Source organism: Strix uralensis, chromosome 5 (genome assembly GCF_047716275.1).
Source record: "Strix uralensis isolate ZFMK-TIS-50842 chromosome 5, bStrUra1, whole genome shotgun sequence".
NCBI classification, from domain to species: domain Eukaryota; kingdom Metazoa; phylum Chordata; class Aves; order Strigiformes; family Strigidae; genus Strix; species Strix uralensis.
The window spans coordinates 76,204,594-76,655,439 of record NC_133976.1 but is presented as its reverse complement, the minus strand read 5'-3'; the positions used below and the strand labels follow the sequence as shown (position 1 = coordinate 76,655,439).

The following is a 450,846-nucleotide window of genomic DNA, read 5'->3' as shown; positions in this document are numbered from 1 at the left end:
ACTGCAGAAACATGAGGAAAGCCGTCAGGTCTGAGACAGCGTGTCTCCTCTGGTGGATTTCAGGATGTTTTTTTATTTTCACAGAGCATCTGAGCGTTCAGGATGCTGGATCCAAGGGAAGACCGACCAGGGAGAAGGGAGGTGGGGGGAGCCCTGGCAGTTGTTCTTCCCAGGTATTTGCTGGAGCGGGATTTCATCGAGTTTCCATTTTGGATGTTTAAGATGACTGGGCAAAAGCCATTGCTGAGGAGAAAAGGGGAGCTAAGTTTTGTAAGGGAGAAGTAAGAGACGCCTCTTGTTGTGTTCATGTATGCCAAATAAGACCTTCCCACATCTTGTCTTTGGAAACTGCCCCAGTTCACTGGACATCTCCACTCTCCATCTGGGAGAACTGTGTACAGATGGAAGCAAAAGGGTCAGATGCAGAGAACGGAGATCCATTTCCCATGAGCTCAAGCGTTGTATGATATAATTGTGAATCTGCAAATGGGACTCTCTCCTTTTTGATCTTTCTCTTTTTCCTGCTACTCCTCTTCCCGTTGTCTCCTTTTTCCTTCACTCTGCTCTTCCCATCATTCAGGTCACATGTCCCAGAAGAGCTAAATGAACGGTGAAGTCTGGAGAGGCAAGTGAATGCCATTAGGGGAAGCAAAGCATTTCGGCTGTGAGGGCAGTGGATCCCTGCAGGGGAACAGTGGCTGAGGGGAAGGTGGGGTAGGAGGGCCAAGCGTGTAACCAAATGGAGTCTGAAGAGGCGATGACTGAATGGCCATATGCAGGAGTGAGGGTACCACTGACAAATGTACAGGCAAAGGGAGACAGGGCAAAGAAAAAAGGCCTCCCCAAAACCAACCAACCCACCCCAACATGCTCTTAATTCAGGGATAGTACCAGCAATCCTTTCTTACAAGATAGCTGCATGCCATCAGTCCTCATTCGTCAATAAAAATCATCCTTTGCATCTATAAAAGCTCACCAGGAGAAGGAGGCAACCTGTTGAAACTGTGCCTACTGCACAGAAATGAAGGCATTAATTTCCAGGTCATGCCATTTACACAGCTGTCAAGAAACAGTATTTTGCTCAGTTAAAAAAATCCAACCACAAATAATTCTTATGCAATGCAATTGCATAGCTAGCCATTCCCCTTTCAGCCCTGCTTCCTCTCGTCGTTACACCCTGTGTGATGATGTTGCTTCATTAACAGTGCCCAAAGAAATTGAGTTTTTGGAGGGCATTTTGGAGTAGGGTAGATCTGGGTTTCTTTCATTCTTGCTCAACTACCTAGCTTTTGCTTTCTCTGGTCTACAAATTCCCCAAACATGCCAATGCCAGCTGCCAAGTCAGTGTGTTGCCACTGAAGTGCCATCCCTGGCAGCTGAAGTTTTGTCATTTCATTCTTCATTAGATCTGACTGGAGAAAGTATTTATTGATTCATGTTGAAAATGGCTTTTGAAGAAACATCCTTTTTAAGTAGATTGGTTTATTTCTTTTTTCTGGCAAGGTTTTTAAACAGAGTGGTTTTGAAAAGCTTTGAAACCATTTGACTGTGCAAGTGTCTGCTAGGTAAGGAGGCTGATGAACTACTGTTGGAGTGAAGAAGGAAATTAAAAACAGCTCTTGGAAAGCTAAATGAAAACTGAAAGCAGAAAATCAATAACTGAAAATGAAAAGAGACCTATAAAGAAATTTGTGAAATTTTTCAAAATATGAACAATTTTGAGAGAAAACAACTTCTCATTATGAGATTGATGCTTTATAAAAATGGTAATTGTTTCATTAAAGCAGCTTTGAACGCAAACTTTCTTCTTCCTCTGCAGTGCTGAGTGCAACAGGGAAGGTGTTTCATGTGAATAGAGATACCTGGAGTGACCCAGGTGAACTAAAGGGCGCAGAGGTATCTAGCTGGGGTCCAGTGTCAGGCCCTGTGGCGTGGAAGGCAGTACGACAGCTCCTGTGGTGTTGTACAGTCTTGTGTGGTCTGTGACTGGTCACAGGGTGTATTCTTTTACAGATACAGTTTTGAAAGAGGTAGAGGCAGTAAGATTTAAAGAAATGGAAATAATTTTGCTCTTTCATGGATTCTCAAAGCTTTCTTTCTGCAGCTGGCATGAAAATAGTTCTGCTTTGATGAAGTATTCTCTGACAGTGTTGGTTTACAAGCTGTATATGAGCCTGTGTGTTTGTCTGTGTGTGGTGATGGTGGCAGAGGGTTACAATTATTTTTATTTACAACAGAAAAATGTTAACCCTGGATCTTTAGGCCAGTTCTGTGATTTTCCACTCACTATAGCATAGGCTCTCTAAGACCTGTGTGGCTATGAAGCATCTTAAAAACTATGGGAGTAAGCATCTGAAGCAGCAGATGATCATATAACCTTAATCTCGAACTGGATCCCCAAAGGGAGCATTCATCCAAACACCAGTTCTCTCATCTTTGGCTCAAATAAGAGCAAAACCCCTTTGGGATACTGTGAATTTCCCTCCAAGATACCCTTGAAGGGGGCTCACAGCCCCACCACACTTTCTGTTGGCTCAGACTCATCTTTAGAGAGCGGCTGACTCAACATACATCCAAATCCAAATTTGCAATGGTTAGTGTCTCTGTCTATCCTGAGCTAAAGCACACTCCCATCTAGTCTGAGTTTCTGTGGTTTTGGGAGGCTTTGAAATATCTTTCTGAACAGAGATTCAAGCTTTTTGTCTAGTGTGTGGTTTTCTAGTTGGAGGAGTAGTTAATTATAAATCTGTTAGCTGTGATCCCAGCAGTAAGGGGCTTGACCCCATCCCTCAGCTCTGCTCTGGCGAAGCACCTAAGCATGTGCTTTACTTGGAGCATGTGACTAATCCCCTTAAATTTGGTAAACTATTCATGTGCTTGAAGTTAAGAATGTGCTTTCCTGGATGATGTTCAGTTTCCTGCAGATTCCAGCCCCTGCTCTTCTTTTCCTATCCCCTCCTTGTAGATAAAGTGACACTGTTGTCCTAGCCTGGTGTACCAGCGGGTGTTTGGTCTCCCTTTCCATGAGATGGTAACGTGGAGTCTGTAGCTGGCAGGCTTTTTCCTGCACGTGGCCTTTCACGTTGCATTGCTGTGACAACGCATCTCTTTGCTCCAGAGATCACAGAGGAACTTGACTGCAGTGAACACAGGTGTCATCAAATGCCAGTCTTAGGGACGCAGGATGAATTGGCTCAACCCACTGCAATCTGGGGGCTGAGGTTTTGTGTATAGTGACTCTCAGTTATTGTCCAGTGAAGTTGTCCTGTGATTGCAGCAAGTTTGCTACAGGGGGTTCTGATGTCCATCCCTGCCGGGGGCACTGTATATGTGAGGGGGCTACATGGCAGGAGTCCATGTGCTCTGTATCTTATGTACTGTATAGGACACCTTCTTCTTCAAGCTAAAGCTGTTTGTGTGTTAAAATTCCTGACTCGTATTGGCCACGTGTATATAGCATCTCTCCCTCTCCCTCTCTGCAAACATACAGCTGATCTTCCCTGATCTAAACAGTACAGTCCCTCCAGTTAAATTTCTAGTTGGGCTTTTTTTTTCCTTTCATTCTACCCCAGGGACAGTCACAAGTGGATCACAAACCACCAGTGACCAGAGCAATTTCTTTGAAATATTTCTTTTGAAAAATTGCCATTACTTTTTTTAATGTTATTCCAGCTGCAGTAACAAATGAAAGGAAAAAAACCCAAAACCCTCAGAGTCCTCTAAACAAAGAATCCCAGGAGAGAATTGTGAGAGTGCAGATATTCTGCTTTCCTGTAGATGCAAGTGTCATTTGGGACCACTTTTAGCTATGGCACGTTAGCTGTGCAGTTCATTGGATGGTGAATAAAATAACGGTTGGTGAGGGAGAGGATTGATATGCAGGGTGTATCTCCGATTCCCAAGCGTTCTTGGAAGACTGTGTGCCCATGGCTGTCCATTTACCCACCATGCAGCACCTCCGAATCAGGCTCATCCCTGGAGCCCCACTGATAAGCAGAGCTCAGAAGAAAATCACTGTAATCTGTCCTTAATTCTTGAGTTCCAAGCTAACTGCCAGCAGTGAAACAAAGAGGAAATAATATGTTACCAATATAGCTTAAATAAAGACATACATTATTCGGGCTCTTTCCTCTGTGTGTCTCTACATAGGCCTAGAAGGGCTAAAGGAGTGCTCAGGCACATTCACGCAAACCAATACTGCATTTCCTTGGCCCCAGGTTTTGCAGTCTTTCATGGTCCATACTGCTGTGCTCATCCAGCCAGCAAGGGAAGACTCAAGGTGAAAAACTGAGACAGCTCTGAACGATTGCCAGGCACCCCTAAGAGACAAAGGGTAAAAGAGTGTGCATGAAGCACAAACGGCACGTAAAGATTAGTGATGGATGATTTTCCAAGGTCAAGAACTGAGTTTCAAAAAAACCTAAAGTTTGATTGCAAACTCCAGGACAGATCCACAAGATCTTGAAACTGCCAGTCTAAGCTGAAAACTCATAAAAACAGGGCTTAGTGCAAATCTTATAGCCCCACTGTTTCTAGTTATAGTCAGGAATATAATGCATCTGTTCCGTAGTCTGTTGAAGTCCACAGAAAGCTTCCCCTTGGCTCCAGTGAGTTTTGAATCAGGTACCTTAGAAAATATTTTAGTGCTGTCTTGGTTAACACTGAAAATGAAATGCGTGCTTACACACTCACAATATCTAATCTTTGGCTTTAGAAAGAAACAGTCATCAGATGTTACCTTTTTTTCCCCCCCCTTAATTTAGGGTTTCCATCCTGTCTGCCCCACTAATACCCCAATCCTACAGACTTCTTCAGAGCCATAGTTAGAGATTGCAACATTTTTTTTAAAACAAATGACCTATTGCTGGTTCCAGGGGGCTCTGACAAGCACCCTGTTGACATCAGTGGGAGAACTGGAGCCTGATACAATGCTGTCAATTTAATTGCAACGTGCCTTGCACGTGTTTAGGATTTAACTTAGAGAAAGAGCCTAGACAACTGCCTCAATATAGGCCACAAGAGGGAAATGAAATGCTGGTCACCTCTACTAAAGCACTCCAGAATCACAGATCAGTTGTCCTTCCTTGCTCAGGGAAGACTTGCAATGAAAATAACGGAGGCTCAGATAGGTTATCTCCAGGGGAAGGTGAGGGAGTGGAAAAAAGGGAACCTAACAGCAGTTCCTATAGGTCAAAATTGGCAGGCATTGGTAGAATTATGTGAGGACGATCCAATGTCGCCAGCAGCAGCAGCAGGAACTGTCAGTCCCTTCTAGGACTGCATTTTTATATTTTTCCTTTGCTGATTAACACTCATGCAGAGTGGCAGAAAGCAACTTCAAAAGTTTTCTTGCTTAGGGTGTATACACACAGACACCCTCACTCCCCTTCTTCCTTAGACACACACACATGCATATCCCACACGACGTGGGTGCTGGTAACCTGTAAATATGTGTACTATAGAGAGAGAAAATACATGGCAAAATGCAGCATAATACTTTGTTTTCTATTCTTTTATACTTAACTCAGGAGTTGCAATGCAATTCGGATGCCATCTGCGTCTGTGTTAGGTTGTGCGTGCAGATCACATGGAAACTATCTGCTGAAGAGATGTGGGGAAGCACAATACAACTGGGACTAATTGGGTATTTGCCATCAAAATGTATTTGGATTTGAGAAGGAATTGCCAGTGTTGTTCTGATCCCAGAGATGCAGGGAAAGGAAGCAGCTGAGACACAAATATGTGTTTCTTTCTGCCTATTTTGCCTTTGAAGAGATACATTCAGCAGAAAGGGAGGCAGTGAACAGCTCAGGGCAGAAACATTCTGAAACACTGCAGCAAGGCTCTCCAGAGCTGACCACCAGTGCTCTTCAATACAGGGTTTCTACAAAGCTACTTCTGATCCAATCAGCCCTGAGCTAGCCATCCTACCTCCAAAAACGCAATTTTGTCCACAAGTCCTTACTACCTTCCAGCGCCACAGACCCTGCTAGTAACCACGTGTGTGCAGTACATATGGGTGTCACTTACTGTGTGCATAAGGCTAAGGGAAAAAATCTGAAGTCCCATCAGAAGGACAGCCATGGTATTCACAAGATTGGTTCTTGCAACCCGCTGTTGCAAGATGCTTCTCTGACGCAGATGGCCTCAGTCACAATTGCGCCATATCACCTCCAAATCAGAAAAGTTTATGATCCCCTAGTGTAAAAATCTCTCTGTGCTGAGAGGCAGCGCCATGGCAGGACACCACCTGCGTCTTATTTCTGACCTCTGCAGAGGGCTTGTGCGGGCTGTCGGTGGCACGCAGACCACAGTTAATGCTGCTTGGCACAGCATGGAGCTTCACTCCCCGTGGCTCTGAGCCTTACCTGTGGCAGCAGGGCACGGGAATATCTCTGTAAAGGCAATTCCTTCTAGCGGCCTTGTTATTTTGCCAGCTGGTCAGAAATACCCAAACAGTAACAGCGATTCTGCAGTGGATGAGATAAAGAGTCAAGTTTTCAAAAAGCTGCATGACCTGCGGGTTTTACCCCAGTTTCGAAGTGATCTAGATACCAAGGAGCACAAATCAGATACGGCTCAGTCTCCCGGGGCCAGCTACACAAAAGGGCCTCAGCATCCAATTCGTCCTTAGGTAGTGAATAGGAGGAAAAGACTAAATGCCTTTGGTGCCTACATATTTTTTAAAAAACCATATACGCTCCTAATTTGCTTAAGTTCTTGTGACATTTTATCTCAAGAATAGTTTCCATCTGACTGTAGAGCATAAGGCTGTATTGTTTTATGAAGGGTTATTCATTAACAACATAGATCATAAGAAAAAGGTTTGAGTAATCAGAAGAATAAAAGTGCAGCCTTAGTCTATTCAGTTAGAGTGTACTGAATTATTTATAACTCCTGGGCACCAACAATAATCACAGACATCTAATTTAAACTGTTACTATTTTTACTCAGCAATTTCCATCACTTAGAGTGTTTATATTCATGTATTTGTTGTTTGATCTTTTGCAGGACAAAATTTCCCCTGCTTACACAGAAAAAGCATATTTGGGGACTTCTGAAGATATTTTTCTGCAATAATTTTAATTATTTTAAAGCATTTTGAGGCCTAGTATGACACACGTTACAACTTTCAAGCCTGTAAACTGTACCTAAAATGGGCTTGAACTTTCAATTCTTTCTCAAGTAAAATTCCTTTTGATTACAGATCATTGAAATCAATGGGAAATTTGCTTCATTAGCAACTGTAAGACTGGGTCCTACTTACGTGTGTATGTGCTGAGGGGAATTCGATAAGGGGACTGTACCTGTATGTCAGCCCACTTAAGGATCTTTTGCATAGACACAGGAACAGTCACTGCTAAGTCACTCCAACTTTATTCCAATCTCTTTTTGTAAAAAACAACCATTATACTTGTGTGTGGCTGGAATAACACAGTGGTAAATCTAGCCCATAAACTGACACACATAGACATGTATATATGTATATATATGTATATATATTTGTAAATTTATGAAAAATGTCCATAGCTTCATGATTGCCTGAAATAACCTGAGGTTGATGTACAGAATTTCAGGCAAAGACTGTTTCTTTTTCACAATCCTCATGTATCTCAGATTTAAATCAAAACAAATTAAAAAGAACTATTTCCCAGGAAAATCCTCATTCTGCCATTGCACCAGTTGAGGAGGGGTACCACACCAAGGTCAGCGACACGCACATCCACACACGTATATCCAGTCATAGGTACTGGATCTCAAGGGCTTTTTTAAGGAAAAGAAATGGACTGAAAAAGCCATGGCAGAATTTCTGTTCCACATTATCTCTCTCAGTAGACTCATTTATCCTTTATCGAGAGGCCCTTTGTATGGACGTTGTTCTTCTACACTAGGTATGCATTTGTGAGGAACACCTTTGTGGATGAAGTCAAGCTACGCAAAGGCCTGGATGTTCTGACCTGTATTCATCCCCATTAACCTTAGGCACTTAACAGAGCTCTTTGTATTAACAGGCTCATCTCCCTTGGTTTCTTGTATAGTTAATGAACAGAGACAGTTGCTTCTAGATGGTGAGCCAGTAAAACTGGCATCTAAGTCAGCTTTTGGAGCTCCCTCTCGTTCCACAGAATGACAACTCACCTAACTTGAGTGGTGTCAAGATCTTAAAAGATCTTAAACCCCGGTGAGATGAATCAGGAACCTAGTGCAGAAGAGCATCCATATGGCCCTTTGCATCAGGTGCATGGTCTGGCTCACCGTGCAAAACACAAGTGTTAATTGTGGAAGACTGTTGGAGCAAAAGAAGATGTTCACAGCAGCCTTCCCCTCCCAAATTGCAACATGACTGCAAAGGACAGGGCTTGCCCCACCCCCTGGAAATTGTATTTGAGGTGAGTTCCTCGTGGTGGTCTCCAGGCACAGGTGGTCCCAGTGCTGGAGGTCAGAGATCTTTGGTCTGAACTCTTCACCTTTCTCTGCCAGTCCTGGGCACTGCTGAAGCAGTTCAAAGAGTGAATTTATATCCTGGAATTTGAATGGCTGAAACTGTTACTTTCTTGCTTCATCCTCAAACGGGCCTGAAAAAAGTCATCTAGCTGGTAGTGATAATCAAAAAATTGTCCTCCAAGGTTCAGTTTGGGTAGGTTTGGTTTTTTTTAATGTTAATAACTGCTTTACAAACAGCTTACATCATGGAGATTAAAGAGATTAACATCCCTTATTGTTGGGATTATAGTTGTCCTCGAAAAAACTGAATTGAGGACTCAACAAGAGAATGAACTGTGACTGTATTATTCAGAAACCTGCTCTGACAAGGCTGAACATACATCTCCATCTCATGATAAGAGTCTCTCAGAGCCAAAATTTGGAATTGCATATTGATAGCGAGTCTGTCTGGAAGGACTAGCAATTTAATCCAGTATAAGAACTTCAGAGCTCTTGTATATTCCCATATTTCACCTGAATAAAACAAACACAGTCAGAGGAGTGGGAGAATTAAACTGATTTCTGAAAACTCCAGGGCTAAGTGAACTCGGATGTTGTGCCAGCGTATGGTCACTAGTATTTATTTCTACAGCTAAATTTAAGTCAGTGACTTGACAGTCCTCACCCATCTCTCAGAACAACTTTACTTTTAAAAAGGTTGTTAAGGTTATGACAAGAGGGACTTCAGCTGGCCTGCAGGGACCTGTAAAGTACAGATTCAATACTGTGTGCCAGTAATTAGGGAAAGACTTTAGCTAGAAAGTGGAAGATAAAGCTGGGTTCCAGGGATCGAAAGTTCTTTTTCAGCATGGGGTACCTTGACCGACCTGTACTGTTTCATCCTGACATTCTTCTCCTGTTCTCCCTTTCCCTTTTTTGAGGAGTCAGATATGTATGTCTCTCTCCCTCTCTTCCTTTTCCTTCCTCTGTGTGACAATATAGAGATGCTTCCTGTAAAGACATTTTTCTCTAAATTCCATTCCATACCAACTCTTGCATATGTGACTGTTTTGTTACTTGAGATGTCTGTGAAAAAGAAATAAAGGCTTTAAGAGTGAACTCTGGAGATGAGGAGGAGCTTGAGAATAAATCAAATTTAAGGATGCAGCACCATTTTCTGCAAGACTTTTCAGAATGTTCTTAAATTCTCATCATCGCCCTCCTGCCCTCCCTCTCTGTGAGAGGGATGGGGAGGGTCCTGGGATGTGGGACTCTCAAAGGTTGCTCTTTTATCTGTCAGCTCACTGTGTGCCACAAGGGTTTTGCAGACTTTTCAGAGTTTTACTGCTGAACGAAACCTCCTTTTAAAAGGTGATAAAGACAATGTGCAACATCACATGGGAGGAGGCTCTAAAGGGTGACTCTGTCCCAGTTTATCTTCCTTTCCCATTCTTTACAACAGCCCTGCGTGTCCAGCCATGCACACTCTCCTCCCTCCTGGGTTGACTTTGCCAAGGGTGTCGCTTGCCAAGAGGGGCCTACTTGGCCCCCTCATCCCCATGCGGCACTTGGGTTATCTTCTTGGATAATTTTCCACTTTCTCTTAAAAAAACCCTGTATCACCTCCTAATGAAAGCCATAGCCACTCCTGTGACCCCGCAGCAGGGCGCACATGCATAGCCCCCCGTGGGACAGCAGAAACAATCCTAGGGGTTAGGCAGGAGGACGGGTGGAACTCACATGGCCATCTCACATCAGAGAGCTAAAGCATCACCTTGCCTTGCAAGCTCCCACCGTGCTGCTCATGAACCACTCGGCCAATTCAGAATGTGGGTCTGACTCCTCGCTGTCTCACACTTGTGCCACCACACACCCCTATGGCAAATACGTGCAGGGATGGCAAAGCACACCTGTGTGAAGGCACTAGTGTTTTGCACAAGGGTTAGTGAGAAATCAGACTCACTGGACTCTCCTCCATCTACAGTAGGTGCATCTCATGCAGGTATTTGCTCTTTAGGGGTTTCTTCTGCCACAAGTAATATTTGTCCTAGCCATGAGCTACCACACGGGCTAAAAGTTTTTGGAGGGTTTCCCTTCCTTGACTCCCTCATTGGTCCTTTTTCCTTAAGGAAAAGCATCTTTTCGCTCAGAAGCAGTGAAACAACTCCCATAACCATCCTTTGGTGATGACAAAGGTTGCCATCACCATTGTCTGTAACTGACAGTTTGGGAGGCTTAGGATAATAATTCACTTAAATGCCTGCAAATTGAAGTATGTCAGCACTTTTCTAGGACATTCCCAAGTAAATTAATATGACTCGCACAAGGCATTTGTCATGTGGATGCATCTTGGCCAAGATGTTTGTATTTCCTCTAAGTGCAGTACACACGTATCAAAGCTGGATTAGAAAAGACCTAGAATGCCACAATACTTGGGCATATTCAGAAAAATGCATTGATACGTTGCATTTATCTGGCATATTTTCTCTTCAGAAAATTTTACAAGTATGAGTCACATCAGACCTGTCTGAGACAGGTAGGTGTTACAGCCATTTCAGAGATGGGAAGCCAAAAGCCTGGGAAAAGACCTGATGTTTAGTGATTTGATGCCTCCTCGCAACTGCTCCTAGCTGCAAGGGGAGCCTCTGTTTTCAGCACTTTTGAAAATCCAGACTGTAGCTGGTTTATCCAAATCTGCAGTGGCTGTAAATGTGAAAGCCAGGATTAGGACACCCAGGGTCCTGACTTCATCAGAGCACTGCTACAGAGCTTTGATCCCACAAAGCATGTAAGCACTTGCCTAATTTCAAGCATGAATTTCCCATTAATGATGCTATTGCCATGCTTAAAGCTAGGCACATGCCTAATTGCTTTGCTAGATTGGAAAGTATATTAAAATATATTAAACATTAGCATATTTTGAAAATCTAAAAATTTGTCCATTTCTGATTATGTTTTGGGCATTGTCAAGAATATTTGAACTGTGTATGCAGCCACTCAACCAAGTGGAACACTTTTTAGCCAACCTGCTCAGAGTTCAATGAGTTTTGGGCAGTAACATCCGTTGTCAGAAGTAATCCAGGGTGGCACATCCTGCAAGGTTTGGACTGCTGTGCTTCTGCGAGAGGCAAAGTGGCTCCTGTGGCCATCGGTGCTAACAATAAATCAACAACTGACTATTGCGTTAGATCGTTCTGCTAAGATGTGAGTGTGGTGGCTAATTTCACAAGTAATGCGACATGTTATCAAGTGTATTGTATTTTTCCATTTCTTCCTGTAATCTGTTGCAGAAGAGGTGAACAGAAGTTGTTTAAACACAAAACAAACCCAAACTTCTTGTTCCATTAATCCAAGGTGCTAATCTGCAGACACATGGGTGTTTGTGTACATGCATCAGTGTTTGCAGGACCATGGCCCTGAAGAATCATTTTAGTGGCAGGGTTGAGATCAGGGAACTAACAGGGGGAATGAACAAACCCCTGTAACTTTGAAAGACAAAAGCTGCAGAAAGCATCACAGGACTTTGCCGAAAAACTGGCTACATCTTACAATTTTCCTTCTGTTTTGATTTTGTTTGGTTTTGGTTTTATCCAGATTGGCACAGAATACTGTATTTCCATTGATTAAAATCTTGTCTGGTAACTAAATAAACAACTTGTTCATGGAAAATTAAAAAATAAATAAGTAAACTGTCAGTTGTGGAATGTAAACTGATTAAACAAATAAAAAAAAATCATGTTGTGTGTTTTAAGCGGCTGTGTCTGCTTATGTCAGGAGCGGGACTGGAACAGCTCTCACCATCCCCATCCCCACCTGAAGGATGAAGGACAAAGACCAGAACTGGAAGGTGGGTGTCCTCTGAGCTATGGGGTACTGGAAATGCTCTTTTAAAACCACAGAAACACTGTACAAAACATTACAAACACAGCCAGTATCTCAACCTGACTTTTCTGCCTGTCATAGAAGGGATTGATTCCTACTGGAGCCTTGGGAACTGCACGTACTCTTAACACCATTAATCCCTTTTTGGAGCCACTTAACATGTAGAAGCTCGTGATTTGACTGCAATGGATAGAGATGTCACAGTAGTTTAGTCCCCACCTTCCCCCAGTAAATAAACAAACAAAACCAAATATGAAATACAGCCTTTCAGGTTTTCAGTGCTCAGCTGTAACGGCTTTGGGAAATGCTGCACTGATATTAGTGCTTCCTCACCACACTTGTAACCTCAGGCCAACAATAACAAATCAGACATATATTTTCTGTACAGCTTTGAGTGTAGAGTCTAGAGTCAGGCTGCAGGTGTCCCAGGTTGAACACCAAAGATCAGGGTATTCATAACAAATGTAAAGGTATAAAAACTACCCCAAATATATAAAAATAAATTAAGAGGAATGGACAAAAGTGCTTTCAACTGCCCTAGCAGAGGAAAAGCAAAAGAGTAGATCAAAGGGAAAAACACAACTTCTTAATTTTTTAATCAATGAGTTTTGAATTAATTAACCTAGAACCAAACTATCAAAAAAAATGCAGTCAAGGTATTTTTAAAACATTTGTTGGGTATAGTGTTAAATATTGAAATTGTCTGTGTTGGCTGTTTTTACCTGATTTAGCAGTTGTACCTATCAAGACCTGACAGTCAAATATAAGGAGGCATCTAAAACATCCTGCCAGGTGGCACATTTTTCTAGCTGATGGTTCTTCCCAAGCTGACTGTTTTTTAGCAACAGACTTTGGGTTGTAGCAACAACAATCTCCTGCCGTTCTCAGAATGGAGTCCTTCCTGCCCCCAAAGAGGTATTGTCTAAAATATCAGCTGCAGTAAGGAGCCACAGGAAGGGTCTGAATGGAGGAGCATAAAAGGGAATTCTCTGTCAAAAACCTCATTGGTACTAGCATAAATTCCTTGACCTCTTTCCCTGTCACTAACGGCTGAGGAAGTGAGAAATCTTGGTGATATACTAAACTCAGAACTTGGAGGATGTGCCTATTTTTGCCACACTTGGAGTGAAATCGCTTGCATCACCAATGCTTATGACCTGTCTCCTCCTGCGGACAAAGTCTGCAGGGCAAAGCAGAGAGCAGGAGGGGGAAAGAACTGGGCGGGGGGTGCAGAAGGTGGGAACCCCCGCAAGGCAAATTAAGGGAGGAAAGGCTGTACAGTGGCATGTTCAGCACCATGAGGGATTAAAACCCTTTCAATTAAAAGTCTCCTCTTCTTGCCTACTCCTGCTCGTGCCACCAGGCACAGCCACCCATCCAGCCATCTGCATCTGCTTCATGAAACCTCTCTGGTTTAGTGGGAAATGCCTGTGGTAGGGGCTGCTTGGGTCTTTGCCATCAGCAGAGGCAACGTGATTCATCGGTGCTAACAATGGAAGTCTGCAGAGCTCACTTTGTGGCAGGAGAAAAAGCAGGTGCCCTCTCTGGTGGCAGCAATGGCAGGGAAAGCCTCAGGAGCGTGGCCACTGTCGCAGAAGGCTCAGCTGCTCAGCACTTGTATGGGGAAGGGAGAAGAAGAACATGAACTGAAGGAGCCGGCTGCTTCTTGAAGGTTGAGCTAGAGACGCTGTCATGGAAGGGCCTGTCCTGCAGAAGGAGAGTGGCCCGACTTCAGGAAAGATTTGTGCGTAAAACGCCAGGTTTGCATTAGCCATGTGAAGGCTGAATTTTAATCCCCCAGTGCACTGTTGCTCCCTGCAGCGCCCAGGCCGCCCAGCCCCACTGCTGCAGACTCCATGGGGCTTTGCAGGCTGCTGTGCACTTCTCAGGGTCCGGCTGTCTGGCACAAGGGGAGACACTGGGCAGTGCCATAGCACCGTGCAGGAGTCTGCAATCCAGCTAGACAAAGCAGACAGCTAGCAAGAGCAGGGAAGACTCATTAACTGTAGTTCACCACAGAGCAAACAGTGAACAGAGGGATTTGAATAACGCAACATCACACAAGCCGCCTGTGGCAGAGCAGGGCTTGCTGTGCCCTTGTTAGGCTGTTTCAGTCGGGAAGGCAAGGGCTGCGGCTGCCTTACACAGACACTGCCTCCCTGCCGCGCCGGGCACCTGCAATCGGCAGCTCACGGTTTGGGAAGTGCAGCAGGAGTGCTCATCTCTCATGGCCTAACTCCCGCTTTGAATTAGCACCATCACCTTCAAAGATACTTCCATCTATTCAAGACTCCACCTGGTCATGAAAGGAAGTAACTACTGGCTTAGGAAGGAAAGTAGTGAATATTTTGAGAATTAGGTATAGGAGAGACAAATCTATCCATTTGCTTCCTCTGCAACACAGTGGGGCCTCAGCAGGTCGGAGGGAGAGGGTGCAACAACTCCAGTTTTTCAGAGCAGTGAAATCTCTTGCTCTGCCCCTGAGCTGCACCCCAAAGCACAGCTTTCCCTTTGCTTTGGGGTATCTGCTAATGCTTTGTGCCCACACAGGAGCAAGGGCCCTCTCACTGAAATGCAACCACTCTGTTTCAGAGGCAGGATAATCTCACAGTGACCTTTCTTGTCAAAAGCACATGATAACTGCAGCAGACTGGGGCTGCATGGGGTGAGGATGCTGGTAATGAAATGCTTTCATAGCTCGACACTCATTATTCCAATACATTATTGGGTTCTTCCCCAGGGGCCTTCTAAAGAGTCACGGCTGAGCTCTTTTCCTGCAGAGACCAAAACCAGACCACCTAACAAGCTACATTTACTAGAATTTTTGCTCCCGCCCTGCTCGGGGGGGGGGGGGGGGGGGCGGGGGGGGGGCGGGCTGGGGGGGGAGTGTGGCCTTGTTCATTTGCATCAGACAGAAGTGGAAGAACTATGCCAGCTCAGCGATGATTTTATCAGCCTGCTAACCCACGCCAAACAAAGCAGCCAGCCTATCTCCAGCCAGCAGTGGCAGAGGCTGCTGCCACCCCAGAGCTCACCACGCAGGACCTGTGCTTGCCCCAGGGTCCCCAGTGTGGCTCAGCAACTCTCTCTCTGCTACCCTGCATCTGCTGTTGATTTGCAAAGGTCAACCACTGACCACTTCTTTGTAAGAAACTGCACTTTCCCTTTGACTGCTTAATTCCCTGCGATTTCTTCCCGTCCTCAGATAAACCGTTGGTTTTCTCAGTTCTGAAATTCAAAGTGGCCATCACCAGGGGCGAGACCTCACCTGGAGCTGGCTGCTCAGAGCGAAACCTGCTTTGGCCGTGATAGCAAAGCTCTCTGACAGAGCCCAGCTCTTTACCAGGAAATGAGCTGGTGGCCTAAGGGCATGCCCAGCAGCTCAAGAGCTGTACTGCCAGCAGATACACTCGGTGAGAGGTCACAAGGTCTAAGCTTTGGGCCATCATCTCCCCCCACTCAACTCCCCTGAGACAACCTTTTCAGTCAAAGGTGGTGGTGGGTATTTCAGGAGGTATTAAACAGGAGAACTGGCGGCACTTGGGATCTTGCTTTGGCTTTTGCTAACTGTTCACAGCAATACTCAAAATGCATGCCAGGAACATAAAGGGAAAAATAAACCCTGCCATAAGGCACATGTGATTTGGAAACGCAGAGGCAGCCAAAGGGTGAGAGAAGGGAATAAAATGCACAGGCGAAATCTTCATAGCGACAGTCAGCACTTGGAGTTGGCCATATATATCTGAAACCACTATGCACAGAAAGCCACTTAGTACTTCAATGCCTTCTGATGGCTAAATAAACTTTAAGTGAGCACACATGCATGTACACATGCAGACACACACGCACCCTCAACTGGTAGGTAAAACACGAAACAAAACTGAATATCCATCTTCACAGCAAGGCAGATTTCCTCCTTTTCTGTTATGTTTTCTTACAAGCTTCCTGCAAACCTGTCAGAGAAAAGGAGGCTGAGTGAAACAAGTTGTTCTGTGCATTGAACAAAGCCTTGACTTTTCAGTTTCACATTTGGGGTGTCTCTGACAGGCTGCAGCTTCTGCTTCATTTAACCTAGCTCGTTCCTTTTGGGAATTATCTACCCACCATGTTTGTGGCAAGAAATACCATGTGCTGAGGTTTATAAGGAGCTTTCAAACAGAACGGGTGACTGCTGAGTTCTCCCTTCCTTCCCTTCTGTCAGATGGAGATTCATGCACTGCCTTGCACTTCTCGTCTCTTCCCAGCTACTGATGTTCAAAATTAGAAATCTAAAGATTTTTGAGACTTCTAATGCTCCATTGAATTTGTTTGCAAGTAGCCAGCAGATTCAAAGGTTGATGGGGACAGATGGGCAGACATGAAGTGACAGAATCTTCATTTCCTTAGGAAAGTGGTCTAAAAATATTATGTTCAGAGTTCAGGTTTTTCCATGAGGATGCACAGTTTCCCAGGAGGCCCAGCCAAGTCGGTGGACACAGGTGGCAGCAGCATCTCTGTGTCCTGGGTGACACCTTTGCCCATCACAGCTGTCATTGCCATTCCTGCCAAAGGTGTGTCACGTCGGCTCTCCCTTTCAGCGGGGAGGCTCTGCGGTTGTTGAGATCTTTGCTCTGTGTAGGAGCCCTGAAAAAGGAGCCCACCAGGGAGGATGATACGGAAACCTTCATGGTCAGAGCAGAGATCCACATTGTCTGAGACAGGATCTGAATTCTCCCAAGCTAAACCTGGCAAGTTGAAACATATCTGCAGAGACAGGAGGATGCCCTGAGGGAAGCTGTGTCTCAGGATGGGCAGTCAGCCAGCCTTTCCTCCCTCCTCTAGCTGCAACAGCACCATCCTGAGCGGCCTTGCAGGAAACCTCGCAACCCACCTGCCTGCCTTGCTTTGCCCACCAGTAAGCAGGGATGGAGGCTCATATCTGCAAGAGGTTATTGTGAAGGCTACTAAGGTAGTGCCACTACAAATGTTGCCAGGTGGCATCGTCCCAGTCTGTACAAAACAGCCCCAGAGCCGCCTTTGCGCCATTTTGCCAGTAACAACAAATTGATTTTCACCAGCCTGGTGACTTCTCTGCAGAGCTAGATCTGAGTCACACATTTATTAGTAACGTGCTCATCTATTCGCGAACACAGGGTGTGCTCTCGCAGCCCGGGGGCTCGCAGGACTCGATAACAGGGGTGCAGGAGGTCATGCATCAGGTTCACTGCCCTGCGTGTGTGGGGAGAGGGGAAGAGGCAGAGGGGAGCAGTGCTCTACCCCCAGGCGGTGCTGAGGTGGCTGCCAGCACTTGGCTTCTGGGTGGTTTTCCCAACCAGCACTGTGGATGGCTCTTGATTGTCCTGCCAGACCTTTGATGACAAGTACTTAAATTGAGTGAGTTCATCCCATAAAATTTAAGGAAGAAGTGAGAGAACAGAAGAATGAAAAGCAATGTATTTTTCTTTTAGCATCTCTCTTTTTCTTATTTTCTCCTGAAGTGTCAGCACCTTAAAAGGCCTTTTACTGCCTCCTTGCTGCCTTCATTCAGTTACAAATAGTGCACGCTGTTGCAAACAGGCCAAGGTCTCAGCTAGCCAGCTTGACCCTCAAGGGTGCCATCTCTGTGCAGAGCCCTTCATCCTCCTTCCTCTCTCATTTCTCCCTTGCTGTCACATTCACTCCTGACAGCTCAGAAAACACTTGCCTTTTGCTTGCAGAGATCAGAGGAGGTTGAGGGCAAACCCTATTCCCATGGTCTGCTGCTTAGCTTCCATCCCACAAAGAGAATGGCCTGGAGAAACCATGTTACTGATTTCCAGTCTTTCACAGTTCATTTCCAAAGTTGTGAACCACACTGAGAGCTGTTGAGGTTTCGCTCTGTCCCTGCTTCCCCCTGCAGCCCTGAGGAGGGTTGGCTAGAAAGGGATCTCCTACAAATTCTGCTTCCTGGGCAGCCCCTATTAAGCAGTGTGAGGGTGTTGGAGATCAGAAACTTCTCTCTCAGAAAAAGAAACATCATCTCCTCAGTAGCTCCAGACAGAGTAAGGGTACCCTGTCACCAGGCAGGAGGATGAAACAGGGTCCTGAGTAGGACCTGCAGCCAGGCAGAGCACTGGGCTGACAGACCATTCCTAACCATGTAGCAAATGCTAAACCAGGGGCACTCATTTGTTGTTTTTTTTCGAAGCTGATTGCATTTTTGCATCTCCAGACAGCATCGCAGCAGAACAAATGCTGGCAGCATGCAATGCAAGACATGAGTTATGGGTGAGCTGCACAGAGGAAAGCTTCAACCTCTTGTTCCTCCACATACACCGGAAGATGTGCATCACTTTTAACAGCGTAGTGGGAGCCCCTGTGGCCTAGGACACCCCTTGTTTCTCCAAAAACTGGCTGCATACATCACCTGTGATGTATTTCTCCACAGGAACATAGTCATAGGCAAGTGTAGCCCAGACAGGAGGGTCACACAACATGAATGGCAAACGGACAAGAGATTTACAGGCAGTTATACCAGCAGAGGCGGGATATTATTCACCAACTTCCCATTTTATTCTTTCTTTATGGATCCAGGAGAGTTCTGTATTTTTAAAAACCCTTATTTGTTATCCCTTTGCCCACTTTACTGAAAAATGTAGCTGGGTACCTCTATATTTCTATTATATTTGCAGTAGTAATACTGAATTATTGAGGTAAATGCAAAATTGTATATTAAAACAAAAGGGATTTCAATTATTTGGAGGAATACAAACTAGAAAGAGGCTGGGCCAGCACAAAAAGGCAATGACCAGTAACATTTCCCAAGTCCAGACTAAATCCAGGCATCTCTCTCTGCCTTGGCCCTCTCTCACACAGTAATTCGCACATACACACATGCATGTAACATACCATCCCCTCATTGATTTAATTGGCTCTACTTCACTTTCAGGGGCCGGATTTCCTTTTCAGGCATATGGCTAGGCATATCAAAGAGGTCGCAAACTCATCTGTGATACTAAGAAAAGTTTTCCAGGCCAAAATGGACATCAAGGATAAGAGTAGAGTTGATAAAAATAGTGAAGCTGGATGAGGATATTTTTGATGTGCCCAGAGGGGAAGCAGTCATAAATGTTTCCATCAGGTGTGCAATGTACCTATAAAATGTTCCAAATATATTTTCATGCATTTGAAGCTGAAAAAAAACCCCTTACATTTATCTCCAGTTATTTTACCAGTGAGACAGATGATGTTCTGTTGTTGCACTAGACAGTATGGATCAAAGCTGGGGATGGGAATTGTTTTGATACATGTTCAAGTGGCTCTATGCAGGTGTAACAGAGCTAAATATAACCTGGCATGGCTGATAGGCAACAGCAGCTTGAAAATCTAGCTGTCTGCTCTTCATGAATGCATTTCCATTTGCTTCCACGAGCTGAGAATCAGGCTCCAAATCTTTTAAATATGGATGCCTCAGAACTTCTCTGTGGTTTTGCTTTGCTTAGTGCAACATTAGGTGCTGCTATATATCAAGAAGAAAGTGATGGCTTCCTAGTCCCATGCAAGACCATCCAGTCTGTCACCTGGAAGCATCTGACATACCCAAGAGATGTTGGATCACTGTCACAGAGCTCAGCTTCACCATGTCTCCAGCAGCTCCCTGGGCTGGCCTGTGCGAAAACGTGTTTGCCATGGGAACCCAGCAATGTTGTCTCTGCTGAGAGGTCTCCCTGCTCACAAGGGGAGGGCTCCGCAACCATTTCTGGTCCTGACTGTGCCTTTTTTTTTTTGTAACTGGGTCATGTAAAATAGCCAAACTCTAGAAAAGAACTCTGTAACTGAAACAGGATTTTCTTGAGCTATTTAAACCTTTCTCAGAAAATAATAGGCAAAAATCTATGAGAACAATCTCCTCCAGAATTATCCATCACTCACTGTGAGATTCAAACTTAATTTGATTGCTATTATCACATGTACTTTTTATTGCCCTCTGTTCGCTTAATGAATGTTGCAGTTGTAGTAATAAGATTATTGGTAATATGAAAGAGATTTGCAGAATGATGAGAAGATAATTAGATGATACTTTGAGGGTGATTTCTGTTTAAGACACAGTAACTATGTAATGGAGTAAATAAACTTGGTGAGGGAAGATATCAATGGCTGTCAACCTAAGAGACAATTATTCCCAAATTACCAGGATGTACATTTCTTTACAGTGAAATACCTGGTGACTGATGCTCGGTCCAGGCTCTCCCACCCCCTTGTGAGGCTGTGGGACAAAGCCTTGGCCAGGGTGTGAGCAGGCAGCAGCGGTGGTTCCCCACAGCCTAAGGTGCAGTGGTGGAGGTGGGACTCAGCACCCACACCTGAGACAACCCAACGTATTTACAGGACTCCCACTGCCAGTTTTACTGTTGGGTTGTGAACTGTGAGGTTTGGACAAGTCCAAGTTATCAAATTGTACCTGTCTTTAAAGAGCTCTGCCTTATGTCTTGTCCAGCTCCCATTGCCTGTGTGTGACGGCAACAAAAGCCTGACAGCACAGCAGTGACAGGGATGCTTGGCTATCAAAGTTATAGTCTTAGGACCACATTTTCCTTTCTAATTGATGCTTAGCAACACTTCAGGATCAGTGCAAGGAATCTGCTGGTGCTGTATGGATCTGCCATACTGGCTTGAGACAAAGCAGTTGCATAGCCATGAACCCACAGATCCTGAGGCTGACACCTCTCCTGGATGAAACAACAAACTCACAGAACCACAGAATCATCTAGGTTGGAAAAAACCTTGAAGAAAACACTGACCTTTCTCAATAGTTGGGTGTAGTTGGGAACCGTCAGTGTTAGGTTCATGGTTGGACTAGATGATCTTCAAGGTCTTTTCCAACCTAGATGATTCTGTGAGTGTGATTCAACTGCACCATGTCCCTAAGTGCTATGTCAACCCGACTCTTAAACACCTCCAGGGATGGGGACTCCACCACCTCCCTGGGCAGCCCATTCCAACACTTAACAACCCGTTCTGTAAAGAAATACTTCCTAATATCTAGTCTAAACCTTCCCTGGTGCAACTTGAGGCCATTACCTCTTGTCCTATCACTTGTTACTTCATTAAAGAGACTCATCCCCAGCTCTCTGCAACCTCCCGTCAGGTAGCTGTAGACTCATTGCCCCTTTCTTCCCTTCCTGCTTGGATTTGGAGATGATCGCATAGCTAATTGTGTGCTGGAGGTGACAATCTCCAGTGAATACACAGCTGCTTGTGTCCCACTGTTTTAATAAAGTGATGGCAACTACTGTACACATACACAAGTAGATAGACAGCTCTGCAGCTTGTCCTCCGTCATCCAAATGAACCATCTAAATCACTTGCATTTTCAGTACAGATGGTGAGTTTTACCAACTTCCTCGGTACCTTTAATGGTCTGTGGAATAGTTTCCTGGCTCTCTGCTTAGATTTTTCAGTCCCCGAAGGACTTTCACACATCCATTTTGATCCTAACTAATGAGAATTTCTACATAATTTTTAATAGTAATTCTGCTAATAATGTTATTTATTTTCTCTACAGTCTCTCTCTCAGCTATATCTCTGACAATCATAATCTGTCATTTGTTCAATGTTGGACAAAACTTTGGTTATTTGGTTGGTTGTTTTTCTAAGTTGATCGTTGCACACAAAATCTAATTCTAAGCTGCACCTACTGCATTTGCACACAGGTAGCTGGGAGTGGGTCTGGGCCCCCAAAATGCCTGCCAGCTGTGCATTTAACTGCAAACAGTAATTCCAAGAGCAACTGGCTTGACCATCTCAGTGAGTGTGGCATGGCCAATTTCAGCAAACGCTGTTTTCTGTGAATTAAAGCCAAAATCTCTTTATTTACTAGAACACACTGATATCACATTTCATTGGCATCTGTGGCACAGAAGTCATTGTTTTGCACCATTAATAGTGTCCTTGGAGAAATAAGTGTATAACTTAACTCTTGTGCTGTGAACTACTGGAATAGAGTCCCCTAATCAACTCCTTCATTTTCTCAGACTCTGTATTAATATCAACATTGCACATCCATTAAACATCACCACGCAGCAGTGCTCCAGGTGGTTGCTGCAAGAAGCTACATTGGAGGCAAATGTCTCTATGTTACCGACCTTCCCAATGAATCTCATTTTCCTCATCTAAGGGGAGGACAGGCCCTCCTCTGCCATGTCACCATGATCTACTCATTTGACTTTTTATGTTAATGTCATTTATTCATACATTATTTACATTATCTACAATTTTCTATTCTGTTTGCTTAGCTTTGTCCTGGCAGTTCTGGCACTAGGATATACTGTGCTTTGTTCCTACAAAAAGGAATGTGACGGTACCTGTTCTAACATCCTCTGTCCAATGATCCTGCTAACATCCCCTCTTTGCCTTTGACTTAAGGGTATTTTTCCTAAAATTAGGAAGTAGTAGCATGAGGCTAAGGGAGGGAGACTCTTCCAGGTCTGCTCTGTATTCATTTGAGATCTCTCCCGAGTCACTATTACAAATTATGCTTTTTCCAATATATTTCCCATTTATTTTCCAGTTTTGTTCACATACTTCTTTGTGTTTAATAAGCTTATCACTGTACATTCTGGGTTCCATATTTACTTTTTGCTATGTGTGACTCTCCTACGAGCATCTTCTAAAAGTATTTCTGTCAACACATTTGCTTCTGTATAACAGTTAAAAAATAAATGTCCTATTTACTTCCAGTTAAACCATTTCATCTTTCGCTGTTGTGTTGTATATTTTTTGCTATAAAATTTTCATCTAAGCAAGTGGTGCTGTCCTTATTTTCTTTACCCATCCTATTTATTCCTTTTGTTGGTATTCACATGTTCTTGTAAAGTGAGGTAATCCCTAGTACTCCTTGCATCTTTCATCATATAATGGACATTATCTCAACTTATGTTACCTACTACAGTGTGCATAAATCCATAAACTGTTTTGCATGTTTGATGTCCTGAGTCTCCTCTTTTCTATGACTTGAGATTCTCCACATATCTGTAACATCAAAGCCCTGTCCATCCTCTGCAAGATACGCTCTGGACCAAGTGACTTCTGTCTCTTGGCAAAGCTTATCTTCTCTGTTAATTCTTAATTGTAAATCTCCTGTTAGAGGTTTAACTGCTTCATTCTTTCACTTACGGTATTTCCTTAATTTACTTTACTCTAGGTACCTTATGGTATTCAGTACTTAAATTACTCTTCCCATCTGTTCTCAGAAAGGGAAAGCAGGAAAACAAAGCACACAAAGATGTCATATAAGCAGAGTCAATAACTCCTGTGAATTTGGAGAGCATGGATAACAAGTAGTGGCTTGTAACTGTGGCTCAAACCACTTTCATTTAATGTAAAACACAAGGCTGTTCTAATGTAGCCTAGTTAAATCCCAGAGTTTTACACTGCCCTCAGCATCATCTTATCAGAGATCCTTAAAGCAGCTTATTAAGTGAAAAAAATGTCTGAACAGCATGAAAAGCAAAGCCAACCTTTGAACAGACACCAGATCACAATGTGATACAAATTCAGAGAAAATACACTGTATGCAGTGGAAGAAACTACATGGAATTCAAAAGCAATGTCTGTGTTATGATTACCATGTCAATTAATAACACAAGAATAACAACAACAATTTTAAAAATCATATCATTGAGTAACTTTCTGGAAGATAAATGCAATGTAAAACTGTACAAACACCAAACTAGCCACAGAGCTCATTGAAATACATTTGCTGAAAAGCTAGAGTTTATACGGAAAACATGTTTGGAAGAACTCTAATGTCTTCCAAAACCTAAGGAAGCAGTATATATCTGACAGGACCTGTAACTCCAGCAACTTTTTTCTTATGGGAAGAGTGAAAAGATTACCTTTGAAATAGTTGAAAGCTGGGAGACAATGAAAAAGCAGAATATCAGATTTTATTCTAATTTAACTAATCTAAAAGGAAAAACAAAGTACAGTTATGCATTCACCAACACCCAAAAACATGAAGACCTTTATTTCACAGACCAATGAAATGGCCAGTAACAATTTATAAGCAAAGGTCATTGTCAGTATTAGATGCGGGATATATCTTTTGGCAGGGACTCAACTAGACCAATTCATAGTAATTCAGAGGGATTGTACTCCTTCTAAGTGTCCATTTTGTGCTCCAGAATCCAAGAAAAATTAATCTTCTAGCTTCTACAGAGGCAAAGATATTTTGCTGGAGAAGAGGAAGGGGAGTGGTTCATCATTACAGTGATGGATTTTCTCAGCCCGCCTTTGCCTGTGACTGGTTCTCTTGTTCCCCCAACTCCACCTAAGGACAAGGATAAAACAGCTTGTCATCACAGAGCACTGCCATTGACTTTGGAAGAAGTGAAACTTTGCGCAAACACAGTAATGTGCTGGGTATGCCATCTAAGATGTCAGCCAGATGTGTTCAGTGGGCCATGGTGATGCACACAATTGAATCAAACCAAAATGAAAATAGAAGCATTTAATAGGAAACCAACTGGGAATCTCTCCTTCAAACTGTTGCTGTTGCTCTTTGATTACAATTGCCCAAGGCCCCACTCCATCTGGTCCATAGATTAGGATGTCACTGCCTCAGTGAAAAATGAATCATTGATACAGATGTATTAGTAGTTTTCAGGAGCTCTTCTGAATATAAAATCATTTGGCCACAGGATGTAACCAAGATGGTATATAGCAGCAGCTGGATTTTCAGGTAGGTGATATCTTAATGTAAACACAGGTAAGTAGTATGTAACATCACATTTCTGGGCACACTGAAATCAAGAAACAGTGTAAAAGCCTTAATTTCCTACCCTCTCTCTCATCCAGTTGTACAACAGGGATAAATGAAGAGAATATGGCTTTTTTTTTTTTTCTTTTTGTTAAACAATGAGCATTAGTCTCTGCCAGAAGCAAAATGACTGAGTGGAGATTCTCACAGTTTAAATCACTCAGATTCTGTCTGCAGAAGTGAAAATGCCTGCTTGCAGATGTAAACCCAGGAGATGTTAGACATTACCAGCATGCTGGATGACAGCTTACCTCCCTTCCAAATAGGTGCTGCTTAGAGAGGCATGCACATCCTGTGAGCATGCCCGCACTATGCATTTGGTCTCTCTCCTCTCTCCCTCCTTGTATCATACTATTGTCTATGTAGAGTCCCTTAATACATAGCAGGACCATAGTAACAGCATCAGCTCCGAGATGAGTGACCTTAGCCTGGGTCAGCAGGACTTTCTTAAGGGTAGGAACCTGTACCAGTAATGAAATTGATGTCCTCAGTGTAGCTCTCGCTAACACCTTCACTGAAAAGCAGAGTATAGAGTGGCTAGTGTTAGCACAGGAGCTGCTACAGATTTTTCTGTGCAGGAGTTTGTGCTTCTGGGTGAATGGATAAATCCCAGTCCCAGGGCACTGTCCTTGTTCCTTCATTTGGAGCAGACTCAAAGGAGATCTAACTGCTGCTAGAAACGATTTAATATCTCTGGCCAGCTTTGAGATGACAAGCTTAGAGAAATTTTTGTCTGTCGCCCTGCTACACCTAAAGCTTAGGGTCCAGCGCTGCTCACCCTAATGCCCCAGTGGCACCTGCATTTACTGAATCCAGATAGGTTTGGAGTGAGCGCATAGCCTTCTGAAATGTGCCTCTGCTAAAGGAACAAGTTCCTGACAAGATTGCCACAGAGCAATTTAATGGATTTCTGCTGCTGTTCAAAAGCTGTGAATATCTCTATTCATTCCATTGGAAAAAAAGGTTAATAAACTCTGAGAATCAGGGAATACTTCTGTGTAATAGTTCGGTTGTGGAAAGAGGAGGCAGGGCGTAAAGGTGGTGGGTTTTGCTGTAGAAATATGCTAGGCACACTCCTGAATTTCCTTCTAGGGAGGGTGAAGCTCACGGCGTGTTCTGCTTACAGAAGAGCCAAGGAAGAGCGTGGAGGGGAAGGAAGGGGAGAGATTATTCTCGTGTAGAGTTTCTCTGAGTTACCCAACCAAAAACCCTGCCAGTGTGATTCAGATCTTTCTCAAGCCAGTGGAGCAGGCACTGACTGCAGACATGACTACCCCGGGGACTCACACCTCCAGGCAGAGCTGGAAATGAGGGCAAGAGAATCCATCATGAACTTTCTCTGCTCTCACAGGCAGGAACTTTCTCTGATTAGCTTCAGTGGCTGCAGCACTCCCCCTCTTACACAGGACAGTGGCCAGCGGTGGCACAGAGAGGGACCTGGGGTGGAAGAACGGCTTCAGGCCCTGGACACAAAACCTTGAGAAGAAAAGCAGAGAAACACTTGGAAGCCCACCAGATATTTCAGCTAGCACAAGAACAACCCCACCACCACCACCACCCCAACAGGGAGAGAAAAAGAGTTCTTTCTTTCTGCAGCCCACCCTGTGTCCACAGCTTGTGGGGACAGAAAAGCTGGAGGTGGATGTGCCTGCAAGGCTGGAGCTCCCATCCCACGGCCTGGTCTGGAGAGACACTCAGCTGGTCCTGCTCCCATCCACCAAGGAAAAGGGCTCTTCCTCACCTTAAGTCTTGCTTGGCATTCAGGTGTTGTGGAATTAAAGCAAAGCAAATTATAATTTTTCTCACTGGGCCAGAGGCATGCAGAGATTTAGCGTCTGGGGTTTTTCTGATCAGCTGCACAAAAGCTTGAAAGTTTTGTGAAGATGCTCTCCCCTGCCACTCTGGCCACAGTGATACTAATGGTGTGTAACAAGGTGGGGCCCGGGGGAGAGGGGACAGACTACAACCAGAAACAACGCTGCCTCAGTCTGGCAGGAACACAGACTTACATTGGAGTGGCAAACACGTAGCTCCTACAGAGCAATAAATTTGGCCTCTTTGGAATACAAGTGGCTACTTGTAAGGAAGCACCTGAAGACATATGATCACCATGATGGCAGGAGATGTGGTTGACAGCACTGCTCTTTGATACTCTCAGCCCATCCTTAGCTGAGTCATGAATGCCTGAATAACCAGCAGGCAAAGGGGTCTCAATTCTCCGTTGCTGTAAGGATGACAGAATGACTACATTGGACTGGGGATGTGCCTCTCTTTTATGCACACACAGGCATATATCCCTTATGTTACCATCATTCAAAAACTCCCGTCTGCCCTTGTACAGTGCTGATACAGAATTTACTGGAGATGTAGGATGGGGTCATCCAGTTCAACCATATGAGGATTACCTATAGACCACATGGCCAGAAGTAGCTTTCAGACCATGAATTTGAAGAAAGCCCTGCTGGTACTAATTGGTGGCTGTGGACAGGACTTCTGTTCCTGATTTCAAAGGTCTCACTCAAAACTACACACCAAGTAATGAAATCAGTGACTTTAGTAAAATAATTGCGTATGTTCAATCCCATTCCCAGAGAAATGACCACAAGATAAACATGGCAACCCAGATGAGTTAGCTGAGGTGAGGACATGAGGACAGATTATGCTGGACAAGAAAAGGAGACTAAATCAGTCTCTGTCCTTGTCAATTGTAGGGTATTGCCAAGTAATAAATCTCTCTACTGTTTCACTCATATTCTCTGGCTAAGAAGAGAACTGAGATGGTTGGGCGTGTAACTTTCCTAAAGTTACGAACAAATATGTCCCTGAAGCATGGTCATGTATCTGAGGCTGCTTCTGCTAACAGGCTTGGCACTGATGGTAAAGACAGGATGATAAAAAAATTGCTCTTCAAAAATGGGTCAGACATGAGCAACCAGGATGAGGCACTCACCTGTCTTCACAAACCTGTGAGATAATTTTAGGTGACAGCATGCCCAGTCAAGTATTAGAGTTGCAGAGCAGCTTTTCGAATGACTCTTTTTTACACAAGCCATACAACAATTTTAAGAAAACAAAACACATATTCCAGCCTCCTCTAAGCAGTTTTCTGAAAAAGGTAGCAGTCATTTTACTTGGCTACAGCATATAATCTAAAGGATGTTCAAGAGCAGCACTTTATCCTCTCATTTTCCATTGCACATACTCTAATACTTACTTCTATTGATCTGATGTGCAGAAAACTAGGAGAGCTAAAAGAGAAGTACCTGGTACATGCAGCAGCATGGCAGGTGTGATCTACCTTGAGGGTGATCAGACAGCCATAGCCAAAAACTAGGACACACATGTTTACCAGGAGGGATTTCAGAATGGGCACTGCATCCTAAGTAAAGCCAATTAATGAGACAAGTGCACAATCTGTCATTGTTGTCTGCAATGTTTCTTTCTTCTAAGGGCAGCTCTCTTCGAAAAGCCCCATCTCAAAATCACCAGCCCAAATTCTCAGATAACGTCACACAATCCCAGAACAATGGAGATGGGACGGGACCTCTGGAGCCCATCCAGTCCAGCCACTCTGCTCAGAGCAAGGTCAAGTCCCTCTGCTAGGGATGCTGAAAGACAACTAGTATTTGAGCTAAAATTTCTCATTTATACTAACTCTGATGTGTTTTCATGCATATGAACTCAGGAAAATTTCCATTCAGCCATCTTAGAGATATTCAGGTCTTTCATGCATTTAAGCATTTTTCTGACTGCTCCGAACACGTATTGGCATACTAAAGAGGCTTTATTTTAAAAATTCAAGCTTGTTTTGGAAGCATTATTAATAAACACAACTGTACTCAGTAGACTTGGTTGCAAAATAGGAAGTTACAGATGCTTATAAATTATTTGTGGCACCTCATGAGAATTATGAATTTCAAAAGTATTTATCAGCACACAATCTTTTAATAAGCTAAGGAAAGCAGGGTGAGAGTACTAGTATCTGTTGCTATCGTTGCTGTTAGCAGTTGGCCACACCACCTGAACCCTCACAGAAAGTAGGACACCACCAAAAAAAAAAGCATGACATTTAATCACTCCACACCACCTGGAACATTCAGCAGCACATCAAGTGCATGTACTCAGCACACTGAGATGCACTGGACAGATGAACTTGGAATATTTAAGCGGGAAGTGATGGCTACTGGATGAGGTTGTGCCTGAAATATTCATCAGGAGCTGATAGTTTAATGTTTTTCTTAGAAAAACAAATCCCAAATCTTCTACTCTACAAAATGAAGGGAAAAGAAAACCCAAAACACAGTAGGGGAACTAATCCATAGGGTTTAATCTGCTTTCCTTATCACTAATAGCAGAGTGTCTTCTGGACCATCTTCTGCACCAACTTGATTTTTGCAGAACAGACCTTTGCATACCCAGAGTCCCAAACTTTGCCTTAAGCAGCTCCCTTATTTTGCTATGCTCATCCCATCCAGACATCATTAAGCAGAAGTATTTGGGGAAGCGTTTTACAGAAAACCCATTTTATTAACTTTGACATTTTTGTAAATGTTCAGATTTTGCTGAAAACAGCATTTTGCAACACGAAAAACATTCTGAAAAAAAATTTCTGGCCAGCTTTATGTTCATTACCCTGACCTGCTAGTCCCTGCCAGACTGCATCGTTGTTGGTGTGAGTTGTCAAGCCCAGGTCCCTGTCAAGAGGAGGGCAGTGGTCTACAAAAGCAGTGTTGCTTCCTCACACCACTTACTTGGCCAACGGTTCATTTTGAATGACCCACCATCTCTTCCTTTCTCATAGGACAGGGTGTCTCTGAATATTAGCCACACATGCCACCACTCAGCACTTTTATGAAATCTCTGAGGCCATTCACCATCTTTCAGGTGTCACGGGAAGCCATGGCTTGAGCTAATGCTAGAAGAAGCCACCACCACTAGATTGTCTCACAGCTTTTCCCACCATGAGGTCAGGTCTTGCCACTTAGTTGTGTTTCCACCTTTCCCCGGCAGGACATTTGTGGTGTTCACGGCTGCGTGGCACGCTTGCGAGGATGGTCTGTTCTCCATTTGTGGCTGGAGACATCTCGCCTGGTGTTCATGGTCACCCCCTCGGTGGGGCTTGAACAGCAAGCCCCAGGTACTTCCTAGCCAACATTTCTTTCAGATGAATCTTATGAAATATTTTCTGGGTTTTGTTTTTTTTGGGGGGGGAGGGAGGGGGAGGCACCTTGGATATTTCCATGAGTGTGAAAAAACACCTGTTCACTTTTGTCCTCTGCTGTGCAGAAAGTCTCCTGCTCCCCTGGCTCCTGGCGGTGGTCAGGCCTGTGGCTGCGGGTTGCCCCGTGGGCTGGAGGGTGACCACGCAGCGAGCCTGCGAGGGCTGGGACACAGGTGGGTGTGAAAACACTTTCCCTTGGGACTTTTTTTAAAAAAAAAAAAAAAAAAAATTTAAATTGAGGTAGGGTGCCTGGACCGCATCAGAGAGCACACAAGGCCCAAGGCAGGGGCACAGTAACATGGAGGAGGGGGTGAGATCTCAGCCCCGCTCGATGCGCGGGGGCCAGGCTGCCCAAACCCAGCACGGCGGGGGTCGGCAGAGGCCCCCACCCCCAGCCCGGGGGGCCAGCGCCCGGCGGGCACCGACCGGCCTCCCCGCAGGGCCGGGAGGGCGCCGGTGCGCGGAACGCCGGTGCCGGGGGAGCCGTTTCCAGCCGGGCCGGGCCAGCGGCGCGTCGGTTCCCGCCGGCCCATCCTGAGGGGCGGCCGGTTTGCCCCGGGCGGCCGGGGGTGGGGGCGGCATGGCCGGGGCGGTGAAAGTGCTGACCACCCTGAGGAATCACTGGAAGAAAACCACGTTCGGGGTCTGCCTGCTGAGCTGGGGCGGGAACTGGCTCTATGGGAGGCACTGGTAACTGGCGCCGGGCCGGGAGGGAGGGACGGAGGGAGGGAGGGAGAGCGGGGCCGCCGCCCCGGCCGTGTGCCCGCGGTTCTTTCACAAGCCACCGGCCCGGCGCGGTGAGGGTATCGCTGCCATGGTCGCCGCGGGTGCCCTGGCTGCTGTGGAAAGGGGGGTCTCCCCTCGGAGAGGCTCCGGCGCCTTGGGGGGATGGCTCTCCCCCCTGCTCCAGCAGCCGACAGCTTAGGAAGGCTCAGTGCCTTTTTGCGACTTCCCACCTTGGCCTTGTTATAAGTTTGGGGCTAGTTCAGGCGGTAGTTTTAAACAGAAGTGTTGTCAGGGTGACGTGAATCATTTTGGGGCCTGTAGGAGAGGAGAAAGATTTCTCCCTTCTAGCTTATAAACAATGCCCTCAGCCAAGTGCGTGTCATCGGCTTGCTTGCTTTTAACCATATCGTGAGGATAAATGAAACCAGAGGCCCTGCGCCTGCAAATGGTGCCACTGGTACCATGCTGACAGGAAGCCACCTTCATGCGCAGAGGGTGGCCATCACAGCATGGTGGCCATGTGCCCATAGGTTTTCCCACCTCCTTTTTTTCTTTTAGTGGTTGCGTACGCCTCACGAAAGATTCCAGATTTCTGTCGCACGAGCCCTTGTGCCTTTCTTGAGGCCCGGCAGCAGCCATGCACTGTACCTCCCTGTGCGCCTGCTTTGCTGTTACCACCCACCTCGCTGGAAGGAGCCGGTCAACTGCTGCAGCAGCCACGCTGCTAACATAAGTCGTACCTAGCAGGGTGTCATTTCCACTGTTTATCTGTGGAGCAAATGTTCCTTGCAGTAGGCAAAATCCTCCTTCACAGTTTTTAAATAGCTAGGCTTATATTTTAATCCCTGTCCTTTAAGATTATGGTTAATACATTTGACTAAAATGCAAGTATAGCCAAATTATTTTTAAAAATTGTTACTTTTGGTGCTGCTGTTCATTCTGTCACTGTCTTAATGTCTTTTTAATTGTTCAGTCATGATTTTAGCAGTGTTCCGCTTACATTAAAATGCTGCCAAAGCCTCAGTGGAAAACTTAGGAAAATAAATTTGTTTATGTTCTTTGTTATACTTTACTTCTTTGTTTCCTTTTGCCTAGGGACTTTCACATTAAATCAGTCTTTGTTTTGAATGGTACATCTGCTTTAGTTGCTTACTTCTTACCTGAAGCACTAAGGCTTGGTTGACTGCAGGGCAAGCAGCAAAAAAATTCTCCCACCAAACTTTTTTCTTTGTAATTGCTGATTGTACAGCAGGCTATGGTAAGATAGAGAGTAACTGTGTGAAAGTGGTGGTAACAAGGTCATGGTTTCATGTGTATGCCTACCAGACCAACAGACAGAGAAGACGTACATAGTATACTGCCATGTTGTAAGCAGAAGTATTTGTGTGCTAAACAGGTTGGGGTTTTTTTGATGCCTTTGTGTAATGTCAGTGGTTCCTTGAGCTTGCATTCCACTTTTCCCTCTGATGACTTCAACTTTGAATTCTGATAAAATAGCAAAATATAAATGAGTAATTATTTGAACTTCTAGTATTCTAGATATCTCTTAGCCAAAAGAATGAATTTAATGTACAAAATGAGGAGGATGGAATTGCTCGGTGGCATTCATACGAGGGGCTGGCTCATTGGGCAGAGCAGCCTGTGACCTTCCCAGGTACCCTGCTTACGTAAGTGGTCTCCTTACTGGTCCTCTGTTTCCACAGATACTAATGACAGCAGGGTGCACGTCAGGCCCTGGGTACTACAGACAGCTACTGAAATAAAGCATTAAGAAAAGACTGTATCTGCTCCTTGTGCATATGGAGAGTGGGCATTTGAGGAGGCCTAGAAGCAGCATCAGACACAACCAGTCTCCCCTGTATGTCTGTTGTTTCTGGGAATTCATGTACCTATGTACTGTTGGTTTCAGCTGTATTGATTTCCTGTGCAGTAACTGTGAAAACATGTTATGATCATGGAGAATGTGAAGCATACCATAGGTGATACAGTGGTGAATAAGGAGGGAAATATGAAAGGCAAACAAACAGAAAGGGAACTTTTAGTATCTAAATTTCAGTGCTTGGAGGTTATTTGCACCAAATGTAGGCATGGTGCTTTAACCCAGATGATGTAGTGGGGAAAAAAAATAATGTTTACAGATTCCATTCTTTGGTCTCCCCTTTCATCTGTAAGGGAAGATACAGCATTTCCTTACCAGGCATTGGAAATGCAAGATAGGAAACCCTGTGATGACAAACAGCTCTGTGTGACTGAAGTAGACTGGAGCACAGCTGTAAAGTACTGCTTTTAGAGATTTAAATACTGTTTGGAAGTGACAACTGTTTAGCCATTTCTTTGTGGCAGATTGTTTTAGCCAGAGAATAGAAAAACTAGGAGTGACAGAAGAACCTGATGGCAAGAGTGTGAAAATTCAGAGGTGGTCTCAGCAACCCTTTCATGGTGCTCTGTGCACAGTGAAGGCCTTACCTTGTGGCTGCTGGACAGCAAGGAATAGGCCAGGATCCCTCTCTGCAGCTTGTTTTGCCTCCAAATGTGGTAGTGGCTTTTGGTGGTGGTTTTTTTGTACATTCCCTTTTCCCAGTTTCTTTGTTTATGTACCAGTTATGCTGGGGAGCACAAGAGGTGCCCTTTGCCCCACACACAAACTGCTGCAGGCAACACTTGAAGAGGTTAATGAGGGAATTGCATATGGGCGATGTTGGCTGTGAGGCTTGCTGTTATTGACATCAGAGGCTAAATTACTATGCATGAGACATACTTGACTAGACTTATATTTGCCCTTTTACAACAGATTAAAGGTTTAGTGAAGTCTTGTGCTTCGGTTTCTGGCATCACTGGAGTTTCTGACGAAGGGGCTTGCTTTAGCACAGCATCAGTTCAGATTAGCCTCTGACTTCTTGGAATTAGCTGTCTGAGATGTTGCTCATTTATTTGCAGCTGGAGAAAATTTTTGTTTCCCACGCTGCATCCCTCTTCTTGGCTTTTCCATCCTCATGGATTTTCTAAGATTTTCTTGCAAAGAGAAGATAATTTGCTTTTTTGACTTCTCAAGTTTCATTCTTTTAGATTCAGAGGCTATGATGCCTGCATTAAGTGGAGCTATTGTAAATAACAATCTGTCTTGCAAATAAATGGCAACTCTTTTGTGGTCGTTATCTACGTGCCCATAGGGGCAGAAGAGCTCTGGAGCTCTTTAAGCTTTGGAGGATGCTACTGAACAAATATGGACAAGAGCAATGTGACCTTTTCCAGACTTGTTTCCTGTGCCTCTTCCCTGCCTGGAAATGGACCTGGGTGTCCCCCTCCTGCACCCTGCAGACTGTGCTGTGGGGGCTGATGCGGACGCCCTTGTGCTCCACAGGTTTCAGAGGAAAGAGGGGCACTGGAGTGTAACGGTTCATCGCTGAGTTAGTCTAAAGGTTGTGGATGACAGTAACTGTAAAGGTCGAGGACCTTCTTAGCCCAGTCTTGTATGATACTTTCTTCACGCAGCATTTAGTTTCTGGATCAGTGTGTTAGGCTTTCATCTTTGGAGGTGTTTGCTCAAATACTGACTGATTTAAAAGGAAGGGGTTTTTGGATGAACAGGAAGAGTAAAAAGGAAACCTTGTGCTGATTCCCCCTCCCCCATCTGTGATTCAGCTCTTCTAAGCAGGTAATATAACAGAAGGTGCCTCTTCAAAAGAGACATCGATCAGGAGGTGGCAAAGGTTTTTCATGTGTAAAATGATAGGCATTATGATTGATTGAACTACTGTTAACTAAAACCCTCTCACTATTCTTACAAAACCTTAGTGAGTCTTAAAATTCCTTTCTTTCTCATAAAAGAATGTGTTTTAAAAATCCACTGTCTTTCATTTAGGATAGCAAATACTCTTGTAGGTTTGGAGGAATAAGAAGATAACTCAGCGTTGTCGCCTGTGAGATTGCCTCCCTTTAATTTCTCTGGATTGCATGAATTTATGTATTAACACCACTTTAATCTGTCTATTTTAATCTATCATTTTAATCATACTACAGGTGCAAGGGACACCAGATTTAATGTACTAGATCAAATCTTAGAGTGTATGCAGATTGTCAGATAGACGCTCATAGACAGTAATGTACTTCTGTTTGACATACATGTGAGGTTGATTACAGATAAAGTAAAGATACCATATAATTGTTTTAAAATTTCCACCAAGTTTGGAAGCCCCTCTCACCTTTATGTCCTGGGTCACCTTTCCTGAATTGAGCTGCTGCTGTTCTTTATGTGTCCAGGTGGTGCAGTGAGTCACCAGCTATGTCAAATCAGCAGAAATCTAATCTCTGGCATGATGGACATCAGCTTAACTGGTTGTCAGGTTTGGCCAGACTGTTACAGTGGTGTCACTGGGTCATCACTTTGTCAGGATCCGGACCCTTGATATTGTACTGAGGCAGTGGACTCATCGGATGCTCAGTTTTACTCTGTATATGTTGAAGTATTGACTTTCTCCGTAGAAAATGCTGGCAAGACATCTGGGCCTTTGACTGCTTGCCAGTAATCCGAGTGTTATTGTTATCTATAATTTGAATGCTAGTCTCTGTGTGTTTGCCAACTGATAACTCACTTTGTCACCTTTCTGCATATACTTCCTGAGTGGCTGACTTTATTTCATCAAAACTTTATCAAAAAAAGGGAATATAAATTCTGAATCTGGGTAAAGCTGATGAAAACTAAGATTTGTCTTTCATGCCCTTCCAAAGCCAAGCTGGAAGTAAATGGTAATATCCAGCAAAGAGGATGCTGTGCTCTTGCTATATTGTAAGCAGCCAAAAAACTCTCTGCTAAGATAAAATCTCTTTTAGGAGTTCAGTTATAGCTCTTGAGGAGTGATCCTATATGCACAGCTTTGGTCAACTTTCTCCTTGCAGACACTGAACTGAAGAGTTTTTAGGCTGCTTCTTGCTTGAATGTACTTAATAATCTTAGATGTAATGCCCATAACCCTTTTTGAAATGGGATCTCACACCTGAGCTTTTTTTATACATTTGTAGTATGGTCACTTTTAAGGGAGTTGCTTTGGTTGACTCTAAGATGAAGGCTGTAGCCATGGGCCTCAAACAGCTTCTTTGGTTCAAGTTTGCTGTCTTCTTGTTGAGTTCATTGCTGCCCTGGCTGACCTTTCATCTTGGGAACCGTCCTTTCAGCCCTGGCTTCTGCTGGCACTGGAGCAGAGGATGCAGTCTCAGCTGGAGGAGCATACATACTAAATTGTGTGGATCTGTGTGCTTATATGTAAGAGTGTTAATTCCCTGTTCTAACTGAAAATGCATAGGACAGGAGCAGCGGCCTCCAGTCCTGTGCTGGGGATGTTACAGACAAATCAGAACAGCCCCTGTTCAAGTGGGTTGTACAGATGCTGGGCTTTCACAGCCCAGCGTGGTCTGGCAGCCTGACACGGCTGGTGTGTGGTGAACTCTAAACAGTTGCTCTTCCTTTCTTTCTGCACTGGTTCCTTGCTTTGGCGTAAGCCCACTCTGTTCTCCGAAGAGTCTGCGCTGCAGTGACTGCCAGCCTTGCAGGTTTGACTGATACCTTTGTTGAAGCAGGCAAAGGTCTGTCCATGGGTTCAGTTTTAGACATCCTCTTTCTTCCATACCCCACTGCCTCTGCTCATGCTGCTGTGTCTCCCAATTTTTTACTCCTTAAGCAAGTTGTCCCAGTTGTAAGCTGTGTGATGCTTAATTCTCACAGCAGGAAGGCAGCCCGGGGTTGGCCAGCAGATGTAATACTGCACATCTGTTTTGCTTTAAGGACAGAGTTGTGTCTGTAAGCACTTAGAGGAAACGTAAAGTAAAAATTGATTTTTAGTTTGCTGTGGATATGGTGCAAGTCAGAAGAAATCTCTGTGTATTCTTTAAGGCAGTACAGCAATTTCCCTCAGCCTCCACCTGCTCATGTTCAAGTGTTGTTGAAAAGGCTTTGTCACTACGTAATATTAGTCACTAAAGTACAAAAAGTCAACAAAATCTTATATTTATTATTAAAGTCTCTTCTTCTCTGGGAGCTGGTACACAGCCGTATTTTGATAATCTAATATGTACTGAGACAGAAGATTAGAATTTGCTTTTTTGCTATTTTTAAGATTTTTCTAGCTGTATTTATTAGTTGGTATGGCCTTCAGAGGACTTTCAAACGCAGGTGAGCCATATGAGATGAGTACAGGCAAGAGGTGTGGTACAGGAGGAGGATGCTGTTCTCCCAGATACACCCCTGTGAGTGCACTTGCGCTGTTGTTTCTTAAGTGTGAAGATAAGTGTTGACATAACCTTTTAAGGAAATAAAAATTTTCCTGTTACCTGGCATCTTTAACCCAAACTCAGATGACTTTGAAATATATGTCCTAGTTGAATCAGTGGGAATCCTATGAGTATGGCTGGGATGGCATGGGATTTTGGGTGCTGTGCTACTGGAGGGGTGAGACAAATCGCCAAATTACTGGGCAGTAAATGGTGGTTCTGGTCTCAGAACCTAAACCTTTCCTTTGACACCAATATGATATGTGTCAAGAGTAGACTTTTTGTGTTCTGTAATGCTTCAGTGCAGGAGAAAATAAACTTAAATGCTGACATCTAAAAGTGTCGAGCGTAATTTTCATGGTTAAGACTCTGTTGAGCTGAATCAAGTTTGCATCCTTGACAGGTTTTTTTGAGGGTCTTTGCAAGTTGGGACAGAGCACAGTATCTTTTGCTTGCCTTCAGAAAGTTCTGGACTCCACTTTAAAGGCAATTAACACTGCAGCATAAGGTTGCGGGCACCAGGAAAACATGCTGGCTGACGATGTGACACAGCTTGACTTCTGAACAAAATAGCATCAATGTGAGGTAAACAGATAACATGGATTTAACTAGAATTTGTTAATAAGGTTAGGACAGCAATTCTCAAATACATCAGCTGTGCAGTCATCATTTGATAGTGGAGTTTTCTTGATATCCCGTAATAATTCAGCTTTACATATTGAAATTGCAATTGCTTTGTGTTTGCTCTGGCCCCGCGTAGTCACAGAGGGAAAAGAAGTCCTTATATGAGGGCTGCCCTCAGCAGCACAGTGTGGACTTAGCCTGTCATGCTGTCTTGATTGAACTGGAATTAGTGGTGACAATGTTGTTTAGCTTGGAACACAAAATTTCTCAGAGATAGTTATTTTAACTAGTGCGCTTTCTACTGCAACCAAAACCAAGTCTGCCACTCCTTTAAGTAATATTTCAGGTGCTTAATACAAATGACTTATCGTTTGGTTTTAAGGAGCAAACATGACAGTTAAAAGCATGCCTCTAAGGAAATTTTTTTTAGACATTCCAGTTACTTGTTATCCTGGTGAGGTATTATTCACATATTTTCTTTTTCCATGCTTGAATTATTCCTTTGTCTTTTTATTATTACCAGGAATAAATTATGACTTTTTTGCTGTAGTTATTTTCTCAGAACCCAACTTTATATCTCACCTGAAGTCACCCTACTTCTCCTTCTATGGCATTGCAGCATGTTTTGGTGATGCCAGAAAGAGAAGCTTATATAGCTCCAGTGACAGATAAATACTGTAAACTTATGGAGTTGAATAGATCACACTCGTGTTTGGGTCCAGAGGTCTGACCAAGGCCTTGCCTTCTCTTCTGCCACTTCCCTCGCAGGACTTGGCCTGATGAGCCATACTTTATGGCAGGAATGTGCTGCTTTCCTAATCACTTGTTTTCCCTGGTTGGCCTTGAATCCTTTTAATTGATGTGGTGCATTCATGTTGGTATGCTGACTATAATTGCAGTTTTTTTGTACTTGATATTTTTGAGACAACAATATGCTGTCTTGCCCGGTATTGGCAAGGGCAAGCTGAAGGAGTGTTTTGGTTTTAGCAAGGAGGGGGAGTGTCTATCTAGAGGACATATGAGACTTTGGGCACTGCAGAACAGGACTCCTCCCTCTTTTGCCTGCAAGGGCCAATAGGGCATTTTTTTGTCTGAGGAAGAACGGAATGTTGTTCTTCCCTCAGTAGCTCTGTCTCCAGTCTGCTTGCCAACTGTACCCTGCTTGCCACCTTGCTAATGCTCTCTGTCACCCATGACAAGCACAAGGATTAGTCTGGATTTTATTTCTGAAATGACCATCAGTGACATATCTAATACTGATGTTTTCTTCTTTGTTTTTAAACTTCACTTAGGTGAGTTGAGTGATTTTTGCCTCTGAGTTACTGCTTTAGGCCACGCTCAGGCTTAGGTGGGTGGTAGGTGCTGCAGTAACGTGTTCAGCTTAAAAACCAGTGGAGAGGGGAGTTCACATTTACAATGCACAAAGATTTAAGTTCACAGAAGTTACACTTAAGTCTACTCTAAATCCCTTCTATACTGCCAGAATGATAAGTACCTTCAGTGTAAATAACAGGCAGCATTAACATGGAAAAACACCATGCCTTAGATCTGGAGTACAGTTATGTAGCAATTGAAAAATAAATCACAGTTATACAGTGTCTCATAGCTTATGTAATATTAGCACACTTGGCATCCTGGTCTTTGTCTTCTGCTTTTCTTTACTATAGAAAGGGTGTTTGTGTGCACATGCAGAAAAAAATTATGCATGCGTGCTTAAATGGGTGTGTTTCATCCTTAAAATGTGTTAAATAGGTCTTAAAGAACCTGTACTTTTTAATTTTAGTGCTGTCAAAGTGGGTGTAAAAATGGTATGTACCTACCTTTTAGAAATGAGCAAATTGTTTTAAACTTACACAACCTAATGTCCACTCTCTTTCTGTCTTACCTAATAGCGATAACCTGCTACGAAGAGCTGCATGCCAAGAAGCCCAGGTAATACCGTTTAAAGTGATAAAATTAGATTAAAATCTCCCTCTTATCTTGGTTGTGCAGGGCTCCAGAGATTTTCCCAGCAGGCCTTCTCTACGTGACAAGCCTTATAATGATGCATCTGTGTTCTTTTGCTAAAGTGCCAAAGGGTGGACGAGGCCTCCAGCCTGCAGCCAGGGTACTTACCTTTCATGCCCTGACTGCAGTTGCAGTGGATGGTGCAGTGGTGTCTCTGGGGTAGCTGTAGCTCCCCAGACCTCCGTTTCTGCAGGTGTAATTGCTCTGTGCCTCTGAAGTTCTAGTAGGAAGGGGATTTCTTGATAAGACAGGAAATTGAAATCTCAGATCTGCTACGATGGGTGGTCTGGGCAGAAACACTTCGTGTTAGTGCTCAGCTGGAGAGAGCTTGCCCTTGTCTACTCGATCCTGAGTGACTTTATCAAGGATACTAAGTGTGAGGCCTGACCTAGCGCTTTTGAGACCAGTGTACTGGGAACTTAATGGAGACAACCCATTTGCTGGTCACTGACAAGAAAGCTAGCGTTCAGAGAGAGAGAGAGTTATTCTGCGTATATTGACTATTGCATTTTGTACTTCGTGGCCTGCGTGGGCAACCAGCGATGAACACATTCCCATACTGTAGTGTTCCCAGAAAGAAATCTTTTCTGTAATAAGCAGTCTTTCAAAGGCGCAGGTGCTGCTGCCCATGGGTGACACCGCTGCACGGGTACTGCCTACTGGCTCTCATTACCTTGGTGATGTGCTGTAGGATTTTAAGAGTCTTTCTACCTCCCGCAAATAAAGTTTATTGTAAACCTGCTTCTCCATGCCGGATGTTAGAGATTTTGCAGGGTATAACACTGCTCCCATCATTGCTATGTACTGGGGCCTGAGAAGAATGGTGAAAATTATTTTTCTTATTAAAGAACTTTCCTTGAGATTACCCTGCTTCTGTGGTGCACCTGAATAATCCCAATTTTAGCCTTCCTGCTGTTGAGGGAAAGATATTCACAGCAACTTGATTTGGGCAATGGAACTTCATGCCAGAATGGATGTAAGGGAACTGAACTCTCATGAAAGAATAAGAAAAATCTTTCCCTGAAAATACTGCTTTCATAAATCATACTTACAGCATCGGAGTCAAATGCATTTCCAACTCATAGTATCAGTTGTTCTTGATTTTTATGTTTTCAATATTCAATTTTACTGCATAATAGCAAAATGATACAAGTTTTTTATATCACCAAAAATAGCAGTTAATTTAATACCTCGGTATTTGAAGCATGCTGACCAAATTAACATTTAAAAAAAAGGCACAGATTAAATGATATATAAGGAGAAGTTAAAAGACCTAAGTGTGTATGCTGTCAAAAAGGTGTAAGTGCTAAGGAAAGACTGGTACAAGAAGATAGTTCTGTTGTGGAAATTCTGACTTTCCTGTTTCTTAATTCCAGTCATTAAGTGATGGGATCTATTCCATTATGGCTTATTCTTATAAATGAAAGTGCAAAAACACTGTCAATAGAGCTTCCTACAATTTCAGTGGTTAAAGCCTGAGAAAATATCCTGCAGAAGACTCCTGCATTAGAAAGAATGAACCAGAAAGCCTAGTAATCAATTCTTGCTGTAATTTCCATTCTCACTGATGTGTGAGTCCCAAATACTGCTTGAAAACATGCAGCAATACAGCAGTAAGGCGATAGATGTCTGATCTGTTCTTCAAAATAACAACAATCTGTAACTGTTTGGAAAATGCTACTTGCATTTATAGTGCTGTATAAGTATTGGGAGAAAACAGAGGCAGACTCACCCAAGAAAAAGTTTAGTCTGAGTGAAGTGGTAGGTTTTTCCTATTATTTTTACATCAGATTTTTAAGTTTTTAAGCCTGTTACAGTACCAAATTGATGAGGCGCCTGCCTTCCTGCCAGAGTATCCGCTACAGCAGTACTTCATGCAAAGATTTCACCGTGCATGTCCGAATTTAAATACCAGTTTATGATGACAGCCTTGGAGTGGCAAATGATTATAGAAAGATTCTATAATAAGGAACCCATTTATCATATTTTAAACCTTTTACACCTCCTCCTCTGGAATAAGCCAGTGTCAGCTGACTGTGGGCTTCCTTTGCAGATGTGGTCTCGCTGATTGACCTTGTTACTAAACTCTCAGTGTGTGTTAAAGAGTTCCTGTTTAGCTGGCAAACAATTCAGTCTCTGTGAAGCAGGGGTAGTCGTCTCCAAAGGAATGCGGTTTCTCTGTTAGTATTCACGAAATATTATAAAGCCTTTGTCTAAAGGGTTTTGCATAGGTGCAAAGTAGCGGTTGTCGTCTTAGAATTCCAGAAATGCAATACCTGCAAGTGTGCACTTGACAAGGAAGTGGAAAAGGCATTGGCTTTCCTAAATTATACCGTCATATATATATTAATAACTATTTTTAATGTCTGACTTTAAGTTGTCTTTCCTTATGTTGTGCTGTGAAAAAATGTCTTCTAGAATGTGGCATTACTATTTTTTTTTATTTCCTGTCTTAAAAGTCAGCATTTGCTTTAGAAATGTCCCTGTATATAACATAAATATCTAGGTATATTACATAAAGAAGTGATTATGTCATCACTCATTAATTCTTTATGAGCCTTGTTAGGTTGTTTAGAGCAAGCAAATACATGCCCCTAGCAAATAATTAATTGTTTCTAACACTGTAACATGCTAGAGGTCCCCTATATTTCCCAATTCCTGCCTGGCAGTTGCAATAAAATGAGTTGGTCTGTTTTCCAGCTGACTTTTGAAAGCTTAAGAGCTATTGATTTGTTTCCTTTCATTGAAGATTCCTTTACTCTCAGTAACTTCTCTTACCTTTTTTCTTCCTTGAAGAAGAAATTTGAATGTTTTAAGCAGCATAGCCAGCTGCACACTTTTAATTGAGGTTTCCTTAGCAAAGTTGGCAATTACAAATCTAAACAGCTAACGATCACTAAATTCTACTCTGCTTTGTGTACAGTGTCCACCTTCTTCAATATAAAAATTCCTGCTAGGGGGATTAACTTTCAAGGTAAAGGGGGAAAAAAAAACAGGGACAGCTGACATTGTCTTCTGTTCAGCACAGTAGTCTTTTGTTCCTACTTTATTTCTGGGGCTTCTGGATGGTACTGCTGAATATGTTGTCATGCTAGTACTCAATGCCAGTTTGATTTGGTGTAGTGAGGATGCCTTTAGGTGACCTAAAGGAGGTTTACAGAGTGGGAAATAACATGCGTGGAAGCTTTGCCTTTTCTTGCCTCTCCTGTGCTGAAAATCTGTGGAAATAGGTACAAACAGCTAAAAGGTACAAGAGGCTGTATGGAGTAACTCCCGAAGAATTTAAAATCAAGGCACCTATTCAGAACTGGATTCAAAGTTGAAGAGGAATTAAGTGATTTTTATATGGAGACATTAGGAATTAAAAATGTCTGAGAAATAGTGAACTTGCTTATAGGTCAGGGCAGATTCTCTGATTATCTTTCATATCTTCAAAAACTTAAGCATAGGAAGTACAAAAATGAGCAGGAGAGAAGAAATTAAGTACAGAAGTGGAAAAAGGTGCAGAAAGAAGGTGACAGGCAGGTGCATGAGACTTACATAAGGAAGGAGAATCAAGTAACCTTGGAGTCAAGGATAGCTCCCTGGATCTCTGCCCATGGCAGAAAACCAGAGGTTGACAAAAGCAAAACCAAAATGGTGGTGGAATTGTAAAAATGAGCTAAAGAGTACTTGCGACAGTGGTGTGAGCTGTTGCTAAGAATGCAGGTCTTTGAATAGGAGACCTCTGCAGTGGCTGAAGGTGGACATCATTTGAATGTCATGAGACTTGAAAGCCCATTGACATTTATAGATACGCATTATTTTGAACTGTTTTACCAATGTTCTTAAAAGATAAACTGAACTCTGCTCTTTTTCTCTTAGGCTTTTGGCAACCAGCTGATCCCTTCCAGTATGCCATTGAAGAAAGCAACAGTGTTTCTCAACCCAGCAGCTTGCAAAGGGTAAAATCCCCCCTTCCCTGCACTCGTATGTGAGGCACTCTTTCTGTATTTTTTGCTCTGCCATCCACTATAAAAGCCAGCCAGATTTTTGAGCTCATTTTTGCCTCCCTCTGATGCTGAGCTGGTGCTATGTAACTATGCCAAACTTTATTTGACCAAAAATATTGGGACGAGAAATAGAACTAAATGCTTAAGTTGAAAGCATGATTTCTAAACATATGTATATTTTAAATTTTTCTTTTATCCCATGTTTTGGCCTTTGTTGTTCCTTTGTATGTGGAATTCCGTCCAAACTTTTGTATGTGATGTATCTCCGACCTCAAAAACTATAGAAATAAGAGGTTTGATTGCTTCAAGACTTGAAGTTATCTTGGATATGATGTATGTCTGTTTTTGCTGATAAGCTAAGCTTTGTATCAGTTGTATCTTGGGGAGGGGCGGGGACTTGTTAGTAACAATATGAAAGGAATAGAATAACTGACATGGAAGTGCTTGGACTTACGTGCTTTTGTTCAAAACACCCATGACTGGGAAATGCAAAGTGTTAATAAATTAAGTCTCTGACTTCTAGTCTCATGTTTCTACTTGTCGTAAGCAATTTATAGTTAATGGCGTAATTATTTTATTATGCAGTTACAGAAAATGCATCAGTCGTATAACAAAAGGTCAGATAAAATTTTGCTTCTAAACTTACTTAATAATATGTAACTAAATATTTAAAAAAAAAATGTTTCTGAAAACCTAAATGAGCCTTCTCTGTGGTCTTAAAGCCTGGTGCTCTGTAAGTCATTAATTTTCTAATAAATTTCTTTCTGGAGATCTTGTTTTGTTGGGGGTTTTGATTATTTTGGGAGAAAGCTAGATAACCTCTTCTGCAATTATTAAAACTGCAACAAAAACCTGACATGTGAGATGTGAGTCTAGAAATGTAATACATTTGAACCAAATCTCATCTTTCCTGACTGTCAGGTTGAGTGACTGATTGTGTAGATTGTATGCTCATTTTTAAGTAGATTTCTTCTTGTTATTCATTTGCTTCTTTCCTTTTAAATTTTTTTAGCCACCACACTACTGAAATTGTTTTTACTCTGTTATTTCTAGCAAAGCCAGAAACCTTTTTGAAAAGAATGCTGCTCCAATCTTGCACTTATCTGGCTTGGATGTAACTGTGGTTAAGGTAAGAACTGTTAGGTTCTGCTAATATAGTTATATTGTCTGCTCTGCTTTCTTCTCTTAAAGAATTGAAATTAAATTCTGGATGCATTTGAAATTCTCAGTTGTCCTGTAGACATCTTGTGGGAAGAAGTAAATACTGAAATATTAAGCCGGTACTTAATCTTTTTCTTTTTAGTTCTCAGTTAATTTACAAACTATGTAATGAGTTTTTAATTGCTAAAGCAGTACATGTGCTTGTCTGTCTGTCTAAAGCAGCCCTTCTATAATTCATGTTTGAGAAAAAACTCTCTAAATATTTGAGTGCTGGCTAGTGGTGCGTGCCCATCACTGTTGAAATAGTCAATTCTGCCTAAACTTGCAGAATTCAGAAGTGAGGAACTTTGATGTGCAGTGGAACTGTTCAGATTAATTAAAAATAACCTTCTATTTTTATGCTGAAAATATCTCAGTGTATCCCCAAATAATTCAATATTCCCATCGTGAAACCAGAAAACTGATCTCTAAATGATGTGAATTAGCAGAGAGGCTTTCTTTGGAAAGAGAACAAGAAGTAAACACGGAAGGATTATGATCTTTTTGCAGGTTTTTGAGGCTGTGATATGTGGATTGTTTAATAGTCACTATGTCCTAGCAGCGAAATACTCTAATATATATCTTTCTGTCTTGGAATCTTTTTCACAAGGATTAGTCTTAAAGTGCTGTTTTTATCAGTGCCTTTCTTTGGTCATTGAAAATACATAGTCCCACCCAAAGAGAAATAATTATTTTGCAAGACTTGAAACTGATGCTTTGTAGCTTCAGACCTGACCAGTTAGTAAAACAGGGCTGGGCCAGTAACTGAGGCTGAGATGTCCCTGTAAAAGACGTTCATTTTGCAGAAAATGGTTTTGATGGTTTATAAAGTCAGTGTACTCTTTACTGTTAAACCTGTTGTCAACAGCTTGTTGTCAGGCAGTAGCCTTTTAGGCAGCTGATGCTGTGTTTCAGGAGATGCACTTCAGCACTTTGTCTGCTAAAGATGTTGGGACTTTATCTGCAAGAGCATGGTTTGCTTGTGGTTTCATTTCAGTGTAAAACTGCCTGGAAATATGATTACTGCTGCGATAGTCTAGATCTCTTGAATAAGATTTACTCTGCTACCTCGTTTAGCCTGTGTCTGTGTGTGTGTTTGCACATATTGTATTAGGCAGCAGACGCGTTTTTATAAGTTGAAGACATTTCAGTGAATGTGAGTAATATACAGTACTGTGTGCCTATATGAGAATAACCATTAAGCAAATGGACAAATGTTTCTTTTTTTTCTATAGAAGAGAAATCCTAGAAATAGTCACTTGAGTTCTCATGCTTGAATTTCTGTTTCTTCAGACTGATTATGAGGGACAAGCAAAAAAGCTGCTGGAATTGATGGAAAACACAGATCTGATCATTATTGCAGGAGGAGATGGCACAGTACAAGAGGTACCGCAGGAGCTTTGTCCTTGTTTGTTGAGAATCATAGTCAGGCTGAGGCTGAGAAGATTGAGTCTGTGTAATGTAGCAACATCATAACAACCATTGCTAGAGATTTGTCCATTTTAGTATCTGTGTTTTTCGTCAATGTTATAATCTTCTGGGGACAAGAAGACTCTGCGAGTTGTTGTTAGTCTAAAAGTAATGATGGGAGTGGGAGCAGAAAGAGTATGTGACATAACTATCTTTCAGAATTTTATTCTAGAATGAGAAAATTATTTGAGGAGACATGATTCTAACTTTTTCTGTGTAATGTAGCTGTAATGGTTTAATTTTCAAAGTTCATTCTGATCTGTACTCCCCAAGAGGAATGTGTGTTTTGCTAAGTGGGAATCAAATAATTTAAAAATTAACATGCTTTGTTATCACTCCCACGTATGTATTTAATAAATGCCTATTGTCAAGATGATTAATGACAGGAGCAAACTACCAGCAGAACTGGGGGATGCTCTATTTTTCAAGGAAGGTTGTATTTTATTAAAGCATTTCCTGGAATGCTAACTACTGGCTTCATGAGGCAATGGCTAAATGAAATGCAGTGACCTTAAGAGAAAGTGGTCAGAATATATCTGCAAGTTTCTCCTGGCCTTATAATTGATTATTGTTAATTGCACACTGACCAGTGCTATTTTTGCATTATGCAGAGCATTATTCAGTGTTAAAACATTTACGCTGGCATTGGTTGTGGTGCCAGATATGCTCACGTGCACTCATAACTGCTATTTCCATCAGGTTTGCACATTGAACATGCCTCCTTTCCCATGTAAGCAACTGTAGCACCTTCCATAAAAGAGTAGCTGTTCCTTAAATCTTCTCCAAAGAATAAATGTGGGTAAGAATTTTGTAGCTTTCTACTGTAACTGAGTCTCAGAGCTGAGCATTTCCCATGTTTTTCAGGTCATAACTGGACTTCTCCGCAGAGCAGATGAGGTGAGGAAGTGTCACTTTTAAAATTTTGTTTATTTCTTGGAGGAAGTGTCTTGTGCATCACTGTGATCTCTTAGCCTCAGCTGTCTTCTATGGATATGTTGCTTACTAATCTGGAGCCAGCTAGTTGCATAGCAAGTCAGCCATGCTAGCGTCCTGCAATTCTGCCCGTTGTTCTTCATTCCTTTTCTCAGGGAGTGCAGTGGCTCCCAAGCCACAGCTTTGGGAAGTTTCCAGCGTCAGAGCAGGGATTGTGGAGAAGCCAAATGCACAACTTTCAAAGACCCATGGACCAGCTGTGTATGCTGCTTTGTTTGGCAGAAGTATCGGGCAAAAGTACATGTTTTTCTTGTATTTGTACAGGCTTGAAACCGAATTCAGTTAGGGCTGTGCTCCTATTGCTTTATGATTGCTTTGCCATTTTTTCAAGCTGTGAATATCTACCTATGCAGATGGCTGCAGAAAGCAAATTTTAACCTCTCAAGGTGGATCGCCTGAAATGGAAATGAGAGCAATTTTTCTTTTTAAAGAGGGAGGACAGTGTTATTGAAGAAAGGAGGGAATCATTGTTCCCAAAACCTTCTGGCAGAAGCTGGCAAAAACTCAATTAAATGATCCAGACAAGATTATGATGATATCCTTGGCAGCTAGAATTGCATCTGTTTAGGCAGTTGCTTTGTCTGAGTGTGACAAGAGAAACTCTGCAACCAAGTCAGTATTTTTAAAGGGGTGCTGGCTGTACCAATCCTGAGACATCAATTTTTTAAAATTTAATATTATTATAGTTGGCCCCTGAGACCTCTATAACCTAAACATACTGGAAGAAAAGTTTCAGAGGCTTTACTGGCTAGTTTTTCTTCTCTGTTTTTTGACTTACTGTCTTGATGTAGCTTGGGTTGATTTGTGGTAGAGTAGAAAATTCTGCATCCAGCACTATTTTGGGTGGAATACTGCATTGTAGTATTGCCACTGTGTCACTTTATGTCTTTGGCCAGGGAATTCTTCTTGGCCTTCATAACACTCTATCCTAGGAGTAGAGATCTACAGTTCAGCCCCCTCACTCTGTGTTCTGCTTCCTTTTTTACTTGGGTATGTCATACCACTGTTGCTTGGATAAGAAGAGCCTGTGCAGGGTATTCCAGAAACGTTGTTCCTAGCAGCCAGGGGAGCAGAGCGTGACTGCATGAGCTGCAAACAGCCTGTCGGCTGCACGCTGTAAAACAATTCTGAAGAAAATGAGAGAAAGGTATTTGAGATGTGTGAAGACTTGCAGGTGTCACAGAGATAGCAAGGGAGAAAGGGTGGGCATGAAGCGAGAGGGGTATTACTTAGTCGTTGCAGATTTGCAGTGTTGTGGTGCTGCTACCAGCAGTGCCTAGGGAGGGAGATGGTACAATGTGATATATGGTAGTTTACATTGATTTGCTGACACGCTTCAAGAAGCACAGTTTATTATGAGGTATAGTGTAATAACTTGCTCCTTCAACAAGCCCTTTTGCTGAACTGTGGTACAGAAAAATAACATGGTCAGTGACTTCCAAAAATTAGACCTTCTGCTGCTTCATGATTTGGATGCCAGAGGAATCGATTAATTTCCTTTCCTTAACTGAGAAAATCTCTTTGCCATGCAAGGTTACTCTATCAGAGGGGGATTTCTGCAATGGTAAATGAGATTCAGAGCTTGTGATGCCATCAGTATTAAGAAAGATGGCAGATTGCTGACAGAATCCATGCATTAGTTAGGACGTGGCTGCCAACCTGTGTGTAACAGTGCTCTTAATGATTACAGAGTGCTCCTTTGTACCCAGTTGGCAGTGGTGGGTTCACAGATTCGGATGCCATGTTCTGAGTCATTATGTATTACTGCCTCATTTAAGGAAGTGCCTGGCTGCTTAGTGCCAAAGGAGTGATCTCAGACACAGCTGTGATCTCCACACAGGAAGCTTCGTTCAGCTGATGCAAATGTTAATTTACTCTTCTTATGTGTCCAGGCTGCCTTCAGTAAGATTCCTATAGGATTCATACCTCTTGGAAAGACCTGCACTCTGAGCCACACGCTCTACCCTGAGAGCACGAACAAAGTCCAGTAAGTATTGCATGTTTCTGGATGGGGGCTTTTTTTGTTTGTTTTCAAGGAGCAGTGATTCTCAGTTCGCTTGATACTTTTCTTTTTCTTCTATGTTACATAGAAGTTGGCAGTCTCTGGGCAGAGCCTGATGATTCTCTGGACTTGCCTGAGTTAATGACTTCCAAAAACTGACTAAAAATTAAAAGAAGGAAATGTATGTATTATTAGAACACGAAATCATTTGCTGTGGCTAATTTCTCTGTGATCGTGTGATGCTCAGAGGTTTTCTTTAAAAAAAAGATTAAAAGGATCAAGCCTCTTAGGAATAGTCAGAAAGGATATGGCAAGGATATAGCAAGGATATGACAAAACAAAAAAAAAAAAAAAGAAGTTCTCTTTCTGTCCCTTCTCTAGTTTAAGAATTCTGGAAACCATTCTGCATATAATCTGGTTAGCACCTGCAAAGTAAAGCGTACAAGAACATCTTTATGGGAAAGACTGGATCCCATTACTGAGTTCTGCAGGGTTTCTTGCCCATCCCTGTGTTGGGACTGGTGCTGGCAACTCTCCAACAACCTGAATCTTATCTATCAGCATCCTGGATATGATCCAGTCTGACAGTATCTGTTGCCTGTATTTCAATTTGTTGTGAGATTGTTTTGTCCACTCTTAAACTAATCCTTCTTTTCCCCACACTTAATTTCTTTTTATTTTTTCCCATCTTCTCCTCCCATACTAATGAATATATTCCTCCTTGCTCCTGAAATCTGTTCACTCTGGTTCTCCCAGTAATTCATTAACATTCTTCTTTGCGGAACCCTTGCTGGTATCCATCATACATAAAACCCACGAGCCAACTGGCATAACATCCTTCATTAAAACTACCAAAGTGCTTTGAAGCTTGGCAAGATGGACAAGGCTATAATCAGCAGCTAAGATTAAAATAATAATTTATGTTTGCATTCTAAAGAAACTGTTTGAAATGAATGATCTTCTTGTCCCAAGGTAATGAACTGTGCAGGTGAGACTGCAGCATATTGGTGAATTTGAAAGGAATTTGGTCAATAGACTGCTTAACAACCCAAACCAGTAACAGAACCTGACTTAAGAAGTACAGAAGTGATATTTTAAAAAGAAATATTTGGGCTTTGGTTCCTTCAGCACCGTCTTTCCTGTGGTGTATAGGAATGGTAGAAGTCTTGCAGAAAGATAAGAATTAGGAGTAAAGGGCTGAGGGAAGAGCACCTTTATTCTCTGTCTCAGTATTCTAATCCTGATGAAGCCAAGGGCCATTTCTCCTCCTGATTCACATGAATATTGGGCTGAATCTGAAAACTGCATTTGGTTTTGGGTTTTTTTTTTCCCTATCCAGCTGAGACACTGGAAATGTGTGCAATGGGGAATTTAAATTTTACAAACTTTGAAAACAAGGAAGGGGTTTTAGTGAAATACATGCTTCAAGATCTGAACATAGACTTCTCTGTGAACTTGAACACTTTGGTTACGAAATCTTGAGTGCCATGCTTTACGACTTTAAATGAGAAAGTGCCTTAGCTATTGTCCACAACTTAATGGAGACCAAAACTACATGAGCATTGCTGATAGGTAGATTTATGTTGATTAAAAACTTCAAATTAACGTACTAAGGCAATTCAATCCCAGACACATGAATTGAGACCAGTCTCATGACTATCCCTTTCTCTCCCAGGTTGTTACACTTGCCACCAATAAAATAAAGCCATGATTTGGGTCCTTAGTGTGTTAAGTATCCAAAACAGCAAGTAACAGAGTTGGCATGCTATCTTCCAGATTAGCTGAAGAAGGAGGAATATCTGAAAAACTTAGGCTGAGAATTCCTATTGCTTTTCAGGTCTTTTGCTGTTTGTTAGGATTCAGGCTTTGTCTTGTGTTGCCATCACCCAGTTTGCTTTCTGATTTCAAGGAAGTGCAGCGCTTTGTCAGAGTTCTTTCCCTGGGGTTATTGTGTTTGCTGAAAAAAAGCCCCACCTGGACTTGTATTGGGGTTTGCTGAAAAAAAAGTGTAATTTTAAATCTTACTCTTTTCTTTCCTTCCTGTTTGTTTTCCTTTGCTTCTTTCCTGTTTGTTTTGCAGACATATTATTAATGCTACATTGGCCATTCTGAAGGGAGAGACAGTTCCGCTTGATGTCTTGCAGATCAAGGTAGAAGCATCTGCTTATTTGACACCCAACATTCCTAAAACTTCCCTATTCTCATGTTGTTCTGTTTACACAGACTGCTTTTCCTCTGTGTAATGCTGTCATGAATTTTGGTTTGTGATATCAGCAGTTCTGGTGGCAGTTGTTTCTCCACTGTATGCTATGGCATCAGGTAGTCTAAACTGGAGAAAACACTAGAATGCCTGAACAACTTTTTTTTGAGACTTGAGGAGTATTGATGAATACAAAACTTACTAACACTGGTATTTCTGTAGAAATGGTGAGAGATAACAATAGCTGTCTGAGCTGATTTAATGCATTTGAATGTATTGTGGAGTTAATAGCTTTCTTTTACAAACTGAAAAATTGAAATGGGAAGACTTTTGACTATGCCCAGTATGGTTTTTGAATATTATTTTTCTGTTGTGTTGTAGAATGGACATTTCTGCAGCGAGAACTTAGTGTCACTGTGCAAAGCTCCTTGCTTTTGGCTGACAATATCAACAAAATGAAATGGCTATTGCTGGGTGTGCAGTCAAACTCAATCAACCTCTTCAAAACTTCACCTCTCATATTCCTCTCTGGGAGCAGATGGAATGTATAATGCTTAAATTCTGTTTAGCTTTATTGCTGTTAGCTATTTATGATACCTCTTCTGTGAAATGTCACTTTTGGGATTAATCAGAAATGAGGTTTTATAAAGAAATTATATTTCTCTAGCTGCAAAAAACAAAGTTGGAAACAAGATAAGAGAAGGCAATTTTGCAATCTTTATTTTTCTTTACAGGGAGAAAAGGAACAGCCTGTGTTTGCAGTGACTGGTTTAAGATGGGGATCTTACAGAGATGCAGGAGTTAAAGTTAGCAAGTAAGAAAATACTGGTTTTTGAAACTCTACCTTTTTTAGCATCAGTTGCCTAAAACGACATACCCACCTCTTGTAAAGAAGTCTTTTTTGAGTGTAGGCATTTGACAGGCAGAGGCACCCGCTCTTGTTAGGTCTCACATAACATACATGGGAGTGTAAGACATTTCAGAATTTTTGTCATAATGTATTTCAAATGAAACATGTATTTGCTGCTGACCCGTTCTTAAGTATTTACTTTCTGCTTGCCTTCTGATGCCCACTTTTGGAACTTTATTCAGACTGTATCAGTGGGAAAAGCTCTCCCTTGAGTAAAGTCTAAGTAAAGTAATTGGCCATTGTTTTTCATCAGTTGCCAATGAAAAGACACACGCAGACTCTGTAACTCAATTCCAACAAGGGACATCAGATGCAGTAGAAATGCCCTTCAGTTCCTGCCAGAAATGGCATGGACCATGCTGTCTAATGGCTGTTCTCTGAATGCTAAACTAATAATTGTTGGGCTTTCTCCAAATGGACATTTAATATGCCACTGTCTGTGTATCAAATGACTAGCATTATCTGGTGAAGGAGCAGCAGGGCCAAAGCAGTTCACTTCTCAGACTGTTATGGAGGAATGGCAGCACATGCCTCTGCTGCACAGCTATAAGGAAATACCGTGTGTTTTGGGAATGAGCTCTTTGTCAGGAAACAAGGTAGCAGACCTCTGTAGTCTGTCTGGCAGATATTTGAGTAGGATTGAGAGATGATATGAAGTGGGGGAGATGCAGTAAATAGCCAGAGTGTTTGTCCCTGGGAAGCAAGGGACATGCTTGGTAGCTTGTGTAGGTGCTGACTTGGCTGTGCTGCAGGCTCTCCTGCTAATTGCAGCCCCAAGATTAAGGAAGTACACTTCTCTCTCTCTGTACGCTCACTAGGTTTCCTATGCATGCCCTGTTTTTTGCCTAGTGTCAGCCTTCACATCTCTTCCTCCAGCAGTTCCCTGTTGTAAGAATCTTTTGGATTCAGTGCTGGAGGCACAACAGTGCCTTTTGTATTTGCGACAGCGTGAACATTTTCAAATGTCATTCTCTTGCATGAATGTTTTTGCATGCACGGAAAATGTGCCCAGCTTGGAAAGCACTTCAGCCACAAATGAATGGGTGCTCAGAATGTGCATGGGACAAGGACCACGTGTGCTTGTCCTGTTTTTATACTTCTCCCTAAGCATCCACTTTTGGTTCCTATCAGAGATGGGTTATTGGGCTAAATGAACGTTTGGTGTATTCCAGTACAACTGATCTTATACTTAAAAGAAGGCACCTACTATGAAGGGAGTCAAGCCATAAGCCCTAGTTCCAGAAATTTGTCTGGCTATCCCTCTGCTAAGCACAGTCCTGGTGGAGACATGGTGCTGTTTTATGTTTTTGAGGTTTTATTATTTTACAGACAATTTCACGACTTAATGGGAGCGGTGTGACAGTTGCACGCCTTAGAAGCTAATGATACACTTAAATCTGCAGTACTCTTGAGCTGATGGTGTTTAATGTTCTTTGTTGACCTTCTTTGGTGGAAGACACTGATCAAAATATGTGCCAAGCCTGCCCAAATATAGTCACATCTTTAGATTCTATACAATACTTTATGGCTGGCAGGATTTTTATTTTGTGAAACATTGATTTTGATCTGGGAATCCTTTGGGGCAAATTGATGTTTGCTGGCTCTGTTCTTTTTGTCACTGAAGCTGTTAATTTTTGTTTGTTTGTTTCCTCCAACCTCATTCTTTATTGCTTATTGTGGAGTTGCATGCCACTGGCTGTTAGACCACAGACCTTTAAATCATTCCAAGTTGTGTCACATAACTAGGTAAAATTCTGCTCCTGAGATATTATACATTTTGGTGATCTGTAGCTCAGGAAAGCGATGTCACTGCTAAGGTGCTGGTGATGTGTAGAAACTATCTTGTAGTATCACTAAAGCTAAAGGTTGTAGGGGAGTACTAACTTCAGTAGCAAACAAGGCTGTGTGCTCTGACTTCATGCAAGATTTCTCCCTTTCCCAGTATCGACCCCTGGATATCTTAGAAGTTCTGTCTGTGTTCTTTTTTCAGGTACTGGTACTTTGGACCTCTGAAAACCAAAGCAGCTCACTTTTTCAGTACATTTAAGGTAATTGCAACAAAAGTGTTTTTGTAGTTGGGAAATGAAAAGTCTGACTATGCTTTGTATAATTTATCTGCAAGTTCTGGTAACAATATAAAATGTGAGTGAAAGTCGACTTGTTTAAGAAACCTGCCAATTGATAGACTTAGCTTCTGAAGAGATGAAGGGGAGGAGGAATACTTAAAAAAAATGATTCTTTACTAAGGATCTGTTGCTGCGAGATCACCAGGGGGAGCCAGTAACCACCTTTGAAACTGGAGAGCAGTAGTGGTGCTGAAGATAATCGTTAAAGTGCTCTCTCACCTTTTCTCAACAGTCTTTCTTATGATAACATTTCATTCTGATTTATTCATCTAGCAGAAGTGGCTATAATTAGCCTGCTCCTGCACGGTGATAATCAAGCTTCCATATGTAGTAAAATGAACATGAAGATTAATAGCTTATATCTCATCTTAAACTTCTCTGCTGCTTAAAATTGTCCCTGGAAAGATTAAAATTTGACCTGCATGAAAGGTGAGGCATTTTCATTCACGTGCTTTTCCTGTTCTCTGAACATACAAGAAGCCTCATGAAAGGCTGTGGAAATACCCAGGAGCTGCTACAGTAGATCAGATTCTGCAGTCCAGCCACGCTGTCTGTGATAGTGCCCGTGCTTCCTTTATAGGAAGCTCCTGTAAAGGGGAATTAAGTTGTAATGTGTCCATGAGATTTGAGATGATGATTCTGTGTGCTGGCATTCCAGGTAGAAACCTGCTTTTCACTTCTCTCCAGCCCTTTCTCATTTTGTTGAGTACTTAGCCTCAGTTAGTGGCAGTGATAGTGGATTTCACTGGTGAGCTATTCATTGTGCATTAAAAAGATCTGTTTGACCTCCTGAAGGTTAAAGAGAAGTGCCCACTTTTTCTGCTATTAAGATAAAAAAGTTTCTACCTGATCTCCCCTAATTGTGGTATTCATTGCTTTATGTGCTTCTTATGTTATCATTTTGTTAATTTCCATAAGAAATGACTCCAGCCTGTTGAGCTTAATCTCTTCCTAGCCTGTCTTTGCTGCTGTCCACTTCATCTTTTCTGGTTTTGCTGTAGCTGTCGTTTGAAACAGGATGACCTATAGCTGAAAACAGTGTAAGGGAAAAGAGCTCACCTCTGATATTGGCAGGGGCATTGTTATGAGTGTTATCACCTTTTCTAAAATATACAGGCTTAAATTATCACAGCATTGCTGCTTTTAATCATTAATGCTTATTGTTCGTGTATTGCCCTACTGATGCAATCTCTGTTTGTCCTGTGTATTATGTAAGTGTGATAGTGGAGTCTTTCCTTGCTCTCAGAAGTGTGAGGTAAATTAGCTTAACAACCTGTGCTGTATGATCCAAAACTACTTCTAAAGTTTTGTGCGTAGAAAAATAATTGTATCAAGTACGTGTGGGTCCTTGACTGGGTTGTTTTAGTATAAAAAACAAGCATATGATTCCTTCCATAAGTCCTATGTTCTGAGCACTTCAGAAATTATTTTTAAAACAAAATGAGAGAGAATAAACTTTGTCAGCATCTGGAACTATTTCAGGAGCTAAGGTTCTTCTGTAGCCCATCGGCTTCTGGCACTGGAATCTGAAATATTACCAAGAATAATGTGTTACTTCTTTTTTGGGTTTTTTTTCCCCCTCAGATGCTTTATAAAGCTCACCTGACTTACCTTAAGACCTGTTGTATTGCTGTCTATAAGCACTTGACTATAAGGTCAGATCTTGATTGTTTGAGTTGTTGAAGAACAAAGGCCAGGCAGATTTTAGTGCCCCTTGGCTGCACACAGCACTGTAGTCTTTGTCTGTTTGCACTAGACCCCGCTGCGCAGTTGCTCTTTGAGGTTGCCTTTGTACCATGCAGAAACCAATTGTGCTTTCAAACACTAATGTTGACCTTGCCAGTTTTGGTTGTTCCCTCCAGCCAGAAGCAGCCGTGTCACCCTGCCACACATCAGCAGCAAAGAAAACATCCCTTTACTCTCTGCTTATAGAGGGGAAAATACCTCACTTCTGTTTGGGGAAGGAGTAGATTAGTAGACTTGGGAACTGTGGGTTGAAAAAGATTTTTTTCAAGCTGCAAAAATGTCATGTCACATATGAATCTGGAGGCTGGAGAGCCATAAAGTAGTCTGAGGCAGTGGTGGGATCTGGGTAGCTCTGCAGGAGTACTTGGGAGCACAGAATAGGCTAAAGGACTAAACAGAATAAAGAGGTAGGTGCTAAGCAGAAGGCCCTTTATCTTCTGTCTTTCCTTTCCATATAAATCCAAGGAATGGCCTCAGAAACATCAAGCTGCTCTCATGTATCTGGGTCCAACTGAGAGACCTCCAGAAGAGCCAGAGGAGAAACCATCCAGACCTCCTTTGTATGTGAGGCTTTACAGGCGACTTTGGTTATACTGGTCATCTCGTCCAAAAGGTGAGGTGTGTGTATTTTGGCATAAACTCACAGGCAGGCTTTACTACTCTAACAGATCAGAGTTGAGGGAGTGTTTCTGCATTACTCTTCTCCTCCCTCATTTTTATATTATTCTTCTTATTGTTGTTTATTTATTATTTATTAAAACTGTGACTTTGTCAAGATAGTTATGGTGGTATCTGCCACATATGGAACAGAGTAGTCCTGCCAGTACTTGTCATCTCATAAACAAAAGTGCAAAAGTTGTAAAGAACCCAGGGCATTCGCTGGGCTCACAGTTGCTTGCCATTACTATGGAAGCCTCCATAGGGGATACTTGGCACTTACGGGCAAGCTTCTTGAAATCTTCCTCTTGTAGAATGGCTTCATAGTGAGCTGGCAAGAGAGGAGCAGCCCTTGTGTTCCAAGGTGGGGAGAGTTGCTGACACAGAGCAACAAATGTTACTTAAAATAGAACAATAAAACTTGGGCCATGCAGAAGCCTTAAGTTTCTCTTAGTACATTAAATGTCTTTCTGTACCATACATTTTCTTCTGTGTGCTCTGTGAACCTCTCCTGGGTTGGGTTGTTAGCTAAGCAGTGCATTTGGCAGACTGCAGGAGGAAGGGGAGGTGTATTTTGCACAATCTGGTGTGCTGCAAAGTCCTTCTCATTCCCTCTTGGCTAGCAGAGGTGATGTAGACAGAAGCATGAACTAAGTGACTTGTTTATGAGAACTAAACCATGAAGTTTCCTCGTGTAGAAAATGCATGTTACCACAGTATCCTGAACATTGGAGTCCTGTTTTTTTGGTAGCAGTGTTTCATGTATTTTCTAAATGCTCCTGTAATACTAGCCCAGGAGATCTGTCAATCCCTGGGCATAAGGACTGACAGGGCTGCCATGTAAAGTGCTTGATAGTCTCGCCTGCTACTCTGTGAATGCTGGTGATTATTTTTTTCTTTCCTTCAGTACTCCCAAACTCCTTTTTCCTTTTTTAAGATTTTGACTTTTGAAAGAAACAAAGCTAGTGGTCACAATAGGTTAGAGTGATTTTTGCAGCTGGTATTGGTTTTTCTTGCTTCATAGCAGTGAAATAATGATCTGTGTAATTAAATTCCACTTAATGATATCTTCTTGATTTGCAGAAATCCCCCAGGAGGTAACCCCAGAGGACTGGGAAGAACTGAAGCTATCCACCATTGAGCTTTCCATTGCAACTCGGAACAGACAGCTTGATCTGACCGTAAGACCATAGTATAACTGGATTCCAAACACTGGCTGCCCACACAGCTTTCCTTTCTTGCTGAACTCCCATTCTTGTGTCTATATAAATAAAACTCTACTACCTTATGCAAGGAGGGGCTCATGACTGAATCCCTGAATGGGAAAGTTTCAGAGCCAGTGTAAAAGCACTGGAGACCCATGTAAAACTGGGATGCAGTGGGATCAGGAAGAATTTCTACAACAACGTTTCACTAGCCAAACAGAAGCTTTAGGATTGCCCAGGAGAAAACAAAGCATCAAAATAGGCACTGCTTTCCTTCTTGACCCATGGGATTCTGTTTTGTCAACTGGTGCTGGAAGGAAGTTGAGCCTGGAATTGTGGCTTTTTCTCTCTCTTTTGGCTTGCAGAGCGAAGAGTTAAAAAGAACAGGGACTAGAGAAAGGACAGGGGCTACAGTGAATTGAAGGACAGGAGATGCAGGTGGTTGAAGGAGTAGAACCGAGGGAGCAAGGGAACTGTTCCTGTCATAACCTTCTCAGCATGCTCATGCAGCTCGTTCACTGTTTTAAAACCTGTCTTTAGCTTATGTCTGTGTTTTGGTGCATCTTTTTTACTCTGAAAGCTATTTGGATAGATGTCAGTCTTTAATTTTACTGGGAAATGCTAACAAGTGATCCCGTACTGGTGAGGTGCTCTTCATGTCTTCCTCACGGCTGCAGGAAACCATGGCCACCTACACCCAGATTAACAGGAGGTGTTGAACTTACTGCAACGTGTTTCTTCCTCAGAATTCAGGGTCTTTAAAGACCTGAAAATTTGTGTTACATCAGTATGTTATCTTTGTAGGATCAGACAAATAAACTCAAACCAGGGAAATCTTAGAATTTCCTCTTGTTTTCATCTTAGAATGTACTACATAAATTTAAGTTTCTTCATCCATGCTTATGATTTGGACCACCAGTGTCCTAGTAAAGGTAGAAGCTAGACAGACTAGTATCTGGGTATTTGGTTTTTTAGTTGTTTCTAGATGGCACTTGAACAGAACAGTTTTGGTCGCTGAACTGGATTGGAGTCAGTGATATAAAAACAGACCTGACAAGAACTGAAAAAGTATCTCATTGCTGCAGACTAGCCCTTGCATCTTTGTTGGTTTTTTTTCTTCCCTCTGTTATGCCTTCAAGATGCACTTTAATACTGGTATTGAACAAAGAAGTGATGTAGGGTGTTCAGGTCTCTTGCATAGCCTAGAGAAATGGACAAGTTCATGTTGGGGCAGTTGTACTTTTGTGTTTCTAGAGCTGGAAGTACCTTGATAGTGCATCTTTTTTTCTACGGATATGGACCCCCTTATAACTCCTTTTATCTCCCACTCTTGAAGCCATTGTCCCTGTAGCCATCAGAGCTGAACAACAGCTCTCTCAAATCGATACCAGGGTCTATCTGCTGAGTATCGTCAGCCACTCCTGTCTTCTGGCTTGCTTCAGATTCATGCCTGGGCTGCCCTGTTGAAGAGAATCTGATAAAGCCATACAGGTGCAGCTCAGTACCAAGCCTACCTCTGCACATACAGCAAAGAAATAAAACAAGTTGTATTTTTACTTCTGTCATTTTGATTGCATCCGCACTAGGACTTTTGCCAGGACAGAAATGTTAAAATAAATAAATAAAAAATGAATTGCATCTTAATCAAAGTTGCTTTCCCAGCAAAAGCTTTACTGTATACTTGGTTTAAGGGCAGGCTGTAAATAGAAAAGAAGCTAAGTATGGAGTTTAAAGGAATGATATCAAGAACACTTTGACCTCCAGTTTGTATTGTTTAAAATTCTCTTACTATAGTGTTTGGTGGCCAAATGTTGCATCACTCTACTATTGCTTAAATTCATGGAAGACCCATTGATTTGAAATCTTCATGAACAGAAGTAAACCCAAGTGATCTGCTGTCACTGTCTTTAATAAGTGTGTGAAATGTAACAAGAAGCCAAACGTGTGAATCATCATTTTGCTTCTTGCGGTATTTATTGTTGAATAGTCATTAATGAGAAATTACTATCTATAATTCATAATCCGAATCTCGAGTCGAGAGTGGAAAAAAACATGAAATTCAGAAATGCATCTTCTGCCTCCTTTTGTGGGACAAAGGACTGGGCATTTTGTGAGCATATTGCAGTATCATGGGTGTGGCATTTTGAAATGTTAACTGCTTGATTTCTGAATCTTTTTTTGCATAGCGCACTGAAGACTTCATGGATATTTGCATTGAAGCAGATACTGTCAGCAAAGGGCAGTTTGTAAACAGAGGGTGAGTATGGGAAGGCTGCAAAAAGATGACAGAATCTTTGAATCGGAACAGTAATTCTGAGAAGTGTGCTGTTTTTATCTGATCTTGTGCTGCAAAATTCAGAAGCAGAGGACTACAAAGGACACCAGTCAGTAATGCTTCATGGGGATTACTAATTTTGTTCTTTAAAATTCTTAGTAATTTTCTCTTTCTGGAAACAAAACAGAGCAATCTGCCTGAAGTTTTTCCTAGCTTCTGAGTTTGCTATACCTTTCGTCTTTTTCCCCATTGCTATTGATCGGTGCTACTTGTATAATACTGTTATAACTGAGTTTTATAGACAGCCATATAGACTTATCCCCAGAATCTTTTAGCTCTAGCTGCTGATTGAGAGATCGGTCACAGAGCTGATACATTTGTACTAGTGGTACCTGGAATTTTTGAACTTTTTGACAAGGCCCTGCTTCTAAGAGAAGAGCTCCCTTGACTCAGTAACTCTGGTGAGAAATTAGGTCTGAGCTGGAAGAAGTTTTGGAAGGTGTGAATTTAAACAGGAACTTTAAACAAATGTATTGATGCTGCTTGTACGTGGAGTAAGAAGGCTGCAGGTATGAAGAAGCAGCATGTAAAGAAAAAGTGAATGTGTATTGCTTCCTTTGTGCTTGAAATGTTGTCTTGTAGTGTGCTTGTTCCTCCTGCTCTCACCTGACACAAATCTGAGCTGTGCTTTCCAGCTCCTCCATATAGTCCCACTAGCAAATACATTGCATCTTCAGTGCAGTTTTTACCAGCAACAGATTTTCTTACTAAATCCAGGAGTGCTTTTCTGCATTACCTTATTTGCTAATACTGTTTTCTAGTCTTAGAGCTCCCTCTAGTGAAATCAGTGGAAAGATTTCAGCACAGTTTTACCTGCTTGTCATCACCCTAATAATTCCTGCATGTGTGTCTTTTTTATGATACTAATAACAGCAGCAGACCCCTTATTTGAGCATCCCACGAGCCTCAGTGGGTATAGGATCTTCTGACCTATGTGTATGTGGTAGGTCAGGTTACCACCTGCAACTGCTTTTAAATTGTATAAGCCACGTGGAGCGTAGGTTGCTTGGGACTGAAATCTTTGCTTTGAAGGCTACAGAAGGAGAGGAGGAGATTTTTCCATTAGCAGCAAGAGGAATCTGGCCTCTTAAAGGAGGGAGACAAAGGAGGTGCTATGCTGGCTTGTTGAACACTTTGCTAGCAGAAAAAATTTGGATGAATTTATGTGATTTAAGGGAGAGGTTTCGAGTGTACACCCACTGGAAAGAATGCCTCCCATGTGGACTGGACATGCTTCACACATTTTCTGACTGCAACTGCACTGTCATGCAGAAAAAGCCTCTGATGAGAGTTAATATGCCCTGCTGGCTAGAGCTAATTAGAGGCAGTACAAAAAGCTTTGAGCTGCTGTTCAAGCAAAGTTCAAAGAAACAAGCTCTTTTGATTAAATAGTGCCCAAAATTCTGTAGGTAACAAAGAAAGAGAAAGAAGGGTGTATGGGGTGGGGGAGCAGCAGGAGGGACTGGTTAGTCCTGCAGAGAGGAGTCAGAACAGAAAAAATGAGCCCTGTTTTTGCAAGGGAAAATGAGGGTCTTCAGGGAAGCTCTCCACCACACAATGCCTTGGGCAGCTAGGTTTGAACAAAGCCCTTTATTAGAGTCTCCCCATTGCCTAGTACCAACAGGGTTTGTCTTTGGAAATGTGTGGAGAAGCTCTTTCTTTTTTCCTTCATTTTTAATGCATAACTCCACCAAAATTTGGGGGGTTGAAAAGGTTTTTAGGGAAAATATCTTACCAGTGCAGATATCAAGGGGTTTTTATATTGAAGAGGGCACTGGCCTGAGCTGATCAGAACTGATGGCTCATGCAGAGGAAATCACACATCCAGTGGGAAGCTACCTTGCAGGCTCAGGCAGTGTGTGTTGGGGGAAGCCGTGCATCAGAATGCTGGAGGGCAACTGCTGTTGGAATTCAAAGGAAGGAGTAGGTCATCCCAGGTGTATAGAAGTGCCCTCCAGCTGTGGATCAAAGTTGTGTAAACTGGAGCATCTCTGAGAGGGTAGAGCTGATGTTTAAGATAAAGTGGTTACACTGTAGTGCTTATTAAGAAGTACTGGAGGGAAGGAGAATGAGGATGGAAAGTGTAGCACCAGTAATCCACATCCTGGTAGCCAGCTTAGATTCTGTATATGGAAGTATGGAGAGCTGTCACTCCAGGGCATGAATACAATTACCAGCTACAGTGCGGAAGACTGGGGTTTTTTTGTTAGAGTGTATTACTCTGAATCATTTAACATTGGTCGCTTCTGGAGATGAAAACTAGGTTGAAATTGTGTGTGTTATCTGCAGTGGGCGTTACGGTTCTCTCTCTGCCTGTATTTTTGTGATTCAGCACATGGAATGGGATAAAACCATCAATTGAAACTGTTGCTGTTAGGCTTTGGTCTTTCTCCTGTTTCACCTTGCCATATTGTCTTGAGTAAGGAGCGGAATCAAATGCAAATTATTTCTGATCCTTTATACTGGGCCACTAGAGAGGCAATCACTGCAAGTGGAGTTGTGTCTGTTTTCTTCTACCAACATTCTCCTTTGACTGATCTTTAGTTCCATGTCTTGTCTCTTTGTGCTTACCTTGACCCCATAACTGCATCTATATAGAGCCTCATTTACCTTTGTGGACCAAAAAAATCTACTTGCTCACCAGAGTGCAGTATCTAGAACCTTGTATGTTAAACTTCAAGCAGGTTAACCTTTACCCGGGGAATCTTGCTGCTTGTTTGTATAGCACCGTATAAACTTACAGTATTGCATGCCATCAATGATTTATAATTTATATTGCTGGGAGGATGTTTAGTTCCCTCACTTTCACTCATCAATCTTCTGATTAAAGCCAAACTTTCCACAGTTAATATTGCTTCTGTCCTTCCCTACCCTTTCCTTTGGCATCTTAGCTTTTCTTCCTTTGTCTTTGATTATCATCTCCTGTTTCAACCCTCTCTTCTCATGTTCTTTCTCTGTGATTTTCTGTGATTTTAAGAGGTGCTTGCATTCTTTAAGGCATATAAGACTTGGTATATAGGGAGTTTCTGACGTGGTTTTGTGACTTCTTTTCCTGGGCAATATTTAAATACACTCTTCTTTCATATCAGTCTACAGAACAGACAGAAAAATTGGAGACAGCTGGCATTGCCTGTCGGAGGAATATGTGTGGTAATTCTGCCGTGCTTGAGAGCTGTGATATATTAACACTGTAACTCTCTGCTGTCCCCTTTGCTATTTGTGTGTTGCTTTCTGTCTGTAGAGGGGCACAAACTGAGGTGTTACTGCCTGGGGCGTGGTGTACCCTTTGTCAAACGTCAGCCAAAAGGTTATGTGTGTTTTCAGTCAGGAGGCCAGAGGTAGGTCAGCGTACCCTAGAGCTTGTGCTTACTCTGCAGCAGCACACGTTGGGAAAAGGAGTCACAACGTGCTATTCTTTAACAGTCGATCCAGTGACAGGACAGCAACCTAAGTCTTGAAAAAAACCACATGGCACTTGCACCATGAGCTTTCTAAGACAGGCAGCTGCCTTCTATGTGCTCCCATTTGACATCCACAGAAGTAGGAAAGTGGCACTTCCCTGAGTACAGTACGTAAATAAGAATCTCACAGGCACTGGAAGAGAGAGAGTAACTGGCAAAAATGGATAGATTGTTTGGAATGGATACAATGATAAGGTTTCTTCACAAGAATGATATAAAAGCAGCTGGTAAGAAACATCATGCTGACTGGTGTTGATGTAAAAAGCCAGGGTGGGGTTTGTTTGGTTTTTAGATGGTGATTTAGTGGTTCAATATAACTATAATTCTATCGGGTTTTTTGGCTCAGGGTTGTTTAGGTTGCTGGTAAGTTACATGGGTGCGTGGGATATGAGGAGATGGTAGTCGTTGCAGGAATTTTACAGTTCAGCATGTGAGGAGTGCAAAACGGTGCTATATGTTCCAGTATACGAAACTGTATGTTCAAATATAGTCAGTCAGCCTCAGAACAGAAGCAGGTTGGAGGCTGTCAGTGCATACTGATACGTATTGACTGCAGCAGAAGAGGGAATGTCTGTTTTACTTTCTGACAGTTAAACCCGCAAATATTTGTATATATACATAACCTCTAAGTTTACCAAATGCATAGTGATTTACCAACCCACAATGACATGTCATCCCTAAAGATGTCTGTTTCCCAGAGAACTATGTCCTTACCTTACCTCTCTTTTGGTTTGAACAGAAGTCAAAAGATGCGTGATCCACATATGTGCCCCGAAGGCAGTCAGTGCATCCAAGCCAGCAGATGCATCTTGCAGCTTCCAGAGGTGAGAAGCTGAGGGAGCTGGAAAACTCTGTCACTTTTATTTTCTCATATCACTTGATGCTGCACATTAAGAAATCCCCACTCCAAATCTGGGAGGTTGATTACCCTGCCAGTGAGACACTCCCTCAGTGCAGCAACCAAGTCCCTGGCGAGGAAACACATACTGGTATTTCCCAAGAGGTCTGTAAACCAGAGGGGGAGCTTCATTCTGCCCATAAAGAGTGGCAGACCTTTTATGTAGACAGCAGTAGTGGTTGTAAAGGGTCTCTTACTCACATGTATTGCATATGCACACCTTCTTCTCCTTAGTATTGAAGACCTGAGTACATTTTGCCCTAGAAGGGATTGTGCTGTAGAGAAGATAAATATAGAAACTTTACTGAGACCAAGAAGGGTCAGACAAGGCAGTGGGGCTCAGATCACTATAGGGAACTGTCTCAAAACTTTGAATAGATGAGGCTGAAAAAGAAGCCAAAGCTGTGTCCACCTATGTAATTTAGGCTAGTCTTTTGTTGCCTCGTAGAATGAAGAGGCTGTTATTGCAGCGTTGGGGAGGATGGTTTCTTGTTCTTATAAGGACATGAAATCAATCTCAGATAACTTCTATCTTCAAGTGATCTACCATTTGGCAAAGTAATTCCATATTAAGGGAGACTAGAATGTGGTGAAAGGTGAAAAAATCTGTCGTTACCAAGTGAAAATCATGAATTATGATGTCATGATTAGCCAGCATCCTAACTTGCATCAAACTCATATCATGGTAATTTTGTGATTCTGAAAGAATTTTCTGGAGTGCGGAGTTAAGTGCAGCTGAGCCATAAGTAAGGGTTGTGGTATAAAATCAGGTGTTCATACTGCAGCTGCTGCTAAGATCCTCAGAGTATGTGTGCACGGCACAAAGCAGTGCTGTTCGACTCCATGACCTGTTTCTGATGAAGGATCTGGAGGTTGCTCAGATGAGTCTCACCAGCTTTGCAGAGAAGTGGGATATGTTGATCCAGGTGGACTGCTGTAGCTCTGACTTCCAGAACCTGTGTTACTTTCTCTAATCTGTGCTGTTCTGGTATGCAAGTTCACTTGGAGCTAGTTTGAGTAGCCACGTAACATAGCCCTACCTTGAGTCAAGTGCATGCAAAGCAGTCACCAAAGTTGTTTAGATAAAGTCAACCTGCCATTTTGATGAATGGTTTTAATCATTGGTGACTTTATCAGTATTAAAGAAAAACGCTTAAGAACATTCTACTACTGAGCAATTCCTGACCCATGAATTACTTTGCATCTCACGTTTCAGATCAATATAGTAAAACAATACCAAAAGGTGTTTGTAACATGGATTTAATAGGAGTTATTTAACAGGAACTGCTGCAGATTAGTTTGTGTCACCACTGGCAGACCAAGATCTAAGTGCATATAATTGTAGTTCCAATAGCAAAGAATCCTTCAGTATAAACAATGTGGGTCGTTAAAGATCCCTAGCATTTAATTATCACCAATTAGCAACTAAGTGAGGTAACATCTTATGCAACAGACTCTTAATATATTATGTGCCATGAAAGATAGCTCTCACTGTCTTGTTGAGACCAAATGGCCTGGAAGGCACAGGGGGGGGTCATCTTGGTTAAGGCTCAGCTAAGTCTTCAACTGTAGTCTGTTAGTAAAAATCAGGTATCATTATTATAGCATTGCTAAAATAATGTGTTCGATGTTTAACCCTGATCAGCACTGTTATCTGCCCACAGGGCACTGAGGGATCCTTTGGCATTGATAATGAGGAGTATGAAGCTATGCCTGTGGAGGTGAAGCTGTTACCCCGGAAACTCCGGTTCTTCTGTGATCCCAGAATGAGAGAGCAGATGCTCCATGCAGCAGTACAATGAGAATTCCTGTCAAACGGGGCCAGTGTTTACCAGTCTTATCAGGGTCTCTTGAGGCACATGAGACCTCATTAACTTGATTAACCCCACCAGACTAATAAGCCATTTGGCTATTTTTATGCACAAGGTACTTCCATTGGAAGTGGCTGATGTGGCTAGTCTCAAAGGGGTTAAAAATGTAAATGAAAGTCCTGAGAAATGCATGTTAACTTGATGGCATTTTTTTTTTTTTCCCCCCCAAAGAAGTCATCAGTGTTCCATTTACAGCACTGCAGGCTGAGTGCTGTGTACCAGATGCTTCTTGCTTTAATGCAATTGTATATTAAAGTAAAATGAAAGCACACTTGTCCTTGCGTTTTAAGAGTTTAGGTCTACTTTACCTATCTATAGATCTCACAAAACCTGGGATTTTGGTAAAAATTTATTTTTGGGAAGTAATGCTAAGGAAGTCTATGAAATGTTGGAATTGCCACATTAAAACAGGTGGTTGGTTATTTACTCTGTCACAAAATAAATTGGAGATCAGTAATACAAAGCTTGAGAGGAAGTTTAAAAATTCCCCATATCTGGATATTTATGTTCTTTTTTTCATCTTGTCAGATTCAACAGCACAGAGTTCCAGTTAATAATATAGTAGAAATGTATTCCTTTGATTGAGTTTAGGTATATTACAGAGAAGCAAATTGGAAAATGTCATCATTGACCCAAAGCTGTATGAAGTACATGTGGAAAGACTCCTTTAACAAGCCAAATGAGTCTTTTTTTGTAAGTATTCCTTTTATTCCTGTGGTAGTATAACACAAATAAGGGCATCCAAATAACTTTTATTATTCATTGTGTCTGGTTGCTCTTCTCTAATGTAAACAGTGCTCACCACTCCTTACACAACCTACATCCCCTTGAGCCTCAGTACTGTAATTAGTTTTCTTGCTTTTCTGAGCTTTTGTTTATAGCTTTGCTTTAACTGCTGAAAGGAAATACTATTGACTTAAGCAAGGTGGCTGGTTGCCCTTATTGTAACTTACAAGTTCACATGATTCTGCCTTGCTTATGGGAAGAAAAAAAAAATCCTTATTTTTCTGATGTGATTGCTGTTTGTACATAGTCCCTGTGTTACACTGTATCTAATCTAAGTTCATCTGTTGATTCTTTGCTGTAATCAGAATAAGGACATTAGTGAATTGGCTTCCAGCAGCTTTGTTGAAGACTGCATCCTGGCTGCATGCTGCTGCAACAGCATCCTCTGCTGGAGACTTGCTAAAGGAAAATGCTTTGAAAGGGGGAGTAGGGTTGGTTTTCTGCATTCTGCCAAACTGAATGCTGTCCTTCCCTTGACTATACCGTGGAGAAACGAATTACCTAAGCTATTGGGACAAGCACCCATTCTTTTCTTGACCAAGATCTAGGGGAGTAGAAGCCTGCTAGTTCTTTTTAACAGTTACGCTGGTGATAGGGCCTGTGTTGTGCTTGCTTTCTTTTGATCTGCAGCAATTAAGAGTGCCCAGTGGACCCCTGAGTCACTCTCCAAGGAACATGTTGGCTGTGCTCTGCTCTTTTTGCTTGCCACAGAGACACCTGGAACGTTGCTCTGCAGCCACTGGCTCATTCAGAGTCGGGGCAGTTCTCACCAACTGAGTTCTTCCTCAAGCTGATGCTTCTGTAATAAAATCAGCAGTGTTTTTTTTTCCTCAAGTGGCAGGAAAGACAAGGCAGCAGCAGCCATTTCAAAAAGGTAAGCTTTAATTGTATTAAAAAATACCCATGTTTTAGTAAGCAGTTTCTCTACACAGCCACAGGCTTATGGGAGCAACCACACATCTGCAAGATGCAAACAACATCAGAGCTGTTAGAACTACAACCAGCCTGCTGCAAGGGGCAAGATGATAAGAACTAGCTTATGGGTCACCTGTACCATTTTACAGGGAAAATGACTCATTCTCTGCCATAGTATCAGACACACAGCTCCCATTACAATGTGATTCCTTGCTTGAGGGTAACCAAGAGCTCCCTTCAGAATTGGTATTGTTAATGCTGTTCTGATGTTGAAGTACCAAAGATCATCTGAGACACAGACTGATATTTAAATATTCATATCAGCATAAGTTGATTAGCTTGTATAACTACCATTGAAGTCATTCTTCCCCTTCCTCTGCAGTTCAGAGGTCTTCCAGTATGGGGTGGTTCTAGACCTCTGAATTGCAACATTCAGAGGGAGGTGTGAGGAAAACATTACATAAAATAAGCAGGGGTTGAACCCACTATCTACAGTGTTGAGGAGAGGACTCAGTTCTCACGTTTCTGTCTGACAGCAAGACAAGCAATTTTCTTTGTGTGAACTCCAAGACAGGAAGCAGGAGTAGAATCCTAGGTCCCACTCATGAAAACACTTACCCTGGCTTCAACTTACAGTCCAGTCTAGAAGGGCTTAAAATACTGCAACATAAATGAGAAAGAAGGATAACAACCTAATGATGGACCAGCCCAAGGCACCTGTTTATTTTAACCATGATTAAACCTTCCCATTTGAGTTGCATGTTGCATTAACGAGGACCTAAAATCCTGGCTCACAGGCATTTAGTACCCTCTGTTGTAGACAGACATATTCTGTTAAGTCAGTACATTCCAGTCCCTCACAAAAGACATGTGTGTTGTCTTCTCTCGTCATCACTAGACCACTAGCTTTGCAGGGGGGGACAGAAACAAGACAGCAATTTAACTTAGAAGTAATAGCTATGATGAGAGAATTTGGGTTAGTATGCATGCTTTGTACCTAGTTTGCATTAGGACAGAGTGCTCTTGCCCTCCCCTTCCCAGAGCAAAGCATGCCTGTCCCTTGCATAGTCTGTCACCAAGAGGGACACTGCTACTCCTAGTTTTTTGCCCATTAACTTTGGCAGTTCTTAAAATGGAAGCAGTATCACAGTAACACTGCTTTACAGAATAAGCTGTACAGTAAGCTACTTTCTCTTGAAAAGGTGATGGAACTTTCTTCTGCCCTTAAGGATACTGGATAGGTGAGCTCATCTCCTGTGACAGCCATGACCATTGGCTCTACCATACACTGGAGTAACTACTTAATATTTTGTAGAAAAGAAGGTATTAGTATGTCTCTAAGACAAATCTGAACTCTAATTCAGTAAAATGCCTTTATCCTAGTATCTGTTTCAGTTCTTGGTTGTACTTGGCTCTGTGCAGCTTGGCCTAACCTTGCAGTGAGAAGACTTTTGCATGATTTAAGTGTCTGGCATGGTATCCCTTGTTCAGACTTAAAACCTAGCTTTTATTTCTCTTCCAAGCTTTACCTGCAATCCAGATAGTAATAATTCATTATTTGATTATACATTTTTAGTGCAACTTAAGATGCAATTATGAAGCTCTTGCTCCCCTGTTTAAACTCAAGCAAGTACCAACTGAGAACCTGCAATGGCTATACTATGACTTGGGTGTTAGAAGGAACACACATACCAGACTCTGTCTAGCAGGGCACAGGATATACATGGTTACTGTAACCACCATTCAACCTGGGCTCTGATCACAAGCGACTGACCAGAGGCATCACACCAAAGAAATTAAAGGCACCACTGTAAAGGCAAAGTACTTCAAATGGAGAAGAGGATTTTAGGGTAATCAGCAATATCCTACCTTATGCCATGCTTCCCTCCCTCTTTTAATTCAAAATACACCAAGTAACTGTCTCCCAGCTGCTAGTATTCAAAAAAGCAACTATTAAGTGTCAAAGAGGGGATTTTAAATGTCTGCACTTAACTGTTTTACCTTGAATTATGTTATCTCCTGGAAAGATACTATTCAGTTAAATTGGTTCCAAATGAAAACAGCCTGCTGAAGAAGCCTTCATGTCCCAAGCTGTAGCCATTTGTTTGTATTACATACCCATTTATCAAGGATTTTCCACATGTGACAACGATAAAAGCAATGTCTATTAGAAAAGGAGAGTGCAGGGGGGAAGTTCTTTTGCAGTGAATCAAACAAGGAAGGGTTAGGAGAGAGAGAAGTCTCTGTTCAGTTTTCTGTCTTACAACTGTCTGACTTGTAGCAGTCACTTGCCAAGGGAGGCTGCAGAGAAACAAAATTACACAGAAGAACAAAATGGGCTGTAGCCATCCAACTGGGATGCAGTGTGGATGCTACTTTTACAGTAATCTGCTTGCTTTGATGCTTCTTCATCAACCTACTGCTAGCAACTGAAGATGTAGTTTCTGGAAAGCAGAGGTTCAATAAACATCAAATAGTAATTGCGGGAGGTTCTGCTCAGTGGGCTCTATCAGTGCTGTCTGGTAGACCTCATGTGCTGACAGCTTGTGAACACAGCGCTCTAACGCAGGGTCTTCGAAAGCCTCTGACTGCAGAGGTTGTAAAATTTCAATGACAGATTAAAGGTTTGTTTCTGTTCAGTTCAGCAAAAGAACTACTGACATCAAAGAGAATAGAAAGTTATTAACAGCTGACCACAGCTAAACTGTAGCAAACCTTCAAGAAAGAGGAAGAATTGCTAGGCTAGTTTCAGTTCCTTTTTTTATATCTGAAGGAAGTCAAGTAAGTGACAGCAATACAGTGCCAGCTATACTTCCTCAGGGGTCTTCACTGCAGACAGCATGTTAAAACTAAGTGAAAGTTAGAAAAAAGCATGGAGATTGTGGGTCACTTTCATGCTAGAGGTGTCAGTTTAAAACCAAAGCCTTTTCTTAAGGAAGTGAGACTGGTCTTTCCATTAAATGATACTCAGATCTGGGTTTCTCCTCTTTCTCCATTTTTTCCCCCAACCTTCTAAGGATGATTACATTACAGTTGTGAGCAACCAGCAATACAAGCAGCAGCATGTTTTCTCCTGTACAAAAACATCCAAAGCCCTGAAAAAGCAGGCAGGGGAACAGCTGCTCAGAGACAGGCAGATCACAGGAACGTAATACGCTGAAGGTCCTACGAATGAACTGTGCAATAAGCCTTGTGAGGCCCCTGATCCCCCACCTCACTAAATCCTCTGAATCCACAGCAAGCAAAACTACCCCTTTCCTGCAGATAAGACAGCCTTCAAGGAAAAACAGGACATGCCAGCCTCCTTCCTTCCAGAGGAGACAATTCACAGAGGGTCTACTTGGAGAACATTTGCTTCACCTGTTTTAAAAAGAATTAGCAGGTGAGACTTTGGTGGTACAGGCTCTGTCTCATCCTCTAAAACGCTAGGATAAATGGATACATCAGCTACAGTTTGCATTTCTACAAACTGCAGAAAGGCTCCAAGGGTACTGAAGTCTATTACAGTAGAAGCAGCAGCTAATTAGCTATAGCCACAGTTCAGGAAGAACAGTTGGCTTAAAGCTGATGCTACTACTGGCTGAAGAATTTTGCGTGACGCAGTATATCACACCTAGAACCTACAGTACCATTCTTGGATTTCACATGGTGAAGGGATTACTCTTTACTGGGATAGCCTTCCTGGAAGTAACTACTCGTCCTTCATGAACTGAATCCTATTCTTTTCACAGCACATGAATAAGAAACTGTTCATCTGCTTCTACAGCTTCTCTGCCCAGGAGAAAAAAGGCTTGCTGGTAGACATTGCTTCTAGCAGCTGTGCCAGTTAAGAACACCAAACTCCAAGGGAACCTCTTGTGAACTGCGAAACCATTCCAGCTGAAAGGTTACATACTGCTCGCTCTCTTACACTGAAAGCCAAAGACAGCAGCAGGCAGTGCTGAAGGCTGGTCGACAAAAGGAGGATCAGCAGTGTTAAAGCAAAGGAGTGACAAGTACTATCTGCTACAAAGGAAGGGCTAGTGACGTTAGTTAAAGCATACTTAATCAACCCAGTCCAGCTCAGCACCATCTGAGCTGAGGCTGGAAAACATAGTGACTGCAAGGTGGCTCAGTGATGTTGGTCCCTGTTAAATGGGAGACCATCTTGCTGGTTTGAAGATCTTAAACCAAAACAGCAGCTGTGATGCAACTAAAAACCAGAGGAAGCGGTAGGAGGGATTAAGTAGAGATGGTGCTCTTCTCCAGCTATGAGATAGGTAGGTATAGTCTTTGCCAGTTTATACCACCTCAAATGCTGGAAGTGAAACGGTGCTGCTCTGGTAAGCAAAGTCATAAGATCCTGTAGCACCCCCTTATCCCAGACTTGCTTCTGCCATTGATGAGGAAGGGTGGCTTTATTCCAACTTAGCTCCTAAAAGTTGGTGAGGGATGTTTACAGGAGTCCTGGTTTTTTATCATTGGTTTAACTGTGCCCACCAATAAACATGGTAGGGCAGGTGTTTTATGAGACTGGGCCACTATCAGCCTGTGCTGAAGCTCTCTTCGGTCCCCAAGTGGAAAAGGGGATGATAGGAGGGTTTTCCAGTCAACTCTTGAGAGCTCAGCGACAGCATTTCACATTGGTCCCCATCAGACAAAGTGCTTTCCTGAAGTCCTCAGCCCTCAGGTATCCAGGCTAGGCCAAAGCCTAGCTATCACTGGCAACAGTGAGGATTGGTGCAAAGGTGCCACTGGTCCTATCTAAAGGAAATCAAAAAAACCACAAAAGAGAAAGGGAGACAAAACAAAACAAAGCCTGGAGCAGGTACTCTTTGGGAAGTAGAGGAGGGGGGGAAAAAAAAAAAAAAAAAAAATCACATTTTGTTTTAAAATTATAAATACTCTCCATATAAAGTTATTAAATAAAATGAGATCCGTCCAGTGGCTGTGGTGAGTTCCAGTGATCCTCCTAAGCAATGTCTGGTAGTCTTTTAAAAAGTGATCTTTGCTCCCCATCTCTCTTGCCCTTGGTTTAAGTGCAGCAGGGGTTGTCAATGACTAGCATAACATCAATGCCATACACTTCCAGCAGGTCCATAAGGAAACTTCGATCCCCTTGGGGATCCAGGCCCATGCCTCGTGCGTGGTCAGCTGTCAGCGTCTTGTCCTGGCTGGCTGACACCTCCATCAGCGTCTGAAATATGCGGTTGTTCTGCTCCATGAAAAACCTATAGGATAAAGTCAGCTAAGGTGATGGCACTGGGCCCCCAAAAAAGATAGCATATTTACCAAACAGGCAGCAGAGCCCCAGAACTGCATTTAACCCCCTTGAATCATAGATCCCACCTTCTTAGGTGATGTTGTAGTAGCTTTCCATCCACCCTATGGATGACCCAGAATAAACAGATAAAGCAGTAACTTTTAGTTTACAGCAGTGCTTCTGTCCGGCTGATTTATGGTAGGCATTGCATCCTCAGAAGCAAGCCACGTTATCAGCTAATGTGTACTTTGTGGTAACCAAGTGGGTACACCAGACCTATAGCTCCCATAATGCAAAGGAGGAAACTTGTCATCCATCTAGCAAGCCACTGGGTAAATAAATTCCCCATTGCTGGTGCAGAACACAGCAGCTGCTGTGCTACTGAGAGCTACTGCTTTACTAGTGCTTTCCTAGGAACGTGTAAGGCTGCTCATAAAGAGCTCTGACTACATCTGCGCGGCTCAGCGATCAGAGCTCTGCCCTGACAGCCCTTCACACAGTTTCACCCCATTACTTCTCACCTGCTGCAGACTGTGAACAATAGCAACAGGCAGTGAAGGTGGTGGAGGCTTTCATCTAATTCTGTACCTCAGGCACTACACCCAGTTCTGGATCCGCTGTTTGCCAGGTACAAAGCCAGCCACATCAATGGGCCAGTCCTTCACACGCAGGTCTTATCTCCGCACTGTACCTCCCCCAGCACGGTACACTGCCTGCTTCCCACAGACACTATCCTTTCCTGAGCCAAATGTTCTGGCATGAAAAGTCCTATGGTGCTTATGTTTTCAAAAATGGGAGGGGATTCTTGCATTTCTAATTGTGTTTTTAAAATTCCTTCTCCCTCCCAGCACTTAAGAGACCCCAGTGGAGACTAATATGGCTGCATTTGGCTTCTCAAATGATGATCTGAAGAGGAAGAGCCAGTTTGGTTCTTTCATCCCTAGAGGAAGACAGCTGACTATGGAATTACGTTAACCATGGTGTTTCATAATGTGCCAAACCAGTGCAACATGAAATCAGTGAAAGAGGCTCCCTAAACCTAACGGTGACCAACTAAGTATTAGAGGTAGCCACTCACAAGATGAAAAGGTCCTCTTCACAGGAGCTACAGTCCTCACCCACCTCTTGAGAATACATTAACATCTGCCTGAGAGAAGGGAGACAGATTAATTGCACATACCTACAGTGAACCTCAAAGCATTATGAGAAGACAAGGTTTACAACTAAAAACTTCACATCCATTTTTTTGGAGACCAATTAGACTTAACAATGTCACCCCAATATCTGAGGCAACAGGGTAGTCTTTATAAGGCACTGGACTAGAAAGCAGCCGGTTTTCAGTTTTGTTACTGATCAGTGGTGAACCGATGGTGAGTGACAACCTCTGCTTCTCTTCCTGCCTTCTATCTGCTCCATCAGCTCACTGGCAGAGTGACTGTATGTGTGCAGGGTGCCCAGGGGCTCTCATACCAGTCAGCTACAGTGGAACCAGCATCTCAAAGAGATGAGCTGAAGCAGTGGGAAACTTTGAAAATACTGAGACAAGAAGGAAAGCGCAAAGCAGCAGTGTACTCTTTATATCACACTGCTCTCCCCTGTCAGGACCAGGACCACCCAGATGTCTATTATTACCTCTGGTCATTGAGCCGTCGGTACTTCTCCTTGTCAGCATTGTTAATTTTCAGGAGTGGTTGCAGATGCTCATGATGCGTCTTCACATTCTGGTTGTCCACATAGACATCATAGAGATCCCGTTTCTCCTCAAAGATCTTTTCTGTTGTACCTGCCAAAATCCAAGAAGACTTTCAGAGCAGCATGTTGCTTTCCCAGCAGACCAACTGTTCTCTCCTGCTTTCATAGTTAGTCATTCCATGCACATCCTATTTCTCATCAGTTTTATTCCACAGTCTGGTGTCTCAAGACATTTTGCAGCCTGAAGTTAAAAACGTCACACCTAATCCATCATACTTACAGGCCACATATGATACTTCTGTCTCCAGCATTTCTATGTCTGCCACATTCACATAGAAGAATGGTTTGGACTCTGGGACAGTTCCTCCAAGACCAGGCAGAGAAACATTGGCAAGGCAACAGCAGCAGTACACTGCAGACAAGAGAAGTACATCCTGAGATGCTTTCAGTATTCCCTCAAGGGTGTTCTGGACCCCACTCACTCAGTTCTCTCGCACACTTCTATGAAAACAATGGTTAGAGCTTTGAAATGCTCCTGAACACCAGAACTTGTCAAGTGGGGACATCCTGTTTTGGGTAGGAAATAGTCAGTTCTCCCATAGGAATCCCAAGTTCTAGATTCCACGAATTCATTCAGCACTCTTACTGTCCTGTGCTGACAGGAACTGTGTTTGACAATGCCAGTAGGTCCTTACCTGAAAGGCCTGAAGAAAAGCATTTTGTAGGAAATAGGTAAGCGTAGGCTGAAGGGTATCTTCACAAGGAATGGTTGTGATGGTTTTTGAAGACCTGCATGACGTCTATCCCCTCAGTACCCACAGGCATTTCTGCAGTGCTTCAGCCTACTAGATCAGAGCTCTGCAGTGTCCCTGGAAACATACCTCTATAGCAGACAACTCCAACTGGGGGTGGTGAAAATATCAATATGCGCTTGCGCAGCAGGGCAAACTTCCAGAGGACAAGGATCTGCTCACCAAAGAATTTGATGAACTGAGACATGCAGCCAGCAGGGTGTGTGATCTGCAGGTGGAGGGAAAGGGAAGAAAACAGCTCAGAGGTGAAACAGGGACACATGCACAGATGCTAAGTCTAAATGTGGGAGCAAGACCAGCACACAGCAATGACAGAGAACTGCAGCTTGTAACAGTCCAAGTAACAAAATCTTATCTAAAGCAGCCTACAAAACGCTGGAGTGACTGCTTATATAAAGTATGAGACACCAGCAAGGAGCAGCAGCACATTACCCATTCCTGCAAGCCTCAGAGCACCTGCCTCACCTTCATCTCTGGGTACATGTATCTGTGGATGGATGGCAGCCAGTGAACAGGTTGCTGAGAGTTGGGGGTGCCCTTGCTATCAGGGAGAACTCCTTTCTTGTCATCATAGAATGCTTCTAGATGGGAGTAGTGCCCTGGCATCTCCAGCTGGTGTCTGGAAAAGAAAGGAAAAAAGGGGAGATCTGTATTGTCTCCAGACTCTACTGATTTAGTGCCTTGCCCCCAGCCAACATCTGCTTTCCCAGCTAGCACAGGAGCCCTAGGTGCCTCAGTGGCACAGACTTAGCCAGAAGGGCAGCCAAAGCGTCAGGAGCAACACCAGCTTTCAGAGCAGCCAGGGAACACAGGCAGGACTGAAGCAGACAGCGAGCCAATGTCTGCATAGTACTGACCCCATTTTAAGTCTGCTCAGGTAGGAACAGCTTTCCCTTCCACCATCACCATTTTCCCTGCCAGGCCCACCCAACACAGCTGAAGCACACACCTAGCCAGGATCACCACTGTAGGTTTAGAAGTCTCTTGTGAGCCCTTAGTAAAATGGTTTTCAGAAGGAGAAAAGGAGACTTGTCCTCTCAACTCTCCCCTTGACACTTACATCCACACAAAATAAGTATTTGACTAGCCTGTTGGCAATGAACAGACTGCTGTTAATCAGTTCCTTGTCTCCTTCCTGTTGTGAACCTGAAACTCTTTCTGGAGAAGTAGTCATTCAAGGAAGTCATACCTCAGCGTTGTAGCCAAATTCTCACTCACACCCAAAACCGCTCTCCATCGAGGCAACGTTACCTCTCCCAGGTGGGGAGTGGCCAGTCCCATTCCCAAGGGAACTTACCTGACCTGGTTCTCCAGGAAGTGCATGTACCTATACAGCAGGGTGTAGGAAGGAGAGAGAATTCCCACAGACTTCATGCGGGCACCACGCTCTAACTCACTCTCCACGGGCATGTTGGCAAAGCAGGCCAGGCCAAAACAGAGCCCTTTCCGGAAATAACTGGAGACAAATGTTTGACAGAAGGGTTAATGTTAAAAAGAGGGAAAAGAAATGAAGAAAGATAGGTAACTGACTGCTAAAAATACTGATTTGGGAACACAGTTCCTTCTTTAAGGAATGCTGTCAAATCCCACCCTGCTATGCAAGGGCTGAGGACAGGCCTTGGGTGTGCTAGTCTTCTCAGGAAGAAGACAGGACATTTAAGGCAAGAGTTCCCAGGAGTTCCCACTAAAGCCCCTATGAGCCACATCACAGGCTGGTAAGGAACGCCAGAAAGGAAGGAACTTGGAAGGCAGACCAACAGAGGATGCAAGACCCAGTCAATGCCGGGCCCTTCTTCCAAGGAAGAAAAAAAGCCCGCAGTGCACAAAGTTCTGAGTACAGTCCAGCTACCTTGTCGTTATTTTGGGTGCCAGAACATTGAAGCATACTCTAGTTGAGTGCAAGGGTTCATTTCACATGCCTTTGAGAAAGTAACTGTTATTCCTCACCAAAAGGAATTGTTACACTGTGATTCATTGCAAAACATTGCTGCATTGCAACACTGGGTTAATAAAAGGATGGGAATGCAGAAAATTCCTAGCTTGTCTTTCCACTGAAGGAAGCAGCTAGCAAAGAAGAAAGTGAGCAAGGACTGTTTATCACGACATTTAAAGGATCCAAGAGCACTGGCAGAATTAAGAACCTTTTCCTAAGTCCAGTTCCCTCAAAATCTTCCCATTTCAGTTCTGCCATTCTTTCCTCTTCACCCCAGGCCTCTGCTGACAGTCCCAATAGTGGCAGCGCAGTATGATTTGCCCAATCTGCTGACAGTCCCAATAGTGGCAGTGCAGTATGATTTGCCCAATATGCATTAAAATTTGCACACCACTGAGAACTGGCCTGCCCCATTCACCAGTGGCCTCCACAGCCCAAGCTGTTACAGCAGATCCCCACAGCTAGCTGGTACTTGATACGATGTTGACATGAGTATCTGAAGAGTATCTTTGTCTCAGCTAGATACAGTTTAGCAGCACATTTATGCAGGAACTTAACTTCATAAACGATACTCTTCTTGCATGTTCTGAATGAAGGGATGGTGGTGTAGATGTATGGCCAAGAGAAGAGGTAATATAGCTCAGACGTACTCACATGAAATCTGACTGGATTTTGTGGGACCCGCTTGCCATGGATTTGAATTCTACACCTTCCAAATCAATATCTTGGGGTAAACACCACTCCACCATGTTGCCTGCAGAGAAGCAAATTTATTTGGGTAAACTTGAACACAGTACTCATTTCTAAAGGACAAACACCAGCAACAGAAAGTTGTTGCTTTTACATCACTGGGATGCCAGTAACAGTGCACTAATGCAACTCCTGAAATACTAAATTGTCACAGACAGTAGCTGACATACTGTACTCCACACATCTCTTGCAAACATTACTTGTTGCAGCACAACACCCAGATATTGCAGGACTTCTGGAGTCGTTTCTGAAGCTAGTGCTATTTTGTGGATTTATCCTTTATAAGCTTAACCACAGAGCAGCTACAATTTTACCAGACAGTGGACAAGCTGTGGTATTAACCCTGTTCCACTCAGGCTGTCTACACGAGCATCCGATATAGGAAGAACCCAAAGTATAGACTGCTGCTCTTTAGGATGAGTTTCTGCAATAGCTCATACCACCATCAATATTGGCTTTTGCCTGTGCTTGGCAGGGCTGGTCAAACAGGAACCCCTAAGCCAGCATCCCAGTCATCACAACTTCCCTGGAATCTCTCATATTTTGTTTAGGGCAGGAGGAGTTAGCTGAAGCTTCATATGGAGGCTGAGGTGACCCAAGCACTGCAACATGTTTGTGCATGCTAGAATAACCAAACAAAAAAGCACATAAATTACAAGCTAGATCAAGATTAGCAAACATCTGTCACCTGCCAACCCAGCCAGAAAGCATGGAGTTGTTCAGTGGAAAAGGCCACCTGATGAGCCGATCCTGGAACAGATCTGATATCAGAGAAGTCACAAGAAGTCCCCCAATGAAATCCTGCTCTGCCACTTGCAAGTTTACCACGGACAAAAAAGGGGGACTTCTCACACTCTCCCATGCCAGCACTTCAGAGTGTAACCTGCTCATCTGGACACTCCCACTGCACCGAGATATGGTCCAGGTTTACCCACTGAGTTTCTGTTCTCTGTCAGTCTGCCCACAGCAACATCATTTGAAGTAATGTGGCTTAGTTTTAAAAACAAAGCAAACAAATGTTCTTCAGTATAATGCGATGGCAGATGCAGCACAAAGATGCTTTCTACCGGTACAGTCCTTCTGCCGCCCTTTGGGGTAAGCACCCCAGCTGTGCTTGCACAGACAGTGTATCTTTGGAAGGGCCTTACACTCAGCTGAGACTTTTAGAGATATTTAAATATGAGGCCGCACTTCTGAAGCCTGTCTTTTGTCTTATTACTCATACTGCACAAGTATATGCATGCACTCTCGCACAGGAATTGGGCTTAGCTACTGACATTTAAATAGGCTATTTTTCTTCTCACATAGATACTGTATTCAGCAGACCTCCCCCAACCTGCCTAGCAAGGACTTCAGAAAAACAGCAGCGTTAAGCGTGGCAACAGGAGAAGTTTTGCATCCAACTATCCACAAGTAGACCTCTCCCACAAAGCCGGGCTGGCTGGGGAGCAGTGGCAGCCTCGTGACCTCGAGCACAGCTCTGTGCAATCACACACGAAACCACAGAGCTCTGCTGTAAAGCATCTTCGCCTCTGAGGCGTGTGAAAGGCTGGCAGAGAAAGCCAGTGACATCATGTCAGCCTGCACGGGCCCCTGTAGGTTTTGCATATTATATATAGATGTTGGCTTTTGTTGTTTTGGGATTTTTGTGTGTGTGTTTGGCTTTCTTTTTAAAGGCACAAGACCCTTCCTTGAAAGAGTGAGGAAGTCAACTCTTGAAACTGTTGTCTCTTAACCACAAAATTATGTTTAAAGCCAGATCCGCTTTTAAGTCTTGCATTGCAGAGAATCACTTATTGGTCATTACCTATAGATTAATAGATCAATACACAAGAGCGCCATCAAGCAAAGGAAACTGTTTGACTTTGTTCAGTTTAGTCACAAACACTACTGTCAGGTATAACATCCACTACAGAGGTGTTGAAGTGGACATGGCCCAAACAATGTCTGTTCTGCAGCAGTGAGAAGGAAAAGATGCCTTGAAACAGAACCTTACCCTACACGTGACCACAAAACCAACTTGCATATCGTGCAACTATTTTTTTTTTTCTGGGATTGTGGGAAGCAACCCACACCTGTGCTCCTGGCCATTCCTCACGCCACCTTGCCTTATGAACATACAGGTGACGTGGCAGTAGGAGAACAAACACGGACGTAAAAAAAAAAATTAAGAAAGTTGGTCTGGTGAAACAGGAGAGCAAACAAAGGAGAGACTTCACCCAGACGCAATAGCGGCTGTCAGCCTGCCCGAGAAACCGGAGGAAGGAGGAGGGAGCAATATTGTAGAAAAACAGGAAGCATTGCCCTTCCCCGCGCGGAAAGCGGCTCTCGTGTGCATGGGAAACTTTCCAAGTGAGAGTCACCCAGCAGTAGAGAGCAGGCGAGTCGTTTCACTGAGAGTCAAATCTGCAGATCTGGAGATCTCTTGGGAGCTATCTCCCAGCTCCAGGCCAGGTCAGAATCAGCACTCTCAGTTTCTGCGGCGCAACATTAAGGATGTTCTTCCTCTCGTATTTTCTCTCCCCTGGGTTTTCACATCCTTACAGAAATGGCGATAGCACTAGCGTTTGGTGGGCATCATCTGGCCCTCCTCGCCATTAGATATTTCCCAGGATCTTTAGGGTCTCCAGCTGTGCAATGCTACCATGTTGTGGCAGGACACAAGAAGCATGAAGTGTGATCCAGCTGTCGCACTACTCCGTTTCTTATATGGAAGAAGTGTGGAACAGAAAACCAGAATATTTGCATGTTCACTGGTACAAAACATATTACTTCCCTCTCTTCCCTCCTCGTCTCCCTCCATTACTCACATGACCCTTTAAGCCAATAGGCTGTGTGGGACCTCCGCAAGGTTGACTATCATCATCTCCATCACAGAAAAAAAGGCTAAGAAGGTTCAGCCTCTTTTCGACTATTCTGATCTGACAGAGTTGATGTGGCCATGGACTTTGCTTCACCTTTATCTCCCTCCCAAAGCAAAATTTATTGCCCTATTTTTTTTTTTCCACTTACTTTACCCAAGACAAGTAGGAGCCTTGGAAAGCACATGTGCCAACCTCATGCCAAATAAGTCACACCTACCAGATGTATCCCCATTGCTGCCCAAGAGTGTTGGATCTTTTGTTGCCACCTGCCCAAGGAAACACCCACTCTACGAAATTCAGCAGCCTCGTTAAAGCCCCTCGTGACCGTGCTCTTTAAGGGGCAGTGTTTGCACAGACCCGGTGCACAAAGTGTCAGAGCATTCCCAACTTGTCACTCCCTGAAGGAGGGGACTTCCAAAGGGCGGGGAGCAACGAGAAGATGGCATGGTTGGCTCCCAGCCTGCCACCATTCTGCACTTAATTTACAGTTCACTTTCTGCATTAGTGCAAGACCTGTCTTTGTAACAGCAGTGAAAAGAGCTCCTTCTCACGTGCCACAAGGTTCACCATGCTGGAGGTGAGGACAGCAACACTGATTTAGAAGCTGCCTCTGGTTCTTATGTTTGGCCACTCGCACGAGCATCAGCAGAGTCCCGGGGACACCAAAACTGTAACAGTGGCCTGGCAACCCCATAACCTACTTTCATGAACTTATCACATGCAACTGATAGATACAGTGAGCTTGTCTGCTTCAAGCCAGTCTAAATTTAGGAAGAAAGCTGTCATGTTCTTTATTAGCGTAGTAACCACTTCACCCTTCTACTGTAAAACATCTCTCACCCACTTGCTTGCCTGTATCTGAGCAGGCATTACCTGCCACAACTACCCTCCCAGCCACCACCAGAGATGGTGCCTGAGCAAGCTACCAACGGGGATCTGCTGTACTTTTCCTGGGCAGGATCAAGCAGGTTTCCAGCTCAGACAACTGGATGATCTGCTTTAGGTCACACACAAGGACCAGATACCCTTATGAGTATTAGAGAAGTCCTTCATGCCATCTGATGTGGTTGACCCAGGAATTCCTATATCCCCTTTCTGAACCTAGCAAGCTCACACCACTACAGCTTCCAGATCTTTTTCCCAAGTCCACACCCTCCATAGGGCACTTTGCCCTCCCCCTGTGAAGCTGACACTTGTTGATGTCCTACATTCAGCATCCACGTTGAATACCATCAGGAGGCTGAATCTTCCTGGACTTGACAGACTACTCCAAGGCTGATGACACCCAGCATTAACTGCACATCAGATGTGAGAAGCGCTGTTTCCCAACTTTCCCTGGACTTCATTCAAAGCAACAGCTGGTTCAGACAAACTTCTGAGAAAGCTCAGCTTTCTGCCAACCAAGAAAATCTCACCATTTCATAGAAGGCATATGCTCTCAGATTGAAAGACAACCTGCTGTTGCTGCAGTCATCCGGACTCTTCCATGTTTTGGATACTTATGAGAAACACCTCCCCTTTCCATCTCCTGTTGGAAAGATGACATCTAATCTCATTTCGGATTTTGATAAGTCAAGAGCCTGACCTGTAGACTGAAGACACTTCTCTCTGGTGCAGCCTGAAATGGGTAACTTCTTGAAAGCTGTTTGGTGTTTCAGGACATAGTGGCCATGCTGTCTGGCAGTGTACATTTCTGACAGCACGTCACACCTGGGTCTCTGTTCTCTTCACTACTTCCTTGGGACTTTCAGTTCAAGATTGGGATTCAATCTTCACTATCAGGGCCCTCTTGTGAGCATGTCAGGTTACCTCCCCCTTCCACTGAAGAAGCCCACCATGCTTTATAGAGCTTTCCTGCCTCTAGTACTTCTGCTGTGGATTTGCTAAGAAAGTGTCTGTCTACAGAGGAAAGAGGTGCTCGCTCTCAGGTCTGGATGCAAAAGGGCTTCTGCATCTCCCAAGCTACCTCCTAAACTTTCTGATCATACCAAGACTTTCAGCTATGCCCCACTCTGGCCTTTGCAGCCCAGGTTGGTGCCAGGCAGTCAAAAGACCCAACGATCTGTCTGGGGACATCAGAGCCCTAAGCACAAGTACCTGTGTCGACAGATGCGAGGCAGGCGCTAACTTCCTATCTGTGTCATAACATCCTGTTTTGTGGATACTGCTACAGCAGCAAGACCAAGAAAACAATGTTAAGGTGTTTCCAGAAACGCTGATGTGCAGACTTGAAATTAATAACCTGTCAGTAAAAGAAGTGATACAACACCAAGGTCCGACAGCGCTGAGGGAGATGGATATGGCAGTGAAAGAAAATAGATTCCCTTGCCCCTCTCCTCTGCCCTCCTGGGTCACAGCACTCCACTCTAAAGCACTAAGCGTCCCAGAGGTCCCACCAGAGGCCAGCCTCTAAACACACAGGTCACCAGGAACCACAGAGCCGAGCTGCTGCCGCTGCCGGGGTCCATGCCCTGCGCGCCTGCCGGATTTACACCCGCCATAACCGCCAGCCATCGCCGCTTGCCGCCGAGAGGGGTGCTCCGGGGATGCTGCTAACAGGTTGGTGCCCCCCCAGGCAGCGCTGTGCAGAGGCTCGGCCCGAGGCCTGGGCGCTGTGCGGGGCGCAGGGGGTGCCCCAGCGCTGTCCCCACGGTCCCGGTCCCGTGTTCCCGCTGCGGAGCGGAGCTATGCCCGTCCCTGCCCGGGCACCGGCTCTCCCCGGAGCGGCGCCTTCCTCCCGCCACAAGTTCTTCTCAGCGGGACGGGGCCCAAACGCCATCCCCCTCATCCTCCGTTTCCGGCAAAGCCCCGCGGCCCCCGGTGCCCTGGCGCACCGCGGCGGGTCCGGCGGGGGCAGCCCGGCTCCCCCACGCCGCCCTCCGCCAGGGGCCGGCGACACTGCCCTCCGACGCGGCGCGGGGGGGAGCGGTCCCCGCGGGAGGAGGGATGCGGGACCCGCAGCCCGGCCCCGGCCCCGCATCCATCTTACGCCAGCGGCACCGGGAGCCCCAGGCCCACCCGCTGCAGGCCCCGGCGCAGCCCCCCACCCCCCCGGCGCCCCTCACCCGTGCGGGGGTCGAAGGTGACCACGAAGACGGCCACGATCTGGTCCTCCTCCGCCTCCGCCCGCGGCGGCCCCGCCGCCTCCGCCGGCCCCGCGCCGCCCCACGGAGCCGCGCTCCAGCCGCCGCCGAGCCGCCGCCCGCCGCCCGCCTCGGCCGCGGGCGACGGCGCCGACACGGCGGGGCCCTCGGCCCAGAAGAGCAGCGGCGCTTCGTCTGCGCGCTCCACCATGGCCGCGGCCCCCGGCCCGCACCGCGCCGAGCCCCGCCGCGCCGCGCCGCACCCCCCGCGCCGCACCGGCCGCCGGCGGGGGGCGGCTCCGGGGCGGGGACGCCGCGGGGGCGGGGACGCGGGGGGACACGCCCCCGACGCGGAGGGGCGGGGCGTGCTGTCGGGAAGGCGGGGCTTGCCGCCGGGGGGCGTGGCGGGCCGCCGGGGGCGCGTTTTTGCGGGGTGTGATGAGGCGGTGCCCGCGCCAGGCTGGGGGGCAGCAGCAAGGGCCTGGCGAGGGGTCCCGAGTGCTGTGCCCCCCAGTGCCGGCTCCTGGAGGGTCGTGGGAGGACCAGGGGCTCCCTAAGACAAGGCACCCTGCCACCCCGTGTGTCACCCCCTCCCGGAAGGCAGAGCTGGCCGCCCGCCTTCTGCCCCCCGGCCTGCCGCCTCCCTGAGAGGAGCGCTGAGGGGAGCCCTGTCGGGGCCGTCCGCCTGCGTGAGCCAAGGGAGTTGAGCAGAGCCGCCTCGGGGCCAGGAACGGGGCAGTCTCCCGCACCCCACATTGCTGCGGTGCAAGCTGCAAGCCACAAATCTGAAAGAGACAGTGATACTGGTCCGGTATATACTGGTGTGTGTATACATATACACACATATACTTACGTATGTGCTATAGGAGGATGTGAAACAGTTTTCAGAGGAACAGAATCAGCTTGAAACTGAGAGATGGAGGCACAAGCACAACCAAGGCATCCACAGGCAGCCAACTTCTGTGTAATTACCATCCTCATTACGCCACCACCAATGTCATTAAGCGTCATTAAGTTTAACTTGCTTCCCTAGGACTTTCTGATTAATTGGATTACCCAATTAAGCAGGCCACAATTAAAAGGAAGATATTGTCATAAAAGCCTTAATTGTCTAACTTTGGTCCTGTTGAGCAGCTCTGAGTGTTCAATACACCATTAAGAAACTCATCACCCAATTTCCTCAACAGTGGGTTTTGCTTTTTTTTCTCTTTTTTTGGTAACATTAACGTCCATTTGCTGTGAGCTTCATTTCAGGCAGCTCCAACACTGAGTGGGCATTTTGTTTCACAAAGCCCATGCACAAGTTTACTTTGAAGAGCTATAAACTGCTGTAGGTGGTGTTTAGCAGATGGAGTTTTTCATGGAAGGTGACTGGTAAAGAAAAAAGCAACAACCCCTGCACAATATTTTGTATAAAGAAAATCCAGATTCTGCAAATACATGGCCACATGCTTCACTTTAACCATATAGACAGTGCCACGCTTCATTTTGATGAATATTTTTTTGCGTGTTGGTGATGCTAAAGTGACATCTTGTTTCTCTCCTCTCCTTCATCCCCACAGCGGTGCTGGCACGAATGTCAGTCTGTTCCCCAGCAATCCAGGCAGGGGAAACAAATCCCAAATAAAAATTCCTTGGCGACCCACATGGGCTATTTGCGGTGCAGAGCTGTTCCTGGTCCCCTTTGCTGTGCGGTGCACCAGCATTGCCCATGCATGAGGGAGGGGACGCAGCAGGGAGAGCAGCCAGTGACAGGGAGCAGAGGCTGCCAGCGCTGGCTCTGAGATATGTGAAATGTCATCACCCTCCGGGCTCTCGGCTTTTGGTGAAAAAGCCCTCATGGGACAAGAGACCTTGTGGCACCAGAGCTATTTACACTGCTTTGGCCAGCAATCTGGGCCTGCTGAGGGCACAACATTTGTTGGATACCTGCAAAAACCAAAGGCCACATTTTCTACTTCGTTATTTCACCAAAATTGAAAAGACCTAGGCCAGGAGAGAATCTGACCCTTTTAGGAGGAAAAACTCTCCTTCAAAAGAAAATGAACACATTTTCCCTCCAACCAAGGGCTAAGGAAAGTGTCGTCAGATCTTTGAGCAGTCCTCCAGAAAAAATATGAAATGAAAACATGGTGGCTTTTAGTTAGAACATGCAAGATGAACAAGTTGGGCCTTCTTTAAACAGCAAGCCCAACTTTTCTCCTTTATGTATCACATTCCTCCTTAGAAAGACGGATACTACCTATAAACTGTGAGGAAAAAAAAAATCAAAAAATGTTTCAGATGGGCTTAAAAACTGTGGTCTGAACAAGTTGTAGCTATGGGGACTAAAAGCATTATTTCTTAAGATTTAAAATAAAATTTTCCTATCCAAGGCTCCAAGTACCAAACATCTGATTAATAGAGTCAGATCACAGCAGTACTGAAGTGGTCCTGTCATAGACTCTCAGCTGGCCAGATGCTGCAGAGACAGCTTTTCATAGCAGAAAGCAGCCAGCGCCGGCACTGCCGGGCTTTTGGAGCTCGCTCAAGGTAAGGTGCAGGGAGATGCAGCACTTGTGTTGCAGAAGGGAGCCTGCATGGCAGCAACAGGCTCTGTGCCTGAAAGAAACACCACAACCTCTGGGCCAGGTTCAGCAGTAAAACGGAGTTCCTGGCACGGCCTCCTAATACAGCTTTGGTGGCCTGTATCAAATTAATTGCTAGTCACAGTCTTAACAGAAAACTTCAGAGACTCATATGGCCCTACTTTTCATTTAAAGATCGTGTTAGCAGAGCCGAGTGACCTCAGATTGACATGTCCCTTTATTTTCTGGTGGGAATTCCCCTCGATGTGTGCACATGTTGGTTTTGACAAACCCTCATCTCCTCTGGGCTGTGGCCACTTTCAATTTCTTCATGTCTTTCCAGCAGCTCTCCTCAATGCTAAGAAAAAAAGCTACTGTAACCTTGTTCCCAGTTAGTTAAAGCTCATGCTGGTCCCTCTTTGAAACGCAGGCTCACAAAGGCACAGAAAGATCCCTGTTTTCTACAGAGAGGCGGAGCAAGAGGAGACATTGACCCGTTCCCAGTGAGCAGCAGAGTGACCTCACCTGTGGGGCTGCCTTCACCAACGCAGCCAGCTTCTCCCTCCAGCTTCTCTCCTCTCCCTTCAAACCTCAAGATGGGAACCCATACAAAGACCTGTGTATGATCCCTAACTCTCTCCCAAAGTCTAGCACATTATAAATTAGGCTACTAACCTCTCCATGCAGGCTGCAACGCCTGTCCAAGCTAACATCTAAATGCAGGAAGTGAAATTCAGACTTAAAAGAAGGAAGCGGATGGCCTCATCATGACAAGACTCATTACTTATAAAAGTAAAGCCCACAAAGACTGCATCTCTGATGGGATTAACATGGAGCAGGCTGGCTGTCAGCAAACATCACCTTCCCATAGGCCCTGGGAAGCTGGAGGAGGGAAGAGCGTGCAGAAGCAAGATGACTCAGAGGGAGCCCTGGCTTCCCACAGAGCTGGTTACAGGCACAGCAAATCCACATCCACAGCAAAATCCCTCAGCCACTAGCTTTCCTAGGCACAGGCAACTGTGCACAGGTGCTGCCGAGCTCCAGATGTTTTCCATTAGCAATGGTGCAGGTGTGTGGGGTGGTTATAAATGTGCCAGGGAAGGAGAAGGGTTGTCTGTAGGGTATCTGGTAACTGCTTGGGGCACCCTCTGCTTTTACAGCTGTATGTAGTGTGGGTTCTTTTTCTCTGGTTGAGAAATTTAAGGTAGAAAAGAATGAAGGGAGGGCTGGTCTGTGTTGTTCTTCAGTATTTAATTGCTTTCTTTCTATGTGTGATGAAAGTAGTAGATGAAGTATTAGCAGGTGGGGAAGTTGCCTTGGAGGCTTACAGGGTTACAGATACAACTTCTGAGTTCTATCTGACTTGCACCAACAAGGTGAAAAGCAGAATCTGTTGTTATTACGTGAACTGAATGGATTTGTATTTGCTAGTTCTGGGGTACTCTTCCTCAACCAATGCCATCAAATGACATCTACGAGTGATCAAGGCTTTTATGTACGTGGGATCAGGGTGGGGTAGTACATGCAGTGATTAGAACTAATGCCTTTGCTAAGGCAAGGAATGGGATGGCTAATCTGCCTGTGTAAATAATGTCATCTTCCTCTCCCTCTGCCCTTCCTCCTCTAACAAAGCAGGCCAGTATCAGCCATACCTCTCTGTTTCATATGGTGAAATGGATGACTGGGACAACAGCGATGAATTCATTCAGCGACTGGATTTTTCCAGTTGTGGTGAAGAGAGTGAAGACAGAAGTGTAAATGAGGAGGATGCCCTGAGCTCGAGCCCCCCCAGGAGCTGTGAGTTCCAGAAGTGGCAAGGGAGCAGTCCTCTGCCAGCAACCCCGCAAAGAAAACTTGGTGAGATCTTTTTGAGCAAGACAAAAGCCTGGGTGAGTCCCACCCTGCAGTCTTCCCCAGCCGTGAGTAAGAGCTGGGGTAATGCTGAGACACCACTGCACATCACCTGGAAAAAGCTGCAGCTGTGTGACACCCCGCACACTCCCAAGGTAATGGCATTTATCTCCTTTGTGTCTGAGCAGGCAAGGTCTGTGGTGTTGCTGGGGCATCACTGCATGGGTGACGAGGGGATCTGTTGCTAGCCCTGTGGAACGCATTTTTTCAATGTTACTGTTTTTAGCCTCTACTCTTCCCTTAGAAACCTGGACCATGAGCTCCTTTGCTATGGAAGGATTATTCCGTGGGTGTGAATAGAAACCTGTGTGTGGGAACAAGTGTCTTGACTCTTTTCAAGCAGTTGTTAAAACCAATTAGTTGGCATTGAGTCAGTCTGACTTAAAAAAAACCAAAAAAACAAAACAACAAAAACCCAAGCAACCATGTGCCTTGGCTGCACATGGGCCCCTCACACTCTGCTTAGGGGAGTGGACATCTGCAGCATCACTGTAGGAAGCATGCACTGGGCTCCCAGAGGGATAAATGCATCTCTCTTCAAGGAGCTTGTCATTCCAGGGGGAGCTTGGAGACAGGCAGCTGCCCTGACTGCTCTGTTCAGCACATTTTTGAATGCAAGTGAGTTTTCTCTTGAAAGAGAAAGTTAGAAATGGCATTGTGGCTGGGGTATGCTTTGTCTGGCAAGTCTGGATTGCCTCCAACCAGACTGTTGTCCAGTGATGCTGATTCTCTTTGTGTGAAACTGAGATGCTCAGTGAATTTGGGGAAAGCGGGACTTTGTTCTCAGGTTAGCAAATCAATGTGTGCTTGTGGAGGAAGATTAGCCTGTCTTCCTCTATGTCAACTGTCCTAAAATGTAACTTATCTACTGAGCTAGTTTCTTAGGAGAATGATCCCAGCTTCTATTTTCTGTGAAACTTCTTGTATAGAATATAATATAACTGCTTTTTGTCTTCTATAAGCACAAGTGGAGACTTGGTGCCAGCTTCTCTGTTCCTAGATAACTTCTGTTGTGTGTACTGGCTTCCAGCATTCAAGCCTTGCAATGAAATGTTGCTCTTTCAGTTCTCTCTCAATATTCCTGCTCTACAGATAGACTGGTTGCTCCTTTGCTTAAGTGGTACACAGAAGATCAGTCCTTTTAGTACTTCTGAGCTAGGATTTGACTTCTGTCCCACTCCAGAAGCCTGATTACGTGGAGAGAAGGATGATCCTATGGCCACATATGACCGTGGGTACTGAGGAATGGCCTGCTCCTCTCTAGGGGAAAGCAGCTCTAAATGGCATCACTTGAAGATTTTCTGGCAATGACCCTTTATAAGAAATCTCCCTGAATCTAATCTGAAAAGGGCTGAAGGGTCTAGAATCTCTTCCAGACTAGATGGGCCACTGGTACTGCAGGGTGCTTTCACTGTGTGCTCTTGTGTAGATAACATGTTGGCTGAATGCCTCAAGACATGCTGCCTGTGGCTTGTCACCTTGTAGCCCATGAGCAGCAATTGCACTAAATAATTTCTTTTCATTTGCTGTGTTTGGGGAGAAAGATCTTGGTTTCCAAGCATGCTGCAAAAGGTGGGCTCTAAAGGGCCTAAATCTGGTTATAAAGAAGGCTGGGAGCATTGATCTTGGAACATTTGAAGGTGAGAGAAAGGCCACATCTAACTGCAGACAGATGAGCACTGGAGCCCCAGCTAGGATGCACGGCAGAGGAGGCAGATGATTGTATTTTGTAGACTTACCCAATCGTGGAACAGATTGCTAGAGCTAGTTATGGTAGCTGCCGTACACTGTATGGCAGCAGCTATTCTCAGATGATGTTACAGGAGACAAGTCTGCTTGATTATGAAATAGAGCCCTAGTAGAGCAGATGGGAATTGCATGCATACAACACTAGGCTGCAGTGGTATTTTAGATCCCTTTCTTGACTTGTGGCTAGACTAGAACATAGCCACAGTTCTACAGAGCTTCTAGGCTGCTGGATAAACTGGGCTTGGACATGTACTGCTTTTAATAGATCCATATGCAGAACTTTTCCATCCAAGAGCAAGAAGATGCAGACCAGAGCTTGAGAAAATGAACAAAAAGCACCTTTCAGAATCATAGTACACTAGTAGCTGAACTTCCAAGTATGGTATAGAAATAGAGGGATATCCCAGAAGTAGCTATATCCATGAGTGCAGCATCAATTAGGTGGATGCAGGATACTGAATGCAGCTCTAGGGTTTTTTATCATCAAAAGCTTTCAGTGAGAGAAGGGAGGAACTCTAGATCTGATCCTAGAGCCACATTTCCACTCACAAGAGTGAGATCACTGTTGGATCAAAAAGATATAGAAGTATCTTGATCTTCATGACAGGGAGAGTTCTAGGTTCTTGAAGGGCTTTTAACGAGAAGAAAGAGATATGTTAAAAACTGCTTTAGACCTTACACCACTTTCTTGAAGCTGAAAAAAGTGAAAAACATATTTCAAAAAGCTAGTGGTTACTGAAGGGGTCAAATCACAGACAGTAAGTAGATTTTTCTGTCTTCAAGTTGAGACTGGGTGCTCCTCTGAAGTTATGCTTTACTCAGCCCAAGGTTTTGGACTAGCAGGTGAAACCCTGTCTTCTGTGGGAAGCTGAACGATAGAGAATCCAGAGGTTCCTCCTGAACTTAAATTTCTGAAACTCTGTTTTTTCTTCTTGAGAACTGTTTTCTGGTCACTTTACCAGTAGCCATATAAAGATGTTTCTATCAACTTCCCCTATACTAATGCTGTTTATTACTGGGGAACCAAAAGGAAATTTGGGTGACATTCTGTCTTGTCTCCTGACAAACCTGTCCTGACCAAACTGATGCAACAGTCAATGCTTCCATGTTAACAGAACATATGATGCAATTTCTGTGTCTCTGTAGGTGGGAAAGATGAGCAGCTGGCTCCTCTTGAGGACTGTGCTTGCCAAAATGGCTCTGCGGGCCTCACCAAAGTGAGCAGGGAATAGTCTGAAAGGGCTTAGTGAAGAATGTAATACTTTGTGGAAGAAGAATACTTTGTGGAGAAGAAAACTTAGGACTAAATTAGGGATGCAGGGTTTTAATGATTCAGCTATCCTGAGGAAGGGAGCTGAGTTCTCCTTGATGTTTCAGGAGAGCAGAGATTTTATTCTGACATAGAAGCAACAAAAACATTTTGCTGGCTTATCTACCACTTTTTTTTTTTTCCTCAATACAGAGCCTGTTATCAAAGACAGCTTTTCCTTCATCTGGGACAAAGGTCCCATCCAAAAGCTTCCGACATCTGAGATTTACTCCTGGTGCTGACTTGGATGACTCTACCCAAGCTTCTCTTGTCAACATTAATCCCTTTACACCAGAGTCATATCGACAAATGCTCTTTCTTCCTAATGGCAAGCGGAAGACCAGAGGAGAGCTGTAAGTGAACTACTCTTAAATAACTAGTTGGAAGGAGACTGTTTGAAGGAGATAAGGTACTAAATGTCTCCATCATTACTTATTTGCTAACAGTGAATCATTCACTTCTATAGTATTCATTGGTGCAAAGCAAACATTAGCAGATGCATGAAGGTAATAGAAATATAAATAAAATCAATCATTTCCTTTGTTCAAAAATGTAAGTGGGGGATCAACAGCTAACCTCAATGCTATGGCTGTAGGACAGAATTGTACTTCTTTCTTTTTCAACCATGGGTAGGGTGGAGCTTGATTCAGTTATGCACATACCCACAAGTCGGAAGAAATGATGTGCATGTTTGCATGTAACACAGCTTTTAAGATGGGTGCAGGCTACTGCTGACATGCAAAAGTTCTGGATCTGGTGTGGGTTAACCAAGACACAAATTTAGTCATACCTGTACACTACAAGGATGTTCAGCTTCTGTCATAGCCTCAGCTGTTGATGCTCAGGTGGGTTATCCCCCTTGAAAGCGCAGTGGGACAGTGCTCTCCTTCACTAACAGCCTGTTGTGCAAGATCGTCTCCCATGTAGCTTCACCAGCCATAAGGTGAGCAGGAGAATGATGCCCCTGAACTGTGCCACTCTGTCCTGTGGGCAGTACTGAAGTTAGTATGCGGAGGCTTTCTAGATGGAAACAAAGATGCCCTAGCCTGGGACTACAGTCTTTAAGCCCTCAACTAGAAACTCATTGTGTATCAACACTCTACAAAATAAGTCTTTAATTAAACTATGAAGCAAGGTTTGGAGATTCTTTTGAAAAATGTTTTCATTTCAAATCTCAGTTGGATTGCTGCACTGAAATGATACATCCAGACTTTCCTAAACTTCTGTTATAGGAGGGACCCTCCACCAAGAAGCCAGATAAAACAGGAGCTACCTACAAATGTAAGTGTGTATTTCCCCCTACAGAGAGGATAAGATGCTTGTAAAGATTTGGTGCCTGATGAAATTTATTCTGCTACTGGAGTATAAATCATGGCATGATGACAGAGGATGAATACCTATGACAGAATAGTTCCAAGCTGAATGTTTTATGTTAACATTTGCTTGAGACAACAAACTCATAAATGATTCCTATCTCTAAAGGAAACTTGTACTAAAGCAGATCTGAAACTTTGACAAGTAATCCTAAAACTCATTGATTTTGGTCAGGAGGTCTTTCTAGGAAATATAATTTGGGTTCCTCAGGGAGAACTGTATTACTATATTATTGAGTTAGCGTAAGTAGTGACTGTACCTTTGTGGATTGAAAAAGCAGGTGTATTCCTGTTGCTATGAATCAGTGTACTAAGCATCTTTGGGTATGAATGAAACATGGCTTCTATATTGCAAATAATATATGGACCCGTGCTGCAAAAACCCAGGCTGAGCTGAACAGCTCTGATGTGGATAAGTACCGAAGGCAGAGTTTCAGTTGCAGTAGTCACAATGGCAACCTTCTGAAGCAAGGCAGCAAATTCTGTACTCTCCTTCAGTAAGAAAATGCCCAGCTGGGGGGTGTCTGAGTGCCTTGGGGTCCACAGGAAGGCCCCACCATAGCTTACATAGCTACAGGACAGCGAACACTCTTACAGCCCAAGCCCAGCTTCTCCTGCTGTTGCCGATGTCTGTGCTCTTGCTGGCAAACCTCAGTGGGGGGGTGTGTTGGTCTGGCTGCACGGGGCAGAGTGCAAGGTCTCGTGAACCCTCAGCTGTGCTGGCAGAGGTGGGTAGCTGGTGTGGGAACCCGTGTCCCATAGCTGCTGCCTTTCTTCCCAGTTTTATCTGGGGGGAAGCTACTCATCCAGCTGCTTTCTGGAAAGTAAGCCAAGCCCAAATTAAATATCTGCCTTCGGGTGCAGTAAAAATCGCAATTTTCTTGAGCAGCCCCTTGAAGGAAGTTTCTTGTCTTGTGCAAGTAGGTAGAATTGTTCATTGTAATGGTGAAATAATTAGGCTTACTGGAAGAATAATAGTACCCTCTAGCCGAGGAGACTGGTATTGCAGAAAAACTGATTCCATGGAAAACTACAGCTGTAGAATAAATCTGCTACCAGGTAAGATCAGGGGCTACCACAGTTGTTCTTTTCCTTAGAAGAAAACCTCAAATAACTTGTGATTTAACAAAATATTATTGTGTTCGAGTGCTGATTATATTATGTAATACATATTGTGTACTAGGAGGTATCTTTTTCCTGAGCTTTTTAAGATACTGTAAAATACAGCTGCCTTATGAAATACAAACTGTTGTGAAGGGCTGCTGTTTCATATGGGCCACATCTTACTGACTGTGAGGACCAATACATTACCTCCACCCTTTAAGGTCATATACCATATACTACAGTAATTACAGCAGTGGTTTCTGTGGAAACCACTGTGCAATATGAGCCACTGTCCCTGTAAGGGATGTAGGAGGGCAAAGGAAAATCACTTAGTTCACTCTCTTGTTGTTTGCTTCATGCTCCACTGCCTCTCCCTTCTTTACTTATCTTCCCCTGCCAGTAGGAATCACTCTACAAGCAGTACCAGCAGCTCCTCTTTCCCTAGTGACTATTATTGTAGCAATAATTATATTCCAGCTGTTCTGCAGGCTTTCAGCCCTTTGTGGAAAAGTGGCTCCCAGTGAGAAATTGCTGGGAATACAAACAGATATGCTGAGACCTGCTAATCTGCCATTAGTCAACAGCTGGTGCCTCAAACCTGATGAGAGCCTGAACTGATGCAGAATGTCCTTGCTGCAGGCAACCTCTGCTGCCAGAGTAAAGCAGCTCTTACATAGCTGGGGTGACATTAAGCCAGACACCAAGCTTCTCTCCTGAGCTGAAAATAGGTAGTAGCCTTTATTTAAATACAATTTCGGTACATGAGTCTAATTCAGAGGTACTGGACTTACACCTACCAAGGCTTCTGATAGGTCTTTTTGCATCTGCAGTAGCTGGGCAAAAGACAAGCATTTTGTTGTTTTCTGCTGTTCATCCCTGACTCCATCAGCCATGGATCCAGGAACTGGGCAGGGCTGCCAAGAGAAGAGATGTGATGGTAGTAACCTAAGGAGGCTTAGGCACATACAGCCAACTAGACTACAATTCTCCTTAGTTACAATTTCTACCTCTACAGCTAACAAGTCATGATTTAAAAAAAAAAAAACAGAAACAAAAACACAACAACCAAAATAACCCCTTGGCCAAACCAGACCAAGATGGCCTTTGTTACATGGTCAGAAAAAAACACAACATGCCTAAGTGAAAAGTAGGGTTTCAGGAACTGGCACACCCCTGCGCACATGCCCAGATGAACATCCAGAATGGGAGAGGGACCAATGTGGGTGCTCTGTGAGAGCAAGTGCTACACGGCTCTAAAAACATGACAGATGTTGTTATCAGAGTCTTTCAACTCATACTTGTCTTTGCTGTTTTTGTGACCTTGTAGAGATATCCTCTGAAAGAGAGCAATATGGTTTCCCGCTACAAGAAGGAGTTCCTGGAACTAGAAAAAATTGGTGTGGGGGAATTTGGCTCTGTCTACAAGTGCATCAAACGCCTTGATGGATGTGTTTATGCCATCAAACGCTCCAAAAGGCCTCTGGCAGGATCCTCGGATGAGTGAGTGTGCTAGCTAGAAACTGCCAGTTGAAATGATGGGCATGTTCTTGAGAGGTGTGATGGGGAAGGAGGAAGTGTGGATCTAAAGGTATCTGAGGGGTGGCATGAGCAAAAACTGGCTGCTGTTGCACTCCCAAGTAACAGTTGGGAGAGCGGGGGAAGTTGCCACTTTAGGCCTATTGGGTATAAATGTCTGAGAAAGGGAAGAAGCCACATGTATTGCAAAGTGAGATGACAGTTTACCTGAACTCCTTGGGTCCATGCAGCCAGTCTCTTTAAAATAACAGCTGTCATAGTTAATCTGTGGTATGTTCCTGCCCTGCTGTATGGCCAGCACTGCTGACATCTGCATTGACCAGCTAGTGTTGTCCCACATGCTAAAGCAAAGTCTTTAAGGCTGCCTTTGCCTCTTTAACAAAAGACTTGCTCAGTGATTATTTTTTCTGACAGCTGCTCAGCACATTTGAGTAAGGGCAGCTTTTGCTTCAGCAGCTGTGAGAACCAGTCTGTCTTGCCAAAACCCAAGAGGAAGTCCTAAACACTTCTGCTTTCCCTTTCTCAAGCCAGGCTGCAAACCAGGGCTCCTCTCATGGTCCCAAGCAGGACCCTGGCACTCTGTCACCACTGCTTTTTCTGTGCGTGCTTCTCTAGGCAGCTGGCACTGCGTGAGGTTTATGCTCATGCTGTCCTTGGACATCACCCCCATGTTGTGCGCTACTACTCGGCGTGGGCAGAGGACGATCACATGATTATCCAAAATGAACACTGCAATGGTAAGAGCTGTGATGTTGTTAAAGGCTGAGATCTCAGGATGGGTGCAGTTACCTTCTTTTGTACTTAGACGTGGGATGTTCTAACAGAGTTAAATCCAGCTGGTGGCCAGTCACGAGTGGTGTCCCCCAGGGCTCGGTTTTGGGGCCACTCCTGTTTAACATCTTTATTGATGATCTAGACGAGGAGATTGAGTGCACCCTCAGTAAGTTTGCAGATGACACCAAGTTGGGTGGGAGTGTTGATCTGCTCGAGGGTAAGGAGGCTCTGCAGAGAGATCTGGACAGGCTGGAGCGATGGGCTGAGGCCAACTGTAGGAGTTTCAATAAGGCCAAATGCCGGGTGCTGCACTTGGGCCACAACAACCCCCAGCAGCGCTACAGGCTTGGGGAGGAGTGGCTGGAGAGCTGCCAGTCAGAGAGGGACCTGGGGGTGTTGATTGACAGCCGGCTGAACATGAGCCAGCAGTGTGCCCAGGTGGCCAAGAAGGCCAATGGTATCCTGGCTTGTATCAGCAATAGCGTGGCCAGCAGGGACAGGGAAGGGATCTTACCCCTGTACTCGGCCCTGGTGAGGCCGCACTTCGATTACTGTGTTCAGTTTTGGGCCCCTCACTGCAAAAAGGACACTGAATGACTCGAGCGTGTCCAGAGAAGGGCAACGAAGCTGGTGCAGGGTCTGGAGCACAGGTCGTACGAGGAGCGGCTGAGGGAACTGGGGTTGTTCAGTCTGGAGAAGAGGAGGCTGAGGGGAGACCTCATCACCCTCTACAACTACCTGAAAGGAGGTTGCAGAGAGCTGGGGATGAGCCTCTTTAGTCAAGTAATAAGTGATAGGACAAGAGGAATGGCCTCAAGTTGTGCCAGGGAAAGTTTAGACTGGATATTAGGAAGCATTTCTTTACAGAAATTTGCCTTTACAGTCAGGCATTGGAATAGACTGCCCAGGGAGATAGTGGAGTCCCCATCCCTGGAGGTGTTCAAGAGGCGGGTTGACATAGCACTTAGGGATATGGTGTAGTTGGGATCTGGCAGTGCTAGGTTAACGGTTGGACTAGATGATCTTTAAGGTCCTTTCCAACCTAGATGATTCTGTGATTCTGTGATGTTTTGTCTTACAATGGAGCAAACTGCACTGGGGCTGCAGTTCCGTGGAGAATATTAAGGGCTCATAATACTTAGACAAAGCTCTGAATGGTGCCAGTGTCTCAAGTAGTGAATATCCTCTAATTTTTGGGATTTTAAAACTGTTCCTCTATGGTGGCTGGCCTGGAAAAGTATTCCCCATGCTGATGCTTGGAGCTGCATCTGGGACTGCCCAGGTAAAACCTGATGAGTGACTTGAGAGCAGTTAAGTGCCATGTCATTCTTAATGAAGGGGAGTAATGATTTGAAGAGTGGCTACCTAGTTGAGATGAGGGCACCTTGCATCTTGGCTAGAAGAAAGGGCTCAACAGCTGCAGAGACTAAATAATGAGGTAAACTGTAAATGGGGTGCTGCAGGCAGGGTAGTACACTCTTACTTAAGTTTGCCCTTGGCCATAACACTGTTTGGGAGACATTGGAAAAGACACCTCTGGGTCCCAGAGGAGCTGAAGGTAAATATGTAGCTCTCCTCTTTCAACTGCTCCTGCAGTCTTGGGGCTCAATGATGAGTGGTGATAGCTGTTTGGGGTAATGACTTTAAATCTGGTGGAGGTAACCATGAAACATAGTGATCATTGCTGCAGCATTGATGCATTTCTTGTGTTCTAGTGGATGAACATCTGCGACTAAAGGAGAAGTAGTGAAAAGCAGGCTGATGGGGAGAGAGGCCATGGTATTTTCTAGTCCTGAAATAGCTAGAGTGCCTTAATGGGTCGACCCACAAGACTTTGTTTCTGTGTCAAATGTTACATTCTTCAATCAAAAATCTGCTAGTGGGAGCTTAATTTCCTTGTTCCACCATTCATATACCTGCTTTCTGCCTGTAAGCATGGCAAAAGTAATTAATTTTTCCACTGTTCACTTGCAGTAGCAGCAGCATCACTACCAGGTCAGCCTTTCTGGTGCTGTAGGTAGAACTACAGTTGCTTGGTCCTTGGCAAGCTGGAGGCAGAGTGCTCCAAGGCAATGGAAAGGCTGAAGCCAAATGATGATGTCCAAGTTTAATCACTAGAGCATATATAGCTGGTCCAGACAGGGTTTGTCACTAGCAAGCCTGCAAGTGATCTGGGCAATAGTTTCTATTAAGCTATTTCAAACATGCTGCTCCATAAAATTTGTCAGGTCTCAGACTGACTGTTTTCACCTAGGTGGGAGTCTCCAGGATGTGCTGCTGGAAAATGCAAAGCTTGGCCAGTATTTCCCAGAAGCAGAGCTGAAAGAAATACTGTTACAAGTCTCCATGGGGCTAAAATACATCCACAACTCTGGCCTTGTGCATCTGGATATCAAACCTAGTAAGTATAGCTCTCCCCTCCTTTGTTGGAGGATCCCCCAAGTGACCCTCCATGGGTAGGACCTGTATGTAATAGGTCCTTCTGACTGGACCTATTACAGTGCTTCAAAGGAAAGAGGATCTTGCCCTAAAAGGTGAATGTCTTCTGAGGTTTTTTTTTAATCTTGCAACTCCTGCTGCTCTAAAACCAAGCCTTCTCGGATAGCTATAAGCATTTTACTTCTGTCTCATGCTCATCATAATCCTGTCTCATGGGAATCACTTCCATACTGGTGGAACAAGTAGGGCTGCTAATGAAGACAGAGACTTCCTTATTTGTTGCTGTCTTGTTGCACAACACTTGACCTTTGTATGGGAGAGCTGGAGTGAGAAGTATTTATTGTACCTACCCTAAGGGATTAAGTTCCTGCAAAAAATAGTAACAAGCTTTCCTCTCTGCAGCTGAGGATGGGCACCCCCAGGGCTCCCCACCACAGTCACATAGTTATGCTCTTAATAGCAAAGCTCTTCTTTCCTGCTGAAATCATGCTTGTAGCTTGGGGGCAGAGGGAGGGACAGAAAAGTTGATTAAGCTGAATATTGTATGCACAAGATGCAACTGTCTTCTGTCAGCTGTATTGCTGAATATGTAAGCTGGGCAGAAAGCAGACTAACAGGTGGGAAGCATGTGCGGAATTTCTCTGACTGCAAAGCTTAGCTAGGTTGACAGGTGGGATTTCTACAAAGTTGTCAGGCTGCTGCAGTCTGGCTACCGACACCACACTATTGCTAAATCTCACTGTCTTGCAGGTAATATCTTCATCTGTCACAAGCTGGCAGTTGCAGGCCCTGCTGAGCAGGAAGAGAGTGACAGTGAAGATGAATCCTCTTCTGGTGTGGTGTATAAGATTGGTAAGTTTTAGCCCTCTTCACAACTAGTGTAACATTAGGGCTGCTCACTACTGCTTGATATTGCTCTGTCCTGCTGACTGAAAAGACTTGCATACAAAAGTGGTAGCATAGTACTGAAGTCATTCCTCTAAGATGACAAGTCCTAGAAAACTCAGGTGCTTGTCTCCAAGCCCAGATTCCTGAGTAGGAGCAAACTTGCTCTCTTACTCCGTATTTCCTGATTACTCTGTTGGTGCCTATAAAATGCAGGCTTTTATTGGTGGAGGAAATCTGTATCAGTTTGCTCCACTAGTTGCTTGTTCTTTGTCTCAGGTGACCTTGGCCATGTGACATCGATAACAAACCCCCAGGTGGAGGAAGGAGACAGGCGGTTTTTGGCCAATGAGATCTTGCAAGAGGTACAGCTGCTGGCAGGGTGGTGGGGTGAACAGGGTGGTGAGCAAGTGGGGAGAGATCAACTGTATTGACATTGTTAGTCTGGCATATTCCTTACCTTATCTCCTCTTGTGTCTGGTCCAGCTGTGAAATTAGCAAAATTAACACTTTATTAAGAATAGCGTAGGCATGGGTCTTGTCATGTAAGTATTTAACATACTTCATAAGTAACTTTATCATTAGATTATTGCAACTATTCTACCTGCAAGGGATGAATAGGACAAAACCTTTATCAGTTTAGAGACATTTCATTTACCAGCCCAGCTGAGGTTAAACTGCTGGATGTGATTACCGAGGAACATAGGCACCCAGAGAAATGCCTTGTACAACAAGCCCTGATCGGGTAGTGTGTCAAGGTGGGACACACAACACACTATTTAAGCTGACTGCAGTTTTGCCACTCTGGGCAGTGAACACAAAGGGAATCAGTATGTAACAACCAGCTTGGATGTGTTCATCAACTCGGGTATTTAAGCAACAGTGTCTTTTTGTGCTGCAAGTGCATTTAGGAACTGTTAAGTCAGTATATCACATGCAGTCTTTAGTTTGAGTTGGCCATGGCTAGTTTATTGCCTTGTGATGGAGGCTGGAGGCACATATTTGTTTGGCCATCCTCTGGATTTGCTGCAGTGATCTAATGTAGGCTGCAAGCTCCCCGTGACTCGGTGAAAGCCTATGTGCTGTTAGTTACCAATACTACCTGCTATCAATGTTTTCATCCTGAAGAGGAGAAAACAGCCAACTGGGATGGTGAAGGCAGTGTCATACATAGACTTGTTTGTTTCTTTTTGAGCTGGTATCCCAACCCACCTTTGTTAGTATAGCAAGATGTTCCCTTTCTATAACTGTTTATCTTCTCTCTGCAGCAATACTGCTATTTGCCGAAGGCAGACATCTTTGCCCTCGCACTCACAGTAGCTTTAGCGGCTGGCACAGCACCGCTGCCTCACAATGGGGCCATGTGGCACCACATCCGCAAAGGCAATATCCCACCAATCCCCCAGAAGCTTCCTCATTGCTTTCTTGAACTCCTCAAGGTGAGGAAGTAGTCTTGACAGGGTGGAGGAGGTTTTTCCAGTTGGCATGTGACACAGTGAGGGTTAAGCCCTGAACTCCTTTGACTTCTAGCTCATGATCCATCCTGACCCAGTGGAAAGACCTTCTGCCACAGCTCTTACTAAACATCCAGTCCTCTGTCCTTCACGTGGAAAAGCTGTGCAGCTTCAGAAGCAGCTAAATGTGGAGAAGTGCAAGACTGCCATGCTGGAAAGGTAGGGCTGGCTTGGGCATGAAGGGGAGAAGACATGGGTGCAACAAGTGCTGGTCACCAGGCTTGAAAGTAGGGTGGTAGTGTTGGGAGACCTAACATGCAGAAATACCCAGTCGGCTCCTGTGCCTGGAGGTGGGAGGGTGGTGGGGCTGCAGCTGTGGTTCACCTCTGGCTTTGAGGTGGCTAAATTAGAGCAGTGAACTTGCATGTTTACTATAACCACGGGTGATGGAAAATACTGATACAATATGCAGCCAGTGGGCAGATGAGGAATCGTTACTGCACTGAGATAGTGGTCTAGCACTTGAAGGAAGAGAAGTACCAGGTGGTGGCCAACATCCTCTTTCCCCTTGCCTCCCTCTCACTGCTGTGGGCAGTAACATTTTGAGGTGCTGCGATCTAGGAACTGCCCCACCACCCCTCTTAGTGCAATAGTCAACTGGGGAATAGGTTTTCCATGTAGACAGGAGAGCATATGCTCTGGGAGAGCAGCAAGCATCAAGGAAAAAAGGCAATGGAAAAGAAACATTTACCTTTGTGTGCTACATGTATGTGAGCTACGTGTGGCACTGATCTAAGGTCCACCAACACAAATATCTGAAACAATCGGGGGGAAAACTGAGCTAGGGATGCCTCATACTGGTGCCAGTCTAGGTGTTCGTTGCTGACCTGATGCACAGTTTTCTTTGGCAAACCTTCAAAGTTGATCTGTTCTGAAGTAGAAACTCTAGAGAAACCTACAGTAATCTTCATGTCACTCTCTAGGGTCAAAAGTCACCACTCGCCAGCAATGCTGGAGTACTGCAGTAACCCTCTTGTGCAAGATTGCTCATAGTTTTTCTTCTGTAGCTGATGGGGATTCATGCATGACGTGGTTTTCTTCCTCTCCTCTTCCTTCCATCTCCCCCCTGCAGGGAACTTAAAGCAGCCCGCCTTGCCCAGACCCTCATGAAGGACCAGCCCTTAGGAAGTGCCAAGTTGCAAGAGTCTGAAACCTCTTCTAAGCAGAGCAGCAAGCGCCTGGTGGGAGGGAAGAGCTGTCGCTCATTTAGCTTTACTTTGGGTTACTGAACTTCTGTGTTGTCTAAAATGCTCTGGTGGCTGAATGGCCCTGTGAAAGCAGAGGGTCTGCACAGATCAATGCCCCATATTAGCTCTCCCTGTCGTGGTTTTTGGTTCCTTCATTAGTTATGATGATATGTTGGCTGAGGGAATAATGACTAGCTTACAAGTGTGAGATGATGGGATTTAAGATTATTGTCCTCAGTCTCTTACCTGATTAATTTCTTGTGTAACTGGTCTCATTCTAGACTTGGACTAGCTTTGCCATACAAGGGAAAGGATGGCATTTCCTCTACTCACTTCCCTCTTTGGTTGGTTGGGCCCTATGACTGATGTTTTTGTGGTCTTAACGCTCTGGCCACCTGCATATCTATAGAGGAGAGATTGTGGCTGTACATGGATTCAGCACCTACAGCTGGGTCCTCCTAGAAGTGAGGAGGTAGAGATTATGGCAGACACATTTTATCTACACATCAGGAGACAGACTAGTTATGTAGTAGTCCTGGTGGACTTGGGCCGCAGTTAGAGCGGCATGTCACTGAGGGGGACAAAGAGGAAAAGGGAACACTTTGAGTAAGGGGGCCTTCCTTGTGGAAGTCAAAGGACAGCTTCCCCTCCCTTAACTTTCAGCAACTGGCACAATGTCACGTAACTGATGTGGTTAAGCTTTTGCAGACTAGTTCCTGATGCCTGACTTGTTTTATGTTGATCGGCAAGGACTCTTTGCTTGAAGTGGGGGGAAATGACTGTCGTATGCTGGTAGGTGGGTCTGTGTACCATTGCCCTGCCAGTATCTTACATGTGGTGCAACGGCCTGCCTGCAAACTGCAGCCTTTCAGCAAAGATGAGAGGAATCATACCGGGCATTTTAGGCCTTGTCAGTTTTTTGGAGTTGCCCATGTAAAGTGTTATTAAATCTCAACCCCCTGCTTACTGTAAGTTTGAGTCCTTGCTGGCTGCATGTCTAGCTGTGGTAGTTGGACATGAACGTTGACACTGTTATGGGGGAGAGTGTGCAGTTAGACTCGGTTATTTTCAGGTTTTACTGAAGTTTGTTTTCAAGTGTTGGGCAGTGCCGGCTTTTAAACTGTTAGATACTATCCTTTAAGAAGCGAAACGTGCAAATAAAGATTTTAATCCTTTTGCCTACGACGGAGTGACTTTTTCTTTTTCCCTTCGGGCCTCCCTCCCCGCCCGCCGGCAGCTCCCCATCGCCCGCGGGTGGCCGGGGCAGGCGCTGGCCGCCGCTGGCGGCGGGAGGCCGCTCCCGCCAGTCCCCACATGGCCGAGGGCCCGGGCCCGCCGGCGGTGCGCCGCCCTCTCCCGCCCCCCCGGGCCGCTCGCCGCGGCGGCTCCCGCAGAGCGGCCGGCGGGGCCGAGGGGCGCGTTTCCGCCCGGACCCGCTGTGGGCAGGACCCAGCGGTTCCCTTCCGCTTCCGGCGGGGTGCGGAGGGCGCGGACGGCCGGACGGGTGCGGAGGGCGCGGGCGGCGGGGCCGGGGCGGTGGGGCCGGGTGCTGGCGGCGGGGCCGGGGCTCCCTCCGGCGCTGCTTCAGCCCTGCTTTTCCCTCCGCAGGCGCGGCGGCGAAGGCATGTTTCGGCGACCGGCGTGGCAGGTAGGGCCGGGGGTGGGGGGGGGGCGGCGCGGCGTGGGTGAGGGTTTAAGGGCTCCATGAGGGGGCGTCGCTCGGCCGGGCCCTGCGGCTCCAGCGGGAGTTTGGCCCTGACTTTACCTCGCCGGGGTGCCCGCAGCGCGGGGGGAGTTGCTCGGGGGGCCGGGGTATTGCTAAAAGCCCGCCCGCCGCGGGGAGGGGAAGGGAGGGGGCGGCGGCGAGGAGAAGCAGCTCGTGCCCCTCCTCAGCCCGCCGCGGGGCTTGTAATAACTTTCTCATCGCGGAAGCTGTTTTTTCGCTGCCGTCCCTAGTCGCAGCGTTATAACTGCGGGGTGCGGGGGTGACCGAGGGTCGTGGAGCCGCTCGCCTCGGCGGCCGGAGCAGCGCCCGCGGGGCCTGTGCTGTGCCACCGGCGGGCGGCTCCTCCTGCACGGACGAGCTGAAGCTGCCGGTGCCTTCACCGCAGCGCCGCATCTGCCTTTAGATAAAAAGTTTGAATTCTGCCACGGGCTTGTCAGGTCGCAGGTGTTATTTCGGTCATTTCTCAAAAAATACGCGGCGTTACCCGTGAAGGAAAGAGGGAAGTTCTGTTTGTGCTTGTACTGTACAAGAATACAAGTGCTGGACCTCGGTTACTCAGGTGCTGGAAAAATGATGTATTAAAAGATCCGATTTGTGTCTGGCATGAGTCTTAGATGACTTGCATATACATCAATGAATATGACATGCTAAAGAACTTTTGTTTTACAAGTTGCATTTCCTCTGGTTTAGCTCCTCTGTTCAACACAGTCAGTCTTGCCTTCCTTTAACTTTTGCAAAGGGATGAGTTTATCTTCCAGTTCCTGCACATGGGTCTCTTGCAGGGGTGTTCCCAGGCTTTTCTTTCCTCCTTTCTTCTAGGACATGATATTTGCCAGCATCAAGTCAGTTCCTTTTCTTTTTCTCGCCTGTGTTTAGCTGCAGCACTCAGGTTTTTGTGGCCTTGATTTGCTGTTTGCTTGGGAATGAGGGATTATCGGTGCATCATACCGCTTATGGCAGCGGATAGATGTATGTCTTGGGTGCATCTTGTTAATCTCTGAAGTAGAAAGTTGATAAAACTATCAAAACTGTGTTTGTTTCCAAAAACTGAAGCCCAACCAACTAAATAATCCCTCCGCTTCAAACTTCTCTCTCTCCTATTATGTATGACAGGAGAGCAGTAGTTACTGCATGTCCCACAAATAATTGCTGGAGATGTACCTTTGGGCCATGCTTTTTCCTAAGCAGCTTTTTAACCCCAGTTTAACCAGATATTCTTCGAATAATCCTATTGGCTTCATTTAGCTGAATGGATTTCTTCCCTCTGGCCCCCCATAAGTCACCAGAAAAGAATGTACTTGCAAAACCTCTGTAAGTGTTCAGAAAACAAGGTGTAAAAGCATGTGAATACTGTTCATACTTTGTGTCTTGAAAACTAACATCTGTCTGTTCCTTCAGGTGCTTCGCCAGTTTGTAAGACATGAGTCTGATACAGTTGGCTCATTGGTACTCGAAAGATGTAAGTATCTCCTGAGATGAAACTTAGCTGTTACTCTTTGTGGTTTTTATCTCAGTTTTAGAATGGCTGAAATATGCCAGGAGAGAAACAGATAGGAATGGTAGATCCTGAACGCAGTAACTAAGAACGTGCTGTTTCAAAGAAGCAGACTCTTAAGTAGCTTCCTATCTGGTCTTTGTCAAGTCAAGCAGCCCTTAAGGGGGAAAAGAAAAAAGCCCTGACATGGAGTACAACCTGTAAAAGGCAGGTGGTCGTGCTTTATAAGTGTCAGTGAATCGAGTATGCTGTTGTTGTGTTTTCTAATACCTGCCTTTAGGTGTCTCGTGCTTGTTTCTCAGACTCCCATGTGCCTGAGTGCTGCTGCCCCGGCATGATTTGCTCCAGGTGTACACTTCAGACTGTACCATTTGGTTCATGGGCTCACTGTGCAAGAGTGATGCTTCCCTGACCTCCTCCAGTTGTCCTTGAACAAGGAGAAGGAATAAATTGTGTCCACCTAGTCCTGGTACCTCTGTAAAAAGTAGTGACCCTCTAATTCAGAGGAGAGGGTGTAACGATGCAACTTTGTTGTTTTAAAGGTACTGTTTTAAGGACAAATCAATGTAATGCTATGGTTTTATCGTAATGAAAAAAACAGAAGTCAAGGTAAGTAAATGCAAAATAGTCTCAAGTGACATTTGTATGTGTCTGTGAAAAAGATGACAAAGAAACAGAAAGAACAAAGAACGTTTAGCTTTCTAAATGAGCTTATTGAGCAGTGATAGCAATAGTACAGACACAGTCAACCATCTGCAGGGCCTGAATAAGCCAAAAGTCACAAGAGCTTGCAAAATGGTTAGGAGGTGCAGAAAGTCATTGATCTGGCCCTTGACAAAAGCTGCCAACTTACGACTTGCCGTGATTAGAAGCATCATAAATCACCTGGATATGTATTTACTCTTGCGTTTCAGCCATGAATCGTGTTCAGTTACTCGGTCGGGTTGGACAGGACCCTATCATGAGGCAGGTGGATGGAAGAAATCCCGTTACCATATTTTCCCTTGCAACTAATGAGATGTGGCGAACAGGGGAAAGTGAGACAAGCCAGGGAGGTGAGTCTGCAATGAGCAATGTGCTTCTGCCATGTCTGAGGTCACGTTTGCATATTCAGTAGCACCCTGCTTTGTCCTTGGGCTGTTGTGTAAATCTCTGGAGGTGCAGGAAAGTTCCTTTGAGGTCAGCAGAGATGCTGGTGCATTTGTGTGTCTCTTAGTGATCCTCAGCAGCACATACTGAATAGAGATCTGCATGTCGACCTTCCTCTGGAGGAAAGAGCATTGAGTCGGCAGCTTCTCACTGTTGGGGTTGCTAGAGGTGTAGCACGTTCCATGCTCTTATTTGTATTCCAAGAGGAGGGAAAAAAAAAAAAGATACACTTTTCCATTAATTCTTCCATCAGTCTGCAACTACAGATGTCTTTTTTTTTCTCTAACTTTGTTCAATGTGTAGTATGTGAGGGGAAAAAAATTCTAGTATGAGCACTGGCTTCTGGGAAAACTGATCACTTAGTTTGAACTGTGCGTCTGCACAATACCTTCACTTGGACACAGATGAGTAGAACATTGAGTTCTAGCATGGAGTGGGAGATTGATTGCTAGTATACTTCCGTTATCAGATCACTTCTCATAATTTGAGAACACCCACATGTTGAGACTAATTTCTGAGGCTCGCATCAAAAAGAGGATGTGGCATCCAACTTTGTTATTTTTATGTAACTTAGGTGATATCAGTCAGAAGACGACATGGCACAGGATCTCTGTCTTCAGACCAGGCCTCAGGGATGTTACGTATCAGTATGTGAAGAGGGGGTAAGTGAATAACAAATGTGGTTGAGGATTTAATGCTTTAATAATTGATTGATGTAATAATTACGGTGACCAGGAGCTATACTAAGGTAGAAGTGCCATAAAATAAGTTAGCAGACCTGCTACAAACAACTGATGCAAAAGCTTGTGTGTTCAGAATCAGATACAGAGGAGAAAACAGCAGTACAGTTCTCTGACTAGAACCAAATTCTTGATTTTTTTTTTTTTTTTTTTTTTCCTCAGTGCTCGACTCTATGTTGAAGGAAAGATAGACTATGGTGAATATACAGATAAAAACAACGTGAGGAGGCAGGCCACAACAATTATAGCAGGTAAGAAACAACATACCAAGGCCTACCTTGCCCTATTAAAATGGAGAGGGGGTGGAGGACCTTTGAAGTAGAGCTTGGTTTGTCTTTATCCTCAGTATCCACACTTGGGGATTTTGAGAGAGTGAGTAACTGTACCACTAGATGTCCTCTGTGTCTTCACAAGCAGTGCCAGAAAATGAAAGCACATAGTTGCAAACTGTTGCATCATTTGCTCACACAAACCAGTTGGTGCAGGAGGTAGATGCTGTGTGTTTTAAGAACACTGGTATGTAGTACTTCCAGGTCAGGCAGATGCCTTTTCTAAGCAGAGTTCATCTCGGTTTGGCAGGGAATTTTTTATTCCTGTTTAAGACCGGAGGCTTCACCAACTTGAAGGACCTCTGTTTGTGAAAGATGTTTTCTGTGGGGATAACTTGATGGAAAATTTAGGAAGACCTCAGACTGGTAGCCAGTGGTAGCAAGAAGGGCACGGAATGGATAGGGAGTAGACTTGTCACTTGGGTAGACACAATGAAGAGAACTGGGACTCAACTTTTTTCTTGAGCCTTTAAATAGCGTGAGCATCCTACATCTTTACTGTGGGTACAGCCACTATCTTGTGGCTTTTGAGGGAGGGCTAAAATAATTGGGTAGTAGAGCGAACATTTCTGTTACACAAGTATATCTAAAAAAACTGGGCCAGAGGAGAAGGAAAAAAAACCCAACCACAATTCTGGATATTTCTGCAGCCTGTTTAAAACAATACTAATCAAACTTCCAGATGAACAGTTCAGCCAGCAGTGCTGTAGGTTGCTCTTTATAAATAGCTGGAGGGGAGAAGTGAGTATCTTTTTTTTTTTTTTTAATTAGTATTTATCCTATCAGTTTCTTCTTCGTGTTCAATATCCCCAGTCTCAAGATGCTTTAGAAATTACTGAGGCTTGATGAAATACGAGCTTACTATAGTCCCATAGGCTGATGAGATGGTAGTGCATACTGAAAATGACAAAATAAAAAGGAAATAAGCTGTAACTGATAGAGATTATAGTCAAAGAATTAAACCGTTATTTTAAAATGTTTCTAGTATCTTTGACTGTTCAGCAGCTTTTCATCAGGTTTAGCACACTTGTTTCATAGTGTATACGATCACCTTCAATTGTCAACTTTCTGGGGAGACAGAGCTAGAATCCTGTATCAGACACTGTTTTATTTTATAAACTATTCTCTTTGAAATACAGGTCTTTGCAGCTTATTTTAACACAAATAAATTGTCTTTGTGGATGTGCAGGCTTGCACCAGGGCAAAACAATTTTAAAGATTAAATTTTCTTTTTCTTTTCAGATAATGTGATTTTTCTGAGTGATGGTAGTATGAAAGAAAAGGTGTGAGGTCATTAGTGCTTGGACCCAGGCCATTTCATTCCTTTTGTTTTACAGTGCTTCATAATCCTGTAATCGTGTCTATTGCTGTAGTTTCTTTAAAAAATAAATAAAATGTTTGATACCTATAGGGTATATGTGGGTGTTTTGTTTTGTTTTCCTGTGTGCTTTCTCTCTGTTCATCATCGTTTGGATTTCTTTCTTTTTTGTTCTTCCCTAAGAGAAAAGGTAATATAGCAGGCAGCTATATTAATTCTTGAGCTGATGAAAATATAAATGGAAGTCACCCTCTGCATCTTCAGCCATTTTCAAACCTTATATCCTTGGCTGCCTTAACAGTCTCTCTTCTGTTTTGTGGGGCCTGACAGCCTAGTCACCTCTCGCTGTTAACATCCCTCCTCTGTTCTGAGTGTCATTCGCCATTTTTCCTTAACTAAGTCAATCTGACAGTAAGTTTAAAGCAGAGCCATTGACTGACCTCAACTGGTGCTCAGCTTGAAGTTTCTCTGTCACAGGCCTGGAGAAAGCTGCCTGTGCATTTGCGTCTGCCCTTCACTGATCGTAGCATTTGATCAAGTCAGGTATTGTCTTTCACCAAACCCTGTGTTGGCACTTGCCGCATGATGACTGCGATGACATCAACGTTCTCATCGCAGTACCTTGTTGGGGTGCTATGCCTATCCTTTGCCATCAGGAGGAGCTGGAGGAATGACTGTCTTGGCTGTTCCTTTCGAGAGGCCTGCAATAGTGTGTGACAAACATTCCTGGTCCAGGATTCTCAGTTAATGTGGGAGTGGCGTTTATTTCGCTTTGACTTTTATTGTCAGGAGGACTGAGAATTACTGGTACTGTTAGAAAAAAATTGCACAACTAAAAGGTGTTTCATTCTATTACATGGAGAAGTGGTGAAATTCCCACTGTAACACAGCGTGATGTGAACAGGGAAAGAAAACCATTAGAGGTGACAATTTCGTGCCTTCAGAGCTGGTGGGATTTTGTATCTCCTCTCTCAGCCCAGTACACACCAGGGTTATTTATAGTTTTTGAAGCTTTACCCTCTACAGAATCATGATCTTGTTTATGTTTCTGTCTGTGAGCATTGTCAGTACTACCAAAAACTTCAATTCTTTCAGTTCAGCATTTATTTCTGGTTGGGTTAACGCTCTAACTAGTATCCTAGCCCCTGTCACTGGCATATTGATGTGTTAGATGTACTGGAAAAGAGCTACTTAAAGGGGTTGTTATCCACAGAAGATTGTGCTGTCTTTTTAAATAGGAAGTTTTGACTTTAATTCCCTTAACTACTTGTTCAGCCTGAGCTGTTGTACTGCTGGGAGAAGTTGGGATGATGCACTTATATAGTAGTGATCCAAATACAGTTTGTGTTTGGTCCACACAAATTTTTCCTGGTAGCTGAAAGCTGGGGTTTGCCTTGAGCTTTTCTTCACATCTAGGAGGTCTCGAGTGAATGTGCTAAGCCTCTGTTCCTTCAGTGGTTACCTCCTTTTTTTACACTGCTGTGGTGGTGGAGCTCAGCACAGCTTATGGCAGTGTCTGCTTTGGAGCATGGGAACTGGCCTTCTACTCTGCTCTCGGAGTAGAAGCAGCAGCAATGATTTCCTTTGCTGTGCATGGAGTGACCAGAACCATCAGAACTACTCTCAACGACTGCTGCATGGCTCATGCTAATCTCTGCCCCTGGCTCAGGATGGGGACAGAGCTGAGCTAGCATAAGGGATAGGATTAGGTGCCGAAAGAAAAACATTTGCTCAAGAACTTCAACTTTTTTTGCTTTTCCGGTTCTATTTAAAGTTGCTAGTACACTTTTAAAGATTGACTTGCTACAAAGACAACGTATACCTGCTTTGAGAAGACACTGAAAAGCGGTGAAGTATCTTGAGTGTTCATCACAATTTTGCATTGGGGTAGATTTTCACAAATCATTCTACATTAGCAATAAATACAGTCACAGCAAAAATAACCAGTGGCAAAGGTATGTTGTGTGTTTACATCTTATCTCTGCTTTGCTGCTATGTGGCAAAGTTAATCTATAACTAAGTGATTTTGGTTATGAGAAGATCAGGTGTGAAAGCACCATTCCTACAGCATCTGAGTTGGGGTTTTTATATGGCTCGGTACTTGTTTTGTGAGGAAATGTTAAAGAATGGATGTGGTATCTACTGCGTTAAATACAGTGATACCTTGTTTATAACTAGGCAATGAGTACTTTTCCACACTGTCCCTTGGTAAATGGCTTTCAGCTTTTGCTTGTCCATGTTAACCTCTTGTGTAAACTGGATTAAGCAAACCCTTACTGCTTGCATTAACTGGGACATTAGAAGTGTTTGACCTTAACAAGGAATTTATTTTATGTATTTATGGAGATAGATTAGAAGAGAAAAAATAGAGACGATTTCTTTTTAAAATGACAGAGCATTTTAACCAAGTATTTGGAGGATTTAACAGCCCTGAGACAGAGCTATTCTGATCTGCAAGGCAGCTCAATGCCACTCAGTTATTTCTGTCTGTCTGGTGTAAGGTGTAGGAAACCTTCTCCTGTGCTTGTTTCTGTGGCCGTAGTGCCCTGGTTTGAGGAGGACACCGTGGGCATTGTGTCTGTGTCACACAGCAAAGAATATTTTCAAATCTAATTGAAGTGTGTCCTGTATTGGGGAACAAAGACACAATTCCCCCAACCCCACAGAACGCAGAGAGTAACGGGAGGGCTGTTTGTGAAGTGCGACTTGATTTCTGTGGCCGAAGCATCTTCTCTTGCTTCTGTTTCATGACTCATAATTTCTGTGGACAGAGTAACAGGATGAATTAAGAATGACTGAGGGCTTGGACTGGTACAGAATTACTAGAGCGTTTTATCAGCAGGTAGGTACCTTGGGTTCTAACCTAGCCAGAAGACTTTCATCCTGGTGAGGGCACGGTGCCTGGCATGAAGGGGGTAGGTGTTTGAGCCCTGTCCCAGCTCTGCTGTGAAGACCAGCAGTGCCTCTGGGGGCCTGGTAAAAGCCCACGCAGAGAGGCCATGAACTGCAAAGGCAAGAAAGCTGGATTAGTGCTTTGGGAAGTCCCTGGGTACAAGAAGTAGGAATATTCTGGTAAAGGGGACTTGCGTTTCTGTCAGAATCTGTCAATTATGTGGGTTTAGTAGTAGGCTGTCTCCAGTACTAGTGATCCCACTTCTTTCACAAGCGTTCATGTCAGAAAAGGAAAATAATGCCAGGATTGTGGGAAGAAGACACCACTATTCTCAAGCACACCTATTTTTAACGCTGAAATTTCTGTGGTGGAAGCCTCTTTGCCAAATAGTTGAGCATGTCTGTATGTACAAACTAAGCCTTGGTGGCTGTTTTAACTTGGTGATGGTGAGCTTCTCCACACAGCAGCATGATTTAGATCTCATTTACACAAGAAACTTGCTCTGTTAGTGCGTTACCGGGTACTGGGTAGTGCAAATAATGTGTTTGCACATGACACACAAAGAAATGAGCTTCCATGGGGTTTCTAGAGAGACATTGTCTTGTGGGAAACATGTGTTAGTGTGTGTGAGATTTCTTCTACTTGTTGCTTTATGTGCCAGATAAAAAATCAGCTCTTTACCATACTTTGCCATTTCAGAACAACGTCCAGCAACTATTGTGATTAGAAATTGATCACTTGGTTATTCTTTGCATTCTTAGTCCTGCAGTTTGTGCCCTGTACTCTTTAAGAGGTGCTAAGTTTGTTGAAGAAACCTTCTTTTATGGCCATTTTCTATGCCTTTCAAGGGGTAGGATTTTTCATTTGCAGCTGGTCAAAACCCTAGCAATTGTTATCCTGTAGGCTTTGTTGCTATTTGTTTTTTTCTTGCTGGTTGACATTTCAAACTTATTTGAACAGAATGACTGTAGAAAACGGATGGTTATCTTGATCCTAGTTGTCACAAGTCAGAAAAATGTCACCTGTAAATATTTAATGAGCGTTTGTGCAACTGACCTGATCGAGAACTGAGTAATGATGCGGTCGCAGGAGTCGCAGCTTCTGTAACCCGGATCTGCAAGGAAAAGAGAGCACCTTTCCTTTGCCAGGCTTTCTGTGACTTATTAGGCTTGTATTCTTGCTAGCTTTTTTCTTTGATATTTAAAGTAAGTGATGTTTGGAGCTCTGCCTTAACAGCCTCCTCTTTCTTAACTGGTTGGCTTTTCTGTGTGGGTTTTCTGTATGTTTTTTCTGTGTGGGCTTTCTGCTCCTTGCAGAAAGGCGACAGAATGCTCAGTGAAAGAAAGCTGAGCTCTCCTCTCAGCCCTTTCTCTGCAGAGAAACCTTTTTATCTTCTTGTAGATTGTTGGTCAATTTTTGCACTGTCCCCCTGTATTGTAGAGTGAGTTCAAACCCTTTTCAGAAGTCTGTGGTGAGGAAATGGTCTTACACAAAGGGAGAAATAAAAATGCTCTCGGAATTAGATGAGTTGGAACTTAAAAATATACTAAAGCTGCTCTAAGAGGAAAGTTATGAAACAGAAAAAGAGCCTTGATTTTCAGCATGCTAGTAACTATTGAAATCTACAATTTAAAATCTCCAAGCAATATGGGATAAAGTTAGGAGGATAGTTGTGTCTGTATAATGTCCTTGCTGGTTTTGTGGCACATTCCACAGTGCCCGATTTCTGATGTAGTGTCAGTTTGTGAGCAGCAATGCATGACACATTAGACTGCTATTCCATGTGTTGTATCAGGACACTGAATAATTAATATTCTCTGGAAAGGATTATTTTTCTCCACTTTTGTCTCATCCTTCTTGGTGCCCTGTATATGCTGCCAATTTTTAGCAGAAACTTGCTAATACAGATTTCTTTTCCCAAGAAGAACTGGTGCTTCGGCACAAAAACTTCAGTGTGGTCTGTATGCTGTTAGTTGCCACCATACAGGGTGAATTAGTCATACTTCCTTACAGAGTCTCAGGGAATTGTTTTAGGAATGCTGAAGCTTTTTAGACGTAGCCTTGAACACTAATTTTAATAATATGGCAGGAGGTGGGCAGGATGCCCAGTTACCAATGTCTAGTCACCAGTTTACCTATATCATGTTTTGGTATCAGTATTAGTATACCAATATCACGTATTGGATAGTAGCCCCAGAAGTGGATAGTCTCTGTGTATCAGAATATTTCAGTAGCCAAAGAAACCTTCCAAGATACTTATGAGCACTCAGCAGTACTGTGTACGCAGCGGCAGCTGTGCCTCAGTACCAACGTTTCAAGAGAACCCTTGAGGAAGCGCAGAGGGGAGAGGGACACAATTCTACGTGATGCAGGAAGAGTGGAAACCATTGGGAAAAGCAGCGCACTGTTTACCCACAGTGCCTAATTTCCCATGAGCGCTTTACCCAAGGGGAAATTCAGAACTACGCACTGTGCAACTTGTTTCCTAAATAAGTATTTCTTCCTGAGAAACGTGTTAGGATGAGAAAGTTCAGCCTAGTACTGTTGGTCAAATACCAGTCCTTAGGAGAACCTCATCCTCAGTATGTTCAGCAAATGAAGTTGCAGTCACCCAGTCAGCACTTTCTTCTTTTAAGGTGTCTTTTATTTTGTTGGCTTACAAGGCAAACATGGCTCTCCCTTTCACATGGGCAACGCATCAATTTAGTGCCCCAGTCCAAAGAAATTTTCTAGTCACAGCAGTAATTTTAGAAGGATCTAATGTCAGCCAACAGAGTGATGGAGAGCCTTTTGTTAAATGGATTATCACAAGGCCAGAAAAGCTGTGAAAGTAAGAACACATCCAATGAAAACACGGAGGTTTCTGGGTAAGGAACTGACCTTTACAAGTTTCACAATCTGCATCTCTGGACTGGCACAATGGAATTGCTTTGACAACAGTGCCTGGCACTGCCAGGACACAAGAAGTTTGTACCTCCGGTTGGGCTTGCCAAAGTGGTAGGTAGCAATTCAGGCGCTAGTAATTTGACTTTAGATGTTTTCTGTGCTGCTGAGGGCATATACTGGACTGACGGGTTTCACAATGACTTAAAATAACTCATCTTTGCAGGAAGGTCTTTGGGCTGGTTAGGGATTTCCTCTTCATACTCTTCACCAAACAATGTAGCTTTTGTTACACTTTTTTACATTATTTTTTTTATTGGTCAAACAAAAAAAGATTAATAAATCTTAAAGGGACAACCCCAACAAAGTCCCCATTATTCTTCCTCTTTTTGTTGCTGTTGTGCCTCATGGGTGCCAGGAAGTCTTTATGACTTTGCTGTCCTCAGAGGGCTAGTCTAGGCTCTCCTTAGCGAGGACCGTATCGCTTATGATTGCACAAGTGTTTGCTCTGAGTGAATGAAGGTGCTGTGCCGCAAGAGATGAAGTCTAAGTGGAAGGTCTAGAAGAGAGAGAACGTATCAGGAAATCCAGTTATGATTCATGCACAATGCAGTGTGAAAATGCCAGTTAGCGTTGAACTGACCCACAGTGAAATGCCTTGATTGAGTTCCAGGAGCTGAAAGGAAGCGCTGAAGAATGCCCAGTTTCTTGAATCATAAAGATCTGGCATCTTTCATTTTTAAAGAACGATGAAATGTCAGTGTTGTCCCGGTTTGGCATGAAAGCGAGTCTTAAAATATCAGAATTTCCCATTGACTGGGATTATTTTTACTGCTGGTTGATTAGCACGCTGGGAATGATATCAGGCAACAGAGTACTCGATGCTGCGGATGTCATGGCTGCACAGAGTTTTAAAGTGCGGTTTGTCGTAGGACTTCTGGTTTTTTACGAGGTGCGTTCTGACATGTTTTTCTCAACAGGTGAGCTGTGCTGTCTTATCAAATCATGAGCTGATTTTCATGCCTCCTTCTTAACTAAACCAAAAGACCCAGGTGGCCGGTGACTTACAACCGCCACCCCCTTGCAGTTTATTTGAACCCGGGCTGAGGGGGTGGCGGGGGGCTGCCCCGGCCGGTGCCCCCTGCAGGCTCCCCATGTGGCTGAGCAAGGCCGGCCTCAGCCGCCTCCCACCGGCGCCTCCGCTCGTTCCCGCGGGTAGGGACCCCCTTGGTCTGTCTCAGCCCGGTGCGGCGGCCGTGGCGGGGGGGGGCGCAGCCACAACGCGGGAGAAGGCGCCGCGGACACCGGGGGGAGGCGCCGCTGAGCGCTCCGGCAGCTGCCCGGGCCGGCAGGCGCTGCTCCGAGCCCCGGCCCCGGCCCTCACAGACCCGACGCGGCGGGGGCGGGGCGGCGCACGGCGGCTGCAGTCTTGTCGCTGCCGCGTTGGCTGGCGCGCCTGTCGCTCCCGGCGCCCCCGGCGCTCCATTGGCCGCGCGGGGCGCGGGGGGTGTCTCCCCCCTCCCGCCGTGACGCGCCGAGGGGCGCCCCCGCCCACATTCCACAGCTGGAGCCGTCCGGGGACCGAGCGCCGATTGGGGCGCGGCCCGACGGCCGGCCGCGCTCCTCGCCCCCCATTGGCGGCCGCGGCGGCGGGGGCGGGGCCTGGCGGGGGCGTGGCGCGGCCGCGGGGCGGTGGGGGCGCGGCGCGCAGCTGGCGGGGGTGACCCGCCCGCCCCGGTGCCCGCTCACTCCCGGCGGCGGTGGCGGCGGGGACGCGGCCTCAGCGGGGCGGGGAGCGAGCGAGCGGCTCCGCGGCCCATGGGAGCGGGCGGCGCGGCGTGAGCTGGCAGTCGCGAGTGGGCAGGGGGAGAGCACGGAGCGGGGGGGGCGGTGGATCATCGGCCGGCGGGGGTGCCCCGTTGCTTGCGGCCGCCATGGAGGTGTGCGAGAGCGGTGGGGAGCAGCTACCGCTGCTGCACTGGGACCGCAAGCTGAGCGAGCTGTGCGAGCCCGCCGACCCCGACACCCTGCTGTGCCACACGGTGAGGAGCGGCGGGGGCGGCTCCTGGCGGCGCTGCCCGGCCGGAGCCGCCGGGAGGGCGGGGGTGGGATGGCTGAGACGCCCCCCGCGGGCGGCCGTGTTTCGGGGGGCCGTGGCAGCGGTCGTGCCGGGCGCCCTCGGTCGCCCCTTGGGATGGGCTGGGTGCCGGGCGTGTAAAGGCGCTGCGGCCGTAGCCCTTCGGCCAAGCGGGGCTCGGCCTCGGCCTCTCCGGGCCCGCTGCCGCTCCGGGCCCGGCCTCCCGGGGGGAGCGAGGTGCCCCCCCGCCAGGCGTTGGGGCCGCGGCTCGCCCCGTCTGCGCCGGGGTGTCACAACTTCCTCCCCTCTGCGGCCGGGTGCAGCCGTTGGCGGCTCCTGGGAGTCGGGGTCTCGCACCCGGCGCTCCGCCCGCAGCCCCCCGTTCCCCCCCCGCGCTGGCCGGGAGCCCGGCCCTGGCCGCGCCGCTTCCCCGCCGCGGGCAGCCCCCTCCCGCCCCGGGGTCCCTCTTTCCCGTCAGCGCTGACAGCTTCTCCCGGCCGCCCCATCAAGGGTCGCCGGCCGCGTCTCCTCCTCCAAAGCGAGACTCTCCCGGCACCGTCCCGCTCCCCGGTGCCCTCCAGCGCGGCGAGGAAGGGACAGAAGGCCCCGGTTTGTGCCGGCAGCCGGGGAGGGATGTCGTGAACCGAGGGGCTGGCGGGCCCTGCGCTCAGAGCCTGGTCGTTGGCCATCGGGCCAGTGTCGGAAAAGTTGACTGTGCTGTAGACATGCTACGAGAGGTCTTTTAAAAACGTTGATGAAATCTTTCTTGAGTTGCTTTGAGGACCAGCACGGGAAGTTTTAATGACTACTTTTTTTTTTTTTTTGACTGGACTCCCCATATTTTTACTTGTGCAGAATGAATAGTTAGGACAATCCCAAGGAAATGCATCTTGTTATCTCTCTGCTCTATTGTTTCTCTGTTAATCTGGAGGCTTTTTGCAAGCACCAAGATACAACTTTATAAAGCTGTGTAGGTGCAAATCCGAAGTGGAAGTGAGCAGGACCGCTTCAGCACAGCGTGCACGGAAGACTCCTCAAGTTCACTGTTTGTGCAGAGCACAGGGCAGGCGAGCTTGGGGCAGTTGTTGAGCACGTGCTCGAATGGAGACCCTGTGTAACACGGTGGTGGTGACTAGCGTGCGGCAGAGTGCCTGAGGAAAGGTGCTTGGCAGGTGCTGGCCCGTGTGCTGCGTTTCATTCTTGCACTTAAGAGAGTGAGGTGCAAAGACAGTCACCCCACAGAGAGGGACCAGCCTCTTCTCGTGGGAGCAGTGGTGATCCCACGGCGCGGTGTGTGGTGAGGCAGCGTGCTGGCGCTGTGTGGAGATCATGGTGTTAGCCTTGAAAGGCAAACAAGGAAAATGTTACTTCTTGTGTGTGGTACGTGGTGGCCTTGCTGATCCGGGATCGTATCCGTCACAAGCTCCAAACCTCGTTTCAGCAGGAAGCAAGCCCGCTGCACGCGTGACTGTCTTTAAACATTGTTTGGCTTCTTTGTCTTTGAAAATTCATGGGCTTTCTTGCGCAATGTGTATCTTCTGGTAGATCCGGGGAAAAGCAATCATATGTTATGGTGGGTTGGTTTTTTTAAAGAGCCAGCAGGAACACTCAACAATGTCCTTCAAACAGCTGTTTCCTTGTGTTTTTTCTTTAACGAGACACAGCCTTTTTCTTTAATAAGAGGAACGTTGTGAATGAAATGAGAGACTCTTCGGAGAGTGCTCCTGCTCAGATTTTTACAGTTGTGCTGGGATATTTCCTCCTGCTTTGTTTGGATCCTTGTGATGAGAATGGAGTTGTCACTCTTAACTTTTGTTTTCTTATTTAGTGTTCTCTTTTTTTTTTTTTTTTTAATTAGTGCCCTGAAGGAGATCCAGTGCTTGAGCTAGAACTTGTGGCTGCAGTGACATGGATATGTGTATTTTCTGTCCTATTTCAAGCAGCCTGGGACTTGGTTTTAAGTGTAGCTTGACAACCAAAACATCCTGGCTGTCTGGTGGATGGAAATGCGGTGATTTTCCCTCTGCTGTTTTCAAGTTTTATTGGCGATTTTAAGCTTCAAATGCTGTGATGATGTGTGTTTTGCAAGAGGCAGCTGCAAAAATTTGGGTTGTGACCCCCTTTATTGGGAGTAACAGTCTACCATTGAAGTCAGATAAAAAGTATGAAATCAATTCATCTTTTTGGTTGTTTTTGGAATTCTTCGGAGAGAAGCTCTCAGTAAAAAAAGATAAAAGCAATGCTGTGCATAAAGTAGGTGGAGTAAGGTATTAGGATTTTTAGAGGGGGAAAAAAATAGAGGTTTTCTGAAACTAACATTCTCTAGGGGGAAAAAAGGACATTTCTGCCTGTTGAACTTTTTCTTTTGCAAAGTGCATCCTGCTGTGTGAAGGAAGACACTGTGCTTGGTATCATGAAACACAAGTTCTCCATTTACCTCTGGCCAAAACTTCATAGAATCATTTTCAAAAACAAAACAAACAAACAGACCCTCTGAATGAAACATTTGTTCTTCTCCTGGCTTATGCTTTCCATCTGGGAGGACTGGTTTGACCCAGCTGGTTCTGCTGTGTTTGTAAACTTATTGCAGGGTGTTTCTGAAAGGATGGTGGTGATGAGGAGACCCTCCTGCGCTCTGTCCGTGTGAGTGCCCACCACTTGTGCTGTCATCCTCCCGGCTGAGGAACACATGCGCTATGGCATCTTCTGGTCTTGGCGCGCTCCAGAGGTGTCCCACAGCTGAATGTGCAAGTCTGCGTTCAAGGAAACTTCTGGATGGGCTTAGGAAAGGTGCCTGGGATAGTCACACAGCGTAGGAGCGTGAGCTTGACTGGTGAGGGGGAGGAGGGAGAAGATGACGATGACTGAGGGGAGAGCTCACAAGCAGGAAGAAGGATCAGGGTCCTTTGGCAGTCGGACCTGTGTGCACAGACAGGCAAGGGTGAGAATTCTGTGCCAGCTGCCATTTGTGTATTTTAAGTTAAAATTTAACCTTTTTATGACTACAAAGGCTGTTTGTGGGTCTGGTTGATTTGAAACTAGTAGACAAGTGTGAAAGTATGCATACACTTAAAAACTTGACCTCTATTTTAAACTGTTCCAGCCTGCCTTAATTACCAGGGCTGAAATCCAGCCTCTCCGGGGATTTGCATTTCTCTTTAACAGCTGATGATTTCACCAGCGCCTGAAGCAGCGTGAGGAACGGTTCCCTCACTCCACTGGCACTGTCAGTGATACCATCGGCTGTTCTGGGAGAAAGTGGGACCTCGAGGAGCTCAGCTCTGGTGTTGGCAGGCAGCAGTCCTTGAGGTGGCTCATTAAAGTCTTCACAGTTTATAGTAATCACCAGATAGCTTTATAGTGGTTATTTTTCCAGACTGGCTTAGTTTCTCATCTAAGAAAAGGCTGAAAGGTTTCCCAGAGGTGTGTTCATGGCATATGTGACGTGTCTGCATATATAATCTTCATGTGCCCTGTAGCTTTTTATGATTGTGTGTCAGTAATACCATACACTGGCATTGTGCAAGGTATTATTATTATTATTATATGCTTTTTCTTTTCCTGGCAGTTGAGCAGAAAGGAAGCATAAAGGCTGCCACTGCCCGAAGGCAGCAGAAGCATGGCCAGGTTGCAAACTCTTCACCTTTGTTCCACTGCTGTTCCTTCCTGTAACACGCAGGCAGGCTTGAAGTGGGAGAGCTCTGCTTGCAGTCATGGGTCTCTGTTGGAGTTGATCTGCGGATGTACGTGGCCCATCTGGGATGGCATCTTCAGTGACAAATGCCAGATCTGATGCAGATGGATAAGTCTGTTGACAAACATGCTGTGAAGTGCCAACTACCTGTCCCGTTGCTGGATGGGAGATGAAAGGCAGATGGTTCTTACTGAGCCTTTGACATTTAAAAAGTTGTCCTTATTTAATACTGAGGAGGCTGTCTTTTATCACCCGTTTTCATGGTTATTTTAACACATTAGCTGCTGGCTGCTGCTTCCAGATGGTAGCAAAATGCAGCTGAATGTAAGTATGACTGTGATCTTGGCATGGCAGATGTAGAACTGCACCTGCCCTACAGGTATGTGGAGGCAGCGGCTGGCTTAAAAGTTCAGGTTTAAATTCCCAGATGTCATGTCCTGAGTGTCTTGATGATGAGCGGTTAACTGGAAGATACTTCAGATGCTAAGTAGCCCAAATCGCTTATTCTTTAAAGAGCTTGACTATTGAACTTGAAGTTCACATAAAAAAATTGAAATGCCTCAAATACCCCATTGCTGATGCAATTGTCTGAGCAGTGTTTGAGCTCAGCAAGCCGGTTGCTGTGTCACTAGTGATGCTGTGGGAAGCTCAGCTTTGGAATATGGGTGCAGTGTAGGTTGGTATGAGTGGAGGAGGCGTCCCAGGCCTCGGCTAGCAAATTGCTATCTCTCTGCGAGAGCAAAACCGAAGCGATCCGCCCCTGAAGGTTAGTGTTGGGGTTGTGATTGTCATCTAAGATGAGCTGGGGAAACTTTGAGCCGGCCTTCTTTCCTCAGATGAAAATTGCCCATTACAAGCCTCTGAACCTCACCGGGAGCTTGCTGTGACTCATTTCCTCTGCCACAAAAATGATGGTCGCTGTTACTTCATGTTCTGATGACTTCTGCAGAAATGCTGCCTCTGAATGAGCTGCCAGGGATTGCCTCTAGTTTTTGCAGTACGGCAGCAGCAATAGTTAATTTAAATGGACGGCAGTGCTTGATTTTTGCAATCCATGTGTATTTAATTAAAAGTTGAGGTTACCACAGCACATACGGATTTGGAGCTGGCTGTACCTTATTTTGTGGTGGCTGCATGTAGCTCTCAAAAAGCTGGTGTCAATGTAGTTTGATCTAATTTTTTTTTTTTTTTTTGGTGGGGGGCAAGGTACTTCATTTATTTGAAAGTGGGGTTTGGCCTGTTGCCCATTAACAAGAAAGCTGAAATCTCTCATTCTTTCTTCTCTATACACCTGCATACAGAGGAGCAGACAGCTGACTTCAGGTGAAATATTTGTAAAGTCAGTACCTTAAAGGATTTTGCCAAAATTCTCCAGTAAAGAGGGGACGTGTGAAAGTAAGATTTTTAAATAGTTGTATACAGACTTCGCACAAAGCAGTTGTGTTAAATTTTGAGAATATTTTTTTTAATATGGAAAAATCAAAATCAGGGTCACAACTGCTGAACAGCAGAACTAGTTTTATTCAGTGCCTTGTGCTGAAAGCTATTCCCCCCCCCCCCCCCCCCCCTTGTTTTCTTCCCAAATTTAAATAAGAAAACTATTCTTGTTTGCCAGAGGACATGTCAGGTACTCATAATGGGTCTAAATGATCTACAGTTCCTCTAAAAGCTGAGATAAACAGAAGTGGGATACTTTGAAACTTTACCCTCCCATTTTCTGACAGTTAACATTAGAAAAATAAGGGTATTGAGTTGCTGGCTGGTTTCATTTGGACTGGCTGTAACTGTATAGTGAAGTGCTTGATCTGCAGTGAGGACGGGAACTGGAAAAAATATTAGTCTATCCTGGGACTGACTTTGAAGCATGGTAGATAAGAATAAGCCAGCATTTAATGTACAAAACCACTGTTTTTTTCCCTGATGGACGTGACTGATCTGCAGTGTCCTCTGCAAATGTTTTCTTACTTTGGAAAGCCAGTCATTAAGTGCGGAGCAGGTCCTGTGTGATAGCTGGGGTAAAGGAATTCCATTCATGGTGTTACCAGACAGGGTTTTCCTGTGTCTGGAGTTGTTGAACTTATCTACAGGCATGGGGGAAACCTGTGCTCTTTGCAGGTCTCTGTTTGCACTGTGAAGAGTCCCTTCTTTGGGGTCTTTCATAGCTGGAGGTTAATAAAGTTTCTGCTATCCGGGGGGCGGGGGGGGGGGGGGGGCACGATGGGGACACAACCATTTTTTTTATTAAAAGCAGTCTCACTTTTTAGGCTCATCTGTGTCTGTGGAGGAGGCTGATTGACTAGCTGCAGATCCCAGATGGGGATGTGCAATCTGATTTGATCTTTTCGTGTCCCTCTTGCTTTCTGATGCACTGACTTCAGCTGCAGCAGTCCACTTGCACCTTATTTCTCCTCCTCTGCAAGTCTGCCCTCATGCTTTTGCTTGTACACTGTAAGATCAGACCATCTTCGTGCCAGCTGTGACAAATAAAATAAAGAGGCCTTCGACCAATGTACTGCCAGCTCAGACTGTCTCACCTGTACTTCTTGCTGTGTGGCTGTCACCTATACCACCACCTGGCAAAGCCACTTTATGTCCAAGCTGTTGGACAGATGTGGGAGGGAAGTAACTGCTGCAGAAAAAAATTGCTTCGGTGCCTTAGGAGCCACTGTGTGCAGCAGTACTGTGCTGTGGTGACACAAGATGGTGCCCCTGGTCTTGGGGGGCTTGTAAGCTTCCATTAATAGGCTTTTTTGCAGAGCTAAGCTAGAGTGAATGTGCTCAGCTTTGTTATGGCAGGAGCAAGGAGCTAACACCTTGTCAGCAAGGCGGCTCCCATGGCCCTGCTTGTGCAATGTCTTGATAGCTACTAATCCTTCCGAAGAGCTGTGTGGTCTGTGTCACTGTGGGCTCGTTTTCTCCTGGTGCCTCTGAGCAACCTCTGAGATGCTTGGTTGCTGCTTTGAAAGTGAAGAGATGATCCTTGGAAAGTAGCTCTCTGTCTCTGACCAGCCAAGTTATCTTGCTGGCATTGCGCTTGCGGATGGATGCTACTTCTTTGTGCCGTATTCAAATATTGGTTATCAGGCCCTGCTGTCCTCAGTGCTGTCTGTACTCCTTCCTCCCTGCATCTCCAAAAGCTGTTTTCTGTTCACTTTGTAATACTTGATTTAAACATCCATCATCTATTTCCTCTGTCTTGGGCTGCTTCTCTCCCTTTTGGAGAAGGATCATTTTGTGGGTGAGACTTTAGCAGTTATTGATAACCAGTCAGGGTGATTAACCTATCTCAGTGGCATTTTTCACAGGCTGTATTGGCTGCTTACCTTGAGTTTATGAGGTCCTCTCTTTAACTCCTCTGATTCCCTAGAGCAGCTTTCCTTTTCCAAGGGAGATGGGTTCTGAGTGGTCCTCGAGGGGCTCTCTCACAGGAGAGCTCTGCATCTGTTTTTTCAGGGAGGACACATTTCTGTTGTTGTTCCCTGTCCATCTCTCTGAATCATGGAGATGAGAAATCGGTGCAATCTGGATGCCCTTTGGCTGTGTTTTTTTTCTGGGTGACAAGACCTGACAGTGCGGTTCTGCACCTGGATGTAACCGCAGGCTGTTGTGGCAGCTGCTTGGGAGCTCACTGAGTTGTAAAATCACTTCCTTGCAAGAAATTATCTTTCAGGGGTATCAGTTCCCTGACACAGTTTACCCTGCAGCAGCCCGGGTACTGGTGCTGACGTGAGAGGACAGATAGGAATATTTGGCTGGGAAGAGTGGTGGAACTGCATTTTGGGTTAAAGGAATGTCCAGTGGGAATAGTCTGGGTAGCTTTACCGGTTGTGCTTGGGTATAATCCTGATGTGAGCATGCATGTATTTATTTGATCCCAGTGGACTATTATTTGGCGGTCACTGGAACGAAAGGGGAGGAGGAGGCAGTTGATCAAGGATCAATAGGAAAAAGGGTTGTTTGTGAAGAGTGTGGATATGTAGCAGAGAAATGGACAGACCTGAGCTTCAAAGAAGCACTGGTGCTGGATCCAGTCAATGGTACTGCCACCCCTCCATGATGCTGAGTGTTGGTAAAAAGTGCAGGCTGTCTTGGATGCTAAATTGTTTGTCTTCTATAAAAGTGACAGAAACAGTGTGTGAAAAATAAGCTTGGCTTAGGCCACATTTTTACTGGCAAATATGTTACCCTTTCACCTCATTTAAGCGAGTAATAGGCGGTAAAGAAGACAGATCAAAAATGGTGAGGTTTAATAAGGCATAGCAGAGATGGGCATTGTGTCCGTTGTCTCCAGTCTGAGGTGCTAAGCTCTTTGTATCAAGGACTGTCATTCTCTGTCTGTGAGTTGTCAAATGTAGCTTGCGACCGCAGAAAGGAGAGTCACTGAATTGAGTTATATCAGTGGTAAATGTGTGCAGTAATGATATAAATGCCCTATCAAACAAGGAGTGCTCCCTCTCATGAAGGCGAGTTTGGAAGCAGAGAAGCCAATGTGAGAAAATAAGGAAAGGCTGGTTAAATGGGATAGACCTGAATTACTGGAGCTGTCCCCATAGCTGCTGTCCATCCAAATGTGTAGCTTAATAGTGTCAGTGACCTCTCTGTGCCTTCACTGTGTCTTGGAATCTACTCACTTTTTTTTTTTTTTTTTTTCCATCTGCTGCTAACCAGCTTTCAATCTTCTGTATGTGATCTGGCTCTGCTGTGGTGACAAGCAAAAATCTAATGGAAAAATGCGACACCCACTTCATCTCTTTCCTCTGCCAAGGAAAAACATTCCCCTGAAGCCACGCTGGGGCTGGCTGTGTCCTTTCACGCAATCTGTTAGTCATATGTGGTGAGAAATAGAGACCGGGCTCTCTCATAACCTCTTAGGGAGTTTTGGGCAGGCACCTTAGGGAGCTTCAGACCTTCTTCCTTGCAAAATCTCATGTGTCCTGAGCAGAGATGCAGGAGGGAAGTGAGTTGGTGTTGGTGGAGGCTTCTCCCCTGTAGTAGAGGGGCAAAGAGCAATATTGCTGATACACTTTAGTGGCTCACCTGGAGCTGTACATGCCAAACTTGCTCCTCTCCTGCAGCTCTGCCAGGACAAGCCCTGGCTGTTTGGTGACACCCTGGAGCACTCATCTCCCAGCTCTTGCTGGGGTTGAGGTTGCCTGCAGAGGTAAGGTGTGTGCTCCCTTGTGTGAGATGGGTTAATCTACAGTAGAGAGGTGGAAGGTCACTTGCCCTTGTTCTGCACCGAAGATGTTGAGTGCTGCCCCTGATCTTGGATGTAAGCAGAGTCTTCAGCTGTGGCAAAATGCTTTTAAGCATGTGGTGGCTTGCAAAGCAAGGAAAACATCTTTAAATTGCTGAGATTTGAAGTATCCTGTCTAATTTTCCTTCTCCAAAGTTTGGATGCCGTGATGCGAAGGTCTGTAGAAATGAGTGGAGAAAGAGCCAGGCTCTTTACATCACCGCATGACAGGAGGATGAGAGAAAATGGCCATCAATTCAAGTGAGAGAGGTTCAAACTGGTGTACTGGGTCTGGCTGAGCCACAATTGGTTTTCCCCTGTAGCAGCCCTCATGGTGCTGTGTTTTATGCTGGGATCTGGCAGGGTGTTGATAGCACACTGGTGTTGTGGCTACTGCTGAGTAGAGCTTACACAGCACCAAGGCTCTTTCCGACATTTTCCCCCCCACAGTGGGACGGGGTGGGCAAGGTCTTGGGAGGGGACACAACCAGGACAGCTGACCCGAACTGACCAAAGGGATATTCCAGACCATATGACGTCTGCTCAGTGTAAAGCTGGGAGAAAGGAGGAGGGGGGTGGGGTCACCCTTGGTCCTCCGAGGCAACCACTACACGTGTTGGAGCCCTGCTTCCTGAGAAGGCCCGACATCGCCTGTTCATGGGAAGTAGAGAATAAATCTGTTTTCTTTTTTTGCTTCCGTGCGTGGACCTTTGCTTCGCTTTGCTTATATTAAAACTGCTTTTGTTTTACCCACAAGGGTTGGTTTTTTTTTTTCCTATCTTATTTTCTTTCCCCTCTTTGCCCTGTTGAGAAAAAAAGGGGAAGGGGGGGAAGTGATAGAGCGACTTGGTGGATGCCTGGCATTTAGCCAAGGTCAAACCACCACAACTGGTAAGGAAAAACGGCTTCACTGTGAGGATAGCTGAGCATGGGAACAGGTTGCCCAGAGGGACTGCACCATCTCCTTCCTTGGAAGTTTTTAAGACTTGAGTGGTTAAAGCCCTGAGTAATTTGGTCTGAGCTTAGCACTGACCCTGCTTGGGCAGGAGTCTGGGCTAGAGACCACCTGAGCCCCCTTCCAGTTGGAGCTTTGCTCTGGTTCCTTCCACAGTAGTCCTGGACCCAAGGCACTGCCTTGCTCAGGTTTAGATATGGCATTTCTAGGCAGTAGTCTGATCCCTGAGTTTTTCATGTCCACATTAAACTGCTGAGTGATTGAGGCCACTTGATTTTGCTGATTTTTCTTAGGAAACTTGTTTCTGATGACCACAGTTTCACAGAAGCAATGCTTTTGGGTTTTTTTTTTTTTTTCAGTTCTGATTTGGATTTACGGCAACAGGGAGAAGGAAAGCTGAACTGGGTTCCATCCATCCTGAACAAATGCTTCTGTGCAGCACACATGATGTTCAGAGCGGTGTGTTGGACATGTGGTTTGTTTATGCCCCATAATTTTGTTCAGGATTTTCCTGATAAAATTCTGGGTGCCTTACCTACTTACTGTCATATGATATGACCGTGTAAGAGCCTACAGCATTTGTTTTGAGGCTGTTTGTCTTTATGCAACCTCATACCTATAAGGATTAGCTACTACCTGTGTTATTTCCTTTTTGTGGCTAACCCTGAAATGGTAGGTGTGCGAAGAGACTGCCCTGCGTAGTAGCTCATGTGACTAGCTCAGAGGAGGTTTTGTAGACCTAAAACCTGAAAAATAGCCAACAAAAAAACCCTGAGCCAAGCCCTGAATACCAAGTTGGGTGTCTGTTCTTTTACCCTTGCAGTCCTGCAGCAAATTCTGTGCACAAGGGGAAGCTTATTCCAAGGCTGCTTTTTTCCCCAGTCTCCTATAGGTTTTTCTGTCAGCTTCAGTAATCTGCTTGCAGTGTTTTCATTTTGTGTGGGTTATCTGAAAATGTGTATTCTCGTTTATGGAGCTTCTGGTACCCACAGAAGAGATTTGTGTGAGTATGTATAGAACCAAAACTTAAGAACAGTAAAGAGCTGATCTGCTCCTCCAGCTTTTCTTGCAGCAAAAGTGATGATGTGACTGTTGCCTTTGGGGAAGGCTTGTGATATTACGGACAGCATGAGATCTTCAGGAGGAACCAAGACTAAGGTCATTATTTCTTGCAGCCACATACCTGGCTTTCTTGGATCTGTCCTGTCTGGCAAAGGATGAAGAACAAGGAAAATATGACATCTAAACCGTCTGCTTTCATACCTCCTAATATGAGGCAGTGGCTGACTTTCTGTAAAACATCTGTCTTTCTCATCACGGGTGTAACTGGCCTAGTCATCAGCACTGATGGTGTGTCTTGCTCGAGCTCCTCAGTGCTGCAGCTCCCTTCCCCTCCTCCTCTCCGCTGCTCCCCCCACACAGCTGTGCGCATGATTCAGGGCTGGGACTGGTGTGGTGCTTGGGGCAGGCTGGTAAGCTGTATTTTTCAGAGAACAGGCATAGAGTTGTGGGTTTTTTTTTAAAAAGAATTAAAAACCAAAGTGACCTGCCTACATACAGCTCTGATGCCTCCCGTGCTCCCTGGTGAAATGCTGTGGGGCCTAAGGGCTCCCTGGGGATGTCCCCTTCAGCTGGCTGTGGGCCACCCGCCCTTCCTCTCATTGGAGAGTGTTTCTCCCCCTTGCCTCCCCAGACCATTGCCTGCATGTCTGCCTGCCCCCTTCCCTCCCAGCACCCCTGAAGGACCTGAGGCCGAGACTTCCTGGGAGGCTCTTGCCCACAGTTACCAAATTGATGACAACAGCTCTCCAGCGAGCTGCGGAGGGCGGGAGCTGGCAGCTGCTGGAAGGCTCCAGATGTGCGAGGGCACTGTGCCACAGCCCTGCCCTTGGGGTGCCCAGCCGGCTTGCACTGCCAGCAGCTGGAAGGCCCCGGTCAGGCATGACTCCCTGAAGAAACGGGCATGGCAGAAATGAGCTTTGGCGCTAATTTTGAGGCATGAGCTTTCTGAATGTGAAACTTGTGTCCTCCTCGTGCCTTGGTGCTTTTGCAGTTCTGTTTCTGTTCATCTTGTTTGCTTCTCCTGGCTTTCAGTGGATGCTGTCACTTACAAGAAGGACTAAAACACAAAGAAAAGTCTTGCTTTTGTACTTGTCCAGGGTGACTTGTGGCTTCTTACAGGGCTGTACTAATTCAGAGAAAAATTTCAGCTGAATTCCTATCAACTGTTATCTTTCTCTGCTGAGAGAGTGCAACAGTGAGTCTGCTCTGGGACTTGGGAATGTTTTCCTATTGCTGTTGCTTGTTTGTTGGTTTGTTAAAAATATGTTGCAAAACCACAGGGGAAAGATGGACTTAATTTATGTTACTGTTTCTTCTCAACTACAAACATGTCTGCAAGATAAAAAACAACAAAAAAGTGGCGCTGACCTTGAAAATTCTGCAGTAAATGTTTTGATTTCTTTTCTAAAAAATTAAAATTACAGGCATTTCATGCCCCAAACATCTTTTTTAGCTTTAATGAAAAAGATCTGGAAGAGAGGCATACAGACAACCCTCTCCTCAGTACCTTGCTTGGATCAGCTTTCTGGCAAGATTAGTTGAGGATGAAAGAACCTACTTGGTTTTAAGATGTAGCTTCAGTGTTTGAGGGACATTATGTGATACGGTAGCTGGGAGGGAGCTACAAGGAACGTCTGGATTCATTTGATTTTGTTTCAAATTTGCAGGTATTTGAGGGGAAAAAGGAGGTTGGAAATAGAGGCAAGAAATGAGAATCTGCAGAAACTTGCATTGCTGAAGGCCAAGGGAAGAGACCACTGAAGCAGTTACTCAGTGCAGAAAGCTGTAAAGTTCATCTATCAAGACAGCCAGGGTTATGACTGTGAATGGCTAATTAACTGTGCCACTGCCATAGCAGTGATTAAAGCATCGAGAAGTAAAATCTGGGGAGATGCATGGAAACCTGGGGCTTGTAGGCATCAGTATGCTACACTTTGGCTGTGGGCTTTTCAATTCTTGACACCTGGATATCTGAAAGAGGCTAATTTGGGAGAGTTCAAAGAACAACAGCAAAAGTAAGTGGTTGAAGTAGCTGGTTTATGAGGAAAGATTAAAAACATTAAATGAGTGTTGCTTTGACAGGTGTTTGGAAGAGGATGTGGAAGTGATATGATCAGAACACTTTGTTAAGCTCACACTAATATTATTGAAGCCTCTTTCTCTGTTTCATATGATGTATATAAAGTAATTTTCAGTATCAGTACCAGAATAGAGAGTCTATGAAAACTTTGGTTGCAGCTGTTGTTCTCAAAACACACAGATAATGAGTATCATTGTACTCACAGCAAAATCCCTTCAGAGTTTTGTGCTTGGAGTAAAATTATTGTTGTGAAGGGAAATATGAATCTTAAGCTATCATTATGCTATTCCTTTTTTAAACTAATATCCTTCTCTTTTTGCCCCAAGTAATACTTAAAGGTTAATGAAGAGTAAAAAAGAATCAGTGTGAAGTAGAGAGGAGCTGATGATCAGCTAAGAATATCCAAGGGGAAAACACCATGTTGACAAGTGTAAGGGTGGTAAGGGGACTTTTTTTAATGGTGTAGTATGAAAACTAACCATTGTCAGTAATCAGGTTACAAAACTTCTTGGAACCAACAAACCTGGATAACTGGAAATCCTGATAGGCAGAAAGGTACCAGAGGAGAAGTTTGGCTTGTTGACACTGATTTTTGTTGGGTCATGACATGAGGAAATGTCTGAAAACATTAAATCGATTAAGAAAGAGTAAAAGGGAGGAAATAAAAACTATGCACTGGGGATCCTGGCACCAAACATATTTAAAAATACAGAAGAGCTCTCGTAGGATTCCATAGTTACAGCGTGGAAGGATACAGATATGATTTAACTCTGGTAGGTAGGATTTTATGAAAAGCAGATATAGTGAGACAAACCTGATTTCATTCTTTGAGGTAGAAAAAGATTGAAAGTAAATAGAGCCATTTTGCAAGTAATTGGATATTTATTTCATTGTATTGATTAAAAAATTGTACCACAAAATGTGTGAAATTAAAGGGTTTACTCAAAGTAATTGCTAATGGACAATTGGTGTCAGAGGATAATTTTTTTTTTTCTTTGCAAAAAGGTACCAGCCAGAATGCTTCTCAAAATTTTTGTCCATGATCCAGAAGCAAGTTACGTGTCTAGGAACAAAAAATGTGTCTGTACCTATGGGACAGGTGAATGCATTTTGGAAATCAGGACTTGGAAGATGGTCTAGACAAGCAACTCCATGCACTCTGTTAGGGTGATTCCAAAGGAAAGAGATTAAAAAAAAAAAAAAAAAAAAATCGATGTTTTTCAAAATAATTTCTCTAACCTCAGTATACAGTGTTGGTGAAACCAGTGCTACTATGCAGTGTCCAATGTCCAGTTCCTGAAGTTCAGCTCTTAAAAAAGGATATGGAAGAACTGGAAAGCATAACAGGGAAAAAAAAAAAGCTAAAAATATACGGGAGTTGGGGAAAAATGCTCACGTCCCAATCTTTGCAGCACACCCATGTTCTTTCCCTTTCAAACAAAGGAGAAACTATCAGATCCTATAAAAGGCTACCTCAGGGAAACAGTGGATTGGGACATGTGGAAGGGTCAGACTAAGAAGGTTCCATAGTCCTTTCTAGCTTTAAATGATGTAAAACTTTACTGCTGGGCCTGTTGACTCTCTGGGTACTGCAAGGCAGAACCTACAGCAGCACCCTATGTGACTCCTTTAATTTGTCCAAATGCATCACAGCATTTGGTCGTTCTCCTAAACTGTGCTGGTTTCAGTGAAGTTTAAATAAATACCTTAATCTCTTCAAGCTATTTTGAACTGCTTGTGTTTATCATGACACCTCTTGGCACATATAAAAGGGGACAGTGCACAAGGCATGTGGGAAAGGGTAAGATTTCTGGTAGAAAAAGGCATTTATCCCAAAATACAAGGCCACCTTTATGTATGTTCCCTCTTGGAGTTGAATACCAAAGGTGGCCTTGTATTCTGTGTACCTCTATCTGGAACAGACTGGCTAAAACACACTTGATCAGTGCCAGTTTGTCCAGGGTCTTCAGCCCTGGCAGCTGAAAGGAAGCAGAGGAAAGGAAGAAAGCAAAGCAGTTACGATAAGGTATGAGGAAAACCCAACAGACTTCATGTGTGAGGAGGTGAGATGAATACCTAGACAAAAAAGGAAAGTTTCTAGCATTCATTTTAAAGATAGAGCTAGTAGAAGGTGGCAGCTGTTAAGGTCCCAGTTGTACCTATGGTACCAACTTTTAGCCCAGTTTTTAAAGTAGAAGATTGTTGTTTTGCCTCTTTTGCCATGATACTACAAGCCTGTGCTTTTCTACACCACCAGCTGGAAGAAACTTAAAATCCATTGCCTGTGGCAGGCCTTACTTTATTAATGTCTATCCAGAACTTTTGTAGCATTTTAACAAGCTTGGTAGTTTGAATGTGATGCAGGGTCAGTCTCCCCATAGTTTATAAGGGGACTCATGTTTAATTTTGGCACGCAGATTGAGACAGCAGGAGAGTGCCCAGGATGTTTGAGGAGGGTAATCTTTCTTCCTTGACATGCTCTGTATTTAGGTAGCTGGCAGATAGAAGATGCTGCTTTAAACGGCTTCCATGCTATGGCATAACCTTCTCTAGTGGTAGTGCTGTTTTGGTTTTTCTTTGGAATGTGCTAGCAGGAAAAATATTCAAGTATAGTGTGGACAGCAGATGTGGCTGGAAAATGTCTAAAAGCTGTTTTGGAAATGCAGTGGTCACCAGCAGAGTGCCCAGCTTCTCTAAAGCAGTGTTGCTGCTTCTGTTGCTAATAAAGCTCCCAGCACGCCCGTGACATGGTGTTGGGGGGAGCTGCTGCGCTGGTAAAGTGGCCCCTTCCTGACCTGCTGCTCAGCCTCAGGTGCCTCCTGGAGAAGCACTGACAACAGGTCTGGCTGGGAATGAAGCTCCTCAGCTTGATAATCCCGTCAGGCTGGTCAGGCTCTGCTGGGTCTAGCAGGAGAGGCTGAGGCTACGTGCGCTGCTGGGAGTCACCACTCACACCTGTCTGAGGACAGAATAGATGGGCAACCCTGGTCCTTCAGCGCTATTTAATTTGTGGAGCAGAGAAGTGCTCCCATGACTGCCTTTGCCATTCTGCTGTGGAAAGATAACCTACGGCAGCGGAGCAATAGTTCAAGACATACAACGCCTTAAACCTCTCTAGGTGCCTGGAGCCTGGATGTGTGCTTAGACCTCTCCTGTGATTGACGTACGGCAGGTTTATCTTTGCAAAGCTGCCTTATCTTATTTCTGCTTGGCATATGTAATGGAGCTGAGCTCCTCGCAACAGTAGGCACTGCAGCACACGCTTGGCAGATTAGGAGCTTGGGCCAGGTGTGCCCATACAGAAACCACGTGGAGGGGCAGTTCTGCTGTTCCAGGCTGCTGCCCTCATCCCCGAAGCAGCCTCTGGGGAGTTGGACACTTGGCTTATGGCCAAGACACAGAATAGAAAATATGGAAATAAAAGCAGAAGTGAGATGTAAAGTGTGGTGGGGGTTTTTTTGGTTGTTTTTTTTTTTTTTTTTTTTTTTAATCTTCCCCCCCTCTCCTGCTCCAAGAACAGGGAGTGATTTTTAAAAGACCCTGATTTTTTGGAGTACTGTTAGAATGCCTTGGAGGGGACTTTCTTCAATTACATGTCCTCTCTTAATTGAGCCCTTTTAAGGCACTTTCAGGCAGGTGTCCCAAAAATCATGATTCACACTTTTGTATAGATCTCCAACAAGAGGTCTGGTGTTTGAGCCAGGCAGGCTGTGCTGTGTCAGTTTAGTCTAGCAGCAGGGAAGGAATGTAAGTCAAAGGCCTGGCCAGGGAGATGATCTGAAGCAAGTGAGCAGATGCCAGAGAAAATCTGGACCAAGCAAATGGAGAAAGGCAGGCAAATGGGGCAAGGAAGTGTAATGAGTTGTGTGCAGACCAGACTGTGACTTTACTGGTCTGCAATACCTTCCAAAGAGAAATGGCTGAGCAGGACTGGTGCTGGGAAATGGCTCTTTCAAAAGCTCAGTCACTAGCAGATGCTGCAATGTCTGTGAGCTTTAAGGTAGTGCTGTGGCTATCTGAAATGTGTCCATGCAACGCTTTGCTTCAGAGCTCTTGCATTAAGCAGAGATGTTTGAAACATCTCAGACTGGAGTGGGTTTTTCCTCATGACAAGTTGTACCCATGCAGGTGCTGATCTCTTCCTTGAGACTTTAGAGGGGAGAGGGACCTGGTGTAGCAGTAGCCCTGAGGTTACATATAGCTTGATGCAGTGTCTTGTAGCAACAGGGAGGAGGTAGCCCTCATGGTTTTCTTTTTGTCTCTAAACAGATTGTCAAGGATTTCTGCAAAATGGAATGTCACAATTCGTGTAACCAGTGCTTTCAGGCTTCTAATTGCGGCTGTCAGCAGTCCCGTTTGCGATGCTCAGAGACACCTAAGCCCCAGCTGTCAGTAAACATACAGACAAAACTATATCACTTTTCCCAGAACACGCTGCAAGTTAGTTTAGCTGGGCACCCAGCAAAGACTCGATTCCTTGGGCGTATTCTGTTTCTCCCTGGCTTGGTTTGAGGGGGTGCCCCTGTTGCATCGCTCCTCTGAGCCTCTTCTTGGAAGCTCTGTGCAAACCCGCCTGTTTCCAGTTAGTGACGCAGCGCTTCAGGAGGCTGAGCCAAGCCAAACAGGGATGTTCCCCGCTTAGGGAGTGAATGGTGGGGCCTCTGTCCTAGGACCTTATGGACAGTGTACTGACAGACAGTACATTTAAATGTTCAAGATCAGTGTTAAGTTCTCAGAGTCTTTTTAGAAAATCATCTTTCCGTCCTGGTGGTGTTCATTTAAAAAACAAATAAAATGTTGGAGGGGAAGGAGGAAGGAGAGAGTTTTTCCATCCCTCTGTGACAGTGAGGGAAAACAAGGTTATTAAGTGTTATTCTTTATAATTTTATGTGAGGAACAGCTCTGTCCCATTTAGGTCCTTTCTCCACTCTTGTCTAGTGCACAGTCTCAAAGTGGTGGACAGGCTTATATGAAAGGGCACAAGTGTAACAACTCTGGGGAGTAAAAAGGGCTTCTAGTATTTTATTGGGAAAGGGTATAGCCATAGGATTTGTTGACGGAGTTCGGGGAAGGGCAGAGGGAAATAGAAGAGCAACTGAGAAATGTGTGCTGTTTCAGACAACTCCTGCCCTAGAAACCACACAGTGCAGGAGGATGCTCAAGACTGTACCGCAGAGGGGTGTCACTTCTGCACCCTACCTGGCTGGTAGACACTGGTTGTCTTGTGGAGCTTATGTTGTTAAATTTTCATGTATCTGACCCAGGCCTGCCAGCTGCTGCTGTGTAAGTTTAAATAGGAGAACCTCCCCCTTTTATGAATTAAGGTTTGGAGGGCTGTTCAGGGGCTTCAGACTGAGGGACAAGGCAAGGGCAAGGACTGGTCAACAGTTTGACTGAATTCGGGGGAAAAAAATAGCAAGGAAGACTCATAGCTTAAAACTTTATTAAACACTAGTTGGACTGACCAGCAAAAGAAGTTTAAGAAAGTAGAAGCTGGCTGTAATGTCACTTAAAACAGGAGTTACTCAGTAAGCGAGGCTGGTTTCCTCTTATACGACATTTCTAGTATGTGCATGATGAACCTGCGACTTAGTAGCAGAATCTTATCCACAAATTGTGCGTTCTTTTATCTTTGTCTGACAGACAACATGCAGTAGTGTGTATCGATGCCACTTTGGAAAGCCAGGCCTGCTGGTCAGAGGCACCTCTAGGAGATCTGTGTTGTTTGCTTTGGGCAAAGGCTGATTGATAAAGTGTAGTGCAAGCTGGCTCAGCCACGCACTTCAGTTGAGATTCCGGCTGGGTTTATAAGGGTAAGGAGGATTAAAGGAAGAAAAAAAAAAAAGATATGCCTTTACCAGAAGGTGATGCAAACCTCAGGAGATCCAAATTTGATTCCCTCTTCACCAGGGGAAGGAGTGCACTCAGCCTTGGTGAGAAACCTTGATCTGTCCACTGGTGTGTTGTTCTCAGAGGTGTGTGGTATTTTGGAGACAATTACTGTAATTTGGGGAGAGTGGGAGCGTACAGTCCAAAGCAGAATATATCAGAATGTGGCACTTGTACGTTAACAAAATGATGTTTCAATACTGTAGTTTAGATAACTTTAATAAATTTTGGAAGCTCTAAGTGGAAGGTGCGTCTTTTGCTTAGTTATGATTATGTGTAGCAATAAGGGAAGGTGAATATCTTGCTCATTAATATTGTGGGATTTTGCTAGATGGGAGCATATGTGAAGAAGAAGATATGGAAACGTGAAATATTTTGCAATCTACCTCTGTATATGCAGTGCCTAAAATGTGACTTAATAACAGTTTATTAAAATAAAATCATTCCTTCCTGTTAGGAGTTTTTGGTTGTTGCCAGCCAGCTCTGATCCTACAGTGACCCTGAACAACGGGAAGGACACTGCTCTTGAACCTAAGATGCCATCCAAGTGGTTCGTCCTATTCGTTAGGCATTGCATAGGTACTCCCTTACTCAGGAGACATAGATTTTGTGTCTTGTGGGAGGACTGGAGCACTAATGCTGCTGCAGCGGTGGCATTCCAGTTTGTCATGTTGTGTAAATAGGGAGGGAGGGATTTATAACTTCTGAGTACATCTGTGGTGTGGGTGGGTGGTTACAGACTCGGCTGGCTATGGGAGGGTAGCCGAGCAAATATTTTACTGCAGTTGTCACAACTATATATGGAAGACCAGAAAAAAACACTGCAGTGGTCAGGCTGCTTACCAAAAGAACCTCAGCTGAATTTTCTTTTTCAATTGCTTCAGCGTGTCTGTATTTCTGTAGTAAGAAGCAAGGCGGGTACTTTATGTCTGATGGATGGCAAATAGTCCAGACATGAGTAGATACTTCAGTTTGAGGCTGCCTGTGGTGATCATAAACGATCATAAAGTACTTTGCCACCTAGTGTAGTCTTTTTTGATGGCATTTAGGACCATCCTATGCCAGAAGCAGATGTTCCCTTCAGTAGGAAGGCTTGAACAGTCATATGTGTATCCCAACACACACACGTGCACACGCACTTCAGAGGGAGCAGCATTGCTAGTGCCCTCCCAGGGGTCACAGTGGCAGGCTTGTAAATACAGCCTGCAGGATTGAGTCTGCTGATTTAGGGTAGTTCTGACAGCTCCACCCATCAGGGTTTTCAGGGTTGTGGCAAGTAGCCTGCAAAATCCTAGGGCAGTTAAATTTTGTTGTTGCAACATTGTAAGAGACAGTACGTCCTGATCAGGATGCATCATAGCCTGAGATGTTTCAGGCTGATCCATGAGCTCATAAGGCTAGGGAACCACACAGTCTTCTCTACAGAAGAGCAGTTCGCCCTGGAGATGTTAGAGGTATGCAAGGCAAACTCGGATAAGATGTCCGAATCAATATGCATTTTCTCCTCCTCTGATTATAGGAAGGCAATTCAGGGAAATTGGGCTTTAAAGTGCATCTTCACACAAGGAAATTTTGTGAAGTCTTTGACAGAGCTCAAAGTGCTCATCCCGTGAATGTACGAAGAATTTATTAACTGTGGGGAACCTTTAAAGAAGTCTATCTACTCTCTATACTGGTTTTGGTTCTTCCTGGGGCTGAAGACGGAGCATCTGTGTTTCAGCCTTACACATATAGATAGGTAGATTTACATATCCCAATACAGGAATACTCAAGTTCTTGTTGCATTTCCAATACCAAATACTGCTCTAGTTTGAGGAGGTCACTTCTTGCATTGCCTTATCTGGAAAATAAATATTTACAGTGGTGTAATTACAGCAAATAGAGTTGCCTGTATTGTTGAAAAAGTTCTGCTGCAAGAATATGGGTCTTGTTTTGTATTTTCTTAAGTGCGTTTTTCACTTCAGTGAAGTTCTGTGGACCCGACCTCAGCCAGAATGGGCTAATTGTTGCAATTAAATCACAAATTATGTCATTCATAATACATGTAAAGGGAGCAGTGCTCTGTGCAAGGTAGTGCTATTAGTAGGTGACAGCGGCTACAAGGACATCTCCTGTGAAGCTCTTCCCATCCACTGTTCTGACTTTTGCTCTTGGAGGAAAACTCCTTTTGATCAAACGATACTCCTGTTAAGAGGGTCTGCTAATTGGTTTGTCTTGGTGGGGGCCAAAGCCTGAGCAGACAGAGGCAACCCTGTGTGTGGAAGCTGGTCTCTTCTGGTGGCAACACTGGTGCAGAGGCAGTGCTCATGCAGGTGTTGGTTTTGTAAACAGATGTGGCTGAGCATCTGCTTTCAAGGAGAACAAGCTATGCAAGATTTGACTAAATTTCACTCTGATGTCAGCGTTTGCACCACTTCCCATGAAGCACTACACCTTCTTTAGTGTCTTCTGGATTTGATGACTTCGTAATGAAGGATTGCTGGAGGGATCAAACTTTGGGAGAGTGCTGCAACTAAAAGGCAGACCTTGGATGCAGCACAGTCCAAGAACTCTGTGAGGCTGGCTGCTGCTGTAAGCAATGCAATTTTAAGAGGTGGGTAGAAAAAAATCCCATCTTTCCTGGGAGAGCTTGAATTTTGCAGGGCTTGATGTCTGGGCTACTGCTGAACAACCGTCACTAAGTGGTGGAGCCTAGCTGACCTCTAAATGAGGTTTGTCCTGATCAGCCAGACTGGTCAGAAATAAGGCAGGAATTGCTCTTGGGAGAGAAAGCAAGAAATTAACAAGTGACTTTGGCTCTGGTTAGGTGTGCTCTGCTGGAAATGCTAGACCCCTGGCTGGCCACTTTAGTTCCAATAGCATAACTGAACTTGGAGTAGCTCCCTTGTACTGCTTTGCCAAGGCAGTCTGTGTTAGCTTGAATAGTGGACCTCAATTCCATACTGATGGAACTGGATTGGAGCAGCAGATGTGGAGTTAAACCTCCCTTTCTGAGGGAATGGTGACCTCTGGGAAGGATAGTGACTTCAGTTGAACATGAATAACAATCCAACACAGTTTCTGGCAGAAAGGCACAAATCTCTGCATGATTTTCTTGGTGATGCTCTTCCATGTGGAGAACTGATGCTGTGGGATGCTGAAGAGAGGCTGGGACAGCTGAACCACACCTTTTGGTGAAACAGATTGGATGTAAGGTCAGCATGTAAGAGATTGCATGTTTATGAACTGCTTTTGCATTTGAAATCTGGTGGGATGGCTTCAGACTCAGTATTGCAGTTGGAATGTGCCTCTTTGTTGTGCTCAGTCTGAGTTTTAATGATAGAGCTGGCATATCTGAGTAGTTTGCATGTGACTTTGCCAGGACTTGCTCAGTTTTCAAGATGTGCTCTCATCCATTGCATATGGGCAGCATTTAGCCTCTTGAGCTGTAAAAAACAGGTTGCCAAAGTATTTCATAGCTTGATATTGTTATAACACTCCTCCCTGCATGCTGGGTTTTCAGGCACGTCGGGGTTTTCTGAAATGTGTTCCTTCAGTTTTGTTCTCACTGGTTTGTGTCGTCTGAGAGCCCTACTCTCTCCACCACTATCGACAGAGAAAACTGACTTCTGAGTTTGAAAAAACCCAACTGTTACACGAAAATGAGGGTAAGATAAGACTGTGGTCGTCCAGTCTGGAGGGTGTCCTTTCAAAACCTAAGAACAGGCAGAGGATCATGCCATTGCAGTAGCTTGCCTTATAATTGTTCCCCTTGCCCCTCCTCTCCCCCGTCCACTTAAAAGAGAACTCTGGAAAAAAAAAGACAAAAAAAGAAACCAACCCCCAAAAATACCCAGCCAAGACAGACTGAGATGGTGGAAGCAGAAGCGTGCAATTAAAAAAAGCTGCATGCGCCTGGTCCCAGACATTCCCGCAGCTGCAGGCTGCTGGCGCGGTATCCAGGCGGGCTGGACCCCCGCCAGCCCCCCGGCCCGGGCAGGGGCTCTGCCGGGGAGCCACCGGCGAGGCGGGGAGCCTGGGGTTATTGCTCTTTCTCTGCAGGCCCATGAAATAGGGTTTCCAAGGTCCTGCCTCTGCTCAGAAATGTCTCACTTTCTCTGTTTACGTGCTTCGGACAGGCTGCGCAGAAGGAAGAAAGAGCCTCAGAAATCTGTCTGAAAGGGAAACCGAGCGCAGCTCCCCTCCGGCGGGGAGCCCACCTCTGCTTTATGCCCTGTCTGCACAGTGCCCACTCTGTGCGCCTGCGGTGGAGCAATTTTACAACAAATGTCTCTGTGTTTCATTTTGGGTTGGTGGGGAAGGAGTAGGGGTCAGTGCCAACAGTCAGGCTTTTGAGACCCTGGGACCGTTGAGCCTTGCATGTGTGTGTAACTTTTAACCAAACCCCATTGAATCTGTGTGTTTTTGTTCTACCAAAGGGATGATGTAGATCCAGGGTGGGTTTAACATGTCGGTTGCCGGCAGTTAAACATAAAATGTGAGAGCAGGGCTGGGGCTTTGGTGGGATGAATTGTGGGGATGTTCTTGCCTCTTTCTGAGGACAGCAACTCTGTTTTCGGGGCTGAAGTAGCCCTGAAGCCACTCTGGGCACATACTCAGTCTTTCTTCGCTGGTTTCCAAAATGCAGGTTCTTCCAAGAGTGGTGTTGGGTATGAGAGAAACTGTATTTACTTAATTTATTAAAATAAATGGCTTAGCAGCACCGCTGTTGGAGTTGCTGTAATGGCTGAGGAAAGGTGAACAGCTGTATCATTTGGGCATTGAAAATTTCTTAATTTAAATTACATGCTTTAAAGCATGACCAGTGATGGCTGTGACAGGGGAGCTATGATACAGCATTGCTTTCCCATGCTGTTGCTTCCAGTTGTCTGTCTTCCATCTCTGCTGGATGCTGCCACAGGAAGAGGTGCCTGGGCCTTACGCACCGGTGGTTTAGCTGAGGAGGGGCAGTTGGGCACCTTGTCCCCTCCTGTGAACAGAAATGACTGGGGTGAAGGCCTGCTTCTCCCATCATGAGAGAGCAATAGTCCTGAAGGGAGTCAGAGGGCAATGTCATCTTAAACCAGGGCTGTTTTTGTGGATTTTTTCCAGAACTTGTTTGTCTGAGTTCTCGGGCAGTGACTGAAGGGTGCAGGTATCCTGGGGCTCAGTGGGTGTCTTATGCAAAAAGCACCTGGGATGTTCTAGGTAGCTCTTGGTGAAATGTCATCCCTTTTCCCAACATCCCCAGAGCTCTTCCCATCACAGGCAGCATGCTCTTATGCCACCACTGGCAGAGGCTGAATGAGGTGAATGACCGCACGACCTTTTTGCTGCTACAGGTTATCTTGCCAAGGACAAAGCTTGGGTATATCAGTGGAGGAGGCTTGCCTGTGGCTGTTCCCGCACCAGTTGCACAAGTATCCTCTTGTTTTTGGGATAAGAAAAGAGTCATTGCCATGGGAATTTATGTGTTGAAAAGCAAGATAAGGAGCCGTGTACATTCCTCTCCTGCTCCCCAGTTGTGTCTTTGTGCCTCTTTTCTGCCTGTCTCATCACTGAAGGCTTTAGCAGGTCACTGCAGTGGTTCTCCTAAGTCCTGGCAGTCCTCCTTAGCTGCTTGATTTCTTCCCTAAACAAAACACCAACTTCAGAGTGTATCAAGGAGAGCATCTGAATATGCGTGTGGCATCCCTTAGCAATGAGAGATTTCACACTGTTTGGCTGGGTCTGTAGCCAATTTGCTTATTATTGCTCTGCTTGCCCCTCTTGGAGGTTTTGGTAGTGGTGTTGTCTAATAATAGGAAGCTTTATTTACAATGATGTGGTAGGAAAAGTCCTATCAAGCTTTCATTCATTGTTACAGCTCTGTATGGCCTCTCTTCTACCAACAAAAAAGCCATGAATGCAAATTTCTACACATCAAAAAAGGCTGCTCCTCAATGTGTGTATCTATTTACTCCTTGAACTTTTAAAAATGGATTTGCATCAGGAGCAGATGAATCATCTGCTTAAATAAAATTGGCTAGAGCACTAAACCTTTAAAAGCATATCAGATTGTCCCTGCTTTTATTTAATATTTTCAGTTTAGGTGGGGAATATGTGGTTTGAATTACTATTAGCATGGGCATCTGGTCTAAATCTATTTCCATGTTCTGTCCTGACCTTTCCTGACTGGCTTAACAAATCCTGTCAAAAGGGGAATAGTTTTAAGTGCTGCTATGTGAGCCAGAGATTGGAGCAATGTAGACAGGATGGGGAGATTGATGATCTCTTCTACTCCTTCCCCCCTCTCCCACTCGCCTGGTAACTGATAAAATACCACATACGGCAGTTATACTGAAAGCTGGATGGTCCATTTAAATTTCTGTTATCTCCATCTGTTTGCAGGCTTCTCTGAGTGTGGCTGGCTGTCCGCATGAAGCTCAAACTGGAGGCTTTTGTAACTGGATCCTTTCGTGGAACAGAGCTATTAGGTCCTTCTGTAAAATGGTCTAGTAGGCTCCTTTTACAAAATGCTACCCTACTGGACCTTTTGAAGTGGTGGTGTTATATGGTTTTTATTGCAATATTGGAAAAATAAAGATGACAGCTAGTGGGGAAAAGATGGACAGCTGCTCTTTCCAAAAGAAGAGTTGTTATTTCTCCGTATTGTTGTATGTTTGAGTTCCCAATGTGTGCATGCTAGCAACTTGCTACCGTTACAGGACAGGTTCAATTCAGCTCATGGAAATCCCAGAAATGCTGAGTTCCCACTTGGCATTAGTGACAACCATGCTCATTTTGACACTTGCTGAGGACCAGATCTTCCCAAGCCATCTGGAACCACAACTTGTCGGTAGAATCAGAGCAGTGATTTTCAATCCCTTGTTGTTTTTGCACACCTAACAATTTTCTGGGGAAGTTTGTGGACTCTTCAAACTTGAGCTTACTTCATGTCCTTTAGTTTCCTTTGTTACCCTTTGCAGATCTTGCAACCAGGAAAAAAAAAAATAGAGAGGGTGTTCAGCAATTCTGAAGAATCAACGATTTTAGTCTTGGCATATCTGAGTCTTTGTATTGGTTCTGCATAAGGCAGGGTCATTGTGAGCCTTGCTTTATAATATCTTCTAGTTTGTAGAATTTTTCTGTAGTCTTTGGAGAAGAATACTGATAATATCTCCATGTGTGCATATATGTTATGAATATGAAGCCATCTTAGTAGGATGTCAGAGTGCTTTACACATGAACCATTTGTTCCTGTATGTTAATTCAATGAATAAAAACTCCCAGTGGTTTTTGAGCTTTTATTTTTTGATGATACTTAAGATACTCCATGGTAACCCACTGAATGTCAGGTATCACTTTCAGGTCACTGGGGCAAAACCAGTCCAACACTAGATCTTCTCCCATACTGGTGCATGTCCTGAGAACTTGGTGTTGTTTCTTTTAATGATGCTGCATTTCAGCGGCATGAGGTCAATACCAATGCCTGTAGCCAACTCCAACACCCACAGGAAGCAGCAGTTTCAGGATCACTTCTCCTCTTTCTTTCTTTTCTTCTTTTAGAAGAACCTTCCTGATATCACACATTTGTCAGTGTACCTTACGCAACAGTTTTCTGTGTAAAATGCGCTGCAAGTTTCAAATTCCTCAGGAGTCCCATATCATTTCACTCTCCCTCCCTCCCAGTCCAGATGGTCTGTAGCAGATGCTCATCTGAACTGTTCCGCAGCCAACGGCGCTGTATTAAAAAACTGAGCTATATTTAATACACACAGACACACAAGAGTGCACACACACACACATATATATCTCTCTGTGTATATATAGCCTTAACTGGCTCTGGAGTTAGGCATTGCTGATAAGCAGTACAAGGTTCCCCCGATTATTTTTCTGGCTATGTACCTGTGTTTCCCTAGGGCCGAACAGACTTATTTATCTCTGGGAGAGTGGTTTTCGCCCCTCAGGTGCTCTCCACCAGAGATGCACAATGCAGGGGGCTGTGCTGGCTTCGTGCTCAGCGGCCAGGGTTTCATGTGGCCACACACCACAGATGGCTTACAGGCTGCATGGAAAAAATTGCGACACCTGAAATCTGAATGCAAACTGTGCTTTCTGAGCTCTGTCTCTTTACCTCTTGGTACCTCTCAAAGCCTGAAGTGGCTGTATGAGTCCCTCCCTCCAGGCCTCTGTGCAACATCCTGCAACAAGGGGCTTCCTCTACGTCCTAGCTCTGGAATTTTTATGATCCCGATAGTCTTGGCATTGAATGTGATGCAATCTTCCACGCCATTCTCCTTGAAATCCCTCGTGATGGGAGAGTATCACTTCGTTATTGCCCTTAGGCACGTGGAATGAAGAGGCAAAGGGCGCCTTTGCACCAGGGGATGAGAGGCCCGGGCCCGCTCAGGTGGTGTGGGACAGCACACGGAGCGTCTGGCCTCTGACTGGCCCTCTAACCACAAGGCCATACTTCTTTCCTTACAGCAGTGTTGACATAGCCTGGAAAAAACGGGGTTTTTTATTTTGTTTTCCCTTCCTTTAAGATCTGGGGTAATGGTTACACAAGCAGGGGCCAGGGGGCCTCTGGAGGCTCGGGGCTCGTGCTGGTGAGGTGCTGGGACAGGTGCCCGTGATCGGCCCCGCGTCCTTCCCCACACACACCCCCAGGCTGGGCCTCTCCCTCCCTTCTCCGCCTGCTCACCGGCACCGGTCGCCTCTGAATAGCTCGAGTAGGTCTTGGCTGAGGCTCGCAGGGGTCTGAGTTAGCCTTGGCCGGGATAGTGCGAATGAGTGATTACGTGTGCCTGTGCTTATGCAATGTCTGAAACTTCCCTCCGCCTGTCTCTATCCCCGGGATGCTGGCAGGCTTTTTTGGCAGTCTCGGGGGAGTCATCTTCTGCACTGCACAGCGCACTCGCTCAATATATCCAATTAATTAAATGGCAGTGCTGCAAGTGAAAGCAGCTTTGTTTGTGCATTAGTGTTTGAGGGATGTGGACTGGGGAGATGCTGTGCAGGGGTGTGTGCGTATGCGTTGGCTGGAGGCATTGGCTAGAGTGCCCTTCTGCTTTAGTGCCAGAAACTCGCGTTGCCTGGTGGGATTAATCTTGTAATTAATCTTTAAAACAGGATGAAACTCCTCCTTTCCTTTAAATGCTCCCTCTCCTTCCTTTCTGTCAGCTGTTTGCTTTTAATGTTTTTATCAACCTAAAAAAAAATAAGGAAGCTTTTTTCTAACATAAAGTAAGAGCCCAAGTTACTGTGTTTGAATGGCGTTGCATATTACATGCTCGTGTTTGTGCTCTTTCTCAGGTTTAAAGGAAAAATAAAGCAACTTGCCTCTGATATCTCTGCTGTGGGCAGCCTTGGCATTTGAAAGGACAGTAGGCCATGGAGGAGATGCTCAGACATGTGCAGCTTTGCTAACTAGGAGATGTTGTAAAAGAAACTTGGAAATGAGCAACTGCTAAATGACTTGTCTGGAATCTGTCCCTCCATGTGGAAGCTCCCTTTTAATTCCACCATGCACCCTGCCATTCCTCTCACCTGGGCTCATGGGGAATCTCCCATCACCACTGAAATCAGCCATCTATCGGATGTGGTTTGTTTGGAAATTAAATGTGGACTCTGAAAATTATCATGACGCTGTGTGCTTGTGAGTCCTCGCAGTTTCTCACAGGTGTTTGCTTGTGCTTTGGCATGACTGCAGCTGCCCCTCTGTTCCTGAGGAACAGATTGTTATCAAAAGGATCGGGGATAGTATGCATACATGGGTGTTGCTGGGTGTTTTGTGTTTTCGGTTTCTTTGATTGAGAAATGGTGAAGTCCAATGCAAGCTTGCCAAATTTTTCCTCTGTGACCCTCTCCCAGCTCTCTACTCAGGTGCAGCTCTTGGGGTGATGGCAAGGGGTAGGGGCTTCCTCTCCCAGCTGGTGCTGGGGTGTCTGCAGCCCTCACCAGCCCAGCTCGGGTGCGGGGAGGGAAGCTGACTCACTCGTGCAGTAGGGCTCAAGAACCCAGCCTTAAAAATAAACGAAGACAAAAGGCTTTTAGTGGGCTTGTGCTGCCGGATGTGCCAGCTGCTTGAAGTTTATCGAGCGCTGTGTTTGGAGCTTGCTTGTGAGCACATGGGTTGTGTCTAACGTGAACAACCTTTGGTCTTAAACCTAGGTTCTCGAACTGTGTTCCCCAGCTGCCTTCCTGATAAGGATATTGAGTTATCTGGAATGTAGGAATGCAAAGCAGCATCAGCAGGTTTCCCAACTTTGGGTTTGTATTGGGTTCTCCAGAACATGCTGCCATGCTGGTAAATAGCCTTGTTTTGCTGCAAGAAGGCCAAAGGAAACTGTTATGATTAATTAGTTCAGCCTTATGTAAATCTGGGCTATAAAACTTCCCCAGATTGTTTCCTGTTTGAATTCCTGCATATCTTTGTAGGGAAACCTCCAGTCTTCAAGTAAGAATGGCTTGGGTCAAAGAATTCACACTGTTTCTTCATGACTGATTGTTCTCCCTTTTTTTAATATTGTGTCCCTTTATAAACACCATGAATGTATCTGGCTTCAGCTTGCAGACTTAGCTGTAAGCTGTAGAGCCATTCTCTAAGTCTTATTCCTTGTTTCAGTACTTAAAGTTCTGTACTTAAAGTTCATGTTCTGCATTCATTTCCTCTTTGACAAGCTGAAGACATTGGTTTCTTCTTTTGTTATTTGCTTCTATTTTGAGGCAGGATTTCCAGCTCCACAGTGATTCTTGTGATTCTCTGAACTTTCTCCAGTTGTTCAACATCCTTTTTTTGGAATTTGGTGGTATATGATTGGAGCCTGGCTGTGGCCGGTAGCAGCTGCATCTACCGTGAGCATGGAGAAAACAAATTCCTGCTTCATGCCCCTCTGTCTTCTGCAGTCCTACGCTGGGCTGTGCAGGAAGCACAAACTTGTGCAGAAGGTTGTGTGATTGGCATGAGGCTATAGTACAAAGCTGTATCTGGGGGCTGAGCTTTACCGGGCAACTTCTTTAAGATATGAAGCCTCATTTAAGAGACAAGTACAAACAAAAAACCCCTCCTAAATAAATAAAGGCAAAATTTCTGCGGTACCATTACCTCCCTGTTGTTCTTTGGTTGTGTGAGCCCAGCACTGGCCCCACAGCATGGGGTGGCTGTGCAGGGGTCCCCAGCACTTGGCTGCTCCTGGGACTCTGTGAGACCTCAGTGCTCTAGCCAAGGGTCTCATCCTGGGATGCAGCAAGGGGTCTCTTGTGTTGAGAGCGTGAGGACGCATCTGCAGTAATTCTTCCCCAGGCCCTGCTTTGTGTGTTCAGCACTTGCAGTACCTGTCCCACAGACGCTCCTTCAGCCACATTTTTCCCAGGGTCCCATGTCCTTTTTGAGATCTCTGCTTCTGATTGTCAGTCACCTGAGCATGACTTGGGGCCTTTTGTTTGCAGCCATAAGAGGGTTTTTAAATTATTTTTTACCTTCAGCTTTATTTAAAACATGTCACTTGTTTATGGCTGCTTCCCAAGTGCTCTGTGTTTTGGTTTTGTGACCTGATCTTTGTATTACTCACTGCTTCTGCTGATGCTGCGTTATCTGCAAACTTCAGCGGTGGTGACTTTTCCTCTCAGGTCGTTGATAAAATATTAGAGTCTGGGGCCAAGAACCGATCCCTGTGGGAACCCACTGAAAATGTGTGATGCAATCAGCTGATTTGTGTTTCGCATCTCGAGATTTCTTATATCTTTATCGCACTGAATGTGGCCTGTTGACTTTGTATTATTCTGGCTTCATTTTGCATAGCACCAAGTCAGTTGCCTTAGGAGAGACAAGGTGTATTAAGCTTGTAATATTATTACAAAAAGAGGTAAAATTTGAGAAGCTAGATTATCAGTTACTGTGGAATTATAAGCAGAAATTAGATTTCTCTCCTTTTTTTTCTTGGACTCTAACTACTCTCCTCCCTTCTCCATCTCTTCCCTTAGTCAGGAATGAACAGTAGGTAGGTTAACCTGCTGTTACTTTGGTTGCCTTGTTTACACTTAAATATTTTCATATTAATTTTTACAGTCCATCAGTATTGTCTCATACTGAAAATAGTTTCAGGAGCTCCTTAGGAGCTCTGTTTAGACTTTTCAGATGGAGGTTTTCTAGGTCTGCTAATTAAAATGGCCAGCTTTGAGTAGCTGTTGTTTTTATATTCTCTTCCGTTATTGTTGGGATGAAAATCATTTCATTACCATCCTGTGGGATGGCTGTATCATCTGTTCTTATATAAAGAGCAGTAATTCAGAACCGCCCCCTCCCAAGAATATTCAGTTAAACATTTTGATCTTCCTTCCTCCCCCTACCAGTAACTGCAACCAAGCAATGGCCTGATCTATAATTAACATTCTTCTGGGTCTGAAAAACTCAGAAGCAATCTTTTTTCACTCTGAATTGTATTTTCTGTTAACTCTTTCTTGTTTTCTAGGTTCTGATTTATGTTAATTCTCATTAATTTTTCCTTTCTTCCAGTAGCCCAAATATGTAATACTTACAAGTAATTCCATGGTAAGCAGGGTTGTTTGCCTAGTGTGGCTTTCTTTTTACCTGCCGTGGTGAGATGGCAAGGATTTTGGTTTTGGTTTTAGGCATGTGCTGAAATGTTCATAAATTATTTACAATCAGCATTGATGCTTTCTTGGTTAAAGACCTTCTCTCAGGTTCTCTTGATCCTCTGTTTTATGGGGGCAGCTTGAAGAGCTGGACCATTGCTTTAAGACTGCAGAGCACGGGCTGGAGGAAATGTTTGTTGGAGGAGAAGCGTAGGGCTGTGCTGCCCGATGGCGTGCTGGCACCGCTCCTGCAGCGGCGTGCTTCCGTCTCACTGACTCGGGGACACCGGAATCTAGTGCCAGCCTCTACTGAATCTCCTTTCCTTCTTGAGCCTGCCTTCTGTGTGTGGAAGAATAAATGAGAGTAAGTCCATAGCAGTCAAAGAATGACTACTTCAGGATGGGTAGTTTTAAATGGCAAGGCACAAAAGTCAGTGACACTTGGCAAAAATACTCAACTGGCAATGGAGGAAGTTCTTGCACAACCTTGATATGCTGCTTATCTGTTGTAGGTTTATTTTATCCTTTCCCAAGCACTGTGATTTTCTCTCCTCCTCTGTTGTTTTCCCTTTGCACCCTTGCTCTTCTGGCTTTGCTCCTCCAGGGTCTTCATGGGCAGCTTGCGGCTTTCTTCCTGATTCTGCTGATCTTCTGTCCATTCTGCAAGGTGATGAGTAGCTTAGGCCTCTCTTTCACCTGCCTGGGAGCAAAGGTCTGAAAATGGAAGGTACAGAGGGAGGTACAGATGAAGGAGGGGGGTGCTCTGAATGGGGGAGAGTGATCCTAAGAGGCTGAAATGCCTGTTCACACGCAAATGAAGGCAATGCCGGTTTGAATGTCTCCCCTGTATTATGAAGACTCCTGAGGGGAGAGAGCCAGCACATGTTACTAAGTAAGCTGTTACGCTAGTCCCTGCATCTCTGGAAAGATGCATAGAGGAGAACTAAGTGCACATCTTTGCTTTTTGTTTTCGTTTAAGAACTGGTCTTAAGATACAGATGTTTCCATCTGCTGCTATTTTGGGCCCCGAACCTTAATCCAGTACCACTCCTGTTTTTTAATTTTTTTATAAAGTTGACTGAAGTAATGTTTTCTGGCGCTGTGACAAAAGACTTGTCATAGGAAATTGGAATACCGTCACCCAAGTATGGGGTATCTTAAAATAATTTGTCTAGACGACTGCTACGCATACTTCTGAGTATATATTTATTTGATCTTGTTCACATCCTGTCTCCTTGTTTCCCTTCTCTCTGCAGCTTTCAGTAGAGCTTCAGAACAAACTGGTCTGCTTTTGACATGAGTAAAAACCAAGTGACCCCCACCACCCTTGTGGTGACATGAAATGCACCTTTCTTCAGAGGGAGGGTGACAAGGTATCAGTGCAATGGAGGTACTGGTCCATATAAAATGAGGTGCCAAAATGATTTCTGTGGGTTCCTGTGTGAATTTCTGCAGAGTTAAGGCTGTATAAGTGCAACGTAGGCGTCTTGATGTATCCATCTCGTGGTACAGAGGACCACTGGAGGCGGCGTCAAAACACAAGGCTTTTTGCTGTGGGATGGGTTTGGGCAGGGCTGGCTCATCCAAAGCGGCTCGTGTCACGGCTTCAGGTTCAAGGATGTTCTTCCCCAGTGTTGTCATCATCAAGTACCATTGCTCTGCTCTTCCTTAGCTTCCTGGGGCAGTAGCTGGTTTGACATGAAGCATGCTGCAAAGTTGCAAGCTGGAAACGTTTTGACAGTTTGGGATGGAAAGTCTTTGATTATACCTGCTGTTGGCAAAGTATCAGCTCTGTATGCATCCGCGGTGTTTGGGATTAGTACAAGTTTATGGGAAGGATGAGAGAGATGTCAGATCAAAACCCAGGATGTTTCTACTGAAAGCAAGGTATAGGACTTACTTACTGGAAAGGGGTTCTTTAATGTAGTCATTTGTTCCAGTAACTGTCAAGATCACATGCTGGAACAGGATTTGACATCAAACTGACTTTTTTAGTGCATGGTACTTAATGTGTAACGTTCAGTGACGGCAGCGCTGAACACAAAGTCCTGTCAGTGTTGTTTCTCTTTCTGCCCTGATAGTAGATATCTGTATGATAGAGGGGGCAGCAGTTTCTGCCGGTCAGGGTCTAAAACCTGTGGCAGCTAAGGTCATTGCTAGCCAAAGGCTGCTGATCCTTGAGCTGTGAATCAGGCAGGGGAGTTCATCTCACGGGTGAGGTGATATGTCCTGTGGATTTCTTCACATTTGTTTTTCAAATCCACTCTATTTTTTTTCCTCCTTCCCTTGTCAAGCACCTGTCTCTTCAGTTCAAGAAAGGGTTATATGTGTGCAGTGTGTTTTTTCTTTTTAAAACTTTGCACCCATCTGCATTTTTAACCATTATGTCTGTGAATATTAGGCATCATTTATAAAAGCTAATTCCTATTTTCCATAATCAACTCAGGGAGTCTGCATTTAGGCACTTGAAGAGATAGTCAGACTCTTAAAAAATTAAGAGTGCTTAAATAAACATTTAGGAGCTTAAGTCTGTATCCTTTCTTTTCAAGCCTCAGCTTCCATGCTTCTACTCTTAAAAAGAAACAAACAAAAAGCCAGCAGAACCCCCTCAGCACTAAAAATAAATCTGTAAAACAAAACCTACTAACTCTTTAGTGAAATAAAATGCCCAGTCTCTCCTTGAGCTGCCAATACTGATAGTAAAGCCTTGTTTATTTTATAATACCCAGACAGCTTTAATTAAAGAGCTGAATTTTGATGGGGTGGTGTGTAGGTTTGCAGCCAGTGTTAGGAAAAAGAAGGAACAATCACTCCTGCGAGCTGGAACCCTGCCATTTAAACTTTGCAGCCATTAAAGAAGTAACATTGTTGAAGAAGAAAATACTGATTTTTATTTTAAATGTCAAGTGTCCTGTCAGTCAGGAGTGGCAAGCCAGAGCATGCAGCGAGCACTGCTGACGGAGCAGAAGTTGTTGTTTCTTACCTACAGTGCTCAGACTAATTTAAGATCCTCCTTTGAAAGATACTGGTTTGGTCCTCAAGGCTGTTGCAAACACTTTAAACACAAAACAGCTGAGGGAGAGTATCTGTGTTCTGCAGGAGGCCCCCCTGCACTAATGGGAATCTAGATAAGAAATTATGACTTTGCGGGGCTCTCCTAACAGCATCTCCTGGCACAGTGTGCCCACTGGGATGGTTATGTTTCTGGGAGGTTGTGCCCGTGGGCAGAGGCTGACAGCTTCAAGTGTTGCTTAACATGTGGGAACTGTGATGAGACCTTGCAGAGTGAGCAGATGAGCGAACTGCTGCTGGCCTGCAGGGCAGGTTGCAGCATCTCTGTTTTAAGTAACTGTCTCTGAATTGTGTGGTGCTAGTGATCCTTGGGGAGGGGGTTTTGTCTCCATGTAGGCCATCTGGACAGTCCCTGTTGACTTCTCACTTCTCTCTTTTCCTCCTTCCTTTTATATCTTTAAAGTTATCTGGGAGTTTGACTTGATGATCCTTATGGGTCCCTTCCAACTTGAGATATTCTATGATCTCTAAAATGGGTGCAAGGCTAGTGGTTTCTGTTTAGAATACAGAAATCATGCTGCCTGTGCCCTTTCTGTCCCCTTCGACAAGGGATGCTGTTACATGAGAACTGAAATGAATTTTCTTTGCTTTCCATCCCTCCCATTTCCATGGTGAGGGAAGGTGATAAATGAAACCAGGTGCAATGCACCCAAATGTTGTAAAATGTTGCTATAATGTTAAGATCTATCTGCATGCATTCAGGGTGAAACTGGAGTAACTGTTTTCTTTCAAAGGTGGCCATAAGTTAAACCAGCTGTGCAACAACAAAATGTGTTACCCTTGCTGCCGAGGTCTCGGGCAGCAAACAAGACTGTAAATGCCCACTGGTGAATTGCAAAACTTTTACACAAAGGTTTCAACTTATCTGAAAGCTTTCTTTCACTGCTTATTTTTTGGCTAAACTCTGGGTAGTTACCCAGAAGACTCTGGTTAGATGTCAATCAAGCGGTAAATGCAAGTTCCTTCCAAAGAGCCTATAGGTATACCTGGGGTGTAATGCAGCAAATTAGTATTATCTCACAACAAATATTTATGACTGGCATTGCATGCCTGCAGCATAGCTGGGGCAAAAAACCCCAGACAACTGCATCTGTTCCTTTCTTCGCTAGATAGTTTTTAATAATGTAACTGGTTTCTTTAAGTATCTTGCCTGGGTGCCAAAAATCATCAGAGACACCAGTGACTAGGTTTTGGAAGCTGAGCTACCCTCTCTGTCTAGGGTGAGTCATGCTAGCGAAAGACGGTGGGGAAAGGCTTGCCCCTGCTTTTGACGGTTTGGAGGCTCGTGAAAGACAGACCTGTCAGTCAGGCTTGTCTTGCAGCCTCTACAATGACTGGTGATAAAGAATTGTGACCCTGCTGCTTACCAGGTGAAGAGAAGGGCATGGAGAGAAGTGATGGAGAGTTCAGTTTTCTGTGGTTCTGCTGCTCAAGCTGGCAGCCTGAGAGCTGATTTACAAGATAAATGAAGTGCGTATCAGTGAGCCTGGTGTAAGAGGCAAAAAAAAGAAAAAAAAAAAAGGGGGGGGGGGAAGTCACTGAGATAGTTGCTGAGATGAAAGAATGGATGCATCTGACCTGAGAGCATAATCCAGACGCTTGCTTGCAACACAGAATTAATAATGTATTTTGAGATCTCAGCCAAGGACCCAGATGGGGGGAGCCTTGTTGAAGGGCTTCCAGCTCGCTGACTCACTGCTCTGGTGCTCTGGCCCCCATGACTCATTCCTCTCTGACTTTGACTCTTCTGGGGAGAGGGTGGGAAATAGCAAAACATGCGCCCAGCCTATTGAAAAGTTAAACTAGATCCAAGAACTATGCACTGGGGGAAGGGCAGGGGAATGTGAGAAGGATTTTCCTACTTTATATGACTCCCAGGAGGCTTGGGCTAGGAATGAGCAATAGCATCCTTTCTCTGCTTGCAAACAGTGGACTTAAGAGACACTGAACTTCAGGGTTGTTTCTCACCCTTGCCTCAACTGCACAAGAACTTCTTTTTTTTTTTTTCTTTCAACCCATATTTAGTCCTAGTTATTATAGAGTTTAATTTTTTTTAAATTATCTTTTTAAATCCAAAATACTCTTTTGGGGTGGGGGGAGGGGTGTTAAGGAAAGTGAAGGAGTATTTTGGAACAAGGAAAGGCAAAGGAGTAACATGGTTCTTGAAAAATCCCTGATTAGTTAAAAATAAATACATCGCTGCTGGTTGTAGGTTGGAAATACTTGAGTATTTGCAATGAAAGTGTGTGCGTGCATGTGTGCATAATGGGGTGGATTATAAGATTTGCTCAGCATGAACTTTAGCATTTCCAACTGTGTAACCCGACCAAGTTGGGAAGATGTGCAGATTTAATTACCGTGTAAATCTATTAGCTCTGAATTTCCTGGCATTTGTTTTGCTGATGACACAACCTGAATGTTATTGACTTAGTGGATTTTTTTAATCCATCCAGTTTTATTTTTTTTATGCTTAAAATGAGTAATTGCTGGTGTGAGACTCCAAACAATCATATCTGCTATGGTGGATCTCTTTGCTGTTTTCAAATACCAATTTCATGTTACTCTTCATATCCTCCTGCAACAGGTAATTTCAGTGTTGTTAATGACTAGACAGTAAAGAATTTTACAGTAGAGTGAAATAATTGAGCAACTATTTCTCTGCATCTTGATTTTGATTTTTACACTGTAGAAGATAAACACCTAGAAATCTGAGGTTCCCTCTGTTTGCCCTTGGCAAGGACGTAGGCCAGGGTAGTGTAAATCTCTGCTGTGTTATGAGCATGTTTTAGGCGTGACTTTGGGGATTGTTTACAGTCCTCAGTCTCTCTGTTCTCTGCTATGGCTGCATCTAAGACTGTTTTCCTGCCATCAGAAAGCTCTTCCAGCTATTTTGGTCCTTCATCTGGCTGAGAGGGAGGATCTCTGTGTCCTGTTTAAGGGTAAGCAGTTAGATATGCCTGCAGTTGCATGCTGAATACTGTGGTCTGTCCAAGGGGTCTTTTTGGCAAATCAGATTTCAGCTATTTCAGGTGTGGTTGCATTATTTTTTTCAAATATTCACTGTCAAATATCATTGGTTCCCCCCCCCAAATTAATCCATACCAAAGGTAAGTGCTCTGGTATATCAAACTGTATAGGGTGCAGCTTTCTGCTCTTCTACTCTTTCTCCTTGTGGGGATGGTGGTGAATGACTCTGTGGGGTGAGTCTTGTCTCTCAGCCCACATATTTGAAATCAATCTTATGGAAAAATACTGTATTGCTGCCAGGCTGTCCTTCGTTTCTCATCCTTGTAAGAGCAACGCAGCAGGAGGTTGGATCTGTGCCTCGTAACAGTGATGTATCAACACACCCCATGCCAGTAGAGGAGCTCTTCTGTTCCCTGCAGGGCATATGTGAGTGAATTGCAAAGGTGAGGCTACAGGGACTCCATCGGTAGCTCTTCTCAAAGCTGACAAAGATAGGTACCACACGATACAAACTGTAGCTGAGTCTGGAGAGGAGGGAGTGGTGGCCAGCTTCCCTGCTGTGAACAGAAAGGATTTCTAGAAAGGGAAGAAGTTGAGAGAAATGAAGTACCTGAAAATCTGCAGAATTTGTGTTTGAATCTCTGAAAATTAACTGATGCCTGAGTGCCAGTGAGTACTGAGAACAGTTGTCATGGTTGTTGGAAGCTGGTGCACACTGACACCTCCGGTCCATCACTGATGAACTTGCAACAGGAAAGTCAACATGTCTGGGAAGAAAACACCAGCCTTGAGGAAGCATTTTAACCTGTGCCTTGGGGTTTAACCTTGGGGTTGGGCATGCAGAAAGTCACGAACTTCTCTGCTGCATTGTCATCATTGGTAGGCGTGCAGTCCTCCACGAGCAGCATCTCTAGACACAGTTCTTCATTAGCAAAAAAGGGCAGGTCTCTGCTCCAAGCCCCTGTGGGTAGATGCTGCACTTACAAACCCAGGCAGAGCTGATAGTGAGATGCGTGATGCCTTTTAGAGCTCTTGCCATGCAGTCAAGTCTAGAGCTCAACCCATGAAGTCTGACCAGCACATACGTGCCATCTTTAACAACTGGTGCCTTGCCTGGATGCCCCAGAGCTTGAATCCTTTTGTGAGCAGCTGTGACTCTTACTCGGACCTCCTCAGCTACCATATAAGCAGCTTCCAGATGTCTGTGAAATGTGTGCTTGAAGAGGAGATGGTATCTCCAATGTAACCACAGGTTTTGATCTGTTTGATGCCATTAACTAGAAGTGCAGCTATCTTTTGTGATATTTTGTGGTTTATCTCCTATGCACCTTTGTTTATGCAAACCACAAAATAGCTGCTGAAGAAATTATTCCCTTTTCTCCTTGTTATCTTAATGTGAGAGGAAATGGGGGGAGGTGGAGGGGGTGGGAGGGGGGAAGGAGGGAACAGATTCATGCCTGTGGTGCATGTTTACTTCCACACAGATGGGAGCTGGTTTGTGTTCTCCCCTTTCTCCCCTCTTTCCCCATCTTCTCCAGGAGCACTGTCTTACACATTACATGAACTCATTCCTTTGATACAGCAGTAAGGGTGCAGTCCTTGCCCCCCCACCCCCCATTATTGCTGCTCAAGCCTTACAAGAGATAAATATCAGGCATTTTTGTACCTACAGGGAGATGGTGGGCTTCATTTTTATGCCATGAGTGCCTGTGGTAGAAGGGCAGTTCCTCTTGTGGAGGGGGGATTGATCCCTCCAGGATGGGGAGACCTTAGGGCAAGCCAGGAGGGAGCCATTAACTCCCAGGAGGTGAATATCTTGAATCCATGGGTGGTTCTCACCCGGGCGTGTTGCATGTAGGCTGGCTTGCGCTGGGCTGCTTGGAGAGCAGGGCTTCTTTTGCAGTGTGCCAGGGTGCTGCTGCTGCTGCTCCCCTCTGGGGTGGCTCTGCTGGAAAGGGTGGATTGCTGCAGCTGATGTGTGGGACTTGCAGCTGACACAGTGCGTTTTCCAGGCTCAGCAAAGCCTGTCACTTGTTTAATAATTCAAATATAGTTATGAAGTGTCATTTGGGGCTCTTTCTTGACTTCATTCCTTTTTTACTGAGTTCTTAGAAAGTTTTCTGAACACGACTGTTTCTTTTTTAATCATGATAATGTGACATCTTTAGACAACTGGGGCTAGTGCAGCTCTCGTCTGGCTTCAGGTCATCTGGTGAAGAAGTCAGCACTGCCATGCACCCAGCAAAGCCTGAGTCTCTGTTTTACTTCAGAGACGTTCATTTGATCAGACAAGAAAGAAAAAAAAAAACCTCGTCCCTTAGGCAGAGCTGGAGAAAAGGGCCTTTGTCTGGCAGGAACAGGCAGATGCTGTGGAGAGCTGCAGCCTGTGGCCCAGTTGGTCTTCAGCCAAATACTACTTTCGAAGAGTTATCCAAAATCTGCCGCGCACCCAGATATAAGAGCTCTCCCCTGTTTGCTTACCGTGGGGTGATGTGTGTAGGTGTTCTGTGTTCCCCAAAAGCACCTGGGTTGTAGGCGGGAGCAAATATCCAACCAGATCGGTGGTGAGACTCCGTGGGGCTGCGGCTTACTTTCTGTAAACAGGAGCGCTGCTGTTTTGTTTATCTTTTCAAGGTTCTGGGGGAACGGGAAGCAGAAGATAAGGTTACATCTGTCCTAAATCCATGACTTTTTACAGGGGTTAAAACCCAGCTGAACACATCTCTTTGCTATGTAGAGAGAATAGTTTAATAATTCAAGCAGACTCCTTGTACCAACACATGTCTGCAGTTAGTGCTGCGGCTGCCAGTGGGGTGTGAGGATAGCAGGAAGTTGGCAATGGAGCTGTCTACAGAGGTATTAAAAGTAAAAAAAGAAAAGAAGTAAAAAGGCACATTTTCAATGCAAGTGCTCTTTTCTCTTTTTTTTTTTTTAAAGGTGAACTTTGGGTGAAAGATGCCAAGCTGAAAGCCACAGACAAAGAATGTCTTTCTTTTGCAAGCAAATATGTATACAGGTTCTAAGGGTAGATAGAATTCTGTTTCCTCCCTAAGTTGCCCTTTCCTGTTCCTGAGTGCAGGGGTGGTTGCTGCTGTATCAGAATTAAGGGTTATTCACTGGCTTTCCAGCTCTGGAAGTGACTGATGACCGACCGCTAAGGTCCATGAAGAAGCAGAGAGGGGAACATGGAGAGGAGGAGGAGGGTTGGCAGTGGGAGAACGTGCTTTGAGAAGACACAGGGAGCAGCTTAGGTGTAGGTGGAAGTTTCAAGGAGCTGGAGGCCTCACTGCTTCTGGATGGTTTCTGCTGTAGCTGCTGCTCAGATGCATTTTCTTTTTTAATTCTCTAGGCAAATGGAGCTGCTTTCAGTAAGACAATTGTTTTCTTAAGAGGAAAAAAATATCAAAGCGAGCTAGCATTAAGTGTTCACTGTAGTAGAGATGTGTATAACATATGAAAGATTCCTGTAAATCAAGTGGTGGTGGTTTTTGTAATCATTGAGTTAGGAGAAGTCCAGATCCCTAAAATTGTTTCCCGAGTTCAGTAGCTGTGTGGTCTGACCTCTGTCAGTTGTTTGTGAGGCTTCTCTATTGACCTCTCTATTGACTTATACTCTCAAAGTTATATCACAGACCATTAAAAATAAGATTAAAAATTATAACGAAACTAGAAATCATTTTAAAAACTGGTTGACCATTTGCTATCAGACAATTCTGTTGTAAATGCAAATGCTTTTCTTTCTCACAGCTTGCTGCTTTGCAGCTGCATGTGAAAAGGAGAAAGCACAAACGCTGATGAACATGTTGAAAATCTTTCCCTACCCCAAGGTCCTCTTTCTCTCTGGTTTTGGGAAGTTGAACGTTTGTTTTCTTCTTTGCTTTTCCTGAAGCGGTTTTAGGAAAATTCCCCATTCGGAAGGGGGAAAAAAAATAATCTGACATACTTTAATGAAATGGAAGAAGTAAAATAACATTTGATACTAATTTCTTCCGTATCAAAGCGGTAATAGACAGAAGGCTAATAGAAATCTTCGTGAATTTGCCAAAAATAGCCGAGTAGCCTGTGGTCATTTTATCTTTCAGTTGAGTCTGTTAAATTAGAACATCTAAATAGTGTCAGACTAAGTCAACACTTAGGTATGATATTTTCAAGGATGACATCCTCAGGTTGGATGATGCTGGTGATAAAGTAGTTGTGTGTAGAAAACAGGGTACAAATATTGTAGCAGCCCTATTTCAGCATCTGATAGTCATCAGTCAGAATAATGCATGCAAGAGTTAGAAGGAGGAAAATGTTCTCACCAGCTTTAGGAAAATATGTAAACAAGTGTAATTGACTTTTGCCGTTAGCCTGGATGAAAAGAAGTGTGTAGACTGTGGGGAAAAAATTGTCCTTAACAAAGGCACTGCTTTTTTATAGGTTCATCCTTGACTTCTGTCATGGTTGGGAAGAATTTCTGTCCCTTGTTTACACTTTAAGTCTGTCTACCCTGTTTTACTTTACTGATGCACCAGCGTGTTCACCTAGTCTTGAGCATCCTTTTTCTTTCTTCTTTGTGTAGTGAAGAATTGTAGTTTATACTTCAATCCTTGCAAATGTTGGGAGGCAACCCTGGATGTGAAGTGCTAGTGAGTTGTTTGGTATCAAAATTAAAATAAACAAGGCTTTCTAAGGGGGTCATGACCCTCTTGCTGAATCATCTGAGAGTTTGTTTAGTAGTGTTATCATTTACAGTAAGTAAATATGAGGCTACAAATCTGTTTTGCCATTTGTAAAGACTTTACTTCAGCTAGCTTTCTATTCCAGCATAGCAACTGTGGTCCTCTGTTTATTGCCTTGTGTTTAGTAAATATTTTCTTTTCCTCGGTGTCAGTCAGAATTGACTGAAGACTTATTAATTTTGAAAGAAGGCACAGTTAGCATTCATGAGCATCTTGGAAGAGGTGTTCAAACTTCCAGGGGACTCTGTGAGAGCTGGGTGTGCTCAGGGTTTTCCAGCATCAGGCTTCAAGGCTGCAGGTACTACTGGAGCTGTGAAATGTGCATGCATGGGGGTTCTCTCATGGCTTTATACAATATTGACTTGTTTAATTCTTAATTTAGCCTACAGGAAGCCAAATCTTGAATTTCAGTGTTTGTTTCTGCAGGATGAAGAGCCAAGATCAATACTGCTTGCAAAAACAGAGCAAATCAAACAGACTTAGACTTTTGTAGGATCATGCCCCAATCAACAAAGACTCCTGTATAAGATGGTAGATAATGCCTGATTGTCTAGAAAAAGCTCGTTACTATTCATCGTATATATATTCTGCTCCACACACAAAGTGTTCTGGTGATAAATCTTGCAGGATCTTTCACAGTGTCTGGGTAAAGTGTGCTTTCCTGGTTTTGGTGGCATGCTGTAGTGAGTACCTTGCTGGGGGGTGGGGGTGGGGGGGAAAGGAGGTTGCTTCAGGACATGACTACCATGCTTCTATTTTCCATTTTCATTGCAAGTTAATCACAGGCTCTTCTGTTGTAATGTATGCTTCTGAGAGGACTTTTGTTCTAGCTGTAGCTCTTCAGCTTGAAGTAGCGATTGGAGGAGGAGGTTGTTAGGCAGCGCTGGTAGATCCTGCTGCTGACTGGCACGAATGCCTGCTGCAGATACTGGAATTGTTCTGATCAATGCTCTCCTGTTGTTGGCATGACAGACAGGCAAGGAGATAAACTTTCCCCCCTCCTTTTATCTCCACAGCACTTCACAGAGTTTCTGGATGAGTTTTCACCTGATGTCCTAGGCCAGCTCTTGAATGATCCCTTCTTGTCTGAGAAGAATGAAATAATGGAGGTTGAACTGTCTCCGGCATCCCCAGCACCCCTCATCAAGGCAGAACACAGCTACTCCCTCTGTGGGGACTCTCGACCCCAGTCTCCCTTGACCCACATCTCGACCGATGACAACTTTAATGAAGGTAGTACGCACTGAGCCCTTGTTCATTTGTTGTGATGGTGCAGTATTGAAACGTTCCTGGTGGGGTGATGATGCACTAAGGCTGCATGTGAATGCTCTTTGCTAATTGATATACCTACAATGAAATCACAGAAGGGATTTGTTCGTTTTAAGTCTGCAGGTGTTGTGAATAAAGAAACTTGTCCATAGACAGGGAAATTGTGCTCAGTAGAAGTTACTGACTTTGCACCATAAACATTTTGAATTGGAAGTAAAGTGCCCATCCAAAAGAAATGGGAGAAGAGCCAGAAATACACTTGTTTCCATGTAATCTGAATCTGTGTTTGTTGAAGATAAATGGAGACTGATAAACCAGATGAGTCAAATGAGGACCACCATGAGGTCTAGTTACTGTAGAACATGACATGTAAGGAAAGTGTGAGGTGGGTTTTGTTTGGTCTTCTGGAGAAAAGGCAGAGGGGAGATCTTACTGCTGTCTGTGGCTCTCTGATGAAAGGGTGCAGAGAAGACAAAGCTGGACTCCTCTGAGATAGCACCTCCTGAGTGATAGCACAAGAAGTAATGGTTGCAAGTTGCAAGAAAGGAAATTCCAGCTGGGTGTTAGGCAAATAGTTTTCACCGTGAGAGTGGGTCAGACATTTGAACAGGTATCGGGAGAGGCTGTGAAGTCTTCATCTGTGGAGATACTCAAAGCTGAGCTAGTCAAGGCCCTGAGCAACCTGATCCAAATTGGCCATACTCTAAATGAGGAGTTTAGTAAGATGGTCTCCAGAGGTCCCTTCAAAGCTATGTAATTTCAGGTTTATTAAAAAGAAACAAACAAACATTTTAAACTACACTTATTTTTCAGTAGTGAGTATCTAGAGCTTTCTGGTATCCCAAAATGAAAATCAGATCATCTTATTTGTGTTTCTAAATACACATGTAGGAATGTAACTTCAGGTGCTGTCCCAGTCTTAAAACACATCTTGCTGAAGTCCTAGGGTTTTTTTCCTTTTTAGAAAATTTTTAAAAAAGGCAAAGAAAAAATAATGCCCAAAAAGAAATCATTGGTGATCTTGTAAAGACATAACTGCAATTTTATAGATTCTGTGGTTGTGGAAAATGACGATGCATAGAAAATGATGAAAACCAACAGCATTTTTTAGCAGTTGTCTTTAATTCAGCAGTTATAAACATCTGGATGGGAAAAAAGGGAAATGCAGGAATGGTGGCAGGAAGAGATCCAACCTGCTTGTTCTGGCATAAAGATGCTTGCTGGCAGAAAGGGGAGTTCAAGGTAAAAGCTAGTGGTTGGCGGAGGAGCAAGGCCATGAATATCTGGTAACTATTAGGAATAATCACCATGGCAGACTTTCACTCCTAATAATTGGTTTATGTCTTCAACATTAGCTTTACAGTGAAAAGCAGTAGAGTACTAAGCTGCATCACAATAAAAGGAAGAGAGATTAGTGCTTATGTCTAAGCATTAACAAGCTAAGCTGTTTATGAAGATCCACCAGGACATGAGTTTTCAAAGGCTGACAGTTTTGTTGTCCAAAGCACTCTCTTAAAACAAGATGCAGTCTGTTAGAGGTTTCACAAGAGGACAACTAATTAAACCTGTGAGAAGGCTTTTCAATGTGAGACAGGGTTTTTGGAGGCGATCTGGAAACACCATTTACATAAAGCCTTCCTATTTCATATTTCCTAGCTGTTTTATGTGAATATCTTTAAATTAATACATGCAGGAGATATTAGTTGTGGCAGGAGAAACAAGCACAAGAAACTTTGGAGACGAAGCTTCTCTGGAAGTTAGAGAAGCTTCAAACTAGGCTAAAAGTGAGGGGAGTTTCCTGTGGGGAAAAATCCTGAAGAAATTCATACTGCTGAGACCATTGGGTAATTAATAGAGCTCTAGTCAAATGATGTTTTAAAAAGCCAAGAAACATTAACAAGTGAGTTTAAAAATAGAAAATGAATGGAAAGCATTTAATCTTCTGTTCACTCTGCAGAGTGTTTCATAAGAGAGGAGGAGGAGGAGGAGGAATTGTTCTTGGTGTTTGGCATTTTATTTAACCTTAACCCTGGAATCACACTCACGACCTTTCAAGACCTTTTGACTTCAAAACAGTGAAGCTCAGAGAAATACTGGAGGAAATTGCAGAATTACAGTTACAGTCTGATAGATATTCAAAGGCATCACCCTGATGATTTTTCAGCCCTTGAGCCCATGAGAGCAGGAGAGGGGGATTTTGTGGGTGGTCATACTGCAGGGTTTGACACTGGAGTTTGAAATCATTTCCCTTGTTAGATGGTGGAGGTACACAGTGCTCCTGACAACTGTGGTGAATGCCAGCCCCCTTGGTGGAGTAAGGGGACAGATACTGGGAGCACCAGTGTCCTTTTGGGGAGCAGGAGGTACAGGGTGTGGAGTGGGAGGTCCATGTGCTCCAGCATGATCTCCTGCTGCTGGGGAACTGGGATTGGTTTTGTGGAGTGGCAGGGACTGAGAAACAATTTTGGATGAGGGACTTACATAAAGAACGTGCAAAAAAATTTACATCCTCCAAATAACCACCCCACTGGGCAGATTGCTGAGCTGTTACAGCTGTCATGTGTTCATGGTTTTTCCATGGCGAGGCTTCATGATTTTGGAGGGCTGGGAGTAGAAACAGGTTAGTGAGGAGTCTCATGTATGACACTTGCATGCGTGTGTGCATATGTACTATGGGCACATGAGCTGTGCACCTGTGTGCCTGTGGTCAGCAGCAGTGCAAGGAGGAGTAGGAGGAGGAGGATGACACAGAGCAGGTAAGCTGCGTCTGGATGCCATCTCAGAGCTTTGCCCTTAGCTCTAGAGGACCAAGGGCCTGGTGGTGTGCTCAAAGCACACGACAAACAGGCTTTGTTCTCACTTTGCAGTGAAGTCAGTAATGCAATGTTTCTTCTTTGTAACTCTCTTAGCAGTTGTCCTGGCAATGAGCGCTGGTGGGTTGTTTCCTAGGATGTGCAGAAATTCCCTCCTAGGCCAGTATATGGGCAAGCAAAGACAGGGGAAGTGCAAGGAGGGGGAAACCCCAGGATTCCCTAGGGACAGGCCCCTTAGCCCATATGGCTAGACAATGCGTACTTGGAAGTGGCGCCTGTTAGAGGCCTTACTGTTGCTGTCACACCAGCAGCTAGCGTGACCTGGAGCTGCAAACTCCTTTCAGAAAAGGCAACTTTTCAGATGCCGTGTGCTAGTTTATGTTGAGATTCAGGGTGGCTCCCTACGTCACATCTAACTTGGGTGGCTCCCTACGTCACTTCTAACTTGGTGCATGTTAATTGTGTAGCACTAATCGGCTGCTCAGCCCTCAGGTGCCCTGTCTGTGCTGGGAGCAGACGGGTGGCCGCCGAGCCCCGTGCCCGCCTGCCGGTGAGTCGTGAGCTGCCAGAGGGAGGGAGGCTGCCTGCGGCGAGCGGGGACAGGGGGTGGCTTGTACCACATGGGTCTGGTGTCCTAAAGGGAAATGTACCCGCCTGCCTTTAAAAATAGCCTTAAAAACTGAAGTTTGCTTCCATGGTGAGAGGCCTGTTGGAGAGGCAGGAGCGACGCCTGGGGGCATGTGGCCCATCCTGGGGCAGGGTCCTGATGGCCTTGTGGGCCCAGGGTGACCCCGGTCATTGGTCCCAGCCCTGCGGCGCTGGGGACGGTGTGCTGCCACCAGGCCAGCCCCACTTTGTGTTGCTCTGCTACCTGCCTTTCTGCCCTTCTCCTTCAGTCCGTGCCTGCCTGTCGGAGGAGGGAATTGAATTTTGGGAGTCATCTCCCTCTGATTCAGTGGCACCCAATGTCTGCAGTGGTTTTCATTTACGTATTCCCAAGTATGGGGTCCCAGAGCCCCAGGTGACAGGGAGGCTGAGAAAAAGGCCCATCTTGTTTGGCACATGATCTTCAAGACAGATTTAAGCCGTTCAGTGTCTATTTCCATCTTTTTTTCCCTGCCAAGTCTCTGACAACCTTAGTGAAAATGTTATTTAATGTTTCCTTTCAACCATTATGGGGGAGTAAATGATCACTCTGACTCCGTAAGCACCTTCTTACTGGCTGTTGCAGGGGAACAATTAACTTCTGCTGTGAGCCATTTTCGTTGGCCACTACGCAGCCATTACCACAATTTCTACAACAGCTAAATTGGCCTATTCATGTAATTGTAAATCTTTTATAAGGTTTTTTTTAAAAAGTTCTAGAAGTGTAAAACCTGACAAACTCATAAGCCTGGGTTAACTCTTCTGAGGAGTCCTGTTGATCTCAACGGGAGAATATGTTTAAGCATCCATAAGATCAAGGTCCCAGCACCATTCTTCCCCAGTTATTTGCTCTTCTGACTTCACTCTATTGAGGGTATTTCCCCAGCTTTGTGCAGAAGAACTTTTATGAATACTCGCAGGTTGTTGCTAGTGTGGGGTCTCTGAAGGTGTCAGTCCTTGAATCTCCAAGCCTATGAAAGCATTGGCGAGAGTAACTATTTTAAAGCAGATGTGAGCAAGATGTCTGGCATTTAGTTGTTTGTTTTCCCCCCCCCCGAGAATCTATTCTCATATTCAATTTTGCATAAACTTGTAAGACTAAAGATACTAGAGCGAGATTTATAGGCCTAACCTGTTTGCTTACAGCTAACTGATCATGTGCTTTTGTTTGCCTGAACTGGAGAATAAGGCACCTGGCCTGGGGAGGGCTCCAGGCTGTAACATGAAAAAGGAAGCTGCTTCCCAGGTATGGATGAGCGTCACCAGTTGTGCTGCCACTTCTCTCACAGCAGGTTTCCCCTTTCTAGTTGTGAGCCCTGGGTTTTTTGAGACAACTGCAGAGTAACTGTGGAGAAGCACAGTGGGTAGCTGTGAAACGGAAAATGCTTCTTGGAAGGAAATTAAGCTGGGAGGGGAGACTGAGAATAGGGCTGATGGATAAGGGAGACCTCTTGCTGTGCATCAAGGCCTTTTGGGACACAGGTTCACTTCTGACAGTTGTAAACGGTTACGGGAAAAAGCTTTATTTTCTGTTACGGTTGGTACACGTCTGTCTTCAGTTTTCCAGTCACTGCAGCCTTTTGAAAAGGAAGGGCTGTGGGTCAGACAGCCAGGAGCAAGTCAAGAACCAAGTTTCAGCAGGACTGTGGTTAGCCTCCTGTCTGACTTGAGATGTGAATGTAGGGTCCTTCCCTGCCCTCTGATGCTTCATCTTGTCAGCCGTAAGCACAAACTTTAGGACAGTGGCTGCCCCTTGTTTTGGACACGTGAGACCCATAGGCCAGAACCAAGTACAGGTGATACTGAGGGGCTGGTGTGCAGCAGGAACGTGGAAGCAAAGGCTGCAGCATCTGCATGGGGCTCTTCATCCTCTGGATTCAGCTCAAGTGATAGGGGGTGGTTTGCAGTGGGCATGTGTTTGGTTTCTGGGTGTAATTTTTTTGTTTGTGAGCCTGGCAGGGCTCAGACAGTCGAGAGCCGGCTAGTCATTTGTATGGTTTCTCTCCTGAAATTGTGGCCAGGTGGCTGGGTGCCTTCCTTTCCCCGTCCCCTGAGGGCTCTGCTTTTGAGACTAGTCTTGGTCCCCACCTGCCCCTCCTGTTCGTGCTTTCCTGCTCAGGAATGCTTTGAAGTTACTGTTGGATTTGAAGCAGCTTGTCTTGGCTAGAGGTTTGACAGACTGATTGCAGAAATGGTATGTTTCTATTTTATGCTTAGCTGTGCCAAAACTGGGGCTGGCCCCTGAATATAACCTGTATTGTTGCTGGGTTTTTTACTGCTGAGGTTGTGTTTTCCTGTATTGTGCTTTTAAACCCCAAATTTTCCTTTTAAACTTCATCTCCATCTCCCTGCATTGTTTGAAAAAGAAAGAACCAAATAAGAAATCCAAAACAAACAAACAAAATCCTGAAAATCATTGTATATGGCTTCTACTTCTCCAGGGCAAATAGCCCTTCGATGATAAATCCAGACCTCATCTCAGGCAACGCTTTGTACAGGAGAATGCTTGCTTACGGATGGAGTCCACAAGCAGTAATCAGTGTCATGGGCTGGTTCTTCGTGTAGAGGTGCTCATGGACTTGAGGCTCAGGGTGGTCTTCATATATTTTATGTGTATACATATATATACACACACATAATATATACGTGTATATATAAGTCATAATTTATTTATTATGTGTAGTAGGTTATATTATATATCCTAATTTTATTTTTTATATAGACTATATACAAAGAGAAATGCATTGTCCTGCTTCTATTTAAATACTGAATCAATGAAATGTGAACAATGAAAATGGAACCTCCTCTGCCCTGACTTTAAAGAAAAGGAGCTGGACAAAGACATTCACTTGTGTTCTGAAAAGATGCTATCAAAGCCATACTGATAATTTTTGCAAGCACATTCCACTGCGACATTTTTCCTGTGTATTTTTTTATTTTTGTGGGGAGAATGGGGAGGAAGCCATTTGGTGGTGGTAGCCTGTATTTGGGTGGGTTTTATGTGGAAGGGTAGCAGTCAGTCCTTGTCAGCAGCTGCAGTTTTAAAGGATGTGAAGACTTCTGAACTTTTATACGTCCAAGCTCCAAAATCTCAGTAGGTCACTCTGAATCAAGCCTGTAAGTTCTACCTGGGCAGCACTGTGTCTGAAAAATGTCAGTTTTGATTTAGAGGTGGGCGTTTTGGTGCTTACTTATGCTTACTGTTAATAATTGACAACTTTATTTGCAGTCAGACCTCCTTTGGCTTCCAGTTCCACATATGAGATCTCCTTATGGCCTTTGTTCCTGCTGGAGTAAAGAACCATCTGCTCTCGGAAACCTCTTTCCCCAGGTGTTTGTAGGCTGTGATTAAGTTCCCTGTTGATTTCTGCTTAGATACAGTTTAAATGAACTGCACTTCCTTGGTGTTTCCCTATAGGGAGTATCTTCTGGACACTGGGCTATTGCAGTTCCTTTCTAAACAAAGGGACATTTGCAGTTCCTTTTCAAAACTCTGTGTCAAGTGACTGCAGGAGCTGATTTCCCAGGAATAGTTTTCCTAGCATATTAGGGGAATACTCCTCTCACTTCCAGCCCTGCTGTTTCTGAAACCAGTGATCTCATTCTCTCTGTAGTGTTGCACTGGGAGTTCATGCTCACTTACTTATGTGCTGTGAGCATCAAGTCCTTCTGATGTGTGTTGAAGCCCGATTGCTGCCATAATGTGCATATGCCCTCACAAACATCCACGTGGGTTGTGGGGAGAAAAATTCAGACGGGTGAGAGAGAATGGTTTTACTTGAACACAGTACTTCTGTGGATAATTTTCACATAACTTAAAAAAAAATCATAGTCTTTTATAGGACATTTAATAGTATCAAGCTTTAAGGCTGTAAATCCAAGCTACCACCTCAGTCTGTGCTTCACTCCCATATATATAAGATAACATTTTTCTATCCCTAAGCAAAATAATTAAAAACATCAGGAACTGTATTCCAGCTGACAGCTGTACTTGTGTAAAGTCTTAGTCTGAAGAGAGGTTAAAGCAGAACCTGTAACTCTTGAGACATCTCCTGGCTGGTTTTATGTGACAAGATGAGTTTGATTGAAAACTGTCAAATTCTCCGCAGGAAACAGGGTATTGACCCTGGTTGTTTAGGTATGGGAGGAACAATGTGTCCTTGTTCCTATTTTAATAACTTTGATAATGATACAAATAATCTGTGGGGTTTAGATGGACTCCCTGCCGCTCAAAGGGGGTATGCTGGTATGACTGGTGATCCTTTGTTAGGAGAAAGGCTACTTATGCTGTGCGTTGTGATTACTGTATATCGCTGCTGCTCATCTTTGCCCATTTATTTCAATTTTCCCTTCCTGGCATGTTAAAAAGGACCCCAATGTTTGGTAGTCAAACAGTGCCTCCTTTGTTGAGGCTGTTTCGAGGGCTTTGGTTTCATTATTTGTGGTGGAAGTGTGTGTGCACGCTGGGAGGGGGAAATGCCATCTGGAAAATCTGTAAGAGAAACTGTTTGTTGATGAATGTGGGCTCTCACCTCATGGAGGAGAGGGGGGGTAGCAGCAGTGGTGTTGAAGTTCAGCATTTCAGGCATGATAAACGGGGCTTGTGTCTGCCAGGGGGTGTTACGTGAGCCCAGAGCTGGGCACTGGGGATGGTGCGAGCTCAGGGGGAAGACAAGGAAGCAGTTATTCCTCCGGAAAGGTCCAGCCTGCCTTTGGGAGGCTAGAAAGGCTCAGACTGCAGAGCTGGGGACACTGAACTTCCCTGCAAGCGGCATGTCCAGCAGCATGCCCAGAATCTGTGCATCAGCAGAGGTCCTTTCGGGTTCGTGGTGGGGTGTTTCTGCTGACAGAGAGCGAGTGTCCATTTCCCCTAAAACAAGCTGTGAGCCTCTTCCAGGAGGTGTTTTCCGCTTGCAGTTAGGCAGCTCCCAGTTTGCAGCTGTATTTCTGTGGTGTAGAGCTAGTAAGCACCCTTGGATCCTGCTGCTAGCTGTACAGGGGCAGCAATCTCAGAGGTAGGATCCAGGCAAGAACCAAACTGTTGTACAAAGTACAGCTTTGCAAACGTGGACCCTCGGTGCAAGTTTAAGCACCATCTGAGTCACAGTGTCTTATTAACATGTGATGAGCCAAGTCTGAGCCATCATACTGTTGTACATGGCACGGCTGCACAGGAGCCATGCGGGCTGTGCATCCAAGCCCCGTGGTTCATGATGGCAGTACAAGGTCGGTCATGGACCAGAAGGGATTAGTTGAAGCCCTTTTGCTCAAATCCATGACACGGCTGAAAAGGGGGATTATTTAAATACTCTTGGCTGGAGAACAGTTTGACTCATTAGAGATCTTCTTGCATTACCCTGTCCAGAGATATCTCTTCTGATACCTCTGCAAAACGCTTTGACCGTTAGTCTGTTGTGGTCTGCTTAAGTTTCCGCTTTTGTCTTTCTCTAGTTGTTTTATCAGTTGCTTGGACAGTGAACTTCAAGGAGGTGAGAGTTGCATCTTCATTCTGCTTATACAGATAAGGGTATCTCTTGATGTTTCTACAGATCTTATTTGCAGGCTTGTTACAAATGACATACAGTGCATGCATCTGTTTTCTGTGTGACTATGATCTGTCATGATGGTAATGGTGGTATGGTGTTTTTTTATCCCTTCAAGATTAGGTTCAGTGATTACACCGCTTGTGTGGGTTTGTTTACCTAGTGGTGCTGTCTTCCTTTTTACTGCAGGGAAAAAAAAAAAAGTGAAAATCATGTTATTTCTCTGAATACTTGCATTCTCCATACTTGGGAGGGGTGAGGGAGAGATACAGAGTGCATCTCTAATTTCATTTATTTAAAAATACACAGCAACTCACTGATGCACCTTGGTTTTCCATGCAAAAAGTGTCTCTGTTAAACTTTTTAATGAAGAGTGCTGAAATGAATGTGGGGAGCAAGGGAGATCTTTGTGGTAATTTCATAAGCTGTGTTTCTCTGTACATCCATCACAGAGAGTTAAATTTAGTCAATATTGAAGAAGATTTACTTTTTCCCAGGAAAGAAGGTGGCATGCTGGACAAGATTGAAGAATTAGTTGGACAGAATAATGTTGAATAGAAATAATTCAAAAAAGGAAAGCAAAACTAGCTGGGAACTCTGATATTAAAAAAAACGTACAGTTGAAGTAAGAATTTTTTACCTTATTTTCCACTTTTCCTTCCCTGCCTTCCCATAATATTATATGGAACAAGGAAAGAAGCAAAATGTTGCAGTTCTTCAGAGAACTATGAGTATCCTAGGAAGCTGCACATGCTGTTGTTAAGACACTATGTTTAATTTTTTTTACGTCTCTATATGAATACATATATATAAAAAATGTTTTTTAACAAATGCAGAAGTAGTATATATTAATTCTGTCATGTACAAACACAGCCCTTCTTGGTTGTGTGGTCTTCATGTATGCCAAAATCACACATACTGATCATTGCTATAGCTGTGATGCTTAAAAGGAGCACTGAAAGCCATTTCTGTTGAAAACTATCATCATAATGTGTGTGGTGTGCAGCATAGAGAGAAGTTGATTTGGGTGTGTTGTGCACCCAAAACCAAGCACTTCAGTCTTCATGATGGACTTTAAAGATCTTAAGCTTTCATTGTGCAAAATGTTGCATAGCCTTTTCCCTTTTGGGTGTAGTGATCTGGAGAAAGGAGAGTAAAAAAGGAAGGTCCATTTGTGGTGTGTTAGTAGATCCTACTAGCATTGCCCATCTTAACTGCAAATGATGGAACCTGGGGCAGCATTAGGGCCTCTGAAATAAAGACAGAGGACAGAAGGAGTTTGTTTGCTAGTTGGACACCTGGCTGTTGATATGCACGACGTGCAGTGCTTGCACTTACAGCACTGAGGGAATGATGTCCCATTTTGAGCTTTCTCTCTTGCATTATCACGTACATGGCATCTTACAACGCATTGCATGTCGTTATCTGGGACCAAGCTGAGCTCACGATGAGTTCAGCTGGGAATGAAGAGGACATGTTTAAAGTTTTTCCTGTCAGTGAGAACATGGCTTGGTACACTGATTGAACTTACTTTGATGCTTTGCAAGGCTCCTGCCTTTTCTTTTTTAAAAGAAAGTGGAAGATTCATGCTAAACGAGAGTCTGCAGGAAAAGTGGGACAAGCTTGATGACAGAAACAACATGCAAAGTTTTCGCAAGAAATGTAATTTTAGTCTTGGATACAGAAGATAAGATCTTAGATGCATGTGTCACAAACCCTGGGTTACTGTGATGAATGGGTTTTTTGGATGCTTGATTTGAAACTTGCAGAAGTGGTAGATGCTCAGAGCCGCACCTGAAAACTCAGTGCATACTGTATTTTTAATAAAAGTATAATAACAGTGCGAAATCATCTGAAAAATCCAATTCCAGTTGGACATTTGAAATTACTAGATACTTTTTGGCCTCAATCTCTCCATGGCTGACTTGAATTTTCAGGACCGCTGTGGAAATCTAATTCAGGTTGGTGAAGTGTTTCCCTAGGAGGGAATTAAACAGCTCTGTGGGAACAGAATTTGAATTGTATTTGGTAAAGAAGAGATGAGGCTTGTGCATGAGACAATAACAAAACATGGAATAGCTCCTCAGTTAGGGGAGCACCATGCATTCTGCCTGTTGGGTAAGGCATTCTGTAGAGAAATTGATCACATTATTAAAACATTCCTATTTTTAGGTGTATATAATGTGCAAATATACACTGAATTAAGCCTTCACAGGTTATTTTTTAATACCTGGGTGCTTTGCAACATTAATGTTCAGTTGACATAGTCTGCATGTGGACTTTAACAGTGCTAGTGCATTGCACATAGAAGAGTTAGCTGGGAGTTTGCTAAGTACTTAATGACATATTTCATGTGCCAAAATGCCTAGCATTCATGGGCTTATGAAGGCGTAGGTGAAGGGGAATGCTTCTCATCTAAACAGCACGATAGAGCTCTGAAGTTCATAGGAAATTTCAGCTGGGAAGGGGGACTGACTGCCAGTGTCACTTGTTCAACAGTGAACTTTGGAATCAATGTTTTAAAGCATGAGAAGAGATTTTTAACAGCCAAAGTGACCAACTTCAGGATGTGGAATTTCCTGGCCATTTGGATAGCTAAATCTCTTGTTTAGGCTTCCTTCTCTCTATACCTGAACTGTTTGCAATGTGTTTGTCTCACCTCAGCAATATAGTGTTGCCTTACTCATATCTGTCTAGAATACAGTCATCAAGATAATATTCTCAGCCTTTTGTTTTGGACTCTTGTCTCAACAGTTCACATGTATCTCCTGGATCATGTCAAATATAAATATAAACACTCACCTTCAATTTCTTGACACCAGTCATTGACTCTTTGAATAGCATGTGTCTTACTTGGTTTGGAGAAGACACCTCCCTTTTCCTCCAGTAGGTCCCTTGAGCCAGCCTCCATTGTCCTTTCATTTCAGTATTTCATGTGCACCTTCTTGCTTGTTCTCATTATTCCATGAAACCTCTCTCATGGTTCTCCATACCCCTCCATCAGAAATACTCTTGTCTTGGAAGGTGTGCCATTCCTCTCAGTATGACTGGTATTCTGTAGCCTGCTCAATTTTTCCCATTTGCCTAAATCTTTCTGATTGTTATGCAACATTCTCAAGGGCTTTGGGAGAAGGGCTGCCACTTTGTTCTGCTAGTACAGTTCTTGGCAGAGTAGACTAAAGTGCTAAGGGGCTATTACAAGGATAAACTAAGAATGATTTTCAGATAATGTCAACCAGCTGTGCTCAGGAAGAGGAGAAAGGAGAGTGGGAAATGTCCTTTTGCAGCTGTCTTGGAGCAGAGGAGAGGTTGTTGGTGACTTCAGAAGCCGGAATGTGTCAAAAGAAAGTAACTTGTTGCACAACACTGATCATGATACTGAATGCATAGCAGGGGCTTGGAAAAAGTGGAGAGAGGGGAGTATCAAGGTGGGATTCGATCACTGTGTTGCTTCATCTCTTCCTTTCACAGGGTTGTTCATCTGGAATGACAGCTGTCACCATGCATCATAAGAGGCAGTGTCAAAGAAGTGTTAGATGTCGTTCTTCAAAGTTATCTCGGTGTTAAATGCAGCGTGTTGCTGTCGCTGAAAACCATCTATAACCCTACAAACTGGTTAGACTGGCTTTAAAGCCTAGAATAACTCTGAGCAGTTTGTGCAGATCTAAGTGGTGATGGCAGGGATGTCAGGTTAATCAGCAAAGTCAGGTTCCAGAGGAGTAAAATGACCGGCTGAAGGCCAGCATGTCTTGCTGCCTTAGAGCAGCTGAATCCTTGTGATGAGTCTGGGGATTAGAGGTGATAAATATCACAAAGTGCAGCTTTAGAGGACATGCCCTGTTTTGCTGGGCACCTATGGCTAGATTTCTCTTCTACTTGCATGATAATACAAATCTCAGAAAGTTCAGGGCTAATTACTTGCTTCAGTGATAGCTCTCATTTATTTGTAGCCTTCCCTCCCAAAGGGAGTGTAAAGTAGATTACAGGGATAGCCCTGCCACCGTGTAGCTTGACCCAGAGGTGTGAGAGGCAGCAAGCTCTGCACAGGACACTCTGCACAACGATGTGGGGGAGGTTTTGGCAGAAGTTATCCAAACAAGCATTTGAAAGTTGCATTTGTCAAAGGATTCTGGATTTCCAGGCAAAGAGACAACTTTAAAGGTCTTATCTGAATGATCCACACACAGCAAGCTAGAGGGAGTCCACGGATCCACTGAATATTTCATTGCAGTCGGCAGGGAGGGAGCTGCACTCCTGTGTTTGTGAGTAGAGAGGCTCAGGGAGGGTTGAAAGAGAGCAGTGTCCTCTCTCCTGAGTTAATATTTAGACAATGCTACCTCTTTTTTCATAAATACTTCTATTTTTATATTTCAGCATTTCCCAGAAAGCTTTGGGAGTCAGCTCTCCAGAAACTTAAATACGGTGTTTAGCCCTTGCTGTAGTTACTTCTCTTGGCAGAGCTGGGCTCGCTGTTCTTGTGCTTCTGATTACAGGATATGTATTTTTCATTTTTAATTCCTTGGTGTGTCTTTACTCAAATTACCTCCTTCCTTGCCAGTGGTGGAGGTTAGCTCCCACCGCATAGTAATTACTAGCAATGGAGATGTACATGCTTCTCCCTTCTTCCAGTGACCCAGCTTCTGCCCAGTGCCTGTGTGCCATATGTGTGTGTGGTCTTAATAGCAAGGGCAGAGAGCAGCACGGAGGCTGTAAGCCCGCTCTTGTTTTTGTTACCTGTTTGTTGCAGCTGAACTCTGTTGACATCTCACCAACTTGATATGCTCAGATGTGTAAGGGTCTTGTGTCAGCCTTGCAGACTGCTGGTGGCACAGCCACAGCACCCTGGCTGCCTTCCACGGTGTTGATGCAGCAAACAGTTAATTCAAAGCTTTTGCTGTTTACTAGCTATACGGTGTACGTGCTTGCTCTGCTTTAATTCCATATATGCAGTAAATACTCTGTATGAAGGCAGGAGAAAGCTCTGACAGAAAGATCAACACTCTTTTCTCTTATGTATATTTGGCCTCAGATTCCAGCTGCTTGATTTAATGACGCGCTTCTCACAACTACTGACAAGTTGTGTCAGAGGACTGTGCTGTATGCTGTTGGGGTGCAGTACAGCTGGTGTAGGGTACTCTCCTGCAAGAGAAGAGAACTTACATAACTGAACTCTAGCAGTAGGGATGGGAATTTTTTTAAGGCAGAATTGCAACTGCCAAAAATGCATTTTTTTTTTAAAGTGGAGTTGTTAATAGCCTTGTGGAGTTGTTTTGAAGGTTGACTCCTTCCAGGTTCTTGATCCTCTATCATATTTTAGACCTGGGAGAATAAGTCCCTTCTCAGCAAGCCAAACAGTGGCTGCTTCATGAATGAAAATGGGGAGCTACCAACTTACCATGCCAACCTTCTTCCAGTTCTTGACAGTGCAAGGCAAACCTTTCAGCTTTGTCCAGTGAAAAGTTGCATGACTTCGTTCTGATTAGGAGCTTGCAGTAAGTGGGGCTAGAGGATGATTCTGCCAAGATGTGATGCACATTTCATTGCTGCCAGTCAAAATACTTCTGTGACTTCCAGAGGCTCTGGGGAGGAGATTAGCATGATCACCACAGCACTGGTGCTCCTGTGAAATCATCAAAGCCTTTATCCTCTTTTATACTTACTAAATGAATCCTTGGGGGAAAAATTTTGAAGTTGAGAGTGTGAAAAATCCTTTGTTCTTAAAAGTATAATATCACCACTCTGTCTATTCGATGATTGCAAATATTAGAAGGAGCAGAAGTCTGGCTAAATGCTATTTCTACAAGGGGAAATAAAACTGAGTCAGCAGGCATTAGTGTGTGTAGGACATGGCTCCCTGGCTGCCTTACCCAATGGCTTGTTTAGTCTTGTTCTGCTCCGTGTTAGCAGCTTTCGGCAATGTACAGTGATTAGTGCTCTGTGTCTTTCCTCCTTGCTCCTCTCTGTATCCTGGGGCTAGGATTAGGTTACAGCCCTGAAATGGCACGGCTGTCTGCATTGACTGAGAGCTGAATAGTAAGGACAGAGTTTTGTTGATAGACTGAAATGCCTTCTGTGTTTGTTTCCCTTCTCTGGAGGAGGGATGACATTATTTTCATTTGTAGTCTTTCTGTCTCTGACCTAAACATGTGGTGTCCAATTTCCTTCCCTGGCAGGTGACCTGAAAAATGAGGAATGGTGTCTGGGTACAGAGCTGACTCCAGCAGCAATAAAGACTGAGCCAGAGTTGTGTGAGACGTCAGGCCTTGCTCCCTCAGTCAGTCTCACCATCACAGCCACGTCGCTGAAGGAGGAACAACCTGAGCTACAGACCGATGCCCTGGTACTTGCAGACTTTCTGTTCTCCTCTCTGTGCAGTTAGCTACAGATTCTCCCAAGACTCTGCATACCAGTGTAGCCTCTACGGTGCCAAAGTCTGTCAATTCAGGGTGCACACTGCAGTCTGCTTTAATGTTTTTAGTGTTTGCTGGTGTCCCACTGCTGCTGTAAGAGCTTGTTTTTCAAAACACTTATCTCCATCTTCAGGTCTTAATGGTTGGATACACAACTTTCTCTTCTCGACTAGCCCCAAAACCTGGGGCTTATGCATTCTTAAAAGTATTCAAACAGTTCTAATGAACCAGCCCCACCTGAACTGATTAACCTATTTGCCCTATCGAGCCTGTGACAAGCTAAGTGTTTTCCATAATAACTTGCTTTAGTGCTGCTGTGCCTTCCCCTAATCAGAACAAAACTTCTTGTTTGAAATGACTGGAGAGTTTCCCTGTTTGCCTGCTAAGTCACTTTTGCCAGATCTGTGGAGCTTTCACATTTTGAGCTTCTGCTGCTTCCACACCAACCTGCCTTGTAAGGAGCGTTTGTGATGCCTTTCTGACCACAGCTGGAGCAGCCAGTGGGCATTCTCAAGAGCATAGTTTGGCTGTGGTTGAGTTAAGGAGAATGAACTGCAGCAGCTGATGTCAGAGTCCCCTATCAGTGGAGGAAGAAGCACTGACTGTTCTTAGTCCCTAGGGTGCGATGTCAGTCCAGGCCGGGTGAAGTTAGTATATGCTGAAAATAAATGTTTCCACTCGGATGTCGGTCAAAAATAAGTGCAACAGAAATTATTTTATGAGAAACTGAAAAAACTAAACACAAGTTTCCCATAATTCTCCTGTAGTCTGAATGTGCTGTCCCTGGTACGTAGTCCTGCTGTACTTTGGAATGCCGTGATTTGCAAAGAGTATATTGGGACTAGCTGGTGGCTCATTACCATTACCATTAGTTACACAGGTTATTGAGAGAGATTTTGGCTGCAATGAGCATGCTGGTGTGACAGACTGACTTCTTCAAGCCTGGGACTGTATCATTCAGGCAAACTGGGCAACAGCTTGGCAGCCTGGTGTCTCAGCCCTGTCAACGGGGCAAGCCAGATGTCTTCCAAACTTTGGTCAGCTGTGACTGTCTCTTTTTGTGCTCCTCCACACCATAAAAGGAACTTGGGTCTGATAATCAGGTCCCCAGTGGCTGGCACCTTGCTCTTGCTCCCCAATGACAGCGGTCTTGAACAGGCTCTCCCCCACTGCCAGGAGTGTTTCTGTCTCTGCTCAAACAGACTGTGCGGTCCGGCAAATCCTAGCAGCAGCTCTGTTGCTAAGAGAAGTAATTTGAGTGGGTTGCATGCTAGCTTTCAGTCTGAAATGTCATCTCTGAGGCGTAATCTTTTATTTAGCTAAATATAGTAGTAAGAAAAGCCACAGTGGGAGTAGTCAGGGCAGTGTTCTCTGTAGCCTGGTTTAGCAAACTGTGTGAAGCAGTTAAAAGCTTTGCCTGTAGCAGAGCAGGAGGAGAGGGAAACCTCTCCATTTATGGAGAAGTCATCCTTGTGTCCTTCTATTAAGATTTTTAAGATGTGTGCTTTGGGTTTTCATGCTGTTAATTTCTCTTTTCTAGATGAAACCACTGAGCCAGAAAGTGCTTCCAGAGATTAAATTGGAGCCCCATGAAGTTGATCAGTTCCTGAACCTCTCTTCTAAGGAAGGTCTGTTAATTACCAACCCAAAATGCAGGGGGAGATGACCAGAATGCACAGTGAATGTACTTTACCCTGATTAAATATTTGGCTTCCTCATTGGCCATGTTAATCTTTAGGCTGAAGCTGTTGCCTTCTAGGGATTCAATTCACACTGCTGAAGAGCCAGCCTCTCTCTGACCCATTTATGTGTTTTTTTCTTTTTTTTTTTCCCTTGCTTATCACAAAATTATCCCATTTTTGTCTGTATTGTATTAACAATTGTACAGTTGCTGGTGGGAGCTTGAAAAGCCCAGGATTATTTAGGCTAGAAGAGAAATCAATTTGAGGGGGCTTAACTAAGGCATAGAAAACATGAAGAGCAGAAGTAGAAACTTTTACCGTTTTAACCTCTGATACAAAAGCAAGGATGTGAGTTTATATGAAATTAAAAGTTAGGTGCATCTGTTTGTTGCATATTAGTTTTAGCAGAGTTTTTAAGAACCACCAGGACTCATTTGCATTAATCTATAAATGAGGAAGGAGGAACAATGATCCCTGCCGTGAAAGTTAAACATGGTTTTCTAGCACATAATCTGTCAACTCAAGGGAAGTTTGAAAGAGCCAAATATTTTGGCTGAAATTTGAGCAGATAACTGCATCTCAGTTAGGAACACTTGATACTTTGTTGGTGAATTCATTTGTGTAGGTAAGTAGAACTGCTCTAGGGAGAGAAGCAAGTGATGTAGCAGGTGGAAAAAGGGAGGCTATATCTCAATCCAGGGCATAGATTCAGTTGCTCAATTTGTGGGATTAAGGGCCTTGCTGTTTTTCAAGTGTGTATCTTCTTCTGGCAACTACTAGAGTTAAGATGCTAGACAAAAAGAGCTCATATATAACAGCTTTTTTTTGTTGCTATTTTTCTTCCTTCCTCCCCCACCACCCATTTGATCTTTTCAACTCAAATTTGCGAAGTATAACAAGTGGAAGGTGGCAAATTCAGCCCTGTACCTTCCTACTCTCAATTTTCATTGCTGTGAATTTATCTCAGGAAAAACATGATTTAGTTATGTCTGTTTTGGACATCTGCTAAATTGTCCATGTAATATGAGTAGGTGAGACATTGCCCTGTTTCTCTTGGTCCAGACCCATTTCGTCATAAGCAGCACTTTGCTTGCCAATTATAGCTCAGGTTCTTTTGGCTACAAGTGCAGTAGAAGTTAGTTTATGGCCCTGGATAGCACAGTGTGAGAGGGATTCCTGTGGTGGTTGCCTGTGCTGCTCCTGCTTCATCAGTACATTAAAACCTTTGCTGTCACTATATTGTCACTTCTTCCCGGTTGTGCCAAACCAAGTCCTTAGGAGGCAGATTATTTCTCTCCTCCCTGTTCATATAACACCTTGGATTGATACCTTCTCTTGAAAAATACTGGTGATTTGTTTAATCCACAGCAAAGTTAGGAAAGACTATTGTTTTTGGAGACAAAGCACGCTGTGGTTTTCCAGGCACAGGAGACTTGTACTGGAGGACTATACTTAAACCTCAAAGCATTTGGAGAAGAAGCTGAACTGTAGGTAGAAATGACTGGAGCATATGCACAGAGCCCTGTTTTGCCTGTTGAACCTAAAGATAGCTGCTGCGTTTCATTCCTCCTTTGGAGACCTTGCATGCTCTGAAAATCTTCCAAGTTGCCACTTTGCTTGATCCATTTTTTAGCAGAGAGTCCTAGTCTTGGAAACTAGGTGGTGATGGTGGTGGCAGCTCTAGAGGAAATTTAAATTAGCACGTCAAAACCTTATGTTATATGTCTGTCTTGCCATTTAGTAGTGGATCCCCTGCATTTGCCTCCAACCCCTCCCAGCAGCCATGGCAGTGACTCTGAAGGAGGGCAGAGCCCGGCTAGATCACTCCCTCCTTCAAGCCCAATCCAACTACAAGCCACGGCTAAAGTGACATCACGCACAGCGTCAGCGCTCTCCAATTCCCCTCTCCTGACTGCGCCACATGTAAGTTGGGCTGTCTTTTTCCAGCATCGATCTATCTGTGTCTCTCTCTTTTTTTTTTTTTTTTTTTTTAAATAATTACTGGTTTTGCCATGGATTTGCTAACTTTCTTTTGTTCTTCACATTAATCCATCTCTGGTCAAAACTGCAGATCCGGTAATTCTTGCTCACTGGTCTGTTCTGTTCCCACAGAGAACAGCATGTGCCTCTCTCTAAGTTGAGACAGGGTTCAACAGTGTTGTTATGTTTCTCCCATCATGGACTCTGTTTTGCATTAGGGCCCAGCCCTGCTGGGTTAACCTGTCCTTGGTAGATCTGCATCTGTCCTCTTGAAAGCAAGTGGTGATCTTTAGGGAGGGATTTTCAGCAGTACTTCTCATTTGTCTCTTTCCCTGTTTGAGCCAAGGGGAGTTTTACTGTTGGTCCTCAGTGTGTACAGGGCTGGGCCAAGAACAACTAGTTTGAGGGAATCCCACCCCAAAGGTTCAGTCTCTGAATGGAAGCTATCTGAAAGGTCTTCCCCTTCCATGCATTCCCAATTGCAGAAGACTGCTGTTTTAGTAGGCAGAGTCCTTTCTGAAGTGGGAGAACTGCTGCCTGTCTTCCCTGACACTCTTCTCTCTAAGGCTGCATGTGCTTACTGTTATATTATTTCATTTCTATGACACTTGCAGAAATTACAGGGGACAGGCCCACTCATCCTGACAGAGGAGGAGAAGAGAACACTGATAGCAGAGGGGTACCCAATCCCTACCAAACTGCCCCTGACAAAAGCAGAAGAGAAAGTGCTGAAGAAAATCCGCAGGAAAATAAAGAACAAGGTAAATGTTAGTTAACTTTGCTGGGTAATTCTTACTCGTCCTGCATTAAAAAAATGCTGCAACAATTCTGTAGTAATGGTCTGTGGTACTGTTGAATGCTATAAGATGTCTTTTAATAAAGTGTTTTTCTTTGTTCCTAAACACATGCATCAAATTGTGTGTCACTGTGACAGTGTGCCTCTGTCCAGCTATTTACCTGAACACATGAACAATAGAGTACTTAGCAAGCAGGGTATCAAGTTGCTGTTGCTTGGCTCCATTTTAAAAACAGTACAATCCTACCCTTATGGTAGGCAAAGACCTATATTCTTTCCATGGTGATGAAGGTGTTCTTTTCCACTGTTTCACGTTTTAAAATCTGACTGTGTATTTCAGTGCCTTAGTCTTTTGATCACTGAAGTCCATGACTTTTAAATGAATGGTTGATACCAAGGCTGTGAAATGCCCTACAAGTCTTTTCTTTCTTCCAACATGAGGAAGAACCTAGTGATAGGGAGGAAAGCTTTTTTTTTTTTTTCAGACCTGTCCAGCTCACTTGTTCTAGTGGATATTAGCACATCTTTGAAAGTTAATGCATTCTGTTATTGGTTTTGCAGATAGAGGTGTAATTTGCCCACACTGACTTGGAATTTGGTCTTGTAATATATATTTTTTTAAATTTTTGGAAGTGACCTCTTGCATTTTGCGTACCACTTTCATATAATCAGACTCATTTATACAGGAGGGATCTCTGGAGGTCCTTTGGTCCAACTCCTTGCTTTGAAAGCACAGTCAGTTTAGAGCAAATTGCTCAGGGTCTTGTCCACTTACGTTTTCCTGTCTCAAAGGGTGACGAGTCCCCAGCATCTCTGGGCAACCTGTTCCCGTATTAGGCTGCCCTTGTGGTAAAACCAAATAAATAGAATTCTTAACGTCTAGTTGGAATTTCCCTTGTTGCAACTTGTATTTGATGCCTCTTGCCATTTTGCTGTACACCTCTGAGAAGGCTCTGACATCATCTTCACAATGCAAGATAGTTGAAGACAACAATAGGATTCCTTCCTTAGACTTCTCTTCTTAAATCTGAACAAACCCAGCTTTCTCTGCCTTTCCTGATATGTCATGTGCTTCAGCATGCTTATTAGAGCAGTGGTCCTCCTCTAAGCTGGCTTCTGTACATCCAAAGTATTGATTTCAGAGCCACAAACTGTACACTGTATTCAACTGTGGTCTTGCAGGTGCTGAGTAGAGGGGAAGAACCACTTCTCTCTCAGCCTGCTGGCTACGATCTTGTTAATGCAGACCTGAATCTGGTTGGCCGCCTTTGCAACAGGGGCACATTGCTGACTTATGTTTGACTTGTTCATCAGGACCCCCAAGTCTTTTTCTACAAAGCTGCTTTCTAATGCATGCGTGGGCTTTTCCTCTCCCAGATGCAGGACATTGTCCTGGGATCATCTTTTAGTATTTGTCCTAGGATATTCTCTCCAGATGAATGTGATTTACTTTTTAAGGTTAGTTCTGTAAGAGCAGGGAATGATCTTTTTCCTACTACTGAGAGGAGCACTCATGCTTCAGGATGTGGAAACAGTCCAACTCAGTGCTTTGCTTGCCAGAAATAGAAATGAGAACAGCATGGAGGCTTGAATCTAATCACGTCAGGACTTTTTACCAGTTTATTAATTCATCTCTGATGCTTTTTTTTTTCTATGCAAATATTTTGTGTTTTTCTTCTTTATTCCTTAGATCTCTGCCCAGGAAAGTAGAAGAAAAAAGAAAGAATACATGGACAGTCTGGAAAAAAAGTAAGCCAGCCTCCTTCCTGTTGCAAGTGGGCCAATAGCACTAGTTGCTGGACTGGGAAGGGATCCAGCTGTTGATGCTGGGACTGTGTCGTGCACAGAGTGCCAGCTGCCATCTCGTGGTTATGACTGAGAAAAGCCCCTTCTTCTGGCTTCTGCTTGTACGTGTGCTGGGGTGCTGCATTCATAACTGTGTCTGCCTGCAACACGTTGCTAACATGCCAACAAAGACTTTACACCTTAAATAAGGCAAGACCCATCTGCTGTTGGCCTCCCCCTCATGCAACTCCGTTGGCCTAGTAGGTAGGCAGTGTCCAGGGAAAGGTGGGTTCAGAGTGAATATATTCTGTCTTCTAGTGTAGATGGAGACAGAAATAGGAAGCAGGTGAGTCAAGACTGCCTGGGAAAATAAGCAGGACGCAGGAAAACAGCGTGTGACCCATCGACTTCCTTTAGTGAGGAGACAAACCCCCAGTTAGTGATTTATATCCCAAGTTAATCTTTCTTCCAACAGACAAGTATTCTAGTATTTCTCTTCTGCACTTCACCAGATGGATCTTTTAAACCCCTTGTACTATCTTTGGTGATATCCTTGATGTAATTTCTTTTTTACTTCTTACCTCTTTATGGATGAGTGTTGCTTTCTCAGAGTTACTCTTGTGAAATGCCACCAAATACATACAAATATCAAAGCTATTTCCCTTTACTTTTTTCCTTGAAGCTATTTCATCTGATCATGTTTGTCTTTTTAGGAGTCCTAACCAACTTTAGGGGGTTTCCAGGGGCAGTGTGGAAATGAGCACTATCTTGGAAATGAATCCTCCTGGCTTATTAACCTCCCTAAACTTGAAATTCGAATATCTGTTTTCAGAAGTGTGGCATTCGCAAAATTGCTTGGTGCCTCATCCTAACAATGAAATGCACACGTTGAACACCTTTGCACAGAATACTTGCTAACAACATAAATATAGCATGTTCTGTGACTTTTGAAGTATCTGTCCCATGGCCTGATGCACAGAGAATGTCTGAGCAGTTGCTATATCAAGGGGCAAAAAGTAGTTACGGCCCATCCTGAGTGATCTGCACCTGCTGGGATGTAGTTGAGCAGTGTAAGAAGGTGCTGCACAGCTAGTAGTATTTTTTGCAATGTCTTTTACACCAAGAAATATGATTAAAGATTATGACTTAAGTTCATTGGTGTAACTCTGCATTAAATGTAGGCAAGATCATAGAGCTGTCTGTGAAAGCAAGTTTAATAAATAACTGATTTTTTACATTCCTCTTTCTTTGTGCTGTCTCCAGAGTTGAGACTTGTTCAAATGAAAATAGTGAGCTGCGTAAGAAGGTTGAAGTCCTGGAGAATACTAACAGGTAAGGTACAAAGGGAATAAAACAAAGCTGTAGCATGATATTACAGTGAAAAGTGAAAATTGGGAAGTTAAGAGATCAATTGAAATGTGAATTACAGCTGTATCTGAGCTGGTTAATGTCAAAGAAAGATGAGGAAGGCCAGTTATCGTGACTGCAGTGTGATGTAAAGCATAGAGGCTTTGATGTCAGATCTTAAACTGTCTCACTAGCCTGTGGTGTGCTTGAGAAACCTTTTAGCACTCTTCTTTGAGTTCTTTCACTGCCCAGGGAAACCTGATGAGTGATACATAACAAACAAAACTACAGCCCAACTCTCCAAATTGTCTGTTTAGTGGAAGACTGTTTAGACAGGAGACCTTGACCTGGAACATGACACTTCCAGAAATTACAGTGCTGAAGCTCAAGAATCACTATTAATTCCTTCTGGACTATGAGATGTCATTGCAATTATTGTGCACCCTTCTAACCATCTCACACCCCAGAATTTCCTTCATTTGGAGGGGGAAAATCAAATTCTTGTTTATTCATTTCTGAAGAAATGGGTGACTCAGTGGTGGCTTTCTCAAAGGACACATGGCATAAAATGTTGAACAGCTGAGCTTTTAATCAGATGTTAGCTGAGAGTGAGTGTCAGTCATGGCTTATGCTTGGTGTGTTCTCTAATGATGGCAAATTCCAGTGAGTAGGTACTAGATAAGCCCACTGTTAACACCGTCTAGTTAGAGGCATTTGTAGTGTTGGTTGAATATTACCACTGAACATGATGGTAGCACTGAAGTGTGGGAGGAGGCTGGGTTTTGAAGATAAGACCCACGATCATGGAAAATGGCCCTAGAGCTTGTCTGGCAGCCAGTGTATTGCTAATTGAGTGGCATGTGTTGTTTCTAATCTCCGGATCCAATCTCTAATTTCATGGAGCCAGACCCTGTAGCACTCTAATTTGCTGGAGAGTGTCTCCCACACACTGCTCATGCATAAAGACATCTGCTGCTTGTTTGAAGAGAGCCAAGCCATTTCTGTGCCTCTTGTATCTTCCTCCAGGGTTTTACATAAAAGAACCAGGAGTTGTTCTGTAGGTGTAGAGTAGTGTTTTCTCTCTCAGGATCTGTCCCAGGAGGTGCTGAAGGCCAGCTGCTCTAAGGAGGGGTGCAGCTGTGGATGAACCACTCAGAGACAACATGTTGTCAAGCCTAGAGTTGTTCTCCTTAGTTCAGCTGAATTTGGCCAGCTGTTCTCATCTGAGTTGATGTGGATGCGGTCATGAGAACAGCTTTGTTGGTATTGTCCATCCTTTTAGACAAGGCCTTTAGCATCTTCTCTATTATTTGATGTTCTTAATTCTCTCATGCTAAATTCTCTAAAAATATTCAGCTAAATGATATCTCCAAATCCTTCATACCTTAGGCATGTGGGATGACTTGCATTGTTTTCTTTCCTCTGCAGTAGCACTGATATTGATTTGTAATCTCCTGCAGAGGAGCAGATGTTCCTGACCCTCTGCACAGACATTCTTTTAATTCATGTCCATGCTGTTTTGGCTATTTAGATGCTGAGAAATTTGTAAAAGTGCCTGCTTTTATCAAGCCTGAATTATGTAACATACCACATTATGTTTTTTTGTCACCTTAACCCCAAAGAACCACTTTTCTTATTTAGTGTATAATTGTGCAACTATCTCATTCAGAGAATGGTTCCAGGCCCTTGTTTAATGTACATTATCCACTTCCTACGGTGAATTCAAAATGTCTGACTTCCTCATTGGTATTTGAACAAAGCCTTGATGTGGCATCCAGAAAATGTTCAAATGTTTCAGAACTTGTCTTCATAGCATCCTATAGCTGGTACTTCCATGTCCTATCTACAGTCAGGAATCAAAGTCCAAAGCAGTGATGGTCAAAATTATCCAGTGTCAATTTATTCTTGGATGCCCAAATTTATATAGTTAGGACTTTATTTCTTAAAGTACCTAGCACACAGCCATACATACATCTATCTTATTTAATATGCCCAAAGCAGAGCCCCAGTTGACTTCAGTTGCAGCTTTCAATGCAGTAAAAAATGAAGATGTTGTTGAAAGTATTATCTAAAAGTAGAAAAACAAACATTAGAGCTGTTCTTTTGTTGTGAAAAATTGTAAGAGTGGAAGAAAGATAGCAGGAAAGTAAGAGCTGTGATTACATGTAAAAATGTTAATGCATTCAAGTGTAGATGAAGACAAAGCTGGTTTTTTACCTTGTTGGAAAACTAGGCTATAGTTGCTTACCTAAAAGTTCATGCACATGTATGTGCTGTCAGTCGGTATCATGTTTTTATAGTCTGGCTGGAGTTGAGAGGAACTGAAGGGCAATTTCCAAAACATACAACTATTGAACAGTAGAGTTTCCTTTCAGTATGTGCAATCAGTTTTTTAGAGCATGTTATTCTATATATAGAACACATTTGCACAGATACATACCTAAGACTTAGGGAAACCCTGTTTGCATTTCAAGATCTGGCTCCAAACCATGGAAACACTAGAATTTCTTCTGGTAAAAATCTTCCTACATTATTCTCAGTAACATGAAAAAATGTAGAAGAGTCTTCCCTGAGAGCCTGCCTTAGCCTGAAATTCTGGATCTGAAAAGATGTAATGTAAAAGGTGCAAGTGTGGTCAAAAAATTTGCATACAGAAGCATCTCCCTTGACATTCATGCATCTTAAAAGGCAAGGCAGGAGGCGGGGATCAAGATGCAGGGGAGTTTTTAATTCTTAATACTCTGAGTGGGTGACTGCAGCATTTTTGGCATCTTTAGTATTAGAACGCTAGCATATGTTTCCTCTCCTAATTTATGTGACTCAGTCCCTTAAAAGAAACCCATCCAAGTTCCTTTCTAGGCAGTTTTCTCAAAACTAAGGAAGCACAATATTTCATGCATATCTGTTATGTCTTGTAGCCACAAGTGAGCCAGGCTCTCATTGGTTTGAGTAGCATCTGCACATGTGGGGCACTGCTGGCTGAGAAGGCAAAGGGTGTGAGAAGAGGCTGGCACCAAGAGTTGAACTGACTTGTCCTAGTCACTGAGAAAGCTTGATCCGCTCGTGTTTTGGCACTGGGACCAAAGGCAGAAACTGCCAGTGATCCAGGGGGTTGAATACAGTCTCTGATACCAGCATTGTCTAGCTGGGAGCCGTGGCTATTTGGGCTTATAGGCAGTATTGAAACATCTGGTACTGTGTATGACATGTGAGAAGTACTTTTGCTTTTCACTTCTGTTGAGTTGGTATTTATAAATATATCGATGATCACTTTTCCTGGAGAAATGATAGACATAAGATCCAATTAGCATATGGTTGAGAGTGTCACACACATACACTGCGTGCAGGTAGCTACTAGAGTTGCTCCCATGGAGTAATGACTAGCAAGTCGTGTAGGTTTCCACTCTGACAGGCACCTTAAAGGCAATGGCTTTCTAAATACAATTGGGATGTTCTTCCATTTCTCATGCTCCTGCTCACGCTGTTGTTACAACTCCCAGTCATCTAAAGGTCAAGTTGTGTAACAGTCTGACCCACCAAGGGTTTATCTGTACCAAAGCTGCCAGACTTCACTGATTTGCTTGGCTGTTCCTTTGTTTGAGGCTGGTAAAGTCATTTTACCAAGTAATTTTCAAGGAGTGAAGGATCTAGATTTAAGTTGCAATAAGATATCTTGCACTTCATTTCAGACCATGGTTATAATAGTTGACAAAGCGTGGCAGCCCTGGAGCGGCTCCCTGGAGCAGGACAGTGTTTTTTATGCTGGAACATCTTTGATGAAAAACTGCTGGATTTTTTCTTTGTAATTCAAATGAGGAAAAATTGTGGATTTTTTCCTGCTTTGAGATATTCTGGTCTTTCAGTGAAAACCTTACTTTGGGATTTGCTCTCTTTCCTACAAATAGGACAGGCAGCGAAGGAATCTGTGCGTAGAGTTGGAAGACAGAACAATTTTTCTCTCTCCTTATCAAAATTAGGTTTTATTCCTGACAAAGTAGATACATTTTCCGGAAAATATTGATCAAAATAAACAGTGTTTGGTGTCCCTTAGAAGCTGTCTTTTTTTCTTTGAATTGATGTTGGATTTTAAACATAAACATTGACTTGAGGAAGCCTCCCAGGTGGCTAGGTCCTGGAGTGACATATTTTCTCTCCTTAATCAAAGTGTCACTGGAGGCAGAGGGGAAGCCTTGGCTTGTTCCTTACTTTGGTGGTGAAAGGGGCTTTTCTAAAGATGAATACGTGAATGTGCACACAAAAACAAGACATCACAGGCAGTGAATTTCCTGTCACTGTGTGGAAGGGAGAGCAGGAGTCTTCAGTCACTTTACAGCTTTCCTATGAGGTGCTTCCATTGGCAGAGAAAAGCGTGAAAGCAGGTTCACACCTCCTACGGAGGTGACCCTCTAATTGAATATCACTGGGAAATGTGTCAGACACAGTGAAAATAATCCCTGTGGGTGCAAACCCCCTTATGCACGGCTGTCTTGGGATTGTATTTTCTCCTGTTAGGACTTAGCCATAGGCAGTGTGTTTCACTAAAAGCATTCATGGTCTTCCTGCTGCTATTTAGAGGGAGCATTGTAGTTTAATGGAAGTCCCTGTTCTGCAAAGCAGAGAGCTGCTCCTTTTCCCTGACTGAGTCCAGATCATACCTGCAGCTGTCCAGTAACAATGAAGACAGGTTTTGCATGGGAAAAAAGATCTTTTGACCTTGGAATCCAGTCTTCCACCATTCCAAATTCAAATAGAGAATAAAAAACACCAAGGAGTGTGCCCCATTTCGGCAGTGTCAGGGTAAACTGTTATAATCTCTGAACAAACTTGTTTCTTACTCTTGCCTGGGCTCTTGCTCTTAGTTTGAAAATGCTCCTGTAGCCTGTCAGCTCCCAACACTGAGTCCTTGTCTGTTGAGAAGATGACAGTAGTTCTGCTCAAACAGATAAATTACTTGGGGGAGAAAGACATTTTATATGAAGGTAGTTGGTAAATAAGATGGGGGATGAGTCTTCTGTGTATAGGAGACCTCAGAATACCTGCCAAATTATACTCTCCAAGAAGAGTGTTTTGGAATCAGCTGTCTGGGCCCACTCTGCCCAGAAGTTTTTTTAAATTCGACACAAAAAGGCAGAGATGAGCAAAATGAGGAGAATTGCCTCTTCTCTGTTGATTTCCTCACCAGCCATTAGCTGTTTTCTCACTGACGCCTCCACAAAAAGTGGCAAGAATGATCAGCATTTCAAGGCTGCTGCTGCTGCCAGCCCCCGAGCTGGGGAGGAGGAGAGGTCCTTCCTCCTCACTCTGCAGAGCTCCTCTATGTCGAGCCCAGTGACTCAGGCCTGAAACGGGAAAGATTTAGTCTTCTATAATAACACAGAAATTGCAGGGTTAAAAAGGCATGGCTATATAACATAGTTGGTGGCATATGGTGGGAATACTGTATGCAGCACGATCTGTGCTGGAAAATGATGTATACCATGTACACGAGTCTCTGTGAAACCTATGCCATGTAGTGGATGTGAGGAGGAACTGGGGAGAGATGCAGAAGGGAGCAGGGAATTATGATGGTCTCATTTACATGACTTTTTTGTTTTACAGTGTTTTCATCTCTTAATTTGTCTGTGGTCTCTCTAATAGTGAATAAAGGACTGAATTAGACAAATCACTGTCTTTTTTTAAATACCGAGTTGCAGAATAAACCATGCTCTCAAGAGCATGCAAGACATCCTTCCTTAATAAGTTGAGAAAGATCTGCTGGCCCAGATAAATCTGCACTGTGAGCATGCTTGTGCTCATTTCATAATGCATTCCTGAAGTCCTTGAATTCATTAGACCCTAATTAGCAATGAGCATTGATGATTAAAAAAATCTATAATAATAGGCAGACAAGTGTATATTGAGCTGTGAAGGTACCTCTGGGTCTGTCCTACAATTAGCTTTTAGCCAGTTTGATCTTAAAATAATCCGTCTATTTTCTCTGACATCCTGACCTTGCTTCTTACTTTACCGTTTGACATCACAGCTTCCAAAGCTGTTGCCTGGAGTTTTGTGGGCGTTACCCTCTGCAATAGATTGTGAGATTTACAGTAGAAGTAAAAAGTAAAATTGGAAACAAACAGCAAAGTTAAGATCTTGATGCAAAATTGTATTATATTTGTATTGTGTCGAGGACAGACATTTGGGTTACTCCTTGTCTGTTAAAAAGCTTTAATGAGAACAAAATTAAAACTGCTATGAAAACCCTGTATCAATCATTCTTTGAGATAATTTCCCATTTAAGTAACTAGTATTCTGACTGTAGTAATATATGATGACACAGCAGAATAAAAATGGCCAGAAAGACAGAAGAATATTTTCTTGATCTGGGACTGTTGACTGCAGCCAACTACAAAAGAACTGCCATTGAGGTTGGGACATCTGAAAGACACAGAATAGCTACTTCAAGCATCTGTGATTTTTGTCAGCTCCTGGAGGATTTAGCAAATAGCAATAAAGTGCTTTATTTAATAAATGGATTTGAAAAATGGAGTCTGTGACTATGTCTGGCTTTAAGACCTTCTCTTTGGAAGCGGTCCAGCATGTGGTCCAAACCACTGTAAAGCAGCTTTTCAGAAAAAGGAGGTAGCCGTATACCTCTCTCACCAATTAGAGCAGTTACAAAAACTTGCTCCTGCACCTTTTCAAATATTGGCAAAACTCCTGATGAATTCATGACATAGAACCAGGTCATATACACATGACGTCACCTGCGTATAGAGCAGTTTTAGTTGTTCATATGTTTACCAGATTCATTTCTTGTAGAAACACCGAAAACATATTTATTTATAAGACTCTTCTGAAAGTGCTGAAGAAGTAATTGTTCGGAGACATCAGTTGAGAGAAAGGCAGATCTTTTTGAAAGGTCCAGTGCTCATACAAGTAAAAATCTTGTAAAACTAAAACCATTCCTTGCTACTAACTTCAAGGGGAGGATTTTAGTGATCTGTACACCTTGTCATAAATGCTGTATTATTGCCAGGTGTGGAATTTGAAGCAAAAAGCTGTTTAACTAGCAAGTAGATCAGTGCATTTGATGCTTGTCTGTTGTCTTTGCTTTCCAGAACACTTCTGCAGCAGTTGCAGAGACTCCAGGCCATGGTTGCTGGGAAAGTGTCCCGTTCATGTAAGGCAGCTAGCACACAGACAGGGACCTGTCTTATGGTGAGTGTCCCTAAAGCTGGGAATTGTAGGGTAATGAGAATCTCTGTCCACTGCTCAAAGGCACATCCCTTGTTCTGCAAAGCCCCTCACTTGCAAATTCTCAGCTTGGGAAACTTCTCTTCATAATTTGACAATTAATTTTGAGGTAGGTGAGACTCACGGATGATGAAGATTAATGGTTGTGGGAAGGCATTAAATTCTGGACCTGTGCTTTTGATTGGGTGCTGCAGTGATGAAAGAAGGAGCACTGCTCCTCTGAGAGACCTGTTTTATTATTTCCTACAATATTGTATGTGAGAAATAGCGTCGAGGATTGTAAAATGAAAACGAGGGTGACCTTTGATGCTTGGTTCTTTTGATACCAGTAAAAATAAACTTGCCCATCCAAATAAAAATATGACTAAGGCTGTAAATCTACCTCTGTCCTATTTCAGTAATAGTAGTCAGGATAAGAAAAGGATTAGAATGGAACTTTGCCCTTTTCCCTCCTTACACTCAGCCAGCAAGTTCCCTTTATATCAGTGCTATAAATTGATGAAAATTATTTTCAAGGCCTAAGCTGTTCTCCTAGTCTGCTAGCCTCTCTGTCACTTTGAAGGAAGACTGGGGCCAGCAGCAGAAATAACCTTGGAAATTCCCGACAGTATCTGTAAAACACACATGGTGACTGTGTCTGCTTTTCAACTTTGGGAGTAAATAAGGCGACAGGCCAAAATGGTGGCAGACATTGAAAACAAACTCCAGCGTTGAAATCTGCCCTTTAAAACACTGAAATGTTATTGTATATGTGCCTTTGCTAATAGACACCGTATGTAGTGATGAAAATAGCCTCAAATGATCTGTTTTGAAAAAGTATCTGATCTACCTTGTGTTGACTCTTAGTTGTGATGGGCGCAAGTGGGTCAGGAGTTAGTGCACTTACCTCTTCTGCATCCTCCCGTTGCCAGATGGTGGTGCTGTGCTTTGCAGTAGTTTTTGGCAGCTTCTCTCAGAGCTATGGGCCGTATCCTTCTGCTACAAAGATGGTGTTGCCCAGGCAGCATTCCTCTCCAGAGTCCTACACAGACGCCATTGGTAAGTGACAGCTATCCCAGTCTTGCTCCTTGCTTTGTTGTGCTTCAGCACTTGTTTTCCACCCTCATCCCCAACCTCCTCCTCAAGCACCTCTCGGTCCTTAGCTGGCCATTCCTTGGTATACCTGTGTTTGTCAAAGGATAGTTTGGCAAGCTATGCTGATGGCAGCAGACTTCAGAAACATGGGCAAAACCTTTTCCTCACTAGCCTGCTTGGTGCTTCTGTTTATAGCAGTTTTGTTTCTGTTTATGAAACTAAAGCTAGTGGTCTGTAAGAGGTAGCAGGATTTCTACTTGGTAGCAAATGTTCATACTGTTATAATGTGCAACTGATTATCAGCTGCAGTTTCCTTTGCCAGTGTCCACAAAAAGTCCAAGGACTGAGTGGGAAACTGTTAGTATTATGTACCTGTAATGAACCAATTGCTTTCAACATATATTATCAAAGTGATTGTTTCATTTTGTTCTTGTTTTGTGAATAATTCAGAGCTTTTTGATCCCTGCCCTGGACCATCGCTGTGGTGTCTTTCATCAGCTATCAAATTTCCAGTTAATCACTAGGAAAAGAAAAGACCTTTGCAGCTTTAGTTCTGCTCTGACAGTTTCTATTTCCTGAAATGACCAGGGCTGTTCTCTGACCTGCCTGTTTCTCATCTCTTTTTGCCTTCTGTCTTTGTATACAGTGAGGTCAAGGAGTCTGCTAATTTATGAAGAGTCTCACCAGCTGGAGGAGTCATCAAGCTCGATCTCCTTTGCAGATCACAATGACAGGCAAGGAGACACTTCCAAGTACACGACACTGTCCCTGGAAGCCATGGCAGGGACACAGCAGGATGATATCATGCAGTTCACAATAGCCAACGAGACGAGGCTAGAGAAATCGGTGCTGCTGGGCCTGCAGCAGCACAGGTGAGTGCAGGGTGAGCTGCTTGTCGTGCTGGTGTTCAACATCACTGTCATTTGTGCCTGGAGACGGGCAGTAAGTCTAGGGGCTCAGCTATGCTGGGCACTGTGAAACATGAAGTATGAGTTTGGTCTCTATCTGGAGAGCTTATAAACAAAGTTATTGTTATTCTGGAGAAGTGGTTGCAACAATATTGTAGTAATACAGCTACCGAACTCAGTGCTTCTGCCAGAAACCTAACCCCTGTAAGCCTGTTAGTTGTGCCTACCCACTTCTTTAAGCACTTCTGTGTCTCCTAAAGGAATAAGCTTTTGCCAGTTGGGTGGAAGTGTGAGGCTGTGACTCACTGGGCTTTCTATGAGGTTAGGGTGTGAAGAGCTGGAGCTTCTCGCAGCAGTGATCTTACTAAAGCATTACTGTGGGAAGTTCGCAGGACTCAGTCTTAAGAGACAGGCTTGTAAAGTTATCTGAACTACTTAACACAGAGTTCCTTCATCATTTTATTTTTTATTTTTTAGCATAAAGGTAAGTTTTTGGGGCCTCTGAAAAGAGAGAGAGAGTCAGTGGTTTAAATATGTGTGTGCAGTTTTCTTTCCACTATACCTTTTCTTGTCCTGCCACTGTCCTGTTAGCCCAGGTCTTGGTCTCTGCTAACAAGCAGTAGCAAGCACACCAAACAGTGGAGAGAGGGATTTTTTTTGGAAGCATGCTATTCTGAGGGCTAGGATGAGCCATGTCACCCCAAGCATGCCTTCCGAGCACTTGTGTCAAAGTTATACCTAGAGCCAAAGAGATGACTAATTCAGTGTGTTACGTACTCCAACTGACAAGTACCTGGTAAATACTGAGTGCCTTTTTAGCATTAGCCAATTCAAGCAGGATATGTGCTTTTAAAAATGACTAATTATTAGCATTAACCTTTGTTGTTTTGGTTTCTTTGTTCCTTACAGAGTCAACTCCGAACTAGAAGGAAATGAAACACTGAAGATAATTGAAATAGATAGAAGAGTCAATGCCACCTCTTAAAAATAAAAAAAAGGCCTTTTTTCTTGACTTCCCTCTTTCCCACATATTTTCAACCAAAGCCCCCTGACTTGTCATCCTCAGTGAACCAAAGCACAAAAGAGAGGGAGTTCAACTTCTGCATTGACTGGTGAGGCTGTGACTGCAGATGGGATCTTTTGTCTTTGTAACTCCCTTCCTTACTTCACACACAGTCCCTGTCTTTGCTTTTATTCCTTTCCTGTCTAATATTGCAAGGGCAGGATTGAATTATGATGGCAGATGATGCCAGCAGTGTGCTGGTGACTGGTGGGTGTGTGCATGCACACCTCCTAATCTGAGCACAAAGACATTCTGTAGAAGAGTGAAATACCCAAAACCAATGGGAGCATGTGGGTGATAGGTTTCTTGGGAGAAGGTAGTTGAAAGAGGAGAAGCAGCATGATGCTGCTCAGAATCTAGCCACAGCTCCGTGCCTACTGGTCTACAGCACTTGAGCCTTTTGGGGGGATTGAGAAGCATGTGTGTAGCCTGCTTCTGAAGGGACAAGAAAAGGCCCTGATACTGCTGAGTTAACAGCACAGACAGGAGAGGGGTGGGCAACGTTGCTGCTGAATTGTCCTCCCCTAGCTCTTTCTCTTCTCCCCTCCAGCCTCTACCATTTAGTGGGGTAGGTTTATCTCTGGGTTGAAAGCAGTCCTGGTAGGCTTCCCTACTGCTTCCACCCTTGTGGAATTCAAGCAAAGATCAGTTCCTGTCTTGTCACACTTTGTGTGGGAGACTTACACTAGTTTAACTAAATCTGTTTAGAAAGCAGGTTTTGTTAAATTTATGCAATGTTTTGGGTGGATGTCCTTTAGTCTGCTTAAGGCAAATCTGTTTAGCTTAAATCAGTTCCTTCCCAACAAACTAAATCAATGGAAGGCTTGAACCAGAAGTGCCTCCTGAGAGGACCATATGGATTTAATTTATTGGCTTCTAGATGCATTGATGGAATTCCTTATGTAGACCTGGTCTCAGATTGTCCTGTGTTTTCTTTCCTTGCCATCTTCCTGTTACTGTTGTAAATAGTATTTATTAGCTTTGCAAAATTTTGTTCAGGCAGTCGCAATGAAGAGAACTGAGCTTCCCTAACCCTGCAGATGGTCTGGGCAAACTCCGAAATCAGACACACAAATATCTGAACACCCATTCCCTCCCCCCAAACTTGAATAGCCCTAAAATAAAGCCATGTGTCTTATCTTCCTCTTACCTCCTTTTCCAGAGATGTGGTCTTAGACCAACTGCTTAGCTGGAAAGACAGGGGTATAGGTAGCCCCAGCCTGGCACAGTTCAGGCCTGGAGGTGGTAGATACTGTGTTAATTGTATGGCAAGACAGCCTCTAACCTGAGGAGTTGAGTATGTAGGCAGGAGACAAGGCAGAAGAGGGATGAGATGGGCACATAGGGAGGTGAAGTGACTGGCCCAAGTTCAGTGGAAAAGCCAGGATCAGTATTCAGGTCTGACCCTGGTCCAGTACTCTTCTCCCTGCTTTGTTTCCTCCTTGTCCCATGTAGCTGTTGCCTTTAAGGGTTCTCCCTTTCTCAGTACCCTGGTCCTGACTTTGCCCAAGCTGTGCTTCATGCAGTTTGTCCTTGCAGTGGCACAGTCATACCTACCCCAGGATTTGAGCAGGGTTTTAACTGGTTACTGCGAAAGGGCACTCAGACTCCATTGAGGATGGATTTAATGTGAAAATCTGAATTCAGCAGGCTAGCATAGCTACTTTACAGTTTACCAGAAGAAGTCAATTTAGAAAAAGAATAAAGAATTTTGAAGCTCTTTTTTCTTTAATTTTTTTCCTAATAATAAATAAGGGAAAAATTAACCTAGCCTTACAAGTGATTTTTTTACCATGTACAGTAGGTATTTCCTGCAAGTATTCTATTTTGTAAAATATTGGATTTGTATTTTATTACAGCAGTTGCCACACCAGCTCCTTTCTTGTTCTTTATTCTCCTTAGACTTTCTTCCTTTGGTACCCTATTTGCTGCCCTCAGGCCTGACTCAAAACTCAGTGAAACGAATGGAAAGAATTCAGTGAATTACAGGGGTCTGTGGATCAGTCCCCACTGTGCTATTTTAAGAATGAGTTTCACATTAGTGACAGTGAAACATGTGCCTGACTCCATGAGATAGTAATGAGTTTTGGTGTACAGACGCGCTTTCTAGGTAATGCCCTATTCTTCTATGCAAGTGCCTTTTTATTATTTTACCTTTGGTGGCAATGAGAGGAGAAATGCTGTTGTAATCTATTTTGCAAGTGTTCCCTCCATGGCATGGGTCGGTCTCCTCCCTAAAGTCTCTTTCCTTTCACAGTGACCATGTGGGGTCCTCTGAATCATTCCAGTATCCACCAAGAACTTTTGTATGTTGTGGGTTTTTTTTTAACGATTTAAGGCTTCACATAAATAATGAACACTGGTGGGTGCCACAGGAGATGGCGGCATTGCTTAGCCACATGAGGCCAGCAAAGTGACAGCAGAAAGTTGAGACACACCCTTCCATTACCGTATGGCTGGTCAGTGTAAGTGGGCAAGGTCATAGCTTAGAAAATTCCTTAAATGGTCTTTTTTTTCAGAGCATCCATGGTTTTCCACCTCTGAGGGCAACTGAATGGTTAAGTCTTCTGCAAAAGAGGCCCCAAGCTGTGGAGCACAACACTGCTCTTATTAGTCCGCAGTTTGCACTGTGTATAGGTGGGAGGCTGCTCTGCCTGAGCTCATGCCCATTACCAGTGAAACGGGTCACCTCCCATTGCAGATACAGCTGACTTCACAGTATTAAACCCAGAATTGAATTACTTCTCAATACTTAAAGGACAGACGATTTTGCAAAACCCGAACAACCCTCCCTCTGCAGAACTTACTGCACCAGTCACCATTAAAACTTTGCCGTTTTGTTTGCTTAATTTGGACATGATGGTTCAGATCTGATTGGGAGATAGTCATGTTTTCATCTGGAGCATTTTAAACTGGCCATGGCCTGGGTCAGGCCTCAACTAATTCATCCAAGCTAGTATGGCCATACCAATTTTCTTGTAACTGTTTGATAATCTATGTCTATAATCTTGATTTGTGTAATCCTTAAAGTTGTTTTTAGGTACTCTTTTGGGGAATCTCTTGACCTAGCACACACATTGCTTGGGGATTTATTGTATTAAATATTATTTCTTTATAATAAGGAAAAACTTTGCTTTACTTTGGTATGTTTGTGATCATTTTTCTTCAGGGGCCTTAATAGAACTAAGTTTCTCTGCTAGATACTAGGGGCCAAAGAGTCTCCTGTCATCACCTACCCCCAGACTGTTTTGCAACAAGGACCTCACTGTCTCCAGCGGCAGTTTATGCCCGTGTACCGCACTAGCAGGGGTCAGAGCAGACAGCACACGTGCAATTGCACTGCCAGCCTCCGCAGTCCAGGGGTGACCCCAGTGTGAATGTTGATGCACTGCAGACCACATGGAGAAGCAGCTGTATGTGCTCTGTGTTAAGGGCATAGGGAAGGAGTAGTAAGGCGTATTCAGGGAGAGGGAGGATGCCAGTGTAAGTGCTTTTAATTAGCTCAGCTGTATTACTTGAGGTCTTAGCCTTCTGCCAGTATCCTTTTTCCAGTGATCAGTGACTTGGTGAGGTAGAATAATGTGCATGTGTGGACAGGGTAGGCAAAGGCCTTATGTGCTACTTAATTTCCATTTCCACTAAAGGACTTAAGTGATCCTTAGAGTCTTCAGCTGTAACATTATGCTGCTTGTCAGCACAATTTTATACACACTAGTAAACTTACCTTTTGGCCTATAGCTTTAAAGCATGTCTAGATCTGTCGGGTCTTTGCTTCTAGGGAGATAAGCTACGAAGGAATGTAGGGCATTATTTTTTATATATATATATTTAAAAAGTATCAAGCACAGGGCATGTGACAGTTCTAACCTTGTTACCAGTGTGTAGATAATGTTGGGGTTTTTTTTCCCCAGGCTATTTATAGTTCTTTGCTGCATTTCTCTTATTTCATCTGTACCATTCAATGTTTTTCAGCAGCACAGACTAATAATGGATTAGGCTGAGGTTCTTAGGCCAGATCCCAGCTGATACGATGCAGCATGCTTCTCACTTACCGCTTTTGGAGGCTGCAGGTCGTGATTTATACTGGCAGGGGACACTTCCACATCTCTCTGTGTAACAATGTATCTCAATGTATTCTTGATTTTTCTAATGCAGGGCTGAAAATGAATCTAAAAACTTTTCTTCTTTTGTTTTTTTCTTCCTGCTAAAGAAACCAACCCACCTCTCCACTCCCATCCTCCCAAACTATCAGTGGTGAATTCTGTCTAGACGCATTTAGAATGTAGGTCAAGTAAATGAATGATACTAATTGCTACGTTGGGAGGGATTTCCACTGAGTATTTGGGCTCTAGATTCTAGTTAATGCCAAGAGGCCATTGTACAAAACCCACGCAGCTAAGAACAGAAGTATACGGAGTATTTTTATACTCTTGGTGACTAAAATATTTCTTTTTCCAAGTCACTAATTAGAAAGGGAACATTTTGTATTCTGAAGGTGAAATGATAGGTCAGTACTTTGTAACTACAAAAGTTATACTAGCCTATATAAGTAGTGTAGTGCTATGACATGTTGCTGCTTTGCACTATAGTGTTAAGGATAAACAACTTTGGGGGTTGCAAAGGTGAATGAACTGGCTTACATGTTAAGGTTTTTACACCTAAGATGTAAGGATTCAATCAATGGACCAGGATATCATAGCTTTTTCATGGCCAATAAAATGGCAGTGGGCATCCAGGGATATGTTGAGGGTGTGATCCCTGTCAGTACTGCATTGCTTAGGTGATCAGCACCTGTTGGAGACTCCAGGATTGAGAGGGAAATTGCCATTCACTTTTGTAGTTTTCTGCTTTACCAAGGTATATATATGAATTGACTTCCTATGTAGAAAAGAGTGCATCTTGCAGGAAACTCTCATGGAGTTCAGATATTCTTTATTACCAGTAGTCTCTTCTCTTCCCTAAAGCCCATCTCCATACTCTTCCTTCAAGAGTTGGAACTGAATAGGTGAGAACAAAGCATGGGAAAGCTGGATTTGTAGACCTAGCCTACAGAAGAGATGAAAGAAGCGTCAGGTGAAGGGACTCCTGACATCACAGGGAAAACTTCTAGTTCTTGATTCCATAAATCAGCAGTGATAGTCTTTTTCATTAGTTCTGCCCTTGTTTTAGCTTTACTCTTCCCCTTGCTCTTTAATACTGTGCAGTCCTGTTTATGCATATCTGACCTTTATGGTATATGCCATTTTCTCTTCCAACAAGCAGGTAAAAATCTTTTTGAACTTTAGCAGCTCGTAATTAAGGGAGAGAGAGAGGGGGAAGCAGAGGCAAGTAATCAATTTATTTTAACAGAACTCTGCTTGTATCTGACTTTGCCATATCAGATTTTAATTCAATGGTGCTGATGTAATGGCGTCTTGCTTTCTTCATTTGTATAGTTAGCTGGAACGAGTGTGACCGTATGTGTATCTGTGCATGTGTGCATGGTGAGCAATTAAACCCAAAAATGCAGAGTTGTTTTTTTTACTGTAGTAAGCATTGCTAAGTAAAGGCATCTACCTGAACACACAGGTAACATTCCACTTGGTGCAACAGAAAGTCCAGGTGTTTCTCTCTGAAACCTGTTCACATTCCCACGTCACCGAGCACTCATAAAACTGTGGTGTGAATTGCTGTCTGCAGTCTGTCCTGTTAGCAATTTTCGACTGAAAGTTGTTGCACTGTGTTATTTTGTGTGTGTGCATAGACTGTCTGGCCTTTCTGTAGGACAGCTCTGGCTTGGTACAGAAAAATGATTACTTTAGGCTTTATTGTATCTTTGGATGTCATTTTTGTTCTGCAGAATTATGTCTTTGAATGCTTTTTTTATTTTAAATGGTGTAAGCTAGCCTTAAAAATTGGCCTTTGGGAGCTGACAGCTCAAGGAACACAAATTGTTGAGCTGATCTTCTGAGAGAGGACCTAGGGATCGCCCCCTGCCCCCGGAGCTCTGCTGCCCTAACCACCCCAGGGGTGCAGTGAAATGCCAGCGAGGGGAAGCAGTTTCCTCTCAGAGGGCTATGCTGTGATAATCAGTACATCACAGTTTCCCTGAGATTCCCTGAGCCTTCCAAGAGTGAATTACCTGGTGTTACCCTCTTGAAGAGAAATACATATCCAGGGACAAAGCCATTGCCTTGGGCCATGCAAAACAATACCTTGTGACTCTGAGTCACTCTGTGTGTGACACCCCTGAGGCATTTCAGCTGATCTTTCCCTTTCCCTCTGTTCATGTGGATACAGTATGGGTTTGCGCAAACACTTAAAACTAAGATGAAAAGGACAGTGATGCTAGTGCAAAAGCACACCCCCCTAAACTCCTTGGTAAACTGCATTGGAGCCTCTTCTGACTGCAGATATCTCTGTTCTTTTGCCATAAGTCTGTTTAACTCCATGTCTGTGTGTTCAATGGCCTCTCTATTTTTGTACAAGCGCTGTCATCTGGATACGGTCCCACTTGATTGTTCACACTGCAAACATGTCCATTGGGTGGAAAGAAATTGCTGTTTTTCCTTTTTAAAATCGTCTGCTTGATTCTACAAGAGAACAGACTACCTGCTTTTGTAGCCTAAATATGTATGTAGCTAAGTATGTTACGCTTTTCATTTCTTGCAAATAAATATTTTCTGTAGAAAAAGCAAGTACAACTTGTTTGCTTTCCTGATGGTTGGAAAAGGTCTGGTCCTTTGGCTTTCCCAAGTCCGGCACTGTGTGCAATGTGTCTGTCTTCAACATGCAGAACCCCAGTCATTTAGCACGTTGCTAGACAGAGAAGGTTAAAAGCAACAGTGGGGAGTTTTGCTGAAGCTGGCTGCCCCTTCCCTTTTTTGAGATTAGCGGAGAATTACATCTGTCAGTAACGGGTGGAAATTAGGTGAAGGCTGATGGCATTTAATAATGATAATGGCACTTGAGTGCAACTATGCAATACAGCCCCATTAATATTAAATTCTCTCTCTATAAATGCGGGATCCAGGAGGGCTGATGCTCAAGGGGGCACTACCTTCAGCCTCATGATACCAGTCTGCTAGAGCATGCTGGAGCCTCATTCCTATGGGCCACAGCCCCTCTGGAAGGTGAGGCCTTTCCCTGCACTGACTTTACACTGGGCGACTAATTGCTGAAACCAAAATGAATTCTTAAAAGAACTCTTTCTTCTTTGGCTTTTAGGGGTTGGGTCTTCTGCTGCCCCCAGCTTCTTCCCTTACCCTGACTCACCCCTGAAGAAGCTGCTGTTTGCCTGCGCAAACAGTCAACATTATGCCCCTCAGCCCAGAAGCAGCATCCAGCCAGGGGACAGAGTTGACCTTTTGCTACTTTGAGTAGACATGGAAAAGTAAATACCTCATTTCTTCCAGTTTGGGGACTTTGTTGTGTCTTTGCTGGCCATCTAGGGAACTTGGCGATGGATTGCCTACTGCAGACATGAAAATTACCCTGTGCAGAGCTGGCTTCACAAATGGTGTAGACATTTGTATTACGCCAGTTTTCTACTAGAAAAGGGACCTCGTATGTGAGTACCATGCATCCATATAATAGCAACCAAGAGCTTACCCCCCACAGGAGGTACTAGCGATGGAAGTAATAGTTCCAGCTTTACTGAACTGAAAATGGGAGCGTGACAGATGGCTTTGGTGTGCCTTCTTTTCAAGGCCTCTTAAAGAAGGCTGATTTAGAGGTTGCGGAGGGCAGTGTACCATGAAAAGCAGAACACCCTGGCCTGAACTAAATTTGTGGCTGATGCGGATTTTCAGAAATGCCTTGGGTTTGGGCTAAAGAAGTTGAAATAGCAAAAGAAATAGGCAGTGAAGGAAAAAAAAAAGCGCTCTTCGTTCCTCAGGTCTACCCAGGTGCTTTTAACCCAAGGATTGTCTTTGCTGCCCACCACCATTCACTATCACAAGAAAAGGAAATTGGAAGGAGAGGTTTATTTTTTGCCTACCCAGTCTTTTTGGTCTGTCCCATTGCACATGCAGTCTGTGTCCAGCGCTGCAACAGAACAGCTCTCCCAGGTAGAGCCCACTTTCAGCGCCAGAACATACAATCTAACCCCACCGTGGTCTCAGCGGATGACGAAGCAGCTCTTTCTCACAAAATTTGGTCTCTGTACCTGAATGAAGAAGGTCTGTGGTGCTTTTTCTTGGAAGGTGAGGGGAAAAAGGCTTTGTTTTGTCCTTGAAGTTCTGCATCCTGCTCCTTTGCACTCATTGTTTCAGAGGTACTGCAGCTGCCATCTTTCTCCTGCTACTGGGTGCCCATTGCTCTCTGAACAGGCAATTTCATTTGCCAGAACTATTGATCCAGGGGACTTGTTAGCAGCATCAGGCCATACATAACATTTTTAGAGGAAAATCATTAGTCTGTGACTGATTGGGGAAGTTACTCTTAGCTTAGTTTTAGCTGAGCTCAGTTCTTCTGAGCATACCAAACACTGACTGGTGATTAACAATTGGTTAAGAATCTCCTTGGGTCTCACTATTACCCTTAAAGCATTGTACAGCAGGCAATGCTGCAGGGAGTCTATTATTAAAAAAGAAACCCACATACAATGGAGAAATGCTGGGTGATGAGCTGTCAGCCTCACTACCTATCACCCTCCAGTACATGCTGTTCTTTGAAAAGCATGTTGCTGTTTGAATTCAAGGCTAAATTTCGATACTCATTTCTCAGGCTGATTCCCATTGCAGGGCAGGAGGAAGGGTGTCCAGATGCAGCTTGCAATGCCCCTCACAACATGGTGTGGGTAGTAAGTCTTCATCCTTTGCTGTTAGGTTTATATATATATATATATATATATATATATATATATGTTAGCTATTATCTTACAACAGCACCCCTGCAGGTATTTCATGGCAGATTCATCACTGGTACTCCCTTTCCTGGTTCGTTTGCTTTGAGTGTTTTAGAAATACGGACCTCATTAGCTTGGAGTTTAGAAGCAGTGAGCAAAAGCTTGCACCTTTGTCATAAATAAAATTATTCTGCACGAACCATGTCCTGTAGAGGAAGAGCACTGGATAAGGGCCGAGGAAGCGAGCTTCTGGGTCTAGTCCTGCTCATGGCATGCCAGTGAATTTGGCCGACCCTTCTCTGTGCTTCAGATGCCTGGACTGTGAAATGGGGCCCAGTGGTGGCTTCCTCCTCTCTGTAAAGCATGTTGAGATTAACCAAAGCAAGGTGATCCAGAGGAGGTAGTAATTAGAAACAAAAGCATGTTTCACTTCGTGTTGAATGAATAATGCTTGTGTGTCTTGTTTCACTCCAGTTTATGCTTCAAAAAGCGATTGATTTGATTTCTCATTTTCTTGGTGCTGTCTCCTGTGGGCTTCAAATGGTCCCCACAGAAGCCAGGAATGACTTGTTTAACTTTTTATAATTAAATTAATCTTAAGTTGTATTTACACAAGTTCTACACGTTGCTATAAAATTACTTTTTTGTGTATCTTGAGTAAGGAGGAAATTACAAGTTCTGGCCCTTATTTCTGCTGTGATACAGCTGAGGAAAGACAACCGCTGTAGAGTAAGTCCATGTCTGTTGGGTTGTCTCACTTCCACTGGCTAAAGAAATGCTTAGGTTCTGGTTAGCCCTGTTGGTTTGGGGTTTTTTTAAACCTGTTTGGAAAAAACCTGTGTTTGATCTGTGGCATTTGTGAAGGAGCAGCACCCAGGCACTTCCAAGCCAGGATCAGTCCCTCATTGTCACCACCACTGAACACCTTTGCAACAGGAGTTTCTAGCTACAGCAGCCTATGCGCAGAAAATGGGTGCAGTGCTGCAAAATAGCTGAAAAATGGTTAAAAAAATAGTATGTAGCAGAAAGCACTAGCTTGCCAGAGAGCTAATTGGAGCCAGCACTGGCAGAGATGCAGGGTGAAGCTGCTGTGCCCAGTGGGGTGATCTGCTGAGGTCAGGGCAGGTCATTCCATGATAAGCCTCAGCATCCCTCAGTTACCCGATGAATAAGCAGTGCTCTACTTGAACTTCAAATGCTGACCAAAAGTGAATGTTTTTACAGGCATATCTATCGGCACTGGATCTGGGAAGGGAATCTGGCTGCAGGTTCAGACATGCTTAAAAAAAATAAAATTTGGGGGATGTAAATACTTACACACACACATGCATGTGTGTATAAATATAAGTATTTTTGTTTGTTTTCCTGGAGGGTGAATGCTGAGGGTTACCCTGAGCATGAATTTGTATGACCTTAAGAAATATGGAGCATTTGAAGTAGACTGACTTCTCACTGCCTAGCCTGGCACACCAAACAAATAAGGTTGCCTCACCCCTTTTTTCCCCACTCCCCTATTTGATATATCCACCTCTTTTCCATTAGGAATAGGATTTTCAGTCCCTCCCACTCTAAATAAAACTTACCGCAGCATGCACAGCCTGTGCACACTGGAGTGTTCAGAATGGGATTTAACAGGCATGTGAGTAATGGAATAAACCTCCTTCCCTTGGCTTTACTCCAAAAGGCTGAATTCCCTCTGTTCTCCTCATTTCCTCTTTCATTCCCACCATCCACCCTGCTATTCAAGGCATGTGGTATGGCGAGAAGTTTCCACCCAGGAGAAAGAGCTCCCCACCTGCTGAAGCTTGTCAGCTCTCCCAGGTGAGCAGGGGAGTCACCGCGGAGTGATGCGAGGTGCTCCTCTTAACCCGACGACAGCCCAGTTCTTGGCGTTAAGAAATGAGATCCCAGCCGTGGGAATTCAGGCTTTTGCCAGCACAGTGATCCCAGATACTGTCAAAATCTGCTAAAAATCTATTTCTGTGCTCATCCTTTCCCTCCTGATGCAGCGGTATGTCTGCAGCCACGTCTTGGAGCAAACGGGATGCTCTGATGAAGTTTCTGCTGTTGCTGCCTTTCTCAAACCACGGCAGTTGACAGCTATGCCGCAGGTGTAATTGTGTAAGCAGGGCTTTCCTTCACGAGCCTCAGATTCTGTCATAATTGCTTATATTCAGACAAAGGCAGAGGAAGTCAATTTAGCACTTCATGTTGCAAATGAGTCATGCAAATTGCAGCAGTCAGAGGAAAAACAGGTAATCCCGGAGCACAGCGTAAATGTGGTCATGTGGGCAAAATGGTTACTGGCAAGCAGGAGCTACAATAGGGTTTATGCTGGAGGAGGAGGCCGTGGCTCAGTGGCGTGGATGTTCGCTGGAGGTGGGGGTAGGAAATTCTCATTAGTTGTTAGGCTTTGCTCCAGATGCTCTGGGGGAGGTGGATTGGTTTGCTGGGGCACAGGCCGCAGCGCTGTTCTTATGCAGACCAAAGGCTAAAAGAGTAAAGCTGTGGGATGATGCATACTGTTCTGCTCTCCAAGTGCAAAATTAATTTGCAATTAAAGTATTTTTTGCAGATGCCATTGGCATTTTCTCATAGCAACAGACCATACGGTTTTCACCAATGACAAAACTTCGAAGATACCATTGGTGAGAGAGGGGCTTATGGCACTGCTCCCCATCCTCGAAGCTGGCTGTTGGGCTAGGTCTGAACTGGTCTGTGACAGTTCCACCTCAAAAGGGCTTCGTTTCTTTCTGCAAAAAATAGTTGTTGCATGCTCTTAAATTGGACGCTTTCACTAGCAACATTGGCTGCTGATTTCCATGGAAGTTCAGCTGAAGACTTTCCAGCTGAGGTCCCAACTCTCCGTGGAAAAGGCATCAAGGGTTTCTGTAGAGCTCCATGCTGGTTTGCAGATCTCTGCATGCAGCTCAGAGCAGGATCCAGACCTTCTTTTAGCAGTTCCGCATAAGAGATTTAGTTTTGCTTCTAATAAGCCATGTATTACATTGCTTAATTGTGCTTTCTTCTATGTGCTTCATTAGTAGCTAAAGTACCCTGAGGTTTGGGGGAGAAAATTTGTATACGTTTTGGGGGAAGCATATGTGCATGTAGATAATATCTGCATTGTTGATGCATAGGGATACAATATAATTTTGAAAGTTGGTTAAACTTTTAAATGCTTCAACTGTAGTAAAAAGATCCACTTTTCATCACCCTTCTCCACTGCCAACAAGGGAGAGGGAAACATTAATTGGCTGGCTTGGAGAGCCTGTCATTCCTGAAGCCGAGGCAAAAGATGTGTACACAATATGTGCGAAGTATGGAGAAGCTGAATCTTTAAATAGGGTTGGAGAAGGAGCCAGAATCAGGTGTAAGGAACCTATTGACTGTTGTAAGTCAGACGGATGCCCAAGATTTTGCAACAGTTGCACACTGGTGTATATGGGCTGCGGGTAAATGCTGTTACCTATTGGACTTTCCATCACGCCACCGGCTGTGCTGTGGCACCAGGATCACGAAGAAGGGGCAAGGCCACTCAGGGACATCGTCCATGGAGAACAGGGGGTACTGAAATCTGTTCCTGTAGGGTTTGCCTTCTCTGTAGGGTGTCATTGTTCGTCCTTCTCTTTTTTTCTTAGATCTTTCTATTTTGGATTGCATTTCCTTGGAGAAGGTTTGGATGCAGAGAATAAAGCACTGGCTGCACATAATTCCTGCTATAATTTCTGCATAGTCCCAGACCTTGACCTTTCCTGTACTTTTTAATCTTATTGTCACTGTCGGCTGATTTGCTTAACTATCCCCACGCTGATGCCTCCCTGGAAAGTTTCTCCTCAGCCTCCCCCAGTGAACGAAAGGCAGAAGTGGGGAACAAGGCAGGAGCACAATTAATTTTCCTCGGGGGCACCGTGATGCTTGTGTCACAGATCTCCCTTTGGGGCTGGGTGCTTTGGTTCGGAGCGTACTAAATGGAGATCGCCTGGGAAAACCTTGGGAGGGGTGATTCAGGTAACCACGCACGGGCTGTGAGGTCAGGCACCGCTGGGCGCTCGGGGCACTCGAGCCGGGTTGGGATCGTGACGCCGGAGGGCGCCGGGCACGGTCGAGGCCGGGACCTGATCGGCAGCGCCGGGTGGCTGCGGGCCGGGCCGCCCCCCACCCCACCGGCCGCCTCCCCTCGGTCCCCCCCACGGCGGGGGGGGCGTGGCGCGGCAGGGCGTGGCCGCGGGGGGCGTGGTGGGGGTGCGGCGCGGCGATTGGCGGGCGGGCGGCGGGGCGTGGCGGGGGCGGCCGGGAGTTTCCCACAATGCCCCGCTGCAGTGCGGCCGCCGATGGATGCTGCGCGGCCGCGCTGCCATTTGCAGCTGCCGCGGCTCGTAGCGCGCCCTGTGGCCCCGGGAGCAGTCGCCCCCCGGCCACCGCCGCCCCCCAGCGTCTGCAGCCGCCGGCCGCCCCCCGCCTGCTCCCTCCTCCCCCTCTTCCTTCTCGGCCCCGCTGCCCCGCCGCAATGAACCCCCCCGCCGCAGCCGGCGGGGAGGAGACGGGGGCGGCGGGTGGTGGTGGCTGCCGGGGGGCCGAGGGTGGTGGGGAGGCGGCGGGTGCCGCCGGGGTCCCGGAGGAGCCGGGGCTGTCGGCGGCGGAGGAGTCGCTGGAGGAGAAGCTGCGGAGCCTCACCTTCAGGAAGCAGGTGTCCTACAGGTGGGTGCCGGGCGGGCGGGGCCGGCTGCGGGCCCCCTCCGCGCCCCTCTCGGGGGCACCTCTCGGGCACGGGGCGCCCGCGGGCGGGGAGGCGGCAGGCGGGGTCCGGCGGCGGCGCTGCCGGGCAGCGGCGTGCGGGCAGCACCCTGGAGCCCGAGGGAGCTTTTTCTTCGTCCTGAAGCCTAAAAGAGCCCCCCCCGCCCCCCCTCCCCCCGATTGGCATTCCGTTAAGCCAGCGACCTGCTCGCAGCCCCGCCGCTGCCGTCGGGTTTGCGGTGCTCCTCCGGCGCGGCAGCGCCAGGAGAGATGGGGAGGGGGACGGCGTACGTGGGTGAACTTCAGAGTTACTCGGAGAGGGAGTCGGGGATCTTGCCCGGCGGCCGGGGGAATAGGTCTGTCTTTAGACTTTGCCCTTTTCAATTAAAACACGGCCGCCCGCGTTCCCGGCGCCTCCAAACGCTCGCAAAAAGGATGGGAGAAACCTTTCTGGTGGCATCGCAGCTCCCCAGAGGGGTTTCTCTGTGTGGGAAGTCCCACGGAGTGCAGGTCTCCCCCCTCCCCCGGCCGCTCCCCACCCGTGCCGGCAGCCGTTGCGTAAGCCCTGGCGGTGCACAAGATAGGTGGGCAGCTGCGCCCAGCACCCCCACGCGTGGCCGCGGGCGGGCAGCCCCCGTGGTGCCATATCACACGCTGAAACCAACGCGGGGTGTTACTGCCATAATCAGGGGCTTGTATTTTTACGGCCGTGCATCTGTCCCGTATCTGTGAGGTCAAATAAATGGGTTTCTCCCTCCCTTCGGTAAACACACCTGTCCGAAGGGGCTGTCGGTGGGGTTTGTCTGCTTTTCTGTTACCACCTCGGATCTGTTAATGGTCAGCAGCTGCTGAAAGTGATTGCCGTCTGAAAAGCTTCATGCCAAAAAGTTCTTGAGTCTTACCTAATTCTGGCAGCTTTCTGCCTGCAAAGCCCCAGTGGAGGCAGCACACCATCAGTAACTAGTATTAGAGTGTGCTTGGGGATGAGCCCTCTTAACTGGGAGGATAGAAAACAGAGCTGCTGCTTGTTTTGTCTCTACAAGGAAAGAGTGCCTTTAGCTCTAGGTGAATTAGCTGAAGAACGTCCCCTGACATGGAGATACACTTTTTTTTTTTCATGTGCTGTCAATTTACATCTGAAGATAGCTTCGTAATGGTTTGAGTCTCTGCATGTGGTAGGGCTTAAAACTGATGTAATTAAACACTCTTCATAGCTGAAGTTTTATGTAAGACTTCATGTATGCAGAGAGATTTCCCCATAAGGACTGATGGTCTCGCTGGTGAGTGTGAAGTTCGGGATGATTCATCCTAGATTCAATAAGGTGAGCGATGTGAAAAGGAAAACTTACTGGACACCTAAAGAGCATTACATCAGTCACCTCTCAGTACTTTTGCATCTCTACCCTGACAGTTTTCCTAGCGCATGTAATTTAGGGGCAAGTTGTCTATTGCGGGTGAAGGCAGATTCTGTAGGTGGGATCTTGAAGTAGCTGCTAATGAGACAGGTTTGCTAAAGTGTCTGCTCTTGGTACAGAAGGCACAGGGTTTGCAAAATCGAAGTGCTTCTATTCAGGCTATACATTTTCATTTTTATTGCATTAGTTTTGGCATCTTCCCATTTTGGGGGCAGGTGTTAAAAGCTGTTTATAATGTCCTGTTTTCTAGATTATCCAGAAGTGGGTTAAAGACATGGGTATTCTTGAAGGTTTCTGCATGGTGGATATTTGTAAGGGTTTCATAATAAATGATTGTAGGAGGAAATGTTGCATTTTTTTCTCTTCTTCCTCCTGCCTCTCCATCTAGGCAAGTATACAAGTCCTGAACCTTCAGATATAAAAGCCTTTTCCTAAGCATCTCTTGATGCATGTTACTCATTCTACTTGACTTAAGAATGTGCAAGAAAGTACATTTTCTTTACATACTTGGATTTTCACACCTTTTCTTCTTTTGGAGCTAGTTTTCTACAAATAATGCGCACTCCCTCACTTATCTGTAACAATAACAGCTTGAGTAGGTAAGAGTAGAAAACTTTCACAAAGGACCTCCACTGAGCTCTCCACACCCTGCACCCCCCAGGTCTCTTAAATTGATACCATTTCACTCAGTAAATTAGGGTGAGGAAATACATTTGTAAATGTAAATGACCATATTATATATGGGAAAATCTATTTATGTTGGCACTTGGACACCCTTATCCACTAGTATGATGGAAGTTATTTAAGGCTTCATATGGACTTTCAAACAGCTCATTCAGAATTCTCTATGCAGGTGCATTACATTGACATACACCCATATATCTGTATTTATACACGCAGAAAAAAAAGACAGTTGGAACTTGCTTAAAATATTTTTTTTTTGCATGCGTTTTCATGAATGTTTATTCTGTTGGTGACAGTTGAAGGAATGAAATGGGTGGCTGAATGACAGGTCAAGGTATTGTCACAAGGGACAAAATGAAGAAGAAAAATACTTCCTGTACCCATTTTATATTAATCACTCTCTATTATGAAACTATGGCTTACCTGAGTCTGGCTTAAAGTATTATCTTTTTCCCCCTTTTGTTGCTAAACAGCATCTGCTTTCATTGTAATGCAGATCTATTTAGCTAATGACATAGTTGTTGCATACATATAACTTGTCAGTTTCTCTAGAATTGTACCAAAACCATGAGTAACATAGTTCAGAAAATGATATTTTGTGCTGATGTGGCCAGTGGCTTACAATGCAGAAACTGCTGTATTATATATGTAATGATTTTGTGTAGTAATACTGATATAGGCATGTCTGTCCCCCATATCAAACCACCAGGAGGAAAAATTTGCTTTAAATAACACAGGTGTGCCTCATAGGGAGCTCGAAAACTCCCTTGACCTTGCCATGTTCCCAACCATGCACATCTTGCACCTGACGTTCATGAAGCTTGTTGTCTGCGCCAAAAGCTCATCATTCCTTTAAGAGTAGGAGTTTGATGTTTTCTTTCTAGTAATATGCTGTAATTATGTATACATACACAGTGGGGATATGCCACTTACTTGTGCTTGTGTGTGAGTTAATGGGTTTAAAGTGTGTCTGTTTCTGTGTGTGTGTATGTGCTGCCAACACACATCCCTTAAGTGGATCTTAATTTGCAGACGGGATGCCTGCCCTGCCTGATGTCATAGGGGGTGCTGCCGCCAGAGCTCAGCCGGTGGGTACCACTGGTCCCACCGGTGAGGGAGGGAAGGGGAGGTATGCAAGAAGAAATGTTGACCCTTTGATAAGGGGTACCTTGCAGAGCTGGTTCCTGTACAGACTGAACCAAAGCTCAGAGCAATGGTCTCCCTTTTCAGCCTCATGCACTTAAGTGAGGCCAACTGACTTGATAGTTGGGTGCTAACATCAGAATGCCGACAGCTAAGCAGTAATTTTTAGGGCTAATTTTTTACCCTACAGATATGGAATTAAGTCCCTTAAAGATGTTTTGGCTTTCCTGCTTAGAAATATTAACTAAAATAAAAAATGTTTTTCTCAAATTGATAGAACCAAAAGTTCAATTTCCCACCCCACTGTGAAGAAATTGGCAGATGAAGAAAAAATTTTAAAAAATAACTGAATCAAATACATACCCCTGCCAGAGAGATGCTCTCTACAGATTGCCTGGTTCTTGGAGAAGTATTTACTTCCTACATTTCTAGACCAGCAGAATAGTTACAAGATATTGTGACACAAAGGTAGCAGGTACATGGTTGTTTCTTTTTAATTTTTATTATTTTGTCACTGCAGAGTTCTGTGAGGAACTTCATGGTCTCTTTTTGTTAAAGTAGAGAGTAAGTAGCTTTCCTCAAAGTAATTTCTGAAATAGAGAAATTCAGATTATACCAAAGAGATGCTCAATGAGAGTATTTCCACAATAAAAACCTATGTCTAGAGAAAACCTTGGAAATAAAGCTCCATCCTGCAGTTTTCCCACAGGTGTTTGTAGCTCTAAAAACTTCATCTGAAATGTAGTCCTGTCATTTTAATTGTTTAAGCTCAGAGAAATAGTAAAAGGTAAAGAACAAACCCACAACAAAAGAACCCTCCCAAACAAACAAAACCAAAACCCAAACCAAAAAGCCCCCCAAAACCAAAACAGCCAACAAAAGCCAAAAAGCAAACCAACCAAAACCATCAGTAATGCAAATGGGGTTTAATTTCTTCTTATTATTTAGAAATCCAGGGAATCTTGATTAGTGGCATTTTAAGTTTTAATGGTCCTCTTGTGAGAGCTCAAGTGGTGTTTGGCAAACATCTATCACTAGGGAATAGTTTATCTAGAGAAATGTAATGTCATATTGACCAAGTGGAGAAATCCTTTCCCATGCAGCGGGTGGCAGGCTTTGGGATTCTTGCTTGTACATGGCTCAGGGATTTCCAGAAGTGGGACCATGACAAATCGTTTTGAGTCCTGTAGTGCTAATAGGCAGTGGGTTGGCAGCTTCGTTATCACGATTTGTCTTTGGCTAAGGTGGGTTGCCTGAGCAGGAAAGCAAGCATTTTGCTTTTAGTAGTGTGAGTGCATGGAGGCACTGATTTTCTTAACTCACCATATTCGTTGGCCATCCAGTTCCACTCAGAAATGTTGCTGTCTAAAATAGGTGGTTTGAGTTTCCTTGGCTGATGTTTCTCTCTGACTTAAACAAATCTGTTTGCGATGTGCCTTGTGTGATTTCCCGACCCTTTCTCTGCGAGCAGAAGCCAAGAATCAAGCTGGCCTCTCCTCCCGCACCATCAGCAATAACTGATTGTTATGGCAAAAGGTAGCTGGAGTTATAATTAGAGTGGGTTTTGTTACTACGTTTGAAGGGAAAAAAGTTACGGCAGAGAAATCCTGCAAAACCCCTGATTACACAAGCCTTGTCAGTGTTGATGAGCATATGAGTACCTGGGACTAGAGATGGGGCCTTAGACCAAAATAGAAATTAAAGAATAGAAAACAGCCTCATTTTTTTGCTTCCTTTATTTACAGACATGATCATAAAATGGACAGCACTGCTCAGTAAATATTATATCGAGACAGGATGGTAGAGGTGTCTCCTATTACTAAGACTTAATTATTTTATGAAATATGACAGCATTTGCTAGTGTACTGTGGAACATTATAAATAATTAAAACTGAATGACATTTGTAAAAATGAAAACACCCAACACAAGCCTTTGATCTCTTGATTGTGTTGATTTCTTTTACTTAAGTTTCCTTGAATTTTAATACACCCTATTTCTGTAAATGAGTGAGGTTATTCTGCATGAAAATGATGGACAAATTTTTGTCTTCTACCAAATGTCAAGAAAATAAGTCTCACTCTCTGGCCTAATCTCATAAGATCTGCTTACAACTGTCTTTAAGAGTTTCGGGTATGTACTGTACAGAGTTGTTACCACCCACTCGCATAACAGTCACTCAATTTACTTTGTCACCCAAACCATTCAGCACCGTTTTATAATTTTCTCCCAAAGCATATCACTGGATGTTTTTGGTACATGAAGGGGCCTTCAGGAAGCTCTTTCATTTATAGAGCTTTGAGTTGGGAGCTCTGTGTTGGAGCAAAATGTAAAAAAAAAAAAAAAAAAAGGCTAGGGTAGTTCAGAAACAGGAATAATACCATGGGAAAATTAGGCTGACATTTCAAATTCCCTCCTGACTTTGAGATGTGGCTGCAAGTCTGGCCATCAATGCCTCTAGGTCACACAAAGTAAAAGGACTGTCTTTGAATTTAGAGCATGTCTTATGTTCTCCCTTTTGTATCTGAGGTTAGCAGTACTTTACCAAAGACATGTGAATGATAACTCTGGGTAAAGCTACATGTGAGCTGCAATGGAATTATGTGCATACTCAGGAGATAAATGCACCAGTGATTTGAAAGCAGGATCCTCTGCGAGTGCATAATAAAGCTGTTGTGTAGCACAGGCACACTCACATTGCCCTGGGACTGTCACAGGTGGAAAATTTCATCTGGTAATAAATGCTGAATCAGATGCCATGTAACTTTGATGGGGTGGAAAAGTAGTTCTGGCTAGTCCTTTAGAATAAATGAGCAGGTAGTCAACTCTTCTCACCTGGGTCCATCATGGGGCTGATGAAGTGATTTGCTTGAAGCTTCACCAGCCTTTTGACAGGTTTGGTTTTTATTTGGCAACTTGGCCAAGATCTTGGGAAGGTGATGTATATGTGCGACAATCTCCTGTGCTCTTCCTGCTTTTTTTATCGGTAAATCCAGCGCAGCCTTGGCATGAAACACTGACTGTCAGCTAAAGGATTTCCAAGGTATTAAGGAAAAGAGGGAGAGAGAAAGAAGAAAATAATCAGGCAGGGGAGGCTCACAGCTTTGTAGCAACCTCTTCTACTTACAGAACTGATGACGAGGAACTTTGCCTTGCAATAAAACGAATGTGGAAAGTTGGAGCTCCGGTTTGTGTCTCACTCTCTACAAAATTTTGTTTTTTTAAAATCTTTGTATGTGGCAGTGATGTGTTAACTCGATTTACTGTTCACCTGCATGCCCCTGGTATTTCAGCTTCTACCCTGCCCTGGGTTTTCTGAATGATTTGACCATTTGTTGCTCTTTAACAGAGAAAAGTTGTGTGGGACTGGACGTATATGAAAAAATGTTTCAGTACATTAAGAGAAGACTGTGTATGTGCATATATATGTGTACAGAGTCTATAGGAGTCTCCATGTCAGTTAGTGCTGGATATTTGATGGCTGTGTGTGGGTAGGGTGACATCATGGTGAGTAGGTTCAGCGTAAAAGGAGGTGTGTGACAGGACATGGGCATGGAGGATTCTGCTGTGTGTTTTGCAGGTTGCAGCTCTGGGAAAGCCATCTGTACTTTCTGCTGAATAACTGCTGGACCTTGTGTGGGCTGCGGAAAGTCTACCAGGGTGGGCTGTTCATTTGGGAGCCTTGGTGCATGCTCTGTATAAATGTCCAGGAATGTAAGATAAAGGGATGCCATTATGTTGATAATACCAGTGTATGGTGTGTGGGTTTTTTTCCCTTTATTTAACTGTCATTTCTTTGGAGGAAATACATATTTATGTATATAAAATATTAATGTGTTTGCTCATTGTTGAAGGCCTTAGGTCTGACCAAGTGCTGTGCCCAGAGTTGAGTTCAAGATTTGCAGGCCCATCTAATGCCACCAGATATTTCTGGTTTCACTTCTTACTTCTGTCTATAATGCACTTTTTATTTCCCTTTTCTTGCTTCTCTTGGAGTGGATGTGCTGGCCTGTGGGTATAACTGCTTCCCTGGTGCCCGTTTTGTGCCAGGCCCTGAATTCTCCCGTAACCCTGTCTCTTGGGGTGCTGAGCTGCTGGTAGGGCTGATGCACGTGCAACCCACTTTATGCTGCCAACAGGGAAGTTGATAGCATCTCAGCCAGCTCATAAAGGCTTTTTCTTTTCCTCTCTGTAAACTTGTCTTGCATTTTGCCAATATATGAATTCAAGGAGGATTTTGTTGGTGAAGATGCATGTGCCCTCACACCAGCACCACCTTGTCTAACGTGTACTGGTGGCCGTGTGCCACAGGCTGGCCGTGATCCTGCACAGCCTTCCCTGTCCAGACTGAGCCTGAATCCTTCTCTGAAGATAACACTGGACTTGAGGTGACTGCGGTTGGGAAGGAAAGTAGTTTTTTTCACCTTAAATTTCACTAGAATTGTTTCTGTTACAAAAGACCTCATCCCCTATCTTGGTCTGCAGAGGAGACCCACAAATGAAGTAGGAGACAGTGTAGCGTCAAGGAAGTAGCTGTGTGCTCTTTAACACCAAAAAAATCTGGTGTGCTGGTCAGAGCCTTGCCTCAAACAAAAAATTCTAATCCATGTCCATTATACTTTGTCTCAGCTTTTTCCACCCGTGAGGCTGTAATCTCTAAGTGATAACACCTACCCAATAAAGGCAGTATAGGACCTGATTTTTTGTAAATCCACTTTGAGAAACAGACAAAGGAAGATAAGGTGACTTATTTAAGATGGCAGATGGAGTCTGTGTGACAAGTGGGAAAAGATCCTCAACCCTAGTTCTAACAGCAAGGCCTCTCATCCAGGTTAAAAGGAGAGGGGAACAGAAGAGAGTTGAAACTGCAGCTTTCAGAGAAAACCTGAAAGTTGGGGGAGAAGCAGAGGACAGCTGTGCATGAATATTATAATTTGATCTTGTTTAGAGTACAATATACCCAAGTTTTATCTCTGAATTATTTGTGCATTGAGCAAATGGGAGGGTTAATTTTTAAAGAGCTATGGTAACCTGAGGCTACCACAGGGCACTAAGTGGTTCTTATGAATGTCTCAGCACCTCCAACTAACTTGCTGAAATGACTCAGTGTAAAAGAAGGTAGGGGGCTGGGGTGGGGAGGGAAAGATTTATTAGCTGGTTCTGAGGAGTGGTTGTTAACTACTGCACTCTTGGCAAAGTAAGATGGTAAAAGGCTGAGCCTGTCTATACTCTAGGATTGAGCCTGGTATTTCCCTGATGCTTTCTGTACTGCATTTTTGAGGAAGCTTGGCAGTTTGAAACACTTATGCTAGAAAAAAGTTTGGTTAACAAGGTCCTGAACCTTTTGGTCCTGGATTTCCCTTCAAATGCAGCTCTGAACCATACTGTCAGAATCCCCTTCCATTTAACAGCTGTTTGAAAGCTTATCTAACCTTAAAATTTACAGTTTATAATGGGAAACTGCTATTTTATCATCTGGTCCATCTACCCCTTTTTGAGGGGTTATGGCTTCAAATTCCACCTAGAAAGTTTTCCAGCTCATACTACCTAATACTAAGCCAAACTGTCATAGACTAATGGCCATGTAGTCAGAGAGAACGGAGGTGTCTAACTGTACTTAGGTTTGAGGCATACTAACTTAACACATCGCTGCTCCTGTTTGTGTACCTTTGTGGAAAAATGTGAGATAGGAGAAGATCTAGCTAGGATGCTGCTCTCAGGCTGACAATGAGGTATATGCCATCAGCAATGAATTTGCTCATTGGCAATGGGCAACAGCGCCACTGGCTCTGCTATAGCCTCAGATAGGCTATAGGTGCATTGAGGAGAGAAACAACATTGATGGCTTTGGCTGTCTGACTGTATGTAAGAGCCCTTGGTGGAGAGATGTGGGCTCTTTTTGAATGTCCAGGGACTTGCAGGAAGGTGTTTAGGGGTGAGAGATGTAGGTGTGGGTAGTGGGAATGTGGTGGGTGAATACCTTGTCTTTGTTACCCTCTTCAGATGAATACAAAATTCTCCATTTCTCCTTTGCAATTACTAAGGAGTGTGTGTTTAATATGCAGGTCTAAAGTGTGTCTTATTAGGGCTATATGATACACAAGTATTTGGGGGTATGACCTGACACTTTTTACAGGAGGAGAAAAAGAGATTTTCATATTTAATATAGACATAAGAAGCACTATGCTTATGTAGTACTCACTTCAATATTTGTAATTTCATTAACTCTAAAATATTTCAAAATTGTAAAATTTGTTTCAATATTTCTAATTTCTTTCAAATGTTTCTGGGTTTGGCTTTTCATAAACACAAAGAGCAACCCCCTAATAGCTGGATTATATGCCTTCTAAATTGTATGACTCATCAGGAAACTTGACCCACTAGGGAATGTTTTCCAAGTGGGGCAGGGATTAAGCTTCAATTGCCCAGATTCATCAAAGATGATGAGTTGAACATTTTAGAATCCCTTTGTGCTCTGAAACTGCTCCCTGATGCTGTATAATATGCAGGAGAGGGGACTGCCTGTGATGCTCTGGGAGGTGCCATGGGGTTTCTGGGCACCATAGGAGAGGATGAGGAAGCGAAATGGCTTTGAAGCCTGTTAGCATTAAAAGATGATGAGAAAATACCTTCCTGTCATCACTTTATTTCATTAGGTTGCTAATGAGTTTCCTCTAGGGATGGTAATGGGGTAGTTCTTACGCTTTTATCCAATTAGTGAATCATCCCAGGAGTATATCCTTTTGTTGTGAAAACACATCGAGTTTCATTCCAACTCAAGCAGTGCATCCTGTAGGTTCTCTGAAGGCAATGAAATGCCATGTGTAGGTGCATGCTAGGCCAGGTCCTTGGTTATTAGATCAGGCTAACATCAGCAATTATCGTTTTGAGATGATGCCCTAGAGGACAATGGACTCTCCTGTGAAAGTAAGTGAAATGCCAAAGATGTGAATAAAGTTTCATTATGAGTTTTGAGGTTAGTTGTAAGTTGAGACACTGAAAGAATTCAAGTTAAAAACCCATGTAGATAGGAAACAAAAAAGTGCCTTTGTTGCTATTGCCTTAAGGGATATCCGGTACCAGTGTCTTGCCAGCTGCTTGTGCTCATAGGATCCTTTGCTGCTGGCACTATAGTCACCTCCAGGTTTTAGCCTGATTTAAAATGACATTGAAGAAGGAATTAGCAGCAGTACTGATGCAGCTAGCATGTTTGGTTGTGGGTGGCCTTCCATTAGTGAGAAGAACTTAAGTTATTCTTTATTTTTCATTTTTGTCTCTGCAGGTAGCCAACAGTTGCAACTGTCACTTCTCTCCCAGGGCAGTATATTTGGCTTTGGAGCAGGTAGTTTCTTTCGTTTGTCCCTGGCCAGTTTTTATTGTGATAGAATTTCTGGATTTCTTTATTTTTGAGTTGCTCCCTCTCCCTTTTCATTCTGTAACTTGCCAGTGTTGCCCTACCTTCCCGTCAAGACACTGGTGCTCTGTGTGAGTTTATGTACTCGGGGCTGTGTGGTGCACAGTACAATGAATGAAGAACACACAAGTACATAAACACTGGGCTTCGCATTCTACAAGGTTAGATTTAAGTTACTGAGTAGTGGTTTTCCTGTCTCCAAGACTAGTGTGAGCTTTATAGTCCAGTGCTGCATCTCTGATTCTTTCTTTCAAGATGTTCACAATAAGCTGCTTCCTTATCCCTTTAGATCTGCAGTACTGGAGGTTTTCAAGCCTTACGGTGGTAGACTATGTTGTAGCGGCTGCAAAGTGGTTATGCACGTGTTTTAAGTGCAATTGGATATAAAGATAGAGACTGTTTTTGGACTTCTCCCTGCCAATGTAATGCAAACCTATGGCAAAAAGGGGGAGGAGGCAGCAGCAGCTGCCTTCGCCAGCTTTTCAGCTTTTTTTTCCAGCTTTTTCAGGTGTTGAAGGAGTGCTGAAAGGTGCTTGACAAGCCCTGCAGATGCATAACAAACAGTGCTGGAGTAGACTCACAGTGGCTTGTATACAGGATAGTGTTGTGATGTTTGCGTGGAGTCTCTTTTGGCCTTGCAAATCTTGATTCAGCCTGGATGGCAAACAGCAAAACAATGTTTTTCATTTCCTCGAGTCTGATGTGGGCCATAGCATCATTTGATAAATGCGCTATGATCCAGAGTGAACAGCAAAATTACTGAGTGCTGGGTTATTTGGTCTCTGTCTTGTCAGCTCTTAGTTTCTCTTCTTTCAGCAGGTAGTGGGAGGGATGACTAATGTTGGCTGTGATGTTGGGGCAGTTACGAGCTGGACTGAGAACAATATTGCAGTTAAGATGCCCCTTCACAAAGCTTATATGTGGTGTTTAGAAATTGCTAACCTGGTGGTCTTCCGACAAGTGACCTAGGAGTGACAGTTCTTTCCCAAAACGTCCCCTTACCTATCAAACCTTAATCCACTTGAGAGGGAGAAAAAACCCATAACCTTTAGCAAGGATGGCTATGGACAGTCTGGCCTGGAAGACTTTGGTGCCCTCCAAAGGGAGGGCTGGCTGAGCACAGCTTTTCTGCTTTCCAGAGAGGATACTGCATGTCTCTTCCTCTGGGAATAGCCTGGGCTCTCCCAGCCCACAGCAATCTTCTGTCCAGACCACTCTTGGGGATGTGATGGTCATCGACAACATAAGACAAGCATTATGTATGTTCATTCAAGCCTGTGGGCAGTCTCAAGCCAGAAGCACTCTGAGAAATGCTCTCCAGGGCAGGATGAACCCAGAGAGCTTGTGTGTGAGCTCTCCCCTTAATGAACATGTTTCAGAAAAACCTCATATGTGGTGATCTCTATTTTTTTTTTAATGGAGTAAGTTCTGTTCTTTTTTTTTAATGAAAGAAAAGCTAAGCTATCTCTGACAGCTATAACTTGTAACAAAGAGATCTTTGGTATGACACAAATATTTTTATTTCCTCATATGTAGTCACCTATTCAAGATCAAGTAGTGCCTTCTTCCCAATTTCCACCTCATGTCTGGTGAAGATGTGAGAGATCAGATAATAGGGAATTTAAGAAAAGCCTCCTCTAATCCCTTGGTTGCACAATATGGTCTTTTCTCCCTAATCCCTGGATTGCGCAATACACTCTTCTCTCCTTACCCTCACCTCCTTGGTGCTAAAAGCAAAGCAACCGAATGTAATTATGCCATCAGCTCTGATGGGACTGTGAAAATATCCTCAACCTGTCCATACAATAGCTGCTTACACTTCCATTTCCCTTTTTTGAAGAAAGCCTTTGAGTTTGGTGTTTATGTTAGTAACCGGTCTTGTATCAAATTCAAGTAAAACAAGTGTACAAATTGAATACAGAAGAGTAAGCCACAGCTGCTGTACCTCAGAGTGGGGGCTCCCCTCTCTTCACAGCCCCTGCTGCCTCTCTGTGGGAACAGAAGATACAATGACTAATTTTAGAAGGTAGATGGAAAGAAGAGGGGAGCTGACCTGTGGTTATGAAAGTGCTGGGTTCATTTCTCCTTGCTTCCTAATCGCTAAGGGCTGTTTGTTCAGGGAGAGTTGCAGTGCAGGCAGTGTCAGGGAAAGCTTTCATCACATGCCGATTATGCCTCTCTCCTGATCTAGCAGAAAAAGAAGGTAATCCAGTTTCTTTTCAATCTTTGGCCTTTATCCTGAGATTACTCATGTCTTTTTGCTTCCTGAAAATTGGAGATCATCTTCTTTCACGTGTGAAGTGCCAAGATACCAGGTGGCCTTGCCTTTCTGTCACCAATGACCTTATTTTACTATCCTTTGCAGCTGTGCATCTTGCTAAATGAAAGCTGCAGCTGACTGTCTCCTGGAGGACGTGGATGTGGGCCTGAAGTTGGGTCTGGCAGCTCTGGCGTGTGCCTGCTTCTCCCATCTGCTTGCCTTTGGAGCTGTAGGTCATAAAAAGAGGGTTTTGATCATTGCAGCCCCAGTCAGACTTTTTGACCCTTCAGCTGACCAAGGACCAGCATTTCCAGTGGGTCACAAGCAATTATAGGATGAGATGAGGACAGGAAGGGAGGGTGGGAAGCTGTGCTTAGGGAACACTAAGTAATGCTTTATAACGGTAATTTTTCCAAGCTTGAAAGAGTCCATTAGGGATATGAAACAGAGGAAGAAAGAAAAGGAGGAGGAAATAAGCTGGGATGGAAAAATTGTAGCCTAACTTCCCCTGATTCGATCCAAAGGCTGAAAAAGAGAAAGATGTGAATTCCCCTCCCATAGGAGAAGCAGTTTGCTGTCTCAAAAGGCAAGTCAGCTCTCCCGCCCACTCCTGGCAATGTGGGGATTGCGGCCAGAAAATGCGGGGTTCTCCTGGGTCTTGCTGCGGCTGAGCCCGCCCAGGCAGTTGCCCACACTCCCTGCATGGCAGCCCCTTCGCTGCCCCCACCTGAGCATCCAGTGGGAGCTTTTTGTTTCTGATTCATTCACTCAGCAAACGGTGTCACAATTTGTCAGGTGCCGAGAGTGATATTTGCTTGATAGAAATGTTGGCCCTATTGTGAATCAATCTGAACAGCTTTTTTGCAGCAAGGTTGTAAGACAATGAAGTGAATTTACTACACAGGCAGACAAAGCGGCTTCTATTGTGTGTGAAAACACAAATAATAGGAGGATAAATGCAAAACAGTGAGAACACGTCTTAGTGTTAGGCGGTCGCAGGCACAACAGTGCGCGTCAGCGTCTGACTCAAGTGACAGAGGTGTACACACAAGGCAGTAGTGGGAACAAGCAGGTACACCTGGAGGGCTTGTGCCTGATGAGGGTGAGCTGTGGGTGCATGTAAAAACACAAGGAAGGTTTCAAAGATGTTCTGCAAGGGGTGTGCTCAAACAGAGGAGCAATAGGAAAACACATGATTGTCCCTTAAAATAAAGTGACCTTTCACTCATTCTAAATTAAGAGGTAATACTTGTGAAGGTACTACAACCACACACATTTGCTTGTAATTCCAGTCTTCTATAGTGGAGAAGTGTGGCTGAAAAATTTCCAATAGAACATGTTTTATTTTTTATTTTGACATAATATTTTCCAACTGAAATCTTCTGGGGAAGGTGCTGATTTTGTTTTCAAAAAAAATAGATGAGCAATACATTCATATATTGATCTTAACTGAAATATAGAATAGTTGATACTATAATTCCTTGGGATTTTTTCATGTTGAGTTCTTTTTTTCACTCTGATTCAGAAGAGAAAAGTTATTTTGTTTTGATTTGACATATGAGCATTTCCCAAAGAATGGAAATGCTGAGTTCTGGCAGGCCAAAGTTGTTATTTGGTAGCATCTGTGAAACTGTCTTGGTCATGATTAATTTTCCATGATAGAAATGTGTTGTAATATCAGCCCTATGATCCTTAGCCTCTTCTGAAGGACCAAGAGGCTGAATGAACATGGAAGATGAATTGTTCTCTGACTGATAGCAGGAGCCACTTGATGTCATGATTAAAGTATATTATCAGGGTAATATTGGGTAGTGGATGACCACCCACATTTTTGTAGCTAAACAGGGAAGTAATTTTCCAGGGATGTCTGTAAGCTGAATGTACATCAGGTGTATGGTTAATGGTGGTTGGTTTTTTCCTTTCCTTCTCTTGCTGAGAATATTCTGTGCCTGGGAATCTGCCTCTGCAGCTATTAGCAGAATGTACCTGGTTAATAAAAACCCAAGTAGTCACTTATTGGACACCAATACTTGTCTTACACAGAGCATGAAAGTGATCTCTGATGTTAGGGCTGAAAAGTCTTCTGTCCACAGGAAGTGTTGACCTGCTTTTTAGCCATTTCTGCCACTCCTTTTCAACCATGGAGCTGTCAGATCAGCATTTACTGTCTCTCAGGGAGGGGTACCGAGGTGGTGGATCTTGGCTGGATGGTGGTCTCTCCCACTGTGCTCTGGTTACTGGCTTTGCACCACAGTGTGCTTGGATCAACAAGGCTAGAGTTTTGTAGAAGTCAAATTTCCATGAGATTTGGCTCTCAGGACTGAGGAACGCCCATCCAACTAGGCAGTGAAGAAAGAGGGAGCCCAGTATATTTTTAATGGCTACATGTGCAGGGTCGATGACCGTCTTCTGTTCAAGGCTGAAGGGTGTTGGTAACTACAGCCCAAAAAGGAATATAAACGATGGGCAAAATAGCGAGACAATGTTTGTTGTAATAAATTACATCTGGGCAACGGATTGCGGACTTCTCAGTCAAAGAACGGTGTTGCTTGTACTCATTTTGCTGTTCCTGACATCTTACTCCCACAGGATTTAAGAACTTTCTTGGGAAGAGACCATTTGAGTGTTCAGTTCTTGCCATTAAGACTAATGCATTTCCTTCTAATGGCTCTGCTGTGATGAATCAGTCCCTGTGTGCATGCCTTGATGGTGGGTGTCACTTCTTACTGGCTCTGGAAAATTTGTGAGTACTGATATGTGTGAAGAAGTCAATAGGAGGAGGGGAGGAATTCTTGAAGGATAATTTCGGGCTGGGGAGGCTACCTTCCCCTGATGTCCTCAATATCCTCAACAGTCATTAGCAAGTGAGAGAGTCTTCTCCAGAGGACCATTTTGCCAGCCTAATTCAGGCTCTGGCTCCACATTGTCCTCTGGAAGAACCCATCTCTATCGACTGCAGAGAGTCTGTGGAGAGCAGTCTTACAAAGCTAAAATTAGTTTTTATTTGGACCCCTCCTACAAATAGGATGAATAGATGTATGTGCTTGTTAATGCTTGACAAATGTTTCCAAATTAAAAAAACAGCAAAACACGGGAATTTTTTTGTAAAAAGCATGTTTTGTTTTGTTTTCAGGGGGCTGCTTTTTGGGACTTTTTTTTTTTTTTGGCAAGAGATAAATCTGATTTGAAGTGGAGGTGGTGACTTCTTTTAGTGGATACTGGCAAGTATGTCAATTTTAAAGTGCTGCAGTAGCTCTACAGCCAAACAGAGATGTTGCCATTTTGCCTGCTGTGAACTGCATCTCTAAAAGGAACTTCTTTGGCAGCTGGGAGGCAGTTTTGTGATTCAGTCCCAATGCGGGACATGAAAGTAAATCTCTTGCCCTCGCCATCTTTTTTTTTTTTTTTATGGAATCTGGGCACATTTGTCATGTGGGCACATTTGTCATGTTTTCCATTAACTCCAATAAATTGCCTGGAAAGTAAAATGCATGGGTTGCCCATGACTATGCTGGTAAGGATCGTTCCTTAATGGTTCAAAGCCAGACCTGGCTGGTGAAAGGAGCATGTATTAGAGGTGGGGTGGCTGGTGCCTCTGTGCAGATCCTGGTGTTATTCCATTGGCCAGCCCCCTTTTTTTGATGAGCTTTGCTTTTAGCTTAATTCTTGTGGCTACCCTAACTCATTCACCTAGCCAGAATGGCACAAACCAAACCTGCAGGGGGAGGAATGGGGACAGATCATCTTTATCTTGAATACGTGACACCTCCAGTTGTTGATGATGTGCTGAATGGTACCTGGGTGGCTGATATTGACCTCTTTCTTCTTTTCCCTTTTTTTCTTTCTTTGATATGTTGGGAGCTTGAAAAAGTAGAGATGAAATGAAAAAAGACTAGAGAAGGGTAATGTAAATCACTTCAGGCATTCAAGTGTATTTGTGATTATTCTGCAGGAAGAGAGATGATAGACTGTGGTTATTTAGTTTATGAGTAGAAGAAAATACAATTAAATAAGTGAGCTCAGGGGCTTTTCCTTTACTTGCCATACATGATTGTTTTGTGTGTATTTAATAGGGACTTCACTGCTGCAGCAAATCATTGAAGGGAAATGTTTAGTAGGATCCAGAGAAGGATTAGGTTTTTTATAGGACAATGAATCACATTCGTACCAAGTCTGACTAGTGAGTACCCACAATGTCGCCCGAGTTGCCAATGCTTTCTTTCTTCAGGGGGCAAGAGAACGACCTGCAGGGGCTGGAAAGGGATTCTTTCTGTGAAAAACAATTTCCCATCCTTCACTGGGCACACGCCACTGCTTGTGTTTCTGGTTGCCTTCCCTTAAAATACCAGGTATTGGTGGGATATTGCAAAGAGAGTTCTTGAACTCATGGGCCAGTGATTTGATCAGGCGTGACAGCCGCTAGGGACCTAAACAAATAATGAAGAAGCTAATTCTGTTCCCCTATCTAAAATTCTAATCTTGTTTGTGACATCATAATTGGTTGCCATAGGGACAATTATGGTGTCATAAAAAGAGGATTAATGATGAGTTTAAGTGAGGAATAAGCAGCTGGAACAGATGAACTTTTTAATAACTCCTGCCTTCTCTGAAAGCTACTGTTTTGTGCATAAAAATATAGCTCCAAATAAAGACTGATAGGCTAGAAGAAATCCAGTAAATATGCACTGAAGAACAGTTGTGCATCCAAAAGGATATTGCTCTAAGCTTCTGGGGTCTATCAGGATGCTGCCGTATAAAGGAAATGTCATTTATAGAGAGATTTAGAATAAGCAACAGATCTCCTGTCCCACGTGAACTTTTCCAGGTGTGAAGCCACACTTTTTCTTTCCATGAGTCTTTTTTTGTTGTGTTTTTAAGCATGGAAAACTATGTGCAAGTAGAGCTAACATTCCCCTGTAGCTGGTTTAAAAAATAAATATGGGAAATGTGATGGTAGTGATATGTGAAAGATAAATGAATTTTGGAGGAACTTAACTGATTCCTTTTGAGGGTGCTTCAAATTTTAGTAGCTTGTCTGTTTGGAATTGATTGTGTCAGGAAAATCAGGATTCCTGGAGCTAAAATATTTCAGGATAGGTCATCTTGCCCATGCTATAAGGTTTAGGAGGGCTATGTAGCAGGGAGCAAACTAAATCAGGCAAGCAGGGTTCTTGTAGCCAAGCTGATGGGATCTGAATTACTGTATTAAATGGTCAGTTCATACAATTTTTCCATGCTGTTGACTGTATGCAGTTTGTAAAGCAAAATTTTGAAAAATGCTGAATTACTTCTGCAGCGTTAATATCGGTGCTGGCTGCTTTGCCCTCTCAGGGGCTCTTGCTCCTTCAGAGATAGGCAGACTCTGCTCTGCTTGGCGGTTCTTGCTGCTGTTTACTGCTCTGACCCGAACAACTCTGGCAGTAATGTATTAACAGAAGGGCCATCGACAAGAATTACTGATATGTAACAGGGGAGGGGAAAGTAGTGTGAATAGCTGCGGGTAGGCTGGGGATGGACTCGCTGGCAAGAAACTGCCTGAGGGCTTCTGTGTGGGTGTTGGTGCTTTTTGTTTTGTCCCTTGCTCTTGTTACATTTGTTTAACTTTTTTTTTTTCCTTTTGTCTCCCTTCTCGCTCTTCTTGGTGCCTCTTTTATGAGCCAGAGGAACATGTGTTTTTGCCCACATGAGAACAGAAACACAGAGCTCCTGATGTGTTTTGGGGATCCAGCTCTCTTTCCCATTGCCGCAGCATTGGTCCTTGCTGTGACTTTCAAAGAGGAGTGAGGATAGCACTGTCTGGTTATTGCTGTTGAGCGTTCAAGCACAGCTACTCTTGCACCCGCTGTCACAGCATGTGGGAATCCTTACCAGAGTGCGCTGTACACCAGGTACCCCTGTGATGCTGTGCCGGGGTCACCCTTGGTCTGCCTTGGGGTGCTGGTGGCAGCTGAGGTTGGGTCTTTGTGACCCTGGCCCTGCTCTTGGCCCCTGTGTGCTGAGCACAGACTTCTCTCTGACACATTTTCTGGGAAGAATAACAAATTCTAGGGTCTTCTGAAGTGGTTTTCAAAAACCTGTACAGAAATACATGAATCCCTGCAGCATCGCTGGGATGACAGAGGGCAAGCTGTTCTCTTATTGCAGAAGGTGAAATTCAGAAACGAAGGCTAAACTATGACTTTTTCAAAAGTTTGCTAGAGGTGTAAATAGCCCTTTTGGTGTATGTACCTGCCTGGGGACACATGAGCTTGGGGCACCTAAGAGACTGTCTCTGATTTTTAGCCAAGATGAGGATCTTTCCACCATTATAGAGGATTTCAGTCAGTGTAGTGCAGGTAGGTTTGGATGCTCTTTCACTGACTGCTGCTTTCCTAGTACAGTACTTCAGCTGTTTCTTTTCTCCCAAAGCCCTTGACCTTCATTCCTCCTGGTTGAAGCAGCCCAATATACAGCGTTTCACCTCAATCTGCCCTTGTACCCCCAGGCAAAGGATCTGCTTGCCAAGGATCCTACCCTGCTGTTGTGCAGTGCTTTGGGAAGAGCAGCTTATAAATGCCATGAACAGTGCTCTGGCTAGTCCTACCCTCTAAGGTAGGTGTTTTACAAAGTAGGAACACTGCTGCTCTGAGCTGTGTAGGCAGGTTGGAGAGCTCTGTGCTCTCAAGTCCTGGAGCAGAAAGTGGAGGGCAGGGTGGCTTGACAACCCCAGAGCAGGGTGAATGGTTGGGGCCACCACTGATCACTACAACCTGGGCTTCAGCAGGGAGCTAAAACCCTCTGTTGCTTAGACCTGGGTGGTTCTCTTCAGAAACAGATGATCTAGTTGAGTCTCTCACCAGATCACAATAGTAGTTCCTTGGGAAACAGCCAAGAGGGCACTAACAATTTTATCAGCTCCTCCAGATTGAGGAGGTGTGCCTGCCATTGGGTATGCAACTTCAAATAATCTGAGACTGTGATGCCCAAGGAACTACTTCATTATTTTTTCCATCTATGCTTATCCAGTGGTCTGCAATCTCCTCCCTACCCATATGGAGGTGTGGGGCTGTGGCTGCCTCAGGAACACCTCAGCTCTGCCAGGCTTCCCCGAGGTTTTTGCCAGGGACCTGGTGGCACCTGTGCAGTGATGTCTGCTTGTGGGGACCTGCTGGCAGCTCAGGGGGTGCATCTGGGAGGGAGCAAGCTCTTGCCCGAGCTTCTTCTCAGATGTAGTTTTCCCCCTTAAATCCTATGTGGTTTAGAGACCTTGCCCTTGTGAAATCAGAGGGATTTTGTTTGTTTTCAACAGACTGCACCACATTCCTCCAGTTTTGGTTACAGTAAAGGCAAGGTGTGCAGCTGGAAGGAAAAGGGTCCTGGTGAGAGCAGGAGGGGATGGATGGTGTGTTGTCCTGGTGGCACAATTCAACTGGGTTTGCTCCTTTGTTGCATGGCAGATGTATTACACAGACTCCTGCTAATATTGTGGGTTAAGGAGGGTTAGTATTCCTGAGATTAAAAAAAGGGTTGACTGGTCTGATACGTATCGCTTTGTATATATTGACTGTAACTGCTCTGTGTGTAAAGCACTGGATAAGCTTATCTTGGCTGCAACTTGAAGACGTGTGCCTGTTTGTGTGACATGTGGTCAGTGAGAGGGCATGGGTATGTGCCTCTGAGCTGGGCAGGAGAACATTATTCATGAGTGATCACATGCAGCTGACAAACTCTGGAGGCACAAGATAAATTGGACCTTTGGCTACCTCATACCAGATAAAAACTGAACCTGGCTCTCCATTGAGCGCTTGCTGTGCTGCTGGGGCTGGTGATGGCGGTGCCCCTCGTGACAGGAGAGCTTACAATGTGCCTCCACTGTGGGTGAGGAACAAGATGAGGCTGTTGCTCCTTTCCAACGGGGCATGAAATACATTTGTAGGCTAGCACAACTTCTCTCAAAGTCACCTTGCCTGTGGAGAGCTCAGATACTGCAGGGACTGGCACCAACAGTGCTTTCTACCTCGAGGCACAGGTTTTTCTAGAGACCACTCCTGCCTGCTTGGCCTGAAAAAGTGTCCACTGAAAGTGCAGGTCTTTGATCTCACAAGATATTAAACACAGACTGAACTCAAAAACATGTGGGTGCAGTGGGGCTGGGTGCTAACAACTGCCAGAGCACAGAGGAAGTACATGAGGCAAGGGGAATTTTTCTGTCTGTTGATATCTGGGTAAGAATCGTGAGCAAGAATGCTTCATTATATGTGTTTATATGGGTGTCTCGAGGTCCCCGCACCCTGCTTTCCAAAACATAAGCCAAGCCTGTTTCACCTTCTGTCACTTAAAATCAATTTCCCGTTGTTATGTCAAAATCTTTCCCCTCTTCTTGCCCAGTCTTTTATCTCCTTTTCATCCTATTTAATCAGAAGATGATTAAAAAACCCCACCCAAACCTAGTAATCAACTTTTTAAATTCTAGATTGTGAATTTGTTTCACTTTATTTGGGACTGAAGACTATTGCCACTTAAAGGTTACCCAGAAGCCTGTGTGTGGGAGATCCTAGTTTGTTCCCAAGCAGGCAAAGAGACCTTGTTTTTGTTTTATTAGTGATCTCCAAAGCAAGGTGAAGGCCAGGCTCTGAGGCCAACCTGGAGATCTTTCAAAGAAAGCTAAAGGCAAGCAATCTTGCAGATTCCATTGATGTCAATAAGATCTGCTCCCCAGCTTCTTGGATTCCTCTGGTAAACTACTGCAGATGGTTTAACGGGATCCACCTCACAGGAGCCTTCCCTGTGTCTGGGTTGGGTGGCTCTAACAGGGAGGAGGACACTGCCCTTACTGTTTAAACTGGGGACTTCCCATGGGTGAAGTGGTAGCAGTTTATATCTGACCTAAATTTGGGCCTCACTTTTTAGGGCTCCCCATTTTAGATACTTTAGCAGAATTAAGTCATAAATTCCACTGCAAGTTATGTGTAAATGGGAAATTATTTCTGGATTGTTATTTCATTTCTGAAGTGGTGCTGTTCAGTTTTATCATGAGGATTTTGATGAAGCTAAATGAGAAAAAGAAACCCCTCTAGCAAAATATCTTTTGTACAGAGCCCCCTTTTCATCTGAATCTGGGAACATGAAAGTGCAAATCGGTCTCTTGCTGAAAAATTTCATTTCTGTTCTAATTTGTAATAGGTCTCTGGGTGCTGAAACAATTTTCCTTTCTCTGCAGATTTATCCTGAGCATTTCTCAATGGTCTGGAACTGAATGGATGTTTAAAGTACATTTTGCTTTCTCTTTTCTTTCCCCTTACATGTAGTACAAGGATATGGTTGTGCCAGTTGCTGACCAAAATAAGCCGTGGAGATCAAAGTGTTAAATGTGAGTCAGACTATGTTGCATTAGAGAGTGAGTCAGCTTTGGTTTTAAAAAAAGACATTTTAAAGAAGCTCTCTGGAAAAAATGCTGAATGGAAATATTTCAGAAGAGTCTCTCAGTCTCTGAGAGAAGATGGGGATTTATTTATCTCCATGCTGAAATGATAGCAAGTGTTAAAAGTAGTAGTAATGATGAGATCACTCTCAATTGAAGGTGCTTCTTTGGGAGCATTGTGCCCAGTGTCCTAGGCTGATCACTTATAGCAGAGGCAGCAGTTATTCAAGGTGAAGTTACGCAAGGCGAAGGTCAGTGATGCAAGCCCAGGTTAGTGAGTCTATTGATTTACTAGGTACAGGTGCCAGAAAAATGTGGGTGATGGGATGTCCCAGGAAGGAGAAAGACTGAACTGCTACCTGGCTGAGCTGGCTTCATGGCCTTTGGAGCTGGGCTTGAGAGTTGAGATTGTGAAGGCTTGTTATTGCCCCTTGGGTGGCGAAGCCAGGGCAAACTGCAGAAGGTGGGATGCTGTGACCGCCTCGTGGGGAGGAGACTTTGTTTTGTGTACACTGAAGCTCAGCCATTTTGGTAGGAGGTTAGCAGGTGTTAAGGGGAAGAATGGAAAGATTAAAGAGTTGGCAGACATCTATGAAAGGTTTTCCCTCTCCAGATTTGTTATACCTGCTTCCTGCATTTCACAGCATTACCTTTTTGGAAAAAGGATGATCAGCCCAAAGGGATAATTCTCCGTTGTGAAGCTGGAATAGAGCAGCAGAGAAGAGCTGATGATGTGTGACACAAAACAGCAAATGAAACAGCCAAACAGCCATCCAAATTCCCAATAGTAAGAACATATTGACAAAAAGCGGAAATGTTGCCATTAGCAGGGGATGGACTATTGCTGGGCACTGTAAATTAAGTAAACTTTTATTCCTGAATCATAGAATGGTTTGGGTTGAAAGGGACCTTAAAGACTGCCTAGTTTCAACCCTCCTGCCATGGGCAGGGACACCTTCCACTAGACCAGGTTACTCAAAGCCCCGTTCAACCTGGCCTTGGACACTTCCAGGGAGGGGGCAGCCACAACTTCTCTGGGCAACCTGTTCCAGTGTCTCACCACCCTCACAGGAAAGAATTTCTTCCTTATATCTAATCTGAATCTACCCTCTTTCAGCTTAAAACTGTTACCCCTTGTCCTATCGCTACACTCCCTGATAGTCCTTCCCCATCTTTCCTGTAGCCCCCTTTAAGTACTGGAAGGCTGCTATAAGGTCTCCCCGGAGCCTTCTCTTCTCCAGGTTGAGCAACCCCAACTCTCTCAGCCTGTTCTCATAAGGGAGGTGCTCCAACCCCCCCCTTATTGCAGATCTAGAGCCCCCAGAATCCACACTGACTTTTTGTATGGCTGTAAGCAAAGCTCCTAATGTTTCGAAGATGAATATAGTAGCTTCTTCCTTCTTGTGTAAAGAGGCACCAGCAAACTCTGGTACTGTATCGTTATTATACTGTATTACTGACTCTGTTACTTATTATGAAAGGCTACAACACTTGGAGCTTTTAGCAAAGCCACAGTGGTTGTTATCTGTTTGAGGGACAGGCAAGGGATTCTTTATTTCCTGCTCTAACTCTTCATGCTTATGGTCCCTAGATTTAAAGTAAGATTTCGGGAGCATCTGGAAATTGTATGGGTTTTGCTTGTGCTGTTTTTACTTGCTGTCCTGACGTTCAAACATTGTCAGGTCCTCCATGGAAAATATAAGGCAAGGAGGAGTGTGTGTGTTTGGTTTTTTTTTTTAAGTTTTCTTTCCTTTATTAAGTAACTATTCATGTTTAGATCTAAATATAAAAAATGGGAAGGGAAGTGAAGCCTACTGATACGACAGCTGTTCCAATGACATCTCAGGAACCACTTCTTCCCCACCCCACCTCCATCTTTTTCCCACTCAAGTACTGTGAGGCAGTCACAGGGCACTCCTCAAGCCTCCCTGGGTCTACTGCTTTCCTGCTGTTGTGCTGGGAGCTCCTGCAGCTGGCAAGAAAGACAGGCGCTGTGTGCTGGGGGCAGGAGGTGTGGCAGCCGGCAGCACTTCTCAGGGATGTGGGACCGGTGGAAAGACAAGCATCCCTGGAATACACGGAGGTTGGAAACGTTTATATACGCTTATGTGTATATATCTGTGGACCATCTACATGGTCCAAGGTGTTGTATTGTGTGTGTCAGCGTGTGTTCTGTATGTGTACAATAACAGAGTTTATGTAGTAGAGAAACAAAGATGCTGTTTAAGATAAAAGGGTTCATCCTGTTGGTTTCTGTCATGGCAGTTTGACTGAGGAGCTAAAGAGGAATTTTCTCTTTAAATGTCATCAAGGACTAAGTGGCTTTAGATATATGGTGTGGAACACTGGAAGTGCTGGGGTGTGACGGAGGCCTTTGCAGCCTCTGAATAATGTTATGCTTTTAATAACCTCTTGTGAATTTATGACTTGAAGTGCAAAAATTTTAGAGGGGTTTTGTCAAGGGTGAGAGGACCCAAATTTGACCTGCCCTGAGAATGAAATTTGCTTAATGCTTCTGATCTGTGCATTTCTCATTTCCCCCTGCAGTTAGGGTGTGATGTGAAGGTGGCAGGTGCTCTCTGCTGCCAACCTGCTGGCAGCAGGCACAGAGAGCTGGGTGACCTTCAGACTGCTGGTGCACAGAAGCAACCTTTCCTCCATGCCTGCCCCTTTGGTTACCTGAGTGGATAGATCGAGCGCTCATGTCTGATGGCTATTCTCCACTTCGTTTCCACCAGTGGGTGGAATTCTTATGGGATTCCCTAGAGGTGGATTTCCTGTTATTCTCCTTCTTTTGTTGAAATGAAGCTGGTTTTGAGAGCCCCAGAATTAGTAGTTTCAGAACACCTCAATTTTATTTGTAACTCTTCACTGTTAAGATGTTTTTCACTGTGCATTCAGACAAATTGCAGTGATTTGGAAGACAGCGTGATGAGTTTGCAACAGCCACTGCACAGAGGGTATTAAATACAGAATAATTTTGGACAAGGGAACCTCAATTATTAGTTCCTAACTTTCACTAATGAGTCATAAGATTGGGTATAGCTTTTCATAAATGTTTAGTTGATAACTTCATTGTCTTCTCTCACTTGCTCAGTTGAAAGATGCAGCTCTGCAGAAGGTTTGACACCGCTCTTCTGTTGCCTGAGGGCCCACTCACAGGCAAGCTTTGAACATCAAAATCCCCCTCTGCCCTGTTTTCTCAGCTATTAAACCCTCATGCTGTGCAGTGGTGTTTTAACCCATCAGCTCACTAGTTCCCACCACTTATTCTACTTCTTAGATTTCTTTGAACAGGCCTTTATCCAAGCCTTTTCCTGTCTGTCTCAGCAGCATCCTCCATTGAAAACAAAGATTGACTAAGTATTAAAGCCTATAGGACTAATTTATTCAGTTTTGAGCTCATATCGTGTCTCATTTAGTATCCATTAGAACAGACAGACTGACTCCCAGTGATTCTGCTCTCACTGGACTGGGCTCTACTGCCCAACTGTGCTTTTGAAGCATATTTTCTTTATTTTTGAATAGGTGTAGATGACTGAGCAGCTGAAGCTGTGGTCTCTGCACCTTACTCATTTGCCTCTTATTTTTCAAGTTTCACTGCATTTTTTCTTGGTTTTTTTGTACGTTTGTGACGAGATGGCAGCGTAGGACCTAAAGTGGTATTAAGATTTATTTTAATTTCACTGAATCTAGCATTTCTCTAAGTTAAAGCGATTTGCCTATCTAAATATATAAGCACTCAGTGTTTGTTGGGTTTTTAAATTTGGGGAAGGTCTAATACTGTCTAGCAGGAAATAAAATTTTTTTATAACAATATAATACAGCAAAAGTTCTTTTGGGTCTTTCTCATACTATTAAAAAAAAAAATCCCATTTCATGGTTATGACCTAAGAGCCATAAAATTTAGCCTTCTGATGGCATTGGCTGTGGATTTTATTTTAAAAATTTAGTAGCTAGCTAGCAGTGAAGTTTTTGTTAGATCCTTTCTGTGTATGGCTGCTTTTCCCCCCAGATGTTAATAGTGATATAATGTAAGTGCATCTAGTGTTCATATTTCTTCTTGGGGTACAAGATGAGAAAAATTTTGTTGGCTAGGTCTATATGCTTTTCTTAAGTGTGCCTGGGACAGAAAACCTGTTTTCCTTCATCACAGAAAGTATGTATATTGGGAATAATTATTTGTCCTCTTCCTGTGAGTTAAGTTATGGCAGGGCTGCCACTTGAAGTACTGGATGTTTCAGATGTGATGGGGTCCAGAGTAAGACCAGCAAGACATGTTGCTGGTTTTGTTTTCTCCTTTGGCATCTGCTCGTGCTCCCCTTGGCTCTATGAGGAGCTGCAGTAGGTGGGGACTGACGATGTGACAGAGAGCCCTAGTGTTGTGGTTTAACCCAGCCAGCAACTAAGCACCCCACAGCTGCTCGCTTACTCCTCCCCACAGTGGGATGGGATGCAAATTGGAAGGGTAATCTTGTGGGTTGAGAAGACAGTTTAATAGATAAAGGAAAAGCCGTGTGTGCGAGCAAAGCAAACCAAGGAATTCATTCACTGTTTCCATTGGCGGGCAGGTGTCCAGCCATCTCCAGGAAAGCAGAGCTCCATCCCGCATTAATGATTACTTAGGAAGACAAACACCATCACTCCAAATGTCCTCCCCTTCCTTCTACTTCCCCCAGCTTTATGTGCTGAGCATGATATCATATGGTATGGAATATCCCTGTGGTCAGTTGGGGTCAGCTGTCCTGGCTGTGTTCCCTCCCAACTCCTTGTGCACCCGCAGCCCACTCGCTGGTGGGTGGTGTGAGAGGCAGAAAAGGCCTTGACTCTGTGTAAGCACTGCTGAGCAATAACTAAAACATCTCTGGATTATCAACACTGTTTCCAGCACAAATCCAAAACATAGCCCCATACTAGCTACTATGAAAAAAATTAACTCTACCCCAGCCAAAACCAACACACCTAGAAAGTGAAAATTGAGGAGTTTGTGTTTTGGCATGGGGGAAGAGGAAAGGTGTGTTGTATGTCATGCTGTATTAATTGCTCTGGGAGGTACTGCTTGTGTTTTCTGGCTGACTGTGTCTCAGATGCTGCTCTATAGCTGAACCTGAAGACAGGACTGAGGCAAAGGAATGGATGTGTCACCTATTCTGACTTTATGATGATGATGATAGTAGCTTTCTTGGAAATAATGCAAATGGGGATGGGAAGTTGAAATGCTGCTAGAGACATCAATTAGCTGATTTTTGAAGCTGTTGTGTATTTAACCCTCCTGCCCCCAAACATGCAACTCCTCCCCCTCTCTGAATCCCAGATCTCTAGCTCTATTTCAAGACTTCATTGATCACAAACTTCCTGAAATAAGGGAGAAGGCTCAAGGAGGATGTTAAATTTGGATATTCAAAGATGTTAATTGCAATAGGACCAATTTCCTGATGAGAGCTCTTCTCCATAGAGAAGTCATCTCATCATTCTAGAAACACCACCATAATTAACAGGAGCTGAAGCACTTACTCGCAGCTCATCAGAGCAGAGGCCTAGGTTAGTATGTGTCCAGATGTTGGTATCATCTTCTCTTGCAGGAATAGAATGGTGTCCTCAGGATTAAAGATGAGGGGTCTTGGATTAGCTGCTGCCTCTCTGTTACTGCTCATGTTTTAACTGTTCTCTGAATAGTGAATGTGCAGTTCTTCTGTCCAGTTGTCAGGCTTCATAGTGATTAAGCGTCTCTTTGAGCAAAGTAATACAGCAACTTTCCAGAGTGTGAAATGTGCAACCTAATAAAGAAACCCGAAGAAGTGAAGAGGGCAACCTTTCTCCCATGTCTCTTCTCCCTAGCTCCATTTCCCTCTGGTGTTTTACATGTGAGGCTTACGCTGCACATTTGGACACCAAGAAGATAAATGCTGCGTGCCTGCGTCTGAGCGAGGAACAAAATTAATCCAGCTCCTGTTATCCAGAAAGCAGATCAGTGCAGGGCAAATCAGAAACCTCTTCAACTGGAGAAGGTGGTTGGAAAGGTTGTGATGCAGTTAATGAAGATTCTTTCACTTGAGATGGGCCACAGTTCGAATTCTCTCCTAGGTCTCCAGCAGAGTCACTCACTTATGCATATCACAAATTGGTTAGATCTGGAAGTCTTTGCTCAAGAAAGACCTTAACATTGGAGTAGAAGTGGTGCATGTCAAATACAGCTGTACAGATCAGGGAAACAGCAAAAAAACATTTGCACAGAAAGTGAAGCAGTTTGCCTCACTCCAGGTGTTTCCATCATTTTGCCAGTGGTTATGAAATGAAGACACAGAAGTATGCTTCAGAAGTGAACACTGTCTCTTAATCGGTACAAAAGTGTGACAGAAGATTTTAAGAGCGACTACATTTGGTACAAAGGATGCAGATTCCCTCTTTAAATCTGATCTGTGTACTCCTTCTGCTTCAGCCTTCTCCTCAGCCATTTTCCCTACTCCCACCTGATGCTGCCAGAATTAGAAGTCTGTCCCTGTTCTTACCTAAGCAAATCACAGCTCAACAGACCCCTTGCCTCCAGTCCCTTTCTGATCCAGGTAGAGAGCTCTCCCTACATATATCCCTGAATGTCAGGAATGTGTTCACTGTTCCCGCCCTGTCCTCCTTTTGCATGCACATCCCACTCCTCCCCACCTGTTGCTGGTTATGGAAAAGCAGGAACAAAAGCAAGCATGAGCATGTGTGCAAAGCCCTGTACATCAGCAGAGATGTTAATCTGAGCAAATCCCCAGCTTTGGCAAAAGCTCATTTTTCCTTTCAGTGCCAGTGTTTCTTTGCAGCTCACGGTCCTTAACTGCCAGCACAGGCAATGGGACCCAGGGGCTGGAAGGACTCTTGTCTTGCCTTGCCTTAGCTCCTGGTATGCCTACAGTGACCACCCAAGCACTACTGCCTACAGAGCATCCATATTCTGGTGGGAAATTAGTGTACCTGCTGGCCCTAAAACCTGATGAGATTTTGTTGCCTGAAACCTCTTAAAGCAGGGATAAATAGTGATACACAAATCCCTCTTCTTGCATGGGACAAAGCTTCACACTGCTAAGGAGCCAGTAGGTTCCAAAGCCAGTCCATAGCACACCATGAATGTGGTCTGCACACAAGCCTATGGGTCAGACCCAGACCTCCAATGTAGCACATACAGTTACCTGCAGTGCAGCATTATGGCCTCTCCCCACTGCTCTTCTGATGTGACAGGCCTCTACTTTGCTGAAAGCTGTGCTGGGGGAAGAAGAGAATTATATTCCTACCCCAGACCTGTTTGTCCTGGTGTCTACAAGCACCAGCTCAGAATAAGCTGCCCAAGACAAGCCAGGAGTGTAAGTAAAGGTTGAGCTCATTTGGGTGGGTTTTGACTGGCTCTGTCATCCCAGGATGGGGGAGTGCAAGAACTGTAGGAGGAAAGTTGGATGAGAGAGGGTGGTTGGGGGAGGATTTTACATATGTGCAGGAGTATGTGGCTTAATGCATTGAGTGTGTTGGAGGTGAGGAACTAGAAAAAGAGAAGTTATCTTAATAAGTCTGAGTCACTGAGGGAGTGGGGGTGGTGGCAGAGAAGTCTTAGCACAGCAGGGATTCATAAACTGAGGAGGACCCTGTGAAAATTTTGCACGGGCTGAGCTGTGGAGGGGAAAGCAATGAAAACTGCTGTGCCGAGCTCTCGTGAAGAAGCCCTCAAGTTCTTTGCAATGCCCACCTATTTCATTATGGTGCTTACCTCGTGAAGTTTGTGAAAATAGGCCGTGCAAACCCACTGAGTGACTGGCAGTCTAATTTCAAATAAACAGCAAATGATTATGCAAGATTTATTCAGTAAGTATTAATTTTCCCCTTGACCCCTGGTCACCTCTCTCTAGTTCAGATACAAACTCAGTTAAAACAATCAAGCTTCCTCTGAGTTTCTTTTTAAGGTTGTTCAGCTATGAATCTCTGAGCAAAACTGGAGGTGGAAGGCTCACGGGGATTGAAGCAGAAGAAATAACCCCCACAATGCTGCTGATCTGTGCACTCTCTCAGCCTGGAATATACATTGTAAAAAGGGGCTAGCAAAGCCACTTGGGATTCCTGTGTGCAACTCTTCAAAAAAAGCAGCCCTTGTGGAGAAATGGAGAAAACAAAGTAGAGGGGGAGAGGAAACTTAGGTTGAATTTTAAAAATTGCTTTCCTGAAGAACAAGGACCATGTTTATCAAGGAAAAGAGAATTCTGACAGAGGACAGATTCATTTAAAGTAGGCCTTTGCAACATCTTAATCCAGAATATGAATGAACCTTAGCTGAACTTTTAGTTAATGTTATTTTATTCACTTGTCTCTTCTATTTGTGGGCCTGAGCACACATGCTTAAATATCCCTAGAGAGGGCTGCTTGAGTGCTGTTTCCAACCCTTCTGGGAGTGAGAAGTAGCAGGAATGTCAATGGGGTCCGGATCCTAAGAGGTTATAGTCTGGCAGAGTATGGACTAGTGTGGGTAACGTTTGCATTAGTAGAGTTGGATATTTGAGTCTTCACCTGAATTATGCTTGAACTCCGAACTTAAATTTTGGGGCTGTTAATTTAAGAAGGTATATTTCTAAAAGAGTGGGGGGAAGCCTAGCTGCAGTCCTGCTAAAGAGAGATGTAAGAGCATCCATGTGTGCTGGACAAGAAGGGGACCTATGCGCAAAGCACAGTGATAGAGCAACTAATTGTAAAAGACACTGTAACAGCAGCTGCTTCTCTGGCGCTGACTTACCAGAGCTGCTGGATCTTTCAGCTAAATGCAGGTCAGCCCAAATCTCGAATTAGCTAGAAATCAGCAGTCCAGCTGCTTTCAGAGTTGTGCCCTTATCCTCTGGAGGCAGGCTGAGAGCTGCAAAGTCTTCCATGAGGACCATGATTCATATGCCAGTGAACAGATGCTGAAGATCCCTGGGTTTGCCCAAATGATCCTGAAACTGATACTTCTGCTATGGTGTGAGGTTTTTTTGTGTGGTGTGAACAAAGGATTAACTAGTTATTTCAGTTTCAGGTAAATAGGATCCTGGTTTGCCAGCCTGCTTCAGTGTTTCATGCAGCGGGAATTCAGCCTCTTGAGATCCTCTTATGCCTGTCCTTTCCCATCCTGACACGAGTAATTAATTTTCTAGGTCTTTTCTTCCATGTGAAGGAATGAGATATCATCCAAAGAGTGATTCTATTTGTTGCAATAGAAAGCGTTATGAGGGGAAGAACAGTTTCAGAATCTCTGGATTTAGCATATGTATCCGCCTGCTGAGGTGGAAAGCATGGTTAGACTATTCCACGTGCACAAAGCCAGACGGCTTTATTCCTTCACCCAGCACCCCTTGCCACTTCAGTTCTTTGTCTCTCTTTCAAGCAAATACATAGGAAAAAAAAAAAAAAGGTGTCTCTGAGTGGGAGTTATCACCTTCTAAGGATTGGCTTAAGACCAGCTGAAACAAGGTTTGCTTGCGACCTACATAATTCTGACCTAGATCTCTGGTCCATAGAAGGGAAAAAACCTGCTTCGTGTTAAAAAGCTCTAGGCCACTGCCGACACCTTGTCTTTTTGGTATTTCTTGTATGTTTAGTTTTCTTTGATTTCCATTTTCAGCTTTTAGTTCTGAAACATCTTTTCAGGGCTGTCCCCTTGCTAATGGCATTAAAATTGCACTGCTTAAGTGTAGAGAGGTAGGACAAGGCTGATGTCAGGGACTGCAGGAGGTGGGAGGTGTCATGGGAAGTGTTGGAAAGCTTTAATCTAAAATAATTGGGATTAGGTGTCTTTGTCATTGCAGTGTTTGGCTCTCAAGCTGTGTTATCCTACCTGTTGCTCTCTGTCTTGGCTGTGCTTCCTCTCCTATCTGATGAATCCAGAGAACACACAAGCCTAACGCACCCCTCTACATCATGGTGGCTGCTTCTGCCAAATTTTGGATTTTGGACTTGAAAAACCCATAGGAGCTGTGGAAAAGGGGAGAGAGGAGGAAAGGAGGCTTGTCAAAAATGAGCTTCTCTTTGATCTCTTATTTGGGGAGGGAGGTTTAAAGGGAGGAGAAGGACTGAACAGCCCATACAGAAGAATACTGATGTCAATTTATTTAACAAGCAAAACAGATAAAGATTAGGGTTCCTATGGCAACTGGCTACCAGCAGAAGCACCTCAAAGATTTGGGGAAGGGGGGTGTGTGTGTGATGAAATGGTTTAGCACAAGGCCCCAACATTTTGGATTAAAAAGACCTTTTCCCAGCTGCAGCAGCATCATCAGCTCATTTGCTGAAGAATGATATTTTTGTGCAACCAGCACCAAAGGCAGAGGGCAAATTCTCTGTGTTAGTTTAGCTAGGCCGTAAAGTCATGAGGCAAAGTATTTAACAGGTGGTCCTGAGTTGTGTTCTGTCTCTTTGTGGTTTGGAGAGGAGTGGGAGATGGCAGATGATGAGGAGGAGATGGAGGGACTGTAGAAACTGAGTGGCAAGTGCAGAAGGGGCATTAGTTAAGGCTTGTGGATATGTTGTCTAGTTGTCACCCCTACTCTGGGAGGTCCTAGGAGCCATGCTGCTTCTTCCAGATCTGAGGAAGCCTGGAGAGCAGCTTTCTTCTCTGGTCTTCAGACCATCCCATCTCAAAATCAGAGAGGGTAAGTGTATGTATAAGCTTGCTCTTTCAGCAGAAAACTTAAAATGTCAGTTTTGTTTGGTTGGGGTTTTCTTTGGCTACAGTGCTGTAGTTAGCTCCAAGAGCCTGGGTGCTTGGTGCCTGTGTTTGTTCTCTGCTCGATGCCAGCCCTCCCGCTGAGAACAATATCTCTCACCAGGTATTGTGGTTTTTCCATTTGGAGTTAAAATGCCAAAGCATATAGTCATTTGATTCTGGGAGTGAGAGGAGGCTGAAGGAGGTTAAGTATAGCTTTTGTTTAGATCAGCACAGCATGGAAAATAACCACCTTTGTACAGCCTCAAGGCTCTGTATTGGAGGCCTACTGAATGGCTCTCTGATCAATCCCAGCCCTGGGAGGTTGATTGAGCGATTTCCTTAATTGGATTTTGTTTGTTGATCTCACTTTCTTGATTTTTTTTTTTTAATAACTCACTATAATCATGCCCTGCTGTCTACTGGAAAAAAACCACACCTTATGCTGAGAAAGAATTGTATTTGTCCTTTGGCATCTGGTGGTTGGTGTAGCTTCCATCAGAGCTCAAGTTACTGTTGAGCAGTGGACACAGGGCAGCATTCCCTGCTCATCCTGGGGTATTCACATGCAGACATTCACCAGCTCATGTTGGCAAGGGTATGAGAGAATGTCTGTCAATCAATCTGCTAGTAAAATCTGAAATCGGGCTAATTTTGGTATTCATGGAGTAAATAGCAAGTTCTGAGCTTGCCCCACCAGGAAGAGCTGTTGTTTGAGTTGTGCGATATAATGTGTGCCTGGTTTCATACGTGTTGGCTATCCAAGGTTAAACTATATGGTTCATCCCAGGCTAGAAGGACATCCCATGGAGGACGAGTGACAGAAGAAGACTGCTTGTAGCAGGACTGAGGTGTGCGTGGAGCTTATAAATGTATAAATAGCACAGGGGATGCAGCGTCTTTGTTCCTGATCAGAAAAACTTATGTCCAAATTTTTGATAGGTCATAGCTGTTAATAACAGGACCTATCCTAAATAGTTAAAAGGGGAGGGTGGATAGGGAAGGAACGGGGAAGGGAAAAGGGTAGGACATGAGAAATACGTGGTAACACGATGAAGGGAGCATTTGAGCCTACAGAGGGCTGATAGAAGATCCTGAATAGAATGCAGGAAAATGAAATATAATAAGGAGGTTTGAAACTGGGGTAGGGGGAGAAAAGCATAATGCATGCTATGTGGGTAGGAATGAAATGGGGGAGTAAGAACTGAACAGGATAAAAGGGGAAGGGAGGATTGGTTAGTGGAGAAAATGAACTGGGTGAGAAAGGGAGAGATTTTGTAAGGCAATGAGAGGGAGGAGGTTTAGTGGAGAAGGTGGAAGAAGGAAGGTAGGCAAAGAAAATGTGTAATGAGAATACTGAATTAAAGAGTTGTGGGGGGAGAATACCGAAAGGAGGAGAAAATGTTCTATTGCCTAGGGAAAGCAAAGGTTTTCAGAGACACATAGCATTCATTTTAAAGGGGGGGGGGGGGGAAGGGGAGCCAAGGTTAATTGGAGAGAGCTGTGGACATCGAAAACTCCAGAAAAAAATGATAAAGCTATAAAAGAAAAAAATGTGGGAGAAGAAAGGAAAAAAAATAAAAGAAACAAGAGCCAAGGGTGACAGTGTGTTACTTTGCAGTCACTATGCCATCAGGAGCTCCTCAGATAGATATGTTCCTGTGAGCTCTCATAAGCTTATCTTTGTATTCCCCCTGAACCTGTAAAAAGCCCCATCTCCATGGAAGTAGGCAGCCAGGGCACAACTACCTTTCCCAACGGACATGAAATCTCCACAGCTACTGCGTGTGCATGTCTTGCCAAGCTAAGAAAAATGCCCTCCACGCTGCCTCTGCCTATACATTTGCTACACAAATTTAAGGTCAGGGCACACTTTTAATTCCAGTTTCTAATGCCTTCTTTCTGTTCAGAGAATACCCTTCGTGTACATAGGACTGGGTAGCATACATGTTTTTGAGTAATTTATACAAAGGCCTGACTTTAAAGACTTGATTTTGGTGGTAGGAGTTAATGCTGTCCTCAAGAAGCAGATGTGATGTGTGTATCTTAAGTGGCTGACAGACTGAACCATATAGTACGTTACCCTATAACACTCAAAATCTGTCCCGTGACCAGTGCCCAAACTATCTGGGGAGGGAGCCTGTTGTCATTCTCCTTTTGCTTGTCTTGGCTGCCCTGGGGCAGCTGTGACAAGTTGTAGCAGGCAGAGCTGTAGGGGAATGCATGTTAGCTTGAGCTGCCCAGCCAGTAATGGCAAAAACCAGCAGGGTGTATGGGATTCTCCCGCAAAGCCATAAGATTTGTTCTTGCATCAACAGTGATGTGTTAGAAATGCTACCACTTCTATGCCAGACCTCAGTGCATCTTTTGCTTTGAATGAATTCATGAGTATAGCCTGTGGCATATTATTTCTCCCTTGTTCTGGTCTGCCTGAAAACAGCGTATTAAGGAAAGCTGTGATATGTACCCTAGGCACTCACTTGTGGCTAAACTCTGTCAGAGGAGAGGGAAGTGCCATATACATGCTCTGGTTTGTAAGCACCGTGAAGGAATTCTTCTAGATGGGGTTGCAGCCATTCAACCCTTCTGCCTACCAGACTTTTTATAAATGTCCCATTTATAGCATTTCTAATCAAAGATTGAGTCAATGCAGTAAGTGGTGGATGGGGTGAGGCCTCGGGGGGTCCTCAGCCAGCCAGAGAGTCTGGCAGACTGAGCTGTTTGTGTGGAGCTTAATACTGGCATGACTAAGTTTCTAAGCAAGGGTTCCCTTTCCCAGGCTTGGTTTCAGCCTACCTGATCTCTCACCTTGCCCCTTCTGATCTCCAGTCAGAAGATCTCCTTTTGCAATTGTCACCGTCAGGAGCAGGTTTTAGTGCACTGCTCCTCTGATTTGATTCCCCTTTCATTGGGAAATTCCTTTTTCCCTTCATCTGAAAACCTTCCACTCCTGTTTCCTCTGTGTACTCTGCACTGGGATTCTGCATTAGTAGTAACTTCTGGCTGTTCAGCCCTATTTGAAGTAAAATAAGGTGTTACATTAGAGCTGTATCTGAAATGCAGAATTTCAGTGGGGGGCTGAAAGTCAAACACACCTTTGGGTAATCTACAGAAAAAACACCTTTCTGCTTGTGTGAGGTCTGCAGGCTTGTGTGCTTGTCAAAAACCCCTTTAAATTTTTGAAAAGATGGTGGGAAAAACAACAGAGACATAAAGGCTTGGATGGGACTGTGCTGGCCATTGGGTTCTGTCCCTGTGATCACAGGTAACTATGTAGCAGTTGCACAGTCTGAATTTGCAGGGAAAAAAAAAAATACCTAAATTTTCTTGTATCACAAATTGTAAGAAACTCTTCTATCCCTGTAGCAAGATTAAGCTCTTCAGCACAATGTTTGTAAAACTCTTCTGTGCCACAAGGAGCCATCAAAAGATATGTTAGACATTGCCAACCTCCTGGGTCCCTGCAGGAGCGGGAATCTGGGGGTGAAAATACTCAAATGATCTTGGGGAAATGCACAATGCCATCTGCTATAAAGAAAGGTGGGAAAATCCCAATGGCTTCTACTGGTCTGAGCTTGTGGTAAAGGTGTTCCTGATCTCAGGGTGGTGACTGCTTCAGTCATAGGTGTATGAGCAAGACACCAGTCAAGCAGCTGAGGGTTTGACAATGTGGTTAACAGCACCAGCGCTCCCCACCCAAGGCCTCAAATAGTGGATTTTCATTGTAAGGAGGACAGTCAGTATGGAAATTAAAGGAATGTAAGATGGTATTTCCAGCCTATGACATCTATTAAAGTAAGCCAAGAGTTATAAAGAAGGTTAATTTGTTCTCTTACAGAATCTTAAAATAATAGCATAATCTATTGAGACTCCTAGCACTGATCCCTGCTAAACTGCCTTCCGCTCTTTTGGTGACGTTAACCACTTTGTGCAAGGATAACAAAGATGGGGGAAGGTCAGTTGTTCTCCACCCAATCCCTGCTACTCTAAAGTGAACTTGCATCTTTTAATCTCTAAATGGGTTTTACTTGTCCCCAATTGGTATTAGTGCAGCTGCATGTAAAACCTCTGTTGTCTTAATTGTGAGTGCTGCTGGTTTGTGTTGAACCAGCAGTCTTGTTTTGGGAAATTCTCCTGTTTGTTTTGGACATTAAATATTTAAAGCTTCCATTTTGGTGTGTATTTTTTGGCTGGTGAGAGGAAAAGCTATTTGAATACTTTTCTTCTTTGTTTCCCCTGTAGTGTGCTTGCCCTCCAGCACTGGCTAGGTAAGCAATTTTATAAAAGGGAGGTTTTTTCTTTTGCTCCTGACACAGCTTTTCTTGGTAGCTTTGAGCTCTAAGTGTCTCAGGATGAAACCTCCACCTTATGCAGATCTCTGGAGCTTTTTAAAGAAGAATTTCTCCTCCTGCTCCTCAAACTTGCTCCTCAAACAGTGGCTTTGTACCACTGTTCTTGCTGTGTGCCTGCTGTCTGTCACAGAGCTGCATGGAGGCTTCTCTTAGGTTCTCTTCTTTTTTTCCCCTTCTCTGTGGTCCGAGATACTGCTCTAGTGTCATGACTGGGCACTGTCTGTGTGCGATGACGGCTCTGCCATGGTAAACTGAGAGACAAATGGTTTCTCCTACTGGAAGTGCCAGATTTTCTCCATCTCAATATTTGATTGAGAATTAGGACAAATGGTTGTTTATTTGCACATAGCTTTACACCTGCAGTCTAAAATGGCTTTCAGCCTGAGATTACCACCAAGAAAGAAAATGAGAAAGAACTGAGTTCATCAGCTCTGAAAAGGGAGGTAACTAACTGTGAGGACAAAACTGGTGCTGATACCTCAGCGTGTGTGCTAGGGCAAATACTTAGCTGCAGCTGCTTTCCTTAGGCAGGAGGAGTTTTAAACTGCTGCTTGCCTTCTTTGTACTGATGAAGCTTAGTTGGCCGTCGGTGAGTGAGACCTGGCAAATAGAAACAGCCTATGTTAGTGACTGTAGAGAGAGGGCACGAAGAACTTCTAATACTAGAGCATTTTACATTAGGAAAAAAAAAAAAATCTACATGATCTGCAGAGTGCAAACGGACACTAATGACTAAGACAAAAAGAGATAAGCAGTTGCCCCAATCCAGGAGCAAGAAACTTTGGAGCCTATACAGTGTTGGGGTAGCTTTTTGTAAAAGGAAGACAAAATGCGCTGTGAGCAGTGTCTGCTTGTGCTTGACTTCCACAGCCTGAGGTAGAAATGCTCCAGGGAACCTTTCTAACAGCACTTCTCCTCTGATCAAAGGCAGAAAATACCACCTGGCTCCTGAGAGGCAGGTTGCTCTGAAAGGCAGGTCGTTCTTTGTGTTTTCTGCAGACTGAATCGTGAGTGGAGGGGAACTGTGTGGTGGGGTGAGCCTGCAGGAGAGTCTGGGTGAACCTGGCAAAGGTAACTGCTGTTCCGCAGGACTGGAATGGGCAGTGGGCAGGGTCATCAGCAAGAAGGTGTAGGCAAAAGTCAACTGCATGGTGCAATAGCATACATTCTCCAGCCTTCTGCGTATGAGCCAAGCAAGACTAAGGATCTTCCAGCTGGAAGCCTACCTCTGGCATATCTGATGAAGGATGGGTCAGGAGGTTTCCCCAGAAGTGTCCAGAACCAACCAGTGATGAGGCTGGAGGTTTTGCTGCTGACTCGGCGCCCAAGGCGGCCTGTGCCTCCTTGCCAGCTGCGCAGAGGCAGCTGTGATTCCCCTGCACTCACCCACTGACAGCCTTCGCCCTATGAGCTCCCGAGCATGAGCACCTCTACTTTGCAGAGATACCTTGGGGTTTAGTGCAATTGTGAGTTTTGCTTTGTTCTGTCTAACTCCCACACGCTGTGCTCAGCAGAGATCTTCTCGTGACCCTTTGCAGCCCTACCGGCAAAGACCCCAGCACCAGCTAAATATTTTGAGCTTCACAGTTGCTGCTAAAAAAAAAAAAAAAAAAAGGCTTTTAAACTGTGCTTTGCAAACTATGCCGAAGGTTTTATAAAGTGGGTATTTTTAGCATGTAATAAAAATATAAAGCCCCACTCTTATTTTTATCCCTTCAATCTCTGCAAAATTAATTGAAAGCATTTTACCTTGCTCTCCTTTGCTTCCCTGACTTTCAGAAACTAGCTAACTTTAGGACCCAGGAGGGAAGGTGTCATCAGATGTTGGCAAACGCTGGCCATGTTGTGTGTCTATTTATAGTAGGTGTGTGTCTAACCACCTTGTCGTTCTTTTCTTAGCATCAGCTGGACGAGCTCAGCCTTCAATTATCCATGAAGCCAATGATAATACAAGGAAAGCTATGTAAAGCAGGTGCTCGGAGGAGAGAGAAAAAGGGGAGGTAGGTGATAGGACAGGGAGAGATGAGGTTTTAGGAACTGAAAAAGATCCTTTTGCTCAGCCTGAAAACACTTATTATCTGTAATAATTATTAATAACAGGGGTGTCTGCACAAAGTCATTGTGTCTGCTTTCAGCTGGTACGTCCCTCCCAAATGTTATTTCCCTCATTTATTTTCACTGTGTTGGCAATCAAAGGCAATGGTTTTTGGATATTTTTTTTTTCTCCCTCCTCCCTTTGCTTTTAATAGACCTTAAACTGGGTGTTCTCCCCACCCTCTCTGTCCTAAATTCTGATATTTGGATTAGTAATAGCAGGTTCTGGTTTCCCTGTGAAAAACTGAGCCTCTGTATTTCTTATGCTTGGAGATTGCTCGTCTATGTTCGTTTCTTCTTTTGTCTCCATTTGAGAGAGGATTTTGCCTGTAAGGACTCGGGGAAGAAGGGAGCAAGCGAAGGGGTGTCGTTCCATGGTTGCCGATGACAAAGCTGATTGTCAGCTATTTATCAGCCTTTTTTTTTTTTTTTAATGGCTTGTCTCTGTTGCTTTCTAAGTGAAGGGGAGCAAGACAGCATGAACTCTGCTCTTGACAGCAGCTCAGGTTCTGATACCATCTGCCACCTAATCCACTTCCAAGGAAGGGTCTGACGTCTGTGTGCATGTGTGTGCACATATAGGCTCCCCACGTAGCCATACATCATTTCAGCAGACTCATACTGACCAGCTCGCAAGCGCCAGTTCTTTTACAAGAATTAGCCTTTGATACTTCTTTTCTTCCTCCTGCTTTAGATTTCCCTGATTCAGTTTGACATACTGTGGTGGGAGACTAGGGAAGGGGCTTAGGAGTTGAAACTGGAGAAGATTTCCTCAAAAATTGAACACTTCACTGTTTTTCTACGTAGCCTGGCTCTCTGAGGTGCTGGACTTTCAGATATTTTTTTTTTTGACTTTTCCTGGAAGTTATGAGTGTGGGATGCATGGATTTCTTTTTCAAAAGCAGCAGGAAACAGAGCAGGTGTAAATTGTCCTTGTCAGGCACTTTGGATAGCTGGTAAGTGGGCTCTTGCAGGAATTGTTGAATTTTAACCTTTTCAGTGACATAATGGCCAGTCTTGTTTGCGGTCTGCAAGCACTGAATGTGCTTCAAGCTTTCTAGATCTCCTTCCTCTAATAATACATGAAGAATGACACTTATCACATGTGATGCTGCGTTGTATGTGCTGATCTTTTTAGATGCACTGTATTCAACACAGTTCACTGATTGTACTGGATCGTGTTTGCTCATGGCATTCAGTAGTGTGCACTCGCAGTGCTGTGGAAAATGGCTTGACACAAGATGGGAAGAGGGACTTTGGGAAGGATGGGAGGGATGGAACAGTATGCATTCAGAAATGCTTGTAGTCATCAGTTATGCCACTTTTTTGGGCTATGGTAATGAATGTTTGAATTAGCTTCTGGAAAACAGTAGTGCTCTTTACTGCTGGGTGGCTCTCATACCTGAGTGTTGTAATTTCTTCCTCCTGGGTGCCCATACATAACCCTTTCCTCTGCTTTGAAAGGGTCTCTGTTGGAAAATCTGGGGGTTTATCCTGGCTGAGGAGGAAGGAATAGTACTCCCTTCAAAAGTGAATGCAGTCTTTTCAAAGGCATCCCTACCTCTGCCAAACAAGGGGCCAGGAATTAAACTTGCCTGTAAAGCCGATCAGAGTTCTGCCATGTAATGCAGAGGATTTCACCCAGGGCTTCCAGATGGATCTGGAAAGACTGCCATCATCTGCAGGGGGCTTTAGATCAGGCTCAGTTAAAGCTCTCAGTGGTTCCTGTGAAGTCCTGCTTTGTTTTGTTTTTGGATTTCCCCCTCCCCTCCACCTTTGTAGACCCTCTCCCTCATTTTCCAGGCACATGCTAATGGCAGGAGGTTACTTGCCTGTGTGACCTTCACAACAATTTCTGCATGGTACCAAGCATGGACCAGAGGAATCCTGCTGTTCAGATCAATCACAATGCACTTCATCAATCACATTTAAACCAAAATGTAAAAGAAATAAAGTTTCATACTGAATAATGATCATTAATTAGGAAAACAAAGGAACTTCATGTTAATTGGAGATAAATTTCTAAACAAAAACTAATCAACAATCTTTGCTAAGTGCTTTTTATTCTTCTTGTAACAGAAAAATTATTTTTTGATTCTGAGATTACTTGTGGAGGTATTCAAAAAGAGGTTTATATTAATACCATATTGACATGTATTGATGAAACCTGAAAACTTATTTCCCTTTCCTATTGCAGAATATTGCTTTCATTTGTCACTTCTAAAGGAGGCAGGGGAATAATTCTCCGCCCTCAGGTAGCAATTTAAGATTGATCTGATTAATCGATTGTCTGAAATATTATGTCTTCAAGAACTTATCTTCCAACCCTAGTTTCAGCTCTTGTGTAGGATCACATCCTGTCCTCAACAAGATGCTTGTTATTTTTGAAAATGAGTTCTCCAGAACAAAGTAATAGTTGAACTGGCAGAACTGTGTGATGCTGTGGTTTCGTTTGGAGGATGTTGTCCTTCACATTTTTGCACTTGTCCTTTGCACATGTAGGTAAAATAGCAGTGTGCACGTAGAGGAACTGGACTTCTGAAGTAATGGCTTTTTTTTGTTTGAGCATTCAGTAATTTTTCAGAGAAATACGTATCTACAAGGCAATGGAAGAAATGGTAGTGTTATGGATGTGAGAACTGTGCTTCATTTTGAATTCATAGTATTTAGAAAGTCCTTCCTTTCCTACTAGGTTTGTTTTCCAATAGAAAGTGTCTTCTAATGACTACTAATTAATACTGATATATTGGTCATCTAAAAGAAAAACAAAACTTTCACTGCTGAAAACTCTCTCGGGAATTAGAAAGCACTCCCTTCAGTACTAGAAAGTTTAGCAATTTGTTGTTTTCCAGTTTTATCTCTCTGCTTCTGTGTGTCTACCATTCTGTCTCAGCATGGGGATTGTGTCTCGTAAGCATAGACCTTTGCCAGCCTTCCCTTGAGGTTTTGACAGACCTGCACAGGGAGGGATGAAGAATTCCCGTGCGCATAGGTATTCCCTTTGGGCCTCTAGCCAAGTAGCAAGGAGCCCAGGAGGAAAGCTGGTCCTCATGGGAGGTGCAGACTGATCTTGCAGTTGAAAGCTTGGAAAATCCTAAATAAACTCCTGGAAAAGTCTGAATGTTTGAACCAAATCTGGACATTCTGGGGTACAATTTCCAGAAGGATTTCATGCATGTAAGCAAAGCCATGTTGTCTGAATGCAGATTTTCAGAAGGCTCTTTAGTTGTCTTATTGCAGTCAAGGTTATCCAGCACTACTGATAAACTGAAATGCTAAGAAAAAACAAAAGTCCAAACAAAAGACAGAGGTGAGACTCCCTCTCCCCTTGCAACATTGGGAGAAACTGTTGGAGAAGAGGGGCAACAGGGGATACTGAACATGCTTCTGGGTCTGGCAGTTTGCAATAATTCTGGCTGTATCACCTGTTTCACAGCTAGGTGTGCTGTTCTCTGTGGAGATAAATGCTTCACTGCCACTGTTGATTTTGTTAGTGAAAATAACAATTTCTGAATGTGCGTGAAGTTGAAAATTGATTATATGGCCTTTTTTTTTTTAAAAAAAAAGCAATAATGTTGGATACCTGTGTTGAGACCAATAAGCTAATTTGCTGAGCCTGGGTATAGTCATCTTTGAAAATGGTGTCCCTTTCAAGTCTGTTTATTTGCTGAATGTTTTACTTCAAAATAACTTTGAAAATGTAAGTAATAGGAAGTGACATCTTTGTTCCCCTTGTTTTGGGGGAAATGGTGGATACACTGTATATTTGCTTGTTTTCTCATCTGTAAAATGCATATATATGTTAATTATGGTCAACATTTCATAAATTGTTTTAGGCTGAACATTTTTAACAACTTCAGTCTTCGCCGATCAAAGGTAAAAACACAGGTCAAATTATTAACTGCAACTGTACAGGCAATTGAAAGGCATTTTTTTCCACTTGGTTGGTAACTAAAAGTCTAATTTGCCATAGCTCCTTAAAGGTGACGGTAGTAATTGCCTACACTGGAAATTTGTGTCAGTTCTTGGTTGCACAAAACCTAGATTTGTGCTACTGTTGGTTTTTTTTCTGTTGGTTTTTTTTGTGGTTTTGTTTTGGTTTTTGTTTTGTTTTTTAAATGAGGGAAAGAAGTGATCTGAAATACCAGTGAGGAAACTGGAAGTCTGATGGGAATCTTTAATCTATGAGAAGTACAGCTTAATTCTATTTTCATATTTCAAAATTTTCAGGCAGAAGCAGGTGGCAGATTCAGAGTGGCAAGCTCTGATTTGTGTGTGTTTGTGGTGATCTCAAGGCAAACTTCAGTTTTCTGGTACAATTAAATTGAAAATCAAGTTGTTAACCTCATAGAAATATTTGTTGCACACAAATTTGAGATTTTTACCTCAAACCCAAAACATTACTTGATATTACTTTCTCTTAATACTCTGGGGCTTTGATCTGCATGTCCCTGGTTTATATAAAGCAACTTGAGAACCTGAGGAGTGGCAGATCACCTAGACCGGATGATGCTCATCTCAAATTACTGCAGGGAATAAAGTGTGAAATAGCAGAGGTACTGATGAGGACATGTGATATATCCTGAAAAATCAGCAGCTGTTCATGACAGCTGACAAAGCACCACTGTGAGATCTACCTCCAAACTGGAACAGCAAGGTCCCAGAAATCAGGAGATGGGCACACTGCCTTCTTGCTGCAGGGGGACTGAATGAGAATCTCGGGATAGTGCAGTGCAATGACTGGCCGGGAGTAAATCTGGTGTCAAATTGCCGTTTAATTTGAAAGGAGGAATCTTACACCTGTTAGACTTTGTAAGAATGAAGTTGCACAAATGTGGGATTACACATGAACACAGAATAGGGACTGTGTAGTGTAGGAGACTTGAGTTACTAGGTTTTTCAGAAGACTTCTTTGAGTAAGTTGTGTCAGGACTTAGAGTACACATCATGAAATGATGACAATAACAATTAGGAATTGAATATAATTTCTGCCAGCTCTCATCTCTGTCCTGCCAATGATATGCTTATTTTTAGATAGTAGGTTCTTAAATTCCTGTTTGGTTTGGTTTGAAGCAGTACATATATTTCGTATTTCACCCTGGAGGTGGATGAACACAGCTCATCAGGGTATCCTTATTCTTTGATTTCTTGGAGATCTGTGTGCAGTGGGATGCTTCATCAAATGTTCCTAACACTTGAATAGTCCCCAAAACCCCGATGCAACCAAATCCTCAGACAAGTGCAGTCGGGACACATTCTCTTAAAACTCCAGATAAGTATTTGTGCCCATGCCAAATGCTGCAGGCACACGAAAGCTTAAGTATGCAGAGTGCTGTGGCTTCGTTTAAAGGAGTCTGGGAGCATCTGTGTAGTTTGCAACTCTTGGATGCCACTGCAGCCCCCTGCTCTCAGCAGCACTGATGTTAAATGGTAATCCAACTGGCATCTGAAGAACTCCATGGACTTTAGACCCTGAGCATCCCCTTCGTTTAGGAGGGGTGATCCCTTTACATGATAATATCAACGCACTGAGATAAAGCTGAATGTAGAAATTTCCATCCATTTGCCAGCCTGTGTGTTCTTTGGAGAAGCAGAGCATTTCATAGGCCTGTCAGCAGTGAAGTTTTCATTTGCAGTAAATTCGTATTTGAAAAAAGGGAGAGGAGTAAGTATTTGGTAGAGACAAAGGATGGCAAAAATCTACAAGTAGATTTTGGTGCACGAGCAACTATGTATCATGGTGACGTTCTCTAAATGTCAAGTAATGCACGCTGGCAAAAATGGTCTAAATTCACATGTAGTGATGTGCTCTGAAGCTGTGGGGTTCTCCAAGAAGTAAGTCACTGTGGATATTTCAGTGAAGATATCTAAACAGAGTGTTACTGCAGTTGGATAAAAAAGGAAAAAAGACTGAAGACGGCATTACTGAGGAACACAGAGGAGGGAAAGTAGAAATTTCAGTGAGTATCTGGGTTCATCCATGTCTTCTGTAATTTCTCAGGGATCAGTCTCTCCTGTAATAATATTATTCTACTTTAAAATAGTCAGTGAAAGAATGTACTTTAACTGTAATTAATCAAAAGCAGCACTGAGGTAAGAAGACTTTGCCTAACTCCTACTTTTGTCTTGTCTGCACAGATCTTGAATGAAACTTGCCAGGTGTTTCCATATTGACTGAAATTCTCTTAACTCAAGGTCTTCCCTGAGCTTCAGGGTAGAAAATGTTGGTCTAATCATTCTGAATTGTGAATGAATCACTGGAGTCCTTTGGCTGGAGAGGAGCTCCTACAAGGAGCACAGTGCTCTGCTGCCAAAGATCTTTATTTGTTCTGTTGATTTAAAGCATCTGAAATGCTTTATTTTGTCACTTCTCTGCTCTCTTTTCTGGTGAATATGTATGCAATTGTGAGGAACCAAGAGAAGCTCACGTGGCCCTGTATTTGAGTGGGGAAACTGCTATTTTAATTCAGGCTTGAAAAAGATTATTTTAAAACTGAAGATTGTGCCCTTAGCAAAAGCATTGGAGGTGTGGGAACATGGAGAAAGTATAGGGATTGGTACACTTAAGCCTTTATTGAATTCTAGGTTGGGATTTATGCCCCTTCACAGGAAAGAAATAGCCAGTCATCTGGATATTTTGGAAAGACTGATACAGGGCAGGGCAGAGCATATGATGCACAACTCGGTTTCTGTCCATGAGTGTAAGGTCTGAGATTTTGCTTACAACAGGAATGTGTCTCGTGTTGCTGTATTCAGCAGGTGGTGTTAAAATGAGTGTGGCTGGTACAAAGCAGTACTAAAAGCACTCAGCAGTCCCTGATGGCAAAAATCTCTGCCCAAAGCGAAAACCACTACATAGGTGCAGTTGTCCCCCTCGCCTCCCTGGAGATGAGGCTGGGAACTAACTCCCATGGGCTGGGTGAGCAGGGTTGAGCTCAGGCAGGGAGGTGAGCACTGTGACAAGCTGTGGAAGCTCTTGTTATTCAAATAGATGGGTTTGATGTCTCACTAGCAATATTGGCAATTCACCGGTCTGTCTCAGAAAGGCTGTTGGGTCTAGGCATGTAGCTGCAGTTTCTCTTCTCTTGACAGACAAGGAGGCCATCTCAGTGCAGTGTTTATGTGCAGCCTGACAGTTCACTTTCCTATACACTGCTGTGTACGTTTCCAGGTGGATCTCTTCTGCTTCAAAGCAAAGTAGACAGATGACCTTTCTGCATGGCTGCTTTACCTCATATGGACTGTGCACTCTGTAGGATGTTTTAGTGAGAAAATTAGCATGCAAAATTGCTAGGTATTATTTAAGAGTTGGTTTTTTTTCTTTCCTTGGGTCTTCATATAAATCACCCTGTGCCAGCAGACCTTATGTTAGGATGTGACTTACATGGAAGATGTTCCTAAAAGTAGTTACAGAACAAAATTGATTCTTCAGTTCTTCACTATTTACTGCTTAGAAGCTCATTGACCTTAGGGGTCAGTTCATATTTTGATGAACTTGTAAATATGTGGTTATTTCCTGTATAGTGCAGAAAGGGTATTACCTGAACAAAGTGGGACCTTGATCAGTTTAGGATTACATTCTATGGGAAAACACAAAACTGCTGTCATTATAGAGTCAATAAACCCTTGACTTGATCTATACTGACATTTTTCTGGGTTGCATCCTCTTCTGCCATTCTGTATGTGGGATGAAAATGGCTTTCTGAGAGTATTTCTGCTGATATTAATGTCGGTGTTCCTAAACACAGAACAAATCCAAATGTTCTGGGCTTCAGTTATAGCCCAGCACTTCTTGGTCCTGGTCAGTATGAGACTCAATTCTCTTATAAATTATTTGGCATACATTTGGACCTCTTTCTCAATTTTACCTCAGCCCTGCAAAGGGATAAGGTTCAAACATAGTTAACCATGGTACTTTCTGTTCCATGAGGTGTACCCAAGTTATAGCTTTTTATTTAGCACAGTGGTCTCTTTTGTTGCAGTCATGTCCTATTTACAATTTCCAGGAAAATTTTAATGTCTGTGCTGCTTGCACTAGAAAAACTGTGCTAGCAACAATTTTTGCCTTTCATCCACAGGAGAAGGATCTTTTTCTTTGTTTTATAACTATTTTCCTTTGCTGTTTAAATATACTTCTATGGAAAACAAATTTAAATCTGTATTGTCCTTTCTATGATGAAAATCATTGATGCAGAAGAGCTGTAGTTGTACTCTTAGATCAGGGATGCTGATGCTCTGAAGGAAAGAAGGAAAGGAAGGCTTCAGAAGTGCACTTTAATTTAGAGATGTGTGTGAATTTGAATAGATCTACAATGCTTCTTGTAAAACAATGCAGAACTGAAGTCTACAGGGCTTGAAATTGGAAGAAGTCTGAGACAACAAATGGAGCTATTCGGCTGTATAGAAAATGATTGTCTGCACAGCCCAGTGAACTGAGGGGAATTGCAGGAATAAAAAAATATATTCAGCTGGGTTTCCAGACCTTTTTCTTCATTGTGAGTGCTTCTTGTGAAGCCCTACTAGTGGGCTAAAATAACTTAAGTCTCTTTGGTGAATCCTCCTTAGCAACTCAGTTTCATGCTGTTAGAGGCTGTGAGCACCTTCACTTTTTTCTCATTTGTGCAGTCATTCCTAGTTTCCTGCAGACACCTGGGACATGCTGGCCTTGCTGGTGAAGGGGTGTGGGGCAGTTAGTGTGTCAGAGTTAACTGGCAGCTGAAAGGCAGCCTGTGTCTGAACAGTCTGGCGGAAGCAGCTATTGAGGCACACTTTGCATTTAATCCAAAAACATTTAAATCTATTTAAGCTAAATATGCACAAAGAAAACTTTGACCAATGCTTGCTACCTCTGTTTTATACAGTATTTGAGTTGTATCTGTAAGAAAGGGAGATATTTATTTGCATGTAGCTAAGTCATGTCATTCCCTTGCACCTCAGCCTCCAGAAATGCTCCAGGAATTATGAAAACTACTGCCCTTTTACAGCTACTTTCTTTGAACCACCAGTAACTAACCATGAGCAAGAGCTGTGGTATGTTACAGCTTTAGGGGCGAGTGGCTAGTGCTTTATTTCCCGTACATGTGAGCTTTGAGATAACTGGGAATCCTCTAGGGATTTGGATTTACTATTGATATGCAGACAAATCCCTAAGCCTGAGTGTAAAACTGCTCAAAGCTGGAGATGGGTTGAAGTGGCAGTATTTAGTCACGCTATTTCTAGTTCTGCCAAAGATGTTTGTTTATTTTATGATCTGATTGACATAATGTATCTGCATTTTTTTTTTTCTGAACAGTATTCTTCTTAGTCTAGAAGAAACTAAATTGTACTGGCCTGTGGATGAAGGTTCTTGGTCTGATAACTGATCAAAGAATAAGACTAGAGGCAAATGATCAGGTTTTGGTCTAGAGGGATGTTACCAGGGATTCATGTGGAGCTAGAATCATTGTTGCTAAACGCAGTCTTGGAAATTATTTGGAAACAGGAATTAAACTATAGGGTGCTGAAACTTGTCTCTAGACTATTTAAAATGAGAATTAATTGTTGAGTTGCAAAAGGATTACTTGTAGTGAATGGACTATAAAATGGGGGTTAGAGCTGCTTTTCTCCATCTGTATTACTTTGCAGTTAATTCAGGCAAGGAGGGACTGTACATGAGTTATTACCCATTTGGAGAGAGATTTAGTAGTTGCTGTAGATAATTCTCTGAATATTTCTGCTTACTGCTCAGAGAAGCAAGTAGAAGTCAGAGAAGGCAAATAGAGCAATAGTAATTTGATCAGTGAAACTGAACAGTTTATGGATGAGAAAAGACTTGATAGAAAAAGTTCTACCAGCTTGGAAGGCATGAGGAGCAAACAGAAGGCAGGTAGGGAATGCTAATTTATCTTTTCCTATGACGTAAGAGCCAGAGAGCATCAAATAAACTTGTCAAACAGATTTAAAAGAATGGGAATTATTTTTGCTCATGATTCAATATTATGTGGTGGATCTCATTGCCACACAAAGTTATGAAGACAAACATACCTGTATTAAAAGACCAAATAAATAAACACTGTAAAAATCCATCAGTGAGCATGAAGTGGGAGGATTTGATGCAGTCCATCTCAAGGAGACCCAAACTTTGCTTTGCTAAAGGCAAGATGGAGATGTGGCGGGCAATATACCTTTGTGCTTGCCATGTTCTTGTGCTCTCTCTCTAAGCATCCAATACTAACTGGTTGTAGGCAAAAGCTGCTGGCTAAGGTGATCTCAGTAAGACCGTTCTTTTTGTCTTGGGGTCTGTCTACAGTAGACAGACGTGAGATTATTGTGCCCTTTGCCCTGAGCTAGTACAGACTGTGAGTTGGATCCTGCTGGCTCAGAGTGGTTCAGCATGCTGAGTGGGCTGACAACCATCCACATGAGGTGGTACAGATGTGGAGGTGGTTGCTGTTGCAGAGGCATCAAGACTGTGTGTGAATTCTGAGCTGAGATGGGGACCACCCTTGCCACACTCTCCTAGCATTTCCCTACTAGTCACCTTAGTTGATATGTTACTTGGAAGAACCTAATTCCTTTCCTCTCCATAAAATATTATGTAGGGAGCCAATATTTCTTAGTGTGGGGCCAGGTATCTAAAAATATTTATGCATCAAAACACATGAATCTGCTTCTGCCTTGAGCTTTTGTTCTGGAGCCTATTTTCCTACGGATTGTTCCTGCTGTGCTTCAGTGTTTCAATTTGTGCAGAAAGCTTGACTTTAACTGTGTGGTTTAATGCTCTAAAACCAGTTAGCAACTGCAGAGAAAGTTCACTAAGCTTGAAATAATCCATGTTACCCACATGCTTCTAGTTCTACTGTTGAAGGCATGTAGCCCATGCACAGAAAATCCCTTGAACTTCATAAAGATCAGTCTGAAAGAAGGAATTTTGCTGAGCTACCAGACAGGGAAACATTTGAATCTGTCAGATCTGTTGTGTTAGCAAAGCAAGAGAACAGGAATGGAAGCTGTTTTTCCCCCTCACTTTCCTGATGCTTCATTGCAGAGCTGTGCAGAATGATGCGGGCCACTGCACATTGATGTTACTCTGTTGTGCCATTGCAGTTTGTACCAGCTGAAAACAGGATTTGTGAGGAGTTCAGAGGTTGCTTTTTGGTCAAAGTTGTAGTGAAGGTTTTTTGCAAGGCAGTGTCATCGACTTCAGTGAGCTCAGTTCATATCCATTTGTCCTTCAGCATGTGGCACCCTAGAGATCCATGCCAAAAAGAGATTCTCTGCAGAAGCTGGCACATCGTTTCCAGGAAAACCAATGAAAAGTACTTTCCAGTTCCTCTATCTGTGTACGCAGTGCCCTCCACCAGCCCTCTGAGGTTTGGCTGTTATGTTAAGGAAGAGTAATGTGGTTTAAAGAAAGAAAACATTGGCTTGTTGTAAACCTCATCTCTTTGCTACAGTTTCCAGCTGAGAAGTGTTTTTTTGTTTTTTTCGTTCCTTTTATTTTTTTTTATTTTTTTTTCTGAGCCTCTTCTTTGACTGGTTGTAGCTGGAGTTGAAGGAGAAGTCAAGGTGGTCCCCTCAGTCCTACAACAAACTGTACACAGCTCCCAAGTTTTGAGAGGGTCGGGTGATTTTTCAGGTACCTTAATCTACCTCTGATCTCAAGGATCTCATTGTCTTGCAAACTAGAAAGAAGTAGTGTTTTGCTTTGCCTATACAAAGCGATGTGTGGGGAGAGGAAAAACCTAAACACCCCTGCCCCAACCCATCCCAAAACTAATAAAAAAAAATCCCAAACCAACAACCAAAACAAAACCAACCAACCCCCAAACCCAAAAATGTAGGGAAAACAGGTCTTAAAAGAAGAAATGTGTGCTCGAGAAGAAAACAAGATATCTGAAGAACAGAATTCACTCTTAGCTGTGTATAAAGTACCAAAACTAAGGTGCATGGGGTAAGATTATATTGTCTCTGATTCATTGCTCCTTTCAAGGAGGTTTTCTGCACCCTTGTGCTGGTATCTTGAGGGTTGTCATAGAAAACAACCTTTCCTGGCATTGGCATGTTGGGGGAAGACTGCTGCCCCCGCTCCCCGTGTAGTCCAGGGCTGGCCTTTCTAACCTGGAGCAGCTGGTTTATCACCCTCCATGCAGATCAGGATCATCGGGCTTGGAATGTCCCCCTTTAGCTTGGTGAATCCTGCTCAGTATGAGCCTTTAGAGGTGCAAGTAACGTATGGTATGGAAATAGGAGCATTGATCAGTGGAGGCTGGTGCTACCTGACCTGTCTCTGTCCGGTTCTGAGAGCAGCTGAGGAATGGCGTGGGTGGCACCCGCTTAGGGTAACAGGTCTTGACACATTTGTGGCTGCAACTACCAGCCAAAGGAGCAGCCAGTGTCCTTTGCCTGCTCTCATGTATCTTGTACATCTGTTTGGCACCTCTCAGCTCTAGTAGCGAGGGCTTGGAGAATGAGTGGCTTATTGCTTTAGCTGGCTGGAGAGATGAGATGTTTTCCTCCCAGTTACCTCAGCCTAGAAAAAGAAAAGCTGTAGGTCTTGTTAAATATCACTTTCATCTAAGATACATGAAAATAAAGTTTTAGGGGACTTTAATTCTGTTCTTCACAGTAGGGGTGCCAGTTGAGTGGGATTTGTTAGTCATTAGTGTAATACAAGTTAACAAGGATATTCTGATTTGCCTGAAATGAACAACCTGGAAAAATCACATGAAAAGATTGATTACATGGGGTTCCTTCTTTTCTGTTTAAAGTTTGTGAGTTCACACAAGGACCTGCCCTTTTGGCTGCTCATTTTCAGAACCCTTCTGAGGTATACCCAGTGCATAAAACAGCCTCCCAGCATGTTATATATCATAAGGTAATGCGTCAAACTGAGAGAAAATAGATACTTTGACAGAAAGTTCTGCACTTAAAGAAGCAACATACCTCCTTGCTTCTAATCTTTTTGGTTAGGTATTTAAAAAAATATTTCCCCACAAAGGCCATTTATTGCTAACTCTGTACCAGCAAAAGTGGGAAATGTAATAATTGTTTTGAATTTGAAAAGTCTGGGAAGGATGAAAGGTGGTACAAGTAGTATGGTTTGTTAGTGAGGGCTGCAAGTGGTAGGCGTGTGGTTTGGTAGCTATTGCCTTTTTTGGTTTATTTTTGATAAAATGCTCAGTTCCCCTTTTTCCAACACTATGCTTCAGTTTCCCGTTTCCCCCGCTTTGACTCTTGGCCTACATGATAATTAGGTAAAGAGAACAAAAGCTATGCTTACCTACTTTTCTATAAGTAACGCAGGAGAAGTAGGCCCTTAGAAGGGATTTAAAAGGGAAGAGGATAATGATTTAAATTGACACAGGAAGTAAACTAAGGGGATACAGAACCAAATATCTGTGGTGGATAACAAGGAGAGTAAAATAATGAAAATGAGGGGAACATTCAAGTCACTTGTGTTTTTGAAGGGAGCGCTGGTAAAGAGGCCTGTAAGGAAACTAAATCATGCTTTAAAGCACTTTTGACATGGAAGAACACATCACATACAAGAAAGACTCTATTGTCAATAATGCATTTAATTTCAATTTAAATCAATTTGACAGGCCAGATATTCCATATGTGTGTCTATTAAAAATGAGAAACTTTTTTTTTTGGGGAAAAGACACTTCATACCTCTTATATGATATTTGTATTTGGTACTGTGTTGTGTGTGCCTAAGTGGAAAATCAAGATTTTTCTTTTTATCCTAGGTCTCTTTAGTGAGAATATCCTCCCCCTTGACTACTGAACCTGTATGGAATTAACTTCATTTGTCTGAAACAGCCTGGGGGGACCATCTAGGACTCCAACAGACCTTACATGTCAAAGTAGCTCTTATATTTTCTCTCTCATTCACATTACCATTGCAAATCTTTGTGTTCTTTGTTCTTCTTCTTTTCTAAATGCAGTAAGAGATGATTTATATTAGGGAGTTCTTGAGGTTTTTATTTTTTTTCTGGAAGCTCCAAAGAAAACAGAAAGTAGACAAATTGTTTGGCAAAGTAAGGTCATGCTGAGAGGGGAGGTTGTAGCATTTTAACTTCTGAGATAAATTTAAACTCAGTGTTAATCTGGATGCTAATATTTCTAAGGACATTACTTTTCTTAGTGTAGTTTAGCTGCTCAGGGTGAGGTTTGAATGTCCAAAGCCAGGGCTTCACACAGGAGGTGTGTTCTCCTGTGACTTTTAGATGAATGGAGCTTTCCTGGGTGGACACGGGTGACAGCTTAAAAAAAACGAGGTCACTTAAGAGGTCTCACTTTCTTTGTTAAAACCTGTTCTCCCCATGCACTGTCTCAGCGTGGGTGAGGAGCTGGCATCTCCCTAACACACTCTGCAGTAGTTTGCGGAGGTGCTGTGGGAGCTGTTAGGAGCTGTCCTGGGTTGTCCCCAGAGCAGGATTTCTAGGATGTGGACATATAGTAGCTGTGAGGTCAGACTGCTGTCTGGTCACTGCTGGGCTCGAGCCTGTGGCATAGCCTGTCCTCCTCTCCCACCCTGTGTGTCCCTGTTGACTCCCTTTGTCTTGCCCTGTGCCCTCTTTGACTCTTGTCTCTGTCCTCAATCTGAAGGTCTAACTCTAGGCTTAACTGCCAAATAACGTTGATTGCACTAAATTCATAAGGTTATTTTTAGCTTTTTAAGTTATTAGGTATTTTTTGAAAACGGTACTGTGCATCTCTTTCAAAATAGTGCCTTTTATTTAAAAATGAACCAAATTGTTCACCAGGGCTCTACTCTAGTAGAACCACTCTTCCCTCACTGAAACCTGCTGGTAGTAGATTAAGTATCGCTGGAAAGTATTTTGTAACACTGACTGCCAGATTCGGTGGTGTATTGCATTCAACCGTTAACATGAATTGTTAGTGGTGGGCAGTGGTTGTATAAACAAATATAACTGAGGGCACTAGCCCAAAAGCAGTTAACTGCAATAGGTTGAATTAATGCAGAAGGAAAGGAAATCTCAGCAATGAGGATATACGTTGGCTAGTGGATGGAACTGGGATGGGAATTTGCTAGTTGTGCTGGGATTTTTCTACCTGTGACAGCTGTCCCAAAGAATCGGATCCAATATTGCTGCTATTTTGTGTTTCCTCTGAAGCAGTCTACATGTACCAGCAATGAAGGCACACTTCTGGAGAGACCCAGCCAAACTGGGGCATCAATTCTGACACAGCAATGTGCATTGGTAACTCCTGTGGCAAAGGAAAAGATACATTTTTAAGGTAGATAAAATTGACTTGCAGCACAGAGACACTGTTACTCTTGCTGAACATATTTTGTCATTCCTTAGTCTGCTGCTCATTGTATTTGTTGTTATACTATGTAGGGCTGATTAGCTTTGGCAACAAAGCTGCAAACTCTTAGCTTCATACTTCATACTGTATACCATGAGATATGCAAAAACTAGTTGGGAATGTTCTGAGCAAAATATGTGTAATTAAGTGATTTAGAACACACTGTGATCCATTAAAATGAAGTCTTGGGTGGGCTATTGCACATACTGCTGTATGTATGTGTTAAGGTAATAAGATGATTGTCATAAAGCATGTGTTGGAAGGAGGAAATGGATCCATGGCATACCTAAAGCCCTAGAGGTGCATCTGTTTTGGTATTCTGGTTTGACCTTCTGAATTTCACAGAGCAGCATTATGGGTGGATATAAGACAGGCTTTAAAGCATAGGAAGGAGGGAGAACAGACAGACACCCATAATATCTAGCTTCTAAAGCACATCCACCTATGAGAACATAAAGAGATTGTGCTAGCAAGACATTTTGTCGTGTGTCATTTCCCTTCCCCTCTCCCAGTACTCTTTGCTCTGCTCTGCTTTGTTCCTAGGATTGATCTTAACCCATGCTCTGTTTTGATGTGGTCCACATCTCAGTTTTCCCAAAGGAGAAATTGCGAGCTAATCCAGTTGAATTGACAAGACAGGGGTAGTTAAGTGATGTGCTGTACTCCAAGAGTTGGTTTGAGGGTGAGGTGTCATTGAGAGAGATGGGGATGAGACCTGTTACTTGAGGAAGATTGGTCAGAGAGATGAGAGGCCAGGAGTGCAAACAGAAATGCAGCTATTCCTAGGACATGCTGGTGTTCCATTTCTTGATATCTATTTTTTATTTCCCCTGCTCCTCCGCACGCATTCAGTGCACAGGCAGAGGAGATGAAAATTACAAAACTTGCTATTTAATAAAATAATTGTTCACTTGTTATTTAATAACACTTAATATCAAATGACTGGAAGAATTGTAAGCTTTTCTATAGGTAATCCAAATGTAAGATATGACCTTCCTCCTTTCTTTTTTCTGGAAATGAATGCAGTGCAGTCAGCCCCTGGAGTCCTCGAGTCACTGTGTTGGCTTTAAGCTGGAATAATTTAAACCAGAAACATGTCTCTGCAAGAGGAGGAAACAATGCATACCAACAGCCTCTGAACTGCCCATGTAGTGCTTCAAGGGGCAAAAACCAGACTTTTGGGATCCAATTATTCATTATCACATGTTTTATTGGCAGACAGGAGTTATGGGAGGAAGGTGGAGAACTTGCCTGAACTGGAGTTTGGCTTGTGACTTAGGTGACTGCTGCCAATTTAAGTACCTTAAAAGGAGACACTTGAGATTTTTCCTTTTTTCTTCCTCCACCCCCTCACTGATGCTGCAACCACCTTTTGACAGCTTGATGTTGGAACCTATTCCCTTAGCGGCTGACTTCTCTCTGGGTTCCCTTCTTCTGAGTTACCCTAAGTTGCTTGTGAGCACTAGTCTTTCTGCACTAGCTACAATCCTCTTTTAATGGCTATTTTTGCAATACCTACTCTTTGCCCTGTATTTATTACCTTTCTTGTCAATCCTTTGCTTGTACAAGTGGACCTGTTCTTACAATTCTGTTTCAGGGTATTTCTACAGAGTGAGAGTAAAGCTGGTTCAGGTTTGGGCACTCTCCCCAGTAGCAGTACCCCAGGTGACTACCATCCTTGCTGTGATCAAGTGCACTAGCTGATGGCTGCACCTGCAAGGAAGTGGTTCGGCAGGGTGCAACTGTTCGATTTGGGGAGCACAATGCTGAATTACAGCCTTGAATGTTTGTTTACATACTGGATGCACATTCATGCCCTATTGAAAAGGAGCGCTATCAGGACTGCAAAATCAAACATGCAAAAGTTAGGAAATGCCAGGACGCTAATTTTCCCACTGGCTTGCGCATATGCATTATGATTCAGTCTTTAATTACACAGTTGCACACTGTTTTTCCACAGAATTCCTGCTTCCCTCTGTGCACAGGATGTCCTCTGCTATTTGAATGAGAAACTATTCAATATTTTGTTTTCTCCTTATTGTTTCTTATGATTTTTCAGGCTTTGCAATGAGGGAGGAATTACTGATGGTCTTAATGTTTTGTTTTCTTGCTTGTCTTCACCACAGCATAAGTGGCCAGTGTTTCATAAGCACTCTTTGCAGTGGCCCTTATCTGATCCTGGATGCTGTTCTGGCCCCATTCATGAATTGGGAATACAAGAACACTGAGTGTCTTCCTCGGACAAGCAGCCTTACTGGGTGTTTCTGATTTCCTGATCTCTATTAGCTACAAACCTTATTCCCAGCATCACACTTTTAAATCCCAGTCCTACGCTTTTCCTCTTTACTTCTTGGTATGCCCAAGCTGATTCTCCCATGTGAGCTGGTATCTCATCATGTCTTTATAAAAGGTCTTTGTCTTTCATGCTGTTTGGATGTGGCTAGGGTTATCAGCAACAGAGCAGAGTCAGGCTCCTTAATTTCATTTCATCTGGACCTGGATTTAGCAGACCAAACTGGCAACTGTAGTGAAAGGCCTGTTCAACCTCAGTGCAGGTCTCTGGGCAGTTCCGCTCTTTAATTCAGAGCAAACTCTAAAAGGCATGAGACACGTATGAAATTTCAAAGACTTACCCCTTGGGCAAGTTCAAGTGGATTTTCATAAGGACAACAAAAGGTTCTTGTCTGTCACAGAGTCCTCTGTCCTCTGCCAAATTTAAGTTACTGATGCAAAAAAATAGATCAAATAAAAGGTTCCTGAATGTTTTAAACACTGAATACACAATATGGTTTCTTCTGGTTTTGTTTTTGGTTACAGCTAAAGTATTTTTGGTAAAACTGAAAAAAACCGTCATCATCCTGAGGAAGCAACCTGTCATAGGAAAATTCAGCCTGTGTGTTTAAAGGATAGTGCAGCCCATATGCAACTAAAACCAGGGCCTTAGACTGGGAAGTTTTGTCTGGCCTATGAACAGTTGAGTTTGACATAGTAAATGCTATAGTTTTTCTCTTTTCAATGGCTGATTGATGGGTCCTGATTTGATTTTATCTTTTTTACATTACAGTAGTGTCATTGAAGTTAAATATTTTGAAATTAATATTTTTCAGCCATTTTATAATGGTGGCACAGATAGCAGCAACCAGAGGAGGTCACTTTTGGGTCTGCCCAATGCTGGAGCGTCCTATTTCTGTTCCTGATTACCACCATCTCCCAGTTGATGTGCTTGAGTGAGCTTGGGCAGGAAGAGAGTTGCTTTCTGCACCCGTTTGAGAGCTGCCTTCACAGCACAGATTTGTCTCTTTGGGGAGTAGGGCAGTAAATGGAGTGCCCATTTCTGCTGGCCATGCTGAGATTGCTCAGTGAGTAGATGCAACACGGGTGGTGTGTGTATGCCACGTAGCACGGTGCGATGCAAAGACATGAGCAGCTGGTACAGGGTGCAGCACACCTGTGCTACCACAGAGCAACTCTGGGCTTCTTGGCAGGGTGGGTGATGCCAGCCAGAGCGTCATGCTAACACATCTGTATGTCCTCCAGTGCCAGAGCAAGGTCTGTCATCTCAATAGGGAACAGCATGCTGCAGTATAGACTTAAAACTGAATTCTTGAGAGGTGTTTGAGTGGCTTTCAAGACCAGTTAGCTAAACTAAGTTTGGATTCAAAGAAGAGTAACTTACTTTGAAAAATGTCTTTACTGCTTTGCTATTCGGACTCTTGCTCTTTGGGAGCTCAAATCCTGTCTTCCAAACACAATTGACAAGAATATCATTAGCAGGTTGGTCTCTTTTAGTACTCTACCCCTCAACATTCATAACTGTGCTATCTGATTACCATAATGCACCGCGTGTTTCTAATTTTTACTCCAAAGACTGTACACTATTCTAGACTAATGCTCATTTTGCTTTTACTTGTTTTTTAAAGTAAATTGATATGGTAATTTTTTTGTTTTGTTACCTATATGTGGTTTTAAAATCCTCTCTGGAGATATCCTATGCTGGAATAAAGCCCCAAGCCTCTACTAAAATTAATGCTTAGAGAACCACAGGGGAGAGGAAAAAAATAAAGAACAGGAAAGGCAAAGTTGTTTTTACACCCACTCTCCATCTCTTTTCACATTATGTTTGGTCTTGCCTGCTTCAGTGAAATTTCTCCATTTGTTCCCTTTAAGAAGTGCTTTGAGAAGATGCAAACACCAGCCATCCGCTTTCTTTAAGTTGTTAGATTAACACAGCACTCTGTTACCAATAAGCAGTAATAGATGTGGAAAAGAACATGTGGGTATTCTGGCTTCGGGCTTTGGTTTCCTTCAGTGCTCTTGAGTTTTTGTAGGGAGTTGAACAAGCCACTAATGTCATCTTGTTTCCATTTTAATTTCTAAAAGTCAGAATATTATTGTTTCTCTATCATGATGGCACTATTAGAAAAAAATCAATAAATGCCAGAGGTTGCTGAAATACTAAATGCAGCTAAAGTGAAATAAGTTGATTGTTGTTATACTCAGCTGGTTATGTTTTATTTGATTTACAGGTATATCAACTTCAAAGGCAATCCCAGTATAAAATATATTGACATGTAGCTACAGTACCATGATTCATACATTTGCTGTAATCAATATCACAGATTGTGTTTAGTGTTTACATTTCGTCTCTTCGCTGAGTTTACACAAAACATGAAGTTATTTCTAGTCCTGGTCTTTATGTAAAACTGAGTTTTGGAGTCCGAGTTGGCAAAGCACTGCTGCTTTTGATTAGTATGGTCTAAACCAAAACAAATTGACTGCTCTTTTCCTCTGCATTAAGTACTCCATTTCATCAAAGTGTCTTGAGAGTCTTATTTCAATGTCATATAGTTTACTGTCATTGTGACTAGGCTTCAAGCTGATCACTTGCATGATGGTTGATCCAGAATCGGATTGGCAGTTGGTCCTCTGTGGAGGTTGACTTGACTGTATTTCAAATAAAACAAGGGAAAACACCTCAACTGCAAAACAAGTCACCCAAACTTTACTTTTTCACTAGAACGTTTTTTTTTTTTTTTTCAGGTAGTACTGTGTACATATATAATGCATATTACTCTGAAAATTATTCTTGTTCTCTGAACTCCAGCTCTTTATACAATATGGTATAAGTATATATTCTGAAAAATGATAATTGTTTCCAGATTAATATGTAGTATCACTGAGGCATTTGGGAAGTTTTGTATGTAAGATATTTCTTTTGCATATATTTTCTGTTTCCGGTTCACAGTGAAATCAACTGAGACTCTAATGTTCAAACAAAGCTAAACACTCTTAAATGTTTGCTAGTCTTCCATTCTAATCTATGCAGAAGAATTACCTTTGGCATTCCTTCTACCCTGTGGTGCCCTGAGCACACTTTTGTACAGAATTGATAAAAAAATTCTAAGACTTCTAGACCTACTGCCCCAGACCATCAGCATTTGACTTTGTTGTGTTGTCATGGTGTGAAGGAACCCAGGCTTGTCTGCTTTCTAGACTAACTCTATTTGATGGATCTAAATTTAGGAGGAGAAAGGGAACTTTTCTTTTTTCCTTTATACAGTCTCTCTATGGCTTTGCATGCCTAGAAGAACATAATCATATACTAGGTCTGATTTTCATTTCCACAATGTGATTTCTGTTTGGCAAGCCTGCTTACAGATCCAATCTTAATTTCACTTTATTGGTATTAATTCCATGTTAAAAATGACAAAGTTCAGCAGCAGTTCCCAAGAGGTTGGTCCCAGTGACACCTCAGGAGATTCACATTCTGAGTAGCATTGAAGAGGAGGATCTGAAGTAGACATACTTATGTAGGAATAATCAGAAAATATTGGGGGTTGGTATCTCTTTTTAATGTCCTGAAAAATAGTAAATTGGCAGATACTTCCTCTGCTAAATGTATACCTCTGTGTGTGACACGTAGGTTTTATTCATTCTACATAGTGGTTTTTCTCCTCTCAGATCTCCAGACACACAGAAGGATTTCTCTGGTCGAAGTATGGCAAATTGTTTTGTTGTCACTTCAGCACCTGTGTGGTGGGTGATGTTTCTTTGCCCAGGTCCTCTCCTTTGGGTGGGCCCTGTGCAAACTGTTCTTGCATGTTCTTCATTTGAATCCTTCTAAAAGCTCTAGCTCTGCTCAGTGAAAAATTATGATATTGCAGTTAGGACAAATGGAGAGTCAGGACACATTGACACAAATGAATGAGGAAAGTGATGTGACTTAAGTCATCTGCAGTTCAGATCTGCCAGTTTGAAAGTCCTCTCAGCACTGCACAGAGGCAGTGTTATCCCGTGGCTGGGGGATGCAGTGGGGGTCCCGGGGAAACCTGGCTTCTCTTGTCTTGGCCATGGTAAAGGCTGAACCTGGACAAGTCATTTCACGCCTCTGGTTCATTTCCACTTGCTGTTAGACCAATAGTCTTAACAGCAGGGTCTTTCATTTACAGTATACTTTCCTAGCTCAGTAAAGCCTTGATTTTTGGTTTCAACTGGTGCTGTAACAGTGATAATAGCCAACACAGCAATCTAGTGATCCTTTCCAGTCCCCAGCATTTAGCCATGAGTGTCAGGGCTAGATAAAACTGAGATATAGACACATTGAGAGGGGGCTGGAGCATGGCAACACATTTATAGTGTTGCTTTTATTAAAGCTGCCCTTTCTTTCTCCTCCTCCTCCTCTTCCTCCCTCAGATGATGATGACATTGTTTTATTTGTTTTACTTCTATAGTTAGCAAACTTAGTTAGCAAGCGAGATTAAAAATAAAGCAGCAACCCTTCTCTGTTCTAACACTGAGAGCTGTTTCTGCTGAAGCTTTGCAGTTGCAAAAGCGGTATCAAGTCCTACCCCTAACTGGGGAGGTTGTGCTCCAGATTGACACACTGTTGACTAGCTGGTAATTTCTGTCCCCTCTCTCTCTTTTGTGTGACTCCAGGCACCTGATCATTAATGTCATCTTGGTTAAGGAGCGAGGTCTCCATTTCCATGGAAACATGGGGAAATGACTTTGGAATCTTAAAGATCTTTTTATTTATTGGATAGCACTTTCTCTCCTGTTTAAGCCTTTAAAACAAAGAAGCCTACAGTGCTGAAATGTTTTAAGAGATATTGTGTTAAATGAGGTGGACAGTTATAAAAATGACATTTAACTTCTCTGCTCTGTAAACCTGTAAAAATATATCAGCTGGTAGAAAAATCAGCCTAGTTACCCTGAAGCCAATGGAACTAGACCAGTTTACAACAGTCAGGAATTTGTCCCAGAGGTCTGGTAGTCTGTGGGTTAGATTCCCAAGGAAAGTGATGGGACTTTCATGACTTGAAAGCTATAGCTAGACGGGATAAATCCCTGAACAAGTATTGGAAGTATTAGTTCTACTTCAGCTGCTAGATGAACAAGGTCAACTAAAACATTTTTTCTAATTCATTATGCTCATGGATTTCCTGATGCAAGATTTATTTATGTCTAAATGACTTTTTTTTTTGCTTTGTTTAGTGTCAAAGGAAGCCGGTAACTGTGCAGACATTTTTTTTTCTGTAGATCAATATTGGTAGCCATTTAGTATGAGACACATGATATTATAAATGACTATTTTAAATAATAATTCTAATACTGTGAATGCTCGGGCTTGATATATATTTTATATTTTAAGTATTTACAGTACATTTACTGCAAAAGACTAATAAAATACATTATAACATACTTGGTGCCATGAACAGTGCATGGAAAGATGGAATGCACAAAATGCAATGTAAAGAATATGGTTAAAAAGGCTTAACTAGTGGCTCAGGAAACTACAGTTTAACACAGTTACTGAAGTTGAGGGATGAAATACTCATCCAGTCACGGTTGATGGTAATGTTCCTATTTTCTTCAGTGAAACCTGGTTCAACCAAAGATTTTTGACAATATACATCCCCTTACAAATCACCAAATTATTTCCACATCTGAGTCAAATCCCTGTTCTGATTTTAAAAAGTTCTCTCTTTCTCTCTCTGCTTGAATAGAAGCTGTTCCTGTTTATTCTGCATCTGAACTTCGTTCATTTCTGTCACAACCTTCAGAAAACTCTCCAATTGTAAATATTAAAATCTGTTTGGAATAATGAGAACTACACCTATGCAACTGTCCCTTGCCAGAGTGTCAAAGGAGCAGTGCAGGTAATTAAACCTAAAATGTGACAAGATACCTGCATGATATATCACCTACAAATAGTGAAATGAGAACACAGAGGTGCCTTTGGATTCAGCAGTGGCTTTAATTTTGTTTCCATCTGATTCCTCCTCTTATACTGCATCCTTGACAAAGTCACGTTTTGCTTCTCTGAACTTTGCTGGTGAAGGGAGGTAACATCATTTCACTTTCAACTCCCTGAATGTAGGACATCACATATGGAGCTGAACCAAAGATGGCAAGTGTATTTGCATTTACTTCAGCGTCAGGCAGCTTTTGAAAATTATGAGAAAATAGAGGTGTGTAAGTGTCTGGGGGGAAATATTCCATCTGGGGGGACTAGCACCAGACTTGCCACTTAGTCTTCAGTGCAGCGGAGGAAATTCCTGAATGTGGGGATTGCTCAGGGCACCTGCAACAGACCTCTTACTCTGGGCAACCTACTTTTTCTGCAAGTTTCTAGTTAGTCTGGTTCCTTATGTATAGACTCTGGCCTCACTTTCTTTAGAGTGCCTGTCAGATGAAAGTATGGGGAGAGATGAGATTGGTGAGCTGTACAGTTAGGGGTGATTAGCTCAATAGGAAGTCAATTTTCAGGTGACTTTTGGAAGAAGGGAATGTTAGTGAGACAGATCATGCACATCAGTGTTGAATAAAAATTTATTACCTTCTCCCCATAGATATTCCCTAGAAGTATTTATCAGAAAACAATTGTTAGTGCTTTCCCTTCTCATTTGAATTTCAAGCCAGTGAAGATGAACACACTAAAGTGAACATGATCCCAGAACAAGGTCTTGTACAGATTAGAAGGTTAAGATACTGCTCTAAATTTAGAATACAGTCATTTGGATGAGATATGATGGCAAATTCCTTTTATTTTTTTTTTAAAGAAAAAAAAATCCTAGTCCTCAACTTCTGTTGAAAAGCTGCTCTGACCAAAGCTGATTGAGATCCAGAGCTCTGAGGGAACAAATTATGGCTGAGGAAAATATCTCTTTTGGTTCATATCTACATAATGCTGGCTTACTCCCTGCTTTATAGTGCATTTTAAAATCTACAATATGAACAACTCTCTAGAAATGAAATTTCACCATTTATAGTGCTGTAAAGGTGTTTTTGTTACTGATGAGCTTAAAATGAAGTTACAAATACACTGTTACTTTGGTTAATGGTATATTTTGGCATTATAAAATAACTCATAAGGTAGAACAAATAGTTTCTCTCAAGTTTCAGTTGCTCTTTGTTTTTCTGCTGCTGCTTCTGGAAAAGCTCCTGAAACATTTTATTGATGAGGTAATGCACTCTCATCTGCATGTAGTACTTCTGTAACTCCAGCAAAGGTTTCTGGTGACATGCTAGACCATGAGAACAAAGCTCAAATTTATCGTGTTCCCCCAGATGGAATTACAGTCTTCATCAGTTAATGCAGCATTTCTCAACTTTGGAAAGCTGAATCCTGGCTTGTCAAGAAAATGAAGCTTACAGTATTACTGCTACCAGCAATGTTGTTTTAAAAGCCTACCCAAAATGAGCAGTCACTCAAATAGGCTGTGTAGGTATTCATCCTCATCTCTTGTACGCTTTGATTAGCAGTGCATTGTCAACAGTGTTGAAGTAATGTCATTGGCATTTGGATCATGACCCTTTTATAACCAAATTACTGCATCGGTTTCTCTGCAAATTCAGGCAAGCGTTGCTGCATTATGGATGGGCTGTGGTTTCAGTATTGCTCTTTGCAACCAGATGCTTTAAAAACAAAAGCAATCAGAACAACAAAATAGGTCGAGGTTCTGGAGGACCTGTGAGAATCTGAGTTAATATTCATTGCATGATGGATTGTGTGATTTTTATTATTGTACAAAATTTACTCTTACTTTTTCTTAGATCTTTACTAAGTGGGAAGTTTGTATTTGATTTACATACCAGTGTAAACTGAGTGGCTTCAGAGCACCTACAACTTCTTCTGTATGCACTCCCTTAGCATTTTTTTTTTTGGGTTACCTTAAGTCCAAGGGGTACAGATTTGACCTCAATCACAGTAAGGTGTTATTAAGAGGAAGTAATTTCCACATTCTGATTTGCACCAGTAAGACTAAAGTAGTTTAAAAATTCATTTAAGTTGAAGCAATGCAATCTTCTCAGGTAAACAAAAGGTTTGTGTTCTGTGCTTTTTTTGGTGTGGGTTAAAATGTTTTATTAGCTCCCACAGTACATAGAAGTTACCTGTTTCTGTACTTCACAACAGTAATGGGAATTGGAGAATTTTTTTTTCTTAATTTTCCCTGCTTAAATTTGTTTTTTACTCAGTCCTTGCTTGGTATTAATGTTAAATAATTGATGTAGTATGTTACTGTTAGTCAGTTAAGAACAACTCATTTGTGGATAATGCCTCAAGTGATACAAAGTGGTATTGCCTCACTGAAGTTTAGAGTTACACCCAGTTGAGGATCTGGTCTCTTGCTCCTAGCAAGGCTGCCGGTGGTTTCCATGTGTTAGGGAGGAGTGGGTATCCTGATTAATTTTAGGGAATAGAGATGGTACTGAAGATGATCTGGGGTGAAATGATGGCAAGAATATTTCACTTTATTTGTTATTTCTGTCTGTTTTGTTTTTCCACATAAGGGATTTTTTTTTTTTTCTTCTTCTGGTGCTTAGCTTTAGAGTGTTACTACCTTTTCAGAAGTTACTTGCCTGTAATTACGAGGACCCTACTGGGTAGTTGCAATTGTCTCCCTGGTGGATTTTTCTCTGTAGGAACTTTTCTTAAGCTTTTACTATCACTTCATGGCTGGAAAGCCCGAACGTGGCTGTTGGGAAGCAGCATTGCCTGCAGAGTTGTCATGACAACCTGCTGTGAAGGCAGCCCACATGGATGGGTCTTGTGGTCCTATTAACTTTGCCGATTAGGTACTTTCTGCAAAATTTGGAAGTAGTGGATTACCCCTCTCTTCCCTGTTGCTGATGTAGATGTGTTGTTATGTGAACTCCTTGCCAGCTACACGCACAGCACTGTGCTTCTGCTGGTAACGGTTCCGGTCTGCAGTTCTCCAGTCCATACTGGCACTCCAGTTCCTCTGTGGGTACCTCCCCTGTCACCAGCAGTGACTGATTATGTTCACCTTAAGGGCAGCAAAAATCAATACTAAAAATACATTTTAATCCTAGCTAGAGCAGAAATTGAGCATGCTCCCCTTAAAATTTCATAATTTATCTATCTTTTGCTATGTGGTATTTGTTCATCTCATCATCTTCACTGTGTTCGCTCTGTCCTTCTGTTCTGGTAAAGGCTGCTAGGAGAACAAAACTGGGACAGCCTGATGCAGTAGCATGCTAGGGGTGTGTGTGTATAGTCTTGTTGACATTCCGCCCCTCGGTGACTTACATGATGTGGGTCAGGTCCCCAGGCACACAGGTTGGTTTGGTCTAGCTGTGGTGTTACCTCTGCTGAGAAATATCACTAGAAGGAGGGCAATGATACTACTTCAGTAGCACCCTGTTCAAAATATTTATTCTCCCACCTCATTTCACTGTCCGTTAGTATTTTGTGAAGGCTTTATTTAATCAAAGGATGTACAGGATGGAGTTTGGGGGGAGAATTTCCTTCTCTCTTTTAAAGTAGATATAATACCAAAATCAACATAACACCTAGTGATTCAGTGCATTTTTGAGTGCTGGGAAGGTGACATAAGAAGTAACCATAAGCAACCTCATCTTCCTGCACTTGGATGTTTTTCACATACATACTGTGATCTCACTGGATCAGATGTTCTAAAGCAGTTTGGATTTCCATGCTAAGGAAAGGTCAGGTTTTATCTCTCAAGCTATACACGTGCCATGAGCTCACAGAGGGTAGCCTGGCCTGGCACCTTCTGTATCTGTCAGCAGCAAAAAGCACTCGGGATATTTTTCCTCCTGTTCCTTATAGCAATGGTCATTTTGTTGTGAAGGTGTGATTTCATCCATTAGGTGGTTACTATCTAAAGAAATGGTTTCTCTCAGTGTGTGCCTTTTTGAATAGGTGATGAAACATTAAAATGAGTGGAGATAAAAATACAGTAAGTTTCTTTCTGTACTTTATTGTGCTTCTTGGGTGGCTGATGTAATAAAACAAGTTTTCAAGAAAAGTGCTACTTAATTTTAATTCAGAAGAGCTGGATTTTTTTCTTTACATAACACTGGATCTGGAGACAGTGACAGTTCAAGGTGTGATGAGCAGTCTGCTTTCTCTCATTGGTTTTTAATCCAACAAGACTTAGTTCTAGCTGAAAACACCACGATTTAATGACTATTTAGTTGTGTGTTACTGTAAAATGAGGCAGCATTTCCACACAGGTCAAATCTTAGGGGACATATATTTTTATTGTGTTCAGGAGAAAAAAGATATGTGGCTCTCTTGTTGGAAGCTCTAAGAAAAGATGAAGTCAAAGTAGGATTGAATTTGGTGATTGACCTACTTTCTCACTGCTAGAAGTGTTACTTTTGGGCAGAGGGTGAGATGCTCCAGGGTAAAAGTGGGCAGGATGTTTGTACAGTTGATACCTTTTGCTCTGGTAATTTTGTGGTAAAGGCTTTTAATCTCACATGCTGTCAGTTATCTTCTCATCTTAATGCTCACTGATAGAAAGAAGCCTCAGAAGCTGGTCTTACTCTTTCTTAATAAAAACAGTACATAAACAGATAATATTTTCCTTCGATCCCATAGTGGTCTTGTTCAGTGACTTCATTTCAATTTAGTATTTCTCTCCAAATTACTCCAGCAAAGAAATAAACCAACACAAGAGCTAAGATCATGGCATTACAAGTCCCTTTTGTACTCTCAAAATCTCTTTTGGATTAAAATACCATCCAAGTAGTGTGACATGTCCATGTCAGTGTGACACGTTCAGATCTCTTCCAGCTCTAGGTAGGCTGAAGTGGGAAGGATGCTGTCAGGTCATGGTGTCTGAGGATTTATCTGATCCTGAAGGAGCACCAGCAACTTAACCATGTATTTTCCTGAAGCTGTATAGGCACTACAGAAGCTGCTCCCAGTATTACTGTAGCCAAAAAGAGATTAGAGAAAAAATAAATCTTCCTCCCTGCTGTTTGCTTGTTATGTGCATTTGACAGTGCTTTGTATTATGTTTTTTTTTTTAGCCTGCTTGTATACAACTGGTGAGTCAACAGAGAGGAGGAAAAACCCCATATGTATATTTTACACAATTTAGATGGAAAAGAAAAGAAACTGTTTAAAGGGCAGATCATGACAAAAATGAGCATTTTTGAAATTAGTTCCAAAAGAAAAAAAAAGACTCCAGTAACACATCTCTTTAATTAGATCCAGCAGAGCTGCTAATGAGTGCTGAAGATCTCCACTTTCTTCTCAGCCACAAAAATCACTGCTCTAGCTGATGTACTGCCTGCACTTTCCTGCCTTGGCATCCCCCTGAAAGCTTTCCTATTCCAAGACCCAGACCTAGGCGTGACCCTGTGATAGCTGTCCCCTGGGGTCGGGAGGGAGTGCAATAATCTCCATCCTGACTGTGAGTGCCTTGGACCCACCCTGCAGCATCATTTTAGTGGCTGCTGCGTGCTGAAGGCAGCAGGCCCTCAGCATGATTCCAGTGAGATTTGTAACGTTGCATGACACAAGCAGTGTTGTCGTCTTAATCTGATGTGAAAGACTCCTTCAGGCAGAAATGTTAAGGTTCAGGACAGAGACTGATTTTTTTTGAATGGTTACGCGTAACTCCGAAGTTGATTATCAAGAATAAGCTTTGAACATAAGTATTTTTGGTAGACAACTCATGTTTTATTCAGGGCTAAATGAGTATGAATTCATGTTTTATAAACACACTGGGTATTCTGAGGTTAATGCCTCTGACTCAAGCCCTGCTCTGTTCCTCCTCCAGTTCTGGAAGTTTATTTGAAGCTGTTTCTTAAGTTATCTGCTTGGTGTGCGTTGAAGGAAGGGGGAATATTGTCATGTCAGATGTACTTTTTTTCCCTGATTTTGAATTGCCAGACAGTTGTTGGTTATGGGGAGAGGGGAAGGTGGTGACTTATTATGATTTATATTTTCTACCTAGATTCCTCATTCCTTCTTTAGTTTTTTGGCTTGTGTAAAGATCTGAAAATTTATCCCTAAGCCTCCCGTCTTTGGTCCTAAAACTTGTTAAAAGTAATCAAAGCCTTTTGATTGAATTTGAGCTTTGGATGGGGTCCTGAAGGAACAGGTTGCTACACAGACTTGCTGGGGAATTGTCACTTGCTTTCTATTTTCTTCATCTGCAATACATCCTCTTGCAACCTGCAATACATTCTTTTTCTCTACCCTCTTCTCAACTCTTTCAGTTTGTTTCAAATAGGGATTGGAGATGGTGGACACGTGCTTGCTCTCTTGGGACTTAGTCTGGTACATACAAACCATGCCATAGGAAATGGAAGTCAGCCAGCAGTGGTATGGAGGGGACAAAGGTGCAGGTGGTTGGAGCATGGTAGTGCTTGTCCAGCCTAGCAGCCATCAGCCCTGTGAGGAGTTAGGGGCCTGTTGTCCCGGGTGCTCAAAACAAGATTTTCTAAGCACAGCAGTATATACCATCAAACTGTATAATCTCTGTGGTGAGGAATAAGAAGGTGACATTTCTTGAATTTTTTGTATCTGTTTTTTTTGTATCTCATACAGTCCTGGGGAGGGAAGGTGAGGGACAAAAAGCTCTGTCCTCTCAGCTGCTGGCTTCCTTAGAGAGAAAATAGAATTTATTTAGTTAGTGAATGGTAGTTTAAATTTTTATCTACCTTTCTCAAGTGTCACTCTAATGAAAAGTAAATGTAGGCTTTTTTTTTTTCAGCCCAAGAATTATGCAGGCAAAGCCTGAACTCTCTTCCCTGCTATCTAGACTCTCTTCTTTCTGTAAAAATCGTGTTTGGAATTCAAAAGTCTAACTTGCTCTTCAGAAGAGAGTGTGGTTTTGTGTCCTGTGTGCTTTTGAAATCTTTTGTTAGAAAAAAATGTTATTTTGGATTGTTTTAAAGCTTGCTTTAGTTCTGGGTTATTCCTTGAGTTCTAGGTATTTGTGCATCTGGGAGAAAAAGAATTTGATTCTTGTACCAATACTTGGTAAAAAAATTATTCTGATATCCAATATGATGTTCCTTTCTTTTCTTTAATCCACAGTAAAAAAGTTTAAGTATTTTTCACTTGACTAGTGTGTATGGATCTTTATTACCTTTTCAATTTTTGTTTGCACACTAGAAATGGAAGACTTCTATTTTTAATCCCTGTGAGACCCTTGTTTGCTAAATGGAAACTTATAATTGGGAAAAAAGTGAGAATTTATGATTTTTTCCATTTTCAAGGAAGACTACACAAACAAAGAAAAGGACACTTAATGATTCAGGGGCATGGAAATAGGTTCAGAAAAAATCCACATTTGAAACAGCTCTCTGCAAAAATTCAAGGCAGACATTTGATTTGCAGAAAATAAGAAAGTTAGAATATTTAAATTTATAGTTTGTGTGATGCCATATAGTTCTTGAGTCATAATGACATTTAAGCTTATGCCAGTGGAGGATCCTGGTCTGATAGAGAAATTACCTTAAATTAGGTTATTTTTGAAAACAACATGCTAGCATCTGAGAGGCAAGAAAACATTTCCAAGACTAATGTTAAAAAATAAAAATAACTCTTTTCTTTGCGGTTTTGAACTGCTGAGGATTTAATCCTCTATCCTTGTCTTGTCTTGTTTTGTTTTCCATTTCTTTATCTTCCAGATCAAATGAAAAATATTTGATGCCTCCAAAAAGTACCCTGAAAAAAGACCTTCATCTTTTTATTTCCCTTGGGTTGACAGAGTGATAACAGAGAATATCTGCACCCCTTTTGAAAATCAGTATATATTACTTTAGTATATCATAAAACAAAAAGCATGATCATACCATAGTCATGACCATCCAATTTGCTGTCATCATTTTTTGTCTACACTTGAACTACAGAACATGGGTTCTGCATATCCTATGATTTTGTCTGGATCAAATGTATTGTAATGAAAATATTTCCCATTCAGACTTCCTTTGGTTTCTGAAATAGTAGAAACATACCAATCTTCTGTAATGCTGATGTCCAGACTGTGATGCAGCTGGAAATTATTTATGCTCAGAGTTCCCTAGAGCATTTCTCACTCTTTACTTGGAAAGACAGTGTTTAAATTTTATCATCCCAGTTACTCGATTGATTCCATAATCTTTGAAATGTGAGTTTCTAACTCCCTATGCACATCTCTGTCCTACATAACCTCACTCAAAGGGTTTTGACCCAAGGGTTTAAAGATTTCTAGATTAAGGCTTTCAGGTGCCTTCTATTCTGTAGAAGAATCCTATAAAAATCATTGGGTTTTGGTTCAACTTTAACTCTTTGGATGAAATATCAAAATTCTAATAATAGGAATTTAAGGAAGATTGTGCAGGGAGATCCATATTGGATCGAAATTACAAAAAAGGATTTTAATCATGAGAAGAGTGGAAATCTGGCATAGCTTCTCAGTAGGAATAAGAGAAAGGCAACAGCTCAGCTATATTTGAGATGGGTCTTTAACTTTATGAATTCAAACATACAATGTTTGCCTAAAACAAAGATGACTAGATTTCATGACATAGAAGGTCTTTTCCAGACCTGGCATTCATAGCTTCTGAAGCTAAAGGCTAAAAAAAGTAAAAACCTTATCCTAGAAGAAATTGGTTTTGACTGCAGCAAAAATAAAGCAAAATAATTCAGTTCCAGAAAGCATTTGTATTTTTTCCCTGCTTTCCTAGGGTCCTTTGTTAGTCTCTTTCTTGGTGAACTACAGGGATAAAGGATACTCTTCATCTTTATTTCATCACCGACTGTATCACTTTTTTCCTTTCCTCCTCACGCAAATTAATGCTGACATTTCTGTTACTGCAAAGAGTTCTCCAAGGTCTGTCCATTTTTGTGGTAAGAGTAATTGCCACATTTGTACATATCTTTTCAGAAATAGGATATTTAAACAAAAGATTGGGAGGGACCCTGTTGGTCCTAAAATTTAATTACCTTCTACTATAAATAACCTTGATGTTTTATTCTGTTTGGAAAGAAATCTAAAGAATAAATTAAGAGTAAAAGCAAAAAACCCTTAAGTGAGCAGAAGGAAGACCAAGGTATGGATGATACCCGGTGACAGGTATAAAACTGAGCTCTGATAGGAGCTCAGAGAACTCCACTTGACTTTTGACTGATTCATTATCCAACTCTTGGATCTAAGGCATTTTCAGTTTCCACGTTGCAGCTGAGGATTGTTATGGAGTTTCCAGGGGGATTTGCTGGACCCAGGGCCTGGCCAATGAAGGCATGCAGGAACAAAGTCACACTGATTTTCATGCAATATAGACTCCAAAGTGATTTACAGATCTAGGGCAGATATTGGTCCCCTTGGTAGGAATTGACACAAGTGTATGATTTCTCTGACTTCTGAGAAGATAAAATCTTGATGTAAGGTAAGATTTAAGGGATTGAGTAATTTTGCACAGCTCTGGACCTAATTGAATCTATCATTTACTTCCTAGAAGGTGAAACCTGGTGTTTAATATATGCCTACTGGTGAAGCTAAGCAGAGAATAGAAAAATTAATATACTAGAGAGCTTTGACTGGCCTTTGGACTACTCCGACATGGGCTGTTTTTGACACTAACCCAAGCTCAAGTATAACTGCAGGACAGTGATGATTTGCATGTCTGCATTTAAGAACTGCAAACAGATATTCATAATATAACTTGTGAATGCCTCTCAAGACACAACCTGTTCAATCTGTTTTGTCCTTTTGGCATAGGAGAAGTAATCTCTCACTCTTGTACCTAGAGTTTGAGGGTCAAGAATACCAAAGGACTTCCTTTTAAAGAATTATTCCTTCATGTGCAGAACACAGAAATGGCTATGAACTGCAGCGTTGACTCAGAAAAGACAACATCATGTGGTAGAGGCTCTTCCACTGTTATTCTGACAAAACTTTCTGAAGGTCTTCTGCTCCTTTTCCTTTGCCTGTTATTTCCTTTCATAGGATTGCTGTGTATTACTTGTGTCTACTGGATTTGTTACTTTACTCAAGGAGAGGGTGACAGAGAGGTTAGGTGGATCAGTACAAGCTGAATATGGTATTTGGTGTGATAGGAGCATTTGGATCTCCCAGAACTTAGGGACTTGATGTGCTGTAGTTACCTTGCAGCTCTGGGGTTACTGTTTGAAGTGCTTGATAAGATTGTTAGTGGAAATTTGTTCCATTGTCTTCAGGTTGGTCTCTAGTGAACACCAGCTGCATATTAGGTACAAGAGGGCTGGGCTTGAGGCTGAAGGCAAAGCTGGTCAGAGCTGCGTAGAGCTGCAGCATTTCATGGAGATGTACCAGTTTCCATGCAGCTTTTATCAAATTGGTCTGTGTGGTGAGGGGTTGAAAGAGAGGGAGAAAGGATTTGTTGGGGTCTTGGAGATGTTAATGTTGGGTGGCTGGGAAGCTACCCAAATCTTTGCTTTTCCATGCCCTGGTTCCCTGGGCAGCAGGCAGTGACAGATGCTTAAGCAAGTGTTTCATGATGAGTTTTGAAAGGTCTATTTCTTTTAGTGTTAACTGAATTTCTTGCATCAGCGTTCACTGTGGAGAGTGTCTGAGAGCGTCCTGGTCTGAGCAGCTGTTTGCGTTGATGAACCTGAGGAAAATGTGAAGGTTAATCTAAGAGGCTGAAGACCACACTGACAAAAGAGCCAATAACTAATCACTAGGATTTGATTTTGCTAACCATTCTGATGGAATGAAAGTGAAAAATTACTGTGAGAAGGCTTTATAACAGCTCCCTTAAACCAGCTCCAGTCCTAAAGGAGTGGGGTGGTCACACAGGGTCTCACAGAGTGCTGATGGGGTAACCCAGCAGCAAGTTTTAATCAGAGAAACTGGTAGAGCTGCTGCTAAGATGCAGGATTAGTAAATGCACAGCTGAAAGTGATGTGCTGGAGGAGAGCTGGCACAGCTTTTCCTAAGGAAGCCAGGACTTGTGAATCTCGCAGAAATTGCTGACAGAGGCACAAGGCCCATGAACTAGGGCAGTCTGGCCGAGGGGAGTGCACACAGGCTACCAGAAAGCTTCCCAATGAGGTAGGATAAAAGCTTTTGGTACAGAAACTAGGACTAAAAGGGATGGTGTCCACATGGTTAAACAACAGTTAAAACGTAGCTAGCAATGGGGTGGTTAGCAGTTGGGGGGTGGTTTTCAGAGTTTACCTAGGAGCTTACTGATGGGGACCACTAGGGATCTGTGGTGGGAACAGTGCTGCTCACAGAGAGCAAAGTGTGAGGGGGTAGAGCTTGCTGCTGGTCTGCACAATTAGTCAGGGTGGGCATAGGCTGATTGCAGAAAATTTGCAGAAGGATCTTATTGTGCTGAATGACTCTGCAGCAAATTGCAGTTGAAATGTGAGACGGATGAAGGCAAAATAAAGCACATGGGGAAAAAAAGTTTAAAAGTTTGAACTTTATATTACCATTTAGTAGTCTGAGAAGGGATCTTAGGATAATTACAAGTACTCCTATGAAATGATTAATTCAGTGCTCTCAGTGACAAAAAGGCAAGTAAAGGGCTCAGAATGAGGGAGGGTAAAAGATGCAGAAAACAATGCAGAAAGTATGATGACATGATTGATAAAACATCTGGTGCAGCTGGATCTTGAATATTTGTTCTAGTTCTGGCAATCCTACCTCAAAAAAAAAAGATATAATTAAGCTAGAAAATATTGACAAAGATAGAACAGTTTCAGTATGAGCAAAAGCCTTAAACACTCTAGGGTGCTTCTACTTGGGGGAGTGGGAAGGGTGAATGAAGGGGTATATGAATAGATTCATAAAATCACAGAAGGTGTAGAGAGGCAAGTGATTACTCGCTGTTCCTCACAATATGATACACCAATTGAATTATCTGGCAGAATTTTTAAAACAGACAGAAGGAAGTACTTTACACGGCCCATAATTAAATTGTGGCACTCATTATATAGGCTGCTGTGGAGACCAAGAGTATAAATGGGTTCAGGGAAGGACCAACACATTCCTAGAGTAAAGAGCCATTACAGGCTATTACGCACAAAGGTCTGGAAGCAGCCTCCAGTTCAGGAAGCCCTTAAACTACTGATTACTGGAAACTGGGACTGGAGTATGTCAGGGGAAGGATCACCCAATTTGTGCCAGTGCTTCTCTAAACACTTGCTACTGGCTGTTGTCAGAAAGGGGATACTGGACCAGACAGATTATTTGATTTGACTGAAGTTGGCTCCTTTTATATTGAATGCAAAACATTTGGGAATCTTAATGTTGTGGTGAAATAGTTGGTGTCCCGTGGTCAGCTCAAAAGGAGGACATTACATGCCCGGAAGGCAAGCTGGGAACATCAGGTTGCAGGAGCACTCTGTGGTCAGCAGAGACGCGTGGGGAAAACTTAAATAATGCCAGAGTTTAGCCAGTATATTTTGTCATGACTTTCATAAGCACCAAATTGCAGGAGGGAAAACCACCTCCAAGCAAACTCGGGTGCATATAAATTGTTCAGACGGTGTGCAGGTACTGTCTGGCCTTGTACAGGGATTTTCAAGTTGTGGCTGGCAAGGCTACGCCTGCCAGCTCTCGGTGTTTATCTACAGTGAATATTCAAAGAAAAGCAGAGTTATTGTAATTTAAACATTGTTATACAAGTGCCTGTCCTTTTCTTGGTAAATAATTATGTTAACTTTAAGGAAAGACTCCTAAAAATCTCTCTTCTAGCAGATGTCCTAGCCATAGGATCTGTCGAAACCAGTCTCTGTTTTGATGATCTCTCAACCTTACAGCTGAGAGTCTACCCCAGTGGTAACTTATGCCCCTATGAAAAGGATGGTAATAACCCCAGCCTCAAAGGCAGCAATGCCAGCACCAGTGACAGCTAAAATGACACTCAAATCTGTTAGCCATGTGCAGCACTTAGTCTTTCATTTCCAAACAGATTTTTATAACACTTAAATGAGCTGCATGCTACTGACTAATTGTCTTTTGTCGTCTTTGAGGATTCAGGCATAACTATTCAGTCTAAACAACTCATTGGAGGATTTTTATATGCCTTAGGTGGAAGAAAAGGCTCAGTAAAGCCAAAGCCTGGGATATAAACTCAAATCCCCCCTAATCAAATATGTATCCTTTGATCTAATAAGTAGGTTGAGTCTCGCCTGACTTTTCAGCAAAATGAAAATGTAATGCTTTTTAAAAGAAAGCAGTTACTATACTTGAATAGCTTGAATGTCTGATTGCTTTTGGTTTCCAAGACGGTCAACTGCTCTGTTAAAAAAATTTTCTTAATGGTATCAAGTATGGAGTTAGTATCAGATAGTTTTGTTTGTTGGATATTTAATGACATACGCGTGTATATGCACCCATTCTTGTTCACAGTGGTGGTGTTAGCTGATAACATCTACTACAAATTACTGCTTACTCAATATGAAAAAGTAATTATCAAAATACAGCTCATTACTTATCATGTGACATTTCCTTGCTGTTGGTTGCTACATCAGCAAGCTGGCTGGTGTGCCTATTTTAACAAAGTTGTGGACTTCATAGTCTGAAGAATGGAATATGTAATGACAGCACAGATTCACTATTTTGTCTTTTTATCAGGGGAACAGTGATTACTTTTGCTTCTATGCGGAAGACTGTCGAACCTGTGTTTTCATTCATGCGCTCAGGACAGTGGAGATGAAATTGCTGGGAAAGATAACTAAAAGCCAGTTGTGTTACCTTGCTGCTGGAAAAGTGCCAGGTGGTGTAATCTGTTAGTTAAAGGAATATGAGATATGATCACCTGGATACTCAGTATCTGGTTATCAGATTTGTGATACCTTCCTTTTCCCCCATTTTCCCCTCCCTTGTCTGCCTTACAATTAGAAGGCCATGTGTTTGCTCTTTAGCCTGACCTTTTTTTTTTAAATGGGAAAGGCTTCTGCAGTTCATGCAGTGTGTTTTGACACTGTGTGTCTCTTTGTTCTGAGACAAAGTTCTGATAATCTGTGTAGAAGTAGGCATTTTTAGCTTGCCCCTGTGCCTAAGGGTCACTTCTGTCTGGTTCATGGAAATTTGTGATCCTGAGATCATTTTAAGGCTTTTATGTTAAAACAAAGGTGGGGGGGGGGGAAAAAAGGGCATTATTGTCATGCCTCTGTTTTGTGTGCTTCTCAGACAAAGCCATAAACCCAGCTTGGCTGCAGAGGAAGGGCAGGCTGTTGGCACAGAACTGTGCCAAGTCTCCCCCAAAAGGCTTATCAGCCTCTCCTCACTTTTAAAGGAATGTGTGCCAAGTCTTAGGTTCTGCTTCAGGGGGCTTGCACATCTCTAATTCTGACTTGAAATAGTATCCAAGGCTTGATTCTGAGATGTCTGTAGCTGTTCATTAGGCATATTTACCTTTTAAGTCTGCTGAATTTGCCTTCCAGCTGGAAGCCTTGTCCTCAGACTGGTCATATAAATTTGTTCCTAGGAATATTCATCACAGATTTTGCTTTAGTAAATTTGCTTAGTGGAAGCATGCAACTTTACAGGTTTTATTGCTTGACAGGTAATAGGCTGTAAGCAGTGTTGGCTGAAAATGTTGGCATTTTTCATCAGATAATAATTAGTTGCCAACACTTTATTATTCAGCCACCTTTGCTTAAGTACTACGATAGTGGGTGCTACCTTCTTCTGTTATGAGGACAGGACTAAGTAGGTTTGGTTATCACTGTCAGTGATGCAGGGTGGAAAATGTGATACTGCCCCATTTCCACCAAAACAAATTACCATGTTATAAACCATGAATAGACACAAGAATGTATTTGTTATTAGTACTTCCTAAACACACTAGATAGTTACCCATGATTGCATGGAAGGAGACTACCAAGTCTTGGACAGTTTTGGGGAAAAATATATTTAAAAATACTTTGTAGTTTCTTGTGATTTATTTCTTTAAGGCCTTAATCTGGTCATTAGAGACCAGAGAAGATATGTATTTTATATTGTACTGACATATATGGCATAAAGTCTTTCTTACTAAATTGTTCTCTCCTGATACATTGCCAGGTAGTGAAAGTCTTTTCCTTAGGCTCCTTCCCTCTAATAGGTTTTTGTCAAATGCAAAATATTTTGGAAAAAACCCTTAATGTCAGTGTCTTGCTCATGTTAAGTGGAAAGAGGACACTGGGTGATCAGAGGCTGATGTTAATGTTCAGAGTGGTTCATTCTACGCACAGGAAAGGGAATTTAAGAGATTCTGATTCAGCCTACTCAATTTTTCCAGATGTGCACTGTGAGCAGTGAGGCTTCCAAGCTCTTTTACTGTGGATATATATTGCGCTGTATATTTTCAGGGCCATGAAAAGATTTATTTAACATATGGCTGACCTGGATTGTCATCAGTGGCTCAACTGACCTGTATTGCCTTGGGACAGCGATAAGATTAGGAGATGCTATAAATAGCTGTTGCACTGTGGGAGTGGTATCACAGAAATGCACTTTACACAAACACTGTCATTTCACTTTGTGGGGGTTGAGTATATTCGGCTTACAAAAGGGGATCTCTCCTTGAGATGTCTTTGTCCTCTTATGAATCATTGCAGCTGAAGCTGTGAGATTGTTTTGGCCACTGCCATCACATGCTAAAACACACAATGTTATGAAGCTTTATGAAATCTACTGTCCATGTGCAGCTGAGCTTTGTATCAGCAGTGTACTGGGCTTCCACCTGACAGCTCCCTATTCGAGGCTGATCCAACAGGGCTGGGTGCCTCTAGAGAAACAGGTAGTGGATATGCCCTCAGTTCTTGTGGAGCTCCGGGAGGGTTTCTGGTCACCATCTGTGACTTCTGAAGAAGACCATACCTGTGCCTCAAGTGCTATAAGAATGATTTTGGACCAAAAAGGTAGAATTGAAATATGAGTGAAAAGAAGCTGTAATACCTCAAGGGATGCTGATATGATCAAAAATGTAGCAGTGTATGACTCCTCTTCCTGACTTAAGTGGTGTCCCCATGTCTTGTTTTATGTAGTCGGATGCTGAATGAATGACTTCCCAGCCTATAAACTAAGTAAAAGCAACAGATGTGGCGCTCTTTGTATAAACTCATATTTCATTCCTCCAATAAAGGCTGTTTGGAACTATGCATAAATTGATTCTGCAGGTTCAGCTGGTATGTAAGGAATAGGTGTAATGAACAAGGACTTCACTGAAACTGGCAAACAGAACCATATGTAGTCCACTGGACTTGGTATTTCAGCTTAGTGCCAGATGAGTAACTGATCTTTATTAAACAGTAATTTTCAGTGATCAGATTACTTGATTCTTTTCCTAAACTGCCATAGCAGGAGATGGCATTCAAGCACCATTTCACCCAAGCTGAAATTAGATGCTGTACTGCCTCTTCTGATTTCTGGGTAAGGGTGGGATGGATAATTATGTTGGGTAATTATATTGGATATACACTCCATTTATTTGTTCTTTTCTTTTCAATTTGCAGGAAAGCAATCTCCAGGTCAGGCCTCCAGCACTTGGCTCCTGTGCATTCCCTCAACATCGCAGTCTCCAATGGACCTGTGAAGGAACCAAGGGCGGCCTTAGAGTGGACTGTAGGTGTTTGGTTTTTTGGCAGTTCATTTGAGCAGTATCTCTGGCTAGTGCGCTCTCCATCCTTAAGTCAACATAAGACATTGTGTTGCTATTGGAATTAGTGCTGGTCATTAGGGACATGCTTCTATTATGAAATGAAGCACAAGGCAGAGATGTGAAAACCTGTGGAAACTTGAGCGGCACAGGACAGAGCTATTGAGATTTTTCAGCCTGGGACTGCCTGGCTACATTTGCTCACTGCCTTCTTGGCAAGGTCTGCAATCCAAAGGTGATCTGATTTTAGCCCAGCAGGGTTCTCTACCTCTGCTTGATGGGCCAAAAATTAAGGCTGAGGACACATGTCGATTTGGCTGAGTCTGTAGAGTAGGTAGTGGAAATCTTTGATCACGATACTTTGTAGATACGGCTAGATTTCTTCTGGGCCTAAGCTGGCTTTATAGACACAGAGAGCATATGCTTCCATCCCTCCCATCTTGCTTCTCTTATGTTTCTAGGCTAGTTCAGAAGGGGCCAGTTTAGGACTGTCTAGAATAGAATATTTCAGTTGGAAGGGACCTACAACAATCATCTTGTCCAACTGCCTGACCAGTTCAGGGTTGACCAAAAGTTAAAGCATGTTAAGGGCATTGTCCAAATGCCTCTTAAACACTGACAGGCAGGAGGCATCAATCACCTCTCTAGAAAACCTGTTCCAGTGTTTGACCACCCTCTCGGTAGAGAAATATTTCAATGTCAAGTCTGAACCTTCCCTGATACAGCTTTGAACCATTTCCATGCACCTTCCATGTTGTTATGCACTGGTATGTGCTAAGAAGGTGAGCCTTAGGTCAGCAGGTGTCACAAACATCCCATTTAAAGCAAAGCATACAGTAGATCTTACACTTGGCTATTGGTAAAGAACTCGGTACATGGCACCAGGCACCTGAGTGGCTTTTAGGTGAAGATAAACCATAGCCATCAAAACATGTTATGTTTATCTCTGTTCTCTATATCAAGACTGAAAGGTTTTCTAGATGGTGTGCTCTGGTTCAACCCCAGCTGTTGCACTTAAAGTTTAAGTGGATGAAATTTTACAGGCTGTGCTGCAGGAAGAGGGATTAGGTTCACTATGGTGTTCTACAGTAGCGTAACACAGAGTGTTAAAATGCATTTGAAAGCTTGCATAGAATCCTTTTGGAAGAGCTTTGGAGAATACCTTGATCTTTTGCTTCAGTAGAGTATTAAAACATGTGCCTGCTTTGAATCATCAGTGCTGTTTAGTAGAAATCTGAAGGATCAGTCACATATGTGAAGGGTTAGGCACTGGCTAAATTAAACACCTTTCAAAATTTTACTTAGGAAACAACAACAGCAACAAAGCCCTAAAACAAAAAACCTAAACCCCAAGACCAACAACCACAATTTAATTCAATAGTGAGTTGTCTGCTACTCATTTTACCAGGTGGTTCCTCATGTGATCCCCATACCTGAATACTGCAGGACTTGATATAAGTTGGTGAATATTGATTAAATATTGTGGGTTTTAATTATTAGGGGGTGTGTGTGTGCATATTTTTACACTTTACTTCCTGGCTTATGGTTTAGATTTTTGATCAGTTCAATTTCTCAGCTGTTCCAGCCTCCCAGATTGGGGTTGCTGCTTTACTTCACGCTTTGACTGCAGAAGGGAGGCAACCCCATGGCATGTAGGGAAAGGGGCAGGATTAGTGAGTGGAAGACATCTACAGCTGGGAAGAGCCTGTACTGACCAGGTGTAGTAACTGGTGAATGTGGGGAAAGAGGCATTTCTCAAATCTGAGATATGTAGAAGAGATAACAGGGAGGTGGTTTGGAGCTGTGAAGATGATGAAATGGACCAAAGTTTATAATGACTAGTGAATGTCAATAAAGAAAAAAGTTAAGTTTTAAATACTGATGTTTAAGTCCAGAGGTGTATTTGGTAGAGTGAGAAGATGTTTGGATTAAGACATGTTGGAGCCAGACAGAGGATGTCTTTGTATTTAATCACTGGAAGGCAGCAGTAATCAGTGCATATTCCATCTCCATCTATATCATCCTACTCTTCAGTATTTCTGAGGATGATTCTCCAAGGACCCATGGTGGGAGATCTTTCCAAAGTTGAAGTGACATGAACATAAGTTGTGATTTGACTTTGCAGTAGAAAACATTTTCTCCCTGTTTTCTTCACAGTAATAACTGGAAAGAATTCCCTGGCTATAGTCTCAATTTTTGGTAACTCCTTGCAGGTTATTTGCCATTATCAGATGGTCTTGTGAACAGGACACTGATTCAGAGTGGGGTTTCCATTCCCTGCTCTGCCACTTACCTCGTGAGTGAACTCAGATGAGTTGTTTTGCCTCTCAGTACATCAGCCTCTCTAGCTGTAAAATGGAGGTGATGATTCTGATGTCTCTTAAGACCTTTTACGTAAGAAACAGTATTGCTTTATTATTGTTGTTGCTACTACCTATCATCCCTGAGGTTTCTTTTCCCTAACATACTTATAAATGCCCAGTTTCATCATATTTGCTACACCTAATTCAAGTTAGCTTGTAGCTTTGATGTCTAATTTAATGCTATCTTTTCACAGCAGGGCCATACAGAATATATTCTCTGGAGTAGCTGATGTTATACCCAGAGTGGAATGTAGAATATGCCTTTCCAAAAAGGAACCACCTTAAATGCCTATCCTTGTGATATGTTTATGCATAGCCCCTTCTCCCACCCTCACCCATTTTAGGCATCACTTCCATGGGATAAATGATAAAGCAAGCAATTCTAGCCCAGATTTTTAAGTGCAGACTGTGCCTGTGTACCACTGGGGATCTAGGTCTTTGTGTATTTACATACTGCCATTTGCTCCCAAGGAAAAATAATCATAAGCTTTTGTGCAAAGTCATTCTGTAATTTCCTTTTAAGTACTGCTTTCTTGCTCTTGCTTTCTTTCGTGCCTACAAAAATCTTGACAGCCACTAAGATATTACTATGGTGAGCTTCCCACTGGCCAAAAATGTCTCATTTTGTTTGTCTGTAATGCATTTGTCTATTGATGCCTATTTCTTGCCTTCTCCTTAGCAGGCGTTTATGGCCCGTGACCACAAGACTTAGAACCCTAGTTTATGTCCCATAGGAGGCGTTTGAAGACATTCAGCTTCCATTCTTGGAGTTCAATGAAAAAACATGAGACTCATCCGTGCTTTGTGTTCTGTGAATGCACAGTTAGAGTTGTCTGGGTGCAAGTTGAATGTTTTTCAGATGAGAAATACTATAACTTTATACCATAAATTATATGTATTAAAGAAAAAAAAAGTCTTATAGATCCTAACAAGAATAGAGTGCTATGTATTTGAGTAGAAGTTGAAAACTGGCATTTGGCAATATGTGGAAGGAGAGTCAGGCTAGCCAGAAGGATTGTAGAAGGCACTAGCCAATTGCACATGAATGGGGTAAGGAAAGCCAGACCTCATCTGGAGTTGAATCTAACAGGAACATGAAGGGCAGCAAGAATAGTTTCTGTAAGCATATCAGCAGCAGTAGGAACACTAGGAAAAATGTTGGGTCATGTCTGAATGGGACAGGGGATGTGGTGACAAAGGACATGGAAAAACCAATGTGCTCAGTGCTTTTTTTACTTCTGTTTTTACTGGTAAGACCTGCCTTCAGGAATCCTAGGGCCCTGACACCAGTGGCTGAAGCAAGGAAGACTTAGCTTTGTAGAGGATGATCAGATTATGGAACGCTTAGACTGAACATACAGAAGTCCATGGGACTCAGCAAAAGTGCTGAGGGAGCTGGCTGATATCATTGCAAGAACAGTGTGTTGTTGGCTTTGAAAGGTCATGATGATCAGAGGAGGTTCCTGAGGACTGCAACAAAGCAAATGTCAGTCCTGTCTTCAAAAAGGACAAGGAGGAGCATCCAGGGAACTACAGATTGATCAGCCTCACCTTCATTCCTGGGAAGGTGATGGAGCAAATTCTTCTGGAAACCATTTCCAAAAATATTTATAAGAAAGTGATTGAGAGTAGTCAGCATGGATTTCTGGAGAGGAGATCGTGCCTGACCAACCTGACAGCATTCTATAATTAAATGACTGGCTTGATAGAGGAGGGGAGATCAATGGCTGTTATTTTGACTTCTGCAAGGCTTTTGACACTATCTCCCATAACATCCTTGTAGATAAACCGATGGAGTATAGGCTAGATAAATAGACAGTGAGGTGGCCTGTATCAGTGAGGTATTTATAATTGGTGAATGTGACTTTGCAGTGAGTCTGTTGCATTATATTCTGTGTCTTTTTGGCATTAGCCAGTACTGCTGTCCACTTACTTTCATGGGCAGTAAGTGTTTGTAAGTGCCTAGTGATATACTACACTTTAGATAATCAACAAGCATGTTAATATGTGTTCTACATATGATGAAACATTTCCCTCATTAATCTAGACAAATCTATTTATTTTCCATGTGAATGGTTTGGCTTCTGTATCATTAATTCCTAAAAGCTATACTAATTTTTACACTGAAGGATATTTCCCTTCTATTAGAGTGTCTGCAAGACTAAGTTTTGTAATTGGGAACTGAGTATTCAGTTGAAAAGAGATGTACGTTATCAGATGCTCACATGAGAAAGGAGAACCCTGGGGTATGTGTATCCAATTAGCCACAAAAAACCATGTAGAGGTGCTGGGAGCTTTAGTTCCATTTATTTAAGTAGTGATGAGTGCAAGCTCCATGCATACTTAAAAAATTGCTGAAATTTTGTGTGCAGATGACACAGAAGCAATGTGTTAGTGCAGCTTTGCTGTTTCTTTTTTCATCAGGGTTTGGGAACTAATACTCTTTCCGGAGAGATCTAAAGAAAAAAAGAATTAGGTCTTCATATTTCAAAATGGTGGTGATGTCTATTTTTTTCAGCAGTATAGAGATTGTAGTGGTATTACAGAAGGTCCCTTTCTTGAAAATAGGTAGTTTTTCCCATTGATGCCAAAAGGATTGAAGTTAAGTGGCTGTCAGCCAAAATAATGGCTCATGAGAACATAGGGAATCATCATCTCAGTATATAGCATCTGGACATTCCTCCTCCATGAAGACAAACGTTGTTATTCTGCTTCAGCATACAGCTGATGGTGACAAGAATCTCAGAAGCTCAGCAGAGAATACAGGAGTGGGCAACAGATGCAGGGATGTTGGAAAGCATGATGGGGGAAAGGAGAATGGCAGAAAAAGCTAGAGAATGTGGTGAACCTAGACCTAAAAGTTGAACACCCAAAAAAAGTTCTGAAAGTTGGAGCCTACATATCTTCAAGTTTTCTGAAGTAGTGCTGTAGTACGATATCTCTGTGACGTTTTGTTTTGGTTTATGTCCACATATTATGTTTGTAATAATTAGAGAAAAGATTACTTCTACATGAAGAATATTCCCAAATTAAAATGTGCTAAAGTGGAGTTAAAACTGAGAATATATATCAACAGAAAAACATTTGGGACATTACTATTGCTGCAACATAGCATTACAAACTCTGGAATTTCAGAGTAAGGGTAAAGCATAACCCAAACATGAGAGAAATACATTTGGGAAAAAGACATCCAAACAAACTTGTTTCTGCTCAGTAGTGACCATATAAAGAAAAGGGCTAAAGCTAGTAATTTTTGCTTACAAATATGTTTAAGTTTAGATTGAGCACTAATTTTAAATTAATCATAAGTTTGACCCAACTGTATATTTGTCAGAAGAGTCATCATCTCTAACTGGAGTATTAACAATGGGAAAAATTTCTTAATGGCTTATTTTAGAAATCTGTCTTACATAATTTTTTGCAGAACACCGGTCATGGCAGGAGTGGAGGAGAGCTCTATACCTCCCATTACAATTGGAGTCACAACTCCTTTGAATTAGAAAGTTGGGCTGACTGGTGTATTTGTTTGGCTGAATATCTATAGCTGCTTGACATGGCAAATTAAATTTCTCAGGTTTATCTGCACTGCTTTTGAAACCATGCTGACTGCAACTGAAGAACAGTGAAGTATGGAGATACTTAAGGTCTTTAGAAAAATGGTAACCCTTGCTCTGTCATTTAACCATGCTGGGGCACTTAAGAGAAGAAACCTAGTTGAATTAATGAAATGTGCACAGCAAGTTATGATCATGCACATGTAATTACCTCGTTCTCAAACTCCTAGTCCTTGAATTCCTATTTCTTTCATTTCCGGGAGGGGCTGTATGTGGTTTTTGTTTCATATGCAATGAATGTTTGCTATACTGAAATTTATTTTTGTTTGCTAGTAAGGTGGTAGCAGATCAGGAGCAATCAAATGGGAGGTCTCCATCTGGGAGAGCATATTGAGTATGTGTGTCCCCTGTGAGGCAGGTTGCATCTGCCAGGAAAGCACTGCTGCCTCCGCTTCAGTGAGCAGGGGCTCGTTCTCTTCGCAGGACACAGAGTTCACACACTTGCAAGGGCTGGGAAACCAGACAAGGAAACAAGAGTTCCCAATTCTCTTTTTAACTGCAGAATGCTAGGCTGCACTCATTGCTGTTTTATCCACGATGATGGACAGTATCCCTTTTCTACATAGCAAGCCAAAGCAAAGCATGTCAGCCTAAAAGCATGATTTGACAGATCAGCTAAGCTGCAATAACACTGAATTGGTAACAAAAGCATTAGTCCCACTGAACCCACCTTTAACCCACCACTCCTTGTGTCAGATCCAGCAGTTATGTGGTCACAGAGTGAGTCATTTTGTCTAGCTGATTTTGTAGATAAGTTATTATTTTTTTTTCCTATCAGTTGAACTGATTCATGTGTAGCTGAGAAGAAAAATGGCAAGAGCATGAGACGGTCTAAGGGGTCAGGGACAGAAAGAGGACAACTGCCTGTTTAGTAGCCATTTGCTCCTAAAGCCAACATAAAAACATCAAGTAGAAAATAAAACAAACTGTCAAATTATTTATGAAAAGGTTGCTGAACTCAAAACTCTTGTGGAAAAATATCTGTGTCAAAATATACAAGTGATGATGTAGCCTTTACTTTGTTTTAGTGTTGTGTTAAACAGGAGCTCGTACTAAAGGTGATCCCAGTGACCTCTGTGAATTTATGTGTTGGTAGATGGAGTACCCTTTTGTTCAGTACATTGTGGAATACTGCCTGTAAATTTTGCAGTAGAAAATACTGATTTGATGAAGTCAAAATTCTGCATAGAAGTATATTTATTTTTGTCAAAATTTCCTATTAGAATTGAATGAACAATTGGTCTTGGAAAAGGTCAACGCATTTTCCTTTGACTATATAATCTTGATTTTCATCAGTGGCAACATAATTTCTCATCATATAAATGACAGTGCCCTGTAAAATTTAAAACAGTGAAAATCACATAACTCCCCTGATCTTATTGAGACAATTGACAGGCAAAGCTTTTTGAGGGAGGGCATTTCATCTTGGGAATTCTCAGCTCTTTGCTCTGATTCAGGATGAAAGAAGATTTTTCAAATAGCAGTTTGCTGGAATTGAAATTCTGAGTTTTTGCACACAGTGCTGTGAAATTGGCAGTAGGTATCTGGAGGTATGCCGCTTATACCAGATCAGGTAGTCTTGTCAGAACTCTTATCATAGCATGAGCTACAAAGGTCATCCTTGTGGACTACTTACAGATCTTATTTACACTGGGAGGTAAAGTCAGACATGTGAATCTATGATATGGTCTGGAACAATGGAGAACAAACTCAGTCTAAAGTAGGTTATGGAAACAGGCCATTTTATCTTTAGAAATCCTGGATGGCAAGTTATGTGGACGTGGTCTGAACAAAGGGATGTTTAATCTAATTTTTAATGTAATTTTGATTCCTCATTAAAAATTGTGTCCCGGGAGCTGTGTGCTTTCTTACTTAGCTTTCATAGTTGATTCTTCCTAAACATCTTTTATAATTTATAAAATTTAGCTCTGGGTTATAATGTTGAGTTAGTGCTGTTTCGTCAGAAGAGAATGTGCTCATGTCAGACACTCTTGGATGAGCTCATATCCTCCTGCTTTGGTCCTCTTGTCTGGCTCCTCATAAACTATACAGGAAGTTAATATGTTGGGCAATACTGTGGGCATAGTAATTTTATTAGTATGATGTGACTAGGTTTCCATGAAGTGCTGTAAAACTGATACAGTTCTTGCCAGAGAATTGCCTTAATATAAGGATAAACTTCTGAAGGGAAAGAATTTACAATCTGAATAATTTACCATCTGAGTAAGGTTTGAAGAATTTCTTAAGCTAGTTGAAGTCCTTAAGAGCTATTTTGCATTATAAAAGTGCTGAAAAGCCTCACCTAAACTATCATGCACTGAACTGTACAGTTTAGGAAAATCTCTGTTCCAGGGAGTCTACCAGTTCAGGTGGACAGGCAGACAAAAGGATGAGAAGAAATGAAGGTATAGAACGGTGTGCCACTAGATGAAGATTGATCAGGATGCTATGGCAGTAGTCTGGAATCCAAGTCTCACTCTCATCCAGCCCCTTGTGCTGAGGGATAATATTGAGTCTGACATCAATGGGAACATTTCTGATGAAGTTAGAAGACCTGTGGACAGGTAGACCTCTCACCAGAAAAATAAAATAAGTTGTTCTCATTCTCTTGAGTTATTTGAAGTAAGCACCGTAGTTGTGGTAAGCACCACATGCAAACTTGCATAGGTCTTGGCTGTTGTGGATGCACTCGTACTCCAGAAGGCAAAGGATTTTGCCACTTCTGCTTCTCTGCATTACCGAAGAAATCCGCATGGCAAGCGAAGCTTTCTCATTTCATCACTTTGAAACTGTCAGTGGTATTTTAAATAAATTATTTTAACCAAGATGGCTATTTCAGAGCATCCTGCTGTCGGACGCCATCTGTTTGGTAAGCGTCATCATTTGTGACTTCTGCAGTGTGGGAACCAAATGTCAGAGACTGTCAAAGCGTTTTCCATCATGCTCTAATTCTGGCTGAACAGAAATCCTGTTTATTCACTTTGCTTAAGTAGTGTACAGTAGATTTCTTAGGCTTTTTAGTCAAGCCAGGATTGCAGTCAAGTAAAAACTGTGGTCTTTCTACAACCAGATTTCCTCAGAACAAGAATTTTTATAGAATTAAGGTATAGATTTGGTCAAATGAGGCTGTCAAAGAAAAATCAGATGTTAGTCTGTTAATCACTACTAATTTTCACTGTTCTAGGCAGATTTTTTTGAGAGTGTTCAGTTGAATGTATCATTCTTCTAGGTATAAAATTAAAGTCTGGTCTCTCCTGGCCACTTAATGTTTTGTTGATGTTTTCATAAACATACAGTGTTGATCCAGCCATTTTAAAGAAAGCATTTTTCCATGTCTAAAGTTTCCTGTCATTCTAAAGCTGTTGTCAGTATGTTATTTTGCACTTCTGGGCTGGGTTCTCAAATTTTGGGCTTCTCCAATTGAAAGTTCAGTAGTCATGTTTTTGTTTCATCTCTCTTGATTTTCTGTTCCTTTGAAATTCTGTGTACATCTCATGCTTATGAAATCTAGAGTCTCAGTCAAACTATGCAGCATGTGGGAAGAATATAGGCGAAGTTTCACTGAACTGTACACTAAAATACTTTGGTTCTGATTGGTGACACATCATTCATTGTATCATCAGTATCCTTTAAGCAGGGGTGGTCAGCCAGGGTAATACTGTTATGGCTTTGTGTTGTAGAAAAACAACAATGTGTGATTGTAGTTTAGTTTTTTTTCCTAAATTTGTGGTGAAAAATCAGATCTCTCTTTTTTTTTTTTTTTTTTTTTTTTCTTCCCTCTCTATACTCATGTGGCTGAATTTCACAAACCAGATTAACAATCATCTTTTCTCAGGAAAATGCTGTGAATGGTGAGCATCTGTGGCTGGAGACAAATGTTTCTGGGGACCTCTGCTACCTGGGGGAGGAAAGCTGCCAAGTCAAATTCTCAGTGAGTTATTTTCAGATTTACTTCTCTTTCTGAGGTAACAAGTCTGACTTAAGACTGATGCACTGCTCAGATGCTTGGGAGCTCGAGTTGTTTGCTGTGGTTGATGCTTGTGTTCCAGAAGGAATGCACAAGGGGCATAATGCTTCAGGTTAAAGACTTTATTGCTTGGGGGGAAAAAAGCCCCAAACAATTTTGACTGACCCAGGTTATTTACACAGTGAGAATGGATGTAATGAGTCACTGTATTAACACGGTAAGGGGATAAAAGGTTAGAATATTGAGATATTTCAGAAACGTTCAAAGAAAGCCTATTTTATTTATATACACAAATATATCTCTTGAGAAGAGGGTCTGATCAAATTTTTGTGATTTTAATCACTGCAATGATTTGAAGTGAATTTTCCAGGCTCTTGAATGCACCCACCAGCAATGAGTGCATTCATATTTGAGTGTTTGGCTTCTCTTATTTGAGAATATTCAAGGTTTGCCTTCTCCTGTTGAAGCTTTTCTGCTGTGTATGAAAAAGTTTCTTTGGATTGGTCTCTAAGCCATGTGTGTCTCTTCTTTGACTGGGGAGTCACTGTTATGGTTCCAGTCTGGTTCAGCACCTCCTTCACCTAGTATTTCAGTTCAACTTCTTCAGCGGAACAGGAGAAAAAAAAAAACCTTCTTATATTGGTATTTAGGAAACCTGAGTGGGGAGGATCCTGTGTTCAAGCTCATGCTTTGAATCAGTGCTCAAGGGAGCATCCTGGCCCTTGGACTACAAAATGTAAGGGGAGTCCCTCTTCTCAGGGGTGTTTTTTGGATACTGCCTGTAATTCTTCGATAACATCTTTTTGCTTTTATTTGAAAAAAACCCCTTCAGATTACTTGATCCAAAGCAAAGCATTTTGATTCACTAATCACCCCATTTTTGGGGGCATTTTGATCCAAAATATTAGTGCTTTCCATAGCTCCAATTTAATATCCATCCCCCATAACTTCTCAAGCAAACTATTTACTTTATGGTGTATAACGTCACGGCCAAGCCCGGGAAGTCTATGCCTGCTTACAAAGAGCACTGAAGCAAAGTCCCAACAGTAACAGGCTGCTGACTGTGGGATAATATTCAAGGAAAGTGTCATTGTGTGTTTGCCCTCCACTTGGTAAATGCTGGAGACAGGATTTGTTTGGCTGAGTGGACTTTTGGTCTTACCTGTTATGACTGTTCTTCAGTTCTTAATAGAAGTTTGCCTTTCTAAAACTGACTAAATACTTCCTCTTGAAAGTAGCATGGAAATTTAGTAAAATGTTGCATATGATTTGCAAGGCTGTGTCTTAGCTTTAGAGGTGTATGTCTAGGAGTTGGAAGGACTGTTTGCAGTAGCTGGTGAATTAGACCCACTGACTTAAACTTTTATCTGGGAATGTTGGGAGGGATCTTACATGGTGACAAGCTTTTCCAGCCAATAGGCCTGGAGATTGCAGAGTCATATTTAGGAAGCAGCAGAGTTTAAAGTTGCTCAGTTCTTAATTGCCTGGCCTTTGCTTGATGTGACTGAGATTCTTTCCACTTTTAGGTACTAGTGTATTGGTTCCCTTTGGGGAAAGCGATATCTGTTTATAACATATTACAGCATATGGGACTTTCGCTAGTTTAAGAACCTAGACATGGAAATGGAAATCCAGATAACTTTAGTTGTGGCTGGTTTAACCTGATCTGTCAAAAGGCTAATGCTTTTCCGTTTGAATCTTTTGAAGACACTGTATCTTTCTATGCCTGTCCTGGTCTTCCTTTGACTTAACTCTTTTGCATGTAGACTATTTAAGATTAAATGTTTTCAGTGATGAAGTTGTGAGAAATAATTAATCCATAGATGCTTAGACTTTGCATAAAAGCCTATACAGAACATTAATTCATGATCTCTGGAATATGGAGTTGACATTTCATGATAAATTAAACAAGTTTAGAAGTAATGGAAAAGATTGTGAGAGGCTAGTAAAAATTCAGACTATAAATGGTTGTAACTACTTGCAATACCACTAGCATTCAAAAATCATGAGAACAATTTAAAAGGCAAGATATTTAAAAAAAAAAAATATCTGCTTGTAGGGTGTTACCTTTGTTTGGTTTTTGCAGTTTTTCATCTTAGCTATCAATTCCTTTATGTTGTCTCACTCTTCTTGGTAAAAGGAGATTAAAAACATGCTTAATGTTAACAAGTCACAAAGCACATGAAAGCTTAGTCTGCTATACAATGTCATGATTCTTCAGGTGAAACATTAGAACATCACTCAACATACATGTGAACGTGTACAGTTAGTGTGTTTCTAGATAGAGACTCATAATTATATGAGACTCAGTATAATAAAAATTATTCTGTGTAAGCCAAAGCTGTGTTCCTTGTTTCTTCTTGAGTTTACAATATATTGAAAATTCTAAAGAAATAATTTATTAGAGATTTAAATAAACATGAATGAATTGAATGTAAAAATCTGAAACAAATCAATCTCAACTTACCATGTGTTTATAAATTTTCTGTCCCTTAAGCACCAGTCTGTAAGTTACAACTTCTATGAAAATTAATTCCATCTGTTTTATTAGATTGAGTATGTGCAAGAAAAAAAAAGTAAATATTCTGTTTCTCCTGGATGCATTCTCTTGCCTTTGATATGCTTTGGCCCAGGGGATTCAATTGAGTTATTTTAAAAGCTCTACTGAAATTAATAAAACTAACCAGCATAATTAGGTTGAGAATTTTCTCCCTGCTGTAACATTTCATAAGCATTTAACAACATTCTGTGAGAAGGTTATCATTCTCTGCTAAATGACCCAAGTACCCAAGTATTTTTCTGAAAGGCAATGGTCATACCTATCAAATTAAACATTATATGATAAGCATGAAATGACATACTCTTCTGAACTGGTCTGAGTTATCGGATTTGTATGTATGTTTTTTCTCCTCTTTTCACTGGCTCTGCTCATCGTCTTTGTAGGCTGCTCCCTTTTAGAGGGATGATCTGCCTTGTTAACAGCCTTATCGGCTACCTAAAGGGAGCCTTTTCCTTCTAGTTCTCAAGCTGGAGTACTGTGGCTCTGTCATTTTCACAAAGTCCCATTCTTAACTGGAAGAGCTTCAGACCTTTTTTCAATATATGGAACAGCTGACAGCACCAAGAGAAGAAAAAATATATGTTGCATAAGGAGCGAAAGATCTCCTGTTTCACAGCTGACTTTTTTTTCCTCCTGGAAATAGCACACCTCCATGCACACACGTTTCCCTTTTCCTCTTGCAGAAATCTGCTCTGCGGAGGAAGTGTGCTGCCTGCAAGATTGTGGTCCACAATGCGTGCATGGAGCAGTTAGACAAGGTAAGACATTGCCATCTTCTGGAGCCTGACGTGGAAGGCACTCGTTTAATTCTTTTACTGAGGTTTCAGTCCAGAAAACACCATATGCCAAATTCGGTTTTCACAGTTGCTTTAACAATACATTTGATTAAGAAGTTGACTAAAAATTCCATCTTATTTTAAAAAATACTTTCTTCAAACCCTGTGAGCCATTAAAAAATCCCCACCACCAACAAAAACCCATGTAACGCTTTCACATCTTTTATGTTAACCATGTAATACTTTCACATCTTTTATGTTTAAGAAATAATTTCCCTCTACTTCTAGATTGAAAGTTAAAGCTAGAAGATGCAGTATCCTATCATGTACAAAATTGGCCTTTCAAAATTCCTTTACTAAACCCAGCATAATTCATCTTTTGACAGCTATATTTATTACATGCAATGCAGCATAGATGCTACTATGAACATTTTTTTACTGTATTTACTAGACTATACTGTTTTCTCCTCAAAACTTCAGCAATTAAGCTCTTGTTTTTAAAATGGAAACCATCAAAGTTTTCCTTTATAGAACCATTATTTCTGTGATCATCTGTCCTGCTTCTCAGTTCCTTCAGGGAGCCCTCATCACCCCCAGGTGCCTATAGAATGTCAATCACTGACTTCAGTCTTCCCATCAGTGATTTGTCTTCGTTATGCCTAACTGGTAATGTGTTAAATAACTCTCCCCCAACCTTTTCGTTCTTGGTGGATATGTGTAAAGAAATATGAGTGGGAATTTTCCCTATTGATTTCATTAGAGCTTCATTTTCACTCCTATATGTTTTGCAATGTTGTTCTTCATAAATGAAGTTGATGCATAACAAATTTATAGCAGCAACCCTTTGGAAAGAGTTTTTTTCCTTTCCAAGTATTTGGACTTGTGTTGACAAATGTCACAGTGATTGCCATAATACCAAGTTGGAGAGATACCATTTCCACCCCCGATGCTTTTACCCGCAGTGAAATTAGCATTAGCACACGCTTTCAGCACAAAATGCTACCAGTGAATTTTTCATGACTTCCTTCATCATCAGTAGTGCTGACTCTCCATAGCCCAGTGAGCTGGTGGCGTTGTCAGCTGGAGAAAATGAGCACTTAGATAAAACCCATTCTGTTGAGCTTGTTTATGCCATTTTGGAGATCATGAAATTTACCTCTTGGCAGAGGGTTGTTATAAAGTCTGCATCCCTCTTAAACCCTGTGGAATTTAAAACTGGTACGTAAGTCTTCTGCTTGGACCTCTCTGCAAATGGGTAAATTGTAAGTAAAATTATATATGCTGGGGGTATTTTCAGTCTGCCATGATTCAGCAGAGAAATGACAAGTTGGAATTCCAGGTGAAAAGCAATGGAAGAAGACTAATACTGCTATGTCTTTTGTTTCTTCTTAAGTAATAAGTATTTTGTTTACTACACCCCGGCCCCCGCCCCCCCCCCCCCCCCCCCCCCCCCCGAGCTATTATTTTGAAGACTATTATTAAATGAGGGAAGACCTTATTTATATACGAAGGGGGAGGATTGTATTTAACTTTGGGGAAACTCAATCATTCTACCTTCATAACAAAAGCATAGCTGTGCAATATCCTTAAGTGTTTTATTCTTTGAAGGATAGTCAGCTTAAGCTTGAACCTATTTCATTAAGTGCATCCTTACCTCACATATCCTTTGGCCTTTTCTTATATCTCTCTATTCTTCAGTATATAATTTTTCTCTCTACATTTCCCCTGCTCTTATTTCTATTGATTTTCTTAAAATATTTTGTGTGGGTTTTTTTCTCATAGGACTCCACGGTTGTTTGTTAGATGCTTTTTTCCTTCACCTTCCTAAAAATGTTTTCTATTCATGGAAGGTCCTGTTGTCCTATTTCTTTCCTCTGCCATCTGAAGGAGGCAACAGCACTGCATGAGGCAGTACAGTGCTCCCCAAATGGTTTGTGGTTGGGGAGGTGGGTAAAAGCAGCCTGAGCTAAGCAGAAGGTAGAAATTTAGAGTAATTTGCACAGTTTGTGTGAATGAAGATTTCTCTACAGATTTTGTTTATGAAGACATAAAACTGGGATGTGCAAAAAGGTCTTACAGAGTTAGATTTCCAGTTTCTATTAACTTTTGTGACCTCATCTTAAGTCCACTTTGCTTGCAAATGGTCTTCAGAAAAAAACAGATGAAGCGATTACCTTCTAGGCATGGGGGAAACAGTTTAAATAGTTGAGCAGGCAGCAATAGCATTAGTGAAGATGAGGGCTGTGTAGTGATCTAGCAAGGAGAATTATTATGGTATATGAAGAGATCTTCTGTCATCCAGGTAAGTTACCTTGTTCAGCTAGTGAAGCTAATATTTTAATAGATAATAAGTATTTTGGAAGTCTGTCCTTGGTCAACAGATTGGAATAAATTCCCTCTCACCTCACTTTCAGCTCTAACAGCTTTATTTTAATACCAGATTAATTTTCGCTGCAAACCGACTTTCCGAGAAGGAGGCTCTAGATCTCCAAGAGAAGTAAGTAATGGACGAATGACGATTGCTTTTCATTTGATTTGTGTGCTGATCCACCTGGTGTGAAGCTGCAGCAGTGCTATTAAGTTCAGAGGAGACTTAAGAGTATTGGTTCTCAGAGGGACGTATTCTCCTCCCCAGAATAAATGTAAAATGAATTCTAGCTGAAGTACTCCATTACTTAGACTGACAGAAACCATTTCATCTTTGTTGTCTCTTTTTCTATTGATTCAGCTATTCTGTATTCTTTTCTTTTTTGGTAGCATTTTTTCTTTTCCTCCTGAGCTTTGAACTAGTATTTTTTTACTTTTTCTTTATTTCCTTCTCCTTCCAATTGCCTCTCCATTTTTTTTCTACAAGTATCTCTAGTGTCCAAAGATTTTTTGTAATAAAAAAATCACACGTTCAAAAACCTTATGATTTGCCTCGGGCTAGTGTATAAATTCAGCTTCTTTGAAGGTGCTGGGTATTTATTATTATTGATATATTAATATAGCTGTCTTACATAGAATGGTTTGTGTTGGAAGGGACCTTAAAGATCATCTCGTTCCAACCCCCCTGCCATGGGCAGGGACACCTTCCACTAGACCAGGTTGCTCAAAGCCCCGTCCAACCTGGCCTTGAACACTTCCAGGGAGGGGCCAGCCACAGCTTCTCTCGGCAACTTGTTCCAGTGTCTCACCACCCTCATGGTAAAGAATTTCTTCCTTAGATCTAATCTGAATCTACCCTCTTTCAGTTTAAAACTGTTACCCCTCCTCCTATCCCTGCACTCCCTGATAAAGAGTCCCTCCCATCTTTCCTGTAGCCCCCTTTAAGTACTGCAAGGCCACTCTAAGGTCTCCCCAGAGCCTTCTCTTCTCCAGGCTGAACAACCCCAACTCTCTCAGCCTGTTCTCATAAGGAAGGTGCTCCAGCCCCCTGGTCATCTTTGTTGGCCTTTGTTGACCTGCTTGAACAGACAGAAGCCAGTGTTTCAAAAACATCTCTTAACTTTTATAGTTGATTTGGTGACCGGCTTGCTCTTAGCAGAGGTAGCTCAATTCCCTGACATATCAGTGGCTCAATGTTCACTGGTGTAACAACATGGTGCAGGCAGACCCCTTCTAACCCTGTTGCCTGCACAGAAGCAGGGGTAGCAGTCCTGCTCACCCTCCCATCTCTTGCCCACCTCTTGCTGCCATCCAGGATGTAAGTAGTCCAAACAGGGAGAAAAGACTGCTTCAATGACTGCTTCTTCCTCCCCTCCTTCCGTTCTGCATTGACTTGTGATTTTTTTGCATTATAAGGCTGTATTTCAAAGCAGAATAGAGCAGGGCCCTACATTGTGACTGATCACAGCAATGTTTGGGCCCTTCTGTGCTCTGTATTTAGGTGATGATCATCTCTGCATCTTGTATTGAACTTCTTTTTTTTTTTTTGTAGAAGAGTACTAAGAGAGTAGTTCTGGTCGCATTTCAACATGGATAAAGAACCCTTATTCCTCCTCCAGTTTTGGTGGTGTCTGGGGTTTCCTGCAGGGACTGCTGCATTTTGCTCCAGAAATGATTGCATTGGCTGAAGGGACCTTTCTTTTGGTGTCTGTAAACCAATTTCACACAGATGGTACTGCTGAGTGCAAGCTGCCGTTACTTTCTATAACATATCTCTTTGTCCTCCTTTTGCAGAACTTTGTCCGACATCACTGGGTGCACAGGCGGAGGCAGGAGGGGAAATGTAAGCAGTGTGGAAAGGTAAGATTTCCAGTGCACCCACATGCACGACACTGGGCTCTTATGAATTCAGGGTAGCCAGGAGGTCCTTCTAGCCACTGAAATTTTCCTATTCTAAACACTTGGCCTCTCTTAAGGGCTGATGACAAGCCTGATATTTTGAGTGGTAGCAGTTCTGATATCCATGTGGGAAGAGAAAGGCAGATGCATATGCAGGAATGAGCACATCACGTGTCCTGGGACATTGTGCTGCACTGACTGCTGAAAATGAGGAGGAGGAAGGCTGTGGCTCCTTGAGCTTCTTTCTTCGTTAAGCTAAACCTGTGCCAATATGGCATTCTTCTAGTGTTGTCTTCTGTGCCAAAATTGTGATGGCCTATTTTTTCAGGCTTCTGGAAAAAGAAAGGCTGTTGCTTGCTTTCTGCCCTGGCAGACTCTAAGATTTGTGAGACTGTTTCACATTTCCACTGCTTCATAAATTGCAAAAGTTTATTTCTAAAAAGCTATAAAAACAGGTAAGAAGGACCTTTAGCTACTGAAGACCTTTCTTCTGAAATGTTACGAACCCCTGAAATCTGTTGAGAGATATTCAAAAATTAAATTAACACAGGGGTTTAATTTCCTATCTCTAGCACTATATTATACTTTTGCCTCCCTCAACATCAACTAGTAAGAAAGACTGTGCCTCGTCTCCATGGCACAGCACTTAAGTCAGAGGAAAATCAGATTTGTATCTGGATACTGATGTAGATCACCAGCTACCAGCTCAACAAGGCATGCAATAAAAATGTGATGCCCTTTTATAGCAGGTAGCACGGGAACAGTGCAGGAAGGCAGTTTGCATAGAGCATTCTTATAGTATGACTTCACAGTGATACTGCCTTCCTCCTCTACCATTTTGGCCTGGATCTCCCCTAGAGGCATTAGGAGTTTATTTTGCAATGGGAGTACTTACTGCCTATCAAACCAAAACCTGTGCTGGGTACATTCATGTCAGCAACATGACCAGTCCATCCTAAAATTCCTATCAGCCCTGACTAATACGAAGAAGTTCAGAGGAAATCAGTTTTCCGCCTAAATAAGAAATATTCAGTTAAGACTAGCATGGATGTATTGTAGTAGAGTTGTTTGCCAAGGAATGGAAAGGATTAAGGGAAAATGATAACAAGCAAAAAAAAATCCATTGTGTTTATTGGCCAAGCAGTCTCCTATTACAGCAAAATACTTGTCAGTCTCGTGCTCTGCTGTTACATGTTATATACCTCCAAGTGAGAACCATCTTTTTTCTTGCATGACCAGAGAATATAAAGGGAACCATCATTGAAATGGAATGGCAGTAAATTTAAAGCAAAAAAAAAAGTATTATTCATGGAATACGTAATGATTCTGGTAGATCTCATTGTTGTGTAATATTGATCCTATCCCATGGCTGGAACTGGATGGTTAAGTAATTTGATGATAATTGATAACAGTTTGAGTAAAGAAAATATTTAGGATATGCCCATCTCATGCTTCACATCATAAGCCAGTGGAAAGGAATCGATACTCCCAACATTCTTAGCACAGCTTTGTGGCTTTATATTTTGTGTGCCTTCTGTGCCACAACTGACACTTCCTGAGAGGTGAAGCGCAGAGGTGCCTATGTCAGTGTTCTGCTTTAGATCAGAAGTGCAGCTTGGAAGGAGTTTTCCTGATTGTCACCACTTGCCATGGTTCATGCATGAGACAGTCTTGCAGCAAATGGACTGAATTCCTTTTAGATTAAACCTAATTGAAAATTAATTCTGCAGCTACTAATGGGCATTCAGTCTGTAGGACCAGACTACAACTAGTCCAAAGTAAAATTCTCTGAAAATCCTTGTGTGTAGTGTCCTCAGTACCAACAGAGCCTGTGCTCCCACTGTTACAAGTTTCTTGCTAGCGCAGATACAGCTTATATGGTCTCATCTAGGCTTCAGTTTTCTTCCTTCCAGGGGTGATTTCACCCATGTACTGCAAAAGTAATATATGCAGAAATCGGTGCCGGGGAATGAGGCCTGGAAAGTCTTGTTCAGAATCTTACTGAGTGCAGTGGACCCAAACAATCTATTTCTGTCTATTTGCTGCCATGGTTCTCTTTTTTTTTTTTTTTTTTTTTTTTTTTTTTTGAGCTGGAGACTCTAAGAGAAGGATGGCCATATCTCTTAAGACAAAGTACCATCGAGACCAGTATTCAACAGTGACTTATTATGGAAAAGTATAAGATGGGGCAGGTGTTTAGTGATGCATCCCCAAAACAGTCTCTTGGCCTCTAAGAAGTTCTGTCTCATGAATTTCCAGGAATGGTGCCTTCATATTTAACAGCCTATGACAACTTTCTTTCCTGTGATGTTGTGTAGTTGATCCTTGAGTTCCTGTAAAGTTGTAGCATTTATAACATCCTTTAGCAAGTAATTCCCGAATTTAACTACATGCTGTGAGAACAACTACAATTTGGTTGTTTCAAACCTGTCACTAGTTTTTTTTCTAATGCTCTGTAGCTCTTGTGTTGAAAGGGATGGTAAATAAATGCTTCCAAACCACATACTCTACACCATTCATGATGTTTAAGAACTCATTTCTTTCTCTTGCAAGTGGGGAAAAAAGGTAGTTTTGTAGCAAGTGATCTGTTCTTCATATACTTCCATACCAGTGGCTTAGGGATTTTTTGAGGCTGAGAATGCATCTTGGGCCATCATGCTAAACAAACACTTTATTTCTTTTTACTTTCTGTGGTGTCCAAAGCAGTGTGTCTACTATACACACACAGTGTGCAGCTATGGTGTTTATCTCTTTCTGTTACTGGTCCCTTTAAAGGCCTGTGGATTGATGCAGAGCTGTATGTTTTCCCTGCATATAATGGTAGGACTGAAATTTCTAGTACCTGAAAGGCAGTTCTAGTTCTTTGTCATTTTAGCAGAGATCACCATCCAAATGCTTCTGTTGCTGCCTGTATTTGAGTTGTAATAATACCTGGCTTTCCTACAGTAATGTGTTGGAATATCTTTGAGAGCATTAAGGAGGGAATAAATATCGTAGGAAAATACATGCTAAAAAATTTATTAGTAGCCCTAACATTGATGTGAAAATACTCTTTAATGATAAATACATTTGAGAATATAATCAAAACATGTTAAAGCTAGTAATCCCTACATGCTCTGTTTGTGTGTGTGGGTGTCTCTATTATAATGTGGACTTTGATCCAGATTATTTAAACAGATTGTAATCACCAATACAGGCTGGGGATTCAGGTGCTCTTTACCTCCAAATATATTTCCTCTGGTATGCAAAACTGTTTATTTCTGCAGGAGCAGCTCACAATATGGGATTTCATGTGTTGTAAGGAATTGGGTGCCAGTGAATCAGGGCTGATCAGGTGCTGTTAGGCTGATATTCTCACAAAGGTCAAATTAATTTTCTATCACAAAATTTCTTAAGTTTGTGCAGAAGACCACCTTGCATGACCCAGGAACAAGATAGCTGAAACTCAATTTTCCTTCTCACTGAGAGAAGACGGAAGAGATGATTTCTGTTCGAATATGGGGGTCTCCAGTGTTTCAATCCGATAGTCCCCATCAAATCTCACTGTGACCTGCAGTGCATCACTTTATCAGTTCCTTTCTTTGTAATGTTACCTTTCAAACAATTCCTATCTTACCTCAAACATGTATCCTTAGGAGGAATTAGCTCACATTTGTAAAGCAATTTGAGGAAGAAAAGTGGTGGTTTATTGCTACTTATCATTAATATGTTTTTATTGCTGTATCATTTTCTCTAATGACTCCCTAAAAGCCAAATGGTTTACTAAATAAATGAAAAACGGTCCATCCAGAACCAGACAAGCTGCTCAGTCCATATGTTTAAAATACGCAACTGATGGGCTGTGGAATTAATGTACCGAACTTTAGGTTTTATTAGTGGAGGTTTTGGGAGAGAAGAATTTCTCCCATGATTGTTACAAAGCAGAAGAAAACAAAACATTTCATGCCCATGAGGGGCTGAAATAATTTTTTAAATACACTTTGCAACAAGAAAGAGTGAGATTTGTGAGAAATATTAAGAAGCACTACTATAAGTGAATGAGAATAGAACATTTTGTCCAGTGTCAGACCTCTGTTCCAGCACTTGTGTCATATGTACTGTCACTCTGTTCTTGTGCCCCCACTGAATGGCAGACTAGAGCTGCCCAGCAAGAAGCAGCTGGCCAGCTTGTCTTTGTGAAGCCATTGACCATGCTCTGTTACTAAACCTGAATATGCCAAATCACCATCATTATGAATAATCTACTCTGAATTTCTCTGAATGTAAACCCTGAGGTATTAGGGAAAGGATTTAAAAAAAAAAAAAAAAAATCTAGGCAGAGGTGTCACAAGCCTCTTTAGGAGTAGGCCTTAGTTGGTGGTGTAGTCCATCTGGCAAGCTGGTTTGAATACATGCTGAGGACACTGAAGAAGCAACTGCAGTGTGCACTTCTGCATGGCAGACAGACAGGTAGAGCCTTCTCCTCTTCAGGGTATCAATAGGGTTGTCCTCAACTACCAGGTATGGACAGACTATAGCTCAGTCCCTCACTTAACAAGACCATTGCATCTCTGAATGGGTTTTTGGTTGTTCATTTAATTCTCCTTCTTGGTGTGCTTGACATTGTCATTGCACTGAGCACTAATAGGCTCATCTTTCCTGTGGGTGTCCATCTTCCTGTTCCTTTCCACAGCAGCTAGGGTAAAAAGTACCTTAATTATAGAAGCAGTGAGGCAGTGTCCTGTTAGATGTTATTAAATCATATTTTAACTCTTTGCATTGGGTCTTGGGCATTGCCCAGCACGTAGGAGATGTAGGTAAAACTCAGTTTGCTGAAAATAAAGCTGGCTCACGAATTCATGACTTGATAGAGAAACTGAATTAGAAGATTCTGGGCAGTAACGGGCTACTTAATGTACTAGAGAGAGGCTTGACAGAAGCTAATGAATAAAGGATCCAGATGACTGCAAATCTGAAATCTAAGCAGTGAAGGTGACTATGACAAACTGTTCAGTGAAGTTCTGGATTTTCCATCTCTGCAGCCATCAACCCACATCAATTCTTTCTCTAGCAAAAATAAGCTTTAACTGAACACAAATTTTTAGCCTGTATAACTTACCATTTATTGCCTGTGTTATATGCAAGAAGGGTGTATATGACCTAATGGTGTTTTTCAGCCTTAGAATTCAGAGCAAAGTGATATATCTGCTGAAATTGCATTTTACAAAATTAAACTCTTCTGTGGGAGAGTAAAATCTCATATTTCCTGCTAATGGTGGGCACTTTTCTCTTTAGAACTACAAAGAAATATTTTGTTTTATCTGTTTCATCTGAATCAGACCATCTTGGTTTTTTGGAACTTACTAAAAAGATTTTGGTCTGAGTTGGCTCAATAAAACAATAAACTTAATTTCCCAATCAGAACTTTTCCACACAGACATTGTAGTTGATTCAACTATGTATTTAAAAAAGAAAAAAAAAAAAACAGCTAAAATTCGTGTTTACATTTAGAGCAAACAAGACTGCAATGAGGGAATGTTTTATTCAACAGAAAACCTGAATGTTAGATCTGTAGAAATCCATTAAAATAGGCATTTCTTCTTTATTTCTTCTTTTGTTGTTTTTAACTTCAAAATCTAAGAAAAAGCATAAAATTTTGGAGAAGTGTTTTTAGAAATGTGTGAAAATTCCCCAGTTGAAGAACCTTCTTTGTGAATCCTGTCATTGTTTTATCCTCCAAAAGTCTGTTTGGTGCTTAAGAGCTTTGAGGCTGAACTAGTGTATCTGACTTTTATGAACTGATTTAGCCTAGCACAGCCACCTGGCAAGAGTTAAAGGTGTAAATTTGCTTGTAGTCAGGAGGAATTTAATGGTTTTTTTTCCTTCTTGTTCTAGGGCTTTCAGCAAAAATTCTCCTTCCATAGTAAAGAGATTGTGGCCATCAGTTGTTCCTGGTGCAAGCTGGCGGTAAGTGAACAATACTCAGGGAGACTGGTGGCAGCTTCACTGAGTGGCCATGCTGAAAGCAATTTCATTTTTCGTGGCTCAGAGGGTTCCCTCTCTGTGAATCCCCCCCAGTTTTGCCATTTCTGTTCATTTTGCTTAAAGACACTATAACTGACTGACATGAGTCCTCTAGGAGAAGATTCTTGCTGCACAACATAGTCGCTGGCTACCTCCCATCAATGCCCTGCTGCTGCTAGCTCAGCCAAAGGACTCTTAATACACACAGCTGCATCAGACTAGGTTGTGGTCTTCAGTCTGTGATCTGTGTTTAAGTAGGAGTGATTGGGTTTTTTTTGGTTTTGGGGTGTTGTTTTGGTAAGAAGGCATGGCTAGAGAAAATGATCTTTAGTTATATGTTCCTAAAACTCCATGGTTTGAAGGACTTGAAGATGGTGGAGTTGGGAACATTGCTCCAGTTTCTGTACCATCACCCTCTTACTCCTCTCTATGCTTCCCCTTTGTCTGTCTTGATCTCCTTATCGACTCTTTTCCTCTCTTCCAGTTTCATAACAAAGTCACCTGTTTCATGCTACATCACATTGAGGAGCCATGTTCCCTGGGGGCTCACGCTGCTGTCATTGTGCCTCCCACCTGGATCATTAAGGTGAAGAAACCTCAGGTAACTGCATGCTGATGTCTGTTTCCGGAGCTGTATGGCTGCACAGGGCCAACCTGGCTTCGCCGCTCAGTACTCCTTCACTAAGGCATGCTTGTTCAACCCTGTATCTATCCCTGAAACCCAGCATACATCCATGGTGATTATGAACCTCTATCCTCCCGCACCTCCATCCAGCCCTTTAGATTTCCCTGTTTGGGATGATTAGCAACAAACATGACTTTTGTTCTGAGCAAATCCAGCTCAGATTTGTTCCTCTAATTGTGAGTTCAGCGAGCATACTGCAAGAAATCCCCTGTGTTGCAGGTAGTCAAGCATGTTTCATTAAATAGAGCTGAGCAAATACAGGGAAAAACTGTTCGCAAACATTCACTTGAACTGCAGTAAGAATTGACTGTAGTTGGACTGGCATCCCTCTGAATTTTCTGTCAATGGACATTTAAACAATCACGTCTTATTTACATCTGTGCTTGTTGAATGTCAGCAATAAGCCCACGTGCTCATTTAGTTGCAGGTAACAAGCATTAGACTTCAGAGCTTTTGTAATAGATGTGGTATGTCTTGGAGAGGATAATTCACTGGTGAACACAATAGGGAGAAAAGGTATGCAAAAGAGAGCTGGCCAAAAATTAAAAGGGGATTCACGTCAGGCAAGAAGTATTTTTTTCTTTGAAAGTCTGTTTTAACTCCAGGTTGAACTGAAAGAAACAGACAAACAAACACTGAACATATCAGGGAGTCAGGAATCCTGGTAAAAGTTTTATTTCAGAAGCACTGAAACAAGTTGGTTTGTTTTCTTCTGAAATGAATAGTCTCTGGGATATTTGAACTTCCCACTCATGTTTTCTTGTAGTTTTACTCCATTGACAGGAATGCTGGTTTTATAGAGTAGTGATGTGTCATTCTTAATGTTAGTGTGTCCATCCTTTGAATTGACCCCGGGCTTCCTGGCTCTGTCCCCTGCTTGTCAACAAGAAGCTGAGAAGTTTAGACTGTAGGCAAGGCAGCAAGACAAAATTAGTCCCATGAAACTGGAAAAAAGTCTTAAGTTGTGATGCTGTTCAGTTTTTAGTTCCAGTCTAGGGATATGATTGTCAGATTTTTGCATGAATAGCATTTCTAATAAGCTGGATATTAAAGACAAGGTGGGAAGGGGAAATACACATATAGCTTAATCAAAGTTGTCCAAAGAGACGGCTATTTCTCCTTTAGGTCCAGAGAGAGTAGGCAAGATCCCTAGCCACCTCCATTCTGGAAAAAAAAAGGTTTCTTTGGCATTTGTATCTTCTCCCCGCACTCTTCTTTCTCTGTTGGTTTCACTCCACCCTCCTCCAGAAGAATCTTTTTTCCTCTCTTTTTGAAGAATCTGAGTCCTTGACAGGTACTTAATCTCCTTGGCTAATTTTCAGCACCTGTGTCATATTTGATAGATGTATCCATGTCTGACCTTACTAAAAGCAGCCTTTCTTCAATCTTTTTAATTTTTATTTTATTCAATATTTATTAAAAAAAAAAGTAATCAACACTTGTAATTTTCTTTTGATTTGGCATTTGGCCAAAGCAGGGTACCTTCCTTATAATATTTTCAGAGAATTTTCTTTCTTGTCTGTTGTTTTTTCAGAAAAGTTCCAATAAAAAAATTAATCTGATCTAGTTAATTAGAATTCAAGGGAAAAATGCTTTTAAATAAAGATTTTAAATGTTGCTTTGTGTGCCTGAGTCATGAGTGGAGAGGAAGTACTTCAATATTCCCTCTCCATCACATCTTGAGTCCTTGAAATTCATGGTCAGTAGCATGAAAAAAAATCTATCTTGAGTAATTGAAGCATTAGCTAGATCAAAATTATATTTAGCACAGAAAATGGGCATATTTCCATGAAACTTCTTAACAGCACTCATTGCGCTATTAGTTCTGGGGAATGAATCCTTATTGCTGTAGAAAATACTAACGCATCTTTCAGATGTGTTTTCAGATTTTTGGCAGAAGGTTTTTTTATTTATTATTTTTTGGGGGGAAATATTTTCTCCTCTCCTGCTGTTTCTGGCCAGCTCTACTTCTGTGTATTATGACTCTCTTCACCCTGTATGAACATTTGGTAAACACTATGAAATATTCAGTGCATTCAATCCACAGCATACAAACACAATATTCACAAAATTTTGTAAATTCAGATAGTAAATAAATGTGTAACCAGCAATCTGTTTTTCACATATTCCACAATCGGAATAAATTTGGCTAGAAGCCTTTTTGTTATAAAATATTTCCTCAGCTCTAATTAACTACTTACATTGGTCACAGGCAACTCCTGAACTGAATTCCCTACTCATATGAAATTGATTTTAGTGGTGCCTTCATCCTGTTTGGTTGTTTCTTTTAAGCAAATAAGATGGCTTTTTGTAGCAAAATCTTGCCCTGATTTTTAATTTTAATTTTTATTGCTACAAAAATGGTTTTCCATGCTTATTTTGTACAACGTGGGTCACCACCTATCAAATATTGGGCTTGAATAAAGAGCACACTCCCCCTCTGATTAGCAATGTTGTAGTGAAGCATCATGGTGTAATTGGTTAAGGACAAATCTCTGTTGACAACCTACATTCTAAATGGGGAGCTTTTGCTTCTTGCAAGCAATTGATTGCAAGATGAGGAATATTCAGAATGGTTCAAATAGCTTTGGGATCGGTGGTAGCCCTGTATGTAATGACCCATTTACATGAATGGAAAACTCCCAATACCTATTCCATGTTATTCATAATGTGAGCCACTTCTGTAACATTTTTACTGATTTTTAGTGTTTCTGTACTGTGTTAGCAGCACTTTGATACCAGATCTGTTTTCCTGGGGTTTAAATCAATTCCATCTCCTAGTTTGTGATGAAAGTAGGTCACCCCTGTTGACTGTTGGTGTATTGTTATAGGTGAGGTTTGGTAGCCCAAGTCGTGTTAGCTCTAGAAATGGACTTGATATATGCTTATGTTGTGAGAGAAAAGTAGATAATAAGGAGGATCTGGCTGATATACTTACTGATTCAGTCTGTCTTCTGTTTGGGAAGACAAAGGCAGTAACTGTAAAATTCCAATTTTTTCTTTTCAAGGTGAGTAAACATGGTGTTTTCTTCTCCTTCTTTGAGGACCTTTTAAAAGTGCTAGTGAATATTTATATTTCTGGGTTTATTTCCTTATTTCCTCAATTGCTGAGTTCAGCTGACTTGTCTGATGGTGGTTTTTGAACAACCAGAAGATGCTCAAGATTGACCTTCCCAGAGGCTGTTCATTATTTAAATCATTTGAAGCCCAGCATGCTAAAAGCCTTTGAAAATGAAGGCTGAAATGATCTAAAGGAAAATGTTGAAAGGGTCCATTGGATTTGCTTTTGAGATAATCTGTGGCCCTCACGCCACCCAACACCATACAAGCACTCCAATTCTTCTATTCATCTAGCTAAGCTTGCTGAGAAATATACTGACCATTCAATAATATGGAAAATTTATTTTTGAAGATGGTCAAACTGACATCCACAAAAGAGAGGTTTTCTTTCTAGAGACAAGTTAGGATTTACATATGGTGCCTATTTAAAGGTATGCTTTGCTATCAGGTACTGTGCTGAATAACATTATATGTTTATAAAATACTCATCACCTTGTTAGGTGGACAAGGTAATGTACATCCATTTCTTCACTTCAGCGTACAAAGACTGATGATTACTCTTGGCTGTTATTCTTCTGCATGTTTCTACATAACCTGTATATGGTTAAGGAGTGTTTTTTGCCTTTCATCTGCTATGTACATGCAGTTGCAATCATTATAGCAAAGCTTTAGGTTGTCTTAACACTGCAGGTGAAGGCATGTTAAAAAAAAAAGGTGAAATAATGTAGTTGTGACGTAGCGCATTGTAGTGCGTTTTTTGAGTGTGGAAATTAAAATCATTATAATCATGAATAGAGGCTTAGACTAAAACAGTTTCTCTAATATAGCTCTATGCCTCTTCCACCCCACCCATAGGCAAGGAAAGAGATATGTTATAATGGGATTTAATGACAACTACATTTAAACATTCTTTAAATTATTCTTTTAAAATTAGTAAGTATTTTACTGAACTGTCTTTGCCCTTTCCAGAAGAACTTCACTGGGCTTGGGTCCACCCATTGTGGAGGTAGAATAACAAGTACAGTGGTTCTTCCAGAGGTACAGTTAAGTACTTGCCTGGTATAATACCTAACTTGAGTTACAGACTAATATTTGCCAGCTGAATTCACTGCACTTAACCAGCAGGATAAATATTTTAAATTTTACACTTGGAGAGACTGAAGCATGGGGAGAAGGCTTGATATGCCCCAGACCTTTCAGTGGACTGCTGGCAAGACTGTGGATAGACTAGATCTCCTCTCTCTGTCCTGTGTTATGCCCCACTCCAAGGAGAATCCTTCATCAAAGAATGGCTGAGGAACTAGGGGGAGTCAGCTTTGAGAGTAATGTCCTGTACCTTTCTATTGACATAAAGACTTTTGTCTACAGTCAGTCTGAATACTGAGGTAGGGCGATGAAAGACCATGCAGATGATATTGCTGATGCACTTCTGTAGTCAGTGCAGTCTTTGTGGTTTATCATGCTTTCGAGATCATTTTGTATCGGAGTAGGGAAGAGTACAAACACTTCTTTAGGTGGTTTCTCAAAGTATGGTCTAAAAGGGCAAGTGTCCTGTAATTGCTCTGCAGAGCTGTCTTGTCTTCAGTATTTTCAGTAAGCAACAAAGCATGACTATATCCTGGTCCACAAGCAATGTTGAGAGGTGACAAAAAGCTGGGAACCTTGTGCTCTGCATCAGGCTTCTCTTGGTCTGGGTGCAAAAGGATGGCCTCTTTAGGTATTTGAGCTAGATAGCTGTTATGTTTTCTTAACTTCTTAGATATGTGGAAAGATTAACTTCTGTATCTCGTGTGTTGTACTGAAGTCTTGAAATTCTGACAGTGTTGTTAGGTATTAAGCAGAATCTAGTAGCTATTTTTGTTAATGTTGGTTAGCAAGCAGGATTAAGGACAGACGTCACTGCTTATGGATTTGATGATCTCTGCTCATTGACTTTTTTCATTAGTGGTACTCTTTTGAATAAGGTCAGGGCAGAAATGAACTTTTGGATGAGCTGAGTGGATCTTGCTTCCCCTCTTGAAGCCAGAAAATAATCAATAAACTTTCTTCTAATTCCCTGTGTTACTTTATTTCCTGGAGACGGCTAAACTGGAAGACGAAATACTGAGAAAATATTTACAGTATTTCCTATAATACAAAATTTCAATCACATGGAAGGGATTAGGGTTTCCTGCAGGTTTGACTTCAGTTACTGAATTAAAATAATTTAAAAATAAAATAAAATTCCCCTTCTTGGACTGTTCTTACCACACCAGAACAACTTTTGGTTCAGTATCGCTGAGCAGGCTATTGCCAGCCTGGAGAATAGCTTTGATGCAAGTTCTATTTTAGTAAGTTCTGTAAAAATAGAAGCAGTTTTATATTTTTTTCTATGTAGTTAAATGATACTGTTATTTAAAAGCAAAGTAAACAAACCCCTCACAAACACCCCGCTCACCCAAATCCTTAAATTTTAACAGTTCAGTTTGTTCCTTAGTAGACGAATACACAAGTTTCTTGATAGGCTGGAACTGAGTCCACAGTGCCAGCATCATTCGCCATGGTGGCCTACGTTATGTCGAGTCATGATGGTTGCCAGAGCTAAAACTTGTTGTTTTCTTTCCTAAAAAAAACATGAAAAATATCTCATTTATCATGTTTTTTATTACATCTTTATGCAGGTGGTCTCCATACCAGGAGACGAGCCTGATTGGGCAGGAGACTGGAGCCCCGAAGGGGAAATGGGCGTCTCCTACCCCTATTGGGAGGGTTGGCAGGTACAACATGTGGTGTTATGTGAGTCTATGGGAGCATCTGATCTTTTTCCCCCCTCACAGCGTGGGAAAGTTTCCAGTTCCAAAGCACCAGTCTGGTCTCCGTGTGTGGCTTTCTCCATAAACGGTGGTGTGGAAGTGTAAAGCATGCAGCGCATGTAATTTAAATCTCAAGCATGTGCCAGATACTCTTATCATTCTCCAAGTGGACATGCATGGAAGAGCTTCGTAAAGGGGCTCTGTCTGGGCCTGTCTTCTAAATTTTGTTTTGCTTTTCATGTATTCTTTTTTCTTTTGATGTAGAACTCATTAAAGACTTCAACGCGGCGAAAGAAGAGAACGTCTTTTAAAAGAAAAGCCAGTAAAAGAGGCAATGAAGTAGGTATTAAAGTGCTTTGGAAATCAGTCTCCCTTTGTTTAAATGTCTAAATGCAGACTTTAAAGTTTAATTCTTTTACTACAGTGTTTAATATATTTTTTCCACTGGAAAATTCCATGCTATTGAATTTGTTGTGAGAAGAGATCAGTTTTGATAAAACTTGTATGAGAAGTTTTATTTGCTGAGTTGATTTTTTTCAAGAAACAACATACCAGACTCCAGAAGGACCAGCAGCCTAATGAAACAGCGTTCCCTTGGGATGTAAGAGACTCAGCTCAGACCCTTGGTTTCCACTAGGCAGAGCAGGGGTGTGAAACTGGGGTTGTGAAATCCATGGTGAGTGCACTGATGCAAGGGTCTGGTCCAGTTTGAGGGTGTCTCCCTCTGGAGATCTTGTATTAGAAATATTCTGTTTGTGTGAAAATTGACATTGGGCCACAAAGAGAGAGAGAAAACAGATGAATGATCTGATGGTTTGATTTACCATGCAACTTATGGAAGACATTGTTTCCAGACACTGACTAGTGGATTAGTTATACAGAGGAATAACAGCCTCATGGGAGAGGTGGAGGGAGGCTTACCTCTGCATAGCCAAGGCTCTCTGGTTAAGGTCCTCGCTTGGGTGGTAGGAGAGCTGCAGACCAGAAATTTGAATCTGTGTCTTCCACAGCCCAGGAGAGTGCCCTCACTACTGGGCTCTCTGGTGTCCTGCAGGGGTAGGGAGGCAAATATTTTTCTCATTGACATGTCATGTTTGACCTGTGACATTTGTTCAAAGGTGGGAGGGCAGCAAGGCCAAGAACTCAAGAACAGATCATCTGCAAATAAGTGCTGATACAACTTGTCTTGTAGATGGAATTAATGAAATAAGTAGCTTATGTCATTCTATTTTCTGTTGAAAAAGTGTTCATATTAAAAATAGCACTTTATCTGACACATTAGCACTGTGTGAATAATTGCTTTTTGGGGAAATAACATTGAGTAAAATTTCAAAATAGTTTTGTGTTGGCCTGAAGTGATTTTCTCCTCCCTATTATTTTCTTACTTGATTGTCTCATCTGGATAAATTAGTCCCAGGTGAGCACCACATTAACATAGCTGTACTATTTCCAGTACCTGAGGTAGTTTTGTCAGAGCTAGGTTGGGTTTCCTGCACATGTTAGGCCAGGGAAACATACATGGCTTGTACTAAAGCTGTTTCTTGTTTCTGTTTCTCAGGATAACAAAGGTCGGCCATTTGTGATAAAGCCTATCTCCTCTCCACTCATGAAGCCACTGCTGGTTTTTGTCAATCCAAAAAGTGGAGGGAATCAGGTAAGAACATCTGGATCCAGGTCACAAAGCTGTAGTTTAACAACAGTGTTTCTGCAAATGAGACTAGTTCTTGGTCAGTCAGATAGGAAGAACTCTATGCCTCACTGCAGTCCTCAGAAGAGGTCCTTGCTGTTGAATGCCCTTTCCACTTCAGTGGAATTGGATGGATGAAATGGATACTTCAGTATTTGAGTAGTTATATTCCTATCTTGAGATTCTTGAAAGGAATCTAAAATGATAGTTTGGAGGTTTTCAGAAGGCTTCGTCTTTCTGCAGAAAATTTGAATTGCCAATGAAGATTTTTTTTTTTATCCAAAAAGTGGATTAATTTTACTAGGGAAGTCTAGTAAAATTAGTGAATGTGAAATGACACATTCCTATGGCATTTTAAAAAATCATTACTGGTCTTGTACTGTACCAGAGAACTAAGTTTTGGTGACTTACATGCAGCACACTTCTTTCTTAGTGTTCTTGGAATTAAAACTTATCCAAGTGAATGTTTTCCAGATTAGTTCTGCCACTTTTTGAATATCAAATAATCTGAGTGCCTTTTGATGAACAGGGGTTTCTAGTTGAAAGGGAAAGATTGACGAAAGATACAACAGAGGCCTATAGAGCATGGAGAATAGCATAGCTGTTGCTCGCTTTCTCCTCTGTTAGATGAATTAGGGAGGATATCAAAGGAAACTGCTAAGACTGATTCAAAACAAAGAAAAAAGTTGGTCCTTCTCACAGTAAGTATGTATTTCAGCTGCAAAACTCTTTGCCATAGGATGTTATGGATGCTAAAAGTTTACATGGACTGAAGGAGAGATTTGGAAGAGAAAACCCTGAAGGTTACTGAAGTCCTGTATCCTCCTCTGGCTCAAGAGTTCTATGAATTACAAATAGCTGAGGCTGGGAGAATACCTACAGCAAACATCACATTTGTTTTCTCTGTTCTTATACATTTTCCTAGGCACTTTGACTGCTATTCTTAGTTCTCCACTTAAGGGAAGGTGTCAGACAGAAGAGTCATCCCTCAGAAGTGGGAGCTACTGAAAATTCCTGACTTGCACCTCCCAGGCCATGTCTGAAATGCATTCTTGAATTACTTTTGAATACAAGTTCATCCCATAGGGTTCTTAACCCTCTTCTGCTAGTAAGAGATCCTGCCACTTTGTCTGGGTAGAACATGAAGGAAGGAATTAAGAGTATCTAGAATATGAACCCAAGAATTTGAGAAAGCAGAAACTATATCTTCAGGTGATGGGCTGGCCACACTGTAGTGAGTGAGGGAGCATTGGGGCAGCTGTAGGCTATAGAGTCCTTGGCTCCTGCTTCATTAGATGGTAGAGGGCTACAGTTATGAGGGTTCATGGTGGTGATCATGAAGGTCAAAGCAGTGTCATTGCTTGGATGTTGGGCAGGACACTGTTCAGTATGATGGTGAGTTTGCCCATGAGGCTGTTCAACTTCTTGCTGTCATGTTTGACTGAGGGTGGTGTGGGATAACGGATGTTTCTTCTTGTTGCAGGTGGTGAGAGGCAGGAGAACAGGTTGCTGTGGGACCTGTACCTTTGATCTGACCCCAAATGTCTGTTCTTATGAACCATTAGTGATCTGTGGTGTTAAATTCAGTCTATATGTATGCCTATGCACCCTGCCCAGATTGGTGGGTTGCTATTCTATGGAGCAGTCATCTGCCCTGCCATTTTCTAGTTTGCCTTTTTCTTGGTTTGTTTACTTTCTAAAGGACAGAAGAAAGAAAAGCAGTCCAAATATAGTGAATAATGAACACTTATTTCTAATAATCATTAAACTATTCAAAATTTGCCTTCCTTTGATTTTTCTTTCTTTCCAGGGCACCAAGGTTCTCCAAATGTTTATGTGGTATCTGAATCCACGCCAGGTCTTTGATCTCTCTCAGGAAGGGCCAAGAGATGCGTAAGTGCTTGAGCCTTCAGTGCTTTGGTCCATAATTCTTTCTGATCAGGAGAGCAGACAAAGTTCTGCTTGGTGTATGAAGTTTATGTATCCAGATTTTGGTAGTGAGCGGGAGGGCTGCAGTGGTGGCTTCTGTGAGGAGAGATCAGGAGCTGCTCCCATGTCAGACAGAGCCAGTTCCAGATAGCTACAAGACAGACTCGCTGCTGATCCCAGTGCCTACCATTCCCTAATGGCTGAGCATTATGGTGGGGGGAGGCTGCCTCCAGATTTCCATACGTGACAGCAGCATGCAAATATCTCTGATTGCTGAGTAACTAGCTCAGCTTATCTGGGTAACAGCTGAAGTGTGAGCCTCTTCCAAGGGAGGGAGGACCTGTCTTTAAAGGGCTGATTCTCTCTGCTAAGGGTTAAGAGACCATCCTTCTGTGGTAGTTGAGATGGGGATACTTGCTTTACTTAACCATCTGTTCAGCACTACTTTCACAAGTTAAGCAGCACAGAAAGATAGTAATATAAAATCAAATATTTACCTGTATAAGAATGGTCCAGGTATCTGCTATTCAAGGCACCTAAGCTTTTTTTCCTAAAGAAACACCTCCACTGCTGATCCTCTCATGATGTATAGAAGCTTTAAGGTAGCCATACAGTTTTCAGATATGTGTAATGGAGTTAAAGGAGGATTAAGTCCTCTGGTCACTCAGCTCTCTCCATGTGAATGTACCCCTTTCATTACAAGATATTTCATTATGCCTCTCTCATGCAACTAAAGGAGCAGGTCTTCAATGGATACTTTTTTGGCTCTACTGTTGGTATCCTAGATCAGATATTCAGAGAAAGAACTCTATTAGATTTTTTTTACCTTCTGTGGTGTTAAAAATAGTTACCAGTTGAAGAAATTATCATGTTCTACATGCCTCAGAAATGGTGGCTCAGAAAATCCTGATGAGGAACACTAAATTTTGCTTAAACTCAATGTTTATATTTGTTTGCTTTAGGATAATGGAAAAATTAAAGATTTTGTCATCTCCAGAGGGAATGAGAGAATCTGGCCTTTCAGATTTAGCATGGGAACATGCTAAACTGATCAAATACTCCTCAGGAGGTGCTGCCTAACCATGGAGGAAGGCATCATTTCACATCCTAGTGGCTTTGCGTGTGTATGAAGATGTGAAGTGAGCCCCAGGGCTCAGGCTGAGTTGGGGCTAGTGCTGGCTGAGGCTGCCCGGGCAGATGCTTCTTCATTGCCAAGGGTTTTGGTAGCACCGAGATTACTTTTTTAATTTTTTTTTTCTCCCCGCTTCCACCCCCATCCTTAGTAATGAGTATTTGAAAATGCAGTAAGCAGTGGTTAAACTGTCACTCTGCAAAATGCATAAAAAGTGTCTGCATTATTATTCTGACTTTTTCCCCTTTTTTTCCTTTCCTTCTCCTGGCCAGGCTGGAGCTGTACAGAAAAGTGCCAAACCTGCGGATCCTGGCCTGCGGCGGGGATGGGACGGTAGGTGCCTGGCAACCCCGCAGTCATCGGCCAAGTGATTAAATTCCTTGCAGTTGTGGGTTTCCCACCTTGTGATGCTTGCAGAGATAGATAATGTACCTTACGCTTGTGAAATCTACCTTTTTAAAAATTTTTTTGATTTTCTGTGTGGCCTGGCTTGCATAGTGGTGAAGCCAGATACTTATGTCCAAGGTCCTATCTGCTTTGTGCATGTAGATTTGGTACAGCTTAAAAATAAAGACTTAACTTTGACCTCCTCTCACTATTTATATAGATCTGAGGGTCTAGCAGGTTAAGTCAGTATCTTGGAGCCATTAAATCTTCCTGTCTCTATGATGTCCGAGTACAGTCATTAACAGGGACTCCTCTGTGCCTAAAGAAAGTGAGTTTCCTCATTTTTTTTTTTTTTTACAAAGCACTGTGAGGAAGAACATTGCATTGGTCATATTAATAGCCTGGGATCTGGCAGATCCAGGTTCAGTGTCTGTCTTTGCTACTGAATTTCTGTGTGTTATTGGATAAACAAATAGGGTCAGATCTTGAAAGGATTTAGGCACCTTCAGTTGGAGACAGGCTCCAACAGGGTCCGGAAGCCATGAGTGGGTAATAGAAGTATTACAACTGTATTACTCTTTCCAGTACTTAGGAATATTGTAAATGTCAGCCTGTGCCACTGAGTGCTTAAATACAGTTGAAAAACTGACCTTTAATCTCTGTGAAACTCAGTTCCCCAAATATGCATTTGATAATAGTTGTAACAGTAGGAAGGTAGGTAATGGCAAGGTGTAATGACTGGCCAGGATAGATATATGTAGAAGTTTAGGGCACGGGGTAGTGAGCTGAACCCCTACCCTTAACCCATCTCTGCTTGAATTTCTGGGGGAACTTTCTGTTCTGCTTCTGTGGGGTCTTTTAAAACCCCAGCCATAGGGGGGTTATAAATACCAGTGCTTCTGCAAGACTACTGTCTTGCTGGTACCTGGGAAAATACGATATCACTTTTACTGTATTTTGAACTTTCTTTGAGAAATGTCCAAGGCATTGCTTTAGCAGGAGGCATAAGCTGCAAAAAAGTGTTTCTGCCTGTTTCTGAAAGTCTTTTTCTTCCATCTGAGGAAGCCAGTATTTTAATAGGGGAAAAAATATTTTATCCTGAAAATATTAAAATAGAAATGAATTGCAACTATGTTGAGTCTGACCATCCTTTGTTTTCCCTTTGAGCAGTGCAAGCGACAGGTGGCAGCACCTTCTCATTAGTATGAGCAGCACTCCACTATTACCTCTGCTGCTGCTTAGTTTGAAGCAAATTAATATCTAGTTATTCCCAAAGCCATTCCTTTTAGAAATGAAAAATCTGGCTCAAATGGACTTAGTGAATATTCAATGAGACCAGATGTTACCTTGCATTACTGAGGTGAATTAGAACTTATTGTAACTTTTCCATCATCGCTGCTTGCTGTTCCTTTCCAGGGCGTAAGTGGAAAGCTTTGTTTTCAAAGCGGTCAGGAGCTTTCTGTTTACAGGGAAATGAGTCTGTGTCATCCTTGATTGTAAAACTAATGTACAAGGTTCAGAAATGACCTCAAGTTAAATAGCAACGTTGTACATATAAATTAGTAATTTGAAGTTTCTGTTTATAAGTTAAAAGCATTTACAAAAGTGGTAGGTATTGTAATGTTACCTGTACCAGTGGGAGGCTGAGGCACAGATGTACGGATTAAATCAGTGGTAATGACAAAGGGCTAATAACGAAGGACTTTAAGAAGTCCTGGCCCCAGTGAAGTTATGGTGACTTTTTATTCTGTCTCCTGTTATCAGTACAGAAGGATAAATATTTTGAAAGGTAGAGGATTACTTACCTCTGAAAATTCCTTAAGGACTCTTAGTCTTACCATAGTGTTTATGATAGATCTAGGTACCTTTGGTGACACCCAAGTTCATGAGTTGTGATTCAGATGACTGTTGTCAGACAATGAGGTCTCATACAGGAACACATCCCAGATGAATGCTTTAATAATTGGACAATTGGCTATGATAAGTAGCTGTCTGATGAATGCTATTTATACAGAATTAAATCTATCTGTCAAGAGCCTTGGTGAAAGATGTACTGTAGAATACCAAATAGTGTGGTGGTTACTGTATTTATCAGGCCACCGCCTCTGCAGTCCTTCAAATTCCAACTGTTGTTCCCAATTCATGTTATTCAGCGCACCTTTCGTGAAGCTCCAGTGTCATCCCAGTTTGGGTTAATAATCTGTTTAAAATCATAGTAATATTAGTTGGGAGAGGAAAAATCCTGTTCAGCAGCAGTCAGGATTTCAGTTTTCTGTCTTATTTAAAAACTCCCATTTCCAGTAGAGACTGCATCTTTGAACACTGGCATTAGGAAAAAAAATAAATCACACTTTATCATTTTATGTTTATTTTTCCTTATTTCTTTATTTAAAAGTGTGGCACAGGTTCTTTCACAGATTGGAATTAATTTTTTTTTTAAAGGTGAGAAATAGTTTAAGAAATAGTCCTATTTCAGTCATAAAAAGTTTGATAACATCTTCAGCAACAATTCTTTCCCCCCTTGGAAATTACCATTTAATGAAAACAAAGTATTTTACAGTAATTTGTTCCTTCTGGCTAGATTTCTATTTCAAATTTTACATAGTCCAGAATAGGGACAGGAGAGAGAAATGACTCTCTAAAATACCTAATAGCTTGCAATACAAAAGAGCCAGATTCATCATTCCAACCCAAAGTCTTCAATACTGAGCGTTAGAGTTTCTTTTATTCTAGTCTTTTATATACATATGACTAGAATACATATATCCATATATATAAATTATGTTTTGCACTGAGTGAAATAATTCAGCACTAAGGTCTCTTGTCTGGGGAATGGGAGACCTGTGAGCAACTCCCTGCTTGACTTCATTTGGACCCTCTAACTCCAGGACATGTTCTGAGATACCCTGTTGTTTTAATGTGTCTCTTACATCTTCTTTCATAACAGCTGTCAAAGGTTTAGTTTCCTTTAGCATAACAGCAATTTAAAAAAAAAAAATTATCTTGAGTTGTCTAAATTATTCTTCACTCATTTTTACATACAGTATTTTTCAGAGCAATATCTAGGCTGCCTTATAATACCAGGTGTAATTTTATGTGTTTTCATTTCCTGCTTAAAGAATGGCAGCTTATGTGCTCGCTTTCCTCAGTATCTCTGTGTGCTGTTAAAGACAGCCAGTGTTTACATCCCATTGCTTCTGCTTGCACAGGAACTTAATGAAAACTGCTGTACCTGTTCTCCAAAAGGTGAAACCTCAGATGGGGCAGTTGTAGGGTTAAATTTCAGATATCCTCATTCTTCTCCCTTTTGTTTTACTCTGTAAAAGGCGTATGATCAAAATACATCTTTTTCCTTTTTTTCCATCCCTTTTTATCTTCCTGACTAACAGTTCTCTGCATTTCCCATTTTATAGGTGGGCTGGATCCTCTCCATCCTTGATGAGCTGCAACTCAGCCCCCCGCCTCCTGTGGCTGTCCTACCGCTTGGCACTGGGAATGACCTTGCCCGTACCCTCAACTGGGGTGGGGTAAGCACTGACTGGGGTACTCTTACATGTGGGTCTCAGCTTGCCGCTCTGATTTAGTTGTGTAGGGTGGAACCTCATTTTGGCTAAAGTAGCAGGCAGGGCTGTGTCCAAGGTCTACTTCAGTTAGGCACAATAGTTTGGTTCAATTTCCAGTCTGGGATCTTGAATTACTAATGATGTAGTAGCTGTAATAAAAGTGTACATAGATGCTTCTGCCTGGTATTTCAGGCCATGTAGTGAGGAGGATATGCAGACTTCTAATTTAAGCATAGTTTAAACTTTATTTCTCTATATTTGTCATTGACTACACCACTGGAGTTATTCCAAGCAAGGCAAATATACTTTGAGTTCCTCTCCTTATGACCTTACTTTGTCTGCCCAAGACTTGTGTACCTCAGCAATAGCTTGTTCATGTGTTTGATATATCAAAATTTAGCAATATTTTGAGGTGTTTTTAGGAACATTAGATCTGGCATTTTAGGCCTGTGTAAAAGTAGGGAGGTCTGCCAGGTAACTGGTGAGTGACTTGCTTTGCTTTCACTATCCGTGGCTGATGCTCTGGTGGCACTCTGCTGTCAGGGTTACACAGATGAACCAGTGTCCAAGATCCTGTGCCATGTAGAAGATGGGACCATTGTCCAGCTGGACCGCTGGAATCTCCAGGTTGAGCGCAACCCTGATTTGCCACAGGATGAGCTGGAGGATGGGGCACGTAAGGTTAGAGCCTTCTTTTTCCCAGAGACACTATAGGATGCTTTGGGTTATACCATAAGCTGCATGGGTGGGGAAGCTCTAAAACTTTTCAATTCTCTGTTTGCATCTGTTCCTTTTGCTCTTTTCATCTGCCAGTGCTTCCAGAGTTGTGTGAAACATAATGCATACCAGCAATTTATTTGTTGCTGGTAACTCCCAGACATTGAGCATTTATCTCAAGAACTAAATCCTGGAAAAAATCCCTGTCATTTTATCTGAAAAGTCATTGTTTTTTTTTCCTCTAGTTAACCTGGGGTGGCAGGAGAAGCAACCCTGTGACTACCATCCATTCCTAAATTAGACAAAACTAAAAACAGGATGTAGAATTTTATTCCTTAGGATTTTGCTAATGGATTCCAACTGTTTCCTACTTTACAGCAAGGTGTAGTGTATTTTTGTATTTAATTTCTTTGTGTGTGGGTCTCCATATAATCTCCATTAGGGTATCTTGATAGTTGAAGAGTGGGAAAACATTTATGTGAGGGGATCACATTTATAGTAATATGTCATTTGGACTGGAGATGTTGAAAGTGTTACAATCATTTAAAAAAATAATGATTGTGTGAAACATTTTCCTGTTCTCAGTTATAATTTCCAGCTTATCTATTGGATGCTGCTGTTCTCTCCACAACCCTGCTGGGTGTGTGTAATGATGAGGAGGCCAGATGTGTTCTTCCCTGCCTCATGCATCCTCAATAGATTTAGGGCTTCATGTCTGGGACTTGCATTGCTCCTGGTTATGTATGAAGCAGGAAGAACACAGCTTGAGTTTTGTTTGCCATGCCAGCAATTAGGAAAACCGTTGTATTGACATGTTAAGTGGAGCAGCATTATGGGAAATCTCACTGGTAGCATAAGGATCCTTTTGTGTTTACAAAGATACATATAGGATCATGGAGCGCTGTAGATGTGTTTGTGTTCCTTAGGCTTTTGTATCTGATCATATTCCACAAGCCATTACTAACCTTTAGAGCAAACTTCTGCATACATTTCCCTGATACATTCCACTTTTTTCTTCATAGGTTTTCATGAGATGCCAGGTTTAAAGTAGTTAATTCCTGGTGTGTCATGGAAAGTTTCATTTGTGTTATTTTTACATGTCTCTTTATTATCCAATTACAGCTTCCTCTCAGTGTCTTCAATAATTACTTCAGCCTTGGATTTGATGCACATGTTACACTAGAGTTCCATGAATCTAGAGGTAATAGGAACTTTTTATTTCCTTAGCCTTGGGAATGGGCAGTTATTTTATGGGTTACAAATGGAGTTGGATTTAACATCCTGTTCTTATAATTCAGAAGGAAAGCTGGAACATCAAAAACCAAGATATGTACAAGTAGGAAGGAAGTGATTGTATCATGAGTTTCCAAGGGACTTCATGATTTAAAAATGAAAAAATATAAGGAAAAATGGCTTTCACTGGAGGAAAAGGGCTAAAAGGGGAGCTTTTCCAAGATTTTAATCTTCTAAAGGAGATACCAAGTACAGATACAAAGAAGGGTTATGCTGATGCAGAAGTGTCAGAGTAAGAGCAGAAAGGAAAACAAATGTAAGTCAGGTGCAAGTGTGGAGGTGGAGGGAGGAGAAAAGCTGCAGGGCTGTGGAAGTAGCAGGAGGCTAATTGTGTTCTCAAACTGAACAGCTGTTACCTATGGATGAATATAGCATAGTATCATGGGACTTGGTACAGACCCAAAGTGTCTTTATGAAAGTGAAATGCTTTAATGTCCACAAAAGTGTCAGGAATTTGAGCTGTTGGAACATCTTGTTTGTCCCCTGCTGATGGCAGTTATACCACCCCATACAGATCCAAATGTGCCTTAACAAGTGGGCTCTGGACTGATGTGAACTACTCTATTTATATGGTTTAGACAAGTGCGCTTGTATAAACAAACCTTGTTCAATTGTCTATGTTCAGCTTTTGGTTGTTACAGCTTCATGTGCAGGTATTTTTTCCAAATCACAGCCTCCCTTATCTTCACTTTCATACTATCAGAGTGTCATTTCAAGATGAAAAGATAGCACTCTAATGCCATGCTAAATAAAGAGCAGGATACATGATGGAATGAGCTAATGCATATTTTATAATGTTTAAGACTGCTTCAAGCTTTAGGAATAATAATGAGGGGCCACAAAAGGGCACAGGAATGAAATGATGACAGCTGTATGCATTTTTTAATGAATGCATATCACCATGCATTGCTAATGTGACTGTGAATATACTGTATAGATGAAATGCATGGCTACTTTCTCACTTAATGGAGGCATTATTTAATAATGAAATTATGGAGCCCTATAAAAAATGTATGTTATTCTAGAGATGCCAGTGTTTTAAAAATTTACATGGGTGAAAAAATACTTGGCAGAGCAAGCTGTGTGTGAGTGGGTATGTGTGTCCAGGAGAGCTTTTTCGTAGCATAAGTGTCTGCTCTTACAAGCTGTTACTGCTGGTGTCTTCCTTATCTTCTCAAATGTTAAAATATACAAAGTGAGTCCTATGTAATTTAGGAGAGAAAATATTATAGCCTTGGAGGTGTTGCTGGTGTGTAGGTTTTATTGTTTTTCCTGTGGAATTGGGGTTGTTAAGCCTGGAGAAGAGAAGGCTCTGGGGAGACGTTGTTGCACTCTTTCAATCCTTAAAGTGAGCTTATAAGAAAGATGGGGACAGACTTTTTAGTAGGGTCTGTTGTGATGGGACAAGAGGTAATGGTTTTAAACTAAAAGAGGGTAGATTTAGACTAGATACAAGGAAGAAATTTTTTTATAATGAGGGTGGTAAAACACTGGAACCAGAGAGGTGGCAGATGCCCCATCCCTGGAAACATTCAAGGCCAGGGCTCTGAGCAACCTGATAGAGTTGAAGATATCCCTGCTCATTGTGGGGGGAATCGACTAGAAGACCCTTAAAGGTCCCTTCTAGCCCAAACTATTCTATGATTCTATGAATTAAGCAGAGCCAAACATATTCTGATCTCATTTACAACTGATGACAATTTAGAGAAACTCTTAGCAATACTTTTAACAAAACTTAAAGCACTTTCATGACTGTAGCGCTTGGGCCATTAAGATAAGTGGCTGTATGCAGTTGCTTATGTGGGGCTATTGTAATCACATATAGTTTTAAAACAAACACACACCATGCTCCAGCCCCCTGCCAAATCAAAATAAATTAAATTGATTTGAACTGTCAGCCTATCAGGGCACTTTATGCAATAGAGATTGATCAACTGTTACATTTAGAATAAGCAATGATTGCGATGTCTCAGAGGAACCTGTACATGAATGTGGTCTTTTCCATGGCAACATATACACTTTTCTTGTGTCTAATCAGATTGAGCCTTGAGGATTGGGTCCAAGCCTAATGTATCTAGCTCTGCTTCTTCAGGAAGTGTTCTGGGTAGTGACTCTTTCCAGTTTCCTCCCTTGTTATCTTTATGCTTTGGTGGAGCAGGGGAGAAGCAATTTTCTTCATCCCTGTTAACATGCTGTTTGATCCCTCACCTCGTTTGCAGAACACCCCCACTACCCACACACACAGTGTCTAAGACACTCCATTTCCTACTCCCTTGATGGCTTGAGGACAGTGAGGATGGAGTGAGCCTTGAATATGAAGTCAGCGATTTACTTCTATAGTCAAAGTTGCACTCTAATCAGCTTTAGGCTCTATTCCACATTGCAGAAAGAGTCCTTTCTCCCTACCCATGCTTGTCTGCTATGTCAGAAGTAGAAGCAGTTCAGTATGCTGAAGGAATGCTGAGTCCCTTACCTCAGAAAGGCTCCTTTTCTGTTCTAAACTGGGACTTTGGTTCTGGTCAGTATTTGGTGTAAGAGCTATGTAAGAGCCAGTGCTCTAGAGCTATTGGGGATAGCCACATCAGAGAATGTGCAACACAGGCACTGAGCCTTCAGGAGCCTCCCACTTCTTAGCATGGGTTTTGAGACTTGCTGTAAAGAGCTGTCAGCTCAGTAAGTGAGATGAGATTTACTTATGCAGTTAAATTAATTGTTTGAAGAAGAGGTGGCCCTGATTGCCTTCCAGGCTCACCCACGACACAGCAAATGGATGGTACAGTACCTGAGCAGTCAAACAAGAACCATGAAGTAGCTCATTCTTACAAAATGGAGCCTTGTACAGTGAGATGTAGTGACTTCAAAGAGAACTAGAAGCATTGCTTCAAGTGGTCATTTGAGAAGAAGTAATTTGGAAGGGTTCACACCAGTGTGATGCTTTAGGCAGAAGGACTATCTTGCTGGTTGGATGTTCACTAGAGAATCACTGAGCAAGGGTAGGTGGTTGGTACTACCACTGAATACAGTGTCAGAAGGGCTGCTGCAGAAATCTTGGGATGCCACAGACTAGGAAGGCAGTTCTCAAGGAGGCACAAGAATGACCTGTATTCTGGGAAACATGTCTTATACTGGGAGATTAAAGGAGCTCCATTTAGCTTATCGGAAAAAAGGTTAAGAGGCGATTTAATCACTGTCTATAAGTATTTACTCAAGGAGAAGATATCTGATAGTTGAGGGCTCTTTAATCTGACAGAAAAGTATAACAAGATTTAGCAGTTGGCAGTTGAAGTCTGAAAAATTCAAGATAGGAAAAAAACACCACATTTAAGTGAGAATAATTAACTATTAGATGTGCATTACTACTGGCCTATTAAAATTCTCCATCACTTGGAGTGTAATCAAAATGAAACAGCTCTCTAAATATGTTTTAGAGTAACGACTTTTTTTCTTTGCTGCAGGAATATTTGGATAGAGATGTCTATTCCTCAGTACCTCTTTGTAACACATCAGAATTTAAATGTCTGTTTCATCTTGTAATTTACTAATGCTTTACTCCTGCCTCAAAGCATGGGTTAGTGTTTCATGGGTTTCTAATAATTCTTAGAGGTCTGTTCTGCGTTGATAGAAACAGAAGTCTCACAAATGGTACTGAGGGATCATAAAATGAGTAGTCCGAGAGGTGCTAAATTAACTGATTGTATTCTTCTTACCTCTTTGCTCATGTTTCCATCTATTTTTCACTCTACAGGAAAGGGGAAGAATTCAGTATCAATGTTTGAAATCTGATATCAGATAATGGCATGGATGGGGGACTCTCACCCAGGAAAAATATATTTATGTTAATATTTTTGCAGAGTAATGTCTGCTAAAAACACTATACTGCTAGCAGGGAATGTGAAGGTACAATGAGTCTGCTTTTATTAGGGTGTTCATATTTTTCCTTTTTATCCTTTCACAGAAGCAAATCCAGAGAAATTCAACAGCCGATTTAGAAATAAAATGTTTTATGCAGGGGTGAGTTGTGATTCATCTTACAGAATGATGCTAACTTAGTTGTTTGAATGTTTTCTGAAGTACTTTCCCCCTCACTTTTTCACATCAGGAGCTCATGCCAGTTCATTTTGCCTGTTGCAATTTAAAGTGCACACGTACTGTTTCTGGTAATGCCACACATATGTGTCTCTTGGAAAGTGCCTGAAGCACTGTTGTTTTACAGAGCTTAGCAGGTGAGAGAAATGCTACTCCTTTGGACGTAGTACTGGTCATGTCTTGATTCCCCTTCTGGTTCACAACCTTCTCAAGAAACTGCTCTGCCTCTTTTAGTGTTTGGGAAGCACACTGATACTGACTTTCCTAGAGAATTTCCCCAAGTGTTGGCTTGTAGGTTTGAGAAGTACTCTTGGATGTAGAGTCATGGGGAGTGGAGGGCAGTGATCAATTATTTTGAGTGATTTAGATGTGAATATACAAATAAAATTACCCACTTTTGCATTCAGAAGGTACATGGACAATGCTCTATCCTAAAAAGTAGTTATTGAGAGAAACAATAATTTGATAATGTGTGACATATAATGTCTTTCTCGGTGATGACTCCCACCGTACCCATGTGCCTTAAACAGGGAAACAAATATGTGAGCAAGAATTTGCATTTAATTGTTGAGTACCCAAGGACCTTCTTTGGTTAACCTCTCAAAAGGAGAAGTATCATAATTTAAAAAAAAAAAAAACAAAAAAAACCCAAACTATCTCCTGAGAGCAAGAAAGAATAGGTTTGACAAAAGGATGGCATTTTGGTAATTAGCTCTGTGGTAGGATAAGAAATGAGGAAAGAGAAGAGAGGAAATGCTGATGACAGTTCCTGCACTTATTTCTGTTGCAGGCAGCCTTTACAGATTTTCTGCAAAGAAGTTCAAGAGATTTATCCAAGCATGTTAAAGTTGTGGTAAGTATAAGAAATTGTGTCATAGTATCGTGGGAAGAGGGGGGAATGGAGAGAGGGCGAGGTGAGAGTTTAATGGCTCTGTTACTTTTCAGTTTTGAGCATGACATTTGCAACACATTCCAAGGAAAGTCTTGGGAAAGTTGTTACAAAGCAGCAACACTTCTCTTGTCTGTGGCTCCATTCAGCAATTTCTCTGTGCTCTGTCACTTTGGCTTTGTAGTGTGATGGTACAGACCTGACTCCAAAGATCCAGGAGCTGAAGTTCCAGTGTATAGTGTTTTTAAACATACCCAGGTAAGCTCGAGACAGATACTTGGAGTTATGAAAGAAAAGTAATAATAATTAAAAAAAACAAAAACAAAACCAAAAAAACCTGCAAGTTTTCCTAGACTGGGTGAATGTACAGGAAGCATATTGCCACTGTGCTGCTTTCTTGAGAGCTAGGTGCTTATAATACTGTTAATTAGCAATATGGTAGTAATTAGCAATTAGGTAGTAGAACTGATTAACAAACACGCTGTCAAAATTTGTGCACCTAACCTGCAAATAAGATAGTAAAGACACAGATGCCTGGTCTTTTGCTTAATTAGAAGTAGAGCATGAAAAAAGAGGTCGGGGTGGGGTGGGGTGGCAGGGATGGGGAGTGGGGTGGGGGAAAGGATGAAGATTTTTCCAGTAAAGGAAGACCAAACCATTGAAAGAAGTGCTGGTTTTTAACATGTTAGAAGGTGTCCCAAATAGAAATATAGCTGTATTCTTAAAAGTTGTCTATCTCCTGCTCTCTAGAACAGTAGTCTCCAAACTTTTTGATTGTGCATCCCTATCAGTAAAAAAATTTGAGCACTACCCCAATATATGTATATTTATTTATAAATTATATACATGTACTACTGTACTAACATATTACATTATAAAACATACACAAAAATAGAAATTAAGAAAGGATGTGATAAAGATGAAAGAAAGACTATTTTAAATTTTTCTTGCACAATCCCTGTGGTGTGTGCACCCCACTTTGGAGACCACTGCTTTAGACAACCTACCACTTTGCTCCACATGCAGTCCCAAGGACTTGATCTTTTGAGTCCTGCACTGCCCTCACTGCAAGCTGCTTCTTGGTGTCACCTTTCCAAAGTTCCCCCTTCTATCACTTTTAGGACGCTTTTACATCCGTTCTTTAATTGTAGGAAAGATCGATGCCACAGCTGTATCTCTTCCTGCTTCTTATTTCTCCCTGCTGCCTCAAGCTATGAAATGTTTTGCATTCCTTATGCTGTTAGAACTTCTGAGTCAGCTGGGAGAGAGGAATGGAGCTCCAAGGCTGGAGTTGCTACTGCAGCCTCAGCTGGAGTTGCTACTGCCTAGCAGAGGGACTAAGCAGCTTTCTGGCTCAACAGCTCATCTGCAGAAAGCAAAGCAAGTGGGGAGAACAAAGTGCTGCTCCGTTACCTGTTTTCTGGTGTTTCCCCATTTTCCTTTCACAAAGGAACCTGCTAAAGATTATGACGGATGCATCCATGGATGGCGTACCAGCCTGGAAATGAGACAGATTTTTCCCTTTTGTCCAGTCCTTGACAGTATAACTTTTTAATTGTCCTTGTGTTGAATCCTGGAATGGATATATGGATGATTCTGGAGGACAGCAGAACGGGCTAATAGTCAGGCTACTAGTCAGGACCCATCAGGGCAAACTGATTTCTCAAAGTTTACTTTCCAAACCTTTTTCTGTAGGTATTGTGCTGGCACGATGCCCTGGGGAAACCCTGGAGATCACAGAGACTTTGAGCCTCAGCGCCATGATGATGGCTACATTGAAGTCATTGGGTTCACCATGGCCTCACTGGTGAGTATACTGCAGGTGTTACCCTTCCTGGAGGTGCTACCAGACTTGGTGTATTCTGTGGGCGGTGTTAGAGTGCAAAGTTATCCTCATTACTGAAGAACCATCATGATTCCACATTTTAGTCAGCTAAGGCCAAAACATGCTCTGCTATTAAGTTTTAAATGAGGGGAACAAATTACAGTCTTCTAATAAAAGAAGTGCTATTTAATAGTAAAAAGGCACTCTGCAAAATATGGCTAATTTCCATGTGTAGTGCTCCCAAATTAAATGGCAAGATTATTACAGTAAACACAGCATGCATGCACGTTTTTACTGTGGGAATGTTCTGTGGTTAAATAATTACTACTGTTTCTTTTTAGCTTTTGATTATTTCAATCTATGGCATAAAAGTTCAAATTGTTTTGTAAAACTGGCTACTGGAAACAGATATGAAATATTATATAAAACTATATGCAGTTTCCATATGCTCACTAAAAATATGAAGATTTAGTAATAGCTGTGGAAAATTTAGTAATATTTTTGGCACAAATGTTATCTCTCTTCTTGTTCTGATAGGGAAAGAAAATTCAACCAACAGTTTTAATTTAGCAGTGCAGTTTCTGTCAATGCAGTCCTTAAAGTGAACTAAAGCTGAGTTACTATAAAAGCAATCTCACTGTGAATACCCTAGCGTCCTATCACAGTGGTTAAACAAAGCAACAGTCTCTTCAGAGGATGATTACATGCAGTCAGAGTTGGTAGTTATCCTTGTGCTGGCATTAATCTACCTGAGGCACTGCAGCTTAAACTTAGTGTGGCCAACAGAAGGCGCGTATCAGGACTTTCTGGCAGGTTTAAGTCATGCTTAAGTTTATACTCTTAGGCCTTTGTTTCTGCTATGTCTCCTTTAGACTGGCTTAAAGCTAACATAGATAAGCCTGTTCTCACTAAACTCACACATTTATTTGTTGTGTGGCCTGCCCTCAGTGCATATCACATTCAGTGAATACCCATGATAATGGTGTTTGCCTCAAAGACAAATTCAGACAAATCTAATCTTCAAAGTTAGCAAAAGTAAAAGGTCGCCTTAGTCAGATTCTTTTTTGGTCTTTTCTTTTTTGATGGATCCTAGTGGATTAGGGAAATAACCTACAAGTAAGCAGAATTCTGTTTGTTAGCCTAGTAGATCTTGTGGAATGATCACTTGTTACTTCGCCCCTGAAGATTTTAGGCTGTATTTCTGAAAACACTGTCAAAAGGCTGTTTAGCATGTACCAACTGGCAATTTTTAGGTGGAATCTTTTTTTGGGTTTGCCACTAATGTGTCACTTGCCACTTGCAGTAGCTAGAGTGATCTCAAACCTACCAACAATTTCAGCTGGGACTGAATTTAAGTAGTAGGGCCCTCTGAGCTGCTGTTTCTCTTTAAAGGAAGCCTAGTTCAGAGCTGAGGGTCTACAAGTCTAGATTTCTTGTGATGCTGAGGAAATGTTGTAACCTGTGTTAATATAATCCTAACTTGCTCTATATGTCTCCCAGATGTGCTTGGTCATACCCAAGAAGGTCTGTGAGACCAAGGAATAAAAGTATTTTCTAAGTGTTGTTGTGAATATTATTGACCGTGATATCAGTTGATCCGTAATATTAAGTGCATAGAGCAAGATTAAGGTCTTGACTCGTGTTTAGTCTGCTTTCTGTTAGTAGTGCATTAATATAGGATTTTTTTTTTGCATCTGATAGATGAGAGTTAATAGTCACACTGCAAATTAAAAAAAACATTTCTGTCCAAACATGTTGTCTTAGAACTTGACGGATCTGCTCATTGCCTTCCTTGTTTAATTTCTTTCAAATGAAGTCTTGAATGTGGTATTTAATAGTTTTTAACAAGGTCCTTATGCTTGCTCTTTTCAGCCTGTCTAGTCTTGAGGCTGAGTTGCTGTGTAAAATTTCATACTAAGGATTTTAGATTTATCTAATTCACATTTAGGATGGTGTTCTGTTCAGGAAGGGGAAATAATTTTTCTGTCTTGCAGATGTACCCAATTAGGGTGGTTGTTTTAAAGAGCAAATAATTAGTAGCAGTCTTGTTAGTGTAAAACCAAACCAACCAAAACAAATTGAAAACTTTAAGAATGAACACTATTTGAATTCATTTTTGCATGCACGTGTGTGTATACGTATTTCTATGTGTATGCTTGACGTACCAAAATGATGAGACATGTAATGTTTATGGTTAGATGTATGCTTGTTGCCCACCGCTTTTCCTTGTGAAATTTTAAGTCCGACTCTGCAATTTTGGAGTGCAAAATACATTCATTGTGACTTGTAGAATGCCTTACACATAGAACACTCTGTAATGGATAGTCAGAAAAACTGCATTTTGTATTTAACTGCTTCAACTATCTGTTCTGAGGTGTCTTTTCTTTGTCTTGTTTGTTCTTGGGGTTTTTTTGGTTGTGTGGTGGTTTTGTTTGTTTGTTTGTTTTTCCCCCAGGCTGCTCTCCAGGTGGGTGGTCATGGAGAAAGGTTGCATCAGTGCCGTGAAGTGACACTTTTAACATATAAGTCTATTCCCATGCAAGTGGATGGCGAACCGTGTCGACTGGCTCCCTCACTCATTCGAATCTCCTTAAGGAATCAAGCCAACATGGTGCAGAAGAGCAAGAGGAGAACATCCATGCCTTTGCTGAATGAGTGAGTTGGATATGTGCATGTCCTAATGGCAGGAGGCCCATTTGGGGCAGCGTATTCAGTCACAGATTTTGCATGTACTGGACTTGCAGCTCATTTACTAAAAAAAAAAAAAAAAAAAAAAAGACCCAAAATAAAATTTTCACATCTTCTGAACTCCCTTTCCGCCATATTGTAAATACTTACCTGAATTTCTTTTATTCTTTTATCTTCTGAGTTACCCTCTGCCTTGCTTTTAGAAAGGTGTATCTTTCAGTTATTTAAAGAGGTTTGTGCAGGCTCAGCAGTGTGCCCCTTGGCTTCTGGTGGTTCTACATATGTATGCCATTTGCCTTTGAAGTTCTTTTGATTCATTTTCTCAACTTTATTGATCTGCTTTTTAAACTCTATTGGAGATCCTGTAACAAATAGCCATAATCAAGAATTACTCAGGATCTGTTGTGTTCTCTGTTGTGGGAGCATGCTGCCTGGGACTGTTTAAGGAGAAGGACCTGGAGGTCCAGAAAGGGCTGTTTGCACTTTGTAGGGAATCCTGCTCCAGTATAAAATCCAGATGACAAATAAGTAGTCTAAAGATGAACAGAGAAGAGCCAAGATAACTGGAAACCAGGAACACATGAAGAAAAAAGCAGACAGGACTAACATTCTTTTTCATGATTAAACCTTATTTGTAAGTGTTGCAGAGATATTTTAATAGAAAAAGCCTAAATAGTCAAATTTTAACCTATAAATATGGCCATCCAATAAAACAATTTAGATTATTTTGTAGGGCTAATTATTGTACTTCTTATGTAGGTCTCTCTTGCTGCTAAAACGAGTGACATAGTAAGTGCCTTTTCTGTTTTTCATCAAGTATTCTCAAAGTGAAGCAAAACAGTCTGTCCCTTATACAAAGATACCTAGCTAAAGGCCTGAAGTTATCAAGGATCCACATTTAATTCAAACACCCATGCACTGAGGTTTTAATTTGGGGAGGTGGGTGGGGGATTTTGCTGTTGCAGCTGTGATGGTGAGGCAAGGTTTATGAAGAGGTGTAATATCTTTCATTAGACTAACTCATGTAACTGGAAAAAACCAAACAGGGCCTCAGGCACACCTTTTCTCTTCAGGTATCTTTAAAGGTGGTCTGTGTCTGTCTTTCAACTGTATCATCTAGTGGAAGATATTGCTTCACTTCAAACTTTGACTCCAGCCTTTAGAGCTTCTTGTCATCTGCTAGTTGTCAATCTGTTGGTGTAATCAAAGCTTCCCTGGTTACTTTCAACATCTTCCTGTTCAGTTTAGCACTCTGTGTTCTCTTACCGAGACTAATGCTTTAAGTTTCAGTTGAAGCCCATATCTGTAATGTGCAATTCCTATTTGCCTGGGAAATACATAAGGTATACTCATCTCTCTTGAGTAGTGAACAATAGCAGATGCTTGCCTGTGGGCAACAATGCCTGATTTCATCCAACCACAAAAACTCAATCATTTGCAAAAGCTAGAATTGAGCAGAGAGTGATCCCAGGGCATCTTTTTCTACACTGAGGGAGGCTAATGCAAATGTAGAAAGAAAATTACTGGTATTTCAATCTGATAATTAGCATGCTTAAGTGTGAGTTTCGAGATCTGAATTTAAACTGTGGAAAGGAAATACAGATTCACAGTATATGCCAAGAGGATATTCTTTGTGGTTTAGCTTGATTTAAATGTGCTATGGTAGACTACATTGCTGTTGGAGTCTGATTTGGCTGAGGTATTTGTCTGCAGACCTGTGTTTCAGGAAAATACAAATGATTTGTCAGGAACTCTAGTCTCAGCTTCATGTATCAGAAATGGTGTGTGTATATATTTATATCTATATAGATCTGTGTGTATGTACTTCGCTCTCAAGTGTTGAAGGGGAATGAGAGAGAGGAGTTGAATCTTCTGGCGTGATAAGAAGTAAATGGCATGTTAAAGGTTAAACTCTAGGAAGCACTTTAGGATTGTAAGAAGTTCATTCAATATGATGCTGATTTGCAGTATTTCACAAGAGAGAAATTTTTCAGTTAAATATGTTTATCTGTATTTCCTAACTTGATATCTGGAATATATCTCCCTATTCCACTGAAATCTCCTAGAAAGCCTTACATTTGATTGAACATGATAGACAGTTCTCTTTGGACTGTCATCTGAATGTTAGATGTGTGAGATAAGTGGGTCTGGAGCTATCCCTAATTGTTAGGCAGCTGTTCTTGAGCTCCTTGCCAGGAAAGTGATTAAAAAATTATCTTGTGTCACAGTAACACAGAGTTGCTATTATTGTTGGCTTTGATGTTATTGCTAGATAAGGAGAGCAGTAGGAAGACGCCTTGGAGTTTTAGCTAGTCCAGTGTCATAAGAGGAAGATGACTTAATTTGAAGAAGTCTTACACTGTGTTTCTCTTTTTCTACTCTGTTCTCCTTTGTTCTGGAGGTTTTAAGGAGAGGGGGTTTAGAGAGGATAGTGAGTTTGTTTGCTTTGTGGATGCACTTGAGTTTCCAGGGAATACTAGTGTTTTAAAATTGAAAAGTCCATATGTAAGGTAGCTGAGTGAGAACAACAGATATTTTATGCTTCTCTCACTTGGGAGTGGGAGGCCTTTCTTGTGACTAAGAGTTGCCCATCTTCCTGGTTGAAACTGCTTTTCCTCAAAATATGTAGATACTCCAAGAGGACACTTGTATATGAGAAGAAGGGATCTAACCCTTTTTGAGCTGTTTTTTCTCTCCATTTTCCCACTATTGTGCTTCCAGCACCTTCTAATTGCACATAAACTGCCTCATGTGGTTCTACACAGACCTTCAAGGTAGAAGCTCCTATATGTTGAGAGTCCTTGTTTTATCTGTTACTGAATAATTTGCCTTTTTCAAGGTGTGGGGAAGATTCAGCAACACTTTTGACAGTGTAAAAGTTCCTAGTCTTTTCTAGTCTTTTAATAAAAAAAAAAAAGTTGGCCATAGAATCAAGTTAAGGAACAAAAATGTAGTGCTTCTGTAGGGCTACTTGAACGGAAGGAGCCTCCCTTCCTCATTGACAGAAGCAGCATGAAAAGCTTCGTCCAAGCTATTACAGAACAAATAAGTATAATACGCTGCATTTTGTCATAGCTGGGCGAATTACTGGCAATTAATATTTTATTCAGTTATTTAATCTTTCACTGCTGAATTGCCTACACAGAACTTTCTCAGTATGTTAATTGTGATCTCTCTTACTGATTACCAAGTATTTTTTTTTTAATATTTCCTTTGGGAAAGTTAAGCTGTCTTGATGTGATATACAGACTGTATGAGTACTCGAGTAGGTGAGGATGACCTGTTTATGGTTTGTACTCTTCTGATAACTTTAACGTTTTGAGTTGAAACATAGTGGAGGAAAGCTGTTCTTTGGTGGATACAGTAACAGTGCTTCTATTTTGTTTCTAATGGAGGCTGTCTAAACATAAAAGGCAGGCATAATTTCTCCTTCATCCTACAATGAATTGCTTTACAATGGAGATAAGTAACAATCTAATAAATTGTTTCAAGCCAGAAGCAACTTTTTAGGTGCAGGGAATATACAGGATAAGGTGATGCTGTTCACACTTGCTTATGGATTGAAACAAGGCAGATAGTGGGGCTGTGGGGAAGAAAAGGTGGGTTTCGTTTCTTCTGGTAATGTCTCTTCTGTTTGTACCAGCAAAAGCAAATTTTTGCTATGGCCAGATCAACAGACTTGGTTTTTCTGCAAAAGAGTGAATTATGTTCTTATCGTCCTTTCCCTAAAGATTTGCTGGCTAAGTTCTCATTCCTACTCTCCACTGCTGATCATGGTAACATGTGAAAGAGACAACATATATCTTGGTTTTCTGTGATCCAGACAAGAATGTGGTTCTTGTGAGCTATAAGCAAAATTAATGTGGAATGAGAAGAGAAGCTGTGGTTCAACTTTTCCAGGAGTCATTTTCTGATTAGAAACTACAGTGTAGTATGCTGCTGAGTAAGTTTCAGTTAATGATCACTTTCTGAACCTCAAAAGATGGCATTTTGCTTTCACTGGCTTCTAGTTTGGGTTGAGGAAGAATGTCCTGCATAATGAAAGAGAAAGAGGAGGGAAGAGATTATAGATAAAACATGTATTCCATATACTTCAGAGAAACAAAGGGACCATTTGAGTATAAACACTAAAAGAGAGTCAGTCTTGGGAGTCACTATATATAAAATGCATGTTTCCCTAAGGTACATGAAAGAAGAATGGAGACAGCAATTTGTCATTGTGGATACAAAATCTCCAGTAAGGGTATTTTTTTTTTCTTAAACGTTAACTAGAGTTGGCCAACCTTTGGAGACAATTCCATCCATTCAGATATTGGCTTTGTTGTTTTGCATTTCTGGACCTGCTTTCAAAGCCTGTTGCCTTGAAATTTTTCAGTGCCTGTGTAACAAATCCTGGGGCTCCTCGTCTTCCTTGTATAGCCATGTGCCTAGCTTGTCATTGGTCCTCCTCACTCATGTCTTTAGAAAGCTCCTGTGTGCCATGTAGCAGTGATTTTTTTCCATTTGCATGTCTTCTGTTGCTCTTGGCTTCCTAGTGTGAACTTGGAGCTCTGCATGTCTCTTCATTCAACTTCTATGTGACACATTCCTTTTGTTTCTGTTTAAATGTTGTATGTCTTTTTCTTTCTTCTCTTCCACACTTTCTCTCTCTCCCTCCCTCTCTCTCCCCCCTCCCACCTTTTTCCTTGTCTGTCCACACTGTGTGCTGCGTTTCTCCTGGCCACTCATTTCCTGCTGCCTTATAGTATCCATAAAGTGCAGTCTGCTGACCTGAGGAGAGTCTCAGCTCCCCCCGATTCCTTCACTGTGTGAGTATCTGGGTTTTTTCTGCTTTCAAAGTTCCATAGTTTTTTGCTGTTACCTTGTGTGTCATTCAACCAGGAGATGGGACAGTAATATTCAGTGTCAAATGGGAAGCAGGAGCTCAGGTGACAGCATGGCAGGCACAGGGCAGTGGCCTCACGTGCAAAGGCACACTTCCACAGTACCCGAGTAAGGTGAACACGGCATGTCTGGTGTTGGTGACCAGGTTCAGCCAAGAGTCCAGCTTGCCAGACAAATCATAGTGACAGGCAGGTCTGAAGTTAAGGGCCAGGTACCATCCCTGGAAACAGTTGAGATAAGAACTTTTGGTCCTTTGGTTTTAGTCAAAAACAATAATGTGAACAAACTCGACCATAAGTCATATCTCCATATAGAGCTGATTTCTTAGCTATATCTCTAGAGCTGATCAAAACAGGAAACTACTCCCCCAGAGGAGTGTCATGACATTGGGTGTAGCTGCATTGAAGATGGAGACCCCTCCACACCTTGGCAATATCTTGATAGTCAGCAACTCCACTGTACTAACTTGCTAGATAGTAGCTAAATTATTCATGAGCCTAATGTCTTTTTAAAAATGTGGTGAATTGGGACTTAAAAACACTTGTACCATTGTATATTGGTATCTTACAACTCATCCCATTTATGGAAGCATACCATATAATGAAAACCTGTGTGTGTCCACAATTAAGAAAACCCAACCAACAAACAAAAAACCAAACTAAAACCAAACACCCCCAAAGCACCCCAACCAACCCTACCCCCCACCTCCCAACCCAAACAAAATCCCCAGTTTAATATAACATGTCAACTCAGGCAGTGTAGTTTGTCTTCAGAAATGCTTTTTCACTATTCAGTCAAAAAAGACATGTTTGGCTTTGCGTTGGCATCCCTTTTGTCGTCTTGCTTTGCCACTGTTACAGTGCACATCTTTTCAAACAGCTTAGGAGTATCAAAGAAATGAATTTGAAATACATGTTGGAAAATAACAAATTTCAGAGCTATAAATCCAGATATTCAGAGCAGAAACTTGATTCCAAGACTACTTCTTATTCTATCATGGAAGAAAGTCAATGGTATATGCTAAAAGAAAACCCACCAACTCTTCTCTGTTCTGAAGACTGAGCACATGCAATAAATGGCCATGAATGTTCAGTAAACCAAGAATTATTTGGGAAAACTGATTGAATAATTTTAAGAGCAAATTTCAGCTTTGCAGAAAAGGACCTGGGGGTCCCGTTGGACATCCAGTTGACCATGAGCCAGCAACATGCACTTGTAGCAAAGGAGGCTAATGGTATCCTGGGCTGCATTAGGAGTGTTGTTAGCAGATCAGAGGAGGTCATCCTTGCACTCTACTAAACACTGATGAGGCTACATCTGGAGTATTGGGTCCAGTTCTGGGCTCCCCAGTACTAGCAAGACATGGATCTAGTGGAGGGAGTCCAGTGAAGGCCAATGAAGATGACTAAGGTGCATGCCTCTTATGAGGAAAGGCTGATAGAGCTGGGACTGTTTAGCCTGGAGGAGAGAAGGCTTAGGTGGGATTTCATCAATGTCTATAGGTATCTCAAGGAAGGGTATAAAGAAGACAGAGCCGGGCTCTTTTCAGTGATGCCCAGTGACAGGACCAGAGGCAGTGGGCACAAACTGAAACACAGGAGATTCTCTCTGAACATCAGGAAAAATATTTTATTGTAAGGATGACAGCACTGGCACAGGTTGCCAAGAGTTGTTGTGGTATCTCCATCCTTAGAGATACTCAAAAGCTGCCTGGACATGGTCCTGGGCAGCCTGCTCTTAAGTGACCCTGCTTGAGCAGGGAGTTGCACTAGATGACCTCCAGAAGTCTCTCTTCCAACCTCAGCCATGCTGTGATTCTGTGAAATTTCAGAAAGATGCACGTTCCTCACTGTTATTTTGCAAACAAGGAAAGATTTCCAATTTGGTGTGCCTTATCCCTGGATCATATTTGCTGTACTCTGCTGAGGTGCAGAAAGTAATAAAACCAACTTGTCTCACTGATTCAGTATCTAAGCAAGTCTCTAGAAAATGTTGCGATAAGCCTTATTACTTACACAGAACATTAAGCTGTGGGTCTGGGAGAATGGGTACTCTTTTCCGCATTGAGGGATATCCCTTGGAAAATGACCTCCAAGTTTTGATAGAGTTCATTTGAATGTCCCATTTGATATCAGCTGTCAGGATAAGGCAGGAAGAGAGACACTCGTGAGCCCCAAACTAATTTGTAAGTCAAAGATGTTCTGTATCTTAAAATCTGTAAAAATAGATTAAACACGCTGCTGCACTGTGGCTGCCAATTAACGTGTCTGGCAAATTAAAATAAGAACCCATGAGGTATTAGGGAAATTTGATTTGAATTATGATGGCTCTGAGATTCAAATGTTCCTTTTTTTGTTGAACAACATAGAAAAAGCCCGAGTTTCAGTTAGTACTGAACAGCAGGGTAGATTCTGCTGAGACCTGGTGATGGATACAGCCTGTCTCAGATAAATTTCAGGTTTGCTGTGGCAGGATATGCATGGGAATTTGGGGCAGCCAACATTATTAGGCACATATGGTCTTTGTTGCAGGGATAGTAGAACTGTAGTGTGATCTATTTCAAACGTTTATGCAAGGTGCATAAGTAAATACAAGTGTTGTATTTTTAATTGAGGCTCTTTTAAAAGGGAGGTAAAGACTTGCATTTTCCAGCTGGATGTTCAGGGGTGAGAAGGATGCAAATGTGAGAGTACATCCGTGTTGTGTGGTTGATGCAAAGGAGTTCTGAAAATAAAAATTACCATTTGAAGAATAAAACATAATTGACTTGTATGGCTTCTACCATCCTTTTACAGGTGGACTAAGCACTGTGGATATGCTGTGATTATTTTTTTATTACAAAATCTGCATAAATGAAAATATAGGTATCACTTTATTGGTAAATAGTACTCTATAAAAGAGTTTACAGAGTAATGATTGCAGCAGAGTAGGCATGTAAAACCTGTGTGAATAGCAAAGGGGTAATAGGAAATAATGTTTTGCTTTTAGAGATCAAAATGCCAAACAGAATCAGCTTTCTCAAGCTGAATATGGGTGTTGTCTATAGGAGGGGAGTCTAATAAAGAACAGTGGGAGACAAGGCATAAGGGAGAAAGTGTTAGAGTGAACTATTCTCCAAATGGATAGTTAAGGATGAAAGTGCTTATATATGGTTTTTTTTCTCCCTTTTCTTCATTACATGAATTATAGGGAGTTGAGTCTCTTTGTCACTTTTTCTTGTTTAGCATGTGGGCTTCTGTTTAGTGAGATCATTACTATCAGAGAATCCACTGTGCTTGGAAGTGTAAAGTGGGAGTAAACTACAGCTAGCATGGGGAAGGAGAAGGAAAGTGAAGACCAGGATTCCACCTGGCCCTTTGACACATGTTTAAGTGTATGTGTGGGTCTAGCCTTTATACCGCAAAACGCTCAAGCACTTGCTGAAGGAAGCGTGAGGGAAGAAAGTGCAAAAGGGTTTAGTGCAGTTGAGTTAACCTGGCTTATCTGGGTTAACACTTATCAAATGGAATAAAAAAAAAATGTGGTGGAGCTTATGTTTTTAGGAGTATTTTTTAGATAAAGAGCTTTGCCTTAAAATAGCAGTGGACTTTTGTGAAGCACTGCAATTTGTCCATCAGAAAAGCCTGGATGATTCTGCTGTGTTGTGGCAGTTCTTACGTTTTAAGTAGATAAATGCTGTCAAAAACACACTTATTTTTAATGTATCATTTCCAGGCTCTGTCAATGTGATCTCAAAAGTAAAGTTGATTTATTTTTTCCTCTGGCTGCTGCTTTCCTTTTTCCAATTGTTCTAAACACTGGAACATTTAATTAATTTTGCATGTTTATTTCTTCTCGAGGAGATAGGTAATTCATTAATCTGTCACTGTAAACATGCCCCAGAGGAGTGTGATTTTTTTTTTTTTTTTTTTTTTTTTTTTTTATTCCTAAAGATTATTTTTTGCAAGGGAGGGGCAGTAAAAGAGTTCTTTTCCTGTTTACTGATTCATACTAAAAATCTTTGTGTGTAGGCTGGTGTGGGCTGTATTCTGGAAGAGCTATCAGAAATTTATTGCTGGGTTCTGTAGAGTTGTTGGACTGTTTATTATTATTTCCTTTCTCTCTGCAAACACAAAGCATAAGAAATGGTTCACAGGGTTCATACATAATTGATAGAGGGATTAGGGCATGTATAATTTAGAAGTGTGTCTTCCCAGTTGAATCAATCTGGTGGCATGGCAGAAGTGTTACCAGGTTGTTGTGCAGGAGTGCCAAGCTTGGGCAGGACCCAAGCTGTATTTGCCTGTTTTCTTTCCTGGGTGACTGGAGGCAGGAGCATGTTTCTTAGGAAAACCAGCTGTGCTCCAAGTGAGTTGGCTGGACTCCTTTGCCTGTTACTGGATGATTAATAGGGGTGAGAGGAGGAAATCACAGCTTCATCAGAAGCCGAGTGTGTTTTCCTGGTGAATGGAAGTAGATCAGGTTCTGCTGGTAGTCTCAGAATAGGTATGTGTGGCTCTCCTGTGGGTTTGAACCACAAGTGGTAGAATGAAAGGGATTTAAAAAAAAAAAAAGCCCTTTCCATTTTTCTTTTTTTTTTTTTTTTGTCAAAGCTCTGTGTTTTTAGGTTTTGGTTGTTGTGTGTTTGGGGGTTTTTGGTTTGTTGGGGGGGAGGGGTGTGAGGGTGGGGGTGGTGATGGTAACATTTCTAGAATCTGAAAAATGCTATAGTTCAGGCATAGGAGGGAAACAAATGTATACCTTTTCTTTAGTAAGCAATTTCCATCAGGGAGGTGGGTGGTGTTAAAAATTACTTCACCTTATAACCAATTCTTGTAGCATGATATTGACTTTCTAAGACCTATCCCTGTAAAAAGAGTGGTTCTGATTCTGACATGTAACCTGGTATACCATGGGATGGATATTGTCTCACAGAAGAGTAGACTTAAACATAAAAATTAAATGAACTGTTTACGCTAATGAATGTCTAAAAGTTTTAAGAATTTCCTGAAAGTATGCCCTTTTCCTTACAGTAGGAATTATTCAATATCTAGGTGATCTGTATTCTTGTGGAAAAGTCAAATGCTGTTTGTCTGATAGAAAGTAATGCAATTTCCTTGTACTGTTCAGCAATTTTGCAGCTAAAAAAGGAAAGAAAACAATTCTCTATTACTGAAATTACATTTTTTTTTTTATGTGAGTGAATTAATTTTGAGAGGAACTCATAACATCTCTGTAGAATCTTTCATAGGTTGTTCCAACTAAATAATGTGCATAGCTTTTTCTACAAGGCTTATTTGGATTGTTATTTAATAATGCCTGGAATGTGCACTTCTGGTCCATAATCAAAAGTTCACCAGATAAAATTCAATATGATAAACTAGCCTATCTATGCTTCTGATTTGAGAAGATTGATATTTAGGTTTGTGTTTAAATGAAACCATTATAGCTAATCAACATGAATGAACAGAATGTTTCAGTTGACCTGAATCTGTATTTATGATCCTATGTGTCAAATGACTTTTAGGATGTAATTCTGTGGATTGGTGTGTTTGGGGAGTGAGGTTCTTAATTAGATTCTTTGAGAGGTAATGGAATACATTTATCTGTACTTTACTTTTCATTGACTATGTAATACATAGAAAGAAGAAATTTAAATATTTTTAGGTTGAATTGCAGTGCGGTATCTCCCCAAACTTATTTATAAATTGCCTAAACTCTATCTAGAAAGCTTTTCTTTCTCTCCTTACAGCTGAGCAAGTTGTTTTATACAGTGTTTAGAAACATCCATTTCTATTAATACTGTACTAATGTTTGCTTTCAGTCACATTTATCAACCTATTATTAGCTTTTACATGGATGTGCTAATGTACTTAATCTTGTGGTTTCTGAATACTGAGTTTGTGTGAACAAGATAAATTGTGTGATTCGTATAATAATATGGATTATTATACAGTATCTGTGAAGACTACAGAAATATTGATAGTGGAAGTGTTTTCTCAGCTGCATTAAATAGAGCTCTGTATGAAACTCATGAGTTCCTTGTGTGAATGAGTTAATTAGTTGGACAATGAGGACAGTATCTCCTGGTGTCCATTGACAGTCTGATAGCACAAGGAATGAATATTCACATAGTGAATTTCAGGGGCAAAGCTATATTGAATAGGTAATAAAATTGAGACATAATGTCAGCCAACAACTGTATTCTGACAGAACAAAGAGTATTTGCATGAACAAAACCATTGAACTTTGGTCACTGAATAATTTTTTTTGGTATGTATATATACATTTTTATAGGTTTGTATATATGCATATATATATATGGATTTGAATTATGAATATATTACCTGTGACTGGACTCAGCTAAGTATATAAAATCTCTACCCTGTAGAAAGGCCCTCTTAGCATTCCTATTTCTGAAAATAGTTTGTTTTCTATAGAAAGCTGCTCTTTCCAAGGTTACATTTTTATGACTAAGATAAATAAACTTTTCAAATAGACAAAAAGCCAAGTTCTGCTTCTCCTCTCCAGTTGTATGTTTTAGCACACACAGCATGCTTATATAGTAGTAGTCTTTATAAAAAGGAACAGGAGGAAGAAATAGGAGAACAGGAAACTCTGACACTTGCTGGCTAGTCGCCTGCCCACACTTGACCTGAAAAGGAATTATTTCTTCTCAGGTAATACATTACGTTTAAGATGGTGTACTTGTTTTTTCCATAGAGGCAAATTGAGGTACATGGTGCGCTGATGTACCAAGAAATCATACTTTTTACAAAAGCATTGGAAGTATCCTCTTAGATATTTTCTAGTTAAGAAGTGTTTTAGGAGAGTGTGTTTGTGGCTCCTGGAGCAACAAAAATATTTTGGACTTGCTGTTGATTTTAGATCTTTTCCTCCTCCAGTTCCAAGTAAATAAAAATGGCTTGCTCACTTCTCCTTTACAGGTGAAAGGACTAATTTGACTCAAGAAGGTGATGCTGCAGATGCAGTAGGTAGCCACTGGCTTCAAGCCAGGAAATAATATTTGTAAAGAGCAGATGCGCTTTTTCTTTCTTACATGGCATTAGGTAGTGAGTCAACATAGCTACAGAAGTCAGTGTTGTCCTTCTCTCCTCTTGGCATCCAAACACTGTCTTGTCCTCACAGAGATAGGGAGATAGATGGCAATTAACAGAGCATTGTCAGATGTTGACATGAGCCTCGATATCCCCTCCTTCCACTTTTTGCAGATCTTCTTGAGCACTGAATATAGGGTCAACATGACCATCCCTCTGCCTTGACATAAAGGCTCCAAACATACACTTGGAGAAGTTGTTCTGTTTCCCTGTCTTTCTTTCCTCTCCCCCTTTCATAAGATATCCAGATTATCCATTGCGATGATGTCTTTGAAATCATAGAATAGTTTGGGTTGGAACGGACTTCAAAGATCATCTAGTTCCAACCCCCCCTGCCATGCACAGAGACACTTTCCACTAGACCAGGTTGCTCAAAGCCCCGTCCAACCTGGCCTTGAACCCTTCCAGGGAGGGGACATCCACAGCTGCTCTGGGCAACCTGTGCCAGTGTCTCACCAGCCCCACAGTAAAGAATTTCTTCATTAGATCTAATCTGAATCTACCCTCTTTCAGTTTAAAACCACTACCCCTCATCCTATTGCTGCAGTCCCTGAGAGTCGTGTGTGTTGTCATCATCCCATCCCTCCCCTCCCACCCCCCCACCCCCCCCCACCCCCTTCCTGTATGCCCCGTTTAATTACTGCAAGGAGACTATAAGTCTCTCCAGAGCCTTCCCTTCTCCAGGCTGCACAACCCAACTCTCTCAGCCTGTCCTTGTAAGGGAGGTGCTTCAGCTCCCTGATCATATTCGTGGCCCTCCTCTGGACCCACTTCAACAGGTCCATGTCGTCCTGGGGGCCCCAGAGCTGAACACAGTACTCCAGGTTGGGTCTCACAAGAGCAGAATAGAGTGGGAGAATCACCTCCCTCGACTTGTTGGTCACATTTCTTTTGATGCAGCCCAGGATGTGATTGGCTTTCTGGGCTGCAAATGCACATTGCTGGGTCATGTTGAGCTTCCTGGCAACTGACACTCCCAAGTCCACCTCCACAGGACTGCTCTCAATCCACTCACTGCCAGCCTGTATTTCTGCTTGGGATTGCCCTGCCCCATATGTAGGTCCATGCGTTTGGCCTTGCTGAACTTTATAAGGTTTGCACAGGCCCACCTCTCAAGCCTTTCAAGGTCCATTTGGATGGAAATCAATTACAGTGGAGGCCAGTTGTATGGTAGGATCTAAGTTTACCACTAATTCATTGGTAATGGTTACCAAGAAAGCTTGTGTTTGACCTAGTGCTTAGAAACTGGGAAGCAAAAAGGCCTATCATAACTCTTTCTACACAGCTTTCCTAGTATTTTTCACAGCTTTCATAGTAGTTTGGCTACTTAGACCATGGGACTCACTTTGGGAAATCTGGTCTATTGGGAGCTGATGGGGTCCATCTGTCAGAAGGGGAAGAGCATCTTTGGTCATAGGATTGCCAAGCTGGTGAAAAGGGCTTTAAGCTAAAATTGTCGGGGTGGGGAATCTCAGTCCATCCCACTCCTACCAGTTTGATGCCAGTGTCAGCAGTAGATGTCTAGAGCCTGGAGAGGGATCACAGGGCAGCAGAAGAGCACCTGAAAAGCAGCATAAAGGAATTCCAGCCAGTAAGTCAGGTTCATCAGGGGAACCATTTAAATGCCTCTATGCAAACACACCTAGCATGGGAAATAAACAAGAGGAGTTAGACATGTGTGCACACCTGCAGGGCTATGATCTTACTGGCATCACAGAGGTGTGGTGGGATGGCTCCTATGACTGGAGTGTTGGAATGGAAGGATATGGGCTCTTTAGGAAGGACAGGCAGGGGAGATGAGGAGGAGGGGCCATGACCAGCTGGAGGCTGTGGAGGTCTGACTGAGGATGGATGAGGAGCTGACTGAAAGCTTATGGGTTGGGATTAAAGGGAGGGTAGGAACAGGTGACATTATAGTGGGTGTCTGCTACAGGCCACCTGATCAGGAAGACTGAGTGGATGAGACCCTCTCTATAGAGAGATAGGAGCGGTCTCACATTTGCAAGCCCTTGTCCTCATGGGGGACTTCAACCACCCTGATATCTGTTGGAGGGATGACACAACGGGGCATAAGCAATCCAGGAGGTTCCTGGTGTGTTGATGATAACTTCCATCTCCAGCTCATAGAGGAGCCAATGTGGAGAAGTGCTATGCTGGACCTTGTTCTCACCAAGCAGGAGCTGGTGGGGAGTGTGAAGCTTAAGGGCAGCCTTGGCTGTGGTGACCATGAAATGGTGGAATTCAAGATCCTTAGGGCAGTGAGGAGGGCACACAGCAAGCTCGTTATCCTGGACTTTGGGAGAACAGACTCTGGCCTCTTCAGGTATCTGCTTAGTAGAGTGGCATGGGATAAAGCCCTGGAGGGAAGAGAGGCCCAAGAAGGCTGGTTAATATTCAAGGATCACCTCCTCCAAGCTCAGGAGCAATGTATCTCAACAAAGCAGAAGTCAGGCAAAAACACCAGGAGGCCTGCATGAATGAACAAGGAGCTCCTGAACAAGCTCAGTCACAAAAAAGGCAGCCTCCAGAGGGTGGAAGTAAGGACTTAGCCTGGAAGGAAGACAGAAATTGTCCAAGCAGCCAGAGATCATTAGGAAAGCTAAAGCCCTGATAAAATTAAATCTGGCCAGGAATTTCAAGGGCAACAAGAAAAGCTTCTGTAGGTATGTTGGTGATAAAAGGAAGACTAGGGAAAATGTGCGCCCTCTTCAGAAGGAAATGGGAGACCTGGTTACCTGGGATATGGAGAAGGCTGAGGTACTCGATGACTTTTTTGCTTAAGCCTTCACTGACAAATGATCCAGCCATGCTGCTCAAGTTGCAGAATGAAAAAGGCAGGGACTGGGAGAATGAAGAACGACCCACTGCAGGAGAAGATCAGGTTCAAGATCATCTAATGAACATGAAGATGCGCAAGTCCATGGGACTTGATGAGATGCATCCATGAGTCCTGAGGGAACTGGCGGATAAAGTGGCTAAGCCACTATCCATCATATTTGTGAAGTTGTGTCAGTCTGGTGAAGTTCCTGCTGACTGGAAAAGGGGAAACATAACCCCCACTTTTTAAAAGGGAAAAATGGAAGACCCAGGGAACTACAAACCAGTCTCACCTGTGTGCCTGGCAAGATCATGGAGCAGATCCTTCTGGAAACTATGCTTAAGGCATGGGGGAAATAAGGAGGTGATTGGTGACAGCCAACATGGCTTCACTAAGGGCAAATTGTGCCTGACAAATTTGGTGGCCTTCTATAATGGGGTTACAGCATTGGAGGATAAGGGAAGCACCTCCCTTGTGAGGACAGGCTGAGAGAGTGGGGGTTGTTCAGTCTGGAGAAGAGAAGGCTCTGGGGAGACCTTATAGCGGCCTTGCAGTATTTAAAGGGGGCGTACAGGAAAGATGGAGGGGGGGGGAACTCTTTATCAGGAAGTGTAGGGATAGGACAAAGGGTAATGGTTTTAAACTGAAAGAGGGTAGATTCATATTAGATCTAATGAAGAAATTCTTTACTGTGGGGCTGGTGAGACACTGGCACAGGTTGCCCAGAGCAGCTGTGGATGTCCCCTCCCTGGAAGGGTTCAAGGCCAGGTTGGACAGGGCTTTGAGCAACCTGGTCTAGTGGAAAGTGTCTCTGTGCATGGCAGGGGGGGTTGGAACTAGATGATCTTTGAAGTCCGTTCCAACCCAAACTATTCTATGATTCTGTAATTTTTATGCCAAATAAGTTATGAGCAAAGCACTGTAAAAGGAAGATAGTTCTGCTGATTTTTCTTACATTATCTTCCCAGAGAATTAAAAAGTCTTGGGTCTGGATGATAATCTTAAAAAATCTTTGTAGATAATATAGACAGTTATTAGAATTATTTGTAACAATACTATTCAGACAATCATCCAAATATTTTCAGGCATTCTATTTTCAGCTACAAGTAAAAAAGTCTTGGTGGAAGTCTGCAGGGGGAAAAAAACAGCACAAAAAATCACTGTATTATTATTGAAAACCTAACTTTTACCCTAAAGAAGGTAGCCTTGGGGAGGAATTGGTAGATGGCATTGGGAATAAGGGATTGAATTTTAGGCTGAAGGACTCCTGTTGAATTCTTGCCTCTGTCAAAGGTTAGATGTGTGAACTTGGTTACACTGCTCCTTCTCTTTTTTCTTCTGTCCCCTTTCTCTCTTATCTAAACCAGGTACCATAGAAATAATTATAATTTCTGAAAATTCAAACATGATAGTTATGTGTAAGTACTGAACAGAAAGCTTGAAACAGCAACTTTTAAAATCACTTCTGATTCAACGATGATTGTTCTGGATCAGACAAAAAATAATTCATTAACCATTTATTTTTTAGTGATGCCAGGCTTGCTGGAATTGTTTCACCTCAACATCGGGAAATGGAAACAGTTGCATGACTGAGACAAGCTCACAGGCAGACGTCGAAGCTGTGGAGAGGGTTACGTGCTCTGTCCTCAGTATTTCCCACAATAAAGCACAGCTTGTTTCCAGTTGCCTGTATCAGGCACATTCCTGTCCTGCCATGCACTAAGGAATATGAGAAGGGTCGCTGTGTGGAAGGAGAGGAAGTGAAATTGTGAGTGGGAAGTATTAAAGACCTCATAGCTGTAAAGTCTGCACAGACAGTGCAGAGCTACAAAAATACATAAGCAAATTCATCTCTCACAGTGAAGGACACCAGTAGGTTGCTGGGGAAGCCAGACTGATGGGGTGCAATGGGTGCTTGAAAGACAAGTATCACTCAGATATCTGCTGTGGAAGATCTGAAAGGACAAATCAATGAGAAAAAGGAGTCTGTGACCTAGGAGTTAAAATTACATTTTATCTTGGGAAGATGCAAAGTTCTTGTACTAAACAGTTTTCCCTCAATATGGAGAGCAACACTCTGGATACCACAGCACAAGGTCATGGAGTGAAAGGGAGGGTCTGAGCATCATACATGGACGAGCTCTGTAGCAAGGAAGAAATGGAAAAGAGCAAGTAGGGGGAGGCTATGGTGTGGTTCTGGTTTGGAGAGCTGGACAGAGTAATTCCTGCACAGGAGTATCAGCTTTTGGTCAAGTGGTTATTTTGAACTGGGGATTGGAAAGCACCCTTTTTAGAGTTCTATTTTGGGTTTCTCAAAGGCTTCAGCACAACAGTACAGTTTTGGTTCTGGTTTCAGGAGAAGCAACAGTTGGAGACAGTTTTTTGGGTTGGGTTTACACCGGGCTTAATTCAGTGCATAGCAAGGATGGCTGTCTTTGTAGTATGGTTGAGTGTTACAACAGAAATAAGTAGCTGTCTTCTCCTGTCTCCCCATTCCTTTTCCTCCCAGCTCAGTTCAAAGAAGTAGAGATAATTCACAAGCAGTTCCTCCCTGACACCTACCAACCATCCTCAGGTTGTGAACTGATCAGCTGGAAGACTGAGCTACCTTCATCATAATGTGCAGGGGGCAGAATGTCAGGGGGAGAAGCAACATAGCTTCTTCCTGTATTGTACCACTGCATAAAAGACTTCACTCTTCAGAGCTGTCAGTCTGTCATTTTTATGGACCCTATTACATGCAGTGAATTATCTTTGCTTCCCTCAGACAAAACTGTGCTGTTAAATTCCTGTGTTTTCTGACTTAAACGTTTTCTTTTTTTGGCTAAAAATAAAATCTCCTATGATTTTCATTTTTGAAACTTGCGTTTTATAGAATTTGGAAGAGAATATAGTTCCTCAGACTATGTTCATTTCTCAGCCAGCAACGTGATATTTAAACTTGTTTTAAAAAGAAAAGAAAGAAAAAAGTGTCAGACTTCGTGCGGTTATGTTCTTGTTCCACCTATGCAACATGCCCCTCCATTTGCAGGCACTTGTCTTCTCTGGATTGCTGAGCCAGCTGTAGAGCCTGCAGGTGGAGGGTGCTGTTCAGTGGGTTGATGTAATGGCACCTGAGTTCAAAGGCTGCTTCCTGAAGCTGTGCTGGAAGTTACCATCCCTGGTGTCTGTCATCAAACTGCACAAGCTTACCTTAAATGTGGGCAGTTTGCTGATATCTTTGGGCACTTTGATACAATAGTCCCTGTCAGTTAGCACAGGGAAAACACTGGGTAGCCTATATGCTTCTGAGTATGTCGGTCTTCCTGCCACTGTTAAGCATTTATGATTTCTTCTAAGCTATTCTGCATATATCATAGGTTCATTTTCATCACTAATAGGGAAACTCCTGTTCGGAATGTGAATTTCTTCAGTGTTGTTCCTTCTAGTATGTTGTCTTACACTTCAGTTTTGGAGGTACCTTCAATTCATTATCCTTTATCACTTTTTAGGCAAAGAGTACTTGTGCCAATGGAGCTTTTTATAACTGGGACTTGATTTTTGATCTTTATTTTTATCTGTACAGATGTGACAGAGCTATTTATACCAACAGAGAGAAAGCGTGCAATAAGCTAACACTGAAATAATTGCTAATTGCAGTCCCAGTGACTCTACCAAGAGACGGCCATAAACCATGTGTTTTGTTAGGTCTGCAGTATTTTCTAGCCAAAAACAAAATTGCTCGCTGTTTAAAAAGAAAAAAAATTTACATTTTTTTATTACATTACATTTACAAATGTGGCTTGTCCTGCACTAGGAGTGTAAATGCTGTAGGCCAAATATTTTAAAATTGAGATAAAAAAAAGAAGTAAACCTGTATTTTTATGACACCATGTTTTAACTTTTAAAAGGCAGTGTGTATATTAGGCAGTAATACCACTGGCAGAGTTCTGTTACTAACTAGATTAAAACAGAAAAAATAGATGGTCTTTTGGTGGAAACAGAATGAAGAATCTAATTTCAGCTGACGCAGGGGCCAGTTCCTATAGGACAGACATTTGCTTGGGCATTATAATACATGTTATCTTTCAAGTGAAAGATGCAAATGTGGCCAAGTTAATTTACATAGCATTCAGATAAACTTACTAAATCAAATAATATTTTACAGTAAGTTGGAAGCCAGCATGAAATCAAAGCAAAGCTTCTCAGGACAACTTTCTATCAATATATAGACACTTTCATTTATAGATAGGGACCCACTGAGTGTTTCAAAATTATATAGACAGTTGAGGTGTCTAAATCTGACTGAAATCTGTAGAAATGAGGTTCCTGTATTGCTGCTTGCCTGTGAAAGTCCTCCTGGGTTCTGTGTATTGGACTCACTACTATGGAAATCCAGTTCTTAGCAACATTTCTGTTGCCTGTTTCCCAGGCGATGCTAAATGAGGATCCTCCAGGAATGAGGGAGAATGCTCTCATGGGCAGGGGAATGATTGTCCTGAGAGACTTCCCAAGAAAGTATCTGTGTCTTGAATCACAGCTTGGCAGATCTACTGGCTGTGGTAGGGCCCTAGGGATATAAAAAAAGGCAAACTGATGAGGGAAGGGGTAGCTGTATAGACATTAGAGAATTCAGAAAAACCTTTGCAATTCCAGACCGCAGAGTCAGCAAATGAGATTCTTCATCATGCTTATCTAAGCTGTAATGTCTATGTTGTTGTGCGGTGGGTAGCTGTAATTTTAAATGTAGTGATGATCCTGAGAGGAGTTGGCACAATTTTGTAGAGGCTTGCTCTTTTTCTTCTTTCAGAGAAGACTTAAATCACTTCATATTCTATTTTAATTTTGTTCTTTCATGGAAAACTTTGTCTAAGAAGCTTTCTTCTTTTCTTGCAGTCCTCATTCCATCCCAGATCGCCTGCGGATCAGGGTGAACAGGATTAATTTACAAGAATATGAGGGGCTACATTATGACAAGGAAAAACTCCGGGAAGCTTGTAAGTTGGAAGAAGCCAGGTTGTAGCTGCTTTTGGTAGAACATTCTGTATAAATCTTAATGTTAACACCCCCCCCCCCCCCCCCCCAATAAAACAACAACAAAAAACTCAAACACAGGGTCAAGCATACATTTTGGATGAGTCATGTGGAGTGTATATTCATCTATCTGTGCACATAGAAATTCTTTCTATATAAATAGTCTTTATAAAGAGCATATAGAGAGAATGCACCTGTTTTCTTACTTAACTATGCCTTCTGCAAGTTGATTTTATTTACTGTAAAATAAGTGGTTTTCATACCTGTCGGGTTTTTTTATTCATGTCTTTCTGTTGGTCCTGCTGGGTTTCTACTAGTGTATGAAACTATTCCAGATTTTATGATTAGCATCAAATTTGAAGCTGAGTGGGGGACCATAATAAATTGCGTATTGAGAATGTGCTCTGACCTTGAGGACCGTGATAAATTTCATATTGAGAATGTGCTCTGACCTTGAACATGGTTTTTGTGTAGGATACATCTATCTTAGGAAACAAATCTAGCTTCCCCAGTCCTTATTCTTAACTGCCTTCAGTTTTCATATAAGAGAATAATCACTGTTTTGTTTCCTCATGTAATGGTTTAATTGCCACCTTCAGGGGTAAGTCGAAAGCAGACAGTGGTTGCTTTGGCAACATGGATGATGACAATCCACACTTAAAAATGGAGTTCCTTTCCTTGGTGACACACAGAGTCATTAATCAATGAGGGACACGGCTTCTTGTGATAACAATTTAATAGTCTTGTTCATGCATCTGGCTCATTATTCATATTAAATTACAAGCATGACTGTTTGTTGTGCAACAAAGCTTCAGCTCCCTCTGTAATACAGAGTGCTCTGGTAATTACAGGGTGACAATTCTTTTAATTGGTTTGCTTATCTTACTGTTGGAAGATAGTTAAATTGTTTCACTCGTCTAGTCCCATCCCTTTCTTATTCTCCCAGTTCACCGGCTCTTCTTCCGACAAAATAACTGAAATGGCTTAAATTTTAATACAGGTCCTGACAGCCTTTTCTGAAGTTTCTGTTAGTGGATTTTGGTCATATTTAAAGCAATCAAAGCCTTCATCACTGGACTGAGAAGAATTTTAACAGGATGAGGATTATGGCTCCCTGGAGAAGAACTTGCTTCAAGTTTAAATTGAGAGTTTGACCTTGAGTAGACTTCAGGCCACATTGAACCCATATCTATCCAACCCTGTCAGAAACAGTCTGGTTCATTTGATGGTTCTTCCTATGGTTTCACATCTGAGGAAAACTATTCTCATCCATCCTCACTATGGACATAGATTTTGTGTATGTGTATTTAGTATGTATTATATAGTCCTTAAGAGCCATTTACGTGTTCTAACACAAAATATACAACTTTTTACACTGTTATCACTGCAGTTGTAAATGTGTATTTGTGTTGTCACCTGCAAAAAACGTAACATTATAAAAAATATCAGAGAATGATCTGGTACCTCTGAGATTTGGTTTTAGATTTCACATGCATTTTTTGATCACTTGCTGGATATGTGCTTAAGAGGTTTTCATTCAAAAAGTAGGTGTTTGTCCATCAGGAGTTAAAATGGTGGCTTTGGAGCTTTGACAGGTCATTTGCAGTAAGAGTCTCCTGTCTCTCCTTCCAGTTACTGCGTGACTAGCTTTATAATGTAACATAGCTGGACTGGAGTATTCTGCTCAGACATTTTTCATGAAGTTGTTTTTCCTATTTGTCCTCCTTAGCTGTCTCAGTAATGCTTGTGCATTACTGTTTTCACATTAAAATATGAGAAAACAAATAATATCCCCATCAACCTAAAATAAATCAGGAAAGATGCCTCACCTTACTCTTTGTAGTTACTAGGAATGTCCTGTGTAAGGACATATAACTTACAGCATACACTGATGGTCATCAGCCTAATTCTCTGGACATATAACTTAAGTGTCTACTATGAGAATTGTCCAGCCTTTAGTTTTCAGGAGGTTGGTCTTGATTTGAGGACTTCTGAGTGATGCTAATTATGACTGAATAAAATCATTATGGGAAGAGAAGTGCTCTCTAAACAGTCAGAAACCAAAATGCAAAATTCCTGTGGTTCACTGAGCATAGACCTAATGTCCACATTTTCCTGTAACTTACTGCAAGATGCTTGTGTCTCTTCTGGAAACTGAGGTACAAACAGTCATCAAGCTGCATGGTTACACTAGAGGACTACATAACTTTTTATGAGGAAGGAAGCTGGAAAATCATGTAAATCTTCATTTTAAAAAGAGTAGATAGACATTTTAATTGCATTTCTGACATAGCTAATTGGATAAATTTTAAGTGGTTTTCTGGTGGCAGGCCTAGGGATTGGTGCCTGCCTGGCTCTATCATATTCTAAATACTTCTATGAAATAAGTGTGCTGTCTACATCCTCATCAGCAAATCACTTCATGGAGCATTGCCACTAAAAGTTACTTGGCTAAAGGGGGGATGAGGGAAGTGTTGAGGAAGAAGTGACTCTCCTTTCTTTACCAGAGGAAGTGATTGGGGAGTGCAGATAAGTACCTTTCCATGGCAGGTGAACAACTGAAATTTTGTCAGTCTGAATTAAAAATTTAAATGCAGATAATACTTGTGCACTAGCAAAATACAAGAGCACTTGTATTGGGCCTTGTTTCTACAAGGCCTGTTACTGTAAGAGGGGTTAGCTTCCTTCAGCATGACTGTAGCTCTCGGGTGTGTGTATGTCTCACTAAATGCTTGCAAGGGACTCAATTTACGTATCTGTCCAGGCTTTGGCAGAATACCTACAACTTAATTGTGGAATACTATACTTAATAGCCATTCCCTGCCCACAAGGATTAAAAGCACTTTTACCTCCCTAAATAATTTGAAGACCAAACCAGAATCTCACAGCAATCTGAATAGGAAAAGGAAGCCAGTTAATAATGAGTTATCCCTGAAGGAAAAATAGCAAAGAAGCTATTATCATTTTTGTCTGTTACATGTCTCCATAATAGAGTTTTGAAAGCTCTGACATAGTGTAATAATCTGGATCGTTTTAACTCACAGTAAATACATTTCACTCCTCTTGTTTTCTTGAAATACTTATTTGATTCTATCAACTATTTCACCTAAAACTGCACTTTCTGACATATAACAACTCGTCATACAAACTGTTCCATGAAGATTAATCTTCACTCTGCTGGAGGTAGACACCTAATTTTGAAAGCCTCCTGAGCAATTAAAGAATGTCACTTTGTCCTCTGAAGGGCATGACTGTTCTTAACCCATTGTCCTTCTGTTGCTTTCTACTTTTCTTGTCACTGCAGCTGGCATTTAACCAAGATGCTGTTTCTGAATTGCCCCTTTCTTCCTTCCCCATGCTCCTTCTTTTCTCCTTCATTCTTTCTTCTGTCAGCATCTCAGTATTGTCTGTGGGATGATTGATGATGGTAGAGAGGATGCTTATTGATCCTTCCGCGAGAAGGGGTGAATGCTTCCCTGCACTCTCAAGAAAGGGATATATGTTGGCATTTTAGTTATGTTGTAATGCTCTTCACTGCAAATGTAGTTGTCTTTTCTAACGCCTCCCTATAAGTGCCCCAAGCACTTATCACCCTAGTCACCAGCTTCACCACCTTCTGCCCAATATAATAGTTGTACATTACCTGACCATAACCATATTCAAAAAATGAGTTGGATTGATGTTTCTAGATGGGCAGAACTTAATTCTGTCTCTCTTGCCTGCATATCTTCTGTGGCCTCTCTGATTTCCTGTTATTGCAGGAAAGTGTGATCCAAAGCAGCATTGTCAGGGAACAATTGAGTTATTTTTAAAATAGCAAAATCTTTCTGTTTATGGCACCTTACTTTCCCCTTTCCAATGCCACTAAAAAATTCCTGACGGTGGAGGTATATGCAGAAACTAATTATATTTAAAATTAAAAAAAAAATCAATAACAAACCAGCCATAAACTAGTTGGTGACTAAGTAGTCTTCAACCCTTCTTAGTCCTTCCTGCCAACACTGTTGTAGATTTGCACCATGAAGATGGAGCAGTGAAATAGCTCACTATCAGCAGTAACTGCAGAGTTATTTGTTCATTTTAATAGGTCAGTTCTTACTGCCCTTAACTTGTTATGTATGCCCTAGCCATGGAGAACAATTTTAGTTTAAGGAGGAATTGTACCCAGCTGCAGTAGTGGCAGTATCAGAAATAACTCTCAGCTCTGTAACAGCTCCATGTGTCTCACACTGTCTTTTACACAGAGGCAGCTGTGTAAAAGCTGTTATCTCTGCTCAGACAAAATGGCACACTAGATTAAAAAGCAATTTTTGAATAAAATTTAGTTCCATGTGTGTAACAATTGAACTATCTGTAATCTAACAGTCCTTTTCTCTGCAGCCTCCCTCTTTGTGTGTGTGTGAGTGGGGGGTGGTGTAACATGGTGTGATGTTAACTTCAAATTCTTATCTGTCTTTCCTGCTTATATCTAACCAGATGTCTATAATGCATGTGTCCCTGCCTTTAATTCCTGTGGGTTATCTGAGGGTTTGGGGTCACCCTAGGAGTTCCTATCAGGTGCATGGCGTGACAAGCTTGTGAGTCATTTGGGATGTGTACATGTACAGAGATACTGTATCTTCCTCATACCAGCGATGTACTTACCACAGTTTGAGAATCCTTGATCTATGAAATGTATTCTGACTCTAAAGCTCAAGGATAGGGCAGGTGAAGTTAATTTGGAGATTGTTCCGTGTGATTTTGAGCAACTAGATAAATAAGAAGAGGTCGGCACTGAGGGCAGAGGGAAGCAGAGGACCTCCTGCTAGGTGGTATGATGAGGGAAACGTGTATTAGCAGATGGAGTCAGGACAGGGGATATTAGCCGCTGAGGCAGATGTGCTTGTGTTGGGAGGCAGCTTTGATCTGAATGGCTTTAGGTGAGATGGGTTGTGTAGTTACAAATCTTCTCTTCCATCCTATAAAGGAAGCACCAATGGCCATTTATTCATCAGGAGGCCTCTTAGTGGACATGGTGCCTTATCTGTAGAAGCTCTGTAAAAGGCAACATTACCTACAGACTTTCTATTAAATTTCACTCTGCTTAGAAGTCACTGCCGTGCTCTAACAGCTTTGTTTTCTCAGTATGTGTTGTGTAGACATTAGTGAATTCATGCATTTCTCTGTCACAGTGATTTAATAAGATCTGAAACTGAGATGGTTGAATGGGTTGCTTAAAGTCACCCAGCAAGATGAAACTGTAGAGGGTTAGAAGTCAGTAGTGAATTAAATATTGGAAACTCTGCTGCCACTGAGCTCCCAGATTCTCATGCTGGTGTGTACAGATGCAAACTGCTGATAAATGGTTGTAACTAAACCAGAAATGACAAAAACAAAGAGGAAGTTGCCAAAGGCATTGCTTGTGTCAAATGAAATATCTATTTTTGCCTTTTGATGGGTGAGACCTTGTGGGCTTTGTCCAGACAGCAGAGTGAATTACACTTCTCCCTTTGACTGACACCCATACACACAGATGTTCAAAAATTAGAAAGACATGGGAGTCCAACAGAAGAAAAACCAGGATGTGTTCAGATAATTAAAGGCAGTAGCACAATGAATATACACACAGGTGCTGAAATAGACACCTTAAATCCTAGCTTTTTCTATTTTTGAGCTCTTGATTTCGTAGTCATAGTAACATTTATTTAACAGGGCATGTCATTGCCTGGGTTTGGAGGAAGGAGTAAATCCAAACCATTAAAACCACATATCTCATATCATTGAGTTATAAAATCACAGAGTGGTTGGGTGGGAAAGGACTCTCTAAAGATCATTTAGTTCCAACCACCCTGCCATGGGCAGGGACTCCTTGCTCAAAGCCCCATCCAACCTGGCCTTGAACACTTCCAGGGAGGGGGCATCTGCAACTTCTCTGGGCAACCTGTTTCCTATCTCACCACCTTCACTGTACTAAATTTCTTCCTTAGATCTAATCTAAATCTACCCTCCCTTGACACCACATAAGTCGTATCTACATGTAACACAGTCCTCTGCCTTTTGAGCTAGTGGGGAAACTGTCACCTGTAAGTTTGCCGTCTCCCTTAAACTAGAAGAGATGGACAGTATTCCAAATAGATATAAATACATATTTACCCTAGAGGAGTGGGGAGACACAAGAATTTTAAGTTCCATTTCAGACTTTCCAGGAAATCATGCTATAGTTTGCCTTTCTGGTATAGACTTTCTGTGAGCTTTTTCAGTGCCTATTCTACTTCTCCCATTTTCTTTTCTTACTGCTCTTCTGATTTGATTTCCTCTTACCTTTTCAGTCCTGGTTGTCCCCTTTGGCCATCTCATCCCACACACATCCTTCCTGCCTGTCTTAATCTATTTCTACAGATCGTGCAGTTCAGGTTCCTGCTCTTTTTCTTAATCCTAAATCCTTATTCATTGTTCAGCCAGAACTCTTCTTTCAGCTATTAGCCCTAATATCCATTCCCTGCCAGTTTCAATTCCTAGCTCTTCATAGTTTTACTTTTATAACCTGTTCCCTTTTGTGTGGTGTTTGGGACAAGTTCTCTCTTCATTTAACTTGGACAGCTTCTTCATTTTTGTGGTAGGGTATTGGAGAGATCACTGAGAGATAGAGGGGATGACCATCTTCTCAAACGTGGTCTGGTTTAGACTGATAACCTCTGCTGTGTTTTAGCTCGTGACATGTGAGGATTTTAAAAGTGGACCACTAGTGCGAAGAAAGCTAGCAACCAACGAACCTAAGGAGGCTTAGGTTTTGTCAGTATAATAAACAAAAGAAATCTGAAGAGACACATGGCTTAGATTTGTGTGATAAGGAAATCCTTTTTTACAAACTCCGCTGTATTAAAGCCGTACTGGGAAAGCCAAACCTCTTAATATAAATGTCTGAGTATTTTAAAATTCTCTCCCAAGAATTTACTTGGTCCTTCACGTTTCTAGTATTAGTGGAAACCCCTCAGGAAAATGACATTCTTATAACTTCTTCAGTAGTGAGGATCCTTTATTTGCTACATTAAACATTTACAGCCCAGTGTCTAATCTCCCCAGTCCCCTGAGGTATGTCAGACTCAGAATGAGTTTTTCTGGCATTCACATCTACCTTAATGATCTGTCTTCAGGCTGTTTTGTTTGCTATTTGAGTGGGTTAATCATGGTGTTTAGATCACAAATTGAATCCTTTCATAACAATAAATGGGGAAGTTAATTGAATTTTATTTTTTCTTCATGGTGCCATGTGCGGTATATTCAGGCTTCTTCCATTTGTGTCCTCGATACTATTTATTAAAGAGTTCACTAGCTTTAGATATTCAGCATTATGGGCAGTTAATAGGTGGAAGATTTATTTGTTGTTTATAAATTCCATAGCCACTTTCATGAGGACTTAGAAATCACTACTAACCTTGCAGTTAATTAGAGCATCATGCTGGCCATACTGCTGCATTTACCCAACCCTTCTCCTGCTGATACTTAGTTTTGGTTAGTGTTGCTAGGAACAAAAAGCTTCCTGCAGTACTGGGTCAGAATACGAGGCAACTGTCTGCCCTGTCTCATGTCCCGGGGTTCTTGCACTGCTGCTCATCACTGCAGCATCAGAGTCTGTATCCACAGCTCCCTGGACGAAGTCCTTTTCATGATTCAGGGAGAACAAAGAAGCTGGGAGCTAGATGCAAGTAGCCAGAAGAGCAGGCGCCTTGAGAATAAAACGTCTGGCACTTAAATGCTGCAGCTTGGCTCATGATCTGAGACTATCCCTTGTTTTTGGCACATTCCCATGTGTGGATATAACCATATATTCACAGGAGTGGACAGTGTGTGGGTGTATGGGAAAGTTGCTCTGCAGTGTCTGTGCTCTTAATGTAAGACTTTGTCTTCTTCTCTCTCACCTGGCATATCTAGTAATAACTGTTCTGTACTGTCCACATCCTCATCCACACAGGGCTGCTCAGAAGAGGTGTAAGCTCTTCTGGATGAAAGTGTCTGCAATGACATTGAATGCCATGCATGTTATCTTTATGCCTTTAACTGATTTACCATAACTTAACTCATTTTGCCTCTCTTGCACAGCATTGCCCTATATTTAGAATGAGCAACAATCCCATAGTTTCAATCCCGTTATCAATCACTAAGGATTTGCTTTTGTTTTCAAACAGCAGCTATTGTGAAGCACTTTGAAAATCTTGGCTGCGTGGTGCATTGTGCATACTTACTGTGGTTTATGATAAAAATGAGGGCTGGGAACAATTTCCTTGCTGAAAGCCAAATGCATCTTGCAAAAAAACAAACCAAAAAAACTCCGTAACATATCCCAGACAAAAAACCACCTTTGACAAGCAGCATTTTAGTATGTGCTATAGTATTATCCAGTAATGATTTAAAAGGTTTTTCAAATGAGCATGAACCATATGGAATGGAACCATTTGAGACCCCCCCCATGCACCTTATCCCTTAGCTAGCCATTGACCCCAAAAGCCATAGGTCATGCTAATTCAGGATTTCCAGGCAGCAAAAGCTGCACGTTTCTTTTTAAGGACAAAGTCACCCAGACCAGAATTCCAGAATTGTTCCATGACCACCAAGAATAGATGGGACATAATTTAATTAAATCTGTGAATCATGACTTCTTCACTTGTTAGATGACACTCATGAATGTCACTGCTAAGCTATTTATTACATACTAGTGTTTTCTTTTCAGACATTTTGGTGGATTTCTTTAGGATTCTAAATGTTTGTAAGGTCCTCCTTCTTAGGTTTGTCAGGATTAAGTTAAGGATTCCACTTCTGTGTTAGCTGCATTGTTTTGACAGGCCAAAGCTCTGGTCCCCATTAAGTGCATATACTCCTCCATGAAGGAAGGAATTCAACAGAAAGAGTCAAAATCTGTGGTGACAGTTCATGAGCCAGTGGTGTAGCTCCCTGGTGCTCTGTAGCTATTGGAGGTGTAGTCATGTCTGCTGCAGTTCACTTTTTAGTGATATAAATGAATTTAACAAACGCTTCTCTCGGTAAGGACTGCCAAGAGATCTGCTGAATTGAAACTAGATAGCCATTAAGTACTCTCTACAAAGAGCTTAAGGGTCTCTTGTCAGAGCAGGTTAAGCAACAATAAACACTAAGCAAAGAGAATCAGTCTGTAACCCAGAGCATCAGAGCGCATAAAGCAAACCTTGCTATTGACCCTCCTTCCACTTGCTTGTCTCTCAGTCTTTGTTCTGTAATGAAAAAATCTGGGAGGTTGCTGTGAGCACTGTTCCCTTCTGGCTTTCCTGAAAATGTGCAGGTGGATTGGCACCACTATCAGATGTCAGTGTTGCTTCAGGAGAAGTACGAGCTCTTCCCTTCTTGCCTAGACTTCCTGCCTAGTCTTCCTGCCTATTCCTTCTTTATGTTCTTGTTTCTCCCTCCAGCTTTTTTTCCCTGCTTCTGGTTTTCCCGGGTTCATAGCTGTTCTGCTTTTCAAACTGCTTTCCAAACACAATGCTGGCAGTATTGTTGATGTGTCCCCAGAGCCCTGTGCTGGCCTCTGAGGCCCATAATGACCTTGACTGCCAGAGGTGCTCCTCTCCTCTCCTCTCTGAAACCACTGAACTTCTTGCCTCAGTGGGCCACAAAAATATGAGCCGTGTTCCCCGCTATCTTTTAGCAATGTCTTGTTCTCTTATCAGAATGAAGAGCTTCTCGTTAGATAAATACCTCTCTTAATCAACTTAGTTTGAATAGCAGGAGGGGCTGCAGCACAGTTGTTTTTTCTATTTATCTCAGAACTGTCAGTGACTTTATGTTGCTTCTTGTTATCCAGTTACCAAAATTGTTTACACGTTGATATTCTGCTCTCCTTTTGGAATACTTCATATGAGGATTTAAGTCTCTTTCCTGCTGCTTCTCTACTTTTTTTGGCCATTGTTTGATTAAAGACCCTCTAGGAAGAAAAAAATAACTTCATTCAGTGATTCAGTTTTAGAAAATCGGGTACTCAAGAGTTTTCACTTGTTCCTTTTTATTTAATGAGATCTTAGTAGGTAGCTCTCTTGGTACCTTCCTTGTGGACTCACATATTTGGGTTTTGTCTTTTGTTCTTTTTGTGGGTTTGTTTTGGATTTTTTTTGGCTGCAAGAATAGAATGGCTGTGGAAACATAAATCCCATGTTATTAAAAATGCTGCCCTCAGCTGAGAGGAATTATTTGCTGAATTTTTACAAGTTCTCTTTTTTTTCTCTGAGAAGGTATGGAGATGTGTCAATTTTGTGTGTAGATGGAATAATGTCTGTTTTGATTTGAAAGCAGCCTTACATCAAAATAACGTGGTACTGGACAGTTTTCTCTGAAATTTGCTACTTCAAATCATTTTTGTAGACTTTTAAAAGCTCTGAAAATGAAATATCACTCTCTTATTTCAATGTATAAGAGCACTCCCCTAAACTCTTGTTCTGGAGTGTGTTCCTTTCTTTGCAGTTAATAACTGATGACATCATACAATGAAGTACACAATTTAACTGGATCTGTTTTAGCTTCTTTGATATGAAAGACAGTTGAAAACTGAAATCTGTGATAATTATAAATGGTTGAAGCTAATGATGAATAATAAGTTCCTGCTTTTAAATGACTTAATATTTAGATAGTAGAAAGCTTTTGTGATGACATTAAAAAAAAAAAAACACAGCATATTGCAAATCTTTTAAAGTTCAAGAGAATTCCATTAAAGAGGTTTTTCTTTGGTTTTGATTTTCCAGCCATTCCCCTAGGAATTATAGTTGTACGAGGAGATTGTGACTTGGAGACCTGTCGTATGTACATTGACCGTCTACAAGAGGTGAGGTTTTCATTAATTCAGGTATCAATTATTAGTCTATTATGCTTCTTTCAGTTCTGAGTGCAGAGGTCTAATAGTTGCAACAGCCGTATATTAAGAGTATTGCAATTTGCCTACCACTGAAAACAAAACTTTAGTCATGATATGATAATAAAAGCAGGAGTAGCACTGAAAAAATATTTTCTATTCAGAAAATGAAAAGTCATACAGACTCTTAAAATGATAACAAAATTGATGTGGATGGGTGTGTTTACGTCTCCTTGAATTGGAATGGAATACCAGGACTCTACACATACCTTGCTGAAATTAAATAAATTATTAATTAGAAAGTGTGTTATGTAAGGATAAACATCATGGTATTTAAGTGGGTCTAATTATGCAAATATCTTTCTCTCATACTGTCATAGAGTAATCTGAGACACCAATAATCACTACAAATATCAGCTAGATATTTCCAAATACACAGAAATGTATGCTCATGCAGCTAATAATAATGTTGCTTTTAATGTCTTGAACACCTTGCCTTATCATTCATAGAATCATTCAGGTTGGAAAAGACCCTTGGGATCATTGAGTCCAACCATCAGCCCTACTGTAAAAAGTTCTCTCCTAAAAAAGTTCTCCCCTAGTCCATCCTACAACACAGTCTGGGAAGTGGAGGCTCCAAATGCCCTATTACCTGAATAATTTTGTGTATGCCTTTAGTGATAAAACTAATGGATTTTCATTAATATACTGTCTCTAACTGTTTTTAATCTTCTACTGATATCTTTCAACAACATTTACAAGTGTGAGGACATTACGCAGGTTTCTAAATAGGTGGTCCAATTTACATAGGAGCTATGAACCTCGTCTCTCCCATTGAACACTTTGGAAGCCACTGACTTCCCTGTGGTTTTGAAACTGCACTTGCAACCTGAATACGGGCCTTAGTATCCCACTACAGGCTTTCACTTTTTTGCATTTCAGCCAGGATTCCCTTCATCAAAAGCATTTCTGAACATTCAGACCTGAGGTGTAGCTATTATTATCAGACATAAAACCATACTTTAAGGTGATGCATATTTGAAGTATCCGGTGATGGAAAATTACAATGAAATAATTGTGATGATGTTTTCAGCAGATTACAAATGTGATCTTATACTGAGCTCAAGTAACTTAATGGCCAGTATTGGGTGGCGAGTAGCTGCACAGCCCTGGAGAAAGCACATCTAATTCTGGTTGAATTACCCATAGTGGTTGTGGGGGAACTGTGTTCCTCCATCCTTTTGCTGGGTTTGTACTTTTTTTTTGTGTGTGTGTGTTCTTGATTTGGCTCAGACCTATTTGCTGGGAATGGAGTTGCAAAGGTTTTCTGCACTCTGCCAACTTGCATGCCAACTGGCGAGCTGTGCTCTGTAGGGTAGGCTTTTTGGTAGGCTATGTCATGAGCTAAAACTATTTGACAAAATTTCTATTAAAATAAATTAGATTCCTGAACCATGCTAAATACCAGGGTCATTCCGATATGATCTACCTGACATGAGACTGTCTTAAAACAGGGAGAACTGTCAGTTGTTTTCTTTAGTGCATTCATTACTCAGAAATACTGGGGAAAAAAAAAAAGAAAAAAAAAAAAAAAGACTTTAGCATCTTTTCATTTTGTTGCTGGTATTCTAAATTTAGACAGTTTTCATTGAATAAATAGGTCTGTGATATGGTAAAGATCCATTAACACAATCTCTATATTTTTTAAACCATTTTTTTGGATCAAACGCACGCAAATCTAAACTTTAGGTGAGCTTTCCATGACTATTCTGTGGTGTTTGTTTCATATGCTTAAAACCAGTGAGAAATACTTGCAAAATTATTTGTGTTTGCCCAACCACTTCAGATAGTAGAACTGCAACCAGCTCTTGTTCCTCTAATTTTTTTATCATTGCTATGTCTTTCATTTTCCTGCTAGGACCTACAGTCTGTAACTTCTACTACACAAAGAGTTCATTACCAGGTAAGATAAGCTTTTATTTTGGAATCAGAACAAAAAGAGGCTTAACAATGTGGACTGTGCTATTTACATTTGAACCCAGGTTTTCTTTTTGTTAGATACCCATATGTTAGACGAATTTCTGATTATCATTTACTCTCGAATGTTGGAGGTTTGTTCTGCTTTCCCTCGGACAATCGTTTTCCTTGCAAAACTTATGGAATAATCTTTAAAATTAGCACACGATGATGTGAGTGATATTGCAATAACAGTGTCTTGCATATTGAAGTGAATGAGAGAATGTGTCCTGTAGGACAAATGCAAAAGTAAAACTGTTTCTCTGTCTGAGAAACTGAACAATAATGTGTTATATTGCATAGCTGTAGCAATAAAGTCTATCACTGAGAAAAAGGGTGTGCTAGCAGGCCTAACCTTTTAATAATTCTGTGCACCGCAGTCATCTACCTTTATTTTAACACAATCTTCAGAGCAGTTTTTTCAATTCATCCTGGGCCCAAATGTGTCTTTTGCATGTGATGAACAGGTTCTAGTTTTAGGTGGCTAGTTTTTAAAATTGGTCTCTTTGTACATTTTATAACTTTATTCTACAATTTATGCAATACAGAACTTGCCTTTGCAGTTGGAAGTATTGTTCAAGAATGCATATTTCTCTCAGTAAAATACTGTGCTGCACAATTCTTAAATTGGGAGTAAACTAACTCAGACTAACTCTACTGACTCCTGAGCTGATCTGACATTTGCGCAGAGATTTCATACAAACCATGGTCAGTTGACACAGTGCTTAGGATCACAAGACAAGTTTGCACGGTGTTGATAGCCTTTTCCTAGATTTAACAATGCAAGATCCAGCTGATGGGAACCCATTGTGGTGAAATTGCAGTTAATTTCTTGGGGCTTAATGATTACCTGGGTGATACAGAATTCCAGTTGGCAAGAATGCCTGTAAATGCACTGAATGCAGGAAGACACTATGAGAAAATGCAATTTGGCATGTTTTCCTGGAGTTGCTGCCTTCATACCGGTTCATGGTTTGCTTCTGCATTTCCCTGTCCAATTTTAACCTCGTATTTTTGACATTTGTATCAATCATTGCCCCAGAACCGAGTTTTAAAGCAGTGTTACTGTCTAGCAAACTGGCTAATAAACCAGCATGTATTATGCTGTTTCACTCATTATAAATTAACCTAAGTGGCTGCTGGCTGCTCCATGTGTAGGAAACTGCCTGAGGTAAACTGAAGAACTAAATCTGTGTGTATGGGGAGGGCCAAAAGAGAGTATGAAATGTCAGAAATGAGCCCTGTACTTGGCTCTAACCTCTGCGGTTATAGCAGTGTATAAATTAATTGCCTAGCCCACCTTCTCTAGTGCACATCAGCGTGAAATCCCTAACATACTATCAGTTTTTCACGATGCTACATTCTGAATGCACCCCCTCTGTGTTTTGTCTTCAGTATTTGTTTATCCCAGATTCTTCAAACATTGTTTTATTCTCAGTGGGTCATTTCTACAAACTGTCTTGTTAGGTTAATTTGAGGTTTCCATGTTTGTTGGTATCCCTCTACATATTACAAGAAGGGACAAAAGCAGGGGAAAAAGGACATGAATAAGGTGCTTGAGTTGATGGAACTGTCTTCTTGCCTCACTAATAAGGTGTCATGGGTACTTTTAGGTCTCATAAATGCAGTTCTCTTGCATGATTCCTCTGCAGCTCAAAACATGGGGAGTCAGCAGAAACATCAGCAAGTCCAGGTGCAAATAAGAAAAATGATGCTAGAGTAGTTTTTCATTCTGGTTTGTTTCTCTAATGAGTTTAATGCTCATAAAATACCTTTCCCATGGGCCTGAGACTTCCCAAACTAGTTCTGCGGTTGAACTGTAATGAAGTCTTGGAAGGAGCATATCACAATATGCAATTTGTGACTTGAATTTACATTTACTGACATTATCCCTATCTTCATTTTGCCAGCGTTATGTACTCTGCTAGGTCTATGAATTTGTACTCATTTCTCCTCTTTCTATCATCTACTTTTTTCGTATGCCCTGTTATCTTTGGATGTTTTCTTCCTTTTGGCCTTTGTATCCGAGTCCTCACCTTTCCACAAATAGTGCACTAAATATTAAGATACATGAAGCTTTGTGCATGTAGATACATAGGTGTTAGCAAACCTAGTGGATTTCAGAAATCCGTTGAGTCTCCCACATGTACTTCAGTTGTGATACAAGCAAACCTACTCATCCCACAACTCCATAATCCCATACTAGAGAAAGACATAGGTGTATTTTAAATCTGATGCTTAAACCACTGAGATATGTCCCTTGATCCCCATGTGCAGAAGTAGTTCACTTTATGGAATGTTATGCTGTCATTGTCTTCATCTCTCCTGTAATGCACAGAGGTTGAAATCAAAAACCTGTACATGAGAGCAAGGTTTATGGGATCAGGTAAAATCCATGAGTCTAAATACGGGAGAGAATTGAGGTTGTTTTATTTTTGTCAGGATGACTATAGATGCTGATATCATGCATCAGAAGACATATGTGTATAGATATTTTTTTAGTCAAGCAAAGTTTGTAAGTTGCTGCAGTAACATTTCAGACTAGGTCAGTTGCCAGGACTATAGGCAAACTCTAGGGCACTGAGGAGACAACAGATGAGTTGACTGGAGTCCTGTTTGCTTTTTTGTCCTGGATAACCAGAAAAGAAAAGCAATAATAGATGGTTCCAGTCAGTCACAGAGGCAGAAGCTAATAAAATGAATCTTGCAAAAGCTGTCATGATACCAAATGAAATTAATAACATTTTGTAGCTGCATCATGCTAGGCACTGATATGCATTCACCTGGCTGAGGAATGAGTGTCCATCAAAGTGCAAACTGCTAATCATCATCAGAGCTGCTTGAAAACAACACACAGTGAATGCAGGCACCCTGCTGACCGGGAAGCTGGGGAAGCTAGGAACTTATGCATGTCTGAACAACATCAGCATGACCTCATTTTTTTCTCAGGTGACTGAAAAAGTGTCAGATACCTTTATGTAAATCGAAGACCAATGTCTGCCTCTTAACATATGAGGGCATTATTTGCTCTGTAATCAATTTGGAAATTGTTTTACCCGGTCAGACTGGAACAACAACTTCTTCCAGCATTCTCTGAGATTTCCCCCAGGTTGAAGAAAGCAAACTGCTTCTTCCCCTTGGTCTTTCTGACACACGTCTGGGCAGCCTGGGGAATTGAACTGATGAAACTCTCATTTTTCTGTTGATATATTCTTTATTTTTTTCATAACTTTTTCTCACACAGGGCTACTCAGGTAAGTATTTTAGAAATACATCAGATTTCCAAAACAGTAAGATAAATTGCTGAGAAATATCTTTTACTTCTAGGTTTTCTTAACGATGGAAACACTAGGCAGTAAGAACAGAGGAAAATATATAGGAAACTGTGAACCTTTGAGAATCTGTATGAATGTTCCAGATGTGTTGGACACATTTGATACACCATAAGCTTTCATTTTGTGTTGGTGTTTCTGCACTTTTCCTCTTGTATACAAAGCAGCCTCGCTTTCCTCCTGCAAACCATGCACACGGTGCCAGGTGCCTGGGGGAATGGTGGGTTTTGTGTCACTTGGAGTCTCTCACTTAGGCTGGGTGCCTTTCTGAAAGGTCTGCTGTAGCTCAGGCTGGAGTGGTGGATTTCTGTGTTATGCTAGGGGTTCATAGCACTGTTGCCCCTTCTGGCTGAAACCTCATATTTGTTTGAAATCTCTTTTTGGAACTCACTCTTTCAGCCAGCCTTTACCTTCTGGTGTTTGGACCTTCCAACAACTACTGACCTGATAAAGACATACGATTACCAATATGAAAATCGTTTGTCCTGCATCCTGCTGTCAGGAAAGGTTCTGGGCTCCTATGTGATATTCTGAGAAGGCCTAATGAGATATCATTGTATCCTGGTCTGTTTTCACCAATCTATGCCCATGTTATGAATATATGTACATATACATTGTTCACATTCTGTGCTTTCCATGCAAAGCAATACTTTTCTCAAAGGTACCTTTCCTCCCCATTGGTTCTACTTTTTCTTTTCTTGCCTTGTGATTTGGTGTACCACTCTCTAGTCTGTTGTCTGAAGGAGGAGTAAAGTTTAATCTTGAGCTAGTATGTGCCTGAATTTACATAATTTGCAGATGTGCTGATTTTACTGCTTAAGAGGTAAATAAGGATAGAATCTGGCTCTATGCAGATTTTGGGTCTGCGCCCGACATCCATGCTGTTGTGTTTTGTCCTGTGCAAATATATTTGCGTTTAAGCATTGTGTCCCAGTGGCTTTAGGAATTTGGCTGGCCATCCACTGGCACCATGAAGCAGAGCCATGACCACCCTTTGCTTTCTGAGATCCCTTTTGCCTCGCCAGCTTGGTGAGAGGTGAGAAAGCAAGGGGCAGACTGTTTGACTCCTTGGTGAGTACAGGTCAGGAAGAAGGCCTTCACTCCCCACCAGTCATTTGGTTTGGTTCCTGAAATAACATCCATCAGCTCCCAGGGAGCCTGTCTTTTTAGCTAGACTGGGAAGATATTGATGTAGGATGTCTGTTTGCTTGGCTGGTGATAGTCCCCAAGTCTGTGCTCTCTGTATTAGGAGTGTAGAGAATAACACTTACCCCGATGTGCATTTGAAACACTCCAGGGACAGGTGAAATGGGCAATTTCTTTGAGTGGCAGATCAGTAGAGGTGGGAAAGAGTGTAAAAATACTGAGCTAGAATAAAGGAAGGTGACAAGCACGCAAGAAACAAACATAGTAAGTAGAGTTCATGACTGTTGTTTGATACTGATGTGTATCTTTTTGACCTCTTTCATCTCTTTTTGTTCCTGTGTCCCCACAAATATGGGGGCTGTAGACAGCTGAGAAAGCTGGTTTTGGTGCAAATATTTTTGGTAATGCTGAGCTGAAGGGAAGGGGACATCTGAGCATGTGGCTGAAGCCACAGCTGAAGCCGTTTACTCTCTTGTATATTACAGTCAAACCCTGATGTCAATGAGGAGCAAATCCAGTGGGTTTGGGCTATATAAGTTTTGCAGTGTCAGGAGAGCAAAATGAAAAAAGCAGAGACTAGAAAATAGTCCTTTTAAGAGAAAAAAAGTTTGTTATATTTTATGTCATTTCCCTGCCCTATCCAGGACCAAGAAAGCTCTTTCCCCAGAGTACTTTCTGTTCAGAGGCTATCTCCTAGATGGTGCTTCCTAGATGGTAAGTGCATCTCCCTTCTTTTATGCCTAGCATGCTGCTTGCTTCTGGTGTGCATGTGAAGGATAGTGCATCTGGGAGTATGGAGGGGTAACTGTTACTTCTTGTTACACTGAGCAGGTAAAAAATGATCTGGGTGCCCCTCTTTTTCCTCTGAAAAATGAAACAGGCCCCTCATCTAGCAATTAAAATGTCTGCTGTAGCATTATCACCCAAGGAGGCGTGTTCTTCTAAGTGTGGTTAGAGGTTTGCCTTATTAGTGTTTCTGCTGTGATGAGCAGCACTTATTGCATGGCAGTGCATGGACTCAGAGTGTAGCTGGTTGTGGCAACACAATGCTGCTGGTAAGGCTGTGTTCTTCACTCTGGTTTCTCTTTAAGTGGTAGTGTTTAGGTGATGGAAATGTACCTCCCTTTCCCTGTGAGACTGCACTTCATGTAACTCCCTGGAGAGCTGCACTTGTATTTGACCCAGACTTTGTCAAAGCAGATGGCTTATCTGGGCTTTTCATCAGTCTCCAGAGCACTGGAATTAGCAGCTAAAATGGATAACATCTTCTTTTGCAAAAGCTTCAGCATGGGGAGACTGAAATTTTTATTGTTCTAAACAAAAACAATTTCTCTTTGGCAATTTCTAATCATTCTTCCTTGTCTCTTGTGAAGAAATTGATAAAAACCGTATTGAGAATCTGTTTGGTTTTTGGAGAAAGCTGGGTGGGTAAATGCATTCAGTTTTTTTCTTTAGGGATTTGATATTTCCTTGCAGGGCCAAAACCTAGAATGCTACATCGCTGTGTTCTTGTGTCAAAACTCCAGAATGAACGAATCAGATTTCACTGGCCAAACTAATTGCAAAGCAGTAACAAAAAAAATCATATCTGATGAAGCACATTGTAGGTGATAAAATGCTTCTGGGTTTAGTAATATAAACTATTTGGTGGTGACAAGATTCATATTAGGTGCTTTATTTAATGAATCTCCCCTATTTTCATGTGTTTTTTCATGATTAGCATAAATTTTCCTTGAATGTATTGGTAATTCAGGTTGAATATCTGTAGCCATGCATTTGATTTACAAAGAGCTCCCAAGCATGTTATTGTTCTTTACATGCAAAATTCGAATTAATCCTATTAGACCCATCAATTTCATTATATGCTTGCTATACTTTCATCAGAACAATGTAGCTTTTTCTGTCACATATTTTAATGTAATCAATTCTTTGTGCAAGCCTGAAATCCATTTTGTACATTTTTAAAATACATATTTCAAGTTAATAATTTCAGTGAATATTGGTTTGTTAAACCTCACCTTTAAATTCACTATTTAATGGGATAGGAATATGGACATAATGAATGAATCAGATTATGTTCTTGTGAAACCACTGTGACTTCACTGACAGAGGTTGTCTTACGTGGTAGTGATGTTAGCTCAGCCCTTCATGTTCTGCTCAGATCATTTTCTTCACTGCAGCTCTGTTGTTTCTCTCTCTTGTAGCAACTTCTGCTGATCGTTTTTACCGCATTGACAGATCTCAGGTAAATCTTTATTTGGTTACCGTTTCTACAGATTTTTTTTTTTTTTAAAGCTATGTCAGATGCAGCTTAAAATGAATTATCTGCCATCCCTCCTGTGTATTCTAAAGTGGTATTGATGTCTCATGAAAAGTAGACAAAAAATTCTGGGCCATTTTTTAGTTGATGTAATTCACATCATTTCACTGAAGTTTTACATCTGCTCATCTGCCCTTCTGTTTACTACTAATCTGATGTAGAGATCAGAATTTTTTACTTTTGTCATCCTTATCAAGTCTTACTAAGGGCATCTGTGTGGCATCACAGCATTTGAGTTTATCTTTTCACTGATGCTTTTAGTCACCAGAAGTCTTGATCCTCTGTGATTCTGTGATATGGAATAGCTGTGGAAATTAAGGTGATGTTACAAGTTGAGAATTATGAACAGAGCTGTATCAAATATTCCAAAGGAACCCCAAAACAGCATGTAGCTCCTATGAATTCAAACCGGTTGTATAGATTTAACAATTTGGATATGTTTTCTAAAAGACACTTTGAAAATTTTACAGAGATTTTGGTGTTTCTGATTTGTAGCCAGAACAAGCCAATTAGTGGCTCAGCATTAAGTGCAAACTGTTGATTTCACACAGTGGTCATTTGTATCTGGTCCCCATGAGAGCTGTGTAAGCTGTTTCTGAATCACATGAACATATGTCTGTTTCCTAGCAAAGCAGCTGGTGGTTTAGTTCAAGCAGAAGAAGCTGTGGCTTTAGTTCAAAGGTCCCAGGTTCAGCGTCTGCGTGTAGCCACTGTGGGACTTCTTTGCACTCAGTCATATAAATGCTTTGATGAAATTGTACTTTAACATTTGGCTAGAAAGGGTGAAGAAGATGCTGCTACAGTTTAAACTGGGCACTGTGACTCGGTTGGCTTATTCTGAATTTCTTTAATACTCGACTGTACAAATGGTCATCTTTCCTTCCTACTCCTTTGCCCTGTGGTTTCTGTGGGGAAAAGATCAATACTGTGTGATGGTCCCAGTGCACAAATGGTGGGAAGCTTCCTGCCTGTTCGCCTACATAGACACGCCTACCTACACTCAGGGTTTTTTGAAGGACAATGAGCCTTCAGTGTCAGTAACAAAGAAGGACTGAGAAGGAGAGCTTTGGTAACAGAGATATGAAACCAGAATATGCAAGCAATGGAGTCTGGGAGAGTACCCCCAAACAATGAAAATTTCTGTCAGCCATCATTGGAGGGCAGACCTTAGGTGTTGGTCCTCATTTCGAAGTGCAAACCTCAGCTTTTTGGGTAGACTTCCAGTTTTCAGCTGAATGACATAGAGTCATTGGATAGCAGCCTTTTAAGTGTCACTGTGAGCATGAAGCTTGCTGGTTGGGAATCTTGTTTGGCTTGAAATCGATGAGGTATTTATTGGTGACTTCAGTGGTATTCATTTTAGGGTGTGTGTATGTGTGTGAGCTTAAATACACATGCATAGTCACATGAATGCTCTTCAGAGACCCTGATGTGCACCCAGCTTTCCTATAGCCATTTGGGTGCTCTGAGAGACCAGTGATGCTGCAGGTTGATTACTTGTTCATTGTATCACTCCCAACAGGAACATTTGCACTTTGTGACGGAAATTTCGCAGGACGAGATTTTTATTCTGGACCCAGAGCTGGTAATGTCACAGCAGGTGGGGACGCCACCAGGAATGCCTGATCTGGTAGTGGAGCAGGCCTCTGGGTGAGTGGTGCTGGGATCTGGCTTTCAGCAGCCATATTAGAGTTGGGCATCTCTTTTCTGGTCCCCTTTTCTGAAGGATTGGGAGATGTGGGAGGGCAGATTTTAGGTGGGGAGCTGGAGATGGGATTAGATGTGGCCATGATGTCCTGGTTTCAGCTGGGATAGAGTTAATTTTTTGTCTTAGTAGCTAGATTAGTGCTATGTTTTAAATTGAGTATGGGATTTGGTACGAGAAGAATGTAGATAATACACTGATGTTTACAGTTGTTGCTAAGAGATCAAGGACTCTCCAACACCCCATGTCCTATCTATGCGCAGGTGTACAAGAAGCTGGGAGGGGGCACAGCCAGAGCACTGGACCCAAATCAGTCAATATTCCCTATCATGTAACGTCATGCTTAGTATATAAAGGAGGGGCGGACAGGAAGGAGGGGTTTCTCTCTTGCTTCCAGGATTGCAATTGTGGGATCTTGGTATTTTGGGATTGCTAGCAGGGAACAGGCTGGGTGTCAGTCGGCAGGTGGTGAGCAATCGCGTTGTGCATTACCCATTTGTACTTTCTATTATTGTTATTGGTTTATTTTATTACAATCACTAAATTGTTTTTATCTCAACCTATGAGTCTCCCTTTATTTCTCCAATTCCTATGCCCTGGGTGGGGGGAGGGTGAGCGGCTGTGTAGTGTTTGGCTGCCGGCTGAGTTCAAACCACAACACGTGGTGACAACAGAAGGAGAGTGGAATAACATCTACTCTGCCAGGCATCCTGGAGCACACAGCAGGACTAATGGAACTTTCAACCTCCTCACCCTCTGACTATATCTGCCCCTCCATAAATCTGTATCGATTGAGTTACAAACCCCTTCTCTGCATGGACAGGGCTCTGATACCACTGTATAAGGTCCTGAAGCCCTTTGTGCCTAAGAATGATGGTGAAGTGTCTCTGTTTCTTCTCATCCTCAGAAATGCTCCTATCCATCTTTAGAAACAGTCTCATACTCATAGTGAATTAAGCTATTTTAACTTGCTATGGGCTGAAAAATACTGGGAACCAGTAACCATAAGACAGCTTCAAAGTAGAGCACATCACATGAGGTAATTTCTGAGGGGTGAATACCTTTCTCTTCCTTCTTCCCTCCCTAGAATATCAGATCGGTGGAACCCTGCGGTTCGAAAGAGGATGCTGAGCGACAGCGGCCTTGGCAAGATTTCCCCACACTACGAGGTACCTGACAAACAAAAGGACGTCAGCCAGACACATATGCTGCAGTAAGAGCCCTTTACATTTTTCTGCTTGATGATGCACTGTCACCATCACCACAGGCAACTCCTAGTGGCTCCTTCAAGCCTAATGAATTGTGCTGGTGTGCTGAAATTACAGAAGTCCTTTTGCTGCTTCTCTTTTGCTCCTCCCTTCTGTTTCTTCCTCTTTCTCCATTATTATATGTTCTTGCCTTTGTTTTTTCTCTGTGGCACCCTGCGCTCTTAATAAACCTAGATCCAAGTTTCCAAAAGTAAATACATTATTTTGGATGCCTGAAGTTCCAGCTAAGGGAGCCTTCATAGCAACTGGAGAAAGACCGAAGCACTCACCCTTAAGGTAGCTCTGATGCAACGTGACAAAGCAGAAACCTCTACATTTGCTGCTTACTTTCAAAGATGTAGGCAATAGTTTTTATATAATCTTGAACCAGAGATACCATTGTCAGTGTAGGATGACTAAATGGTGGTTTTGCTGCTGATAATTCACCCATGTAAGAGATTTCTACCACTGCAATCATGCTTGCCATGTTCAGATTTGTGTAAGAGCATCTCTTACTCTTCTTGCCTATTTTAGAAGTGATTCTCAGCTTTTTGGTCCTTTCACTTTAGGTTTTCAGAACCAGCAGTAGATCCATAATCACTACCAGTTTAGATGGGAAGCATCTGTCTGAACTGTGTTGCTGGCTTTGAAAAATTCTAGTGTTTTGAGGTTGTTTTTTCCCCCGAAGTACATAATGTAAGATTGTGTACATCACTTCTGTTTCTAGTTCTACTGTATCTGGATCACTATAAAACTTAGTATAGAAAAACTAGTAGTAATGACCATGTGGTCCTTGTTTCAGTTTGTCCTTCTGTCTTGGATGTGTGTGGAAGGGGGCTGCAAGGTGCCTGCCAAGCACAGCTCCAGGGCAGATGCAGTGTGGATGGGAGGCTGCGTAACCACGTGGCTACAAACTGGAAACTTTCCAGCAAACTGGAAACTACTGGCAGGAGAAGGAGATGTTGTGGTAAGAAAGGGTGATCTGGGTAGCACTGCCAGGAGAAACTCACCTGTTTTTCTCCCATTACGCTGAGGGATTCTGGATCAGTTCTTGTTTTTATGCTCGTTGCAGTGTGAACGATGGTGAATTTAGATTCATTTTCCACAGACTAGAATGGCAAGGCCCGAAATTTGGAGCTGGCAAAACTGGGAGAAAAATGATGCTTAGACACTTTTAGGCAGTGTGGAGAGATGGTGACAACAGGTGGACTAACTTCTAATTTATAAGAGGAATGATTTTGTTTACATCAGTGTGAATGGAAATGTTTGCTTAGCTAGAACAATTATGTTTGGTAGATTTATTAATTACAAGCAAAGTCGATAGCAGTGCCTAGAGTAAAGTGTACCTGTCACTGCCTACAATAAGGAATTGTTTTCTTTATAGCTTCTCTAAACTTTAATTGTTTTGGCTGAAATTTTTCATGGTAAGACTCAGTCTTTGACTGATTCTTTCTCTTTTTCTCTTACTAAAACTTTTTTATTAAAGTCAGTTGTTTCTGAAGACAAGATTTGTGGGAAGTGTGCTGCTTTAAATTACCTTCTTCAAAATAAATGAATCCAGCCGTTTTTTTCCTGAGATGTTTTAGTGCTGGTAGTGGAATGAACTTCATCAGACTGAAGTTTTGGAGGCTTGACATTTAATAAAGTGTCACCATAATACCAGGGAGATGTCTTTTTCTGTCTTGAGAAACGTACCACTGAGTTTGCTTTGCTGATGAGGTTTTCATGCACTTTGGAGACACCTCAGATTCAAGAGCTTTGCTTTCAAAAGTTTCTGTCTGCACATGCTCATGGAGGAGTTATGCCCCTCGGTGCTTAATCCTGGTTGCAGGGCTGCCCACTGGGCTGAGGGAAGAGGGCCTGTGCTGCTCACCAGCTGATCTCTAGTACCAAGGAGAAAAGGGAAGTAGCAGCAGTCATGGTCAAATGGAAATGGGTCAGGAAAAGGTGGATAGAGGAACAAGGAAAAGAAGTTGCAAGAACCAAAGGAGTAGAAGCAAAAAGGGAGTGTGTGCAGGAACCTGTCAGCAGCATTAGGGAATTGGAGCTGGCAATTAGGAGCCCAGGGGACATACAGATGTCTGGGAAATCAGAATGACAATAACAAAAAGGAGGAGGACTTGGGGTGCACATAGGTAAGAAGTGAGTGAGATGGGTTAAGGGCATGGAGGAAAGGGTCTGTGTCTGTTTATCTCCACTCTGGAGTTCTGGGTTGATGCAGATTATTCATTACACTGGTGGGCAAGCTTTGAAGTAGGTTTAGACACTGCTTCATTTGCTGCCAAGCTAGAAGGTCTGTAGTAAATGAGGTGGGGGATTGCAGCAGAGAAAGCAAGGTATTATTGTAGTTGGGGCAGTTGAATGCTGCTCTGGAGGACTGGCTTCTCCCTTCTATTTCCCTCATAGAATTTCTGAATTATGCAGATTTACAACAAAATTTTCACAAATGACCAGTAACAACAAGCTCCTCATTTGATACATGTCCACTCTGAAGTAGGCTAGGTTTCTGAGAGGCCATTGTAAGGAGACTTTGAAAGAGAGTGAAGGGCTGGAAACTGAGAAACGGGCTTTCTGTGTGCCTCAGGTTGTATTACTAAAATTAATGGAAAGTTTGTGCCTGCCTTCCTTCTGACTCTCATTTTCCCAGGTGCAGAATACAGATAATATTGCAACTTCACCTTAGACGAGCACAGTGAGGGTAAATTTCATGGTCATAAGAAACTTGGATACTATGGGGATACTCTGTCAGAGATGCTTAGGAGAAAATTAATAGTTTTACATTCTGTGCACAGTTTTGGTAGTGTGGAATAAATAAATCTTGAGGCTGTGCACTGCATATACAAAATACAAAAGGATATCAGGCAGGTCTCTACTTACACTGAGGCAAGAGTCCAGTAGAACAAAGTAGTGGGTAGCAATGTGATTAAAAGTTGTAAAAATGCTTGAGTGCAACAGGGCTGGAGTATGATGCTCAGATGATGTGAGCTCTGGCATTTTCAAGCTTCCAGATGCTTGACTTTGCAACCTGAAAAACTCTTTCTAACCTGGCACTTTAAAGAAAAACTTGGAAAGCACTATTACATTTTGGCAACTGAAGTAGCTCACAGGTTCTTTACAAAGGTTTGTCAGAAATTATTTTTCAAATAAAACTTGCGGAAAGGATTTTAGCAAAAGTCCCCAAAAGGAATATGGCAGAGCACAGAGGGGAAAATTCCTCCTGTACGTGGAGCTCTCATGAATCGTTTCAGAGTCATCAGTGTCCAGTGTTTTACATCTAGTCTGAAATACTGTACAACACTTTCAGCTCAAAGTACAACACTCTATATTAGCCTGTCACTAGGGCTAGTGACAGAGGTCTTGCTGTGAGAGAAAGAGTCATCATTTGACCCACTGGGGTTGTTTTTCTCAGTTTGGTCATTTTTGTCCTTTTTCTCATTTTGCTCATTTTTAACCCAAACAGGGGTTGGGAGTGCCCCTCTTCAGATGTTAGGGAGCAGATTAGACCACAGCTGCTCATAGTATGGCTTCAGGCTGCTTAGAGTGTCTGTGGCGCTGCTATATATACATACATATATATGTGTGTGTGTGTGTATACATATATATAACACCTCTTTAGGGTGAAGTAATTATTTCTGACAAGTGAGGAGTGTAGCTAAAAAGACAAAGTATGCAAATAGAGAGATCCATTAAATTACTTCAGTCAATGAAAGTAGAGAAGAGAGTATGTGATCTAAAAATAATTATGATGTTTGGTGTTGCTTGTGATCACAAGATGTTGGGGTGAAGAGTAATTTGAATGTAATGGTTTTGAGGCAGTGGTCTTTCTGAGAGAAAATGATTTATGCTTTTGTTTTTAATTAAGTGAGCTTCATGTTAGTTTTCAGGTGCATTTTGATTAAAGGTATTTCATGTTTTGCTCCCTTTCTGATGGCTCTTTGATGTGTGACCAATGTGTGGAGTGTGCAGGATATGAAACAGTGTCTTGATGTAGTAACCAGGAGCTGGGGCAGATCGTAGCTTAATAGGAACATCAAATTAGTGTGAACAGTGCATACACAGAAACAGTGGGAAGACGGTTACTTGCACTACTGGTGCTTGATCTTGAAAATAGCTAAGTATTCTGGGCTGACTCCACTGAAACATGTAATTAGACTCTTCCTTTGAACAGTGGGTTCATCATCCTGATTTATCCTGTGATCAGATGGTATAGTGAGATGGGAATGACCATTCCCTCATAGCCTGCTGTAAGCATTCGTGGTTGGCCATGTATTTCTCTTTCTAGTTACATGTTTGTCACCCTGTTATGTGATGAGAGCTGGAAAATTAAATAAAATAAAAACAACAGCATACAAAAATGAACAGGTGACTATACCTTGGCAGAGGTTTAATCTACATCTTTTAATTGAAGTCATTAATTTTCCCATTGTTTGGAGCAGTAACAACCACTCTTCTAGCATCTGTCCATTTGTGACAGTAATGTGTTTCCAAAGCTGCTAGCTGCATTGTCTGAATCGAGTGCATGGCTCGTGAAGGGTGGGTGAAGGTTGGCCAGAATGCCATCTGGTCCTGTCAGGGAGAGAAGAAAAAATGCCTGTAGGGGCTGGAAGGTGGCTGCAGCCATTTACACTAAATAGACATTAAGTAGCTAGTAATACCACCCAGGCACTGCTTTATGAAGCAATAATAACCTAGTTCCTGAGAGGGAAGAAGAAAAAAGGCTAAATGCCAAGCATTTTAACTCAGCCGCAAGAATCAGATCATTGCCTGGGAAATCAGTGTGACAGTACAGATGTTACAAGGTGGTTTAGGTTTTTTTAAAAAAATATTTGTGTGGTATAAGGTGAGAAGAGCATCAGGAATGCAAGCTTGCATGTAGATGGAGAAGGAATACTCATCTAGTGAAAGTTAAGAAAGTACAAAGAGGTCATTCTCAGGATTTGAACATGCTAGGCAGGAGCTGCCTAGTGATAGTGAACCTTTAAAATTTCAAAGGTTGGTGAAGACTTGAAAACTTCAAGTGTTTACCCAAAACTTTTGCGTTGGAAAATTCAGCATCAGCTCTTAAATAGGCAGAGTAGTCTGCCCTGGTGTGTTTTGATAGCAAAATCTGAATTAGTTTTATGGTTCAGATTTAGTTCAAGCTGCATTTATAAGATTAAGCCACAAGAGTGAAGTGTGTGTGTTTTAACCAGCTCTTTGTACACCTGTACCAATTACTTTCCATCGTTTAAAATCCCAGATGAGGCTTCATGGGTACCATCTCACCTTCACTGTACATTCCTTTGTACTCCTTAAAATAGAGTTAGAACATACAAAATGCAGTGTCTGTTTATGCTCAAGTCTCCCTTTCTTTCTCTTATGTTGTCTTAGATACTTTTACAGATAGCTTGCAAGGCATCACTCTCACTATCTTAAAAGTAGAGCATGAGAAAGGTTTGCCTAAGCAGCTCTCTACCTCCAGTTAGAAAAGTGATATTAAAAAGGGGTGGGGGGTGGTGTGTATTAGTGAAAGGAAATGTTGCCTCAAAGAAGAAGAAAAGTCATGTAAAGAGAACTGAGAATGATTCAGGAAAAGGTAAATGTGCGTTAAATAGGAAAAGTACTTTGAAGAAAAAAAAAAAAAGAGTTATAAGAAAACAGCAATTTGATAAGAAATTGTTTTGAGGGAAAGCAAGTCCCCTGAGTGAGACTGAGTGGGAAGAAGTGATGCGTCTCAGTGTGGGGTCTGGTCCTGTGTTTTGAAAGCTTTCACTATTGTCAGTGTGATGCAATCACAATACTTAAAATCTTGTGCACATTCCAGATAGAGGCTACAATTTATCCGCCATGAGTAAATCTTTTCTTCAGTTGCTGCTGTAAATCTTCCCCTACCCCCATTTCTGGAGATTTTCTTGACAAACAAGGCACCTGTTAATTTTTTTAAACTCTAGTGCCCAGGTGTGGTAAATAATGAATTTCATGTACTTTATGCTCCTGCTATGAATACTAATTGTGTCCATATACTTCAAGATTTTAGCTGCCTTCATTGTTTTGGGAGACTTTCAGTGGGGAAAAGAAGGAATAATTATTGGTTTCCTCTGGAATTTTACCTTGAAGACATGTGCCAGCGGTTTTGAAAAGATACTAGTTCTGCCCTTTCCTATTCCCCTGAGAACATACAATGTAGCAATGAAAATCTAGCAGAATTTTGGCATTGCTTGAATAATTTGTCTTGAAGCTTCATTTCTTGCCATCCAGAAAAAAATTTCAGCCTGAAAACAATAGGAAGGCTCTTAAAAATGGTGGAATTTGGCTGACAAAAAGGACCGTGTTTTCTCTGAGATCCCTGTGTTTTTAAAATCAAACCCTTCCAGAAATAGTTTGAACCTCTTATTTTCTCTGTATAGTCAGTTCAGTATAGAACTGTTCAAAACCAGGATAGTTATTTTTATTTTGTGGTAAAATCATCGAATACAAGAAAAATCTGGAGACTAGCACTGCAGACAGAAATACTTCCCAATGAAATTCATACTCTTTCCATATTGACAGCAAAGAAAAGTCTTGCTTAGTGCCCTGTGCTGCTTTGCAGCCTGTGGGATTTCAAAAGTTTCTTTAAGGACAGCTACTGCTGTTGGTATCTGTTACTATTTGGAAGCTAATTCGAGTGTCCAGCTTTTACAATTTTTCTAGAAGTTTTCCTTTTCCTTCTGGAGCTGCTTATACAGCAACCTGAAGTACAGATGCGGATACAGAATATGTATGAATTTGTCAAATAATTTTCATGAAACTGCAAATAAGACTTTTACCTGGACAAACATTAATTCAGAAGTTAGTTTTGAGACTCTCCCACATTGTCACTTAATCCATGTCCACTTTCCCCAAGCAGTGTCTCTAGTTCTAGTGGTGTTCATCACTGTCATAGCCAGGAGAAGGGACTCCTGGACGTGTCTGATTAGTAGACACACCTTGACTCAACTGTAGAAAAAAGAAACACAGTTTAGAGAGGGAAACAATGCTAAAATCACAGGGGATGGAGAAGAATATTGGCATCAAAATATCTTTTCAAAGACTGGCCTGCATGAGATATATTTTTGGCATATCCTAAGTGTATCATGTACCGACTGTCATTGTGAGGTAAACATGAGAACAGATGTTCTCAACTCAGGATCCAAGAGGCTTTGCATTACTTCAGCCATGTTGATACCATCTCAGGGGTGGTTTTGGGCCTGGGAAGATCCTGGCATTTTGCTCTGATGTCTGAAGATATGGAAGCATGACTAGGGGAAGTGTTATCACATACAGTCCCTGCTATGAGGGGATGAGCCATGGTGATTGCACGCACCAAACCCGAGGGACCTTTGCCAGCAGCGAGAATCAGATGGTTCTGGAAACTGTTTAACATGAACTTTCAGCAACTTCTGGTGTTGCCTTTAAGTGATTGAATACATGGAGAACCTTATTTAACCACTTCTTCCCCTGTAAGTGAGTAGAATTTTTATGTCACTACTGCCAAAGTCTGGCCTTGTCTACAGAGAACTGGAGTGTAGAAAAATCATGGTTTCTACTTATTAAAATTTCTGCGACAGTCATTAGTATTTGGTACTTACGCATCATCTTGGCAACCCCTCTCCCAGTAATACTGATCTTTAAGACGCTGTCTTTTGCTTCTGCTCTTGTTAACCATAATTGGAAAAGGAAGAAATCAGAATTTGGTTTAGATTTGAATGTGTATGGCCTTATTTGTGTATGTGAGTGCAATGCAAATAGTGTTTGTTTTCTTCCAGCCTTTGCTGTTGAGGTGCTGAATTGCTAAGGGGTTTTAACAACAGTAGGCACATCTGAGTCGGTTTGTGTTTCTGCCCCTTCAATATGAGGCGGAAATAGAATACATCCTGTACTGCATCCTGCAGGACATTTTTTTTCTCATCGGTACTTATTACCAGATAATTTTATTATTCAGAATGTAGGTCCCCAGCGTGGGCTGGGTGGGATTTTAGCTTCCTCTTTTCCCACCCACCTGCCCCTGAGCCCTCAGAATGAAGGCTCTTAATGATTTTTGTAGCATCTCAACACCTGATGCACAGCTGAGGAAATTCACCCTGCTGACAAATTATTTTGGCAGACAGTGACATGCAAAACACTCCCACACACCACGAGACTACAAATTGGTTTCTTTAGAGACATCTTGCTTCTTGACTGACATCCTGCTTTCCACAAGGGAAATGCAAGCAGTCCAGCTCTCCTCTTCTCCTTGGGGTGATTTCAAGCAACAGAATACACATGTGCTTGACCCAAAGGGTCAACTACCACCTAGCTTGAAAATACTTTCTGAATAGTTCCAATAGATAAGGGGATGAAAAAGAATTTTCCATGTGGACTGTAAGCTTTTTTGTTGGAGTGTGTTTAAACGATAAAATTGATGTTGGCAGAGTACAGATAGCTGGGTGCCTTGTTTTTCTTTAAGTGGTTTACCATAACAGCTATAAATCTGCTTTCCACTCTCTAGCTGATAGCCAAGGCTGAAGCAGTAGAGTTCTTTCCTTTTTCTCTTTTCTTCTTATGACTCTTTCTTTATCCTTTTTTTCCCTTTTTTTCCATCCTTGCTTGCTTACTTTAGCCCTTGGATTGAGAAGCAGTTTCTGTGCTGAGAAGTAAAGTATCTCCACAGCAAAGAAGGCAGGGGAACATATCAAGACAGTCACTTCTTGTACCCTTGTTTTCCATTTGGCTTGGTGAAAGAAAATGACATTTGATAATTTGATCTTTAGGGCCTACTGCTTTCCTGTAAGCATCAGACATGTGTAACTGTGCCTGGCACAAGAAGGGTAGAGGAGAGAATGGAGCCAATGATGTCACTGTAGAATGTGAATATCCCTCTCTTCAGCTTTTTGGAAACAGCAGACCTATGGCCCCCAGTGACATTAAAGGCACTGGAAGAGGGGCTAGCTGGGTTTACTGGGGTGATACATTGACAGAAAGAAAGCATGTATTCTTCTTAGCTTGCTTTAAGCACTGTTATAAATATAGGGTGAATATCCTCCAGCACGGCAGTCTTTCAGTCCAATAAAAGTTGGAAAAGAAGTGTTCTTTGTAGGTTTAGGTAATATTTATATTTGTGTGTACTTCTTACTTATTTGAAGTAAGAAAAAAACTCAAACCATTCCAGTCCTAGTTTTCTGAGCATTGCACAGGAATAGCAAGCCTGTGTCCATGTGCTCTGTCCCTGCCATAAGGAGCTGCCATCTGCTCAGAGAGGAGACTGGTTCTTAATGTGCTCTCACTCAGTACCAAGCTGTCTTATCAAAGCCGAAACTAATAAGCTTCAGGGCACGGGTATGAAACACAGTGCTGTGCATATGTAACACACACATTGGAATTACATAGTGTGTCCCAGCTTTCACACTAGGACATCGCATAATATGCATTCAGACTGTATTTATTGATAGCCTGTTCATATTCCTAAATTCTGGTTTAACAGACTTGCAAAGAGAATAGAAATGTAGTTTGGTAAAATAACTGTTCTAGACTGTCACACAGAACTGCTACTTGGCCTGAGTTGACTGTTAAACTGCAAAAAAGTCAAACCTTTGCTAACTTTCTCTAATTCTTCAGATATCTGTGTGTTTGGATTTCAGCTGTGGCTGGAAACTGTAAAGTGTCAAAATACCATGCAACAAAAAGCTAGAGACAAAGCATAGTCATGTGCAAATACGTCATCTTTTGAGGTTTGCAATTTAGTATTTTAGACCCACAAAGTTCAGAGTGTTGGGATGAGGCTGGGAGCAATATTTTGACATGAGCCTTCACTTGACTCATTGAACAAAAAGTGAGATTTTTCACTAGGGCTTCTTGAAAAATAAATTCGTTTTGCCTGGTGGAGATGCGTGTGAAAACAGTTTATTTCTTCTGGAAAACGTTGCTTGAAGCAGAAAGTACTTGTGAACACGGGCTGGGTTTAGTGTGCTTGGGTTGGGGAGAAATTCTCTGGTTCACCTGGGAACTGCTGAGGGACAGGAGCATCTTCCCCAGGCTGTGTGTCTTGGCACAGATGCTCTGCAAGGAGCTGCCCTTGCTCTTCCATGTCTAGGGTGTGTGTCCGAGTCCATTGACTGCAGGCTTATATGTCAGGGTGTAGGAGGTCCTTTCTCTTCTTAAAATGCCTGCCAGAGGATTTCTTGGGTGAGAGGAGAAACTTCTGAAAGCTTAAAAGCATTCAAATGGGGAGGGAGAAAAGTTGTCCCTGCTTGCCTGCTGCTCCTCTGTGCTAGGAAAGATGCTCTAAAACCCACAGCTTTGTCTCGGTAGCTGAGACTAAGCGAGCATTTAGCAGTGCTGGCACAGAGGTGTGTGTGTAAGGGAGGAAAATACATGAGGACTGGGGCTGTAATACATAGCCTTGCTGAGGTTCCTGGCTGTGTTGATGCCCATGGGCAAGCAGGGACAGATGGACCTGGCTAAATTGTACCAAAAGCTGAAATCAGAGAGCCAGAGGTGTCTTGGAGCCAGTGTAACCCTGACTCCTAGATTCTTGTTTCTGTGCCAGGCATCTAAAAGTGCAGCACAAAACCATATCTGAAACTCCCATTACAAGTTTTATTCTCCATTAATGTAACAGGAGTGTAAAGGGCTCAGCAATTCTGCTCTGCCTAGGACCTGGGTGTTATGCACATTAACTGAGGTGATTTTTAAGTTTTTGTTTTTTTAAAGATGGCAAGCAAGTGAGGGTTGCTTAGTGCTTAGCACTTGTGAAAATCAGGCCACTTATTTATGAACATAATTGCAAGAATCTGTTTCTGAGGGGTTCCTGTGTTTCAGTCTCTCTTCTCCCAAACCCACTAAAGGCTATTTATCAGGAGTGACTGGTTTGCTTTGGGGTAACAAATGCACCACTTAGGGTAGCTTCTAGATTGTTTAGAAACCCAAACTGGCCTAAGATTATTTGTGTGGTATCTCAAGATGCCAAGCAGCTGATGTGCTTCAACTCCATCTAGCCTGAGGGCCAAGTGGGAATGTGTCTTCTGAATCAAAGTATACCTGATGTGCTTGCAGTGTGGCTGTCATGGCTTTGCTATTACTGGAATAATTCCTTTCTCTGGGTTAAATAAAACATTAAAGTCATAGGAAAATGACCTCTGGGTTAATCTTTTCCTGGAAAAAGTAGAAGTAGACAGATCCATTGTTGAGGAAAGAGCCCAGATGATTTGTTACCTAATTGCACCTAACATCTTTTTTTGATTTTTGTGTAGAATGTTAAGCAAGTCCAGATACCTAGCCCCTCTAGTTCTGGTTCCAGGTCTTCTTAATAAAGACCTGTTTCAAACAGCATCCAGTCCCTTGACATCCAGTCTGTTGTTTTGCCAAAGTATTACATGGTGTGGCTAGATCTCACTTTATTTCTTATAACATTAGAGCCACACCAGCTATGGCCTTTCCTTTGCCTTTTGACCCCCAAATTCATCAAACAATTGACATGTAGGTCAGTGAGGATTTTGAAGATTTAATTCAAATCTGGAAATGGAAGAATAATGTTTCAAAGAAGCTTGGATCAAGCCCTCTTCAAAAGTAATATCTTTTACGTTCCCCTGAGATACTTCGGCGTTGTGTGGTGATAAGAGAAAGATAGGCCAAGTATTTTAAAAAGACAAACAACAAACAACACACAATCACCCTACAGTGATCCTGCTGGTCATTTGGAAATACTTCCTTTTTCAAGTAAATAACAAACCAGCTTTCTTAGGTCATGTTTTGACCTTCATTCCAAGGTAGAGATGCCTTTTTCAAGATGAATGTGTTAGAATATTTCTCTCTCCTTCTTATTTTTCTTCTTTTTTTTTAAATCAAATTTAAGCATGTTTGGGTTTATGTCTGATTTTGCAATAAAATCTTTTATTCCCTTGTTAAGCAGCAATTCCCAGGCAATTCCTCTGGGTGTCAGTACAACTTCAGGTATAGCTGCATTGTGGTGTTCCAGGCCTTCATTCAAAGCATTCTACAGTGGACAGAGAAACGGTGAGATAAAAAGTTAGACAGTAATGAGAAAAGATATTGAACAATATAAGGGACACAGACATGCCTGAGACACATCAAGGAATACACCTGAGCTGCCCTTGTTTTCCTAAGAAGCACTAAGCTACGTTTCTGTATCTTGGACGGCTTGTGAACAGCCTGAGGTAATGGTTTATGTACAGGTAGAGATTGAGGCTGCCAAAGGAAGTTATAGAAATGCTAGAAGTACTGATTTCTGCCTTTAGCAGAACTAGAAAAAATTGGGCTCTCCAGGTTATTGTTACACATTAACAGCAGGTGTCCTAATGGATTTCTCAAAAATACTAAACAACTTGAATGGAATTTTTTAGATTCAGGGAGCATTGCTGGCGAGCATTTTCCTACATGTGTGAGACTGTATGGCCATTGTCTATGAGAATATTTGAGAGGAAAGAATGACAGGAAAGCTGGGATAGTAAAAGGTCTCCTCCAAGTAGTAGATGCTGAGGGACAAGGAAAACAAGCAGTTCTGCCTTTCTGCCAGTAAGATATGAGACACTGTCTGCAGCTGGGGCTGCAGGGGACTTGCCAGTCCCAGAGGTGTTGATGCAGATTGCTGAATGAGGGTGTTCCCTCACCTTTATTTAAAAAATACTTTACATGCTAAAAATTTTCTTCTATTATAATCAGAGAATATATGAATAAATCCCAATAGGGATGACACTTTCAGTTCTGAAGAGATGAACACACAAAATAAGAAGGAATGGATTTAATCCGAAAGCTCTTTCCCTCCCCTTGTCACAGGCAGCTATTGTCAGTCTGAAATAGAAAGTTTGCAGAAATACATTGCTTAAGCAGGGAAAAAGGGGAATGGTCGTAAAACCCAGCAGAATTGCTGCACACAGACTGTTATTTGGCCTTTAAATTGTAAATGGCTGGTTTTAAATAGCCCTGGTGCAGATGGTTTCTGCTACAGGTTTATTGATTAAAATAGCTGCTTTACATCAGCTCTGGGTTTGTTTCTCCAGAGGCTTTTGTCTTCATGAATAATGTACCCATTTGCTGAAATTTTGTTAGAATTCATCTGCTGGAGGCTGGCTGTATTTCTCTGGGTTCCTAAGCCTCAGCTGACTAGGCTCAAAATTGTGACAGTCCCTGCCCTTCCCTCCTTAGAAATGAATATTCCCTCTTCCACCCTTCCAGTACTGAATAAATCTAGTGCTTGCACACTGGAGAGGGCACTTGGAAACAGCTGTGTGTGTTTGGCTGTTGGAGGAAGGCTTGTACGATACTGAAGGCTGTCTTGGCTATACTGGGGATTAGATTTTTGCCAGCAATTGATCTAAAGCCTATAAGAGTAAATGGAAAAATTCCAGTGAGCTTTGGATCAGACCACTAACTCTGAGGCACAATGCTGTTTTAGGTGGGCATGTCTCATGCCTTTAGTATCATAAGTCTTCCAATTTGCTGGAAGCACCTAGTGAATGTATGATTAGGGTTTTTTTACATTATTATTCAGCCTTTGTATGCGTTTCTAAATATGTTTACCTCATTTCCTGGGAGATCTTTGTGCATTCTGTGTTAAGCACAAAAGGTTGCGTAGGGAGTGGTGGAACAGGCAATGCACAGCTTCACCTTGCAGACTGAGGCTTGCAAGTACTGTTATCTCTTCTGAGTAGAGCTTGGAACTCTGCAACAGGAGGAGAACACTACTGCAGGATCTATAGGGAAAGGAGGGGTACAAACAGCATGGAAAGCAAACGGAGGTGGTAACATGCTTTCTCTCCTCCTCACTTCTCATCCCCTTCCCTATTGCCATAGTAATATTTGTCTTCCCCTTAACTAGTCACTACAACAATAGCTCTTCATAAAGCATCTGTCAAACCAGGGCAAGAGAAAAGTCAGATTAATGCCTTTGGTGAAAATACTTGAAATTGGGCTTCCCTTTCACATTTATGCTTGGGAGAAGAGCATTGTTGCTAGAAGAGGTAATTTAACCTCATGATTCTGGAAATGTAGCCAGTCATAGACAATCTGACCTGTCTTTTCTCTCTTGGGGAGGTGGGGAGGTGATGAGCCTTTCTTTCTACAAGTTAGTTTTACACCAAGATAAAACCAGAAAAAACTAACAATTGAAAAAAAAAAAAATAAGTGATTCTGTTCTGAAATAGCCAAGAACAGGATATTGCAGTGCCTGAACGTTTTCCTGAAGGGTTTGGGGATTTGATTTGTTTTGTTTAACAAAATGAAAATATCTTCAAGATTTCATTCGGCAAGGTGTTTTGACCCAGGTGGAACCACAGATCTTGACAGCATATTAGTTCTTCTGAAGTATCTCTAACTTGTCTCTACTTCTTTTAAATCATGGAGGTTGTGAGAATGATAACTTGCTTCTTTATGACAGTCAAACATACAGCTAGAATCTTACTAGGAGGGCAGCTGACAGGCACTAGATAGATGGTTACTGTGTGGATGTTAGCAGCTGAGAATCCTCCCTTCTCAGGATACCTGTCTGGTGACCAGTGCTGCCACAGTATATCCCTCACACTTCTCACAGACCTGAGAGAAAGATGTGTGACCGGAAATATGAGCATCCACTGGATTTTTTTTCTGTCAGGAAAGCCCCTTGTGGCTGTGGAGTGAGTGTGTGTGGTTTAGAGCCAGTCATTAGACTTTCTTTCTTTCCTCCCTTAGAGCCTGTCATAAACATGGGGCAGACCAGACGGTGCATAAAATGCCCAACACTATTCATGTGGACTTTTTAGCAGCCTCGCTTTCTTATATTATAGTTACAAGTACTTGAATGGTTTGGAAAACCTGCCCTCTGCTAAAATGTGTGGCCTGAAATAGTAGGAGAATATTAAAAGTCCTCTCCACTCTGGCAAAATACTTTACGTCAGTATTGGAACAAAGGAAGCCTAGTTTATTGTGGTTGAACCTTTGGTATCTCCATTGGTGGAAGCTCTCGCTGAGGCTTTCCTGTGGCTGAGATATTCAAAACCTCTCTTTGTGACTTCACAGCAACATCAGAAAGTTTGAGTTTATGCTATTGCGTTTCCTTGTGAAAGCAGGAATTGGCTCTCCAACCCCTCTGTAATGATGGGTGAAATGACCCAAGAAGCTTGAACTTCATTAGGGTGAGGCAGAGAGGTGCATGCATACACATCAAGATGCTGTGATAATATAAACCTTATTTTCTCAGGACACCAGGCTACAAGAATTCCAAAAGATGCTTGATGAAGCCTTTCAAATGAAAACACTGCTAGTAGCAACAGTAGTACCTGTTAGATTTCTTACTGTTCAGCCAGTGTGTTCAAGGTATGCAACAAAGCAAAAAAGGCACATGCCAGTAGTATTCTGAAAAATACATACTAATTTTGGGCACGCTAAATATGCACAAACACATTTTTCATCCCTCCCTTCAATGTTTTAATTGAGAAGGCAGTGTTATTGTAATAGTGTCTCTCCTGTTGTTGATGCTTTAAGGAACTAATGACATGTGGTTTACCAAGCATAAAGAAGAGACAAATTATAGGATAATCTGTACTGTTTATTTTATTGTTTCAAATAAATATCTGAAAGGTGTTGAAACTATGCAATTAAGAAACAAAGCAAAGGAATAAATTCTACTGACGCTGTGGGATACTGCATTAGCAATGGGTGGAGAGTCAGGATACGTGAACTAAGGAACCTGGCATGACTCCTGAATGTAAAAGTATTTTTAAGTACCTAAAAATTTGCACCTCTTGGTATGGCCCTTTCTGCACTGTTTAACCTTGTAGGAAACACTGTATGTTGAGTTTTGATTTTCAGAAGGTCTTCTGCTGGGGCTTGTGGAGGAAGGCCTATAACTAACTGGTCAAAGCAGTGGGGCATAGTCCTAGTGATGCCTGCTGATCCTCTGGGTTACTTGTATTCCTACTGTACTTCCACAGACATGGCTGAAGTGCAAGGGCAGAGCTGGCCTGGCTGGCAGCAGAGCAGGGTACATGCCTAGGATGTTCAGCAGCAATCAGAGGGTTTAATGGGAGTAGAGGATTCATTAATTCTGATCCATACAGACACATTGGCTTCTTGCACAGTCAGAATCTTAATTAGGCAATCACATTTTTTCCTTTCACAGTGACCATTGCTCCAGCTGTGCTGTAACTCTTTCCTCTCTTTCTCTGGAAATCTCTCTCCTTTTTAAAACTAAAAATTTGCATATCTCATTAGGAAAGTTTCCTTCTTTTCTTTCCATCTTTCCTGTTTGCATCTACATATTTGCATATCTGCTTCTGATGTTCTATAATCCCTCAACCTTCATTTTCAGACCTCTGTTATAGAATGAGATCATGACTCCTTCCTCAGCTCCTTTATTCCTCTAAATCCAGGGTTTCTAACCCTTCTTTCCCCCCCTGCCCCCCCCCCCCCCCCCCCCCTAAACCCTCAGCCCCTGCTGACTCAGTTAAATATACATGTGCTCTTTTCCCCTTTGTTCCTTCTTTTTCCTTCATCCCTCTGTGGCTGCTTTTCTTATGTCAGCTTTGATCTGTTTGCTGGCAACACTAACATTTTTAAATCTTTAGTAATTTGTTATTTTTGTACATTGGTGCAAAATTAAATATGTCTTGGAAAGTAAGCATGGGTTGGCCCATTCACTGCAGGAACAAACTCCTTGTTACCTGGGTGGGCAGGCTATATATGCCGTTGAAAATCTTTGCTGGGAAGTGCTGAGGCAATGGTCCAATCCACTGCGTGCTGTCAATCTGATCTCAATAACCAAGGCACATCCCAGATTTGGCTGTACAGCTAGCCCCAGTTTTGCTAAGCCAAGCTACTGCAGCAAAGGAAAAAATGGAGGGCAAATAGTTTATACCTCTTTGTGTTCCTGTGTTATGGGTGCTGACCAAAACGATGCGGAGTCTGATCCTGAGTGATGAGAGCTGTGATACAATTCTCTGGAATTCAGTAGGGCCCTTATGTTCATCAGTGGGGGCACGGAGAGGTCCCTCATGTTTTATAACCCCTCACTCTCTTGGAGTTATTATCAGAGGCTTAAGCCACTGGTTAGGGTATCCTGTAGCTCTTGTGTTGCTGCTGTTACATTGCTTTTTACTGTACCTACATCTGCCCAGACTTCTTTTTTTTTTTTTTTTCTTTTCTGTTTATGTTGCTTTTGTGAAGATGGCATGAACTGGTATTAATTACGACTAGTGTTTTATGCTCTCCACCACACTGACTCGTAGTAAGAAAAATGGCCACCTTAATGACTGCAAGTTCCTCTGAAGCTATAATTTCCTCAACTACCCCTAGCTGTGAGGTTTTCTCCTGGCCCACACTTCATTATGGTACCTTCAATAATCTCTGAAGGAGCAGGACTTTCTTAACAGTAATGATGTCAGTTATTTCCAACAGTAACGGTAGTAGATAAGGTCTTTGTCAAGTACCTACAGAAACTCTTGGCATGAGTGCTTAACAGTGCAGCCGCCAGCTGCCTTATGGACATGACTCCATATGGCCATCCTGGTCTGCAGAACCTGCTCTCTGTCTCTGACCTTTTCTGCTCTTTTCTTGTCAGATGCCTTCCAACCCTCCCTTCTAATTTAGCCCAAGAATAAAACCTTCCAATTCCTCCATACTGTATTCCCCACAGTGACATTGAACCTTATTTGTGGCTTTTCCATACCAAAGATTGACTGGACTTTGTTGTTTTATTCCAGGTCACCGGTCTCTTCAGAAGATCAAGGTAAGATGCGTTTTATAGATACTAATAGCATATTAAAAATGAGACTAAAGACTAGCTGTAAGCTGTGTTTTAACACAGTTGTGGTGGAGAAAAATGACTTTATAAAAATGAAACTTTGATGTTGCTCAAACTTTGTTCACCCCTAGACAGCAAGTGCTTGTTCATTTAGTTCAGTATTTGCGGCTGGCAGAAGTTAAGCCTGCGTTGAGTTATTTGTAAAATTAATCTTGCTCAGCTAAACTGAACTATTGCAGGTGTTTGGAATTTATTCACACGACTGTGTAGAGCTTCACCTATGAAAAGTTATGTGTGAGCTTAAAGGATGATATATGGTTTTTGTGAACATGGGTTGATCTCTTACGATGCTTATACAACAGCACCTTTGTAACAGAGGAGAGTGGTTTGTGTTTAAAGGCTTGAACCCAAAAATCAGTTTGGTAGCATGGTGTGGAATTTAGTGCCACTAGGAGCTTCTACATATGAAAATCTCATGGCTTGAGTAACGAGAGTTGCTGGTTATGGTAACACACTTGCTCTGAAGGAGACTGAAGGATTTGATCTTCCCCTATGGATAAAGAGGGAGTTTGCAGTAACTAGCTGGTTAATAATAGACCTAGGTGGTATTCCTCTGCAGTACATTAAAGTATGGTTGCATTGGTACAGAAATCCAGAGGCATACTGCAGGTGAGGCAATAATTGCACTGGCAGAGTGGCACAATGAATGGAAAAAAAAAAAGGGTGGGGAGATTGTAACTAAGAGGGGAAAGTTCATCGTGTAGCTCTGAATCTGGAATATTATTTTGGACCACAAAAGAAAAAACCCCTATTTTCTTCTGGCATTCAATTTGCATGCAGTTAACACAATCAGCAAAATTTATGGACAATACAATAAGTATTATTCAAGAAAGGTCCGGATAGGGAATAGTAAGGACTATTACAATTGGAGATGTAAGGAGGTCTGAGCCTGGAAGTATGTCACTGAAGTATGTTTGCTTGGAGTGTGGAGTGATGAGTTAGGTATCAACCTACATTGTCCTTGGCTTCAGCCAAGATCTTTTTAGTCCAGTATAGTGACTGTCAAACATATTGTCATCAATAAATTCTCTTCCAACTCCTTGGCATGTTATTTCTTAGTAAAGAAAGTTATAAAGCAAGCCATAAAAACGGACAAACATGTCAGACCAAAGATATATCCTGCCCTTCTAGTCCATTCCTAGTGTCTGATAGCAGTGGATCCCCTGACAGCCAAGAGCACAAGAATTACAGAAGTATACAGTTTGAATTTCCTGGTGTACCCTATCACCTTCCCGTGATTTACAGCTCATTGATTTTGTGAACTAGAGGTAGTTTTCTTGTTTAATAGTTCATCTGCTTTTTACCATGACCACAGCTTCTTAATATAAAGTACTAGAGATTTGTGAGAAGTTAACAGTATACCCCATTTCTCTAATCCTCAGAAGAAATTTGAAAACACTGTGGTCTAATACACTATTTCAAGACCTGGACTCAAACTGCTTGTTGGTGCGTAAGCTTGTTAATGATAGACTGCTCTTGCTTTTTCATTTCCCTTGCATTTATTCTGTTGCTCCATTTTTATCTATTAATAAATCTATTTCCTTGTATATCTTTAAACTTTTGTATTTCCTGCTGTCATAATGCTTTCCTTCTTTCCACTATTTTTATACTGTTCTAGTTTTTCACAAAATCTTCCTGTTTGCCATCTACCATCTGCTGCCAGTCTGGCTTTTCAGGTTTGATAAACATCTCTGAATAGCCTCTTCCTTCCCTTTCTTCCCTTTCTCCCACAAGAAACCTTCTCTCAAATGCAGAGTGAAAGGCCTATGTTCCCTTGACCAATTAGTGATGTGATAGTGCTGGTTATTAGAAGTTTTGTGTGGATTATCTAACTAGATTTGTCATCCATGTAAATATGTAGGAGCTTCTCTCAAACACAAAAGATTTCACATGCCCCAGTGACTTTTCAGAAAGAGAGGTCCAGTACTTGGATTTCCTCTCTCCCACTATGCCACATACAGACCATGGTAAATGACCACAGTACTTGAAAGAAAATGTGACAAAGGTGCTGTAGCACAAGCTCTTTTGAGCGTAGGTGCTTCTCAGTCCACCTTGTGCATGTGTGGAAGCATCTTGAATTAGTCTTGGATCTGAAATCTCTTATCTAAACAAAAAAGAGAGGGTCCAGGAGAGAGCTGAAAACTTATCTCTGAATTGCCTGTCTTTTATAGTGTTTATGCACACCTCTCCTGGTATATTTTTCTTGGAGTGGGTATCCAGGAGTCAGTTTTGAGATGCTTATTTTCATTAATAATCAGGACTCAACTGTGTGCCTGTTCAAGATGTTGAACATTCATGTGTAGTTTTATAAGGCAATAATGCTTTGGGGTGCACAATGGGGCAAGACCCAGCTGTAGAATAACCTACACTCACCTACATCACTCTATGTCCTGTGTTTCAGCTGCTCTCCCCTGTTATGGGGCACCTTTCAAGGGCTGATTCTCTGATGATGTGATGTGCTGGCCATTACTAAGAAAAGGCACTTTCTCTGTTGTGTTGGATCTTTTGTTTTAACTTCCCATTTGGTTCCTGATCTTTGCTTTGTCTGCTTTAATCTTCGGTCCTCATTTTTTCTTCTGCTGTTTCTGTGTTTTTTCTTTCCATCGTCCTTGTCTTCCTTTTCGAATGTCTCTTTCCCCTTGACCATGAGTTTGCATTCTGCATAGATTCTTGCGTTGTGCTCTTCACTTTGGTTTCTGAATGTCCTGCTTCTCCTCCAGTGTGGACTGCCTGTTTCAAGCATTAGTTGCAAGCAGTAGCTGTAGCATCTGTAGTGTAGTAACAGAGTTGCTACCAGAATTAGCATCTACTGTGAGTGGCACTTCCATTAATCCCTGACAGGACAATGCATTATGCTGTCTTGAAGAGAGGGTGAGGATAAAGCACCATCTGTCTGGGACTGGGCATCTATTGAACAATTGTAACAGCACACAATGCTCCTTGTTGTGGACACGTGTTAAAGGCACCTTTCTCAGTTACAAAACAGAGCCATTTTAAGTATTACAGAAAGAGAAACAGTACTGCTAGAAAATACCAAACTTCAAAAGAAAAAACCCAAACCTCTTAAAGATTTTGGAAGGTTTGTGTTTTTGTTCTTGGTACAGGTAGTTAGGAAATACATAACTACAGAGTGAAATCCATCTTCTTCGTTCCTTTTTTTTTTTTTTTTAATTAAAAAAACCCCAAACAAAACCACAAAAAGAGCAGACAAAACCCCTAACCTCCAAACTCCCTAACTGACTGACAAAATGGAACAAGCCAAGTAAATACCAAAGCACAGTAGTTTAGACAGGGGATTAGGGTGATGGCTGGGAAGAATGAAATGGAAGGACTACCTCCTCGGTCATGTGGGCTCTGGTGGAGTTACTTGCAGCCTTGGAGGATAATGGTCTGTCTTTGGGTGTTGGGACTGAGTCAACAATAGGCAAGTGGCAGGGCCACAGAACACCTGGTGGTTGTCCTGAGGGAGGGGACAGACAGCTGTATTTTCACTCTGTAAAAAACCTGGTCTTATGCTCAGGAAGTCTGAAGCTGTTGGAGGTTATTGAAAGAAACCATATCTATTTTTTTTTAGATCAGGTATGGTACTGTGATGGGAATGCAGACTTCTGATATATTGCCTGGCCAGTACAGTCATTCCCTGATTATCGTTGGGTGAATGGTTGATATTTACCAAACCCTTTCTTCATCCAGCACCTTTCAGTACTGCACTGTACACTGTATGTATGCTAGATCATGTCCTGCCCATTCTTATTCACAGCTGACCTGCAGAAACCTGTCTACAAATTTTCCCGTGCTAATGCACAGAATAATATTCTTATATTTTACATTACCTTTGGTCAATGCATTGAATAATATTCTTATATTTTACATTACTTTTGGTCTAGCTTCACCTGGGTTATTTTTACCATTCTTTGGTTACCCTGTGTAACTTGAGTTGGCTGTTCTTCATCATCACCTGAGCAACTGAGGGAAATGCTCTTAAAAAGAGTATAATCACTTCCATTCCCATTTTAGTCTTATGAAAAAAAATACCAGCAAACTCTTGAATGGCAACACTCAAAGATCTTTCAGATTCTGGCAGATGGTGGTTCCATGATGATACTTAGAGTCATCCAGTATGGATATCCTATCCTTAGGAGGGATTTGTGCAGAGCCAGGAGTGTATTAGAAGTGAAATGGGTTTAAATGGTGACCTTCAAATTAGCCTGTATTATAAGAGTTTTGCACAGGGATTGCCTGGCCCAGGTTCAAACTGGAAGCTTGGGGTGGGAAATGTAATTCTGTCTCTAGATGTCCCTCTGGATAGAGAGAGCTGCTGTATGAACTGTGAGGAAGGGAGTGATCAAGTGTGAGCATGGAAGACAGTGGTAGCTCCATCCCATACAGCAAAATGCTTTGCTAAGCACTGTCTGCTCCTGCCTTGGAGGCATAATGTCCTGTGCATTATGGTATTTGTTCCAGTGCTGTCTGCTCCATTAAAGAGAGGAGGTCTGAACCCATGCAAGGAGGAAGATGGCTGTAGGAGCCCCATAAAATACCACAAGAGCTGAGAACACTTCCTAGGACCTCCAATACATGGGATTTCCTGTTGTCCCTGGAAGCCTGTGGCAATGTGGACTTCATTTTCTCAACCTCCTTTCTTCTTTCTGGATCCACTGCCCACTAGTCTTGCTAGTCATAGCCTGCAAAGAGATGTTCTCCTCGAGAGTTTTTTTTAAGCATCCTGCCATTCTGAATAAAAGGACAAACAGGGTACTGCAGATGAACCCAAACATCTCAGTGCTGGTAGAATTGAAAAAAAAAAAAAAAGAAAAAAAAAAGAAAAATAAGGCACCTCTGTTTTGTCTACCAGATTCCTTCAAAAGAGAGTGATGGTTTCACACAGTTCCAGCTGAGAAGCTGTATTCTTCACGACACTGTTGCAGCCGTTTACCTAGCAACAGATTGAGATGTCTTGGAATGCTTTTTCTGAACAAATCAGACAGTGCAGTGGGGGGGCTCCTGACTGCAGGTATTTATTTTGATTAATTAGCTACTTTGGGAAGAAAGCCCTCCTGGATAGTGTTTTAAAAGTACGTCTGTGGCCAGCTGAGCCAACAGTTGCCTGGGGTTCTGCTCTGAGTTTGTTCATTTACTTCTCAGCTCAGCAGAGGCTGGTATTGATGCAGACCCATGGTAGCAAGAGAAAGCATTCTGTCAAAACACTTCTCTAAGGCTGAGGGAGGTCCTCTCTGCCCAAAACCTTTAAAAGGTGCCTATACGCCACCTCTTACCGTATCTAAGCAGGCCGAGGGGTCAGTAGGCAGCTGGGAGGGAGAGGTCTGGCGGATGTGGGCGTCTGAATGAGTAATAGAGGAAAACTGGGAAACACTTCTTTCCAGATGGCCACTGTCATTATCCCTTTCCCCTCAGGAGGAAGTAGGAGCAATGAATGTGTTGTCTGAATCATGGCACCTATTTTAAAGCAGAAGCCCTGGGTAACCTTGCAACCTACTTTGCTCCTGGTTTTTGTATCTGATAGAGGCTGGGCATGGTCAGATAAGAGTGGCAACTTGTTAAACAAGAAACCAATTCACTCTACCCACCAAAGACTCTGGCCAACAAATAAATGCTTGAACTGATTTTCAGGTTATTTAGTCTTACTGTGAAGCCCTAGTTTGTTGAGAAAGGGTTACTTAGATATTGCCAGGCAGGCACTGCAGCCAGCCTTGCAGTGGGAAAAACCTGAAGAGAGTGTGTTGGGAGTGCCTGTGATAGTGATGGTCCACTAAGTCAGGAAAGGGGGAGGAACAGTGTGGCCCACAATGTTCCTTTTTTTGCTATCCTTTTCATTTTTAAATAAAAAATAAATCATTGCTTAATTATTTTACCTAGAATTCTCTTCCTGCCAAAGCAATGCCAATTTATTGATAAAGTGGCTGCATTAGTCAGCCAAAGTCTTCCCTGCCTTGTGTTTTCGCATGATCAGAGACATTTTCCTCCACCACATCACTCCTGAAAATGACATTAATTGTTCCTGTCTTGGCTTAAAAATAAAAATGGTGCAAGGGAAAAGGAAAGAAAAAAAGGCACGATGTCTGCCAGATGGTACTTAGTTTATCTGCAACTGTTCTTTGGGGTTTTGGACCATTTACGAAGGAAGTCCTTTTTCTTTACAGTCATCCCTTCCTTTTGTGAATCTGAGTTAAACGGTCTTGAAGGAAAATTTTGGCATTAGGGTCTCGGTACTTCCACTCCTAACCATCAACTGCACTCTTAGCTCAGCACCAGTGCCACATAAGCAATTCAGGGTGGACTCTAATTGGCATCAAAGTACCTTTAAACTAGTCTGACAGTGCAAATGGGGCCTTAAAGGCAGCTTGAGTGTAATTTACATCTGCTTGAAGGCTTCTTTATCCTTCCAGAGTTGTATGAAGGGACTTTTGTGTAAGTGAGAATTCTTTCTTTCCCTCCAGCGAGTCTGTGTGGTTATTTTTCCTTTTTTTTTTTTTTTTTTTCCCCCCTCTCTAAACAGTGGTTTGATGCTGTGTGTTGTTTGGATCTAAAATTCTTAAAAGGAAAAGTTTTGCAATGCATATTTATAACTACCTGAGAAATGATGATTTTTTGCATGTTAAAATTTTTGTCTTTCCCAAGTTAGGCGAATTCAGTCAAAACTGTGTCAGTTCTCTCCTTTGAATCTGCACAGGATGTGGTCCTTTTGTAACTAAAGGACAACCCACAAATGTTTAGAAGGGTTTTCTGCCTCTTTGTGCAATCCTAGAAATAGATGTTATTGAGGTATGATTTATTCAGAGGGCCAGCATGCTTCAAAAGTGTCTCTCAAACCACAGGAGAATGTGTGCTTATCCACACGTTTTCCTGTACAGATGGATTAGCTCGAGATGCTGTGTGAAGACCTTCATAATATTTCCCTTGCTGAATAGTCATCAGATGTCTGTGTCTGACTGCTGTTCAGCTGATGTGCTTTTGAGCTTTTGGTTGCAGCAGGTTGCCACACTGTTGGTTTTCATGGTCTCTTGGGATCGATTTGAGCTCTCGGGCTTTTTTTTTTTTTTTTTTTCATGGAAGGAGCGTCTCATAGCACTGCCATCGTGACATACCTAGACTGGGGCCATTGTTCTTGGATTTCCAAGAATCCTAAGCCTTTCCCAAAGCTGAAATCCTGTGGGGAAGTCCTGTTTACCTCCTGTTCCTTTAGGACAGTGGGTAGTGGCAGCAAACAGATACATTTTGGAAGAATTTTAAAAATGAATGAGTCTTGGCTTTAGCCAGCGCAAGAGTTACTATATTCTAGGCAGGAAGCCTCTAAACTGCATGTATTTTTGCTGTCATATGTCCATCATGGTTCTTATGCAGCGTTTAGGCTGAGACAGAATTCCTCTAGCAAGTCCAGAAACCTTTCCCCATGCCCACGCCAGACAGCTGCTTCAGATGTAGACCGCCAGCATCTTCTTTTTCATGGCTGATGTTAGATTAGAAAGAGACGTTGCTGTCATATAGGGCTAGACTTTCTAAATTGGCTAGTAAGAGACTTTTTTTTCTTTTTAAGCTATAATTGCATTTGCAAGTTGATGTCTCTTCAGGCTTACAGACAATCGAGTTACCCATCAAAATGCCCCTTGCTTAGTTATAATGCAGCTTCTTTCCTAAGCATTGAAATGCGAGACTGATTCTTCTGGTCTGTTAGCCATCTTTTTGCTGAAGATGTTCCATTTTGATTGCTCAGCACCAAAGTTTAAAAATCGTGCAAAAACATTCTGTTTGATGCAAGAATTTTTTTCTTTTACTATATGTCAGCTTTAGTTCAATGTGGAGGTAAAAGTCAGCATAAAAAGAAGGTGGAGGTTAACACCTGGCACAGATAGACCCAAGAGTCGTACCATCAAACAGCACTACTAATCAGGCCGATTCCCCATCAGTACATGTGCTGTATTTACGGGGTATTGTCATGAAAATGGACATTTTTTGCCTAAACATAGCTTTTCCTGTGCACAGCTGTAAAGAAAAATTCAGTCCTGATGGTTATGATAGCACCAAATGTTTGTGTCCTTATCTTGCCATAAGTTGTGCACTGTTATAAATAACAGGCTTCAAAGGGGGTGAGTGTCCCTTATAGGGGCTTGGTGCAGCTTTTTTGGCCCAACCACTTAGGCTATATTCCGGGACCTTTGCCTCATTCTATCAGGAGGATAATTTGGTTGTAAGAGTCAGACAGCTGCCTCATGTAAAGTCCTTTTTCAGTGAACACAGAAGAAGTGATTTTTCTTGTGCAGAAGTTCAAGCAAGTCTGCATAGTGGATGTTTTGCGTTTGCTGCTTTTATTTTTACTAGCCTTTTGTCTCATAGCGACACAAAGATTTAACTATTTCTGTATTTTGCCAGCATCTAGGGGACCCTTCAACCCACAAGGCTTAACTTCTGTTAACTTTTTTTCATGGTCTTCAGTAGTTGCTTCCAGTACTTGGAGATGCATAAAATACATGAAGAAACATTTAATTGCTCTTTACACTTAGCTTAGCTTCAAAGAGAAATGTTTAAGCACCATCAGCTTAAACATCAGGTGCTCATCTCAGACTTGAGATTGTCTGTAGATCAAAGACCTGTGAGCTCAGTCCTTCCAACAAACCGTAATTAATTTTGTAATTTAATTTCTAATTTATGTTAACAGTTTGGCATATGTATTTTAAAGGTCTTTTTTCCTCTAAGTTTAAAAACAGGTTAAATATTGGGAAGAGGTAAAGGGTTTGTAAAAGCTTAAACGCAGGGATTTGCAACCTTTCTTCACCATGGATCCCTAAAACTTTTCTATGGGACTGGCAGACCCTTCAGAAATGTCAAGTGTATGCACTGCTCTATATCTTAGATGCTTGTTTTCATAGTCATCTTGGAAGAGAAGTAGTCCACAAACCAATTCCCTGTGGTGCCCTCTACCCCTTTCATGTGCAGGACAAGGTTGAAGATCATGGCTAGAGTAGAAAAAAGTCAGTTCTGTACATTTCTGGGTAAGTTATGTTACTGTCAGTTTGTCGTATTAGATTTGACCTTTACTAGATTGTACAAAGCTATTACAAGCAAATTATTGTTTACAGAGAAAAGAATGTATTTCTGAATGATAATCTATATGGACTTCACACTCACTTGAGACTGTAGCTTTTTGAGTGATTGAAATAGAAGTTATTATTGATTTCTATAAAACTAGTGGGAAATTAAGAACGAGGGCTTGTTTTCTTATCATTTCTGTAATGCTGATCTTTAACAGCTCAGAAGGCTCCAGCTGTGTAAAAGCACTCTAGTAGTCAGGGTCAGCTTTTAATGTCTCAATGTGTAAAACAGTAATTACTTTAAATTTCTGACTATGAATTTCACAAGATCTACAACAGCAATAAAGAGCTGGAAATGTTCTGGAAGTTAATGATAGGCCAAGTGAAGTGTAATAATTCTTAAGAAATCTGATGATGTCACCTTCTGCTGCAGTTTCTTCTTCATTATCAGCTCAGCAAGGTTTGAACGAGGCAGTATTTCATGAGGTGTTCCTTAAGAGTTCCCCTGAGCAAATCTAGCAGGAGATGGTGGTGGACACAGGCTCAAATTCTGGGAGCCCCACACCAAATCTCTAATGTCTAATATTTTTTTATTAGCTGCCTATAACCAGTAAGAAACATCCAGCACTGAAACATGGATGGCATATCAATTCCAAGTGCTGAATTGGTACACTAGCTGTCTTAGGGCTGGACAGTCACAGGCACTGCCTGAAAAACAAGGTCCTGATCACGTCAGTTCATCAGCTGTCTTATTGTGTCTTTTGAAAGAGCTAAAGATTTTATGAGCCCTAATTCTGTTGGAGTTCTGGGAGTTGAATTCTGCCATAATTTCCCATGTGCTTAAATACTGTCATACACTGATCAGATGCATTGCTAGTCTGGTATTTTTTAACCCATGGTAAGATATACTATTGCAAATCATATTTTGCTCTCACACTGCTTTTCATTCATAGATCTCAAACTGGCTGCATGGATGTGACAACTCCTTTGTGTGGTACTTATACTTTAAGGCATAGTTTTAAATTATTCTGATCCCTCCAGTGGTAGACTGCGGAACTGTACTGTTCTTTAAGATTCTTTCCAATGAAAGCCAACTCCTCTCACTGACTTCCTAATGATTAATTTGCTAACTTACTAAATATCTTCCATGTCAACCTACTTTAAACAAAGAACCTTGTGATCCTGAGGTGCTACCTACAAGGGTTTGTAAGAATTTTTTTCTCCATGTTCTCTCCAAAAGTAGCAAAATTCTGGCATGATAGCCTGGTGCTGAGCCCTGCTTATGTCTTTGGTGTTAAGCTGATCAGCAGCTTTGAGAACAGGAGGGAATTTTCCTGCAGGGCAGATGGGAAGGAGTAGTTGTTGGTTGAGGTTTTCCTTATTTGTGATGCTACTAAGAATTTTCATTGCTTTTGAAGTGAACAAGATGGTGGCAATGACTTCTGTCCCTCTCTTGCTGTTTTCTTTTGACATGTTGCAGTTGTGGGTCTGTCTTTGTTAGCCCTTACATTTATGAAGCATTCTCATGCTGCACCTGTATGCTGTACAAAGAGCTCCCAGAACTTCTGAGATCATGAGCATTGCCTGGTCCCAGGAGTATCATACCTCAGAAACCCTTAAAAGGAGGACACCCCCCCCCCCCCCCCCCCCATTTTGTCCTTGCTTGGTTGTCCTTCTTGCAGGTGATCAGACATGTCTCCTGACATCATGTCATTCTCCAGGATCCCCTCTCTGACTTAGTTTGGCCCTTAATTTAGGTACTGCAAATAGGAGGTCATTGTCCCTAGAACTTCTGTAGTCCATGGAGGGAGATACGCAACGGGAGCTATTGCAGGGATGCCAGGTTGCTTTCTGTAGAGGGTTATTTTCTCTTCTGACCATCCAGGCAGCCCTGTGAGACCTCCTAGGCATCTTGCAGACTCTGAAGTTACTGAGTACAGATACCTCACTCCTTCATCATCTGTTTTGCAGTGTTTAATGACTGATTTTACAGTGCTGTTTTAATGCTGCTGAATTCACATGCAGAACCAGAGAGCAACTGTGATTTAGTAGGTTAATTTTATGACTGGGAAGCAAAAATATTTGTAGTAGCTCAGTCACATTAAGATATACTTTTTAGAATATGAAATAAAAATAGCTGTTTCCAATAGAAAGAGTGGACACTAACATAGAAATAATGAATGACACATGCCACAGGAAAGGTATTGTTTTGGGGATGTGTGGATGTACTAGTAGTTCTTCCTGTGTCTCAAGCTGCACTAGCTTGCAGCAGAATTCAATTAGCAGCCTTTTTAAAATGGCGTTTTTTTCTGTTAGTGCATTGTCCACTTGTAGTTGTTCAATATTTATAAGTCAAGTGTGTGGTTTGGGGGCTTTTTGTTCATTTTGGGGTGGTTTATTTGGAGTTTTTGTTTATTTGTGTTTGCTTTTTCTAAAATGAAGTTTCTTCTGTAAGTTGGTCCACAGGGGTGGTTTGAACCGTTTCTCAGAATTCACCCAGTGGAAACCAAAAGTTGTTAGTCTCTAGCCATTGTTACATACATAGTCTGCACTTCTGGCTGTCCATATCCTAGCAGCTGATTGTTTCTGTCAAGTTCCATCACCCTGGGCAATGATTGACACATCTGCTGGCAGTTTCAGCAGAGAGGTCAGTGATGGAGCAGGGATGGAGCAGGGGCTGTCCGCAGGGGTGTACCAGTAGGCGAAGTTGAGCTTCACTGCGAAGGCAGCCTGGGGAGTCTACCACGGTGGCAGATTGAGTGCTTCCTCGTTATATGGACAGAGCACTTCAGTCTCCAGTCTTGTCAAGCTGTCACCTTTCATCAGCAATAAATCTGCTTGCTAAATAAATGCAAAAGGTAATACAACATTTTTATTAGTCATGACAAATGCTAGTCTTAGGAGAGTTGAGAAAATAATGACTTGATTTAAATATTTATTAAATCAAGTAATTTTTGAGGCATCTTTAAGACTTGAAGGTATTTTATGATATGATAGAACAATTGCATAATTCATGTTATATATTACATCAGTGTTGCTCAGAAGAAATAAAATGATTCTCACTTTAATGGTTTTAATTTTAAGCTAGCCTGGCATTGCATGTTAACAGCATTTTTGTCCAATTTCTCAGTCTGCTCTCTCTTGTCAATGCCATCTGCTTGCTTGTTTTACCATCTCTTTAACAACCAGGTGATTTTTGCCATCTTCACCCTCCTCCTCAGTATGCCCAGCAGTCCCATTTGGGTTTATGGGGTTAGTGTGCTAAGCAATATTCATATGTTTATGTAAATGTGTTCCCTATTCTAAAGAACCTTTCCCCATTTCTAGTTCAATAGCTTCGAAGCCTTCCAGCACCCTGGCTTACAGCACTGAATTATTTTACTGTAGTCTAATCTGCTTGTTATGCCAGCTGGTTTTGTTGATCTGTAATGTATTCATTTATGCAATAGGTTCTACTCTAGCAAAGCACTTGATTTTAAGTGTGCAGGTAGACTTGGTGAAAAGAATGTGATTAGCTCAAAGCTAAGCACCTGTCTAAATACTTTGCTGGATTGGAGGCTTAGGAAAGAAGGGAAAAGATTGGTCTAATTATATTGAATGTGTTTTAGAGCTGCTTTGTCCTAATAACCTTATCATCAGGCCAACCTCTGGTTATGGATACTCAGCGTAGAAGATGTCTCATGGCTTGCCAGGCTTTTATTTTTACTTCATAGTTTTCTAGATCTCTCTCCTGGCTTTTCTGAACTATAATCTTAAGCATAGTTTGTATAAGAAAATGTATCTCTGCCTCTTAGGAAGTAACTTCAGGGAAACCATGTCTTTAAAATACTGTATGTAGAAGGCAATGAAAAGCTGGTGTCACCAGTTCATTTGATTTTCATGTGTGTAAGGACAACAAAATATTTATACAAGTCCAAACTGCAGTAGCCCACAGAATAAATGTGGCAGTGGGACCAGGTTGATGAAAAAGGAGGAAAAAGATAAAATGAATGACACAAGGGCTAAATTCTGCTCTGCTATTCATTTGGGCTGAGCCAATATTAGAACTACTGGGGAAAAAAAAGGTGGTTGTAAAGCAGTGAAAATGAAATCTGAAGAAAAGATGTATATGCGTTTTTTCCAGTTCTAGCTCTTACCTGCCAGTGTTTGTCTTTTTCCATTCCTCAAATCTGTATGCCCTCACTCCCACAGATGCCAAGGGGATTTGCAGGACTTAGTTTAACTCATGTTCACTGTAAAACTGCCCTAAATCCAATGTTATAAGAATTACTGCTACTGCTTTCCCAAGTCAGAATTTAGCTGGACTGGGTTTTTGCTTTTCCCACTGCTGCATGGTCAGGGCATGAGGCATTGTCAAGACCAGAAAGCCATGCACAACCCAAGGTGTTTTCAAAGAAAGGGACATTTGTTGAGTAGTCTTTGCACTCCCTTCCTCTTCTGCAGTATTTGGTTTGGATGTGTTGTTTCTGAAACCGTAACAAGCTCCTCGTGGAATTCACACTGTGAAGTTTCCTGTGTGTTATTTTTTCTGAGGCAAGGCTATACTATGGTGTGCTTTACCCCTTGTTCCTCCCCACGTGAGCTTTTGACATCTTTATCAAGAATGGCACTTGAACAAATGCTTAACTTGATTGCGCTGCCTAGACTCAAAGATAGAAATGGGCTTAGGCACTCTTGAAAAAGTATGAGCTGAGGCAGATGTTTAATGCTTTCAAAGATGCAAACCAAGTAAGTGCTTTCCCAGAAAGATTATTCATAATTGTTTTTTACTATATATATATATATCATGGTAGGGAAAGGGAGGAAAAAAGGAGGAAATAGCTGCATAGTTGTACATTTGAACAACTTCTCATGTTTGTGGTCGCTTGCCACCATGGTGTTTTTAGCTGAATGTAGCCTATACGTAGGGCAATACAGAGTCCCAGGTTTTTGTCTCCCTTCTTTTTAATGGGCGTTGGGCAGACAGTAGCAGGTAGTGAGCAGCTCCTGGCTCTGTGCACAGCTCTGTCCTGCCTTGCTGTGAACCTTTGTTCACTTTGCCTATCTTTGTCTCTTTCCTTCTGTGTCTGTTTAAATTGCAAAGGCTAAAAAGGAGGCGACTGGCTCCTGCTCTGTGTTTGTCTCTGCCTGCCAGACCCGAGTGGCAGGTCAAAATGTTTTTGTAATACAAATAATTATTAAGAAATTTCCATTTTGCCACCTAATCATCTGCAACTTGAGACTCTCAATGTATTTGAGACTGACTGACTGCTCCACCATCAGTATGAATAAAGTCTGAGAGGTCTGAGGATGCTTCCACTGTGTTTGACATTGACATCTTCAGTGACAGCTCAGGTGTCAGAGACTTGGGCCCACCTGTGGCCACTCTTGAAAGGGACCTGAAGTGTCTCAAGATAAAAATTCAGATAGAAGCATGCAGTTCCAGGGCAACATTGGAAACTCTGGCTTGATGTCCCTACAGCTTTTGTGCAACATGGGCGGTCTTCCAACTGCTTGCCAGTGCAGGGTTTGCGTTGGTTTTGATAGTATATGAGAATGCAAGTTGATTGAGGCATTGGTCTTAACTTGCACATACTGTGAGCTATGTTCTCAGCCGTGAGGCTATATACATAATGCTTTCTGCCTAACATTAGTTTTCTGTTTGTCTTTTGCAGCACTTTTACAGGCAGTCATAGCTGGTGATCTGCTGAAGGTAAGCACAGAGCACTGAGTGTCCGCTTTTTCAGAGTTTTTTGCAGGTCTGATATACTGTAAATTTTATCACACCTCTGCTCAAAACATAAATAGACTGCTGTAGGGACTGCTGGCAAGTGCCATTTTACAGCCTTTCCAGGAAACCCTGAATATTAGGGGAACACATCAGTCAGGTGAGATGTGAAATTTGAGTGAATAGGATCTGGTGTTAGACAGCACCTTTCAGCTCAGGATTCACAGTGCACTGCATAGAGCAATGTGTCAGTTACTAACAGGGAAATTACTATACTGGCAAATGCAACACTGAACAGCAGGGTAGTTCTGACACAGCCTTACACAGTAAAGGATATTTTATGGCAGTGAGGTTGGTGGCCAAGCCCTTAGAGTTGCTAGAGACTTCTTAACTTCTATCTAGGCAACCACCAGACCAGGTAAAACAAACCTCAGCTTATTATTTTATCATCAGATGGATCTCTCAAAACATGTGGTGTCTTGGTATTGTTAGTTATTGCGAGGAAAGGCATGCAAAAATGTTTTGTGCCCGAAGTCTAAAGTTCCATCTCTGACAGTTATTCAGGCTGCATTTTTCAGTAGCCAGGTCAGGATTTGAAAACATGCCCTCAAATTTGGATGAGGACTGTGATTAATGATTGCAATTTTATCTGCAAGAAGTCAGCTTGAAGCCATTTGTAAAAATGACAGTACTGTTAGGCCAACTCTTTGCCTGCAGGTGCCCCTTCTATACCTCCGCCCTTGTGCTTGTGGCTGCAGCATCTAGAGAGCAGTCCTTCAACCAGCAGTCATAGAAATATTGTCCCATTTCCACTTCTTGAAAACTTTTTGCCTGAGTTTGCTTTGACAGGGAAACTTCTTGACCTTCTTCAGATGTACTGCATCATAAATGATGCCTCACTGTCGCAGCCCTCGACCTCTTTTCTGCACTGATCTGCACTGCAAACTGCTTTCCACTGCCCCCTGCCCCCCGCCCCGCCGAGTTTGCAGCATTTCTGAGACCCAGGCGGTTGCTGTTTTCTGCCTGTTCTTACCCCATATAGTGCTTCCCTCTCTGCCAGCCCCAGGTGGGGTGCAGAGTGAGAAAGGGAGATTTGGGGCAACTGAACCCCACCTCCCTGTGGATTTTTGAGTTGGAGTTTTCTGGTTTAGTCAGAAAGTGTTTGTCTCCTGTGCTGAGAAAAAAAATGGAATTTTCAGTAGAGAAGACAGAATTTTCTGTCAAATACATATATTTTAAAATATCCCAACAGCTTCACCAGAAATGGTTTGCAAGCATTGTTAGCAAGCAATAATTCATCACTAGTAGAGTAGCAATGTCTCATTGTTTAGGAAATAAAAACTGCTCTTCTTAACCCATATAATTGTCAATACTTCTAGTTTCATATATTTTTTCACTGGGGCCTAAAACCTGGCTTTAAAGTAGTATTTTATTCCATTTTTCTACTGATGTCCTATGAAAATTAGTAAATAATTTGCCTACATATTTTTCTTTCCTCCCATCTTATCCTTCTGTGTTGTTGCTGGATTTTTTTTTTTTATATTTTACAGTTCATAGAGTGCTGTAAAAAAGGAGCCAATTTGTTAATCCAAGGACCTGATCACTGCTCCTTGTTGCACCATGCTGCCAAGACTGGGCATAGCGAGATTGTGAAATACATCCTGGAGCATGGTAAGTCACAGTGGGGAAGGCCACAGAGAGCTGTACTTCAGCCAAGTGTCAGTCAGGTAAAAGCTCACTGTGCAGCTGGAAGTGCCCTCACTCCTCTGTGGGCACCCTCAGCAAAATGTCCACCTGCAGCGTGTGTGAGCAGAAGGCTAGGAATGTGGTAGCAATGACAGTAATGGCTCCATAGAAACGGAAGTTGTGGAAACAAAAATAAAGATGGCTTTTGAGAAGGATGGGTGTTTTCACAGTGGCATCAGTTGGGGGGCTGTGAAGAAGCAGTGCGATGCTCTAGTTAGAACCTCTGGCATAGGAATCCTCTGAACTAATTTGTTTTTCAATTAGAGCATATGTTGTAGAAAGCATCTAACCTTCATTAAAACATTTACAGCGATGGAGAGCCCATCCAACCATTGGTATTATCTCAGCATTTAATAACACACTGGTTAGGAATCTGTGCATCTATTTCTAGACTGAAATTGCCTAACTTGCCTTCTAACCTCCCAATATTATGTCTCTTTTAGATTCAAGACCACAGGATAACAAAAATTTATGATCTCCATTTTGTATTTATATTTATAGGCTGCGATCATACCGTTTCCCTTTTTTCCTTTCGACTCTTTTTATCTTTGTCAGTAACAGGATTGCAGGCATGCTTACACAAGCTGTGCAGCAATTTGTGTGTGTACATATGTTTGAGGCAGTCACATTTAGGAGTTTCTGCCTGTTGAACTATTGTAATTTTGTTCACTGGTTGCTGGAGAGTGGTACAGTAATATTGTCACTGCTCTGCATGCAGAGCTAAAGTCCCAGTGATCAGCCTCCTGCACTGTAGGAAATGTTTTCTAGTCCTTTAAACGTTCTTGTAACTCTTCTCTGATCCCTCTTCAAAATATTAATGGCTATTTTAACTTCTGGATGTCAAAATCAGCTATATTATTTCAGCAGTAGTGTTAGCACTAAACACAGAGACTGCCTCTGGCAATTGGAATAAGCATTAGCTAATGCTCAGAAGTTACTGCAGAAATTGTACAGAGGAGAAAAAAGCACAACTCATAGGAAAGGAAAAGGCAATAATCCATCTGTTAACATTTGTGCTAATTGGGGTGGGATTTAGCTCAAGCTTGACTCCTAAATTTAGGTGTTTACATATAGATGTCATGTAATCTATGGGTCTAAGTTCCTGTACTGTCAACAGAGATCCATAACTCAATTCATTTGGTCCTGTATGACAGAGGTACTAGAGGAAACCTGTCTTCTTTCAGTGGCAGATGGAAGTGAGGAGGGCATCTTTAATAGCAGCAGACTTCTACCATGACTAGCTCAAGGGAGACCCTAGTCAAAGTAGACATTGCAGCCCAGCAAGTAATTCAGCTGATAGTTACCTGCACACTTCATTCATTTAGCTAAACATAACTATCTAATGTCATTTGCCCTTGGATATCCAGGACATACAAGGCCCATAGGAGACCCATACTGCACTGGCAGCTGGAGCCCAAGCAAGCATCCCTGTCATTCCAAATGCATCCCAAGGCTTGCCCATAGGCATATCGAATGGCATGCAGTATCTGTGTGTGGGCAACTGAACTGTGCCCCAGATACCTGACTGAGGGGTTCTGAACTGCTACTTTACTCTTCTATGTATAGATACATAATACATAATATTATACACATGGGTAGCTAACTGTAGTTGGCCTTATATCCAAATATTGGCTATTTTTCTTCCCAGTTGTAACAAGGCTTACCAGTGCTAACTCTACCTCCTATTTAACTTCTCTGGATTATCTCTTTAGTCGCATTGCATATATGTGCCTCTGAATTCTGTAGACAGACATAATTTCACTTAATTTTCTTCTGCCTCTGGTCTCTTCTCACAGTGCACACGACCTGTGCCAATTCACTGTCATGGCTGCCTCTCCAGGATTTTTCTTAGGCACATATACCTTAGCTTACTCACGGTCTGACCCAGTTACCATTTCTTTGGTGAAGGTTTAAAATGGGATCATTTAAGCTGGTAAGGATGTGAGCGGGGAATGCATGGGAATTTTTGAAGTGAATAGAGAAATGTGAGGGATTATGGACTGTTAGACAAAGACAAACCAAAAGGTTGAGCAAATGTCAGCTCAGTTCCTCTCTCCCCACTTTATCCCCAAGGATGGCAGGAAGCTTTTGCAGCTTTCCAGACATATGTCCTCTGGGGTCCTCCAAATGCATTGTTTGTTTAACATTCTCTGGGGATCAGAGAATGCATGGGACAGTGCTCTAATAGGGGCCTTCTCTCTTCTCCCACCAAGCAATTAATGAAGCTCATTTCTACCCTGGGCACTTCTCAGTCACAAATGAGCTCTCTTGCTGAATCATCATCATCATAATGTCCTTGTTCTTCTGTTACGTTCTCTGGCATCTGGCATCTTCTCAACATTAATTAGTGTATAAGACCCAATCCAACGTTACTAATATCTGAGACTTTCCCTGTATCTAGCTTCTCATTTCTGCTGATATCCACCCTTGATGAAGATGGGTCTTACTCCTGTTCTAGAATTACCTCTGCCCAGCCATACTTGTTCTGTAGTTTATCTGCTTCCCATAATGGCTGGAGATAATATTAGTAAGAGTTCCACTGCAAAATACCCTCCAGCACACAGCACAGAAAACCTGTTATTAATCACACAGGGTAAATCTTCTGAATATCTTTAAAAAACAACAACAACAAAACAAGACAAAACCCACCATACCAGGAATTTTAATTGCCTAAACTAGTGGGGTGAATTGAATGTGATACAGGAGTGGAGAATCCCTCCCTGCCCATAGCACTGGGACTATGAAGGAGAGAAAATGGTGTAGTGATGCTGTGACTGTCCTTTGTGGAGATGGCTTTATGCTTTCTGCAAATATGCAGGGGACATTAATGCAAGAGGTTATTCTGTGATCTTTATCAGAATGATTTCAGATAAGGGGAGGAAAATAACCCTTCTTAAATTAGAAAAAGCAGAGATGAGTCACACAAGGAGACTGCTGTGCAGTATTGCCAGATACTTAGCAGTGGACTAGCACAAGCCTGGAATAGCAGCTGAAGCACCAATGTAGTAGGTGTCAGGACGACAGCTGCTTACTGCTGCAGGAACAGTTGTGTTGGCTGCTGTTCCTGCAAAACAGATTCTCTCTATCCCCTGTGCAGGAAGGGAAGACACACAGACCTATCTGTTGTTCAAGACTGCCTGCCTAAATCAGGAGTTTTTGCTTGTAGTAGGAGGGTCACCTTTTAAGATCTGTCTGTAGCTGGGCTAAGGAACACTTAGCTTGAAACTGAGGGCCAAACTCAGTAGGCCTCAGAACCACATCTGTTTAGTGTTTCGATCAGCAACTGTCTCACACCCTAATGCGTACACATTAGAGAAGAGTTAACTGTTTACTTGCTTAACACAAACAGAATTAGAAAAGGTTTAAGAAGCTCTGTTAGAAAAAGGACCTCCTAAATCATCATTTGTATTTGGAGCCAAACTTGGCTTGGAGTCTTTATCTGGTAGTTCTGAACTATTTGTAATTTATAACCATTATACGAGATATTCCAAGGTTTGCCTTCTCCTTGTCTTCTCCTCTTCTCTAGACACTCAAAAGACAAACAAGAATTCTGTAGCTCATCTAGGGTATTTCAATTTTAAACAGAAGAGAGGAAAGAAATTTAGAGTTGCCTTAGGAATTTGTGGTGGGAACTTCTGGTGGAACAGTCAATCAGTACGGCATCCCACCCTGAACATTTCTGTTACCTCAAACCTCAGTGTCCTTGCTTCATTAGATAGCGTCCTCTGGTAAAAAGGCTTTTGTTACTCTTAGCACTGCACAGTCAACAGTGAAGAGCCATCAGTGAGTCTGGATTTGCATCCTGACCAGATTCCGGAGTTCCAAAGAAGGCTTTTGGAAAGAGAATTTTGCTGTGACAGAGATGTATGTCAGGGACAAAGTTTGAATAGTCATCAGAAAGCAACACTGAAGAAGAGTGAATTTGCCTGACATTTGCTAGTATGTCTAGATTTGCAGAATGTTTTAGAGTAGTGGACATTTGTGAGGGGCCTGAGCAGAAAATAGCTTAATTTTCCTAGAAGGCACAACGTATAAAATAGTCTATTTTAATGTGCAAGTTTACCAAATTTTAGGTCAACATGGCTGAGAGACAGTTACGATGGAAGGCATACTCCCATAGCTTGACTACCCTCTATGCTACAATGGAAATTCTGAGCTAAAAGACACTAGCAGTAAAAAACAGACCCTGTTAGTCTTCACATAGGGTGAAAATGAGGAGTGGGGAATTGGGGGAAGGCTTGAAATAGTTCTGACTTTGCAGATTACTATTATTTTAAAAAGATTCCCTCTTTGAAGGTAAGGAACCAAATCTAGTTTCGCCCCTCAGATAACAACCTGAATCAAGTTATTAAACAAAGAGATAAACACCCAGAAATGTTGATAATGTCAGACATTACTGCTTAAAGCAAATACCCTTCTTCCTCAGTTTTGTGAAGGACTGACAGGACAAGGGACTGTCAGGGGTTAATAACATTGGGTCTCCTGTGGGTAGCTGTAACCACATCCATTGTAGAGGGCAGGGTGTGCTGCGGCCCAGAGGCCTTTCAGACTGCATGGTGCTGTATATTTTGGAAATGCCTCTGAAATATGGTCATTTAGTCTCTCTTTTATGTTGTAGTGAGCTCAGCTAAAGGGCAGCTGCTTTTGAGCATCTCCTTCCCTTCCCTCCTCCCATTCCCAGCTCAGGCTGCTTTGCCTCCTGAGAAACTGGAGAGGGGCTTTGGTGGAGTGAAAGGGGGCAGAAGGAGAGAAGGAAAAAAGTTAATAATTCTACACAGACAGTCTATCGGAGATGTTAAGGAAAGAGAGTGATCTCAGCTGGGCTTCCCCTCGGTGCGTCATGCTTTTCAGTTCCTTTCATGCGAACTTCTCTCCCCCCCACCTCCGTCCCCATCCTGCCATTCTTTAGCCCCCAAGTCGCTCACTCTCTTTCTCTCTCTCTTCTTTCTTTTCCTCCCTCCACCTCTCCACACTTTTCTATCTTTTGTTTTTATTTCCCCCCCTGCTGTTTTCCTTGATAGAAATCTCACTCATGCATTTCCCTTCCGGATTTCTATTGGGTTATTTTGTCCTCTCTCTCTCTGCGCCTTGGTCCCCTTTTCTTTCTCTGCCTCTTGTCCCGGAGTAAAACAGCCGCCTCCCCGCTGGGTCAGGATGACAGTGCCGTTAGCTTTCCCAGTGCCAGCCCTTCCCACATCTGTGCAGCTTTTGTCCTGGGGCAGAGGGGGATTTGGAATGGTCGGTTGGCAGCGCCAGGGAGACTGATGTAAAAATGAGGTCCAAAAAAGAGGGGAGAGGGAATTAGGAGGAGGGCGTGAGATGGTTTAAGAGAAGCACAAGTGAAAATAAAATAAAGAAGTAAAGAGCACAGCTCAGGCTGTGTGTGAGTTGGGACATTCTAGCTTCAGAGATAGGCCAGAAAGAATGAAATGAATGAATCCTGGTACCACATTGTGCTGCTGATCAATTAACCCCAATATCTGTCCTTTATGACTGGGATGGAGTTGGGGCACTCCCATGAACTGCTTTATTTGGGACAGTATCCAGGAGAGCACTCTTTGAACACAGGTGGGATGTACCTGGAACCTCCTCAGGTTTGTATGTGCAGGATGCCCGCCCAGTCCTGAGCACTCAGCTCCCCTGACCTAGCCTTGCTATTTCTTCCTGCTCCAGACCACTTTTCCTTCACTCTTGGCTTCTTATCTCTCCAGACCCACTCTGCTCCGGCTTCTCCTCCCTCTCAGGTCATATTCTTCTAACTTTTCTCTATCCTTCCTTCTAATGTGTTAATACCTTTTTCTGTTTACCAGGGCAAGTACCTCTATGCCCAGTGCAGCCAGACCAGTCACCCTTTGCATCACAACCTTTCTTGTCCCGTCCATGAACAGAAATAATAGTTTACTTGGCAGTGTCTTTTCTAACACACTGCAGGCCATTCCTGGTTACCTGTCACTGGGATGTGGCATTGCAGCAAACCATGGGGATTTACCTCTATCTTTGAGAAAACAAAATTTTATTTATTTTTTTTTTTTTAAAGTTTCTCAGGCATTATCTTTCTTTCCTTTCAACAAGGGGCCCTGCTTAGCCCCCTGTATCCTTCTTCATGCTTATGGGAGCTCAGGGGTCATGAGTGATTCTTCTTTTTGATGGGGAGGAGTGAACACATAACTGCCAAGTGTGGAGGTGAGGATGTGTGGTGGTAGGGTCAGGGTGCTGTACATTAAAAATTGCAGTGGCTAATGAGTTTGGAGAACTACCACAATAGGTATGCAATGTCCTGTGCGTTGGGGACTAAGCATGCTACTTTTTTGACCACCCCTTTCTCATGATGACAGAAGATGAAGCTCCAGGAGCTGAGGCAGCCAGCTGCCCCCAATGATACTGCATGTGTATGTTATAAAAGCGGTGAGGGAGAGAGAGGTTGCTCGCTCTGATCCGTTTTGACACACACTCAGAGTGAAAGGAGTGTAGAGAAGTTGTGTGTAGGCCTTTGTAAGCAAGTAGTGTGAAATTCCTCAGTTTCAGGTGAGATTTGCTGTAAGCTCTTGAGGACTCTTGAATTTCAAAGTCAAACTGTGCTGAAGAGAAATATTCATGCACAGGAAGAAAAATTCCTATAAAGTTTCACTGTTCCCCTTGCTAACTGCCCCATACCATCTGGCACTATACTCCAGAGCAGTGGAGAGAAGAATAATAAGACAGACTGCAGTGGGAAAAGTTTTTCTCATTTCAAAGGCTATCCAGATCCTAGTCTTTCCATATCACTGTAATTCAGTGATGGAATTTGCTGCTATAAACATCTGCCTGTAGTGAATATCAAGGACAGAAGAACATTAGCATAAATGCATTATTTTGTCCCACTTAACAAAAATCTTTTCTGTTTTTCTTAATCTTACTTTCCTGATCATTGCTAACCAGTAGAGTACAGGATTTGCATATCAATATAAAGACTGCTGGGAATATTCCACCCTGATCTACATTCTGTATAACACTATTAAATGGAGTAGCACAGGGATGTCATTCAGGACAGAATTTGGCTAATTTCAACTTCCTAATGACATTTTCCCTCTAGTACTAACAATAGATTTTAACTTGCAATATATCAGAGTTTCCAGTATATCGTCATTTTCAATGCACTGTACTTATGTGAACCACTTAATTGAGCAAGGTGAAGACTGAGAAAATAAACTCCATGAATATTCATTCCCAGTATAATTTAGAGGCTGCCACTCGCTGACATGCCAGCAGTGACTGTACGTTCAGAATTTTGCTAGTGCAAGGGCTCGCACAAGCAAATATTACCTTAAAGTTTGACATACTTGTGCAAATGGAACGTTTGGTTGGCTTCTTTTACATATTTGCACCGGGATCCTTCTCCTGGTAGTCATACTCTTCTAGTCATGTAGGTAAATGCTATATGACATACCTGACTGTCTTTTGCAGGTCCATCTGAATTACTGGACATGACAGACAGTGAAACGTAAGTACAACCTATCCTGCCCTGCAACTTATGTGCATTAGCCTAGCAGACTTCTCTTGTTTTTCAAGTGCAAACTTTCAAATAAAAAAGCTTGTAAAATGGCACAGCTCTTCAAAAAACAAACAACAAAACAAAATTTCCCCTAAACGCAAACAACAACCACCTCATATGTGTCTTTCTGGCCTAAAACAAATGTTCCTTGAATTCTGTAAAGGGCTTCCTCTCTATTGCTTCCCATGCCTCCTTAATCTTTCTAGAGGAATACAAGGCTTGCATTGTGTTTTGACGTTTCTGGCATCCAGTTACTGAGGGAGCAACCTGAAGAGTAAATTCCAGAAATCTGGAAATTACTTTGCTTGCTCTATACCTTTTCTTCCTTCCCTTCTTGATTCATCCAGGGTGCTCTGCATTAGCTGTCCCAGGTGGCCACAACCTGTGCAGTTGAAGATTTCTGTCAAATAGTTGGAACCTCAACCACTACCGTTGTTATAAAAAAACCAAAAACCAAAACAGAACACTTTACTTTCCAATTCCCAATTGCTCTATGTCTTGTTGTATAATCAAGGTGTCACAAAGAGTATGTAAGGGAAGCATCAATAATCCTGGAAATTATATGGAATATATGGGAAGCAAAAGTCGCCCTTCTCATAGGTGTTATACCTACCATTCCTCATCCCACAGTGTCCTCCTCTGCTAACAGAGAACACCAGAAAGGTTCTGCACAAGGTGCATGTGTGCAGTCCAGGGGTGATGGAGTTGCATGGACTGCCTGTTTCTCTTCATCCAGTAACATAGCACAGTCACTGAAATAAAGTGCAAGTGAACATGGCTATGAGGGCTTTCCTTTACAAAGGTCCCTCTACCACTAACTCTTGAAAAGGGAAGGTTCAAGCCGTAACTGGCAGCATGAATTTGTCTTTTGATCCTCAGGGGGAAATCAGATCGTATCCCATTCTGAATCTAGTTCTCATGCAGCAGAGGCAGATTCATTACAAGGTTGCCTATTAATATTTCAACATGCCCTGTCGTGGACTGAGGCTGAAATTCCTTTATGCACTCTCACTTTCTGGGTAGGTAGGTGCAAGATTTGTCCTACTACACGTATTTCTTGTCATTTGTTATTTTGGAGGTTATGTAATGGCCCTATTTGTTGGACAGTAGTAAGGACACCTTTTCAACCCACTCACAGCGTTACTTTCCTCCCCTTCCCAGGCAAATCTAGATAGATTTCTTTAACCTTGATACTAGTCAGTCTCAGAATCCCGTTACATGTAGTGCCAGTCTGAGTGAGGAGCTTTGCAATAAATCTGCTCCCACTACACAGCCTTCTCTTTAGAAAAGCATGTGTTCAAGCTTCCCCAATAGCTCACTAGTCCAGCAGTGGAAAACAAACACAGCTCTTGCTCTCATACATCCAAGAGAGCAGGGTATCAGAACCAGGGCAGCAAGTGCACCAGTCATGGCTTTGAAAAGCAGGATTTTTCTAGGATGCGTCCAAGAGTGAGGCTGAGGAAAGAAATTGCAGGAAGAAATAAACACTGTTGCTATTTTACTGGCTGTGAAATAAGAAGGTGGCTAGTTTGCCTTTGCAGCAGTTAGCAGAACTGGTGGTTGGACAGGAATGTGACATTCAATCCTTTGAATACATAAAACCTCTTCATGTTTCTTTTCCACCCCTCAGAAGTTCTTCGTCTGCTATTTGTGCACTGCAGGCTTTCCTGCTGTGTCAGAGGATGTAGATGCTAAGGGAGAAAGTGTACAAGTCTGCCTCTACCAGCAAGAGGGGAACCTCATAGAAATATGGCATTCTTCTCTGTCTGTCCTCTGCACCTCATACTTCGTAAATGCATATTGGTGTGATGTGTCTCACTGCTGGTTTCTCTACTTTGGTCTAGGGGTGAGACAGCATTACATAAGGCAGCCTGCCAGCGCCATCGTGCCGTCTGCCAGCTCCTGGTGGATGCGGGAGCCTCTCTGAGAAAGACGGACTCCAAGGTAACCCAGCCCCATCAACCAGTTATAAAATACTGCAGCCAAGCGAGACCGATCAGCATCCGTCCCTGCTGTTTGCATGATTGAGGCTTCCTCGTGTGTGCCAAGAGCAGCTCTTTTTAAACAAGCTATTTTTATTTAGAAATCTGTATTGATTTAAACAAGTACAAGAGACTTCAGTTCAGACCCCAACGTAGGTCATCTTCACCATAGCGAGAGCCTGGCCTCAAACTATTCGGTGCGTTAGGTGTGAATGAGGCATCTCCATGGCACAGCAGCAGCCGCTTCCTGTGCGGTCAGAAGAGAGGCCTGTGGGCAAGGACCACCTGGGGGAGCCTTGGTTTGTGATTGCATAGTGTCTGTGAGGCTTGATTATTGTGGCTGACTTGCTTTGTGAGGATGGCTAACCATTTTCTTTTGCCCTTGCTTGCCCTTATGCTCACTGATGTGACACTAACCACAACCCCCTCTTGGTGTACACTTGGCTGAGAAAATAGTCTGGGCAAGATTAAAACCCTAGGAATATTCTGTCAATTCAACAATCACTTAGGAACATGGTTCAGAAGCTGTCCCTCTGGCATTTGTGAACATAAGCATCCTGTGGTCAGCAGCTGAGAGGTGGTTGGATCTCTGGGTTCTAGAGTCAGAAGCACTTTTGCCACAGCAAGACAATTACAAACAGTTCCTACTATGTTATGCTGTATGAGGTAGCCTATAAGGGGGAGAGAGAGATCATCTCTTTTCAGATGAGAGTACTGAACATTACAAAAGATATAATTTCTGCAAATCCAGACAAGTGGCTTCTGACTTGTTAATCTTCATCTGTCCAGAAATCCAAGGACCAAGAATGTTTTTGTGGAGATACTTTAATGTGTTTACAATATTTTTTCATAGTTTAGGATCAAGACTTGTGGTTCAATTTAACATAAATTAACATAAGGTAGCTCAGATAATGGAGTAGCAAATTGGTGCACTGAAAAGTGATTTGTACTTGAGATAGAATGAGACACATTGAACTCATTTCAAATGTTGGGCATCTCTCTCTGCACATCCTTAGCAAAGTATGTAGTCTGTGAAGTGCCCTTTGTAAGTGTTAGCTACAGTACTTTGCATCATATTCATTCACATAGTAGCCCTAGAATGAAAAATCAGTTCCTTCCAGCATGTGAGCCCTTCTGTGTGATGTATTAAATAGCATGTCCTTGCAGAACTGCATGATTTGCCTGAAACCGCACAAGGACTTTGAAAACCTTCAGAATCTCATGACTCTGATAGAAAAACTTGACTTAACATTGTACAACAAATAAGTAAATTCTCCAAATTTGCTTCTGTCATCTCTGTAGTAATTTCTCCGGGTTGTGCTTTCATCTGTTCTTCTGAATATGTTAGCACAAGACTTTCTCTTCCTGTTTCTTTATTATAGGGTAAGACTCCTCGTGACAGGGCTCAGCAAGCTGGTGACCCAGATCTGGCCTCCTACTTGGAGAGTCGACAAAACTACCAAATGGTTTCCCACGAGGATCTGGAGACAGCAGTCTGATGTCTGAAAACGTCAAAGAGGATCCTTGGAAATCACAAGGCTGTACCTGAGGCACTCGGGCATCGTGTGAGGAAGAAGCTGATGGAATCAACGTGTCTCTCACTCTCATGGAAAATACCTGAGGACATGCCACCAGTTTCTAAGGGCTACTGAGTCTTGCCACGGAACGTTTAGGTTCCATAAGTTAGCCCATGATGGATGAGGCGGGACACTCAAAGGTCTGTGGAATCCATGGGCCACGGAAATTTACCTTTATTGCTTCCAGCAAGTAGCATGAACTTCTCCCATGTTCATCTGTACAATTTATTTAAAAAAAAAAAAAAAAAAAAAAAGAAAGAGAAAAGAGGGTGAGGGGGAACCAAACTAACTGGGACATTAAAATACCCAACCAGGTCCTCCTCCATCCCTACAGTTTCCTGCATTCCTTTTATTCTCCCATTCCCCTCACTTCTCATCAGTTAAATAGTACCTGTTATCTCTGTGTTAAGTCTTCACAAATGGTCAGGCAGTAGCAAAAAATTTGAGGAGCTCTGGATGCCCTTAGGAAAATCCCAAAATTTTTACTGGCTGCATTTCCTCCCTTGCTGTCCTCTCAGAAGCTGCGTCCTCTGTGCTCAGTCACCGTGGAGTTTTCTCACTTTTGGAGAGGACACTGCCTATTGCCTTGTTTCTCAAAGTGTGAGGCACAGTTAAATTTACAGCAGTAACAAAACCTAACTTCTCCTCATTGTTGCTGAGTATATGGTTATGGTGTCCTCATGAGACAGTCATTTGTACAGGAAGGAGTTATATGGGGTACACCATACTGTTGCATGGCAGAGCAGAAAGTTACCAGTAAGGTTTCTCACACCGCCATCGTGTGTATAATGACTGACCCGATTTTGCCTAGGTTTCAGGCCTGCCTAAAAGTTGATAGCTTTTTTTCACTTTTGAAAAGATGGGTTTTACACTGGGGAGAGATCTGTGCAATACAGAGGGGGTTCTGATGGACTGACTTATGCACCCAGTCTCCTTTGTGTTACAGCCAGAGGTAAGAAGAAGATCTAGAACATCAGTGGTCAGCCTAGGCTTGCTGCCGTCAACACACAAACAAGCACTGACCTGGTCGCATTGGTAATAGAAAAACCTCCTTTGGCTGGACCTGTAAACTATCCGATTCCCCAAGGGAACAAAGTTTGGGAGAGGCTACCCCACTGGAGAAGGACAAGCAGCAGCTCTTTGCCTTGTTACCCACTATAGGCTTGGAAACGTAAAGTTGCTTAGCCACTGTAAAGGCCAGCCATGTCTTCTGTACTCATCTGTTCTCTGGCTTACCTCAAAGATTATAACCACAGAAGAAGAGAAAGTAAACACAGATACACACAGGCATACACAAAATGTTCACCTTCAGGTTTTCAATCACTACAGACAACTCAGCTGTCAGAAATAGAAGAGCTTCCACTTCCAATTTGTCTGACCAGTTCCCATGAAGACACTCCCAGCCCACTTTTGGCATAATTCCTAAATAGATTTTTGAATTTTGCTTTGTTGTTTGTTTTGAAAGATCCACTGGTGTTTGTTTTCATGCGCCTTGCTAGGTGTAAGTCTCTGGTAGATGGTGATCATCGGGATTACATGCAGTTTGGAAACCATGAAAATAACTCAGGTCATTATTCAGATAAGTTTTTCTTCCTTGGTAGACGTTGTGGAAATGAAATGAATGCGATCCTATTTTTTTTTTTTAAAAAAAAAACCAAGAATAATTGTGGCAGAGAGGGAAGAGCTGAAAAATATACTTTTTTTTTCTGTTTTCAAAAGTTCATTTGATATGAGCAAAATATTTCTTTAGTATTTCTTCCTCTGGAAGGAAACTATCTATATTTGTAATCTATAGATCAATGGCGACATGAAATGTATTTTGTCTTATTTTCTGTCTTTATCTTTCTTGTTTAAAAAATAAAATATGGAAGCCAAATTCCTTCCCTTGATAATCATACAGGGGCTTGTGGCGAAGGTCAGTATGTGTATATATTAGAACTGAATTTGGCAACTGTTAAAATAAAAAAGTCAGAGTATAACTTTTGTGTATGTGAAATTTCCACAAGAAAGATCCTCATGCTGTGGTTTCATGGTAGGCCTTGCATTATCTTCCAGCTGTGAGGAAAGACTTTACTATAATATTTCTATATATTTGACAAAAATAAGAATTATATTAATATTAGTTTTATCTTTTTATTTTGTTTTACTGATGTGAAAACCAGAAGAAGCTTCCATGACACCAGAGGCTTGGTTCTGTCCTGCTGAGGCCAGACCGGTGCCTGAGCAGAGGACGGCCAGTGAAGCTCGTTGCAGCTCCCTGGTCCTTTACTCCCATGAAGAGGTGGATCAGTAAAGGCTTGATCTAACCACAGGTAGTTTCTGGAGGCCACGTGTGCATTGGGATAAGGGAGCTGGGTCTGGTCACTCTCTGTCCCCGGTGGTCCTCCCCTCAGTGAGACATCCCTCGTGCCCCAGGTGTGGCTGCAACAGGGGCTGGCTCTGGAGCGGCTTAGCAGGATGGTAAGATTTTTCTGAACTCCATTGTGCCATTTGGATGGCTCAAAGGAGTTAGAGCACATGAGAGAGTCTGGCTTGCTGTTTTCCCCGGCAGCTGGAGTAAGATGCTATGATCAGAGTGAGCCTGTTGTGCCTCTGGAAAGCTGCCCACACTGTGTGCTCAGTAGGAAGCAGTTACTGTGTGATGAAAATAAACCCCAGCACTAGAGGTAGAACAGGAGCTGGCTGTATGTAGTGCCTTTAATATTCAAGGTGTCCCAAAGCACTGCACACATAATGCATTAGATACTGGTGATGTATTGTATTTGTAGATAACAGAACATGTATGTTGTTTTCTGCAATGGCACACATATGGCCAGGGATATCAAAAGCTGGTTCACTGAAGGAAGGAGTTTGGGGCCAGGATGCTGCAGGATTATTCCTTACCCCTTTTCAAGTGCGATGGGATTCTCGATTTTGGACAGCCACCAGAAGCAGGCAGACTGTGCAGCAGTTAAAGGTGACACGTACGTATTCTCTCTCTTGAGAACCTGGGGTCTAGCTTAGTACAATATGATTGTGCCTGCACTGTGCAGGGCCAAAATTTCAGCATGCAGCTGGGAACCCACTTAAATTACATGTAAAACATTTTGATTTACTAAAAGTGTCTGTTCAGTGGCTGTGTCTATGTGTGTATATTACTATACATATGTATATCTATAAATATTAGTATGCGTATATATAGATGCACACACATATGCATACACACTTAGAATTGTGCCATTTGAATGACAAAGTACCTAGGGGTGCTCAGCTACTGAGGTTTCTGGACTGACAAAATGTCATTTTCCATTTTAATTTGTTATTAAAGGGGACCCTTTTCAGTAGGACTGAGGAGCTCCTGAATTGTTCCATTGTACTGGTTTTACTATCTCATTTTGGAGTTAAATGGAGGGAAAGAAAATATTTATAACGTTGATAAAATAAACTTACTTTTGTTATTTAATAGTATCAGTTACTCTTATTATTTCATGTTTCAATGCTAGAGGTATCTTTCTGTGTTATCCAAGACGTGATGATATCATATATTTCTCACTAATTATAGTATCCCTCAATATTGTGATGCGTGAGTGACTCATGTAAGACAGGAGCTCAAGGCAAATTTTGCCCATTACAAAACAAGCCTCAGACTCCAGTGGCTCTTTCACCATTTCATGTGATGGCTTGTCTGTGTTTTAGCACTTCTAAGATGTCTGTAGATGTTTTTATTGACACCTGTCACCCTTGCTTTTCCCCAGCAGCAGTAGAATTGCTCAGTCTCAACTCATGGTGCTGTAGCCTGGATTCGGACTACATGAGATGTCCCCTGGTACATAAGGACTGCCATATAGAAGCACTGTAGACTAATGAAAATAGAACAAAATTGATGTTTTGTTGCCATTGATCTTCCCAGCTGTGTTTGCAGAGCTGGCACTGTTATGGATGAATAGATGGGGCACGTGGTTTTTCTGGTGATGTGGTCATGGGAGGTTTGTTTGAGTACTATTTCACGTCCTCTTTTCTCAGTTTTGTCTTTGTCTTTGCCATGGCAGTGACATGCATGGTAGTGAAAGTCACTAACACACAACCTCACCTTGAAGGTTTATATTTTCCTTTCAGCCACCCCAGATGGCTCCTGTGGGGTATGCTTATGTGTTGACCCTTCCAGTACATCAAAAGCATGTTGAGATGATCTGACTCTGGGCAAAAGCTATGAAATGGGCAAGGTACATTGGTAGCCTTAAGCTTGATGGGATTTTAATGGTACTCAAGAAACATATGGACATGCTGGGAATTTGGATGTCTCGAAACTCTCCAAGGACAATTCTGGCCTTATACTCCAAGAGGAACCGGTTCCTCATGCTGATCCATTTGAGGTCTGTCATTTTCTTTGCCTCACATTTTGCTGCTTTTGCACCAGACTAATATCCATGAAGAAGTATTTTACAAGCATGATGTTTAAGCTTGTTGAAAGTAACATTTCTATCTCCATTATACCTATTCTTTTTCATTCATCAGACGTTATTTCCTCTCCTTATTTTCCTCACTGAATCTGAGCCAAAGTGACATTGAGTTATTAGCTTCCTAATTAATCTAAAGCATCAAATGTGAGTATCTTCAGTCATTTCAACAGTCCTGGAAACAGCTTATCATATACCTCTGCCTTTCTGGATACCAGTGAAGCTGTAGGACACAGTATTACAGGGTTCACTGTGGTACTCAACTCATTTTGCTTTCTGAACAACAATGTAGGCAACTATTTTTCTTAGTAATGGTTAGCTACAGCTTTAAAATCCCATGAGCTGCCTGCCAAAATCTGTTGATTGCAACGGCAACTCGGTAATGTGCTAAATTGACTTGCTAGCATATTGATGAAGACCAGAATTTTATGTGGGGGATGTGTCTCAAGCTTCAGTGCTTTAAATCCTTTTGGAGGGGCAGGATGCAGCTCATGACTGCACTGTGGAAATTCCTCAAGAGAAGCTATAAGGCAGCCCTGCACCCAGCTCTTGAGGAGGGCAGAATATATAGAGGAGTCATGATGTCTCAGCCTTTGCTGAGGAGTTACCAGTACACACTTCTCTGGACTGCCTAGCTGAGATCCTCTGCAGGTACCAGAGCTCAGGGGCCTCCCTTTCCCTCCCCGGCATCTTTCCAGCACTGCTGCTCTTGGTGGTGCCCACAGAGAGTGGCATTCTCTCATCCCCTGTACATGTGCACTGGAGCAACGTCCCCCGCCTTGGCCAAGGGATTTCCTGGCCCATGTATGGTGCCATTCCTGCAAAAGAGGAAAATTCCCTCCCTCAGGCCTTGATCACACCAGTAAATTCATTACATTTGACTTCAGTGATCAGGCAGGCTTAGAGCTGAATAACCTTACTGTATTCAGCCATCAGAGTGCATCTTGTCTCCTGCCTTATTTATAAGGTGCCACATTCCAGTCTCAGCTGCAGTTTCTTGTTTCTCAGACTGCCTTTTTTTTTTTTTTTTTAAAAAAAAAAGGACAATCTATCCTATGCAGTACACATGTATCTAGTTACCCAGAGAGTGGGGAAGACAGGCAGCTCATTTTAAAAACCCCTCATTCTGATGTAGCGCATGATGATCTTTAAAGTCTAAGCGGAGGGATGCCTTGCAACAAAAGCATTTGTTTCAACATAAACACATCTATAATTCAGGAAATAATCTGATGCTTAGCCCTTTAAAAACAATCAGCTTATGCTCTTGGGTCCCCTACATGGAAGAGGTGTTGGGAATCTAATAAGGCAGTCATTCTCTTGACAGACACATACAGAAAGGTGAATACCTGAGAAAGCGAAAGACTTTCTTCAGAAATTTGTCCTCATCCACTAGAAACAGAACCCTGATTTGGGAATGCTATTTCAGAGTTCACCAATATGTTAACAGCTCCAGCATTCATATTCAGAGTACGTAGAAGCTATAGCATTTTGACATGCAAGAAATAAGCTCTACATCTTTTAGCAATATAGTGCTACATATGTAATTGCTTCATCTAGAGCCAGCCTCCTTTTGCTGGCAAAGTGTAACACCTGGCTCTTCAATTAGTACCTGTCTAGGAGGCTGCTTGATGTGTAACCTACCACTCGAGGTGTTTGTGGTGGCAATCCAGTGCTCCGTTATGACAAGTGCTGCAGCAATTATCTAACTACTAATGCATGAACCACAGTAACAATTCATTTCTTAGTATTACACTTCATTTTAATGAGAAAAATGGCCTTCTGATTCCAACTGCCTTAATGACCTTCAATTATCACTTTTTCCTCAGCCTGTGGCCAAGCAGAGGGAGAAGGTGGTCCCTGTTCCTAATGTGTATTCAGGAATCCAGATCCTATCTAGTAACTGTAGGAACCACTCTGGTTTGTAGGTATGGAGAAGAAGCTCAAGTAGCTCTTGAGCCTGATGCAGCAGACATGAGTGATTTCTACTTGGCTAATTAGGCTCTAATAGACAGTCCCACTCTTTTAGGGCTTTTTTCCCCTGTATGACATTCGCACAAAAAATGAAAGGTGGCAAATCAGAAAAGCAAAGCTGAGCTGACTCCTGGGAATGGGGGCCTGACCTTTTCAGACCCTACTCCCAACCTATAAAGTGAGATGGGTGCATTTCTTCTCCAAGCTCACTGCTCCCAATATTTATGTCACCCAACTGCAGGTGGTATCCCATTCCTGCCCTCACAGGGATCACCACACAAGCTGGTGGGGCACACCCTTCCTTTTGCAGATCTTGAGGCTTCATGAAGTGAGACATGAGCCCTAAATTGTGCAATGACACCTCTCCCTACTCCTTAGCCATACCAGAGATTTTCCTTCCAAATGAATGGAAACAATGCTACATCAAAAGAAATGATTGCTATAGGCCACAAAGCGAATAGCTGTCTTTCCGCTCCTGTCCGCTCACTTCAGCCTTTTTCCCAGGAGCAGGTTTTTTTTCTTGGTCGGAATGGGAAGCCTGTTGTTGATGTGCCTGTTTTAATAGGAGATGGGTGCAGTTGCGAGATGTTTTCTCCTGTGGTCTTGCCGTTATTGTAATAGTGTCCTTATCTCCATGGCATGTGGGAACAGTACATTCGTATCAAAGCTAAGAAAAAAAGTGAGCTTGCTGGCAGCTAATGGCAGGAAGGAAATGGAACATAATTTTATTTAAATTTGATTTTAAATAGTCTTCAATGCTCTTTGCTTTTCCTTCCTTTTTTTTTTTTTTTTCCTAAGTCCTTTTCAGACCTTCCTTACTGAAGTCTTTATTCTTTGATCACCTTTTCTTTCCTTAGCTCATGCTAACTTCATTTTTCACTGGAAAGGTCAAAATCCTGCTCATGTGCTTGCCTCTGGGACACTCCTGTTTTAGCAGTCACAGATCATTGTATCTTCTCTGACCATGCCTAGACATGGGTTGGGAATGTTGAAATTCTGCTGTACTAGGAATGAGTTGGACCTGCCGCACTAAAGCACCTCTAAGGGCAGTTGTAATGTTTTAGGATTAAGCAGATGAGAAACATGATGGACTTGAGTATGTCATACCTGAGGGGTTGATTTTGACCTTTTCAGACTTGGCTTTAATATCAATAGGAAGAAAAGTATTTTCTTTTGGTCTACTCTCATGTTCCTTCCCTTTGTGATTTTCCTGTTAAATAATCTTCACCTGGGCAAATGTGATTGTGTTGCTCTGTGACATGCTTGTGAGAAATGGCAGCTGCTTCCAAATGGTGAGCGAGTGTGCTGGTCTCTTGTGTGAAATGGCGGGCCCTGCTACTGTACGGTTTTCTGCTCAGCATGTATCTCAGAAAAGATCACAGGGAGATGGCAGGGGCTTATCAGGTTTTTTGTTCCGTTTACATGTCACTGCAGAGTGATCCTCCTTCATCTGCCTCCTTTGATCACATAACAGCTTTGGGAGAAAGGAAAATAAGTGGCTGAGCCTTCAAAGCACTAAGCATCTCTTGGGAGCTTTGTCAAACTTACTGCTGCACCTCACAGATCTGGGGAAAGGCAAAGGGGGGATGCCTTATGTGCAGAAGGATCCATCTATCACTTTACTGGCAAAAGTAACAACTCTTTGGAGACTACCAATTCCAGACAACCCACCATGTGCCAGGCAGAGTGTAAAATACTTCTGGACACCAGTAAGCCTGTATGAGCTACCTTCCTTTCTTGAGGGTTCTTCCAAGCTCTTTTTTTATTTCCTCTTCCTGGTGCCAGGGCAGGGGGCAGCCCCAGGATGGGGATTCCTCCCTGCTTCCTCTCAGAGCAGCTGGTGTGGGACTGCCCTTTTTAATGGGTGACATCCAGCTGCCCTCACAGCATGGGTTGCATGTGCTCTGTGTCCTGTAACTCTGTTGGAAAATGAAATAATCAAGGGTTAAAGTCCCTTTCAAAGGGACTTGGGAGCTGCCAGTCTTGGCCACTGGCCTGTCGGGGCGCAGTGCATTGGGGAGGGGAACATGGAATATGACTTTCAGCATTTCTCTGTGACAGTCTCTGCAAGGTGAAACATGCTTTCACACTGGGAAATTAAGGTTGTTTTTCTTCTACTGGTATTATTTGGCACTGTAAACCCTGTGCCAATTATTTTGGGTGCAGCCGGCTTTTTGGAAGCAGGAGGTTTTTGGAAGATTTTGGAAGGTCTAGCCAATGATATAGCTGAGGACTCGTGTTCTGCATCTCCCACACAAACCTTCTGGCAGTCCATGGAGGTTTCAGTGTCCTCTCTGAGTCAGTGAGCAGAACATTTTGCTACAAACCACACGCCTGCCTTTGTGCCAGTTATTGCTACTTTGCTTTTGTACAGCTTTTAGAACAGCTATGGCTTTGCAGCCTTGCACTGGGGAAAAAGAAGATGCATTGTGGGGAAATGTGGTTCTCCTATAGACACAAATACTCATCGAGCTGCAAGTGTGTGCTGATGAAAATGCAATGTACGTAAGGACTGAAGCTGGTTTATGAAACTGTCACTGCTAGCTCAGTGGGGATTGATTCTGGGCAAGAATTGACTTGTTGTTTTATTGCAAAACATAAAGATTATGCAAAAAATGATCACTGATGATATGCTTCTGTTTTATGATGGTTTGCAAGTCTCTGTGTCATACAGTTGTGTCATAGAATAGGGAAAGCACTTGCTGTGTGCTATAATTCATCAGCACATCTCTCTGGAGGTGCTGTCATCAAAGGGATAGAGCAGAAGGTAGCAAATATAGGGGTTGGGGCTTTATTCCTGCCACTGTCATTGAGTCAGTTGGGTAAGTCATTAACCTTTCTGTGCCTCGGTTTCCTTATCTGTAAAATGGGGATAATGTCACCTCCTCATACACACAAAGATAAGGTGCTTTGTGTTGTGAGGCCAAAGCCTGCTGTATATTAACTATTTATGAGTTTTTTGTCGTGCCTTGTAGTGTTGCTCCCGTATATTATCCTGCTTCTTTTGGAACCATTTTTTGAAGGACGGTGGGAGTAGCCCTGTCCCATGCTTTTTAGTTTATCTGTCTTAAATTGTGGTAGTGAAGAGTGCTGGAGCATGACAAGTTTCTAATGAGCTAGTTTTCACTTCTCATGCTTGATTTCCATGTTTGAGCTATCTTGTATTAAAAATTTTAACTCAGGTGATATTTCCAGTCAATGAAAGCATTCAGATAGTTGCCCTCCCTCCAGAGAATGTTTTGCTGAATTTTAGAGCAATTGCATTTTATCATATTGAGTTCATTGAGCATAGAGTGTTTCATTTGGGAGAGCCCATCTCAGAAATACCTCTTTCTGTCACCTCTATCCTACCGTTGAGGTATCACACTATCTTTTCCAACAGCCCAGAAATCACCACTTGAGTTTGTTGACGCAAAATGTTTCTGGGGAATGTAGTGAAACATCTGAGGGAGCAGACTCTCTGGCCTTCACACTAGCATCTCCTCTGGCCACTTGGCAAATGAGAGATGAAAATTGATAAAGAATGAGGACAACAGGTAGCAGAGAGTTAGGGAACTGGAGGTGTCTCCTGCAAAAAGGAACAAGACTAAGAAGGAGTTGTCGTCACATGGGATGGCGATGAATAGGCTCATGGTGGAAAGGCTGAGTTTCCATTGGGCTATATAGTGGATATTCACTTGCTGCTTCCTGGAGATGATGGAGGGAAGGATAAAGGGCAGATCCTGACCTCTTCTGCACTGAATTCATTCCAGGTGAACCAAGATGTGACAGAGGTCAGAATGTGGACCACTCTATAATGTGTTTTGTCCACTCAATAAAGCAGTAAAGCCAAATAACAAATTCAGCCAACATTTCATGGGCATCCAGAGTTCCACTATTTGTACATATCCTATTATCTGAACCCACATCTGTTCCAGGAGTTGTAATAACATCACAAAGGGCTCTTTTATGCTGCCTGACCCCATGCATAATGCCCCGGAGCTGTGCATCATGAGGCTGCCAGCTGGCAAAAGGAATCTGAGGCATGCAGCAGCACCCATGAAATGAAGCTATATGTTTAACAGAGAATCAGGGTCCAGGTAACCAGCAGTGAAGGGGAATAGGGAAGGGGGAGGGGTTTTTTTTGTAACAAAGTGAGAAAGTATTTTCTTCCCTGATTTTCTTGCATTTCCTATTTATACAAAGTATCTTGATCACTGTGTTGCTAAACAAGGAGATTTTAAACTGGGGGAAGGAGGAAATCTGTATACAGTAAAAGAGCTGGTTACTGTTCCTTTTGGACACTTTTTCTGTATTGTGACTTGTGTGAAAATGTACAGAATAAAAGTGAAGAAGCGCATGCCTTGGCTGGGCTGAGTTTTCTTGTGTTTTTTGCCAGTGGAGCTCGGTTGCTGCTTCTGGCAGAGCAAAGACTTGAAAGCTGTGAAGAGTTAGGGGGAGTGGAGAAAAAGGATGTAACGGTCAAAATTCTGCATGTGTGTGTGTGGTAGTGCAGGGGAGGGCTGGGAAGGGAGTGTTAAGCCTCTGGATAAGCCAACTTCAAGCTTATGGTAATGAAAAAGGTTAATGATACCCTTAATATTTCTAGGGAAATCTTCTCAGTCCCTCAGAAAACTCAGATTGTCAGTACAGCATTCAGGTGTGCAGGAGACATCCAGCAGAGATTAGGAGGACTGTAACGTAGGCATATAGGTCACCTCAGGGTCTTAGCTATGCATCTCAGGAGTGTTTCTCCAGTGCACTCTCTGATTCATCCCCCAATTATCTTAGGTTCTCAGTTTAGCACTGTTTCAGACTAACTCATGAACACAGAATGGCTCTGTTTCTGCCCAGCTGTGTGTGATTGAAGAAAGTTCTGTCATGGCCATTGCTTGCTTTCTTGTTTTCAGCAGCTGCCCTCACTGCCCCACTCAGGAGCTGCTGCACTGTTTCTGACATCAAGTTTTTGTGGCATCTCTCCCGTGCAAGTAGATATTTCCTAACAGTTCCCTTGTCTCTGCTCTCCCATCCTGAAATCGTATTTCTGAATAATTTTGTGATGTTTCCTTTGCCCTGTCTCTCTGGGACAACGTCTGCCACAAAAACACCTCCCTCGCACATGGTTCTGGCTCCCCTCTCCCCTCCAAGTCCTTTGATGCTCACTGCTGCTGCCAGCAGCCAGCTGTGTGCTTGTCTTTTTTAAAGGATATCTTAAACCCCCTCTTCCTGCTGTCTCAGACAGCCTAAGAGTATTATTATTAATATTAATAGTGCTAAAAAGACTAACTGTTCCGCTAGTGCGGGACTGGCGGGAGCTGGATGAGGATGTAATGTAGTCGTGAGTTACACTGGGCCTTTCTGCACAGTGAGAAAGCGCTACCAAGCAAGCTTTGGCGTTCATAAGCACTGTGGTACAAAACATTAACTCCTCTGGGGTCCTTCGCAGTAACAAGCTGCACCAAATGGCTGCCAGCTGCTCTCTGGGAATGTCTGTGGAGAAGAGATACTTTTTGATGTGCTCAGAGCTGCCCTCACAGCATCTGCAGGTGTTCCACCACCTGCAGGCAGAGCTGCTTGGTGGTGTGTTTAAAAAAAATGAGTACAGCTTTATATCCTACTGGTTTTGCACCCCAAATTCTTGAATGTGTGTGGCCTTGCACGTGTATGTAGCTCTGAAGAGAGTCCAACTGTTGCTTCACTCATCCATTGTAATTTGCCCTTGTTCCTCAACATTTTGGCTATGTTAGCTGCTGCAGGGCTGATTTCTAGCCAACTTACCCTACAAAAATCTTTCATAAAGCTGGTGGAATTCATATATATGTACACACATCTATAAATATCTTTCTCATAGGCTAATGCACTTTCTTAAGTGGGGAATTCCCTTTTTCATGCAGCCTTTCTTTACATAAGAAATGTAATAACTTTTAACTGTTTCTTAAAAAAGCTAAGCCTTTCATAGTAGACATGTAACTACAATGAAAAAAAAATCCATTCTCAGGAGGAAAAAAAAAAGAATCCTGACAGAAATTATTTGCTTTGAAAAAAAACCCCAAACAACTCTTCAATTTCACTGCAGCCAAGTGACTCCAGTATTTCCCTGAAGTTAAAATGTGGCCCACTCTCACAAGGGATCTTTTAAACTAGGTAGTGATGCTTGTAAGAGATGTTGCCAAGGTTGTTAAGTTTAAAAATAGGTAAATATTGGAAGCAATCCCATAATTTCAAGGTGTTGGGTCTCATATTTTCATGTTCAAGGATTGATATTGATACATGAGTATTATATTTGCAGCCATATTAATTCACAGCAGGCATAGCACAGGACAAGGAAACCTTTAGAGCTTCTCCCTCTCTTCTTCTGCCCCATCTGTCCATAATCTTAAGTGGCAATAGGGATGTGTGAGTGTGTGTGTCTGTGTGTGTGTTTGTCAGGAACCATTTTTATGTGAACATGGAGTTAAAGTATGAGTGTATCAAATGTATGGATCCTGGTGCTCTCATTCAGTAAAGCAAGCAATCCCACAGGTAAGAAGGTGAGCTGTAAATTCCCAGACCCAGAAAAATAAAGATTTTGTGTCCCATGGATACAAAATGGGAGATACCTGCTGGGAGTTAAACTCAGATGGACAATCTGTAGTGTGATAGGAATCCAGGTGAGGCACTACCTGGTTAATATCTGTAATCAATTTGCTGTCTAATCAGGGAGCTAACAAAAATCAGTAGCTCTGACTATCAGAACTTTTGACTGCAGCCTCATTTGTTCTACATTTGCCAACAAAGCACCTAATGGCCTGGCAAGAAACTGCACATGGTAATTCACTCTCATTCAAGAGGTTTGGCTTTTGGATTCAGCATTCTGCAGAAGTTAGAGGAAAGCAGGAGGCTTCTCACCAAAGGGTGGGTGTAGATCAGCTCAGGTGAATATTCTGTTATGCTGGACAAAAGGTGAAGGGCATGTAGTAGTTGGAGGGTCTGCTGTTGTTGGTTGGTTGTTTTTTTAAGGGTGATAGGAGAGTGAAGAAGACATTTAAAAATGAAATAGTAAAATTAAAAAGGTAGCTCTGAATGGTATTTTGGACCCTGAAGCCCCATTCAGCCTGAACCACCAGCAGTCACACAATGCTGTTACGTGATTCAGACTAGCGTTTTGTGTCTAAAATTTGGGGGTTTTGTTGCTGACATAATTAGCCAGCAGGCTGAGGATTGTGTTTGCTAGAAACAGAATGTGATCACCTGCCTGCTTCTGTTAATGCGTGTATGGATCGCATAAACTTCTTTGCTGATGGAACTGATGATATTCTAACAAGTCTTGGTCTTTCTCACTACATTTATGAATACATATTTAGCTCCAGGAGTATCCATACGTTTTGCTAATGAGTCTCACTATCATCCCTGAAGTAGGTAATATTGGGATGGAAGGCTCCATATAAATATAAGGGGTTGTTATTCTGGCTGTTCACTCTTTTTTTTTTTTTTTTTTTTTGTTTCTCCCTTTGCCTTTTACCAAATGTACTGTAGAAGGGCAGATATAATAAGTTGTGTCCAGTTAAATGAGATGATTGCAGAATAAGGGGTCACTGGATAACTAACAGTGTCTCAGTGCAACATAGCTATTAAAAGTTCTCCATAGCCTTTCCAGTCACTTAAGGTTTCCATTTTACTTTTCAGTTATGTGCCACTTAATTTTGAAGTGAGGGCCTAAAATCAGGTATATATTCACAGACATGACCAGAATTCATGTTCTGGTAAACCAATTGACAGCTTGTAGATTGAAGCTTGTAGTTTGATGTTTCCCCTCATACAAAAGTATGTGAGCAATACGTCTGTAGCTGCATGGATGCATGACTCCACAAGTCACCCTGAAATTCTTACACTGGATTTCCAGTCAAGCTAAATTGTACTTGTAGTGCCCACCTCTAAAAAGTGGCCTCCTCCTGGGAGACCTAGTACAGTATTGCAGTGCTCTGTAGATCATTTGGGAATTCTTTTCACCCTTTAATAATGAAGGAGGTCAGATCTGTAGCCAGAAGTTAAGCATCTGTGTGCATATGCGGGGGAAAGAGAGTAAGGGGTAATCAGATTATGAGACACTGTTTGATTTGGAATATTAATACTCTCCAACCTTCTCATGTTTAAGATTATTTTTTTTTTTAAGTTTCTATAATGTCCTGTATTCTGATTTTGAAAAGCCAGCAATACAGTACCTGGATTATCTTCTTTTTTTAAAAAAAAAAAAAATTAGCAAACAATGATATTAATCTTTCCAGAATATAGATTCATAGATCCTTTTAAATTACAGCCTTTTCAGTGTCTCAACTGACATCCAAAAGAAAAGACATTTGTAAAAATTACTATATGTGTGTGTAAGGTGAAGGGTCTAGAGAACAAGTCTTATGAGGAACGGCTGAGGGAACTGGGGTTGTTTAGCCTGGAGGAAAGAAGGCTCCAGGGAGACCTTATCACTCTCTACAACTGCCTGAAAGGATGTTGTAGCGAGGTGGATGTCAGTCTCTTTTTCCCAGGTAACAAGTGATAGGACAAGAGGAGATGGTCTCAAGTTGCACCAGGGGAGGTTTAGATTAGATATTAGGAAAAATTTCTTCACCAGAAGTGTTATCAGGCACTGCAACAGGCTGCCCAGCAAAGTGGTCGAGTCACTATCCCTGGAGGTATTTAAAAGATGTGTACATGTGGTGCTTAGGGACATGGTTTAGTAGTGGACTTGGCAGTGTTAGGTTTATAGTTGGACTCAATGATCTTAATAGTCTTTTCCAACCTAAGTGATTCTATGATTCTATGAAGGCTTTGGATCCAACTCAGAAACATCGTTGTGATTAACTCAAGGTAGTTTTTCTGCTTTAGATTCTTTCTTGCTACCTGTGTCTTGGGGAGATGGAGGTTTTTGATGTCAGAAATGAACTTTCTTCTTCCAGACTGTGATGCTTAGTTGTAATTGTCTCAGATTTGCACTTTTGTCTTACCCAGACATATTGAACCTTCCTGTTGCTGCTTCACTTCTTTCCTAATCAGTCTGAGAGTTTTTTTGCAGCTCTTTGCTGTGTACCCTCACTAGATCACACAGCAAGAGATGTTTTTTCTACTCATGAGGAAAGAAAGCTCACTTTGATTCTGCAGCCACAGCATTTAGTCAACACTTGATGGATTGTTTCATGGGGAGGGGAGATGGATGCTACAAATTCAGCATATTCTTTGGTGGCTGTTTGCTCACAGGCAATGCATGCATCATCCTCTTCTGCTACACACAGCAGAGTTCCTTAATTGCAGGGGGTGAGTTTTTTGCTCAAGGTTTCCAGGTCTGCCACCACTGGGAGACTTGCTCAAAGTCTTTCCAAGTCAGACAATCTCTAGTTACTCTGCTCACAATTATCTGGGGAGGGAAGGAAGGGGTTAGCTCTGACTGAGTGACTGATTGCCTTCACAAATTGTCTTTGCTGTTCCTAGATATCTCACATCAGAAGTAGGATTAACTGCACCTCCTGTTTAATGTGAGAGATGGGTTATGGCTCACCAACTGTACACAGATCTATGACCCTGCTGAACCCAAGGTGGATGTGGGAGTCACCATGAGTAACCTCCCACAAGAAGGGTTTAGGAACTGTAGAAAGCTGTCTGGATCCCAAAGCTGCAGTCTGGCAATATGCAGACTTTAATGACAAACCTATCTGCTTATTAAAACACACACTGAATTTCTGTTGCTGTGAAATACAAACATAGACTAATTTAAGTTGGTGAGGACATCTGGTCAAACCAGGGTCAACTTCAAAGTTAGGTCAGGGTGCTTCTTGTATTTAGCACCATTGTTTAGGTCTTGTCAAGGTCTTCCTTTGGTTTATATGAAGACAGAAAGAAAGAAAAAGGTACTTGCTGTAAGGAACTGGGAGCATGAACAGAGAAATGGATTGTTATTGCCTCCATTTTGGTAATCTGAGGCAACACAAAATGTGTGTGACTTGTACCATAAGGGGCTGAACACATCACAGCCAGCTAAAGAGGTTTCTTTCACTTACTCAAAAGCACCCAGGAAATAACTGCTAAAAAAAAAAAAAAAAAGAACAGACCTGCAAGTCCCCTGGCTCCCACTACGTTAACTTCACATCTGGCAAATTTTATTGCACTATGTGTCTCCTATTGAATTTTCTAGTTTCTGCAGTCTCTCTTGTGCTGAGGGTTGTTTCATGAACTTATGCACTTTGCTTTGAGTTGTTGGGTTTTTTTATCCCCTGAAGCTAAAAGTTGCATCCCTATTGTGAAGAAAATAGGAAACAGATTTGTTCTTCTCAAATGTGTTGGGCCTTTAAATGGAAACTGGGAGGAGAAGGAGGGGACAGCCTGCAGCCCTGCCACATTCTTTCCATTGATACACATTGACACCAGGCAAAAGTCTGATTCTGAGCCCCTAAAACAATAGATATGGAAATGTTTTCTCTTCTGTCCCTTTTAAATCGAGCACAGTGTTGAAAAGCACTACAGAGCCTGGTCTAGGGCTCGTGTCCTCTGTTAGTCCATAGAATAAGACAGAGTTACTTACCCCACAAGTTCAAATACCAGCATACTGGCCAACAACAACAACAACAACAACAAAATGGTTTTATCTCAGTGTGAACTAAGCGTAACAGCTAAAAAATGATCTGCTCCAGGGGACAATGTGCTTGACTGGAAGAAGCAAATGCAATTTCCAGGCAAGCAGGTAATTCCTCATCTTCCTGCCACAAGTGTATGAGGTGTAGGTTCCTATGCGGGTGTAATGCTGTAGATACAGTTCAGCAATCTGACTCAGGCCTCTACCACCACTGTCTTTCAGTCATTTTCTTGTCATCATTTTCTTGCATGACCATGAAATAAAGGAGCCTAACGAGGTCTGATGCAGCCACAAGACAAAAAAGCAAGCTGTGCTACTGCTGTTTGTCATGGGATGGGAGCGGGCATAATGCAGAGGCTGAAGCTGGTGGCAGAGTGTCCAGTTTGTGTCCTACACCTACATAGACAGAGGCAAGCTAGCATCCAGAGGCTTGAACTTAGACTCAGCATTTATTTCACTTACTAATTTAAAAAAAACAAAACCTTAAATGCTGGATTTAACTTTTCTTAACCACCATCAGTTTTGCCACCAGCATACAGCAGACAGTAGTACTGATGAAGCTTTTGGTTCTCAAAATGAAATGTGCTACATTTATGAATAACAACTGAGTAAAACTAATTATACTTAAGACAGAGCTAGTGTTCTAAGCCTTTTTTCATTTGCCTCAACCTTTCAAACTCATCTTCTTGAAATAAATATGCCCATTCTTAGCTGTCACTCTGAAGTATTAATCAAAAATAAAAACAAACTACAAAGTACTGCTCTCCACCACAAAGAAAGAAACCTTGAGCAGAAGTGTCTAATTTAATCTGCTTCATATGTTAATTAGACAAATGCTTTTCAGAGGTCATAATGCAAAATTTGGCAAAAAAACGATGGTCAAAAATAGCAGTTCAGGTTCTATGTCTTACGTATGGATGAGATGTAGGAAACAAGACCTCTTCAAGCTGGAGGACATTTGGTTAATGACTTTTACAGTTATGAATGTTAGAGTTTTCACAATGTTGGTCGAGTAATTCTGCACACAGGGAACAGGAAATCACTTTCCGTTTTCTTTAATTTGTCTTCATTTTTTAGACAGCCTGAGCTTTACAGGGGTCTGTATTCTGAAGTGGTTCCAGATTCAGTGCTCTTCCTCTTCTCAACTGTCCCAAATAACAAAGCACCTGAATGTTAAAACAGTATTGTTGGCCTTTCTCAAATTCTGTTCAATAATCTTAGTGGGTGAGATTTGAATTTTGAAAATTTGTAATCAGTGGAGAGTTTGAATCAATAACGGTTTTGTGACATCTTGAGCGATAGATTGATGTTCAGTGAAACTGAGTACCTGCAGTCTTGAAGTTTTCTGAACACACTGTTATTGCAGCCTGAGAAGGTGTAAATTCCAATGGATTTACCTGTTGTGTTGGGTTTTTTTTCTTTAATAACAGTAAACCCAGCAAAATTTGCCGTAAACCCCCTTCCTAGATCAATTCTTCTAGCAAAATGCTAGGCAATTTTTCTGACTTACTCATGCAACTGGCTTATTATGTCACTGGGGAAAATCATAGGTGAGAATAGGTGCCACAGTGAGGAGAATTTGAATGCATGTCTGCCTACACTCTGATCTGGACATGCCTTACAGAATGAATCTGAGTATTAGACAGGCTGCGGGGAAAAATCCCGCTGTGAGGGTTCATATAGGATTGAATAAAAATGTTATCCCTATTAATAAACCAGGACTCCATGAAGGATGACTTTTTCCTGGCCAGATCAGGTAGTGTATCAGCTTGCAGGGACTTTTCCCATCTTCACTTTTCACTTTCATGAATAAAAAACCCCCAAAAAACCATACTTAATAAACAAGTTAATAAATTCCCAGCACTTCTTTCATCATCAGAACAACCAGAGGAAAAACACTATATAAAGAGCATTGAATTACAGTTGTGACCTGGTCTTATGACTATGCTTCAAGATTAGGTGTTTCTCCATTTTTTGACCAACACTGTAGGAATGATTTGAGACATAAAGGGAGTATCATTTTACAACATTCCAAAACAATATTTCAGCTGGAAAATGAATGGTACCAGTAGATGCTAGAGTAAAGACAGGCAATCCAACTATGAAAGTACTCCTCATTTCCTATCCCAGACAGCTGAAACAAAACAGATGTCACAAAAAAAAAAAAAAAAAAAAAAAGAAAAACAGAAGTTAATCAAAATCTAAATCATCTCACTAAAGAAAGAGTTCAGACAACAACAGTGATATAGGGTCATAGACTCATACAAACTCCTTGTTAAAGACTCATTTTCTACCTCCTGAAAAAATACGGAGGAAATGAAAATATGCAAATTATACCAGGAGCATGAGCATTTCGTGAAATATTGCGAACATTTCATTAAATATCATACTGCCTTTAGGCAGTTAACAGTGGTTCCTAACACAAATCGTGTATTGTTGTTGCTTTCAACTCCTTGACAATGGTGCAATTTCTAGATATGCATTATTTACACTGACCTAATAGGATCTTATATTAGCATCATTTAGACAAAGAAAAAGATGCAGGTTATTTAAAGAGGGAGGGAAGAATGCTGAGAAGGGTGGAGGTCAAGACAGGGAGATGGAGCTTAATCTAACTGTTTGGAAAGGTCTACTTTGCAATACCTTAGTGTTTAGTCCAAATAATTGGAAAAGGAATAGCCTCGGGAGGCAAAAACAATTCTGAAGAGCTTTAAGTAGAAGTATATGCAATCTCTTGTAGTGATGAAAAGCAAATTGAAAAAACAAGAATATTGCTACTGAAGTATAAGTTCATCTATCTTGTTAAGTTCTACAAGCCCGTTAATACACTTTCATCAATAATGGTGTACACAATTAGCATTAATACTAAAATTAGGACAAAAGGGACTATAGACCTTAGGTAAGATTGTGCTTCTTTGTTTTAAACATTGCATACATAATACTAAAAGGCATGAAGTTCCTGATGGATCTCAGAAGACAGAGGACAAGACCCTGCTTCCTATCCGTTTCTCAGTAGAAATAATAAGCCCAAAGACTGGAAGAGCTGTAGATTGTATAGAGTTACCCTGATTGTTCTGGCTCCTCAAAGTAGAACCAACTATGTTTCATCAGACCCACCTCCTTTTAAAATCTCCGTCATTTCACTGTAAAAATGAATGGTATAGATAAAATGATTACCAGCAATATAGCTATAGTGGTTTTGTCAAAATGAGCCTAAAATTAGGATTGTTTGACTGATGTTAGAATTTATTCTGTATAGGAAGATACCTCCCTCTGTGTTCTACTCCCTTCAAATTCCTGATGTGCAGAAGGAACCACTGAAGTCAAGAATGTGCTGGAGGAGAAAACAAAAGAAAACAACATGTAATGTATGTCTATTTTTTTAAGTCTTTCTCACTATATTGACAGTTCCAAGAGTTAAAAATATAAAAAAAAGCCCTCATGAGACAGGCTCCAAATTTTAAACATTTCTATGTATTATAATATGTAAGATTTTGTTATAGATTTTCACACATATTCTGAATGTTTTTATTAACTTTGGATTTTTTTAAACAGCCTTTTAACGTCTATATTCTGAACTTTTCCAATAAAAAAGTGGGAGTGGAAGAATCAGGACTTTCTCCCCATTGTTTGCTTGTTCACTTTTTGCTATTGAAAACTGTGTGTGTAATGCAATCACATAATGCTGGAAACTTGGTCTTTGGGGAAAACCTCTTATCATTTAGCAAGAAGTGCTAGTGTTGCTGATAGTAGTTCCCATACTTCAACATCGGTATCAAATCTTTAATGTGAAAGTTAAAGGGTTTTAATGTGTTAATTTTTTTAGTAACAGCCAGTCCAGGTCTAGGTCTGTGAATGATGATGCCATGTTTTGTTAAACTCCTGAGCGTGAAAACCTAGATCAAGCTGACGCTGAAGCCAACAGCATCCCACAGGAGTTTCCATCAAAGAGGTATTGTGCTTTATGAGGGCCATGTAACTGACTCAAATCTCAAGCAAGAAATTGCCAGTAAGTTAAGAACAGATGTACCTAATTTTGTTCTTATGGGGGAAAAATCATGGCCATTACATTAACTAACAAGGCATTGCACATGCGCAGATTATAGCTGTGCATCCTCCAGCTCCTATGTTTTTAACAACAGACTTTTATGTAGGTTTCTCATTATGTGTGTGTCTATACCTATCATTATGTATCTCCTAGATCTCCCATTTACCATAGTTATTTCTAAAAATGGTAGCAGGGAAAGGGTGCTACTTAACCTTAATAAAATTTCACTTTTTGTTTTATTCTCTTGTGAAAATATCTAGCTAGTAAGCTATCACCTGAAGAGCTTTGCAACCCTATCATCCTTGAGAGTGACCATTTTTAGGGCCTGAATTTTATTATGTCCTACTTTATGGGTGAGTTGCTGTTACTTCAACAACTGTCAGGCACAGCGTGGGCTTGACTTAACTACAGCGAGTACTACTAGCTAAAGTGAAGAAAAAGACCCTCTGTTAGTATATGCAAACTTATACTGTAACCGCTGAAACTGTGAGCTGATGAGCTCAAGTGTGGACTGAGGTTAAGCCACTGAAGTCTTGGAAGAGCCAGCTATAAAGAAGTCTTGGTAATGGTATTTCTGAGCATGTTTGATAATTACTTGTCAATATTATATTCTCAGTGTTCTTTTTATTGCTGTGATTTCACTAAAATTCATAATCAAGGATTTAGCTGTCTGTTCTGCACTTGCACTGAAGGAGAACTTCTCATCATTTGATTGCACGTAAGGAAAACTTGTCAAAACCACTTATATTTGTCTTTAAATGTGAAGTTTAGCATCATTATAATTACACAGGTGAACCCTTTACAAACTGAGAAATCATTTTAAAAGGTAAGAGAACATTTTCATAAGTGGAATTCCTTCTTTGTTCATATATTCAGCTCAGAGTTGTGGTGGTTGCATCACACTGTGAATGCAGAGTGTCCTAACAGTCACTCCTCACAATAGTAGTAATTCATTCTCAAGGGAATATATTAAGAAATATTTCTTTAATATATAAGTATCATTAGATTGAAAGGTACTGATTATGTATTTCAAATTGTGGTTACCATAGTTTTATTCTTAACTGGAAAATGGTTGTGTGTCATGATGCAGCTCACACACAAATGACCAGAATGCTTTCTGTTTTCCAATCACTTCCCTGCTATGTATTTAGCACCTCAAATTTGTTGTCACTGGCTTGTTACTGAGAATAAAATTGACCATTTCAGTTCAGTGCCTAGGGGAAAGCTATTTAATACTATGACTGATACTAGCTGACTCTCATAACAAAGTATCGAGGACTGATTCAGTGGGATTGTAAATACTACCTTCTCTACTTCTAAAGCCAGTCTTTCCATAGAGCAGTTAGGCGTGTAGGTACAGTGACTTGAGAAAAAATAGCTATTAGCAAATCAAGTTCTTTCTGAGAGAAATTGAAAAGGAAATTTCCATTCTATTTGTTCAGTAATTTTCTGCCAGAAGTTTGAAATCAAATAAAAATGTCATCTTTACTGGTTCTGTTTCAATGGAAGAACATTCTGTTCCTGCATTTTGCTTTGACTTTTATACAGAAATACATAGCGACAAAACCCCAGAAAATAGAACAAAAATGATAGCTGTCGCTCAGCCCTTCAAAACAGAATGCCATTTTGTTTTGGTTTATACTTCTCCCCAAACTATAAAACTAGAGTGAAATGAGCATGTTTATTTATAGAGGAAAAAAGGTGATCAGGTACTCAAAGAAGCAATTTTTTTACCGTAGGTAAGATATTTTTTGTATGTAATAGACTTCAAATCCTGGATATGTAGAACTTCCATTCCCAGGGTTGCCAGCACAAAAGATGAAAATAGTGAGAGAAGCCAACATATGAACAGCAGTCCTTTAAATGCTGGGGATCTGGAAAGGCCTGCTGTGTTGCATTATATTTGTGGATTTCAAACTGCAACATGCAGATGTATGCACATGAATAATTTTGAGCACAAGAGCTTTAATCCCCTTGTAGAAAATAGAATCAGTCAAATGTGTAAAGGTACCACATGTATTCACAGTTTGGTGACTGAAGCTTAAGACCAAGTTCTGGGACACTGACTTTGTTTTCAGATATCTTAAGTTTTTGGCATATGTGCATGAAAGAATAACTCTCTGAATTTATGCTCTCTGTTTGCCGCCTTCTGCATACATCTGGGAAATCTGATTTTTTTATATACTGGATTACTTTAATACTAGAGAGTGAGGTATGAATTATTATTTTTGAACTCCATGGATTTTTCTACTCTAATTATAGGATTGATAGTCTCTTTGACAGTACGCCTGCCATTGTGTGGACTTGAAATGAAAGAGTGAGAAGGTACACAGCTCAGAAGTAGTTCATTTTAATCTTCGATGCATTCACTAAATAATTCAGTATCACTAATGGAAATCAGATCTTAGCACAGGGGTGGGGATGTGGGGCACTCAGTTGCCAGGGTTTGGCCAGCTCAATAGCTTGGGAACAACAATGGAGCAAAAGGTGAAAAAATCTTTAAACTATTCTTGAGTTCTCCTCTTTGCTTTCCTGGAATCATGTTACATATTTTTGGAGCTGCTGTTGCTGATGGCTAGGGAGGGTGAGAGAAAGAAATTGATATTTACAGTGTATCTGAAACAAACAAGGCAAGCTCAGCTCGAGCTGACCTTTTTAACTGGTGTGCACGGGGTGGCGTTTGCTTTTTGAAAAGTACAGCCTCATTCTACCCAGCAGTGGGACTGAAAACAGCAAAGCGCTTCTTGGAAGCAAAGTGCATAAAACCTTGTCCTCTGACTTCGTAGTCTGAGCTTTAGAGCAGAATTTTTCAAGGGCATCTTTGGAAAAAAGCGCAAACTCCTGTTAGAAGCTGATGAGATCCAAGTAGCTATCTCCTTCAGGTGGCTTGTGAAATCACTACCTAAAAGTACTGAGAACCCCCAGCTCCAAAGGGAAAATTTGTTTCTTTTCAAAGAACTGGCAATCTGCAAGGAAATTCTCCTTTCTAAGTTAGCTGTGTGTCCAGGCTAGAAAAGTAACAGTCAAAAATTGTTTTTTTTCAGCATGGGTTTTTCTGTATGTCACAAGAAATATAGACTAGGCTGTAGTTCCAGGAATCACGTAAGAAATAAAGCATTGGCTGGAAAACAAAGTCAGGAGAGACAAAACAGCAGAGAAGTTCTGGAGATAAGCCTCTCCAACTTCACAGTTCTTTTAATAAGGAAAATATCCCTGTGGCAAGTAAAAGGTCATAGTTTGTCTTCCATCCATCCCTTTTCCCATGCTGTCCTGTTCTTTCCCACTGGGAACCAGCACAGTAGGCATCTTTAAGGCTATGATTAACATATAGTTGATGATTTTTTCTTGGCAAAAACAGTTACATTGGTCTTCCCAAGATTGCTGTATTCACCAACTGTCTCACCTCCCCTGTCTTTACAAGTTCTATCTCAATAGCAAAGGTTCAATCAAGAAATTCAAGCGTTATACTCCATGAATATCAAAGGCATCAATGACAGTGGGCAATTTGGGGCAAAGAATATCCTTCTGTATTTGTACAGTGCTTATTGCAATGGAAACACCAGTTAAGCCTCAAGGTGCCATTGGGACAGAAATTATATTAATATTAAAACACATTTACTTTTTGTCAATTGAAAACTGAGATACTTTCTTTTCCAGCCATAGGTGCTTCAGACCATAATCTGCCATCTGAGAAGCTGTGTTAACCTCGTCTGCAGTTTTATTTTGGACTTTCTGAATCAAAAC

The 450,846-nt window shown here is 42.4% G+C and overlaps 5 protein-coding genes across 12 annotated transcripts; 4 read left to right on the top strand and 1 right to left on the bottom strand.

The window, feature by feature from the left end:
• Window positions 1–30,835: 30,835 nt before the first annotated feature.
• AGK (acylglycerol kinase) lies at window positions 30,836–67,263 on the top strand. 3 transcript variants are annotated; one of them, XM_074871790.1, is made up of 15 exons: window positions 30,836–30,995; window positions 39,812–39,851; window positions 43,791–43,870; window positions 44,972–45,047; window positions 46,412–46,504; window positions 47,453–47,485; window positions 49,474–49,568; window positions 51,664–51,733; window positions 52,518–52,597; window positions 54,684–54,741; window positions 57,031–57,178; window positions 58,306–58,403; window positions 60,614–60,684; window positions 64,963–65,047; window positions 66,786–67,263. In XM_074871790.1, exons 1-15 carry the CDS (start codon window positions 30,886–30,888, stop codon window positions 66,921–66,923), a joined length of 1,275 nt encoding a protein of 424 aa, XP_074727891.1. In that variant the 5' UTR covers window positions 30,836–30,885; the 3' UTR covers window positions 66,924–67,263. The 3 variants fall into 3 exon arrangements, with proteins under 3 accessions (XP_074727891.1, XP_074727892.1, XP_074727893.1); XM_074871791.1 differs by lacking the exon at window positions 30,836–30,995 and adding an exon at window positions 37,736–37,880; XM_074871792.1 differs by lacking the exon at window positions 30,836–30,995 and adding an exon at window positions 39,708–39,727.
• Window positions 67,264–68,638: 1,375 nt separating this feature from the next.
• Window positions 68,639–85,302, bottom strand: DENND11 (DENN domain containing 11). Its single transcript, XM_074871789.1, has 9 exons — window positions 85,052–85,302; window positions 79,027–79,126; window positions 77,737–77,895; window positions 76,905–77,058; window positions 76,509–76,647; window positions 75,908–76,039; window positions 75,568–75,718; window positions 75,014–75,082; window positions 68,639–73,903 (listed from the first exon to the last, which is right to left on the bottom strand). Exons 1-9 carry the CDS (start codon window positions 85,278–85,280, stop codon window positions 73,708–73,710), a joined length of 1,329 nt encoding a protein of 442 aa, XP_074727890.1. The 5' UTR covers window positions 85,281–85,302; the 3' UTR covers window positions 68,639–73,707.
• Window positions 85,303–89,309: 4,007 nt separating this feature from the next.
• On the top strand, window positions 89,310–110,264 carry LOC141944713 (single-stranded DNA-binding protein, mitochondrial-like). 2 transcript variants are annotated; one of them, XM_074871787.1, is made up of 16 exons: window positions 89,310–89,642; window positions 92,759–92,958; window positions 93,838–93,886; window positions 96,410–96,582; window positions 97,234–97,355; window positions 99,647–99,793; window positions 100,582–100,683; window positions 100,996–101,081; window positions 101,985–102,155; window positions 102,247–102,389; window positions 105,026–105,065; window positions 106,542–106,602; window positions 107,553–107,693; window positions 108,362–108,449; window positions 108,690–108,778; window positions 110,099–110,264. In XM_074871787.1, exons 1-16 carry the CDS (start codon window positions 89,310–89,312, stop codon window positions 110,143–110,145), a joined length of 1,992 nt encoding a protein of 663 aa, XP_074727888.1. In that variant the 3' UTR covers window positions 110,146–110,264. The 2 variants fall into 2 exon arrangements, with proteins under 2 accessions (XP_074727888.1, XP_074727889.1); XM_074871788.1 differs by lacking the exons at window positions 89,310–89,642; window positions 92,759–92,958; window positions 93,838–93,886; ... (5 more) ...; window positions 101,985–102,155; window positions 102,247–102,389 and adding an exon at window positions 104,872–104,921.
• A 7,525-nt stretch (window positions 110,265–117,789) lies between these two features.
• CREB3L2 (cAMP responsive element binding protein 3 like 2) lies at window positions 117,790–201,489 on the top strand. Of its 2 annotated transcripts, none has more exons than XM_074871785.1 (12): window positions 117,790–117,992; window positions 161,278–161,494; window positions 176,705–176,871; window positions 178,482–178,569; window positions 180,368–180,546; window positions 181,218–181,364; window positions 183,090–183,148; window positions 184,448–184,516; window positions 191,632–191,731; window positions 192,679–192,805; window positions 193,488–193,713; window positions 194,659–201,489. In XM_074871785.1, exons 1-12 carry the CDS (start codon window positions 117,885–117,887, stop codon window positions 194,732–194,734), a joined length of 1,563 nt encoding a protein of 520 aa, XP_074727886.1. In that variant the 5' UTR covers window positions 117,790–117,884; the 3' UTR covers window positions 194,735–201,489. The 2 variants fall into 2 exon arrangements, with proteins under 2 accessions (XP_074727886.1, XP_074727885.1); XM_074871784.1 differs by having other exon boundaries at window positions 117,791–117,992; window positions 180,365–180,546.
• A 6,459-nt stretch (window positions 201,490–207,948) lies between these two features.
• Window positions 207,949–429,513, top strand: DGKI (diacylglycerol kinase iota). 4 transcript variants are annotated; one of them, XM_074871783.1, is made up of 34 exons: window positions 207,949–208,340; window positions 287,863–287,971; window positions 297,818–297,913; window positions 301,193–301,267; window positions 303,726–303,782; window positions 305,447–305,512; window positions 311,426–311,497; window positions 312,039–312,155; window positions 318,356–318,430; window positions 319,650–319,745; window positions 321,589–321,671; window positions 323,112–323,172; window positions 326,640–326,753; window positions 327,333–327,470; window positions 328,629–328,707; window positions 332,755–332,810; window positions 333,676–333,738; window positions 333,959–334,032; window positions 335,470–335,581; window positions 338,055–338,254; window positions 343,033–343,095; window positions 357,962–358,062; window positions 368,842–368,921; window positions 370,867–370,911; window positions 376,087–376,156; window positions 377,647–377,687; window positions 379,285–379,412; window positions 380,555–380,680; window positions 398,381–398,406; window positions 413,183–413,220; window positions 414,786–414,906; window positions 422,425–422,461; window positions 424,357–424,456; window positions 425,877–429,513. In XM_074871783.1, exons 1-34 carry the CDS (start codon window positions 207,949–207,951, stop codon window positions 425,991–425,993), a joined length of 3,228 nt encoding a protein of 1,075 aa, XP_074727884.1. In that variant the 3' UTR covers window positions 425,994–429,513. The 4 variants fall into 4 exon arrangements, with proteins under 4 accessions (XP_074727884.1, XP_074727882.1, XP_074727881.1 ...); XM_074871781.1 differs by lacking the exon at window positions 343,033–343,095 and having other exon boundaries at window positions 312,039–312,140; XM_074871780.1 differs by lacking the exon at window positions 343,033–343,095.
• Window positions 429,514–450,846: the final 21,333 nt, after the last annotated feature.

Coding starts and splice junctions, on each gene's coding strand:
- AGK (XM_074871790.1), top strand. CDS start 30,886: ATGGCCGGGGCGGTGAAAGTGCTGACCACCCTGAGGAATCACTGGAAG. Junction 46,505..47,452: donor GAGATGGCACAGTACAAGAG/GTACCGCAGGAG, acceptor CATGTTTTTCAG/GTCATAACTGGACTTCTCCG. Junction 60,685..64,962: donor GGGCAGTTTGTAAACAGAGG/GTGAGTATGGGA, acceptor TGGTTTGAACAG/AAGTCAAAAGATGCGTGATC.
- DENND11 (XM_074871789.1), bottom strand. CDS start 85,280: ATGGTGGAGCGCGCAGACGAAGCGCCGCTGCTCTTCTGGGCCGAGGGC. Junction 76,040..76,508: donor TGGAGTTGTCTGCTATAGAG/GTATGTTTCCAG, acceptor TCTTGTCTGCAG/TGTACTGCTGCTGTTGCCTT. Junction 75,083..75,567: donor CGACGGCTCAATGACCAGAG/GTAATAATAGAC, acceptor CCCTTCTCTCAG/GCAGATGTTAATGTATTCTC.
- LOC141944713 (XM_074871787.1), top strand. CDS start 89,310: ATGGATGACTGGGACAACAGCGATGAATTCATTCAGCGACTGGATTTT. Junction 102,156..102,246: donor GCTTTCTTGAACTCCTCAAG/GTGAGGAAGTAG, acceptor TTTGACTTCTAG/CTCATGATCCATCCTGACCC. Junction 108,779..110,098: donor GGCCACAACAATTATAGCAG/GTAAGAAACAAC, acceptor TTTTCTTTTCAG/ATAATGTGATTTTTCTGAGT.
- CREB3L2 (XM_074871784.1), top strand. CDS start 117,885: ATGGAGGTGTGCGAGAGCGGTGGGGAGCAGCTACCGCTGCTGCACTGG. Junction 183,149..184,447: donor ATGGACAGTCTGGAAAAAAA/GTAAGCCAGCCT, acceptor TGCTGTCTCCAG/AGTTGAGACTTGTTCAAATG. Junction 184,517..191,631: donor GTCCTGGAGAATACTAACAG/GTAAGGTACAAA, acceptor TTTGCTTTCCAG/AACACTTCTGCAGCAGTTGC.
- DGKI (XM_074871783.1), top strand. CDS start 207,949: ATGCCCCGCTGCAGTGCGGCCGCCGATGGATGCTGCGCGGCCGCGCTG. Junction 305,513..311,425: donor AATGTAAGCAGTGTGGAAAG/GTAAGATTTCCA, acceptor TTCTTGTTCTAG/GGCTTTCAGCAAAAATTCTC. Junction 319,746..321,588: donor CAAAAAGTGGAGGGAATCAG/GTAAGAACATCT, acceptor CTTTCTTTCCAG/GGCACCAAGGTTCTCCAAAT.